The sequence below is a fragment of the Hemitrygon akajei genome, chromosome 5 (genome assembly GCF_048418815.1).
Source record: "Hemitrygon akajei chromosome 5, sHemAka1.3, whole genome shotgun sequence".
Lineage (NCBI taxonomy): Eukaryota > Metazoa > Chordata > Chondrichthyes > Myliobatiformes > Dasyatidae > Hemitrygon > Hemitrygon akajei.
Window position 1 is genome coordinate 186,923,226 of NC_133128.1, and position 576,716 is coordinate 187,499,941.

At 42.0% G+C, this 576,716-nt stretch overlaps 5 protein-coding genes and 1 long non-coding RNA gene across 18 annotated transcripts; 4 read left to right on the plus strand and 2 right to left on the minus strand.

The window, feature by feature from the left end:
* The first annotated feature begins 2,157 nt into the window (after positions 1–2,157).
* On the plus strand, positions 2,158–294,924 carry LOC140728560 (ceramide synthase 6-like). 2 transcript variants are annotated; one of them, XM_073047476.1, is made up of 11 exons: positions 2,158–2,825; positions 96,862–96,967; positions 109,949–110,079; positions 151,414–151,471; positions 217,935–217,985; positions 228,091–228,183; positions 259,953–260,081; positions 265,357–265,463; positions 281,851–282,007; positions 291,055–291,078; positions 294,076–294,924. In XM_073047476.1, the coding sequence occupies exons 1-11, from the start codon at positions 2,656–2,658 to the stop codon at positions 294,217–294,219; spliced, it is 1,170 nt and encodes a 389-aa protein (XP_072903577.1). In that variant the 5' UTR covers positions 2,158–2,655; the 3' UTR covers positions 294,220–294,924. The 2 variants fall into 2 exon arrangements, with proteins under 2 accessions (XP_072903577.1, XP_072903578.1); XM_073047477.1 differs by lacking the exon at positions 291,055–291,078.
* On the plus strand, positions 97,867–105,762 carry LOC140728561 (uncharacterized). Its single transcript, XR_012099111.1, has 3 exons — positions 97,867–98,419; positions 98,616–98,741; positions 98,880–105,762. It is a non-coding gene; the product is annotated as an uncharacterized lncRNA (long non-coding RNA).
* Positions 294,925–329,683: 34,759 nt separating the features above from the next.
* nostrin (nitric oxide synthase trafficking) lies at positions 329,684–381,415 on the plus strand. 2 transcript variants are annotated; one of them, XM_073047478.1, is made up of 16 exons: positions 329,684–329,817; positions 334,562–334,647; positions 344,732–344,815; positions 358,816–358,878; positions 362,633–362,714; positions 362,856–362,918; positions 363,445–363,543; positions 364,891–365,016; positions 371,184–371,282; positions 371,421–371,546; positions 374,720–374,828; positions 374,924–375,012; positions 376,358–376,483; positions 378,632–378,854; positions 380,551–380,643; positions 380,842–381,415. In XM_073047478.1, the coding sequence occupies exons 1-16, from the start codon at positions 329,761–329,763 to the stop codon at positions 380,973–380,975; spliced, it is 1,659 nt and encodes a 552-aa protein (XP_072903579.1). In that variant the 5' UTR covers positions 329,684–329,760; the 3' UTR covers positions 380,976–381,415. The 2 variants fall into 2 exon arrangements, with proteins under 2 accessions (XP_072903579.1, XP_072903580.1); XM_073047479.1 differs by lacking the exon at positions 344,732–344,815.
* Positions 381,416–382,297: 882 nt separating this feature from the next.
* Positions 382,298–416,599, minus strand: spc25 (SPC25 component of NDC80 kinetochore complex). Of its 3 annotated transcripts, XM_073047480.1 has the most exons (9): positions 416,184–416,599; positions 414,936–415,009; positions 414,550–414,604; positions 397,454–397,599; positions 386,829–386,894; positions 386,596–386,742; positions 386,275–386,379; positions 385,814–385,912; positions 382,298–382,651 (listed from the first exon to the last, which is right to left on the minus strand). In XM_073047480.1, the coding sequence occupies exons 4-9, from the start codon at positions 397,593–397,595 to the stop codon at positions 382,533–382,535; spliced, it is 678 nt and encodes a 225-aa protein (XP_072903581.1). In that variant the 5' UTR covers positions 397,596–397,599; positions 414,550–414,604; positions 414,936–415,009; positions 416,184–416,599; the 3' UTR covers positions 382,298–382,532. The 3 variants fall into 3 exon arrangements, with proteins under 3 accessions (XP_072903581.1, XP_072903583.1, XP_072903582.1); XM_073047482.1 differs by lacking the exons at positions 414,550–414,604; positions 414,936–415,009; positions 416,184–416,599 and adding an exon at positions 404,926–405,107; XM_073047481.1 differs by lacking the exons at positions 414,550–414,604; positions 414,936–415,009; positions 416,184–416,599 and adding an exon at positions 404,875–405,107.
* A 9,715-nt stretch (positions 416,600–426,314) lies between these two features.
* On the minus strand, positions 426,315–533,420 carry LOC140728565 (bile salt export pump-like). Of its 5 annotated transcripts, none has more exons than XM_073047485.1 (29): positions 533,289–533,420; positions 502,340–502,458; positions 501,597–501,636; positions 501,390–501,449; positions 501,233–501,281; positions 488,088–488,329; positions 484,643–484,730; positions 482,164–482,297; positions 478,772–478,943; positions 475,723–475,847; positions 474,341–474,515; positions 472,851–472,964; positions 472,654–472,764; positions 465,602–465,727; positions 462,519–462,722; positions 454,623–454,793; positions 453,623–453,824; positions 453,439–453,514; positions 451,968–452,082; positions 448,087–448,251; positions 447,889–447,993; positions 442,425–442,586; positions 440,525–440,728; positions 440,180–440,421; positions 439,060–439,216; positions 434,482–434,679; positions 434,174–434,380; positions 433,089–433,235; positions 426,315–427,797 (listed from the first exon to the last, which is right to left on the minus strand). In XM_073047485.1, the coding sequence occupies exons 2-29, from the start codon at positions 502,413–502,415 to the stop codon at positions 427,597–427,599; spliced, it is 4,068 nt and encodes a 1,355-aa protein (XP_072903586.1). In that variant the 5' UTR covers positions 502,416–502,458; positions 533,289–533,420; the 3' UTR covers positions 426,315–427,596. The 5 variants fall into 5 exon arrangements, with proteins under 5 accessions (XP_072903586.1, XP_072903589.1, XP_072903588.1 ...); XM_073047488.1 differs by having other exon boundaries at positions 501,597–501,618; positions 533,289–533,419; XM_073047487.1 differs by lacking the exon at positions 533,289–533,420 and adding an exon at positions 515,987–516,094 and having other exon boundaries at positions 501,597–501,618.
* A 1,373-nt stretch (positions 533,421–534,793) lies between these two features.
* Positions 534,794–560,403, plus strand: LOC140728567 (dehydrogenase/reductase SDR family member 9-like). Of its 5 annotated transcripts, XM_073047495.1 has the most exons (7): positions 534,795–535,089; positions 537,861–537,973; positions 540,518–540,631; positions 545,954–546,270; positions 547,046–547,304; positions 550,059–550,222; positions 553,594–560,403. In XM_073047495.1, the coding sequence occupies exons 4-7, from the start codon at positions 545,958–545,960 to the stop codon at positions 553,812–553,814; spliced, it is 957 nt and encodes a 318-aa protein (XP_072903596.1). In that variant the 5' UTR covers positions 534,795–535,089; positions 537,861–537,973; positions 540,518–540,631; positions 545,954–545,957; the 3' UTR covers positions 553,815–560,403. The 5 variants fall into 5 exon arrangements, with proteins under 5 accessions (XP_072903595.1, XP_072903597.1, XP_072903596.1 ...); XM_073047494.1 differs by lacking the exon at positions 537,861–537,973 and having other exon boundaries at positions 534,794–535,089; positions 545,935–546,270; XM_073047493.1 differs by lacking the exon at positions 537,861–537,973.
* Positions 560,404–576,716: the final 16,313 nt, after the last annotated feature.

Sequence of the window (576,716 nt, forward strand, 5' to 3'; positions counted from 1 at the left end):
AATTTGTCTGAGTGGTGTCATACAACAACCTCTCACTCAATGTCAGCAAGACCAAGGAACTGATTGTAGACTTCAGAAGAGGGAAACCAGAGACCCATGAGCCAGTCCTCATCGGGGGGATCAGAGGTAGAGAGGGTCAGTAACTTTAAATTCCTGGGTGTCACTCTCTCCAAGGAACTGTACTGGACCCATCATATAAACTATATTTGCAAAGAAATCTTGACAGCAACTCTACTTCCTTAGGAGTCTGCGGAGATTTAAAAAACATCATAAAAAATCCTGAGAAACATCTATAAATGTGTAGCAGAAAGTGTATTGAATGGCTGCACTATGGCCTGGTATGGGAATTACAATGACTTTGAGTGGAAAATACTAAAAAGGGTAATGAATTCAGCCAAGTACATTACAGGTAAAGCCCTCCCAACCATTGAGCACATCTAGAAAAGCGGCATCAATCACCAAAGATCCTCACCACCCAGGCCACACTCTTTTCTCACGGCCATCAGGTAGAAGGTACAAGAGCCTCAGGACTCGCACCACCAGCTTCAAGAACAGTCACTACCCTGAACCATCAGGCTTTTCAACAAAAGAGGATAACTACACTTATCTATTGAGATGTTCCCACAACCAATGATCTCACTTTAAGGACTCTTTATCTTGTTTTTTCATGCTCTTGCTACTTATTGCGATTACTTGCATTTGCACAGTTTGTTGTCTTCTATAATCCTGCTCTTTCATTGATCCTGTTTACAATTACTGTTCTATAGATTTGCTAAGTATTCCCACAGGAAAAATAATCTTGGGGTTATATGTGGTGACATGTATGCATTTTACAATACATTTTACTTTGATCTTTGGCTTTGAAGATCATTAACAGTGTTAAGGAAGATCCTAAAGAGACATTTGGATAGGCATATGGATGTAAGGAAGATGGAGGGATATGTGCATTGTGTCAGTAGAAGGGATTAGTGTTTGGGTGTTTTTGATTTGTTTTTTAGCCGGTTCAGCACAGCATTGTGGGCTGAATGGCCTGTTCCTGTGCTGTACTGTTCCATGTACAATCATCAATAATCAAACTTAAATAAATGTGAACATGTGAACAGACTCAGTAATTATCAACAGAACAAGGAGAGCAGGAAAGATCATTTAACGGATGCTGTGCAGGGACAGTTAGGGTATTACACCGGAGTGAGTTTTGCTGAGAAGCTGGATAGCTATGGTAATGTTTATGCAATATTGTTCAATATTGTTGCATAAATGTCATATTTTATACTTTATAAAAGTGCTTACACTTCAAAATTACATAATTACTTATAAAATGTTTCAAGATGTCCTGAGGTTGTGAAAGATGCTATTAGAGTAAAAGTTTTATTTTCTTCACAGTTAAACTTATCCATGAATAAAATAGGTTAAGTGATAAAGCATCTCATACTAAAGAAAACAGCGGTAACATCTGGTCTATAGATACATGGCATGCTATAAATCAAATATATTGTTCAAAGTTCAAAGTAAATTTATTATTGAAGTTCATATATGTCATCATCTGAGATTCATTTTCTTGTGGGCATACTGAGTAAATCCACTTGAATCATGAAAGACAGCAGCAACAGGGCGGACAAACAACCAATGTGCAAAAGGTAACGATTTGTGCACATGCAAAAGTAAAAGAAAATAGTAATAAATGAATAAGTAACAAATATCAAGAACATGAGATGAGAGCCTTTGAAAGTGAGTCCATAGGTTGTAGGAACAATTCTTTGATGGGGCGAGTGAAGTTACTCCCATTGGTCCAGGAGCCTGGTAACAACCGTTCCTGAACCTGGTGGTGCAAGTCCTGAGGCTCCTGGTGGCAGCAGCGAGAGGGGAGCATGTCTGGGTGGTGGGGGTCCCTGATGATGGATGCTGCCTTCCTGCAATAACTCTCCGAGTAGATTCGCTCAATGGTGGGCACAATTGAGCATATGAAGAATCAATGCTGAAATAATCCGGCATTAACCAACTCAATACGACCAAAATACTATATAATACTGTACCGGAAAATATTTACTTAGGAATAATAAACCAGAAACAGCAAAGCTAAAAACACTTTAGAAAAAAAAAATCAGAATCTGTAATAACATCATGTAATCCAGTTGGATTATTGTAATTACTTTCTCAAATGTTCAGCTGTTACAGATATTATTACAGATATTTCTACGATTGTTGTTACGGTAACATCTCTGGATTGGAAGAAACGATTGTGCTTTATTCAGCATATTTTCTCCTCTTAATTGCCGTCGTTTCTGCAGGTGGCGAAAGAAAAGGTCACATTGTGTGTGTTTAACACACATGCATGGTAATATCGTTCAATGATCTGTAAGGTGAAGGGCTGACTCTGGCCCTAGGTACACTTTCCCTGGCCGTGTGCGCGACAGTTGTGGTAGCCAATCACTTGGTCTCGAGTGGATGGTGGGTGACACTTCCCATTGGAGGTAGGCGACACTGTGAGTGTGTGTGCGTGAGAGAGAGAGAGGGAGGGAGGACAAAAAGAAAAGCGAGGAGGGAATCTATCGGCCGCTTGGTGAAGCGAGCTATTCAGACCGAGTGCGGGCGCTCAGTAGCTGGAACGACGAGCTGAGTGCAGTCGCCGCTCGCCACGGGCACCGACCGCTGAAGATGGCAGGGATCCTCGCTTGGTTCTGGAACGAGAGGTTCTGGCTGCCCCACAACGTAACCTGGGCAGATCTGAAAAATACGGACGAAGCCACTTTCCCGCAGGCAGAGGACTTGTACCTGGCGTTTCCTCTGGCCTTCTGCATCTTTATGGTTCGGCTGATTTTCGAAAGGTAGGCAATCCACTCTCGCATTATCTTGCTCGTGAAGCTACTGTGGTAGGCCAAGTGATGAAACTAGGAAAGTTCAATGAATATTACATGTGAAATCACCATTGTGTAGCGTTCAGGCTTTGCGGGGGTGGAGGGGGGGCGGGTAGCGTTCAGACTGAAATGTGCCTCTTCCGATAGCCGACGGTGGCAAGGGTGCAGGCAAGCTCGGCAAACTTGCCGTACGTCTCATGTGCCATTAAGTAATTCTTTGATAGATGGAGCAGGCTGCTCCCAGTCGCCTGCCGAATCTCGGAAGCGGGCAGTTTACAGCCGGCGGTTTAAGATTTACTTTCAGTGCAGGGAAGGAAAGCACGCCCTGTCATCTCCAGCGGAGATTATGCGGTGTGTGTAGTGTTTTGGTTTTAAAATTTCTTTTTTTTTTTAAAAAAAGGCGAAACCATGAAATTTACGCGTCTCATTCGGGCTCAGCGGACGCCAGGAGTGAGATCAGCTTTGTTCTGTTGATTTGGGGAAGCGCTGTTAGCTCTCCATTGAGGAAGTAGGGTTGCTGAGGCAGGTGGAAGAGTCCCGTGGCTCTCTTTCCGTTTGAAGATGGTGTGGGTTTGTAACCTGGGCTCAGTCCCGCCTGTTTTAGTCGTAATGATTTAAACAAAGAGATGCCTTCAATATTGGCAGCGCGGGGTGAAGTCCGGCTTGATAGAACAATCTGCGGCTACCAGTTCAAGCACCGCTGCAATTTTAAAGTAATCCCTCCCGTCTGGTTCAACCGCACTTCGGTGGTACAGAGTTTCTTGGTTAATGATATTATGTTCCTCATTCATGTATCGGTTGGTCAATTGTCAAACTTGTTAAAATAGCAGCACTGGAGAGAAGGGTTGTTAACAGTTCAATTGTGCCCAATTACCCAGCAAACATATCAGAATCTGAGTCAGTTTAATATCACCGGCGTATGTCGTGAAATTTGTTAACTTTGCGGCAGCAGTACAAAGGAATACATACTAATAGGGAAAAAAACGGAATTACCATAAGTATGTATGAAATAGTTAAATAAGTAGAACAAAAATACAAATCAAAAAGTAGTGAGATAGTGTCCATGGGCTCACTATCGGATGGCAGAAGGGAGAAAGCTGTTTCTGAATTACTGTGCGTGTGCCTTCAGGCTCCTGTACCTCCTTCCGGATGGTAGCAATGAGAGGAGGACATGTCCTGGGTGATGGGGGTCCTTAATGGTGGATGTCATCTTTTTTGAGGCATCACTTCTTGAAGATGTCCTGGATACCTGCGAGGCTAGTGCTCATGACGGAGCTGACTGAATTTTGCATAAAAAGAGATCTTTGTCGTTCATATTAAGACAAGTTACTTTAAATTCTAATAAGTGAATTAACAAGAGTTTGGAATTTTTAATTTAAACATCACAGCAAATTAATGCAAATGTTGCATTCCATTATGGCATGTATGTTTAAATGCCTTGTGCAGTCTGCTGTACTTACCAATGAAGCACCCCCTGCCACCACGATTTATTTAGTCTGAGTAATCAGGAAGCATCAATGTGTTTAGCAGTAATATAGTTAGCAAGGAAGCTGATTCCTTGGAGTTTTATGTATTAGCATTGATATTTACCTCAGAACAGGGGTTCCCAAACTGGGGTTCCAACCTCTGGGGGCTCCTTGTCTAAAAGATGTGCTAACATTGGAGAAGGTTCAAAGGAGCTTCATGAAAATGATTCCACGATTGAAAGGCTTGTGAAATGAGGAGTGTTAGGTAGCTCAGGGCCTATACTCACTGGAATTCGGTGGAATGAGGGGGGACCTCATTGAAACCTATTGAATGTTGAAAGGCCTCAATAAACTGGATGTGGAGAGGATGTTTCCTACAGTGGGGGAGTCTGAGACCAGAGGACACAGCCTCAAAGTAGAGGTGCATTCTCTTAGAAAGGAGATAAGGACGAATTATTTTGGCCAGAGAGTGGTGAATCTGTGGAATTCATTGCCACAGGCAGCTATGGAGGCTGTTAATGGGGAGACTTAAGGCAGAGGATGATAGATTAGTGATTAGTCAAGGCATGAAAGGACACGGAGAGGAGGCTGAGAGGGAAAATGGATCAGCCATGTTGAAATGGTGGAGTAGACTCAATGGACCAAATGCCCCAATTCTGCTCCAATACCTTGTAGTCTGATGGCATAAAGAAGGTTGGGAGCCCCTGCCATAGAAGATCTCCTCTGCTCTCTGACTGCAGAAAATGTGAAGTATTTGAGAAATGTGTTAAGGTTTTGCTGGGGATGGAGGGAAAGCAGTCAAGGATAAACGGTGAGTGACTGAAATGTAGCTCCATCAGAAATTTGCTCCACAGGAATGGCCCTTTGTCTATGCCTTTCATTGAAGACAGCTTCCCCATTTATTCGCACACCGCAGATTATTTTGTTTTTTCAAGTATGGTATCAATTGACTTTTGAAAGCTCTTATGGATTATATTTCCAGAACACATTCAGGTAATGTTTTACAGATTTTAATTGCCCTCTGTGGAAATAAATCCTGTTTTTAATTAGTTATTTTGCATTCAGGCGAACAGTTTCTCTGTACTTGCTTTATCAAAACTCCTCAAGATTATCAACACTGCCATTATGTCCTTAACTTTCTCTGCTTCCAGTCTCTTCACCTAATTAGCCCCTTTATTCCTAGTGCCATTCTTTTGACCCCTTTTGAGGGCTCTGACATTTTCCAAAACATAATGCCCTGTATTATGCATAGACTTCCTGAAGATAAATTAAAAATTATAAACAATTGGCATACATTTTTTTTGCACTCAATATACAACTTGCAAAACCAAGCATCCCATAAGCTTAACAGCCTTGTCACATACTCAGCCCTCTTCAAAGACCTGCAGATACAGGTCTATGACTGTCAGAGACATCCTAGATTTGATATGTGGTTTCAGATAGCATGGCCTCCACAGAGTCCTCATCTCAACATCATCAAGCTGTCTGTGATTACCTGGAGAGACAGAAGCAAGCGAGACAGCCAGAGTCTGCAGAGGAGCTGTGGCAAGTTCTTCAAGGTGCTGGGAACAAACTACCTGCCAATTTACTTATAAAATAAATATACAGTGTACCTAAGACAATTGTTGCAATTTTAAAGGGTGGCCACACCAAATATTGATTTGATTTAGTTTTTTACTGTTTGCTGCTGTTTATAGTAAATTTCTAAATATCTTGAAGAGGGTGGTATAAGAATATCAATGGTACAGTACTGTGCAAAAGTCCTAGGCACATATAAAAAAAAGTTCAGTAAAATGAAAATGCTTTCCAAAAACAATGAAAGTTTCTGAATATCAGAAAATTACTATAAAGAGCAATAAACAGTAAAAAATGAAATCAAACTTTAATCTTTGCAGATAGTACAAATATCAAGAACTAGTAAGCAATGGAAAGGACTATAGCAGATATCAGTGGGACTAAGAAAGGATGGTGAATTGGACAAATAGAAAACAGATCAATTTATATTTAAAAAAGATTGTCCACCCCACCACTCGAACTACCAAAAGTAAATCATGTTTGAATTTAATAATGAGGTTTGTTTCTGGTCAATTATAGAACCATAGAACATTACAGCACAGAAACAGGCCTTTTGGCCCTTCTTGGCTGTGCCGAACCATTTTTCTGCCTAGTCCCACTGACCTGCACCTGGGCCATATCCCTCCAAACCCCTCTCATCCACGTACCTGTCCAAGTTTTTCTTAAATGTCAGAAGTGAGCACTTCATCTGGCAGCTCATTCCACACTCCCACCACTCTCTGCGTGAAGAAGCCCCCCCTAATTTTCCCTTTAAACTTTTCCCCCTTCACCCTTAACCCATGACCTTTTTTTTCTCCCCTAGCCTCAGTGGAAAAAGCCTGCTTGCATTCACTCTATCTATACCCATCGTAATTTTATACACCTCTATCAAATCACCCCTCATTCTCCTACGCTCCAGGGAATAAAGTCCTAACCTGTTCAACCTTTCTCTGTAACTCAGTTTCTCACGTCCCGGCAACATCCTTGTAAACCTTCTCTGCACTCTTTCAACCTTATTAATATCCTTCCTGTAATTCGGTGACCATTATAATAATTGCCATTCAGCTTTCAGCCAGTGAAGTTTTGTTTTGCAAAATCTATAAAGCAATTCTATATTGGAAGAAGAACTTTTGTTAAGAAATAATATCCATTTCCTGTTTACTCTTGTATCATACAAGTAAAATAATTGCATGGTAATTCTTTTGGTTTAGAAAAAAAGTCTGTTAATCACATCAATTTGAGGATTTAGAATTAATTTCTAATAATGCTTTGATTTTTATACACTTTAAAGCCTTAGGATTTAAATCATCACACTCAGATACCTTCATTTTCTAATACAGTGCAAACAAAATGCTGGAGGAACTCGGCAGGTCAGGCAGCATCCGTGGAAATGAATAAATGTTTGATGTTTTGTGCCGAGACCCTTCTTCAGGACTGGAAAAGAAGGGAGAAGATGCCAGAATAAAAAGGTGGGGGGGAGGGGAAGGAGACTAGCTAGAGGGTGATAGGTGAAGTCAGGTGGGTAAGAAAGGTGAAGGGCTGGAGAAGAAGGAATCTGACAGGAGAAAAGAGTAGATCACAGGGGAAAGGGAAGGAGGAGGGGACCCAGGGGCAGTTGATAGACAGGTGAGGAGAAATAAGAGGCCAGAGTGAGGAACAGAGAAAGATGGGAGGGGTAGGGAAAACATTTATTTTACCAAAAGGATAAATTGATATTCATGCCGTCAGGTTGGAGGAATATAAGGTGTTCCTCCTCCACCCTGAGGGTGGTGTCATTTTGGCACAAGAGGAGGCCATGTACCAATATGTCATGTGAAAGGGAATCAGAATTAAAATGTTTGGCCACCAGGAAGGTCTGCTTTTGGCGGATGGAGTGGAGCTGTTCGATGAAGTGCCCCCCCCCCCCCAATTAACGATGGGTCGACCAGTGTAGAGGAGGCCGTATCAGGATCACTGGACACAATAGATGACCCCACCAGAGTCGAAGGTGAAGTGTTTGCCCACTTGGAAGGATTGTTTGTGGCCCTGAAAAGAGGGGAGGCAGGAGGTGAATGGGCAGGTGTAGCACTTGCAGGGATAGGTGCCGGGAGGGGGCTTAGTGTGGAGGGATGAATGGACAAGGGAATCACTGAGGGAGCGATCCCTGTGGAAAGTGGCTAAGGGGGAGAGGGGAAATAAAGATATGTTTAGTGGTAGAATCTAATTCATTTTCTAATGTTGATATTCAGTCATATTAGAAAGGAGTGAGTATTGCCCTATTGTCCTGTTTATTATTTATTGTAATGCCTGCAGTTTTTGTGCACTTTATGCAGTCCAGTGTAGGTCTGTAGTCTAGTGTAGCTTTCTCTGTGTTGTTTTACGTAGTTCAGTCTAGTTTTTTGTACTGTGTCATGTAACACCATGGTCCTGAAAAACGTTGTTTCATTTTTACTATGTACTGTACCAGCAGTTATGGTCAAAATGACAATAAAAGAGACTTGACTTGTATTTCTATTGGCAGTTTCATCCTGGTGTTCTGGCACCAATGATATTAATTCCATGCTAGGACAGTGCAAGGATGCTTAATTGTTTGAAGTATTTTTTTTATCCAATCACCAGCAACACTAATTCTTAAGTTAGTCAATGAAAACCTGAAATCTATGATTATTTTCCAACAGTCATATAAACTGGTGAAGGTGTGCTATTCAGAAGGGTGTTGTTTTATGAACCCTCTGAATTGGTTAATATATAACTATTTTGTAGGTGGTCCACTTGGAAGTATTTAATTACTCATTCATATACAGTACTGTACAAAAGTCATAGGCATATAGCTAGGGTGTCTAAGGCTTTTGCAAACTACTGCAGTAATTTTATGTATTGCACTGTACTGCAGCCACACAAAAAAAAAAATTCATGGCATATGTGAGTGATGATAAACCTGATTCTGATACGGGTCTCTATTGTGGACTGAGAGCGGGAAGGGGCAGGGAGAGAGGAATCATGGTTGGGAAAATGGGAAGGGAGTGGGAAGCACCAGAGGGACATTCTGTAATGATCAATAAACCGATAATTTGTAATCAAAAGACCTTGCCTGGTGTCTCAAGGCTGGGTGTGTCTGCACCCACACCGGCCCCACCTCAGCCACCAGTCCCACACCCCTCCCGCAGGGTTCCCCTCTCACCATTCCCAATACCTTTTTCTCCTGCCTGATTTACAAACTTGCTCTCTGCTCCATGTTGACGAACGCAGTACTATTTAAAAGTCTTGGGCACCAAATATGTGCCTAAGACTTTTGCACAGTACTGTAGGTGTAAAACGTAGATATCCTTGTTTGCCTGGTCTTGGTGTACAGTGGAGAAAAGGGGAAATATGTATCTACAGTATGATGAAAATTATTTACTGAAGCCTTCAATATCTGTTTGGAACTTTGTGGTATCTAGCAATTAGTGCGTTGAATCTGCATTCTTGCACTTCCACGCAAACATTGTACAAAGATCGGTTCATCACAGGAACAGGCCCTTAGCCCATACGTTCTCTGCTGAACATGAAGGCAAATTAAATTAATCCCTTCTGCCTGCTTCGGTTCAAAGTAAAATTTATTATCAAATTTTGCAAATGTTACTACATACTACCTTGAGTTTCATTTTCTTGCAGGCAGTTATCAGGAAAAGAGAAATGCAATCGAATTCACAAAAAGCTATAAATAAAGTAGTAAAGACTGACAAATGTCAATGCATTATGAACCAAGTGAATAAAAATAATACTATGACCAGGAGTTGTAAAGAGACCTTGAACATGTGCCCGTTGGTTATAGAATCAGTTCAGAGTAGTGGCGAATGGAGATATCCATGCAATTCAGGAGCCTGATGGTTCTGGGGTAATACTGTTCCTGAGCCTGCTGATGTGGGACATATGGTACATCCTGCTTCATGGTAGTAAACACAGAAACATAGAAAATCTGAAAACCCAATACAGGCCCTTCGGCCCACAATGCTGTGCCGAACATGTACTTGCTTTAGAAATTACCTTGGGTTACCCAGAGCCCTCTATTTTTCTAAGCTCCATGTAGCTATCCAGGAGTCTCTTAAAAGATCATGTTGTATCCACCTCCATCACTGTCACCGGCAGCCCATTCCACGCACTCACCACTCTCTGCGTTTTTTTTAAAAAACAAACTTACCCCTGACTTCTCCTCTGTACCTACTGCTAAGCACCTTAAAACAGTGCCCTCTCGTGTTAGTCACTTCAGCCCTGGGAAAAAGCCTTCGACTATCCACACAATCCATGCCTCTCATCATCTTCTACACCTTGGCCAGGTCACTTCTCATCCCCTGTTGTTCCAAGGAGAAAAGGCAAAGTAGTGAGGAGATGGCAAGGCCAAGATGGTGGGGGACTTTGATGATTAGTGCTTTCCTGTGGCAGTGCTCCATGTAAATGTATTCAATGGTGTGGAGGGCTCTACTTTGATGGGCTGGGCTATACCCACCACTTTCTACAGCCTTTTCCATTCTTGGGCATTGGTGTATCCATACCAGGCTGTGATGCAACTAGTTAGGAGCTCTGCACTGTGCATCTACAGAAGTTTCTCTATTTTTGGTGATATAGAGTCATTTGAGTACAGCACAGAAACAGGCCCTTTGGCCCATCTAGTCCAGGTAGAAACCATTTAAGCTACCTACTCCCATCAACCTGCACAGGGACCATAGCCCTCCATATCCCTACCATCCATGCACCTCTCCAAACATCTCTTAAACTTTGGAATTGAGCTTGTGTGTACTTGCACTGGCAGCTCATTCCACACTCTCATGACCCTCTGAGTGAAGATGTTTCCCCTTATGTTCCCCTTAAACTTTTCTCCTTTCACACTTAACCCACAACCCCTGGTAGTAGTCTCACCCAACCTCAGTGCAAAAAGCCTGCTTCCATTAATCCCATCTATACTCATAATTCTGTATATCTCTATCAAATCTCCTTTCAATCTTCTACATTCTAAGAAATAGAGTACTAACCTGGCAACATCCTTGTAAACTTTCTCTGAACTCTTTCAACCTTGTTTACCTGACCAAAACTGCACACAATATTCCAAATCAGGCTTCATCAACATCTTGTGCAACTTCAACGTACACCCTAACTCCTGTACTGAATACATTGATTTATGAAAGCCAAAGGTTTCTTTACAACGCTGTCTACCTATGATGTCACTTTCAATGAATTATGGACCTGTATTCCCGAGATCCCTTTGTTCTACCACACTCCTCAGTGCCCTACTGTTCACTGTGTAAGACCTAACCTGGCTGGTCCTACCAAAGTGCAAAGCCTTCCACTTGTTGCATTAAATTCCATCAGCCATTTTCAGGTTTTTTTTTCTCCAGCTGACGTAGATCCCTCTGCAAGCCATGATCGCTTTCTTCACTGTCCACTACACCCCCAGACTTGTAGTCGTTGGCAAATTTGCTGATCTAGTTAACCGCATTATCATCCAGATCATTGATATAAATGCTAAACCACAAAGGGCTCAGCACCCATCCCTGTAGTACACGACTTCTCCCACAAAGCCAACGTCTAATCCAATTTACTACCTCAACTTGAATTTTAGCAACTGAACCTTCTTGACCAACCTCCCATGTGGGACCTTGTCAAATACCTTGCTAAAGCCCATGTATCTTTCAGAGGACTGACTTGCCTTCATCCACTTTCTTAGTAACTTCTTCAAATAACTGCATAAGATTGGTTAGACATGACCTAACATGCACAAAGCCATGCTAACTATCCTTAATCAGTCCATGTCTATCCAAATACGTTTCTATTCGCTCCCTTAGAATACCTTCCAATAACTTTCACGCAACTGATGTTGGACTCATTGGCTTATAATTTCCTGGTTTATGTTTAGATCCTTTTTAAAACAGTGGAACAACAATGGCTATCCTCCAACCCTCTGATACCTCTCCTGTCGCTAAGAATGATTTAACTATCTCTGCTAGGGCCCTGGCAATTTCAGCACTTGTCTCCCATGGGGTCCAAGGGAACACCTTGTCAGGCCCTGAGGATTTATCCACCCTAATCTGCCTCAGAGTAGCAAACACCTCCTCCTCTGTAATCGGTACAGTGTCCATGAAGTTGATGCTGCTTTGTCTTCCTTCTATAGACTCTGTGTCTATTTCCTGAGTAAGTACAGATGTAACAACATTATTTAAGATCTATGCCATCTGTTTTGGTTTCAGACGTGAATTACCATTCTGATGTTCCAATGTTCCAATTTTGTCCCTTGGGATTCTCCTTCACCTTGTCTGCTAGAGCAACTTCACGCCTTCTTTTAGCATTCCTGATTTCTTTCATTTCTTATAATCAACCAGCACCTCATTTGTTCCTACCTGTCCATACACGCTACACACTTCCTTTTTTTTCCTCTTAACCGGGGGCTCAATATTTCTTGAAAACCAAGGTTCCCTACACTTGTTATCATTACCTTTTATTCTAACAGGCATATACAAGTTTTGTGCTCTCTAAAATTTACTTTTGAAGACCTCCCACTTACCAAGTACACCTTTGCTTGAAAACAGCCTGCCCCAATCCACACTTACCAGATCACTTCTGATACCATCAAAATTGGGCTTTCTCTGATTTAGAATTTCAACCTGCAAATCAGACCTACCTTTATGCATGTTTACTTTGAAACTAATGGCATTGTGGTCTCTAGATGCAAAGTGTTCTCCTACACAAATTTCTGACACCTGCCCTGTCATCCCAAATCTATTCAAACAACTGAGAAGGGAGAGGCACCACTTTGCCCTCTTTGTGATGATACTTGTATATTGGCCCCAGAACACATCCTCTGAATTGTTGATGCCAAGGAAGTTTCGATGAGAGTTTCAATCTCCTTTCAACATGCTGATATGTCACCACCTTTGATTTGGCCAACAACTGTGAACTTAAATATAGCCTTGGAGCTTTACAGCCAGAAGTATAAAGTGAGTAGGAGCAGGGGGCTAAGAACATAGCCCTGTGGTGCACCTGTGCTGATGGAGAGTGTTGTGGCCAATCTGTTCTAACTGTAGTGTGCCAGTGAGGAAATCTAGGATCCATCTGTGCCTATCTGTATTCCCCTTGAATGCCACTGTCATATCCTCTTCCATGAGTACTCCATTCTGCATAATCCAGGCACCTAACACTCTGTGTTTTAACAAAGAATTGGCCCTGGACATCCCTTTAAACTTTCGCCCTTTAACAAACTAAATGAAAACATGCTTTAATTTGTTCTGGCATCAAAAGCATTTGGCTTAATGCTAAATGATCAAGGTCATGAAATGATATTTCCAAAATATAGCAAATAAACCTTGATTTATTGTCAAACTAAAATAGTGACCCTGCAATTAATTTTCAAACAGTTCAGCCATCAAAGTGCAGATTTGTTTTAGTTGTCACTTCTATTACTCATTTCTATTTTGTTTTAATTCTAAGCACTCTGAAAGTTAAACTCAAGATTAAAGAAAAATTTGTCTAACTTCTGGTAACTACTCTCCTCTGTTCCCCACGCTGTCTTTGTTTTTCCTTTCCCTCTGGTCCTTTTACCCCTTTTCTTTTGCCTCCCCAATCTTCATGACCTGTGCATTACCTACAGTTTCCTTCTGCTGGCTCTGTATCTACTTCCCTTTACGCTAAGGTCTACTCTCCTCTCCTAACAGGTTGCTTCTTCAGTCCTTAGCCTCTTCCACCTATCACCTCCCAGCTTTTCACATCACTCCATTTTTCCCTCCTCTCATACTTCCTCACCTTCCCCTCTCACCTCGATCAAGCTCTCACCTCTCAGCTTTTCACATCACTCCACTTTTTCATTCTCCCATACTCACGAACCTCCCCCTCCCCACCCAGATCCACCTATCATCTCCCAACTTTTGCTCTTCATCCTCTTCCCACCCTTTATTCTGGCTTCTTCCCACTTTCTCTCCAGTCCTGATGAAGGGTCTCAGCTCAAAACATTGACTATCCATTTCTCTGTTGCGTCAGAACATTTTTGTTTTCTAATTTACGATATCATGTACTCAAGTTTTCTTGCCTCTAGTCTGAGATATTCCTTTAGTAAACTTCAAAGTGGTGCTGAATTATGTATATACACTGTGACCCATAGAGTTCTATAGCTGAGATAGTAGTAAGGAAAGGTATTCCATCCTAAGATTTCAACAAAGTATCTAGATCACTGATTTGCAATTCTCGTAGACAAAACAATAAAAGATTGAAAGATAATCTCACAAGTGCTACTAAAAATCATGAAAACACCATGTGATAAAGACAGAACTTCATTTATTCTGTCTTTGCAAAATGTTGACTCTGTTTGCTAACTGAGATTTGTATATAAAATTTGGGTTTTTTTTTGTTATTGTGGTTTTCCAGGCTATGTTTTTCTTTAATTTCTGGAAAAGACTCTCGCTTCTCTTCGAAACCAATACAGTTTATAGGTGTTATGACAAGAATCAAGTTGTAATGAGCCCTTCAGGCCTTTGTGGGGCGCCAGAGAGCATTATGCTTTGAGGTTTTTAAAGTATCTGAATTGGTTAATTGTTGTTTTACAGGAGTCCTTAGATGTTTAGCATCCCGTGTCTTTTCCCAAGCGACTCGCTCTTTGTAATGCGGTATCCTGGTGCTGTCTGCATAAGCTTAAGTTTATTTTGATATACTCATGGATGCCTGAGTATAATTTAAATGAATGCTACATTAGCACTAACGGCGGGGTCCAGGTATTGAGACTGTTGCATATCGCAAAGTCACTCAGCCAAGCCACCGTTGTTCTGTTGGAACTCCTATGAATGAATGTGGGTCACTGTCTCTACTTTTCTCTGCACTTGGGTTTTGATGTTGTCAGTGTACATTGTGACACGGGTATTGTAAATTGGAAATGGATTATGAATTGAAACACTGAAATGAATTGAAACTCTAAATTATACTACCACTTTGAATCATTTTGAAGTTTTAAGTGAAGTTTTTAGTTGTGGCTATGTTTAAAACTACAATCCAATTTGGGATAATAAACAGGGTAAAATGCATTTTTAAAAATTACCAGCAATGTTACAAACAAAAAGTCTGCAGCTGAGGTAGGTGAGGAGGCTGACTAGAGAACTAGAGCTAAAGAATAATTTGTGGATAGTTGTAGATGGCAACGAAGATGTTCATCAATTAGTTGAGGTTGAGTAGACCACAGGAACACAATTAACTATTCGATGGCCAGCATCTATGAAGTTGCAAATTATAGTGCTCATACACACACAGCAAAATACTAAATTAATGTCATTTAGCAAAATGCATTACCATTAAACCATCATCAGATACGTTAGCATTGAAGTTACACGGTACTCGCTGCCTGATACGCTGCTGGCGTTTAGGGCAGCAATGAAGGTCCTTCATCTCTGGGGATGTTCAGGGCTTCCTTCATCATGCCAGTAGATTCCTATCGGTTTTCACTACTGTCAGGCGCGCAAGTCCAGCGCAGAAACTCAAGAATACCATCAAAATCAGATGTAGAAAGATTCTTTGTTGCTGTTTCCATAACAATTTTGGTTTTCCCATCAGGGTTGTTGGCCCTGAGCTGAACTCCTAAACTTGGAGGACCAATTGACTACTCTTAGTGTGGCCTCCACCCTTTGATTTGTTTGGCTTGGGTGACCCTACTAAGAACCAAAATCAAAAGCTCTCACTCCAGCTAACATTGCTCTCTGGGTCATTGAGGCACACAAGCCTCCAAAGCCTATGATAAGATGGTGGTCCTCTTGGAGGAAAGTTACACAGAACAACCACTAACTTTCCCTACTATCTCCAAATCCCAGCACTCCCAAAAACTAAGGAAGGCCTTTGATAGGTGGCCTAGTATTTAATATTTATATCTGCATTCTACACTGCCATGCAAACTTACAGTTTGAAGATGATGAAAGATCAGGTGCAAGATACTGATGTTTAAAGAAGTGTTTAACCATATATTTTTATTTATTATTTATTTATCTTCTAGAGAGTTGGGGATGTCCCAGCTTTGGTTTGAGGAATACCTGAGTAGGGACCTGTGCACTGAAGTAAGAGGCACAGCCTTACTGCCGTGGGTAGAAAATATCTCCCTCTTCAGTAACACACACACACAAAATGCTGGAGGAATTCAGCAGGCTAGGCAGCATCCATGGGAAAGAGTAAGCAAGCTAACGTTTCGAGCCGACACCCTTCCTGAGGATGGGGAAGGAGGTTGAGCAGTCAGAATAAGAAGGTGGGAGGAGGGGAGGAAGAAGTACAAGGTGGCAGGTGATAGATGAAACTGGGGGAGGGAAAGTTGGTGAAGTGAAGAGTTGGGAAGTTGACTGGCGAAAGAGATTGAGAAGGAGGAATCTGATAGAACAGCCATGTATGAAGGATTTGTGTGATAGCCACAATCTGGACACTCTATGAAGCTACCATTTCAGCACAGAAGGAAGATAGAAAATACTGAACAGAACCATGCTCCTTAAGTGCTGCAACTTTGTCTGCATCCTTCAATTTCTAAGAAAGCTTTGTTACCTATTATGCTATAGTGTTATGAATACACTGATTCTTCTTTTGATGATATGTAGTGTTTATTAATAATGTATTTTATTTAGAGATACCACACGATAACTTCTGGCCTAATGAAACCACACACAATTGCATCTATAAGACTGTAAGATATAGGTGCAGAATTAGACCATTTGACCTATCGAGTCTGCTCCGCCACTTCATCATGGCTAATCTAATATTCCTTCTCAGCCCCGATCTCTTGCCTTCTGCCCATATCCCTTCATGCCCTGACCAACGAAGAATCTATCAACCTCTTCTTTAAAAATATCCCATGACTTGGACTCCACAGCTGCCTGTGGCAATGAATTCCACAGATTCACCACCCTCAGGCTAAAGAAATCCCTCCTCATCTTCATTCAGAGTGGACATCACTCTATTCTGAGGCTGTGTCCTCTGGTCTTAGACACTCCACCATAGGAAACATCCCCCCCACATCCACTCTATTGAGGCCTTTCACCATTCGATAGGTTTCACTGAACACCCATATGTCCAATTAACCTACCCAACTGTACGTCTTTGGAATGTGGGAAGAAACCAGAGCACGATGAGGAAACCCACCTGGTGACTGGAAAAAGTACAAATTCCTTACAGGGAGTAACGGAATTCAGCCCAGGTCACTGCGATGTAATAGTGTTATACTCACAACTAATCTACTGTGCCTGCCCCTCCCCTGTAGTCTCTTAAGAGTTCTTCCTGCATGTAAGCATTTTGATCCCAAAACAACAATGATGTTGCCCTCACTTTCTGACAGCCTAGTCGAATAATTTAGCTGTTAATTAGGTCTTTCTCCACCCTGTGAACATAGTACACTTACTGTTGTTCCTTTTCACATCTTGTGGTGCATCGGGTGGCACTTTGGTGGCATTTTGACTGTTTTTTATGGGGTCGAGTTCATCCCAGCTCAGTTAACTCAATGTTCCACCCAGCACGGACAGAAAGCGTGCGAGGGAGCCGGCCGGATTTGAACTCTGGACCACTCACCTCGAAGTCCGGTGCCGATGCCACTACACCACCTGCCAGCTATAGTTCACGTAGCTGAAGTCATATAAGCCCAGCAGTTAATTCCTATAGCGTCTACCTCTCCCCACTAGGTCAATGCATTTCTAAGATTTGGGCCAGTATACTGTTATTTTTACCAGAATTTAACAAATAGAGTAAATTCTACCACATGGGGACCTAATTAACCTTATAGCAGTAGAACATCTGCCTCCCAAAAGGATAGCAAACCAGGCAGATAAGGCCAAAGCATTCAATGACAAATGTACATGTTGAATCAGAATTAGAATTGGGTTTAATTTCACTGGCATATGTATGTGTCTTCAGGCTCCTGTACCTCCTCCCTGATGGTAGCAATGAGAAGAGGGCTTGTTCTGGGTGATGGGGGTCCTTAATGATGGGCGCTGCCTCTTTGAGGCATCGTTCCATGAAGATGACGTGGATTCTGGAGAGGCTAGTTCCCATGATGGAGAACTGACTGAGTTGACACTTTCTCCAGCCTACTTTGATACTGCGGAGTAGCATCTACCCCCCACCCATAGCAGACAGTGATGCGGCCAGTTACAACGCTTTCCACAGTACATCTGTAGAAATTTGATCTCTTTGAACTCTTTGGTATCATCCCAAATCTCTGCAATCTGCTAATGAAATATAGCCATTGTCATGCTTTCTTTGTAATTGCATCAATATTTTGGGCCTGTGATAGATCGTCAGAGATGTTTACACCCAGAAATTTAAAATTGCTCGTCCTATCCACTTCTGATCCCTTTATGACGACTGGTGTATGTTCCCTCGTCTTGCCCCTTCTGAAGTTTCTCTGCTGTGGAGCAAATAATTCAAGCTAACTTAAAAATTAAAAATACAAAGGTTTGCCAAGCAGTTACTACATGGATTTCTTAAAGACAAGTTGTATTTGATAAAGTTAAAAGATTTATTGATAGAACAATCGATATAGATATATAAAGGAAACACAGTAGCTTCATAAGGAATATTACAAGACAAAAGGTGCCGTGGCTGGCCTGGCATGTTTTAAAATAAGTATAATAGCATTTATACAATATTTGTTGACAAATGGGACATTTTTGTCCAATGTATTGTGTAATACTTCTATGGCTAATTGGGTTTTCAGATGTGAAGAGTTACAATTTTATTCCTGGTGAAAAGAAATCTCTGTCTGAAATATTCAACCCTTATTGTGAGATTGTGCCATCCGATTTTACAATTTTCAGCAAAGGATAATAACCTTGGCATTGCCCTGTGTTAAATATTTCAGTAAGATTACCTTTCATTCTTCTAAATGCCAAACAATGTAGCCCTATTCCATGAAATATCTTCATTTGCTAAGACTGCTTAGTTATTGAGTGGTGCTAAATATTTCTGTGTGAATACAATACTGTGCAAAATTCTTAGACATATATATAGGGTACCTAAGAATTTTACACAGTGCTGTAGTAATTTTATATATTGCATTGTACTGCTTACAAAAAAAAACATGTTTCATGACATGTGAGTGATGATAAACCTGAGAGACATTCTGTAATGATCGATAATCCAATTGCTTGGAATCAAATGACCTTGCCTGGTGTCTCAGGCCTGGATGTGTCTGTACTCGTGCCATTACCCAGCCCTGGAACTCCTCTGCCACCTGCCCCACACCCCTCCTGCAACACTCACCTCACCATGCCCAACATCCTTTGCCTCTGCTAGATTTATGTCATCACTGTTCACTTCATGTTGACAAATACAGTATTTTGCACAAGTGTATATATATATATGTCTCAGACTTTTGCACTGTACTGTAGGACCAGCATTGGTGACAAAATAATGCCATAATTCCAAGCCGGGACAGGTATGTGACTGGAAAAGAAATAGACAGCTGATAACGTCCCATGAGTGTGCTACCCTTGACGATCTTTGGAAGGAATTAGCAGGTGTACTCAGAAAAGCTGAGCCAAGTAACTGCAGTGCACAGTGTATCAATAGAGAAGAGATGGACTGTTTTGGGTGGTGGCTGGGATTCCGTAGGTGCAGATCAAGAACAGTGTCGCTACAAATTCTGGGTAGGCAGTCTGACATCTCGGGGTGGCACATTGGTGTAGTGGTTAGCAGAACGCACGATAGTACAGATGACCCGAGTTCAGTTCCTGCCGCTGCCGGTAAGGAGTTTTTACGTTCTCCCCATGATCCTGTGGGTTTTCTCTGGGCGATCCAGTTTCTTCCCGCAGTCCAAAGATGTACCGGTTGGTAGGCTAATTGGTCATTGTAAATTGTCCTGTGAGTAGTCCAAGGTTAAATAAAAGGTTGCTGAGCGCTCAGCTCAAAGGGTCTGAAATACCACTTCCACGCTGTTTCTCAGTTAATTAACTTAGGGTAGCACATGGTTTAGCAGAAGTTCTCCTGTAAAAACTGATGGTGTGGTTTGAAATGCTGTTTCCAAGGGACAGAATCTGACTGCAATACCCAGAGTTACCACACGTTTATGACGCCTTCCATTAACCTACATATATGATGTGAAATACTAATATAATTATCTCAATATAGACATCTCTATATTATGATGTCTATTATGACCATTTGGTGGAACATTTTTGAAGGGAATTGCTTTCATGGGCTTTGTAAGAAAAATTGGCCTTACGGAACCTAGTAGTCATAATCAGAAGGGGTATTTTTCATGGGAAAGTAACTGGCCATGATGGAAAGAGATGCTGTAGTTTGAGAATGCATATCTTCTGTCATGTGCTTTTTAAGCAACTTTTTCCCCTAAGTTTTCCTTTCCGAAAAGCAACTCAAATGACTTGTCTTCCAATTTCCTTCATCTCTGTTCAGCATTTTTTGCCTTTGGCTTGTCTGCTATAAGGAGCTTATTATGTGGGAAATCATGTATGTTTAGCCTAATAATTATTCCAAGTGTACTCATATCTATCTTTGTCCTTAGCAAGAACATATTTTCTAATTGTACTTTAGTAAATGAGAATCTAATCCAGTTCTAGTGTTAAACTGTGGATTGTTTCATGGGAATTTAAAACCCATTGTCACTCAGCTGTGCAGCTATCCCAAGGGAAATAAATGTATGTCTATCATACATTATTTGCTAGAGGGCTGGGCTCGAGTGGTTACTCAACAGTAGAAATGTACTCATAAATTCTGACTTCCTATAAAATGAGGACACTGCAGACTTTTTGTGTTTCTCACACTGAAAGCGAAGGAATAAAACACAGTGTTATTCATCACCTCAAGTTTTGCCAATGCACTTTACGGGCATTGTTGTCAGAAGAAACAAAGTTTGTACACAGCGATATGAATATCACTGTGATATGAATATCACTATTTTTGCAAGTTTGTTGATGGAACAATGTTAAATAGGACATCCCTTTATACTTAAAATTACACCACACAAATGGATACAGAATTAGCGTAAATCTCACTCTGAGAGCAATGGCTTCTGCAGTGTTGTATTCCCTAAGTGGTATAAAAAGCAATCGATGAGATATTTTTGCTCAAGTGTTTCAAGCATCTAAAATGGGACTTGAAATCAAACAATTCAGACTTAGATACCAGTTAACTATAATTGAGCCATGGGCAATAACTTAAAAGGGGAATAATGCTCTTGTCACTTACAGTTTGTCATGAAATATCATTTGAGAATGAAATAAATCTGAAATATTGAGTTGTGATGCTCTCAGAAGTATACAGCATAAAATTTCAAAAGGAGTACAAATGAGGGAGGCTGGTGACATAAATTAGATCTTTTTTTTTGGAAATGGCCTGCTATCCACATCAGAATGAGAATCAGGTTTAATATCACTGGCATATGTCATGAAATTTTTTAAATCTTTGCAGCAAAAGTACAATGCAATACTTATAATAGAGAAAAATTTGTGAATTATACTAAGTATATATACTTAATGCAGTGCCTATAAAAAGTATTCACCCCACCCCCAGAAGTTTTCATGTTTTATTGTTTTACAACAATGAATCACAGTGGATTTAATTTGGCTTTTGTTGGCACTGATCAACAGAAAAAGACTCTTTCATGTCAAAGAGAAAACAGATCTCTACAAAATGCTCTAAATTAATTACAAATGTAAAACTCAAAATAATTGATTGCATAAGTATTCACCCCCTTTAATATGACACACCAAATCATCACTGGTGCAGCCAATTGGTTTTAGAAGTGACATAATTAGTTGACTGGAGATCACCTGTGTGTGGTCAACGTGTTTCAATTAATTGTAGTAAAGATGCACCTGTGTCTGGAAGGTCCAACTGCTGGTGAGTCAGTGTCCTGGCAAAAACTGCACCATTAAGGTAAAAGAACACTCCAAACAACTCCATGAAAAGGTTATTTAAAAGCACAAGTCAGAAGATGGGTACAAGAAAATTTCCAAGTCACTGAATATCCCTTGGAGTACAGTTAAGTCAATCATCAAGAAATGGAAAGACTGTGGCACAGATGCAAATAGAAAAACAGAAATCCTACAGCACAATACAGGCCCTTCAGCCCACAAAGCTGAGCCGAACATGTATGTACTTTAGAAATAACCTAGGGTTACCCATAGCCCTCTATCTTCTAAATTCCATGTATCTATCCAGGAGTCTCTTAAAAGACCATATCGTATGTGCCTCCACCACTGATGCTGGCAGCCCATGCCATATACTCACCACTCTCTGTGGGGGGGGGGGAACTAACTAACTAACTTACCCCTACATCTCCTCTGTACCTACTTCCAAGCTCCTTTAAACTGTGCCCTCTCATGTTAGCCATTTCAGCCCTGGGAAAAAGCCTCTGACTATCCACACTATCAATGCCTCTCATCATCTTATACACCTCTAACAGGTCACCTCTCATCCTACGCCGCTCCAAGGAGAAAAGGCCAAGTTCACTCTACCTATTCTCATAAGACACGCTCCCCAATCCAGGCAGCATCCTTGTAAATCTCCTCTGTACCCTTTCTATGGTTTCCACATCCTTCCTATAGTGAGGTGACCAGAACTCAGCACAGTACTCCAAGTGGGGTCTAACCAGGGCCCTATATAGCTGCAAAATTACCTCTTGGCTCTTAAACTCAATCCCATGGTTGATGAAGGCCAATGCGCCGTATACCTTCTTAACCACAGAGTCCACCTGTGCAGCAGCTTTGAGACTTGGACCCTAAGATCCCTCTGATCCTCCACACTGCCAAAAGTCTTACCATTAATACTATATTCTGCCATCATATTTGACCTACCAGAATGAACCACCTCGTACTTATCTGGGTTGAACTCCATCTGCAAATTCCCAGCCCAATTTTGCATCCTATCTATGCCCCACTGTAACCTCTGACAGCCCTCCACACTATCCACAACACCCCTATCCTTTGTGTCATCAGCAAATTCACTAACCCATCCCTCCATTTCCTCATCCAGGTCATTTTTCAAAATCACCAAGAGAAGGGGTCCTAGAACAGATCCCTGAGGCACACCACTGGTCATCAACCTCCATGCAGACTATGACCTGTCTACAACCACTCTTTGCCTTATCTGGACAAGCTAGTTCTGGATCCGCAAAGCAAGATCCCCTTGGCTCCCATGCCTCCTTACTTTCGCAATAAGCCTTGCATGGAGTACTTTATCAAATGCCTTGCTGAAATCCACATACACTACATCTACTGCTCTACCTTCATCTATCATCTAGTCACATCCTCATAAAATTCTATTAGGCTCTTAAGGCACAACCTACCTTTGACAAAGCCATGCTGATTATTCCTAATATATTATGCCTCTCTGAATGTTCATATATCCTGCCTCTCAGGATCTTCTCCATCAACTTACCCACCATTGAAGTAAGCCTCACTGGTCTATAATTTCCTGGGCTATCTTTACTCCCTTTCTTGAATAAGGAGACAACATCCGCAACCCTCCAATCCTCTGGAATCTCTCTCGTCCCCATTGATGATGCAAAGATCATCACCAGAGGCTCAGCAATCTCCTCCCTCGCCTCCCACAGTAGCCCGGGGTACATCTCATCTGGTCCCGAAGACTTATCCAACTTGATGCTTTTCAAAAGCTCCAACACATCCTCTTTCTTAATGTCTATATGCTCAAATTTTTCAGTCTGCTCTAAGTCATCCCTACAATTGCCAAGATCCTTTTCTGTTGTGAATACTGAAGCAAAGTATTTATTACGTACTTCAGCTATCTCCTCTGGTTCCAGACACATTTTTCCACTGTCACACTTGATTGGTCCCATTCTCTCACGTCTTATCCTCTTGCTCTTCATATACTTGTAGAATCCTTTGGAGTTTTTCTTAATCCTGCTCACCAAGGCCTTCTCATGGCCCCTTCTGGCTCTCCTGATTTCATTCTAAAGCTCCTTCCTGCTAGACTTACTATCTTCTAGATCTCTAGTAAATTTGCCTAGAGCAGACCATCTTCGAAAACTGAGTGACTGTGCAGGAAGGGAACTAGTGAGGGAGGCCACCAAGAGACCTATGACAACTCTGGAAGTGTTACAAGCTTCAGTGGCTGAGATGGGAGAGACTGCAGATACAACAGCGACTGTCCAAGTGCTTCACCATTCGGAACTTTATGGGAGAGTGGCAAAGAGAAAGCCATTCTTGGGGAAAAAACACATGGAACCTTAGCTATCATTGCCAGAAGGCTTGTGGGAGATTCAATAGTCAGCTGGAAGAAGGTTCTATGGTCTGATGAAACCAAAATTGAGCTTTTTGGCCATCAGACTAAATGCTATGTTTGGCATAAATCAAACACTGCACAATATCAAAAACGCACCATCCCTACTGTGAAGCATGGTGGTGGCTGCATCATGCTGTGGGGATGCTTCACTGCAGCAGGCCCTGGAAGGCTTGTGAAGGTAAAGGGTAAAATGAATGCAGCAAAATACAGGGAGATCCTGGAGGAAAACCTGATGCAGTCTGCAGAGAACTGCAACTTGGAAGATTTGTTTTCCAGCAAGACAATGACCCCAAGCGTAAAGCCAAAGCTATGCAGGAATGGCTTAAAAACAACAATGTTAATTTCCTGGAGTGACCAAGTCAGAGTCCAGGCCTCAATCCAACTGAGAATTTGTGGCTGTACTTGAAAAGGGCTGTTCACTCATGACCCCCATGTAATCTGACAGAGAGTGAGCAGTTTTGGAAAGAAGAATGGGGAAAAATGGCAGTGTAGCGGTGTGCTACACGCAGCGCTGCCATAAACGACACGCAGTCGGTGAGTTGCAGTTGCAAAAGAGATTTATTCAAACTTCGTGGCCTTGCTTTAAAGCCTTCCTGATCCCGCCCTCCCCGGGCGGGAATGCTGTAAGGGGCACATATTCACAGTCCCGTCCTGTGCGCGGGCTTTTCCCCTTGCTGGTGAAGCAGGCTTGGCGCCCTCTTTGGGACCGGCCTCAATGCCGGCGCGCGCCGCTTTGTGAGCTGGTTCGAGTGCGCTGGGAAGTGGGTCGTCACAGCAGTGTCCAGTCGTGTAAAGCTGATGGAGACCTATCCACACAGACTCAAGGCTGTAATTGCTGCCAAATGTGCATCTACTACATTTGGACCTGAATGGGGGTGAGTAATTATGCAATCAATTATTTTGTGTTTCATAATTGTAATAAATTTAAACCAATTTGTAGAAATTTGTTTTCACTTTGACATGAAAGAGCTTTTTCTGTTCATCAGTGTCAGAAAGCCAAGTTAAATCCCCTCTAATTCAATGTTGTAAAACAATAAAACATGAAAACTTCCGGGGGGTGGGAGTGAATACATTTTATGGGCACTGCAACTGACCCTAACTTGTACCACTTTGGAAAGTGAGAGGAAACCCACACGGTCATGGGAAGAACATGCAAACTACTTGCAGAGTCAGGAATTGAACTCCATCTCTGGTGCTGTAAAGCATAACACTAAACACTATGCTACCGTGCTACCCTTTGTGACCAATACTCAACTCGTAAAGAATTAATCGGAGCATTATATTGTTTGGTCTGTTCGGCTGGTGGTGTAACGGCATCCGCTCTGGACTTGGAGTGACCTGTCCTGGGTTCAAATCTGGCAGGCTCCTGGCATGCTTTCCATCCGTGCAGGGTCGAGCGTTGAGCTAGAAACTCGGCCTCGTAAAACAGACAAACACTAAGGAAATGGCAAGGTGGCTGCCCAATGGGCCAAACAAGGCATGGGAAGGAACTTTTATATTGTTTCAGCAAATACAGTACTGTGGAAAACTCTTAGGCACATATACAATATATTGCTCGGGTGCCTAAGACTTTTGCACAGTACTGAAATAATTTTATAGATTGCACTGTACTGTTGCCTCAAAAAAAAAGCAAATTTCATAACATGTATACCTAAATCTGATTCTGATATGGGTTTCTGTTGTGGACTGAGAGTGGGAAGGGGGCAGGGAGAAGGGAATTGTGGTTATGGAAAAAGGAAAGGGAGAGAGGAGGGAGTAGGACATACCAGAGAGACATTCTGTAATGATGTTTGGAATCAAATGACCTTGCTTGGTGTCTCAAGGCTGGGTGTGTTTGTACCCACACCACCACCTGCCCCGGCACTCCTTCTCTGCCACCTGTCCCACGCCCCCTGCCATTGTGCTCCACCCTCACCGTTCCCGCCAGGTTTGCAAACTTGCCCTCCGCTTCACGTTGACAAATACAATACTGTGTAAAAGTCTTGGGCACTCTAGCTATACGTCTGTGCCTAAGACTGCTGCACAGTCAGCATGCCACTGGATTCTGGATTTCTTTTCTGCTTCCCGGGGTGGAAGTGGCATGGTGTGAATTTGTGGAAATACTGCTTGAGATTCCTGGATGATCAATCAAATAGAATTCAAGAAGCAATTATATATGAATATCAGAGACAAAGGTTTCTATTAGCATGGTTTATGATACTCTGGAGAATCCCCACAGCTTTGATAAAGCTCTCTTTAGAAAGGATCGCCAGTGGTGCCTAGTGGAGATATTCTGTGATGGAATACAGATATGTAGAGCAGTTGTACATCGTAACCCAAATTCAGACTGTGAATTCTGCTGCACTAATTCTAATACTGCACATTTTGACAGGAAATATTACATTGAATGTGTTCAGAAATGAGCTAATGTATAAAGATCACAGCAACCCTGTGCATTACAACTTGATTACGATCTTTTGTTGGAACTCTTTATTTGTTCTGCTGTGTACCTCCTCAGCCTTGTTCCACAACATGACTACTTAGTTTTCTCGATGATTTTTTGTTCTCCTCTTTCCCCGCCTCTCCTCAGCTCTAACTACTTTTCACTGAAACACATTGTCTCCCTATTGTGCATAGGGGTTTTGGCCCGGAATGTTGACTGTACTTTTTTTCCATAGATGCTGTCTGGCCTGCTGAGTTCCTCCAGCATTTTGTGTGTGTTGTTCAAATTGTCCACACAGCATATCATACCTTACACTAGGACCCAGGCACCACTGCAGCAAAAGGCTCCAGGCCCAGAACACGCCATCCAGAGATTCGTTCCAGGCCCAGATCTTGCCACCCAGCCCAAAGCCACTCTCGATTGCCAAAGGGTCTTGGCCCAAAACGTCAAATGCACTCTCTTCCATAGATGTTGCCAGGCCTGTTAAGTTCCTCCAGCATTTTGTGTGTGTTGCTCAATTTCTCCAAATTGACTCTGTGCCCAGAGTGATTCAACTTTACGCACGGGCCGTTTGTATGGGCATCGGAATTCCTCTGCCTCAACCTCTCCACTCTGCCTCCATTTGTTTCAATTCTGCAACATACCAGCATGGTTCGTCCCTCGGACTTGCTTCATCTTCACTCGCCTCTTCATTGTTTGCAGTGATAATTTATTTCAGAAAGGTGGTTGTTATTAATATTTTTAGTCAAATTTCCTGTCTTTTGAACACTGAGCTGTCGTATATGTTTGGTTGCGCCATCTTAAACTGAAAGACATTTATCAGGAGCGTTGTGTACGCAGGGCCCTTAGTATTTTCAAGGATCCCACCCATCCATCCAGCATCGTCTTCGACTTTCCACCATCAGGCAGGAGACTCCGATGTGTAAAAGCCAAACTGGTCAGGATGGAAAACAGTTCCTTCCCCAGGCTGAACATCCTACCGCATTATATTCAAAGTGTCATCGGATAATTTGTACTCTACCCTACAATATTTAATTTATGCACTTTATAAATGAATTGCAGATAGATAAACAAAGTAGATTTAATTCTTACTTCCCTAAGTTATTGTATGTTATATATGTGTGTATGTTTTTGCAAAAACAGCGCAGGTGTTTTATGTTTAAACACAAAAGCACACTAAAAATCCTTAGGTAACAATATCATCATGTCAGACCAGCTTCTGAAAGCGAAATCCCAACCAATGTGGGTTGGTGTGAATTATGTAGATTTCTCCTAATTACGTTACCTTACATATGTTATTTGTACTACTGTCTTTCTACCCTAGTCTGGAGAAACATTGGCTCATTTGATGATATACATGTACATAGCTAAATAGCGAACTTGACTTGAGACGATGATGTAAACTCTGTGAGTGATATGTTATGATATAAAGTAAATGAGTTTTCTAAAAAGAGTCTTGATTTTTAAAAATTTTTTGGATATAGAGATCACTGGCAAGAACAGTATTTACAGTTCATCCCTAAGTGACCTTCAGAAGATGTTGTTTCTAAGCCTTTGTGGTCCATCAAGAGAAGGCAATTCCACAGTGCTATTATGATCTGAACCCAGTGCCAATGAAGGACCTGTGATGTATTTCTAAGTCAGATTTGCGCATGAATTGGAGGAGTGCCTACAGGTATTATAAATCCCTGGTCACTCATCTTTGGGTGTTGGGACCAGAGGCAAGGGTGGGGCTGGTTCTGTTCTCTGATCTGTGATGTTTACTCGGCTCTGCGCTGAACGGAGGCTGAGGCCTGCTCCAGGCTTTGTGTCTGAGGGCTCTGTGAAGTTTACTTAGCTCTGTCCCGAACTGAGGCTGTGGCCTGCTCCAGGCTTTGTGTCTGAGGGCTCTGTGAAGTTTACTTAGCTCTGTCCCGAACTGAGGCTGTGGCCTGCTCCAGGCTTTGTGTCTGAGGGCTCTGTGAAGTTTACTTAGCTCTGTCCCGAACTGAGGCTGTGGCCTGCTCCAGGCTTTGTGTCTGAGGGCTCTGTGAAGTTTACTTAGCTCTGTCCCAAACTGAGGCTGTGGCCTGCTCCAGGCTTTGTGTCTGAGGGCTCTGTGAAGTTTACTTAGCTCTGTCCTGAACTGAGGCTGTGGCCTGCTCCAGGCTTTGTGTCTGAGGGCTCTGTGAAGTTTACTTAGCTCTGTCCCGAACTGAGGCTGTGGCCAGCTCTGGGATTTGTTTCTATAGATTCGCGTTTGTTCTGAATACTATTTACTTTTATTGTTTACATGATTTGTTTACTTTTCTTTCTGCACATTAGGTGTCTGATGGTTTTTTTAAAACGGGTTCTTTTTGGGTTTCTTTGTTTTGTGGCTGCCTGTAAGGAGATGAATCTCAAGATTGCATAATGTATATATACTTTGAACTTCAGAAGTGAGTTTTGATTAATTCTGTTTGTTGTCAGATTGTTGTCCTTGTCCTTGGAGATGAAGGTTACAGGTTTAGAAGGTGCTACAGTAATGGCGTCAGTAAGTAATTGTAATGCATTCTATACACACTGCAGCCACTAATCTTGGCTGGTAAAAGAAGTTAATGTTTACACTAGTTCGTGGAGTGTCAATGAAGCAGAATGCTTTTTATTGTGAAAGGTTTTGGATTTGTTGGGTGGCAGGGTGGATATGCATCTTTACCAAAGGAGGTGCAAGGCACTCCTTACCTCTGCTAGCCTGCAGGTCACCCTTGGGCAAGGTGTAGCAGCTATTAGCCCCCGATCAAGGTCACATGAAGCTATGGGAGCAAGTAGAGAGGATGGCCGTACGAGCAGCTGGTGCATGTCACAAGTCCTGGTTATGAGACCACTGACACCAGGCAGACAATCTCTGAGGAGTATGGATAATGGCTGGAGTCACCCATCTTGTAAAGACACTGCCCAGAAGAAGACAATGGCAAACCCCTTCTGTAGAAAAATTTGCCAAGAACAATCGCGATTATGAAACCATGATCGCCCACGTCATACGACATGGCACACAATGATGCTGATGATTCTGATTTGTGCCTTGATAGCGATGTTGGGGAATTCGGTGGTAATTATACATTAAATATTAAGTGCTTAGATTGTTCCTTGTTGGAATTGGTCATTTCTTGCACCCTTTGTTCTGAATGGAATTGACGTTGTGCAGTCATCTATAAACTTATGACACTTATTTCCCACTTATGTCAAAGAAGCAGCTAAATATGACTGCCTTGAACTTGTGCAATGATGTCATAGGAGTGGAAGGATTGATCTGTGAAACCACAGCTACAATAGTTTTCCCTTTGATGCCCATTGTGATCTGTTTTACCAAGGCATGCTTATTCCAAGCCAGTGACTCTCACCTCCTATCTGAAACTCAGCTCCTTGTTCTATGCTTTTGCTATTGGTGCGATGAGGTCTGAGACCAAGTGAATTCCACCTGTACGTAGGTTAAATGTTGTGTAATTGCTGCTTGATAGGGTTATCAACAAGAGCTTCTATCACTTAGCTGATGCTTGAGAGTATGCGGGTTAATGGCAATGAGCTGTATTGGATTTCTCCTTTTAGTGACTGGAACACCCCTGGACAATTTGCCAGTGGTCTGCTGGTAATGGAGCGATCCCACTAGAGGTGTGGTTCAAAAGCTCAAAGTAAGTTTATTATTGAAGTCTGTATTTATCACCAAATACTACCCTGAGATTCATTTTCTTGTGGTCATCCATAGTTGAACAAAGAATTATGATAGTTTGAAAAACTGCAAATAAAGACCGACAAGCCATCAATGTGCGAAAGAAGACAAACTATAGCTCTGGCATGCAAGCCTTCCATACTACATAACCCAGTAGTCCAGGCTGTCGTCATTCATTTAAGCTGCACGGTCACATCGTTTTGATGCGTTTACTTGAAGATTTCCTGCAGAATTGTTCATGGAGGGGAAAAATGATTAAAACAATAAAGCAGATTATTCTTCTCATGACACAATGAGAGAATTTCCATTGCTGCTGTTGCAGGCCCAAATTCAATATTTTTGGCTGACTCCAAGGTTGAGATTTTCTCAGATCCAAGTTTCTGGGAAGGAAAATATGGAACCAGCATCTTTGCCTGCTCCTCATTTTTGTCAGTCTTAATATCATCCTCTGTATTTACCTGTCTGCACTTTCCTGTGTATTACTTTCTCAGCTGTCTGTCATCCTTTGAGTACTATATTTTGTTAGTCTGGTTTATAAGTCTTAACTTTTACAGTAAGCTTCATTTTTCCCCTCATTTCCTCATTTTCTCTCTTGCTACCACCACATATTTACTCACTCTTCTCATTTCTCTTTCTGTAAAGTAAGGACATGTATGACAGGACATGATGACAATCATCAACCTTCACTTGAATGTATTCTCCATCCATAAGTGAACTAACTCGTCCAGGAATTTATTCCACATATCAGAATCAGGTTCAATATCTCCAGCGTATGTCGTGAAATTTGTTAACTTTGTGGCAGCAGTATAATGCAATACACAGTAATATGGGGAAAAATGTAATTTACTGTGTGTATGTGTATTATTCATATTCGGAAGTTGGATGTCAGAGGGGAGGAAGCTGTTCTGGAATTGTTGGTTGTGCGTATTCAGGCTTCTGTACCTCCTTCCTTATGGTAACAGTGAGAAGAGAGCATGTCCTGGGTGATGAGGGTTTTTAATGTTGGTTATCGTCTTTTTGAGACACTGCACCTTGAAGTTGTTCTGGATACTAAAGAGGCTAGTGCCCATGATTGAGCTGAATAAGTTCACAACACTCTGCAGCTTATTTCGATCCTATGCATATTCAAGATTTTCTATGAACTTTTAGAACACCAGGACTTTGAACTCCAGTAAAATAGTTTGGTTGTATTCAATAATCAACGTTAATTATTTCTATTCTAAAATATTAAGATCCTTCCATTCCAGCCAATGCCTGATGGCTGCTTTTACACTTGTGTTAATTTCTATTGATACAGTTATAGAAAAGTACAGCATGGAAACAAACCCTTCGGCCCATTGAGTCCGTGCCAAACCATGTAAACTGCCTACTCCCATCAACCTGAACTGAGACCATGGCCCTCCACACTCCTACCATCCATATACCTTCCAAACTTCTCTAAAACATTAAGATCGAGCTTGCATGCCTTGAGGTTGGGTGAGACCACACTTGAGGTTCCACTTGCACTGGCATCTCTCTCCACACTCTCAGGACCCTCTGAGTGAAGATGTTTCCCCTCATGTTCCCCTTAAACTTTTCACCTTTCACCTTTTACCTGTAACCTGTAGTTGTAGTCCCACCCAAGCTCAGTGGGGAAAAAGCCTGCAACTCCCTCAGTTGTCCATCAAGAAACGTAATGCCTTTTTCTCCAAGGTTAAGACTAGAAAGAGACAGTTTGAGATAGTTTGGATTGCTAGTTAAAATTTCTATGCTATTAATCTTTTTCCATGATCAAAACCCACATAGAGACAGATAGGTCCCATGAGGCTTGTGATGTTTCAGAATGGGTAATGGAACACATTTCAAAGCCCCTGTCACTTTCTTAAACCCATCCAGCCTCGCTGCACATGCATTCTTTTGCTTAACTTACTTACTTGAGGCGGAAGACCGATGTCATGAGGAAGAATGCATTAAGGTAACATGCAGCAAATTTGGGACTGCTAAGAAGAAATCTTTGCATCTTGCTTCACACTGTCTGGGCACTCAGGGAGAGGTGTGAATTTCTTTGAAGAAAATTGAGGGAGTGAGTTGTAGGTGATCACAATACCGTAGGCTTTCAGTTCCAACTGCTGAATCCTGCGCTTGGGGAAATGTTGCAACAATCTAAAACTAGTAAAGCTGGGAAACTGCTGTGTTGTCACTCCACAGGGGTGAATACTTTAGCTTGAGGGATAAGATAACTGGAGGAGTAAAGGCACCCTCAAGTTCAGTCAGAAGTGACCAGTGGAGGATCATCTTGGCTTCCCCATGAGATACCCACTTGCACTGGCACAGAATTCTTTTCGTGAATTTCAAAAAATCACTGGAAGCAGTGAATATGTTCCAGACAATATCCCACCTAGAATTGTTCTTCAAAAGAGCTATACTTTTTGACAGATGAGTCCAGTATGGTTTCCATACCGAATGTATTCTATTGTGTATTTAATATTACAGTAATATTTGAGTAGTATTGTAAATATATTGTTTGATTAAGCATTCTTTATTGTTTATATAATTCATTGAAAATTGTATATAAAAATACATGAATGGCATACGTCAACATGCTGCCACATCGTTTGGGCATATGCCTCACTAAAAATTATTGTTTAAGCATTCTTTGTTTACTTAATTCATTACAAGTTGTACGTAAACTTACGTGAATGGCATTCGTCTTTATGCCTCCATGTCATTTGCGTGAACCTCACTAAAAGTAAAACTAAACAAAGGCACACATCTCCTGGTTCTGTTTTCCATTCCATTAGTTTTATGTTTCGGAGTTACAAAACTAACATATCGGACTGCAGAAAACTGTCCATTCAGCTGACAGATTGCTATCCACTCATCTACTCTCACCTATCGGTGAACTGATGGGAGGTGTATCAAAAGACATTTACTTTTCATTAACATGTCTAACAATATTCGTTTTAGTTTTGCTAGGTCCACTCTTCAACACAACTTGCCATAATTGTGGTTTGGACAGGGACCAGGAATATTGAAACGCCGAGGTGAAGTGAGGGGGATTGTCCTTGTAAACGAAAGGAATGGGAAAAATAAGTTGACCACTTAGCCCCACATTTCTGATGTGGAATTCAATAATATGGCTGATGTTTTACTTGAGGGTGGCACGGAAGTGTAGTGGTTAGCACAACCCTTTACAGTTTCAGCATTCTGGGTTCAATTCCTGCTACTGCCTGTAAGGAGTTCGTATGTTCTCCTAGTGACTGCGTGGGTTTCCTCTGGGTGCTCTGGTTTCCTCCCATAAACTAAAGATGGAGCAGTTGGTAAGTTAATTGGCTATTGCAAGCTGTCCTGTGATTAGGCTAAGATTAAATCGGGGATTGCTGGTGATATGGCTCAACAACCAGAGGGCCTATTCTGCTCTGTATCTCAATAAATAAATAAAGTAGATAAAATACTTTTCCACACTCTTGAATAATTTAATGCCTAAACCTCTATTGACCTCCTAAATCTAAAAAAAAATGACTCTTCACAAGCTTCTTTGTTGGAGATTTCCAAAGCTTCACTTCCCCTATGCATGAAAGGAGTTTCTTCACCTCAGTGATGACTGATTGTCCCCTTATTTTGTAACTATGGCACCACTTTCTACACCCATCAGTCGAGGCAAATAGTAAGTCTACCCTGTTAACTCTGTATGGCTTTTCTACATTTCAATAAGATTGCATTAAATAATCTTTTGAATGAATGGTATAAAGAAAGGCTGATGAAACTGAAGGAGATGGGTATTGAGAGGAAAGCACCAAAGATTGAAGTCATGCTTCATACAAAGGCAGATAGTTCTGGTTGTGGGATGTTGATCATACCAACTTCAGGGACCTCTCAGGGCTTTCTCAGGGCTATGCCCTACCCACCTTCAGTTGCTTCGACAAAGAACTTTCTTCCAAAATAACAACTAAACAATGTTCAATTCCACTTGCAACTGCTCAGCAAATGAAGCAGGTAAGATGCATGCAGGAAGACCTGATCAATGATAAGCATGCTGTGCTATGTGGCAGGTAATATCTCTCTGCCACCGAGGAAAACGAGGGTAGCCGATGTAAGGGGGGGGGGGGTGTGGGGGGGGGTGATTGATAAGTTCATGGCCCAAGGTAGAAGGAGATGAGTTATACAGCTCTTGTTACATGCACATACAGAGCAACTCTTTGAGTGATTATGCAGAAAGTTTGAAGTTAGTAACTCATCTCCTTCTACCTTAGGCCACAAACTTATCAATCACCCCGATGAGTTATTAACTGATGAGTTCTTAACTTCAAACTTTCTGCGTAATCACTCAAAGAGTTGAACTGCATGTGCATGTAACGAGAGCTGTATAACTCATCTCTTTCTACCTTAGGCCACAAACTTATCAATTACCCCTGCTGTGGACACTTTCTGGAGGTCCAAGATCCATATGCTCCACAACCACCGGACTAAGTGTGTAAATGTAGGAGGGGACTATGTTGAAAAATAAATGTGCTAAGTTTTCTAAAATTGACTCCTACCTTAGGCGTCAAACCTATCAATCACCCCTCGTATAGAAATGCAACCTGTAGGTTTTCCTCCAAATTGCACACCATTCAAAGTGTAAGTGTATCACCCTTTCATTTTTGAATCTAAATCCTCCATTTCCCCACCCAACGTCATTAGAGGCTCTACTGCATTTAAGAAGGTAGCATCCTACTGCCTTTTCAGGTTCATTTAAGAATGACCAATAAATGCTGGCCTTCCCAGTGATTCCTGAGGAACAAATAACTAAAGGTTGAAAAGTTACCTATCAGAATTGGGTTTAATATCACTGGAAACCTATACAAGATATGGGAGTTACTCTAGCAGACCAGGCAGTGTCTATGGAGAAGAGTAAACAGTCAATGTTTCAGGCTGCGATTCTTCGTCAGGAGTGAAACATCATCTGTTAACTCTGTTCCATAGATGCTGCCTGATCTGCTGCATTCTTCCAGCATTTGTGTGTATTGCTTGGATTTCCAGCATCTGCAGATTTTCTCTTGCTTGTTAGTATCATTGGCACATATTGTGAAATTTGTTGTTATGTAGCAGCAGTACATTGCAATAGATAATAATAAAATTTGTGAACTATAGAAAGAAGTACATGTATATATTTGAAAAGTGAAATTAAATAAGTGCAAAAAGAGGGGAAAAAGTAGTGAGGTAGTGTTTAAGGGTTCAATGTCAATTCCAAAATCTGATGGTAGAGGGGAAGAAACTGTTCTTGAATAGTTCCGTGCGTGCCTTCAGGCTCCCGTTCTCATTGATGGTAGCAATGAGATGAGGGCATGTCCTGGGAATTGGGGATCCTTTATCATGCATGTCACTGTTTTGAGGCATCACCTTGAAGATGTTTTGGATGCTGGGGAGGCTAGTGCCCATGATAGAGCTGACTGAGTTTACAACTTTCTGCAGTTTATTTCAGTCCTGTGCAGTGACCCCACCGTACATCTGGAAAAATTTGCACGTGCCTTTGGTGACTTAATAAACCGCCTCAAATTCCTGATGAAATTGAATTGAATATAGCCACTGTCATGCCTTCTTTGTAACTGCATCGATATGTTGGGTCCAGGATAGATCCTCAGAGATGTTGACACCCAGGAACTTGAAATTGGTCACCCCTTCCACTTCTGATCGCTCTGTGAGGACTGTGTGTGTTCCCTCATCTTACCCTTTCTGGTCCACAATCAGTTCTGACAGACAGACAGACATACTTTATTGATCCCGAGGGAAATTGGGTTTCGTTACAGTCGCACCAACCAAGAATAGTGTAGAAATATAGCAATATAAAACCATAAATAATTAAATAATAAGAAGTAAATTATGCCAAGTGGAAATAAGTCCAGGACCAGCCTATTGGCTCAGGGTGTCTGACACTCCAAGGGAGGAGTTGTGAAGTTTGATGGCCACAGGCAGGAATGACTTCCTATGATGCTCAGTGTTACATCTTGGTGGAATGAGTCTCTGCCTGAATGTACTCCTGTGCCTAACCAGTACATTATGGAGTGGATGGGAGACATTGTCCAAGATGGCATGCAACTTGGACAGCATCTTCTTTTCAGACACCACCGTCAGAGAGTCCAGTTCCACCCCTACAACATCACTGGCCTTACGAATGAGTCTGTTGATTCTATTGGTGTCTGCTACCCTCAGCCTGCTGGCCCAGCACACAACAGCAAACATGATAGCACTGGCCACCACAGCCTCGTAGAACATCCTCAGCATCGTCCAGCAGATGTTAAAGGACCTCAGTCTCCTCAGGAAATAAAGACAGCTCTGACCCTTCTTGTAGACAGCCTCAGTGTTCTTTGACCAGTTCAGTTAATTGTCAATTCGTATCCCCAGGTATTTGTAATCCTCCACCATGTCCACACTGACCCCTTGGATGGAAACAGGGGTCACCGGTGCCTTAGCCCTCCTCAGGTCCACCACCAGCTCCTTAGTCTTTTTCACATTAAGCTGCAGATGATTCTGCTCGCACCATTTGACAAAGTTTCCCACCGTAGCCCTGTACTCAGCCTCATCTCCCTTGCTGATACATCCAACTATGGCAGAGTCATCAGAAAACTTCTGAAGATGGCAAGATTCTGTGCAGTAGTTGAAGTCCGAGGTGTAGATGGTGAAGAGAAAGGGAGACAGGACAGTCCCCTGTGGAGCCCCAGTGCTGCTGACCACTCTGTCTGACACACAGTGTTGCAAGAGCACGTACTGTGGTCTACCAGTCAGGTAATCAATAATCCATGACACCAGGGAAGCATCCACCTGCATCACTGTCAGCTTCTCACCCAGCAGAACAGGGCGGATGGTGTTGAACACACTGGAAAAGTCAAAAAACATGACCCTCACAGTGCTCGCCGGCTTGTCCAGGTGGGCGTAGACACGGTTCAGCAGGTAGACGATGGCATCCTCAACTCCTAGTCGGGGCTGGTAGGCGAACTGGAGTTCTTACTGACATTGAGTGCAAGGTTGTTGCTAAGATACAACTCAACCAGCTGATATACCTTGCTCCTATATGCCCTCTCATCACCATCTGAAATTCTGTCAACAATAGTAATGTCATCAGCGAATTTATAGATGGCATTTAAATGGATATATATTGTAAATTCATTGTGATTGTTTGCAGTAAGCTTTCACCATCTACTGCTGCCACACAATTAAAAAAAATCATGATATATGTGAGTGATGATAAACCCGATTCTGATATGGGTCTCTGTTGTGGACTGAGAGTGGGAAGGGGGCAGGGAGTGGAGAATCTTGGTTGGGAAAAGGGGAGAGGGAGAGGGAGCAGGAAGCACCAGAGAGACGTTCTGTAATGATCAATAAACCAATTGTTTGGAATCAAATTACCTTTCCTGGTGTCTCAGGGCTGTGTGTGCCTGCACCCATGTCACTCCCCACCCCTGGCACTCCTTCTCTGCCACTGGTTCCACACCCCTCCCATGGCACTCTCCCTTGCCTTTCCCAACATCCCACATGATTTACCAAGTTGCTCCCCACTCCACATTGACAAATACAGTACTGTGCAAAAGTCTTAGACACCCTAGCTTCATGCAGTATACACTATGTGCCTAATACTTTTTCATGGTTGCTTGATGAAATTTTTTTAACAGGATGGCACACGTAAAATTCTGCTGTTCAAAATATGGTATTACATTCCAAGAGGAAGGTGAAATAATTTCTCGATTCTACCACCCATTGGTAAACATCTCTTTTTCCTTGTTTTGCTTCCCCTGTCGCTTCCTTCATCGGAATTGCATTCAGGTCAAAAGGATCAAATAACTAGCACAGTACTCGGGATATTATTGGTTTGTAAAAATTGACAAAGTAGGCAAAAAGGTTTTCAAAGATCTTTAGTGACTGTAGCAATGGTGCTTGAAAACGTATTAATTCTCAAGAGTAAAGCAAGTCTGATGGTTTTTAGCTGAAGCTAGCAATCAGTACAGCTCCTTCATTTTGATCAAAGGAATATTATATGCAATTTAATCACTGAGACATTCGTACCTGTTTTAGCACTCTAAGATTGTGGCTGATCTGTGACCTAACTTCCTTTATCTGCTTTTGCAGTGTATCGCTTAATATCTTTTGTATGTAAAAAAAAAATCAAAAAAAAATCTGTCAATTGAACAATTGATTCAGCATCGTTGTAGCTTGCAGAAGAATACTCTGAACATTGTGTGTTCATCCTGGTTCTTTTTAAAACTCTTCTCATCCTAGCTTCCCTGAACGATGGACACTATTTCTGCCTATCTGAAGCTTTTTTTCCCCATTTTACCACCTTGAAAGCTTTTATCAAGGTACTTCTTAATCTTCCAAATAATCTTCAAAATTCTGGAAAATCCAATCCTGTAAAATGTAATTTTTCATAATATAAGCTACCAATTGCATTATATTTGGGAAGGTTTACTGCACTTTCTGCAACATCATTGTAGCATAGTGGTTAGCAAAATACTTTATAGTACCAGCAACCCGGGTTCGCTTCCCTCTGCTGCCTGTAAGGAGTTTGTACGTTCTTCCCGCGACTGTGTTGGTCTCCTCTGGGTGCTTCGGTTTCTTCCCACATTCCAAATACCTACTGGTTGGTAGGTTAATTGGTCATTGTAAATAGTCCTGTAATTAGGCTGGAATTAAATCGGGGATCACTGGCACAGCAGCTCGAAGGGTCGAAAGGGCCTACTCCACGCGGTAAGTCAATAAATACGGGTGTCCCCCGCTTTTCAAATACTCGCTTTACGACACCTCACTGTTACGAAAGACCTACATTAGTTACCTGTTTTCGTTAACAGAAGGTCTTTTCACTGTTACGAGAAAAGGCAGCTTGTGCCCCGAGCAGCCGAGCTCCTCCCCCGGAACTGCATTCTAGTCGGCATTACTTAAAAACATGCTGGTGAGCATCTGTGCTTCATGTCGATTTATTTAGTGCATCCGTTAGCAAGGTGAGTTCTAAGGTATCAGAAAAGCCTAAAAGAGCGTGTAAGGATGTTACACTTGGAGTAAAACTAGACATAATAAAGCGTTTCGATCATGGTGAACGAAGTAAGGATATAGTGAGTTTGGCTAAGAAGGCTGGGTTTGTGGAAGTTGGCGAAGATGATGTTGAAGAGGTTTTGGCATCCCATGACCAAGAACTGACAGATGAAGAGCTGATGAAGAGGAAAGGATAACAATTGAAACCGAACGCAGTAGCGAACGGCCCGAAAGTGAAGTTGTCCAGGAACTGAACGGGAAGCAACTGCGTGAGATTTTCGCTGTGATTGAAAGCACTGCAATGGTTGCAGGAAAGTATGACTTTAATTTTGAAAGGGTAAGTAGGCTTAGGGCATATTTGCAGAATGGTTTGAATGCTTACAAAGAACTGTATGATAGTAAAATGTGCAAGGGTAAGCAGTCAAGCATACTGTCGTTTTTCAAGCCTTCCACAGCAGACAATGAAACTCGACCTTCGACATTGAGGCAGGCAGACGTAGAAGAAGGTGACCTGCCTGCCCTGATGGAAACAGACAACGATGAGATGACACCCCAGTCTCCCACCACACCAACCTCCGACGACTCAGCCTAACACACCATCATCAGTGTGCTCACTGTCCTCCCAATTCCGGTAAGTGAAATTACACTGGGCGTACATTCTTTCTACTTTATATAGGCTGTGTATTTTTATGTGTTATTTGGTAGCTTCATAGCTTAAAGGTTACTGGAATGAGTGCTTCTGCTGAGAGCGTTTGCTACGAGTGTTTTTGCTGTGAGCGCTTGCGTGAGATTTTCACTATGGTGGACAGTGCTGCAATAATTGTATAAGAGTATTCCTACTTTATATAGGCTGTATATTTATCAGATCATTCCTGCTTTTACTATATGTTACTGTTATTTTAGGTTTTATCTGTTATTTGGTAGGTTATTTTTTTGGTCTGCAAATGCTCACAACTATTTCCCATATAAATAAATGGTAATTGCTTCTTCACTTTACGACATTCCGGCTTACGAACCGTTTCATAGGAACGTTCTACCTTCGAATAGTGGAGGAAACCTGTAAATAAATGACTTATTATCTTTGCAATATTTTTAAACCAGTGATTTCAATTCCTGGGATAAAACCAGAATTCCATTAGATATTTGTATTTACTATAAGACCATAAGACATAGGATTGGAATTGGGCCATTCAACCCATCAAGTCTGCTCCCCCATTTCATCATGGCTGATCCCAGACCCCATTCCGTTTTAAATATACCCATGGACTTGGCCTCCACTGCAGTCTGTGGCAGAGCATTCCACAGATTCTCCAATCTTTGGCTTAAAATAAAGTCTTCCTTACCTCAGTTCCAAAAGGTTGCCCATCAATTTTGAGCATGTGCCCTCTGGTTACCCCTACCAGAGGAAACATCCTCTTCACATTCACCTTATCTACACCTTTCAACATTCGGTAAGTTTCAGCTAATAAAGTAGGGATGATGCAGGATCAGGTGATGTGCTGTAGCTGCATGATGTGGGAGCTGGTGGACCCGCTTGTGGTTCCTGGTGACCACATCTGTAGCAATTGTTGGCTGCTCGAGGAACTCGGGCTCAAAGTTGATGACCTGGAATCTGAGCTTCAAACACTGTGGCACATCAGGGAGGGGGAGAGTTACCTGGATTCTCTGTTTCGGGAGGGAGTCACACCCGTTAGATTAGCAGCCTCAAATTCGGTCTGTGGTCTGAGTCAAGAGGGTGTGACTGCGAGTGAGGTGGGTAGTGGGATCCAAGGGACAGTGCTGGAGGGGCCTCAGCGCTTGAGCTTGTCCAACAGGTCTGAGATTCTTACTCCGTGTGGATGAGAGTGGGGGCTGTAGGAAGGATGGGCAACCTAACTGTGGCACTGTAGTTCAGGGAGACATTGAAGAGAGAGGAGAGAAGAGAAATATCGTGGTAATTGGGGTTAGTATAGTCTGGGGAATAGACAAAGTTCTCTGTTGCGAAGATAGTGTCCTGAAGGCTGTGTTGCCTGTTGGGTTCCCGGGTTCAGGACATCTTATCTGACCTGCAGAGGAATTTGCAATGGAAGGGGAAAGATCCAGTTGTAGTGGTCCATGTGGGTAGAACAAGGAAAGAGGTCCTGCTGAGGGAATTTGAGCAGCTAGTGACCAAATTAAAAGGCAGAACCTAAAAGTCAGTAATCTCTGAATTACTAACTGAGCCATGTGAGAATAGGCATAGGGTCAAGAAGATTAGAGAGTTAAATGTGTGGCTCAAGAATTGGTGTGGGAGAAGTGGGTTTGAATTCATGGAAAATTGGCACCAGTTATTAGGGAAGAAGGGAGCTGTACCAATGGAGCAGGATCTACCCGAACTGTGATGGGACCTGGATCCTAGTGAATCGCATAACTAGGGCTGTGGATAGGGCTTTAAACTAAACAGTAGGGGGTTGGTTCAGAATCAGAATCAGGTTTATTATCACTGGCATGTGTCCTGAAATTTGTTAACTTAGCAGCAGCAGTTCAATGCAATACATGATAATATAGAAAGAAAAAAAAGTAAAATTAAATAAGTAAATCAAATGCAGTATATGTATATTGAATAGATTAAAATAGAAGAAATAATATATATTAAAGTGAGTTAGTGTACATGGGTTCAATGTCCATTTGGGAATCGGATGGCAGAGGGGAAGAAGCTGTTCCTGAATCGCTGAGTGTGTGTCTTCAGGCTTCTGTACCTCCTACCTGATGGTCACAATGAGAAAATGACATGCCCTGTGTGCTGGGGTCCTTATTAATGGACACTGCCTTTCTGACACACTGCTCCTTGAAGATGTCCTGGTACTTTGTAGATTAGGTGGAGCCAACTAAATTTACAACCCTCTGCAGCTTCTTTCAGTCCTGTGCAGTAGCCCCCCCATACCAGACAGTGATGCAGCCAGTCGGAATGCTCTCCACGGTATATCTATAGAAGTGTTTGAGTGTTTTTGTTGACATACCAAATCTCCTCGAATCCGAATGAAATGTAGTTGCTGTCTTGCCTCCTTTATAACTACATCGATATGTTGGGACCAGGTTAAATCCTCAGAGATCTTGACACCCAGGAACTTGAAACTGCTCACTCTCTCCACTTCTGATCCCTCTGTGAGGATTGGTATGTGTTCCTTCGTCTTACCCTTCCTGAGGTTCACAATCAGCTCTTTCATCTTAATGGTGTTGAGTGCAAGGTTGTTGCTGTGACACCACTCCACTAGTTGGTTTATCTCGCTCCTGTACACCGCTCATCTCCATCTGAGATTCTACCATCAATGGTTGTATCATCAGAGATGGTATTTGAGCTGTCCCTACCCACACAGTCATGGGTATAGAGAGAGTAGGGCAGTGGGCTAAGCACACACCCCTGAGGTGCACCAGTGTTGATTGTCAGCGAGGAGGAGATATTATCACCAATCAGCATAGTTTGTCATCTTCCAGTCAGGAAGTCAAGGATCCAATTGCAGAGGGAGATACAGAGGGCCAGGTTCTGTAACTCATCAATCAGCATTTTGGGAATGATGGTGTTCAATGCTGAGCTATGGTCGATGAACTGCAACCTGACATGGGTGTTTGTATTGTCCAGGTGGTCTAAGGATTGGAGAATTCAACAGATTAGAGAAGTAAAGTAAAAAAGAAAAGTGTGGTTAAAAAATAAAGAAAAAGCAAAAGATAAAAAAGAGAAATGTATGAATGAAGAAAAGTGAAGTGCACAAGAGTAAAAGATACAAGGTCTTAAAAGCACAGTGAGTGTAAGAGCACTTATTTGAATGCCGTAATATTCTAAACAAGGTCAGTGAATTTGTGGCACAAATCAGTACAAGGGGATATTATTTACTGGTCATTACAGAAATGTGGTTGCAGGATGGAGAAGATTGGGAATTAAATATCCCAGGATGTCAGGTAATATGGAAGGATAGGCAGGAATGTAAGGAGGTGGGGTAGTGCTCGTAATTAAAGATAAGATCAGGGTGATAGCAAAAGATGATATAAGATCTAAGAAGCAGAATTTTAAATCTATCTGGGTAGTGATTAGGTATAGTAAATGAAAAAAAAAATCACTGGTGGGAGTTGTCTATCAGCCACTGTATAATAACGGTGGCACAGGCAATAAACCAAGAAATATCTGAGGCATGTAAGAATGGAACAGCAGTTATCATGGGGGACTTTAGCATGCACATAGATTGGGTGAATCAAGTTAGTCGAGGCAGTCTTGGGGAAGACTTCACAGAATGCATACATGATGGTTTTCTTGAACAGCATGTTACTGAACCTACAAAAGAACATGCTGTCTTAGATCTGGTCCTGTGCAATGGCACAGGTAAAATTAGTGACCTTGTAGTTAGGGATGCTGTTGGAAAGAGGGATCACAATATGATTGAGTTTCACATACAAACGTACATGGGTGTTACTCTGGCAGTCAGGGGTGAGCAGTGTGTCACGGGTTGGTTCTGGGCCCGTATATATAACAATATACATTAACAATCTGGAAGAGGGGTCTAAGTGTAGTGTATCTAAGTTTGCTGATGATACTAAATTAAGTGAAAACACAAATTGTGCGGAAGGTATGGAGAGTTTGCAGAGAGATATAAATAGTTTGAGTGGGAAAGGGTCTGGCAGATGGAGTACAATGATGGTAAATGCTGGGTCATCCACTTTGGAAAGGAAAAAATGGAAGACCAGGGTATTATTTAAATGGTAAAAGATTGCAGCATGCTGCTGTGCAGAGGGACTTGGGAGTACTTGTGCATGAATTGCAGGCTATCAAGAAGGCAAATGGAATGTCGTTCTTCATGCAAGAGAGATTGAATTTAAGAGCAGGGAGGTTATGCTGCGACTGTACAGGGTACCGGTGAGGCCGCACCTGGAGTACTGTGTGTAGTTCTGGTCTCCTTACTTGAGAAAGGATATTCCAGCTTTCGAGGTGGTGCAGAGGATTCCAGAGATGAAGGGGTTAGACTATGAGGAGAAATTGAGTTGCCTGGGACCGTACTCGCTGGAATTCAGAAGAATGAGAAACATATAAAATTATGAAAGGGGTAAATAGGATAGAGGCAGGAAAGTTTCCACTGGTGAATGAGACTAGAACTAGTGGACATAGCCTCAAATGTCAGGGGCGTAGATTTAGGGTGCAGATGAGGAGGAACTGTTTTTCCCAAGGAGCAGTGAATCTGTGGAATTCTCTGCCCATGAAGCAGTGCAGGCTACCTCAGTAAGTATATTTAAGACAAGGTTGGATAGCTTTTTGCATAGTAGGGGAATTGAGGGTTATGGGGAAAAGGCAGGAAGGTGGAGATGAGTCCATGGCCAGATCAGCCATGATCTTATTGAACGACAGAGCAGGCTCGGCAGGCCAGATGGCCTACTCCTGCTCCCATTTCTTATGTTCTTGTGTTCAATGAGATCCCCACACATTCTTCTAAATTCCAGTGAGTACGGGCCCAAAGCTGCCAGGCGCCTCTCGTATGTTAACCCCTTCATTCCTTGAATCGTCCTCATGAACCACCTCTGAACTCTCTCCAATGATAATACATTATTTCTGAGATATGGGGCCCAAAACTGTTGACCATACTCTTAAGTGCAGCCTGACTATTGTCTTATAAAGCTTCAGCAATATCTCTTTGTTTTTATATTCTATTCCCTTTGAAATAAATGCCAACGTTGTCTCGGCCCATAAATTAACCCTCTAGGAGTCTTGCATGAGGACTCCAAAGTCCCTTAGCACCTCTGATGTTTGAATTTTCTCCTGAAAACAGACTTTAGGTAATAGTCTGCAATATTGTTCCTTTTACCAAAATGTATTATTATACATTTCCCAACACTGCATTCCATCTGCCACTTCTTCATTCTTCCAATTTGTCTAATTCCTGCTGCAATCCCATTGCTTCCTCAGCACTACCTACGCCTGCACCTATCTTCATACCATCCACAAATTTTGCCGCAAAGACATCAGTTCCACTGTCCAAATCATTGATGAGCAATTTAAAAAGCTGCGGTCCCAATACTGACCCCTGAGGAACACCACTAGTCACTGGCAGCCAGCCAGAAAAGGCCCCGTTTATTCTTACTCACTGCCTCCTGTCTGTCAGCCATTCCTTTACCCGTGCCAGGATATTTCTTTTATCGTGTTAAACAGCCGCATGTGAGGAACCTTCCGAAAATCTAAGTAAATGACCTCTGATGCCTCTCCTTTGCCCACCCTAGTTATTACTTCCTTGAAGAATTCTAAAAGATTTCAGGCAAGATTTCCCTTCACAGAAACCATGCTGACTTTGACTTATTTTATCATTAGTCTCCAAGTATTTCAAAACCTCTTCCTTAATAATCAACTCCAACACTTTCCTAACCACTGAAGTTAGGCTAACTGGCCTGTAATTTCTTCTCTTTTGTCCTCCTCCCTTATTAGAGAGTGGAATGACATTTGCAATTTTCCAGTCCTCTGAAACCATGCGAGAATCACTGATTCTTGATAGATCATGACCAATGCATCTGTTATCTCTTCAGTAACCTCTCTCAGGACTCTAGGATGTAGTCCATCTGGTCCAGGTGACTTATCTGCCTTAGGACCTTTCAATTTGCCTAGCACTTTTTTTTCTTCCTAATAGTAATGGCACTCACTGCTGCTCCCTGACACTCACAGACCTTTGGGACACTGCTAGTATCTTCCACAGTGAAGACTGAAGGAACGTGCTTATTAAGTTCATCTGCCATTTCTTTGTCCCCCCCATTACTACCTCACCAGCATAATTTTCCAGTGGTCCAATGTCAACTCTCACTTCCCTTTTATTTTTTTATATAACTTCAATATTTTTTTGTATCCTGCTTTATATTGTCAGCTAGTTTGCCCTCATATTTCATCTTTTCCCTTTTTATAGCTTTTTAGTTGCCTTTTGTTTGATTTGAAAATCTTCCCAATCATCCAACTTCCCACTCACTTTTTTTTTTAACCTTGTATGCCTTTTCCTTGGCTTTTATGCTGTCCTTAACTTCTCTTGTTAGCCGTAGTTGCCTAGCCCTGACATTTGAGTACAACGATTTCCGTGGGAGATATCTATCCTGCTCCCTGTGAACTGATCCCAGAAGCTTCAGCCACCTCTGTTCTGTCGTCATCCCCCTCCAATCCACCTGGTGGGATTGTACTTGTCCATGACTCCTGGGCACTTGGGCCTTTTTAAACGTACTATGTTGACCTTCAGAATCAGAACTGAGTTTAATATCACTGGAACATGAAATCTGATGGCAGAGGAGTAGAAGCTTTTCCTGAATCATTGAGAGTGTGCCTTCAGGCTTCTGTATATCCTCCCTGATGGTAGCAGTCAGAAGGGGGCATGTCCTGGGTAATGGGGGTCCTTAATGATGGATGGATATTTCTTAACTGTTCATGAAGTACTCAGAGTTAACTTTTTCAGATCCTAAGTAAATGGCCACTTACCTGTTTGCGTTAAATACCATTTCTCATGTTTGTCCACTAAAAGCTTATCTGCTTCGTGCAAAAACGGTCCTGTGGTTAGAGAGTTTAGAACTGCACCAATTATTACCTTTTTAACTGTGGCTGTGAGGAAGAGGTCCCAAGCTGCAGTGTTGCCTGGTTACGGCCTCCAGGTGAGAGGTTTTGGAGCCGATGTGCTCCACCGGGGGCAGTGTGGCGTGATCAGTGGTTTGGAGTCAGCACAGCCCCCGCCCCTGCCCCACGTGTTTGCTTGGCAGAAGATGAGCTCTGTTGTCATCAAGTCTGGACGTTTCTTTAATTACTGTATGGCTGAATCTTACTGTTACCTTTATATGATTGTTATCTTGTACGTGCTATGTGTGCTTTGTGCTGTGTGACTCTGTACTGGCCCTGGAATAACACTGTCTCGTTTGGCTGTATTCATGAGTACTTATGTCTGGTTGAATGGCAATTAAAATTTGAATTGAATTGTGGGTAGGATGGAGAGAATAAGAAGTCAGTGTTGATTGTGGATGTGGAGAAAGAAGCTATCAACTTAGTGAAAGGTCAGGAATTCCTCTAAGTAATGGAAAAGGTAGGGACTTTAGATTGTGAAGCCGTGGCGGGGAAGCAGCTGGAAGTTCTGGGTAGGATAAAGGATTGGTTAATATTTTGCTAATCTGACATGAGCTGTGCTGATGTAGCTAATGGTGGACATCTCCAAGATATCATGATCAAAGCTTCCCTCTGATGCTCAAAAAGAAGCATTTTATGGAGAATGTCATCCTGAAGTTGAAATGCCAATGATGTTGAAAGACTGAGTCCAGACAGTACACAACCAGTTATATTTTGCCGTGATCCCAAATGAACAATATTAATCTGTTTTATTTACCTGTTTAAATGAGAGAGTATAGGATAATTGATTGGCAGCACTCCCAATACATTCTTAATGTTCACTCGCCTGTTTTAACGAAAATTACAGTATATTGATGTTTACTGTTTCCCTCAGTGGTGGGGCGGGGGATGCTTGAGTTTAGAAGTAGGGAAGCATTGTTACAATTATTCAAGATTTAGTGAAGCTTGGAGTACTGTGCAATTTTGGTTCCTTTATTTTAGAAAGGATATGTTAGCTTTGCATGCTGTCTAAATAAGAATCGATAGGCTAATTCCTGGGATAAGAGGGTTATCCTTTCACAAGCAGCTAAAGAAAGCAGATTTGTATTCTTTAGAGTTTGGAAGAATAATGCATGATCTTAATGAAACAACAGATTCTGAAGGGCAGGGAAAGGTTAGTGTTAAGAGGTTTCCACAAGAGGGAGAATGTCAAACACAGGGTTACAAGGAAAGCAGGTAGTCATTTAGAACGTAAGATAGGAGCAAAATTAGACTTTTTGCCCGTTGAATCTGTTCCACTGTTTGATTGTGCCTGATTTATTTTCCCTCTCAACCCCATTCTCCTGCAAAAATTTTGACTTTAACCATTCTGAAAAAGTCAAATAATCTCTTGAGGTGCTACATTAGAGATCGTGTAAAGTGGTAATTCTTCATAAATAATGAAAACACTGATTTTGCAAATTATTCTTGCTGACTTCAAACTGACTAGGCTGCATAAAATCAGCTGCAAATAAATTATTCAAAACGCCATCAAGATATTCTGAATCAAAAGATGTAAGACAAATTTATCACTGATAATTACATTGAATCAATCACAGTATACATCATTAATTTGAAGTTAACTCTTGGGCTGTTTTAATTTTTGTTCCAAACTAAAATAGAAAGTATTGAAATCTACAAACTAATGAGTCCAAAGTATGTTTTAATAGTAAAGGTACCTCTGAAGACTCCCTATTTTGATACAACAGCTCAACTGAGTACTAAGTGGGATCCAAACTAATTCCAAAGATGGCAGCAAGATCCATATTGTAGGAGCCAAGCATCTATTTTCAATCTGCATTATTGAATTGTCTTTATTTCTTACATCCTTCACATACATGAGGAGTAAAAATCTTTACGTTACATCTCCATCAAAATGTGCAATGTGTAATCATAGTAATTTATAATAAATAGAACAGTCAATGTAACTTAGAAATCAGCGTGAGTTAATCAGTCTGATGGCCTGGTGGAAGAAGCTGTCCTGAAGCCTGTTGGTCCTGGCTTTTATGCTGTGGTACAGTTTCCCAGATGGTAGCAGTTGAAATAGATTGTAGTCAGGATGACTCGGGTCCCTAATGATCCTTCAGGCCCTTTTTACACACTGGTCTTTGTAAATGTCCTGATTCATGGGAATTTCCATCTACAGATGCACTGGGCTGTCCGCACTACTCACTGCAGAATCCTGCGATTAAGGGAGGTACAGTTCCCATACCAGGCAGTGATGCAGTCAGTCAGGATGCTCTCAATTGTGCCCCTGTAGAAAGTTCTTAGGATTTGGGGGCCCATACCAAACTTCCTCAACCGTCTGAGGTGAAAGGGGCGGTATTGTGCCTTTTTCACCACACAGCTGGTGTGTACAGACCACGTGAGGTCCCCGGTGATGTGGATGCCGAGCAATTTGAAGCTGTTTACCCTCTCAACCCCAGATCCAATGATGTCAATAGGGGTAAACCTGTCTCCATTCCTCCTGTAGTCCACAACCAGCTCCTTTGTTTTTGCGACATTGAGGGAGAGGTTGTTTTCTTGACACCAATGTGTCAGAGAGATGACTTCTTCCCTGTAGGCCACCTCATTATTGTTTGAAATTAGGCTAATCAATGTAGTGTTGTCATCACATTTAATTAGCAGAGCTGTGGGTGGCGACATAGTCATGGATATACAGGGAGTAAAGGAGGGGACTTAACGCAGGAGCCCCTCAAGGCTGTGTACTGAGTCAGAGGGGTGGAGGTGAGGGAGCCCATTCTTACAACCTGCTGGTGATCTGAAAGGAAGTCCAGGATCCAGCTGCACAAGGTGGGGTCAAGGACAAGGTCTCTGAGCTTCTTGTCAAGCCTGGATGGAATTCTGGTGTTGAATGCTGAGCTGTATTCCAAGAACAGCATTCTCACACAAACATCCTTCTTCTCCAGATGTGTAAGGACAGCATGTAGAGCTGGTGGCTATTGCATCATCTGTTGATCGGTTGTGTCAGTAGGTGAATTGTGGGGGGTCTAGGTTGGGTGGTATTCTGTGTTCTCTGTAGCATGTTTATTATGGTTGTCATATGGGTTGGGTCGTGGTAAAAGCCAAGGGTTTACTTATGTATTCATGCTTTATTTTGAGAAGTTTAGAGCTGCGGACTTCTGTGATATCTTTTGTTGACTGCTTAATTACTTTTAAAGCCACTTAACTTCATTTAACTTTGCGTAACTTTGTCCACCTAGTATTACTAGTTTCAGTTTTGTTGCTTCAAGATTATTCATTTTGCTAGTTTCCTAATAAAGGATCCGATTCATTTCTTCAACTTTGAACATTAATTGTTACTGGATTCCATGGCAGACACTTCAACCAGGATAACACATAACATACACTTGTCATTGGGAAACACAAATCCAGACTAATTCCGAAACAACAGCACGATCCATTTACACTCTTTCTACAGGCATGATATTCACTCTTAACTATTCGAATTCCTAGATTATTTGTCTTCCTCCTTAAGATTCTATAACCCAGAGTTCTGTAACATCCTGCAGTATTCTGGGCAGGGGTATGAGGCAAAAGCTCAGCATGTGGATCAGGTCTTTAATACATTGTGTCTCGTATCGGTTCTTGTGAAACTTCGTTTGGAGTGTAATGGCTACCCATCCCAGGTAAAGTCGTCGGTGATAGAAAGACCATGACTGGCTAAGGAGAGAATGAGTGAGAGAACTAGGCTAGCCTAGTGCAAGCTCTTGAAGACATAGGTCTTTGTCTCTTCCTGATACAGGTCAAATTCCAAGATTTATCACTCCCATGTATGTGCTCTGTTAAGGTCAGAGGCAGAGAATGCTAGACAGCCCTGCCTGGTACTTATGACAGCAGCAACTGCCCACAGTTCTAAACTGTTTGTTTTGTATATCTCCGCAACTCAGCAAACTTTATTGGAGAATGCGACTTTATTCTTTTAGAAAAAGAGGTCAAAGTTGGAAGTCTGTTTGCCATTAGTGTCTGCAGTTTTGAATTGTAACTCATATTTCTGACTCACTTATGAAAATCTGCATCGTGTTGCAGTGGTATTGAATAGGATTTCTTGTCCAATGGATATTAATTCTTAAAAAGAAATCTACTTGAATGTACATAAGTAGGAAGACAGAGCCTGCGCAAACAAGAGAAAATCTGCAGATGCTGGAAATCCGAGCAACAATTACAAAATGCAGGTGGAACACAGCAGGCCAGGCAGCATCTATAGAAAGAAGTACAGTCGACGTTTCGGGCCGAGACCCTTCTTCGGGACTAACAGAAAAAAGAGATAGTATGAGATCTGAGAGGGGGAGATCCAAAATGATAGGAGATGACAGGAGGGGGAGGGATGAAGCTAAGAGCTGGAAAGTTGATTGGCAAAAGGGATACATGGGACGGGAGGCCTAGGGGGAGGGGAGCACCAGAGGAAGATGGAGAGCAGGCAAGGAGTGATTGTGAGAGGGACAGAGAGAGAAAAAAGAGGGGGGGGGAATAATAAATAAATAAGGGATAGGGTAAGAAGGGGCATTAATGGAAGTTAGAGAAATAAATGTCCATGCCATCAGGCTGGAGGCTACCCAGACGGAATATAAGGTGACCTTTCAGCTGAGACTCTTCATCAGAACTTAGGTAATTTAGTGCATTTCTTATTTGTTCAGATTGGTTTTGACAATGCTATTGTTTTACCAAAGTTATTTTGTTCAAAGTACCACATATAAATGTTTTCAAGACTCCAACTTTTCTCAAGTACTCTGCTTCTGAAAAGGTTTTGTAGTTGCTGTGGTTGCACTTATGACCCAAATAAATTTTTGATAAAGGGTAATTTGCAGAATATGAAAAGTAGTGAGTGTGGTGTTCTGGAGAATTGTGGGTAAATTAGTAAGTTCTTTTCTTAAAAATAAACTATTGCAGATGCAAGAAATCTGAAATCAGAGAATGCTGGCAATATCAGCAGTCAAAGAAGATCCAGAAAGAGAGAAATAGATTAATCTTTTGGGTTGAGAGCACATAACATTTTCAGATGCTGGAAATCCGGAGCAACATACTCAAAATACTGGAGGGACTCAGCAGGTTAGGCAGCATTTGAGGAAATCAATAAATAGTTGATGCTTCAGGCTGAAACTCTTCATCAAGACTGAAGGGGAAGAGAGAAGATGCTAGAATACAAGGTAGGGTTGTACTGGGCTGGATTAATCAGTCCTGACAACTTGAGTGTCCAGGAGATGTAATAATAAGTGTACAAGCACAGCGAAGTAGTACTCTAATATATGCCTATTATACTATCATAAAATAGAAAGCACAAATAAACCACGCAAAATATGACTTGGCAAGTGGGAGGACAAAGTAAAAGGTGTTGGGTGGAGCCAGGTGGGTGTGGGAGAGTGATGAAGTAAGAAGCTGGGAAGTGATAGATGTAAAAGACAAAGGGCTGGAGAAGAAGGAATCTGGCAGGAGAGGAGAGTTGACCATGGAAGAAAGAGCAAGAGAAGAGGTGTCGGGGGAGGTGATAGGCAGGTGAGGAACAGAAGAGATAAGAGGCCAGAATGGGGGAGAAAAGAAGGAAGGGGGGGAGAGAAAAAAATTTAGTGGAAGGAGAAATTGATGTTCATGCCATCAGTTCGTTGGCTACCTAAATGAAATAGGATGTTTTGCTCTTCCACCCTGAGAGTGGCCTCATCGTGGCAGAAGAGAAGCCATGGACTGACATGATGGAGCAGGAATGGGAATAGGAATTTAAAAAGTTAGCCACTGAGAAATTCCACTTTTTGCAGAGAGAACCGAGCTGCTGGACAGAGTTGTGTCCCAATATGCGTCAGGTCTCACTAATGTAGAGAAGCCACATCAGGATCACCAGATATGGTAGACAACCCCCAACAGGTTCACACCTGGAAGGGCTGTTTGGGGCTCTGAATGGAGGTGAGGAAGGAGATGAATGGGAGCACATAACATTTCTGCTGCTTGAAGGAATACGTGCTAAGAGGGAGGTTATATAGTTCCTTGAATCTGTTGGAATATCTAATGATATTAGTCCAGCAACTCTTCTCTACACCCTTCCTCAAGCTTCACTATTTTCCACTGTAAGGACCAGAACAGGGTTCAGTATTCAAGGAGGAGCCAATTAAAGCTTTTGCATAAGGACAATAACGTGCTTTTATTTTGTATTGGATAACTGGCTAAATATATTATTAGCCTATTTGTTTTTGCTGCCATTTTAGTACTGGCCCTAATTCACGTACAAGAGCAATGTTCCCAGTTTAACAGTTTTCCAAAATCCATTATGATAGAAGACAGACGGTATATTGAAATAATCTCAATGCACTCCACAACTAGGCAAACATTTAACTTCAGCATGAGTTTCAAATCAGATGATATCTGATTGAATTTAAAAGACCTCTTGAAAAGGTGGGCTGGGTGGTGGGTGGCAATGTGTCTATATTTATAGCTGACTGCTCTGAATCACTGTTCCCGCTAAGCTGTGCAGGTGTGCAACTCTGCAGTAACTGAAATGTTTCCACAGACATCGTACCGCAATGTGCGCTGGCAAAGTTGGAACCCAAGTGCGGAGAAAAGACAGATTGCAATGTAGAGACTGCAACCAGGGTTTATTCCTAAAAATTCCAATGGAACATCAGTGGCTCAGTCGGGCGACACTACAAGACATAACTTTCTCAAAACTTGGACCCCACAATTAGTGCTAATCAGGCATCCGTTTAAATAATACAAGTTGTACTGAATCCCCGAGCTTCTCAAAATAAAGTTAACAAGTTTAAATCGAAAGTAGCAGAAGACCACATCACAAAGAGAGAGTTCAAAATAAAATTCATTGCTAGAGTACATACATATCACCACATAAAACCCTGAGATTCTTTTTCTGCGGGCATACTTAGTTACTTGAGAAAAAACATTAGGAATTCTAAACTATTAGCAACTCTCATTAAACAAAAATTAACCAATTCAGGTGCTCCAAAAGCCTCGGAGCCCAATGCTCTCTGGCTCCCACACGAGCTCGGAGCTCATTCCACATAGCCTTTGTCGCTGCGCAGCTGGAATTGGACATGGCTTGAAAAGGTTTACAAAACGTGGAAGATTTTCTTTGTTGTACTGTATTTCATTACAGTCTTCAATTAATGAATAAAATAAAAACTGTACTTTTTCAATTTTCATTATATACATTCATATTATGCATTTTACAAAAAAAAACAAAGTGCCGCGTATTTTTCAGTCCGTATAACTAGATTTCCTGCTCAGAACAGTGGTTAGTTTCGCACCTGATATTTAAAAAAATTGAGAGGGAACATTATCTGTAATTGTATCTTTTATGGTGCACTAAAGTTGAATGTTTTATACTACATTTAATTTAACTGTTGTAGCCCTATTTCCCAGTACACATGATGACTCATATAATGACTCATATTCCTTGTATTAATTACTGGTGTCCAAGCGTATGTTATTTTTAATGCATTAATTGTAAGTTTGTTCTTTCATTATGTGCCGTGTCAAATGGTGTAGACAATCACGGTCTTTCCATGATCATGACTGTACTTGGCAAGTTTCTCTGCAGGAGTAGTTTGCCATTGCCTTCTCCTGGGCAGTGATATTTACGAGACGGATGACCTCAGCCGTTATCAATGTTCTTCGGAGACTGTCTTCCTGATGCCAGCGATCACATAATCAGGGCTTGTGATATGCACCAGCTGCTCATATGGCTTCATGTGATCTGATTGGGGGGTTAAGCAGGAGCTACACCTTGCCCAAGGGTGACCTGCAGGCTTACACCTCCTTTGGTGGAGACGTATCTCCACCCACCACCTTTCATTGTAAGTAGGAACCATATTTGCTGAATTGGACAGATAAAACTTTATTATGGAGTACTTACTCCAATGATCTTTTTCAGTAAAATTGGTTGAGGGAGATCTGCTGGCCAATACATTAACTTTTTTTCAAGTCAAGTATTGCTGTAGGATCTTGTATGATGTAGCCAAGGCCTTTAATCCAAAAGTGGGAACTCCACTAGTGCAATAATTCTTCAGTGCTCTACTGAAAGACTAGTCGGCTGGTGGTGTAGTGGCATCAGCACAAAACTTTGAGGCAAATTGTCAGAGTTTGAATCCAGCCAGCTCTTTGCACGCTTTCCATCCATGCTGGGTTGAGCACCAAGCTAGCAGCTCAGCCTCTTTTAAAAAAAATAAATAAATGAAATTTAAAGATAAATGGGAAAAATGCCACCCAGTGCACCACAAGATGCAATAACAAATAACAACAAAAATAATTGAAATATCTTTTATCTACGCCTGTCTCTGAATTGTGCTCTAACAACCTTCTGACTCCAGAGCAAAAATGTCGTGACTGGGACATCTGTTAACAAAACAAGATTAAGAAGGTCTCCAAAGCCAGGCTGATGACTTGCTAAATACTTTCAGCGAGTGATCTTAAATTTTTGATGTCATTCATTTACAATTTATTTATTTTAGTGCACGAAGGAAGTATTTGCATTTTGAGCAACACGCTGGAGGAACTCATGAAGTCAGGCTGCATCAGGATCTGATGTGCATCTGTTCAAATGGATTTTAACATGATCATGAGTCCTGATGAAGGTTTTCAGCCAAAACACTAACTGTATATTCCCCTCCATATATGTTGCCCAACGTGCTGAGTTCCTTCTGCATTTTGTGTGTGGTAGAGTCATTGAGTCACAGAAACGTACAACACAGAAGCTGGTCCGTCAGCGCATCTTATCCATGCGGAACCATTTAAACGACTTAGTCCCATCATCCTGCCCTAGGACCGTAGCCCTCCATATCCTGACATTCTATGCACTTATGCAAATATCTCTTAAACATCTAAATCGAGCTTGCATCCATCACTTGTGCTGGCAGCTCATTCCATACTCTCATGACACTCTGAATGAAGAAGTTTCCCCTCATGTTAAAGTGGGTAAAAAATGCTAGAACTATTTTATTTACAGATTTACAGAGTGGCTTTAGTTTGACCACATTTTACTTGGACACTCCAGGCCACCAAGAGCGTGCTGGTGTGCAGGTCACTACCGTCACTTCCGGTTCCAGGTGAACCACCCACATTGCACATTGGGAACTGCAGTTCTTTTATCATGGACACACATCATAACGCATCTTCACCCTTTAAAGAAAACAAACACCATAGTCTGTCTTCGTAAACCTGCAAGACACAATTACGCTTTTCAACAAAGATATTTACATTAGCTTGTGATGGAATCTTAAGTTTTATTCATTGTGGACTCTGCCTTTAAGAATGATGTTTGAGAGAGAGAGATACAAGGACACACAGACACACATGATGCACCATCAATAACTCACTCTGAGACGTAAGAAGCGAGATATCGGCTTTTATTGACTGGAAGAATGAACAACACTACATCCTGGAGAATGAGGCCGGGCTCAGGCCTCAATCGCCTTTATACAGGGGTCTGTGGGAGGAGCCACAGGAGCAGTCAGCAGGGGTCTGTGGGAGGAGCCACAGGAGCAGTCCAGACAGGTATATGTAGTTCACCACAACACACAGTTAGAGTCAAGATGGATTTGGTTAATGGAAGACACCAGTGAGTCAGTCGCTGGTTTAAACTTTCAGTAGCCCAAAAGGGGTGAGTTGAGATTGATCCAGAGTATTGATAAATGACTCTCACAAGTTTGCTGTAACTAGAAGAAGTTTGCAGAGAAGAGAGGAAAGGAAGGTTTGAAACAGAAGAAACCTAGTGACAAAGAGATCACTGTTTGGACTCTCTCTCTAAATAGCCTGTGAGGGTGAGTTTGTTTCCATTTGGCTACGAAAGTGTGATTATCACGTAGTTAATCCACAGGAGTGGGTTCTCTGGTGAGGGGAAAACCTTTGTGAAATACCACGTGTGTGTTTACCTTTTGTCTGGGTGTGGTAGTTCACTGAAGAAAGGCACCGCTGTGGCAAATCACTGTTGGAGTTATTTCATATGTCGTGGAACTGGATAAGTTGCTATCACGTTGTGTGTGATTGGGGTAACCTTGTGGAATCTACTGATGTGTCAATCCTTGCCTGGGTGGTGGTTCCCTTGAAGATGATCCCCTTTGTGATAAGCTACTGTTGGTGATAATCCATACGTGGATTCTGTTTGAGTATCCTGTGGCCACCACTTTGGGATGTCCCGTAGCTGAATTCGGGGGTGGTATCACTTGTGTTGAAAGGATATTCATTGAAGATCACTGTCGGTGGTACTTCGTGTGTGGAGTGGAACAACTTCGGAGATAAAACCTACTGCTTTTATTTTGTATTGCTGTAGTGGAACCTCTGCAAAATTGATGTAATTGCCTTCTCACAACATACGCCTTTGGATTACAAACATCCCGCATTAATTAACCTGTGCATCTAAATTGAACTTTTCTTACATACCATCGTAAGACTGTAACTCTTGCCACCTGAGCTTCAATAAGTTTTTGGGAACTTCATTTACACCTATATATGCATAACACCATTAACTCTTGATTTACCTGGTTTAAGTTACTATATGACGTAGTTACTAATAAAATAGAGTCTTGTAGTCATCGATGCATAACAGATTCACTTTGGCTCTGGTGTCAAGCCTGAATGGAATTACTGTCTCATTCACAGTCACTGGGACAATCCATTCTGTCTGGGCAGAACCAACAGTCTGTAGAGAATGTACAAAGGCTTCCCGTTACCTCAGCGACCGTGTGCATTTTTCTCTTGGTAGCTCCTGCTTCGCAGCACTTTGCCAAGTGATTCTTCCCACAATTATTGCAGGGCTTCCCATAAACAGGACACATCCTTGGAACATGTCAGCTTCCACAGTTGCTGCATTTACTCTTTGCTATGCGGTGCTTTGGGAAGCTCCTTGTGCTCTGGCCCTCTGTTTTCACAGCATGCACTGTGTTTCTGCTGATCACAGCTATTTAGCTTGTGCTCCTGTCTAATTTGTCTCTGACTAGTGAGTCTCTCCAATCTCTAAATTCATAGGACTTACTCAGTGCATGAAGCTCAGCTAAGCGTTGGTCAAAGTGAATACCTTGCTTCTGGTCACAGGAAAAGAACTTGTATCTTTCAAACATGAGGTTTTTACTTTGGACAAAATATTCCTCAAATGTTTTCATCAGAATATCCGATGTAAAGTCTGTCTCATCAATTTGAAAGCTGTTGACATGTTGAAAGCCTATTACATGTAGAAGGACAGATACATTAATTTTTTCCTCCAACCCGCTGGCTCTGCTTGCTGAGAAACATATATTGAATCATTGTTTGAAATGTTTCCAGTGATCATTTCAAATCCCGGTAAACTGCATAGCTGGAGGAGCTCTTAGGTTTTCCATTAAGGGGAGTTTTAGGGTGTCACTGCAATTTCAGGGGAGAGGGTTTCAGGTTCTTGGATCATTGGGATCTCTTCTAGGGGAGGTATAGCCTGTACAAAAGTGACAGGTTGCGCCTGAACTTGAGGGGGAACAATATTCTCGCGGGTTTGTTGGAGCTGTTGGGGAGGGTTTAAACTAATTTGGCAGAGGGGTGGGAACCAGAGTGAAGGGACTCGGGATAGGACAGATGGTAAAATAGTGAAGATCGCGTACAGTCAGACTGCCGGGAAGTGTAGGCAGATGATATGACAAAATTGCAGCCAGCAAGGTGAGTATCAGTGCATTAGGGATGCAGAATCAAAAAGAGTAGCAAATACAGTACTCGAAAGTGTTATATCTCAGTGCATGGAATATAAAAGAAATATGGTGGATGATCTAGTTCTATTACAGATTGCCAGGTGTGATGTTGCGGCCATCACTGAATCGTGGCTGATGGATGGTTGTAGTTGGGAGCTGAATGTCCGAGCTTACGTATTGATTCTGAGGGATAGGAAGGGAGGCTGAGGGGGTGGCGAGGCTCTGCTGGTAAAGAATGGCATCAAATTAGTAGAAAGTTCAACTGGAAGATGTTGAGTTCTTGTCTGTTCAGTTTAGAAACAGCAAGGGTAAAAGGACCCTGATGGCAATTATGTCCAGGCCTCCCAACAGTAGCTGGGATGTAGATTGCAGATTACAATGAGGAATAGAAAAGACATGTCAAAAGGTCAAGGTTATGATAGTCATCGGAGATTTCAACATGCAGATAGATTAGAGAAAATCAGGTTGGTAATGGATGTCAAGAGAGTGAGTTTATTGAATGCTTACAAGATTTTTTTTAAGAGCGGTTTGCCGTTGAGTTAAACTGGATTGGGTGTTATATAATGAATCGGAGGTGATTAGGGAGCTTAAGGTAAAAGAACCCTTAAGAGGAAGTGATCACAATATGATTAAATTCAACTTGAAATTTGATAGGGAGAAAGTAAAGTATGATGTACCAGTGTTTCACTGGAGTAAAGGAAATTGCAGTGGTATGAGAGAGGAGTTGGCCAAAGTAGGAAATGCTGGCAGCAATGGTGTGAGTTTCTGGGGAAAATGAGAAAGGTAGAGGATAGATGTATTCCAAAAACAAAGAAATACTCAAATGGCAAAAGATTACAACCATGGCTGACAAGGGAAGTTAAAGATAATGTAAAAGCTAAAGAGAAGGCATACAACAAAGCAAAAATTAGCACGGAGATAGAGGATTGGGAAGCTTTTAAGAATCTACAGAAAGCAACTAGAAGAATCATTAGGAGGGAAAAGATGAAATATGGATGCAAGTTAGCAAACAATCTCAAAGTGGATAGTAAAAGCTTTTTGAAATATCTAAAAATAAAAGGGAAATGAGAAGGATATAGGACCGTTAGAAAATAAGGCCAGAGAAATAGTAATGGGTGAAAAGGAGATGGCTGATGAACTAAGTGAGAATTTTGCATCAGTCTTCACTGTGGAAGACACCAGCAGTATGCCAGATGTTGTAGTGTGTGAAGGAAGAGAAATGAATGTTGTTACTATTACAAGGGAGAAGATGCTCAAAAATCTGAAAGACCTTCGGGTACATAAGTCACCTGGACCAGATGAACTACACCCTCGGGATCTGAAAGAGGTAGCATTAGAGATTGTGGCGGCATTAGAAATGATCTTCCAAAAATCGTTGGATTCTGGCATGGTGCCAGAGGACTGGAAAATAGCAAATGTCACACCACTCATTAAGAAAGGAGGAAGGCAGCAGAAAGGAAATTATAGACTAGTTAGCCTGATGTCAGTGATTGGGAAGATGTTAGAGTCAATTGTTAAGGATGATGTTATGGAGTACTTGGCGACTCAGGACAAGATAGTACAAAGTCAGCATGGTTTCCTTAAGGGAAAATCTTGCCTCACAAACCTGTTGGGATTCTTTGAGGAGATTACAAGTAGGATAGATAAAGGAGAGGTTCTTACAGAAACATCTGCATAATTTGACTTTTAGAAGCCCTATGACAAGGTGCCACACATGAGACTGCTTACCAAGTTAAGAGCCTATGGTATTACAGGAAGGTTACTAACATGGTTACAGCACTGGCTGATTGGTAGGAGGCAGCAAGTGAGGATAAATGGATCCTTTTCTGTTTGGCTGCCAGTGACTAGTGGTGTTTCACAGGGGTTGGTGTTGGGACTGCTTTTTATGCAATATGTCAATGATTTAGATGCTGGAATAGGTGGCTTTGTTGCCAAATTTGCAGATGATACAGAGATTGGTGAAAGGGTAGGTAGTATTGAGGAAACAGGTAGAATGCAGAAAGACTTAGACAGATTAGGAGAATGGGCAAGAAAGTGGCATATGAAATACAATGTTGGAAAATGCAAGGTCATGCACTTTGGTAGTAGACATAAACGTGCTGTCTATTTTTTTTAAACAGAGAAAAATCCAAAAATCTGAGATGCAAAGGGACTTGGGCATCCTTGTGTAGAACACCCTGAAGGTTAACTTGCAGGTAGAGTCGGTGGTGAGGAAGACAAATAAAATGTTAACATTCATTTGCATCGGGCAGAACAGAAAGGAATACAGTATTCACCAGATTGGGAGTTTTCCTATTGAGTAGGCTGCTGTCGTCTGCAGTCATGTTGCTTTCAGAAAGCCAGGAGAGTTCAGCAGTGTAGCTGCAACCTCATAGCTCCAGCGAACAGGATTTAATCCTGATCTCTGCTGACTGTATGGAATTCGCAAGTTCTAGTTGTAGCCATTTGGGTTTCCTCCCACATCCCAAAGATGTGTGGATTGATTTGTTAATTGGGCATCAAATTTGTAACGGAATCTGGAAGGAGTTGATGGGGGAAAGCAATGGGAATGTAAAAAGAGTAAGAGAGACTTCAGTGGTAATCACCACAGGCTCTGAGGGTTGAGGGGACAGGTGACTGCTGATGTTGGGAATCTAGTGAAACATGCACAAAAGGTTTTTTATTTACTTAGAGAAAGCATGGAATAGGCTCTCACTCCCAGCCCTTCAAGCCGTGCCACCTAGCAATACCCCAATTTAACCCTTGCCTAGTCACGGGACAATTTACCATGATCAAATAACCTACTAACCGGTACGCCTTTAGACTGTGCAAGGAAACGGGAGGAGTCGGAGGAAGCCCATGTAATCAGAGGGAGAAAGTACAAACTCCTCACTGGCACCGATAGGAATTGAATTCAGGTCACTGGTACTGTAAGGCATTGTGTAACCACTACACTACTGTGTCGCTCCTAGAATCTTGAATGAACTCAGCAGGTCAGGTGGGATTTAGGAAAAGAAATGAACAGTCGACAGTTCAAGCTGAGCCCGTTCAGCAGGTCCTGGCCTAAAACATCAACTGGGTCTAACTGCCCACTACGTATGCTGTCTGCCCCCCCCCCCCCCCCATTTCCTCTCCCTTCAGGCCAATGAGACGCATGCAGAGACAGTTCGTTGTACAGTGTTAAATGACGCGGGTGATCATGGTCTTTCCATGACCAGCTTGTTCTTGGCAAATGTTTCTTTAGATGCGTTTCTCCAGTGCGACCTTCTGGGCAGTGTCTTTACAAGACGAGTGACCCCAGCCATTATCAATACTCTTCAGAGATTGTCTGCCTGGCATCAGTGGTCACATAACCATGCTCATACGAGCATCCACCACCTGCTTCCATAGCTTAGGTGACTCTGATCGAGGGGGAGGGGTGGGGGGGGAGCTAAGCAGATGCTACACCCTCTCCAAGGGTGACCCGAGGCTAGTGGAGGGAAGGAGCACCTTACACCTTCTTTGGTAGAGACGTATATCCACCCAGCCACCCTAATATTGCAATTGTTAACACTAATCTCGCACTATTGCAAATCTATGTAACATGAGGTTGATCACAAATAATTCTGAGTCTGTCTGATGGATATTGTCTGTCTATTCTGGAGTGATCCTGCAGGTCTTACAACATACCAGTCTTTTTGTTATGTTTTCTTATCAGAGTCATGATAAAGGCTGCTCTACTCTGTCTACATCTATGACTGGCTAGGCACAGCTCAAGTGATATCTGTAAATATGCCGATGATACACCTATTAGTTGTTTGTGCAATTTCTGAATTGCATGTCAGACATGGCTATAAGCTGAGAACTGTATTGGCTCTTTCCTGTTTACGCTGTATAATCCAGACCATGTCATCTGCAGCAATAGTTGGGTTTATAAAGTGAGGACAGGAGGATGAATACAGGGCCCTGGTGGAGGACTTTGTCAAATGGTGCAAGCTGAATCATCTGCAGCTCAACATCAGTATGACAAAGGAGATGGTGATAAACTTTAGGAAGACCAAGCCTTCACTGCTCCCTGGATGTGGTGAGGACCTACAAGTACGTGAGGGTGCACCTGGATGACAGACTTGAGTGCAACACCAACATTGAGGCTGCCTACAAGAAGGGCCAGAGTCGCCTCTATTTCCTGAAAAGACTGAGGTCCTTTGGAATAGACGGGCCTCTCCTTCACATGTTCTACGAGTCTGATGTCGCCTTTACAATCAGTATGTGGTATGTGTTGTGCTGAGGCAATGGCATCAACACTGGTAGTGTGAACAGGCTCAATAAACTGATTAGAAAGGCTGGTTCTGTTATAGGAATCAAACTGGACACATTGGAGGCGGTGGTACAACGAAGGACCCTATGGAAAATCCTGGCAGTTCTGGACAGTGTTTTGCACCCTCTGCATGCCACCTTGGCTGAACAGAGAAACACTTTCAGTAATAAACTAAGACAACTGCGCTGCTCCAAAGAGTGCTATGTAAGGTCATTGTTACCATCAGCCATTAAGATCTATAATGAGTCACCCTACAGCTGGGGAAGTAATAAACCGCTCTCCTCCTCTTTCTGTTAGACTGTTGTTGACCACTGTTTACCACATCCTGCTATTACGGACATCCTGTGCAATGCTACCATCACTTCTTATCTGGATGATGTGAATGTGCACCCATTTCTATATAACATTATAGTAATTCATGCGCTACCATCTTATCAGCATGAACTTGGAAATCTTTGCAAGCTTTGACATAGATATTGTACATCTTATTTTTAAACTAACTTTTTCTTACTTCTCTTCTAATATGTGTATAACTGTGCACTTGTAATGCTTCTGTGATGCTAATTTCCTTTGGGATCAATAAACTATCAATCTATTATTAGTAGAAATTCAGATGGTGACAGGAGGGCATAGAGGAACGAGATATATTAGCTCGTTGAGTGGTGTCTGAGCACCAACTTTGCACTCAATGTCAGTAAGATCAAAGAACTGATTGTAAGCTTCAGAAAGGATAAGACAAGGCAACACACCAGTACTGAGAGAGATCAGAAGTGGAAAGAGTGAGCAGCTTCAAGTTCCTGGGTGTCAATATCTCTGAGGACCTGTCCTGGATGCAACATATCAATGCAGTTACAAAGAAGGCAAGGCAGTGGCTGTATTCCATTACGGGTTTGAGAGGATTTGGTATATCACCAACAATACTTGCAAATTTCTACTGATGTAGCATAGAGAGCATTCTAATTAGTTGCATCATCATCTGGTATGGTGGTATGGGGGGGGGGGGGCGGGTGGGGTGAAGCATTACACAGGGTTGAAATAAGCTGCAGAAAGTTGTAAACTCAATCCCCTCCATCATGGGCCCTAGCCTCCCCAGCATCCAGGATATCTTCAAGAAGCGATACTGCAAAAGGAGACATCCATCATTAAGGACACCCATCACCCAGGTCATGCCTTGTTCTCATTGCTTCCACCAGGGAGGAGGTACAGGAGCCTGAGGACACACACTCATCAATTCAGGGATGTCTTTTTCCCCTCTGCCATCTGATTTCTGAGTAGACAATGAACCCATGAGCACTACTTCACTACTTTTTTATTTCTATTTTTGTAATTCATGTTATTTTATTAATATGTATTGAATGGTGCTGCTGCCGCAAAGACAACAAGTTTCAAAAGATATTCCGGTGATATTAAATCTGATTCTGATTCCGACTCTGTTTTGTCAAAGTCCTTTGTCTGAGTTTTGTGCAACATGACTTGTATTGAACCTGGCTATCAGGGGTGTTAGAACCTATGCTGTGCTGTCCATCCATACGTATAGATCATTCCCATACTCACCTTGAGTAGATCATGAATGTAAAGTAGATTTTACTGTGCACAAAACATCTGTATCCGACCTGATAGTTGCAATATCAAAACAAGTCATAGTGCATCTTCATCTTTGTCTTGCTTTACAAACACTGCATTTCCTGGCTACTTGAAATAAGAAATTGAGAAAGATACAGTCATGTTCAGGAGAATAAGTATTATGTTTACAACATTGTGGAGTGAGGGGAAGTAGAATCCTAAGGGAAAAGATTAGGTATGAGCATACATCATCTGCAATCTACTATGCCTTTGGCTACAGAGAGCATTTTTTCTTTGAAAAGATTAAACTGATGCAGTCACACATGCCCCCATTGATTTTTTTTTGCCTGGTGTTTAAGTAAATAAAGCACCTTACATTTCTACTCTATATCTAACTTAACAGACACTTTTGAAGAAGTTACTTAAGCAATATTAAATGCAGGGGTTCCCATCCTGTTTTGTGCCATAGACCAATACCGTTAAGCAAAGGGACAGTGGACTCCGCGTTGGGAACTCCTGCAAGGAATGCTATTTGGAGCGGCAAAAGTTGATGCAAAATCAAGACGAAGCAATTGCCACCAGCCTGTGACTCCATGGAGTTGTTATTCTTCTGTGAAATGACCACAGCTCCAATACTTGTTTCAAAGAGTTAAATTCATATTCCAATCCTTTATTAGAACTAAGTAAACATACAATTAAGCATTATTGAGTGTTATCTCAGTGGACAGCAAAGATATGACCTCTGCAGTCCCAAGCTACAAACTGCCAAAAAAATGAATATATAATTTATTCCCTTCACTTTTAGCACATCCCCACAAAGAGACTATTTACCATATTAAATGCACAGCACAGAATACATGGCTCTACCACAATTCATTTATGAAAAATGTATTTGTGATTGAGTCTTTGTGGGAAGGGTAGAATAATAGACTATCATTCAGATAGACTTATGATAGTGGGGAAAATCAGTTTAGCTTCTGATATTGAATCATAATTACTCAATAATTGGTCATTTCACTAAGTTTTGACTGTCAGTACAACAGCAATTGCTTCAGAATGAAATAAAAACCCATCAAATAATAATTGGACCTTGCAATTGTTATTTTTATCTCCATTTTGAGCTACACATCAAAATAGAAAGACATGACAGTTTTGATTTGAGAACTGAGTGTGATATAAGACGACAGCCAGCTTGAGCATTAGGACATTTTGTGCAACTAGCAAAAACCAAATTCACTCTTCATTCGTCAAGGTTTCACATTCCTCGGTGTCAACCGTCTCTGAGGATCTATCCTGGGCCCAATATATCAATGCAGTTTCAAAGAAAGTACAACAGCAACTATATTTCATTAGGTATTTGAGATTTGGTATGTCAGCCAAGACACTTAAAAATTTCTATAGATCTGCCATGGAAAGCATTCTGGCTGTCTACATCATTGGCTGGTATGGAGAAGCCAGTGCACAAGATCAAAATAAGCTGCAGATAGTTGTGAACTCAGTCAGTTCCATCATGGGCACCTTCAAGGAGAGATGCCTCAAAAAGGTGGCATCCATCATTAAAGACACCCCATCACCCAGGACATGCCTTGTTTTCTTTCCTGTCATCAGTGAGGAGGTACAGGAGCGTGAAGACACAAACTCAATGATTCGAGAACAGCTTCTTCCCATCTGCCATCTGATTTCTGAATGGACATTGAACCCATGATACTACTTCACTACTTTTTTCTCTCTTTTTACTCTACTTATTAAATTTAACTTTATAAATCTATAAATAATATATACTTAACAGTAATTTACAGTTATTGTTAGGTATTGCAATGTACTGCTGCCACATTATACAACAAGTTTCATGATGCACACTGGTGATTCTGTTCATTTCAATTTCTTAATTAGCATGACATTGTGCTTAAGACAGGAAACATCAATAGTACCATAAGTGTACAATACAATGGAAAAGCTAGAAAAGACCCCAATGATTCACACTTGCACATGCGATTTGGTGTATCTGTTTGTATGGAATCTCTCTTCAGTGAAATTCAGCGAAATTTAATTTTAAAAACAAACTCCATTTCAGACAGATATATTATGATGGAGGAGGGAAGTATCTCTTACTGGGTTATTCAAGCAATTTAGAATACATGAAAATAGGATCAGTTGTAGGTCTCCTCTTCCCCCAAGCCTGTTCCTCTCGGTCGATCTGACTTGTGCCACAATTCCTGTTCCCCATAGACCTCAATTCTTCCATCTTTAAAATAATACTGATCACCTCTATAAATGCACCCGCTGATCTGGCCTCAAAACCTTCTGGAGCTGGTGTTGGGACCGCTTCTTTTTATGTTGTTTATTAATGATTTAGATAATGGAATAGATGGCTTTGTTGTGGATTTTGTAGACAATACGAAGATTAGTGGAGGGGCCGGTAGTGTTGAGGAAATAGGCTGCAGAAGGACTTGGATTAGGAATGGACAAGAGAGTGGCAAATGAAATATAATGTTGGAAAATGCATGGTCATGCACTTTAGTAGTAGAAATCAATGTGCAGACTATTTTCTAAATGGGGAGAAAATCCAAAAATCTGAGATACAAAGGGACTTGGAGTCCTTGTGCAGAACACCCTAAAGGTTAACTTGCAGGAAGGCAAAAACAATGTTAGCATTCATTTCAAGAGGTCTAGAATGCAAGAGCAGGGATGTGATGCTGAGGCTTAATAAGGCATTGGTGAGGCACTGGCCTCACCTCAATTATTGTAAACAGTTTTGGACTCATTTAAGAAAAGATGTGCTGGCATTGGAGAGAGTTCAGAGAAGGTTCACAAGGATTTATAAGGAACATTTGATAGCTCTGGGTCTGTACTCAGTGGAATTGAGAAGGATGAGGGGGGATCTCATTGAAACCTTTTGAATGTTGAAAGGCCTAGACAGAGTAGATGTGGAAAGGATGGTTTTGCATGGTGGGGGGAGTCTAGGACAAGAGGACACAGCCTCAGGATAGAGGGGTGCCCTTTAAAACAGAGATGCAGAGTAATTTCAGGTTAATTTGTGGAATTTGTTACCACAGTCAGCTGTGGAGGCCAGGTTGTTGGGTGTATTTAAGGCAGAGTTTGAGAGGGTCTTTATTAGACATGGCATCAAAGGTTATGGAGAGAATGTAGGGGAGTGAGGCTGAGGAGTGTCAGCCATGATGGAATGGCGGAGCAGACTCGATGGGCCAAATAGCCTAATTTTGCTCCTATATCTCATGGTCTGATTGTCTCTGGATTGGATAATTTTGGGGATTTATTGGCCTCAGTGAGAAGAAATTCATATCTATCTCAGTTGTAAATGACTGCCTCCTTATTTAATAGCATTATCTTCCTTTTTTGATCCTTTCATGTATTTTGAATAGAAAGCTGAGACTGTTATAGAGGCACAGCTTTACAATTCTTTCTCAGATCAGAAGCACCAGCTAGTGTCAATCAAATCATTTTGTAGACTTGTGATTTCTCGAAATAAATCTGAAAATAGATACCCTATCCTGACTCCAAACTAATTAAATTCACAAAGTTTGGGCCTGAAGTCCCTGAACTATGTTTTGAATAAACACAAGAGATTCTGCAGATACTGGAAATCTGATTATGCAGATGTTGGACGTTATATTCCTCCTCCTTCAAGCTAGTACTTCTTCCACCTTTCACTTCCCAGTATCTCACTTCATCCCTCCTCTCCCACCCACAAACCTTCCCCCTCTCCTGGCTTCACATATCACATGCCAGCCTACACTCCTTCCCCTCTCTCCACCTTCTCCTTTTGGCTTCTTCCCCCTTCCTTTCCAATCGATGAAGGGTGTCAACCCAAGACGACGACTTTCGTTCCTTCATTACTGAAGAGAGCAAAACAATAAATACCGTGTGAGGACTTGTCACCTTGTCGCCTGTTGTTATGTTGTGGTACTGGGAAGCCAGGTGGCCGTGAATAACTCGCAAAAGAGACAGCGAGGCGAAGAACAAATGTGCTGCTGTTTATTTTACTTGTAAGTCATCTACCCAGAATGCCCTCTCACATTACGTTCAATATTTAACACACAGGGAAGCTTGACAGCAACCGTGAGGGTCAAAATGTACATGAATACATAGCAAATCCGAACTGGCAGATCAGTGCAGATATCCATTCATTCAGACATACTGTGTCAACTGTAATATTGTGAAGAGTCGCTGTTTAATTGCTTGGTAGTGAGCTGCTACTGACGCGGACTTGACCCGTCTTCCACACTTGGTAGAAAAGACATCCAGAGAATGACTGTCTAAAGAACATTTGCATTTCAAAGAGAAACTGCGGACTGAATTAGCCTTGAACAGAAGTCGGAATTCAGTTCCGGCCGCTTCTGGTTTGAAACCTTTGTATTTTGTAAATGACTGTTCATGTTGTTACTCCAGCTGTTTTTAAAAGTAGACATCACTGCTACTCGGGAAGGTAAATGCGCAGGATATTTCTGTGCAACGCACACAAAATACTGGGGGAGCTCAGCAGGCCAGGCAGCATCTGTGAAAAAGAGTTGACTGTTCTCTTTTCAGACAGACAGACAGACATACTTTATTGATCCCGAGGGAAATTGGGTTTCGTTACGGTCGCACCAACCAAGAATAGTGTAGAAATATTCCTCAGATGGATGCTGCCTGGCCTGTTGTGTCCCTCCAGCATTTTGTGTGTGCTGCTTGGATTTCCAACATATGAAGATTTTCTCTTGATTGTGATTGGATATTTCCGTTTTGGCAAGGAATCCTGAGTCCTGGGGGTCTCGGGCAATGTTTACTCAAAGCAGTTTATGGATTGTACTCTGTAGTCCACGCAATGATGTGTTTCTGCTTTCTGGTTCCTCTGCTTTTGTTGCTATTTTATGCAATTTTTGATTGAGGCGGACTGGCTGTGTGGCCTTCAGATATCGAAGTAGGTAGAGCTAGATTGAACTGAACTGAATATGCGTGGATGGGTTCAATGATTTGTGCTGTGGTGTTTTATATTCTGTCTTAACCTTTCTTTTGCCGTTTGTGCGATTTGTTCTTTGCACGTTGGAGGTTTGCTGCTTTCAGGGTTGTATACATCATACATACTTTGATAATAAATGTACTTTGAATCTATGAATTAACAACAAAGATTAACTACTGCAAAAAAAAAAAAAATCTGCAATGGTTATGCAGATGTTGAATCCCTGGTCTTTGATTATGAAAACCTCTATGTGGGTTCCACTAGAAAGAAAGAAGGGGAAACTCGGAATCAGAGTGAAGGGTGGTTGAAGGCAGCACAGCAGCACAGTGGTTAGTGCAACGCTTTACAGTACCAGTGACCTGGGTTCTATTCCTGCCACTGCCTGGAAGGAGTTTCTTTGTTCTCACCATGACCGTGTGGGTTTCCTTTATCTGCTTCGGCTTCCTCCCACGTTTCAAAGACGTACCGGTTAGTAGGTTAATTGGTCATTGTCAATTGTCCTGTGCTTAGGCTAGGATTAACTTGGAGGATTGCAGGGTGACCCGGCTCAAAGGGCCAGAAGGGCCTACTCTCAGAAGCAGAATCAGGTTTATTATCAACGGCATGTGATGTGAAATTTGTTAACCGAGTAGCAGCAGTTCAATGCAATACATAAGATAACAGAGAGAGAAAAAAAATAAAACATCATAATAAATAAACAAGTAAATCAATTACATGTATTGAATAGATTATTTTAAAAAATGTGCAAAAACAGAATTACTGTATATTTTTTAAAAAAGTAAGGAGGTGTCCAAAGCTTCAAAGTCCATTTAGGGATTGGATGGCAGAGGGGAAGAAGCTGTTCCTGAATTGCTGAGTGTGTGCCTTCAGGCTTCGGTACCTCCTACCTGATGGTAACAGTGAGAAAAGGGCATGCCCTGGGTGCTGGAGGTCCTTAATAATGGACACTGCCTTTCTGTGCTGTATCTTAATAAACTGATACTATAAATAATGTATATCAGCAATGCTATGTGGTGGCCACAAAAGGTTTAATATTTAGTAAGAGAAACCAAAATGAAAAAGAAATGCTATTGGGTTTGCTGACAGCGTAGTTCTAAACTCAAATGAAGAGCTTAAATCCTATCTGATATAAGTAGCCACAAGTACCAATGCTCCCTTGAAGGTATGCATGTGTGCATGCACAGAAATCTTTTGCTACTAGCACACAAAGGAATTTAAACTGCACACAAAAGGTAGTCATCCTCTACCTCATTGGCATGTTAAGTATATTTCACAATCATACACAATCACATTTCCTTTTCCGATTTCTGATGTAGATGGTGTTGATAATGTGGAATTCACAATGATTTGTCTGCAGATTTTAGAAATGGCTTATTTATACTGATTTTATTGAAGAAGTATTCCGTGCTCATATGGGCAAAAAATAGCACAACACATAATTTTGCACACACTGGTCATTACAAATTAGCGGGAACATTGACGAGTATCCTCACTAGATGGCGACTATACGGTAACAACCTAATCTTCAAAGACTACTTCACTTCGCTGTTTATTCATCATGGTGAGCTTTGGTTGCAATCTGGGCAAGACGCCAATTCTTATTCCCAGTTGCTACAAAGTGGCTTTTGCTGTAATTGAAAGTATGTGGATATTGTTTGCCTTCAGTTATGGTTTTTACTGGCTGGGACTTGTAATTTTGCAGGTATCAACTTTGATTCAGTTTTAACACTCCCTGCTTCTCAGTCAGAGGCATTAGGTTCAAATCCTATTTCTTGATGTGACAGTCACTGAGATTATTGGCTCTAGTTATTGTCCTATGCAAATAATATTGACTCCCCTTTCAGCTGTACATAAACTATGTTTATGAAGGGAAACATGGCAACTGATATTATGATATATTGAAACATATCAAATGTTAGTTAACATAAGAACATAAATAGGAGCAGGGGTAGGCCAGTTTCCTGTCGAGCCAAGATGGCACTAGTGAACAACAAGACCAGCGGCGACAACCTGCACAAACCACTACTTTTACTACTACCTTCAAATTTGATTCTACTACAGTGCATGCAATGGGAAGCTGTGATTTACATTTTGATGGTGTGATTTTGGCTGACTGAGCGATATGGTGCTTTGCTGTCTCTGAGGGAGTACCAGTGAAGACAGCGGAGTGTGTGTCCTGGGGGCCTGGAGCTGGGGTGTGAGCTCATGACCAACTCCATTGCTTCCCTCCAACTGAAGCGTCAAGCAAGGTTGAAGTCGATGAGAACTAGAGCAGGTGTTCACCGTCTGCCTGGGTCTGACCGGCCTTCCTCTCCCTCTCACTAGCTGCTGTCGTTAGAAAGTGCAGGAGCCTTGGGTTCCATGCTGCAAAGATTGATTGGTGAGGCCGTGGACTTGCTTTGAGGTTCTTGGTGCATGCATTTCTGGATTGTGGTTACTCTGTTTCTGAGTGGTTTGATCAGGGTGACTGAGGAGCTTCAGTGAAGAATGGCACAGCAGCCTGCAGTGGGCTAGGGGCATGGTACTGAACTGAAATGAGAAGTGCTGGACATCTGGGCTGACATTTGATTTTCTGTGTGTTGTTCACTCACCCTTTGCAGTTTATGCAATTTGTTCTTTTTTCATACCGTGGGTGTTTGATGTTTACTTGAACAGGTTCCACGGTGTTCAAATCACAAACGAGAAAATCTGCAGATGCTGGAAATCCAAGCAACACACACAAAGTACTGGAGGAACTCAGCAGGCCAGGCAGCAACTATGGAAAAAGTAAACAGTCTGTACTTTTTCTGTAGACTGGACCTTTTTCCATGGATTCTGCCTGGCCTGCTGAGTTCCTCCAGCATTTTGTGTGTATTCCCTGGCTACCTGTGGATGGGTGGTGGGGCAGTTGAGGGGGGGGGGGGGAGATGAATCTCGGAGTTGTATACTGTGCAGATATTTTGATAATAAATGCACTTTGAATCTTTGAGTATTCAGGAAGATCATGGACACAGTCTCACCTGCATGCCTTTCCCCATAACTCTTAATTCTCCTACCATGCAAAAATATATCTAACTGTTTCTTAGATATTTTTATGAGATAGCCTCTACGGCTTTCCTGCTCCAAGACTTCCCTCCATAAAGTATTGTACAAGTCATAAGCACATATGTGTATACAACAAGGGTGCCTAAGACTTTTACACAGTACTCTAGTAATTTTATGTACTGCACTGTACTGCAGCCACACACAAAAAATCAAATTTCACGACATGTGAGTGATGATAAACCTGATTCTGATATGGATCTCTATTGTGGACTAAGAGTGGGAAGGGAGCAGGGAGAGGGGAATCATGGTTGGGGAAATAGGGAAGGGAGATGGAGGGAGCAGGAAGCACTACAGAGACACTCTGTAATGTTCAATAAACCAATGGTTTGGAATCGAATGACCTTGCCTGATATCTCAGGGCTGGGTGTGTCTGCACCCTGCCCCTGGCACCTGCTTCCCTGGCAACGTCCCACACCCCTCCATGGTATTCCAGCCCGCCATTCCCAGCATCTGTTGCTCCCGCCAGATTTCTCAGTCTCTGTTCCAAGTTGACAAATACAGCACTGTGCAAACTTAGTCATCCTAGATATATATTTGCATAGTACTGTTTGTCTAAGAGTTTCTCAAAAGTACCTAATGTGTCTGTCTCTACCACCACCCCGGCAGCCTTTTCTACACATCCACCGTTCTTGATGTAAAAAAACTATCTCTTATATCTCCCTATACTTTCCTCCAATCTCCTTCTATTAGTCATTTCCACCTTGGGAAGAATGTGCTGGCTGTCTGTTCTGTCAATGCCTCTTATCTTATAGACCTCACATCCTCCTTCTCTCCAAAGAGTAAAGCCCCAGTTTGCTCATCCTAATCCAGGCAGAATCCTGGTAAATCTCCTCCGCATCCTCACCACCTTCCACATTCCTCCTCTCTTCAGGAACCAGAACTAAACATAATACTCCAAGTGTGATCTGACCAAAGTTTTATAGAGCTATAATATTTCCTGGAGGCTCTTGAACTCAGTCCTTTGACTAATGAAGGTCAACACAGCACATGCCTTCCTAGCCTCTCCTAATCTCATAATCCACCACTTGGTATGGAGCCATTCAGTTCACACCTTTTTTAGAACACATCCAAATACTGATGAAATGAAATGAAATTGGTCTATTATTGTCATATACTGAAATGCGGTAGGAACCATGTCTTACTTGCTGCTCACACAGATCAAATTAGCAGAAGGTAAAACAATAACAGAGTGCAAACTGAAGTGTTATATTTACGGAGAAGATGCAGTGCAAGGTCATAAGATAGACTCTGAGGACAATAGTCCATTTTATTGTACTGGAAAACGATGTTAGTGGATCAAAGGAGGCACGATTGCATAGTGGTTAGCACAGCGCTTTACGGCTGACCGGGGTTCAGTTCCCGGTGATGCCTGTAAAGAGTTTGAACGTGGGTTTTGTCTGGGTTCTCCGGTGTCCTCCCACAGTCCATAGACTGAAGTTAGTTGGTCGTTGTAAATTGTCCTATGTTTAGGCTAGGATTACACTGTGGGCTTGCTGGGTGGCATGACTCAAAGGGCTGGAAGGGCCAATTCTGTGCTGTATCTCAATAAGATAAATAAAGAAACCATTCAATGGTTTTATAACTGTGAAGTAGAAGTGGTCCTTGGGCCTAGCAATTTTATATTGGGAGGAGAAAGAAGAGCGAGTGTTCAGGCTAGATGAAGTCTTTTGTTATGATGACTGCTTTACTGAGTCAGTGAGAAGTATAGACAGAGTCCATGGAGGGGAGGTTGGTTCCCATGATGTTCTGAGCTGTTCTCACCATTCCATGCATTTTCTTGTGGCAGAGAAGTTGTCCTATCATCTAGCCATGATGCATCTGCATAGGATGCTTTCTGTGGAGTATTGAAAAAATTGGTGAAAAGGGAAATGTCTGATATCTTTTGTGTCCTGTGAAAGTATAGGTGTCGGTGTGATTTCTTCGCCTCGGTGATGACATCATTGTTGATAGAACAGGACCAAAGGTCAAAGGTTCATTTTATTGTCGAAGTCTGTATGTACAATTCAACCCTGTTATTTGTCTTCTCCAAGTGAAATCCAGAAAGACTGATGAAAAAAAAGACATCAACTCCTCCCCTCCAGCATGAAAAAGATAAGAAACAAAACTCGCTGATCCCAAAATCCACCCCCAGCAGAAAAAAAACAGTAACAATAGCATCAAATCCCAACCCCTCCCCTGCAGAAAAAAACAGTGACAATAGCAATCCCCGACTGCCTCATTCTTGGAGAAAATCACTGGCAATAGCAATCCCCGACCGCCTCACTCACAGAGAAAATCACTGGCAATAGCAATCCCCGACCGCCTCACTCACAGAGAAAATCACTGGCAATAACAATCCCCAACCCCATTGCTCCCAGAGAAAATCACTGGCAATAGCAATCCCCGATCGCCTCACTCACACAGAAAATCACTGGCAATAGCAATCCCCGACCGCCTCACTCACAGAGAACATCACTGGCAATAACAATCCCCGACCGCCTCACTCACAGAGAAAATCACTGGCAATAACAATCCCCAACCCCATTGCTCGCAGAGAAAATCACTGGCAATAGCAATCCCCGACCGCCTCACTCACACAGAAAATCACTGGCAATAGCAATCCCCGACCGCCTCACTCACAGAGAAAATCACTGGCAATAACAATCCCCAACCCCATTGCTCCCAGAGAAAATCACTGGCAATAGCAATCCCCGACCGCCTCACTCACACAGAAAATCACTGGCAATAGCAATCCCCGACCGCCTCACTCACAGAGAACATCACTGGCAATAACAATCCCCGACCGCCTCACTCACAGAGAAAATCACTGGCAATAGCAATCCCCGACCGCCTCACTCACAAAGAAAATCACTGGCAATAGCAATCCCCGACCGCCTCACTCACACAGAAAATCACTGGCAATAGCAATCCCCGACCGCCTCACTCACAGAGAACATCACTGGCAATAACAATCCCCGACCGCCTCACTCACAGAGAAAATCACTGGCAATAACAATCCCCGACCGCCTCACTCACAGAGAAAATCACTGGCAATAACAATCCCCAACCCCATTGCTCGCAGAGAAAATCACTGGCAATAGCAATCCCCGACCGCCTCACTCACAGAGAAAATCACTGGCAATAGCAATCCCCGACCGCCTCACTCACAGAGAAAATCACTGGCAATAGCAATCCCCGACCGCCTCACTCACACAGAAAATCACTGGCAATAGCAATCCCCGACCGCCTCACTCACAGAGAACATCACTGGCAATAACAATCCCCGACCGCCTCACTCACAGAGAAAATCACTGGCAATAACAATCCCCGACCGCCTCACTCACAGAGAAAATCACTGGCAATAACAATCCCCAACCCCATTGCTCGCAGAGAAAATCACTGGCAATAGCAATCCCCTACCGCCTCACTCACAGAGAAAATCACTGGCAATAACAATCCCCGACCGCCTCACTCACAGAGAAAATCACTGGCAATAACAATCCCTGACCGCCTCACTCAGAGAGGAAAACAGCGCCAGTAGCATCAAAACCTCCAACTCTTACAAAATGTTACAAATCATGTACCCACCAATTTGCCTCAAGAAAGAAAATAGGCCAGGACAGGCTGTTGGCAATGTTCATTCTTCGAAAATTCAAGCTCCCGATCTCAGTAAGATTGATGTAAACAGGAGCATGCGGACATTCCCACTTAGTAACGGGCTGTTTTGTTTTACTGACATTGAGAGGAAAGTTGTTGTCATGACGCCATGTCACTAGTCACGCTGTCTCCTTCCTGTACTCTTGTCATTGTTATTTGACATACGGCCGACTGCAGTGATATCATTTGCAAACATGGAGATGGAAAGGATTCTGGCCATGAATGTATAGAGTATGGGGCTGAGGACACTGCCTTTTTGGGCGCCAGTGTTGAGAACAGCACTGGCAGAGGTGTTGTATTGCTTATCGTTACTGATTGTGGTGTTTTATTCCCTGCATAAAAAGGCATAGCAGTGCCTCCACTTTGTGAGGAGATTTGACAAGTGTGGCCCTCCACCCCCATCTTAACTAAATTTTACAAGGGCACCATTGAGAGCATCCTGTCAAGTTACATCTCCATCTGGTATGGGAGCAGTGGAGCATTGGACTGGAAGGCCTACAAAGGACTGTGAGAACGGGCAAGAAGATCATGGGAGTTTCCCTACCATCCATCGAGGACATTTATCAGGAGCGCTGCATACACAGGGCCCTTGGTATTATCAAGGATCTCTCCCGTCCATCCAGCATCCTCTTTGACTTTCTACCATCAGGCAGGAGACTCCGATGCATAAAGACAACAACAGTCAGCATAAGAGCCAGCTTCCTCCCTCAGGCCATTAGGCTTCAGAATTCCCTGCCTCATTGCATTCAACGTGTCACTGGATAATTTCTACTGTACCCAACAATATTTAATTTTTGCACTTTACTTTGTTTATCTATGCATAATTCATTTGTAGATTTAAGTCTTATTTTCCTGTTATAGTATTTTATTTGTGTTACGTGTACTACCATGCTTTACACCCTAATCTGGAGAAACGTTGTCTCGTTTGGCGGTACGTGTATATACTTAAATGACAATGAACTTGACTTGAATTGACTTGACACAGAGTCGGGGAAGCAGCTGCAAAGAGAGATGTTGGTCTAGAAGTTTGGAGAAGCTTTAGAGCATCTGGTCAGTAAAGACACGCATGTTAAAGATGAGCATGGGGCCAGAGAGATGGGATCTGTCACAGAGTTCTTTCAGCAGGAAGTGAATTGCGTTTGTCGAGGCTGTCTAGGAGCTGGAGTTAATGCGAGACTTGACCAGACTCCTGAAGCACATCGTGATGGTAGGCGTCAGAGCCACTGGGCATTCATTAAATGTTTTGAGGAGTTCTGCCTCTGCCACCACCACTTCAGACAAAGGTTACCCTCTGGATGAAAATATTTTCATCTTTCTTCTACCAAATACTTTAATACTATGATCCTGGGATTTTGACCCCTCTGCTGAGGGAAATGGATGTTTTTCATTTTCACCATGAAGATGTTTCATCATTTCACACTCCTCAGTTCAATCTCCTCTCAGTCTTATCTGTTTCAAAGGAAGCAACTGTGGTTTATCCAATCCTTTCTCGTAGCTACAAGTTTCCAGTCCTAGCAGCATCTTTATCCTTCTTCTTTGTACTCTCTTTTCAGTGCAGTCATAATGTTCCTGCCATATGGTGATCAATGATGTGCACAGTGTTTAACCTCTGATCTACCTTACATTGTCTACAGCTTTGGCACAACCTCTTCATTGGAGTGTGTATTGACTATCTGCATTACAGCCTAGTATGGAAACACTAATGCCTTTGATCAGAAATCCTGCCAAAGGTAGTAGATACAGCCCAAAACATCCCAACTCTCCCAACTATTGTGCTCATCTACATGAAATGCTGTTGTAGTTAAAGAGCATCCATCATCAGAGATCCTCACCACCAGAAGACGTTTTTCACTGCTGCCGTCAAGTAGAAGGTACAAGTGCCTCAGGACTCACACCACCATGTTCAAGAATAGTTACTACTGTTGACCCCTAGCCAACAACTTAAACATGAATTCTGCTGTTCCCTCTGTACCAATACTCACTCAGAGAACTTGTCTCATTTATAATACTGAAATAGAGAATCTCTGTAACAGGACTATCCGTCAACCATCAGACACTTGAACAAAAAGGGATAAGTACGCTCATCCATTGAGATGTTCCCACAACCATTGATCTCACTTTAAGGAATCTTTATCTCATTATCTCATGTTCTTGTTATTTATTTATATTTGCATTTGAACAGTTTGTTGTCTTATGTACTCTAGTTAATCTTTCAATGATCCTGCTATAGTTACTATTCTATAGATTTGCTGAGTATGCCTGCAGGAAACTGAGTCTCAGGGTTATATGTGGTGACATGTATGTACTTTGATAATAAAATTTACTTTGAACTTTGAACAACCTGCTCTTGTGGACTGTGTCTTGACTGATAAATGAAATCATCTTTAATTTTTATTTCAAGAAGTTTTATTGATCAGGCTCTGGCTTTTGTAGAATTGATTTTGTTATTTTGTTCCTTTTATAATAATCCATCCTCCCAATTATTTCAAACTTCCTTGCCTGTTGCACCCACATAAAAAGCATTCCCACAGAGATCCCCCGTCCATTCGCTCCTCGCCCCACTGATCTCTGTCCGGCACTTACAGTATCCCTGCGGGCCACCAAAGTGCTACACCTGCCATTCACCTCCTCCCTCATCTCCTTTCAGGGAGCCAAGCAGTCTTTCCAGGTGAGGGTACACTTCACCTGCAAATCTGCTGAGGTCGTCCATTGTGCCCAGTGCTCCCAATGTGGCCTCCTCTACTTTGGTGAAACCTGTCATAAATTGAGGGACCGCTTCAGCGAGCATCTCGGCTTCATCTGCCAAAACCAGGATTTCCAGGTGGCCCAACTCCCTACTTTTAATTCTGACCCCTATTCCCATTCCAACATGTTGGTCCATGCCCCCATCTTGTGTCAAGATGTGGCCCCTCTCAGGGTGGAGAAGCAACACCTGAAATTCCATTAATATCAGTTTCTCCTTCTGGTAATTTTTTTCTCTCCCCCTCCCCTCTTCTTCTATTCCCCAATCTGGCCTCTTGCCTTTTCTCCCCTGCCTCTCAACTCCCCGTGGGTCCCCTCCTCTTTCCCTTTCTTCTATGGTCTACTCTCCTCTCCTATCAGATACCTTCCTCTCCAGCCTTTCCTTTTCCCACACACCTGGCTTCACCTATCACCTTACAGCTCACCTCCTCCTCCCTCCCACCTATTCATTCTGATGTCTTCCCACTTCCTTTCCAGTCCTGATGAAGGGTCTCGGCCCAAAACATCAATAAGCTTTTCATTCCATAGATGCTGCCTGACCTGCTGAGTTCCTCCAGCATTTTGTGCATGTTCACTGGATTCAATTTCATTTCTATTTTTTTTTTCTCCACAGTGACCAGACTGCATCTTCCAGCAGGAATGCTTTCATTTTCATTACCAACAACACTAATCTTATTTTTGTATCATTTGCAAACTTATTTATTATGACTCGTAGATTTGGGAAGGAATCTTTAATATGTCTCAAAAGCAAGAGATCAATTATGGTTAATCCAGCCTTCCAATTACTAGTCAACTATTCCTTTTGGATCATACCACTGTGTCAATTTTGGATGCAATTTGCCACAGAATCTCTGGGCTTTTACCATTGGTGCCTTGTCAGAAGCGTTTTTAGCAATTGTCCTCATACAGTTCTGTGCAAAAGTCTTAGGCACACTTGATCTTTCACATGGTTTCAGATGGTTTGGCCTCCAAAGAGCCCTGATCTTAACATCATCGAAGCTGTCTGAGATTATCTGGAGAGACAGAAGCAAGCAAGATAGCCAAAATCTGCAGAAGAACTGTGGCAAGTTTTCCAAGGTGCTTGCATTGACCTACCAGCCGAAACTGCACGACAGGGAATTGATGCAACTTTAATGACAAAGGGTGGTCACCCCCAAGTTTGATTTGATTTAGTTTTTTTACTATTTACTACTCTGTATAGTGATTTCTTGATATATTAGAAACTTTTCAATTCCTCATTTTTTAAAGCATTTTTGCTTTACAGTATTTTTTTTTACATGTGCCTAGGTCTTTTGCACCGTAATATAGATAGTATGCTGGCTTTCTGAATATTTGGTTAATGTCACTGTCACTTATGGAACTCCTTCAGATTTTGAGTATGTCTGACTTCTCTGAAATATTCAACATCTTTCAGAAACTATTAAAGGAGTGCAAAGAATTTTTAAATTTGATAATGTAAAAGAACAAAAAACTTAAAATTGTTTAATGTAATCAAACCATTTTAAATTAATTTAAATCATTGAAGTAAATGAGAACTATTATAAAAATATAACCCTTATATTTTAGTTTACTCTATCAAAGCCACTCCTTTCCACTGGATTCTTCACCATGAGTCATGGAATTGCTGGCAAACAGCAGTTGGGGATTTCGTCTTTCACACTCTGAACCATGTGAATTCTGCACTTGACAGTTAGGTGTGGGAGAGGTAGCAGTTTCACAAAGAACTGCTGGCATTTTGCCACAAAATATGGGTTGTTTGTTTATCATTGATGATCCAGTGCAATTTAAAAATAACCTCATTAATTTGGGAATATTAACATGACTGGACCAGCCTCATTGATTTTACCTCCAGTTAGCGTATTGGCAGATTGGAAATATTATAATATTTCAGAGTTGAAAGGCTTGTGCTAATATGAGTCACCAGAAACTGTGAATAAAGAATGATGGGAATGGGAGATGTGTCCATCTAGCACACGTTCTGTTTGTCCTTCTCCTGTCCCTCAGCTGTGAACAAACACCAAGTAATAATAAACAGGAGAGAGATTCTGTGGATGCCGGAAGTCCTAAGCAGCAGACACAAAATGCTGGAGGAACTCAGCAAGCCGAGCCGTATCAATGGAAAGAATAATTGGCTCTGGCTGAGACCCTTCTTCTGGAATGGGAAGTAATAATATTGCCTCTTTGTCCTCAGATAAGGTTGGCGGGTTAGAGTTACGTCTCTCTCAAAGGAGGTGTAAAGTGTTCCTTCCCTCCACTAGCCTGCAGGTCACCCTTAGGCAAGGTCTGGCATCTGCTTAGCACCCACCCCCATTCAGGGTCACATGAAGTCACGGGAGCAGGTGGTGGATGGTTGTATGAGCAGCTGGTGCAGATCACAAGGCCTGGTTATGTGACCACTGGTGCCAGGCAGACAGTCTCTGAAGAGTACGGATAATGGCTGCAGTCACCCGTCTTGTAAAGACACTGTCCAGAAGAAGGCAATGGCAAACCACTTCTGCAGAAAAAATTGGCAAGAGTGATCAAGTCATATGACACGGCTATACGATGATGATGTCTTCAGATGAAATTTAAGCAGAATAGGTACTGGTCAGCAGAGCAGAGTTACTGGGAGAGAATGCCAAGTATCGACTGGAGGAAATGCAAACCCCTGATGCTGAAATGCTGTACTTGAACAAAAGGGTGTAAGACCACAGGTGATGAAATCTGCAGCAACACACAATCCAATGGAAATACTCAGCTGGTCGAGCTGCATCGGGGGAGGAAAGAAATTGGTGATGTTTCAGGTCTGAAGGTGGAGAAGTGAGATGGCCAGCATAGAGGGTAGAAAGAATGTGGCACAAAGCAGTCCGAAGTAATTACTAGACTGAGGAGAGGGTAAGATGTTTGGTAGAATCAGGTTTAATATCACCAGCATATGCTGTGAACATTGTTAATTTTGCAGCAGCAGTACAATGCAATACATGATAAATAAACAAAAAAAACTGAATTACAGTAAATAAAAATGTGTGTATTAAATATTTAGATTAAGATAAGTAGAGCAAAAAACAGAATTTTTTTAAAAAAGCAGTGAGGTAGGCCATAGGTAGGTCCAGGCGGGAGATGTGAATGGAGATGGAGTTGGAAGACAGTGGCAGGTGAATGATAGATGGGGGGGACACGATAAAGCACAACAGATGGATCGTGGTGGGTGGGGGAGGGAGGTGGTTGAGAGTCAGCTGCTGAAGGAGGTAAGCAGGAAGACCAGTGTTAGATTTGGATCATTAAAGGAAGTAAGAACCATTAAAGGAGAACGGAAAGGTGAACCAACAGATGCAACCAGATCGAGGTGGGAGAGGCCCACTGAGGGTGGTGGTCGTGGTGGGGAATCCTGTGTGTTCAAATTGGTAGGTGGAGGAAGGGGAATGGGGAGAAAGATGGGTGAAGGGGACTAGAAGACCGGAAGAAGAAGGAGCAAGGCAGGAAGAGGGGAGAAAAGAGAAAAAAGGGGGGTGCTTACCTAAAGTTGGAGAAGTCAATAGCAGCAGTCGTCATCATCATCATCACGTGCCACTGGATTGTGTATATGACGTTGGGGATCACGGTCCTTGACCATGATTGTCCTTGGCAAATTTTTCTACAGTAGTAGTTTTCAATTGCCTTCATCTGGACAGTGTCTTTACAAGACTAATAAACCCAGCCATTATCAATACTCTTCAGAGATTGTCTGCTGGCATCAATAGTTGCATAACCAGGACTTATGATCTGCACCAGCTGCTCATTCAATCATCCACCCTGTGCTCCCATGGCTTCACATGACCCTGATCGGGGGCTAAGCAGGTGCTACACCTTGCCCAAGGATGATCTGCAGGCTAGCAGAGGGGAGGGGTGCCTTACACCTCCTTTGGTAGAGATATATCTTCACCCCACCACACACAGGTTTGGTTTTAGATCAGCAGCCTCCCTTATCCAGTGGGGGAGCATTGATGATTTGAATTCATTTGAATATTAAAGAAATTAAGCCTGTTACAGGTTCAAAAAGAATTCATGGATATGACTTTATTTTGTGCTAATGCAAAATTTAAAAAGAATTGTCCTTGTTATGATTACCATTAGCTAGCAGCTGAAAACAGTATGTTTAAGAGCATCATGGTGAAATATCGATGTATTACCTTTGAGCAAAAATAAGTTAAACAGTCTGGGTGATATAAAGAGTCAGCATGTTGTGTTTTCAAACAGCGTCCCTCAACTTGAGGGCAGCCCAGAACAATAATCTTTCCGCTGACTCTGATAGTCTAAAATTAAATGATCTTGAACAGCTTCCTGAGGGTGCAGGTATGCAGTACAAAGCCATTCTTCTTGTGGCAATAATTGTTGACCTCGCAGGGTCTCTGGTGTTGCTGATAAAATACAGGAAAAGGATCACTGATACATTGGAGAACGTTCCTCTGAGGCTGTGATTGATGTATTCAATTTCAACAATTTCCTCTACCTCGTGGTGCTAGCAATGGGTGACATTTCTTAGTGTTTAACTTAAGAGAAAAAGAATATACAAGAGAAAAAAGAGAATTTCTGTGTTCAGATGGTGGTTGACCATTGTGCCTGACAATGATGGGAAACCTGTGTGAGAGAGTTTTTAAAGTGGAAAAGCCATTGCACTGGGGCAGTTCCCCTCTCTTGTCGTCAGAAGTCTGGGCCCAGTGGTACAAACAAGTGTCACAAACTGGGGTCTTCCTAGGTTGCAGTGGATGACCATGACATCTTCTGTGCCTTGTCATGCCCTTCGCTTCCCGTGGAGCCTTGTAGTCCTGCAGTTCTGGCCATTGGATCTCATCCGCCCAGTCCGCCAGGGCTGACTTCGCGTGCTAGGTCAGGATGTCCCTATCTCATTGGGGTGTGAGGCTGCTGGCTACCCTCAACTGAGTTAGCCAATCTATAGAAGTGCTGTACCAGGGTGTGGCTGCTGTCACATGCAAACAACTAGTTGGAGCCACAGGTGAGAGCTGAGTGTTCGATGGGGACCAAAGGTGAGTGAGCTGATGGACACAACAAGCCCCTTCACTAAGCTTTTCCATGAGCATGATTGTTCTTAGCAGCTTTTTCTACACAAGTAGTTTGCATTGCCACCTTCTTGGCAGTGCCCTTACAAGATGGGTGATTGTCTGCCTGGCGTCAATGAAACATAGAAAACCTACAGCACAATACGGGCCCTACGGCCCACAAAGCTTTGCAGAACATGTCCTTACTTTAGAAATTACCTAGGGTTACCCATATCCCTCTATTTTTCTAAGCTCCATGTACCTATCCAGGAGTCTCTTAAAAGACCCTATTGTATCCGCCTCCACCACCATTGGCGACAGCCCATTCCGTGCAATCGCCACTCTCTGTGTAAAAAAAAACAAACAAAAAAAAAACACTTCACCCTGACATCTCCTCCGTACCTACTTCCAAGCACCTTAAAACTGTGTTGTCTTGTGTTATCCATTTCAGCCTTGGGAAAAAGCCTCTGGCTATCCACACGATCAATGCCTCTCATCATCTTATACACCTCTATCAGGTCACCTCTCATCCTCCATCGCTCCAAGGAAAAGAGGCTGAGTTCACACAACCTATTCTCATAAGACACGCTCCACAGTCCAGGCAATGTCCTTGTAAATCTCCTCTGCACCCTCTCTATAGTTTCCACATCCTTCCTGTAGTGAGGCGACCAGAACTGACCACAGTATTCCAAGTGGGGTCTCACCAGGGTCCTATATAGCTGCAACATTACCTCTTGGCTCCTAAACTCAATCCCACGATTGATGAAGGCCGATGTACCGTATGCTTTCTTAACCATCAGTGGCGTCAGTGGTCACACAACCAGGACTTGTGATGTGCACCAGCTGCTCATTTGACCATCCACCACCTGCTCCCATGGCTTCACATGACCGTCATTAGGGAGCTAAGCAGGGGCTACACCTTGCACAAGGGTGACCTGCAGACTAGTGGAAGAGTACCTTACACCTCCTTTGGTAGAGTACCTTATACGTCCACCACCCAACTCTTTAGCCTCTTTTTTTTAATGATTGGGTGTTTATTAAGGTAATTAACTAAGATTACATTAGTAAACACTAGCAACTAAATGTTTGCAAATACTGAGGTCATTCCTGAAATAAAACACCTCTACGTAGTGTATATCTTGCTTCTCTGTGTTTTAATTCTTGGGTGTATAAGTTGGGAGGGAGCAGTTTCCCTTTGCCCTGAGTTGTGTCTCACTGGACTGCTATTCATTCCATTTGTCTCTGTGCCATCACAGATGTTGGTAGGGGGTTCAAGTTTTGGAAAATACTATAGATGCTACAGTTACTTGGACCGACATCAGGGTTGGAAGCCAAAGTTCTTATCGAGCTATGTAAATCCTGTCACTCTCTTTGGCATCAAAGATCTGCTCATGTATTTAAAATTCTCTTATCACCCAGTGGAATATTTTCTGTATTTATTTTGTTGGGAAGTATAGAAAGGATTTAGCATTCAAATCTTTTTTAACTGATTCCACCTGTGGAAATTCTTGTTATTTATAGCTATAATTTGTTCTTCGTTCTCCTCATGCTGTTAAAAGTATTTACAAAATCAGCATCAGCATTGAGTTAATGACCTCCCACTTTATCTCATTCCTTTTTGATTGCAAGTTTTGGTACAAGATATCTAAGATTAAAGAACTGTTTGTCAGGTCACAGCTTAGCTTAGATCTTATTGATACCTCTCTCAGAAGAAGAGGTTACTATCAAAGGATATATGCAGTAAACAACCCAGAGATTCATCTTCCCCACAGACAGCCACAAAACAAAGAATACCATAGAACCCGTCTTAAGAAAAACATCAAACCCCAAATTCCTGAATAAAACTGCCATTTTGAATGGCAAAAAACACTAATAATAAAACTGCAAAATTAAAGCTTGTAGCATCAGTCATGATATTTAAAAAGAACACGGAGTGCCGTTTCGAGTTCTGCTTGGTCTTGGACAAAGTGTGTGGATTGGACTCTAGTTCACATTATGTGTTTCTGCTTCTGGGATGCTACTTGGTTTGTTGCTGATGTGTACGATTTTCATTGGTGCAGACTAGTTGGATTGGACTGAACTGTGTTGAACCGAATATGCCTGGACTCCTTCGATGTCTTTGTGATCTGGTGTTTTGTATTCTGTGCTTTTCGCACATTTATTTTTCTTGATGTTTGCGCGATTTGTTCTTTTATTCAGGAATTGGGGGTTTGATGTTTTTCTTAAGACGGGTTCTATGGTATTCTTTGTTTTGTGGCTGGCTGTGGGGAAGATGAATCTCAGGGTTGTTTACTGCATATATCCTTTGATAGTAAATGTACTTTGAATCTTCAAATCTGTAGCGATAGGTAACAACTGATGTGTTGATGTCAGCAGTCAGAATGATGCTACTGACAAAGAAGTGTAAAGTGGTGTAAAATAAACCCTACAGAAGCTAGTAGATTTGGTCCAGCCCTTCAGTGGTAAAGCCCTACCCGCCATTGAGCACATCTACTTGAAATGTTGCCACAATAAAGAAGCATCCATTACCAATATCCTCACTACCCTAGCCAAGCTGTTCTGTTGCTGTTGCCGTCAGGTAGAAGGTACAGGAGCCTCAGGACTCGCACCACCAGGTACAAGAAAAGTTATCTTTCAACATTTAGGCTCTTGAACAAAAGACAATAACTAAGAAAGGAGGAAGGCAGCAGAAAAGAAACTATAAACAAGTTAGCTTGAACTCAGTGGTTGGGAAGATGTTGGAGTCAATTGTTAATTGGAGTTAACAATTCCAATTGATGGAGTTCTTGGTGACACAGGACAAGATAGGACTAAGTCAGCATAAGTTCCTTGAGGGAAAATCTTGCCTGACAAACCTGTTGGAATTTTGTAAGGAGAATACACATAGGATAGATAAAGGCGATGCAGTGGATGTTGTATATTTGGACTTTCAGAAGGCATTTGACAAGGTGCTACACATGAGTCTGCTTACCAAGTTAAAAGCCCATGGTATTATAGGAAAATTACTGGCATGGTTACAGCATTGGCTGATTGGTGGAAGGCAATGAGTGGGAATAAAAGGATTGTTTTCTGCTTGGCTGCCAATGACTAGTGGTGTTTGGCAGGGGTCAGTGTTAAGACTGTTTCTTTTTATGCTGTATATCAATGATTTAGATGATGGAACAGATGACTTTGTTGCCAAGTTTGCAGATAATACGAAGATTGGTGGAGGGGCAGGTAGTGTTGAGGAAACAGGCAGGCTGCAGAAGGACTTAGACAGATTAGGAGGATGGGCAAGAAAACGGTGAATGAAATATAATGTTGGAAAATGCATGGTCATGCACTTTGGTAGTACAAAAAATGTACAGACTAGCTTCTAAACGGGGAGAAAATCAAAAAATCTGAGATGCAAAGGGACTTGGGAGTCCTTGTGCAGAACAACCTAAAGATTAACTTGCAGGCAAATGGAGTGTTAGGGGCCTAGAGTACAAGAACAGGGATGTGATGCTGAGGCTTTATAAAGCACTGGTGAGGCCTCACTTTGAGTATTGTGAACAGTTCTGGGCCCCTCATCTTAGAAAACGTGCTGGCATTGGAGAGGGTCCAGAGGAGGTTCACAAGGATGATTCCAGGAATTAAAGAGTTAACATATAAGGAACGTTTGATAGTTCTGGGTCTGTACTCACTGGAATTTAGAAGAATGATGGAGGATCTCAATGAAACCTTTTGAATGTTGAAACACCCAAGAAAGGATGTTTAACATGATGGGGGATTCTAGGACAAGTGGGCACAGCCTCAGGATAGAGGGATATCCATTTAAATGTAGAGAAATTTCTTTATCCAGAGGGTGGTGAATTTGTGGAATTTATTACCCCAGGCAGCTGTAGAGGACAGGTCATTGGGTGTAATTAAGGCAGAGCTTGATAGGTTCTTGATTGGCTAAGGCATCAAAGGTTAAGGGGAGAAGGCCAGGGAGTGGGGCTGAGGAGGGGGGAAAACAGGATCAGCCATGATTGAATGGTGGAGCAGACTCAATGGGCCAAATGGCCTAGTTCTGCTCTTATGTCTTATGGTCTAACTACACTCATCTCTTGCGATGTTCCCACAATAAATGATCTCACTGTAAGGACTCCTTATCTTGTTATTTCATGCTCTTGTTATTTATTGCTGTTTATTTATATTTGTACTTGCAGAGTTTTTTGTCTTCTACAGTAATGCTGTACTTGACATTTCATCGATCCTGTTTACAGTTACTAATCCATAGATTTGCTGAGTAAAAAGCTCAGGATTGTATGTGTTGACATATTTAAAGTTTGATAATAAAGTTTACTTTGAACTTTAAACTTTGATTGTTGGACAAACCCTTCTAATTAAAAACCCCATTTCCAGAAAAGTTGGGATATTTTCCAAAATGCAATAAAAACAAAAATCTGTGATATGTTAATTCACGTGAACCCTTATTTAACTGACAAAAGTACAAAGAAAAGATTTTCAAACAACACACACAAAATGCTGGTGGAACACAGCAGGCCAGGCAGCATCTATAAGGAGAAAAGATTTTCAATAGTTTTACTGACCAACTTAATTGTATTTTGTAAATATGCACAAATTTAGAATTTGATGGTTGCAACACATTCAACAAAAGTTGGGACAGAGTTAAAATAAGATTGAAAAGTGATATTCAAGTGAATATTCACAGAATATTCAAGTAACACTGGTTTGGAAGACTCCACATTAAGCAGGCTAATTGGTAGCAGGTGAGGTATCATGACTGGGTATAAAAGTAGCGTCCATCAAAGGCTCAGTCTTTGCAAGCAAGGATGGGTTGTAGCTCACCCCTTTGTGCCAAAATTCGTGAGAGAATTGTTAGTCAGTTCAAAAGGAACATTTCCCAATGCAAGATTGCAGAGAATTTAGGTCTTTTAACATCTACAGTACATAATATTGTGAAAGAGAATTCAGAGACATCTCAGTGCGTAAAGGGCAAGGTCGGAAACCACTGTTGAATGCGCGTGATCTTCAAGCCCTCAGGCGGCACTGCCTAAGAAACCATCATGCTACTGTGACAATTATAGCCACCTGGGCTCAGGAGTACTTCGGAAAACCATTGTCACTTAACACAGTCTATCGCTACATCCAGAAATACTACTTGAAACTGTATTACGCAAGGAGGAAGCCATGCATCAACTCTATGCAGAAACGCCGGCAAGTTCTTTGGGCCCGAGCTCATCTCAGATGGACCGAAAGACTGGAACCGTGTGCTGTGGTCAGATGAGTCCACATTTCAGCAAGTTTTCGGGAAAAACGGGCATCAAGTTCTCCGTGCCAAAGATGAAAATGACCATCCTGATTGTTATCAGTGAAAGGTGCAAAAGCCATCATCTGTGATGGTATGGGGGTGCATCAGTGCCCACGGCATGGGTGAGTTGCATGTATGTGAAGGTACTGTTGACTCTATTAGGATTTTAGAGAGACATATGTTGCCATCAAGGCGATGTCTCTTCCCAGGACGTCCATGCTTATTTCAGCAGGACAATGCCAGACCACATTCTGCACGGGCTACAACAGCGTGGCTTTGTAGACACAGAGTGCGTGTGCTTGACTGGCCTGCTGCCAGTCCAGATCTATCTCCTATTGAAAATGTATGGCACATCATCAAGAGGAGAATCGGACAATGGAGACCACGGACTGTTGAGCGGCTGAAGTCTTATATCAAGCAAGAATGGACAAAATTTCCAATTGCAAATCTACTACAATTAGTATCCTCAGTTCTAAAATGATTAAAAAGTGTTATTAAAAGGAAAGGTGATGTAACACGATGGTAAACATGCCTCTGTCCCAACTTTTGTTGAGTGTGTTGCAGCCATCAAATTCTAAATTTGTGTATATTTACAAAATACAATTAAGTTGGTCAGTAAAACTATTGAAAATCTTTTCTTTGTACTTTTGTCAGTTAAATAAAAGTTCACGTGAATTAACATATCACAGATTTTTGTTTTTATTGCATTTTGGAAAATATCCCAACTTTTCTGGAAATGGGGTTTGTAGTTACACGCTGTTACTTAGCGTAGTTCAAATGGGCCAACCTAACCTGCCGGGTCCTTGGCAACTTAAGTCACCCCATTTATCAAATCTCTGTTCTCTCCAAGAAAAAAAAAGGAATTGGGGGTCTTCATGTTCTGCTGCCCTTTAATTCCATAAGGCACAGGAGCAGAATTAGGCCATTTTCCCATGCTCTCCGCTGATAACTCCAGCAAACTTTCTTCAGGTATAGTTTGCATGATAGTTCCCTCCTCACTCGGATCTACAGTCTCAAGTACCTCCAAATTTTCCAAACCAGTATTGTCTCTACATTATTCTCATTCGCCATTACGAATGAGAATTTGATTATCTGGTCTTTCGATCTTTCCAATGCCTGTCTTTCAGCACATTTAAAACCACAATTATATTTCCTATTTCCCAGTTTGGACAAAGCGCATTCAGCCTGAAATTTTCTTCCTGGTTGACCTGTTGTGCGTTTAAGTAATCTGTATTAATTTCAGATTTACAGCATTTGTAGGTTTTATTATTTTTATTTCAAGAAGTATTTTTAGTATTTTAATTATAGCTTTTCTAAAAAATAACTACAAAGCAAATAACAAAAATGCAAAAGTCTGCAGATGCTGGAAAACCAGAGCAAAACACACAAAATGCTGGAGGAGCTCAGCAGGCCAGGCAGCGTCTATGGAAAAAAGTAAACATCAATGTTTTGGGCCAAGACCTTTCTTCAGGACTTGAAGTCCTATAAAGTAAATAATTTGCTTTTCAAAATTAGTAATTGACTTCCATTCAACTTAATAAAGTAAGGAGGAGCTTTGGCTGACATTTGAAACTACTTTGTAAGCTGAGGCTTTTCTAGAAAAATGGGCAATGGAAAATCTCTGGCAAATTGTGATTAATAGAAGGCTACAGAGCACAAAATGAAAGGGTGGAACTGCAAACTTCACAATATTACGAAGTGCTAGAATAATTTTGACTCTTCCAACAACTTTTTTTTTGCCTTTTCCATTGTTCTTAAATGTTGTTATGTGGTAGCAGTACATTAAAATACATAATAACAAAAACTGTAAATTACACTATGAAGTATCCATTCTTTCATTATGTGCTGTGTTGTATACAGGTCTGCATCACTTAACATCCACGATACGTTCTGTGAAACTGGACGTTATGTGATTTGGACGTTGTGCGAACCCCATATTTTATACTTTGCCTCTTGCTGCTGCTGTCACTAGGAGTGGTTTTGCTGCGTTTGGAAGCCATGATGCACTTTACGGTAATATTTTCGGAAGAAAATTAAATAGAGAGATAACGCTACTACACTTGAGATGCGTGATACACGAGATAGGTTACGTCCGATTGGGACTATGGACGTATATGCGATCGGATGTTGTCCGAATGGACGTTAAGTGGCGAACACCTGTAACATGTGCATTCGTAGTCTTTCCATGACCGTGATTGTTCTTAGCAAATTTCTCTGCAGATGTGGTTTGTCATTGCCGCCTTCTGGGCAGTGTCTTTACACGACATGTGACCCGAACCATTTTTAGTACTCTTCAGAGATTGTCTGTCTGGTCACAAAAAAACTGGTCACATAACCAGGACTTGTGATGTGCACCAGCTGCTCATACAATCATCCACCACCTGCTCCCATGGCTTGTCATCCCCGGATCAGAGGGGAGGGGGGAGGCTCAGCAGGTGCTACACCTTGCCCAAGGGTAACCTGCAGGCTAGTAGAGGGAAGGAGGACCTTACACCTCATGGGTTCAACGTCCATTCAGCAATCGGATGACAGTGGGGAAGAAGCTGCTCCTGTACCTCCTCCCTGACAGTAACAATGAGAAGAGGGCATATCCTGGATGGTGGGGTCCTTAATAATTGATGCCGCCTTTTTGAGGCATCGCTCCTTGAAGATAACCTGGATGCCGGGGAGGCTAATGCCCACGATGGAGCGGACTGAGTTTACAACTTATTGCAGCTTATTTTGATCCTGTGCAGTCCCAGTCTCCCCCCTCCCACCCCCCAATACCAGCGGGTGTTGCAGCCAGTTAGAATACGCTCTGCAGTACATCTGTAGAAATTTGCAAGTGTCTTTGCTGTCATACCAAATCTCCTCAAGTTCCTAAAGAAATAAAGCTGCTGTCATAGGAAATCTGTTATAAAACAATCACACACATGCACAGGACACTGAAGACACTAACTTTGCAGATGACTCTGATAACCCAAGCACAATAACCAATTCTGAATATTTTCAAATAAATGCATCATTGTATTAAAATTTGATTATTTAATTCATATAGGATATACCTAAGCATTGTTTATAAAAGCCTATAGAAACGAAACAGACATTTTGGCCAAGCAATCAGTTTTCATTTATACTCCAAGCAAGGCTTACATTTTTTAACATCATTACTCTTTATGGGATATTGTCAAAACTGTCAAGGCCAGCACCCGTTATCCATTCCTATTTGCCATTGAAAGAGTTTTGGTCAGCTTCCCTCTCAAGCTTCTGTAGGTCATATGGTGAATACATTGAATTCAAGATTGTTTAATGTCATTTCTAGTACAGAAGTATAAAAGATAATAAAATAATTGTTATTCCAGATCCAATACAGCACAAAAAACACAATAAGATAAAGAAAACAATATTAAAAAACACAATAAATATCAATACTTAAGATGGCTTATGCACATAGATTGATTGTATGTCTATAAAGAGATGCTAGGCACAAGGGTGTCTACAGATATGCTAAGAGCAAAAGGATTGCAGGGGACAAAATTGAAAGATATCGGAAGATCAGAACTGACAGATCAGAATGATAATCTATGAGTGGAACCAAAAGAGATGAGTGAGATCTTAAATTAATTTTTTGTATCTGTATTTACTTGGGAGATAGACACAGAATCTATAGAACTGCCGCAAAGTAGCAGTGAGGTCATATAGGTTACAGAGGAGGAGGTGCTTGCTGACTTGAGGCAAATTAGAGTGGTTGAATCCCCAGGGCCTGACACAGGGTTCTCTCAGACCCTGTGGGAGACGAGTGCAGAAACGCAGTTCTGTGGCTAAGCACATTGAATGTTTTAGTGCATTCATCAATATGCTTAATACTGGGCAGGACTTAGAACCAACAATAATATATTTGCAAGTCAATAGAGAGTGGTGTGGTTCATGAAAATAATTTTGGGATTGAAAAGCTTGTCATTATAAAGAGCGTTTGATGGCTGTGGGCCTATACTCACTGGAATTCAGAAGAATGAGGGGTGACCTCATTGAAACCGATCGAATGTTGAAAGGCCAAGATAGAGTGGATCTGAGAGGATGCTGAGTCTAAGACCAGAGAACACAGCCTCAGAATAAGGACAAGGCAGGAACCGGGTATTGATAGTAGATGATCAGCCATGATCTCAAACTGGCGGTGCAGGCTCGAAGGGCTGAATGGTCTACTTCTGCACCTATTGTCTATTGTCTAATAAAGGCAGGAGATTGGAGCTGAGAGTGTAATGGATCAGCCATGATGCACTGGCAGAGCAGACTCGATGGCCCATCTCTGCTCCTATATATTCTGATCTAAAATCTTGTGGACATAGATTTATGTAGCATGGAAACAAGCCCTTTAGCCAAGCCAGTTCAGGCCAACCTTCAACTATCCAGTAAAACTTATCGAATACTGGTCCTTCCTCCCATTTTCTATTCTCCACAAATTCCCACCAACTTTTCAGATTTTACATTCTCCTATACAGCAGGGTCAATTCATTATGGCCAATTAACCTATCAGCTCACAGGTCTTTGTGATGTGGAGGTAAACAGAGCACCCAGAGTGTTCACGTGTTCACAGGGAGAACATACAAAATCTACAGAGATAGCACTTGAGGTCAGGGTTGAACTCTGGCCTTGGGTACTGCAAGGCAGCAACTGTACGAGCTGTGAGCCACACTATGTGATGTCAGGGTGTCCTTGTTCTCTTTAGTGTTACTCATTTTGGGCACTGGTGTTTTTAAAAAAATGTCCTGGTAGGTGGTGTCAGCCCATTTTGTGGATGTAGCGTGCTGTAACCAGGGTACAAAGGCAACAGAGCTACATGAGTGAATGTTTGGTATGTTCATATGATGGCAATCAAATGGATTGGAATCTTTAGCAGTCTATCAAGTTCAGTGAGTGATGGAACTACACTCCATCATAATACTGACATATTGGAAATGGTGCAAATACTCTGGGGAATCAGAAAGTGAATCAATTAATGAGGGGACTTGGGAGTTCTTGTGCAAGATACCCTAAAGGTTAACCTCCAGGTTCAGTCGGTTGTGAAGAAGGCAAATGCAATGTTGGCATTCATTTCTAGAGGTATAGAATATAAAAGCAGGGATATGATGTTGAGACCACACTTGGAGTATTGTGTGCAGTTTTGGGCTCCTTATTTAGGAAAGGACATACTGACATTGGAGAGGGTTCAGTGAAGATTCACAAGAATGATTCCAGGAATGAAAGGGTTACCGTATGAGGAACATCTGGCAGCTCTTAGGCTGTATTCCCTGGAGTTCAGGAGAATGAGGGGAGATCTCATAGAAATATTCTGAATGTTAAAAGGCCTGAACAGATTAGATATGGCAAAGTTATTTCCCATGGCAGGGGATTCTAGGATAAGAGGGCATGACTTCAGGATAGAAGGATGTCCATTTAGAACTGAGATGCGGCGAAATTCTTTAGAAACATAGAACATTACAGCACAGAAACAGGCCTTTTGGCCCTTCTTGGCTGTGCCGAACCATTTTTCTGCCTAGTCCCACTGACCTGCACCTGGACCATATCCCTCCAAACCCCTCTCATCCATGTACCTGTCCAAGTTTTTCTTAATTGTTAAAAGTGAGCCCGCATTTACCACTTCATCTGGCAGCTCATTCCACACTCCCACCACTCTCTGTGTGAAGAAGCCCTCCCTAATATTCCCTTTAAACTTTTCCCCCTTCACCCTTAACCCATGTCCTCTGGTCTTTTTCTCCCCTAGCCTCAGTGGAAAAAGCCTGCTTGCATTCACTCTATCTATACCCATCATAATTTTATACACCTCTATCAAATCACCCCTCATTCTCCTACACTCCAGGGAATAAAGTCCTAACCTATTCAACCTTTCTCTGTAACTCAGTTTCTCAAGTCCCAGCAACATCCTTGTAAACCTTCTCTGCACTCTTTCAACCTTATTAATATCCTTCCTGTAATTCGGTGACCAAATCTGCACACAATACTCCAAATTCAGCCTCGCCACTGTCTTATAAAACCTCACCATAACATTCCAACTCTTATAATCAATACTTTGATTTATAAAGTCTAATATAACAAAAGTTCTCTTTGTCATCTACCTGTCTTTGGTGTCTTTGTGATGCCACTTTTAGGGAATTTTGGATCTGTATTCCCAAATCCCTCTGTTCTACTGCACTCCTCAGTGCCCTACCATTTACCTTGTATGTTCTACCTTCGTTTGACCTTCCAAAGTGCAATATCTCACACTTGCCTGTATTAAACTCCATCTGCCTTTTCTCAGCCCATTTTTCCAACTGGTCCAAATCCCTCTGCAAGGTTTGAAAAGTTCCTCTCTGTCCACTACACCTCCAATCTTTGTATCATCAGCCAATTTACTTACCCAATTTACCACATTATCATCCAGATCATTGATATAGATGACAAATAACAATGGACCCAGCACTGATCCCTGTGGCACACCACTAGTCACAGGCCTCCACTCAGAGTAGCAATCCTCCACTCTCTGACTTCTCCCATTGAGCCAATGTCTAATCCAATTTATTACCTCACCATGTATACCTAGTGACTGAATCTTCCTAACTTAGTCAGAGGGTGGTAAATCTGTGGAATTTGTTGCCATGAGCGGCTGTGGAGGCCAAGTCATTGGGTGTATTTAAGGCAGAAATTCTTGATTAACCAGAGCATCAAAGGGTATGAAGTGAAGGCAGGGGAGTGGGGATGACTGGAAGAATTAGATCAGCCCATGATTGAATGGTGGAGCAGACTTGATGGGCTGAATGGCCTACTTCTGCTCCTGTATCTTATGGTCTTATGAAGCTTCCTCAAACCTAACTCTTAAAATTAGCTTTTAAATTGTGTGAAGTATCTTCCAGAAAGTTCTGGAGCAAAAAGCAAACCGTTGCAGGGTCTTGCTCAAAAGATTGCCTCCCAAGATGCTGCCTGACCCGCTAAGTTCCAGCAGTTTGCTCTTTGCTCCAGAACTTTCTGGAAGATAGTTCACGGAGGAGATTCCAGCATCGTACTCTCTTGTGTTTCTACAAAGTTGTGGTTGATATTTTCCACTGACTATTAAATTAGTTTGCTATTCATTTGTACATTCATTTTATGGATTTCTTAAGGTTGTGATGGCCAGGGGAGGTAATGTGGACAAGCTCCTATTAAATACTCCCAACAGCATCGATATCAAATAGCCTCTAACAACCAAGACCAACTCCTAACCTTCACGTGTGGCTTAACTACTAAGCCTGGCAGAACAATTTTTTCCGATAGGAGAAGGGCTAAGGTGGGTTACTCCTGATTTAAAACCAGTCACCTTGAGCCGATGGGGCTCATCAGCGATGGTTGGCAACTCATCTAGGAGAAGGAAAACTTCAATCTCAAAGCTCTGCTGCCTTGCACCTATACCCACACATGGGGAAGGTTTCAGGTGTCAACCCCAAGGGAAAATCCAGACCTGGAGTCATTAAGGCAGTCCTATGTTGAGTTCAACACGGACTGGCAACTCCTACAATGCCACTGGTGCCAAACTGTATTGGTCACTGCCATTCCATTGAATCCATCAGCTGTGCGGAGACTGGGAGCCTGCTCTCCATATTGTACTGCCCTGGCTTGGGTACTGGCTGCATATCATGTAGAAGCCGGGACACAACATCCGTGTTGACCCTGACTAACAGAAAGGCACTTATTTATACAATTCTAGATGATGATTTGTAAGAATTACAGTAAAATCACTGAGGGAAAAGAAATATTCCAGAACCTCTGTGAAGTTCAATAAAAGAAAAACAAATATTTTAATAATATTTGTTCGATTGCAGATATTATCTGAAGTAAGGCTTGAATGTAAGTTTAGGATGCAGGTTTACTCATAATTTTAATAATTTGTGTACTTTTGCAGGTTCATTGCCAAACCATGTGCTTTAAGCCTCAAAATCCAAGCGAATGGGCCTCAGAAAGCTCAGCCGAATGCAATCCTGGAAAAAGTCTTCACTGCAATCACAAAGGCAAGCATTTACCAACCAAAGATGCAGAAAGTGCAGATCTGAGATTTGGTTTTTATAAATATTGAGCTTACACATTAACGTTCTTCCTTCTCGCTGTCCTCTTTCAGAGAATGGTTTAAATGTTTAAATGTTCTCGACAGCTGTAGTCAAAGTGGATTTATATAAGACAAGAACTAGAAAAAGACTTGATAAAAATGATGCTCCACCTCCCTATGTCACCACCTAAGATAACATCTGTAACGTTTTGTATCTTATCTCTTAGAACAGTTGTAATATCAAATTATTATATTCCTTCAGAAATATACGCTGAGCTTGCAAGGAACCTGCTATGATGTTAATAGTCATCATTATGTGCCATGTCAGATGACATGAGTGATTATGGTCTATGACCATGATTGTTCTTTGCAAATATTTCTACTGAAGTGTTTTGCCATTGACATCTTCTGGGCAATGTCTTTTCAAGATGGGTGACCCCAGCCATTATCAATACTCTTCCAGAGATTGTCTGCCTGGCATTTGTGGTCACATAACCAGAACTTTGATACATACCAGCTGCTCATATGACCATCCACCACCTTCTCCCTTGGTGCCACATGACCAGGTCCAGTGAACTAAGCAGGGGCTACACCTTGCCCAAAGGTGACCTGCAGGCTAGCGGAAGGAAGAAGTGCCGTACGCCTCCTCGGTAGAGGCGCATTTCCACCCTGCCACCTGGGGAAATTAATAGTAATTAGACAAATCCCTGAACCAGTCTGTCAAAGTGATTAATTACGTTTGAAACCTGTTAGTGGAGAATGTTCAATATCTATACTTTGTCCTGGTAGACTTCACAAGTACATATTTACAAATATGGAATCCACAAGGGATTGAAATTGCTATTATCGGGGCAGGTGGTACGATAAAGGTTAGGACAGTGCTTTACAGTACATGTCGCTTGGGTTCAATTCCTACCGCTGCTATCTGTAAGGAGTTTGTATGTTCTGCCCGTGTGATCATGTGTGTTTCCTCCACGTGCTCCAGTTTCACCCCACAGTCCAAAGACATACCAGCTGGTCAATCAATTGGTTATTATACATAAATCAGGGGATCGCTGGGTGGCACAGCTTGAAGGGCTGGAGTGACCTACTCCATAAATTTTGTTTTAACATCAGTATGTGAGTACCAAACTTCATTTAGAAATTTCTAGAAGCTTGGATGTATTTGGGAGTGATATGAATAATGCACAATTGAGGAGCTCATTAGAAATCATCAGCATGAATTCTGCCTGGCGCATTGTAACTAAATCTAGCAATGAAGTAATTTTATTTTGCGAGAAACGGAGGGAAAGTCAGAAAGCGTGAACACATCCTATCAAGGCATCGTGAAATACTCTCTACAAAGTCGTGAAAAAAAAATGATGAAGCAGGTGCAGAAGATCATCGCGCAGAATCTCATTTCGAGGTCATTCAACAGGTGAGGATGGAGGGTGTCTAAAATAAATTTTATTCTTCATAAGTTTATTTGGCTCTCAAATATTCCTGCATACTTTCTGTCATCAAGACACATTTCATTCAGCTAATCCTCAGTAAAAAAAAAAGTCTGCTTCTGCTAAAATAAATGGTAAACATTTTTAAATTGTTCACTTGTATTTTTATATTTCCCCTAACAGCAAGAGGAGCACAGATGGGAAGAAGGAATAAACAGACCTAATCTTACGCCTTTTAAGATATTCATCAGCTGCAAAGATGTGCATGGCAAAAATGGTGCAAGAGCTGATACACTGAAAATTCACCTGGTTTGTACGATTATAAATACACACCTTCCTATTGCGAATATACAGTAATTCAATAGGCCAGAAAGAGCAACGATGCAGAAAATTGTGTAATATTTCTGTATTAAAAAAACTTCTAACGAAGTATTCCATTTATTTTAGGCATGCTTCGCTGCGAGAGCCGCAACCTAGATTTCTCCAGCAATAGTTCACAGCACTGTACATCATCACCACTTAAAGCAGACCCCAATACCGAGACAGGTATGGTGGAGGATTTTACTGATTTGGAGGTGGAAACACTCTATAGATCACTCCCCCTGCTGTGATCGGGGCAGGAAGCGGTGACTCAACGGCAGCTGCAGAATGGAGGTTCAGCGCCATCAAAAGCCCCTTCGCAAGGTTGGGGCAAGTAAATGAAAGATGCTTCTTAGACGTGGTGGCTCCATTTTTTTTTGTAACGGTTTTCTCTCGTGCACTGTCTCACAGATTCCTCCACTCTTCTGAAATTTATCCCAAAAGTCAGAGAACTTGTGCACTGTAGTGGCATAGCATCAGAGGCAGAAGCTGAGGAAGTTTTGTGCGTTGAGGGAAATGGGAGCATTTCTCAGGAGTGCTCTCTGTGACCATGCTGTGCTCCACACACCATGATGTAGCAGCAGGCGGTTTCAACAAGCTTGGAGGTTTCCAGACTTGATCAGGCACGCACTACGAGCAGACTTGCAAAGCAAGAGCGCTCTCATTTATCATTGGCTGTCCTTCTGCAGCAGCCTCCGATAAGAGCCATTGCTGTCGCCCGCGGAAGAAGCATTGTGAGCACAGGCAGGATCATGTCGATCATCCACATGTCAAGATAAGCCAGCAGCTGAATGATAAGCAAAGTGTCACAGGAAGCTGTCACAACTACCACTTCCTACAGTATATCAGATGAGAGTCGGGAGAGTTATCACACCAAGAAGCACTAGTTCATGTCGATTTCTACTGATGCTATATGAAATAGATGTTGCTTTTTGCATTAATTAGTTCCTTTCTGAATTAGCAGTTATTTAATTGGATCAAGACTGGGTTAAAATGTTAACCCAAATCTGTGGAATTTGTTGCCATGAGCAGCTGTGGAGGCTAAGTCATTGGGTGTATTTAAGGCAGAGATAGATAGGTTCTTTGATTAACCAAGCCTTCAAAGGGTATGGGGTGAAGGCAGGGGAGTGGCGATGACTGGAAGAATTGGATCAGCCCATGATTGAATGGTGGAGCGGACTTAATGGGCCAAACGGCCTACTTCTGTTCCTATATCTTATGGTCTGATGATCTTATTTCTGCTCCCCTATCTACAGCCATCCAAAATAATGTTCCAAATTGAAATCCTGTTAACTGTAGGATTCAAAAAACTATAGTGGTATTAGAAACTGCACCTGCTTACTCTACACTAAAAGGAGTAGCACAGTAGTGTAGTGGTTAGCGCAACACTTTACAGTACAGGCAATCCAAGTTCAATTCCCACCACTGCCTGTAAGGAGTTTGTACGTTCTTCCTGTGATCGCATGGGTTTCCTCTGGGTGCTGCAGTTTCGAAGACGTACCGGTTGGTTGGTTTATTGGTTATTGAAAATTGTCGTGTGAGTAGACTCAGATTATATCGGGGCATTGCTGGGCAGTGTGGCTTGGAGAGCCAGAAGTGCCTGTTCCACACTGTATCTCGATAAATTGAGTAAATGGATTGTAATGCAGATGTTGTTCAGTGAAAACTTTAGCTGGAAGATTTCATCCACACCAAAAGAAACTCTTTGAGGATTGTGCTCCATGATGTGGGGAAGCCAAAAGCCCAAGCTAATCCATTACCATGAAACATATTACGTTTAAGCCGAAGCCAAATGGAACAAAATTGTCGCATGCTGCTGTGCAGAGGGACCTGGGAGAGGCTGTGCATGAATCACAAAAGATTGGTTTGCAGGTTCAGCAGACTATCAAGAAGGCAAATGGAATGTTGGTCTTCATTGCTAGAGGGATTGGATTTAAGAACAGGGAGGTTATGCTGCAACTGTACAGGATACTGGTGAGGCCACACCTGGGGTACTGTGTGCAGTTCTGGTCTCCTTTCCTCAGGAAGGACATACCGGCTTTGGAGGTGGTGCAGAGGAGGTTCACCAGGTCGATTCCAGAGACGAGGGGGTTAGACTATGAGGAGAAATTGAGTCGCATGGGACTGTAATCACTGGAATTCAGAAGAATGAGAGGAGATCTTATAGAAATATATAAAATTATGAAAGGGATAGATAAGATAGAGGCAGGAATCTAGAGCTTGAGGACATAGCCTCAAGATTCGAGGTAGTAAATTTAGGATGGAGACATGAGTTGAGACTTAGGGGGCAAAAGTTTAAGGGTAACATGAGGGGGAATTTCTTTACTCAGAGAGTGGTAGCTGTGTGGAATGAGCTTCCAGTAGAAGTGGTAGAGGCAGGTTGGATATTGTCATTTAAAGCAAAATTGGATAGGTATATGGACAGGAAAGGAATGGAGGGTTATGGGCTGAGTGCGGGTCAGTGGGATTAGGTGAGAGTAAGTGTTCAGCACGGACTAGAAGGGCTGAGATGGCCTGTTTCCGTGCTGTAATTGTTATATGGTTAAATGGTTACAATGAGCTCTTAGCTTGGTAAGCAGCCTCATGTGTAGCTGATGCACCATCAATAACTCACTCTGAGACGTAAAAGCGAGGTATCGGCTTTTATTGACTGGAAGAAGGAACAAGCAGTGAGTGACCACCATACTACATCCTGGAGACTGAGAGGCCGGGCTCAGACCTCCATCACCTTTATACCGGGGTCTGTGGGAGGAGCCACAGGAGCAGTCATCAGGGGGTGTGTCCAGACAGGTATATGTAGTTCACCACAGTAGCACCTTGTCAAAGGCCTTCTGAAAGTCCAAATATACAATATCCTCTGCATCCCTTTGTCTATCCTACTTGTAATCTCCTCAAAAAATTCCAACAGGTTTGTCAGGCAGGATTTTCCCTGAAGGAAACCATGCTGACTTTTTGTGTGTTGCGTTGTGCGTCACCAAGTACTCCGTCACCTCATCCTTAACGATTGACTCCAACAACTTCCCAACTACTGAGGTCAGGGTAACTGGTCTATAGTTTCATTTCTGCTGCCTTCCTCTCTTCTTAAAGAATGGAGTGACATTTTCAATTTTCCAATCCTCCAGCACCATGCCAGAGTCCAATGATTTTTGAAAGATCATTTCTAATATCACTAAAATCTCTAACACTACCTCTTTCAGTACCCTAGTGTGCAGTTCATCTGGTCCGGGTGACTTATGTACCTTTAGGTCTTTCAGCTTTTTGAGCACCTTCTCTCTTGTAACAGTAACTGCATTCACTTCTCTTCCTTCACACACTTCCTCCACAGTGAAGACTGACGTTTAGTTTGTCAGCCATCTTCTTGTCCCCTGTTATTATTTCTCCTGCCTCACATTCCAGAGGTCCTATATCCACTCTTATTTCTCTTTTATTTTTAACGTATTTGAAAAAACTTTTGTATTATTTGCTAGCTTGCTTTCATGTTTCATCTTTTCCGTTCTAATTATTTTTTTAGTTGCCCTCTGTAGGTTTTTAAAAACTTCCCAATCTTCTATCTTCCCATTAATTTTTGCTTTGTTGTATGCTCTTTCTTTGCCTTTACAATTGCTTTGACATCCCTTGTCAGCCGCGGTTGTAATATTTTACCATTTGAGTATTTCTTTATTTTTGGAATACGCATGTCCTGCACCTTCCTCATTTTTCTCAGAAACTCACACCATTGCTGCTCTGCTGACATCCCTGCCAGCATCTCCTTCCAATTAACTTTGGCCAACTCCTCTCTCATACCACTGTAATTTCCCTCACTCCACTGAAATACTGCTACATCAGACTTTACTTTCTCCCTATCAAATGTCAAGTTGAACACAATCATATTTACCTTAAGCTCGCTTATCGCGTTCAGCTCGTTACATAACACCCAATCCAGTATAGCTGATGCCCTAGTAGGCTCAATGACAAACTGCTCTAAAAAGCCATCTCTTAGGCATTCAACAACCTCACTCTCTCGAGATCCATTACCAACCTGATTTTCCCAATCGACCTGCATGTTTAAAATTTCCCATGACTACCATGACATTGCCCTTTTCATTTGCTTCTTCTGTTTCCTGTTGTAACCTGTGGTCCACATCCCAGCCACTGTTGGGAGGCCTTGTACAACTGCCATCAACGTCATTTTACCCTTACGTTTTCTTAACTCAACCTACAAGGATTCAACATCTTCAGATCCTGTGTCACATCTTTCTACTGATTTGATGCCATTCTTTACCAGTAGAGCCACACCGCCCCCTCTGCCTATCTTCCTATCCTTCTGATGTAAATGTAACCTTGGACACTCAGCTTCCAACTACAACCATCCTTCAGCCACAATTCAGTGATGGCCACAACATCATACCTGGCAATCTGTAACATTGCAACAAGATCATCCACCTTATTTCTTATACTACACACATTTAGATACAACAGATTGAGTACTGTATTTGCTATCCTTCCTGATTCTGCATCCCTAATGATTTGATTCTCAGACTGCTGGCTGCAACTAAGTACCAACACCTGTCTGCCCTTCCTGACAGTCTGACTGCATGCTATCTTTATTTTTTTACCATCTGTCCTATCCTGAGTCCCTTCACTCCAGTTCCCACCCCCCTGCCAAATTAGTTTAAACACTCCCCAACATCTCTAACAAATGTGCCCATGAGAATATACAGTAGGCAAGGCTGTTTCTGTGATACAGCTGGCTGAGTCTCTAACCTTCTGCAACTCCTTCAGTCCTGTGCATTGGAGCCTTCAGACCAGGCTGTGATGCAACCAGTCACAATGTTCTCCATCAGTAAAACTTTACAAATTTACCAAATCTCTGCAGACACCTAATGAAGAAGAGCCACTAGCATGTATTCTTGGTGATTGTACAAAATAAGGACTCAGAGATATTGACAACAAGAACGTGAAACTGCACATCCTTTCCAACATTGACCCCCCCCCCCCCCCCCTATGAGTACTGGTGTATGATCTCCCAGCTTCCCCCTTCCCAAGGTCCACAATCAATCCCTTGGTCACCCTGATCTTGAGTGTGAGGTTTATGATGAGACACCACTCAAGCAACTGATCTACCTCACTCCCGTTCACCTCCTCATTGCCATCTGTGATTCTACCAATAACAATATTGTTATCAGTGAATTTATAGATGGTGGTTGAACTATGTCCATCCACCCAGTCATGAGTGTAGAGAGAGTGGAACAGTGGAATACCTGTCTGCCCTTCTGCTTACCGTCCTCACTGAAGCTCAACAATCACCGAAGTCAGCACTTCGACCTCAGGCCTGCCCTTCTCAATATGGCCACTCTGCTTGGCCTACCTGTAAAAAAAAAATACTCATTCTTACCTATACCCACTATTTTTAATGGTCTAAGTAACTTTTATCTAAATAAACATGTCATCCAAGAGGAGTTTGGTTTAAAAATTTGATAGTTTGTTGTCAATTTTTTATGCACGGTACCACATAGTCCATGATTTTCCAACCAGGTTCATGAATTTGAAGCATTAATGCACAAAGGAGCCCAGACTTGTACAGCACAAAGTGCATTTGGGATTGCTTCCATGAGACCATAAGACATAGGAGCAGAATTAGACCATTCAGCCCATCAAGTCTGGTCTGCCATTCCATCATGGCCGATTCATTCTCTCTCTGAATGCCATTCTCCTGCCTTCTCCATGTAACCTTTGATGTCTTCACTAATTAAGAACATATAAACCCTTGCTTTAAATATACACTGACTTGACCTCCACAGCTATCCATGGTAGTGGTCATGAATTTCAAAAATTCACCACACTCTGGCTGAAGAAGTCCTCCTCACCTCTGTTTTAGTGGGACATCCTTCAATTCTGAGGCTGTGCCCTCCGGTCCTAGATTCTTCAACTAGTGGAACCATCCTTTCCACGTCCACTCTTTCTAGACCATTCATTCACGTTTGAGTGTGTTCATATACCCTTTCCAAAGGAGGCCATCACTGCACTCATAGAGAAATTGTCTAAGCAGTGGCAACTGAAAATGGAGCTGGTGTAGAGTTGACGAAATGTTGGGAAAATGGAGTTGCATGTTTTGATCTAGCTTGATGGGGTAGTATCAGGCTGGAGAGAAGTTCAATATTATCAGCACAAGTAATTGTCACAGTTTGTCATGACGGGAAGATGAGACTGTAAACCATGGCAACCTTGCTGTCCGCCTTTCAGCCTACGTGTCGTGGGTAACCTTTGTTAACACACTTCAGCACAAAGCAGCAGTTCATTGATTTTTATTTCAACCTTGTGGTGAAGTACTGAATGTTTCAAGCAACTTGAAATAAATTCCTCACAATCTCTCTGTATTTTGGTGATCATTTCAAATGGCTGTCTTCTTTAATAACTCATCTACCAGGAGAAATTGTTCTTTACAAAGCCCTTTTTGATTTTAAAGTCTTTGATTGAAGCTGCTCCTTTGCTCCAGTTGAAGTGGATCTAACACTGATGGTTTGATTTATTAGGGAAGTGCTTGTGCTGAGCACGATCAAGCAAGCAAGAAGGCAAGGCTATTTCTGGACACCTTCTCTATTTGAACAAGTCTTTCACTTTAATTCCTCATTTTGACATCTATTCATGTCGCTAATTTGTTTTTCTGGTTTGTTCGGTTTTTTACTCACTTTGTTCTGGGTCGACCTGGTAGATCAACCCAGAAATCACAAAAATTCTGTGTTTTGGGTGGGTCTCCCTTCTATATTAGAAGGGAGACATGATTATTGTAGGAGCCTTGTGTCTATCTTCTGTCTGTTTTGCATTTTGTATTATGGGTTACGGTAATGTGTCACATTGTTTGGGATGTGGTAGAAGTAAATGAGTAGTCACGTATTCACGCTTTGTGTTAGTTGCATTAGAGACAGATTTAGTAGGAGACGTATATTTTTTGTTGACTGTTTATTACATTAATTCTGTTACTGCTAATTTTGATGGCTTGTCTTTGCTGGTTTCATAATAAAGGATTGAATGCACTTTTTATTGACTTGGAACTCAGTTATTTGGAAGCACGTCACACATTGTCCATTCCTCCACTCAGTCTGTCAGTGGTTTTGGTTTCTACAGTTATAAAGGAATATCTATCCATTGTCTGCACATTTGATACATCTGCAGGCTGTCAATTAGAAAACAAGTTAAAGGGTACAAATGGAACGTTACATTGAAGCCGAGGCAATTTTATTTCCACTGTTCTCTTTATTGCATGGGTTCCCAACCTGAACCCCCTCATTTAATGGCATTGGTCCATGGCATAAAAAAGATTGGGAACCCCTGCTCTGTTGAAATATACTGATTCTCCTAGCACTTATTTGTGTTCCAAATACTATTTTTGGACTGCAACTTGAGAAAACCTCTTGACTATTTACAAGATTTATTCAGGTTATCACACACGAAATGCTGGAGGAACTCAGCAGGTCAAAGATGATCTATGAAAAAGAATAGATAGTTGACATTTCAGGCTGAGGCCCTTCGTCAGGAATGAGAAGGAAGGGGGAAGAAGCCAGAATAAAATGCTGGGGGGAGGGTATGGAGACTAGCTGGATGGTGATTGGTGAAGCCAAGTGGGTAGGAAAGGTCATGGGCTGGAGAAGAAAAAATCTGATAGGAAAAGAGAGTGGACGATAGGAGAAAGGGATTCAAGTTGATTACTCTGATTATTTGAGATTAATTTGGAGTCGACGGTAAAATGAAATAAAATACTAATATATATTCAGCATGAAATATCCACATTTTGTGGTAAGTTTTCTATTTCTGTACCTGCAACTTAGGGCAAGAGTCAACTGAAGCTTTCTCAAAAAGGACAAATTTGGGTAAAATTATTAAGGTTATGTTATAGGAATTGAGGGGGAAATTAATCTTTCAGTGTTGTGCATAATAACCTGGCAGAATATGAACAGCTCCTCATTGTCACGTGTTGCAAACTGCTGGGCAGGTCAGCCAGAGCTGCCAGCAGTGTCTCACGATCTGGTTCATTCAGAGGCTAGGCCTTGGAGTTTCATCCGCTTCCTGCTCCTCAACAAGTTTCTCTACATCAGGGGTTCTCAACCTGGGGCCCATGGACACCTTGCTTAATGGTATTAGTCCAGGGAATAAAAAAAAGTTGGGAACCCCTGCTCTAAGTTTCCTCCCCTACACCCCATGTTAAATAAATCTATCCTGTTACTGCTGAGAGTGGGATTGAACACTCAATATCATTAAATTAAAGGCCTGTCTATGCAGAGGTTTGACAATATTAATGAATAGTATCAGAACACACTGAAGCCCAACTGGACGTCATTATGGAAATACAATCTAGTTTTGGCACATGTCTCTGCCTTCCAACTTCCACACCTACTAGTTGCAGAGCTAATCTATGGAAAATATTAGGGGTCCGATATGAAAACTTCTGACCTCTTACTGTGCCCTGGTCTCAACACTGAGCCAGGGCCTTACATTTATCATCTAAAAAATCCACTCATTAATTTGAAGGGGTCACCCTTTTTCTCTGAAATTGTGGAAGAAGGTAAGTAGTACATTTTGTTTATAATCTAATTATTCTTAATGTTTTATTCATTTATATGTTTAATGTGATTATAAACAAAAGTGTTATTTTTACTACTTAATATTTTAATTATATTTATTTTCTTTTTAGCAGTATACATGTGTACAGTTGAATGGCATAAACTGAACTTGAACTTGATTTCCAACAGGACAAATTCTGCAGATGCTGAAAATCTAAAGCAACACACACAAAATGCTGGAGGAACTCAGCAGGCCAGGCACTATCTATGGAAAAGAGTAAACTGTCACCGTTTTGGACCGAGAACCTTCTTCACGTCCTGCTGAGTTCCTCCAGAATTTTTTGTGTGTTAACTTTGAACCTTACTGTAAGTTTTATGGATTGTAAGAGGGTAAAAAAAAGCTTTTGAGCAGCACAACCTCTCAGAAGGGTCCATGGCTGGGGCCTCATTAAAAAAAAACAGACAAATTACTAAAGAAACTGCAAGGTTACTGCCCGGTGTGCCAAAGGCATGGAAACAAACAACTTTTTGGCATTATACCACGACCAAACATTTTGATTCAATCCTCAGTCATCATAATTGCTTCCTTCCCAAACAATACCATGCCTGCAGCCAGCAAAGATATAGCATAGACAATTAAAATTTTCAGTTCTGATGCACCCATCAATGTTTCAGAAAAAGAAGTGCAGCAAAGGAGCTGAATAGCATTGCGTAAAAAAAAATATTTTGTACATGACAGGAAGAGGCTAAGAGGTGCCCATTAGTAGCTCCTTTTAGCTCAAGGAAGTGAATGGGATTGAGAAAGCAGTTGCTTAGTGTGGGATGTTCAGGAAGACCACAAGGGTGTGGTGGAAATTGGTCTGGCCTTTGTTTAAAGAAGAGAGGACCTTGAGGTTAGTAAATCTACGTTTACACTGCCATATGCGGTACTTCTACATAAAACAAACTGTTTAAGGAACTCAACGTGTTGAGCAGCATCCACAGATGGAAATAATGATCAAAGTTTACACTTCAATGTAAATTTATTATCAAAATACATGTATGTCACCATATACTATAGTGGATACTATTGAGAGAGTGCAGAGGAGATTTACAAGGATGTTGCCTGGATTGGAGAGCATGCCTTATGAGAATAGGTTGAGTGAACTCGGCCTTTCCTCCTTGGAGTGATGGAGGATGAGAGGTGACCTGATAGAGGTATATAAGATGATAAATGGCATTGATCGTGTGGATAGCCAGAGGCTTTTTCCCAAGGCTGAAATGGCTAACATGAGGGGGCACGGTTTTAAGGTGCTTGGAAATAGATGCCGAGGGGATGTCAGGGGTAAGTTTTTCACACACAGGGTGGTGGGTGCGTGGAATGTACTGCTGGCGACAGTGGTGGAGGCGGATACAATAGGGTCTTTTAAGAACCTCTTAGATAGGTATAAGGAGCTTAGAAAAATAGAGGGCTATGCAGTAGAGAAATTCTAGGCAGTTTCTACATGGTCAGCACAACATTGTGGGCCGAAGGGCCTGTAATGCGCTGTAGATTTCTATCTTCTATGTTCTGTCTACAAACCTGAGATTCATTTTCTTGCAGGCATTCTCAATAAATCCATAGAATACTAAACATTGAAGAATCAGTGAAAGACTGCACCAACTTGGGCATTCAACCAGAGTGCAGCAGACAACAAACTGTGCAAGTAGATAAATAAATAAATAAACAAACAAACAAGCAAATAAATAAGCAAGCAATCAATTTCAAGAACATGAGGTGAAGAATCCTTAAAAGTGAGTCCATTGGTTGTGGGAACATTTCAATACTGGGGCAAGAGAAATTGAGTGAAATTATCCCCTGTGGTTCAAGAGCCTGATGTTTGAGGGGTAGTAACTATTCCTGAACCTGGTGATGTGAGTCCTGAGGCTCTTGTACCTTTTTCCTGATGGCAGTAGCAAAAGGAGAACATGTCCAGGGTGGTGGGGGTCCCTGATGATGGATGCTGCTTTCCTACAATGTTCTTTTATGTAGATGTGCTCATGGTAGGGAGGGCTTTACCTGTGATGGACTGGGTCATATCCATTACTTTTTATAACATTTTCCATTCAAGGGCCTTCATGTATCTATACCAAGCTGTAACGCAACCAGTCAATATACTCTCCATCACATATCTATAGAAGTTTTAGATGTCACGCCAAATCTCTGCAAATTCCAAAGTAGAGGCATTTCAACGTTTGAAGCAAGACCTGCATAATGCTTCCAACATCTGCAGTCTCTTGGGTCTCCATTTTTACATAAGTGAGGCAGCATAACCCACGGTTGAAATAATTGTCAGTTTAACATCATATGAAATCTGCAATAATTTACACAGTGATTTAACAATAATAATTTATGAAAGAAATGTATTGGTGTGTAATTTGCTATTAAGAAAGTAAATACTGGAATTCCATTAACCTCCCTCTTCCTCACTACTCTTAAACCCTCACCTCAGTTAAACAAACCATCTCATAGACTTGTGTGTACCTTCTTTGTCTCAATGTCTGTTAAATGATGAGAAGCGCTCTCATACAATGTAAATGTAGATAGATTTTTCTTTATTAAGAACAAATTCTGAATTAGCTAAATTCTTTTATTTTTAGCATCCAGATGAGAAGAGATTGGAAGGGCTTTCCAAGCAACTGGATTGGGATGTTCGCACAATTCAACGCTGGTTTCGGCAGAGAAGGAACCAGGAAAAGCCCAGCATCCTCACCAAATTCTGTGAGAGCATGTACGGATTTAACCTGTTGTGTTTTACTAATGCAGAATTGAAGACAGCTTATATTCTGACAAACAAAGGATGATTTTTGTTACTTATTCTTTTGACTTCTTTAAAATCAAGCATTGGCAGAGAAGGCTGGCAGATTTACAAGACCTATTTAGTGCTAATAACCAAAGATTAATTTTTATCTAATATTGTTTCCCAACGTGTTTTAGTAACTTGTTTTCGTAAGCAAATTTAACAAATTCATATTTGATTAGAATTGTGGGAAAAAGAGAGGTAGTCACTATTAGAAAGACATTTTGTGACCTGGGTGGATTTGATATTTGGTAGTTCCTCTGGTGAAGGGGCTGTCATGTCCATTTTGGGCAACTCACTCACCTTTCCCCACCGGACACTCACCTTTCACCTGTGACTCCAAGTAGCTGTTTGCATGCGGCAGTGGCCACACCCCAGGATACCGCTTCAATAAGCAGGCTAAACCAGCGGACGATAGCTAGCGGCCTCATACCTTGGTAAAATGCGGTTACACCTGTCCTAGCATGCAAAGTCATATGTGGACTGGGTGGATGAGATCAACAGTGAGATCCAGTGGCCAGGAAGGTGGTGCTGCAACGCTCCATGTTGAGAAAGGGCATGACGAGGCACAGGAGAAGTCATGGTCATCCACCGCAACGAAGAGAGACCCCAGTTTGTCATGCTGTTTGTACCACAGGACCCGAACTTCTGCGGTCAGAGAGAGTGGAGCTGCCCAGTGCAATGAGTTTTCCACTTCAAAAACTCTCCCGCACAGGTTTTCTGCCATCTTCGCATACAATGGACAACCACAAAATGCTTGATCACAGCAGTCCGTAAAGCAACACGACAAGCAGAATTGCTGAACGGTTATGAATCAAGAAAGATGTGTGGAAGTTCAATGAAGTCACTCTTGCATTCTTCAATCATCAGATCAGATCCTGCCTTGAACTTTGGCAGAAAGACAGTGAAGTGCTAACAAACAAAAGCAAATTACTGTGGATACTGAAAATCTGAACAAAATGCTAAAGATTGTTTAGTGGGCCACAGAGCATCTGTGCGAAGAGAAATATCTCAGATTATTGACCTTTCATCAGAACTGGTCTTTCAGCTGAGCTTCAGGCTTGGAGATGAACCACAAGACTAATCCGTAATTAGAGAATCAAAGTTCAAAGTAGAATTATTATCGTAGTATGTATGCATTATACAACCTTGTAATTTGTCTCCTTACAGACAGCCACAAAACAAAGAAACCCTAAAAGAACCCGTTTAAAAAAGACCAACAAACACCTAATGCGCAGAGAGAAAAAAAATTGCAATTAAAGTAAGCAAATAGCATTCAGAAGTCAAGTTTTATGAAAGACACGAAGCCAGGCATCACTGTAGCTGGAGCAGATCAGCACAAAGCTGAGTAAACGTCATGGGATCACAGACACGAAGCCAGAGTTCACTGCACCTGGAGCAGGCCATAGTCTCAGTTCAGTGCAAAGCTGAGTAAACGTTCTGGAGCAGAAAACAGACTAGTCCCATTACTCTACTCTGGTCCCAACACCCTGACCATTTCAATCTAACCTGGTACTTAAATCATCCAAACATTGGGCCATTCCTTGCTCTCTGATAGCTCTGGGGCCTGGACCCCGCTGCCACAATTCAGCCCATACCTGACCTCTCCAACGCTGCCCAGCATTTAAGTGGATCAGACATCTGGACTTTCCTCACTCCTGCCTCTGCTTGCCTCTGGCATACCTCGACTTTATCTCTGCCTCTGCCTCTGCTCGCCTAGTTTCACGTCTGCACACCTCTCCATTGTTAGCATTGATCATTATTAATAAAGCATTATTAATAAGATGCTTTGTAGTTTCCATTGTTTTGTATTTTGCCACCAAGAAGTAGTCATTGGTCATCACCAGTGCCATTTTAAATCAGCTAAATTGAAAGAAGGCAACCAAAGGGGTTATCTTAAAAAATTGTGACAGAAATTGCATATGTGGATGATGACTTAAGACTAAATTCCTATATTCCATTTAACTCAGGTAATTGGATTGTTCCAGATTAATGCAAATCGGTTAAATTCCTATCACTGGGGAAAGGCTTGTGTACAGTTACCTAGACAGACCAGCAAGACAGGTGTCTTGTATAATGCTGACTCAATATATCTAATCTGCTTGTACTTGATTCCCTGGCAAATCTACCATGTAAAATGTTGGCTTTGACAGAATACAGTCTTTAGCAGCCAAGTTTGAATTATGATTTCTGCGGAAGGACAAGAGTGCAGCAATATATTATAAAATCTTTGGTTCAGTATGTCAACTGTCAGGTGGGCTTACTGGAGGAGGTGACCAAAAAAGGATGTGAGGAATAGGGGGAGGGGGAGGGGGAATCTGTTTACCAGAAGGAAGAATTGATGTTCATGTCATCAGGTTGGAGGCTACCCAGATGGAGTAGAAGGTGTCGCTCTTCCACCTTGAGGGTGACCTCATCGTGACACACAGTTGACATAGTAATTAACATGAGGCATTAGAAAGACATACAGACATACTTTATTGATCCTGAGGGAAATTGGGCTTCATTACAGCCGTACCAACCAAGAATAGTGTAGAAATATAGCAATATAAAACCACAAATAATTAAATAATAATAAGTTAATCATGACAAGTAGAAATAAATCTAGGACCAGCCTATTGGCTCAGGGTGTCTGACACTCCAAAGGAGGAGTTGTAAAGTTTGATGGCCCTATGACGCTCAGTGTTGCATCTCGGTGGAATGAGTCTCTGGCTGAATGTACTCCTGTGCCTAACCAGTCCATTATGGAGTGGATGGGAGTCATTGTCCAAGATGGCATGCAACTTGGACACATCCTCTTTTCAGGCTGAAAAGAATTGAGCTGGAGTTGATAAGTCTGACTGGACTGCATTAAGTGGTGAGTTACACTGTTCAGCTTGGTACATATTTTTTTTCAAACTCTGTTTATTAATTTGTCGTTTTATAAGATGTTTTGTATGTTTTATATGTTACCATCTACATATGCCACCAGAATATATTGTGCTGCTGATTTAGGTTGATTGTTGATTCCCAGTTACCGGCGCAAGCCTATTATAAAAACTTCCTTTGATGAGGAATCGGTAATGCAATGCACTGACTTAAGCTGCATTTACAGTTGACTGGAGCAAAATTAATTGCAGTGACCCAGATTTGCAGTCCACAGTGAAGGTAGAGTGCTCACAGCAGATCTCTTAAAGATCTAGCCGTGAATCTGTATTTATTGAGGAGGCACAGCAGTGCTTCCACTTCCCAAGGAGATTCAGGCAAGTGAGGCTCCCTTCGCCTCACCATTTTAACTGAATTTTATAGGAGCAGCATTGAGAGTGTCCTGACAAATAGTATCCCCATGGGAGCAGCAGAGCGTCAGACAGGAAGTCCCTACAAAGGCCTATGAGAAAGGCCAAGAGGAACGTAAGGGTCTCCCTACCATCCATCGAGAAATTTATCAGGAGCGCTGCATTCGTAGTGTAGTCAGTATTATCAAGGATCCCACCCATCCATCTTTGACTTTCTACCATCAGGCAGGAGTCTCCGATGCATAAAGACAACAACTATAGTCAGGATGTGAAAACAGCTTCTTCCCTCAGGCCATTAGGCTTCTGAACTCCCTGCCGCATCGCATTCAAAGTGTGACTGGATAATTGTACTGTTCCCACAATATTTGATTTATGCACTTTACTTTGTTTATGCATAATTCATTTGTAGATGTAATTCTACTTTCCTAAGTTATTGTGCATTATATGTGTGTTATGTGTACTTATGTGCTTTACACCCTGGTTTGGAGAAACTTTGTCTTGTTTGCACATGTGTATAGTTAAATGACAATAAACTTCACTTGATGATAACAGGAGCCACACATGATTAATTGGCCTTTCAATTAAAGAATTCTCAAAGCCAGCAAATCAGAAAGTAAAAAGCAAAGATTACAGCTTATACTTTTGTTTCAGTGTAGAGAAAGCAAAATAAAGATTGTAACATAAATTTGAGATCAATGGATAGATTGGAATATCATAAGCATTTTACAAAAATTATGATTTTCAGAATCCTGCTATTTTACATGCATTCCAACTCCACATTGGTGAGACCCGTTGTAAATTGGGGGAGCACCTCTGCTCCATCCATCAAAAGCAGAACTTCCCACTGGCCAAACATTTCAATTCTGATTCCCATTCCCGTTTCAACATGTCGGTCCCTGGCCTCCTCCTGTGCCAAGATGAGACCACCCTCAGGATAGAGGAGCAACACCTTATATTCCATCTGTCTAACCTCCAACTTGATGGTATGAACATTGATTTCCCCTTCCGGTTAAAAAAAATACCCTCCTTCCCCTTTTCTTCTATTCCACACTCTGGCCTCTTACCTCTTCACACCTGCCTATCACCTCCCCCGGGTCCTCATCCCCTTCCCTTTCTCCTATGGTTTATTCTCCTCTCCTATCAGATTCATTCCTCTCCAACCCTTTACCTTTCCCGCTCACCTGGCTTCACCTATCACCTTCCAGCTCGCTGCTTCCTCTTCCCCCCCACCTCAGCATTTTTCTGCCACTGGTTTAATTTATTCTGTCATTAGATACAATAAGTTAAAATTAACTGCTGACTCACACATGCAGCTTTGCCCTGAATGCATTTTCATTACCATGACACATTAGTAAAATTTGAAATGAGTTTTACAAGTTAAAATTAGCTTTAGTTAATTGTGGATATACTGTATTTCTGTTAAAAAAGTATTACCAATTTTGTTTGGAATATGTTGGCCGAACATGCACTAAATTTATTTTGCTATCTAATAGATGGCTATTCAACTAAAATAACTCACAAAAGTGTCTGTTATTTTAATAATACCAAAAACGAGACAAAACATTTTGTTGTTCAAGTCTATGATTGCCTGTGTAACAAAAAGTGATAACCTACACTAATGATTTTCGTTGAGCCATACTCCATGCATAATAACTGCTAAATTATAGTAACCATTATACTGTATTTGAAAAGTATTCTGTTGATTGTAATATATGGTGGGATATCCCAAGGACATTTAAATTGTCAGGTTGCTTGTCCAACATCGAGTGTGAAGTGAGCAGGCATTTCCTCAGACCCCCTTCACTCAGTACTCTTGTATTTTTGGTGTCAAAGGAAAGTGATGTCTCTATGTGGAACAAAGCATTTTACACTTCTTGCCTTGTTTGTTTTCCAAGCCCTTCACAATCTCACCCATATTGTAGCACCTCCTCCAGTGCTAGATCTGGACAAAATGATGTTGTGACTGATAAATTTGCAAAAAACACCAACTTGTTATTGGGTGTGTAGTTACAGTCTCTACACAATTTAAATAATGGATGCTGGAGAGATTGTTAGAAAACTTAAGCTAAAATGTAAGTTGAACAGCAACTATAATGTTGAGAAGGTCAGCCATAATTCCTCGTGCAAAGAAGAATACAGTAGATTCTCATTAATTGGGCCATCGGTTAATCAAGGCAGCCGCTTCTTTGGGACAACAAGAGCAAAAAGAAATCCAGAAGATAGCTTGGATAACCGGTGTTTATTTGGGATGCCATGCCACTTAGTTGAGACAGGACACTGTTACCGAACAGTTTCAAACTAGCGAACTTGTGTGCCCCTTGGCACTACACAGTGCTTGGAGCAAACAATTTTTAAATGGCATCAGTTGCTGCAGCCTCCTCTGCATTGGTGAAAGCAGAATTAGATTGGAAGACCACTTTGTTGAGCACCCCCACTCCATCTGCAAATAGCAGTATTTCCTGAAGCCAACTATTCCAATTCCTATTCCCATTCTCGTTCTGAAATGTCAGGCCATGGCCACCTCGTATTCCATCCAGGCAGCTCCAACCTGATGGCATGAACATCAATTTCTCCAACTTTGGGTATTTTTTTCTCCCACTTCCCCTTCCCTTTTCAATTCCCCACTCTAGGCCTCTTACCTCTTCTCCTCACCTGCCTACCACCTCCCTCTGGTGCCCATCCTCCTTCCCCTTCCCCCATGCTCCACTCTCTTCTCAGATCAGATTCCACCTATCACCTCTGAGCATCCCCCCTCCCCTACCCACCTAGCTTCACCTATCAGCTTCTAGTTTGGCCTCTTACCTCTCCTCCGCCTTCTTATTCTCAACCCAAACATCAATTCATTTCCATAGATGCCCGAACTGCTGAGTTTCTCCGGCAATTTTGTATGTTCCTCTCTATTTCCAGCATCTGAAGAATCTCTAGTTTTCATATCATTTCAAAACTCATTTGGAATAGAACTTAAAGGTGAGTTTTAAAAAGATTTTGACAAACTTCTATCGATGAGTAGCGGAGAGAACCAATGCCCTCAAACTGAAAATCCTACAAAAAGTAGTGGATACGGCGCAGTCCATCATGGGTAAAGCCCTCCCCGCCATTGAGCATATCTACATGAAATGCTGTCATAGGAAAGCAGCATCCATCATCAGGGACCCCCACCACTCAGGACATGCTCTCTTCTCACTGCTGCCATCAAGAAGGTACAGAAGCCTCAGGCCTCATTCCATCCAGTTCAGAAACAGTTATTACCCCTCGACCATTAGGCTCTTGAAACAATGAGGATAACTTCATTCAACTTTACTTGCCCCATCTTTGAAACGTTCCCACAACAAATGGGCTCTTCATTTCATGTTCTCACTATTTATAGTTTATTTCTTTATTATTGTCATGTGTTTCTGTTTGTGTTTGCACAATTTGTTGTCTTTTGCACACTGGTCCAAATTGGTGCAGTCTTTCACTGATACTGTATTCTATAGATTTATTGAGTTTGTCCAAAACAAAATAAATCTCAGGGTTGTATATGGTGACATATATGTACTTTGATAATAAATTGACTTTGAACATTTTGAACTTTGATTTATTTGCATACTTCCACACAACCTTAGGTAATTAAGCCTCAGCTAATGTATAAATTACTAATTCAGGATTTAGCAGTATCTACTGGACATCACAGGAACTCTTATGGTTTGAGTGATGTTGTGTTCTTTGGTTTTTACTTCTTGGTTGATTGAACTGAGGAAACATCAAAATTCAAGTACAAGAAAAGAGTGAAGACAAAGACTGGGGAGCATTTTCCCAGGAAAAAATATTTATATGTATATATATTCACTACTAAATCTGATTGCTGGGCTCCATTCCTGACTGGGTGAAGGCATATATGCTTGCAGAAATTTCAGCCAACTCATTAGCTTCTTGATTAAATGAATCAGGAACCAACTACGTAGTGCCAAAGTCTTTGGTGCTGTGAGTCAGAAAACAGTCGTGTGCAATAGCAACAATTTAAGAATCTTCCTCAGTCAGTTCAATTTCTATTCTTACTTTGCTGGCTTCTTGCTCAGCTTACTTATATTGAAATAGTTCAGCATTTGTTCTCTTTTTGTCAAGGCATTCTGTCAAAAAATCTTAATAAAATATCCCGACCTTTATATATTTAAACGTGTATAGGTAGAGAATCTTTAACTGATAATTTTTCTGCCTTTTCTAATTTGACTAAACTAAATCTGCTTGTGATTTCATAACTTTGATGAAAATAGCATAACATGGCTGAATAAACCTTGCAAGCACAATTTTTAAATATTCTCTGTGAATGGTCATGTACGTTCTTCCTAAGCAATCTGTATCATAGTAACATACTGTATGTTGCAATAGATTAGGCAGGTTTCTGATAACTTAGAACCCTTGTTATCTAATCCTGTGGAAAATCTTACAAAAGATAGTGGATTTGGCCCAGCACATCATGGATAAAGTCCTTCCAATCAATGTGCACATCCGTATGATACACTGTCATAGAAAAGCAGCATCCATCCTCAAAGATCCTCACCGCGCAGTTCATGCACTTTTCTTGCTGCTGTCATCAGACAAAAGGTACAAATGCCTTAGGACTCACAGCACCAGATTCAAAAATAGTTACTACCCCTCAACCATCAGGCTCTTGAACTAAAGGGGATAACTGTACTCGTCCATTGAGATGTTCTCACAACCAATGATCTCACTTTAAGGACTCGTTAATTTGTTATTTCATACTCTCATTATTCATTGTTATTTAATTATATTTGCATTGGCAGAGTTTGTTGTCTTCAAAGCTGTACTTGATCTTTCATTGATCCTGTTATAGTTACTATTCTATGGATTTGCTAAGTATGCCCATGGGAAAAAGAAACTCAGGGCTGTATGTGGTGACATGTATGTACTCTGATAATAAAATTTACTTTGCTAAATAAGTTTTAGTAAAAGTAAATTTTAACTCATGGAGGAGAATGAAAGGAGTGGTGCAGGTTTTGGAGACAAAGTAAGCAAAGTTTCTGATAATGATACGTGCTTTGCTGTTTCAGCTGAACTGTTGCCGGTTACCACCATGGCTAACTCAGAACTGTGTATTGAGGCTCCAAGGCATTTAAATGTTCCACTGAGTGGGTTCCTGCTCAGTAAAGCATGACAAGGAAGAATAATATCCTCTAAGATAAATTAAACGCTTTTCTTATTCGTGAGGCAGGAGAAATAAGCATATTTCATCAGGGTATACACCAGGCAACCAGTGGAAACAGAAGAATTAGTCAAGATAAAAACATTTCCATTGAGCAGACTCTGGGGAATAGTGAGGGAAAAATGGGCTCTAAAAGACTCAGTTTAATGAACCATCAGGAAATTGTATTATTACAGTTTGAAATGTCATGGGAGTAGCCTTCATCTTTGGTGTATATAAAAGTGAGTAAAGCAAAATAACAAACTCAGCTATTAATAATTCAAGCTTGGAAAATCTGATTTCACAATTATTCTTTTATTTGTGTAACGAATCCCCAGAACTAACCCAGTTAATACTGCATATTCTAACCATTTATCAATCGGGCCATGTTAAATTATTTCTCTCAGTAGAACGATAGAAAATATCCCCAGTATAAACTAAAAGTGATGTTGTGTCTGTTAATAAATCTAGCTTTAATACCGTTTCAAGATTTTGTTAGATTAAAATTATGAAGTAGAAAGGAAAAGCTGCTTCAAGTGAAAATATTTTGAACTTTTGAAATTCCATCCATAATAATGTCATAAGTCTATAATTTATGGGGTAAAGGACAATCAAAGCTACAAGAACGTTTGTAGAAATTATGGCATGGATGATCTTTTGGCCTATTAAGTCCTTGCTGGGTAAGAAATAGGCAAGTTAATTCCATCTCCTAGCTCCTGCTTCTTCGTCTTTTAGTTTATAGCTCTTCATGTTCATCCAGGTAGAGTAGTATACAACAGTCTTAGGCACGTAGCTATAGGAGGGTGTCAAAGACTTTTGCACAGTACTGCCGTAATTTTATGCATTGCATGGTACTGCTGCACAAAAAGACAGATTTCATGACATACATGAGTGATGATAAACCTGGTTCTGATATGAGTCTCTATTGTGGACTGAGAGTGGGAAGGGGCAGGGAGAGAGGAATCATGGTTGGGAAAATGGGAAGGGAGTGGGAAGCACCAGAGAGACATTCTGTAATGATCAATAAACCGATAATTTGTAATCAAAAGACCTTGCCTGGTGTCTCAAGGCTGGGTGTGTCTGCACCCACACCAGCCCCACCTCAGCCACCGGTCCCACACCCCTCCCGCAGGGTTCCCCTCTCACCATTCCCAATACCTTTTTCTCCTGCCTGATTTACAAACTTGCTCTCTGCTCCATGTTGACGAACACAGTACTGTTTAAAAGTCTTGGGCACCAAATATGTGCCTAAGACTTTTGCACAGTACTGTAGGTGTAAAACGTAGATATCCTTGTTTGCCTGGTCTTGGTGTACAGTGGAGAAAAGGGGAAATATGTATCTACAGTATGATGAAAATTATTTACTGAAGCCTTCAATATCTGTTTGGAACTTTGTGGTATCTAGCAATTAGTGCGTTGAATCTGCATTCTTGCACTTCCATGCAAACATTGAACAAAGATCGGTTCATCACAGGAACAGGCCCTTAGCCCATACGTTCTCTGCTGAACATGACGGCAAATTAAATTAATCCCTTCTGCCTGTTTCGGTTCAAAGTAAAATTTATTATCAAATTTTGTAAATGTTACTACATACTACCTTGAGTTTCATTTTCTTGCAGGCAGTTATCAGGAAAAGAGAAATGCAATCTTAGGCACGTAGCTATAGGAGGGTGTCAAAGACTTTTGCACAGTACTGCCGTAATTTTATGCATTGCAGGGTACTGCTGCACAAAAAAGACAAATTTCATGACATACATGAGTGATGATAAACCTGGTTCTGATATGGGTCTCTATTGTGGACTGAGAGTGGGAAGGGGGCAGGGAGAGGAGCATCATGGTTAGGAAGGTGGGAAGGGAAAGGGGAGGGAGTGGGAAGCACCAGAGAGACATTTTGTAATGATTAATAAACCAATTGTTTGGAATCAAATGACCTTGCCTGGTGTACCTGGGCTGGGTGCATCTGCACCCGTGCCACTCACCACCCCTGGCATACCTTCTCTGTCACCCCTCCCGTGGCACTCCACCCCCCCCCCACCATTCCCAACATCCTTTGCTCCCACCAGATTTACAAACTCGCTCTCCACTCCAAGTTGGCAAAACTATAGTACTGTGCATACACCCAAGACTTTTGTGTAGTACTGTACTTTATGCGAGGGTTTCTGCCATCACCATCCTTTTATGCACTTAGTTCCAATAGCATTACTCAGCCGAGTCTAAAAAAGAAAATTCCTCAGTTCCTGTCTAATCCTACTTATTGAACTGTCTGTATAATATTAGTTGTGTCATCTTCTAAGGAAAATAGATTGTTCAAGTTCATGCTGTCTAGGACTCTCATAATTCTGTATGGCTCAATTAAATCTCTCATCAGCTTTTTTTTATTTAAAAGCAACTGACTTCATTCCAGATAATCTCTCCAAAGAACAATAATTCTCCAGCCCTGTCAACAATCACATAAATCCCCTCCTACTGCAATCACATCACCACACACATCACTCTTAGTCTAACAGCACTAGTTTGTTCTACACTTGATCAGTGTCCCTGCTCTTGTATTAGACCATAAACCCATTAAGATATAGGACCTGAATGAGACCATATGGCCCATCTGGTCTGCTCCACCATTTCATCATGGCTGATCCATTTCCCTCTCAGCCCCAATCTCCTGTCTTTTCCCCATATCCCTTCATGCCCTGACCAATCAAGAATCTATCAACTTCCGCCTTAAATATACCCAATGACTTGGCCTCCATAGCCGCCTGTGACAAAAAATTCCACAGATTCACCACTCTCTGGCTAAAGAAATACCTCCTCATCTCTGTTCTAAAAGGACGCCCCTCTATTCTGAGGCTGTGTCTCTGGTCTTGGACTCTCCCACCAGAGGAATCATCTTCTGGTATTCTGTCTTGGCCAATAAAGGCAAGCATATCACAAGCCTTCTTAACCACTGTAGAGATTTGAAGGGATAAAGTTATGAAAACCACTGAGGGGTTCCAAATAGCCATATTAAATTAATCCGTTGAGAGTTAGTGGGCAAATTAAGTGAGTGAAGCAAGGACAAGAGTGCTGAGCAAGAAGAAATAAGCATTGGTTATGATGGTTTAGCTAATGGAAATTTGAGCGCTGGAGGCCAGGAGCGGACAATAAACCAATGAAGGTAGACAAAGTGTAAATGAAACCATATCACTAGAGATGCTGGGGCAGCTTTACTACGGCTGTGAAGCTGCTTCTTTGCTTGTGTGTTAGGATACCCAGGTTTTGCAGAGTCTAGGTGGTGCAAACAAATGGGTGCAAAAAAAGACAGAACTAATGACAATGAGAAGTATTTCATAATGGGAGGGATGGGAGGGTCGGGTACAGGCCGAATGGAGGTGGCGCGGGCTAGGCCCCAGAGTGTATCGAGGCAACTGAACCTGATGCTTTGGATGATTTAGGCGCCAGGCCAAATTGAAAAATCTGGGTGTGGAGGCCTGAAACGAGGAACGGGCTGGTGCAGATCGCTGCTCTGCTCTGTGTTGAACTAAGTGTCTGTGGACTTTAGTTCAGAATGGTATTTGCTTGCACTTTTTGTTTGCATGATTTATTTTCTCTCTGCACATCAGGTCTTCATTTATTTATTATTTATTTATTGGGATACAGTGTAGAACGGCCCTTCTGGCCCTTTGGCCGTGCCATCCAGCAATCCCCTGATTTAATCCTAGCCTAATCACGGGACAATTAACCTACCAACCGGTGCACACACGTGGTCACGGGGAGAACGTTCAAACTCCTTACAGACAGCAGTGGGCATTGTTCCTGGGTCACTGGTACTGTAATGCGTGTGTAACCACTACTCTACCATGCCACCCCAATAGCTTGATGGTTTTTTTTTTAGCAGACAAGCCTTAAGGTTGTATAAAGTATACATACTTTGAATATGAATGTACTTTGAACTTAAGAACAGTTGCTTTGATTTTCCTCACCAAATTAAGTTTTGACTTCCCCATCACTTGATGCTGGACATCATGTCTAATAGTTGTGTGTAATCAGGAGGTATAATCATAGGATAAGTTTATTAACAAAGTATATATATGTCACCATATAAAACCCTGAGCTTCGTTTTCTCATAGCATACTCAGTAAATCCAAGAAACACTATAGAATCAATGAAAGACCACACCCAACAGGGCAGACATAGAACCAAAGTGCAAAAGATGATGAACTGCAAATAGAAAAGAAATAATAATAGTAAGAATAAATAGGCAATATATATCTGGAACATGAGATGAAGAGTCCATGAAAGTGAGTCCACTGAACAGTTCAGTGATGGGGCCAGTAAAGCCATCACCACTGGTTCAGGAGCCTGATGGTTGAGGGCTAATAACTGTTCCTGAACCTGCTGGTGTGGGTCCTGAGGCTCCTGTACCTTCTTCCTGATAGCAGCAGCGAGAAAAGAGCATGTTCTGGGTGGTGGGGGTGCTCGATGATGGATGCTGCTTTCCTGTGACAGCACACTGTAGATGTGCTCAGTGGTGGGGAAGACTTTACCCATGATAAACCAGGCCATATCCACTATTTTTGCAGTACTTTCTGTTCAGGAGTATTGGTGTTTCCATACCAGGCTGTGATGCAACCAATCATTATCCTCTCTACCAGCATCCATAGTAGTTTGTCAGAGTTTTAGATATCATGCTGAATCTACAGAAACTTCTCAGAAAGTAGGGTCACTCCCTTCATAATTGCATCTAAGTGCAATTACAAAGTGCTGTTACGAAGAGAGGTTATGGAGGGTCATCAGCTCAAATATGAACATTGGTCAGCTGTGTAATATGATAAAAAAACTCATAACACTTGAACTGATGTGTATGGAGGCTGGTATGGTTCTGCCACATAACTTGTGTCCTACTCTGAATGAAGATGGAAAGGACAAATCTATCTCACAGAAGTTAATGACCTTAGAAGGAGGTGGGAGTTTGAGATATATTTTGAATCTGGGACAAATTTCATATCTGTCATGCCTGCACAGGCAATTATCTCCCAGATTCTACCCTGATAACAGACAGGCACCTCCCAGTCTTTACCCTGATAGCAGGCAGGCATCTCCTGGTTTCCCCAGTAACAGAAGTCACCTGCCACTCATTTCCAAATCCTGTTTTAACCCAGCTCTCGTTCACTGTCCTTGTTCTAACTCAATGTAGAATTGGGCATACGATGCTAAATTATTCTTTATATCTTGTTGGAAAACATCGCTCTGGGGTGTGTAGGTTTTGACATCATTATGAAATAGTTGAACATAATCTTTTACAGTGTGAAGCATATAAGGTTGAAAGAAATAAAATGCAGGATTCACTACTATCTTTTGGAGTTGATAGTTTTCATTTAAAAACTTTATTAAGTTATGGAAGTGACTTTAATTCACAGTAGTGTCTTTCATTACTTGCGATCTATAGGGCTTTTGGGATAATTTAGTTTTCATTTGATAAAGATCTGTTTTGTTCACTTTATGCAATCCTGGGTAGGACTGCACCTAGTGTAGTTTCTTTTTTTCTGTGTTGTTTTCACATAGTTCAATGTAGTTTTTGTACTGTTTCATCTAGCACCATGGTCCTGAAAAACGTTGTCTCATTTTTACTGTGTACTGTACCAGCAGTTATGGTCAAAATGACAGTAGAAAGTGACTTGATGACTTGACTTGACCTAGTAGGGGTTTTATTTCCCAATTCTCTACACCACACTCCAGTCCAGTTGGTGGTGGTAATGCATCTTTAAGCTGGACTGCCAACCACCATTAAAAGGAGGAGGAGGAGGAGGAGTCAGTCTCGACCAGTTGCTCCCAGCCTTCAGTTACTCTGGCTTGTTGTATTAAGTATCTGTTCTCATTAATGTTGTGTCCCCTCGTGGCTTGTTATTATACAGTTTACTGCTAAATTATCTCTGTCGCTCTGCTTTTGAGTCAAGCCTCCACTATGTTTCCTAACAGGATTAGTGAACCAACAAATTGTCACAGTGGTGTATGCTTGTCAAAAGAAAGTCGTTTGTCAACAGGAGCACATGATCCTGAAGCAACAGGAAGTTATTGACCATCTGCTCACCATTCCTAACTAACTCTGTCTCCAGACAGCAGCACTGTGATGGGCAATGTCTTCCCTCAAAACCGTGGATTTGATGAATCTCCAAACTGATGCCACAACTTCCCGTCCTAGTGTGCCTCACACTTTGGGCTCCAGCTATCTCTGTATGTTACAGATGAACCAAAGTTACCCTTGTTATTTCTGTCTTGACTGGGTGAGCTCTGACCTGGGCTGCTGCTAACTGGGACAATAAAACTGCCATTTGGGATAAATATGAAAACTTTGACCATTGAGATGTGCTGGGATTTTGACCTTCTGGGAAGTGGATGGGAAACAGTGGATCGGATACTTTGCCTCCATCAAAGCTTATGGTCGGCCTTGGATTACACCGTGGAATTCTGGACCCTCATGGCGGAGTGCAGCTGGAATGTGGAAGGGCTGCTGACCCATTACCATCACACCCGCTTGGAGTGCTTGAAAGTTGAGATGTCCGCCAACCTCAAAAACTACATCACTCAGGTCCTCTGATTTGACAGACATCTTATAGCATGTCATCTGCCAGATCCCATGTAGTTAGCAAGAGCTCCCCTAACCAGCCCTCCCTCCCCAACCAAGAGCATGAACACCGGTGGAGAAACAGCTTGCACTTATTGCAAAGCCATTGATCACCCATGCATCAAGTACTCACTACGTGCAGGAAGGTGGCACCACCAAGTAGAGGTGAGGAGCCTTCTATCTGGTAAGCTACCCTCGTGACAGCACCAAGGCCAGACTCACTCTGTCCGCCCTCTTCCACACTACAACAGCTCTAAACGCCTCTAAACGGCAAACTCGAGCCATGAGTTTATGTAAGATTTTTCAACAGCGGCTTTCTCTTTGCCACTCTCTCGTAACGCTGCACCCGGGCAACAGTTGTTGTATGCACAGTCTCTCCCATCTCAGCCACTGAAGTGTTTATCTCCTCCAGATTTGTCATAGGTTTCCTGGTGGCCTCCCTCACTAGACCCATGCATGGTCGCTCAGTTTTGAGGACGGCCTGCTTTAGATGGTTTTACAGCTTCTTCCCATTTCTCAATGATTAACTTAGCTGTATTCTGAGGGATATTCAGTGACTTGGAAATTTTCTTGTATCCATCCCCTGACTTGTATTTTTCAATAACCTTTTTGCAGAGTTGCTTGTAGTGTTCTTTTGTCTTCGTGGTGTAGATTTTGCCAGGATACTGACTCATCAGCAGCTGGACCTTCTGGATGCAGGTGTATTTTTACTAAAAACGATTGAAACACCTTGACAGCGCTCAGGTCTCGAAAAACAGATCTGCATTTAACTAATTATGTTACTTTTAGAACTTACAGGCTGCACCAGTGATGATTTGGTGTGTCAATACTTATGCAATCAATAATTTTGTGTTTTACGTTTGAAATTAATTTAGATCACTTTGTTAGAGATTTGTTTTCACTTTGACATGAAAGACACTTTTTCTGCTGATCAGTGTCAAAAAAGGAAATTAAATCCACTGTGACTTATTGTTGTAAAATAAAACATGAAAACTAATTTGAAAACTAAACTAATTTGCAAGGGGGATGGGACCTGGAACAATAGAGCAGTGAAAGAAGTGCATGGAGTAAAGCCAGATCTAACATATGGAGAGGCTTTGAGGAAAGAGAAGCAGAATAAAGGGTGTAAAGGTAGAAGGGCTAACGTGTGTGTACTTCAATGCAAGAAGCATCAGGAACAAAGGTGATGAACTGAAAGCTTGGATACATAAATGGAATTATGATGTAGTGGCCATTACAGAGGCTTGGCTGGCACCAGGGCAGGAATGGATTCTCAATATTGCTGGATTTCAGTGTTTTAAAAGAGATAGAGCAGGGGGGAAAGGGGAGGAGGGTGGCATTACTGGTCAGGGATACTATTACAGCTACAGAAAGGGTGGGGAATGTAGCAGAATCCTCTTTTAAGTCAGTATGGGTGGAAGTCAGGAACAGGAAGGGAGCAGTTACTCTACTGGGGGTATTCTATAGGCCCCCTGGTAGCAGCAGAGATACCGAGGAGCAGATTGGGAGGCAGATTTTGGAAAGGTGCAAAACTAACAGGGTTGTTATCATGGGTGACTTTAACTTCCCAAATATTGATTGGCCCTGATTAGTTCCAATGGTTTAGATGCGGCAGAGTTTGTTAAGTGTGTCCAGGACAGATTCCTGTCACAGTATGTTGACAGGCCGACTAGGGGGAATGCCATACTAGATCTAGTATTAAGTAATGAACCGGGTCAGGTCACAGATCTGTCAGTGGGTGAGCATCTGGGGGACAGTGATCACAGCTCCCTGGCCTTTAGCATTATCATGGAAAAGGGTAGAATCAGAGAGGACAGGAAAATTTTAAATTGGGGAAGGGCAAATTATGAGGCTAAAGGCTAGAACTTGCAGTTGTGAATTGGGATGATGTTTTTTCAGGGAAATGTACTATGGACATGTGGTTGATGTTTAAGGATCTCTTGCAGGATGTTGGGGATAAATTTGTCCCAGTGAGGAAGATTAAGAATGGTGGGGTGAAGGAACCGTGGGTGACAAGTGAAGTGGAAAATCTAGTCAGGTGGAAGAAGGCAGCATACATGAGGTTTAGGAAGCAAGGATCAGATGGGTCTATTGAGGAATATAGGGTAGCAAGAAAAGAGCTTAAGAAGGGGCTGAGAAGAGCAAGAAGGGGGCATGAGAAGCCCTTGGTGAGTAGGGTAAGGGAAAACCCCAAGGCATTCTTCAATTATGTGAGGAACAAAAGGATGACTGGATTAAAGGTAGGACCGATTAGAGATAAAAGTGGAAAGATGTGCCTGGAAGCTGTGAAAGTGAGCTAGGTCCTCAATGAATACTTCTCTTCGGTATTCACCAATGAGCGGGAACTTGATGATGGTGAGGACAATATGAGTGAGGTTAATGTTCTGGAGCATATTGATATTAAGGGAGAGGAGGTGTTGGAGTTGTTAAAATACTTTAGGATGGATAAGTCCCCGGGGCCTGACAGAATATTCCCCAGGCTGCTCCACGAGGGGAGGGAAGAGATTGCTGAGCCTCTGGCTAGGATCTTTATGTCCTCGTTGTCCACGGGAATGGTACTGGAGGATTGGAGGGAGGCGAATGTTGTCCCCTTGTTCAAAAAAGGTAGTAGGGATAGTCCGGGTAGTTATAGACCAGTGAGCCTTACGTATGTGTTGGGAAAGCGGTTGGAAAAGATTCTTAGAGATAGGATCTATGGGCATTTAGAGAACCATGGTCTGATCAGGGACAGTCAGCATGGCTTTGTGAAGGGCAGATCGTGCCTAACAAGCCTGATAGAGTTCTTTGAGGAGGTGACCAGGCATATAGATGAGGGTAGTGCAGTGGATGTGATCTACATGGATTTTACTAAGGCATTTGACAAGGTTCCACATGGTAGGCTTATTCAGAAAGTCAGAAGGCATGGGATCCAGGGAAGTTTGGCCAGGTGGATTCAGAATTGGCTTGCCTGCAGAAGGAAGAGGGTCGTGGTGGAGGGAGTACATTCAGATTGGAGGGTTGTGACTAGTGGTGTCCCACAAGGATCTGTTCTGGGACCCCTACTTTTCGTGATTTTTACTAATGACCTGGATGTGGAGGTAGAAGGGTGGGTTGGCAAGTTTGCAGACGACACAAAGGTTGGTGGTGTTGTAGATAGTGTAGAGGATTGTCGAAGATTGCAGAGAGACATTGATAGGATGCAGAAATGGGCTGAGAAGTGGCAGATGGAGTTCAACCCGGAGAAGTGTGAGGTGGTACACTTTGGAAGGACAAACTCCAAGGCAGAGTACAAAGTAAATGGCAAGATACTTGGTAGTGTGGAGGAGCAGAGGGATCTGGGGATACATGTCCACAGATCCCTGAAAGTTGCCTCATAGGTAGATAGGGTAGTTAAGAAAGCTTATGGGGTGCTAGCTTTCATAAGTTGAGGGATAGAGTTTAAGAGAGGCGATGTAATGATGCAGCTGTATAAAACTCTAGTTAGGCCACACTTGGAGTACTGTGTCCAGTTCTGGTCACCTCACTATAGGAAGGATGTGGAAGCATTGGAAAGGGTACAGAGGAGATTTACCAGGATGCTGCCTGGTTCAGAGAGTATGGATTATGATCAGAGATTAAGGGAACGAGGGCTTTACTCTTTGGAGAGAAGGAGGATGAGAGGAGACATGATAGAGGTGTACAAGATATTAAGAGGAATAGACAGAGTGGACAGCCAGCGCCCCTTCCCCAGTGCACCACTGCCCAGTACTAGAGGACACGGCTGTAAGGTAAGGGGAGGGAAGTTCTAGAGGGATATTAGAGGAAGATTTTTTACTCAGAGAGTGGTTGGTGCATGGAATGCACTGCCTGAGTCAGTGTTGGAGGCAGATACTCAAGTGAATTTAAGAGACTATTAGACAGGTAGATGGAGGAATTTAAGGTGGGGGGTTATATGGGAGGCAGGGTTTGAGGGTCAGCACAACATTGTGGGCCGAAGGGCCAGTAATGTGCTGTACTGTTCTATGTTCTAAAACTTACGAGGGGCGTGAATACTTTTTATAGGTACTATACCTCCTAGTCTCCACCCAGCTAACAAGATTCACCTGACACTCATTTCTAAATCATCACCTGCAGCCTGTTTAAACCCAGCTCTCATCTACAATCCTTGCTCACTAATAAGAACCAGCCAGCCTTAACCAGTTCTTTGTTGCCTCATTGTCTTGTTGTATTAAGTATCTGTTCTCTTGTTTTTGTGCCTCCTTATGGCTTGTAATTTTGCAGCTTATTAGTCAAGTATCTTTTACTGCTAAATCATCTCTATTGCTCTACTCTACAATCCTAGTCTACATTTCTTGAACAATTTCTTGAACATTTTACAGGGTCAATCCTACTCTACATTTCCTGAACAATATTAAATATACCTTCAAACAGAAGGTAATTGTGTTCATGAATTAAAGTAATAAATGGTTGCTAACATGCATTGTGACTGGTTGACATATGATAGCTTCTGTTTTCAACTTCCATTTCATATCAACTTCTTAACCCAACTCAGTGAAAACTTATATTTTTGATCTAATTATGACTGTTTATTGGATTTTTTTATTATCTGGTATTTTATAATTCAAAGTGGGATTGTTAATCAGATTTTTAAAATTTTCTGGCACTTTAACGTTTAAAGTACATTTAGTATCAAAGTATGTATACTTTATACAACCTTGAGATTTGTCACTAAACAAAGAAACCCAATAGGACCCATTTTAAAAATGACAGTCCAACACCTAATGTGCAGAGAGAGGGAAAATAATCAAACAAACAATAAAAGTAATCAAATAGTATTCAGAACTGGAGTTCACAAAAGTGAGTTCATAGTCAGACATCACTGCAGCTGATTCAGAAGCCCGTTCGCTTCAGGCCGCAGCCTCAGTCCAGCGCAGAGTTGAGTAAACCTCACAAAGCAGCGAGCTGAACCGGCCCGTCCCTTGCCCCTCATCCAAACCTCGGACCGTTCCTTGCTCTCATGCCCAGGCCCTTCCACTTTGATAGGCTCTCTTGCCCAAGACCTGCTGCCACTATTCAATGTACCTTCCAGGAATCTCAAAAGCTGAAGGATTAGAGAACAGGAGAAAATTGCAGAAGTGGCCTGGAGCATGTTGAAATCTTCTTGTTGCTGCACACTTCATTTTTATTTCTGTGGTTAATTCATTCTCTAGCAACCGTAGATATTCATTATAAATCAACAGAAAGACTGTTTCACCTATCGTTTAACGTAATGATATAGGGCACACGTGGAAAAGTTCAAAGTGCATGTATTATTGAAGTATGTATAACTTACACAACCTTGAGATTCACTTCCTTACAGGCAGCCACAGAACAAGAAACTCAAAAGAACCCATTAAAAAAGACAAACTAACACCCAATGTGCAGAGAGAGAGAAAACTATGCAAATTGTGCAAAGAAAATAGCAAGCAACAGCATTGAGAAGCAAAATAAGCACAAGCTGCACATGAAAATATAAACATTTTTTGTGTGAATAGATGTTTATTTGCTGTCTTATAGATGCTATATGTGCCTTGTGCGTGTGTGACTGTTGCTAATGTGCTTTGCACCTTGGCCCCAGAGTGATGCTACTTCATTTGTCTGTATTCATGGGCATCCACGTACGGTTAAATGACAATTAAACTTGGACTTGAATTGATGGCACTCCATCTTGGTCTACATTCTGCTATGACGTTCCTGTTATAAAGATGCATGCTAAGTGCAAACTCGGCAACGACCCAGCAGATCCAGTTTTCACCAGATTAAATCGGACCATTAAGTGGATGAATTTAGAACCATCAGATGAAATTTATGTAAATCGCTATGCAACCATACATACCAGAGCAAGCAGTATAAAATATTTAACCGATTAATGATATAAAATCAATGGTCCAGATCAGTGGGAGGTATTATTGTAACATATCGCATTTTAGAAATTCAAGTTCAAGTTTAATTATCGTTCAACCATACATGAATACCCATGAATACAGACAAATGAAGCAACTTTATTTTCGGACCAAGGTACAAAGTACAGTACCAACAGTCACACAGCACAAGGCACATATTGTACCTACGTGCTGAATCTGGAGAGGGTTCAAGAAAGGTTCACGAAAATGATTCCACAATTGAGTGGCTTATCATATGAAGAGTGTTTGATGTTTCTGAGCCTGTATTCACTGGACTCCAGAAGAGTAAGGAGTGACCTCATTGAAACCTATCGAATGTTGAAAGGCATTGACAGAGTGGACATGGAGAAGTACACCAGAGGACACAGCCTTAGAATAGAGTATCCTTTTAGAATGGAGATGAGGAGGAATTTCTTTAACCAGGGAGTGGTGAATTTGTGGAGTTCTTTGCCACAGGCAACTTTGGAGGCTAAGTCTTTATGAATATTTAAGTCAGAGGTGATAGATTCTTGATTGGTCAGGGCATGATGGGATATGGGGAGAAGGCAGGAGACTGGGGCTGAGAGGAAAATTGGATCAGCCATGATGAAATGGTGAAGCAGACTCATTGGGCCAAATGGCCTAATTCTGCTCCTGTATGGTATGGTTTTATAGTTCTAAAAGATATCAGTAAAATAGTCACACACAGAAAAAGGTAGACCCAGACCCATGAATTTTGCCAGAGTCTGCAGTTGAACGCAATACAGCTTGTCTTCTGTCAGGTGAACACTGGGTGGGTGTGGTGAACCAGATATACCTGTCTGACTGCTCCTGTGGCTCCTCCCAAGACCCTGCTGACTGCCCCTGTGGCTCCTCCCACAGACCCCTGTATAAAGGCGACTGTGGCCTGCTGCTCTCCCTCATTTTCCCCAGGATGTAGTGTTGTTCTTCAGTCAATAAAAGCCGATATCTCACTTCCTAAGTCTCGGCGTGAGTTATTGATGGTGCATCAGTGGGGAGCACCAACTCCAACATGGCTGCCGTGCCACACTGCCCCCTAGTGGAGAGCACCAGCTCCCCCTCTCTCCTGGTCAGCTGTGAACAGGAGGCACTATGGCTCGAGACCAAGTCCTCGCTACAGCTGAGTTCACGCAGCTCCCCACTGTCTGCCCCTGCCTTCCACCAATAGGTTAGTGGATCTTACCATGAAACCAGAGTAGGATGTACACAGTGGTAGAAGACTGACGTACTGTACGTGATGGAACAGAGGAGCTGAGGAGTTCAACTGCATGGATCTCTGAAAGTGGCTTCACACGTAGACAAGGTGGTGAAGAAGGCATTTGGCACGCCGGTCTTCATCAGTCAGGGTATTGTGTACAGGAGTTGAAACATTATGTTACGGTTATGTACGATGTTGGTGAAGCTGTGCAGTGCATTGTGTATAGTTTTGGTCACCCTGTTATAGGGAAGATGTTATTACGCCAGAAAGAGTGTAGAAAAGATTTACCAAGATGTTGCCTGGATTCGGGGCCCTCAGTTGTGATGCGAGGTTGCATTAAGTAAGACTTCATTCTGGGAATGTAAGTAGATTTGAAGGAGGACCTGATAGAATTTAATAAGATCATGAAAAACAGAGATGGTAAAAGCACATAGTTTTTTCCCAGTGAGAGGGTACTAACAACAACAGGGTAGAGGCTTAAGATCGGACAATCAAAGTTCAAAGTAAATTTATTATCAAAGTACATATATGTCACCTTATACAACCCTGAGATTCATTTTGTTCTGGGCATATGCAATAAATCTATAGAATAATAACCAGAGCAGTATCAATGAAAGATCACCCTACTGGGGCATTCAATGAGAGTGCAGAAGATAATAAAATGTGCAAATACAAGAAGAAGAAATAACAATTATAAGTAAATAAGCAATAAATATCAAGAACATGAGATGAAGAATCCTTGAAAGATAGTCCATTGGTTGTGGGAACATTTCAGTGATGGGACAAGTGAAGTTGAGTGAAGTTATCCCCCTTGGTTCAAGAGCCTGATGGTTGGTTTGTAACTGTACCTGAACCTGGTGAATTGAGTCCGATACCTTGTTCCTGATGCCAGCAGAAGCAAGCGTGTTCTGGGTTATGGAGTTCCTTATGATGGATGTTGCAATACTGCAACAATATTTCTTTTAGATGGTGGGGAACGCTTCACCCGTGATGGACTGGGCTGTATTCGCTACATTTTTTTAAGAATTTTCTGTTAAAAGGTATTGGTGTTTCCATAGCAGGCTGTGAGGCAGCCAATCAATATACTCTCCACAACACTTCTATAAAAGTTTGTCGAAGTTTTAGAAGTCAGGCCAAATGATTGCAAACTACTAAGGGAGCAAAGGTGCTGCTGCACTCTCTTTGTAATTGCTCTTGCGTGCTGGGCCCAGGACAGGTCCTCCATCAGAAGCAGCTTCTTCACAAAAAGTGTGGTTGAGTTGGTCACATTCACCACATTTAAAAAGCGTCAAGATAAGTATATGGATAGGAAAGGTTTAGAGGGATAGGGACCAGATGTGGGCATTTAGGACTAGCTCAATAGGCAATAGATTTGGCATATTAGCGTTGGGCTGCATGACTCTAACAAATGCAGAGAGTAAGATTATGGCTGAACCTTCATCCCAACCCCAGCTCTTTGCACCATTTCATTAACAATAATTCCTTTATCCAAACACATCTGTAGTTCTTTACCTTGAGCATACATGATGATAAAGATGAAACATTGAAAGTTTATATTTGAATGAAGAAATATCTCATCTTTATGGTTTTTTGGTGGAGATACATCTCTTCCAAAGGAGGTGTAAAGCACTCCTTCCCTCCGCTAGCCTGCAGGGCACACTTGGGCAAGGTGTAGCACCTGCTTAGCCCCCCAATCAAGGTCAGATGAAATGATGGGAGCAGGTGGTGGATGGTTGTATGAGCAGTTGATACATATCATGTCCTGGTTATGCAACCACAGACGGCATGCAGATAATCTCTGAAGAGTATTGATAATGGTTGGGGTCACCCATCTTGTAAAGACACTGCCCAGAAGAAGCCAATGGCAAATCACTTCAGAATAATCTGATAAGAACAAAGGAGGTAATTTGACACGGCAGATAATTATGATGATGTTAGATGATTTTCCCTTAGATCTGAGACCTTGATCATTATTACTAGACTTCTAGTCAAGGGAAACATCTACCAAATCACAATTCTTTGGTTTTATCTGTAGTTTCTACCCTATCACCTCTCAAGCTTGTAAAGCTTAAGGAACCTCAGCACTTGATTGGAAAGCTGAAACTGCTGGGCCTGAACACCTCCCTCTGCAACTGGATCCTAGACTTCCTGACTGGGAGACCTCAGTCAGTCTGGATCGGAGGCAGCATCTCCAACACCATCACACTGAGCACAGGGGCTCCCCAGGGCTCTGTGCTCAGTCACCTGCTATTCACTCTGCTGAGCCACAACTGTGCAGCAATACACAGCTCGAATCACATCATCAAGTTCGCCGATGACACGACCGTGGTGGGTCTCATCAGCAAGAACGACCAGTCAGCATACAGAAAGGAGGTGGAGCGGCTAACAGACTGGTGCAGAGCCAACAACCTGTGTCTGAATATGAACAAAACAAAAGAGATGGTTGTTGACTTCTGGAGGGCACAAAACAACCACTCTCTGCTGAACATTGACGGCTCCTCCGTTGAGATCATTAAGAGCACCAAATTTCTTTGAGTTCACCTGGCGGAGAATCTCACCTGGTCCTTCAACACCAGCTCCATAGCCAAGAAAACCCAGCAGCGTCTCTACTTTCTGCGAAGGCTGAGAGAAGTCCATCTCCCACCCCCCACCCTCACCACATTCTACAGAGGATATATCGATCCTCTCGGATCATCTCGGATCCCAAAACCCTGCAGCGGATAGTGAGGTCAGCTGAGAAGATCATTGGGGTCTCTCTTCCCGCTATTACAGACATTTACACCACACGCTGCACCTGTAAAGCTAACGGGATCCCACGCACCCTTCATACAAACTGTACTCCCTCCTGCCATCTGGCAAAGGGCACCGAAGCATTCGGGCTCTCACAACCAGACTGTGCCACAATTTCTTCCCCCAAGCCATCAGACTCCTCAATACTCAGAGTCTAGACTAACATTGTAATTTGTCCTCTACTGTGCCTATTGTCTTGTTTATTAATTATTGAACTGCCCTGCACTGTTTTGTGCACTTTATGTAGTCCTGTGCAGGTCTGTAGTCTAGTGCAGTTTGTATGTTGTTTTACATAGTCTAGTGTAGCTTTGTGCTGTTTCACATAGTCTAGTGTAGTTCTCTGTTGTTTGATGTAGCACCAGGGTCCTGGAGGAACGTTGTTTCATTTTTACTGTGCACTGTACCAGCAGTTTATGGTCGAGATGACAATAAAAGCAACTTGAACTTGAATACGTACTGTACATACCCAGTGTGTTCAATCCCTTCTCAAAGGATAACCACTTCAGGATCAACCTTGTGAAACTTACTTTAGATCACTCTAAAACAAGGGGAAAGGATCTAAATCAAATTTATAATCTGATCTTACTAAAGAAGGACAAATTTTATTCCCAATCTGTAATTATTTTACTATGAAAGCTAGCAGAAATGTGTTTCCCTGATTTCTTGCTGTAGCCACAGGTTCTCTCTCTGTTGCATGCACATATAACTTCCTGGGGCCGCATTAAATATAAGTTTTTTATTACCTTCTGAACACATTTTACTGCAAATATATCCAATCTGGTTTAACCCGTCCTCTCAAATGACCCCTATCAATATTTTATAGTGTTTTTCTTCCTCTCAGCCTACCTTCTCAGCTAACTTTGTCCACAAACTGGGAAAATTGATCCCCTTATATCCAAGCCATTGTGTATTGACTGTGAATAACTGAGGCCTAGGCAACATCCTAACAGTACTCTCCAAGAAACAGCCAAACTGTAAATAGTAAACATGAGAAAGTCTGCAGAAACTGAAATCCAAAGCAACACACAAAAAAATGCTGGAGGAATTCAGCAGGGCAGGCAGCATCTATGGAAATGAATAAACAGTCAATATTTTGGACCAAAACCCATCTGCAGGAATGAAAAGGAAGGGGGAAGATGCCAAAATAATAAGGTGGGAAGGAGAGGAAGGAGGGTAGCTAGAAGCTGTTAGCTGAAGCCAGGTGGATGGGAAAGATAAAGGGCTGGAGAGGAAGGAATCAGATAGGAGAGGAGAGTGGACCACAGGAGAAAAGGAAGGAAGTGGAGTCCCCACAGGAGGTGAAAGGCAGGTGAGGAGGTAATAGGTCAGTGCGGGGAATAGAAGAAGGTTTACCCAATGGAGAAATCTGTAAATATCCTATGTATTTCTACTCTCTTGACTATCAACAAGTTCTCATTTCATGTTAATTTATAATCCAATTTATAAGAGCTTAAGTTTTGTGTAATAGCTTCAATTGATGCCCTGAATGAATTTTTTTTGCAATCCCAGATATGACTACTTAACTAGTTTGGCTACATGCAGCTCTATAAAAGTAGATTTGTCAAACATGACTGACCTTTCATTAAACCACCATCATTCATCTTTCTGTTTCCTTCAGCAAAGTAATGGATTTTAGCATTTTCCTTAGTACTGTTAGACTAACATCCACAGTTCCCTACTTTTGCATCCCTTTTGGAATGAAAAGAGTATTTCTCTTATCTTACCAGTAAATTCAAGTTGTAACATCCACTCAGGTAGAGCTAAGAATTAAAAAGAGAAAGTGAATGAGAGAATATGTAACCCACAGGTCTGGGATTTTTTTTTAAGCAGAATCAGAAATGGTTTAATATCACCAACAAATGTCGTGAAATTTGTTGTTACGTGGCAGCAGTATATTGCAATAAATAATAATTAAAACTGTGAATTACAGTAAGAAATGAATATGTGTATATATGTGAATTTATAATTTAAAAAATTAAATAAGTAGTACAAAATAGTAGTGAGGTAGTGTTCATGGATTCAATGTCCATTCATAAATCTGATGGCAGAGAAGAAGAAGCTGTTCCTGAATCTTTCAGTGTGTGCCTTCAAGCTTCTGTATCTCCTTCCTGATGGTAGCAATGAGAAGAGGGCATGTCCTGGGTGATGGGGGTGCTTAATGATGGATGCTGCCTTTTGAGGCATCGCTCCTTGAAGATGTTCTGGATGCTGGGAAGACTAGTACCCATGATGGAGCTGACTGAGTTCACAACTTTCTGCAGCTTATTTCGATCCTGTGCACTGGCCTCCCCATACCAGACAATGATGTAGACTGTCAGAATACTCTCCATGGTATATCTGTAAAAGTTTACAAATGTCTTGGTGACATGCCAAATCTCCTCAAACTCCTAATGAAATATAGCTGTTGTTGTGCTTTTTGTAACTGCATCAATATGTTGGGCAGAGGATACGTCCTCAGAGTGGATTTCGGAAATAAGATCTTATTACTCCAGAAAGCTAGTGTATTCCATGTGTTGGCGTGTGGCCAAGTGGTTAAGGCTTTGGGCTAGCAATCTGAAGGTCATTAGTTTGAGCCTCAGCCAAAGCCTGTGTGTCCACATACTGCTCCTGCACCTTTATAGCCCAGTGGCGGTGGTTGGTGCAGTATGAACAAGACAGGAACTAATCCTCAACATTCTGTAAATTTGCTGTGTCTCTGTGTGGAGCAAAATACCAATGGTTAATATATTAATTTGTTTGTTAGGTGCCATGTCCTATGACATGGGTGATCATGGTCTTCCCACCGTGATTGTTCTTGGCAGATTTTTTTTTACAGAAGTGGCTTACCATTGCCTTCTTCTAGGCAGTGTCTTTGCAAAATAGGTGACCCAGCCATTATCAATATTCTTCAGAGATTATCTGCCTGGCACCTGAGGTCGCATAACCAGGGCTGTAAAAGGACAAGATGGGATAGAGTTTGTCAAACATCTTCATGAAAGTTTCCTTCATCAGTACATAATGTCCTAATAAGTCCTAATGAGAGACCATGCAATACTGGATCTGCTATTAAGGAATGAGACAGGGCAGGTGACACAATTTTGTGTAATGGAATATTTTGAATCCAGTGACCACAATATCATCAGTTTCAAAGTAATTATGCAAAAAGATAGGTCTGATCTTTGGTTTGAGATTCTAAATTGGAAAAATGTCAATTTTGATGGTATCAGAAATGATCTGGCAAGTGTGGATTAGGACAGGCTGATTTCTGGCAAAGGTGTACTTCTTAAGTGAGAGGCCTTCAAAAACAAAATTTTGAGAGTACAAAACTTGTATGTGCCTGTCAGGATAAAAGGCAAAGACAACAATTGCAGAGAATCTTGGTTGTCAAGAGAAATTTGTGACAAGCAACCTCGGCAAGTACGATTAGCACCGAGGTGCTGACATATCCCCAAGACTGGAATCACGGCATGGTACAAGACTGAATTGAAGAAACAATCTAAACTAGATGCTGGATGAGAATCCAAAACTGAACACCAAACCTCAGTTCAGGTATTCTTTTAATATTAAATCCTGGCACCAAAACATGGCCGTCAATTAGCAGGTAGCCTGAAACTTTAAAGAGGTCACGCCAGCTTACACAGTGTTAGAGCATCTAAAACCCAGAAGCTGATGTGGTTGAGTGCGTACCTACGGCCGACTCCTGGTGGCCCTGGCTGCTCGGAGAGACGTTGATGGTAGTCGTGGATGAGAGCCGAATCCAAGATGGCCCTTTCAGGATCCCAGCACAGCTCCTCAGGTTTGAATCCTTCCTAGTCCATGAGAAACCACTGAATACCTTCACCCAAACAGTTTGTGAATCCAAAATTCTTCTCACGGTGAAGACCTGCTCTCTAATAACAAAGTTGGGTTGTGGCGGACTGATGATGGTTGGGTTAAAGGGCTGGTGTTCAAAGGTTTTAATTTGGAAATGTGAAGAAGGGGATTAATCTCAAGGTCTTGGCGAGCTGCTAGGTGTTAGCCACTGGGTTTATTTTCCTGAGAATCTTGAAAGTCCTAATTAACTTAGGTGCCTTTTTTCCTGGACTCTATCAGGAGAGACGAATCCTAAGTCAACAGCCAGACCTGTTGCCCAGTCTGCAAGACTGGTCCCTGTCTTCTCTTGTGGTTATCCTTTATTTCAGCCTTCTGGGTAGAAGCTAACAGAATCTCCCTTGCCCTAATCCATTTCTCCATGCAGCTTTGGACGAGATTTTTGGCTGCAAGAACCCCAACATCAGCCTCCTACCCAGGGAAGAGTGGCAGAGAATACCCAAGTTGGCATTTGAGATGGGACAGCTCATGGGCCGAATGCTGTAAAGTGTTCTGGGCGACCTCCGCCCACGTGAAATGGTCGCAGCACTCATCCTGCCTTTCAGAGGCCAGGCATATTAGAGTTCGTTCCAAATCTTGGTTTTCCTGCTCTGACTGGCTGTTTGACTGCGGCTGAAACCCAGAGTTAAGACTCACTGCTGCCCCAATAAGCTTACAGAATGCTTTCCAAAAAGATGACGTGAATTGCAGACCGTGATCCAACACAATGTCCCTCGGAAAACAGTGGATCCTGAAGATCTGGTGCAGGCCAATCTCAGGTGTCTCTGCTGTGGGTGGTAGTCTGTCCAAGGTGATGAATTTGCAAGCCTTTGAAAAGTAATCCACAATTACGATGATAACGGTCTTCCCCTTGAAAGGAGTAAGACCAGTGACAAAGTCCATAGAGATGGGAGCCCATGGTCTTTCAGGAATAGGCAGAGACTGAAAAGCTCCTTGTTCCAGGCACACACCTCGCATGCCTGCATGTATTAACCCCCCACCCCACACCATTCCAGTACTCCAGTACCTACTCATAAAGAACTCGAGGCAATCCCATGGTGAGATGTTGATCTTCTTGCATGTCCCACTGAAGAACCTAAGACTGAACAGGACTAGGAATGAACAGTCAACCCGGAGGCCCTTTGCGCCTGGGCCTTGCAAACAATGATGAAGGGAAGTTACGGGTTAGGTACAACCAAAATGGAAGATGTTGCGAACCATTCTTTGAACTCTGAAAGCAGCCTCTGCTTCGGTAGTCCATACAAAATGGCCTGTGGATCTCTGAGTTAGTGCTGTCAGCAGAGCCATCACAGAGCTAAGGTTTCTGATTAACTTTCAGTAAAAGTTGGCAAATCTCAGGAATCATTGGACTTGTTTCACATTGAATGATTGTGGCCAGACTCTGACTGCCTTACTTGGGTCCATCTTGTGCTGGTCATTCAAGATGATAAAACCCATAAATGTGGATGAAGGCAAGGCAGTGGATATTGTCTACATGAACTTCAGCAAGGCATTTGACAAGGTCCTACCTGAGAGATTGGTCAAGAAGGTGCAGTCACTCGCCATTCAGGATGAGGTAGTAAATTCAATTACACATTCGCTTTGTAGGAAAAGCTGGAGAGTGGTAGTAGATGGTTACCTCTCTGACTGCAGGACTGTGATGAGTGGTGTGCCACAGGGATCGGTGCAGGTTCCTTTGTTGTGTGTTATCTATATCAACGATCTGGATAATAATGTGGTTAACTGGATCAGCAAATTTGCAATTGACACCAAGATTGGGGGTGTAGCGGTCAGTGAAGAAGGCTGTCATGGCTTGCTGAGGAAATCTGCATCAGCTGGAACAATGGACTAAAAAGTAGCAGATGGAATTTAATGCAAACAAGTGCAAGGCATTGCATTTGGGTAGGACCAATCAGGGTAGGTCTTATACAGTGAATGGTAGGGCACTGAGGAGTGTGGTAGAACAAAGGGAGCTGGGAATACAGGTCCATATTCATTGAAAGTGGTGTCACAGGGAGATAGGGTCAGAAAGAAAGCTTTGGCACATTGACCTTTATACATCAAAGTATTGAGTACAGGAGATAGGACGTTGTGTTGAAGTTGTATAAGATGTTAGTGAGGCGTAATTTGGAGTTTTGTGTGCAATTTTGATCACCTACCTATAGGAAAGATGTAAACAGGGTTGGCTGGCACCAGGGCAGGAATGAATTCTCAATATTCCGGGATTTCAGTGCTTTAAAAGGGATAGAGAGGGGGGAAAAGGGGAGGAGGGGTGGCATTACTGGTCAGGGATACTATTACAGCTGCAGAAAGGGTGGGTAATGTAGCAGGATCCTCTTTTGAGTCAGTATGGGTGGAAGTCAGGAACAGGAAGGGAGCAGTTACTCTACTGGGGGTATTCTATAGGCCCCCTGGTAGCAGCAGAGATACCGAGGAGCAGATTGGGAGGCAGATTTTGGAAAGATGCAAAAATAACAGGGTTGTTATCACTGGTGACTTTAACTTCCCTAATATTGATTGGCCCTGATTAGTTCCAATGGTTTAGATGCGGCAGAGTTTGTTAAGTGTGTCCAGGATGAATTCCTGTCACAGTATGTTGACAGGCTGACTAGGGGGAATGCCATACTAGATCTAGTATTAGGTAACGAACCGGGTCAGGTCACAGATCTGTCAGTGGGTGAGCATCTGGGGGACAGTGATCACTGCTCCCTGATGACCTTTAGCATTATCATGGAAAAGGATAGAATCAGAGAGGACAGGAAAATTTTAAATTGGGGAAGGGCCAATTATGAGGCTATAAGGCTAGAACTTGCAGCTGTGAATTGGGATGATGTCCTGGCACTTATCCTTGTAAACGGAACAAGTGCTACACCTGCCCTTACACTTCCTCCCTCACCACCATTCAGGGCCCCAGACAGTCCTTCCAGGTGAGGCGACACTTCACCTGTGAGTCGGCTGGTGTGGTATACTGCGTCCGGTGCTCCCGGTGTGGCCTTTCATATATTGGTGAGACCCGATGCAGACTGGGAGACCGTTTCACTGAACACTTACGCTCGGTCTGCCAGAAAAAGCAGGATCTCCCAGTGGCCACACATTTTAATTCCACGTCCCATTCCCATTCTGATATGTCTATCCATGGCCTCCTCTATTGTCAAAATGAATCCAAACTCAGGTTGGAGGAACAACACCTTATATACCGGCTGGGTAGCCTCCAACCTGATGGCATGAACATTGACTTCTCTAACTTCCGTTAATGCCCCTCCTCCCCTTCTTACCCCATCCCTGACATATTTAGTTGTTTGCCTGTTCTCCATCTCCCTCTGGTGCTCCCTCCCCTTTCTTTCTCCTGAGGCCTCCCGTCCCATGATCCTTTCCCTTCTCCAGCTCTGTATCACTTTCGCCAATCACCTTTCCAGCTCTTAGCTTCATCCCACTCCCTCCGGTCTTCTCCTATCATTTCGCATTTCCCCCTCCCCCCACTACTTTCAAATCTCTTACTATCTTTCCTTTCGGTTAGCCCTGACGAAGGGTCTCGGCCCAAAACGTCGACAGCGCTTCTCCCTATAGATGCTGCCTGGCCTGCTGTGTTCCACCAGCATTTTGTGGGTGTTGTTTGAATTTCCAGCATCTGCAGATTTCCTCGTATAATGTAAATTGATCTATCCTTTGGAAATGTTTGAGAGATTTGGATGTTGTGCTTTTACTTTACTCTTTCCCTTCTCTTGCCCTGATGTCATGAATGCCCCATTAGCTTTGCTTGCTTGCCCATCTCCAGCCTCTGAAAACAGGCACTTCATGCTGTGTTGCCCCAGAAGGAATTATCAGGTGAGTAGATGGATTGGTTCAGGGACTTGCTGAAATTCTCTAAGAAAAATACAACAATGCTACTGTCTCTTTGGAATCCTTGGGCTATGACTATGCAAAGCAGACCAGGAGCATTTGACATGACACTTAGAATCTCAATTCCATGTGTAGCTCTGCATAAACTGTGGAAAGGGTGTTCCATCAGTTAGCAACCTGCCGGCCTACCCATCAGTCAGCCCTTCCTACAGTGGCCTCAACAGACATGTCAGACCCCAGAGCGCTGTCAAAGGTGACAATAGCGTTTATTTGTTCCCCTTCTCTGTCTGTCCCTCACGAGCAGATTTGTTACATTACATCGGTATCAGGTCGATTATTTCTCTTCCTGCTATTGAAAATATTCTTTCCCGAATTATCTTCGCTTCATCAATCACACATAAATTTTGTTGAAGTTGTGCCATCTTCAAAGCAAATGAACTAAAGCCAGCTGTTGCTTTCGATTGACAGCTGATAAAACCAGGAGTCGTATCTCGGCTGTGAAAACAAAATTAGTGTTTAGTCCTCCTCAGGAAGGCCTCGGGTTGCAGGTGTTCTTAGCTACAAAATACCGCACTTCTGATGCTAATTTATAGACCACCTCTTTCAAAGAACCAGGTTTCCCTCCCTCGATTATTGATGTTGCCCTCACCCATATCTCCTCCATTTCCTGGACATCCACCCTCATCCCATCTTCCCACTGCCTTATCAGTGATAGAGTTCCTCTTGTCCTTACCTACCACCCTATCAGTCTCTACATCCAATACATTACCCTCCACAACTTCTGCCACCCCCAGAGGGATCCCACCACTAAACATATCTTTACCTCTCCATTCCTCTCTGCTTTCAGCAGGGATCACTCCCTCCACAATTCCCTTTCCCATTTGTCCCTCCCCATAAATATCCCTCCCAGCCCTTATCATTGAAAGTGGACTAAGTGCTACACCTGCCCATTCACCTCCTCCCTCGCCTCATTTCAGCACCATAAACAGTACTTCCAGATGAAGTAACACTTCACCTGCAAAACTGCTGGGGTCATCTATTGTATCTGCTGCTCCCTATCGGCCTCCTCCACATTGGTGAGACCGGTCGCAAATTGAGGGGTACACTTCGTCAAGCACCTCCGCTTCATCAACCAGGAGCAGAACTTCCCGGTGTCCAAACATTTTAATTCTGATTTGCATTCCTGTTCTGACATGTCGATCCATGGCCTCCTATTGTGCCAAAATGAGGCCACCTTCAGGGAGCAGGAGAAACACCTGATATTCTGTCCGGGTAGCCTCCAACCTGATTGCATGAATATTGATTTCTCTCTCCCGTAAAACATCCCCCCACCACCCTTTCCTCTATTTCAAACTTTTACTACTTCTCACCTGTCCATCACTTCCCCTGGGTCTCCTCCTTCTTCCCTTTCTCCTGTTGTCCAAGCTCCTCTCCTATCAGATTCCTTCTTCTCCAGCACGTGCCCTTTTGTACCCACCTGGATTCACCTCTCACCTTCCAGCTAGCCTCCTTCCCCTTCCCCCACCTTTTTATTCTGGCATTTCCCCCTTCCTTTCCAGTCCTGATGAAGGATCTCAATTCAAAACATCGAATGTTTGTTTATTTCCATAGACGCTGCCTGACCTGCTGAGTTCTTCCAGTAGTTTGTATGTGCTGCTTTGAATTTCCAGCATCTGTAAACAGTACTGCCGAAGGGTCTCAGTCCAAAACATCGTTTGTACTCTTTTCCTTAGATGCTGCCTGGCCTACTGAGCTCCTGAAGCATTTTGTGTGTGTTGCTTTGATTTTGATTGTGTTGCAGTATCTGCAGATTTTCTCATGTTTCTGATTGGATTATCTGTAAACTTTCTCTGTTTATAAATCTAATCATGCCTCTCCACTCACTTACTCTGCTTTTTTTTTTGTAGAACTAAATCTCTTGGTTGCTAAGGAACAGTTACGCTGTCATAAATTGTACTTCAAACATCTGAGTATTTTAAATTTGTTCCCCTCTGTCTTAGTCTTTCCTTGCATCTTCCCTCTCAGTAACAGACACAGAAAGCTGCAGGAACTCAGCAGGCCAGGCAGCATCCATGGAAAAGAGTAAACAGTCGACGTTTCGGGCCGAAATCCTTCATCAGGACTGGTTGAAAGGTCTCGGCCCAAAGCATGGACTGTTTACTTGTTCCATAGATGTTGCCTGGCCTGCTGAGTTCCTCCAGCATTTTGTGTGTGTTACTTTGATTTCCAGCATCTGCAGATTTTCTCTTGTTTGATCTTCCCTCTCAGCTATTTTCGTTTTCCCTTGCATGTACACTTCCAGTCCTGGATAGAGAGTAACGGAAGACTCATGATCAAGGTCAGTGACATCTTCATCAGATCTTGTCCACTACACTCACAGACTGCTCTTCCTTTAAAGTCTTATCGATCACCTCGGAATAAACTCCACCAATCATAACTTGCACCTAATATTCATATGGTTTACAACACCCTTACAACGTATCACTCCTAGATTGTTCATCTCAGAACCCAATACCTATCTACATTCCCTGATAGTCACCCAAATCCATTCTATGTTCTCACTAGAGTACGTTCCTTTCACTGGTCAAGTGAGTGGTGGGGTAGAGAAACGTCTCTATAAAGGAGGTGTAAGGTGCTCCTTCCTTCTGTTAGCCTGCAGATCACCCTTGGGCAAGATATAGCACCTGCTTAGCTGCCCCCACCCCCCCAATCAGGGTCACGTGAAGCCATAGGAGCAGGTGATGGATGGTCATATGAGCAGCTGCTGCACATCATAGGTCCTGGTTATGTGACCACTCATGCCAGGCAGACAGTCTCTGAGGAGTGTTGATAATGCCTGGGGTCACCCGTCTTTTCAAGGCACTGCCCAGAAGAAGGCAATTGCAAACCGCTTCTGTAGAAAAGTTTGCCGAGAAAGATCATGATCACCCATGTCAAACAACACAGCACATAACAAACGAACAGTATAGTCACCACGACAGGCATTTCACAACATCGTGTATGTTAGGTCAACAGTCTGAAACTGCTGGCATTAGGCCCAAATTATATTAATTACAAAAGTTAATAAGTTCAGGCTGATTGTGAGAAATGACTTTGGCTCAGATGATCAAGATGTAGAATTAGTTTGAATGAAAACAAGGACTAACAAGGGAAAGAATTCATGCATAACATAAACTATAGGACCACTAACAATAGTTGTACTGTAAAAGAGCAGCACATTTTAAAAAAGCAGAGCTACTAGGGACCATCTCTATTGTTCATAACCTAGAGACTCACAATACTCATGGTCTTCCCCAGATCTTTCATACAGTACTGTGCAAAACTCTTAGTTATCCTAGCTTTATAAATAGATAGATAGATAGATAGATAGATACTTTATTCATCCCCATGGGGAAATTCAACTTTTTTTCCAATGTCCCATACACTTGTTGTAGCAAAACTAATAACATACAATACTTAACTCAGTAAAAAATATGATATGCATCTAAATCACTATCTCAAAAAGCATTAATAATAGCTTTTAAAAAGTTCTTAAGTCCTGGCGGTTGAATTGTAAAGCCTAATGGCATTGGGGAGTATTGACCTCTTCATCCTGTCTGAGGAGCATTGCATCGATAGTAACCTGTCGCTGAAACTGCTTCTCTCTCTCTGGATGGTGCTATGTAGAGGATGTTCAAAGTTTTCCATAATTGACCGTAGCCTACTCAGCGCCCTTCGCTCAGCTACCGATGTTAAACTCTCCAGCACTTTGCCCACGACAGAGCCCGCCTTCCTTACCAGCTTATTAAGACGTGAGGCGTCCCTCTTCTTAATGCTTCCTCCCCAACACGCCACCACAAAGAAGAGGGCGCTCTCCACAACTGACCTATAGAACATCTTCAGCATCTCACTACAGACATTGAATGACGCCAACCTTCTAAGGAAGGTTATATATGAGCCTAAGACTTTTGCATTGTGCTGTAGTAATTTTATATATTCCACTGGAGTGCAGCCATAGTAAAAACAAATTTCATGCTCAATGTGAGTGATGATCAACCTGATTCTGATATGGGTCTCTATGGTGGACTGAGAGTGGGAAGGGGGCAGGGAGAGGGGTATTATGTTTGGGAAGGTGGGAAGGGAGAGGGGAGGGAGCAGCAATCACCAGAGAGAGAAGGAGTAAGGGAGAGGCACGGTAACCTAGTGGTTAGCACAACACTTTATAGTACCAGTGAAGCAGGTTCAATTCCTGCCGCTGCCTGTAAGGAGTTTATATGTTCTCCACGTGAATGCGTCTGTTTCCTCTGGGTGCTCCGGTTTCCTCCTACAGTCCAAAGCTGTACCAGTTGGTAGGTTAATTGGTCACTGTAAATTGTCCCGTGATTAGGCTAGGGTTAAATTGGGGGATGCTGGGTGGCGTGGCTCAAAGGACCAGAAGGGCCTGTCTGTTCTGTATCCCAATAATAAATAATCAATAAACCAATTGTTTGGAATCAAATGACCTTGCCTGGTGTCTCAGGGTTGGGTGTGTTTGCACCCACCACCCCTGGCACTCCTTCTTTGCCACCTGTCCCACACCCCTGCCATTGTGCTCCACCTTTACCAGTCCCAACATCCTTTGCTCCCACCAGATTTATGAACTTGCTGTCTGCTCCACGTTGACACATACGGTACTGTGCAAAAATCTTAGGCACTCTAGTTATATATATGGTGCCTAAGACTTTTGCAGAGTACTGAGGGAAATCCAGGGTCAAAGGTTGCAGTGAGTTGGTGAGGACATTTAAAAGAAGACCTTCACTGTCCTGGTGTTGTAAAATGATTGAAATAGAGTACCTGTTTTCGGAATTCTGTTAGGTATGTACTCACTAGAGATAGTGGAGGGTGATCAGTGTCTCTACACAGAATATTGAACAGAAAGAGGACTCTGATGTTATGCCTTCAGATTCTGCCTTGTCCGAAAGCTAGAACTTGACATGTAAAATATTATCTTCATTTTCCAGAGTCTTGCCGTTAGGACCATTATTTTTGAGAAGTTTTTGTAAGACCATTCCTTTCTGTGCTTTGTTAATAGAGTTAATGATGACTTAGATCTCTGTCTCAGAATGTACATACACTGTATGCAACTGTTATCTATGTACTGTACTCAATGATTGTGGTGAACTACATATACCTGTCTGGACACGCCCCCTGCTGACTGCTCCTGTGGCTCCTCCCACAGACCCCTGTATAAAGGTGATGGAGGTCTGAGCCCGGCCTCTCAGTCTCCAGGATGTAGTATGGTGGTCACTCACTGCTCGTTCCTTCTTCCAGTCAATAAAAGCCGATACCTCGCTTTTACGTCTCAGAGTGAGTTATTGATGGTGCATCAATGATCTTACTTCTGGTCTGGAAAAGACAAAGGTTGAACAGTGTCCTTGTTGGAGTGGTTAAATAGATTAGAAGAGGGTTGGTACAAGGTGGCAGGATGGAGATGCGTCTCTACCAAAGGAGGTGTAAGACACTCCTTCCCTCCATTAGCCCACGGGTGACCCTTGGGCAAGGTGTAGCACCTGCAGAGCTACACCACACCCCCCGAACCCCCCGATCAGGGTCACATTAAGCCATGGGAGCAGGTTGTATGACAGCTGGTGCACATCACAAGTCCTGGTTACGCGACCACAGACACCAGGCAGACAATCTCTGAAGAGTATCGATAATGGCTGGGGTCACCCGTCTTGCAAAGATGCTGCCCAGAAGAAGGCAGTGGCAAACCACATCTGTTAAAGAATTTGTCATAGAACATGATCACCCATGTCATAATGACATGGCACACAATGATGATGGGACGGTGACATGGTCTTAGCTTGTCCTCTGACTGCAGTCAGCTTGAGCTTGTGCAGGGGCCATTGATTAGATTCATGACTTGCCGGTTTTGAGAAATTGAAGATTAATTTCAATAGCAAGCATATTATTGATAATAATAAATGACTACTTTCTAGCTTAACGGGTAAATGTAGCTCTTCAGTGTACTTTTGTTCCACATTTAGATCCCAAAGTACCTCACAATTGCCAGGCTCATTGCTTGCAAGCATATTTAGTTCTGTGCTCTTAATAAGAGTGTGATTTGACTGCAAATCAGGCTATAAATGAGAAACAAACATTGGCCACTGCTGGGATATAATGACACTTGTTTTAATTGTCTCATTGAAACTGACTGATATTTGCCTGCAAGCCGTTTTAGATAGAAATGATTACTGTATACATATGAATGAGGAACCATATTGAGTTGTCCACAGGGGACCAACAGGTTGGCATCAATTTCAATCTACTTTCCTGTGCTTTTTATATAAAAATAAAATCCTTAAGTTAAAGGTTGTTTTTGAAATGTTGCTACCTCTGGCATAAAAACTTCTCTGGTCGGCTTCTTGCATGCTTTCCACCTGTGCTGGGTTCATTTCTGAGCATTGAGAAACGCCCAATGCACCACAAATTGTGGAAAGGAACAACAACAGCAACCAGTTGCAAGTTATGTTTACTGCCCATTACACCACTGGCATATGGAACAGCAATGAAGTTCCTCCATCTCTGACTGTGTGCAAGAGCTAGGTACATTGTGTTCATAGCTTCCTCTCAGTTTTCTCTACTGTCAGCCATGGAAACCCCTGGCGGAGACTCGGGAATACCATCACATCCAGATGTAGGATTCTTCATTGATGTTTCTGTAACAATCTTGTTTTAACAGTTAGAATTGTTAGCCCTGAACTGAACCCCAAAACCTGGATGACCCATGGAAAACTCTTAGTCAGGCCTTTACCCTTTGACCTGTTTGACACAGGCGACCCTACCGAGAGCCAAAGCCTAAAGCCCTGATTCCCCCCAACTTAGGGCTTTGGGTCATTAAAGCACACAAGCCTCCAAATCACAACAAGGTTGTAGTCTTCTTGGAGAACATGCAAATTATAATGCTCCATAGCAGCCTTTTTATGCCATGGACTCCTACCACTAACCAAGGGGTCCATGGACCCCAGGTTGGGAACCCCTGCTCTATAGATACCTGCTTTTGCATTATTATCAGAAACGTGCTCCATCTTCTCTATTGATCTTAGCTAGAAACATGCTTCTAAATCCAAAACATGCTTTTCTCTCTGTAATAGCCACACTTGCTAGACAAGCTTGCAGTGCTGGAAGCTAGAGAATCTAAGTAATAATTTAAGACAATCAAAATTGAATCAGCTAGATGAGAAATTGAATTGGGATTCATTTAAACTCTTTGTAAACATAAGTATTTCTGGCTTACACTGTATTTTATTGGATATTAGATTTAAGACATTTGAAAATTAATATTGCTGTAGCAATATGACACTATTTTAAAACAATACATTTATGACAGATTTGCTTAAGAATAAATTTGTGCTGATGGAAAATGACGATAAGATTGGTGGACAAGTTATCTTTAATTAAGTTGTTAATATAACTTTTATTTTAATGTTATCCATTTCTATGTTCATTAGAAAGAAAAGTATAAGTATTACAGCTTCATCAATGAATCGAAACGCGAGGACAGGGAGGTTCTATGAGTGTGACTGTGAGCAGAACTTTGACCAATGTATAAATACCAGTACATAAGTTCCAAGCACTGCTGCTGTACAGTGCTCAGAATCACAAAACGCCTAATAAAATTGTGTTTGGTGTTTTTAACATACACTTACACAAAATTTACTTCACTGAAGAGACATGCATAAATATCTAGACTGACACTGTGCAATACTGCAGGATGCTATGTGGACACTATCAGGAGCTATTTTCAGATGAACTGCTAAAACAACATGCCACGTGCTTTCTGAAGTAGATGTTTGAGATACAATAGTGCTAATTTAAAGAAGGGAAGGAGAATCGTCTGCAATATCCTGGCTAAATACTTATCCCTCAGCCAACATTGCTTTAAAAACCAGAATTGAAAATCAAAACGACTGCAGATGGTGAAATCTGAAATAAAAAGAGAAATTACTGGAAACGCTCAACAGGACAGACAGTATCAATAGAAAGAGAAACTGTTAATATTTCTGGGCAAAGATGTAGCATTTGAATTTGCAAGGAAAAAGCAATTATCTGCCTGTTAACACATCGCTGTTGGCGGGAGATTACCATTTTTAAATTAAATGCTGCCTTACTGTATTGCAAGAATGGTTACAATTAAGTAATACTTCATTGCAGTAAAATGTTTTGGGAAGCACGGAATGGAACATGAAAGATGTTATATAAAAGCCAAACTTCTTCCTCTGTGTATGGATTTCTTTCCATCAATTTAGTTCTTCAGCAAATCTTGGCCATCATAGCTATTTTAAGTTACTAGTAGTTTTATGATGTAACTGCAATTGATTTTGTAAGTTGTTGAAAGGGGTGGCACAGTCACCAGTGGTTAGCACAATGCTTTACAGTACAGACGACCTGGGTTCAGTTCCCACCATTACCTGTAAGAGGTAACACATTCCCCCCGAGACCGTGTGGGATTACTCCCTCAGTCCAAGGACGTATCGGTTGGTGGGTTAACTGGTCATTGTAAATTTTCCTGTGATTAGGCTAGAAGTGGCTCGAAGGGCTGGAAAGGCCCTGCTCCAGGCTGAATCTCAATAAATAAATAAATATGTAGCAAAATACCTGCTCTCACAATTGTTTTATGTTCTCTTCTTTTACAGGTGGAAATTTACATTTTATCTATATATATTTTCCTATGGTGTAAGATTCCTGAAGAAGGTAAGGCTTCAGCATGTTCAAACAGTTTGGGATAATTTTTATTCTATTCACCGATTCTAATAACAAAGTTGATGCAAACAGAATAAAGAAAACAACACTTTATGGTCATCTCGCTGCAGTGTTCGGAAGGGAAGTAATCGGTGCTTAAAATAGGTAAATAAAATTTAGAAACCAGCAAATCATGGATCAGAGAACAATATGATCAAGAAGGACTCATTTCCTACTGACTAAAATTATTGGCATACTCATGGTTATTAGATATTCCATTAGACATCAAAAAGATTTGGTTTTCACAACAGTAACTTAAGGTTATGAAGATCATTTCATATTTGAACTGTTTGTCAGATTGGGAAATATAACTTACCTGTTTTGACTAGATGAGGGGCTCTTAGCCTTTTTTTATGCCATGGATCCCTCCCTACCATCAACCAAGGGGTCCGAGGTCTGCAGGTGGGGAGCCCCTGGAATAGATGGTAAGATTGTATAAGGGCACAAATGTATCCTGTAAGTAAATATTGGTATCACCAATTGAATAGTTACGAAGTGAATATTTTTGTATAATGATAGCAATACGACAATATGGTTGGGAATCTTGAAGATAGGCAGAGAAGGTGTCAAGAAAACAGTCTTAAATTGGTCATCATTGCTGACTTGACAGCATTCATTTTTTTTTAGAGATTCTTATAGAATTCTTTTAGTAGTACAGTACAATACATTAAATACATTAAAAACTGAATTACAATTATATATATGTATATAGTGGATTCTGGTAAACTGGGACACATCATGGAAATAGTTAAAAATATAAAAAAGACAAACAGAGTTTAACTGAGTAATAAATTATGTATTTAAACAAAGTATTAAACAAATTAGAACACCACCAACGATACTGGTGTTTGCCCGTCATATCCAATAATGACAGGAAACCTGTGCAGGATAGTTTTTTAAAGTGTAAAAGCCATTCCACTGGGGCAGTTCCACTTCTTCGACCTTGGATGTCTGGGCCCAGGGGTATTGGTAGACATCACATCTGGGATTGACCATGCCTTCTGTTCCTCACCATGCCCTTCGGTCTCCATGAAACATTGTAGAACTGCCTTGCTAGCTGAGTACCGACCTCACTGTAAATCTCATCCACCCAGACAGGCCAGAAGTAGGTGGGTGGTAGTAAGAGACAAAGAAAAGGAAGCAGGTGGAGCCAAGTGGAGGGAGGGAGACATGAATACAGAGGATGATGAACAATAATACAAAAAGCACCAGTATTAAAATCATTCTGCCATTCTACATTCTAATCCTTGCTCTGATGTTGACTAGAAACTCACTCTGCAGAACTGGTTACTGTTCTTACGAGTATTTCCAACACCTTGTGACTTCATTTCACTGGCCAGAATCTGTCAGCAACTGGTTACTGTTCTTACGAGTATTTCCAACACCTTGTGACTTCATTTCACTGGCCAGAATCTGTCAGCAACTGGTTACTGTTCTTACGAGTATTTCCAACACATTGTGACTTCATTTCACTGGCCAGAATCTGTCAGCATTCAGCATTTATGGAATCTGGCTCTTTGGTGCTACGTGCATTGAAATCCCTAACTGGACAGTACTTCTGTTGGATGGTGTATCACTTAAAACAAAGTAAAAGGTCAACTTTATTTGCCATTTCTGCAATATACATGTATACTGCCAAACAAAAGATTAAAAGATTCAAATTACACTTATTATCAATGTATGTATGCAGTATACAACCCAGAGATTCAGCTTCCCACAGACAGCCAGGAAACAAAGAAACGTCACGGAATCCATTCAAAGAAAGACATCAAACCCCCCAACAAACAAAAAAATACAAATCTCACAAACGTCAAAAAATGAGGGAATAACACAGAATATAAAATAACAAGTAACATTCCTCTCCATCAAGGTGCACAACACTATACACCTAACCCACAAACAACACATTAAACAGTATTACCACAAGTAAATTAATAAATTATAAGCTGCATTTACAATACAAGTTTAAAAAGTAAACAATATAATGCTAGTGATGCTTCATATGTGGTGAGACCCGGGTGGCAGCAGGGAGTTCAGCAGTCTCACGACCAGGAAGGAAGAAGCTGTTTCCCATCCTAACAGTCCTTGTTCTAATGCTACGTGCCTCCTGGCTGGTGGTAGGGGATCAGAGAGATTGTTGCCTGGATAAAAGGAATCATTGACAATGCTAAGGGCCCTGCGTATGCAGCTCTCCTGGTAAATATCTTGAATGGGTGGAACAGAGACTCCAATGACCCTCAGATCATCAGTTTGCAATTCTCGTACAAGATGGTGATGCAGCTGGTCGGGACCTTCTCAGTGGTGCTCCTGTAAAAATTGGTTAGTTTGGTGGGGAGAAATGGAGCTTTGCTTGCCTCGATCTTGCAGCAAGTGGAGACGTTATTGTGCTTTCTTGACTAAAGAGGTGATGTTGAGGGATCAGAGGCATTGGTTATGTGCACCCCCAGAAACTTGTTACTCCTAACTCTCTCCACCGAGAATCCATTTATGTGCAGTAGGAGTCCACCGTCATCTGTTTGGTGTTGGCCACAGAGAGACTCAAGTTGTGGTACTGACACCATTCTACCAGCAGCTCTACCTCCTCACTGTGTGCTGTCTCATTATGCCACTGTCGTGTTATTGGCAAATTTAATGATTCCAGTTGAACTGGATCTAGCAGTTCAGTCATGTGTCAGCACCATGACCTGGAGGGTGCCAGTGCTCAGCGTAATAGAGCTAGAGATGTTGCTGTCAACACAGACTGACTATGGTCTTTCTGTCAGAAAGTCTAAGATCCTGTTACAGAAGCAGGTGTTGAGACCCAAGAGGAACAGTTTACCCACCGGCTCCTGAGGGATGATCATATTTAAACGCTATTTTGAAGTTGATAAGCAACATCCTGGTGGTTGAGGCATTATTTTCCAGGTGGTTGTGGGAAGATAGGGAGCTGTTGGGGTGTCAATGCAAGACACATAAAATGCTGGAGGAACTCAGCTGGCCAGGCAGCATTTATGGAAAAAAGTACATCTGTCGTTTTAGGCCGAAACTTTCCAGCATCTACAAATTTTCTCTTGTTTGTGTTAATGCAAGAAACATTTTTGAAACAGCTCTCATTTAGGGTGGCAGGGTAGAATTACGTCTCTACCAAAGGATATGTAAGCCACTCCTTCCATCCACTAGCCTGCAAGTCACCGTTGGACAAGCCTGCTTAACTCCCTCCCCCATGAAACAGGGTGACATGAAGCCTTGAGAGCAGGTGGTAGGATGGTCGTATGAAGAGTATTGATAATGGCTGGGGTCACCCATCTTGTAAAGACACTGCCCAGAAGAAGGCACTGGCAAAGCACTTCTGTAGGAAAAAAATTGCCAAGAACAATCATGGTCTTGGATAGAGAAAAGAACAAGCACAACTGCTTTGGAACTTCTCAGATTAAAGACAAATGGAAGACCATGATTGTGCACATTATCTGACACAACACATAATGATGATGATTGTCATTTTCTAGTAGAATTTGGCTTAATAATTCAGGAGAATAACTGATATTGTATCAGGCAGTAGGCATCCAATAACATTTCATTTTGCTTAGATGCAACTGAGCTGAGAAAAGCAGATTAATCAGGCACTATCCGAGGAGGCAAATATAACGTCGGGATTAGCTACCCCATGAGATATATAATGGAAGTTACAAATTTTGAAAGAAAGATTTCTAGTGTCCACATCCCTAAATTACTTTATCGCTGCTTAAGTATAGGGGCTCCCTGGGTTATAAACGACCTGAATTATGGAAATCTGGCTTTACACAATTCTCCCAAATATTTAAAAGCATTTTTAAAAATAGGAATAATCATAGTGCTTTGAGATACTTGTTAATGACTGGATACCATATAGTTCCAGTAGTTTACATATGTATTGTGATTGGCTGAATATTCAATGTAATAAAACAGGGTGTGTATAGAAAATGGATGTTTCTGACATCAGGAGAAATTGGTTTATTAACAGACTCCAGGAACAGAACTCTTAGGTTTATTTCTAGGAACTCTTATGACTGTCCCTAAGGGACAGAGGAATGAGCGAGTAGCTGACCAAAGTTGATTGGAAGGGGACACCAGCAAGGATGATGGGAAAGTGACAATGACTGGTGTTTCTGGAAACAATTCAGAAGGCGCTAGATTGATACATCACAAAGAAGAAGAAGTATTCTAAAGGCAGGATGATGCACCTGTGGCTGACAAGGAAATGCAAAGCCAACATAAAAGCAAAACTGAGGGCATATATAGAGCAAAAATTAGTGGGAAGTTAGAGCATTGAGAAACTTTTAAAAACAAACAGAAGGCAACTAAAAAAGTCAAAAGGGAGGGAAAGCTGAACTATGAAGGAAAGCTAGCCAATAATATCAAAGAGGAGACCAGAAGTTTTACCAAATAGATAAAGAGTAAAAGAGACACAAGTGTAGAGATTGGACCGCTGGAAAATGATGGTGGAACAGTTGTAATGGTGGGACAAGGAAATGACAGACAAAATGAATAAGTATTTTGCATCGATTTTCACTGTGGAAGACACTGGCAGAATGCCTGAAGTTTCAGATTGTCAGAGGGCAGAAGTGAGTGCAGTTGCTGTCATTGGGGAAGAAGTGCTTTGGAAACTGAAAGGTCTGAAAATAGACAAATCACCTGGACCAGATAGACTACACCCCAGGGTTCTGAAAGAGATAGTTTAAAAGATTGTGGAAGCATTAATAATGATCTTTTAAGTATCATTTGTTTCCAGAGGACTGGAAAATTGCAAATGTCCCTCAACTTTTCAAGAAGGGAGGAGGCAGAAGAAAGGAAGTTAGAAGCCAGTAAGCCTGACCTCAGTCATTAAGAAGGTTTTGGAGTCAATTGTTAAGGATATATTTTCAGGGTACTTGGAGGCACATGATAAAATAGGCCAAATTCAGCATAGTTTCCTTAAGGGAAAATATTGCCTGGCAAATTTGTTGGAATTTGCTGAGGAATTAACAAACAGGATAGACAAAGAAGACTCTGTGGAAATCCTGTACTTGGATTTTCAGAAGGCCTTTGACAAAGTGACACACATGAGGCTACTTATCAAGATAAGAACCCATGGTGTCACTGGAAAGATACTAAGAAGGATAGAGGATTGGCTGATTGGCAGGAAGCAAAGAGTAGCAGTAAAGGGAGACTTTTCTGATTGACTGACGGTGACCAGTGGTGTTCTGCAGGGGTAAGTGTTAGGACCAGTGACTTGGATGATAGAATTGCTGGCTTTGTGACAAGTTTGCAAACGATACAAAAACAGATGGGGAGCAGGTAGTTTTGAAGAAGCTGGGATGCAGCAGAAGAATTTCCACAGATTAGGAGAATGGGCAAAGAAGTAGTGGATGGAATATATTGCTGTGATGTGTATGGCCATGCTCTGGGGTAGAGGAAAAAAGCATAGATTATTTTCTAAATGGGGTGAAAATTCAAAAATCAGAAGCTCAAAGAAACTTGAGTGTCCTCATGTAGGATTCATTAAAGGTTTATTTGCTGGTTGGATCAGTGGTGAGGAAGGCAAATATGATGTTAGCATTCATTTCAAGAGGAGTAGCATATAAAAGCAAGGATGTAATGATGAGACTTTATAAAGCATCGGTGAAGTCTCACTTGGAGTATTGTGAGCAGTTTTGGGCTCTTTATTTAAGAAAGGACATGCTGACATTGGAGATGGTTCACAGAAGGTTCACGAGAATGATCCCAGGAATGTAAGACTTATCGTATGAGAAGCGGTACATGGCACCATGCCTGTACTCACTGCAATTCAGAAGAATGAGGGGATCTTATTGAAATCTATTCAATGTTGAAAGGCCTAGATAAAGTGGCGGTGAAGAGAATGTTTCCTAGGGGTGAGGAGTCTGGAATCAAATGGCACAGATTGGAGATGAGGACGATTTTCTTTAGCCAGAGCTGAAGAATCTGTGGAATTCGCTACCACAGGTGGCTGTGAAGGCTAGGACACTGGATGTGTTTAAGACGGAGGTTGATAGATTCTTGGTTAGTCAGGGCATGAAAGGTTATGCGGAGAAGGCAGGAAAATGGTATTCAAAGGGAAATAGATCAGCCATGATGAAATGACGGAGCAGACTTGATGGGCCCAATGGCCTGATTCAGCTGCTATGTCTTACAGTTTTATGGCCTGTATTATTAACCAAGGTCACTGGTGTAATATGCAAATATAGCAACTGATGTGAACACGGCAATCTCCCATAAGTTGCATTAGAGTAGCTAGTTGATCTGTTATTGCATTGTGGAGTGAGGGATAAATATTGGCATGGATACTGTGGATGGATCATCCCTGAATTTCTGTGAAGTCGAGTATGGGCAGGGCCTCTATTTAGTATTTAATCTGAAAGAAAGATGGCACATTAGAGAGGCAACTTTGTCTCTCATTGCTCTGCAGGAGGATCAGATGAGAAGTATCAGAAAATCTTTGCTATTTGTTGAGAAAAATTTGCAAATAGATTTCATAGCATGCACACAGATTGTGATAGAGAAAATGACAATGTCTTTCTGCTTCTAATTACCGACATTTACTGTTTTATTCATAAAACTGGTTATTTGCATATCATTTGCCAATGGTAATTTGGTTTATACAATTTTATGAAACACCCAGATAGATAAGACCATAAGATATAGGAGCAGAATTAGGCCATTGAGTCTTCTCCACCATATCATCATGGCTGATCCATTTCCCTCTCAAACCCAATCTTCTGCCTTCTCGCCATATCCCTTCACGTTCGATTAATCAAGAATCTATTAACCTCTGCCTTAAATATACTCAATGACGATCTGCACCGCCTGCCTGTGCCAACAAATTCCACAAATTCACCACCTTCTGGCTACAGATATTCCTCCTCATCTCCATTCTAAATGGACTTTCCTCTATTCTGGGGCTGTGTCCTCAGGCCTTAGAATCCCCACCATAGGAAACATCCTCTCCACATCCACTCTGTCGAGGTCTTTCAGCATTCAATATTTTCAATGAGGGGGAATAATAGGAATTCCTGGATTCTTTAAAATTAGGGTTCCTGTTGAATGGCTAGGAGACAAACAAATTCAATAGGACTACTTTGATGAATAGAGTTGTATTATAGGAAAATTCCCATCCCATTAAAGAGCAACTTATTCCTTCTAATGGTCTGAGCTGGCAATAATATCTCCATCCTGAATTCTCCACATCAGCATCTCAGTTGTCCTTGGTTGAAGAGGACCAAATCCACTTCCTCCAATGACTTACGATAATCGTCTCTAAAGATGATTTAAACAACTTGTTTCTGTCAGCCTTTCTGACCATACAAACACTGCTTACTCTGTTGCTGGTTTTCTCTGCCTCGCCCAAGGTTTAGAATCTGAGATTTGAGATGAGCCTCTCCTTTCAAAGTACCCACTTTCTGGTTTGGACACAGAGAAAACAGACTCCTCTGTCATGCAGTCTGTCTGGATGCCATTTCTACAGCGATTAGAAGGGATGATCCCTGAAGCAAGCACTGGAAGTGCATAATACTCCACACCACCTTCAGTTAGTATTGCCAATGGTGGTTTATACTGCAGTATTTGTATCCTTGCACTCTTATCATCTGTAACAGCTGCAGACAAATTAAATGCTTGCCTTTTCTTTCCGGTTGCACCAGCCATTGAGACCTGCTCACCCATTTAACTCCATGTGAGGCTTTAAGTTACCCATTGCCTTAATTCCCTCGCCTCTTACCAATTGTACCGTAGTTAGGTCCCTGGTGAGAGGATTCACACACATGACACGCAGGAATTAATGAATTTAAGTGATTACAAGAGGACCTGCTATGCCCGGTATAATAACCCTTAGGCCAGCATGCTGGAAACAAAAGAATTAAGAGCCTAATTAATTGCATCTGCTTTCTGTTTAATTTAGTACCTGCAGTGGTGCTGCATTGCTTCAGAGATGCTAAGCACATCTATAACATTAATAATTTATTGTGAGCTGATCAGTCATTGTTTTCTGAATTCCTGTGCAATCTGAAGTAGTAAGTTTGATAGATGGACTGCAATAGTTTAATCATCATTCCAGTCATGTGTTGAAGTTCATCTTTGTCACTGATAATTCCTGAAGACCGTTTTATGATTTAGCATCATTTGATCTTTCTGTCAAAAAGATATTGAATAGTTTCTGTTCTCTTCTTATGCAGGCCATGAGTTCATTCAATGACAATTGTGGGATTATTTGGTATATCAAATGATATGATGGTGTTGTAATTACTATTTGACTCATGCTGTCAAAATGTGATAAAACTACAAACGATTACAAAGCGCTGAATAGGAAGGTCGGTCTGACACACTCAGGGGATTTTTGTTTTGTCCTCAGAAGAAGGTCCTTGGTGTAGATTCTGTAACTCCTAACCTTAAAATTAACAGCAAGAAAAAGACAGAAGCCAAGGTGAACGTGTCTTAGCTCATTTTTACATATAACCCATAATAAATTATTTAAACAAATAAATAATGTTTACTCAGGCAATATATTTACAATATTACTGAAATATTAAATACACCTCCCTGCTTAGACATAAACTCCAATTTATCATCTGTGCAAAAGCATCCTGTCAAGATGGCACCTGCATACAATGTTCCTTCGGTTAACATCAACTGGATAGATCATGAAACCATACATTTCGTTTGTTTTATGTATGTTACCTTTGTTTTTCATCTTGGACGTGGTCTGGAAATGTTGGAGCCTGTGATTTGCTGTTCAGAGATTGTTAGGGCGTTCCAGCGCTCTGCAGTCTTCGAGAGGATTCCGGGTATGTATGAACCTCATAGTGGGCAGGCTGTGGGACAGGGTGTAAGCCGATGTCCGACTTCATGTCACCAATTAAAGCTTCTGTTGTTCACCAATTAAAGCGACAAGGGAGATTGAAACCTCGAGGCGAATGCGGAGGGTGACCACTGGCTGCCTGCCTTTTGATCACTCTGCTACGGAGCGGGAAGAGCCTGCTGCTCTGCCCGGAGAGTGCTTCCCAGGTTTTCTGCGTTTTGGATGTGGACTTGGACTATAAACCTTTTTTTTTGCAGTCTTACCGTTTTTTGTATTCTGTGTTTTTCATTTGATCTTTCTCGGTGTAGGGAGGGGTATTTGGTGGTTGATGTACCTGTTCCAATTTGTTCATTTTATTTGCGTGGGAGGAAGGATTTGAGAGTTGATGTGCTTATTCTGTTTTAGTTTGTTTTTTGTGTGGGAGGAGGGATTTGGGGGTTGATGATCGTGCTGCCTTTCTTTTCTTTCTTGACTTCATGGCCACCCAGAGAAGAATTTCAGAGTTTAAATTAACCTTTGAACCTTTGAACAGTCTTGGGTCTAAGACTTTTCACAATACTGTATTTGACAATGTGGTGCAGAGAGTGAGTTTGTAAATCTGGAGGAAAGGACATTGGGAATGGTGAGGGTGGAGTGACATGGGACTGGCATGGGACAGGTGGCAGAGAAGGAATGCCAGGAGTGGGGGGGGGGGGTCTATTTTATATATATATATATTTTGTACAGACTTTTGTACAGTAATGTATATACAGTGTGTGTATATATATATAATATATAGTGTGTGTGTGTGTGTGTATATATGTAGACACACACACACACACACAGAGGAATAATGTGGATCATAATGTGTGAGTACAGTGTCTGATGTCACCATTTCCTTAACTGTTTGGAAAGCCACCTCACACTGTCTTAACCATTGCGATTTCTTCCCAATCTGTAGTAATGTGTTGAAGGAGTGGAGCACGGTAGCCTGGTATGGCAGGATCCTGGTATAATAATTGCCAAGCCCTAAAAAGGACGGCAACTCTGACATGAACTTTGGCCTGAGCATCCACCAGCACCACTTGAATTTTCTCAGCATACTCGTGTAATCCTTGTGCATCAATCATGTGATACTTGGTTTGAAGAATTCACACTTGTTACATCATGTCTAAGCCCATAATCTTCTAACCTTTTTCATGCTGTCTTTAGAGTTTGGAGATGTTTCTTGTCATCCTCACTGGTAACAATGATGTCATCCAGGTAACACTGAGAACTTGACCTGTCTTATAGCACCTGGTCCATAGCTTTCTGCTGGAATGCAGGTCAGAATCAGTTTTATTATCACCGGCATGTGATGTTAAAATTTATTAACTTAGCAGCAACAGTTCAATGCAATACACAATCTAGAAAAAAAACCCAAAATAAACTAATATTAAATAAATAAATAAATTATAGTACACATATATTGAATAGGTTAAAAATCATGCATAAAGCAGAAATAATATATATTTTAAAAAGTGAGGTAGTGTCTAAGGGTTCAATGTCCATTTAGGAATCGGATGGCAAAAGGGAAGAAGCTGTTCCTGAATCGCTGAGTTTGTGCCTTCAGGATTCTGTACCTCTTACCTGATGGTAACAGTGAGAAATGGGCATGCCCTGGGTGCTGGAGGTTCTTAATAATGGATGCTGCCTTTCTGACACACCACTCCTTGAAGATGTCCTGGGTACTTTGTAGGCTAGTACCCAAGATGGAACCGATTAAATTTACAACCTTCTGCAGCTTCTTTTGGTCCTGTGCAGTAGCCCTCCATACCAGACAGTGATGCAGCCTGTCAGAATTCTCTCCACGGTACAACTATAGAGGTTTTTGAGTGTATTTGTTGATATACCAAATCTCTTCAAACTCCTAATGAAGTAAACTATAACTGCTGTCTTGAATTCTTTATAACTGCATCGAAATGCTGGGACCAGGTTAGATCCTCAGAGATCTTGACACCCAGGAACTTCTGATCCTTCTAAGAGGATTGGTATGTGTTCCTTCATCTTACCTTTCCAGGAGTCCACAATCAGCTCTTTCATCTTTCTGATGTTGAGTGCCAGGTTGTTGTTGTGACAGCACTCCACTAGTTGGCATATCTCACTCGTATATGCCCTCCCATCACCACCTGAGATACTACCAACAATGGTTGTATTGTATTGTTGTATTATGGATGGTATTTGATCAATGCCTAGCCACACAGTCTTGGATATATAGAGAGTAGAGCAGTGTGAAAGCTAAGCACACATCCCTGAGGTGCACCAGTGTTGATCGTCAGTGAGGAGGAGATGTTATCACCAATTGACACAAATTGTGGTCTTCCAGTTAGTAAGGTGAGGATCCAATTGCAGAGGGAGGTACAGAGGCCCAGGCTCTGCAACTTCTCAGTCGGGATTGTGGGAATGATGGTATTAAATGCTGAGCTATTGTCGAAGAACATCGTCCTGACATGGGTGTTTGCGTTGTCCAGGTGGTCTAAAGCTGTGTGGAGAGCCATTGAGATAGATTGCATCTGCCGTTAACCTATTGTGGTGACAGGCAAATTGCAATGGGTCCAGGTCCTTGCAGAGGCTGGAGTTCAGTCTAGTCATGACCAACCTCTCAAAGCATTTCATCACTGTAGATGTGAGTGCCACTGGGTGATAGTCATTAAGGCTGCTCAGGTGCAGATGCTATTCCAAAAATAAACCTATTATATCAATAAAGGTCTTTGTGAGCATTTATGGTGTGAAGCACTCTGGACTCTTCTATCTCCATCAGTAGTTGGGCCACAGCTGAGTATACCTTGTTGAAACGTTTTCTCCCAGAAAGGATTGCAAAGATATCCTCTATCCTGGGCAGAGTGTATCGATCTGCTTTCAGTACCAGGTTAATGGTGACTTTAAAATCACCTGAAATCCTGACAGACCCATCCTTCTCGGCTTACTGGAACACTGGCATTGCCCATGGGCTCCTTTCCTCCTTCAACCTTCATGTGATCTGTCTCACTGGCTACTTTATCACAGATGGTATAAGAACTGAATGGGCTTTTCAAAACTACGGTGTGGCATTTGCACTTAACAGAATTTTACCCTTGATATGTTTGAGTTTTGCAATGCCATCCTTGAAAACTGCTGTAGCATCATACAGTACCTTTCTTAATTATCTTTCAGACTCTATTGCAGGGGTTGTCGCATGCAAATGGTGGATGGATCTCCAATCAGATTGTAGTTGTCTCAGTCAGTGATGACCCACAATGCTGGTCCTCCTGTTTTTACGACATACAAGCCCAATGTGGCTTAATAGATGTTGTATTTCACTTTTACAAATGCCATCTCCACAGGATGACATTTTCCCCCGTATATTTTCTTCGTTAGACATCTAAAGGCTTCAGTTTATTATCTTTGAAATGCCATTCAAACTCATTTTCTAGAATGATTGGAACAGCTGAACCAATGTCCAATTGTATTTTGATTAATTTAAACATTCATTTCTGGTGTATGCCATTTTGCTTGCCTATTGTTAGTTTTTGCATTGTAAATCTTAAGACTACCCAATCTGAGTCACTCTCATCATAATCAGATGTTTCATCAACCCCATGCCGATTAATGCTATTTTTGAAACTGCAACTTAACTTTTTATCTTTTTCTCTTCCCTTTGCAGTCCATTTATGTCTGACTGCCTGACCTGCTCTTTATATGTGTCCTACTTTGTTGCATTTCTGCAAGTTTCACCTTTAAACCTGCATTGGTCTGGTCTATGTGAGCCCCTGCCACAATGGTAACACAACTTGTTTGACTAGGTAAATTTCTGTTTAGACGTTGAAACTGTGTTCATGCTCTCTTTTATTCCTGACTGCAACTCAGTTGTGCCTCTCTTCAACTGCACTTTCAAATGTGAGTTGTGCTTCCCTTAGGAGATGTTTGTAAATGTTTTCTTGTAAGATACCACAAACTAAATGATTTCTCAGTGCACCATTAGACCCATTACTGAAAGGACAGTGCTCAAATGGTCTCTACAATTTAGCCATGTACACTGAAGTGGACTTAACTTCCTTTTGATCCTGCTTATGAAACCCAAAGTGTTCTGCCCTCAATAATGGTTTTGGTTCTAAATGTTCCTGCATTACTTTTATGACATCAGCAAAGCTCATTTTGGCTGGTTTGGTTGGAGCAGTCAAACATCTAACCAAACTGTATGCCTTTAAATCTAATACACTCAGCAAAATTGGCACTTGCTTCTCATTGGCTATTCCATTTGCTTCAAAGTACTTCCCAATTTGTTCTGTATACATATTCTAGTTCAAGTGAACGTGACTATCTTTCCAGCCAGTTTTGTTCTTTTTTAAATTTGTGATTATCATCTGGTGGTCACTGTTTATGAACCCATGATTTGTATATGTTCTGTTTTTGTTTCCGTTGTCATCATGGTCTCTTTTTCTGAAGAGACATGTGCTGTGCTGTTTTTTTTTTAAACTTGAATGTCTCGCCACGCTTCAACAGGTAGGTAGTTGCTTTGTGATCATTTAAAACTTAAATGTCACCACTGCTATGTTTTGTAACTCCAAGACATAAAACTAATTGCAAGGAAAAGACAGGAGCCAAGGAGAACGTGTCTTAGTTCATTTTTACTTTAAGCGTGGTAGTGTGATGACATATGCAATTCACATATTTTTACATATAACCCATAATGTATTGTTTAAATAAATAAGAAGTGTTCACTCAAACAATATATTTACATATTAATCAAATATTACCAAAATATGTTATGCAGAACACTAGGATTATGAAATACTTACAAAATTTTGGCATCTTTAATATTGTTTTCCTCCGCATACTTCTTTCAGGGAAAATAGACGCAGGAATTGGCCAGTTAGCCCTTTAAGCCTGTTCTCATCATTGTATATTGTAATTGATTGATCCTTTATTTTAGCCTTATTCTTGCTCTCTCCGCATTCATCTTTATGCCAATTGAGTCCTGCTCATTTCTTAAAATTCTGTTAAATAGCTTTTCAGCCCAAAAACTGAGACATATTATCATATAGTTATGCACATGTCAAACAAGATTTACCATGAGCACTTCCAACAGCTGTGAAATTTTAATTTGCATATAATTTGTAGTGTTGTTCTCTTGTGGTTTATGAAATGTGTCCTTTCAGTATGTTAAAAGCTTTTTAAATGCAATGCATTGTAACTAGAATGATAATTTGGAAGTACTTTGACTGGAAATGCTGCAATGGTAAGGCATATTCATTATTGTAAATTTGTTTTTCCAACCTATGTAATTTTCTTAGAACAAAAAGTCCCACCTCTGAATCTCACTAGGCAGAGATTTAAAAGATACCTTTTAAAGAATTTTTTAAGGGAGAACATCCATTTCAAGATAACTCCACATAATTAAGGTATATCTGAAGTAATCCACTTTGCTTTCCATGATCATTTGTTCGTTATGTGCCGTGTCATGTGACACGGGCATTCACGGTCTTTAACCATGAGTGTTCATGGAAATTTTTTCTACAGAAGTGGTTTGCCATTGCCTTCTTCTGGATAGTGTCTTTATAAGATGGATGCCTCCTACCATTATCAATACTCCTTAGAGATTGTCTAGCTGGCACCAGTGGTCACATTACCAGGAATTGTGATATGAATTAGCGGCTCATGCAACCATCCACCACCTGCTGCCTTGGCTTCACATGACCCCAAGTGGGGAGCTAAGCCGGTGCTACACCTTGCCTAAGGGTGACCTGCAGGCTAGTGGAGGGAAGGAGCGCCTTACTCTTCCTTTAGAAGAGACATATTTCCACCCCAGCACCCAGCTTTCTTCATGGGCCTCAATACTTAACTGGGAGTTGCATACCAGATTTGTTCTGATGTGACATCTAATACAGTCGATCTTTGGATTCTTTCCTCTCTGCGGCTTGTGGCACATCAGGTGGCAACCTTGCCATTTCTTTAGCATTTGTCTATTTTACAAGGCCGAGTTGCTAGCTTGATGCTCAACCTAGCACGGATGGAAAGTGGGCAAGGAGCCGGCCGGATTCGAACCTGGGTCCAGTTGCCTCAAAGTCCGGTGTGGATGCCACTACACCACCAGCCAGCCTGTCAGTGGATGCTATTAACTTCGGTGAAAGTAGCAGAAGGAAACCTAAACTGTCATGTACATGACTGGTATACCAGAGGCCTGGACTAACAATCTCTAGGCCCTAGTTCAAAGTACACCATGGTAGCTGGACAGTTTAAATTCAATTGATAATCTAAAAATTAATAAAATTCTCATAATGGTGTTGATGATATCTGACCATTGTAAAAGCTCATTTTCCTTTCAGGAGAAAACAAAGTGCAATCTTATTCTGTCTGGACAACATGTGATTGCAGACCCACTGTATGCGTTGACTTTTAAAACCCCTTTACGTTGCCTCGAAAACCATTTAGGTATACTTTTATGTTGCAATCAAACATAGAAAAAAGTCAACCAAAGAGCCACCTTCATTGACCTGGGCACTGAATTCAGACATGGCAAAGTCTTTCCCCAGTCCAATGAACCAGCTAAGTCCTCCTCTCAAATATCCAGGATCTGGAGTCTAAATTAGGAGTATTGTTCCACAGATTAGCAACAATATGCTACTCTGGAGGAATTTCTTTCACCAGAGGGTGATGAATCTTTGGAATTTAATGCCACATGCAGCTGTGGAGGCCGGGTAACTGGGTACAGTCAAGGTGGGGGTCGATAGATTCTTGATTAATTTGGGCGTGAAATGTTATGGGGAGAAGGCAGGAGAATACAGTTGAGAGGAGAATGGATTGGCCATGATGAAATAGCGGCGCAGACTTAATGGGCTGAATGGCCTAATTCTGCTCCTATGTCTTATGGTCTAATATAATATAGATATACAGGTGTCCCCCGCTTTACGAAAGTTTGCTTTACTCCACTTCACTTTTACAAAAGACCTACATTAGCACCTGTTTTCGCTAACCAAAAGAAATCCAAAGAGGATTTTTGCTTTTACAAAAAAAGGGCGCCCGCTTTGAACTTGTGTTTACCCTGAGAAAGACTACCATGACCGTGAAGCCTTGCGCGGGCAGGTGTGTGCACATGTGTGTACGTGCGGATTTCTTTCTCCAAATCGGTTTTGGCTAAATCTTCCCGATTCTGGTAAGTGAAACTGCACTGTACATACATCATCTCTACTTTATATAGGCTGTGTATTTATATCATTCTTGTTTTTACTATATGTTAGTGTTATTTTAGGTTTTCTGTGCTATTTGATGATTTGGTAGGTTATTTTTTGGGTCTGGGAATGCTCAAGAATTTTTCCCATATAAATTAGTGGTAATTGCTTCTTCACTTTATGCCATTTCGGCTTACGAAAGGTTTCATAGGAACGCCCTACTTTCGGATAGCAAGGGAAACCTGTACTCACAGAACATGATTCACAGAGAATGTGCTCAACCCCTCTATTACCATCTCTGGGTACATCCTGTTCCAGCAACAGGATCGTTTGCTGCAGAAGAGGGATTACCAGTGAGTCGCTTCAACATCAGCTCCAGACCTCAGGAAATCTCATGGCATCAGCTTAAATGAGGGGAATAAAGCCACCTTATGCTTATTTTAACATGCAGGTCATTTGGGCAAATCAGGTTGGTAATGGATCTCAAGAGAGTGAGTTTGTTCAATATGTAAGAGATAGCTTTTTAGAGCAGTTTGTCATTGAGCCTACCAGGGGATCAGCTATACTGGATTGGGTGTTATGTAATGAACAGGAGGCGATTAGGAAGCTTATAGTAAAAGAACCCTTAGGAGGCAGTGATCACAGCATAAAATTTGATAGGGAGAAAGTAAATAGTGACGTAGCAGTATTTCAGTGGAGTAAGGGAAATTACAGTGGTATGAGAGAGGAGTGGGCCAAAGTTAATTGGAAGAAGCTGCTGGCAGGGATGTCAGCAAAGCAGCAATGGCGTGTGTTTCTGAGAAAAATGAGGAAAATGCAGGACATGTATTCCGAAAATGAAGAAATACTCAAATGGGAAAATAGTACAATCGTGGCTGACGAAGGAAGTCTAACTTAATGTGAAAACAAAAGAGAGGGCATGCAGCAAAGCAAAAATTAGTGGGAAGATAAGAGGATTGGGAAGTTTTTGAAAACCTACAGAGAGCAACTAAAAAAAAATCATTAGAAGGAAAAAGATGGAATATGAAAGCAAGCTAGCAAATAATATCAAAGTGGAGAGTAAAAGTTGAAAAAAAACTTTCAAGTATGTTAAAAATAAAAGAGAAATGAGAGTGGATATAGGACCACTAGAAAATGAGGCAGGAGAAATAATAATGGGGGGGGGGATGGGCAAGGAGATGGCTGATGAACTAAATGAGTATCTTGCATCAGTCTTCACTGTGGAAGACACTAGCAGTGTGCCTGATGCTCTAGTGTGTGAAGGAAGAGAAGTGGGTGTAGTTACTGTTACAAGGGAGAAGGTGCTCAAAATGTTGAATGACATAAAGGTACATAAGTCACCCAGTCCAGATGAACTGCACCCCAGGGTTCTGAAAGAGGTGGCGTTATAGATTGAGGTGGCAATAGAAATGATCTTTGAAAAATCATTGGACTCTGACATGGTGCCAAGAGGTCTGGAAAATTTCAAATATCACTCCACTCTTTAAGAAAGGAGGGAGGCAGCAGAAAGGAAATTATAGACCAGTTAGCCTGACGATCAGTGTTAGGAAATATGTTAGAGTCAATTGTTAAGGATGAGGTGATGGAGTACTTGGTGAGACAGAACAAGTTAGTACGAAGTCAGCATAGTTTCCTTCAGGGAAAATCCTGCCTGACAAACCTGTTAGAACTCTTTGAGGAGACTACAAGTAGGATAGTTAAAGGGGATGCAGTGGATATTGTATATTTGGATTTTCAGAAGGCCTTTGACAAGGTGCCACACATGAAGCTGCTTACCGAGTTAAGAGCCCATGGTATTACAGGAAGGTTACTAACATGGTTAGAGCATTTGCTGATTGGTAGGAGGCAGCGAGTGGGAATAAAAGGACACTTTTCTGGTTGGCTGCCAGTGACTAGTGGTGTTCAGCAGGGGTCGGTGTTGGGACCACTTCTTTTTCTATCGTATATAAATGATTTAGATGATGGAATAGGTGGCTTTGTTGCCAAGTTTGTAGATGATATGAAGATTGGTGGAGGGGCAGATAATGCTGAGGAAACAGGTAGGATGCAGAAGGACTTAGACAGATTAGGAGAATGGACAAGAAAGGGGCAACTGAAATGTAATATAGGAAGATGCATGGTCATGCACTTTGGTAGTAGAAATAAATGTGCAGACTATTTTCTAAAAGGGAGAAAATCCAAAAATCTGAGATGCAAAGCGACTTGGGAATCCTTGTACAAACCACCCTGAAGTTTAACTTGCAGTTTGAGTCAGTGGTGAGGAAGAAACAAATTTGTGGACTATTTCCTAAAAAGGCAGAATATCTGAAAATCTGAAATGCCATGGGTCTTGGGAGTCCTTGTAGAGAACACCCTGAAGGTTAACTGTCAGATTAAGTTGGTGATGAGGAAGGCAAATGCCATGTTAGCATTCATTTCAAGAGGTCTAGAATACAAGAGCAGGGAGGTGATGCTGAGGCTTTATAAAGCACTGGTGAGGCCTCACCTTGAGTATTGTGAACAGTTCTGGGCCCCTCATCTTAGAAAAGGTGTGCTGGCATTGGAGAGGATCCAGAGGAGGTTCACAAGTATGATTCCAGGAATGAAAGGGTTATCATACAAAGAGCATTTGATGGCTCTAGGTCTGTACTCACTGGAATTCAGAAGCATGAGGTGGGATCTCATTGAAACCTTTCTAATGTTGAAAGGCCTAGACAAGGATGTTTCCTATGGTGGGAGAGTCTAGGACAAGAGGGCATAGCCTCAGGATAGAAGGGCACCCTTTCAAAACAGAGATGCAGATAAATTTCTTTAGCCATTGGGTGGTGAATTTGTGGAACTTGTTGCCACACGCATCTGTGGAGGCCAGGTTGTTGTGTGTATTTAAGGCAGAGAATGATAGGTTCTTGATTGGACATAGCATCAAAGGTTACAGGGAGAAGACTGGGAACTGGGGTTGAGGAGAAGAGTAAAAAAGGGTCAGCCATGATTGAATGGCGGAGCAGACTCAATGAGCCAGATGGCCTAATTCTGCTCCTATGTCTTATGGGCTAATGGTGTTATGGTCTATTACTTAACTGAACACACTCAGGGAGCCAGTCTATGTCTACAATGCTCCTTCAGCGCTGGTCATGACTTCAGCCTGAACCAGGCCATGGATTCAAAAGAAAGAGGCCAAGCCTCCTGCATATGCCATTCTTATACTCCTGAGGTGTTTAGAACTGGAAACTGGTGCCGTGGCACGCAAACCAACCATTGGGAAAGAGCAGCGGTAGAAGAGGATTTCAAACGGCAAATAAGCTAACCCCCAGCACTACACCTGCCAAAAAGAGCCCTAAGTAGCAGGAGCCTCAGTGCTGTGAACATTGACCTGATGTGGAGTATTTAATCTTTCGGTGAACTTGGAAGGTTTTGTGATGACATTGGTGGCATTTTTCTGGAGCCCTATGTGCCGGATGTAGATTTCAGAAACATACAGGTTGTCAGGGAGCACCGCTGCCCAAACGACTGAGTTTTGTATCACTTCATTGGCAAATTTCATCATCAATATCTGCTTTCATTGACTTTAATAATGGGTGAAAGCAAATCCTTTATTTGTCAGTGAGGGTCAGCTCATGAGACAGTGGGGTAATACAGCCGGTTATGGATTTTCTGATCAAGACAGCACAAATATGATAACCCAAATTTCCTTCTCCTCTTCTGCAAATCTTTCAGGTTCTAAAGTCATAGAAACACAGAAATCCTACAGCACAATACAGGCCCTTCAGCCCACAACGCTGTGCTAAACATGTCCCTACCTTAGAAATTACTAGGCTTACCCATAGCCCTCTAGTTTTCTAAGCTCCATGTACCTATCCAAAAGTCTCTCAAAAGACCCTATCGTATCCGCGTCCACCACCGTTGCCAGCAGCCAATTTCACGCACTCACCACTCTCTGAGTAAAAAAACTTACCCCTGACATCTCCTTTGTACCTACTTCCCAGCACCTTAAACCTGTGTCCTCTTATAACCATTTCAGCCCCGGGAAAAAGACTCTGACTATCCAAATGATCAATGCCTCTCATCATCTTATACACCACTATCAGGTCACCTCCCATCCTCTGTCGCTCCAAGGAGAAAAGGCCGAGTTAGTGAAAACATTTCTTCTTCTTCTGGAATTAATGACTGAGTTCTCTCATGGAGCTATATTCAAATTAAATACCAAAGGAAGTCAAGTTCTTTGAAACCTGGATGACACTTAGTATAAGGAATTAGCTCCATATTTAATTTAATGAACAACTGAGTTTCAATGGCTGTGAATGGGTGTTTCATGAGAGGCCTATAATAAATTAGCTTTATTTCTAAATGCTCCCCTTTCAAGTCAAATCAAGTCATTTTTTATTGCTATTTCAACCATAACTGCTGGTACAGTACACAGTAAAACGAGACAATGTTTTTCAGGACCATGGTGCTACATGAAACAATATAAAAACTACACTGAGCTATGTAAAACAATACAAAATCTACACTAGATTACAGACCTACCCAGGACTGCATAAAGTGCACAAAACAGTGCAGGCATTACAATAAATAATAAACAGGACAACAGGCACAGTAGAAGGTAGTAAGTTGGTGTCAGTCCAGTCTCTGGGGATTGAGGAGTCTGATGGCTTGGGGGAAGAAACTGTTACATAGTCTGGTCGTGAGAGCCCGAATGCTTCGGTGCCTTTTCCCAGATGGCAGGAGGGAGAAGAGTTTGTATGACAGGTGCGCGGGGTCCTTCATAATGCCATTTGCTTTGCGGATACAGCATGTGGCGTAAATACTCTTTCTAATAAGCCACTTCTTAAGGTATCATTTTATCTATCAGAGGAGATTTTCAACCTCAGAAAATGTGCTTATAAACATTGTGTCAATCTCAAAAACAGCATTTTAACCATTCAATAAATATAGCTCTCAAATACTCAGCAGTCTAACATTTACCTTCAAAGCATATGACTGAGTGAAACACCGGGTGACAACTGGTCAAATTACACATCAGCAAGCCCTACTTGCCTTATCTATGACAGCTGAATAGCATCATAGTAGTTTTCAAATGTGAAAATTCCATCTCTGTCCATTTATTGTAATATATCCTAATGTGACTCTACATCTAAACTTAATTGTATAACTTTCTTGTTAATCACCATGGGTACCACTATTGGATGCTCTATCACACTAGAGGTGGCAGGGTGGAGATCCATCTCTACCAAAGACGGTGTAAGGTTCTCCTACCCTCCGTTAGCCTGCAAGTCACTCTTGAGCAAGGTGTAGACCCTGCTTAGCCCCCCCCCCCCCCCATTTAGAGTCACATGAAGTCATGAGAGCAGCTGGTGGATATCACGAGTCCTGGTTATGCAACCACTGACACCAGACAAACAATCTCTGAAGAGTGTTGATAATGGCTGGGGTCACCCACCTTGTAAAGACACTGCCCAGAAGAAGGCAATGGCGAAGCACTTCTGTAGAAAACTTTGCCCAAGAACAATCATGGTCATCGACTATGTTCGCCACGTCACCCGACAAGGCACATGATTATGATTATGATAACACTTTAATTAGTTGTGTCAAAGCTTTTATGAAAGTCCTGCTTGAGTTTTGACATGTGACAGATGTCAGCAAATAATCATTATCAGCACATCAATGTGAAAAATGGACCAGTAAAATTGCTCTCTCATAAACTGACATTCATAAAGTGCCTTTTTCTATAAGGCGGAATGCAGTGTGTGTCATCCTGATGCGTGTAGCAATTGTTAATGTATGAAACTAAAGTTAAAGTGCACAGTTTTATGTGATGTGTGGCAGGAGCTGTCTGTGACAACTAGAATGGTTCTTTCCTCTATGGCCAACCAGATAATTATATGCAGCATGAAAGAATTCATTCACTGGTCTATTTATATTCACATTTGGAAAAGCAAGCTATGTAGCTCAATGCCAAGAAATGTCCCTTAATGTTTCTTTAACTTGTAATTTACTAAAATTGTGCAAAGAAATAATAGTTATAGTGATTACTCTCAGTTACTCTCCTAACCAACAGTGATGCTGTTATCTTGGTTCCTAACCAACAGTGATGCTGTTATCTTGGTTCCTTCCTAATACCTCTGAGAAGCGGTAATCTGCAGGCAAAGCACATTTATCGAGATGTTATCTAGTCTTTGAGCAACCATAGACCCTTTCATGAGAACCTTTCTTCCAGCATCAAACTTTCTCAAACACATCACATGCATTGTCTGCAATCTTTACAGATTAACTGTGAAGAGTTGTACAAGTTGTACAGCTCCAGTCCGGGGGTAAAAATGTACCATGCAGTTTCTGTTCAGTAAAGAAAGATCTATGGGTTTCCAATTACAACTTGAGCACGAAATCCAGGTTGACACTCCAGCCATACTTTGGAAGGACAGTCTGTCAGATGAGACATAAAACCAGCATCTTACAAGATGCCAGGTGGGCATAAAAAAATCCATTGGCATTAATGCTGAAAAGACCCTAGGAGTTATCACTGGTCCTCTGAAAACCTCATATTTCAGCTCACTTGATGATATTGCATTGTTTTGCACAAATCATATACTATTTATGCTACAAAAGAAATACAACCCCATAATTGGAGCTGGTGCTGGTTGATGGGAGTAGGCAGTTTAAATATTTGGCATGGACTAGATGGGGCAAAGGGCCTGTTTCTGTGCTGTACTTTTCTATAACTCTAATTGCTTCATTGATGGTAAACAAGAAGATGTTGCCTTGAAACAGTGAAAGTATGGTGAAGCCTCATATCATGGATATAAGACGCAGATAAGACATAACACCAGAATTAGTCCAACACGAGGAAATCTGCAGATGCTGGAAATTCAAGCAGCACACACAAAATGCTGGTGGAACACAGCAGGCCAGGCAGCATCTATAGGCAGAAGCGCTGTCGATGTTTCTATAGATTTCCCTATAGATGCTGCCTGGCCTGCTGTGTTCCACCAGCATTTTGTGTGCCCTACCAGAATTAGTCCATTCAGCCCATTTGAGCTGTTCTGCTGTTCAGTCATAGATGATTTATTTTCCCTCCTAGGGTGCTTCATCAATAAAGGGCTCGGCGTGCAGCATGCTAGCAGTACTGTACTGAACTCAACTAGACTGAATACTACTGGACTCTCGGTGTGATGTTTGATATTCTGCGTGTTCTTTGGGCTCGCTTTTTACCGTTTGTGCAATCTTTTCATTTTTCATGCATTGGTTTTGCCTGCGGGGGGGGGGGGGGCGGGGGGGGGGGGGGATGGAGATGAATTTCAGTGTTGTGTTCTGTATACATACTTTGATAATACATGGACTTTGAATCCCCCAGCAAATTGTTTGCTGCTTACATGAGAATGTCCCAGTCCACCCACTCTCTTCAAACAGGAAAAAACAGAATGAGAAGCAGATCGCAAAATGAGTTCAAAATAGGGGAAGTGCACAGCCACAATCATAATCACCCACTCTGGACCATGGTGCTCCAGCATGCCTTCCTTTCCACATCCTTGTGAAAACTGTTAACCTGACACCAAGTTCCATGTGTCCAAAAGTAACCAATGTCAGTGGCTTGTGTATCCTCGTGCTGCTGCCCTTGAAGATTCATGTCTATACATGGAGAGCTGAGGGAGCGACCTGCAGAGAATGCCAGACTCCAAATGCATCAAGTTGTCCGAGAGGTCCTTCAACATTACACCAGATACCAGGGAGCTGTGGCAGGCACAACGAGGAAACCTTCAAGCTGGGTTCAGTATAGACATCAGGACCTGTAGAGATGGAGGAGGGTTGGGATCATAAAAAAAGCTCAAGCACCTTCTGCATGTAGATTGGTGGATAGACAGGAGACATGACAAAATGAACTTACAGTGCCAAACTCAAGGCCTCTCAGAGTAGGCCTGCACTCTCAGAGTGCTCTGCTCAGTGCTCACAGATAACACCATGCGTGGTTTTAGATCTTGTATGGTTTGGAAGGTGAGACTGATGGTTAGATATAGGAACAAAAATGATTTGGCTGCAAGGCATCATAAAAAGAGCCTTATTATTAGAGAAACTAGCTTCAAGTATTCTGCTTCTGAAATTATTCTTTGTATTTTACTTCAGCTTGTTATCTTATTTTGCAAAATAACTGCATTTGTTCAAGTCAAGATCTATTTGATACTTCTGTCAACACAGTAAAAGAAGTTATTTTCTAAGTGCACAACAGTTGTTGCCTAGCAACAGAATGTCAAACTGGCGCAGGTGATTTGGTAAAAATAACAACGAATGAATTGCAACCAAAATGTAAGTCTATTTATCCTGGAAAATGTAATTTATAAAAGAAATTTTTTTTAAAATTTCATTTTTAAGTTGTCTCTGCTATTTTGGTGCTGACATTATTTTGCTAAGCTCACAGAGGACTAAGCCCACTAACATAACTCTCTGAAATTTGCTTTTATCTAAAAATAAAATATTTCTATTCAGCAATCTATAAGGCTTTATAAAGCACTGGAGAGGCCTCATTTGGAGTACAATACTATGAGCTGTTTTGAGCCCCGTATCTAAGAAAAGATATGCTGATATTTGAACGGGTTCAAAAGGAGGTTCACAAACATGAATCTGAGATTGAAAGGCTTGTCATATGAGAAATGTTTGATGGCCCTGGGCCTGTATTCACTGGAATTCAGAAGCTGAAGGGTGACCTCATTGGAACCTTTTTTCTAGTTTAAACTAGATTTGCAGGGGGGTGGGAAGCGAAGTGAGGAGGCAGAAGATGAGGCAGTCGGTGCACAAGTAGTGACAGCTTGTAGTGAGTTTGTGAGGAAGGACAGGCAGATGATAGAGCACTCAGCCAAATGGTTTGAGATATGTCTACTTTAATGCAAGGAGTATCATTAACAAGGCAGGTGAACTTAGAGTGTGGAACAATACGTGGAACTACAATGTTGTGGCCATTACAGAGACTTGAATGACTCAGGGACAGGAATGGCTGCTGAGTGTGCTGGGCTTCAGATGTTTCAAAAAGGACAGGGAGGGAAGCAGAAGAGGTAGGGGAGTGGCATTGCTAATCAGGGTAGTATCACGGCTGCAGAAAAGGAGGAAGTCATGGAGGGATTGTCTACTGAGCCATTATGGGTGGGAGTCAGGGGCAGGAAGGGGGCAATAACTGCACTGGGTGTTTTTCATAGACCCCCCCCAATAGTAACAGAGACATCAAGGAGCTGATATGGAGGCAGATTCTGGAACGGCGCAATAATAATATGGTTGTTGTGATGAGTGATTTTAACTTCCCTGATATTGCCTGACATCTCCTAAGAGATGGGGTAGAGTTTGTTAGGTGTGTTCAGGAAGGTTTCCTGATGCAATATGTAGATAAGTCAACTGGAGGAGAGGCTGTACTTGATCTGGTATAGGGAAATAAGCCTGGTCAGGTGTCAGATCTCCTGGTGGGGGAGCATTTTGGAGGTCGTAATCACAAATCTATCTCCTTTACTATAGTGCTGTAGAGGGATAGGAGCAGAAAATTTGGGAAAACATTCATTTGGGGTAAGGGAAAGTATGAGTCTATTAAGCAGGAACTTGGGAACATAAATTGGGAGCAGATGTTCTCAGGGAAATGCACAGCAGAAGTGTGGCAAACGTTCAGTAAAAGGTTTATGAAACTAGGTACTGTTACAGCTCTAGAACGTTAGAAGGGTGCTAGGACTGAGCTCAAGAAGGAAGTTAGGAGAGCTAGAAGGGGCCCTGAGAAGGCCTTGGTGAGCAGGATTAAGGAAAACCCCAAGGCATTCTTCAAGTATGTGAAGAGTAAGAGGATGAGCCATGAGAATAGGACCAATCAGGAGGGATAGTGGAAATGTGTGCATAGAGTCGGAGGAGGAGGTAGCGGAAGTACTTAATAAAAACTTTGCTTCGGTATTCACCAGGGAAAGGGACCTTGGCAATTGTGGGGATGTCTTACAGTGGACTGAAACACTTGAGAATATAGACATTAAGAAAGAGAATATGCTGGAGCTTTTGAAAGCTATTAAGTTGGATAAGTCGCCGGGACCAGACAAGATATATCCCAGGCTAATTTGGGAAGCGAGCGAGGAGATTGCTGAGCTGACACTAGAAGTACTGGAGGATTGGAGGGTTGAAAATGTTGTTCCCTTGTTCAAGAACGGGTGTAGAGAGTCTTACATCAGTGGTGGGAAAGTTGTTGGAAAAGATCCTGAGAAGCAGGATTACTGAGCATTTGGAGAGATATAATTCTGATTAGGGATAGTCAGCATGGCTTTGTCAAGGGCAGGTCGTGCCTTATGAGCCTGGTTGAATTCTTTGAGGATGTAACAAAACACATTGATGAAGGTAGAGCAGTGGATGTAGAGTATATGGATTTCAGCAAAGCATTTAATAAGGTTTCTCATGCAAGGCTCATTCAGAAAGAAAGGGGGCCTGGGATCCAAGGAGCCATTGCTTTGTGGATCCAGATCTGGCTTGTCCACAGAAGGCAAAGGGTGGTTGTAGATGGTTCGTATTCTGTATGGAGGATGGTGACCAGTGGTGTGCCACAGGGATCTGTTCTGGGATCCCTCCTCTTTGTGATTTTTATAATGACCTGGATGAGGAAATAGATGATACCAGGTTCGTCCCGAGTACGGAGTGAGAGATACTGTAGCAGGTCGATAGTTCACAGACTTTTTTGCGAACAGTGTTAAAGGGAAAACAAAACAAAAAACACTAGGCCAAACAGGGCCGTTAACTAAAGCTCTCAAATGGACAATGAGGCCTACACTGTGGCTGAAAAGAACATCTAAACGTTAAACGAATACTGCTAGTCTTCAGAGTCAGTTGACTCGACAATCCAGTTTCTCAGGGAAGGGCAAATGCAAGCAGGCAGCGAAGCGTTGCTGTGCTGTGTCCAAGTCTACATCGGCAAGTATGGAGTTAAATACTATCACGATTAAGTAGTAAATAGTTGACACATGCACATTCACAAGCACAATTGCTGTATCTACTGTGCTGCCGAATCAGTGGTTGTGACAGGGCCCCCCCCCCCTCTCTAGGCGCAGCCCCTGTGGCACCACAGACCTGCGTCCGCTGGAATCCCGAATCAGCGACTTGTCCAAGATGCCCTCCGCCAGGATCCAAGTACGTTCTTCTGGGCCATACCCTTCCCAGTCCACAAGGTACTGGGCCTTACCACATACCTGGCGAGATGCCAGGAGGCGCCACACAGTATGTGTGGGGAGACTTTCAAGGGAATGAACCATCTACTAGATGGGGAAGAGGGGGAGGTACGGTGACTGGGGCCAGGGAAAAGGTAGTAATTGGCTTGAGCTGGGGAACATGGAATACTGGGTGGATCTTCAGTGATGCTGGTAGACGCAATCTATAGGACACCTTGTTGACAGCCTTTTCCACTGCAAACAGTCCCACGTAGCGCGGTGCCAATTTCCGGTTCCCGACTTTCAGGGGAAGATCCTTTGATGCCAACCAGACCTCCTCTCCTGGCTTGAAGGGCCTTACCTGTCGATGGAGCCGATCAGCCTGCCGGGAATGCTGTTTCCGGGTGCACAGCAGAGAAGCCCTGGCTCGTCTCCAGATGCGCTCGTAGCGCTGGATCAGCTGTTCAGCAGCAGGAACTCCTACATTGATCTCCTGATCAGGGAAGAGCGGGGTCTGGAATCCCTTCTGGCATTCAAAGGGAGACATACTGGTGGAGGACAACTGGAGGTTATTGCGGATGATCTCTGCCCAAACCAATTGGGAGCTCCAGGATGTGGGGTTGGAAGAGGCAAGGCTATGCAGCATTATCTCCAACTCCTGATTCACTCTCCCTGTTTGGCCATTAGACTGGGGGTGGAAGCCAGACGAGAAGCTAGCCATGGCTCCTACAAAACAGCAGAAAGCCTTCCAAAAGTGGGAAGTGAGCTGAGGTCCACAATCAGACACTATGTGTTGAGGAAAGCCATGGAGCCTGAACACTCGTTGAACCATGAGTGTGGCAGTCTCACGAGTCGATGGGACCTTGGGGAGGGCAATGAAGTGGGCAGTCTTGGAAAATCAATCCACAGCGACCACAACAGTGGTGTTTCCATCAGACGGTGGGGGGGGTGCGCGGACCAGTGATGAAATTTACTGGGACCAGGGATGGTGGGGCACAGGCAGTGCACGTAACAGACCCGCAGGATGCTGGTGTGATGTCTTGTTCCGAGCGCAGGTGGGACAGGCAGATACAAAGTCGTGGACATCCCGGGACATAGATGGCCACCAAAATTGTCTCTTTATAAACTCCTGAGTCCTTTGAATTTCCGGATGTCCAGCCAGATGGGAGGAGTGACCCCATTCCAACACTGGAATGCACCGCAGCAGGGACAAACAGTCTGTTGGGAGGTCCCCCATTTGGGCCTGGATCTGATTGTTGGGTGGCCCTCACCTCTGCCTCTAGTCCCCAGATCACCGGAGCAGTGATACACGAGCGAGGAAGAATGGGCTCTGGATCGGCATTGTCCTCAGATCCGTCGAACTGCCGGGAAAGAGCGCTGGCCTTTGTATTCTTGCTGCTGGGATGATAAGTGAGGATGAAATTGAACCGTGTGAAGAAGAGAGCCCACCGGGCCTGACGAGAGTTGAGTCTCTTAGCATCCTGACTATAGGAGAGATTCTTGTGATCTGTCCAGACCAAGAATGGATGTTCTGCCCCCTCCAGCCAGTGTCGCCATTCCTTCAGGATCTCCATGACAACCAGAAGCTCCCGGTTCCCAACGTCATAATTCCTCTCGGCCGGAGTCAAGCGATTAGAGAAAGGCACAAGGGTGCAGCCGGCAATCCGCAGACAAGTGCTGAGAGAGGACAGAAACGCCGACATTGGAGGCATCCACCTCGACAGTGAATGGCTGAGACGGGTCTGCGTGTTGCACCAGAGGGGCAGTGGTGAAATGTTGCTTTAGCTCAGAAGTTGCCTGGTCGGCATCGTCCATCCAATGGGATCCTGCCGAGGTCTTCTTGGTGAGTGCATTAATTGGAGCCGCAATAGAGCCGAAATTCCAAATGAAGCGGCGATAGAAGTTCGCAAACCCTATGGAGTATCGTACCTGTTTGACGGTAGACGGTTCGGGCCACTCTGCAACTGCCTGAAGTTTACTAGGGTCCATTTGAAGACTGGATGGGATAAGCACATAGCCCAAAAACGACAACTGGTCTTTATGGAAATCACATTTCTCAGGCTTGGCCTACAAGTTATTTTCAAGAAGGCATCTTAAGTATTCTCTGGACATGCTGGATGTGCACCTGATGAGAGCAAGAATAGTTGAGGATGTCATCTGAATACACAAACACAAACTGGTTCAACATGTCCCTGAGCACATCGTTAACTAAGGCCTGGAATACAGTTGGCCAGACCAAAAGGCATCACCAGGTGTTCATAGTGGCCACTAGAGGTGCCGAAAGCTGTTTTCCACTCATCCCCTTCTCTTATGTGAATCAGATTGTAAGCATCGTGCTGATCAATTTTGGAAAATATTGTTGCTCCCTGGAGATGTTCAAAGGGGGGAGGGTAGCGGTTCTTCACAGTGATGTTGTTCAGGGGCCGATAATCGATGCAGGGACGGAGCTTGCCATCTTTCTTGCTCACAAAAAAGAAGCCTGCTCCTGCTGGCGAGGTTAACAGACAGATAAACCCCATGCTCAATGCCTCCTTAATGTATTCCTCCATGGCCACCGTTTCAGGACGAGAGGGAAAAGAGCCAGCCCGGGGAGGACTAGTGCCAGGTAGGAGATCTATGGCACAGTCGTATAGCTGGTATGGGGCAGGGTGGTGGCCTTTCTTTTACAGAAAACCTCAAGCAAATCAGAATATTCAGCTGGAATCCCAGACAGGTCCACATCCTTAGCTGACACAGGAGAGGATTCATGGAACTGAACTTGAGCTGGACCCAGACAGGTAGACAGGTCCCCACTCTTGGAGTACTTTCAGAGACCAAGCGATCTGTGCGTTATGTCAGGATAACCTGAGGAAACCAAGTACCAATGGCAGTTCAGGTGAATTAACCAGATAGAAAGATATTTCTTCATGGTAGTTGCCTTCAAGCACCAGTTGGAGGGGTTGGGTGAAAAGGTGGATCTAGCCAGTTCCTAAAGATCAACTGTCCAGTGCCTTGACATTATCTTTTCTCTTAATTCCTGAGTTGGAACTCCCCATCTGTGAGCAAGAGAGATGTCCATAAGATTCCCGGCTGAACTGGAGTCAATAAACGCCTTAAGTTCATGAATCTGAGACCTCCACGACGAGGAAGCTGCAAGCATTACAGAATTAGGGGAAGCTGACTGAAGAGAGAACCGACCCATCAGGATTCCCCTCCCTGCTGACGGGTATTCTCTTTTACTGGATGCTTGGAACCTGCCGCCCAGAAGTGCCCTGGATTCCCACAATAGAGGCAGGAACCTGTCCTCTGGAGCTGCTCTCGTTCCTCCTGAGATAGGCGCATGCGTCCCACTTGCATAGGCTGCTCCGTGGGTTGGGTGGTGGGGGGGGGGGAGAGGGTGAGGAAAGACGGTGATCAGTTGAGGGAGGGGGCGAGGGTGAGGAAAGACGGTGATCAGGTGGCACGTAGGAAGTTTGAAACATTCTTTCCCTGCGCCACTCAGTTACCCAGTCGTCAACTCGAATAGCCAGATTAATCAGATCATCCAGACTATCCTGCTCATCCTGGACAGCCATCTCATGCCGGACCCCTGCATTCAGTCCACGCTGGAAGGCAGTGATGAGAGATCCCTCATTCCATCCCATCTCTACTGCAAGGGTACAGAATTTAACTGCATAGGCTCTCACTGTTCCTCTGCCTTGGCACAGGTCCAGGAGTCAGTGGGCAGCCTCCTGACCCCGTACTAGAAGATCAAAAGCCCTCCTGGAGGGTTGTCAGAGGTTACAGCGGGACATCGATAGGATGCAGAACTGGGCTGAGAAGTGGCAGATGGAGATCAACCCAGATAAGTGTGAATGGTTTCATTTTGGTTGGTCAACCTTGAAGACAGAATATAATATTATTGGCAAGACTTCTGGCAGTGTGCAGGTTCAGCAAGATCTTGGGGTCTGTATCCATAGGTTGACAGTGTTGTTTTCATCAACCATGGGATTGAATTCAAGAGTGGTGAGGTAATGTTAAAACTATATAAGACCTTAGTTAGACTCCACTTGGAGTACTGTGTTGATTTCTGGTCACATCAGTACAGGAAGGATATGGGTACGATAGAGAGAGTGCAGAGGAGATTTACAAGGATGTTGCCTGGATTGGAGAGCATGTCCCATGAGAATAGTTTGAGTGAACTCGGCCTTTTCTCCTTCGCGCGACGGAGGATGAGAGGTGATTTGATAGAGGTGTATAAGATGATGAGAGGCATTGATCATGTAAGGGCTGAAATGGCTAACAAGTGGGGGCATATTTTTAAGGTGCTTGGAATTAGGTACAAGGGGGATGTCAGAGGTAAGTTTTTCTCACAGAGAGTGGTGGGTGTGTGGAATGCACTGCCAGTGACGATGGTAGAGGTGGATAGAATCGGGTCTTTTAAGAGACTTTAGATAGATACATGGAGCTTAGAAAAATAGAGGGCTAAGCAGTAAGACAATTCTAAGCAGTTTCTAGTGTGGGTTTCATGGTCGGCACAACATTGTGGGCCAAAGTTCCTGTAATGTGCTGTAGATTTCTATGTTCTAAACCTATCAAATGCTGAAAGGCCTTAATAGAGTAGATGTGGAAAGGATGTTTCCTATGATGGGAGAGTCTAAGACCAGAGGACACAGCCTCAAAATAGAGGGGCATTCTTTTAGAATGGAGATTAGGAGGAATTCCTTTGTCAGATAGTGGTTATTCTGTGGAATTCATTGCCACAGGCAGCTGTGGAGAGCAAGTCATTGGGCATATTTAAGGCAGAAGTTGATAGATTTTTGATTAGTCAGGGCATGAAGGGATACAGGGAGAAGGCAGGAGATTGAGGCTGAGAGGGAAAATGGATCAGCCATGATGAAATAATGGAACAGACTCAATGGGCCAAATGGCCTAATTTTGCTCCTATAGCTTATGGCTTTATAATCAATAGTAAACATTCAGAAATGTGCAACTCAAAAATTATACATTCTGAATCATGAAGAATACTGTATGTACTTAAAGATAACATTATGCACAGTTTCTCTGATTCAAATTTCCCTGACGGATGAAAGAAGGTAGTATAGATAAGAAGGAAAATTCCCTGATGTGTTCAGCTATTATACCCAGTTTCAATATCAAGCAGTCCAGTCCAGTTCCCCTGTGGGTATTGACCCTGCAATCCATCAGGATGCACAGACACATTAACATCTCATTGCTCGTATTTACTTAATTTGATTCACGCGGTGTGCAATTATTTGTAAATCTCTGGGACTTTCGGTGTGCATGATAGGTGCTACCATATAACCATATAACCATATAACAATCACAGCACGGAAACAGGCCATTCCGGCCCTCCTAGTCCGTGCCGAACTCTTAATCTCACCTAGTCCCACCTACCCGCACTCAGCCCATAACCCTCCACTCCTTTCCTATCCATATACCTATCCAATTTTACCTTAAATGACACAACTGATCTGGCCTCTACTACTTCTACAGGAAGCTCATTCCACACAGCTATCACTCTCTGAGTAAAGAAATACCCCCTCGTGTTTCCCTTAAACTTTTGCCCCCTAACTCTCAAATCATGTCCTCTCGTTTGAATCTCCCCTACTCTCAATGGAAACAGCCTATTCACGTCAACTCTATCTATCCCTCTCAACATTTTAAATACCTCGATCAAATCCCCCCTCAACCTTCTACGCTCCAATGAATAGAGACCTAACTTGTTCAACCTTTCTCTGTAACTTAAGTGCTGAAACCCTGGTAACATCCTAGTAAATCGTCTCTGCACTCTCTCTAATTTATTGATATCTTTCCTATAATTCGGTGACCAGAACTGTACACAATATTCCAAATTTGGCCTTACCAATGCCTTGTACAATTTTAACATTACATCCCAACTTCTGTACTCAATGCTCTGATTTATAAAGGCCAGCGTTCCAAAAGCCTTCTTCACCACCCTATCTACATGAGACTCCACCTTCAGGGAACTATGCACTGTTATTCCTAGATCTCTCTGATCCACTGCATTCCTCAATGCCCTACCATTTACCCTGTATGTTCTATTTGGATTATTCCTGCCAAAATGTAGAACCTCACACTTCTCAGCATTAAACTCCATCTGCCAACGTTCAGCCCATTCTTCTAACCGGCATAAATCTCCCTGCAAGCTTTGAAAACCCACCTCATTATCCACAACACCTCCTACCTTAGTATCATCAGCATACTTACTAATCCAATTTACCACCCCATCATCCAGATCATTTATGTATATTACAAACAACATTGGGCCCAAAACAGATCCCTGAGGCACCCCGCTAGTCACCGGCCTCCATCCCGATAAACAATTATCCACCACTACTCTCTGGCATCTCCCATCTAGCCACTGTTGAATCCATTTTATTACTCCAGCACTAATACCTAACGACTGAACCTTCTTAACTAACCTTCCATGTGGAACTTTGTCAAAGGCCTTGCTGAAGTCCATATAGACTACATCCACTGCCTTACCCTCGTCAACATTCCTCGTAACTACTTCAAAAAATTCAATAAGGTTTGTCAAACATGACCTTCCACGCACAAATCCATGCTGGCTACTCCTAATCAGATCCTGTCTATCCAGATAATTATAAATACTATCTCTAAGAATACTTTCCATTAATTTACCCACCACTGATGTCAAACTGACAGGTCTATAATTGCCAGGCTTACTTCTAGAACCCTTTTTAAACAATGGAACCACATGAGCAATACGCCAATCCTCCGGCACAATCCCCGTTTCTAATGACATCTGAAAGATCTCCGTCAGAGCTCCTGCTATCTCTACACAAACTTCCCTCAAGGTCCTGGGGAATATCCGGTCAGGACCCGGAGATTTATCCACTTTTAAATTTCTTAAAAGCGCCAGTACTTCCACCTCTTTAATTGTCATAGGTTCCATAACTTCCTTACTTGTTTCCCACACCTTACACCATTCGATATCCTTCTCCTTAGTGAATACCGAAGAGAAGAAATCGTTCAAAATCTCTCCCATCTCCCTCGGCTCCACACATAGCTGACCACCCTGATTCTCTAAGGGACCAATTTTATCCCTCACTATCCTCTTGCTTTTAATATAACTGTAGAAGCCTTTCGGATTTACTTCCACCTTATTTGCCAAACCAAACTCGTAACTTCTTTTAGCTTTTCTAATCTCTTTCTTAAGTTTCCTTTTACATTCTTTATATTCCTCGAGCAATTCCTTTACTCCATGCTGCCTATATCTATTGTAGACATCCCTCTTTTTTCGAACCAAGTTTCTAATATCCCTTGAAAACCATGGCGCTTTCAAACCTTTAATCTTTCCTTTCAACCGAACAGGAACATAAAGATTCTGTACCCTCATAATTTCACCCTTAAATGACCTCCATTTCTCTATTACATCCTTCCCATAAAACAACTTGACCCATTCCACTCTCTCTAAATCCCTGCGCATCTCCTCAAAGTTAGCCTTTCTCCAATCAAAAATCTCAACTCTAGGTCCAGTCCTGTCCTTCTCCATAATTATATTGAAGCTAATGCTATTGTGATCACTGGACCCGAAGTGCTCCCCAACACATACATCTGTCAGCTGACCTATCGCATTCCCTAACAGGAGATCCAACACTGCCCCATCTCTAGTCGGTACTTCTATGTATTGTTGCAAAAAGCTATCCTGCACACATTTCACAAACTCTAAACCATCCAGCCCTTTTACAGAATGAGCTTCCCAATCTATGTGTGGAAAATTAAAATCTCCCACAATCACCACCTTGTGTTTACTACAAATATCTGCTATCTCCTTACACATTTGCTCTTCCAACTCACGCTCCCCATTAGGTGGCCTATAATACACTCCTATCAGTGTTGCTACGTAGCTGCAATTTTTTTAAAAACTATTTTCTGAGGAAATAATGGTTAGGATTTTTCAAGGAGTCCTTAGTCATAGGTAGGAGCATTTAATATAACACAAATCTGACATTTGATAATCAAATCGCACACAAGCTTCAGAATACCAATGTTAAAATGTTATTGTTAGAAGCAATCTTCCTCGACATTCATTGACCTTGTGATAATGCATCTTTTGGAGGTGTTGCTCAATGACTGATTTCTGATGAATTGCCAGTTTTCATGGTGTGAAAATGAAGAGCACTTGTAAACTGTTCTTCGTATTATACTTATTACAGTTACTTGCAAGCAATATTGTAAGGGAGAATCTTTCAGGCAAATATTTTTCAAACGTTCACTTCCTTTTCTTTCTTTCTGTGATCTGTTTCAATGGTCACCAGGCAATAACCTCATCAACTCACAAACTTGCACAGTGATACGACCATGAGCCCATAAGACATAAGAGCAGAATTAGGCCATTTGGCCCATCAAGTCTGCTCCACTATTTTATCACAGCTGTTCCATTCCCCTCTCAGTCCCAATCTACCGCCTGCACCCCATATTCTTGACTAATCAAGAACCTATCAACCTCTGCTTTAAACATATCCAATGACTGGGCCTCCACATCCACCTGTGGCAATGAATTCCACGGATTCACCACTCTCTGATGTAGAAATTCCCCACATCTCCATTCCAAATGGATGTCCCTCTATTCTGAGGCTCTGGTCTTAGATTCCTCTGCCATAGGAAACATCCAGTCTATCAAGGCCCTTCACCATTTGATAGGTTTCAATGAGAACCCCCCTTCTTTGGTCTGAGTTCCAGTGAGTAAAGACCCAGAGCCATCAAACGCTCCTCGTATAACACGCCTTTCAACCCCAGAATCATTTTTATAAACCTCCTTTGAACTCTCTTCAATGTCAACACATCCTTTCTTTGATAAGTGACCCAAAACTGCTCACAATACACTAAGTGAGGCCTCACCAGTGCCTTATAAAGCTTCAGCAGCACACCCTTGCTTTGTATTCTAGTCAATATAATTATGTGTCATTTTTCATAAGCTGAATAATTACAGTGGTTGTCAAAGATGAAACAATTCCTCACTTCACATTGTAAGACATGCATTCTAGCAGGACAGATGCAGTAAGATTTCAGAAACAGGAAATCGTCCTTAACTCAGGAATGATATTGCATGTTGTTGGATAGTTCAACTAACAAGGGTCAAAGTTCAGAGATGGAGGGCAGGGGAGTGAGGTGTGAAGCTTATGATTATTAGTAATAAACCTATAAACCAAATGAAGCACCAGTCATGTCTGAGACAAAATGCTTAAATCCAATCAACCCCTTTAATGCTGCAAAAAGGGGCAGAGAATATTTAGCTTACAAAACACAGTTCCATTTTCTTGTGAGGGATTTTATAGAAAATGCTTCTATTCCAGAAAAAAATTTGAAATGAGAGAGCAGATTAGCAACTCGGGTTGGCAGTTTGTCTTTAGGATTATTCGCAGAGCCTGGAGGTCACAAATATTCTGTCACCCGGTGAGGTGACGTCATCAGTGTGCAATTGAGTGTTGTCTCTGTTGAGTGCTTGCACTTATTTTGGTCTGACTTATTCTGATTGGTTGGCTGTCATGCTGGCCAATAGTCTTTGCTGCGTCCCAGCCAACTGGGTAGTCTCCCAGCAGAGGCTAGCGGCCAGCGTGACAGCCAACCAACCAGAACCTAGAGTCAGGCCAATATTAACTCTCAATTGTGCACTAATGATGTCACCCCGACTGGTGACGAAACATTTCTGACCACCTCCAGGCTCGGGGAACAATCCTACAAATAAGGAAAGAATTACATTAACTCTCTAGTGTTGGTTTGGTAAGTATATCGTGTTATTTCAAAATGAACCACAGAAATCTAGAACTGCAGATATAATGCATGGCCCCTGCTGAGTTTATTTACTGGGATATAGTGCAGAATAGGCCCTTTTGGCCCTTTGAGCTATGCCACCCAGCAACCCCCGATTTAACCCAAGCTGACCGCAGGATCGTTTACAATGACCAATTAACCTACCAACCAGTATGTCTTTGGACTGTGGGAGGAAGCTGGAGCTCCCAGAAGAAACCCACACGGTCACGGTGAGAATGTACAAATTCCTTGGGGATTGAACGAGAGTCGCTGGTATTGTACAGCATTGTGCTGACCACTGCGTTACCGTGTCGTATCTAAACTAGTGAAATTGTGCATGTGTGTGTGTGTGCATGTTAGTCAAGGACAGTCATGTACTCATAGAATTACACAGTAAGGAAATAGGCTGTTCAGCTGATTGAATCCACGCTGACCACTTACACCCATTTACACCGATCCTACACTACTCCCACTTCGCTGTTATCACAAGGAGTGAATAGGCTTATCCTGGATCTTGGTAACACACACAAAATGCTGGAGGAACTCAGCAGGTCTGGCTGTCTCTATGGAAATTAATAAACATTTGACGTTTTGGGCCAAGACCCTTCTTCGGGAGTGGAAAGGAAGGGGGAAGAAGACAGAATAAGAAAGTAGGAAGAGGCGAAGGGTTAGAAACTAGAAGTTGATAGGTGAAACCAGGTTCGTGAGGGAGGGTGTATACTGTATTTCCATCCAGCATCTGCAGAATTTCTGGTGTCCTGGATTTTGGTCTTTGTTTTCTAAATCTCACAAATAATTCACATTCATAGCATTCCTCTGTGGTTTACTTTATATACAGTTATTTAAAAAAAATCAAATCAACATATGCATGAAACAAAAATGAAACCACCTTTTATATTCTTGAAGAGCTCTTATCTAGGCACAAACTTCTCAATTCTGAGACATTGAATTTGACTTCAGTGATGCTTCTTACGAATATATAACTCATACAAAGCCATGGAAGAAACAGTTGAATGGGCAAGCAACATTAATGAAGTGGGCTGGAAGACCCGTGAATTGGCAAACTTTGATAAACTTCTATAGATGTGTAGTGGAGAATTTATTGACGGGTGGCAACACAGCTTGGTATGGAAACAGCAATGCCCTTGAACGGACAACCCTACAGAAAGTAGTGGAGGTGGCCCAGTCTATCACAAGCAATGCTCTCCAAACCATTGAGAACATTTACATGAAACATTGTCACAGGAAAGAAAAATTCATCATCAGGCCCCACAGTCAGGACCTGCTCTCTTCTCATTGCTGCCATCAGGAAGAAGGTACAGGAGTCTCACACCATCAATTCAGGAACAGTTATTACCCCTCAACCATCAGGCTGTTGTACCACTGGAGAGATATTCACTCAACCTCACTTCCCCCATCATTGAAACGTTCTCACATTTCAAGCACTCTTCGTTTCAGGTTCTTGATATTTATTGCTTGTTTATTCATATTATTGTTTCTTCATTTTTTACATTTGCACTGTTTGTTGTCTTCTGCATTCTGCTTGATCACCCTAGTTGGATGGTCTATCATTGATTATGTTATAGTTGCAATTCTACAGATTTATTGAATATGCCCACAAGAAAATGAACCTCAGAGCTTTATATGGTGACAGGTATGTACTTTAATAATAAAACCTACTTTGAACTTTGTATTGTTTGACAAGATGGCGCAGGAAATTTTGGGATTATGAACTGGAGAGAATGGTAAGGGGAATAGGCAATGTTAATATCAGAGTTTTGGCTCAAGATGATCATAAAAGAAGAGATTTGTGGTTTTTCATGGGATTAGAAGGAATGGATATGAATTTTCAAATCAACTTGCTGAAGCAGATTTAATGCTGGTGACACAGTTGCCAGGAGGACAGTGATCACATCAGCTGTTGGGATCCCAATCCAAAAGCACTTAACACTTGATGGTGTGAAAGTGACAAACACTTTAGATGGTGCAGTAGGGTAACAAATAACAACACAAACAATCCAGCTGAATTTTATAAAACAAAGAGGCATCTGCAGCTTTCATTTGATGATCTTTATTCGTCTGGTGATAGTGTGAAGCCTGCAAGCCACAATCTTAACTATTGAATCCACAGCAGGTCCCAAATCAGTGCAGACTGCTGTCAAACTGGGCTGCTTTATCACCCCAATCCTTTTCATAATTTTTAATCCTATCCCACACCAGAAGTGGAACTAGAGGGCAAATAGGAAGTCCAATCAACCTGTGCTGCCACTACTTCAGAACCAAGAATACCCAACTACACTCTTTCCGCTTCCATATTCACTTAATTAGTTATCGAAAAATCTGAGTCAGAATCAGGTTTAATACCATCGGCATCTGTCGTGAAATTTGTTGTTATGTGGCAGCGGTACGTTGCGATACATAATAATAAAAACTGTGAATTACAGTAAGGGGTATATATTAAAAAGTTAAATAGGTAAGGAAGTAATGAGTTCAATGTCCATTCCGAAATCTGATGGCAGAGGGGAAGAAGCTGTTCCTGAATCATTGTGTTTGTGTCTTCAGGCTCCTGCTCCTCCTCCCTGATGGTAGCAATGAGAAGATGGCATGTCCTGGGTGATGGAGGTCCATAATGATGGCTGCTCCCTTTTTGAGGGGAGGCTAGTGACTAAGTTTACAACTCTCTGCAGCTTGTTTAGATCCTGTGCAGTGCACCCCCTCCCACCCACACCAGAACGTGATGCAGCCAATCAGAATGGTCTCCACTGTACATCCGTAGAAATCTGCGATTGTCTTTGGTGACATACCGACTCTCCTCAAATGCCTCATGAAATATAGCTGCTTTGATATAGGGGCCTAGGATAGATCCTCAGAGATGTTGACACACAGGAACTTAAAGTTGCTTGCCCTTTCCACTCCTGATCCCTCTATGAGTGCTGGTGTGTGTTCCCTCATCTTACCCTTTCTGAAGTCCCCAATCAGTTCTTTGGTTTTACTGACATTGAGTGCAAGGTTGTTGCTGTGACTCCACTCAACTAGGTGACATATCTCGCTCCTCTATGGCTTCTCATCACCATCTGTAATTCCGCCAACAATAGTTGTATCATCTGCAAGTTTGTAGATGGCATTTGAGCTGTGCCTAGCCCCATAGTTATGGTTGTAGGGAGAGTAGAGCAGTGGGCTAAGCACACATCCTTGAGGTGCACCAGTGTTGATTATCAGTGAGGTGGAGATGTTATTTCTGATCTGCCCTGACTGTGGTCCTCTGGTGAGGAAGTCTAGAGGCCCAGGTTTTGGAGCTTGCTAATTAGAACTGAGGGCATGAACACTGAGGTGTAGTCAATAAACAGCAGCCTCATGTAGGCATTGCTATTGTCCAGATAATCCAAGGCCACCTGAACAGCTAATGAGTTTGCATGCGCTGTAGACCTATTGTGGTGATAGGCAAACTGTAGTGGGTCCAGGTCCTTGCTGAGGCAAGAGTTGATTCCACAGAAAACACAGAAATGGAGCAGAAGCAAGTCTTTATTGGTCATAAGGGACTATCTAATACAAAGAAAGATCAAAGTTTGAAGTAAATTTATTATTAATTGCATATGTGTCACCATATACAACTCTGAGATTCAATTTCTTGCGGGCATTCTCAATAAATCCGATAACCACAATGAAATCAATGAAAGACTGCACCAATGACCTTGCCTGGCAAACACAGTGGGCAAAAAACAACTGGGAAAGTGCAAAAAGACAAAATAATAATTAATAAATAAATAAATAAATAAACAAATAAACAAACAAACAAACAAACAAACAAACAATATCATGACTATGAGTCCTTGAAAGTGAGTCCATTGGTTATGATCCAATCACAATCAAGAGAGAATTTGCAGATGCTGGAAATCCGAGCAACACACACAGAATTCTGGAGGGACTCAGCAGGGCAGGAGGCAGGGATGGAAAAGTGTACAGTCAATGTTTCGGGTCCAGACCCTTCATCAGGACTGGGAACAAAGAGAAGGAGTCAGAGTCAGGAAGTGGGGTGGGGGAAGAGGAAGAAGAACTACAAGATGATAGGTGAAACTGGGAGGGAGAGGGGGGTCAAGTAAATTGCTCAATAGTAGATTGGTGAAAGAGATACAGGGCTGGAGAAGTGTGTATCTGATATGAGAGGACAGAAGGCCATGGAAGAAAGAAATCAGTGCTCCTGGTGTGGCCTCCTGTATATCAGTAAGACCCTACACAGATTGGGAGATCACTTTGCCGAGCACCTACGCTCTGTCTGCCAGAAAAAGTGAGATCTCCCACTGGCCACCCATTTTAAATTCACTTCCCATTCTCATTCAGACATGTCAGTCTATGGCCTCCTCTACTGCCGCGATGAGGCCACACTCAGGTTGGAGGAGCAACACCTTGTATTCCGTCTGGGTAGCCTCTAACCTGATGGCGTGAACTTTGACTTCTCAAACTTCTGGTAATGCCCCCAGCCTCTTCTTCACCATTCCTCATTCTCATTTCCCTCTCTCACATATCTCCTTGCCTGTCCATCACCTCCGTTTGGTGCTCCTCCCCCTTTTCTTCCTTACATGGTCTTCTGTCCTTTCCTATCAGACTCCCCCTTCTCAAGCCCTTTATCTCTTTCATCAGTCAATTACCCAGATCTTTACTTCATCCCTCTCCCCTTCCCGGTTTCACCAATCACCCTGAGGTTCTTCCTCCTCTCCCCCCAGATTTCTTACTCTTTTTATCCAGTCCTGCTGAAGTGTCTTGGCCCGTAGATGCCACCTGACCTGCTGAATTCCTCCAGCATTTTGTGTGTGTTGCCATTGATTGTGGGAACAGTTCAGTGATAGGGCAAGTGAAGGTGAGTTAAGTTATCTCCACTGATTCAGGAGCCTGATTGCTGAGGGGTGATAACGGTTCCTGAACCTGCTGGTGTGATTCCTGAGGACCCTGCATCTTCTTCTGTTTTGATCATTGTACTTCAGTAGCTATAAACCTGTCTAGAAAACAGTGCAGCATACCCAAGTCCTAGTACATTCTCTCTACTCTATTTCACCTCCCACAGTCATGCATTAAAACCTAGACATACAAAAAAGCTGGATGAACTCAGCAGGTCGGGCAGCATCCGTTGAAAGAAGCAGTCAACGTTTCGGGTCGAAACCCTTCGTCAGGACTAAAGAAGGCTTAAAACCTTACATTAAAACCTGTTCTTTTAGCCTAGTTTTTGATCATCTGTGAAACATCTCCTTCTGTACCTGTTTGGTAATTATCCTTTGGGATGTTTTACGATGTTAACAGCATTATAATCAAGCTAATTGTTGTTTATGGCCTGATTTCTTCATTTTGAAATTTAACCTTTGCCCCGCCTTTCCTACGTGTTGAAATTGCATCTTCCCCACCCCACCCCACATCTTTCTTGGTCCAATGTTCTTATAGAAAAAACCTTGTAAAGCTGATTAAAAGCTAAGGAGAACATTGTTTAAACAGAGACGTTAACAGCAGAATGAAAGCACTGGACCTGCTATAAAGAATTGAGACAAAAATAACGTAGGCCCTTAAAGTTCAAAGTAGATTTATAATCAAATATAGTGAGGCATTAGGGCTTCATGCCCGTGTGAGAATTGACAGGTAAAAATGTATTGAACTTCCTGATGGCAGCAGCAAGAAGACTGCATGGTGGGGGTCCACAATGATGGATGCGGCTTTCCTGTGACGATACTCCATGTCGATGTGCTCAATGTTGTGGAGAGCTTTGCTTCTGATGAACTGAGCCCTATCCACTATTTTTTGTAGGATTTTCTGTTCAAGGGCGTTGATGTTTCCATACCTGACTGTGATGCAGCCAATCAATATACTCTCCACCACACATCTATAGAAGTTTTGGATGTCATGCCAAATCTACACAAATTTCTAAGGAAGTAGAGGTGCTGCCATGCTTTCTTCATAATTTCACTTATGTACCAGGCCCAAGACAGGTCCACTGAAATGATAGCACTGAGGAATTTACAGTTGCTGACCCTCTCCGTCTCTGATCCCCAATGAGGACCGGCTCATGGACCTCCTCCTGAAGTCAACAATCAAAGATTCAAAGTACATTTATTATCAAAGTGTGTATACATTATACAATGTTGAGATTTGTCTCCTAACAGTGAGACACCCAAAAAAGAACATATATAAAGGAGACTGGCAAAGAATGAAAACCAACATCATGCCCATAAAAAGTAAAAGAATAAGGCAACCCATAAAAAAACCATTGAACACCAAATGCGCAATGAGAAAAGACTCCGTGCAAACAGTAACCGCGAGCAAGTAGCGTTTCTGAACTGAAGACTGTAAAAGAGTTCCATAGTTCAGTGCAGAGCCAAGTAGGCGTCGTCTAGCAATGATCTGAACTGGTCTACACCTTGCCTTGGGCTCCGACTCCCTGGCCTTTTCAATCTGGCCCGGCTCTTAACTCTCCATCCAAACATCGGGTTCTGCCACCTTGAGCAGTGATCTGAGCCGGCTTGTACCTCTTGGTCCTCGACTCCCTGGCCTTTTTAATCTGGCCCGGTGCTTAAATCTCCATCCAAACATCGGGTTCTGCCGCTTGGATACGCTGGACTTTGCCGCCTCGATTCAGCCTGTAAATCTCCGTCCGAACATCACGCTGAGTAGCATCGACAGAGTTTGGGGCTTGGGCCCTGCAGCTTCGATTCAGCCTGTACTCGACCTTTCACACTCTTCCACACTCTCGGCAACAGGCCCACAAACTCGCCTGGCCTTCTGGAATGCCACATCAAATTGCCGCCAAGTCAAAGGGAAGTTACAGACCATTACTTGTGACGCTCGTTCGCCTGAAGAAGTGTGATTAATGAAGTATTTAGTTGCTTTGCTTATTTAATTTGGCCTCCAGCCAGAAGTCGCTGAGGGTCACCAGCTACTTGGCTTGCTGACAATGAGTGAGAGGTCGTTGTTGTGACACCACTGAACCAGATTTTCAATCTCACTCCTATATGCTGATTCATCACCACTTTTGATTCAGCCAAAAACTGTAGTGCCATCAGAAAACTTGAATATATGAATTGGAACTGTGCTTAGCCACACAGTCGTAAGTGTAAAGTGAGTAGAGCAGGAGACTAAGCACACAGCCCTGTGGTACACCTGTGCTGATGGAGATCGTGGAGATGTTGGTGCCAATCTGAACTGACTGGGGTCTGCAAGCGAGAAGAAGAAGAATATTGTGAGAATATTGCACATGGATTCTGCACTTGATGCGTTGGATCTTTCAGAGTTATGTGTAACCATGGTCAAATGAACAGGAATGAAATACGGGCTTTTTTGCAGCTCCAGTGCAGTGCAATACATAAAATTACTACAGCACTGTGCAAACGTCTTAGGAACCCTGGCTATTTATATATGTGCCTAAGACTTCTGCACAGTACTGTACATCAAAGTAGAATGGTAGAGGATCTGTGAGCATTTTGTGTATATTGTAATATTAATAGCTAATATGCTAGTTTTATGAATTAATTCTAGAAGGAAGTTTGTTCCTTATTGCTATATATCTGTGGCATGTCCTGTATCTGTGGCATGTCCTGTATCTGTGGCATGTTCTGTATCTGTGGCATGTCCTGTCTCATTAGATTTAACTCCAAGCGCTTATAAAGACCTGAGGCAAAATGTGAATGTAATCACTGAGCATCTGGCTTTAGACCGGTCTCTGATGAGTAGCTTCTAGCGATAGTGTTTAATGTATCAATTTAGCTTCAAATTGGTGAGTACAGGTCACTGTTCTTTTGCTAGAGAGCATTCTGTTCTCTCTTAAAAGGATCTTGCTTAAAACAACCTTGGGGTTGGCTTATATGTATATTGAGGGATGTATTGACTGTATCGTATGGGTTCCTGCATGTGTTGCCAAATCGAACAGCATTAAGATCTACAACTCCATTTCTCAGGTGTAGCTACCTAGGGTCAGAGGCTTGCGGGCAGATAATTCTGCAAGCCTGCACTATCAAGCTGCACTCAGAAGATGGAAAATTAGGAGGGGTATATAGGTCAAGTCAGGTTTATTGTCATTTAACAGTGTACGTGTATACTATCAAATGAGACAAGGTTTCTCCAGACCGGAGTGTAAAGCACAGCAGTATACATAATACACAATAACTTTGGAAAGTAAAGATAAAATCCACAGATGAATTACACACAAATAAGAAAAGTAAAGTGCATAAATTAAATATTGTTAAGGTACAGATCAGATTAACCAGTGACACTTCGAATGGGATGTGGATGATCACATGATTAAGTTTAAAGTTCAAAGAACATTTATTATCAAATATAGTGAGGCATCAGAACGAGAGTTCCCAACTTGGGATTCACAGACCTCTCAGTTAATGGTAGGGGTCAATGGCATAGAAAAGGTTGGGAACCCCTGCAATAAGGCTTCACATCAGTGCGAGAATTGGCGGGTAAAAATGCATCGAGGTTTCTGCACATCCCTCAATGTCATCTCACTTGCAGCAGGCTAGACATGCAGTACTCTGGAGCCAATGGGTAATGCAACACAATTAATGAAGCTGTATTCCCCGAGTGCCTGTTCAGATTCAGTTGTATTAAACTGCTGATCCAGACTCTACCCTGAGAAATTGGGTGAAGTTAGATAAACCGTTCAGCTCGGAATTGGTGACTGCTTTGTTCTTCGATCAGACTGCTGTTCTCCATGGGATAAAGGGAAAGCATTTAACGTTTTTACCATTGCTTCTGTCAGTGAATTACATTGTTACTCTTTGTATTCTGCAGCCTCAGTGAGCACTAACCAGTGATATGAGTGACAGTGTACAGTCAGTGTTCAATCATATGTGCACTGCCCGTAAAGTTTTAATGCACCTCGTGTCAGGTACAAATTTGCATCCACACAGTGGCCATATTTCATTAGGAGATTGAGGGGATTGGTTATGACATCAAAGATGCTCACAATATTTTACAGATGTACCGTAGAAAGCATTCAAACTGGCTGCATCACCACCTGGTACGGGGTGGGGGGGAGTGGGAACGCTACTGCACAGGATCGAAATAAGCTGCAGGGACTTGTAAACGTATTCAGCTCCATCATGGGCACTAGCCTCTGTTGTCTCCAGAACATCGTCAAGGAGCAATGCCTCAGAAACCCTATTCTGATTAAGCTAGAGGCTGAGGAGGGACTTAATAGATGCTTTTAAAGTTAAGGAAGGCACAGTCAGAATCACTTCTCCAGTGTGGAAACATCAATCACCAGTAAACATGCTTTTAAGGTTAGAGGGGGTAAAATTAAAGATAACATGAGGAGAAAGATTTTTAAGAGTGGTAAGTGTTGGAATCAGTTATTGGGGTAATGGTGGAACCAGGCAGTCTGGTGGAGTTAGGCACATGAATATATAGAGATGAAGGGATACTGATGATACAAAGGAGTACAATTCAAGATTAGCATACTATCATGGGCCAAATAGTCTGTCCAGAGTTGAGCTGTGTTGTGCTCTTCTGTCTAAAACCTATTTCAACTGCTTAAATAGCAGATTTTAATAACTAAGTTACTAATAATTGGAGGGCTTAATGTAAAAGTGAAATTATAGTATATATTTCACTTACAAATTCTACTCCACCGATCATCTTCCAGTAAGATGGTGGTGTGTTTGATCACAGAGGCTTCTACGGGGTCAACCAGAGGTGTTATTGCCCCTTTTAAACAGACTTTTTATGATTGCAAGACGCTGCTGGACATTAAGGACTTAAAGTACTGCAGTCAGTGAGTTGCTCATTGGTGGAGAAACCGAAGGGGCTGAACCTGCATCAGAGAGGCGATGGAGGCATCGATGCCTGAAGGGGGTGTGCAGTCTTATAGCCAGTGATCATGTTAGTCGCATTTCTTGTTGATGTGGAATGCTGCAAGCCCAAGTCACTGATTTACTGGCAGATGGCAGGGAGCTGCGTGGCCTCCGTTATTATTGAGGACCAGGTCTGAAGCCGCAGCAACGCCAGTTTACAGCGGCCCAGGGGGAGAGGCGTGGAATCTGTGTGCCGGCATCCGCCTGGGTAGAGCGGTGCAGTGTCCAAACTGGGGCCGCTGCTGCCCCCTAGTGTTCGCTCAGCAGAAGACAAACTATAGTGTGCTCAATCTCAGATTTCTGCATCATTTCTGGACTCGATCTTGGACTATATTTTTTCATGTGACTGTATTTTATTGATATCTCATATGTACCTGGTGCTGTGCATGACTGTTGTTATTGTGTTTTGCACTTGACTCTGGAGTAATACTGTTTCATTTGACTGTATTTGTGGATATTTGTGTACAGTTGAATGACAATTGAACTTGAACTAACTTGTTTCTTAGAGACAGTGATTAATTAAGTTTGTACAGGTTCATCAAGCTTCAATCATTTATGGCAAAATACCTTTGCTCTGGTGCATCCAAACAGTGGGAGTCCGTACCTCCCACCCAGATCAAGGGTAAATGCTATACACCCAAGAAGTTAAAAATAAATAACACCCAGACCCAGGTCCCCAAACGGTCTTCTGTCTATCATGAAAGTGCTAATCCCACACAAGCGTTCTCTCTCCTGTAGGACACTGATGTTTCTGATTCAAGGTTCTTCAGAAGTAAAGAATTAGGCATAAAGCTTGTTACTTATGATTCCTTAATATCAGAATCAGGTTTAATATCACTGGCATATGTCATATTTGTTGTTACGTAGTAGCAGTATATTGCAATGCATAATAATAAAAAACTGTGAATTAGAGTAAGAGGCATATGTGTGTGTGTATATATATATATATATATATATATATATATATATAGATAGATATTAAAAAGTTAAGTTAAATAAGTAGTTCAAAAGTAGTTGTGAGGTAGTGTCCATGGGTTCGATGTCCATTCAGAAATCTGATGGCAGAGGGGAAGAAGCGGCTCCTGAATCATTGACTGAGTTCCTTCAGGCTCCTGTACCACCTCCCTGATGGTAGCAATGAGAAGAGGGTATGCCTTGGGCGATGGGGTCCTTACTGATGGATGCCCCCTTTTCAGGGCATTGCTGCTGGATGTAGGGGAGCCTAGTGCCCATGATGGAGCTGGCAGTTTAGCGCTATGAGAACAAAGGCGATTAGGAATGGAGGGTAATGAAAGCAGAGCCTAGTAGTGAGAGAAGGTGAAGGCAGAAAAGAGGCTGAGGCAATGTGGGTGTAGTCTTATATCAATTTGTTAATAGCAATAAATGGCATTCAAATTTTGTTGATAAAAGTTAACCAATCCGATAGCCTCTATTCAAATAATGTGGTGCCCACAACTGCAACAGCATTGTTACGAAGGCAGTTGAAACCACTGGAAGACACACTGAACAGTTACACATACATCATGGACAGCACAGTAGCATAGTGGTTAGCCCAGCTCTACAGTACAGGTGATTAGGCTACGATTAGATCGGGGATTGCTGGGCAGCGCGGCTTGAGGGCCGGAATATATAATAAATAAATAAAGTAATTTTGTGCCATGTCGTATGATGTGGGTGATCATGGTCTATCCATGTCCATGACTCTCCTTGGCAATTTTTTCTGCAGAAGTGGTTTGCCATTGCCGCCTTCTGGGCCGTGTCTTCACAAGACGGGTGATCCCAGCCATTATCAATACTCTTCAGAGATTGTCTGCCTGATGTCAGTGTTGCATAACCAGGACTTGTGATATGCACCAGCTGCTCATACGACCATCCACCTCCTGCTTCCATGGCTTCACGTGACCCTGATCGGGAGCTAAACAAGTGCTACACCTCGCACAAGGGTGACCTGTTTAGCAGAATCAAGCCTTAAAATTTGCCATACTTCTGTAGGCACAGTGTTGTCTGTGTCTAAACTGCACAGCAAAGTAGAGATTCTTGTACAGTGAGGAGATTATATTCAGGTTCTGACTTCCGGAACTGAGAGAGAAAGGCCTAGTTCTTTGCAAGAAGCCAGTACCACTATATTTAATTAGTGAATACAATTTGCCTTTTATCATTAGCAAAGCCATTATGCATTATAGACCTAGAATCATAACATTGTAATGGTCTATGAGGAAGTATGAGCTGTTGGGATGCATCCCAGGTTGCTGAGGGAATTGGTGGAGGTTATAGTAGACGCGTTGGTAATCATTTATCAAAACTCTCTAGACTTTGGGCAGGTCCCGGCAGATTGGAAGACAGCAAATGTCACGCTACTTTTTGAAAAGGGGTGTAGGCAAAAGATAGACAACTATAAGGCCAGTTAGCTTAACATCTGTAGTCAGGAAAATGCTTGAAGTTGTCATTAAGGAAGAAATAGCGAAACATTTAGAAAGGAGTGGTTCCATTAGACAGACGCAGCATGGATTCAGAAAGGGCAGGTCCTGTTTGACAACTTACTGCAGTTCTTTGAGGACATAATGAGTGCAGTGGATAGAGGGAAACAGGTGGAACTCATATACTTGGATTTCCAGAAGGTGTTCGATAAGGTGCCGCACAAGAAACTTGTAAATAAGATACAGATGCATGGAGTCGGAGGAAGTGTATTGGCATGGATAGTGGATTGGTTAACCAATAGAAGGCAGAGAGTTGGTATAAATGGGTGTTTCTCCGGTTGGAAGTCAGTGGTGAGTGGGGTGCCGCAGGGGTTGGTGGTGGGCCTGCAGTTCTTTACCATTTACATTGATGATTTGGAAGAGGGGACTGAGTGTAGCGTAGCAAAATTTGCTGATGACACTAAACTGAGTGGAAAAGCAAATTGTACAGAGAATGTAGAAAGTCTGCAGAAGGATATAGATAGGTTAAGTGAGTGGGCCAAGGCCTGGCAGATGGAATACAATATTGGTAAATGTGAGATCATCCACATTGGAAGGAATAATAGAAGAGCAGATTATTATTTAAATGGTGAAAGATTGCAGCATGCTGTTGTGTAGAGGGACTTGGAAGTGCTTGTGCATGAATTGCAAAAAGTTGGCTGACAGGTACAACAAGTTATTAAGAATGCAAACGGAATGTTGGCCTTCATTGCTAGAGGGATTGAGTTCAAGAGCAGGGAGGTAATGCTGCAACTATACAGGGTACTGGTGATGCCGCACCTGGAGTATTGTGTGCAGATCTGGTCTCCATACTTGAGGAAGGATATACTGGCTTTGGAGGCAGTGCAGAGGAGGTTCACCAGGTTGATTCCAGAGATGAAGGGGTTAACCTATGAGGACAGGTTAAGTCGCCTGGGACTAAACTCTCTGGAGTTCAGAAGAATGAGAGGGGATCTTATAGAAACATACAAAATTTTGAAAGGGGTAGATAAGATAGAAGTAGGAAAGTTGTTTCCATTGGTAAGTGAGACTAGAACTGGAGGACATTGTCTCAAGATTCAGGGGAGAAGACTTAGAATGGAGATGAGGAGAAACTTTTTCCCAGAGAGTGGTGAATCTGTGGAATTCTCTGCCCAGGGAAGCAGATGAGGCTTCTTCACTAAATATAGTTAAGATATAGTTAGATTTTTACATAGTAGGAGATTAAGGGTTATGGGGAAAAGGCAGGTAGATGGAGCTGAATATATGGACAGATCAGCCATGATCTTATTAAATGGCGGGGCAGGTTCGATGGGCCGGATGGCCTACTCCTGCTCATTTTTCTTATGTTCTAATGAGTGGAATATTACTAGGTCTGTCTTAGAGAGGTGAGATGGTCCATGAACCAAGGCAGTAGAGGAGAGGTGAATCAGAGCAGGTTTCATTCATCACATCAACTCATAAATCCTGTTCTATCAGTGGTGTATACTCCCTTGCCAGACTCAGGACTCACCTCATCCACATTTCTCTGAACCTGTTTAAAAAAAGAAAAGGGAAATGTGTAGAGTTCATTTGAAATGCTATCATTCTATGGGTTTCTTTGTTTTGTAGCAGTCTGTGAAGAGGATGAATTTCAGGTTGTGCGCTGGATACATACTCTGATATTAAATGTACTTTGAAATGTAATGCAAAGAAAGTTAGAATTTACTGCTTCTTACCTTAGCTGGAGAAAATATTTTTACTGATAAGAACTATTCGAAGAAAAGGAATTCCTGTTGTTATAACCTGATGTTATTTCACTGGTTATGCTAAACATTGTAAATTCAATTAGGTCTCAACTGCAATTCAGTTTGAAGGCCTTTAATAAGATTTCAACCAATTCATCCACCAGTGGATCTTTAATAGCGCATTAAAATTAGACTGCATTAGAGATGCCATGATGCAGTTGGTGATGCTGTGGTTTCTATGGGGACAACATGTTTTAGTTCAAGTGGAGCGGATGGGAATCAAAGCACTTGTTTATTGACTTTGTAAAGTTGACGTTGCAATGATTAAAGTCTGGTGCTAGATCAATGTTTTTGTAGGCCTTAATCATAATGATAAAAATTAGCTTGAGATAACTTCAGTGCCAAAGCATCATGCTGAAATGTTTTCTGTTGTCTTTAGATCTTAATCTATTATATAATGCATAAATATTACAGCATCATCTCCAAATTTCCATTTGCAGTAATTTGCCCACCAGCCTTTTGCAACATTAATGAACTAATTACTGAGACTTCATTGGTAAAAAGATGTTCCTATTATCCAAGGTTCATTTCATCTAAGTAACATCATAGCCACCATTAAAATCAAGGAGACAAGACTTAGATTAGCAGATAGGATTGAGCTGAGATTTTTCAACTAGAAAATTAAATTAGTTATTTTTGTTTAAATCTTTGACAGTTAAAAAGAATACAGATATTAAAATGTTTAAATAATTCTGAAGATGTGTAGCTCGGGTGGTTGATGGTTGGGTTGAGTTGTTCTCCAGTCTTGAGAATTTACTTACAAATGTTTCATCACCATGTGAGGAGACTGACGATGTCTCCTCACGTATGATGAAACGTTTGCAAGTAAATTGCAAAGATCAAAGAACTCAACCCAACCATATATCAATTATGAAGTATGCATATTCAGCCTTTAGAAATAGAAAGAGTAACAACCGGTGTTCAGTACTGTTCCACCTATTTAAGTCCTTTATCACGACTTGACTCATGGAGTTCTTTGAGCAACTGGACTGAGGAATTCTTCATGTCTTTATCTCAGCATGTAACATTCTGTAATTGAATGCTGTCATAGCCTGATCTAGAGATATTGAACTTCCTTTATTGACTTAACACAATTAATTAATTGCCATAGGAAATCTTTTCCAGGTTGAAAAATTAGGAAGGAAAACTTTCTGTACAATTTTTGGCATCAGGATATTTCTGCTGAGCATCCCATGCCTTGTTTGTGGGCTTTTGTAATGGTACAGCTTTGTCCAGAAACTTCCATGAACTGATTCTTATTCATTCTCTTCTCTTCTCTGAACAGCTTTTGTTGAGGCAAGCAAATGGTCTCTTTGTTTTGGGATGGCCAAGTCATTGTCCAAGAGATACAGTATATTTAATGAGAGATACTAATAATGAACTTATCCTGGATTCAGAACATTTTCTCTTACCATGGTCAAATTCTCAGGCCACTATTCCTTTTCTGGGAGAAGCAGCAGTCCTGATGGAGGTTCTCAGCTGGAAATGTGGACTGTTTACTGTTTTCCAGGATGCTGCCTGGCCTGCTGAATTCCTCCAGCATTTGGTGTGGGTTCCTTTTTATATCTGTTTCTCAACCTCCATTTTTAAAAAAAATCTGTAATTACCAGCTTCTTTGCTGGCGTATTGGAGGTATGCAAAATTATGAGTATAGAGATAGGATAAATGCATACAGGCTTTTTCCACTGAGGTTATGTGGGACTACAACCAGAGATCATGGTTAAGGGTGAAAGGTTTAAGGGAAACATAAGGGGAAACTTCTTCTCTCAGAGGGTCGTGAATGTGGAATGAGGTGCCAGTGCAAGTGGTGCACGTGAGCTCAGTTTCAACATTTAAGAGAAGTTTGGATAGCTACATGGATAGTAGGTCTATGGAATGGAGGTCTATGGTCCCGGAGCAGGTCGATGGGAGAAGGCAGTTTAAGTGATTCAGTACAGACCACACTGGATGGGCCAAAGGGCCTGCTTTGGAGCTGTACTTTTCTAGGACTATATGAAAAATCAAAAAAAAAACAAATATTGGAAACTTGAAAGAAGAACAAAAAACGTTTGAAAAACACAGAGGTCAGGTAGTATCTGTGGATACAAAAACATTTTATGTTTCAGTTCTGAAATCTTGCATCTGAGATCAGGAAGAAGTGTCTTTCACCTGAAATAAAAACAGTTTCTCTTTTCAAAGATGTTGTCTGATCTGCAGAGTGACTCTTTTTATTCCCCATTTAACACACCTTAATGTTTGCTTACTAATCTTTTCTAGAATTGGAACATCTCAATTCTTGCTGAATGCAATTTCCTTCTATTTTAGGCAATGTGTAGAAACATCAGCCCATTGTACAGTACCTCTTAAATTGCATTCATTGATAGGATGTTAATACTACTGAACAGTGATGATCATCTGGGCAAATATAGTAATTCATAGCTAAGCCAGTAGATGTGGTCTGGTATGGCACAGAAACATTCTGCCTTAAGGGTCGATGTTGAAATATTAGTTTCACTCTTCAGATTCTGGTTACAAAAAAGAATCAGAAATCCCCACATCCAGAATGTAATGTACGACCTATTTCTTTTAGAGTAATGACACACCTCCTTAGAACTATACATTATCTGCACCTGTGTTGCGCATTGTTCTCGCTCTCTGTCACTGCAATGTGAATACACCAGTTAAAGCCATCTCCCACATGCATGCTTTTATTTAATTAATATGTAGTTGTGCACAGACACAACAATTTGGCGACGAGTATGAACATAAACGTCAGAAAATATCACAAACCGACCCACAGTTACGAGACAAGAGTTAAACAGCATGAGAAAGCCATCACAGATGCTAATAAAGGAATGTGTAACAGAAAAAGACAGCCTGAATTTAAGGTGAAAATAATGTGGCGATGGCTTCAGCCGGGATAGTTAGACCACAAGACCATACATAGGAGCAGACCATTCAGAACTAGATCATTCAGCCCATTGAGTCTTCCCTGCTGTTCCATCATGGCTGATCCCGGACCCCACTCAACTCCATACACCTGCCTTAATATTGATGAATTTGATTTTTTTTATTAAACAAAATATACTTTATTCAAAAATAAAATTATATACAACAACCATTCAATGACTTTCAATTCTATACAGTTATTACCATTACTGTTTTAACATTTTCAAAATTCAAAATTTGCCACACACGTGGCACTCTGTTCTTTCATATTTACATTCAGGGGGTATACCCCAACCCCCCTACCCCTCAACTCCTGCGGGAGAAGAACCCTAGACTGTGGTCCTTCCCCACCGGGCCCTTGCAGTGGCTGCACCAAGTTTGAGCGCGTCTCTCAGCACGTACTCCTGCAGCCGAGAATGTGCCAGTCGGCAGCATTCCCCCACGGACATCCGTGTGCTGGTAGACCATCAAGTTTCGGGCCAACCAAAGAGCGTCTTTGACCGAGTTGATGATCTGCCAGCAGCACTGGATGTTGGTCTCCGTGTGCGTCCCTGGGAACAGCCCGTAGATCAGAGAGTCCTCTGTTACTCAGCTGCTGGGGATGAACCTCAACACTGCCCCTTCCATCCTCCTCCACACCTTCTCCGCGAACCCACAGTCTGCAGAGAGGTGGGTCACTGACTCCTCCTCACTGCAGTCCTCCCGTGGGCAGCGGGGTGTGGAGACGACGTTCCGGGCATACAGGAGGGATCGGATTGGGAGGGCCCCTCTCACTGCCAGCCAGTCGAGGTTTTGGTGCCTGTTGGTGAGGCATTTTGCCAGATGAACTGGACGGTCTGCCCAGGGAACCACCCCACTGTGTCCATCTCGTCCTTCTCCTGCAGTGCCTGCAGGACCTTATGTGCTGACCACTGCCTGATGGCCCTGTGGTCAAAGGCGTTGACCTGAAAGAACTTCTCTACGAAGGACAGGCATAGCGGCAACGACCAGCTGACAGGGGTGTTGCGCAGGAAAGGGGCCAGACTCATCCTTCGTAGCCAGGGCGACAGGTAGAACCTGGGCACATGGTGGTACTTGGTGCCCACGTTCCTGGGATCCACACAACCTGATGCAGCCACATACGAAGCTGGCCATCAGGGTGAGGGCGACATTGGGGACGTTTTTGCCCCCGTTGTCCAGGGACTTGTGCATGGTGGTCCATCTGACCCGCTCCATCTTGGATCCCCAGACGAATCTGAAGACGGCTCGGGTGATTTCCGAGCTGAAGGAGCGGGGACTGGCCACACCTGCGCCAAGTACAGCAGCCCTGAGAGCACCTCACACCTGATGACCAGGTTCTTGCCCGCTATCGATAGGGAGTGCCCTCCCCACAGCCCCAGTTTCTGTTTGACCTTGGCAGTCCGCTCCTGCCAGTTCTTGTTGCACGCCTCGGCCCCTCCGAACCAGATCCCCAACACCTTCACGTGATCAGCCCTGATGGTGAAGGGGACGCTGGATCAGTCAGGCCAGTTGCCAAAGAGCATAGCTTCGCTCTTCGTGCGGTTGACCCTGGCCCCCGACGCCTGCTCAAACTGTTCGCAGATGCTGATCAGCCTGCAAACTGACCTCGGATCAGAGCAGAAGATGGTGGGAGTTGCATATCGGGTGGGGGGGGGGGGGGCGGTTGCTGAGCTGTATTATAACATGAACAATGTGGAGGAGCAAAAGAAAGCTCCTGCACTTTCTAGCTTAGATGGGTGCAAGGACGTACCGTCTCTTTCACAACTTAGTACCCCTGCAAAGCCAGCAAACGACATTCAATGAAATTGTTACAATTTTACATAATCACTTTAGTCCTAAACCACTGGTAATAGCTGAAAGATTTAGATTTTACAAAAGGAACCAATCAAAAGGTGAAAGCATTTCTGAATACATTGCTGAACTATGCAAACCTTTCCAGTACTGTGACTTTAGAGATTGCCTTCCTGATGCATTAAGGGACAGGCTTGTATGTTGGATACATAGTCAAAGCACTCCAAAAGAGACCTAACCTTACAACGGCATTGACCATTGCAATATCGTTAGAGACTGCAGCAAAGGATGCAGCAGAACTACAGAAAAGGAGGTTAGAATGTGAAATGCACAAAATGTCCCTGAATGCTGCAAAAAGCCGAAGATGTCATCGATGTGGCAAATGCTCCCATGATGCAAATTACTGTTGTTTCAGAGAACAATTCTGCAGAAAGTGTCACAGACAAAGCCACAGAGAGAGAGTACGCAAGGCGGATAAAAAGCACAACCAGATGAAAAGTCCCAAATACAGAACTAAGCAAATCAGACAACAGTCTGACAAAGGTGAACTGTCATGTATAGAACTGCATGGTATTACTGAAGCAGATCGCAATGTAATATAGATCACAATAGATGTGTGTGGTGTGAAGCTGAAAATGGAGCTGGATACAGGGTCAACTTTGTCTTTTATTCAAGGGGTTGACTACAACAGTCAGTTTTCTAAGATACCATCAGAGAAGACCTCAGTGATGCCACTCCCCAGGTCCAGAGGCAATGAGTACATTATCATTGACAAGACAGCTGCCAAACATGATGCCACTCCATAGGTTCAGAGGTGCTGTCCTGAAAGGAACCGAGCACCACCCAAAAGACTGAACCCTTCCTAACTTGTGGCTGAAAGAAGGACATAGGTGAGAGTTTAACATCAAAGAATATAGTTTATATAGACAGGACAGGCAGGAAGGCAAAGGCAGAGGTTTGGCACTGTTGGTAAGAGATGGAATTACATCTTTTGAAAGCGGTGACATAGGGTCAAAAGATGTCGGAACTTTGTGGGTGGAGTTAAGAAACCGTAAGGGTAAAAATAAACATTATGGGAATCATATAGATCTCCAAATAGTAGCCAAGATATGGAGTTGAGATTGTAAACGGAGCTGGAAAAAGCATGTAATAAGGGTAATGACACAATTGTAATGAGTATCTTCAATATGCAAATCAGGTTGGTGTCAGATTGCAAGAGAGGGAAGTGAATACCTACATGATGGCATTTTAAGAACAGCTTGTGCTTGAGCCTGCTTGGGGAAAGGCTGTCTTAGATTGGGTGTTGTGTAAAATCCCAGATCTCATAAAGGAGCTTAATGTAAAGGAACCCTTAGGAGACAGTGATCATAATATGACTGAATTCATATGACACATATATCAATAAAGGGAATTACAGAGACATGAGAGAGGAGCTTGCCTAGGTGGAATGGAGGACGATGCTGGCAGGGATGACAGCAGAGCAGAGATGGCTGAAGTTTCTGGGAATGGTTCTCAGGATAGACATGTCCCACAGAAGTAGTTCTCAAATGGCAAGGGTAGCTGACAAGAGATGTTAATGGCTGCATAAAAACCAAGGAACGGGCATATAAGGTGGCAAAAGTGGGTGGGAAGTTGGATGATTGGGAAGCTTTTAAATTCCAACAAAAGGGAACAAAACAAACTATAAGAAGGGAAATATAAAGCAGGATACTATAAGTTTTTTTTAGTTACATAAAGAGTAAAAGAGAGGTGAGAGGTGATACTGGACTACTGGAAAATGATGCTGGTGAGGTAGTAATGAGGGACAAAGAAACGGAAGATGAACTTAATGGGTACTTTGCATCTGTCTTCACTGTGGAAGACACTAGCAGTGTGCCAGAGATCCATGAGTGTCAGGGAGCAGGGGTGAGTGTCGTTGCTATTACAAAGGAAAACTGAAAGGTAAACTGCTAGGTAAACTGAAAGGTCTTAAGATGGATAAGCCACTGGGGCCAGATGGACTACATCCCAGAGTCCAGAGAGAGGTTGCTGAAGAGATAATGGATGCATTGGTCATGATCTTTCATGAATCACTTGATTCTGGCATGGTCCCAGAGGACTGGAAGATTGCAAATGTCACTCCACTTTTTAAGAAGTGAGGAAGGCAAAAGAAAGGAAATTTTTGGCCAGTTAGCCTAACCTCTGTGTTTGGGAAAGTGTTGGAGTCTACTATTAAGGATGAGGTTTCAGCATACTTGGAGACAAATGATGAAATAAATCAAAGTTAGCACGGTTTCTGTAAAGGGCAATCTTGCCTGGCAAATCAGTAAGAGTAAAGTAAAGACTGATGTAGCAGTATTTCAGTGGAGTAAAGGAAATTATAGTGGTATGAGAGAGGAGTTGGCCAAAGTAAATTGGAAGGAGCTGCTGGCAGGAATGTCAGCAGAGCAGCAATGATGTGCGTTCCAGGGAAAAATGAGGAAGATGAAGGACGTGTATTCCAAAAATGAAGAAGTACTCTAATGGTAAAATAGTACAATCATGGCTGATAAGGGAAGTCAAAGCTATTGTAAGAGCAAAAGAAAGGGCATACAACAGAGCAAAAATTAGTGGGAAGATAGAGAATTGGGAAGTTTTTAAAAACCTACAGAGAGCAACTGAAAAAAAATGATTAGAAGGAAAAAGATGAAATATGTGTCTTCACTGTGGAAGTATGCCTGATGTTGTAGTGGTGAAGGAAGAGAAGTGGGTGTAGTTACTGTTACAAGAGAGAAGGTGCTGAAAAAGCTGAAAGACCTAAAGGTACATAAGTCACCCGGACCAGAGGAACTGCATCCTAGGTTTCTGAAAGAGATATCATTAGAAATGATCTTACAAAAATCGTTGGATTCTGGCGTATTGCCAGAGGACCAGAAAGTTGCAAATGTCACTCCACTCTTTAAGAAAGGAGAAAGGCAGCAAGAAAGAAATCAGACCAGTTAGCTTGACCTCAGGAGTCGAGAAGATGTTAGAGTCAATTGTTAAGGATGAGGTGATGGAGTACTTGGTGACATAGGACAAGATAGTACAAAGTCAGCATGGTTTCTTTCAGGGAAAATCCTGCCTGATGAACCTGTTGGAATTCTTTGAGGAAATTACAAGTAAGATACAGTAGATAAAGGGGATGCAGTGAATGTCATATATTTGGACTTTCAGAAGGCCTTTGACAAGGTGTCACACATGAGGCTGCTTACCAAATTAAGAGCCCATAGTATTACAGGAAAATTACTAACATGGTTAGATCATTGGCTGATTGATAGGAAGCAGCGAGTGGGAATAAAAGGATCCTTTTCTGGTTAGCTGCCAGTGACTAGTGGTGTTCCACAGGGACTGGTGTTGCGACCACTTCTTTTTATGTTGTATATAAGTGATTTAGATGATGAAATAGATGGCTTTGTTGCTAAGTTTGGAGATGATACAAAGATTGGTGGAGGGGCAGGTAGTGTTGAGGGAAAAGGTAGGATGCATAAGGACAGATTAGAAGAATGGTAAAGAAGGTGGCAAATGAAACACAACATTGGAAAATGCATGGTCATGCACTTTGGTAGTAGATATAAATGTGTGGATTATTTTCTAAATGGGGAGAAAATCAAAAATCTGATACAAAGGAACTTGGGAGTCCTTGTGCAGAAACACCCTGAAGGTTAATTGGCAGATTGAGTCAGTGGTGAGGAAGGCAAATCCCATGTTAGCATTCATTTGAAGATGTCTAGAATACAAGAGCAAGAATGCAATGCTGAGGCTCTGATGAGGCCTCACCTTGAATATTGTGAACAATTTTGGGCTCCTCATCTTAGAAAAGATGTGCTGACATTGGCAAGGGTCCAGAAGAGGTTCACAAGGATGATTCCAAGAAGGAAAAGGTTATCATACTTCCTCGTATTGTACTCGCTGGAATTCAGAAGGATGAAGGCGCATCTCATTGAAACCTTTCGAATGTTGAAAGGCCTAGACAGAGTAGATGTGGAAAGGAAGTTTCCCATGATGGGAGAGTCTAGGACAAGAGGGCACAGCCTCAGGATAGAGAGGCGCCCTTTCAAAACAGAGATACAGAGAAATTTCTTTAGCCAAAGGGTGGTGAATTTGTGGAATTTGTTGCCACGTCCAGCTGTGGAGACCGGGTCATTGAGTGTATTTATAACAGAGATTGATAGGTTCTTAATTGGACATGGCATCAAAGGGTTGGGAACTGGGGTTGATGAGAAAAAAAAATGATCAGCAATGATTGAATGGCGGAGCAGACTCGATGGGCCAGATGGCCTAATTCTGCTCCTACGTCTTTTGGTCTTATGGTCTAAGGGGGGCTTTTTCTGGTTGGCTGCCAGTTACTAATGGTGTTCCTCAGGAGTCAGTTTGTCAATGATTTGGATAATGAAATTGATGGCTTTGTGGCAAAATTTGCGGGTGATACGAAGATAGGTGGATGGGTAGATAAGCTGCGGAAGCAATGCGATTTGCAGCAGGACAGACAAATTGGAAGAATGGACAAAAATGTGGCAGATGGAATACAGTGTTGGAAAATATGTGACAGTGCATTTTGTTAAAAGGAACACTAGTGCAGACTGTTATCTAAATGGGGAGAAGATTCAAATATCAGAGGTGTAGGTGACTTAGGAGTCCTTGTGCAAGACTCCCAGAAGGTAAATTTACAGTTTGAATCTGTGGTAAAAAAGGCAAATGCAATGTTGGCATTTATTTCAAGGAGAATAGAAAATAAAAGCAATGAGGTAATGCTGAGGCTTTATAAGACACTAGTCAGGCCACACTTGGAGTATTGTCAACAATTTCTGGCACAGTATCTCAGAAAGGATGTGTTGTCATTGGAGAGAGTCCAGAGGAGGTTTACAAGGATGATTCCAGGAATGAAGGGATTAACTTATGAATCAGAATCAGATTTATTATCACCAGCATGTGTCGTGAAATTTGTTAACTTAGCAGCAGTTCAATGTGATACATAATATAGAAGAAAATAATAATAAGTAAGTATACGTAAAACAGCATACGTAAATTGAATAGATTAAAAATTGTGCAAAGACAGAAATAATATATATTAAAAAAGTGAGATATGTATTCCCAATCTCTCTGTATTACTATTGTTATTATGCCTATGTATTTGAAAATTAATAAAAAGATTTAAAAAGAAAAAAGTCAGGTAGTGTTCAAGGTTCAATGTCCATTTAGGATTTGGATAGCAGAGGGGAAGAAACTGTTCCTGAATCGCTGAGTATATGCCTTCAGGCTTCTGTACAGTGAATAAAGGTTATGCCCCGGGTGCTGGACGTCCTTAATAATGGATGATGCCTTTCTGAGGTACCACTCCTTGAAGATGTCCTGGGTACTTTGTAGGCTAGTACCCAATATGGAGCAGACTAAATTTACAACCCTCTGCAACTTCTTTTGGTCCTGTGCAGTAGTCCCCCCATACCAGAAGGTGATGCAGCTTGTCAAAATGCTCTCGATGGTACATCTATAGAAGTTTTTGAGTGTATTTGTTTATATACCAAATATGAGGAGTGTTTAGCAGCTTTGAACCTGTACTCACCTGAATTTAGAAGAATGTGGGTGGATCTCATTGAAACCTACCAGATGTTGAAAGGACTACATAGGGTGGATGTGGAGAGGAGGTATCCATATCTAGAGATCGCAGCCTCAAAACTGAGGGGTGACCTTTTAGAACAGAGGTAAGGAGGAACTTTTTTAGCCAGAGTGTAATGAATCTGTGGAATGATCTGCCACAGACTACGGTGGAATCCAAGTCTGTGGGTATATTTAAAGTGGAAGTTGATAGCTTCCTTACCAGTCAGGGTGTCAAAGGATATTGTGGGAAGGTTAGTGAATGGGGTTGACCATGATGAAATGATGGAGCAGACTCAGCGAGCCCAATGGCCTAATTCTGCTCCTATGTCTTATGGTCTTTAGAATGGTGAAGTAAACTATGGACTATTATTGTGAATATATGTTTGTTTGAAATATGGGTTTATTAAAGGGAAATTGGATGTTTTGTACATATACAGTTTATGTTGCATTAATTTAAAAGGGGAAGAAGTGTACAGTATGGACCTATTTCTTTTAGAGCAATGATTCCTTTCCCCCCCCCCCCCCCGCCCCAGCACTACATATTGATCTGTTGTCTGCACATGCACTGGTGTCTACACGCACGTTGTTCTGTCTCACTCTCGCTGTAATGTAAATACACTAGTTAAAGCCAACTCCCGCGAGCATACTTCTATTTAATTGATGTGTAGTTGTGCACAGGCAGAACTGAGACTAAAGAAGGATCATTGGCATTATGTGATTGCAATTAAAACTCAAAAATCCAATGATTTTGGTGGAAAAAAATGGACAGACTGTGTAAATAAATAGGATAATGTTCAGTTGACTGCAGATAGATCTGGTGCAGGAATCTTTGTAAGTGGCAGTACGAGTTGGAAAAAAAAGTGTTAGAAAAGTATATCAGAACCTTTGTTCATAGAGAAAGAATGCAAAAGCAAGGAAGTTATACCAAAGCATTATTAAATATTTGTTCGTCGTAAGTTGGAGTATTTTTTTCATTTAGACCAGAGTTTCCTAACCTGGGGTCCATGGACTCTTTGCTTAATGGTATTGGTCCATGGCATAATAAAGGTTATGAACCCCTGAATTAGAGATACGGTGAGGAGTAGGCCGTTCTGGCCCTTCCAGTAGCACTGCACAGCAACCCCCCTCCCCCAATTTAACCCCAGCCTTATCACAGGTCAATTTACAATGACTAATTAACCCACTGACCGTTACATCTTTGGACTGCCAGGGGAAACCCACACATCGCAGGAAGGACATATAGAATCTTTACAGAAGATGTCAGGGTTAAACTCCAAACTCAGACACCCTGAGTGAGGTGCTAGCTGCTACACTACGGTGGTCTCCAGTTGTGGGCACCATACCTTAGAAAGGGTCCTGGATCAATCACAGACCTGATTTGTTAAAATCAAATTAAGGAGTTTGAAGAAAGATTTTTGCTTAAAGATTAAAGCAAAAATAAAGATTTGAAAGAACTGTTCAAAATCGTAATTAGTTTTGACAGTATCACGATTAACTATGTTATTCTGTAATTGCATCATAAATATAGAAATGGAAGTTAGACTTTTTCTTAAATTAATTTTGTGCTTCTAAATTCTTTTAGTAAAAATGGATTATCTCTCTTCCTACCACCAAAACATTCTGCTCCCCTGCCAATGAGCCCTTTCCCTGCACGTATATCAATTTTTTTCCTTCAACTTGTAGGGACCCCGTAATTTCATTAGGCAGAATTCACCCAGACTGTTAAGGGTTAAGTTTGCTATGCATGTTACATTGTACGTTATTATATTTTGGGGGCAGGGTTTTCTTATATACGATGTTGCTATTTGGGGTTTAATAAAATGTACATTAGGAGTAATTACACTCATGTCAATTTTTGCCGACATTCCTACAATCTTTCTGTGCTTCCAGATGATACCAGCCACCTTTGATCCTATCACCATCCCCATTCCAACGTCATACTTCATGCTGATTCCTCATGGTACAAAACTGTGGTGATATCACATGTCACATGTCAGAACGTGATTAGACAGAGTTCGGAGCATGCGTAGAAATAACAGAATGATCTAGAAGCTTGTATGGTTAAAACGTAGTTGCTGTTTGCTGTTAAATAAAAGTTCTAGTTATGTTCTTCCAGAATATATGTCTTTATGAGTAACCCACGGCACGTATAAAGAACACAACACCTACAGCACTTCTTCCTCATTCAATCTTCAAATATTCAACTAAATTAAATTTGATGTGCTGTAAATGGTTGATTCATCTCTGCACATTACCTATTATTATTTAATTATTTATGGTTTTATATGCATAATTTACCTATTATTATTTAATTATTTATGGTTTTATATTGCTATATTTCTACACTATTCTTGGTTGGTGCGACTGTAACAAAACCCAATTTCCCTCGGGATCAATAAAGTAAGTCTGTCTGTCTGTCATCACATTCAAAGCATTGCCTGTGAATTTGTTCTGTAACCTACAAAAAAGAACAGCAGAGGAGGACAAAGGGCTTAATTAGGAAAAGGAAAAAAGATTATGAGAGAAAGCTGGCAGGGAACATAAAAACTGACTGTAAAAGCTTATATAGATATGTGGAAAGAAAAAAATTGGTCAAGACAAATGTAGGTCCCTTACAGTCAGAAACAGGTGAATTGATCATAGGGAACAAGGACATGGCAGACCAATTGAATAACTACTTTGGTTCTGTCTTCACTAAGGAGGACATAAATAATCTTCCGGAAATAGTAAGGGACCGAGGGTCTAGTGAGATGGAGGAACTGGGGGAAATACATGTTAGTAGGGAAGTGGTGTTAGGTAAATTGAAGGGATTAAAGGCAGATAAATCCCCAGAGCCAGATGGTCTGCATCCCAGAGTGCTTAAGGAAGTAGCCCAAGAAATAGTGGATGCATTAGTGATAATTTTTCAAAACTCCTTAGATTCTGGATTAGTTCCTGAGGATTGGAGGGTGGCTAATGTAACCCCACTTTTTAAAAAAGGAGGGAGAGAAAAACCGGGGAGTTATAGACCAGTTAGTCTGACATTGGTGGTGGGGAAAATGCTAGAGTCGGATATCAAAGATGTGATAACAGCACATTTGGAAAGAGGTGAAATCATCGGACAAAGTCAGCACGGATTTGTGAAAGGAAAATCATGTCTGACGAATCTTATAGAATTTTTTGAAGATGTAACTAGTAGAGTGGATAGGGGAGAGCCAGTGGATGTGGTATATTTAGATTTTCAAAAGGCTTTTGACAAGGTCCCACACAGGAGATTAGTGTGCAAACTTAAAGCACACGGTATTGGGGGTATGGTATTGATGTGGATAGAGGATTGGTTGGCAGACAGAAAGCAAAGAGTGGGTGTAAAAGGGACCTTTTCAGAATGGCAGGCAGTGACTAGTGGGGTACCACAAGGCTCAGTGCTGGGACCCCAGTTGTTTACAATATATATTAATGATTTAGACGAGGGAATTAAATGCAGCATCTCCAAGTTTGCGGATGACATGAAGCTGGGCGGCGGTGTTAGCTGTGAGGAGGATGCTAAGAGGATGCAGGGTGACTTGGATAGGTTAGGTGAGTGGGCAAATTCATGGCAGATGCAATTTAATGTGGATAAATGTGAGGTTATCCACTTTGGTTGCAAGAACAGGAAAACAGATTATTATCTGAATGGTGGCCGATTAGGAAAAGGGGAGGTGCAACGAGACCTGGGTGTCATTGTACACCAGTCATTGAAGGTGGGCATGCAGGTACAGCAAGCAGTGAAAAAGGCAAATGGTATGTTGGCATTCATAGCAAAAGGATTTGAGTACAGGAGCAGGGAGGTTCTACTGCAGTTGTACAAGGCCTTGGTGAGACCACACCTGGAGTATTGTGTGCAGTTTTGGTTCCCTAATCTGAGGAAAGACATTCTTGCCATAGAGGGAGTACAAAGAAGGTTCACCAGATTGATTTCTGGGATGGCAGGACTTTCATATGAAGAAAGACTGGATCGACTAGGCTTATACTCGCTGGAATTTAGAAGATTGAAGGGGGATCTTATTGAAACGTATAAAATTCTAAAGGGATTGGACAGGCTAGATGCAGGAAGATTATTTCCGATGTTGGGGAAGTCCAGAACGAGGGGTCACAGTTTAAGGATAAAGGGGAAGCCTTTTAGGACCGAGATGAGGAAAAACTTCTTCACACAGAGAGTGGTGAATCTGTGGAATTCTCTGCCACAGGAAACAGTTGAGGCCGGTTCATTGGCTATATTTAAGAGGGAGTTAGATATGGCCCTTGTGGCTAAAGGGATCAGGGGGTATGGAGAGAAAGCAGGTACAGGGTTCTGAGTTGGATGATCAGCCATGATCATGCTGAATGGCGGTGCAGGCTCGAAGGGCCAAATGGCCTACTCCTGCACCTATTTTCTATGTTTCTATTTAATTTATGCACTTTATTTATGCATAATTCAATTGTAGATTTAATTCTTAGTTTCCCAAGTTATTGTGTGCTTTACACCCTAGTCTGGAGAATCATGGTCTTGTTTGTACGTATATAGTTAAATGACAATAAACTTGACTTGACTTGAAAAACTAAGGTGGTGACCTGCAACTAACGGACTCCTGGATTGGCTTCAGTGATGACTGGCTTCATAGCTGTCAATACACTTCTGTGAACTTCAGTTCTGAATGTTATTTGCTTATTTTTATTGTTTACACATTTTGTTTTTCCTCTGGATGTTTGCCAGTCTTTTTTTAAATGGGTTCTGTTGTGTTTCTTTGTTTTGTGGGCTGCCTGTAAGGAGATTAATCTCAAGGTTGTATATAGCATACATAATATATGTACTTTGAATTTTGCAAGCAGTTTCTCTTATCAATGGAGCTTGTGTTTGTCCACTCACAGAATCAGCTTAAGTTATCGTTTAGTTTAATTATCAACAGGAAGCAGACACCTGACAGAGTTGTAAAGGAGAAATCAAAATAACTTTCTCAATCAGAATACAATGGAGCCAGAAATAAGAAAAAGGTCTGGAGCTAAAAGAGGCAATGAAAGACAATAAGGGGAATGGGAACTATCCTACATCCCCAGCAACTTATGGCAGAAATATCTTTGGAGATTGTCAAGCAAAAGTAACATACAGGCATATTGTCATTCAGAGTTTGACAAAGCTCTGGTATTGTTTCTAAAAATGTGTTCTGTTTCTTACATAGGTTCCTTGGCTCTGGGAAACAAGACAGTGTTGGTACAGCTATCCCTACCAGGTAGTATCTGCCTTAAACATTTTTATGTCAGATTTGCAGCAACTGTAACAATTAATTATTATATTGTGTGAGATAGTGAATCAATTGGCACACAACATCTTTCTCTGTATTGTCGTGGTTTGCCTGATTTAAGGGTTTTCCACAGCTTTTCTACATTATGTAGGAACGATAATGGTGGTTGTCTCTCATGTCCAACTATGGCAGGAGACCTGAGCAGGAGAGTTTTTAGAGTGGAGAAGCTGTTGCACTCTCAACCTCATGGGTCTGGATCCAGTGTCACAAGGTAGGGTCCTCCTTGGTTGTCTTCTGTGCCTTGCCCTGCCCTTCGTTCTTCACAGAACATTGCAGAACAGCCTTCCTGGCCATTGGATCTCACTGTAGATCTCATCATCCAGTCTGCCAGAGCTGACTTCACATGCTAGGACAGGCATGTTCCTATCTCTCTGGTCTACGAAGCCCACTGGGTCCCCTCACCTAGTTTAGACAACATGTCGAAGCGGTGTACCAGGGTGCGGCCGTTGTCGCATGCAAACAGCTACTTGGAACCACAGGTGAGAGCCGAGTGTCCAGTGGGGCCACAGGTGAGTGAGCTGTCCCAGAATGCCACATCACCAGAGGAGCTACCTCTCCCCGGACACACTGTGTATAAAAGAAATTACACAGGTCTTGTTTAAATGTACCAGTAGTGACTGGAAACTCATCCCTATTGTCGGTACTAAAAGTGCCATGTACAGTAGTCACAGTGATTTACTCTGCTGCCAAAAACAAGTATCCAAAAGGCTGAGGTCCAACAAAATGCTAAAGGTGACAGATAGACAGTGAGTGGATCCCTTGATGCTTTCCAAAAGCTCCAGCACATCCTCTTTCTTAATATCTACATGCTCAAGCTTTTCAATACGCTGTACGTCATCACTACAATCACCAAGATCCTTTTCTGTAGTGAATACTGAAGCAAGTTATTCATTAAGTACCTTTGCTATCTCCTCCGGTTCCATACACACTTTTCCACTGTCACACTTGACTGGTCCTATTCTCTCACGTTTTATCCTCTTGCTCTTCACATACTTGTATGGGCTTCTTTAATCCTGCTCACCAAGGCCTTCTCATGGCCCCTTCTGGCTCTCCTAATTTCATTCTTAAGCTCATTCCCGCTAGCCTTATAATCTTCTAGATCTCCATCATTCTCTAGTTTTTAAGAACCTTTCAGAAGCTTTTCTTTTCTTCTTGACTAGATTTTCAACAGCCTTTGTACACCACGGTTCCTGTACCCTATCATCCTTTCCCTGTCTCATTGGAACATACTGATGCAGAACTCCACTCAACTATCCCCTGAACATTTGCCACATTTCTGCCGTACATTTCCCTGAGAACATCTGTTTACAATTTATGCTTCCAAGTTTCTGCCTGATAGCTTCATATTTCCCCTTACTTCAATTAAACACTTTCCTAACCTGTCTGCTCCTATCCCTCTCCAATGCTATGGTAAAGGAAATAGAATTGTGATCACTTTCTCCAAAATGCTCTCCCACTGAGAGACCTGATACCTGACCAGGTTCATTTCCCAGTACCAGATCAAGTACAGCCTCTCCTCTTGTAGGCTTATCTACATATTGTGTCAGGAAACCTTCCTGAACACCCTAACAAACTCCACCCCATCTAAACTCCTTGCTCTAGGGAGATGCCAATCAATATTTGGGATATTCTCCCACCACAACAACCCTGTTATTATTACACCTTTCCAGAATCTGTCTCCCTATCTGCTCCTCGATGTCCCTGTTACTATTGGCTGGTCTATAAAAAACACCCAATAGAGTTATTGACTAACTTCTGCCCACAGAGAAGTTTCTAACTTCTGCCCACAGAGACTCCATAGACAACCCCTCCATGACTTCCTCCTCTTCTGCAGCCTTGACTCTATTTCTGATCAGTAGTGCCACGCCCCCACCTCTTTTGCCTCCCTCCCTGTCCTTTCTGAAACATCTAAAGCCTGGCACTCTAAGTAACTATTCTTGCCCCTGAGCTATCCAAGTCTCTGTAATGGGCACAACATCATAGCTCCAAGTACTGATCCACGCTCTAAGCTCATCCACTTCGTTTGTGATGTTTCTTGCATTAAAGTAGAGACATCTCAAGATATCAGTCTGAGCACATCCCTCCTCTCTCACCTGCCTATCCTCCCTCTTGCACTAACTGCCCCTTCCTCCATCTCTTCAGTTCGGTTCCCAACCCCCCCAGCAGTTCTAGTTTAAACTCTCACCATTAGCCTTAGCAAACCTCCTCTCCAGGATATTGGTCCCCCTGGGATTCAAGTGAAACCTGTCCTTTTTGTACAGGTCACACCTGCCTAAAAAGAGGTCCCAAAGATCCAGAAATCTGAATCCCTGCCCCCTGCTCCAATCCATCAGCCACGCATTTATCCTCCACCTCACTCTATTCCTATACTCACTGTCATGTGGCACTGGCAGTAATCCCAAGATTACTACCTTTGAGGTCCTGCTTCTCAACTTCCTTTCTAACTCCCTGCAGTCTGTTTTCAGGACCTCTTCCCTTTTCCTACCTATGTCGTTGGTACCAATATGTATCATGATCTCACATACATATATACATACACAGTGCCTATCAAATATATTCACCCACCCCCCCTTGGAATTTTTCATCTTTTATTGTTTTACAACATTGAATCACAGTGGATTTAATTTGATTTTTTTGACACTGATCAACAGAAAAGACTTGTGTCGAAGTGAAAACAAATTTCTACAAACTGATCTAAATTTATTACAATTGTTAGAATTGATCAAAATAATTGATTGTATAATTACTCACCTCCCCTCAAGTCAGTATTTAATAGATGCACCTTTGGCAGCAATTACAGCCTTGAGTCAGTGTGGATAGGTCTCTATCAGCTTTGCACATCTGGACACTGCAATTTTTCCCCATTCTTCTTTACAAAACTGCTCACTCACTATATTGCATGGGATGGGATTGCATGGGAATTATGAGTCAACAGCCCTTTACAAGTTCAGCCACAAATTCACAACTGGATTGATGTCTGAACTCTGACTTGGCCACTACAGGACATTAACTCTGTTGTTTTTAAGCCATTCCTGTGTAGCTTTGGCTTTATGTTTGGGGTCATTGGCTTGCTGGAAAATAAATCTTCTCCCAAGTCACAGTTCTCTTGCAGACTGCTTCAGGTTTTCCTCCAGAATTTCCCTGTATTTTGCTGCATTCATTTTACCCTCCACCTTCACCAGCCTTCCAGGGCCTGCTGCAGTGAAGCATCCCCACAGCGTGATGCACCCACCACCATGCTTCATGGTAGGAATGATGGTTTTTGATGATGTTTGGTGTTTGGCTTACACCAATCATAGCATTTAGTTTGATGGACAAAAAGCTCAATTTTGCTTTCATCAGACCATAGAATATTCTTCCATCTGACTTCAGAATCTCCTACATGCCTTCTGGCAAACTCTAGCCAAGATTTCATGTGATTTTTTCAACATGGCTTTCTCTTTGCCACTCTCCCGCAAAGCTACAATTGGTGAAGCACCCGGGCAACAATTGTATGCAGTCTCTCCCATCTTAGTCACTGAAGCTTGTAACTCCTCCAGAGTTGTCATAGGTCTCTTGGTCACCTCCTCACTAGTCCTCTTCATGCAAAGTCACTCGGTTTTTGAGGATGGCCTGCATTAGGCAGATTTACAGCTGTGCCATATTCTTTCCATTTCTTGATGATTGACTTAACTGTACTCCAATGGATATTGAGAGACTAGGAAATTTTCTTGTATCCATCTGCTGACTTGTGCTTTTCAATAACCTTTTCATGGAGCTGCTGGAGTGTTCTTTTATCTTTGTGATGTAGTTTTTGCCAGGATACTGACTCACCAGCAGTTGGACCTTCCAGATACAGGTGTATTTTTACTACAGTCAGTTGAAACACCTTGACTGTACACAGGTGATCTCTGTTTAAATAACTATGTGACTTCGAAAACCTGCTGGCTGCATCAGTGATGATTTGGTGTGTCATATCAAGGGGGTGAATACTTATGCAATCAGTAATTTTCTATTTTATATTTTTAATGAATTTAGATCACTTTGTAAAGATCTGTTTTCACTTTGACACGAAAGAGTCTTTTCCTGTTGTTCACTGTCAAAAAGAGGCAAATGAAATCCACTGTGATTCAATGAAAAATTCCAAGGGGGGTGAATACTTTTATTGGCACTGTATATATATATACATGCCTAAGACTTTTGCACTTTTGCACAGTACTGTATTTCAGAGGCAGGGTACAATGCAGTGACTTTGACTAAAGACAACTTTGTTGGCAAGAAAGTTTTATGGGATTGAAAACGCTGTTACTGTAAATGTGCTTGTTGCTGTTGTAATTAGATGACCAAATCTCATTTCATTAGTGCTAATAGGTAATAAAAGAGTCACGTTTCAGCATCAAGGAGGACATGTTGAGATTGAATTGCTGAAAAATATGTTGGATAACTGCTTGGAGGTGAACTGGTATATTGCCTCAGTTTCACTGAGAGATTAACAAAGAGGAAATTATTGCTGCATTCGTGATATAGAGCTGTGTTTAACAAGAATGCCTAATCATGTATGCCCTCCAAAATTATGAAATTGGCAAAAGCCCAGTTTAAAATTGTGTTAGGGTGGCTTATACTCAGAATGACAGTTCACAGTGAGGACAAAATCAATGTGTCACCAGAAAGTCATCACCCCTTGAAGGACACACTTTCAAAAATACACACTATGGCTGTGATGGAAGAGACACTGCAGGAGAAAGGGAAGAAGAAAGTTCCATAATCCTATGACTGGGATAGTGAGGTCTTAGAACTGACTTATATGCCAGGAGGGATATCTTGCACGCTGAAGGAATGGCTACAGACCCATAACAATCACATTCAAATGGCTGGGTAGGTAGTGGCTGAAATGAGAAACCCTGCAAAAGTTGCAAACTCCATCAGGTCCATCACAGGCAGCATCCAGCTTCCAGGAAGCCTTCAAAAGATGATGCTTCAAAAGGCAGCTTCCACTATTAAGGAGCCCCATTACCTACAACATGTCCTCTTTTCATTGCTACCTCAGGGAGGAGGTACAGGAGCCTGAAGGCACACACTCAACAATTCAGGAACAGTTTCTTCCCCTCTGCCATCAGATTTCTGAGCACTACCTCACTACTTTTTTCTTTTTTTTTTGCCCTTGTTTTGTATTTCTTATTTAATTTATTTATATATAAATGACATATATATAAATAGCCCCTCCATCAATCTTCATATCATCTGCAAACTTGGCAACAGAGCCACTAATTCAATCATCTAAATCATTCATCTAAATCATTAATATACAGCATTAGAAGAAGGGGTCCCAATGCCAACCCTTGAGGAACACCACTAGTCACTGGCAGCCAATCAGACAAGGATCTTTTTATTCCCATTTGCTGCCTCCCTCCAGTCAGCCAATACTCTAATCATGTTAGTGACTTTCCTGCAACACAATGGGCTCTTAACTTGATAAGCAGCCTCATGTGTGGCATCTTGTCAAAAGCCTTCTGAAAGTCCAAATATACAATATCCACTGCATCCTCTTTATGGATCTTACTTGTAATCTCCTCAAAGAATTCCAACAGGTTTGTCAGGCAAGATTTTCCATTAAGGAACCCACACTGACTTTAACCTATCTTTTCCTGTGTCACCAAGTACTCCATAAACTGATGCTTAACGATTGACTCCAACATCTTCCCAACCACAGAGGTCAGGCTAACTGGTCTATAATTTCCTTTCTGTTGCCTTTCTCCTTTTCTAAAGAGTGGAGGCACATTTGCAATTTTCCAGTCCTCTGGTACCATGACAGAGTCCAATGAATTTTGAAAGACAATTGCTAATACCTCCACAATCTCTACCGCTACACCTTCCAGAACCCTCAGGTGCAGTTCAACTGACTCTGAGGTCTTTCAGTCTTTTGAGCACCTTCTCCCTTGTAATAGTAACTGCATTCACTTCTCTTCCTTCACACACTACAACATCTGGCACACTGCTAGTGTCTTCCACAGCGAAGACTGATGCAAAATACTAATTTAATTCATCTATCATCTCCTTGTCCCCTGTTATTATTTCTCCGGCCTCATTTTCTAGTGGTCCTATATCCACTCTCATCTCTCTTTTATATTTTACATACTTGAAAAAAGCTTTTACTATCCACTTTAATATTGTTTGCTAGCTTGCTTTCATATTTCATCTTTTCCCTTCTAATGATTCTTCAGTTGCTCTCTGTAGGTTTTTAAAAGCTTCCCAATCCTCTACCTTCCTGCTAATTTTTGCTTTGTTGAATGTCCTCTTTTTTGATTTTACATTAGCTTTGACTTCCCTTGTTGGCCACGGTTGTATTATTTTGCCATTTGAGTATTTCTTTGTTTTTGGAATATATCTGTCCTGCCTCTTCCTCATTTTTCCCAGAAACTCACACCATTGCTGCTCTGCTGTCCTCCCTGCCAGCAGCTCCTTCTAATTTATGTTTGCCAACTCCTCTCTGATATCACTGTAATTTCCCTTACTCCACTGAAATACTGCTACATCAGACTTCACTGTCTCCCTATCAAATTTCAAGTTGAACTCAATCATATTGTGATCACTGGTTCCTAAGGGTTCTTTTACCTTAAGCTCCCTAATCGCCTCCGGTTCATTACATAACACCCAATCCAGTATAGCTGATGCCCTAGTAGGCTCAATGACAAACTGCTCTAAAAAGCCGTCTCATAGGCATTCAACAAACTCACCCTCTTGAGATCCATTACCAACCTGATTTTCCCCAATTGATCTGCATGTTGAAATCTCCCATGACTATCATAACATTGCCCTTTTGACATGCCCTTTTCTATTTGCTATGTAATCTGTGGTCTACATCCCAACTACCATAGGGAGGCCTATATATAATTGTCGTCTGGGTCCTTTTACCCTTGCAGTTTCTTAACTCAAACCACAAGGATTCCACATTTTCTGATTCTATGTCATATCTTTCCCCTGATTCGATGCCATTCTTTACCAGCAGAGCCACACCATCCCCTCAGCCTACCTTCCGATCCCTCAGAATCAATACGTAACCTTGGACTTTCAGCTCCCAACTACATTCATCCTTCAGCCACGATTCAGTGATGGCCACTTCATACCTGACAATCTGTAATAGTGCAACAAGACCACCCACCTTATTTGTTATACACTGTGCATTGAGACATAACACTTTGAGTACAGTATTTGCCATCCTTTTTGATTCTGCATCCCTAATGCACTGATACTCACCCTGTTGGCCACAATTTTGTCCTATCGTCTGCCTGCCTTCCTGGCAGTTTGACTGCACGCAATCTTTGCTTTTTTTTACCATCCGTTCTTTCCCAAGTCCCTTCACTCTGGTTCCTACTCCCCTACCAAATTAGTTTAAACCCTCCCAACAGCTCTAACAAACCTGCCCGTGAGAATATTGGTCCCATTGAGTTCAGGTGCTTTTGTACAGGTCATACATCCCCCGGAGTAGGTCCCAATGATCCAAGAAGTTGAAGCCCTGCCCTCTGCACCAGCTTCTCAGCCACACATTAATCTGACAAATCATCCTGTTTCTACCCTCACTGGCACATGGCACAGGTAGCCATCCAGAAATTACTATCCTGCTTCTCAGTTTTCTACCTAGCTCTCTAAATTCTCTCCTTGGGACCTCATTGCTTTTTCTTCTTATGTCATTGCTATCAATATGTACCAAGACATCTGCCTGCTCTCTCTCCCTCTCTAAAATGTTGTGGACGTGATCCAAGACATCCCTGACGCTGGCAACATACCATCCAGGTGTCCCGTTCATGCCCACAGAATCTCCTTTCTGTTCCCCTGACTACTGAGTCCCCAATCACTACCATTCCCCTTTTCTCCCTCTTCCCCTTCTGCACCACAGACCTATGTTCAGTGCCTGTAACCCAATCTCTGTGGCATTCCCCTGGGAGGTCATTCCCCACAACAGTTTCCAAAACGGTAATCTTGTTATAGAGGGGAATGGCCACAGGGGTGCTCTGCACTCACTGCCTATTCACATTTCCATTTCTCCTGACAGTCACCCAGCAAATCTGCAACTTCGAAGTGACTACTTCCCTGTAACTCTGATCGATCATCTCCTCACTCTCCCATACAAGACAAAGGTCATCCAGCTGCTGCTGCAGATCCCTAACTTGGTCTTCAAGGAGCTGCAGCCGGATGCACTTCACGCAGATCTAGTTCCCTGGGAGACTCTGGGTTTCCCAGGATTCCAACATCCGGCATGAAGAACACACAACAGCCACTTACTACACTAGGTACAGTAAGAGAGAGAAAAAAGAGAAGCTTAATAGTAACTTACCTAGAGCCAGCACCTCTTGTCAGCCAAAGCCTCCTTTGTGAGCCAAAGCCTGAGACTTCTACTCTCACCACTAGCCTACTCCCAACAAGTGCCACCCCTCTTGTCCCTTCTGTACTTTTATTTAATTCACTGTGCTCTGCTCCCACCACTGATGGGCCTCTGGAATACCCAAAAGCCCACAAAGCTCTCCTTTTAAACTAGTGTTGCCGACCTGCGAGAAACCTCATCGCTGTGCTGTGCTCCTGCCGTTGATTGGGCCTCCATCTACAAGTTTACTGATGGTCTCAACTGACAACGAGTTGGAGTACAGGAAGGAGAGCCTAGTGACATGTTGTCATGACAACAACCTTTCTCTCAATGTCAGCTAAGCAAAAGGGCTGGTCAGTGACTTCAGGAAAGGTGTGGTGCTTATGCTCCTGTTTACATCAACAGTATTGAGGTTGAGAGGGGTGAAAGTTTTAAGTTCCTAGGAGTAAACATCACCAGTAGCCCATCCAACCACGTTAACGCTGTAGACAAAAAAGCTCACCTGTGCCGCTATTTCTTCAGGAGCTAAAGAAATTTGGCGCGTCCCCATCAACTGTTATAAATGTTTATTAATGCACCATAGAGAGCATTGTATCTGGATGCATAATGGCCTGGTGTGGCAGCTGCTCTGCCTGTGAGCACAAGAAACTGCAGAGACGACTCCGCACCCCACGGAAACCAGCCTTCCCTCCACGGATTCTGACTATACTTCCCACCGCCTCAGTAAGGCAGCCAGCACAATCAGAGATCCCATCCACCCCAGTCATTCTCTCTTTTCTCCCTCCCTTGGGCAGAAGATGCAAAAGTATGAAAGCACATACCACCCAGGTTCAAGAATAGCTTTTATCCAGCTGTATAAGACTATTGAAAATGTCCCTATTATGAGAAGATGGACTCTTGTCCTCATAATCTACCTCGTTGTTACGTTGTGCCTCAGAGTCTACCTGCACTGGTCTTTCTCTGTATTGTAACACTTTATTCTGTAGTTAGGTATTGTTTTAACTTGTACTACCTCAATGTGCCATTGTAATGAATTGATCTGGACAGATAGTATGCAAGACGAGTTTTCCACTGTACCTTGTTACTTGTAACAATAATAAACCAATTTACTTCAAAAAATCAAATTATCAATTTTAAAATATATATAAAGGATTAAGCAATAAAATTAATAAATCACACAAAGCAAAAACACTTTTAAACAATTAAGAACGTTAGTGCAATCGCAAGTAATTTAAAAATATTAATTTACCTTGTTCTTACTTTTTGTGCTCTTGGCTGTCAATGCAAGTTTCTTTTCTAGTGAGTGGTCATCACAACTGAAGAATCCAATATCTGTGCTCCAGCAGTCTGAAGTTAGGTCTCTGGCTGCAAAGTTTGCAGCATTCTCAGTTGTTCTTGATTAAGCCAGGGTGTGAAAGGTTATGGGGAGAAGGCAGGAGAATGGGGTTGAAACAGATAATGGATCAGTCATGGTGAAATGGGGGAGCAGACTCGATGGGCCAAATGGCCTAACTCTTCTCCTATGTCTTTTGGTCTGATGCATGGGAACCCAGAGCTTGCTTGTGTTTGCAGTGGGGAAATGTTGGCTGTTAACTATACAAACATGCAGATATACCAGTTTGTACCATTATTTACAGTAAATGACCGCATCACTACCAAGAGACAATGTATTTAATGCTTTCCCTTTTTCAACAGCCTCTCCCGTCTGATCTTCACTACTATTACATCATGGAGTTGGCATTCTACTGGTCTTTAATGTTCTTTCAGTTTACTGATATCAAAAGGAAGGTAAGGATGTTGCACATGGCAAAGGTTTGTTTTAAATCCTCATTATACATCAATCCATGTATCATTATTTATATGCAAATGCATGTAACATTACTTAAAGTGCCATCAAGTTATAGAAAAGCACGAGAAAGAACCAGACCCTTTGGCCCATCTAATCCATACCACGTCATTTAAGCTGCCAACTTCCATTGACCTGCACCACGACCACAGCCCTCCACACCCCTACCATCCATGTACCTGTTCAAACTTCTCCCACACATTGAAATTGAGCTTGTGTGCTCCATTTGCTCTGGCACGTTGTTCCGCACCCTCACGACCATGATCTCTCGTTGCATTCCCACCCAACCTCAGTGGAAAAGCCTGCTTGCATTTACCCTATCTATACCCCTCATATTTTGTACAGCTCTATCAAATCTCCTCTCAGTCTTCTACGTTCCAAGGTATAAAGTCCAAACCTATTCAATCTTTCCTTGTAACTCAGATCCTCCAGACCAGACAATATCCTTGTATATTTAGTCGGAAGTTAAGAAAATCCCAATGAATACATCTTGTAAGAAGCCATACTTACATTCATCCACAGTCTTATTGCATTTTTTGATTATCTTTCCGTGCTTTTACCCCATTGTGACTAACCCTTTCTCACTTGGGGGACATTTAACTATCAAGCTGATGAAGTAGAAATGTTTAATGGTTGTTACAAGATTAACTTTGCTTATTGCACATAATGAAGGCTTTTTAAGGGTGATCTGGACCAAATATTGCTTTTGGTGGGATACATATGAAAATGGAATTAGAATTATAGAGTCAGTGGAAACCTACAGCACAGAAATAGGCTCTTCGGCCCATCCAGTCCATACAAACCATTTAACTTGCCTAGTCCTATCGATCTGCACCCAGACCATAGCGTTCCATATCCCTACCATCCATGTACCTATCCAAATTCATTGCTCAATGTCATTTTTAACAAGGGCTCTCAATAGAATCCAATGGTTCAACCTTCTTTAGACTGACAACACAAACAACACATGGAGAATCAACCCAATCTTGCAGATGATGGCAGCTATACTGCAATCTGTTCTCAGCTTGGTCTAAACATCAACACAGCTTGCAATGCAAAAGCATCTTTTGGATTCCAGTAGAATTAGCTATTGGGTATGAAGTTGTAATAAAGGTTATGCAGAAATGACGAATGAAATTATCCTTGGTAAACTCTGAATATTATTTGTCAATGAGGCAGGACTATGCTTTATCTGACTGGACTATCATGTCCAGCAAATCATTTAGGAATCAAGTGTGATATCAAATGGTCAAACAAGATATGAATGTTTTAGATTGTCAAGCAAGATTTTGAAGTGTTTATGTCACATCCAACTTATTAAATAAATAAAGATTCTGCACAATATAATTATTTGAAAACTTTGGAAGTAATGATTATTTAAGATAAATTTAAAGATAGGAAGAACAGAAAATACTCAGTACCATGAAAGAAAAAAACAGGGTTAACATTTGAGGTTAATGGTGTTTCACCAACTGCTACAGATTGTTATCCTCTATTGTGTAGAAAATGTGGTGAGCATTGATCTTCAAGAAATTACTAATTACTAGGAAAGACTGAAACCTGACAGAAGGAACAAAATTGAAATTTGCTGGTTACACAGTGTACTTGTAAATGTAATTAGCCTGTTGAAAAACTCTGCAGTAAGAAAATGTTCCACAATGACAGATTGACAGATTGTTATCACTACTAATCTCACGCATATAAAGTTTTAATATATTCAGCTGCAATGCATCTCACATTTGCCATATATTGATAAAGACTGCTTGATTAAGGAACAATTATCAATGCTATTTATAATATGAATAAATATAAAACTAGCAACATTAGAATCTCTTTCCCCTGCTTGAACATACTAAGCACGCTACCATCTTACTGGGTACCATCTTAGTAGAATGCTGGTGCCCTTGATTGCAGCAGCTTCTACAGGGCCAACCAACAGTGATGTTGTCCTTTTTAAATGTATTTTTCATGATCATAAAGCTCTGCTGGTCTTATGACCAAGAAGTTACAGTACTGCAGGTCTACCCCATCAGCGAGTTGTTTGTTGGCGGAGAGACTGAAGGAGCTGGACCTGGTGCAGATCATGCTGCTGCCTCCATCAGAGAGTCGTTGGAGGGGTTGGTGCACGAAGGCAGTGTGCAGTCCAACAGCTAGTGATCAGCTGAGTCTCTTTTCTTGACATTGAAAGACTCTGTTGGACATTGTTACTGTGGAATGCTGCAAGTCTGATTCACTGATTTATTGGTAAACAGCAGGGGCGGACGGTAGGGGAGCTGCATAGACTCGGTCGTAGAGAGGGCTAGGCCTCAAGCCAGGGTGTCGCCTGTTTACAGCAGTCCAGAAGAGAGGCATCAAAGTCAGTGATGTCCGTTGGAGGCGGTGTGGTGCGGTAACCAAGCTGGAGTCGGTGCTGCCCCCCAGAGTTTGCTTGGCAGAAGAAAAGCTGTGCTGAGTTAGGACTGCAGACTGAGGCAATATTCCTGTACTCAGGGACTTGGACTGTATTTTGCTGTTATCTTTTATGTGCCTTGTGCTTTGTATGACTGTCGGTACTGGATATTGCACCTTGGCCCTGGAGTAATGCTGTTCTGTTTGGCTGTATTCATGGGCACTCGTGTGGCTGAATCATAATTAAACTTAAACCTGAACTTGAACTTGATACCAGTTTTTTTATACTTTGTTAACTTTATCAAATTTTCTATAAATTCACAGTCATAAGGACAGTGTTGTTCTTCTTCGATGCATCGTATAGACATCAGAACTTGTCAAAGAATTCTGCATCTTTTTAAAAAAAATTTCATTTAAGCTATTTATTGACTCAGAGATCATCATCATCATTAGGTGCCATGTCGTATGATGTGGGCGATCATAGTCTCCGTGACTGTGATTATTCTCGACAAAGTTTACTAAAGAAGTGGTTTGCTATTGTCTTCTTCTGGCAGGGTCTTTACAAGATGGGTGACCTCAACCATTATCAATACTTCTCAGAGATTGTCTGTCTGCTGTCAGTGGTCACATAACCAGGACTTGTGATATGCACCAACTGCTCATTCAACCATCCACCACGTGCTCCCATGGCTTCACGTGACCCTGATCAGGGAGGGGAGGGGCTCAGCTGGTGCTTTACATTGCTCAAGGGTGACCTATAGGCTAGGGGGGGGAAGGAGTGCCTTATACTTCCTTTGGTAGATACGTATCTCCATCTTGTCACCCAAGACTCAGAGATATATAGTTTGAAAAGTAGCTTACCGAAGATACAGCAATTATATTGCTAATACAGATAGAGCCGGATTAGAGCCAATATCATTGCTGAATAGTTTCCTGCTGCAAGTATGATTCAAAAATCCATATGATAATCAACAGATAACATACATTATGTAAAGTGAGTGGGCACTTTCATGCCATTAGATGCTGAAATAATGTATAATTCTTACTGTGCATGGCAGAGGAATTGAAAAACCAGTAGCTCAATATATAAATTCTAATATCCTGTGCTTTAGCATATAATCTTCTGTTTCATTAAAGTGCTCGTTAGCAATCCAGTCTTCCTAATCTGACTTTCTTTATGCATCCTGCAAATTTCTCTGGGTGACAGGGTGGAGATACGTCTCTACCAAAGGAGGTTTGAAGTGCTCCTTCCCTCCGCTAGCCAGCAGATCACCCTTGGGCAGGGTATAGCCCCTGCTGAGCCCTCCCGATCAGGGTCCTGAGAAGCCATAGGAGTAGGTGGTGGATTGTTGTATGAGCAGCTGATGCAAATCACACATTCTGGTTATGGCGACCAGTTTTTTTTGTGGCTAGACAGACTATTTCTGAAGAGTTTGAAAATGGCTAGGGTCACCCATCTTGTAAAGACACTGCCCAGAAAAAGGCAATGGCAAACCACTTCTGTAGTAAAAATCTGCCAAAAACAATCATGGTCATGGAGAGACCATGATCACCCACGTCATACAACATGGCACAAAGTGAATGAACAAACAAAAAAAGTTCAAATTTCAAACAAGTTTTATTATCAGAGTACATGTACATCAGCACATACAACCTTGAGAGTAATTTTCCTGTGGGCATCCTCAGTAAATCTATAGAATAGTAACAGGATCATTGAAAGATCAAGTAGGTCAACCAGAAGACAACAATCTGTGCAAATGAAAATAAAAATAAATAGTAAGAAATAGTAAGAGCATGAAATAACAATATAAAGAGTCTTTAAGATCAGATCATTGGTTGTGGGAACATCTCAATAGATGAGTGTAGTTATCCACTTTTGCTCAAGCGCCTGATGGTTGAGGGGTAGTAATGGTTCTTGAAACTGATGGTGCGAGTCCTAAGGCACCTGTACCTTCTGCCTGATGGCAGCAGCGAGAAAAGAGCATGGTCTGGGTGGTGAGGATCTTTGATGATGGATTCTGCTTTCCTATAACAGCGTTTCAGGTTGATGTACTCAAGGATTGAGAGGGCTTTACCAGTGATGTACTGGGCTGAACCCATTACATTCTATAGAGCATAGAACATAGAAATCTACAGCAAATTACAGGCCCTTCGGCCCACAATGTGCTGACCATGTAACCTACCCTAGAAACTGCCTAGAATTACCCTAGTGAATAACCCTCTATTTTTCTAAGCTCCATGTACCTATCTAAGAATCTCTTAAAAGACCCTATTGTATCCATTTCCACCACAGTCACTGGCAGTGCATTCCATGCTCCCACCACTATCTGTGTGAAAAACTTACCCCTGACATCCCCTTGGTACCTACTTCCAAGCACCTTAAAACTATGCCCACTCATGTTAGCCATTTCAGCCCTGAGAAAAAGCCACTGGCTATCCACACGATCAATGTCCCTCATCATCTTATACACCTCCATTAGGTCACTGCTCTCTCAGGATATTAGTTCCCCTCCAGTTCAAGAGCAACCCTCCACATGTGCAGATCACCCCTTCCCCAGAAGAGGTTCCAATGATCCAAGAACCTCTCCCTGAACCATCTCCTCACCCACTCATTCATCTTCGTTATCTTCCTGTTCTAATCTTCTCCAGCTCACTGCACCGGGAGTAATCCAGAGATTACCACCTTGGAGGTCCTGTTCTTCAGCCTCCTTCCTAACTCCCTAAACTTACTACATATTACCTCTACCCCTCTGCTGCCTACGTCATTGGTACCAATATGTACCATGACCTCTGGCTGCTCACCCTCGCCTTCAAGAATATTCTGCAGCCGTTCAGAGAAGTCCTGGGCCCTAGCACCCAGGAGGCATTACAATATCGTGGTGTCTCTTTTACTACCACAGAGTCTCCTGCCTGTCCCCCTAACTATCGAGTCCCCTATGACGAGTGCTCCACCTGACTCCACCCTACCCTTCTGAGGCTCAGAGCCAACCACAGTGCTATTGGTCTGGCTGCTGCTGCCTTGCCTGGATAGGTCACCCCCCTCAGCGGCATCTAAAGGGGTACGCCTGCTGCTGAGGGGAATGGCCACAGGGGGACCCTGCACTGACTTCCTTCTCCCTTTACCTCTCTCAGAGTTCACCCATCTGCGCCCTGAATTCTGCACTCTAAGTCTAACCACCTGTTCAAAAGTCTTACTTATCAATTGCTCTCCCTCCCGGATGATCCTCAGTTCATCCAACTCCAGTTCCAGCTCCTTAATGCTGTCTTTGAGAGCTGGAGTTGGCTGCACTTGCTGTAGGTGTCGTCATCAGGGAGACTATCAGGTTCCATGAATTCCCACATCCTACAAGAGGGGCATTCCACTGCCATATCTGCCATCCTGCCTGCACTGTACAATGGGCAACTAAGACCAAATCAGCAATAACAAAGGGAGAAACCTACCTTTTTCACCTGTTTCTTTGGCCTCTTCTCGTCAAGGCCTCTTGAGTCAAAGCCTCCACTCTTGAGTCAAAGTTCCCACTCTGACGCAGCTCCCACTCCAACAATGGCTGCTCTGGTAGACCCTATGTTTTAAAAAAATAAGAAAAACCACCACACAAGGGGAGAGAACGTTGGTGGTGCTCCGCCTGCCTTCTGCTGTCACCGATGCCTATAATGCTTCTCGGGCCTGCGCTCTGGCTACTGTTTTGTAGGGTTTTCCATTCAAAGGCATTGGTATTCCCATGGTGAAGCAGACTTGATGGGCTGAATGGCCTTATTCCGCTCCTATGTCTTATGGTCTTATAGTTTGCTCTTTTACTTTTCTGCTGTCTTTGACTTTCCTTGTCAGCCATGGTTACATCATGCTCCCTTGAATACTTAATTTTCTTTAGGTTGTATCTATCCTGCACCTTCCAGGTTGCCCCCAGAAACTCCAGCCATTGCCGTTCTGCCGTCATCTTCTCCCTCTCAAACCGCAGGGTGAATTCTATCATAATATGATCACTGACTCCTAAAGGTTCCTTTACCTTAATCTCCCTAATCAAATCTGTGTCATTGTACTACACCCAATCGAGAAGGGCTGATCTCTAGTGGGCTCAACTACAAGCTATTCTAAACACACACACGTATTCTACAAATTCCATCTCTTGGAATCCAGCATCAACCTGATTTTCCCATTCTACCTGCATATAGAAATCCCCAAGACTATTGCAAACTTGGATCAAATCTGCAGCCATATTGCATGTAGTTATAAATATTAGAGAAAAGTACCATTCATAGCAAGGACTATGGTACTCATTTAGTGTAGACAACCTTTCTACCTGGATCATTAATGCTTCCATGTTCATTTGTCATTAAAACAGACTGAATTCTAATATTAAACAGGAAACCAAATAGAATTCAGTGCAATGTCTATTTCAATTCTTTCTTCCTCACTGTGTATTAGTTCATGGTTCTATAAAACAAACAATGTTGCTATTTAATATTACTGGTGCAATGTACAGTAATTATTTCAGATCTTCCTTCCTCACTGTATGGTTCTATAAACCAGGCAATGTCTGTTCACGTTTGACATAGCAATAATTATTTCAACTTCAAAAACAAAAATGAATCAAATTTTAGTGCTTGAATCTAATTCTCTTAAAGTTATGTTTAAGCCTGTATGAATAAATCCCCGAGAGAATTATCACACTAATCTATTCCTTCTTTCATCTTTCTGCTAATAAGGTCAAACCACACGCTTGTTTTGCAGCTGCTAACTTCAAACACTAGAATAGAAATCATAAAATCAATATCCTACTCTACATTAATCAGTGATACACTATATAGAAGACAATTTTTTGTCCTCAACTACAGAGCCGAATTTTTTTTATGACTTTCTTGAGGATACTTTTTCCACAAAATAGCCAATCCACATAGCACACAATGCTGGAGGATCTCAGCAGGTCAGGCAGTATCTATGGAAATGAATAAACAGTCAATGTTTCAGGCAAAGACCCTTCTTCAGGACATTTCCATAGATGCTGCCTGACCTGCTGAGATCCTCCAGCATTGTGTGTGTGTTGCTTTGTATTTCCAGCACATGCAGAATTTCTCGTGTTTACAATCCATATACCGGTAGATCAGTGAGGTCTTGAGGATTAACCTTGACTGAATTTTTACTTTGGCCAGTACAAGTGCACCATTGCCTTATTGACCCTAGGTTAGTGAGTGGAAGATCAACTTGAGTTTTTGCACTCTGATGTTGCATACTGATAGTCATCGGCTCTGTTGACTGGATTTTGTCCTCACATGTGAGAAAAAGCCACTTGGGCATCATGCCAGATAGGCTAGTGGTCTTAAACGTAGCAGAGTCAACAGTTTCAGTCTAGTGGAATATTCACAGGAGGAGTTAAAGTGAAAGGCAAGATGCTTAATATAGTTTATAATTTTTACAATGGCTTGGCGTTTTTATTAACCTGTTCTTCCTGCATTTAATGCGAGGGAGGGGAATTTGGGGGTCAATGTCAATCTTGTGTTTAGTGCGGGGAAGGGGGGTTGGGTTCAATGTGCTTGTTGCGTTTCATTAATTTTTTTGTGCAGGGGGGTGAGTTTGCTGTTTCTCTTTGAACGACAGCCATGGGTTTTCTTTGTTTTGTAGCTATCTGGAGAAGAATCTCAGAGTTGAATGCTTCATACATATTTGATAATAAATGAACCTTTGAACCCGAAAGGAATGGAAATTTATGTATTGTGTAGATTCTACGATTATTTCTACAAATGTAAGTTGCATAAGGACATCAGGTAAACAGTGTATAAGGACAATGTTAATGAGAAGTGAAAACAGAACAACAATAGACACTTCGGTAAAATTTTAACTATAATGTAGAAGACTGCTAGCAAGGTTAAAATCAAGTTCAATGTTTCTTTCCATCACTGAAAACACAACAGTATGTAGCACATTCTTTGCAGGTTATTTACATGATTTTCGTGACTGGCTCAAAATTCCAAGGAATGTTAACTCCTAACAGTGAAACCCAGCTATTTATAAAATATAATAATATTTATACAAATAATATTCAGTCTTCCTAAGGATGACAACACATTCAGACACAGTGGCTTCTACAGGGCCAGCCAAAGGTGTTACTGCCCTTATAAATGTATTTTTTATGATCAGAAGACCTTGCTGGATGTTAAGAACCTAACAGACTGCAGGTCTATGCCACCAGCAAATTGCTCATAGGTGGAAAAACTAAAAGAGCTGGACTTTGTGGGGACTGTACGGCTGTTTGCTTCAGAGAGGCAACGGTGCTTGAAGGTGGTGTGAGTGATTGTCTAACTTGCTTTTCTTGTGATTGCAAGACCCTGTTGGACATTGGTGATGTGGAGTGCTGCAAGCCTCTGGTTTATTTGTGAGGCAGGGAGCAAGGCATCTGAGTGGCCTTGGTTGTAGGGAGGACTAGGCCATAAACTGTGGGCTCGCATGTTTGCAGCCATCCAGGAGAGTCAGTGCCACGTGTGCTGCTCTCCAGTTTTCACGCAGCAGAGGACACGTATTGTGTTTGATTGCTGACTGCCACAGCACTCACAGACTCAGGGGCTTAAAATATATTTTTTTGCGCATGGCTGTATTTTACTGCTATCTTATATGTGCTATATGTGCCTTGTGCTCTGCGTGACTGTTGCTACTGAGACTCGACCTTGTCCCCAGAGTAACACTGTTTTATTTGGCTGTGTTCATGGGAATTCATTTTCAGTTGAATGACAGCTAAACTTGACCTTGAACTTGAAATGAAAGTTATATGGCAATTTCAATAAATAATAATTAAAATAATTGTATACAATGAAGATTACAATAGGGGACAGTAATTATTACTCTTAAAATGATTGGTTTTTAAATTGGACGGCGTGCAGAAGAACTTGTTAAAGATTCAGACTAGTTTATTCCATAATCTCAGTGTGGGTCCACATTGGGTCATGTGTACTTGATGCGTTGCTGTCCACCACACACTTCCAGTTAGCTAATAGCTAGGTGAAATCTCACTGCATCTCTGGACCTGGAGATGTCTGGTAAGGCAAACTGAAGCCTCATTTACAAGAAAATCTTAAACAGCATTGTACTGAGACCTTTTGCCTGAAATACCCCTGGCAGTCTTTGAGAGAAACTGAAGCTTGGGAAGGAGCTTTGTTGCCTATCAAACCGCATAGACAGAGGCTCTCAGTAAGTTTCTAGTAAGTTTTTTTTCTCTTTTTTTATTTATTAGAACATATCTAGAGTGGTGAGAATGGGTCCACTGCTTGTGGTATGTTCTTGTGTGAAGCATGGAAACTCTGGGAGAATGAGGAAGTGATAGATAGGAGCTACAGGGAGGTAGTTACCCCGGAGTTGCAGGAGGCAGGTACCTGGGTGACTGTCACGAGAGGGAAAGGGAATAGGAAGCCAGTACAGATTACCACTGTGGCCATTCCCTCAATAATAAATATACCCCTTTTGGAGGAGTTGACCTACCAGAAGGAAGCTGCAGTGACCAGGTCTCTGTCATAGAATCGGGCTCTGCAGCTCTGAAATGATTCAATACTTTCTAGACTTGAGCAGCTCTCATTAATTCACCATTCTTATGAATGGCTGTATGGCAGTGATTTGACACAGCCAACACAATTCAATTGATTCTTCCTTAATAAGATTTACTGCTCCATCTTTTGGGTGACATTGAGATTTGGTGTGTCATCAAAGACACTCACAGATTTCTGTAGCTGTACTGTTAGAGCATTCTAACCGGCTGCATCACCGACTGGTATGGTGGGGGAGGGGCCCTGCACAGGATCAAAATAAACCGCAGGAAGTTGTAAACACAGCCAGCTCCATCACGGGCAATAGCTTCCCCTGCACCAAGGACATCTTCAAGAAGTGATGCCTCAAAAAGGTGGTACCCATCATTGAGGACCCCCATCACGCAGGTCATGCCAGCAGAGCGGACACACAGGAGCCTGAAGTCATGCAGACAGCTGCTTCCCCTCTGCCATCCAATTCTTGAATGGACATTGAACCTCACTACTTTTTTTCCTCTTTTTGCACTACTGATTTAATTTAGCATTTTTAATGTTAAACATAATTTAACATTTTAACAAATATATATGTATATGTACTTACTGTAATTTCCAGTTTTTGTTATTGTGTAGTTCTGCCACATGATAACAAGTGTCAGGACATCTGCCAGTGATATTAAACCTGAAACTGATTCTAATTACAATCTCTGCACTCTGTACTTTCTGAGTCAAATTGTATGGAGGGCAATCTGTGGCAAACAGGAAGAAATCTGAAATGCATTTCTGACTTAGCTGTAGTTCATCTTAGACTTCAAACAACAGTACACACATGATCAATTATGTCATAATGTGTCATCACACCTCGATACACTGCATATGCACAACACTGCTTCACACTATAAACAAAGAGAGTGAAACTAGTTTAACAACATTTAGAAAATTTACACCTTATAGGAGCTGAATTAGGATATTTGGCCCATCAAGTCTGCTATGCCATTTCATCATGGCTGATCCATTTCTCTCACAGCCCCCAGGCCCTTGTATCCATTAATGCCCTGACTAATCAAGAATCAATCAACCTCTGCCTTAAATATACCCAATGACCTGGCCTCCACAGCCACCTGTGGCAATGAATTCCACAGAGTCACCACTCTCTGGCTAAAGAAATTCCTCCTCATCTCCATTCTAAATGGACATCCCTCTATTCTGAGGCATAGACTCTGCCACCATTGGAAACATCCTCTCCACATCCACTCCCTGTAACAAATTTTCTTATTAGGTAGGCCCTTAGGATGGATTCAGCAGGCCAGGCAGCATCTAGGTAAAGAGTACAGTCGACATTTCAGGCCAAAACCCTTTGGTAAGACTGTGTGTTGTTGCTCGGATTTCCAGCATCTGCAGATTTTCTCTTGCTTCCCTTAGGATGGATGCTGGTTTATTGGTTTCTGAGGTGGGTGGTGGGACTAAGGAACCTGATTCTCCTTTAGATGAAGCAGGAGGTGTCTGATTGAATGGGCAGGAGGCTAGGATGGGTGGTGTTGCATTCCTTATGTTGCTTCTGGGCATCTGAGTGTTCCACCTCTGTGGAATTGTGGTCTCAGACCATCCCCTCCTTACTTTCAGTGCTCACTGACACGTTTTTGATATCGTTCATGTCGCCTGTATCCTCCTCCTCCTCATGCACTACTGAGCAAAGTCTAATGTCTAAGACTTCTGCACGGTATTGTAGTAATATTATGTATTACACTGTACAGCTGCTGCTGTGAAAAAAAACAGATTTCATGACATATGCGAGTGATGATAAACCTGATTCTGATATGGGTCTCTATTGTGGACTGAGAGTGGGAAGGGGGCAGGGAGAGGGGGAATCATCGTTGGGGAAAGGGGAAAGGAGAGGGGAGGGAGCGGAAAGCACCAGGGAGATATGATCAATAAATCATTGTTTAGAATCAAACGACTTTGCCTGCTGTCTCAGGACTGGATGTGCTTGCTCCCACCCTAAGCATTCCTTCTCTGCCACCTGTCCCACAGCCCTCCCATGGCACGCCACTCTTGCCAATCCCAAAATCCTTTTCTCCCGCCAGATTTACAAACTCATACTCTGCTCCACATTGACAAGCATAGTACTGTGCAAAAGTCTTGGGCATGCTAGAATATTCCTGCCAGCCTACTGCAGTCAATGGCACTGATTTTAAATAACTCTGTTTAAGTTGATTTAGATAACTAAAACAAATAAAAATTATATAAAATGTAATTAATAGAACCATAGAACATTACAGCACAGAAACAGGCCTTTTGGCCCTTCTTAGCTGTGCCAAACCACTTTTCTGCCGAGTCCCACTGACCTGCACCTGGCCCTTATCCCTCCATACACCTCTCATCGAGCTTGCATTTACCACTTCATCTGGCAGCTCATTCCACACTCCCACCACTCTCTGTGTGAAGAAGCCCCCCCAATGTTCCCTTTAAACGTTTCCCCCTTCACCCTTAACCCATGTCCTCTGGTCTTTTTCTCCCCTAGCCTCAGTGGAAAAAGCCTGCTTGCATTCACTCTATCTATACCCATCATAATTTTATACGCCTCTATCAAATCTCCCCTCATTCTTCTACGCTCCAGGGAATAAAGTCCTAAGACTTGAACATTCATCATTATTCCTTCCTTGCCAGCAGATAAATCCCCTGAATTCGCTGCCAAGTACCAAAATAATAAAACTATTAAATTTATGTAAAATACACTAAACTATTGTAAATTGATGACATGAACAGATTTAAGGAAAAAGAAGAAACACAAAAGATTAACCTGAACATTTTTATCGGACGTTGAGTTTGAATGGAGTTGTCTCTATCCATCATAATAGGTGAGATGTTGAGGGGCTGAACACGGGCCCCTCATCTCTTGATGATGCAGATATACTGGCAGATTCACTGGTGTTACAGAGTGAAAGCTCAGGAGTGCTGGTATCTGAACCCTAACTCATCTCTACTGATCCACCATCAATAACTCTCCGAGACGTGAGGCGAGATATAGGCTTTTATTGACTGGAAGAAAGAACAAGCAGCAATTGACCACCACGCTGCATCCTGGAGACTGAGGGCAGGGCTCAGGCCTCAATCGCCTTTATACAGGGGTCTGTGGGAGGAGCCACAGGAGCAGTCAGCAGGGGGCGTGTCCAGACAGGTATATGTAGTTCACCACATCTACCCTCGGTCTGCAGTCCACAAACACACAGTCTGAAGGTGACTACTCTCCCTCGCAGAGGTCGGATGGGTGTAAGTCCCTTACTGCTCACTTAGGAACTCAATCTTGTCTTTCATTGTAGCCAGTGGTAAACCTGCTGTTTCAACCTTTCTTCCCTGACTTCACCCCCTTCGATATCATATTGATAGATAGATAGATAGATACTTTATTCATCCCCATGGGGAAATTCAACTTTTTTTCCAATGTCTCATACACTTGTTGTAGCAAAACTAATAACATACAATACTTAACTCAGTAAAAAATATGATATGCATCTAAATCACTATCTCAAAAAGCATTAATAATAGCTTTTAAAAAGTTCTTAAGTCCTGGCGGTTGAATTGTAAAGCCTAATGGCATTGGGGAGTATTGACCTCTTCATCCTGTCTGAGGAGCATTGCATCGATAGTAACCTGTCGCTGAAACTGCTTCTCTGTCTCTGGATGGTGCTATGTAGAGGATGTTCAGAGTTTTCCATAATTGACCGTAGCCTACTCAGTGCCCTTCGCTCAGCTACCGATGTTAAACTCTCCAGTACTTTGCCCACGACAGAGCCCGCCTTCCTTACCAGCTTATTAAGACGTGAGGCGTCCCTCTTCTTAATGCTTCCTCCCCAACACGCCACCACAAAGAAGAGGGCGCTCTCCACAACTGACCTATAGAACATCTTCAGCATCTCACTACAGACATTGAATGACGCCAACCTTCTTAGGAAGTACAGTCGACTCTGTGCCTTCCTGCACAAGGCATCTGTGTTGGCAGTCCAGTCTAGCTTCTCGTCTAACTGTACTCCCAGATACTTGTAGGTCTTAACCTGCTCCACACATTCTCCATTAATGATCACTGGCTCCATATGAGGCCTAGATCTCCTAAAGTCCACCACCATCTCCTTGGTCATATCTAATTTAGCTTTGCCTTACACATTCAGATAGCATGTCTTTTGTCTTTTAATCAGTTACTTGATGTAAACTGGCATTCTTGTGATGAATGCATTTCATTCCAAGGGTGGCCGCATTTTCCATTAATGTATTTCCCACATTTTCCACCTTTTTCGTTCACACTCAGAGGATGTGGGCTTGGTATTAGATTTCCTACAATTGCTACACCATTGGGAATTCTTCAGGAAATTTACCAGCCATCTCCATCAATGTGCAATTCCACATGCAGTCTATGGCACGCACACACACACACACACACACACACACACACACAGACACACACACACACACACACACACACACACACACACACACAGACACACACACACACACACACACACACACACACACACACACACAGACACACACACACACACACACACACACACACACACTCACACACACACACACACACACACACAGACACACAGACACACACACACACACTCACACACACACACACACACACACAGACACACACACACACACACAGACACACAGACACACACACACACACACACACACACACACACTCACACACACACACACACACACACACAGACACACAGACACACACACACACACTCACACACACACACACACACACACACACAGACACACACACACACACACACACACACACACACACACACACACTCACACACACACACACACACACACACTCACACTCACACACACACTCACACTCACACACACACACACACACACACACACACACACACACACACACACACACACACACACACACACACACACACACACACACACGTGCCTAAGACTTTTGCACAGAACTGTATAAGCAGAGAATAAGTTTGTAAATTTGGTGGGAGCAAAGGATGTTGGGAATGATGTGGTGGGAGGTTTGTGGGACTGATGGCAGAGAATGAGTGCCAGGGGTGTGTGCAGACATACCCAGCACTGAGACACCAAGCAAGGGCATTTGATTCTAAGCAATTGGTTTATTAATAATTACAGAATGTCTCTCTAGTACTTCCAACTCCCTCCCCTTTCTCTTCCACTTTCCCCAACCATGATTTCCCTCTCCCTGCCCCCTTCCCACTCTCAGTCCACAACAGAGACCCATATCAGAATCAGGTTTGTCACCACTCACTTATGTCATGAAATTGGTTCTTTTTTTGTGGCAGCAGTACAGTGCAATACATAAAATTACTACAGTCATAGGAACCCTAGCCAAATATACTGCATGTGCCTAAGACTTTCTCACAGTTTTATGTGTGGTGAAACATTAAGCCTTGCATATTTGATTGTTCAAACTAGACTTGATTGTTTGTAAACTGCACACAGGCTCATCCCAAATTACTTGGTTCAGGAAGGTATCGAAGTTACAATGTTGAGGGAACTTTTTCATCACATCTGATTGCAAGTGGTCATAATTAATCACAAATGGTTGGAGTTGATTTTTAGTTTCTGACTCCAAGTTATAGCTTTATGTGATCACCAAATGTGCAGAAGCATTTTGTAATATTAGTTATTATCAACATATCAGTCCTGTAGAAGGGTCTCGGCCCAAAATGTTGACTATCTATTCATTTCCATAGTTGCTGCCTGACCTGCTGAGTTCCTCCAGCATTTTGTGTATGTTGCGTCAATATATTGATTTTACAAGCTCTTTTTCACCTCAGCATGGTACCAGGACATCAATCAGACTAGCCCAAATCCCCTCATCTATTGGTGTTAATAAAATTACTCTCTTCTACTCTCTTATTGCTGGGCTGTGTTTTAAACAGGCAAATGTTCACCCTCTACCTCAGCTTAAACAACATTATTTGTCCTGAAGATGTCTCACCATACTATGCATTATTATTAAAATATTAGGCCATTTGGCCCATCAGGTCTGCTCCACAATTTCATCCTCGCTGATCTAATTTTCTGCTCAGCCCCAATATTCTGTCTTCTCCCCATATCCCTTCATGGCTCAACCAATCAAGAATCTATCAACTTCTGACTAAGTATACATAAAGTCTTGGCCTCCACAGCTGATTATGGCAAAGCATTCCACTGATTCGCCATCCTCTGGCTGAAGAAATTTCTCCTCAACTCTGTTTTAAGGGGACTCCCCTCTATTCTCAGACTATGACCTCTCACCAGAGGAAGCATCCTCTCCACATCCACTCTATCAAGAAGCTTCACCATTCGATAGGTTTCAATTAGGTCACCCTCATTTTCTCAATTCTAGTGAATACCAGGCCAGACCTATCAGATGCTCTTTATATGACAAGCCATGCAATCCTGGAATCATTTTTGTAAACCTCCTTTGAACTCCAGTTTCAGCACGTCCTTTCTAAGATAAGTGACCCAAAACTGCTCACAATACTCCAAGTTGGGCCTCACCAGTGCTTTATAAAGACTCAACATTACATCCTTGCTTTTATATTCTAGTCCTCTTGAAATGAATGCTAACATTGCATTTGCCTTCCTCACCACAAACTCAACCTGCAAATTAAACTTTAGGGAATCCCGCACAAGGACTCCCAAGACTCTTTCCACCGCAGTATTTTGTATTTTCTCTCCATTAAGAAAATATACAACCATTTTGTTTCTTCTACCAAAATGCATGGCCATGAACTTCCCAACACTGTATTCCATCTGTCATTTCTTTGCCCATTCTCCTAATCTGTCTAAATCCCTCTGCAGCCCCTCTACTTCCAAATCTACCTGACCCTCCACCTAACTTCATACAGTCTGCAAACTTTGAAATAAAGCCATCAACTCCATCATCCAAATTATTAACATAAAAAGTAAAAAGAATTAGTCCCAAGAATTAGACCCCCATGGAACACCACTAGTCACCAGTAGCCAACCAGAAAAGCCTCCCTTTATTCCCACTCTTTGCCTCCAGCCAATCAAACACTTTTATCCAAGCTAGAATCTTTCCTGCAATACCATGGGCTCATAGCTTGTTAAGCAGCCTCATGTGTGGTGTCTTGTCAAAGGCCTTCTGAAAATCCAAATACACATTATCAGCAGATTTTCTTTTGTCTATCCTGCTTGTTACTTCTTCAAAGAATTCCAAGAAATTTGTCAGACAAGATTTTCCTTTGAATAAACCATGCTGACTATGACCTATTTTATCATGTGTCTCCAAGTACCCTGAGATGTCACCCTTAATAATCGACTCAAACATCTTCCCAACCACTGAGGTCAGGCTATCGGGCCTACAGTTTCCTTTCTTCTGCCTCTCCCTTCTTGAAGAGTGAAGTGACATTTGCAATTTTTCAGTCTTCCTGAAACATTCCAGAATCTAGTGATCCTCGAAAAATCATTAATAAAGCTTCCATGATCTCTTCAACCAACATTTTTAGAACCTTGGAGGGTACACCATCTGGCCCAGGTGACTTATCGGCCTTCAGACCTTTCAGTTTCCCAAAAACCTTCTCTCTCGAAATGGTAACTGCACATACTTCATGACCCTGACATCTGGAACTTACACCATACTGCTAGTGTCGTCCACAGTGAAGACTGATGCAATATACTTATTCAGTTCCTGCACCATTTCCTTGTCCTCCATTACTATCTCTCCAGCATTTTTTTCCCAGCGGTCCGATATCCACTCTCACCTCTCTTTTACACTTTATGTATTATTGGCTAGCTTACTTTTGTGTTACATCCTTACCTTCTTAATGACTACTTTAGAGGCCTTTGGTTTGTTTTTAAAAGCTTCCCAATCCTCTAACTTTCCACTAATTTTTGCTCAATTGTATGCCCTCTCTTTGGCTTTTTTTCTGGCTTTGATTTCCCTTGTTGGCCATGATTGAGTCATCTTTCCTTTAGAATCCTTCTTCCTCTTTGGTATGTATATATCCTGTGCCTTACAAATTGCTTCCAGAAATTGCTGTTCTGCCATCATCCTTGCCAGTGTTCTTTTCCAATGAATGCTGGCCAACTCCTCTCTCATGCCTCTATAATTCCCTTTACTCCAGTTAAATACCGATACATCTGACTTTCTTTTTGTGTATACACACATTTGTATTTTTGTTGTTTTTTGCACACTGGTTGAACACCCCAGTTGGTGTAGTCTTTCACTGATTCTGCTATGGATATTATTCAATAGTTTTATTGAGTATCCTCGCAAGAAAATGTACCAGGTTTGTATATGGTGACATATATGTACTTTGATGCTAAGTTTACTTGAACTATGAACTTTTTAATTTTTGTCATATTTGATGGTTATGCCAGACTTGCTGACATTTCACCTTTGAATCTATTGGCATCATCTACTTGTGCATGGTTCTCACGATCCGGCCTCCTCTACATTGGTGAGATTCAATGTAAATTGGGAACTGATTCATTAAGCACAGTTATTTTATTCACCACAAAATGTGGGTTTTCCTAGCGGCCACTATTGTAATGCTACTTTCCATTCCCATTCCAACATCATGGTCCATGACCTCCTATATTGAAATGATGAAGCAACACCTCATATTTCGCCTGGGTAGTGTCCACCCTGATCGCATGAATATTGTTTTCTCTAACTTCCATTAATTTCTCCCCCGTTCTTTATCCCTTTTCCATTCCCCATTCTGGTTCTCCTCTCACCCCTTCTCTTGTCCCCTACCATCACATCGCTCTGATTCCCCTTTTTGTTCCCTTTCTTCAATGGTTCATTACCCTGTCCTATCACAATCCTTCTTCTTCACCTTTTACCTCTTCTACCTATCACCTCCCAGCTTCTCACTTCATCCCTCCTTCCCACTCACCTGGTTTCACTCATCACTTGCCACCTTGTACTGATTCCCCTCACCTACCTTCTTATTCTGCCTTCTTCTCCCTTCCTTTGCAGTCCTGATGAAGGGTCTTGGCCCAAGCATTGACTTTTTATTCCTCCCCATAGATGCTATTGAACCTGCTGAGTTCCTTAGGCATTTTGCATGTTTGTATTTGTGTTTTTTTTTCATCATTTCAACTCTTCCATACTTAAATTATTCATTCTAGCAGGGGTTCCCAACCTGGGGTCCATGGACCCCTTGCTTAATGGTATTGGTCCATGGCATAAGAAAGTTTGGGAACCCCTGCCCTAGAAGCACATCACTGCACTCTGGTTAAATATATGATATTGCACATTCTGTTTCTTCTTATTAGTTTCTGCATCTTAATATTCTAAATGCAGCTGTCCTTGCTGATTAATGTAATATTGTTGATGCAGTACAAGGAAGATTTTTTCAATTGCCTTTTAAATATTAATGTACTTGGGAATTATAGTGTTTCTGCACTGAATGCAAACGCTGGAGTTGCTTACATAATGATGATTCTTAAAACTGGCGTAACATTAAGGCCTATCTTCTAGATAAGCTCAGTAATTTATCTATATTATCATTAACTTTGCAGTTTGTATTATCTAAGACAAATTCAAGAGAGCTATTCAAATGATGAGCTCTGAGAGAAAAAAATAATGAGTCATTCATGAGAAATTATAACTTTGGAAGGGATGCTAATTTAAGAGAGAAGTTCATTTCAAATTATACACTTGATACAAAGAGTTTTAACTCCACATCATTTTAAGACTACACAATGAGCATTCAACATGCACTGATCTTAGTCCTGTTACGTACCCCGTAACTGGGTCACTTACCAGCAAAGATAGAGAGGTCCGTTGAAGTCTGATGGTACTATTTTTAAAAGTATTTATTGATAAAGGGGCACAAAAATATGATTAATGCAAACATACAGATAATATACATCGTCAGTACTAAATCTAAAAGCGCGGATATAATAATGATCAATAAGAAATAGCTCTATCGTTGTCTAGGGGATAATGTATTGTCGGATGGAAATATAAAAGTCACTGTCATTCAAGCTGCAGCTCTTTGGGTTTAAGAGAGACGGTTTTAAACTTGTCCAGGTCTTTTATGATGCCAATCCTTTGAGTCGGGGGAGTTGGTTTCCCCGTTGTTAGTTAAAAGCCGTTTTCCGTGGTACCAGCCACCAGTTCCAGGCAATGGAACAGAACGCACATGGCCTCCTTCAAATGGCTTCCCGCTATTACAGGATCGCTAGTGTTTCTTCTGGTGCGTCTGAGGGGCTGTTCCTACAGCCCCTCTTTTATCCTGACTCGCAGGGTCGTAGATGTCAATCAGGTTGGGGGTGATGCAATCTCTCTCTCTCAACCAGCCCCCTTTGCCCGAGGGCATGCACGTAGCATAGTCCCCAATCCACAAACATTGTCTTCAGGAGACAATGGCCATGTCTCGTAGTTTTACATCGCCGGGGAACGAGGCATTTTGCACGTCTCTCTCTCATTTCCTGGGTCCCCTGACCCAACCCAATAGTGATCTTGTGATTCTCACAAAGGAGGGGGCTGCGGGCATAACAGTCCTCAGTTACTAAGTGTAGTGATTATTTGAATCAGAATCAAAATCAGTTTTATTATCACCAACAAATATCATGAAATTCATTGTTTTGTCACAGCAATACGTATCGCAGCAGTGATATATTGTTCACTGTCTGGTATGGGAGGGGGTCTACTGCGCAGGATCAAAGTAAGCTGCAGGGAGTTGGAAACTTAGTCAGCCCCATCACGGGTACTAGCCTCCATAGTATCCAGGACATCTTCAAGGAGCAATACCTCAGAAAGGCGGCATCCATCATTAAGGACCCCCATCACCCAAGATACGCCCTCTTCTTGTTGCTGCCATCAGGAAGGAGGTACAGAAGCCTGAAGGCACACAATCAACAATTCTGGGTCAGCTTCTTCCCCTCCGCAATTTGAATTTTGCATGAACATTGAATCAACGACCACTACCTCACTACTTTATTTCTGTTTTTGCTCTGCTTATTTAATTTGCCAATGATATTAAACCTGATTCTGACACAACAGTGCAATACATAAAAGTTACTATAATATAATATAATATACAAGTATACACAGTATATATATTTTATACATTTACAATAAAACATATTAACAAATCATTCATTCATTCACTGTGTGCCGTGTTGTATGACGCAGACAATCATGGTCTTCACCTTGATTGTTCTTAGCAAATTTTTCTGCAGAAGTCATTTGCCATTGCCTTCTTCTGGGCAGCGTCTTTCCAAGATGGGTGACCCCAGGCATTATCAATTCTCTTCAGAGGTTATCTGCCTGGCATCAGTGGTCGCATAACGGGGATTTGTGATATGCACCAACTGCTGCCTTGCATCACATGACATAGATCCGGGTTGGGGGTGGGGGGGGGGTGGTAAGCAGGTGCTATTCCTTGCCCAAGGATGACCTGCAGGCTAACGGAGGGAAGGACGGCCGTACACCTCCTTTAATACGTGTACTCTTTGCCATGGAGATGACAGCCACTCCCATGGGTGTGACACTGCCTGTAGGAGTGCACTTTGAACATTTTGGCATCCCAAACAGCTTTTGGCCAAGTCTTCAAACTGTTTATATATTCCCGGCCACCACACACATAACTCCAGGCAAGATGCTTCATCTTAACTGTGTACCCAAGTGTCCTTCATGCAGATTGTCTAACACTCTGGTGGGCAGTTTAGAGGGAACCACAACGCATAGTCCACACAACAGTGTTCTTTGACATACCAACAGTTGCTCTCATCTCCCTGAGAACTCTGGACACATAGGGTTGCCATGAGCTGGCCAGACCTTGCATTGTGATCTCACAGACTTTTGACAATGCTAGACCATTCCTTGTTTCCCTTTGTATTTTGGAATTTGGTACCAATCACTGGTTCACCAATGTAGTGAGGAACATTTCTGCTGGGTCACTGTATGAAGACTTTTCTTCTTCAATTGCCAGTAGTGGAAGAATTGACAAGCCATCAGCGTTGCTGTGTTGCTTGGTACCCTTGCACTCTATATCATAAAAGTGGGCAGTCATCTACTGGAATTCACTTCCTGGGAGTGAAAATAGACACAAGGAGCTGGTGATCTGTCTCTAGCGTAAACTTTTGTCCGTAAAGGTAGTGGTGGAACTTCTTTATTCCCCATACTAGACTAAGGGTCTTTCAGTCGATTTGTGTGTAGTTGCATTCTGCGCTCGTCAGTGATCTTGAAGCAAACACAATCAGATGTTCAGATCCATCTTTCATAGTGTGTGACAAAATGGCTCCAGTGCCATAATGGGATGCATCACATGTCGGTCTGATGGGCAGGGGTGGGTCATAATGGGTGAACAGTTCATCAGATGTTATTAGTCTCTTTTGTTTCCTTGAAAGATGTCTCACATCTTTCTTGTCAAGCGGGGTGCTGTGCACAATCCTAATCTGATGAAAAACGGATGTGAGAGCACGGGGGAACATCTGGAAATCTCCAGGAAGGCCTTCTTCATTGCTGCTGCTGTTGTCAGGTCCGGGTCTCTGCTGGGAAGAACAGGCCCCCAGTCCTTGTGGTCGCGTTGCCGGTGGCCGGTGGCAGAGGCATTGTAGTGCGCTCGGCAGGGGATGGTGCTCAGAGAGGCTGTGCTGGAGGAGATGGTCGGAGGCTCGGAGGTTCGATGGACTCGGAGTCCACTGTGGTCGGGGGTGCTTCCACTGTGTGCTGTGTCTGCGAGGCTGAGTCCGGCACCATAGAAGTCCATAGTGGGGGTATTCCCTTCTGCTGCCTGCGTGGGATGACGAGTCTATCGGGACCCTGAGGACTTGTGGAAACCGTGTGGTGGTTTCTTTCGAACTTACAGTCTTTTAACATCTTTGGACTATTTTTACTGTGCCCATGGTCTGTTTTTTTTAATCAATTATGGTATTGTTTGCACTGTTGTAAATACGTGGTTTTGTATAGGTCTTGTAGCTTTAGTTTTTGGTTTGTTGAGTGGTAGAGATGGTCTCTTGACTTGGTGTGTCTGGGTAGTCTTGTTTTGTCTGGTGGGTTTGGAGCTCCTTTCCGGGGAACGCGCTAAGATGGTAGCGCGATATTAATACGCAGCAGCCTCTCTGGATTCTGGATTTGGGGATTGCCAAACGTAATGTGGGTTTTCTGGTGTAGTCTGTTTTGTCGTGTGCTTTTGTGATATCATTCTGGAGGAACGTTGTTTCATTTTTTAACTGCATTGCAGTTGTGGTTTCTAAATGACAATAAACCAAAATTCAATTCAATTTCTGACCATTCCCACTTTGCACCTGTCTGTAACAGTGTGTTCATTGGATGCAGCACTGTAGCAACATTTGGGAGAAACCAGTGGTAGTAGTTTACAAGGCCCAAGTATGACCTGAGTTGTGACACATTTTCCAGGTTAGGTGCCTGTAGCACTGCTTCAGTCTTCTCTTGTGACTTATGGAAGTCTTGCTTGTCAATGACATGTCCACAATATGAGATTTCATTCTTGAAAAACTCACATTTCTCTCTCTTTGCACGCAGACTATACTCACTCAGTCTGGGAAACACTTCACCAACGTTCTGGATGTGCTCCTTATCATTTTTGCCTGTCACAATGATGTCATCACGGTAACATTGTTTTCCTGGGATATCTTGGAGCACTTTCCATTGTTCTTTGCCAAATTGCTGGAACTGATGTGATGCCAAACATGAGTCGATTACACTGGAACAGTCCCTTGTGAGTGCTGATTGTGAGAAACTTCCTGCTTTACTCCTCAATCTCCATTTGAGAAAGACTTGTGACAAGCCAATCTTTGAAAACCCCTCCCCGCCTGTCAAAGCTGCAAGTATCTGCACACATATTTGCTCATGTTTCATAATGATTTCAGGCAGATTGTTATGATTGGTATGTACGTATGGAGGCTGTGTTCAATGAAGGCTTAAGATCTTCTTAGTGGTTTATTTTATCCTCTGTGATGGAAGCTTTCTTTTTTACAGACGTGTAGCAAAATGATAAACATGCCTACAACTGGCAGCCCTATGAGCAAATGTGCAGAAAGAAAATCTTCACCCTCTGAATCTTCCCCGAAAGAATGGGTGATACACTGCTGCTAACAATGTCTTTCCAAAATTTGTACTGTTTCTCAGAAAGGGATTGAGTTTTTAGCTTAACAGATTTATTTTGGATGTGATTCAGCAGCTGACGAAACAAATTGCATCTTTCAGTTATTTATTGGACAAGATGCCACAACACATCCAAAATAGATTCACAGAATTGCATTCTAACTGGTCAGATGCTTCACATTCAATGTGCAATATACACAGTTCAATAGCAGTATTTTTGTAAATAGGTTACTTAGAAGCTGAAGCACATTTAGGAAGGCCATTTCACAAAGCATTTCTCCTAGTTCTACCATCCATACACAGAATGCAATGTCTAGCATGGTTTCCTTACATTAGATTAAATTGGAATTGGGGAATCAAGAGCATAACTCATAAATTAAAATCTTGAGATTGCCGAAATCCTTTAAGATTCTGGCAGTTAGAACAGGATAGAGTCAACTAATGTCCTGAAGATCCCACAGAACTGACAAAATTTAAGACTATTGATTGGTAGTTATAAGCTGCTTGCACATTCTACTGTCAGATAACTTACCCATTCCCCTCTGAACATGGCCCCTTTCGCCCCAGCCATTCCCTTCTTGACTTAAAACTGTAAGACCATAAGATATAGGAGCAGAAGTAAGCCATTCGGCCCATCGAGTCTGCTTCACCATTTAATCATGGGCTGATCCAATTCTTCCAGTCATCCCCACTCCCCTGCCTTCTCCCCGTACCCCTTGATGCCCTGGCTGATCAAGAACCTATCTCTGCCTTAAATACACCCAATGACTTGGCCTCCACAGCTGCTCATGGCAACAAATTCCACAGATTTACCACCCTCTGACGAAAGTAATTTCTCTGCATCTCAGTTCTAAATGGACGTCCTTCAATTCTGAAGTCATGCTCTCTTGACCTAGTCTCCCCTACCATGGGAAATAACTTTGCCGTATCTAATCTGTTCAGCCCTTTTAACATTCAGAATGCTTTTATGAGATCCCCCCTCATTCCCCTGAACTCTAGGGAATACAGCCCGAGAGCTGCCAGATATTCCTCATACTGTAACCCTTTCATTCCTGGAATCACTCTTGTGAATCTCCTCTGAACCTTCTCCAATGTCAGTATATCCTTTCTAAAGTAAGGAAATCAAAACTGCACACAATACTCCAAGTGTAGTCTCAAAAGTGCCTTATAGAGCCTCAACATCACATCCCTGCTCTTATATTCTATACCTCTAGAAATGAATGCTGAGATTGCATTCGCCTTCTTCACCACTGACTCAACCTGGAGGTTAACCTTTAGGGTATCCTGCACAAGGACTCCCAAGTCCCTTTGTATCTCTGCATTTTGAATTCTCTCCCCATCTAAATAATAGTCTGCCCCTTTATTTCTTCCACCAAAGTGCATGACCATACACTTTCCCACATTGCATTTCATTTGCCACTTCTTTACTCATTCCCCTAAGCTATCTAAGTCTCTCTGCAGGCTCTGTTTCCTCAATACTACCTGCTCCTCCACCTATCTTTGTATCAGCAGCAAATTTAGCTACAAATCCATTAATCCCATAGTCCACATCTTTGACAAAAAGAAATGGTCCCAACACCAACCCCTGTGGAACTCCACTGGTAACTAGCAGCCAGCTAGAATAGGATTCCTTTATTCCCACTCTCTGTTTTCTGCTGATCAGCCAATGCCCCACTCATGCTAGTAACTGCCCTGTAATTCCATAGGGTCTTATCTTGCTAAACAGCCTCATGTGCGACACCTTGTCAAAGGCCTTCTGAAAATCCAAGTACACCACATCTACTGCATCTCCTTTGTCTACCTTGTTTGTAATTTCCTCAAAAAATTGCAGTAGGTTAGTCAGGTAGGAATTTCCTTTCAGGAAACAATGCTGACTTTGGCCTATCTTGTCATGTGCCTCCAGGTACTCCGTAATCTCATCTGTAACAATCGATTCCAACAACTTCCCAACCACTGATGTCAGGCTAACAGGTCTACAGTTTCCTTTCGTCTGCTTCCCACCCTTCTTAAATAGCGGAGTAACATTTGCAATTTTCCCGTCTTGAAAAATTATTGTTAATGCCTCCACAATCTCTCCAGCTACTTCCTTCAGAACCCAAGCGTGCATTCAGTCAGCTCCACTCACTTTATATTTATGACTGTGAGGCAACGTACAGCTCCAGCACCACTTTTAAGTTTGCTGATGATACCACTGTTGTTGGCTGAACCAAAGGTGGTAATGAATTGGCATATAGGACGGAGACTGAAAATCTGTTTGCATGGTGCCACAACAACCTTCAACTGAACATCAACAAAATCAACAGCTGATTATTGACCACAGGAGGATGAAATTGAGCCAGTCCTCATTGGGAGTGGGAGGTGGAGAGGGTCAGTAACTTTAAATTCCTGGGTGAATTTAAAGAACCAGCACTTTTGAACCATTTAAAAGAAGGCACAGCAGTGCCTCTACTTTCTTAGAAGTTTGTGCAAATTCAGCATGTCATCTAAAACTTTTGCTAACTTTTATAGATGGACTTTGGAGAGTATCCTGACGAGTTGCATCATAGCCTGGTATGGAAACACCAGTGCCAAAAAATAGAAAGGCATAAACGAAGTGGTGGCTACAGCCCAGTCCATCACAGGAAAATCCCTACCCAGCATTGATCACATCTACAAAGAGCAGCACACATCATCAAGGAACCCCATCATCCAGGCCATGCTCTCTTCTCACTGCTGCCATCGAGAAGGAGATTCAGAAGCCCTAGGTCCCACATACCAAGTTCAGGAACAGTTATTACCCTTGTAATTTTTCATTGATTCTGTTGTACTTATTGGTTCTATGGTGAATGCCTGCAAGAAAATGAATCTCAGGGTTCTATATAGTGACATATACATACTCTGATAATAAGATTACTTTGAATTTTGAACAACTACATGGTTCTTGTCTCTTTGAAATGCATACTAGTGTATAAACTGGAAGACTGCTAATTAGACTGTGAAGCTCTCGGAGCAAAACATGCAAGACCTTCATCCCTTTGATGAGAACACAGACTTACATTATCTCCTGTGAAATGGTACTTGCAACATTTCAAAATCAGAATCAGGTTTAATGCTACAATACATAATAATATAACAAAACAATAAATTATTATAAGTAGTGCAAGGAGGGAAAAAAGTGAGGTAGTGGTCATAGGTTCATTATCTGTTCAGATTTCTGATGGTGGAAGAGAAGGAGCTGTTTCTAAATCATCGAGTGTGTGCCTTCGGGCTCCTGTGCCTCCTCCTTGGTGGTTGCAATGAGAGGAGAGCAGGTCCTGGGTGACGGGGAGGCTAATGACCATGATGGAGCTGGCTGAGCTTACAACTTTCTGCAGCTTTTTTTCTGAATCTGTACAGTGGCCCCGCCCCTCCATACCAGACAGTAATGCAACCTGTTATAATGCTCTCAGTAGTACATCTGTAGAAACTTGTAAGATTATTTGAGACATACCAAGTGTCCTCAAACTCCTAATGAAATATAGCCACAGTCATGCCTTCTTGGTAATTAGATCATTATAAGCCCATAAGACCATAAGACATAGGAGCATCGAGTCTGCTCTGCTATTCAATCATGGCTGATCCTTCACCCCCCGCCCTACTCCCTGCCCTTCACCCCATAACCTTTGACGGTGTGGCCAATCAAGAACCCATCAATCTCTATCGTAATCTGCCTCCACGGCCACCTGCAGCAACAAATCTGTCAAATTCACCATTCTCTAGCTAAAAAATAATTCTCTACATCTCTGCTTTAAATAGACACCGATCTACCCTGAAGCTGTGCTCTCTTGCCATTAACTCCTCCACCATGGGAAACATCCTCTCCACATCTACTCTGCCTAGGCCTTTCAACATTCAAAAGGTTTCAATGAGATCACCCCCCCCCCCCATCCTTCTAAATTCCAGTGAGTACAGACCCAGAGATATCAAATGTTCCTTGTATGATAACCCTTTAGTTCCTGGAATCATTTTTTCTAAGATGAGGGACACAAAACTGTTCACAGTACTCAAGGTGAGAACTCACCAGTGCCTTATAAAGCCTCAGCATCACATCCTTGCTCTTGTATTCTAGATTTCTTGAAATGAATGCTAACATGGTATTTGCCTTCCTGACTCTACCTGCAAGTTACCTTCAGGGTGTTCTGCACAAGGACTCCCAAGTCTCTTTGCATTTCAGATTTTTGGATTTTCTCCCCATTTTAAAAATAGTCTGCACATTTATTTCTACTACCAAATTGCATGACCATGCTTTTTCCAACATTGTATTCCATTTGCCACTCTTTTGCCCATTCTCCTAATCTGTCTAAGTCCTTCTGCGGCCTACCTGTTTCTGCAACACTAACTGTCCCTCCACCAATCTTTGTACCAAATGCAAACTTGGCAACAAAGTCATCTATTCGATTGTCTAAATCATTGATTACAGCATAAAAAGAAGTGGTCCCAACACTGACCTCTGGAGAGCACCACTTGTCACTGGCAGCCAACCAGAAAAGGATCCTTTTATTCCCACATGCTGCCTCCTACCAATCAGTCAATGTTCTAACATGTCAGTAACTTTTCTGTAATAGCATGGGCTCTTAACTTGGTAAGCAGCCTCATGTGTGGCACCTTGTCAAAGGTCTTCTGAAGTCCAAATGTACAACATCCACTGCATCCCCTTTATCTATCCTACTTGTAATCTCCTCAAAGAATTCCAACAGGTTCATCAGTCAAGATTTTCCCTTAAGGAAACCATGCTGACTTCGTCCTATCTTGTCCTGTGTCACCAAGTACTCCATAACCTCATCCTTAACAATTGACTCTAACATCTTCCCAACCACTGAGGTCAGGCTAACTGGTCTGTAATTTCCTTTCTGCTGCCTTCCTCCTTTCTTAAAGAGTGGAGTGACATTTACAATTTTCTAGTCCTTTGGCACCATGTCAGAGTCCAATGACTTTTGAAAGATCATTACTAATGTCAACACAATCTCTACCGCTACCTTTTTCAGAACCCTAGAGTACAATTCATCAGTTCTGGATGACTTATGTACCCTCATGTCTTTCTGCTTTTTGAGTATCTTCTCCCTTGTAATAGTAACTGCACTCACTTCTCTTCCCTCACACACTACAACATCAGGCACACTGCTAGTGTCTTCCACAGTGAAGACTGATGCAAAATACTCATTTAGTTCATCAGCCATCTCCTTGTCCCCCATTATTATTTTTCCAGCCTCATTTTCCAGAGGTCCTATATCTATTCTCATCTCTCTTTTATTTTTTACATACTTGAAAAAGTTTTTACTATCCACTTTGATATTGTTTGCTAGCTTGCTTTCATATCTCATCTTTTCCCTTTTAATGATTCTTTCAGTTGCTCTCTGTACGTTTTAAAAGCTTCCCAATCCTCTATCTTCCTGCTAATTTTTTCTTTGTTGTATGCCCTCTCTTTTGCTTCTATATTAGCTTTGACTTCCCTTGTCTGTCATGGTTGTACTATTTTGCCATTTGAGTACTTCTGGGGTTTGGAATACATCTATCCAACCTCCTCGTTTTTCCAAAACAGTATTCTTATTATTGAGGGGAATGGCTACAGGGGTGCTCTGGCTACAGTCCTAACTGCAGGGCCTTCAGGAGAAATTTTCAATTCTCCTGACAGTCACCCAGCTACTCGCCTCCTGCAAATTCAGGATGACTACTTCCCTGTAACTCTGATCGATTATCTCCTCACTCTCCTGTTAAAGCTGAAGGTCTTCCAGCTGCTGCTCCGGATCCCTAACGCGGTCTTCAGGAAACTTCAGCTAGATGCACTTCATGCTGACGTAGTTCCCTGGGAGACTCTGGGTCTCCCAGGACTCCAACATCCAGCATGAAGAACATGCAACGGCCATTTACTACACTAGGTACAGTAAGAGAACAAAAAAGTGAACCCTAAGAGAAATTTACCCAGAGTCAACACCTCTTCTGATCCGAAGCCTCCTTTGAGCCAAAGCCTGACACACCTACTCACACCGCTGGCCTACTCTAGACAATGGCTGCCCCTTCTGAGCATCACCTTCCAGCAAGAAACCTCGACACCGTGGCCTGCTCCTGCTGCTGACTGGCCATCAGAATGAGCCCAAACATCCGCTAAGTTCTCCTTTTAAACAAGGTCGCTGACTTGTGAGAAACCTCGTCGCTGCGGCCTGTTCCTGCCTTTGATTGGGCCGCTGGAATCCATATGTTGAACCCATCATATACTGAAGATAGGTCCTCTAAGACGTTGACACCCAAAAACATAAAACTGCTCACCCTTCCCACTGCTGATCCCTCGATGAGGACATTTCATGTCCAACAGAAGGTGCTTAATCCTTTTGGTTCTTACATAATACTTTTTTGATGTTATGTCCTTCCCAACTTCAGAATAATACCTATGGATGAAACAATAGAGGACAACTTTCTTTGTGTCATCTACGTTGAGAATCTAAGTGTCTGTTCAGTGGTGTGAAACAAGCTAACTGCTAAATTCTGACAATCCTCATGGAAATTATTTCTGTTTTCTTTTGGTCTTTTTCTTCCATAATTGTGTCACTTGTTGTCCTTTATGAAATGCAACCATGTTCTGCAAAGTGACAAGGAACCAACACCATTTGAACAAAATAACAAATTAAGCAAGCTTTTTAGCCAAGAACTGGGATAGCAGTATTGCAGGACCGATTTTTGCATTTAAAGTCCAAATGTGTAACGTAAAAATTGAAACCAAAGAATTCAGACATAAAACAAAAAAAGACTTCAATAACTTGGAAGCACAGTGGCAGGACCAATGAAACTTCATAGCTCCAACGACTCAGCTTTAATCCTGATCTCGGGTATAGTCTGCGTGGGATTTGCACGTTCCCCCAATGACCACAATGGTTTCCTCTGGAAGGTCCAGTTTCCTCTCACATCCCAAAGGTGTGGATTAGTAGGCTAATCGGTCCTGATACTTACGTGAGTGGTAGAATCTCAGAGTAGTTGATAGGAACTAGTGTAACTGCTTGTCTAATATTCTGTGTGGACTCAGTGGTTTGAGAATCTGTTTCTGTGCTGTAAAACTCTGTTAGCGCATATTCTGGAGTGAGGGTATACAGCAAATATTAATTTCACAGCAACCAGTCTTCAGATTTGAATGTGGATTGCAGATTGAATTTAAAATACAGCTCAGAACAATTAGACCTCAGATGCCCCTGCAGATGTATGGATGCAGCCTGGAGTCAGTGGCGATTAACATTTACTTTGGGTGTCTTGAGTGAGCAGCGAAGGGGGTGTTTAAAAATTATATGTAATTCAAAGGAAGCACTGTAGATACATTGTAACTATAGATTTGTCCTGCTGTTACCTTTGTAAAATATAGTGTAATATTGGGTCGAGCAGGCTTCTCCTTCCAAGATTGTTTCAGTATGATGCCTGGTGCTTATTTCTGCTGAATAAAATAGTTCTGTATCCTTGAGCTTCAGTGTCTCTCCGGTGACTTTGTTCACAGTTACAACAGACTCTATGACTAATTCTTTCCTCTTGCAACAAGTTGATATGTGAGATGTTTGTAAACCGTCTGGAGATGGGTTCAAATTGTTCTTTTCGGCAAATAGTCACCCAAAGATATACAGTATCCAAAGACCATCGAATGGAGTTTTCATTCCAAGCTTGCTCTGCATTGGACAGTTGTTATTGTATAAAGTTGTTACCCAGCTTTTCTTCTTCTTGTAGGATTTTGCCATTATGTTTTTGCATCACGTTGCAACAATAGCGCTTATAACTTTTTCATACGTTAACAACATGGTGCGAGTGGGAACATTGGTCCTGTGCCTTCACGATGCAGCTGACTTTCTGTTAGAGGTAAGGGAAGTGCTCATTACTTTTAATAATCGTTATTAACATTATAACTGGGCATTATCATGCCTGCAATGCCACTTTATAAAAAAAATCCATACTGATAATATTTTGTGAAATGGAAAAGAAAAGTCACAAAACATGCAGTAGTTATACTTCCAGTAGTTAGTTTTGCTTCATTCACAAAATTCTGGAGGAACTCAGCAGGTCTTTTGGAAAAGAGTAAACAGTTGACGTTTTGGGCTGAGACCCTTCTTCAGGACTGAGAGAGAAGGAATCAGAGGCCTGAATTAGAAGGTGGGAGGAGGGGAAAGAGGCTAGCTGGAAGGTGATAAGTGAAGCCAAGTGAGTGGGCAAGTCAAGGGCCAAAGAAGAACAAATCTGATAGGAGAGGCAAGTGGACAATAGAAGAAAGGGAAGTGGAGGGGACCCAGGGGGAAGTAATACGCAGGTGAGAAGAAATAAAAGGTCAGAGTGGGGAATAGAGATGAGGGGCGATTAATTTTTGTTCACCACGAGGAATTGATATTTATGCCGTCAGGTTGGAGGGTAACCAGACGGAATATAAGGTGTTGCTCCTCCACCTTGACGGTGGGTGGCCATGGATAGACACATCCGAAATGGAATGGAAATCGGAATTGCTTATTTTTTTTCTGTTTATGTAAGCCCTTTTTCATTATTACTGACTGCTTTCCAAACCCCCTATGCTATAAGTGAGCTTCCTCTCATTTGTTAGGGTTACTCAGTGAGCTTGTTTGGCATTTGCCTGAAACTGTTATCCAATATAAGAAATTGCCTAGATTAATGAATGAACTTTCTCAGGCTTACATCCAAGTATAGATATCAATTTTGACTGATTTTGCGATGACAAACTCTGCCATCTTTATCAGAGATGATACCTGGACATGTCTAGTTGGGTGGTATTTATACCCCGGTGTCTGTTCCCCCGATTAGCCAGTCCTTATCCAATCAAATTTACACTATTCCACTTTGTTTACGATCAAATTCCAGTTCTTACTTAAAGAGAGACCTTTGTCTTTGTTAAAATTATTTTCGTCAAGTCTTATTTCAATGGCTTCCTTCATCAGGTGGTCCCAAAAGCTATTGGCGTGGCACAGTAGTTTTGTGCTGTCAAAGTCAATCCTACGGCCATTGCAAATGCACTGTTCTTCAATCTCATTGAAACCTATGGAATGTTGATAGGCCTAGATAGAATGTATGTGAAGAGAATGGTTCATCGGATGGAAGAGTCTAGGATCAGAGGGCACTGCCTCTAAATTGAGAGATGTTCATTTAGAACAGAGATGTAGAGGAAGTTCTTTAGCCAGAGGTTGGTAAATTTAGGAAATTCATTGATACAGAGACCAAGCCACTGGGTGCATTTAAGGCGGAGGATGATGGGTTCTTGATTAGTCAGGCCATGAAAGGTCATGGGGAGAAGGCAGGAGAATGGGATAAAGAGGGAAATTGATCAGCCATGATGAAATGGTGGAGCTGACTTGACGAGCGGAATGGACTAATTCCGCTCCAGTGTTTTATCGTCTTACTTAACTTGATATTCTTCATGCATAATGCTAAAGAATGCATGGCACCCGTATTCTGATTATGACCATGTATTGATATAGACACAAGTGCACATTAAGCTTGAAAATGAGGAACAGTTGTATGTATAGGGGTCCTCCAACTATCACCCAAGTGAGAGCAACTGCTTCAGTTCAAGCCAGAGATTAGTCATGCAGCCTTCCAAATCTGTATTGTTAATTTCTGAGTAATGAATCTTGTATTTCCAATTCACATTGGTTCAAAACCAACATTAAATATATGAAGAAATAATGAAACTTCAAGAAAATTCAGATGTTCTCTAGTGATTTATGAATATATTTTAGAGTCTAGTTTTGGTAAATGTAATGAGTTTGATCTGATGTACTGATTTTTTTAATGAAGAAAAGTACTCTGAATCGGGATTCATTAAAATTGCTGAAAAGAGTCATGTTGGCAAAAGAGGTTAACACATTTTTTATCACAGCAAACAAAATTTTGTGGATAAGGCACAGTCAATGTTTTGGGTGATGAAGTGTCCTGATGAATTGTCTTGACCCAAAATGTCAACTACCCTTCACCCTCCAATGATACTGCCTGGTCCATTGAGTTCCTCCCGCATTTTAAGTGTTGCTCTAAATTTCCAGTGTCTGCAGTCTCTTTAGTGTTCCCAACATTTTTAAGTCTCTCCAACATTTTAAAATACATCCCAAAGTTATTCTTGGGTGTTACCTGAATGAATAAAAAAAGAACAGTTTTATAATATAAAGTGTCAACCAATATACAGTGGATTCCCATAATTGGGCTATTGGTTAGTTGGGACAGCCACTAATTTAGGACAACTCTTGAAGAACAAAAACTAATCAAGCAAATAGCTGGAATTCCCTTAGTTTATTTGGAACACTATGCCACTTAAGTGGGACAGGAGTCTGTTACCGATCTAGCATCAGTCACGTGCACTTGTGTGGTTGTTAGATATTACACCATGTTTAAATAGCATCAGCTGCATCATTTCTGTTCTGAAAGCAGTGATTTTTCTCACTGGTAGTTGACAAGAAACAAGCAGTAAGACAATATAGAATTGTCTTGCTCACTGTGGTTTCAAGTATTCAGGCTTGGAGATGGCAGAAACTGCTGGAAGTGAAAATGAAACTGTTTCATGACTTCAACAAGTTAGGCCGGCAGGTGGCGCAGTGGCATCAGCGCCAGACTCCAGAGCGAAGGCTCCCGAGTTCGAATCCAAGTCGGGCAACCCCCGAACACGCTTTCCATCTGTGCCGGGTTGAGCGTCGAGCTAGCCATTCGGCCTCGTAAAAAATACAAGAGTTGAGTCAGGAACGTTCATATCGTGACCCGCTTAATCCGAAAGGAGACAAATCCTGACACCACGCGCCAGACAAGAATGGCTGACTGTCTGGTGCGACACGCTAAAAAAAAACAAGTTAGGGACTACGAAGAATTTGAAGGTATTGACAGTCATCTTGAATGTTACAATGAAAATGAAGATTTGAAAGATGCAATATTGAAAGCATTGTATGAAGGCAGTCCAATACATGTGCTAGGTGTCTGTGTTGATTTCAGTCATTTACAGACAATCAAAAGAATACAACAGCAGACACTGCATAAATTCCTCCCGTCAATTACCATTACAAACTAATACACAGTTTTAAGTACTGTAGTAGCATTGATATTGTTGTAATTTGTTCTTCAATTCATTTAAATGCATAATTTGTTACTCAATTAAACACAGTTTGCCTTTTTTATACATTTTTAATTATTTCCATGAAATTTCGGCTAATTTAGGGCAGCTGCTTAGTTGGGCCAAAATGAACTGGTGCTGAAGTGACCCAATTAACCAGAACCTTCTGTATTCCACTGCCTACTCCACTATCAAAGTATTATCAAACTATCGTCACCAGCACTGATAGTATCATCAGTTATAATGGTGACTGAAATTAAAAGTGCAAAGTTTAGTGGAGGGCCTGCTTTGGGAAGAATAGAGCAGATTGACAGAGTCTGACTCTAGTTCATACTTATGCCTCATCCAACCAAATACTGTGTATAACTATTTCATGATATGAACATTACTCACCAGGTAAGAATAAGTCATAAAGTCACAGAGGCATAGAAAAGTCCAGCACAGAAACAGGCCTTTCAGCCCATTTAGTCCATACCAAACGATTTAAATTGCCTAGACTGACCAACCTGCACATGAACCCTAGTCTCCATACCCCTACCATCCATGTACGTATTCAAACTTCTCTTAAACTTTGATATCGAGCTTGCTTGCTCTGCCTGTGCTGGCAGCTCATTCTACACTCTCACCACCCTCTCAGTGAAAATGTTTCCCCTCACATTCCCCTTAAACTTTTCACCTTTTACCCTTAACACATGACCTCCAGTTGTGGTCTCACCCAACCTCAGTGCAAAAAGCTTGCTTGCATTTACCCTGTCTATACCCCACATAATTTTATATATCTCTGTCAAATCTCCTCTCAATCTTCTACATTCCAAGGAATAAAGTCCTAACCTATTCAATCTTTCTTTATAACTCAGGTCGTCCAGACCCAGCAACATCCTTGTAAATTTTCTCTGTACTCTTTCAGCCTTATGTTAATCAATCCTGTAACATTTAAAGAATTTCAGGTATCAAGATTAAGTTAAACTATTTTCTTTTCTTTATTCTCAAACAAGAATATAGTTGACTAAAGAAAAAGGAAGGCTCAGCTCAGCTTTTTTTCAGAGTTGGAATTCACAATTCCTGCAGCTTTCAGTAAAAAAAAATTAATAATACAAATGCTTCAGACCATTGTAAAACAGGTATACAAAATTGATAGACAGGACATGATTAATGGAGATTATTTTAATAGCTTATCTAGCAAGTCACAAACATGAGAAATTTTGGGCCAAGAATCTTTTTCAGGACTGAGAAAGGAGGAAGATAACAGAATAAAAAGGTGGGAGGAGGAGAGGAAGGAGGATAGCTAGAAGGTGATAGGAGAAGTGAAGTGGGTCGGAAAGGTCAAGGGCTGGAGAAGAAAGAATCTGATAGGAGAGGAGAGTGGACCATAGGAGGAAGGGAAACATGATGGACAGGAGAGGTAATAAGACGTAAGAAGACGTGAAAGGTCAGAGTAGGGAATAGAGGGTGAGGGGAGAGAACTTTGTTCACCAGAAGGTGAGATCAATATTCATGCCATCAGATTGGAGGGTACCCTGACAGATTATAAGGTGTTGCTCCTTCACCCTGAGGGTGGTCTCATCATAGCAAATAACCAGTTTAAGATAGACATATTTTGAGCTAATTCCCTCAGGTAAACTTCTACATTTTTCAAAGATCGGTGTAAATTATTTATTCTATGCAGCAAATAGAATTAGTCATTGATTAAGCAGTCTGTCATTTGTTGAATGTGCAATTTATTTGCACATTTATGTACAAGAAAGCTTCATAATTTATCTGCGTATTTCATCTACATTATTTCCATTTTCTGAAGCTATCTTCTTGCCGTGTTAGTAAATGTGTGTTTGTGAGCTGGATCCACAGATAGTAATTGAGTGAGAAATATACCCATCTCGAGGCATTAGATATGTTTAATGATCCTGGTACTGTCATACTAGGCACAGGCTAATAAACTCTTGTGTCACTTTTCATCTACTTGTTCTTAAGGAGAGAGCAAATTTAAGACAATGATATTAGTCAGATATTGAACATTCAAAGCCAGTCTTTTTTTTTAATTTGCAGGCAGCTAAGATGGCAAACTATGCCAAATGTCAAAGACTGTGTGACCTGCTGTTTGTAATGTTTAGCTTGGTCTTCATAAGTACGAGGCTTGGTCTTTTCCCAATATGGTGAGTAACAATAAACCTAATACCACAATATATTTAACAACAACGTTGTTGTTTGACTATTATAAACATGCCAAAATACAAAAACATCTTGGAAACTGCTCAAGTAATTAGACAACATCATTTCACAGATTCCTTGAAATAAGACTGGATCTCACGCTGCACTTCTTGCACTACTGAGTTGAGCCAAAGTTCTTCACAGCAAATGAAATCATTTTCAGATGTGGCCACTATTGCAAAGGATACAATAGGAATCAGCTGATGGTACATTTCTGCTAACAGCAATCCTGTTAATATTAGGCTAATAATTCTAGTATTTTATTATTTGTTGATTTATTTGTGGTAATATTACTTGATTTGTTGCGTGTACTGTGTTGTACACTTTGTTCCAGGGGACCATTGATTTGTATGGTGGTCATACTGACCTCACTGAGGTGATGTAATGTCAACTAAACAGTCAACCAAACTCCATTCAAAAATGACGGAACCAGTAGGATATAGCCTCCTAGCTCCTTGTTTTTATTGCATTCTCAGTGGTATGACATAGTAAAGAGGGAAGCTGAAAAACAACAAAATACAGTGCAAACACTGCATTGTTAACATTCACACAAAGGTAAGTCAGAACTTAGTTACATTTCCTGCAGGTAAATATTATGGCATTCCAACAAGTAAATACTACAGGGAAATGGCATGTGAGAACAATTAGCATCTAGGCCTAATACATTCAAAAATAACATTCAATTTCAGCATAATCTTATTGATCCCTTTAGATTAACTTCTAAACAATGTAACATCAACTTACAGGCAATGCTTCTTCTGGAAAACAAGACGGCTTTAGTCAGAAAATTCTTTAGCTCCAAACATAATCCTCTGGTTTTCTACCCTTCCCCCCCCCCCCCCATTGTGGTTTCCTATTTACTATGTCCTGACTACACAGGACATAGTATTTGTACGCAGGACATAGTAAATGACCTGAAGCAACTCAATTTCATAATAAAAGCCAAATGTGCTTAATCACATAGAAAAAAAACTAACATAAAACACTTGCTGAAGGGCAGCACAATGGTATGCAAATATAAGGTTGATTGACAATAGACCTGAACTTGATCTTGAACTCTTTAAAGATGACTGTTTGATTATTGGAACAATAGGAAACCATTTAGATCCTCAAGTCTTAATGAGTTCCTGGCTGATGTGCCACCTCATTGCACCTTTGCCCACACATGGGGGGCAGAAGGACCTGTTTCTGTAATCTCCATTGTTCGACAAACATTTACCCTTGTCATCAAAATTAAGGACAGCATGGTGTTATAGTAGTTAGTACAATGCTTTACAGAACCAGTAACCTGGGTTAAATTCCCACCGCTGTCTGTAAGCAGTTTGTATATTCTCCCCCCGTGACAGTTTGGGTTTCCTCCTCGTACTCCGGTTTCTTCCCACGTTCCAAAGCCGTACTGTTTGGTAGGTTAATTGGTCATTGTAAATTGTTCCGTGATTAAGCTAGGGTTAAATCAGGGGATTGCTGGGTGGCATAGCTCCTAGGGCCTGAAGGACCTATACCGTGCTGAATTTCAATAAATAAGTTAATTAATTAAACTTAGCAATTTCAAATTACAGTTGACTTCATGTCACTCGACGCTTCTGGAGGAGTGATAAGTATTCTTGGTATGCAGAAATGTTTCCTAACCTGATTCTTATAAAGCGCTACTCTATGCTTGGATGGTGCTCCTTCATCTCAGACTACCCAGCTTCAGAAATAATTCATTTTTATCTTCCAGTCAGCACTCCTTAAAAGATGCAACTGTTTTATAATGTCATCTTTTGGTTAAATTTCCAAGAGAAAATACAGAAATCAAATATCATTCAGTAACTTAATGCTGCATGAAATTCACAGCTAAAGTATTCTTTTCACCAAAGTTCCTTCTGACTGAGAAAATATTTTTGGCCATGGGGGAATTAAGATATGGAAGAAAACGTCAACCTCGAATGGATCGAGGACAGTGGAAGTAGACAAACCAATTGTCTTTGCTCTTGCCATGAGTTTGAAGGAATGGAAGCTGCCATTTTGTGAAGCTGCTGTTCATCCTCCATTTTGTGAACTGGAGTTGCTTGGCTTGATTGGTGTTTTAAGATAGACACAATGATGCTCCAGGTAATCTGCTGGACTAGAGATCATTTCCAAATACGAAGTTAGCTGTGAGGAGTTCTTTGGTTAGATATACATGTAGGTTTGTAAATGGTGTGGTCTGTGTCTGGCCAGAGTGATTGGAGCTGGTTACTGGTTTGGTAACTGATTTAAAATGAAGTACCATAAATTATCGGTTGTCACTTTCAGAAGAGGGCAATAAATGGTTGCTGGTTTGGACCAGAGCCAGTAAGAAGGGATTATAGGTCAGTCATAAAACGATAAGATATAGGAACAGAAGTAGGCCGTTTGGCCCATCAAGTCTGCTTCGCCATTCAATCATGGGCTGATCCAATTTTTGCAGTCATCTCCACTCCCTTGCCTTCACCCCATACCCTTTGATACCCTGGCTAATCAAGAACTATCTATCTCTGCCTTAAATACAGCCAATGACTTGGCCTCCACAACCGCTCATGGCAACAAATTCCAGACTTACCACCCTCTGACTAAAGTAATTTCTCCACATCTCAGTTCTAAAAGCCCATCCTTGAATCCTGAAGTCGTGCCCTCTAGTCTGGAATCCCCTACCATGGAAAATAACTTTGCTATATCTAATCTGTTCAGGCCTTTTAACATTCAGAAAAATTCTATGAGATCCCCCCTCATTCTCTTGAACCTCAGGGAATACAGCCCAAGAGCTGCCAGATGTTCCTCATACAGTAACCCTTTCATTCCTGGAATCATTCTTGTGAATCTTCTCTGAACCCTCTCCAATGTCAATATATGCTTTCTAAAATAAGGAGCCCAAAACTGCAGACAATATTCCAAGTCTGGTCTCATGAGTGCCTCAGAGAGCCTCAACATCACATCCCTGCTCTTATATTCTATACCTCAAGAAAGGAATGCCAACATTGCATTCACCTTCTTCACAACTGACTCAACCTGGAGGTTAAACTTTAGGGTATCTTGCACAAAGATTCCCTTTGTATCTCTGCATATTGAATTCTCTCCCCATTTAAATAATAGTCTGCCTGTTTATTTCTTCCACCAAAGTGCATGACCATACACTTTCCAACATTATATTTGCCCTGTATCCAATAACACAGAAATGTAACATTTGAACTGTTAAGGAATGAATATAAAAACAGAGGCTTTGAAAGTAGGGTAGTGATAACTTCAAAGATTCACCATCACAAGGAAGAACCCCCCCACCGCCAGGGGCTGGGAGAAGAAGAGTAGATCGTCTGGCCAGTGGGAGATCCCCTATTTCAGTGTTATAAATTGCAAAAGTGATCTGAGTGAGAACTGGTACAAAAGGGACAGTAGAATTTGAGTTTTAAGTTGTTAGCCTGGGGTCAACATAGTTACGTCGTTGTTTGAGCAGAGACAATAAAGTACAAGTTTCAATTAGTTAAGAGTTGCGTAGTGAGTTTCCTAACCAAGTTCCTTTGATGCATGGTCAACAGTACAGACTCCTCTTCCTTTTGAGGATCTCAAAGCTAGCCAAAGAAAAAGGGAAAGACATTCGTCAAACCTCAAAATATACTGCATACTAAGTTTTCACAGAATTTGTTGATGGATCCTGAAATAGGAGCATGACCCTTTTATAAACATATGAAATGAGCCAACATAGATTTTAAGCAACATGAACCAATAATATAGAGGCCTTACCACTGGTACAGACTTCACCCAGAACTTTCATTTTATATTCAACAGAATGGACAAAGCACAAACCAATTTCACTACCCATATGTCTAGATTAAAACAAACCAATTGAGAAGTCAAATTTAGGCAGAGATTGCTAATGATTAACAACTCTAATTCTTGTCTGTCATTAACTATCTTGCTTATAAGAGAAAGATAGAAAAAAATCTGTATGTGGCAGACATCTGTAACTTTGCACTCTTGCAATTTTTGAGAAATTTGTAGTTAACAAAAATAGCTTTCTATAAAATGGATTGTTGTGGATAATCGTTGGACAAACACCATAAAGAACAACTACTAGCTGTCAAAGAGCTTAAAGCAACAATTTACCATTTGGCTCTGCTGACATTTTGACATTTTCTAGAAGTGTTCAATTCACTTTCTGTCATCTAACTTTATTGCCAGCAATTTATTATAATCTGCATGTAACATTCTGCAGCGATTTCAGAAAAAAAAATGTATGAAGGTACAACTTCTTCTTTATACTTTGAGTACAGTTTCAACCCATTAGTTTTAATCTTAGTATGGTGAATACTTAGTAGAAAGTGGTGTCAAAGGTAGATAGGGTCATAAAGAAATCTTTTGACACATCATGTTTAAGTTTTGAGTAAGGGGATGAGATGTTATGTTGAAGTTGTATAAGACATTGGTGAGGCCTAATTTGGAGTATTGTGTGCAGTTTTGGTCACCTACTTATAGGAAAGATATAACTAAGGTTGAAATTTACTAGTATGTTGCTGAGTTTGGGGGATCAGAGTTATAAAGAAAGATAGAATAGGTTAGGACAGTATACCTTGGAAAGTAGAAAATTGGGAGGAGATTTGATAGAGGTATACAAAATTATGAGGGGTATAGATAGGGTAAATGCAAGCAGGCTTTTTCCACTGAGGATGAGTGGGACTATAACCAGAGGGTCATGGGTTAATAGTGAAAGGTGAAAAGTTTAAGGGGAAGGTGAGAGGAAACTTCTTCGCTCAGAAGATTGTGAGAGCGTGGAATGAGCTGTCAGCACAAGTGATGTAAGCTCGATTTCAACATTTAATAGAAGTTTGGATCGGTACATGGATGGCAGGTGTATGCAGGGCTATGGTCCTAGTGCAGGTTGATGGGAGTAGGCAGCTTAAACAGTTCAACACAGACTAGATGGGCTGAAGGGCCTGTTTCTGTGCTGTACTTTTCTCTGACTCTATAACTCCAATTGCATTTATACTAAGGATGAATCTTAGGGCCAATAGTCTATATTTCTATTAAAATCCAGCAACTTAAAACATGATAGCCACATTTTAAAATGGTATTTGAAGAATATGCTATTGCTTGTTTGTTTGTTATGTGCCATGTAGGTGATTCTGGTCTTTCCATGACCATGATCATTCTTGGCAATTTTTCCTGCAGAAGTGCTTTGCCATTACAAATGTCTTTACAAGACGGGTGACCTCAGCCATTTTCAATACTCTTCAGAGATTGTCTGCCTGGCGTCAGTGGTCACATAACCAGGACTTGTGATATGCACCAGCTGCTCATACGACCATCCACCAACTGCTCCCATGGCTTCACCTGACCCTTATCAGGTTGGGATAGGGGCTAAGGAGGTGCTACACCTTGTTCAAGGGTGACCTGCAGGCTAGTGGAGGGAAGGAGCACTTTACTCTTCCTTTGGTAGTGACCCCACCACCCATGTTATTGCTATTGAATGAATTGTGAAAAATGGCTTCATTTATCAGTATATATCATTATAATTATGTCTACAAAAATATTGGTACTTACTTATTTATTGAGGTACAGCGTGGAATAGGTCCTACTGGCCTTTCAAGCTGCACCGCCCAGCAATCCCCTGATTTAACCCTAGCCTTATCACAGGACAATTTACAATGACCAATTGACCTACCAACCAGTCGGTACATCTCTGGAATATGGAAGGAAACCAGAGCACTTGGAGGAAACCCACGCAGTCACGTGGTGAGCGTACAAACTCCTTAGGGGTAGCGACGGGAATTGAACCCAGCTTGCCCGTACTGTAGTGGCATTGCGCAAGCCACTACACTACTGTGCCATCCCAGTTAAGTGTTTTTCTGTGGTCGGTTTTCAAGGTGCTAATATTGCAAAATGAGAGGTGCGAGTCAATCCTCTGACAGTTGAGCAAGAAACCCCAACCGGTTTATTTCCCACCTATCATTAACATTTACCAATACCCGCGCTGACCGTGTAGAAGGAAAGGACGTCAGATCTGACAAACACTCCTTCCAGGAGAAAAGTCCTGCCAGACTGAAGGGCGGGTTGTTCAGTAACTGCAGTGAGTTCATTGTAAATCATGTCAGCATTTCTGAGTGGTAGCGTCAACATTTGCATTTCTACTGCAGGCACAACAGGCGGAAATGACCTCAGGGCTAGTAGATAGCAGCAGTTTATCAGGCATCAGAGACTGGATGGAAAAGTCCCGATATAAAGTTGTTGTGAGAAAGAGGAAATGGGGAGGAGGGGGAGGGCTGTTGAGAGGAATCGAATGGGGTGAGTTAGGGTTGATGAATTTATCAATAGTTCAGTGCATAAGTTTGTCTGATAAGCTACCTATCCAGCTGTTTCAGAATCAGGTTTGATATCGCCAGCATACGTCATGAAATCTTTGTTTTGGGGCAGCAGTACAATACAATACATTAAGATAGAGAAAAAAAACTGTGAATTACATTTAGTACAGTTAATTACATTTAAATAGTTACATTCAATAAGTGGTATAAAAAGAAGGAATAAGAAAATAGAGAGGTAGTGTTTATGGGTTCAATGTCCATTCAGAAATCTGATGGTATGAAAAAAAATGTTACCCAGCCCCCCTCCCCTTAACCCCTCCCCCCTAACATCCCTATTAAAAAAGTAAGAAAAGAAAAAAAAAGAAAAAAAAAATCTGATGGTAGAGGGGAAGAAGCTGTTCCTGAATCATTGAATGTGTGTCTTCAGTACCTTCCTCACTGATGGTAGCAATGAGAAGAGGGCATGTCCTGGGTGATGGGGGTCCTTAATGATGGACACTGCCTTTTTGAGGCATTGCTCTTTAAAGATGTCCTGGATAATACAGAGTCTAGTACCCATGATGGAGCTGACTAAGTTTACAACTCTCTGAAGCTTACTTTGATCCTATGCGGTGCCCACCCCATCCAGATTAGAATGCTTTCCATAGTACATCTCATGCTGTGAGCAAGTAGACCTACAGGATGGATGGCAATTCCTATCTTCCACTTCTGTAACTTTTCAAAAATCAATCCAATATCATTTATGGCTTTATTTTACTTTTCACAAGTAATGCTGCCACAGAAATATACAAACGTCAATTAGGGGCACCACAGTAGTGTAGTGATTAGCACAACACCATTATTGTTTCCGGGCATCGGAGTTTGGAGGCCATTCCGATGCCATCTTTAAGATGTTTGTACGTTCTTCCCTTGAGTACTTGTACTTCTTCCGGGTGCTCCGGTTTCCTCTTGCAGTCCAAAGATGTACCAGTTAGTAGATTAATTGCTCATTGTAAATTGTCCTGTGGTTAGACAAGGGTTAAATAGGTGGGGGCGACTCGTTGGGCTGGAAGGGCCCATTCCGCACGGTATATCTAAATAAAAAATAAATAAATTTAAATAGGTAACAACAAGTGGAATATATTCTTAGCATTGTTATTACCTCAGGTAAATTATATATTTTATTGGTAATGTGGAATGTGGACGTTGGTAACGTGCAAATCCAATTCACTGATTTATTGGCCACCGGCGGGTGTGGATGGCCTCGATCATAGTGAGGACCAGGCCTCAGACCATGAGGCCGACTGTTTGCAGCCAACCAGGAGGGAGGCATTGGAGTCAGTGCGCTCCACTGGAGCCAGTAGCAGTGTGGTGCGGCATCCAAGCTGGAGTCGATGCTGTCCTGCAGTGTTCACTCAACAGAAGAGAAGATGTATTGTGTTTGACTACAGACTGCTGCCACGTCCATGGACTTTCATCATACTATTCTTCCTGAGTGTCTGTATTTTACTGCTGTCTTACATGCGCCTTGTGCTATGTATGACTGTTGGGACTGTGGTTTGCATCTTGGCCCTGGGTGTTCATGTATGGTTGGATGACAATTAAACTTGAAGATGAACTTAAATCAACATGCAATCTACTGCAGGAACTCAATGAACCAACAGATAGTCCATTGACAGTTCCTGCCCCCTTGAGTGAGGGGAAGGAATTGTTTATGTTTCAAGATAAAGCCCTGCATCAGGACAGTATATTTTAATAATTCCTTTTCACCGAAACTGATAATGGAGAAGTAGTTATAATTAAATTCATTTTTAAAGTAAATTCAAATTAATAATTTTGAATCATGTTGTGATAGAGTTAAACAAATACAGCAGTTGTTTTTACTTCCTTGAATTGACTTTTCTTTCCAGGCACTGAAGTAATACCCTCATTCCTTCCAGTTGTAGTCACATCCAGACTTCCCAAAATCCACTGAAGAATTATCAATTACATCATGTATGTACATCTGTTCCCACTGAGTGTCCAAAACATACTTTGCAAAGTACTTTTTGGCATTCGTTTCCATGGTGAAGCAACTATCTGAAATTACGACTTGTCAATTATCAGCTGCAGAGTCAATAACATTCACACAGATTGGACTAAATAGATTATGATATCAGTTAATTGCTATAAATACCTGTTACATATTTCCTTCAAATGTTCCATCTGACAATGATTGACAACTAATTACTTCTGATTTGCTTCAGCATGAATGCAGAAATGTCACCAGTTTCTCTGTATGTTAATATAAGGTCTTATCTGCTCTCTCAATGGAGATGAATAGCACCATTATCTCAGGTGTCCTGTCAGTATTTCAATAAAAATCAATTATGTGCTTATTACTGCATAGAAGTTTTAGGGAGTAAGCCCTGTCCCACATCACAACAGTGAGGAGATTTCAAAAATACTTAATTGTCTCCAAAATACATTGGGAGGTCCTGAGGCCACGAAAGTTGCTGTATGAAAATCAACTCTGTGCAGGAACTCATAACAGAACAAGTTGGCAGGAAGTATATTAAATATTACGTAGCTTATTGCCAGTAAAGAGCATGCATCTCCAGTCATTGGCATACCAATGATATGACACAGCCACGTTGGAGGGAGTATTATGCAAAGAGAAAATGGAAGTATTAGCTGGTTCAGTAGCTGTAGGGAAGGATTTCTGCTCCTGCTTCACTTAGTTCAATAAAGATAAATTATAATACCTAATGGGCCACTCATCTCTGTTTCCTTGATATTCCTTAGATCGGGGGTTCCCAAACTTTTTTATGCCATGGACCCCTACTATTGAACCCCTGCCTTTTGTCTCGAGTCACAGGAGGTGGGTTAGATTTTTAATGAATAATTCTCCTTGGTGTTTGTTGTTGTTCCTTTCCATGCCTTGTGGTGCATCAGGTGGCAACCTTGCCGTTCCTTTAGAAGTTTATTCTGTTTTTTATGAAGCCGAGTTGCTAGCTCAACGCTCAGATGGAAACCGAACAATGATCCGCCAGATTCAAATCCAGGACCACTCGCCTCAAAGTCCAGTGTGGATACCACCACACTACCAGCTGACTCCTTGGCGTTCAGTGAGGAGAAACTTACGGTTGTTTAAGAGATAAGTGAAACAAGAGAAGATGTTCATGCTGGGACTTTGTGGGAGGCTAGGGAAGAAATTACAGAGCCTTTGCTTCAGCGTTAGCAGCAGTTGAACTCTGAAAGGTGACTAAATGGTACTCCATTGGTGAAAAAAGGTACCAAGGATAAGCCAAGGAAGTACAAGCCAGACAGACTGACATCAGTGCTGGGGAAATTACTTGAGGAAATTTTGAGGGACAGGATTTGCCAGTGTTAGGACATGTGGATTCTGATTGGTAGGAGTCAGCATGGTTTCTGTGTGGAATGTCGTGTTTGATGAACCTTTTAGAAGTTTATTGAAAAGGTAAACAAAAAACATTGATAAACATAAGGAAGTTGATGTTATTTATTTGTACTTAACAAAAACCTTTGCCAAAGTCCTACATGGCAGGCTGGTCTAGAAGGTTAAGTCCGTAAAAGTCAGAAAGATCTAGTTAAGTGGATTGAAAATTGGCTCAGAGCTAGGAAGCAGAGAATGGTGGTTGGAGTTTGTTTCTCATAGTAAAGGCCCATGAGTAGTGGTGTGCCACAGGACCCTTGTTATTTGTATTTATATAAACAGTCTTTGAGTACAGTCTTTTCCCCAAGGTAGGAGCATCCAAAACTACGGGGCATAGATTTGGGGTCAGACGGAAAGATTTAAAAAGGACCTAAGGGGCAACATTTTTCACATAGAAGGTCGTGAGTATATAGACTGATCTGCCAGTGGAGGTGGTTGGGGCAGGTACAAAAGTATCATTTAAGAGGCACTAGGGTAGATACATGGAAGGGCAGTACTTAAAAGGATATAGGCAGATGGTAGTGTAGGGGTCAGCACAAAACTTCACAGTTCTAGCAACCCGAGTTCAATTCCCACCACTGCCTGTAATGAGTTTGTACGTTCTTCCTGTGACCACGTGGGTTTCCTCTGGGTGCTGCAGTTTCCCCCTTGGTCATTGTAAATTCCCTCATGATTAGGCTAAGATTAAATTGGGAGATTATGGGGCAGCACGGCTCCAAGGGCCAGAAGAGCCCACTCCGTGCTGAATCTCAATAAAAATTTATGAAAAAGCAACTGAGACTAGGCAGGTGGACCCTATGATCAGCACTTACTGGACCGAAGTCCTGTAACCACGTTGCATTACTCCATGGTTTTAAAGATGTAGCGGCTCTGTGAATTCAATGCTGAAGTCTATGATAACGGCTTATATTTCCATGGTAAATTTAACTCAAGAAAATGTTCCAAGATAATGCCTACAGCAGATGAAAATGAAAACAAAGGAGAAGAAACTTAATGAAAAGGACTGAGTTAAAGTAGAATCTTAAAAATAAAGCGGTGGCATTAGGCATGTGGTCGAGTAGGTAAGGGATTCCAAACATGAAGCCTCAGTATATTCAGGTGTAACAAGAATGAAAAGCAACGGGCATTGGACAGGAAGCCTGAATAAAATTCATGAAGTTATATTGGTAAATTTGTAAATTCATTTATTAGTGTCACATGTACTAAAGTACAGTCAAAAACATGTCTTGCGTACCATTCAGACAGATCAATTAATTACAACAGTGCACTGAGGTAGTCCTGTGTAAAACAGTAACAGTGCAGAATGAAGAGCTACAGCTACAGAGAAAGTGCACTGCAGGTAGACAGTGTGATGCAAGGCCAAAACGAGGTGGACTGTGAGGTCCATCTCACTCTGGAACCACTAACAGCAAGGTAGAAGTTGTCCTTGAGCCTGGTGTTACATGGTGATCTTCAGAAGGATTTGAAAGATAGTAACATAGAAAGATAAGCAACAGGAGCAAGATTTGATCTTCTGGACATCATCTGATTTTACCGCAACACCATTATCCCATGTTCTTTCAGTTGGATATCTATCAATCTGGGTTTTGAATGAACACAATCAATGAATCCCTATGGCACAAGTAGATAACTTGAAAGCTTCATCAACCTCAGAATGAAGGTCTTTCTCCTCATCTCTGCTCTAATTGTTACTCTGAAAGAGCAAACCTTACGCTGGACTCCTCAGCCATCATGCATGTATCAATCTTGCATATCCTTTAATAACTTAGTGTTTCTATGGGATCTCCTCTCAAACTCCAAAGAATGAAGTCCCAGTTTGCTCCATTTCTCCTCATGCTGCTAGTCTGCTGTTACTGGAACCAGTTGAGTGATTCTTTGCTGCACTGTTTCCATGGCAACTACATTCTTACCTGTGTGCAATATTCCAGGTGTGGGCTCACCAAAGACTGAAGCAATTTCAATAAAACTTCCTATCCTTGTATTCAAATCCTCTCATAATTTGGCATTGCATTTGCCTTGCTGCACCTGTTCATTGATTTTTGGTGACTTGTGCACCTCGGTCCCCTTAAATTTGAACTGCACCCAAAGTCGCACCATTCAAAAAAATTGAATGTTATACTGTATGTTATGAACACCAAGGTAGTTTGAGGAGATTTGATATGTCACCAAAGAGACTTTCAAATTTCTACAGATATACCATGGAGAGCGTTCTAACTGGCTGCATCATCGTCTGGTATGTGAGGGGTGGTGCTACTGGACTGGCTCGAAAGAAGTTGCAGAAAGTCAGCTTCATCATGAGCACTAACCTTCCGAGCATCCAGAACATCTTCTTCAAGGAGTGATGCCTTAAAAAGGAGGTGTCTATTATTAAGGACCCTTATCACTCAGGACATACCTTCTTCTCATTTCTACAATCAGGGAGGAGGTATGGCAGCCTAAAGACACACACTCAACAATTTAGGAACAGCTTCTTCCACTCTGCCATCCGATTTCTGAATGGACAACAAACCGATGAAAACTACTTCACTACTTTCTTGCACTATTTATTTAATTTAACTATTTTACATATACAGTATATAAAATATCATTCACAAATATATTTACTGTAATTCACAGATTTCATTATTAAGTATTGCAATATCCTACTGTCTCAAAAACAATGAATTTAATGATATATGCTGGCAGTATTGAACTTTATTCTGATTCTGATTTTGATTTACATTTTATTACATTGTGTTTCAATAGATTGTTTATATCTTCTTGAAGCCTCTATACATCCCTTACACAACACCTCACGCAGTTTAGTATCACTAATGAATTTGGTCTTTAACTTAATTTAGTCTGAATCAATTTGGTCCAGGCAGTTTCCTACAATATCTGAAACAATCTGTTTATTCCCACTCTTCGTTATCCATCTGATAATCAATTCTCCGTCCATGTCAGCATATTCAAAGTTCGAAAATCAAAGTAAATATATTTTCAAAGTACATATACAACCCTTGAGATTTATTGTCTTGCAGGCATACTCGATAAGTCTATAGAATGAAAACCACAATAGAATGAATGAAAGACTGCCCAACTTGGGCACTGACCCAGAGTGCAGAAGCCAACAAACTGAGCAAATACAAAAAGAAAGAAACAATATTAATAAATAAGCAATAAATATCGAGAACATGAGATGATTCCGTACGTTCTGAACATGCTGCTGAAGCTCTGTACAAGGTTTTAAGGAATTACTTTGGCAAATCCACATCTTCTGGCTCTCTACCTATTTCCAAATCACATCCTCAAAAACATTAAGTAGATTAGTTGAAGCTGATTTTCTGTTCATAAATCATTATTGATTCTGCTCAATACTATTATTCTCTCAAAGTTTTTTTAATTGCACCCAACTTTATAGATACCCCATTTTATCTCCCACTGATTTTCAGCCAACGGGTCAGTAGCTCTCTATTTCCATAACTGGTTGGTTCACATTTGCTACCCTGCAATCCTCAGGAACAATTCCAGAATCTGTACAGCCTTGAATGTTGATAATCAGAAAATTCACTCCCTCTACCGCATCTTCTTTCAGAACTCCAGAATACTCCAAACTGAAAGCCACCTTCTTCCTATGGGATGTTGTGCAGCTGGATAATGCTACGCTCCGGCTTGCCAATGGCTTTTGAGTGTTATGGGCTATCAAAGTCACTTGTTGCATGTAAATACGGGAAAAAAGTAAATGTAATTAAGCTGTACTGGATGCATTGTAAATATCTGCTTTGCACAGACTGGAGTAGCCTCACAATCTCATTGTCTTGAGTAATGACAATAAAGTTCTATTCTATTCCATGAATCATTTGGATCCTTGGAATTTATCGGATTTCAGGATCACTCTTTGTCTTTGTTCTAGCAGCAATACACCATAAGCATAATAAACATCATAAACATGCAACACGAAATACAAAGCAGATAGAGAAAGATACATGGCTTCTATATTTGTTTTATACCATAAGATATTGTAGCAGAACTAAGCCATATGGTCCATCAAGTCTGATTGGCCATTTCATCGTGGCTGATCCATTTCCCTCTCAGCCCCAATCTGCTGCCTTGTCCCCATATCCCTTCATGCCCTGACTAATCAAGAATCTATCAACCTCTGCCTTAAAAATACATATTTAGCCTCCACAGCTTTCTGTGGCAACAAATTTCACAAATTCACTACTCTGTGACTAAAGAAATTCCTCCTCATCTCCATTCTAAAAGGTTGCCCCTCTATTCTGAGGCTCTGTCCTCTGGTCTTAGACTTTCCTATTATAGGAAACATCCTCTTTCACTCTATCAAAGCCTTTCAACGTTCAATAGGTTTCAATTAGGTCACCACCTCATTCTCCTGAATTCCAGTGAATACAGGCTCAGAGATATCAAATGGTCTCCATGTGACAAGCCAGTTGATCTTGTTCCACCTGACAGGTGCAAATGGATGCATTTTGGGAGGACTAATAAAGATAGGACATATATAATGAGCGGCAGGACCTTGAGGAGAAATGAAAAATAGAGGAACCCAAGTGTGCGTCCAAAATATAATCTTACTGAAGCTGGGGTGATGGGGTGTAGATACGTCTCTACCAAAGGAGGTATAAAGTGCTCGGCAGGGTGTAGCACCCGTTGATGAGGGTCACGTGAGGCCATGGGAACAGTTGGTGGATGGTTGTATGAGCAGCTGGTGCATATCAGAAGTCCTGGTTATGCCACCACTGATGCCAGGCAATTTCCGAAGGGTATTGTGAATGGCTGGGGTCACCTGTTTTGTAAATCACTACGCAGAAGAAGGCAACAGCAAACCACTTCTGTAAAAAAAAAAGTTTGCCAAGAACAATTATGGTCATGAAAGGACGATGATCGCCCACATCTTACAACATGACACATAATGAACGAAGGGGGCAGAGGTAGCTACAACAGCGTTTAAGTATCTAGACATGCACTTGAATCACCAGCTCATTAAAAGCCACAGACCAAGTACTGACGAACGGATTAATATAGATAGACATTTCATAGTCAACATGGACATGGTGAGGGTGAAGTGTGGATCTATCACTTTGGCTTTATATGAAATATACAGTTGAAAGCCCAGACTGAGGTTAAGACAGATGGTAATGTTACAAGCAGTGGCATAAAGCAGTTGCTGAAAACAAAAAGAATCTGTAAAGAGGGTAAACACACGAGTTGCAGGAAGTATGGCATTATTCTCCTGAGTGTTTACTAGAGTACAGCTTGATTAATCTGACCACAGTTTGTGACAACACAGAAAACTGGAGGCCAGCCAAGGAGAGACAGTGAAGAATGTTATCATTACACATTTGGAACCTGGCTCCATGTCTTTGAATTCTGTATTCAAAAGACAGTATCTGAATAAAGCAGAGGTGCAGAATAGATCCTATGAAGCTGAGAAAATAGGGCTGTGGCAGATTCAGGTCAATCATAGAAGTTGTGATACATGTGATCCTATTTGGTAATGTTTCAGAACAACTGATCTGGTCATTGACAAATGTGTGTAGTTACCATTGGTTATGTTTCAGAAATAAAAGGACGTATGCATCAGATATAATTACGTTTAAAAATCTCAAATAAATTAACTGTAGTTTGTCTTGCTGCATTCATTTGCATTTTGAACTAATTCTAAATAGATTGTTTCCTCTGAAGCCACAATTGAGAAACATTGGGATAATGAATTTCATTGCAAAGTTGTTAAATGCATTCTGTAACTTACTTTTACTGACTGTAAGGCTTGGGGATCTCAGTAAGTGAAGAAAATGGATTGGCAAAGTAAAACATAGAAATAATTTATATTTTGTAAACAAAGGCCATTCCATAAGGAATATAAAATATAGGAGCAGAATTCAGCCATTTGGTCCATCAAGTCTGCCCCATCAATTCATCATGGCTGATCCATTTTCCCTCTCAGTCCCAGTCTCCTGCCTTCTTCCCATATCCCTTTATGCCCTGACTAATCAAGAACCTATCAACCTCTACTTTGAATATACAGAAAATCTTGGCTTCCACAGCCACCTGTGGCAGTGAATTCCAGTGATTCATCACTCTCCGTCTCAAGAAATTCCTCCTCATATGGTCTCTGATCTTAAACTCTCTCACCATAGGAAACATCCTCCCCACATCCCCTCTATCAAGGCCTTTCACTATTTGATAGGTTTCAATTAGGTCACCCCTCATTCTTCTGAATTCCGGTGAGTACAGCCCCAGAGCCATCAAACGCTCCTCATATGACAAGCCTTTCAATCCCAGAATCATTTTCATAAACCTCCTTCAAACTCCCTCCAGTGTCAACGCATCCTTTCTAAGATAAGCGGCCCAAAATTGCTCACAGTACTCCCAGTGATGCCTCACCAGTGCTTTATACTTGCATGTATTGATTCTTTCAGATACAGGAGATAAAACAAGTTATTATTAAAAGAGATATGTTTTATTTGTGTATTTCTTGTGGGTACTGTGAAGCATATCAATAGAAAATTCTTTAAAGCTTTGATACATTTGATATTTTTCTAAAATTAATATTTGATTAGTTTTAACCTGCATTCCAGGTTATAAAAATTGCAATCTCTGATGATAATGTGTATTTTGTTTCAGGGTATTAAATACCACCTTGTTTGAAAGTTGGGAGATTGTTGGTCCGTATCCATCATGGTGGGTCTTCAACTTGCTTCTTCTCTTGCTTCAGCTTCTGCATAGCTTCTGGTCATATCTCATCATCAGGATCACTTGTAGAGCTATTGCCAAAGGAAAGGTATGTCCTCCTTAATGTTGGGGAAATGACAATGTATTTCTCCAGTACATATTCTGATATAGTTTCACAAATTTATTAACATATTGTACAGTTCTGTACAAAGTCTTGGGCACTTACGTATAGCTAGGCTGCTGAAGACTTTTGCACAATACTGTATATTGGTTAAAATAGGAAGGTGGTTGGGAAACAAAAATAAGAGTGTGAATAAACTCTTCTCAGACTTCCATCCAAATACAGGTATTTATTTTCAGCAACATTTCAATGACAAACTCTGCCATCTTCATCACTGATGATGCCTGGTCATGTCCATTCTGGTGGTATTTATACCCCGTCGTCTATTCCCCCTGATTGGCCAGTCCTCATCCAATCAGGTTTCCACTGTCGCACCTTGTTTACAATTGAATTCCAGTTCTTACATCGAGTGAGACCTTTGTCTTTGTTAAAATTAATTTCCTTTATTTCAATAGCTTCCTTCATCAGGTGGACCCTAAAGCCATTGGCGCAGCACCGTAGTTTTGTGCTGTCGAAGTCAGTCCTATGGCCATTGCGAATGCAATGTTCAGCTACCACCAATTTCTCTGAGTAAGCCAAATATATATACCTCCTGTGCTCCTTGACATGGGGTTCCAACGTGCTTCCCAGCGCATATCGGCCGGATGGGACACAGTGACATAATATAGAGCACTGTGCAAAATTATGTATATATATATATAGTTGCTCATTTCCTCATCTTGTAGTGCATCAGGCAGCAATCTTGCTGTTTCTTTAGCTTTTTTATCTGTTTTTTATGAGGCCAAGTTGCTAGCTCAATGCTTAACCCCGCATGGATAGAAAGTGTGTAAGGAGCTGGCTAGATTCGAACCTGGAACCAGAACCACTCTTCTTGAAGACCAGTGTGGATGCCACTACACCACCTTACTGTATCATAATCATCATCACACCTTATGACATGGGTGATCATAGACTCATGACCGTGATTGTTCTTGGCAAATTTGTCTACAGAAGTGGTTTGCCATTGTCTTCTTCTGGTCAGTGTCTTTACAGGACAGGTGATCCCAGCCCTATTCAATACACTTCAAAGATTGTCTGCTTGGCACCAATGGTTGCATAACCAGGACTTGTGATATGCACTGGCAGCTCATATGATCATTAACCACCTGCTCCCATGGTTTCATGTGACCCTGATCAGGGGGGCCAAGCAGGTGCTACACCTTGCCCAAGGGTAACCTGCAGGCTAGCGGAGGGAAACAGATATTGGTAGAAACACATCTCCACCCCACCACCCAACAGTACTGTATTTTGCAACAAAAATATAAACTACTTGACCTCTCTACAATTAAACATTTTAAGCATCTGATACAGCTGGGGTATTGTCACTGTTATATAGATTCAAAGTAACATTGTAAAACAGGATCACAGGATGTTACATAAGACCATAATATATTGGAGCAGAATTAGGCCATTCAGCCCATTGAGTCTGCTGCACCATTTCATCATGACCGATCCATTTTCCTTCTCAGCCCCAATCTCTCTGCCTTTTCCCCGTATCCCTTCATGCCCGGACTAATCAAGAATCAATCAAGCTCTGCCTTAAATATACCCAGTGACTTGGCCTCCACAGCCACCTGTGGCAATGAATTCCACAGCTTCACCACTCACTGGCTAAATCAATCCTCTCCACATCCACTCTATAGAGGCCTTTCAACGTTCGATAGCTTTCAGTCCTATGGAAAAAGTAGTGATAGGTAAAGTACATCCGTGTCCCTTTTGTTTACACTCACTTGTACTTTCAACAGTGAGATACGGCAGTAAACTAGGTTGGGCTTGATTGTTTTTTTTGGGGGGTTGCTGGGGTGGCAAAGTTCGAAGAGCTGGAAGGGCTCACTCTACGCTCTATCACCAAATAAATAAACATCCCCTCTGAAATCTGTTTTGACTATTCATTATTAAACATTGGTTTCAAGATATTTTTCTATTCTCTTTAGCAGCAATTGACTTATCTTCTCTGCATTAAGTTGACTATCACTCCGTGACAGTTCCCCATCCTATATATAGATATTGTATTATTTATCTGTCAGCCTTTAGTATTATACCTTCTTCTGATGAATTATTAAACATGAGGCAATGCATTTGCTCTCTCATCATTAGATTATTTTAAAATGCATGGATGCAATCTATCCAGAGAAATTCTCCGAGGGTTTGATTAGCTTATTTAATATATGTCCCCTTTCTATGTTAATTTCTTCTGTCTCATTAGTAATCATATCATTCAACATTTTGTCTAATCCTTCCAGCTCCGTGGTAATTGCCAAAACAAGATTTTATTGATTGATTGAGATACAGTGCTGAGTAGACCCCCCTGGCTCTTTGACCACATCACCCAGCAATCCCCAATTTAACCCTAGCCTAACCAGAGGACAAATTTACAATGACCAATTAACCTACTAACTAGTACATATTTGTACCATGAGAGGAAACTGGAGCACCCGGAAGAAACCCATGCAGTCATAGGAAGAATGTAAAAATTCCTTACAAACAGTGGCAAGAATTAAACCCGGGTCGCCTGTACTGTAAACCATTGTGCTAAACACTAAGATACCGTGCTGCCCATTTTTAAGAGTTACGTAGTTTATATTATAAGGAAGGTCACTTAACCCTTGTATATGTTGAGTCTTCAGGCATCCAGAGTAGTTGGAGTACTCCAGTTAGGGCAGGAGTTCCCAAGCTTTTTTACGCCATGGACCCCTACCAGTAACCGAAAAGTTCGTGAGCCCAGGATGGGAACCCCTGAGTTAAGAGTGACAACTGATGTTGCAGCGTTCACAGAGCTTGGTAATTAGTTTGCAGGCATTTCATCTCCAGTCAAGGTGACATCCTCAGTGTGCAGATCTTGGTGTTTCTCTCTGGGAGTGCTTGCGTTTATGGAGGCCCCGCTTCGTTTGCCTCCGTCCAGATTGGCTGCCCCTTCAGTTGAGCATTAAATTCTATTGGCTTACGTTTCTTTGGCTCTTAGGGGTTCATAGATACTGTCTATTTCAATACGTTTGTTTACTAGAAGAGAACCACACTTCTAACAATTCTCTTGCCTGCTTTGTGTTTTCCTGTCACCACTGGTTTGTGAGGAAAGTCACGCAGACCTTATTCAACTCGCCATCTTGCCCTACATCAAGAATATCTCTGAAATGACAGCTTGACTGCTCACAATCACACAAAAACCAACGGCAACTTTAACAAAGCTTGTCTCAAGAACCAAGGTATCAGTAAAGACCACTGACCAAAGCAGTGTGGTGTACAGGGTCACCTGTGGAGACCGCAACAAGAACTAAATTGGCCAGTCAGGATGCCAACTCTCAACTCATTTACGGGAACACAGACTGGCGGTACGGAGACATGATCCACTGTTGCCGATCTCAGTACATGAAGACCGGGAAGAACACCACTTTAACTGGGACACCACATAGGTTCTGACGCAGGCAAACCTGAAGTAGGCACAGGAATTTTTAGAAGGATGGTTCTCCTCTGATAACTCTGTAAATAAACATGTCGGAATAGATGCCATCTATGAACCCCTTTAGCCAGAGAGTGGTGAATCTGTGGAATTCTTGGCCACAGGCAGCTGTGGAAGCCATGTCTTTATATATATTAAAGGAAGAGGTTGATAGATTTTTGATTGGTCAGGGCATGAACGGATATTCAGGGCTGAAGTTTCCAAGATGGCGGCTCGACGCAGCTTGCAATGGCCACTCCAGAGCTGATTATCTGTTATTTGTGAAGTGGGGTGCCATTGTGCAATCATAATCGGATGAAAAACGGACGTGGGAGCATGGAGGAACATCTGAAAATCTCCAGGAAGATCTTCTTCATTGCTGCTGCTGCTGTGAGGTCCGGGTCTCTGCTGGGAAGAACAGGCCCCCAGTCCTCTGGGTCACGTTGCCGATGGCCGTTGGCAGGACCGTCTTAATACGCTCGGCAGGGAATGGTGCTCGGAGAAGCTGTGCCGGAGGGGATGGTTGTCGGCTCGGAGGTTTGACGGACTCAGAGTCCGCTGCGCTCAGGTCGCTTTCACTGTGTGCTGAGTCTGCGAGGCTGAGTCGAGCGGCGATTTCATTGTGTGCTGCGTCTGCGAGGCTGAGTCGGGCGGCGCCGTGGAAGTCCATAGCGGGGGTATTCCCTTCTGCCGCCGGCGTGGGATGACGAGTCAATCAGGGACCCTGAGGACTTGTGGAAACTGTGTGGTGGTTTCTTTTGGACTTATAGTCTTTTAACATCTTTGGACTATTTTTACTGTGCCCATGGTCTGTTTTTTTTATCAATTATGCTATTGTTTGCACTGTTGTAACTATATGTTGTAACTATGTGGTTTTGTGCAGGTCTTGTAGCTTTAGTTTTTGATCTTGTTTGTCTGGTGGGATTGGAGCTCCTTTCCGGGGAACGCGCTAAGATGGTAGTGCAATATTAATACGCAGTAGCCTCTCCGGACTCTGGATTGGGGATTACTAAACGTTATGTGGATTTTCTGGTGTAGTCTGTTTTGTCATGTGTTTTTGTGATATAATTCTGGAGGAACATTGTCTCATTTTTTAACTGCATCGCATTTGTGGTTTTTAAATGACAATAAAATGAAACTGAATCTGAATATGAGGAGATAGCAGGATATTGGGACTGAGAGGAAAATTGGATCAGCCATGATGTAATGGTGATGCAGACTCGATGGGCCAAATGACCTAATTCTGCTCCTTTATCTTATAGTTTTATGGTATTATTCAAAAATGATGCCACCTTTATAATTTGTTCTTTCCAGTTATTTGAAAATCAAATTATGATTGTGTAGCAGAACAAATTCTGATTCATACCACATTGCCACGTAGGTATGGGAGCCCTGACAAACAAGAACATTTCAAATGAATTTCACATCTGAAGCCACTTGCCTTGCCTAGTGTCGCTGCCACCAAACCCTGACTGAAGCATCCACATAGTCCCTGGTTGTGGTCTTCCACCAATTGCTCCCCTATCCAGCAGTTGGCCGATCTGCAGTTAGCCAGCTGCCAAGCTGGAAAACGTACAACACAGAACAGACCGGTGCAGCATTGGACAGGCTATTCAGCCCACATGATTTGCTAATATTGATGCCAATTTATGCTAAATGTCCTCCTCCTGTGTATCATCCATATTCCTCCATTCCTTTCATAGTCATGTGTCTATCGAAAAGTCCCTTAAACTCCACCAAGCTGTCTGCTTCCACTGCTATACCTGGTTACCAATATTTCTATATCACTACTGTCACTTGTTGAAGAAGATAGCACCAGCAAACAACACGATCAAAGGCGACGTCCTTCAGACAGTTCACGGAATCTTCTTTTACTTCTTCTTCTTTCAAATATGATTCTGCTACTAAGCTGCGTGCAATTGGAACCTGTGATTTACAGTTTGATGATGTGTTTGAGCATCTCATGCTTTGCTTTCTCTGAGGGAGTTCGGTGAGGTTTGGAGCGGAGTGTGCAACCTGGAGGCCTGGAGACAGGGTGCGAACGTACGATTGACTCTATTTCTCACAGATGCCACCGACTAAAGCGCGTTCAAGATTGAAATCATCAGGGACGAGAGCGAGCCACAAGCAGGTGTTCAGCACCATCTACCTGAGTGTGACCTCTCTCTCTCACTCTATACTGCTGGAGTCTTGGGTCCTGGGCAAGGTTAAACCCATGCAGTCTGTGGATTGAACTCTGCAGCTCATGTCACGATGTGTTTCTGGTTTCTGGTTGCCCCTCTTCTTTATTTTGTGCGACTTTGATCAGTACAGACTGGCTCTGCGGCCTGCAGTCAATGAACGACACAGTGCTAAACTGAACTGAACTGAACGTACCTAGACTGCTTCAATGACTCTGTGGTTTGGTGTTTTATATTCTTTGTTTTTTTTCTTCCTCTTTTGCCGTTCACACGATTTGTTCTTTTTTTGCGCGTTGGGTCTTTTTTTTAATGGGTTCCATGCTGTTTCTTGTTTCATGGCTGTTTCTGGTAAGACGAATCTCAGGGTTGTGTGCTATATACAAACTTTGATATAAATGTACTTTGAATCATTCAATCTTTTAATCTATTCCAGGCACTTACCACTCCCTAAATAAAATATTTGTTACTCATGTTACCATAGAACCATAGAACATTACAGCACAGAAACAGGCCTTATGGCACTTCGTGGCTGTGCCAAACCCTTTTTCTGTCTAGTCCCACTGACCTGCACCTAGACCATATCCCTCCATCAAGGATAGCGTTTATCTTTGAAGGGAAAGAAATGCTATAAAAAGAACTAAACTAAAAATGTTCTTGCTCATTTTTCTAAATATTAGGCTCTCCCAATATTGTAATTTTTTAGTGCTTGGCACTGTTCCCTCGAAGTGGGTACATGTCTGTGGAGTAACTGAAATGCTCCCATACACATAACCTTTGCTGCTGTACAGTTAGAACTGGACGCAGCTAGAAAACTTTCACGAAACGTGAAAAATTTACTTTGTTGTACTGTTTTTCATTACACCCTTCAGTTAATAAATAAAATCAAAAGTATGTGAATTTTACGTTTCATGCTAACCATTCATTATGTGCCATGCCGCATGAAACAGGCGATCGTGGTCTTCCTATGATTCGATGATTTGTTCAATGTATTTGGTGTGTTTTACAAAGGCGTGCACTGGCATGCATATCATGAATACAATATTTGATAATTACAGTGTAATTTCATCATTTCTTTCATAATGATCATATTTTTGGTTCATGTTTTATTTAACCAAAGTTTCACAATCCAGATTTGAGATCTGATCAGGTTCATTCATTCGTTCGTTATGTGCCCTGTTGTATGACGTGGGCAATCATGGTTTTTCCATAACCGTGATTGTTCTTGGCAAATTTTTCTACAGAAGTGTTCTGCCATTGCCTTCTTCTGGGCAGTGTCTTTACATGACGGGTGACCCCAGGCATTAGCAATACTCTTCAGAGATTGTCTGCCTGATCAGGGAGGTTGAGGTGCTACACCTTACCCAAGGGTGATGTGCAGGTTAGCAGAGGGATGGAATGCTTTACACCTCCTTTGATAGAGACGTAACTCCACCCCGCCATCATAGTATGCATATTACAAAACAAAAATTATAGTTTTTCACACAGAGAGTGGTGGGTGCGTGGAATGCACTGCCAGCAGCGGTGGTGGAATCAGCTACAATAGGGTCTTTTAAGAGCCTCCTAGATAGGTAGATGGAGCTTAGAAAAATAAAGGGCTATGCGCTAGGAAAATGCTAGGCAGTCTCTAGAGTAGATTACATGGTTGGCACAACTTTGTGGGCCGAAGGGCCTGTAATGTGCTGTAAATGTATATGTTCTATGTTCTATGCAAGTGCTAGGGAAACACACACAAAATGCTAAAGGAAGTCAGCAGGTCAGGCAACATCTATGGAAAAGAGTGAACAGTCGATGTTTTGTTCCAAGACCCTTCGTCGGGACTGTGGATGTTGCTTTGGATTTCCAGCATCTGCAGACTTTCTCATGTTTATGATTTGCCGTTTTCAGGCCGTGGAAAAATTTCCTGCTCAGACCGATGGTTTGTCCATGCAGCTGTTAAAAAAATTAGAGGGAACACTGATGTTTCCTATCGCTTATGTTTAAATATGATCGGTGTCCCACAGCACAGCTGCAACAAACGCTTAATGAGAAAACCCAGCTGTTCGTTGCACTTCATGGCAATGCTAGAGAGATCAAATGTCAGAAGGAGATCAAGGCAGGGAATAAATAAACAAAATAGTGATTTACCCAAACTATAATTGTAGTTTAAGTGACACTAATTGTAACGTGTACTGTAGCTCCTTCAAATTTCCAAAACTGTTGGCATTGCTAAACAAAATTATGTTGTAGTTAACAACTTATATTCGGTTTTGTTCCTCATATGCAGGCTAAAATTAGAGGGAAATTGATATCCAAAGAATCCTTTTCTGACTAACTACAGCTTAACAACAAAGAGAAGAAAAAACTTGCATTTTTATAGAGTCTTTAACATGACAAGCTGGTCCAAAGCACACTACGGTAATGTAAGCAGAAAAACACAACAAAATCTGCAGATGCTGGAAATCCAAAGCAACACACACAACATGCTGGAGGAATTCAGCAGGCCAGGCACTATCTATGGAAAAGAGTAAACAGTTGACAATTCCAGCCAAAACTCTTAGGTCTCAGCCCAAAACGTCAACTGTTTACTCTTTTCCGTAAATGTTGCCTGGCATGTTGAGTTCCTCAAGCATTTTATGTGTCTTGCTTACAAACCAAAGTTTGGGCTTGGTTCTTCAAAGAGGAGAGGAAAGGGTAGTTTAACGAATCGTTCATTTGTCATGTGCCGTCTGACATGGGTGATCGTGGTCTCTCCATGACCATGATTGATCCTGGCAAATTTTTCTACAGAGGTGGTTTGCCATTGCCTTCTTCTGGGCCGTGTCTTCACAAGATGGGTGTCCCCAGCCATTATCAATACTCTTCAGAGATTGTCTGCCTGGCATCAGTGGACACATCACCAGCACTTGTGATATGCACCAGCTGCTCATACGACCATCCACCACCTGCTCCCATGGCTTCAGGTGACCCTGATCGGGAGGGGGGACTAAGAAGGTGCTACACCTTGCCAAAGGGTGACCTGCAGGCTAGTGGAGGGAAGGAGCACCTTACACCTTTGGTAGAAACGTATCTCCACCCTGCTACCCTATTTAAAGAGTATGTAGCCTAAATGCCAGAAGGTAAAACTGCTAATGAATAATATAAAAAGGAATGGGATGCAGATAAGACAAAAGTGGGTATAAAATTTTACATACTGACGTGTTTAGACACGATTAACTGAATAGCAATAAAATCTCTGGAAGTTGTATACTGATCCTGTTCCTGTCCAAAGAGTGCCAGAACTGTAGTCAGAATTGCTATTGTGGTTCATTAACAATAAATATATTTAAACAGCAGGATGTCCACTTAGTATACTTTTTTCTCATTCTGCCTATTTGATCTCTTTTTTTGTGCACACCTCAAAGGCTGGAAAGTGGAATCCTTTGCATGTAAGTTTTAACTCTTGCACCTAGTAAAATAATGCTTTCATTCTTTGTTCCTAATCTTGTGTGATTTAACTTAATAACCCCATGAGAGCCATATTTCATTTCAAATATAGTTTGCTCTCAGTTTTAAGGATCATGTTTGATGAAGGGTTGTTATCACTATGAAGGCTTTAAGTTACCCTGCACTGACAATTATATGACAATTCAAAGCTTTGCTTCTGCAGTGTGGATTTTAATTGCTTGTTTAATTGCTAACAGTGCCACTGCTCAAAAGATCTTGGGAGCCTCAGGACATATTCAGCAAACCTGGTGGAAATTGCTAGGATACCACAGTGTGGTACACTGTGAAAAGATCTGGCTCTTTGCAGTTCATTAGCAATGAATGGTGCAGATCTCAAAATACTAAAAACGGTAGCTTTTGAAATACAGAATGTTAGGAGTTTTGATTAAGGCTGCCTCAAAAATAGTGTCATATCACATAATCATTAATGCTGCATGGGCAACAGACACAGTGCTGGAGAACTCGGCAGATCAGGCAGCATCAGAAGAGGGGGAAAAGCAGTCAATTTTTTTTTGGACTGGGATCCTGTAGGATCTGTGAGTATATCCTTAATTCTTTTCATTTAATAATCTCCTTCACGATAGAGCTTGGAACAGAGTTTTGGGAATCTAGTGCTGAGCATGAGTGTGGCATGGCTGGCTTTATGTGGCTGACTTATTGTAAGTAGGGCCTCAGTATCTGAGATACTGATTGGCCTAGAGAGGATACTGACACCCCAGCTCTGGCGCTATTTTCCAGTGCCTTGAAGTGCGTGCTGCAGGCAGTCCGGATCTCAGAAGTATAAGGGGGGGGGGGGGGGGGGGGAATTACCGCTACATGATAGATATGAGTTTTGTGAATGAAGTCTGAGGTCACTATCTTTCAGCTACTGTTATCTTAAAAATAATTTTTAAAAATTGTTTATATTGGCTGGTACTGTTCTCAGTTTTTTTTTGAGTTGCAGTGTGGTGAAGATCATCTCTACTGTATCCTAGACAGAGAGACGCCACACTACGGTTCAGGGAGTCACTCCTCAGCCACTGGAAAGGGGCAAATGAAATGACACAGGCAAAAAAATCAATTCCCTTACAGCAGTAAAACTCCTTCCTGGTAACCTGTCAGGCTTCTCTTGTTTCTTGGAGTATTGTAAAGTATCTAAGAAAGATGTGCTGACATTGGAAAAGGTTCAGAAGCAGGCCACGAAAATGATTCAGGGATTGAAAGGCTTGTCATGTGAGGTGTTTTTGATGGGTTCTGGGCCCCTACTCACTGGAATTCAGAAAAATGAGAGGGGATCTCATTGAAACCTATCTAATTTTGAAGGGCCTCAATAGAGCAGATGTAGGGAGCATGTTTCCTATAGCAAGGGAATCCAAGACCAGAGGACACAGCCTCGGAATAGAGGAACGTCCATTCAGAACAGAGGTGAGGAGGAATTTCTTTAACCAGAGAGTGGTGAATCTGTGGAACTCATTGCTGCAGGTGGCTGTGGAGGCCAAATCACTGGGTATATTGAAAGCAGAGATTAATAGATTCTTGATTAGTCAGGGCATGAAAGGATACGGGAAGAAGGCAGGAGACTGGGAATGAGAGGGAGATGGATCAGTCATGATGAAATGGTGGAGCAGACTCAATGAGCCAAATGGCTAATTCTGCTCCTATATCTTACGGTGTTATGGTCTTGATTATGGCACCTCTGAAATCCCCTGGTAAATCCTTTGCTTTCCAAGCATGGACAATTGACCTATGGATCTGTAATTGAAGCTCTTCACTGATGAGCTTTAGAATTTTAGCCCAGATAAAACTCTGCTCCTCAGGACTTGTTATAGTTTAGTTGGAACATGCCTTGTTGACTTCTCGCTGTTCGGAAGGGGTGGCAGGACTGCACTGAGAAGGACGCTGCGGGATAGAGTCAAAGGTGATCATGACAGAGAGTTTGTTGAGGAAGACTTTGAAATAATTTGTCTGAAAGACATTATTTGCCTCTGAAGTGACCAGAGAATTGATGAGTTTCATTATTTTCACCCAACCTCCTTATGGAAAATTAATATATCAATTTTTATGCCCACCTCAGTTTTACTAACTATTAGCTAAGAATTTAAGAATGAAATAGCATTGAGGGAAGACTTTCATCACTGGATTCTGTGCTGTTCATTCTAGGTCAGTCCATCTCTTTGTCACTTTTACAGAAGATTGAGGGGGGATTTTATTGAAACGTATAAAATTCTAAAGGGATTGGACAGGCTAGATGCAGGAAGATTGTTTCCGATGTTGGGGAAGTCCAGAATGAGGGGTCACAGTTTAAGGATAAAGGGGAAGCCTTTTAGGACCGAGATGAGGAAAAACTTCTTCACACAGAGAGTGGTGAATCTGTGCAATTCTCTGCCACAGGAAACAGTTGAGGCCGGTTCATTGGCTATATTTAAGAGGGAGTTAGATATGGCCCTTGTGGCTAAAGGGATCGGGGGTATGGAGAGAAAGCAGGTACAGAGTTCTGAGTTGGATGATCAGCCATGATCATACTGAATGGCGGTGCAGGCTCGAAGGGCCGAATGGCCTACTCCTGCACCTATTTTCTATGTCTTCTTGCAATCAATTGACCCACCTTCTACCTCTTTCATTGGCTTTCAATGATCAGAACAAAAATAGACCAGAATAGCATTCTTAATAAATGAGATACTTACTGACAATGTTAACATTCCTCTCAAAGCAGTAGTTAAAAACAAGAGGTTAACCTCTATATTATGTAAAGATTTGTGCTCCATCTTACGCCAACAGGTTTTTGACCCAGTCAATTCATTTCAATTCACGTATTAATTTGCATTTTACTTTTAAGGTTTTCATTTCACTAATTTTCACTTTTAAGGTTTTCATTTCACTAATTTTCACTTTTAAGGTTTTCATTTCACTAATTTACATGACAAAAATTGTCTTTGTTTTAATATCCCGCAATTCCCCAGGTATCGAAAGATGACCGAAGTGACATTGAATCCAGCTCTGATGAGGAAGAATTGACACTGTCAGCTGCAAAAAGTGGACACAACAGCACCACAAACGGGACAAACGGATACCTAAGTGGTGGTGTCTATTCGGAGGAACATTAGCTGTTCGGTTAGGAAGTACTAAAGAGTGTTGCACATCCATTAATTCAAAGTATTGCACAGACGAGCTGTCAATTCACTCCTGGAAATATTTCACAAAATGCATTTTATCATGTATCTCCATATCAGAAATATCACAACATTCTGACAGTGCACTGCCATTTTCTGTATGAGAACGAGTGACAATAACCGCCATCGACATGTGGGCATGCTGTGTACCTAAGTGTAATCCAACTCAATGGGAACGGTATTTTCATATGTATTGTCTTTCTATATTACATTATTTATTTTTATATGTTTGAAATTTGTGGAAAAGGGAAGATTTCAGCGTTTTACTCTACCACATGTTGTTTGGGAAGAGTAAAATCCACTTTAGATAAATTATGTTGTGCACCGCTCAATCTGCTGTAGTTTGTGACATGTCACATGCAGTAGGCCACTTCTAGTTCTTGGATACGGTGGTTTAGGCATCAGCAGTAATGTTTTGTGCTCTTTTGTGTTCCTAATTGTTTTATTTCAATGGTTTCTTTGGAATGAAGTCTGCACAGAGGCCATTTGGTCCCTATTGAAAGAGAAACAAACAAATGCTTGAGTTAAAGAGATTAACTGAACAGCAAGATTGCTTTCAGTATATTTCTGTGAACAATCCAACCACTTCTGAATTTATGAGACTGATTCCTGATAAATAAAATCCTTCTTTCTGTGCCACATCAACAGAAGGTGTCACTTTTTTCATCGCAGCCATCTGTAGTGACACAAGTTTTAATATTGTCCCAATGAAGACATGAAAGAGTGGACTATGCTTCCATCCCTAGATTCCTGGGCATTGCCACCAGATCTGTAAAATGTAAAGCCAATAGATGGGAAAGAAGGAAAAGAGAAGATGGGAGATCATAAATTATTTAATTTGACTTTGACTTAGTAGCCACATTAATCGGTACACCAAAATGTCTGCTTGATATTGCAAAGATCTAATCAGCTAATCATGTTGTAGCAACTTGATGCATCGAAGCATGTAGACATAGTCAAGAGGTACAGATCAAACATCAGTATGGGGAAGGAATGTGATCTAAGTCACTTTGACCATGGAACGATTGTTGGTGCCAGATGGAGTGGTTTCAGTATCTCAGAAACTGCTGATCTCCTGAGGCTTTGGAGTCTCTGGAGTTGGAAATAATTCAGAAGATGTGTACCTCAGGTGGTTGATGGTTGTGCTGAGTTGTTCTCTGACCTTGGCAATTTTCTTGCAAACATTTCATCACCATGCGAGGAGAAATCGTCAGTATACTGTTGATTGTGTGTGTCCTCCAATTGCTTGGCCTTTATAGACTTTTAATCAGTCTCTAGGTTTTACAGAGAATGGTGTGAAAAACACAACAAAATATCCAGAAAGTGTCAGTTCTGTGGGGGAAACACCCTTTTAATGAGAGAGGTCAGAAATGAATGGCCAGACTGGTTCAAGTCAACAAGAAGGCAACAGTAACTCAAATAACCACATGTTATAACAGTGGTGTGTGGAAGAGCATCTCTGGAAGCACAACATGTCAAACCTTGAAGTGGGTGGGCTACGGCAGCAGAAGACCACAAACAAACACTCAGTGGTCACTTTATTAGGTACAGGAGGTACCTAATGTTTAGGTGGTTAATATGGTTCCATGAAGGAAGAAGTCATATTTAACAAATCTAAGTGTTCCTGTGGATGTTACCAATAGGGTATAAAATTAAAAACTAATGCAGTATGTGAATATTCAAAATGCAATTGAGAAGGCAACACTCGAAAGAGTGTTAGATAAAGGCCAGGTGGTTGCGGCAAGGAAAATACCAACTATAATAAGGGTGGCACAGTAGCGTAGTGGTTAGCACAACGCTTTACAATACCAGTGTCCAGGGTTCAATTCCCGTCGTGGCCTGTAAGGAGTTTGTACATTCTCCCCATGACTGGGAGGGTTTCCTCTGGGTTATCTGGTTTCCTCCCACAGTTCAAAAATATACCGTTTGATAGATGAATTGATCATTGTAAATTGGGTTTGCTAGGCGGCATGGCTTGAAGGGCCAGAAAGGCCTATTCCGCACGATATTTCAATAACAAAATAAGCTTACCTTAGTTTGTTTGGATAGAGAGTAGCTAGATGTAAAAAGAAACCAATAAGCTCTAAGGAAGATGCAAGAGTCTGGGAAATGGACAAGGCATAGGATCTGCACTGTTTTATTGAATGGCAGAGCAGGCTTGATGAGCAACTCACTGGAGGAGCTCAGCAGGCAAGGCAGCGTCTATAGAAATGAGTAAACAGTTGACGTTTCAGGCTGAGACCCTTCATCAGGACTCTTGTTTTTTGTTGCTGAGCAACCGATATTACTTATGTTCACATATGCTAAAATATTCTTATGTTCTGGCACTTTAGGGTAGAATAGGCCAATATAATCCACAATGTGCAAGGCCAAAGGAAACCTTATAATTAATAAACATGAGGAAATCTGCAGGTGCTGGAAATCCAAAGCAACGCAAACACAAAATGCTTGTGGAGCACAGCAGGTCAGGAAGCATCTATGGAAATGAACACTCAACGTTTTGGGCTAAGATCCTTCTTCAGGACTGAAAAGGAAGGGGAAAGATGCCAGAATTAAAAAGTAGGGGAGGGGAAGGAGGCTATCTGGAAGGTGATAGGTGAAGCCAGGTGGGCGGGAAAAGTCAATGGCAAGAGAAGAAGGAACATGATAGGAGAGGAGAGTGGACCATAGGAGAAGGGGGAGGAGGAGGGGACCCAGAAGGAAGTAATAGGTAGGTGAGAAGAGGTAAAAGTTGGACTAGGGAATGGGGTGGGGGGAGTAGAAACCTGTTTTCCAGAAGAAGAAATCGATATTCATGCTATCAGGTTGGAGGCTTGGAGGTTACCCAGACAAAATATAAGGTATTGCTCATCCACCCCGAGGGTGGCTCATCTCGGCACAAGAGGAGGCCATGGATCGACACATTGGAACAGGAATGGGAATCGGAATTAAAATGTTTGGCCTCTGGGAAGTCCCGCTTGTAGAGGATGGTGCGGAGGTGCTCAATGAACCAATCCCCTCAATTTACGACAGGTCTCGCCAATGTAGAGGAGGCCACATTGGGAGCACCGGACACAATAGACAACTCCAACGGATTCACAGGTGAAGGATTGCTTCACCTGGAAGGACTGTTTGGGGGGGAAGGTAAAGTTATGTTTAGTGGTAGGATCCCTTTGGAGATGGCGAATGTTGCAGTGGGTAACATGTTGGTGTGAAGACTGAAGGGACGGTAAGGACAAGAAAGACTCTATCACTACTAATGTGGCGGGAAGAGGGCTGAGCGTGAATGTCCAGGAAATGGAGGAGATGCAGGTGAGGGCTGCATCAATGATGGAGGAAGGGAAATCACCATTCTTTGAAGGAGGAGGATCTCTCTGATGTCCTGGAACGGAAAGCTGCATCTTGGGAACAGATGCGGCAGAGGCAAAGAAACTGAGAAAAGTGAATAGCATTTTTACAGGAGGTCGGGTGGGAAGAAGTCTGGTTGAGATAACCGGATAATTGCAGGTGTTCCAAGCCTGTTTAAGAAAATCAGTAAATCTTATTTTTTAGCTAAATTCCTCCAGTGGAAACCATCACCACTAATCAAATTCTAGTACAATTAAAAATAAAAGTATCGGATTTAGAACACAAAATATAGAACAGTACAGGCCCTTTGGCCCATGATGCTGTGCAACTTTTTAGCCTATTTACCGGTAGATTAATCTAAAACTTCACTCTCACACAGACCTCCATTTTACTTTCACCCACACACCTCTGAGTCAGTTCAATGTCCCTAATGAATCTACCTCTCCTGTCAGTGTGTTCCACGTCTCATTCCTGAACAATGCTCTTGGCCAAAACATTGACTGTTTATTCATTTCCATTGATGCTACTTGACCTGCTGAGTTCCTGCAGAATTTTGTGTGTGTTGCTGTGGATTTCCAGCATCTGCAGACTTTCTCATGTTTATGATTTACCTCTGACCTACTTTCAGGGACGGGAACCAGAACCCTGGAACAGATAGTGGAGGGGCTGTGGAGAAAGATGCTGTTAAGTCTACATACAAAGTCAAGGTTGAGCACGGTTGTACTAATGTTCTGAGCTGCCTTTATTTCAATGCAAAGAATATTGTAGGAATGCCAGATGAGCTTAGGGCATAGATCAGCACCTGGAATTATGACATTGTAGTCATTACTGTTTGCAAGACTGGTGGCTCAGTGTTCCAGGGTTCTGCTGTTTTAGATGTGACAGAGCAGGAGGAATTAAAGGGGGGAGGGTGGCATTACTAGTCAAGGAAAATGTCAAGGCAGTGATCAGTCAGGACAGACTGGAGAGCTTGTCTAGTGAAACTTCATGTGTAGAACCGAGGAATAAGAAAGGTATGAACAAGTTAATAGGATTATATCATAGATATATCACAGATTATATCTGTGGGATTTAGAGGAGCAAATTTGTAGAGTGACTGAAGACTGTTGCAAGAAATAGGTAATAATAGGTGACTGGGATTTCACATAATGACTGGGATTCCCATATTGTAAAAGGACTGGATGAGCAAGAGTCTGCCAAATGTGTTCAAGAAATGTGGCCCAAAGGGCCTGTATTGTGCTGTAGGTTTTCTATGTTTCCAAGTGTGTTTAACCAGTACATAGTCACTCCAAGAGAGAGTGCAATACTAGATCTCCTATTTGGGAAAGAGACAGGGCAGGTGACAGAAGTTTGTGCCCAAGGACACTTTGCATCTCATGATCATAATGCTATTAGTTTGAAGGTAATTATGGAAAAGGAAAGGTCTAGTCCTTGGGTTGAAATTCTAAATTGGAGAAAGGCCAATTTTGATGGTATCAGCAGGGATCTGGCAAGTGTGGATTGGGACAGGCTGTTTTCTAGCAACGGTGTACTTGGTAAGTGAGAAAGTGAAATTTCGAGAGCACAGAGTTTGTATGTTCCTGTCAAAGTAAAAGGCAAGGATAACAGGTATAGGGAAACTTGGTTTTTTTGAGAGATATTGAGGCCCTGGTGAAGAAAGAGAAGGTGGTGCATAGCAGGTTTAGACAGTGCAAATACAGTACAGTCCATGACATTCCTCATATACTTCTCTCTAATCACCTTATAACTATACCCTCTAGGAAAAAGGCACTAGCTGCCCACCCTGTCAACACCTCTTATCATTTTATGCAACTCTATCAATTCACCTCTCATCTCCCTTCACTCTAAAGAAAAAAGCCCCAACTCGCTCAACCTCAGTCCTCATAAAGAAGGAAAAGATTAAATACAAAGGTAAGACAGACAATACAACAAGTTCCCACAGATATATAAAGTGTAAAAGAGAGGTGAGAGTGGATATTGGCCTGCTGGAAGATGATGCTTGAGAGGTCGTAATGCAGGACAAGGAAATGGTGGAGGAGCTGAATAAGTATTTTGTATCAGTCTTCACTGTGGAACTATGCATCAAGTCCAACAGTGTCAGGGGGCATAAGTACATCAAGTTGCCATTACTAGGGAGAAGGTGCTCGGAAAACTGAAAGATCTAAAGGTAGATAAGTCACCTGGATCAGAAAGGATCTTGAAAGAGGTGTCTGAAGAGATTGTGGAGAGATTACTCACAATCATTCAAAAATCACTTGATTCTGGAATGGTTCCAGAGGACTAGAAAATTGCAAATGTCTCTCCACTCCTCAAGAAGGGAGAGGGGCAGAAGAAAATAAACTATAGGCCAGTTAGTCTAACCTCTGGTTGGGAAGATGCTGGAGTCAATTGTTAAGGATGTGGTTTTGGCATACTTGAAGGCACATGATAAAATAGGTTGTAATCAGTATGGTTTCCTTAAGAGAAAACTCTGACAGACAAATCTGTTGGAATTCTTAGAAGAAATAACATGCAGGATAGACAAAGGGGAATTGGTGGATGTTGTGCATTTGAAGTTTCAGAAGGCCTTTGACAAGGTGCCACACATGAGGCTGTTTAACAAGTTAAGACCCCACGGTATTACAGGATAGATGATAGCATAGATACAGCAGTGGCTAATTGGCAGAAAACAAAGAGTAGGAATGAAGGGAGCCTTTCCTGGTTGGCTGACGATGACTAGTGGTGTTCCACACGGGTGTGCGTTGGGACCGATTATTTTTATGCTACATGTCAATGATTTTCGATAACAGAATTCATGGCTTAGTGGCCAGGTTTGGGGACAAAATGAAGATAGCTGGGGCAGCTGGTAATATTGGGAAGTAGAAAGGCTACAGAAGGACTTAGACAGATTAGGAGAATGGACAATGAAATGGCAGATGAAATACAGTGTCAGGAAGTGTATGGTCATGCATTTTGGTAAAAGAAGGCATAGACTATTTTCTAAATGGAGAGATAATTCAAAAATCTAAGGTGCAAATGGACTTGGGAGTCCATGTGCAAGATTTCCTAAAGGATAATTTGCAGATTGACTCTGTGGTGAGGAAGGCAAGTGTAATGAATGTTAGCATTCATTTCAAGAGGACTAGAATATAAAAGCAAGGATGTAATGTTGAGGCTTTATAAGGCACTGGTGAGGCCTCACTTGCAGTATTGTGAGCAGTTTGGTGCTCCTTATCTAAGAAAGGATGTATTGACATTGGAGAGGGTTCAAAGGAGGTTCACAAAAATGATTCCAGGATTGAAAGGCTTATCATATGAAGAGTGTTTAATGGCTCTGACCTGTACTCACTGGAAATCAGAAGAATGGGAGGGGGAGGGGGGAATTCCTTTGAAACCTATCGAATGCTAAAAGGCCTTGATAGAATTGGATGTGGAGAAGATGTTTCCTATGGTGCAGAAGTCTAAGACCTGGGGACAAAGCCTCAGAATAGAAGGACGTCCATTTATAATGGAGAGGAGGAATTTCTTTAGCCAGGGAGTGATGAATCTGTGGAATTCGTTACCGCAGGGAGGTGTTGGAGGGCAAGTCTTTATGTATATTTAAGGCAGAGGTTGATAGATTCTTGATTGGTCCAAGCTTGAAGGGATACACAGGGAAGACAGGATCAGTTAGGTCTTGCCGATGGTTATATAGTTGTACAGCAGAGGAACAGGCCCTTCAGCCCAGCACGATGTGTTTCTATACTCAACTCACCCGCCCAGAACTGCACGCAATGCTCCAAGTGCAGCCAAACTCGTGTTTTCTAAAACTGTAAAATGATGTTGGTTCCTTAAGGTTGTTAAAACTGGAATGGGTAAAGAGCAAAGGGGGGGTTACTGTCACTCCGGGCAGATGGGCCTTGTCAGCTGTGGTTGGTAGCTCATCTAGAAACAAAACTCAAACCTCTGCTGCCTTGTGGCTGCACCTACTCAAGGCAAAGACTTCAGAAGTAAACCCCAAGGGAAAAATCCAGACCTGAAGTCCCTAAGGCAGCCCTACATGGAGATCAATGCGGATTGGCAACTCCTGCGATGCCAACAGTGCCAAACTGTATTGATCTCTGCCATTCCTTTGGGTTCATCTGCTGCGAGGAGAGGGGGAGCCTGCTGTACGGACAACAGTTTGGAACAAGGAGGTTACCCGAAGGTGGATATTTGATGTCCAGTGAAGAAGACTACAACATGCCCAGAAGGAAGATGAGGCATCACATCTCTCTGTAACAATACAGGAGGTAACAGACAGGGAGGTCAGAGTGCGAGTGGGATGGGAGATGGAAATAGAAAGCAACAGGAAACTTGGGGTCAAACAAAAGAAAATCTGCAGATGCTGGGAATCCCAGCAACACACACAAAATGCTGGAGGAACTCAGCAGGCCAGGCAGCATCTGTGGAAAAAAGTGCAGTCGACGGTTTGGGCTGAGACCTCATTGGCAGCACTGGAGAAAAGAAGATGAGGAGTAGATTTAGAAGGTGCGGGGAGGGGAGAGGGAAAGAGAAGGTAATCGGTGAAACTGGGAGGGAGAGGGATGAAGTAAAGAGCTGGGAAGCTGATTGGTGAAAGAGATACAGGGTTGGAGAAGAGAGTATCGGATAGGAGAGGACAGAAGGCCATGGAAGGAAGAAAACGGGAGGAGCACCAGAGGGAGGCGATGGGCAGGCAAGGAGATAAGTTGAGAGAAGGAAAAGGGGATGGGGAAGGTTGAGGGCATGGGGCGGGGTAGGGAAAGAGCATCACCAGAAGTTCGAGAGATTGATGTTCATGCCATCAAGTTGGAGGCTACCGCAGATGGAATATAAGGTGCTGTTGCTCTAACCAGAGTGTGGCCTCATCTCGGCAGTAGAGGAGGCCTTGGACTGATATATCGGAATGGCAATAGGAAGTGGAATTAAAATGGTGGCCACTGGGAGATCCTGCTTCTTCTAGCAGATGCAGCATAGGTGCTCAGCGAAGCAGTCTCCCAATCTACTTGAGGGAGCTCAGGGCTTCAAGGCCAGCTTAACAAAGTCTCTGATGAACCACCACTGATATGGGGAACCAAAGGGGCCACACTTCTGCGAACACTTACTGTGCCATCCTGCGGCGAGACTTTGGCAAGATCAATCACCTCGCTGTACTTCTACTCCCTGCATACCAGCAGAGACCAAACACCGCAGCACCAGCGGAGAGAACCACACAGGTATGGTAATGGGAACTGAGAGGGAAAATGGATACAGAACAGATTCAATGGGCCAAATGTCCTAATTCTACTCCTACACCTTATGGTCTTATGGTTTTATTACACCTGCTCCCTACCAAAAGGAGATAAAATGGCCAGTCACCTTAATCTGAAATGAATGAGGTGCAATATAATTGCAAAGCAACAAACATGTACATGGTTAAAAATTAAGTTATCATAAAACTGAATACCACAGTGGTATTACTAAAACCACAGCTGAACATACCTGAGATCCTGTATGCATTTACTGAAGTTTAACATTCAAACAAGAACAATAACAGTTATCTCATAGATAGGTTGCAAATCAGGTATCTGTACCAGACCATGAATTTCTCCAACTTATCTCTAAAACATTCATGGTTCACTTTGTTATTAATAAATGTAGCTGATGTTGACCAAGTTTTGAGGTCAAGTTTTCATCAAAGAAAACAGTGTGAAACTAAACTACACCCTTACTTTAATTGCTGAGTGAAACTGAGAACAAGAGTTCAGCAGAGTCCAAATAAAGATAATTCCAAAAGGAGGAGGTGCTTGCTGAATTGAGGCCATTTAGAGTGGACTGATCTCCGAGGCCTGATGAGATTTGCCCTCAGACCCTGCATGAGGCTAGTGCAGAAACTTCAAGGGCCCTAGTAGAGATTTAGAATGGCCTTAGTCACGGGTGAGGATCTTGAGGATCAGAGGACAGGTAATGTTGTTCCATTGTTTAGGAAAGGCTCTAAGGATAAGCCGGGGAATTATAGGCCAGTGAGCCTGACATCAGTAGTGGGTAACTTATCAGAAGGTATTTTAAGGGACCAGATATGGATAGACAGGGACTGATTAGGGACAGTCAACATGGTTTTGAACGTGGTAGGTTGTGTCTAGGCAATTTACTAGAGCTTTTTTGAGGAAGGTACCAGGAAAATGGTTGAAGGAAAGACAGTTCACCCATGATCTCTAGTTCTAGTCTCACCAAATGTTGTGGAAAAAGCTTGAATTTACCTTATCTATACCCCTCAATTTTGTATACCTCTATCAAATCTCCCCTCATTCTCCTACACTATAGGGAATAAAGTCCTAACCTATTCAACATTTCCATATAACTCACGTCCTGAAGTCCTGGCAACATTCTTGTTAATTTTCTCTGCATTCTTTCGATCTTATTGATATCTTTCCCATAGGTAGGTGACTGGAACTGCACACAGTACTTCAGAGTGGAGTCAAGAAAACAACCTCAAGCTCAATGTCGCAAAAACAAAGGAGCTGGTTGTGGACTACAGGAGGAATGAAGACAGGATTGACATCAATGGATCTGGGGTTGAGTGGGTGAATAGCTTTAAGTTCCTCAACATAAAGATCACTGAGGATCTTATGTGGTCTGTACATGTTGGCTGTGTGGTGAAAAAAGCACAACAGCACCTCTTTCACTTCAGATGGTTGAAGAAGTTTGGTGTGGGCCCCCAAATCCTAAGAGCTTTCTACGGGGGCACAATTGCAAGTATCCTGACTGGCTGCATCACTGCCTTGTACTTCCGTCAATCACAGGACTCTGCAGAGAGTGGTGTGGAGAGCCCAGCGCACTTGTAGATGTGAACTATACACAATTCAGGACACTTTCAAAGACAGATGTGTAAAAAGGGCCCGGATCATTGGGGACCCGAGTCACCCCAACCACAAGCTGTTCCAGCTGCTGCCATCCGGGAAATGGTACCACAGGATGAAAGCCAGGACCAACAGGCTCCGGGACAGCTTCTTCCAGCAGGCCATCAGACTGATTAACTCATGCTGACACAACTGTATTTCTATGTTATATTGACTATCCTGTTGTGCATAACATTTATTATAAATTACTATAAATTGCACATTGCACATTTAGATGGAGAGGTAACATAAAGATTTTTACTCCTCATGTATGTGAAGGATGTAAGTAATAAAGTCAATTCAATTCAAAATTAGGCCTTACCAGAGTTTAATACAACATTGTAAACCCCCCCCCATCTCCTGTACTCCTGGCTTTATGAAGGCCAACGTGCCAAAAGCTTTCTTTCCGACCCTATCTACCTGTGATGCCACTTACAAGAAATTTGTACAGGGCACTGGTGAGACCACACCTAGAGTATTGTGTACAGTTTTGGTCTCCAGGGTTAAGGAAGGACATCCTGGCTGTAGAGGAAGTGCAGCGTAGATTCACAAGGTTAATTCCTGGGATGTCCGGACTGTCTTGCGCAGAGAGGTTACAGAGACTGGGCTTGTATGCGCTGGAATTAAGGAGATTGAGAGGGGATCTGATTGCAACATATAAGATTATTAAGGGATTGGACAAGATAGAGGCAGGAAATATGTTCCAGATGCTGGGACAGTCCAGTACCAGAGGGCATGGTTTGAGAATAAGGGGTAGGTCATTTAGGACAGAGTTAAGGAAAAACTTCTTCTTCCAGAGAGTTGTGGGGGTGTGGAATGCACTGCCTCAGAAGGCAGTGGAGGCCAATTCTCTGGATGCTTTCAAGAAGGAGCTAGATAGGTATCTTATGGATAGGGGAATCAAGGGATATGGGAACAAGGCAGGAACCGGGTATTGATAGTAGATGATCAGCCGTGATCTCAGAATGGCATTGCAGGCTCGAAGGGCCAAATGGTCTACTTCTGCACCTATTATCTATTGTCTATTGAATTATGGACCTGTATTCCCAAATACCTTTGTTCTACTACACACCTCAGAACCCTGCTGCTCACCATGTAAACTAGCACTGGTTGCTGCCCCCAAAGTGCAACACTTGTCTGCATTAAATTCCAGCTGCCATTTTTCAACTACAAGAGTAAATAATGCTTTCAAGTTTTTCAGGTTAGTCCAGTGGAACTCTAATGCTGCTTAAAGAAGCAACAAATCAAAATCAAATCAAGTTTAATTATCGCTCAAATATACATGTACACTGCCAAATGAAACAGCATTCCTCTGAGGCCAAGATGCTAAACATACACAGCATATTCAAAGTAGCAAGCAAAGAAAAACATTCACACAAAAAAAACATATATAGTCCAAGACTCTGAGCGACAAGTCCCACGAATTGATAGGACACTTCCCAGCAATCTGGCCTGTCATTCTAGTAACCAATCACTGGAGGGCAGCAGCGATGGGAGAAGCCAGTCTCCGACCAAGCACGGTCGCCACACAAACCCCCCTTCAGCATTCCTCACCTGGACCGCTGCAGCAGGCAAGCCTGCGTCTTGAGGCCTAGTCCTCAGTACAGCCGAGGCTACACAGCTCCCACGCCGCCTGTCTCACCACCAAACAAGGGAGACGGGCCTGCGGCATCTTACGTTATCAGTGTCCAACAGGGTCTTGTGATCTCAAGAGAAACATCCAAGGCAGCAGCAATATTGCCATTTCATTTTATATATAAAGATGAGATGATTGATTTTTATAAAAGATAACAGCCAAAATATTTGAAACCACTGAATTTTCCTGCATAGCATATAAAAATCTATCACCTATTTAATAAATTAATTTATGACCATTCCATATCCTCCTACGTTGCAATGTCCCAACAGAATGCACGTGCAGATGAAAACCGACTCTAACGTAGAGATGGCGACGAGAGTTTATTTGCAAAAATTCCAAAAGAGGTTCAGCCGAGCGACATCACGTGAAGTAACATCTGAAAAATTAGGACCCTGCAGTTAATACTAATTGGGTATCTGCTTAAATAATACAAGTAACACAGAATTCCTGAGCTTATCAAAATAAACTTAACAAGCTTCAACAGAAGGTACCAAGAGACTGCAAGAGCAACTCTCTCTAGAAAAACACAAGAATCTCAGAACCATTAATGACTGTTGTTAAACAACAATTACCTGATTCAGGTGCTCTTAAAAACCTCAGAGCCCAACACTCTCTAGCGCCCCACAGAGGCCAGAAGAACTCATTACAGCACTTGCATTGAAAGCAACTACAACACAAGCCTATGGTGCAACAGGTCAATACCTTAACATTTGTACTTGTTCTTTATTCTGTAAGATGCCTCTCTCACCAAAACTGTTAAATTGTGATATGTACAAATGAATTAATAGCAGGAGTAGACCATTCAGCCCATCAAACATGCTGTACCATTTAATAAATTGTTGGCTGATGTTACTGTGATCTCAACTTTGCATTCCGCTGGTCCACAAACCTTTTATTCTCCTTGCTAACTAAGAATTTACCTCACCCTACCTTAAAACCACCATTCCTCGAAGGAGACAGTTCCAAAGACTCACAGTCCACAAAGAAGTAAATGGTACCTCATCTCTGTCTTCAATGACCTGTGCAATATATTTAAACAATGATGTTTACTTTCTGCTTCTCCCTCAAATGGAAACATCCTCTACACATCTGTCCTTTCAAGACCATTCATGATCCTTTATGTTCCAATAAAGTGCTCTCTCACAATAATATGATCCTAACAGCCATATCGAGAAATAATGCCACATTGATTATACCTGATTATTTTAATGAGGCCAGATTTTCTCACCGCTACAGAAACTTTTTAACTGATCAAGTAAAATACATCATTAGATTATAGACACCAGAGGTACTACAAATGCTGGAAATCTAGAGCAATACACACAATGTACAGGGGGAGCTCAGCGGGTCAGGCAGCATCTACCAATGGGAGTAAACAGTCGATACTTTGGTCAAGACCCTTCATCAGGACCACAAGCCTGATGAAGTCCTAATGAAGTGTCTTGGCCCGAAACATTGACTATTTATTCCCATCCATAGATGCTGCCTGACCTGCTGAGCCCCTCCCCCAGCACATTGTGTATAGCAAATGTTTCACTTGCTCTGTTTGCTGAGCTTTCTCTTTACTCATCTCTGCATTCAGCAACAGAATGTACACCACTTCCCTATATCTGTAGCCCCTGTGCTAATTGTTCGCTTTGCAAGCAGTCATAGAGTCATGTAAAGTACAGCTCTGCAGCCCATCAAGTCCATGCCGAAACCATTTAAACTGCCAACTCCCATGGGCCTGCAGCAGGACCATAGCTCTCCATACCCCTACCATCTGTGTACCTATCCAAACTTTATCCAAATTTCCACTTAAACTTTTCACCTTTTAACTCATGAGCTCTGGATGTAAACCCACCCAATCTCACTGGAAAAAATCTGCTTGCAGATACCCTGTCTATACCCCTCATAACTTTGTATACCTCTATCAAATCTCCTCTCAATCTTCTGCTGTATGTTCCAAGGAATGAAGTCCTAACCTGTTCAATCTTTCCACTTATAGTAACTCGGGTGTTTCAGCTGTGAATGCTTCACTTCCTTCAAAAAGTAAGTCTGTCCCTGCTGCAGCAACGGGCTTTTGGTGTGACCTCTTGTTCCTGGCTCAATGCCACAGCAGAGGTCAAAGAGACAGCATCCACAATGCTAATGACTTAAGGGTCACGGAGTGGGCCAGGGGTGGGTATCATGCAGTGGGGGCATCACATTGAAAGGACGTAACCCCTGATGTGTATTAAAATTCTGACCAAAACAGCTTCATGCAAACAGACTAACTTTGTGTGCAGTCATGTCGTTCATACCAGTTAGAGTTCACCAGCATTAATATTGCCGACATTTTACTTTTCGTTCACTTAATTTGAAAAAATGTGTATACTTCTATTCAGTACCATTTCATTCCCACTGGATTTCTTTACTCTACTGAATAATTCTCAATCTGCTGTTTGGTAGTTCTGCATGAAGAAAGGTTGGTTTTTGTTTCGATTATTGTGGTTGTGCACAAGGATTTGGAGTTGATGTGAGTTGGGTAAATATGGCAATTTACTTTATGCAAATAACTTGGAAGTTCAATTCAATGGAGAAAAAAAGCAAAATATTTTTGGAATGAAAACAAAGTGATTGCTGAATGCTTTAAAAAATGTGATCTAGATTCTCAACAGGAAATACAAATTGTTCTAAACATAAACATTTAAACTCAGCAGATTTCAGGAAATGGCCCTTGGCTGTTAATTACAAACTTCCATTGAATTCAGTGGATGGATCCAGCCTCAGGAATGCAAAATGAGGAGTAAGCTGAGTGTAACATCATTGAAGATTTCCATGAATTTATTGTGTGAAATATCCTTGGAGAATACTGAAATGTACAGCATCCCAAATTTTAAAAATAGCATATCCACATCTCAGTGTTTCCTTTTGAATATCCAGCATATACAATCTAAATAACACCATAACGGGCAATGAAGTTAATCCCATTTAGTAAGGAAAAATTTAAAAAATAAATAAAAACTCTCAACTGTCACTTACGTACTGCCCCTCACATGGCTGGCATTTAGGGCAGCAAGGTATGTCCTCCTTCTCTGGTGGTATTTACTGCTTCCTTCATCATGTCAGTAGCTTCCTCTTGGTTTTCTATACTGTCAGTCATGCAAGTACCCGGGTGGAGACTCAGGAATACCATCGCACTCAGATCTAGAAGGATTCTTCATTGCTGTTTCCATGACAATTTTGTTTGACCAGTCAGGGTTGTTAGCCCTGAGCTGAGCCCCCAAACCTGTGAATCACTCTTAGTCTGTCCTTTACCCTTTGACCTGTTTGGAATGGGTGACCCTACCAAGAGCCAAAGCATAAAGCCCTGACTCTAGCCAACGTAAGCCTCCAAACCCCAGACAAGGTTGTGGTCATCTAGAAGGATCAACTGTCAACATTAGTTTAAATCTGTTTTTTGTTTTATCAAACCAAAGCGGTGTTTTAGAGAGCTGTGAGCAGATGGATATGCACAAACATGGGTCTCACCATTGCTACTAGCTGCATTCAGATTCAATGGCTCTATCCAAACATTTATTTATGTAATCCACACCAAAGATCTGTGAATTTATAAACATGCCCTTCCTTATTTCTGGAAGAATATCTCTCCAGTACCTTAAAATTTACCACGATTAGGACTGGAGCTGGATCCCCAAAAGGAGTTTGACAGGACCCAACTACAGTACCATGCAAAAATCTTAGACACATATATCTAGCTAGGTTGCCCAAGACTTTAGCATAGTACTGTAGTTATTTAATGCATTGCACTGTACTGCTGCCAAAAAAGCAAATTTCATGACATCTGTGAGTGATGATAAGCCTGATTCTGATAAGGGAGGATTGACAGTTGGAAAGAGTCAGGGAGAGGGGAATGAGTGGGAAGCACCAGAGAGACATTCTGTAATGATCAATACACTAATGGTTTGGAATCAAATTTCCTTGTCTGGTGTCTCAACGCTGGATGTTTCTGCACCTGCACCACCTCCTACCCCTGGCACTCCTTCTCTGTCATTTGTCTCACACCACTCCCTCAGCACTCCACCCTCGCCATTCCCAACATCCTTTGCTCCTGCCAGATTTACAAACTCACTCTCTGCTCCACGTTGACAAATATAGTACTGTGCAAAAGTATTAGGCACCCTAGCTGCAGTTTATTCATGTGCCTAAGACTTTTGCATAGTACTGTAAGTGTAAAAATCACAGAAAATGCCAGAAACCCTCAACAGATCAGGCAACATCTGTGCAGACAGAAGGGATTGGTGTTTCTGGTCAACTATGCTTCATCAAAACTGAAAAAGGGATAAATTCAAGTATGCTGAAGGCTATAGAACAATGATGAGGTGAAAATGGTCGTGGAGACAACAGTTGCCTAGGTAACAAAAATTTGTCAGTGCTGTCAAGTTAATAAACTCTGCGACCTTCATCAGGAGCGATGCCTAAACATGTCTAGTTTGGTGGTATATATGCCCCAGTAATCTATCCATCCTGATTGGTTAGTCCTCAACCAATCAGTTTTCTGCTGTCCCACCTTGTTTACAATTGAATTCCAGTTCTTACTTAGAGCGAGACATTGGTATTTGTTAAAATTGTTATTCTCTAGTCTTAGTTCAATGGCTTCCTTGACTAGGTGGCTCCAAAAGCCATTGGCGTGGCACAGAAGTTTTGTGCTGTCCAAGTCAATCTTACAATGATTGCATGTGCAATGTTCTGCTACGGCCAAATACATGAGGTACCATATGAGTTAATATCGGAATATTAACATGGTAAAAGCAACACACAATGGACACAGCTGAGCAAATTCACAGGTCAAAAACCAGTCAAGTCAAGTCAACTTTTATTGTCATTTCAACCATAACTGCTGGTACAGTGCATAGTAAAAATGAGACGACGTTTTTCAGGACCATGGTTTACATGACACAGTACAAAAACTAGACTTAAGTAAGTAATAAAAAAAACACAGAGGAAGCTACACTAGACTACAGACCTACACTGGACTGCATAAAGTGCACAAAAACAGTACCGACATTACAATAAATAATAAACAGGACAGTAGGGCAAGGTGTCAGTCCAGGCTTCAGGTATTGAGGAGTCTGATAGCTTGGGGGAAGAAACTGTTACATAATCTGGTTGTGAAACCCGAATGCTTCGGAGCCTTTTCCCAGACAGCAGGAGGGAGAAGAGTTTGTATGAGGGGTGCATGGGGTCCTTCATAATGTTGTTTCCTTTGCGGATGCAGTGTGTAGTGTAAATGTCCGTGATGGCAGGTGGAGAGACCCCGATGATCTTCTCAGCTGACCTCACTATCCGCTGCAGGGTCTCGCGATCCAAGATGGTACAATTTCCGAACCAGGCAGTGATGCAGCTGCTCAGGATGCTCTCAATTCAACCCCTGTAGAATGTGATGAGGATGGGGGGTGGGAGATGGACTTTCCTCAGCCTTCGCAAAAAGTAGAGACGCTGCTGGGCTTTCTTTGCTATGGAGCTGGTGTTGAGGGACAAGGTGAAATTCTCCGTCAGGTGAACACCAAGAAATTTGGTGCTCTTTACGATCTCTACCGAGGAGCCGTCGATGTTCAGCGGGGAGTGGTCGTTCCATGCCCTCCTGAAGTCAACAACCATCTCTTTTGTTTTGTTCACATTAAGAGACAGGTTGTTGGCTCTGCACCAGTCCGTTAGCCGCTGCACCTCCTCTCTATAAGCTGACTCATCGTTCTTGCTGATGAGACCCATCACAGTGGTGTCATCGGCGAACTTGATGATATGGTTCGAGCTGTGTGTTGCAGCACAGTCGTGGGTCAGCAGAGTGAACAGCAGTGGACTGAGCACACAGCCCTGGGGAGCCCCTGTGCTCAGTGTGATGGTGTTGGAGATGCTGCTCTTGATCCGGACTGACTGAGTTCTCCCAGTCAGGAAGTTTAGCATCCAGTTGCAGAGGGAGGTGTTCAGGCCCAGTAGGCTCAGCTTTCCAATCAGTTTCTGAGGGATGATTGTGTTGAGTGCTGAACTGAGGTCTATGAACAGCATCCGAACGTATGTGTCTTTTTTTGTCCAGGTGGATTAGGGCCAGGTGGAGGGTGGTGGCAATGGCGTCATCTGTTAAGCGGTTGGGACGGTACGCAAACTGCAGGGGGTCCAGTGAGGGGGGCAGTAAGGTCCTGATATGCCTCATGATGAGCCTCTCGAAACACTTCATGATGATGGATGTGAGTGCAACAGGGCGATAGTCATTGAGGCAGGACACTGAAGACTTCTTCAGCACAGGGACGATGGTGGTGGCCTTGAAGCACGTTGGAATGGTGGCACTGCTCAGGGAGATGTTGAAGATGTCAGTGAGAACATCTGCTAGCTGGTCTGCACATCCTCTGAGCACTCTACCAGGAATGTTGTCTGGTCCAGCAGCCTTCCGTGGGTTGACCCTGCACAGGGTTCTTCCCACATCGGCCACAGTGAGACACAGCACCTGGTCATTTGTAGGAGGGGTGGACTTCCTTGCCGCCACGTCATTTTCTGCCTCAAACCGGGCGTAGAAGTTATTCAGCGCATCTGCGAGGGAGGCATCACCTGCACAGTCAGGTGATGTTGTCTTGTAATTGGTGATGTCCTGGATGCCCTTCCACATGCGCCGCGTGTCGTCGCTGTCCTGGAAGTAACTGTGGATTCGCTGGGCGTGTGCACGCTTTGCCCCTCTGATGGCCTGGGACAGTTTGGCCCTTGTTGTTGTTAGAGCTGCCTTGTCACCTGCTCTGAAGGCGGAGTCGCGGGACCTCAGCAGCGCACGCACCTCCGCGGTCATCCATGGCTTCTGGTTAGCGCGTGTAGTGATGGTCTTGGACAGAGTAACATCATCAATGCACTTGCTGATGTAGCTGGTCACTGATGCCGTGTACTCCTCTAAGTTGGTAGAGTCGCCATCGGTTGCAGCCTCCCTGAACATGTGCCAGTCAGTGTTCTCAAAGCCGTCTTAAAGAGCAGAGATGGCTCCTGCTGGCCAGGTTTTCACCTGCTTCTGAACTGGTCTGAAGCGCCTGACGAGCGGCCTGTATGCTGGGATCAGCATAACAGAGATGTGGTCTGAGTATCCGAGGTGGGGACGGGGCTCTGCCAGTACGCGTCGGGAATGTTTGTGTAAACCAGGTCCAACACATTCTCCCTCCTCGTTGCAAAGTCCACATACTGATGGACATTGGAGAGCAGAATGGACGAGAGAGCCGGCCCGCTAGGGTTTGCTTTTAGCCTGGCACAGACTCCTGCCCGTTTGCCTCACTTCCGCTTCCTCGCACATCGCTTTCGACGTCTCCATCTCCGGCTCCCAGCATCAGGCAAGTCCGAGGAATGTAGGCCCGTTCCCCTCAGCAAGCCGACGTCACATAATTCAGCCAGCAGATCTTTGTGGAGGTTTGTTTTTGGGCGATCTCTGTATTGTAGTGGTATCTGGCGATGGTAGACAGCCGCTCTGTTATCCATGTGCCCTAATCGAAAATTGTGTATCAAACTTAAAATAGAAAATTAAAGTAACACCAGGTCTGAAAGTCTCCAGCTAGAACACTCATTTACTCCTTCTACGAAACGCACTGCACCTCGACCACTCTGCCAACATCTCATGAAGTTGTGATCTCTACCACCAAGGTGTGAACAGTGCAGTAGTGCTACAGTTATTGCAAAGGTCTCATCCTCCAGAGACCCCCGTCCAATCCTCACTTTCACTGACGATCATGCAGAGTTTTCTCGCTCTCCCTATGATTTCCCAGACGCCCCAGTTCCCTCCAATATCACAAAGTTGCGCTCATTGGTTAATTGATTTCTGCAAATTAGCCCTTAGTGAAACTTAATGTCAAACGAAAATTGAAAAGAAGTTGATGTGGTGTGCCAGTCTTGATTGTCAGCTGGTCACAACATCCGTCCAGTTACAAAGAAGGCACGACAGCGGCTGTATTTCATTTGGAGTTTGAGGAGATTTGGTATGACATCAAAGACACTTACAAATTTCTACAGATGTACTGTGGAGAGCATTCTGACAGGCTGCATCACTAGTACGGAGGTGGGTGTGCAGGATCAAAAGAAACTACAGAAAGTAATAAAATTAGTCAGCTCTATCTTGGGCACTAGCCTCCATAGTATCCAAGACATCTTCAAGAAGAGGTGCTTCAGAAAGATGGCATCCATCATTAGGGACCCCCATCACCCAGGACATGTCCACTTCTCAGGAAGGAGGTACAGAAGCTTGAAGACACACACTCAGTGATTCAGGAACAGCTTCAGAATGGACATTGAACCCATGAACTCTACCTCACTATTCTTTTAAACTTATTTCTGCTTCTTCACTGTTTCTATCTAACATGAATTGCATTGCATCACAAAGTTAACAAATTTCATGACATATGCCAGTGATATTAACCCTGATTCTGATTCTAAAATATAGGAGAGAATAAGCTGCAACGGTAAATGGAAAAATGGAAACCGAGAAGGGGAACAATGTTCAAAGTTCAAAATAAATATTATCAAAGTACATATATGTCACCACATACAACTCTGAGATTCACTTTCCTGTGGGCATACTCAGCAAATCTATAAAATAGTAACTATAATAGGGTCAATGAAAGATCAACCAAAGAGCAGAAGACAACAAACTGTGCAAATACAAAAATTTCCCACTATGGTATTATTATTTATCAATATAAAGCAAAGTGAATATAATTTGTGCGTCCTCAAAGTCGCACACCATCCTAACTTGAAAAGATGTTGGTAGTCATTCCCTATCACTGAAACTCTTCATCCCTCACTTCACCAGAATAAAGTTTATGAAAGCAATTGTCAGATTAGGTTTTAGTTTAGTACCGAAGGGGGTGTAAGGTGTTCCTTCCCTTCGCTGGCATGCAGGTCACTTTTTGGCAAGGTGTAGCACCTGCATAGCCGTGCCTCCCCCCCCACAAGCAATCAGGGTCACATGAAGCCACGGGAGCTGGTGGTGGATGCTCGTATGAGCAGCTGGTGCATATCACAGGTCCTGGTTATGCGACCATTGATGCCTGGGAGACAATCTCTGAAGAGTTTTTATAACGTCTGGAGTCACCCGTCTTGTAAAGACTCTGCAAGAAGAAGACAATGGCAAACCACTTCTACAGAAAAATTTGCCAAGATCATGATCATGGAAATACCACGATCGCCCATGTCATACAACATGACACATAACGAACAAATGAACAAACCTGATCAGGCATCTAATCTGAATTGTGAAAGTTTAGTTAATTAAAATGTGAGCCAAAGACATGATCGTTTATAAAGGAAATGAAGAAATTACAATGTATTTATTAAATTTTGTATTCATGATATCCACATCAGTGCAAGCCTTTGTAAAAAAAATATACCAAATACATTGAACAAATCAACTCTTCATTGTCAACTATCAAAATAGCAACTTCTTCAAAGTTCAAACTTCTTACCAACATGCCAGCACTATGTATTTAAAACAATTTGCATGGAACAGCTTAACCTTCTCCTTTGTGGTGCTTCCTCACAATCAAGAATGTTTTGCTTGGTGTACCTTGTTGAAATTTGAAATGGGTGCTCATCTCAAATGAATTGTCTGTGTGTCAAATGCTTAATGTGCTAAGCGTAGAAACTTCCTCCAGCACTCACATATTGATCCCGGTACCATGTCACTTGCGCAAGATTTAGCAAAATCTGAATTCCACAGTTTCTGGGGATAGGCTCAGGTGAGCTAATAGTCTTTGTGAAAGATAGTTGAAATGTCCCATTGAAACACTTGAAGTTCAGTGCCTTTTTTGTCCATTAGGCTACCAATGAAAACAGCTTTTGCTATGCTTCTAAATGAAGCACTGACCTTTGAATGCTTCCTGAAAAAAAGGCTTCATAAATCTTAAGAACTGCCAACATTCCACACACTTGCATCCTGCACAGTGTTTGTGTCCCAGCTCTGTCGTCAATCCGAATGAACTAGGTGAAAGTGCATATGGGCAAATGTTCAAGCTGTATAGAACATCAAAAAGCACAGCACAGTACAGGCCCTTGGGCTCACAATGTTATGCTGACCTTATACCCTACTCTAAGATCAGCCTACCCCTTCCCTTCCACATAGCCCCCATTTCTCTATCTTCCATGTGTCTACTTCCTCCAAAAGGACCACAACCTCGACGTGGCTTGGAGGTTTGCATGCCTCAATCACGATGAGCTCTATCACAATATTTTTCTTGACAGTGGAGAGCTGTGCACAAAGTTACAGTTTGTTGTACTTGAGGCATTCAGGCAGTTGTGGAATATTTTTCTTTTGTTTCTATTACTCTCCACCCAACAGTTCAATGGTCCATGTTTGATTTTCCTAGGCAGAGTACAAGGGCTTAGCAGTGTAGAGGAACAGAGCGACCCTGGGGACCACGTCCACAGATCCCTCAAGGTTGCCACACAAGTTGACAGGCTGGTTAACAAGCCATATGGTGTGCTGGGCTTCATTAGTCGGAGGAATGAGTTCAAGAGCCACGAGGTAATGTTGCAGCTCTATAAAAGTGTGGTTAGACCCATTAGGAGCATTGTTGGCTGGAGTCAGGGGCTTGGATTTTGGCTCTTGGTAGGGTGACCCATGCCAAAGGGTCGAGGACAGCCTAAGAGTGGTCTACCAGTCCTCCAGGTTCGGGGGTTCAGCTCAGGGCCAACGACCCTGACCGGTAAAACTAAATTCTTATGGAAACAGCAATGAAGATTCCTTCTACACCTGAGTGTGAGGGTATTCCTGAATCTCCACCCAGGACTTGTATGACTGACAGTACTGAAAACCAATAGGAAGCTACTGACATGATGTAAGAAGCCACGAGCACCGCCAAAGAAGGGGGACCTTCATTGCTGCCCTAGATGCCAGTGGAGTAACAGGCAGTAAGTATGTCCCTATTGTATATCCCTGCACCATTGCCCCAGGCAGTGCATTTCACACCTACCTCTCACTGTGCAAAGACCTTATCTCTGACATCCCCCTATACATTCCTTGAATCACCTTAAAATTGGGCCCCCTTGTATTAGTCATTTCTGTCCTGAGATAAACCACTCGATCTATGTTTCTTACAATCTTGGACACCTCTATCAAGTCAACTCCCATCCTCTTTCTCTACAAAGAGAAACCCTAATTCACCCAGTCTATCCTCATGAGACATGCTTTCTCATCCAGGCAGTATCCTGGTAAATCTCCTCTGCACCCTCTCTAAATTTCCACGTCCTTCCAACAATGAGGCGACCAGAACAATGCTCCTAATGGGTCTAACCACACTTTTATAGAGCTGCAACATTACCTCGTGGCTCTTGAACTCATTCCTCCAACTAATGAAGCCCAGCACACCATATGGCTTGTTAACCAGCCTTGAGGGATCTGTGGACGTGGTCCCCAGGGTCGCTCTGTTCTACACTGCTAAGCCCTTGTACTCTGCCTAGGAAAATCAAACATGGACCATTGAGCTGTTGGATCGAGAGTAATAGAAACAAAAGAAAAATATTCCACAACTGCCTGAATGCCTCAAGTACAACAAACTGTAAACTTTGTGCACAGCTCTCTACTCTCTAGAAAAATATTGTCAAAATCTAAACCAATGGGAAAACCCGAGTCTTCAGTTAAAGAGCAGAATAACGGTATGCAGAATGTACCGGTAAATTAAACACCCTGGCACAACCCGCCTTTGCTGATCAAGTTGCCTGTCTAAACTAATCTCTTCATAAATCAAAGTATGGAGTAGAGGAGATGGAGTGTTATGTTGAAGTTGTACAAGACCTAATTGGTGAGACCTAATTTGGAGTAAAGTGTGCAGTCTTACTTATTCATTGAGATACAGCACTGAATAGGCCCTTCCCACACTTCAAGCCACACTGTCCAGCAATCCCTCAGCTTAATCCGAGCCTAATCATGGAACAATTTACAATGACCAATTAACCTAGCAACCGGTACGTCTTTGGACTGTGGTAGGAAACCAGAGCACCTGGAGGAAACCCACATGGACACAGCAAGAATGTACAAACTCCTTACAGGCAGTGGTGGGAATTGAACCTTAGCTGACTGCACTGTAAAGCATTCTGATAACCACTACACTACCCTGCCACCCAACAGGAAACCTACCTACAGGATAGATGTAAATAAGGTTGAAAGACTACGGAGAAAATTCACAAGGATGTTGCCGGGTCTGGAGGATCTGATTTACTATACATGGAAAGATTGAATAGGTTAGGACTTTATTCCTTGGGATGCAGCAGACTGAGAGGAGATTCGATAGAGGAATACAAAGTTATGAGAGGTATACATAGAGAAAATGCGAGCAGGCTTTTTCCACTGAGGTTAGGTGGGACTACAACCAGAGGTCATGAGTTAAGTGTGAAAGGTGAACAGTTTAAGGGGAACATGAGGGGGAGCTTCTTCACTCAGAGGGTTGTGAGAGTGTGGAATGAGCTGTCAGTGCAAATGGTGCATGCAAGCTCGATTTCAATGTTTAAGTGAAGTTTGGATAGGTATATGGACGGTAGGGGTATGGAGGGCTATGGACCCAGGTCGATGGGAGTAGGCAGCTTAGCATGAACTAGATGGGCTGATGCGTACTGTACCTTTCTATGACTCTCTCACTCCATTCAACCCTGTGATACTGGGCCGAATGTCTTCTAAATGTTGAACTTGTACCTGCCTCTACCCCCTCCCTGTCTGCCTGTTCCGGAACCTCTCACACTCTTTATAAAAAATTACTGTCAATCCACTCTAGCTCTTTCTTCTCACCTTAAACCTGTGTCTTAGTGAATTAGACTCTTCTACACTGGGAAAAAGGCCAGTTCAGCTCTCTGCTCCACCCTGCGCTGACTAAGGGTCTGGGGACGGACTCTTTTTGAGTCATTTTAGAATGCCATTTGCTTGTGTTCACTGTTTGTATTATTTGGTTTTTTTCTGTACATTGATGCTTAACAGTCTTCTTTATTTTTAATGGATTCTTTTGGGTTTCTTCATTTTGTTGCTGCCTGTTAGGAGGAAAATCTCAAAGTGGCACAGTAGCGTAGTGATTAGCACAACGCTTTACAGTAGAGGGGAACAAGGTTCTATTCCCTCTGCCGTCACAACCACAGATTCGGCAGCACAGTGGACACAGCAATTGCGCTTGTGAATTTGCACGCGTCAGTGAATTATTATTTAATTGTGATAGTACTTAACTCCATACTTGTCGAGACTTGGACAGAGCACAGCAACACTTCGCTACCTGTTTGTATTCCCTGAGAAATTGGACTTTTGAGTCAGCTGACTCTGCAGACTAGCAGTATTCGTTTAATGTTTAGATGTTCTTTTCAACCACAGTGTAAGGCTTCGTTTTCCATTTGAGAGTTTTAGTTAACAGCCCTGTTTGGCCTAGCGTTTACTGTTTTATTTTCCGTTTAACACTGTTCGCATTAAGTTCTGTGAACTATCGACCTGCTTGAGTGTCTCTCACTCTGCACTTGGGCCATATCCAAACCTGCTAACAGCTGCTGCCTGTAAGGAGTTTGTCTGTTCCCCCATGACCATGTGGTTTCCTCCGGGTGCTCTGGTTTCCTCCCAGAATCCCAAAGATGTACCGGTTGGTTGGTTAATTAGTCCTTGTAAATTGTCCTGTGATTAGGTTAGGGTTAAATTGGGGGATTGCTGGCTAGCATGACTCGAAGGGCCTGTTCAGTCTGTCCTGCATCTCAATAACTAAATGATTAATTAACAAATAAGTACCTGCTTAGAAAATAAATGTACTTTGGACTTTGAACTTTAAACTTTGGTTGTGATTGTCTATTTTTTCTGTGCCCCTTAAAATCTTATTAACTTCTTTCGCACCAGGAACAAAATTCTGACTTGTGAGTTACCGAAGTCTGCACAGGAATATAGATGAATAGAGTCACAGAAAAGTACAGCACAGAAACAGTCCCTTCCCATCGACCTACCTATTCACATCGACCTGCACCGGGACCATAACCCTCCACACCCTACCATTCATGTATCTATCCAAACTTTGCTTAAAAGTTGAAATCCAGCTCGCATGTACCATTTGTGCTGGCAGCTCATTCCACACTCTCACTACCTTCTGAGCTAAGAAGTTTCCCTTCATGTTCCCCTTAAACTTTTCACCTTTCACCCTTAACCCATGACCTTTGGTTGTAGAAATTGCCAAGTGAAGTATTATATGGGAACATTTAGATTTTCTCTTTGGGAAGAATAGTTGGAAAATCAAAATATTATTCAGACATTGATGTGCAAAGGGTGCTTGCTGTGGTGGTTTATGTGGTTCAGGAAATCAACAGGCAGTTACAGGAAACAATTAAGAAGGCAAATGTTGGCTCTCATTGAAAGGAGCTTGGAGAACAAACTTAACAATGTTTTCCGAGATTGCACAATATTTTGGTGAGTCTTTATCTGGGCAGAGCTTGAAGCTCATTGCATTCAGCTTGGAATTAATGCAACCAAACATCTGGGCATTGCAGTGGAATTTCAAATTTCAGTTCTGCAAATTTACTGTGGTGCAAAGGAATCCTACACTCTCACAATTAAGTTTGGCAAAGGCTTCTGTTCCAGAAATCGGTCTACCAACAGATTGCTTGTAACGCTGAGATGCTTTCCTGGGAGAATGGAACTGGCTATGTGGAACGTGATGATTAGAAGAATCCGAATAAAATTCAGAATTAGGCCTATTGCATCTGACATACCACATGTCATGAATTTTTTTGTTTTGAAACAGCAAGAGCGCAAGCTAGTGTTTACAGTTTCACAGACCGTTCAGAAATCACATGGAGGGAAGAAGTTGTTTCTTAAAATGTTGAGTGTGTGCCTTCAGGCTCCTGTACCTCCTCAATGACGGTAGTAATGAGAAGAGGGGATGTTCTGGACGATGGACGCTATCTTGTTGAGGCATCAGTCTTTGAAGATGTCCTCGATGATGAGAAGGCTAGAGCTTATGATGGGGCTGGCGGAGTTTACAACTCTGCAGCTTACTCCAATCCAATGGATTTTCTCTTCCACACCAGATGGTAATGATGTAACCAGATGGATTATAATTCCAGCAGTACCCCAGCCTCCCAGCCCCAACTGCTCCTACACTTGCCAAGATGGTATAGTTCAAAGCTGGTATTTATGGGACCAGAGCTACTCTATGTTGCCTTCCAAGGGAAGGTAGCAGCATCTTACCAACTATGTAACAGTCAGCGAGGAGGCACTAAATTGGAGCAAGTGACATTATATAGAAAATAATCAATAAGAAAAAGGACAAGGTTGATTGGTTGGTGTTTCAAAGCAATGTGGCATCTTTTGACTTTTAAATTTGTTTTGGATAGGTTATTTTAATTTTTATTTCACAACATCCTACGCACATGGTGATGGTCAGTGAAAAAAAGGGAGAAAGAAAATTATGGGAATTTTGGCAACTGGGATTTTGGGATTATGGACGTTGATATCACAATTAGACAAGCTGTTGACGAAGTGTCCAGACAGAAAGGAGCCGCCTCTGTTGATCCCTTCCTCTTCTTCCTTGTCATCGCCTTCATCGTCCTCCTCCTCTTCTTCCAATTCTACTCACTGCCTGGCTGATGGCAAATGCTGTACATACATACCATGAGATTGTGTAACATACAGCTAACCACTGTAAATCTTGATACTGTCCTTGTGTACTCACGGAGGACGGGACCCAGGTGCGGAAGACTGCAGGCTCTCTCTGGCACAGAGGTCGCTGGCGCCAACTCAACCCAGGGGCTGCCATCTGTAGGTTCACAACTCAACCCAGGAGCTGCCGTCTGTAGGTTCACAACTCAACCCAGGAGCTGCTGTCTGTAGGTTCACAACTCAACCCAGGAGCTGCCGTCTGTAGGTTCACAACTCAACCCAGGAGCTGCCGTCTGTAGGTTCACAACTCAACCTAGGAGCAGAGGAGTGGCAGCCTCCCCAGGAGGAAACGGAAACAAGAGGTGAGACATATGAATACCAACAGAGCCTTGGGATAGCGACTGAGCAACATCTCGAGACAATTCATTCTCTCCAACACAATGACTCCACTAAGGTACTCTTTAAATAATCATAGACTATGGGAAGCACATGCTAGCGACTATTAACATGACAAGGTTAAACTGAAAGCCCAAGGGTTTAACAGCTCTAGTTAAGATAACGATTAGTAAATATAAGTGCTCAAGAAACCTAGTAGCTCAACGTTCTATGGCAAACAGCAGATGCCCAAATGGAGAATCATTATTTCTTCTCTTTCAAATTTCATACTTCAGATTGATTACATGCATTGAATACATGAATACTTACATTGTTTGTAGGTTAGACACCTGAATCAAAAGGATGTGTTATCATCGGAGAGAGTCCAGAGAAGGACGACAAAGAGATTCCAGGAAGGAAGGAGTTAATGTATGAGGAGCGTTTGGCAGCTTTGGGCCTATACTCGCTGGAATTTAAAGGAATGAGTAGGGATCTCATTGAAACCTACCGAACGGTGAAAGGACTAGATATGGTGGATGTGGAGAGGATGTTTCTTATGGTTTGGGTATCCAGAACTAGAGGGCACAGCCTCAGAACTGAGGGGTGACCTTTTAGAATTGAGGCAAGGAGGATTTTTTTTAGCCAGAGAATAGTGAATCTGTGGAATGCTCTGCCACAGATTGTGGTGGAAGCCAAGTCCATGGGTATATTTAAGGCGGAAGTTGATCATTGTGTGGGATCCAGGATCAGCCATGATGTAATGATGGAGCAGACACAATGAGCTGAATGTTCTAATTCTGTTCCTATGTCTTATGAGAGATTATTCAATGGCCTTGGCCGCTGCATATCCAACCACTGGATACTGTGGTAGCTTAAATGAATATAACACATCACTGCTACAGGATGAAGACTTCACAGCTACTGCCAGAAACCAGGCATTTAGATATAAAAATTTCTTTATATTCTGTAATGGCATTTACAAAATGCTGGAAGGATTCAGCAGATCAGGCAACATCTATAGAGCTGTCTGACCTGCTCAGTTCCTCATTTTTTGTGTGCTGCTCCATATCCCAGCATCTCTAGTCTCTTATGTCTTCATTAACGTGCACGTTTGTTACCTATGGTCATGTACCAGCTGAGAGCTGAGGAGATGAAATCCTATTAGATCAGCAGTGCCCAACCTGGGGTCCATAGTTAATGGTAAGGTTCCATGGCGTAAAAATGGTTGGGAAGCCCCGCTTTAGATTCAGTTCTGGCACTTTCAAAATGCTGGGAGAACTCAGCAGGTCAATCAGCCCCTATGGAGGGAAATGAACAGTCGATGTTTCAAGCTGAGATCGTTGAGTCATGATATATCGAGTACCTCACCCAAAGCATCCACTGTTTAACTCCCTCCAGAGATGCTGCTTAACCTGTTGAGTTCCTTCAGCATTTTGTGAGTGATGCTCAAGATGTGTAGCATCTGCAGAATCATTTGTGGAAAAATGTACAGTCGAAATTTTGGGCCGAAACCCTTCGGCGGTCCTGTCCAAAAAGCCGACTGTACTTTTTCCCATAGATGTTGCCTGGAGTTCCTCCAGCATTTTGTGTGTGTTGCGCAAATATCTATGATTCCAGCCGGAAGGGAACCTAATGCAGGTCACCTTGACAACTCTGAATCTACGGTTCAGGGAGCAGGAGTTGAGGATGTCCTGACTGATGCATAGAGCCTAACATACTGTCCCTTTCTGAGCTTGAGGTAGAAGCATTACACTCAGAATTCTCAGCCAGTTATGGCATTCTTCAGATATTCCATAAGATCGTAAGATATGGGAGCAGAAGTAGGCCATTCAAACCATTGAGTGTGCTCTGCTTTTCCTTCCATTCCTTCATCTTCCTTTGTCTTCCAGCAACTTACCCTTTGCTAAGTGCTCTTTATCCCAGTTATGATGTATTCCAGAGGAATGTGGACGAATGCTGCCATCTTTGGAGGTATTTCAATGTGCACACCCTTGATCTTAATTCAAATTCCTTCTGCAGTCCTCAATAACTTAAAAGACTTTGAGAAAGCATTAAATAGTTGAATCATTATAACAACAAACCACAGAAATGAATGAATGACTCGCTGGGTGTTAACATCTATGATGACCTATCCTGTGCCATCACAAAGAAGGCCTCTACTTTTTAAAGAGTTTAAGGAGATTAAAATTTCACCATATACTCTAATAAGTTTCTACAGGTGCACTGTTGAAAGTATTCTGACTGGTTGAATCACAGCCTGGTAGGATAGTTTCAAAGTTCAAAGATTCAAAGTACATTTATTATCAAAGTACATATGCATATGCAACCCAGCGATTCATCATCTCCACAAGCAGCCACGAAACAAAGAAAACCGTGGAGTGGGTTTAAATAAAACTTCAAACGCCGTCCCATGCTCAAAAGAAGTCATTCAAATGGCAACAAGAACATCAACCTGCACCCTCCCAAATGTAAACATGCAAATTATGCGAACAGCAACAAGAATTATTGCCCTGCCAACATGAAAAACAGCAAATTGCGCAAATGGCAAGGAGCATTCTTGTACGTTGAATGGCATTCATTGCACAAAAATACAAGCCACTCTGAGAGTAATGGACACAGACCAATGCATCAGGATGCATGCCAGGACAGGCAAGTGGAGAATGTTCCATCACACTTCCGACTGGTGCCTCGTAGGTGTCAGGTGCTGAGTCTGGTTATCCAGACTCGGATCTACTCTCGTTGTTATTTGATTTGTGTGACTTGTCCACTTAAGTTTTTGGGCAACCACAGGATATAGGCAGTGGGGGCTTTATTGATGGCAGTGCCTTTGAGTACAAGACAGATGCTTAGACCTGTACATCTTGGGAATGGTTATTGCCTGGCACTTTTCTAACACAAATACTTTTGCCACTAATCAACCCATGCCTGAATGTTATCTGCATGTCTGGTCTGCTTCATCCACTGAAGCGTTGTGAATGGGATTGAACCCCATGCAATCATCAAAAAACATCCAAACATTTGACCTTAAAGACTCAGAGCAACACAGCATGAATACAAACCCTTTGGCCCATCCAGTCCATGCAAACCAAATTGTCCTCCCTGCTAGTGTCAATTTCCTGTTGATAGGCAGGAAACAGAGAGTGGGGATAATGGAGGCCTTTTCTATTTGGCTGCCAGTTTTTCATGGTGGTGTTCCTCAGGGGTCAGTTTTGGGACTATTACTTTTCACATTGCTTGTCAATGATTCGGATAATGGAATTGATGGCTTTGTGGCAAAGTTTGCGGATGATGCGAAGATAGGTGAAGGGGTAGGTAGTGTTGAGTAAGCAATGCGATTGTAGCAGGACTTAGACAAATTGGAAGAACAGGCAAGAAAGTGGCAGAAGGAATGCAATGTTGGGAAATGTACAATGATGCATTTTGGTAAAAGGAACAATAGTGCAAACTATTATCAAAATGGGAAAAGGTTCAGAAAACAGAGGTGCAGAGTGAATTTAGGAGTCCTTGTGCAAAACTCCCAAAAGGTTGAGTCTGTAGTAAAGAAGGCAAATGCAATGTTGGCATTTATTTCAAGGGGAATTGAATATAAAAGCAAGGAGATAATGCTGAGGCTTTATAAGACACTGGCCAAGCTGCACTTGGAGTATTGTCAACTGTTTTGGGCCCTATATCTCAGAAAGACTGTGTTGTCATTGGAGAGAGTCCAGAGGAGGTACACGAGGATGGTTCCAGGAATGAAGGGGTTAACATAAGGCGCATTGCAACAAATTTCACGATACATGCCGGTGATTCTGAAGCTGATAATCAAATCTGCCCCCACTGCACACTCCTGGGGTGCCTGAGGCACACTCACATTAATCTCCAGGGCAAAATAACATCCAGCGGGATCTGCATGATAAATTGTGAGTTTATATCGGAAGTTGGCACCCAAAGTTCCCCAGAACTGAGTTTCTAGAATGGAAGCATTATTGTTGGTGTGTCAGGAAACAAAACATTCCTTTTTATCACATCTTAATAATGTAACATTTAGACATAGGTTTAAAATATGGACAGAATTACCCAGAATATAAAGTGAAATTGGGCTGGCGGAATGGAGATACATCTCTACAAAAGTAGGTGTAAGGCGCTCCTTAGCTCTGCTAGCTTGCAGATCACCCTTGGACAAGTTATAGCATCTGCTTAACCCTTCCTCCTCCTGATCAGGGCCATGGGAAGCCACAGGGAACAGGTGGTGGATGGTTGTATGAGCAGCTGGTGCACATCACAAGTCCTGGTTATGCGACCACTGATGCCAGGCAGACAGTCTCTGACGTGTATTGATAATGGCTGGGGTCACCTGTCTTGTAAAGAAGAAGGCAATGGCAAACCCCTTCCATAGAAAACTTGCCAAGAACAATGATAATCATGGAAAGACCAGGATCACCAATGTCATATGACAAATGAAAGTGGAGCATGAGGGCTTACACACTGGAAATTATCAGCAAGAAACTTTCAGATTGTCACCTTTAGATCAAGTATTGAGTTACTTTGCATTACTTATCCTGTGTTCCTCTGATCTGATTGCTGATTAAAAGCAGTAAGTTTCAGCTCTACAGTAGTGCTAAAGTAGTGAGGTAGTGATTATGAGTTCAATGCTCATTCAGAAATCTGACGGCAGAGGAAAAGAAGCTGTTCCTGAATCATTGAGTGGGTGCCTCAGGCTTCTGTACCTCCTCCCTGATGGTAACAATGAGAAGAGAATATACTTGTATTTATATCTGTCTCTTGACCTCACCATCTACCTCATTAGGACCTTGCACCTTATTAACTACCTGCGTACTACCTTAATTGACCAGTGTATTTGCCTTGTTATACTTCCACTGAGCTTTCTGAACAACATGCAATACAAGCCTTCCATTGTATCTCAGTACATGTGACAATAACAATAACCATCATCCAGTTGCATGTGAAGAAACATATCAGCTCCTGCCTGAGAAATAACTTGGATCTACTCCAATTTGCCTACTTGACCAACATGTCCACAGCAGATGCCATCTCATTGGCTTTCCATTTAAACCAAAGATGCATACATCAGGATTCACTTTAGATAGATAGATAGATACTTTATTCATCCCCATGGGGAAACTCAACATTTTTTCCAATGTCCCATACACTTATTGTAGCAAAACTAATTACATACAATACTTAACTCAGTAAAAATATGATATGCATCTAAATCACTATCTCAAAAAGCATTAATAATAGCTTTTAAAAAGTTCTTAAGTAGTTTACTTAAATACATTGAGTCCTAACCCCGGCACTTTAACATATCTTACTCCTGGTGGTTGAATTGTAAAGCCGAATGGCATTGGGGAGTATTGACCTCTTCATCCTGTCTGAGGAGCATTGCATCGATAGTAACCTGTCGCTGAAACTGCTTCTCTGTCTCTGGATGGTGCTATGTAGAGGATGTTCAGAGTTATCCATAATTGACCGTAGCCTACTCAGCGCCCTTCGCTCTGCTACCGATGTTATACTCTCCAGTACTTTGCCCACGACAGAGCCCGCCTTCCTTACCAGCTTATTAAGACGTGAGGCGTCCCTCTTCTTAATGCTGCCTCCCCAACACGCCACCACAAAGAAGAGGGCGCTCTCCACAACTGACCTATAGAACATCTTCAGCATCTCACTACAGACATTGAATGACACCAACCTTCTAAGGAAGTACAGTTGACTCTGTGCCTTCCTGCACAAGGCATCTGTGTTGGCAGTCCAGTCTAGCTTCTCGTCTAACTGTACTCCCAGATACTTGTAGGTCTTAACCTGCTCCACACATTCTCCATTAATGATCACTGGCTCCATATGAGGCCTAGATCTCCTAAAGTCCACCACCATCTCCTTGGTCTTGGTGATATTGAGACGCAGGTAGTTTGAGTTGCACCATATCACAAAGTCCTGTATCAGTTTCCTATACTCCTCCTCCTGTCCATTCCTGACACACCCCACTATGGCCGTGTCGTCAGCGAACTTCTGCACATGGCAGGACTCCGAGTTATATTGGAAGTCTGATGTGTACAGGGTGAACAGGACCGGAGAGAGCACGGTCCCCTGCGGCGCTCCTGTGCTGCTGACCACCGTGTCAAGACCTACAGTCTCCCAACCGCACATACTGAGGTCTATCTGTCAAGTAGTCCACTATCCAATCCACCATGTGAGAGTCTACTCCCATCTCCGTTAGTTTGTGCCTTAAGATCTTGGGCTGGATGGTGTTAAAGGCACTAGAGAAGTCCGGGAATGTAATCCTCACAGCACCACTGACCCCATCCAGGTGAGAGAGGGATTTGTGCAGCAAATACGTGATAGCATCCTCCACTCCCACCTTCTCCTTATACGCAAACTGAAGAGGATCCTGGGCGTGCCTGGTTTGTGGCCTCAGATTCTGTATTATCAGCCGCTCCATGGTCTTCATCACGTGCGACATCAAGGCAACAGGTCTGAAGTCATTCAACTCCTTTGGTTGTGGTTTCTTCGGTACCGGGACAATACAGGATGTTTTCCACTGTCTGGGTACTCTTCTCTGCTCCAGGCTCATGTTGAAGATGCGCTGTAGTGGTTCTCCCAGCTCAGTCGCACAGGCCCTCAGTAATCGTGGGGATACTCCATCCGGTCCAGTCGCCTTGCTGGTACAGATCTGGTATTGATTATAGTTTGGCATTTAATACCATCATCCCCTTGAAATTAATCATTAAGCTCCAAGACTTTTGCTTCAATACCTCCTTGTGCAACTGGAACCTTGGTTTCCTCACTAGCAGACCCCAGTCAGTCGGGATTGGCAACATCTCCTCCGCAATCTCTATCAGCACAGGTGTACCACAGGGCTGTGGGCTTAGCCCTCTGCTCTACTCACTTTACACCTTTGATTGTGTGGCTGAGCACAGCTCCAACACCATTTACAAGTTTGCTAATGACACCACTGTTGTGGGCCAGCTGGAGGTGAATCAGCTTATAGCAGGGAGATTGAAAATTCTTTCACTGATCCTGTTACAGTTACTACTCTATAGATTTGCTGAGTATGCCCGCAGGAAAATGAATCTCAGGGTTGTATATGGTGACATATATGTACTTTGATGACAAAATTTACTTTGAACTTTGGAGTACAATTCCAGATCCATTACTTAATGTAATAATGGGTTGGACGCCCTTTTATAAACATTTGCAATCTGGCAGGCTGTAAAAACAAGTGAAACTTTTATCACCTATTTTACATTAAACCCCTCCAAGGTTATTTCATACTAACGTTTCAAATGACTGGCTTAGGTCCCGATCCACGCCACGCAACGTTTTAATTTGTATCCTTAGACCTATATGAGACGTAAAGCGGTAAATTACTGCCCTAACGCTTTCATTGGATGGCTGCCGAATACAATGGAAAAGCTTCAATCCACACGTATTTTTTATATCACGGAAACGTTGGAGTTGGGAATGATATAGTTTTATTTTACTGAACCACTTTCTAATATGTAGAGGCGCCGAATTGTGACCCAATTTTGCACAACTCGGCAGCCAATCACAAGGCACAGGAGCCACTCTCTGTATTCTCCTGGTGGTTGCAGTGTTGGGGCATTAGGACCCACGGGCTACTATTTACTCGCCGTGACTTTACCAGATGACTGCTCAAAGTGCAAGTGTAAACTCGCCAGCACTATTTTTCCCTAATGCGTGTGAATCCAGAGAAAAAAGTCAAAATGAAAGACCCAGTGGGTGGATGCACAGTAAGAAAATGTTTTCTTTTTGTCCAGTCTTCTTGCTAATATATTGGAAGTTGAATAATTTAAATGTTTCGTTATTCTTACGTAAAAAGGTGTGGGGGGGAAAAAACCTTGCTTTCACTTTAGGTTCGCAAATACAATATTAAAACTGTTGAAGTTTTTGCCGAGGTCTTATGACCGTGTGGTGGTTTGTGTAAAACAATTTATACGAATATGTCAGTGCTTTGCGTAAACTGTTTTTAACGTTGTGTGCAGGTATAAAATAATTGAAAATCCAGCATCTGCAGATTTTCTCTTGTTTGTGATAAAATATTAAGTGAGCTTGTCCAGTCCACTTGATTAAATGTTGTATCCAGTAGAAGATTAACTTGAGAGCCGACTGAAGCTAAATTAATAAATTTATTTGGAAGACTTTAGATATCAAACCAGGAAGTGAGAAACCAGCAAATTGTATACCAGTTAGTTTAATATATTTTCTAAGAGGGTTATTGGAATTTAATCTCGGTGAGTCTGTCTTCGACCTTGTATAAACTGAACGAAGGAAGTCCGTATTGATTTATAAAGAGTAGGTCATGTTGATTCATCGAGCCAGCATTTTAAGCAGATTGTAAATATGTTGAGGGTGTGGCTTTGGATGTTCCGTGCATGGAATTCGAGAAGACTTTTATTTAAGATTATTGGAGATTGCTAACAAAAATTCAAAGTAATGGCAAAAACTGCAGCCAGTGACCTGGTCATTTGTAAAGAAGGGGATCAAAGTGGGGTCATGGTAGCTTATATTTAAGCAAGAGTAGGTTAAGGAAGGGGGCAACATTATGGCAGATGAAGTACAACGTGGGAAGTATGAATAAAATCATTTCTGAAAACAAAGATTTACAAACATTAGTAAGGTCATAGAGAATTACAGCACAGAAGCAGGCTCTAGTTCAAGCTGAAACCATTTAAACTGCCTATTCCCATTGTCCTGCACAGAGACAGTACCCCTACCATCCATGTACCTATCCAAACTTCTCTTAAACTTTGAAATCAACCTCACATGCACCACTTATGCTGGCTGCCCATTCCACACTCTCACAACCCTCTGCCTGAAGAAGTTTCCCCTCATGTTCCCTTTAAACTTTTCACCTTTCACCCTTAACCCATGATGCCTGGTTGTAGCCCCACCCATCCTCAGTGGGAAAAAGCCTGCTTGTATTTACCCTATCTATACCCCTCATAATTTTGTATACCTCTATCAAATTTCCTGTCGATCTTCTACATTCTAAGGAATGGAGCCCTAACTATTCAATCTTTCCTTATAAATTCAGGTCCTCCAGACCTGGCAACATCCTTTTAAATTTTCTCTCTACTCTTTCAACCTTATTTACATCCTTCCTATAGGTTTCCTGTAGATTCAACAGTGGCTGGATGGGAGATGCCAGAGAGTAGTGGTGGATAACCATTTGTCAGGTTGGAGGCTGGTGACTAGTGGGATGACTCAGGGATCTGTACTGGGTCCATTGTTGTTTGTCATATACATTAATGATCTGGATGATGGGGTGGTAAATTGGATTAGTAAGTATGCAGATGATACTAAGGTAGTGGCATTGTGGATAATAAAGTAGGTTTTCAAAGCGTGCAGAGAGATTTAGGCCAGTTAGAAGAGTGGGCTGAATGATGGCAGATGGAGTTTAATGCTATTAAGTGTGATGTGCTACATTTTGGTAGGACTAATCAAAATAGGACATACATGGTAAATGGTAGGGCATTGAGGAATGCAGTAGAACAGAGTGATCTAGGAATAATGGTGCATAGTTCCCTGAAGGTGGAATCTCATGTGGATAGGGTGGTGAAGAAAGCTTTTGGTATGTTGGCCTTTATAAATCAGAGCATTGAGTATAGGAGTTGGGATGTAATGTTAAAATTGTACAAGGCATTGGTGAGGCCAAATTTGGAGTATTGTGTACAGTTCTGATCACTGAATTATAGGAAAGATGTCAACAAAATAGAGAGAGTACAGAGAAGATTTACTAGAATGTTACCTGGGTTTCAGCACCTAAGTTACAGAGAAAGGTTAAACAAGTTAGGTCTTTATTCTTTGGAGCGTAGAAGGTTGAGGGGGGACTTGATAGAGGTATTTAAAATTATGAGGGGGATAGATAGAGTTGACATGGATAGGCTTTTTCCATTGAGAGTAGGGGTCATTCAAACAAGAGGACATGAGTTGAGAGTTAGGGGGCAAAAGTTTAGGGGAAACAGGAGGGAGAATTTCTTTACTCAGAGAGTGGTAGCTGTGTGGAACAAGCTTCCAGTAGAAGTGGTAGAGGCAGGTTCGATATTGTCATTTAAAGTAAAATTGGGTAAGTATATGGACAGGAGAGGAATGGAGGGTTATGGACTGAGTGCAGGTCGGTGGGACTAGGTGAGAGTAAGCGTTCGGCATGGACTAGAAGGGCTGAGATGGCCTGTTTCCGTGCTATAATTGTTATATGGTTATATAGGTAGCAGAGCAAAACTGCACACAATACTCCAAATTAGATCTCACCAATGTCTTGTATGTAATGTTTCATCTCCTGTACTCATTACATTGATTTATGAAGACCACTGTGCCAAAGGCTTTCTTTATGACCTGGTCTACCTGTGACACCTCTTTCAATGAATTAATGGATCTGTCTTCCCAGATCCCTTTGCTCTACCACACTCCTCAGTGCCCTCCTGTTGACTGTCTAAGTCCTACCCTGCTTGGTCCTACCAAAGTGCCACACCTTGCACTTATCTGCATTAAATTCTTTCTGCCATTTTTCAGCTCATTTTTTCCATTGAGGATAATCAGAAACTGGCGCAGCAACAAGTTACCAGATGTAGTCTCAAAAAAAATTCATCAGAAACAGCCACCCAAATCCCGTTTCTTAAATTCTTAGAACCTCCTACACAAGACTTCTTTAAAAATTATGGATTGAAGGCTTAAACAAATTGCTGGAGGAACTCAGCAGGTCAGGCAGCATCTAAGGAAAAGAGTAAAGATGTCGGCCGAGGATCCTGATGAACACTCTTGGCCAGAAACATCAACATTTTATTCCTCTCCAACGATGCTGCCTGATCTTCAGAGTTATTTCCAGCATTTTGTGTCTGTTGGTTAAACTATGAAAGCTGGTTCTATCAACTAGAAATATGATTTATTGAAGTGCTTCAAATTGTAGGATAAGTCATCAGTTATCATGGTAGTTTTTTGCACTGATGGGACGGTATTTAAAGAAAACAAAATATCTTGGGTAAAGGAAACTTAATAGTAAAGAAAGGTAACATTTTGAAATGAGAACCAAGCCATTCAGAAATGAAACTGGGTTGCACTTCAAGCAACAGATAATGGAAAAAATTTACTCCCTCCCATAAAGGGTTTTTGTGATGGATTGGTTGAAAACATCAAGAATGACTACTTGCATTTTATTTACCAGACTCTGTACATTGCCAGTAAGGCTGTAAGTCCTAGGAGCAACATTAGACCATTTGGCCCATCAAGTCTTCTGTCTTCTCCCCTTAACCTATGACTCTCTGATTGATCAAGAACCTATCAATCCCCACCTCAGGTATAACAGTAACTTGGCCTGCACAGCCACCTGTGGAAAAGAATTCCACAGATTTAAATTGGATACAATAGGTTATTTTAAGAGACTCCTGGGTAGGTACATGGAGCTTAGAAAAATAGGAGGCTATGGGTAACCTGAGGTAATTTCTAAAGTAAGTACATGTTCACAACAGCATTGTGGGCCAAAGGGCCTGTATTGTGCTGTAGGTTTTCTATTTTTCTAGATTCACCATCCTATGCTCAGGGGTTCCCAGCCTGGTGTCCATTAACCCCTCAGTTAATGGTGAGTCTCCATGGCATAAAAAAATTTGGGAACCCCTGCTCTGATTAACTGAAGATTTTTTCTCATCTCTGTTCTAAAAGGACTTCTCTCAGTTCTGAGACTGTGCCTTCCTGTCCTAGACTCCCCCACTATAGGAAACATCCTCCCCACATACTGTCTAACCAGACTTCAATATGTTTCAATGAGATCCCCCCCCCTCATTCTTCTAAACTCCAGTGTGTACAGGCTGAGAGCCATCAAATGCTCCTCAAACATTAACCATTTTATTCCAGGGGTCATCCTCCTGAACCTCCTCTGGACTCTCTCCAATGCTGGCAACAGATTTCATATTAGTAATGTATGGCGAGGGATTTGCACAAAAGGCGATTAAATGGAGCTGAAGGACAGATTCTTTAATTCAAAAGAGAATTGAGGAGTTCATCATAAACACAGATTCTGCAGATGCTGGAAATCCAAAGCAACACACACAAAATGCTGGAGGAACTCAGCAGGTCAGGCAGCATCTATGGAAATGAATAAATAGTTCTACCCACCTGGCTTCACCCATCACCTTCTAGCTGTCCTCTTACCCCCCCCCCCCCCCCCACCATTTTTATTCTGGCATCTTCCCCTTCCTTTCCGGACCTCAGCCTGGAATGTCAACTGTTTCTTCATTCTCATGGATGCTGACTTATTTATATGTTACTGAGGAGTTGAATCTTCTGTCCTATGTCCCAATCACTATGCAGTAAAAAGATACAATGTTTAAAAAAAAGTGATGTAAATTCAGCATATGATGGGCCTGTTTCTACACTGTACGATTCTAATTCAAATTGCTTTTGTATGCTGCTCATTTTTTTTCAAATGCTAAATAAATATATTAAATGTGTGTCCATTAACTGTTTTGTGATTATTTTCAGTATAATAGAATATATCAGCATATCAAAACGTTTGCCAAACGTGGTGACAATTACTGCAAAGACCTGGTTTATGTCCTTCAGCAGAGGTACAATATGTATAGCCTTTATATTTAACTGCATAAAATCTGTAATGTTACTTTAGAAGAATAATCTATTGTTATGTTTCCAATTTAATTATTGAAAGGAAGCTTTATTCTGCACATCAGTGATCCGCTTTACAGCTAGACAACAGATATCCTTGTAATGTCGATTTAGTTTTTCTTTAATGAGAAATATAATTGCATCAAAGGCAGTAAGATGCAGAACAGAAAATGTAGAATGTAGACCAGTACAGGACATTAAGTTCATGATATGTGCCAACCCTTTAATGCACTCTCAGATTAATCTAGCCCTTCCCTTCATTTTCTTTCATCCCTCTAACAGTCTGTTAAAGGCCAGTGGTGTATCTCCACCATCAAACCTGGTAGTGCTTTTGATGCACTTACCCCTCTGTCTTTTAAAAAAAACTGCCTCTAACATCCCCCCCACCTTTTTACTTTCTTCCCAACACTTCATTGCTATTAATACACCCTCTTATATGAACCATGTCAACCCAGGGAAAAACGACTGTGGGTACCCACTGAATCTATGTCCATACACCTTCTTAACCACGCTGTCAATTTGCATTGCAGCTTTGGGATATCTATGGACATGGACCCCAAGATTCCTCTGTTCCTCTTCTAAATTCAAAGTAAATTTTATTACCAAAGTACATGTATGTCACCATCTACAAGCCCGAGATTCATTTCCCTGCGGGCATACTCAGCAAATCTGTAGAAAATTTAACTCTTAACAGGATCAATGGAAGATCACTCGGAGTGGAGAAGACAACAAAATGTGCAAATGTAAATAAATAACGAGAACATGAGATAGTGTCTTTAAAGACAGATTATTGGTTGTGGGAACACTTCAATGATGGGGCAAGTGGCTGGAGTTAACCACTTGTATCCAAGAGCCTGATGATTGAGGGGCAGCAACTGTTCTTGAACCTGGTGGTGCAAGTCCTGAGGCTCTTGTACCCTCTTCCTGATGGCAGCTGTGAGAAGAGAGCATGACCTGGGTGGTGGGGATCTCTGATGACTGATGCCACTTTCCTGTGACGGTGTTTCATGTAGATGCGCTCAATGGTTGGGAGGGCTCTGCCCATGATGTACTGGGCTGAATCCTATATGTTTTGTAGGATTTTCCATTCAAAGGACTGTGATTGTTTCCATTCCAGTCGATATACTCTCCACCATACATCTATCAAAGTTTATCTCTTGAAACACCAGTAGGATTCATCAGGTATTCCAGTGGATGTTACAAAGAGTACTATGATATTCTTCAATACATGACAGCATAATAATTATGAAGAAGCAAATAGTGATTTAACAGATAGTTAATTAAAACAAGTATTTGTTCTTGCAGAATTGTTTAATGCAATAATATTTTCAGTGCAATATTTAATATTTGTGCTAAATAAAACCGAATAACAATTTCAAAAGTAGAACATGAAGAATGAAAAAGTTTATCTCAGAAAAAGTGGTGAATTTTAAGCCCACAACATCTTCATAGTATGGGTTTAATAATAGAAAGCTATGATATTCTATCTGACCGTTAATACAGCTGCGATTCAGTTTGTCCTGAAATTGAAGGAACTTTTCTGTTAGTGCATGTGAATGGCATATTTTCCTGTGGCTGAAATGCTTTGCCTAGTTAAAAAACTCCTCAATTGGTGACAGGAAGACTTGCCTTTCTCTGGCAACACAAGTCAGGATGTTTGTAAGTATTTTTAAAGTGAAGTTGCTGCAATAGGTGGGGAACTATGCTTCCCTGAAATGTCCTTCCGGTTTTCCTCCACCTGAAATGTTTGTTTTAGTTTAGTTGCAATTCATTTGAAACTTTTGCTATCAATGTTATGTTTTCCAATACTGCGAAGTTAATATCATAAATGATTCTCTTCAGTGTAATTTATGTGGTGAACTGATTGTCAGTTCTCACTGTTCCCAGTTTTATCACTTGTGAAGCAGAGCTTTGACATCAGAGTATCCATGCTATGTCTATTAATGTCAGTAACCTATGATCCACTAGTAATGAATTGGAATAGGAAATCTGTCTCCAAGTCCTTCCGTCTGCTCAGGGAAGTGATAAATTTCCGATGCTGCGAGGGCCATCGTTTCTGACGATTGTACAATGAGTTAACCCACAGTGTGCCATGAGCTTTCGTCTTTGGGGTTTTGCATGAGTGAGCTTGGGACATGGAAGGTGGCACAGCAGTGGAGTGGGTAGCACAGCACTTCACAGTACCTGCGAGCCAGATTCAGTTCCCGCTGTTGCCTGTGAGCATGTGAGTTTCCTCCGGGTGCTCTGGTTTCCTCCCACAGTCCAAAAACGTACCGCTTGGTAGGATAATTGTTCATTGTAAATTGTCCCGTGATGAGGCTCGGATTAAATCAGGGGATTGCTGGGTGATGCAACTCGAAGGGCAGGAAGGGCCTACTCTGCACCGTATGTCAAAATTGTGAACTGAAACACCACAAAATGACCTGAAATTAGATTGTTTGTTTATTTATTTAGATACAGTATGGAATAGGTACTTCCTATACAACCCTCCGATTTACAATGACTATTTAACCAAACAACCAGTACATCTTTGGACTGTGTTGCGGTCATGTGGGAGAGTGTACAAACTCCTTACAGGCAGTGGCGGGATTTGAACCCAGGTCACTGGTACTGTAAACCGTTGTGCTAACCACTATGCTACTGCACTGCTCTCTGGTTACTTTTTAAAGTTTCATGGTAAATGAAGCTTTGGTGTTGTATTATGAAACCTAGGTTATGCACAACTGATTTTATTTAATGTCTTAATGGACATTGAAGGAGGAAATGGAGGATGATTATCGGATGATTCTGGAGTGAATATTCAAAGATTGATAAACCCCAGAAGATAACATTGATAACTAAAATTGAAACATGCAGACGGATTCCAATGGAACTCTTCTGATAAAGGGGAACTACTCTGATCTTAGCTAAAGGTTCTCAGTCAACAAATTGGTGAGACCTAACTTGGAGTATTGTGTGAAGTCTTTGTCACCTACCTACAGGAAAGATGTAAATCAGGTCGAAAGAGTACAGAGAAAATTTACAAGGATTTTGCTGCGTCTGGAGGACCTGAGTTATAAGGAAATACTGAATAGGTTAGGACTGTATTCTTTGGAACAGAGAAGATTGAGAGCAGATTTGATAGAGGTATACAAAATTATGAGGAGTATAGATAGGGTAAGTGCAAGCAGGCTTTTTTCATTGAGGTTGGTCGGGATAACAACAGGTTAAGGGTGAAATGTGTAAGAGGAACATGAGGGGAAACTTCATTCAGAGGGTCATGAGAGTGTGGAATGAGCTGCCAGCATAAGTGGTGCATGCAAGCTCGATTTCAACGTAAAAGAAAAGTTTGGATTGATACATTGATGGTAGAAGTAGGGAGGGCTGTGGTCCTGGTACAGGTTGAGACTAGATGGGTCAAATGGCCTATTTGTTTCTCTGATGTACTTTTCTATGACTCTAATATTGCCTCATTCTATTGCCAGCATCATTAATGAATGAGACTGCATATTTGATCTTGCTGAGGAGAAAATTCTTCAATCTGGCACCAATTTGACTTAGAATTTTGTTCTGTTTGTCCACACGTAGTCGGTGTGGGCAAGTAGAATATGGACCAAATGGGACAACCTTGGATGGGCATCTTAGTTGTCATGGACCAGTTGGGCCGAAAGGTTTGTTTCTGTGCCAGGACTCCAGTACAAGCTAGTATTAAAATAATAGTTATCAACATTGAAGCAGAAATTTGAGAATTCTCATTCCAATGCTGGGCAGAGAGCTTTTTCTCTGGATCAGTCAAGATCAAAATCTGCGAAGCTATCTGCCAAGTATGGCCATGACTATTTTCCTGTCAGAGCAACAAGAGACCAGCATATCAGAATCGGGTTTAATATCACTAACATATGTTGTGAAATTTCTTATGCATCAGCAGTACATTGCAATACATAATAACATCTGTAAAATTACAGTAGGGAATTTTTGTATGAAGTTTGATTAAATTAGTACAAAAAAAGAAAAATGTAGTGAGGTCATATTCATGGTTCAATGTCAAAGGATACTTGGGAGAATTGATTAGGAATATTTCTCTCTAGTAATGGCAATTTAGAATGTAGAGGGAAACTTCCTAAAGTGTACAGGATGCCCAGACCTGAGTAACTCTGAGCCACATTGTCAAAGTTAATTCATTCCACAGGGTTGTAATATTTGCATAATCTTCAGCAGACTCTTGTTAAGATCTGCTAGCTTTGGGTAGCATTCAATTGCCGGATTGGAAGATTGTGCACTATTATTAATTTTAAAAGCAATTCAAGGAAGAGAAGACTTACAACTTTTTGGAACTTAAATACATATCCCCACAGTTTGCCTGTAAAATGGAGAATGAGTTTCAGTAATGTAACTGGAATGGTGTGAAGATCTTCACCAGCTATGAGGACTAGTCCTCTTCGAGGGAGCAGAGGTGAGCAATCTCATCTCTGACTGTCTATCCTGAGCCCAACATATCGATGTATTTACAAAGAAGGCATGACAGTGGCTATATTTTTTTTATTTGAGGAGATTTGGTATGTCACCAAAGACACTCGCAAATTTTTACAGCTGTACTGTGGGGAGCATTCTAACTGGCTGTACCACTGTCTGGTATGGAGGGGCTACTGCACAGGACCGAAAAAAGCTGCAGAAAGTTGTGAAATCTGTCAGCTCCATCATGGGCACCAGCCTCCGTAGCATCCAGGGCATCTTTAAGGGGAGATGCTTCAAAAAGGTGCCGTCCATCAGCAAGGACTCCCCACTCACCCAGGACTTGCCCTTTTCTCATTGTTACTGTTGGGAAGGCGGTGCAGGAGCCTGAAGGCACACACTCAAGGATTCAGGAACAGTTTTTTCTGCCATCGGTTTTCTGAATGGACATTGAACCCATGAACACTACCTCACTACTTTTTTGGGACCAGGTATTTATGTACAGTTTATTATTATTCTGTATTTCATTGTACATAACACATAACAACAAACGACGTATGCTGGTGATACTAAACCTGATTCTGATTCAGCTAGGTTACTGAACTGTTCATGTTGTACTGCTACAACAATCAATCTACTAGTAAGAACTTGTAAGAAGGTTCTTCTCCCACACAAATAACAGCCTGTATGAGTTTGCCTAATCACCTCCTTCCAACTTGCACTCCTTAAAGGCTCTGAACATCAGGAGGATCCCTGTCATGAATCATCCTTCGGTTATAAGTCTTTCAGTTACTTAGTGAACTGACAAGTTCTCATGAACAAAAAGTCTGTCTTAAAGTCAATTGCATTCCTGTGTTTTCTGTTCAGGGACCCACCCTTTGCCCAGGAGATACTCTTTAGAGTCAGCTACTGCTCTTAGTTGGGAGTTGACAATCTGCAATAGCATTTTGTTGGTGACCCTGACCTTGTTAAATTCAAGCTTATTATCATAGACATACTGCATATACACAGAGTCTAACCATGCAGGCTACGCTTGTTTCTTGTTGCTGCCATCGGGAAGGAGGTACAGGGACCTAAACCTCGACAATTAACCTTTTCAAAATTAGCCTTTTGCAGCAGATGCACAGTACGTTGTAAGACAAGGACAAACACAAGTTAACATAATCTTTAAAATTAACATAAATTCTCACTGCTGTCATCAGGAAGGTGGTACAGGAGTCTCAGGATTCGCACCACCAGTTTCAGGAACAGTTATTACCGCTCAACCATCAGGCTCTTGAGCCAGAGGGGATAACTTCACTCAACTTCATTTGCCCGTCATTGAAATGTTCCTATGGACTCACCTTCAAGAATTCTTCATCTCAAGTTCTCCATATTTATTATTATTATTTATTTCTTTTTGTACTTCCACAGTTTGTGGACTTCAGTACACTGCTTGAATGTTCAAGTTGAGCGGTCTTCCATTGATTCGATTGTGGTTATTATTCTGTTATAGATTTATTGAATATCCCCGCAAGAAAATGAATCTCAGGATTGTATATGGTGTCATTATATGTACTTTAATAATAAAATTTACTTTACTTTGAACATAAGTTTCACATGTGCAAAATAAACATAACAGTACTAGTGCAAAATTGAGAGGGAGAGATGAAAAATATAGTTCGAGGTAATGTTGAAGATTTTCAGATTGGTTGAAAAACTTGACGGCAGTGTGGAAGGAGTCACTGCTGAACTTTGAGGTGTGGGTCTTTACGCTCCTGCATCACCGAACTGACGGCAGCATCAGGAGGAGGGCGTGGCCCGACGGCAGGGGTGCACGATGACGATCAGCTCTTGTAGTTGTCCTTGAGTGTGGGGAGATGGAACTGACTGAGCTCACCAGTTTCAGTAGCAAGGCAGCACCACTACTTCCTTAGATTCAGCATGACATCTAAAACTTCTATAGATGTGTGGTGGAGAGTGTATTGACTGGCTGCGTCACAGCCTGGTATGGAAACACCAATGCCCTTGAACGGAAAATCTACAAAAAGTAGTGGATAAGGCCCAGTTCATCACTGGTAATACCCTCCCCACCATACAGTATATCTAAACAGAGTGTTATTGCAGGAAAGCAACGTCCGTCATCAGGGACCACTACCAGGTATATGAATAGTATCACGATTCTTGCTGCTGCTATCAGGAATGAAGATACAGTGTTCAGCATGGACTAGAAGGGCAGAGATGGCCTGTTTCCGTGCTGTAATTGTTATTTAGGAGCCTCAGGAACCACACCACCAGGTTCAGGATCAGGAACAATTACTGCTCTTCAATCATCAGGCTCTTGAACCAGAGTAGATAACTTCACTTACCCCATTACTGAAATGGTTCCCACAACCTATGGACTCACTACCAAGGGCTCTTTATCTCATGTTCTTGATATTTATTGGGTTTTTTTCCTTGTCTATTTGCACATCAGTTGTTTGTCCATCCTGTTGGGAGCAGTCTTCCATTGATTCTATTGTGTATATTGGATTTACTGAGTATGCCCACAGAAGGTGAATCTCAGGGTTGTATATGGTGACATACGTACTTTAATAATCCATTTTCTTTGAACTTTGGTTGGAACTATGTGATGGGCACAGTACAGGCCCACTGAGATGTTACCAGGCTAAGTGAAAGGCAACATAACAGCTTTTAAACACCACCTATGAACTATGGAATTCTTGATAATTAATTCAGTAAAGGGAAGGATGGTGAGTATAACATAGTGCTTGTGTATCTGTATAAACTTATTGAGAATTTGTTCCCTTTCGAGAATGTGGCACATTTCTTGAATCGGTAACAAGATGACTTTTAGAATGGCCTTCGTGTTTTTGTTGGATAATTGTCTCTTTCTAGATTCTCCTCCCTCTCCTAAGTTAACTCCTCCACTTGCTGTGCTGGACTCTGTACAGTGTGTAATTACGCAAAGAGAAATTAATGATAGCTTTTCTCGATACGTGCAGAGTACAAATATCGGGCTTGTAATGTAATTAAGATACGGATGGATGATCCTGTCAGATGTGACAGTTTTAATAATCTCAACAACTAACTGGAGGCACAAGATTTCTGTGGCTGCTGACTCCACCCACCCTCGCAGTCACCTATTCCCCAAATTCCCATCAGGAAGATTTTTTTTAAAAGTCCGTCACCATCAGGATTACAGGCTTCTTTCCTGTAGCTAACCAGCTTCTCAACAAAACTCAGTCAGGTGTAATATTCTAACTGGTTTGCTGTAAAATGGTCTTTCCTGTTCTTCTTGTTCTGTTGATAAATATTGAGTCCAATCATATGTTAAAAGTAAATTTTATTATCAAAGTATACAAATGTCATCAAATACATTTTCCTGTGGGCATACTCAATAGATCTATAGAATAGAAACTATAACAGAATCAATGAAAGAGCAACCAGAACGCAGATAGCAACAAACTGGAAATGCAAATATAAATAAATAGCAATAAATAACAAGAACATGAAATAGTGAGATAGTCCTTAAAGTGAGATCATTGGTTGTAGGGACAAGTGAGTGTAGCTATCCCCTTTTGTTCAAGAACCTGATGGTTGAGGGGTGGTAACTTTTCTGGGACCTTGTATTGCAAGTCCTGAGGCTTTCTACCTGCTGGCAGCAGTGAGAAAAGAGCCTGGCCTGGGTGATGGGGTTCTCTGCTGATGGATGCTGCTTTCCTACAGCTGTGTTTCATGGTTGGGAGGGCTTTTCCCGTGATATACTGGGCCAAATCACTACCTTTTACAAGATTTTCCGTTCAAAGGCATATGTGCTCATTTCTGTGTTCGATTATTGAAGTTTGCACATGTGACCATTCTGCTAATTGTTGATTGCTCATGGCTGTTAGTACTATTGACTCAAGAAGAAGGGTGGGAGGCAGCAGAAAGGAAACCAGAGACCTGTTAGCCTGATATCAGTGGCTGGAAAGTTATTGGAATCGATTGTTAGGGATGAGATTATGGAATACCTGGAGGCACATGATATGATAGGCCAAAGCCAGCATGGTTTCCTGAAAGGGAAATCCTGCCTGACTAACCTACTGCAGTTTTTGGAGGAATTTACAAGCAGGGTAGACAAAGGAGATGCAGTAGACGTGGTGTACTTGGATTTTCAGAGGCCTTTGACAAGGTGCCACACATGAGGCTCCTTAGCAAGATAAGAGCCAATGGAATTACAGGGAGGTTACGAGCATGGGTGGAGCATTGCTAGTCGGCAGAAAACAGAGAGTGGGAATAAACGGATCCTATTCTGGCTGGTTGCTGGTTACCAGTGGAGTTCCACAGGGGTCGATGTTGGGACCACTGTTTTTTTACAATGTACGTCAGTGATTTGGTCTATGGTATTAATGGCTTTGTGGCTAAATTTGCCGATGATACAAAGATAGGTGGAGGAGCAGGTAGTGTTGAGGAAACAGAGCCTGCAGAGAGACTTAGTTTAAGGGAAAGGGCAAAGAAGTGGCAAATAAAAAAGTGTTATAAAATGTATGGTAATGCATTTTGGTGGAAGAAATAAGTGGGCAGACCATTATTTAGATGGGGAGAGAATTCAAATTGCAGAGATGCAAAGGGACTTGGGAGTCCATGTGCAAGATACCCTAAAGGTTAACCTCCAGGTTGAGTCGGTTGTGAAGAAGGCGAATGCAATGTTGGCATTCATTTCTAGATGTATAGAATATAAGAGCAGGGATGTGATGTTGAGGCTCTATAAGGCACTCGTGGGACCACACTTGGAGTATTGTGTGTAGTTTCAGGCTCCTTATTTTAGAAAGCATATACTGACATTGGAGAGGGTTCAGAGAAGATTCACAGGAATGATTCCTTAGGGTTACCTTATGAGGAACATCTGGCAGCTCTTGGGCTGTATTCCCTGGAGTTCAGGAGAACGAGGGGGGATCTCATAGAAACATTCCGAATGTTAAAAGGCCTGAACAGATTAGATATGGCGAAGTTATTTCCCATGGTAGGGGATTCCGGTACAAGAGGGCATGACTTCAAAATTGAAGGACGTCCATTTAGAACTGAGATGCGGAGAAATTACTTTAGACAGAGGGTGGTAAATCTGTGGAATTTGTTGCCATGGTGGCTGTGGAGGCCAAGTCATTGGGTGTATTTAAGACAGAGATAGGTTCTTGATTAGCCAGGGCATCAAAGGGTATGGGGAGAAAGCAGGGGAGTGGGAATGACTGGAAGAATTGGATCAGCCCATGATTGAATGGTGGAGCAGACTTGATGGGCCGAATGGCCTACTTCTGCTCCTATATCTTATGGTCTTATGGTGAATTGTTGGTTGCTATTGTGTTGTCTGTCATGGTGTTTCCTGTGTTTTATGTTCAACGTCAAACCACAATCAATTCTGGTATATTCCACATACTGGCAATAAAGTAATTCTGATTCATCCTATAAGGTATTGTTTCGAAGCAAAATCAAACAATTGCGCAGCATTAAAAACTGAATAGTGTGTATCAAAACCATGTGTTGGTCTTAAAAATAAAAGGCAGGATTAGCTTGCAGTGACATTTATTAACCATTTTGACCTGCCCTAAATCACATTATAGCTTCTTGTGTCTGTTTCAGGATTGAACTGGAAAAGATGTATGCCAAGGGTCTCAACAGGCTAGCTAACAAAGTTACAAAAGCATCCAAAGACATAATTAAAAAGTAAGAAATTTATTTGAAACTTAAAGCTTAATTTTTACAAAAATATCAACTAGAAGCTGTTTTCTCTGTTTGCTTCTTGCATCTGCCCCTCCCCTCTTTCACTAAAATGCTTGACTTTTACCTTAACTTTCAGTTTTTAGCCCCCCCCCCCACCCCTTGATTTCTTTAATAGCCAAAAATCTATCCATCTTCTTAGATAAGCTAAGTAATTGTGTCTCTATAGCTCTCCTGGATAGAGAATTCCAAAGATTCGGTATTCACTATGTGAAGAAATTTCTCCCAATCTCAACCAGAATTCCCTCTAAATTTATTACAATCAAAATAACAGCTTATCACCACCATCAGGGAGGAGGCACAGCTCAATGATTCAGAAACAGCCTCTTCCTCTCTGCCATCAGATTTCTGAATGGACATTGAACCCATGAACATTACTTCACTACTTTTTTATTGTCTATTTTTGCACTACTTGTTTAACTTAACTATTTAATATTTATTTACTGTAATTTATGTTTTTTCCTATTATTATGTGTTGTCCTGCTGCAGCAAAGACAACAAATTTCATGACATATCCCGGTGAAAATAAATCTGATTCTGATTTGAATGAAATTATTGCTTAATTCTAGTTTGTGTACTGAAAGATTGTCCCATGCCTGGTATTGAAATTGTAACTAAGAAATCTGTTTTTTTTTTTGGCTAAAGTTTCTTTCTGTAAAGTGTCAGGTTTGAGTTGGAAATCACAAGAACTCCAGATGCTGGTAACTGCAATTCAAAACAGAAAATGCTGGCAACTGTCAGCTGGCACTGTGTGGAATGAGAGAGTTATTGTTTCAGGTCAAAGATCCTTCATCAAAATTGGGAAAACAAGTTGGATTGGGTGTACAGAAAAGCTGGGATTGTGTTGAGAGATGGTTAGGATAATGGGAATACCTATGATTTTCTGAGGCCGTGATCGGCCAGAAACAAAGGGTATCAGATTGATTGATGGCTTGTCGTGCCACTTTTCCTATACTGCATCGACAACTGCATTGGTGCTGCTTCCTGCACCCATTTCAAGCTCGTCGACTTCATCAACTTTGCCTCCAACTTCCACCCTGCCCTCAAATTTACCTGGTCCATTTCCAACACATCCCTCTCCTTTCTTGATCTCTCTGTCCCTGGAGACAGCTTATCTACTACGTCTATTATAAACTCACAGACTGTCACAGCTACCTGGACTATATACCACTTCCTACACTGTTACTTGTAAAAATGCCATCCCCTTCTCTCAATTCCTCCGGCTCTGGCATATCTGCTCTCAGGTTGAGGCTTTTCATTCCAGAATGAAGGAGATGTCCTCCTTTTACCCTTCTTCCACCATCGATGCTGCCCTCAACCGCAGCTCTTCCATTTCATGCACATCTGCCCTGGCACCATTCTCCCACCACCCCAACAGGGATGGGGTTCCTCTTGTTCAAAGGTACAATTTAATGTCAGAGAAATGTATACAGTATACATCCTAAAAACAGAGGAACCACCCACAGAAACAGAACGACAGTTAAATGTTAGAACCCCAGCTCCCCCCTCCCACGCATAAGTGGCAGCGAGCAACAACCCCCCCTCCTCCCACCGTCAAAACAAAAGCAATGGCACCATCGAGCACTCAAGCGTGAGCAAAGACACAGACTTGCAGCGACCCCAAAGACTTCGTATTTCCCCCGGTATTTGACAGACTGCAGGTTGTCTCTCTCCCTAATAAGGGAGGAAGAGGTGTCTCCATTTTCCCAGCGAATGGGGAGACATAACAAACAACTCGCTGGTTTACGATGTTAAAAGCTTGTTACGTTGCTTCTTTTTTTTTTTTGAGCTCTGTGCCTGAAGATCGCAAAGATCCCGGGTCTCCAGGCACACAGCTGTAGATATTTCGACTCCCCTGATGACACACGGGTCTCCTGTCGTGACACTGACTCTCGATCCGCCCGTCTGCAGAGCCGGACTCTTAGGCCGAGCCTTTGGCACGTCGAACAACGGCCAGTTATGGACCCCCGAGAGCGGGTCCCAATCCCGCAAACAACCGTAGTCGGTGTGTAACTCCAGGTCAGGGTCTTCAAAAGAACCCTGAAAGGGAAAAACAGAGATATTAAAGATCGAAATAGAGCTGTTTCTGAAAATGCAAGCAAAGGAGTCACCATTGACGCTCCTAACCTCCACCTTCTTTTCATCAGCTACCACAAAATGAGTCTCTGCATCCAGCACATAATTCCATAATTCTCCAAAACATCCACCACCTCCAACAGAATCCCACTACCAAACACATCCCCCCCCCCCACTTTCTGCTTTCCACAGGGATCACTCCCTATGCGACTCCCTTGTCCATTCGTGCCTCCCCACTGATCTCCCTCCTGGCATTTATCCTTGCAAACACAACAAGAGCTGCACCTGTCCCTACACCACCTCCCTCAATACCATTCAGGGCCCCAAACAGTCCTTCCAGCTGAGGTGACACATCGCCTGTGAGTCTGTTGGGGTCATCTACTTTATCTGGTGCTCCCGGTGTGGCCTCCTGTGTATCGGTGAGACCCGACGCAGATTGGGAGACCACTTCGCCGAGCACCTATGCTCTATCCATCGGAAAAAGCAGGATCTCCCAGTAGCCGCTCATTTTAATCCCACTTCCCATTCTAACGTCAGTCCATGGCCGCCTCTACTGTCGCAATGAGGCCACAAGCTGGAGGAGCAACGCTTTATATTCTGTCTGGGTTGCCTCTACCCTGATGGTGTGAGCATCGATTTCTCGATCTTCCGATAATGCCCCCACCCTTCATCACCATTCCCCATCCCCTTCACCCCTCTTACCTTATCTCCTTGCCTGCCCATCAACTCCCTCTGGTGCTCCTCACCCTTTCTTCCATGACCTTCTGTCCTCTCCTATTAGATTCTTCCTTCTCCTGTGCTGAATCTCTCTCACTAATTAACTTCCCAGCTCTTTACTTCACCCCTCCTTCTCCCAGTCCCCCCCACTTTCACCACCTTCTTCTTGTGTTTCTCCCTCTCCTCCACCTTCTAACTCTGACTCGTCACCTTTTTTTTTGAATCTCCAGTCCTGCTGAAGTTCGACCTGACACGTCGTCTGCACTCTTTTTCCATGGATGCTGCCTGGCCTGCTGAGTTCCTCCAGCAGTTTGTGTGTGTTGCTTTGAATCTTCAGCATCTGCTGATTTTCTCTTGTTTGAGAATGATGGAGGTGTGCAAAACAAAAAGTTGTGAAATACTGGGCTGTCTGACTCTCTCAGCAGGTCAGTTTGAGCTAATGGGGAGAGAAAAGCTGGCCAATATCATAGAGGATTACAAATGACGGTATCCTCAGTTCTGCTTTAGATGTAGGAAGTGACTTGGCTGATGTTATAGAATTCAGTATTGAGTCAGAAGTCTACAACCAGGCCAGATGTAAGAAAGTTTGCCTTGGAGCTGGTTGTAACAGTACAGGAGGCCACAGACCCGTGGTCTGAGTGGGAGTGCGATGGAAAACTGTAAACTCCAGCCCCTTGATATGAACGTTGAATTCTCCAACTTCCGGTAATTCCCTCCCTCTCCCTTCCCCCATCCCACTTTCACTCTGTCTCCTCTTCTAGTTGCCTATCACCTCTCTCATGATTCTGCCCTCTTCTACTACCCATAGTGCTTTCCCCTTAGATTCCTTCTTCACCCCTCCTGCCTATCCCCTCCCTGCTTCCCCTCCCCCACCCCTTGATCCTTCCTCTTATTGGTTTTCCACCCTCCCCTCACCTTTATGGGGCCTCTGTCCCCTCCTCCTTCAGTCCTGACGAAGGGTCTCGGCCCGAAACATTGACTGCTCGTTTCAACGGATGCTGCCCGACCTGCTGAGTTCATCCAGCTTGTTTGCTCGTGTTGATATTTCTGTTGCCTGCCACTTGAGATCACCCCTGTGGAACAAGTGCAGATACTCTGCAAAACATTCACTCATTCCATACTTTAATTGTACAGTACTGTGCAAAAGTCATAGAAAAGTACAGCACAGACCAGGCCCTTTGGCCCATCTAGTCCATACCAAACCATTTAAACTGTCTGCTTTCATGGATCTGCACCGGGACCATAGCCCTCCATCTCCCTACCATCCACGTTTCTATTCAAACTTCGATTCAGTATTGAAATCGAGCTTGCATTCACCACTTGTGCTGGCAGCTAGATCCACATTCCCACGACCCTCTGAGTGAGAAGTTGCCTCTTGGGTTCTGCTTAAACTTTCACCTTTCACCCTTAACCCTTGACCTCCAGTTGTAGTCCCACCCAACCCCAGTGGAAAAGGAAGAAAGAGAAAGTCTGCAGATGTTGGAAATCCAAAGCAACACACACAACATGCTGGAGGAACTCAGCAGGCCGGGCAGCATCAATGGAAAAGAGTAAACACTCGAGGTTTTTGTCTGAGATCCTTCATCAGGACTCAATCCCGGAATTGTTTTTGTGAACCTGCTTTGAACCCTCTTTGATGTCAGCACGTCCTTTCTTAGATAACGGACCCAAAACTACTCACAATACTTGCTCACCAGTGCTTTAGTTAAACATTGACATTATAATCTGTCAGATTGTCTTTCCCAATTGTTTATGAGGTTAAATCAGATACTGTTTCTGGGTAGACTGAGGATAAATGGTCAAGGTTCTTGATGAAATGGAGGTGCTATCAAAATGCTAACTGCATTGGAAATTGTCCACTTAGAACATAGAAGAGTACAGCACAGGAACAGGCCATTCAGCCCACAATGCTGTGCTGAACCGGCTAAAAAGCAAATCAAACACCCAAACACTAATCCCTCCTACCCACTTCCTTACATCCATGTGCCTATCTAAACATCTCTCTAAAGACCTCTGTTGTATTTGCCTCTACCACCATATCAGGCAGCGCATTCTCGGCATCCACCAATCTAGATAAGTTTTAAAAAAACTTGCCCCTCACGTCCACTCTGAACCCATCTCCTCTCCCCCTCAGCGCATCCTCTCTGGTACTAGACATTTCAACTCTAGACAGATACCCTCTGTCCACTTTATCTATGCCTTCTGTTACGTACCCCGTAACTGGGTGTCTTACCAGCAAAGGTAGAAGTATCCGTTGGAGTCTGGTACTATTATCAAAACAGTGTTTATTAGTAAAATATACAAATCAATATCAACAATGCAAATATACAGATAATACACGTTAGCAATACTAAACCTAAAAGTGTGGGTATAATAATAATCAATAATAAACAAGCTCTATCGTTGTCTAGGGGATAATGAATGGTCATATGTGGATATAAAGTTCAGTTCAGTTCATACAGGCTGAGGTAGTTGTTGGTCGATGTGTTGTAATTGTTGGGGAGAGAGAGAGAGAGCGAGGGCGAGCAAACAGTGACAGCCAGTCAAACCTTCCTTTACGTTCTTGATCCGTCGATGTGTTGTTGTGGCCATTCAGGTATGACCCCTCTCGCCTTTAGCTAGACCATTCTTCTATGGTGGACTCGTTACCCAGGCAAGGGTGGACACACACACACAAGCCCCCACCGGCCTCGCTATAAACACTGTGAGTCAAAATTGACCGATCCTTCATTCGGTCTCCGATGCCCCACACCTTCTCTGTGGGTTCCAACACTTAAGCAGTGCTCACTAGTGTGTCTGAGGGGTGTCTCCCCAGACCTCACTTTTATCCCTAATCACGGGGTCTCAGGTGTCAATCAGTTTTGAATGGCTTAGCCCATCAAACCAGCCCACTCCGGCTGTCCACTGAGGAATTTTAATGAACAGAATGGTACCAAGTAAACAGCCCTCTCCGGAGCCGTGAGTCTTACAGGAGTCATAATATGGTCTCTCTCCCCCGGTGTTATCTCGCCCTTGTCTGAAGCAAATGTTCCAGTCCCAGTATGTTTTTGTTCCATCTCTTTCTCTCATTAACAGCCTGGCAACAGTAACGGTTTGTAATTCTCCCAGAGGAGGGGGACATGGGCAACCCTGCACCCTTCTGCCCATCAGAGCTCTTCATCCTTTGTAACACCCCCATCCTTCTAGGAATTTTCACCAAAGGGGAAAATTAACTAGTACAGAGTTTTACAGGATTACAGAGTTTAGCTAAAATACAGAAGTGTTCTGAACTATAAAGCAATACAGATATACCTTCACTTAGCATCTAGATAAACAGTCAGCCATTACATTGTCACTTTCTTTAATATGTTGTGTCTGAATATCAAACTCTTGTAGCATCAGACTCCAATTTAATAACCTCCTATTTTTATTTTTCATGTTAGCCAGGAATACCGAAGGGTTGTGATCTGTATAAACAATCAAGGGTCTTTGTGCTGAACAAATGTACACTTCAAAATGTTGTATTGCCAAAACAAGTGCCAACAATTCTTTTTCTACGGTAGAGTAATTCCTGTGGTACACATTGAACTTTCGAGAGAAATACACTACCGGGTGTTCCACCCCATCCCCTGCTTTCTGCAATAGGACTGCCCCTGCAGCCTCATCACTTGCATCAGTTGCCAGGGAGAAAGGTTCTAACAAGTCAGGTGCCTTTAACACAGGGTGATGGCACAATATGGTTTTTAACTGGTCAAAAGCATCCTGACAAGAATTGTTCCACTCAAATTTTTCTTCCTTCTGTAGGAGTTTTGTAAGCGGGAGGGCGATATCAGCAAAGTTCTTACAAAGTTTTCGATAGTACCCCACCATGCCCAAACATCTTCTCAAGGCTCTCTTATTTGTTGGTACAGGAACCTCAGAAATAGCTTGTACTTTAGCCTGCACAGGAGCCAACTGCCCCTGCCCTACCACATACCCGAAGTAGGTGATTGTGGCATGGCCAAATTCATTCTTTGCAAGGTTCACTGTAAGTTGGGCTGCAGACATTCTTTTAAACAGGTTTTCTACAGCCTCAATGTGCTCATCCCAGGTGTCACTCCAAACTACCACCTCGTCAATATAAGCCTTGGTGTTGGTTAACCCTTTTATCACCATGTCAATCATCCTCTGGAATGTACCTGGTGCATTTTTCATTCCGAACGGCATAACATTGTACTCGTACAACCCGGATGGGGTGACAAAGGCTGAAATTTCTCGAGCTCTGTCCGTTAAAGGAACGCACCAGTATCCCTTTAACAAATCAATCTTAGTGATGTACCTCGCTTTCCCCATTTTATCAATGCAATCGTCCACCCTAGGGATAGGGTAAGCATCTGTCTGCGTGACAGCATTCACCTTTCTGTAATCGGTACAGAATCTTATGGTACTGTCTGGTTTCGGTACTACCACGCAGGGAGAGGCCCACGCAGAAAAGGATTCACGAATTATACCAGCAGCTAGCATATGCTCAATTTCTTTTTCTACTAGCTTGCTCTTTTCCAAATTCATCCGATAAGGGGATTGTTTAATAGGCTGGGTCGAGGTAACAATGACATCATGCTCTGTTCCTTTACACCTCCTTGGAACATCTGGACATAAATCTGTATGCCGTTTAATGAGCTGTGTTAACTGCTCTCTTTGCTCAGGCTCTAAGTGATTGACTTTATCAGCAAGGTTGGCTAGAATAACTGGGTTCTCTACCTAGTGGGTATTATACTTATCTTTTCAAAACGCTCTGGTTCCTCCTCAACACTCCTCTCTACCTCATCAGTTTCCGTGACTGCACCGACCTCCGCGGGGGTCGTTTCATGATAACCTTTCAGCAGGTTTACATGAACCAACTGGTTCGGCTTGCGTCTATCCGGGGTTTCAATCACATAATTCAGCGAGTCTATTTTCTTAACTACTTTGTATGGTCCTTGAAACCTTGCCTGTAGGGGGTTGGTAACTACAGGGAATAGGACCAAGACCTTATCGCCCACGTGAAATTCTTGCTCTCGCGTACGTTTGTCATACCATTGTTTCATTCTCGTCTGGGAGTCTTTTAAATTTTCCTTTGCCAAAGCGCATACCTTATGGAGTCTTTCCTGGAATTTTAAAACATAGTCAATCACACTGACTTGAACGTTCGGACTAGACCACTTCTCTTTAAGTAGGGTTAAAGGTCCTCTGGGCCTGTGACCAAAAACGAGCTCAAACGGACTGAACCCCAGAGATTCCTGAACCATATCCCTCACTGCAAATAATGGAAGTGGTAATGCATCATCCCAGTCTCGAACGTTTTCCTGACAATAAGTTTTAATCACAGTCTTTAGTGTAGCGTGGAATCTTTCCAATGCTCTTTGAGATTCCGGATGGTATGCAGAAGCTAAAATTTGTTTGACTCCCATCTGGGTCATCATCTGCTGAAACGCTCTGGATGTGAATGTACTCCCCTGATCCGATTGTATTTCCTTAGGTAGCCCCACTGTGGTAAAGAATTTAATGAGTGCCTTCACCACCGCAGGGGTCCTAATATTCCCCAGAGGCACAGCCTCTGGAAATCGTGTAGCGGCACACATCATGGTCATGACGTACTGTCGCCCACTCGCAGTTTTAGGTAAAGGACCCACAAAATCCACAATGACTCGGGAGAAAGGCTCCTCACAAGCGGGTATCGGTCTGAGAGGTGCCTTAGGGATAACCTGGTTTGGCTTTCCTACCACCTGACACGTATGACACCTTTTACAATAATCAGCTATATCCTTCCTCATGTTTGGCCAATAGAAATCTTTCATAAGCCTATCCACTGTCTTCCTTACTCCCAAATGTCCACCTAGCGGTCCCTTGTGAGCTAAGTTCAAAATTTCACCCCAATACACCTTCGGTACTACCACCTGATGTACCACCGCCCAGTCCTCATCGACTGGCACCGTGGTTGGCCTCCACTTCCTCATCAACACTCCATCCTTCAGGTAGTAGCCTGGTTCTTTATCCAGTTCTGCCTCAGAAAGAACTGACTCTCTCAATGCCACAAGCTCCTCGTCATGTCCTTGCTCCTTTATAAATTATTTTCTTGCTAAGGGTAGGTCTACCTCTCCTTTATTCTCTTTCACCTCCCTATTCTCCGCTTTACCATCCCCTAACCCTTCCTGGTACAGGGTCGGTAAAAACATCTCAGCCAAATCAACACTGGACTCATTTAAACTGTCCTCTTTCTCAGCCGCCTTTCTCGACATGCTGCGAGTGATCGCGCATGCGGGATAGATCTTAGAATCCAAGGGCGGGTCCTCAGCACTCACAGGCTTGCTCGTTAATTTCACTGCTGCCCCCACGTCACCACCTGCTAAATCGTTACCAAGAAGGACGTCCACGCCGTCTCTCGGTAATTCTGACCGCACCCCTACTTCGACTGGTCCAGATACCAGGTCACATTTTAAAATGATCCCATGCAAAGGCACAGCTTCTGTCCCTTTTCCTATACCTCTTAAAACTACCTCTCCAGTCTCAGGACCAAAATCTACCACCTTACTTAGGATCAATGACTGATCAGCCCCAGTATCTCTCCAAATTCTCACTGGAACTGGGGTCTCTCCTTCTTTCAGACACCGTCCCTTCTGAAATAAATTTCTCACGCCCCTCTCATACTCTATCTACCTTTGCCTTCCTCGTTGATTTGCTGATTGACTCAATACACCCTGCAGGGACTGCTGTTTTCCCTTTTCCTGTCTCCTTCTTTGGAGCAAAGCACTTAGATGCAATATGCCCAACCTTTCCACAATTATAACAGGTCAAGCCAAGAACCTTCCTGCCAGCCTGCTTGTCCTCCTCCTTACCTTTACCACTAGCTCCCGGCTTATTCTCGACCTTAGCCAGTGGACTTTCTTTACCGTCCCTACTGCCTTTCTGATAACTCTTATTCGAGGAAAACCTTGACTTGTGGGTTAGGGCATATTCATCTGCGAACCTGGCAAATTCCGTTATAGACTTATTCGTCTTCTTGTTCAGTTACATCCTGATATTATCCGAAACACAACCTTTAATTCCTCAATCAGAATTAACTCTCTGAAACGATGGAAATCCTCCTCCACCTTTTCTGCAGCACACCAGTGATCCAAGAGCACACCCTTTTCATAGGCAAATTCTGCATACGTCTGATTCCACAGTTTCTTTAAATCTCTGAACTTTTGTCTATACACTTCAGGTACCAACTCATAGGCCCGAAGGATAGCCTCTTTTACTTCCTCATAATCATCAGACTCGTCCATGGACAATGCCGCATATGCCCGTTGAGCCTTCCCTTTTAATGCACTTTGTAACAACGCCACCCACTGATCTCTGGGCCACTTCTGATTCACTGCCACCTTTTCAAAATGCAAGAAGTAACTATCAACATCCGTCTCCTCGAACGGAGGTACTAACCTAAACTCCCTACTAACATTAAACTTCTCCTCTCGGTCTGCCCCGGTACCCACATGTTGCCATTTCTCCCTCTCGAACTGCCATTGTTTTTCAGCTTCCTCCATCCTCCTTTCAGCTTTCCTTTCTTCCTCCTCTGCTTCCAGCTGTTTTAACCTAAGTTCATGCTCCCTCTGTTTCTCTTTCTCAACCAACTTTAATTTTTCTATCTCTAACTGAACCTCCCCCTCGGCTGGTTTCCTCTCAGGGAACAGGTCCAATTCATCTGGTGTGTACACACCCTTGGATACATAATGCTTAGCTATTTCTCTCTGTATATCCACCTTTCTCATCGACGATTTCACCTCTGGGAGATCTAATCGTTTCACAATATTCATTAATTCAGCCTTCCTGGCAACCTCTAATGCCCCCGCAGTCGGGTCTTTTAAAAATTTGACAATGTCCATCTCTGCTGGTTTCCCGTCTGGTTACCCACGCAACCAGATCAAATAATGGACTTATAGCCCGATTCACTGGCCCCCCAAATTGGTATCAAATCCCGGACAAGCTCCCAATTTATTATGTACCCCGTAACTGGGTGTCTTATCAGCAAAGATAGAAGTATCCGTTGGAGTCTGGTACTATTATCAAAACAGTGTTTATTAGTAAAATATACAAATCAATATCAACAATGCAAATATACAGATAATACACGTTAGCAATACTAAACCTAAAAGTGTGGGTATAATAATAATCAATAATAAACAAGCTCTATCGATGCCTAGGGGATAATGAATGGTCATATGTGGATATAAAGTTCAGTTCAGTTCATACAGGCTGAGCTAGTTGTTGGTCGATGTGTTGTAATTGTTGGAGAGAGAGAGAGAGAGAGCAAACAGTGACAGCCAGTCAAACCTTCCTTTACGTTCTTGATCCGTCGATGTGTTGTTGTGGCCATTCAGGTATGACCCCTTTCGCCTTTAGCTAGAATATTCTTCTATGGTGGACTCGTTACCCAGGCAAGGGTGGACACACACACACAAGCCCCCACCGGCCTCGCTATAAACACTGTGAGTTAAAATTGACCGATCCTTCGTTCGGTCTCCGATGCCCCACACCTTCTCGTGGGTTCCAACACTGAAGCAGTGCTCACTAGTGTGTCTCCTGGTGCGTCTGAGGGGTGTCTCCCCAGACCTCACTTTTATCCCTACTCACGGGGTCTCAGGTGTCAATCAGTTTTGAATGTCTTACTCCATCAAACCAGCCCACTCTGGCTGTCCACTGAGGAATTTTAATGAACAGAATGGTACCAAGCAAACAGCCCTCTCCGGAGCCGTGAGTCTTACAGGAGTCATAATATGGTCTCTCTCCCCCGGTGTTATCTCGCCCTTGTCTGAAGCAAATGTTCCAGTCCCAGTATGTTTTCGTTCCATCTTTTTCTCTCTCATTAGGTATGTGAAGAAAAAGAAGATAGTTAAGAACAATGTTGGACCCTTGAAGAATGAATTGGGTGAAATTGTTATGGGAAACAGAGAAATGGCAGAAGAATTTAATGAGTACTTTAGATCTGTTTTCACTAAGGAAGACACAAGCAATCTCCCAGATGTATGGATGGGCCAAGGACATAGGGTAACAGAGGAAATAAAACAGATTGACATTCGGAAGGAAACGGTGATGAGAAGACTGATGGGACTGAAGGCTGACAAATCCCCAGGTCCAGATGGTCTGCACCCTAGGGTACTAAAGGAGGTGGCCCTGGAAATTGCAGATGCATTGGTAATCATTTTCCAATGTTCCTTAGATTCAGGATCAGTTCCTGAGGATTGGAGAATGGCTAATGTTATCCCACTTTTTAAGAAAGGAGAGAGGGAGAAAACAGAGAACTATCGACCTGTCAGCCTGACATCGGTGGTGGGAAAGATGCTAGAGTCCATTATTAAGGATGAAATAGTGGCATATCTAGATAGCAGTGATAGGATTGGGCCGAGCCAGCATGGATTTACCAAGGGTAAATCATGCTTGACTAATCTGTTGGGAGTTTTTCGAGGATGTAACCAGGAAGTTAGACAGGGGAGATCCAGTGGATGTAGTGTACCTCGATTTTCAGAAGGCATTTGATAAGGTCCCACATAGAAGATTGGTGGGTAAAATCAAAGCTCAGGGCATTGGGGGGAAGGCATTGACATGGATAGAAAACTGGTTGGCAGATAGAAAGCAAAGGGTAGCGGTGAATGGGTGTTTCTCGGAATGGCAGGTGGTGACTAGTGGGGTGCCACAGGGCTCAGTATTGGGACCACAGCTGTTTACCATTTACGTTAACGATTTGGATGAAGGCATAGAAAATAACATCAGCAAATTTGCTGATGATACTAAGCTGGGTGGCAGTGTGACATGTGATGAGGATGTTGGGAGAATTCAGGGTGACTTGGATGGGCTGGGTGAGTGGGCAGATACTTGGCAGATGGTGTTTAATGTGAATAAGTGAGGTTATCCACTTTGGGAGTAAGAACAGGAAGGCAGATTATTATCTGAATGGTATAGAGTTGGGTAAGGGAGTAATACAAAGAGATCTCGGAGTCCTTGTTCATTAGTCACTGAAGGTGAATGAGCAAGTGCAGCAGGCAGTGAAGAAGGCTAATGGAATGTTGGCCTTTATTACAAAGGGAATTGAGTACAAGAGCAAGGAAATCCTCTTGCATTTGTACAGGGCCCTGGTGAGACCACACCTGGAGTATTGTGTACAGTTTTGGTCTCCAGGGTTAAGGAAGGACATCCTGGCTGTAGAGGAAGTGCAGCGTAGATTCATGAGGTTAATTCCTGGGATGTCTGGACTGTCTTACGCAGAGAGGTTAGAGAGACTGGGCTTGTACACGCTGGAATTAAGGAGATTGAGAGGGGATCTGATTGAAACATATAAGATTATTAAGGGATTGGACAAGCTAGAGGCAGGAAATATGTTCCAGATGCTGGGAGAGTCCAGTACCAGAGGGCATGGTTTGAGAATAAGGGGTAGGTCATTTAGGACAGAGTTAAGGAAAAACTTCTTTTCCCAGAGAGTTGTGGGGGTCTGGAATGCACTGCCTCGGAAGGTAGTGGAGGCCAATTCTCTGGATGCTTTCAAGAAGGAGCTAGATAGGTATCTTATGGATAGGGGAATCAAGGGATATGGGGACAAGGCAGGAACCGGGTATTGATAGGAATTGATCAGCCATGATCTCAAAATGGCGGTGCAGGCTCGAAGGGCCGAATGGTCTACTTCTGCACCTATTGTCTATTAGCAGCCTGGCAACAGTAACAGTTTGTAATTCTCCCAGGGGAGGGGGACATGGGCAACCCTGCACCCTTCTGCTCATCAGAGCTGTTCATCCTTCGTAACACTTCCATAATCTTCATATACCAAATAATGGCCAGATGTCAATTGAGATTCAAGGAATTGTGTCTCGGCTGGGAATTAATGACGTTTGAAGGGAAAGGGATATAACATTGTAGAGAAAAGTTGGCAATATTACTATCTCCATAGAAACTAATACCCTTCAGGCAAAACAGTCCAGTAATTTTCAGTTCTTGAAATTTCTGTAGAAATTCAGTGAACTGGCAGAATTTCAGTGAAATGTACTTGTTAATACAAAAGTCTCAGCCCTCATCTTTTACTAGAAATTCCAATTGTACTGGAATATCCAAAGAGTTTGTTCATTAAGTACAATCACATTATGATTATTATGGAAACTGTTCTTGATCCTTTAACTTTCCTTTTGCAGCTCCATTTTTAAAGGATGGAATTGTATTGCTCAAGAAATGGCATACACTGCAGATCTGCACACGTGAGTTTAACGTGGGTCTCTGGTGGTCTGGGGGGATAGTCTGCTTCGTCTGGGGCGGGTGGTGTCATCGTACTCTTCGTTTTTCTTACTTTTTCTAGTTCTGATGAAAACTCATCGACCTAAAATTATAAACACAAGCGATAACTACAGATGCTGGAAATCCAAAGGCACACGCACAAAATGCTGGAGGAACTCAGCAGGTCAGGCAGCATCTATGAATAAACAGTTGGAGTTCCAAGCCGAGACCCTTCTTCGGGACTGGAAAGAAAGGGGGGAAATGCCAGAATAAAAAGATGGGGGAGGGGAAGGAGGATAACTAAAAGATAATAGGCAAAGCCAGGTGGGAAAGAAAGGTAAAGGGTTGGAGAGGAAGGAATCTGATAGGAGAGGAGAATAGACCATATGAAAAAGGGAAGGTGGAGGGGGACCTAGGGGGAAGTGATAGGCAGGTGAGAAGAGATGAGCAGGCAGAGTGGAGAATATAAGGGGGGGGTGGAATTTTTTAACTGGAAGGAGAAATCGATATTTATGCCATCAGGTTTGGAGGCTATCCAGACAAAAATAAGGTGTTGCTCGTCCACCCCGAGGGTGGCCTCATCTTGACACAGGACAGGCCATGGACCAACGTGTCCATAATGGGATCAGAATTGAAATGTTTTGCCACCGGAAAGTTCTGTTTTTGGTGAATGATGTGGAGACGCTCGATAAAATGGCCCCGGAATTTACGACTTAGAGGAGGCTGCATCGAGAACACCAGACACAGTAGACAACCCTAGCAGAGTCACAGATGAAGTGTTGCCTCACCTGTTTGGGGCCCTGAATGACCTGACATATTAGCTTTGTTTCTTTCTTTACAGCTTGTTGATTATTATGACTAACTTCTGCTTTAACTTTGTATTTCCACCAGAAAATTACTTTGTTTCTCATTTGTATCAATATGTTTTAACCATTGCTTTGAAGTTTTCATTACGTAATAGATCATCATCACAATGTCATTTTGTGCCGTGTCGTGTGACGTGGGCAATCATAGATTTGGCCGTGATTGTTCTTAGCAAACTTTCCTTCATCTGGACGGTGTCTTTACAAGACTGGTGACCTCAGCCATTATCAATTCTCTTCAGGAATCGTCTGCCTGGTGTCAGTGGTCTCATAACCAGGACCTGTGATATGCACCAGCTTTTTGTACAACCACCCACCACCGGCTCCCATGGCTTCATGTGACCCTGATCGGGCAGGGGGGAAGGGCTAAGTAGGTGCTACACCTTGCCCAAGGGTGACTTGCAGGCGAGTGGAGGGAAGGAGCTCCTTACACCTCCTTTGGTAGAGATGTATTTCTCTTCTCCCCCCCCCCCCCCCCCACTGACTTGAGTAATCTGCTGAAAATCAGACCAGTGTTTAGAGACTACAGGAGTTGAAATTAGTCCTTGGTGCATTGTGGGACATACTATGCTTCCAAAATGTCATCATTGATATCAAAGGAATTGGCCTTCAAAAGTGGGACATGCCATTACTCTGTCACCCATTTAGTAATAAAGGTAATCAACGATGAATGTTTCTCCCCTTGCAGTGCAGTATCAGTGAAATTTCAAGCAGTTTGGAAATGCTTTTGAGAAACATTGATCTGGTGCAGTGTTTCCTTTCTCCACAAGGTGGCAGATTTGGGCTAAAATCAGGATCTTTGTCAATTTATACCATCCTCATTTTCTACTTTTCATTTAGACAGTCTTAAGAATTTCTTGTAATTTTGAAAGCTTTGTTATCTCAAACACTTATCCCTTCAGTTGTATTGATGGATTTTTTTTGGTTGAGAAATATCTACTGAAGTTTCTTTGAGTATAACAGTATACAGATACCGTTTTTATTGTTGTGCTTCCAGTGCAGCTGAAGTGGTTTATTTTCAGCAACTTATGCATCGTGGAGTGGCAAGCAAATCCAGCCCAACACTAGCCTCCAGTCCCCAGTCAAACATCGGATTGTTCCTTGTTCTAAGACCTGTCGCATCGATATGCTCTGGGCCTGGACTTGCCATCGAGTTCCAGCCTGCACCCAACTTTTCCAAATCCACCTGGCACTTGGATCAATCAGACCTCGCTCTCGGTGTAGATGGATGGACTCTGAAATTCCTCCGCTGTGACTTTTTTCCACTTCGCACACCCTGACTCCTTCTCAACCATGTCTTGACCTCTCTCCAACCATTTCTGCTCAAATGTGATCCATCAAGATCCATCCAATATCTGTCTCATAATTTTCTACTGTGAGTGTATCGTTGATATTGCTGTCTGTTTTGCTTGAAACCCTTCACTGCAAGCTTTATAACTGTTCATTGCTGTTTCATTTCTAAATATAGAGTCAAGCCACAGTCCCATTCGAGGTAGGCAGAATCAAGTCAATTCATGAACAATGAGAATAGAGAACTTGGAAGATTTGAGAATAACTGAATGAATAATGAAAAGGCTACAGTTTCAAACATGGCAGTCTATTTGAGATTTCATTCTACTCTTGATGTAAAAGGTTGTATCTTGCATTTCCTCATGCGTTGACGTCCATCTTGTCGCACATCAGCTTTAATTACAAAGCAAATTTCACACGAACCTGTTCAATCACTTTGTCAAAAACTTTGAGAACTCATCGAAAAGCTTTCAGAAATCCAAGTGCACTAGGTCCACTGGATTCCCTGAAAACTATTCTAGAACTCAAACAGATTAGTGAAACCTGGCTTTCCCTTCATAAATACATGCAGATTCTACACTATACTAATAATCTTTTCAAGATACACCACAAAACGCTGGAGGAACTCAGCAGGTCAAGCAGCATCTATAGAACTGAATAAACAGTTGACGTTTCAGGTTGAGAACCTTCTTTAGGACCCTTCTTCTTTTCAAGATGTTCTGCCTTTATAACCATCATAGTAGGTTCCTGGGTGGCGGTTTGGAGATACGCCTCCACCAAAGGAGCTTTAAGGTGCCTCTTCCCTCCTCTAGCCTGCGGGTCACCCTTAGGAAGGGTGTAGCACCTGCTTAGCTCCATGGGAGCAGTTGTGGATGGTGTGTGAACGGCTGGTGCATGCATATCACAAGTCCTGGTTATGCAACCACTGATGCCAGGCAATCTCTGAAGGGTATTGATAATGGCTGTGGTCGCCTGACTTGTAAAGACACTTGCCCAGAAGAAGGCAATGGCAAACCAGCTCTGTAGAAAAATTTGCCAAGAACAATCATTGAAAGACCATGATTGCCCACATTATATGGTACCGCACATAATTAGAATGATGAGTAGGTTCCAGCATTTGCCCTCCCATTGGCCTTAGACGAATAGGTTGGTAGTTCCATGATTTTTCTCTCTCTCTTTCTTAAATAGTGTGGTCACATTTGCTGCCTTCCAGTCCAGAGGGACATTCAAGATCCTGCAGAAACTTGGACATTTTAACCAGAGCAACTCTATCTCCAAATCTTTCAAAAGATGCTTCCTACTTTCATTCCTACATTACCTTTCCAATTATAAAATTATACATTTTTAATATTAAAAAATGCTTTTTTCCCCATTACCTAAACATCTCTACTTGTGGTTCAGCTTTGGCCTTTCTGGAAGCACTCTTAAAATGCTTGTTGAGAAAAATATGTTCCAGCTGCTGCGTTTCATATATTAAAAAGTAAGCAAAGTAAAACTAGTCATGTGACGTTGGTCATTGAAGTCAAGATGATTTTATCTGACAAATCAAATCGCGTTTAATTGCTTTTCTTATTATTTAATCTAGGACATTAGCCAGTGCCATCCAGGAGGAAGCAGTCAGACCCATTTCCAAAATGTTGGATGAGCATTCTAAAAGAAGGAAGTCAGTATGTATTTCCTTTTCCTACAGACTGAACGTATGTCTCTTTATCTTTTTTTTTTGGTGTTGAGTTATTTATTTCTAATTTGAAGTTTGCATTAATTTCTCAATGTTTTGTCCACTTTTGAACTTCAAACTTTCATATCAGATGGATAATGCAGTTGAAAAGTCCTCAAAGCTTGTTACAGGCAACTGGAATCAACAGATTCAGGTACAATTTATCATTTTAACATTTGTCTCAAAGATGCCCATCTTGCATGAAACATGGCACAAAATCATTTGGAAATCAAAATGGAAATTAATTCTACTAGCATGGTTGTTTTTTAACATACAATTATTTATTTATTTGAGATACAGCATAGTATAAGCCCTTTGAGCTGTGCCACCCAGCAGTCCCCTGATTTGACATGAGCCTAATCACAGGACAATTTACAATAACCAATTAACCTACCAGTTGGTAGGTCTTTTGATTGTGGGAGGAGAACAGCTTACAGGCAGTGGCGTGAATTGAACCTGGGTACCTGGCACTGTAAAGCTTTGTGCCAGCCACTATGCTACTGTGCCACCCCTGTATTGTTAAGCATAATTTGTAAACTGTGTATTCTGAGATTAATGATTCTAAAAAAAAATACACATTTTCTTGCTTTATCAAATGTTGTCATCAGAGACAGACAGCCTTGTGCATTCACCACTTTATAATTCCAAGTATAATTAGTTGGAATGTTACCACATTACAGTGCAAGAAGAAAGTGATGGGGCTTACCAAAGACCGTGAAGCCATATTTCGTGCTGTGGAAAACAACAAGCAAATAGTATCTGAAAAAGAGAAAAATAAGGTTTTTGATTCTTATATTTAAAGTAATTAAATTCAGCACCATCTTGCTGTTTTCTTTTTAATGACATCCAATATAATTAAAATAATTTTATTATAATGATTTACTTAACTTTATTGTTTGGTTATAGGTCTTTAGCATTGTAAGTTTCTGTGGCTAGAAATGGGATTGTTTGGCTCCTGATTATTGTAATTTATATATAGAAGTGGTATGCATTAAAATATAGAACAGTGTTTCACTGCATCTGTATAAGGAATTCAAGAACTGATATTATACCTTTAGGTGTTGGTCCCGTAAAACCTGATTGTCCATTCAATATCTTCACTGGGAGAAAAACATCGACCTTTCCCACATTCATTCCTGATTTGTGCAGTATGTTAGAAATTGAATTTATAGGGAATTGACTATGTTATGCAGAGCCCAGTCAGAATTGGGTTTAATATATAAAATATAATACGTTAAATTAAATAAGTAGTGCAAAAAAGTAGGGAAGAAGTGTTCTTCAGTTCAGTCTCTATCAGAAATCTCATGGCAGAGGGGAAGGAGCTGTTCCTGAATCATTGAGTGTTTGCCTTCAGGCTCCTGTGCCACTTCCTTGATGGTAGCAATGAGACGAAAACATGTCCTGGGTGATGGGGGTTGGGGGGTCCTTAATGATGGATGCCACCTTTTTGAGGCATCACTTCTTGAAAATGTCCTGATTGTTGGGGAGGCTAGTGGCCAATATGGAGCTGACTGAGTTTACAACTTTCTGCAGCTTATTTCAATCCTGTGCATTGTCCCCACACCTCCACCTATACCAGACGATGATGCAGCCAGTTTGAATGTTCTCCATGGTACATCTGTAGAAATTTGAAAGTATTTGGTGACATACTAAATCTCCTCAAACTACTAATGAAATATGGCTTCTGCCATGCCTTCTTTTGTAACTGTGTCGATATGTTGGGCCCAGGACAGATCCTCAGAGGAAATTGCTCAGTCTTTCCACTTCTGATCCCTCCATGGGGACTGGTTTGTGTTCCCTTGACTTGCCCTTTCTGAAGTCCACAGTCATTTATTAGATCTTAATGATGTTGAGTGCATGGTGGTTGTTGCAACACCACTCAACTAGCTGATGTATCTCGCTTCTGTCCGCCCACAGTGTCTGTGTAGGGATGTATGATGAGAGTCAATCAAATTGTGAGTTAAATGTATTATATTTTCTTAAATAACTATTCATTGAACTTTAAAATGTAAATACGATATTTACAGTTTATGTGAATTGATGCAAGGTAAAGATATTTTTGTTACATGTTGGAGTGATTCTATTTATGCTATCAAATGTTTGCTGCTAATGGTTCAATTCTGCAGCTGCAAAAGAAGCTGAAAAAATCAACGGAGATGCTGTCAAAAGTAGACCAACAATATTATGATCTGAACAGAGCAGGTGAAGACATCAGGTTGAAATGGGAATCTGTGTTTGAACAGTCTTACCAGGCAAGTAATAAGTGTCTTCAAAAAAACTGTTGAAAAGATTGCATGATCAATACAAAAACATTAATCAGGAACTTAAAGAAATTTTGGAAGTAAACAAACTCCTACAAAGTATTAATGGTTACCTATTCATTTCCTAACAATTTCAATGGAAACTGTATTTTCATTTAGTTCTACTCACCAATGTAATTATTAATCACGAGGGACTCTAATTAGCACCTAGGCCAGGCAAACTCTATAAGTATTAGTAATACTGTAAGACCATAAGATATAGGAGCAGAATTTCCACCATTTCATCATGGCTGATCCATTTTCCCACTCAGCCCCTATTTCCTGCCTTCTCCCCGTATCCCTTCATGCCCTGACTAACCAAGAATCTACCAACCACTGCCTTAAACGTATCCAGTTATTTGGCCTCCTCAGCCATCTGGGCAAACAAATTCCTGAGATTCACCACTCTCTGGCTAAAGAAATTCCTCCTCATCTCTGTTCTATAAGGGCCACCCCTCTATTCTGGGTTCTCTGGTTTTAGACTCTCCCACCATAGGAAACATCCTCTCCACATCCAGTCTATCGAGGCCTTTCAACATTTGATAGGTTTCAATGAGGTCACCCCTCATTCTTCTGAATTCCAGTGAGTACAGGCCCAGAGTCATCAAGTGCTTCTCATAAGATAAGCCTTTCAATCCTGGAAAAAGAATTTTGGGATATATATTGTATACATTTCTCTGACATTAAATGTACCTATTGAAACTTATTGAATCGTTTTCATGAACCTCCTTTAAAACCTTTCCAATATCAGCACATCCTTTCTTAGGTAATGGGTCCAAAACTGCTCACAACACTGAAAGTGAGGCCTCACCAGAGCTTTATAAAGCCTCAGCATCACATCCTTGTTATGATGGACAAATTCACAGAATGTAGTAGAGATGGTTTTCAAGATCATTATATAATAAACTTTACATCAAGATTGTGGGTGATCTAATTCAATTCAAAGCTAAGACCTTAAAGTAAACCACAAAGGTACGAGGCATGAATTGGTTTGGTAGATTGGGAAACTACAATAAAACCGATAAAGGTAAGTAAATAATGTTAAACATTTAAAGAATGAATACATAGTCTATGACTGACAGATATATCTACAAAAGTCTTGGGCACATATCCTGTATATAATTAGGATGCCGAAGACTTTTACGCAGTACTGTCAACATGGAGTAAAGACGTTCTATAATCAGTGAGCGGGAAGAGCGGCCAAGTATAACATATCCACATTTACTATGAGGATGGCGGGGAAGATGCAGAAAGGCTTCTTGTGGTTATTGATGAAACGTGGTAGATGGAACATTACGGGAGGAGAGAGTGTGAGGATATCCACTTTGTCAGGAAAACAAATGGAAAAGCAAAAGATTTATTTTTGGTAAGAGAGATTGAAATAAATCTTAAGGTACCTGGATAGACCTGGCCAAATGTAAACCATTGGCCATACAAATGCACAAACCACAGGTGCACTGAACAAGTTGGAATGTATGTAGTGTGTTGCCCTTTATGCAAGAGGAATTGAATGCAAAAGGAAAAGAATCTTAACTAAATTTTGCTAGAAATTGCATCTGTAATATTAGGTACACCTGATATAGTTAAGGAAAGAAAATTGACAGAGCTTTGAGGGGCACCATAAAGATTCATTGGATTTATACAAGCAAACTGGGTTAATATGTTCTATCATTCAAAATGAGGCTGATCTCATTTGAAATGAGCAATATTGTTACACAGCTTGACGCTGGACAAGCAAAGATTATGTGATTAGCTGAGATGTGTTGCCAATCTCAAAACAGGAAGTTGGCCATTCAGGACTGAGTTTCCTCATCTAGAGCAGGTTTCCCAACCTGGGTCCCTTGCTAAATGGTATTCGTCCATGGCATAAAGAAAAAAAGATTGGGAACCCTTGGTCTAGGATGTAACCAATCTTTAAATTTCTGCACCGAAGGAATTGTAGAGGCTCAGTTGCTGAGTATATTCACTACAGAGATGGATAGGCTTTTGGATATTGAAGGAATTGAGGAATATGGTTTAAGTGTAGGAAAGTGCTGCTGAGGCCTTACTAAATGACGGAGTTGGTACAAGGTACAGCAGTGGAGAGGTTAGCACAACACAGTACGGGCAACCCAGATTCAATCACTGCTGCTGCCTGTAAGGAGTCTGTATCTTCTTCCCCACGACTAAGGTGGGTTTCCACCCACAGTCCAAAGACACGCTGTTTAGTAGGTTAAATGGTCATTGTAACTTGTTCCGTGATTAGGTGAGCATTAAATTGGGGATTTGCTGGCCAGTGTGGCTCCAAGGGATGGAAGGGCCTATTCCGTGCTGTGTATCTATCAATCAATCAATAAAGAAATGAAATGAGCTTTTGGCCTTAAGGCCATCCAAGTTTACACTCTGCAGTCAGAAAGTGAAGCAGTGAACATGTCCACACATTTCTCTTTTTTGGATTATTGAATATGGAAGATTTTCCAGAAGCAATATTTCCTGTCAGATACTAAAGGCTTGTAGATGGGTCACCATAGTTGTTTCCCAAGCTGTTTATAAGACATAAATGGATTAAGGTTATCCCCCCCCCCCCCCCCCCCCCGATGTCTTTCTTTGTCACAAAATGAAATTGATTAACTCCAAAGGGATTATTTGATTTAATTAGACCATACACATGGGAGCTGCTGTTGTGGATTCTTCCTCAATTTTTTTTTTACTTCAAGGCGTAAACCTCTGCTGGTAATGCCTCTGAATTTCAAACAAAAACGTAATAGACTCTGCCTTGTTAGGTGGAATTTCTGCCCTACAGGCTTGTTGAAGCCTGAATAAGCTCTAGGCTTTGCATTATACAAGACTTTCAGTATACAATTGGTGATTGATAAGTTCATGCCCCAAGGTAGAAGGAGTCAATTTTAGAAAACCTAGCACATTTATTTTTCAACATAGTCCCCTCCTACATTGACACACTTAGTCTAGTGGTCACGGAGCATATGGATCTTGGACTTCCAGAAAGTGTCCACAGATGGGTTATACAGCTCCCGTTACATGCACATGCAGTTCAACTCTTTGAGTGATTATGCAGAAAGTTTGATTAATAACTCATCTCCTTCTACCTTAGGCCACGAACTTATCAATCACCCCTGATGCGTTATTCAAACTTTCTGTATAATCACTCAGAGTTGAACTGCATGTGCGTGTAAAGAGAGCTGTATAACTCATTTCATCTCATCTCCACAAACTTATCAACCACCCCTCGTATGAGGAATTGCAAATGTACCTGTTGTTAACATTGAATGTTCCTGTTTCTGACATGGTGGGTGTTAGAAACCACCTTTTAAATACTTTTTGTAAGATGAAATAATGTAAAACTAAAGTTGTAGTTTAATCATTTGGACTCCTTAACAAACTTGTGTACTTTTCAGTAAGTGGTAGTTTGTCCCCACTCACTGGCAGAAAGCGGCATAGCAGTTAAAGGATCACCTTTCTCATTTTTCATTGGCTAAGTACATTACCTGCGTGATGTAACTGGGCAATTATTGGTTTATTTTATCTAAGGAATTTCTCTTACCTTGATTATGAAAGTGATGGATTTTTCATAGGCGCAATCTTTCATTTTTATCTTCAGCTTGTGACCGCTTTTCATTCATCTTCGCTTTGTTTCCCAGCTCTTTATTTAGTTTGCTTAGTTTTTGTATGTTTGTTTGTACTTTTAAAATAAACAATGGTTAAGAATTTAAGACTGCTTACCATTCTTGACTCCTGCATCCGAAAATAAACAGAGATCCTACATAGGAGAAGATCATTGATAAAACCAGAACTCGGTAGTACCCAGAGAGGAACTGTCAAATTTGTTTGGGTCAGTGAAGGCTGAGTGAGCAGAGTTATTTTTCTTTCTGTTAGGCAGTGGAGCGTTTATTATGCTTAGCTTTACCAAGGGCTGTTAAAAGCTACACTCAATGAAATGCTGCCTTGTTCTCAACAGTAATCTCTCCCATCTTCTCTCTAAAATCCAATTCTGTTGCACAAATTTGAAGCAGGACTTTGAGACCTGGGACAGAGTGGTCCTAGTGGAACCCAGTCTGAGAAACAATGTGCAGATTATTGAGGGGAAAGTATTACTTTTTAACACTGATTGTGATCCATTCCAGGTGCTACACATTACCCAAAAGTGACCTGCAGACTAGCAGAGGAAAGGAGCGCTTTACACCTTTACTAGAGACATTTCTCCACCCCACCTTCCCATGTTATTGCTTTGCACCTTTTTAATGAATTATCAAACATAATTATGAATTATGTTTCCTATGTTGAGGGATTCTAAGACCAGAAGACACAGCCTCAGAATAGCGGAACGTCCATTCAGAACGGAGAAGAGGAGGAATTTCTTTAGCCAGAGAGTGGTGAATCTGTGGAATTCATTGCTGCAAGTAACTGTGGAGGCCAAGTCATGAGGTATATTTAAGCCAGAGGTTGATAGGTTCTTGATTAGTCAGGGCTTGAAGCGATACTGGGAGAAAGCAGGAGACTGGTGCTGAGAGGAAAATGGATCAGCCATGATGAAATGGCAGAGCAGACTCAATGGGCTAATTGCCTAATTTTGCTCCTATATCAAATGGTCTTATGGTGTTAACGGTTGCAAACACTTCAGCCACGACCTTTGTACGTGTGCTTGATTCCACCATCATTGAGGATGATAGTTCTTAGAGAAAATTGTGCACATTGGCTCACTACTTGTATAAGTATTTCAGAGCTGGTATTGTAATGATGTTGTGTAGACTCTACTGCTCTGTAAGAAATGTACAGTATACTCCCATAATCAAAAGTGATCTTGATAAAATACTGTTTATTGAGCAGTAATAATTGACAGGGACAGTCAAGAAACCTGCCCTAGTCTCTTTGGAATCATGCCATGGGATCTTTCTCGTTCACCCAAGTGGACGAATAAATCCTTTGTTTAACATCTCGGGAAAGATGACATATTTGAAATAAGGCCGTAAGACTTAGGCCATTCTGCCCATTGAGTCTACTCTGCCATTCTATCATTGCTTATTTATTATCCCTCTCAATCTTACTCTCCTGCTTTCTCCCCGTAACCTTTGACGATCTGAGTAACCAAGAAACTATCAACCTCTGTTTTAAATGCACCCAATGACCTGGCCTCCACAGCCACCTGTGGCAACAAATTCCACAGATTCACCACCTTCTGGCAAAATAAGTTCCTCTTAATTTTGATTCTGAAGGATGTACTTCTATTCTTAGGCTGTGCCCTCTGGTTCTAGACTTTCCCACTACGGGAAACATCCTTGCCACATCCACTCTATGTAGGCCTTTCAGTATTCGATAGGTTGCCCTCATTCTTCTAAACTCCAGTGAGTACAGGCCCAGAATCATCAAACATTCCACTTATCTTAACCCTTTCATTTCTGGGATCATTCTTGTGAACCCCCTCTGGACCCTCTCCAATGCCAGCACATCCTTTCTTAGATAAGGGGCCCAAAACTGCTCACAATACTCCCAAGTACAGTCTGACCAATGTCTTATAAAGCCTCAGCATTACACTGTTGCTTTTATATTCTAGACCTCTCATAATGAATGCACTCAATGTCAGCCTACTCTTCCAGTCTGTGGGGCTTTAATCCACAACCTTGTCATTCAGAGGCAAGAGTACTATCAATTCAAAGTACATTTATTATCAATGCATGTATGCAGTATACTACCCTGAGATTCTTCTACCCCACAGGCATGAAGCAAACTATGGAACCGATTCAAAGAAAAACATCAACCTTTCCATCCCCTATATGCAAAATAAAAACACATCATGCAAACAGCAACAAAAAAAGAGTGAAAAACACAATATCAAAAGAGTCCAGACATACTCAGTTCAGTTCAGTGTTTGTTATCGGCAGGCCGTTCCAATTCAAATTGAAGTCACAGGCAAACAAAGAAAGGACAGCAGATACCTTTTCCCCCAAAAAATTACTGAACTCAAAGTGTTTGCATTATAATTGGTTGTTTCATTGTCACTGGCTTTTCTTCAGATTTATTTAATCAAGTGAATTTAGATTTTTCCATGCTGGTGTAGAGGATTTTAACATGCCACACATGATAGCTCACAGATCTAAGAATTGTTATTTTCTTCTTCCTAACAGGTAATCCATGATTTGGAAAAAGAGAAAATAAAACTCCTGTCTAATATCTTAAATAAATACAGCCAGCATATCAATTGCTTTGGAAGAACACTAATAGAAGTAAGGGTAGTATAATAAACTATTAAAGTTAATTACTGGAGTTAGAGGGAAAACTGCAGTTGGGCAATATTGTAAGCAATTTTGAAATCTTGATGTATTTCTGTGAAGATAAATCATATTTTGTTTGTTGTCATACAGCGTCAAATGCAAATTCATCAAGTTGTACAAAACGTCAGTGTTGATGAGGATATTCAGTCATTGTTGGATAATGCATCCATTTTATCAGATGAGAACAAAATAGGATTTCTGCTGACAGATTATTATGTAAGTATTACTGTGTTATTCAGTATTAGCATATATTTCACCATTTTGCACTACCTGCATTATGAATGTAAAAAATTAAAAATTAATGAAATAATTGAAGGAAAGTATCCTGTTATCCTGGACACTAAATAAACCAAAGCTGTTTGGTGGATACGAGTCCCAAGTTATGGAACTCCTCACATCAACCACTTGTTGGTCCCAGGATGAACCTCATTACACCATTTGGTATCCCCGGAAGTTATTATTTGGCTGTGGAGGCCAGATTATTGAGTATATTTAAAGCAGATGTTGATAGGTTCTTAATTAATAAGTGTCAAAGAAGATGGGGAGAAGGCACTCAGTGCTATCATCCGCTCAAAAGTAACCAGTAAGCTTCAATACCTCCTGTGCGACTGGATCCTCTACTTCCTCACTTGCAGACTCCCCAAGTCAGTTCAGATCGACATCTCCACTATCTCTGCCAGCACAGGTGCATCATGAGCCTGTGTGCTTAGCTCTCTGCTCTGCTCACTCTACACTTCTGACTGTGAGACTAAGCACAGCTCCAATGTCAGATTTGAGTTTGCTGACGACACCACTGTCATTGGCTGAATCAAAGGTGGCGAATCAGCATATAGAAATGAGTTTCGAAATCTGGCCGAGTGGTGCCATAACCATAACCTTTCACTCAATGTCAGCAAACCTTCACTGGGGGGGGAGGAGACAGAGGATTTGTCCTGGGTCGTGCATGTAAGTGCCTTACAATAAAAGCACGGCAGCACCTCTACTTTTGAAGAAGTTTGTGAAGAGTCAGCGTGTCATCTTAAAAATCTGACAAACTTCTATAGAAGTGGAGAGTATATTGACTGGCTACATTATAGCTTGGTATGGAAACCATGCCAATGAATGGAAGAGTAGTTTATACTGCCCGGTTCATCACAGGTGAAACCCTCCCCAGAATTGAGCATATTCACATGGAGTGCTATTGCAGAACACCCCCCTCTTCTCTCTTCTCACTGCTGCCATCAGGAAGCAGTTACAGGAGCCTCAGGACCCACACCACCAGGTTCGGTAAGTTATTACCCTTCAACCATCAACAACCTACAGGCTCATTTTTGAGGACTCTAATTCATGTTCTTGATATTTATTGCTTATTTGTTTATGGTTATCTTTTTATTTTGCATTTATACAGGTTGTTGTCCTTTGCACATTGGTTGATGTCCGTCCTTTAAGGGGTGATCTTTCATTGATTCTATTGTGTTTCTTGTATTTACTGTGTATACGCGGACAAAAATGAATCTCAGTGAGGCATATGGTGACAAATATGTACTTTGACAATAAATTTACTTTGAATTTTGAAGGCATGAGAATGGGGTGAGGGGTATAATAAATCAGCCATAATGGAATGACTGAGCAGATTTGATGGGCTGAATGGCCTAATTCTGCCCCTAAGTTTTATGGTCTTGGGATCTATAGTTGGCCATTCTGGGATAGTATAAGAGATGAGTCTCAGTCTCAACATGGCATTTGGGGAATTTAAATTCAAGTAAGTATGCTGAATTTAAAACTAATATTGGTAATCATAATCTCATAACTATCCAATTATTATTTTTAAAATAGCTATTGGGTTCATTAAGATTCCCCTTCTTGCCCAGTCTCCTGTATACAACTAGTATATGACTCCTGAACACTGCAATGGGGTTTACTCTTCATTTTCTCAGTTCAAAAGTAATTTAGGATGGACTAATTTAGGCTGGCCCTGCTGTTCATGTTCTGAAAAGTAGAATACTTTTCTGGAGAAAAGGAAATTATTACTTCAAAGTTCAAAAGTAAATTTATTATCAAAGTACATTTATCACCATATACAACCCTGAGATTTGTTTTCTTGCAGGCATACTAAATAAATCCAATAACCATAAAAGAATCAATTAAAGACCATGCCAACAGGAACAACCAGGATGCAAAAAACAATCTGCAAATACAAAAAGAAAAAATGAAATAATTAATAAATAAGCAATAAATATCGAGAACATGAGATGAAGAGTCCTTGGAAGTGAGTCCATAGGTTGTGGGAACAGTTCAGTGAAGTTATCCCCTCTGGTTCAGTAGACTGCAGGTTGAGGGGTAATAACTGTTCGTAAACCTGGTAGTGTGAGTCCTGAGGCTTCTGCACCACTTTCCTGATGGCAAAAGCAAAAAGAGAGCTTGGCCAGGGTGGTGGGGGTCCCTGATGGTGCTGCTTTCCTGCAACAACACTCTTTGTAGATATGCTCAATGGTTGAGAGGGCTTTACCCAAGATGGACTGGGCCGTATCCACTACTTTTTGTAGGGATTTCTATTCAAGGCCATTGGTGTTTCCCTACCAGGCTGTGTCTGCATTCTATGTTATTTTGATTTCAAAAACTACAATCAGAAAGTCAATCACAGTATAATTGGTGGTTTAAGGAAATACAGCCTGATAATACAAAATGGATTACAAGTCTGGTTGTCTTTCCTACGTTACAAAAATGACTATAGTTACTTGAAGAGAGTTTGATGGGATGATGGAGAGGATGGATGTAAATATAACATTTTCTCAAAATGCAGTGCCTCTGCTTCCTTAGGTGTCTACAGATTCATGACATCTGAAACTTTGACAAACTTGTATAGAATTGTAGTGGTGAGTATATTGACAGCCTAATATAAAATCGCCAATGCCTTTGAACAAAAGGTAGTGATTTGGCCCAGTATATCACGAGTAAAGACTTCCCAATCATTGAGCACATGTACATGAAACTCTGTCGCAGGAAAGCAACATCCATCAGAGATCCTCACCACCGAAGTCACGCTCTCTTCTCACTACTGCCATCAGGTAGAAAGTACAGGAGCCTCAGGTTCAAGAACAATTACTTACCCCTCAACCATCAGGCTCTTGAATAAATGGGGATAACTACACTTACTTGCCCCATCATTGAAATGTTCTCACAACCAATAATCCAACTTCAGGTACTCTTTATCCCATGTTCTCATTATTTATTTACATTTGCATTTGCAGAGTTTATTGTCTTCTCCACTCTGGATAATCTTTCTTTGATCCTGTTATAGTTACTAATTACATTTGCAGAGTATGATCACAGGAAAATTAATCTCAGGGTTATATCCGGTGACATATATGTACTACGATAATAAAATCTACTTTGATCCTTAAAAATAGGAGGAAGATGGTAGGAACAGTATGGATGAGGGGAGGAGGAAGACTGGACTATCGCTGAAAATCCAAAGGCTTCAAGAGGACATAGACAAACTAAAGAAAGGCCAACAAGGTTGCAATGACCCTGATTTTCCTCTAAAATTGCACAATTTGTATTAGAATAAACAAGTTCTGAAACAAAGGATATTTATTCTGGACACTTTACAGGTTTAGAGAAGATGGTTAGAACAAGTTTCAGAAATCCATCATTTTCAGATTCAAAACCTGATGAAGCAACTGCGTCAATGAGAGATGAGGTATTCTACCGATATTTGATAGAAAATGGTATGATAAATGAAAGAGCTATAAGAAAACAGATTAAAGAGTTACAATAATTAATATCACCACAGATTAATTAGATAAATGGTACTTGTTTGTAAACAAATCCATTGTAGTTATAAATATGAATGTTGTTTTTCTTGTTGAATTTAGATCAGTTTTATTTTTTGGTTACATTTACCTGATATGCAATATGTAGATTCTGAATCTGCCTCTACAGCCACTGGAGGACCCACCGATAGACAACCCCTTAGGAAAACTTTTTACTCAACTCGAGTGATCCTTAAGAATTGTGAAATAAATTATCTATTCATACTCTGTAAGACTGATCATTAACCAGAATTAAATGAAAATAACAAATCCAGTATATAGATCTGCTATCTAAAACTAAACCTAGACTCCAAATGGAAACAGTGTGAGAGTTTCTCCAGAATAGCTTATTCTGCTTTGTTCCAGTGTCGCTGAGCTCTTAACTTGTACTTTCACGTCCAGCGGCATTGTGGGTGTGAAAAGAAACTGCCTTGTACTGCTATTTGTCACTGTGGGAATGATGCTAAGTTTATAGTCATAGTAATAGAAAGGTACAGCATAGAAACAAGCCCTTGAGCCCATCTAGTCCATGACAGAACCTTTAAACCTGCTCCCATCGATCTGCATCGGGTCCATACCCCTACCATCCACACTTCGCTTAAATGTTGAAATCAAGCTAGCATGCACCACTTGCACTGGAAGCTTATTCCACACTCTCTCGACCCTGTGAGTGAAGGTTTCCCCACATGTTCCCTTTAAACTTTCACCCTTAACCCATGACCTCTGGTTGAAGTCCCCCCCCCTCCCAACCTCAGTGGGAAAGCCTGCTTGCATTTACTCTATCTCTACCCCTCAATTTTGTACACCTCTATCATATCTCACCTCAGTCTTCTACGTTCCAAGAAATGAAGTCCTAACCTATTCAATCCTCCCTTATTACTCAGGTCCTCCAGACCTGGCAACATTCTTGTAAGTTTTCCCTGTACTCATGCAACATTATTTACATCTTTCCTGTAGGTAGGTGACCAAAACTGCACATAATACTCCAAATTAGACCCAATCATTTTTTTTTATACAACTTCATAATATCCCATCTCCATGTGCTATTAATTTGCATGGCACATAAATGTGCTATTATTGCACATTTATCTGTTCAAGAATGTAATTAAATTTAAATATAATCGATATCATAAGTGAGTTTCTTACAAGATTAGTGATCTAAACATAAAATATTGTGCCCACATTATATATTTATATTTTTTGATTGGACTGTATTTTAATTTCTACCTGTAGTCGACGCTGAAACTAACACTGTTGGAAGTAAATCTCTACAAACTTACATCATCTGTGGCAGAACTAGAAGGAAATTCCAAGCCTTTTCATCCACTGAGTGATAACATCACTAACTGGAAAGATAAGGTTAGTTCTTGTTCAAATTAACAGCACAACTGTCACAATACAAGTAGCAGCTGTTGGTGCGGGTGGGGGGGGGGGGGGGTGGTGGATACGGTGTGGTGGAAGGAACAAAGTTTCAGGTCAAGACCCTGCGCCAGGACTTGGGTGGAGAGGAACGATGGCCAATAAAGCGAGAAGGCAGCGAAGAGTGAGACAGAAGGGGTGGGGAAAAGGTGGAGTCTGGAGATAGATGAAGGTGGGTAATAGGTGAAAGCAGACAAGGGAAAATAAAAAAAGGCAGGTTGCACATGGAGCTAAGTGGGGAGGGTAAAGACAGTGACAGAGGCTGCAGGGTGACAAGCAGGGACCCAAAGGTTACAAGTGCGGGGGGGGGGGTGCGAGGGTGTGGGTGGAGGTTGTGGAAACATGGAAAGAAAGGGTTACATAATATTGAACACCTCTATGTTCGTAATAGTGGGTTGTAGACTACATTGGGCAGATGGGAGTTGGGCCTCCCAGTGGCAGTGAAAAAGGAAAGGTCACTATGGGAGTTGAAATGGCATGCACCAGAGAACTCGGGATGGTCGTCAGAGTGCAAGTACTCTGCAAACTGGTTACTTGATAATGTCGAGGTAGAGTGTGCTTTAAGAATGCAGTAGATGAGATTGGGAGATGCATGTGAATCTTTGCCTCACCTGGAAGGGCTGGTTAGAACCTTGGATGGTGAAGAGGAACAAGCACTACACCTCCTGTGGTTGCAGGCAAACATGCATGGGATCAGGAGGATTGGGAGAGCATCGTCTCTGCAAGTGCTAAGTTGTTGGGAAGGGAAGTAGTTTAGTCATGCTAAGACCAGTAGAAAGGATCTTGGTGTTGGGTCAATAAAGGCCTTTGTTAGGCACTCAAAACCATGCCTGGATTCTTAGATATATTTCAATTGAGTATAGTGGTATTGGGGTGCAGATATGTCTCTACTAAAGGAGGTTTAAGGTGCTCCTTCCCTCCACTAGCCTGCAGATCACTCTTGGGCAAGGTGCAGCAGTTGCTTAGTTCCCTGATCAGGGTCACGTGAAGCCATGGGAACAGGTGATGGACGGGCATTTGAACAGCTGATGCATATCACAAGTTCTCACACCACTGACACCAAACAATCTCAGTAGAGGATTGATAATAGCTAGGGTATCCATCTTAAGACACTCTCCAGAAGTAAACAATGGCAAAGTACTTCTGCAGAAAAATTTGCCAAGTACAATCCCAATTGCTTACATCATACGACATGGCACACAATGATGACATCTTCTCAATGTATGCTATAAGACCAATCAGTCTGTAGCAGTGGTGGAGGCAGATACAATAGGGTCTTTTAAGAGACTCCTGGATAGGTACATGGAACTTAGAAAAATAGAAGGCTATGGGTAACTCTAGGTAATTTCTAAAGTAAGTACATGTTCAGCACAGCATTGTGGGCTGAAGGGCCAGTATTGTGCTCTAGGTTTTCTATTTTTCTATAACAACAATGATCGTAGACCACAGTAATGGGTGCAATTACAAGACAAACAGTATTAGTTGAGAATGGTATTTTAAACATATTAAAGTTCAATTCAAAGATATAATTTCCATAGAGTACAGTGAATGTTTACCATCCTGATTTCCAGGATGTGGGATTATCCCAAGTGTAGATTTATGTGAGGTGATCTGGTAGAAACTCCCCTGCAGGATTTGGTAGATTAGGTGTCAGGATGATGTTTAGTCTGGCTGTAGCTTCCAGAACCAGGGTGGTGAATCTTTAGAAATCTGCATCTGGGAGTTTGTTTGAGAGATTTTTGGATATTAAAGGAAACAAGGGACATGTACAGGAAAGTGGTATTGAGATAATGAATGAACCATGACCTTACTGAATTTTTAAGAGGCTTTTAGATAGGTACATGGAGCTTAGTAAAATAGAGGGCTATAGGTAAGCCTAGTAATTTCTAAGGTAGGAACATGTTCGGCACAACTTTGTGGGCCGATGGGCCTGTATTGTGCTGTAGGTTTTCTATGTTTCTATGAATGGTGGAGTGTTCAATTGCCTATTCCTATTATTATTAGATTGGATTAAAAAGAAAATCTACCAATCTATTGAGTTACAAATAGTGGCATTGCCTTGTGTTAATGATTAAATTATTTTGGCAGGAATATTATCACAATTTGGTGCAGATATCACGTCCTGTGAAAATGAAAACTGTACATCAGAGGAGCCTGACAGATACTATATTTTTGGATAACAGTAACGATCACCATGGACCTGACCCCCAGCAAATATCTGAACCTATATATGCAAATCAGACAATTAATTCACATCATACAAAAATAAGGATCAAACAATCGGAAACAACTGCAGGATCTGCTGACTACGGTAATTTGGATGAAGAAGTTCATTTTGGGGGGAAATTGTCTTTTTAATCCATGGAGGTGTGTTATTTGGTTTCTAATGTGACAAGAATGCAAGGAAAACTAACCAAATTATTAAATTTGATTCTTAACAATTCACTTTGCTTTTGATATAGGTTATGTATTTACATTTTCAATTTTTAAGGCATACAAATAGCTATTGCTTTCAGTGACATTTGAAACTTATGAAGTATTAGCAATGAAATAATATGGTCTAATATTTTTACCCTTAGATTTTCCGATCTTAGTTTGTTCTTCTAGGGCAAGGGTTCCCAACTGTTTTTAATGCCATAGACTAATAACATTAAACAAGAGATCTATAACCCCAGGATGGGAACCCCTGTTCGAGGGTAAAGGGAGAAGATTGGAAAATATAAACCTACTAATTAAATTCTCCTCTTGTAGGGATTTTAGCAACATAGATAACTGCTTTAGGAACTAATTACCAGACAATTAGAACATTTAGATACACAGTCTGTTATGAGTAAAAAAAGGAGTCACAAACTTGTGACAGCCATCTGAAAATAGCTGGCAATTATTTTCAAGAAAATGGCATGTTTAAAAAAAAAACACTTTAAAAATATATTTATAAGTATATATAAATAAAGCTTAGGAAAAAGTGACATCATAAAATTGAATCATCTGTGCAGAAACAGTGTTACAAAATTTTATGGGTTGCCATGCAGAGAAAAATAGAGGCAATTGGAACATTCATTTACTAGCTTCAATGTACAAATATCAAATGTACAGGTCAGTAAAAAATACTGTAACTTTTCCATTTGCACCTAGTCGTTGGCTTAGAATCATAGTCAGTCATAGAAAGTTACAGCTCTGCTGCCCATCTAGTCCATGCCCAACAATTTCAACTGCTTACTCCCATTGACCTGCACCCCATAGCCCTCGATACCCCTACTATCCATGTACCTATCCAAACTTCTCTTAAACATTGAAATTGAGCTAGCGTGTATCACTTGTGCAGGCAGCCTGTTTCACACACTCACTACCCTCTGAGTTTCTCATGTTCCCTTCAACTTTTCACCTTTCACCATTAACCGATGACCTCTGGTTGTTGTCCTACCCAACTTCAGTGGAAAAAGCTTGTTTGTATTTACCCTATCTATACTGCATATAATTTTGTATACCTTTTTCAGATCTCCTTTTAATCTATGTTCCAAGAAATAAAGTCCTAACCTGTTCAGTCTCTCCTTATAATTCAGGTCCTCCAGACTCAGCAACATCCTTAAGTTTTCTCAGTACTCTTTCAAATTTATTTCCATCTTTCCTGTAGTTAGGTGACCAAAACTGTACATAATACTCCAAATTAGGCCTCACCAATGTTATATACAACTTCAACATAACATTCCATTCTTCTTCTGGTTAAGGGGAAAAATAAGATGGGTTCACAAACAAGAAAAACTGCAGATGCTGGAAATCCAACCAACACAAGCCTAATTGCTGGAGGAATTCAGCACACGAGTCAGTATCTATGGAAAAAGAGTATAGTCGGCGTTTCAGGCTGAGACCCTTCAGCAGGACTGAAGCTGAGATGGGTTGCTGGGCAGTGCAGCTCGAAGGGCTGTATCTCAATAAATAAAATAGACATTGCTAGGTTTGCTGGACAAGATCAAAAAGCTCTAAAGCTCTGTTTTGTGTTCTTAAAGCTACAGTTGATAATCCTGGTCAAGAGATTGGAACTTGCAAGGCTCTGTATGATTATGAAGCTGCTAGAGATGATGAACTTAACATGCAACAAGGTGAGTAAATAGCTAGGGTTGAAGTGGGTTTTTGTAATCTTGTTGCATGATGATAATTACTGACATTAGATGTACTGTAGGATTGAGAAATCGGAACTGAACAGTGGCATTGTATATGGTGTAAATAGACAGCAATAATCATGACTGACAGATCAGATGCCTTGAGTGCGTATTATGACTATGTACTTTTTCCTCTAGGCGATATACTTATTATTTACAAGAAAGATGTGACCGGATGGTGGATGGGTAGTTTGCGAGGAAGAAAGGGCATTTTTCCAGCTACTTACGTGGAGGAATTGCCGCAAAAGGAAAAAGGCACATCAGAAGCATAAAGGAGTAGGGACTTATGTCATCGCCTATCTTTGGCTGAAAACAGGATGGTATGACAAAATGCACTGGACCTTGAAGAATTGGAAATACCATAATGTGGATTTCTAACACATTTAAAGTTGACACTAATTTCCTGTTTTGGACACATCTTTTATATTGTCATACTATATCAACAGATTTTAAAAGGTTAGAATTTATCAAGAAAACTATCCTTTTGTGACCCTTGGATATTGTACAAATCGGAGGCGAGTGTGATTCAGAGGGCATTTAGGAGACAAGGTGAGTAACACCTGAATCAGGTTGAAAGATCTTAACCGGGAATCATGAATCGAGTGTCAAATCAATTACAAGAAAAATATTAAATGTAAAAGATCGGATTTAAGAAAGAAGGTTGTAAAAAGTTTAAAAAAACTTCAATTATTAAAGAACAATTATCTTTGAATTTTCTATTTTTCAGTGTTCACCACATTACTTTAACAGAAGGATAATTAGATTGAAATGTATCACAACTCTCCCTGTGATGAACTGAGTCTGTTCCTACCATGGAAGTGTTATAACCTCACGCTCTTTGATACACAAGTCACAAGGCTAGATACTGAAATGGTAGTTACAAGCAACTCAAGGGCTCCCCAGTCCCTTGGACAGCAGATTCTAGAATATCAGATAAACAACTCACCTGTACTTGCTAATTCATCTACCATCAAGTTCCACCCTAAATCTAAGGCAGTTATGGGCAATACAGATTGATAAATTATAAACAGTACAGTACAAATCTTTAACTGACTTTGACATAATAATTCAGATATTTTTTCTCCTCCCAGTAGAAGCAAATGTTATTTAATCAAATTTTATTCTATGTGCTTTTCAAAACAGAATCACATTTAAGAAAAGTAACAGCCCATTAATACTAATACCTTGAATAGTTTTTCTGTTCTGTTGCATGAATGAGCAGTTGGGCACCATTCAATATTGTCAAAATAAAACCAATGTTTTATCCAAGTACAAATATTACAAGTTTAAACAGCCCAGGTGCAGATAATATAAGGCAAAATTAATTCTAGCTTAATCACAGATGAAAATGTTAAACACTTACATTAATTCCCATCCTTGCCATAGACTGGTCACAAAATGACATGAGCACTTACATCATACAGGATCATCCTGAAATACATCTCCTATGTCACTTCAGCACAATATAAAAAGTCTTGAAGTGCTTGGTATTCATTTTGTGCTTGGGTGGAGCATATTAGAATGTTTTATATCAATGCAAGAATTAGCTGTCCATTACTGTCTTTAGCATTGCAGTAAAAAATTAACACTCGTCTACAAAAAGGACAAAAAATGTTTATTATCCACAACTGCAATATTGAAGCTATTCCTGCCAGAAATAGATGAAATATTATTGACTTCTATAATACATGCAACAACCTCCAACAGAGATAGTTATTAACAAGAGTAAAATTTTAACATATTACACAATAAAATGAAAAGTTTGTAGCTGACACAAATAAAGAAAAACTACATTTAAGTTGAACACGAAACAGGAATACATCTTGAAGTTAAACTAGTTCAGTAAAAGCTTTCCTAACATTTGCAAGAAATGCAGAGAAATTGTTGGTTTCCTTGAGTTTTTCCTGTAGCAGAGGCATACATTCCAGTGGTGGATCACATGATGTGACTGGAAAAAAAGAAATCCAGCAGAATGTGAGCTATAATGTGTATAGTTACTTTTGGAACAAATAACAGGTTGTACAGTTCATGTATGAGCTTATTGTGTATGAACAGCAAGATACTGGACCAGAACAGACAAAAGATGCAAGTTCAAAATCCCAGCAAGGCACGATGTAAAAGTGAATTTTTAACCTACTTAATGCTATTTCAAACAAAATACCTGCCTAACTAGGAAAATGCTAATAACTACCTAGATTTGTCAATTGAAATTGTAATCTACATCTACACTACACTCCAAATTTGAATGACTCACAGGAAATAGGGATGGGCTATGAAATATATGTACAGAAATCTGACACTTCAAATTAATTTATTTTTACAAACTACCAATGATCAACAATTTATACAGTATTATTTACCCTTCTGGGCTAATAAATATGCTTCACTTTTGGTTCTCAAAAACATGACTAGGAATTAATTTCTTAGTTTCTCTAATAAACAAACTAGAAAATTGTTAACAAATTTCAAAACTTGCCCTTTGAATTTATCAAAAACTCTGACTTACCCCTGGACACCAATTTTATTTTTCCTTATAATAACTATGTATCTGCATGAAACCAATAGCAAAAAGTAAAGACAATTCAAAATAAGATTAAGATCCATACTACATACACTTGAACAATTGACACCCGTGCTAAACTAATATTTATTGACTATAACTCTACCTTCAATAATTCCAATCAAACTTATCGCCAAACTCTGAGACCTGGGAGTTAACACCTCCGTGTGCAACTGAATCCTCAACTTCCTGACCAACGAACTGCAACAGTAAGGGGTTCCCAACCTTTTATATGCCATGGATCCCTACCGTTAACCAAGGGGTCTACTGGATCTACTGGATCTCCTATTGGGGAATGGGACAGGGCAGATAATAGTGTGTGTAGGGGAATACTTTAGATCTAATAATCATAATTCCATTAGTTTCAAGATAATAATGGAGAAGGACGGGACTAGTCCTCGGGTTGAGATTATAAATTGGAGAAAGGCCAATTTTGAGGGCATGAGAAAAGTCTTAGGTGCAGGTGTGGACTGGGATAGGTTGTTTTTGGGCAAAGGGATGCTTTGTAAGTGGGAGGCCTTCAAAAGTGAAATATTCACAGTACAGAGTTTGTATGTTCCTGTTATGTGCAGTAGAACTGTACTCAGCCCCCCTACATTGTACAATACAATGTGCTTCCTGTACATTCATGACTGCATGGCCAGTTTCTGCTCTAACTCCATCTACAAAATTGCAGATGGTATCACCAGAGTGGGCCACATCTCAAACAATGACGAGTCAAGTACAGGAAGGTGATCGAAAACTTAGTAAAGTGGTGTCAAGATAACAACCTTTCCCTTAGTATCAGCAAAACAAAAGAGGTGGTCATTGACTTCAGGAAGGAGAGCAATCCACATACTTCTGTCTATATTACAGTGCTAGATCTAGAAGGCTGACAGCTTCAAGTTCCTGGAGTGAACTTTACCAACAGCCTGTTCTGGTCTAACCAAGTGTTTGCCACAGCTACTACAGCCAACCAATGCCTCTGCTGCCTTAGAAGGCTAACAAAATTTGGCATGTTCCTGTCAACCTTACCAATTTTTAATCACAACCCCATAGAAAACATCCTATCTGGATGTATCACAGCTTAGTATGGCAGCTGTCCTGCTAGTGACCACAAGAAATAGCAGGGTTATGGACACAGCTCAGCACATCATGGAAACCAGCTTTCACTTCTCAATGCCTCAGTAAAGCAGCCAGCATAATCAAAGATCCACCCATCCCAGAAATACTGTCTTCTCCACTCTTCCATCCGGCAGAAGATACAAAAACCTGAAAGCATATTCCACCAGGCTCAAGGATAGCTTCTACTCCACTGTTATAAGATTATTGAACAGTTCCCTAATATGACTCGACCTCATAATCTACCTCATTATGATCTTGCATCTTACTGTCTACCTGCAGTGATTTACTCTGCAGCTGTTACACTTTATTTTGCATTCTGTTATTGTTTTACTTTGTGCTGCCTCAATGCACTATATAATGAATTGGTCAGTATGAACAGTATGTAATGTTAAGTTTTTCACTGTCATCAGTACATGTGCCAATAATAAACCAATTCCCAATAATCAGTTTGATGTGGCTGATTGAATTTAGAAGCACATGTGCAGTGTAGCCAGACTATCAAATTATCACCACACTGCTAAAAAAGAATTGATTGAATTTAGAAGCACATGTGCAGTGTAGCCAGACTATCAAATTATCACCACACTGCTAAAAAAGAAACGACAAGGCAGTTTCGATTGACAAACAGGTAAACAGAACAAACTTCCATCAAAAGCTGATAACTTTAAAAGGCACGAAAAACATGCAAAAATAAACAATTCTGATGACCGTGTACAATCACAAACTAAATGTATTTAATATTTATGGGATACAATCCTTCCCTCTGTTCAGGCAAGAGGACAGGGATAATGTTAACCAAAACTCTACAATCTAGCAATGAATATTGGATATGTGAAAATTGTCTCATCATAAGATATAGCAGCAGAATTAGGCCATTTGGACTATCAAGTCTGCTTTGCCATTTCATCATGGCTGCTCCATTTCCCTCTCAGCCCCAATCTCCTGCCTTCTCCCCATATCCCTTTATGCCCTGATTAACCAAGAATCTATCAGCCTCTGCCTTGAATAAACTTCATGCCCTGACTAATCACAAGACTGTCAACCTCTGCCGTAAATATACCCAATGTCATGGCCTCCACTGCCACTTGTGGCAACAAATTCCACAGATTCACCACTCTCTGGCTAAATAAATTCCTCCTCAGCTCTGTTCTAAATGGACGTCCCTGTATGTCAGAGCTGTGTCTCCTGGTCATAGACTCCCCTACCATAGGAAACATCCTCTCTACATCCACTCTATTGAGGCCTTTCAACATTTGATAGGTTTCAATGAGGTCCTCCCTCCTTATGAATTCTAGTGTGTACAGGCCCAGAGTCTTGGATAACAGGAAATATTTATACGTAACTATGTCATAGTAGCTTAAATATGGGGAAAAGTCATAATGGTGTAGGTTATGCAACTCACTCTTTGCTTTTAAGATTAAATACCATTTTTCAAAATAGCCATACCTTCATAATTCCCCTCTTCATTAAATTTCAGTAAGAATGTAAACAGCTGCTCAGGATGTTTGCTGTTGATGCATTTGAAGATAAATTGCAGCTGTTCCCCTGTTGAAGAACCAAAAAAAAGGATGTTCAAAAAAAAAACATACAAACTGAGATAATTCTTCAAAAATCTGGTTCAAACATTCAAGTTAATGTTACTACACTACAAAGATATATCTTATGTTTATTTTCTTTATTGATGTACAAGTACGCTTTAACTTGGTCCAAATACCAAAAGAAATGCAATATATTGAACTAAACATGTAAGTTATAAAACAAAGATATAACAATGCTATAAGTACTTTTATAATCTATTATTTTCTTCAATAAAAAAACATTAAGTTAAATATTAAAGATTAATGATTTTCAAATTTGCAGCTGAAAACATATAGCATTTTCTACATAAAGACATTCCATTTTCCTACCATGGACCTTTCGAATTTCCAGACCCATTCGCTTCTTAAACATTTCTGCTGATGTATTCAATTTCTTAAGTTTGGCTTTATTTTCTTGTTTTTGTGCAGAAATTACTATTTGTGTAAGGAAAAAAATAATTATTTTCATGGCCAACAATATAAGAACAGTTTCAGGAACGATCAGCATGAACATTGATTATTAATAACAATAGTTGTTTCTGAAATTTGGATTAATTAAATTAATTAATTGAGTAATTGATTATATTACTCAAATCAATTTTATCAAAGCACAGGTCAATTTTATATCCTTTCCTCAAAATACACACATACATTCCTGCTTTTTAGCAAGTGCTTCTTTCAGCTGCCTGATTTTTTCTAACACTTCTTGCTTTTGTTGTTCATTATTTTCAAATTTTTGGTCTGCAATCTGTAGATCTTCTCGCATTTTCTTTATTAATGCATTCTGCTCAGCAATCACTGCAAGAGAAAGGCAGTTCCTATTAGAGGAGAGTTATTTCGTGAGATGTATAGAATTGGTATTTAGCAGTTCATTAAGCTCATACCCTTTTTGCTTATTTCAATTTTATCACACATCTGGTCCTCCTCTTCACGTATTTCAATGCATCTGTCTGTAAAACAAATTAATAACTAAGATTTTGAGGGGAAAGAAAATATATAGAAATTATCCATCAGAAAATGATTTTTACTAAACTAGCCATGACAAACATTCATAATTATTTAAATGGTGCAAATGGAGTTCAATCTGAGTTTTCGGTGGAGAACTCCATTTATAGGTCTAGGAAAATATATTGCAACAGGTAAAACAAGTCAAACAACAGCATTGCCAGTACAAGAGAAATTCAAACCAACAGACTATATACATGTACTCTGATAACTGTACTTCTCTCACTAAGGTCCAGGCAAACTGAGAACATCCACTTCCCACAAAAAGCAATACATTAAAATATTCTGAATTCCTTTGAAATGAAAAAGCTTGGGTTACTGCTTGTTTGTAGGGTTGTTTGCAGAGCCTGGAAGTTAGATCGCAAACATTTCATCAGCAGTTGAGGTGACATAATCAGTGTGTAATTGAGTGCTGTTTCTGCCAAGTGTTCGTGTTTGTATTAGTCCGACTTTCTGTTCAGATTGGTTGGCTGTCGCACTGGCCGCTTGTCTCCGTTGGGTCCCGGCCAACAGGATACCTAAGTGACCTCCGCTGGCTCGGTCATTGTGAGCATTGGTCTCTTGGCCCCAATACTGCAGAAGCCTAGATTTGTAAATTGCATCCAGTTCAACATGCTGGTTAATAAAAGTCTTCTGTTGGGAATCAGGCTTCTAAGAATTATTTTAATTTCTTGTTTTGCGCTTCTGCCAGGATTTTTGTAATTTCCCATACAAACTTATATCCTTCTTGGTCTTCATGTACTGAGATGAGTGACAGAGGATCGTGTCTTACGACTAGCTTATGTCCATGTAGTCTCATGGATAGTTTTCTCCCCATCTGTCCTTCATAATGCTTGGGGCAGTCTTCACATTGGATTTGGTCTATTGCATTTCTTCTCTCCATGTGGGCTGTTGGATTTTTGGGTCTTAAGACGAGCATTCTGATGGCTGTGCTGGGTTTGTGTGTTACCATTATTCCATGTGGTTGGAGCCATCATTTTGGAAATATTGTTGATGCATGGTAGGGTTAGCCTCTTCCCTGTCTATTCAGTAGGAGTTAAAATGTTGATTCTCTAGACAAGACACCTTCCAATGGAGTTTTTTTGGACGGCCATTGTGCGTGAATACTTTGAAAAAGTAGTTTTCTTCTTGAGGTCTGCGCGACTGCAGTGTGTTTCCACTCGGTTGAATAGCCTTTGGATGCAACTTTCTTTGTGGCAGGAGACAAGTTCATCTAGGAAACTACAAAAATCCTGGCAGAAGTGCAAAACAAAAAGTTATGAGAATGCTTTAACGCTTGGTTCTCAAGGGAAGATATTAACAAGCATATTGAATAGGATGCAACTTACGAACCTATGCATCTGCAGGATGAGCTGCAGGCACCTGAGGAACCAATACTCACAACGACCAACAACCAGGATATGGGCCAGCAGAGATCACACAGCCATCCAGATGGCCAGGACCCAGCGGAGACTAGCGGCCAGTGCAACAGCCAACCAATCAGAATGCTTCAGTCCGATATAAATGAGAACACTCGGGGGAAAAACAAAATTCAATTGCACACTGATGATGTCACCTCGACTGGGGACAAAATGTTTGTGACACAACATCTAGGCTCAGCAAATAACCCTACAAACATTCCTTAATACTTCCCCACTTGCATCATACCTCATCTGGGCATAGTCTCTGGTCTCGTCAAGCACGCCACAACTTCGATATGCTGTTCAGATTACATTCAAGGGAATACAGACAGGTTACATGAATGGATAAAACATATAAAATTCTTACAGGACTTGCATGCAGGATTGATGTAGTATCTAGAAGCAAGGTTCTAGATGGCAGGTTAATGGTTCAGAAGAGGAATGAAATGAAACTTCATCCATGGAGGCATAGACTACCAAGTTCTTCAAGATATATTAATTGATTTTTCAAACAGTATGGGGTTAGCAGGAAAGCAAAGCTGAGATCTTGAATGACAGAGCAGGTGTAAGGGGAAAATGACAAACATCCTCTTCTATTATGTTCAACCTCCACGAAGTTGTTCATTATAAAAGGCTTTGAAGGCATAACTTTGATGGCAGATATGTACAACTGCAGGTTGACAACCTCTTATCCAAAATGCTTGGAACTGAAAGTGTTTCAGATTTTGAAATACATGAGATAGCTTGGGATCGCTAATATTTCTGACTGAAGTTATGTGCTACCGGAGTATTCTTACACTTGTTCATCAGACGTATGTACTGATGCAGCCATTCAGTAGGTTAGATTTTCATCAGCAATGACCTTAGCAAGCTTTTCAATGGATTTCTCTGCTGTTTCATCATCAGCAGACTCGTTATCATCACAAATATTTAAAACTTTAATGCTGTGCATTTTCTTAAATTTCTGCAATTATATTCAATTTTCAGTTCGCCATGATAGATCTTTGCTTGTTTCGTGATCAGCATACCGTTAAGCAGCGTATGTTCACTCCATTGCTAATAAATCCACTCTTTCAATACACGACTGAGATCTTCACTTCTCGCTTTATGCAGTGTTTTTCTAGTTTTGAACTGAATTGACTTAATTTCTTAAATCCTTCATATACATGAGGAGTAAAAATCTTTACATCACATCTCCGCCTAAATATGCAATGTATAATTTATGGTAATTTATAATCAATAGTATGTACAACAATGTAACATAGAAATACAGTTGTGTCAGCATGAATTAATCAGTCTGATGGCCTGGTGGAAGAAGCTGCCTCAGAGCCTGTTGGTCCTGGCTTTTATACTGCGGTACCATTTCCCAAGTGGTAACAGCTGGTGGAACAGCTTGTGGTTGGGGTGACTTGGGTCCTCAATGATCCTTCAGGCCCTTTTTTTACACACCTGTCATTGTAAATGTCCTGAATAGTAGGAAGTTCACATCTACAGATGCGCTAGGCTGTCTGCTCCACTCTCTGCAGAGTCCTGGTACAGTTCCCATACCAGGCAGTGATGCAGCCAGTCAGGACGCTCTCAATTGTGCCCCTGTAGAAAGTCTTTAGGATTTGGGTGCCCATACCAAACCCCTTCAACCATCTGAGGTGAAAGAGGCGCAGTTGTACCTTTTTCATCACACAGCCCGTATGTACAGATCACATGAGATCCTCAATGATGTTTATGCTGAGGAAATTCAAGCTGTTCACCCTCTCAACCCAGATCCATTCATGTCAATAGGGGCTAGCCTGTCTCCATTCCTCCTGTAGTCCACAACCAGCTCCTTTGTTTTTGTGACATTGAGGGAGAGTTCTTGACACCACTATGTTAGGGTGATGACTTCTTCTTTGTAGGCTGCCTCATTAATATTTGAGATTAGGCCAATCAGTGTAGATTCGTCAGCAAATGTAATTAGCAGATTGCAGCTGTAGGTGGTGACACAGTCATGGGTATACAGAGAGTAAATGAGGGGGCTTAGAACACAGCTCTGAGGGGCACATGTGTTGAGGGTCAGAGGTGAGGGAGCCCACTCTTACCACCTGCCGGTGATCTGACATAAAGTCCAGCATCCAGCTGAGACAGGGTAAAGGCTGAGGTCTCTGAGCTTCTTGTTGAGCCTGGAGGAATTATGGTGTTGAATGCTGAACTGTAGTCTGGAACAGCATTCACATGTAAGCATCCTTCTTCTCCAGATGTGCAAGGACGGTATGTAGAGCAGTGGCTATTGCGCCATCTGTCGATCGGTTGTGTTAGTAGGCGAATTGTAGGGGATCCAGTGTGGGAGGTAGCATGCTGCAGATGTAGTCCTTGACCAGCCTCTCAAAGCATTTGCTATTATTGAGATGAGTGCGACAGGACGCCAGTCGTTCAGACACATTACCTTGGTCTTTTTAGGTACATTTTTCATTTTAAGTTCTATTCATTACATATGTGAGGTCACTTCTCAGAACCGTCTGGTTCTGCAGGGACTTGCACATCACCCAGGAACCTTCCCAGAGCACCTTGTGGAATTTCCCATTTGTGATATCATGTCAGTGCAGTGCTAAAAAAAAATTCCAGATTTTGGAGCTTTATGGATTTCAGAATTTTTGATAAGGGGTACTCAACCTGTATTAGAAAAATAATTAGGGAATGGGAAGAATTTTCACAGCATTTACCAATCAGACCTTCTCTAGGGTGCTAATTCCTGACCTTGGGATTTAAATATGGAATCTTCTGACTCAGCTATAAATATACCACCAACAGAGCAATAGCCAATGCTCAATTTTCCAAAAAAATACTCAATGAGATAATTAATCTAATTATTACAATCATACCATGAAGTCCAAAGTGTTTGTAACTAACGCATTTAGAAACATAGAAAACCTACAGCACAATACAGGCCCTTCGGCCCATGATGCTGTTGAACATGCTCATACTTTAGAAATTACCTAGGGTTACCCATAGCCTTCTATTTTTCTAAGCTCCATGTACATATCTAGGAGTCTCTTAAAAAACCCTGTCGTATCTGCCTCCACCACAGTCACCGGCAGCCAATTCCACGTACTCACCACCCTCTGCATAAAAAACTTACTCCTGAAATCTCCTCTAAACCTATTTCCAAGTACCTTAAAACTGTGCCCTCTCCTGTTAGCCATTTCAGCCCTGGGAAAAAGCCTCTGACTATCCACACGATCAATGCCTCTTATCATTTTGTACACCTCTATAGGGTCACCTCTCATCCTCTGTCGCTCCAAGGAAAAAAGGCCAAGTTCACTCAACCTTTTCTAACAGGGCATGCTCCTCAATCCAGGCAACATCCTTGTAAATCTCCTCTGCACCCTTTCTATGGTTTCCACATCCTTCCCGTAGTGAGGTGATCAGAACAGAGCACAGTACTCCAAGAAGGGTCTGACCAGGGTCCTACAAAGCTGTAACATTACTTCTCGGCTCTTAAACTCAATAATATGGTTGATGAAGGCCAATGCACTGTATGCCTTCCTAACCACAGAGTCAACCTGCACAGCTGCTTTAAGGACTCGGACCCCAAGATCCCTCTGATCCTCCACACTGCCAAGAGTCTTACCATTAATACTATATTCTGCCATCATATTTGACCTACCAAAATGAACCACCTCACACTTATCTGGGTTGAACTCCATCTGCAACTTCTCAGCCCAGTTTTGCATCCTATCAATATCCCGCTGTAACCTCTGACAGCCCTCCACACTATCCTCAACACACCCAACCTTTGTGTCATCAGCAAGTTTACAAACCGATCCGACTTCCTCATGCAGTTCCTTTATAAAAATCACAAAGAGAAGCGGTCCCAGAACAGACCCCTGAGGCACTCCACTGGTCACCAACCTCCATGCAGAATATGACCCATCTACAACCACTCTTTGCCTTCTGTGGGCAAGCCAATTCTGGATCGACAAAGCAATGTCCCCTTGGATCCCATGCCTCCTTACTTTCTCAATAAGCCTTGCATGGGGTACCTTATCAAGTGCCTTGCTGAAATCCATACACACTACATCTACTGCTCTATCTTCATCAATGTGTTTAGTCACATCCCAAAAAATTCAATCAGGCTCATAAGGCATAACCTGCCTTTGATAAAGCCATGCTGACTATTGCTAATCATATTATGCTTCTCCAAATGTTCATAAATCCTGCCTCTCAGGATCTTCTCCATCAACTTACCAACCACTGAAGTAAGACTGACTGTTCTATAATTTCCTGGGCTATCTCTACTCCCTTTCTTGAATAAGGGAACAACATTCACAACCCTCCAATCCTCCAGAACCTCTCCCATTCTCATTGATGATGCAAAGATCATTGCCAGAGGATCAGCAATCTCCTCCCTCGCCTCCCACAGTAGCCTGGGGTATATCTTGTCCGGTCCCAGTGACTTATCCAGCTTGATGCTTTCCAAAAGCTCTAGCACATCCTTTCCTAATGTCTATATGCTCAAGCTTTTCAGTCCACTGTAATGAATACTTTGCTTCAGGATTCCCTCAGTACCTCCGCTATCTCCTCTGGTTCCATACACACTTTTCCACTGTCACACTTGACTGGTCCTATTCTCTCATGTCTTATCCTCTTGCTCTTCATATACTTGTAGAATTCCTTGGGGTTTTCCTTAATTCTGCTTGCCTAGGGCTTCTCATGGCCCCTTCTCCTAACTTCATTCTTAAGCGCCTTCTTGCTAGCCTTATAATCTTCTAGATCTCTATCATTACCTAGTTTTCTGAACCTTCCGTAAGCTTTTTTTTTCTTGTCTAGATTTTTAACAGCCTTTGTACTTCATAGTTGCTGTACCCTACCATTCTTTCCGTCTCACTGGAACGTACCTATGCAGAACGTTTACGCAAATATCCCCTGAACGTTTGCTACGTTTCTGCCGTACATTTCCCTGAGAACATCTGTTCCCAATTTATGCTTCCAAGACCCTGCCTGATAGCTTCATATTTCCCCTTACTCAAATTAAACCCTTTCCTAACTTGTCTGTTACTATCCCTCTCCAATGCTATGGTAAAGGAGATAGAATTATGATCACCATATCCAAAATGCTCTCCCACTGCGAGACCTGACACCTGACCAGGTTCATTTCTCAATACCAAATTAAGTATAGCCTCTCCTCTTGTAGGTTTATCTACATATTGTGTCAGGAAACTTTCCTGAACACACCTAACAAACTCCACCCCATCTAAATGCCTTGCTCTAGGAAGTTGCCAATCATTATTTGGGAAATTAAAATCTCCCACCACAACGACCCTGTTATTATTACACCTTTCCAGGATCTGTCTCCCTATCTGCTCCTCGATGTCCCTGTTACTATTAGGTGGTCTATAAAAACCACCCAGTAGAGTTATTGACCCTTTCCTGTTCCTAACTTCCACCCACAGAAACTCAGTAGACAACCCCTCCATGACTTCCTCCTTTTCTGCAACCGTGACAATATCTCTTATCAGCAGTGCCATGTCCTCACCTCATTTGCCTCCCTCCCTTTCCTTTTGGAAATATCTAAAGCCTGGCACTCTAAGTATCCATTCCTGCCCTTGAGCCATCCAAGACTCTATAATGGCCACAACATCATAGCTCCAAGTACTGATCCACACTCTGAGCTCATCTGCTTTATTCATAACACTCCTCACGTTAAAATAGACACATCTCAAACCATCGGAATGAGTGCGTCCCTTCTGTATCACCTGCCTATCCTCCCTTTCACACTGTCTCCAAGCTTTCTCTATTTGTGAGCCAACCTCCCTTTCCTCCATCTCTTCAGTTTGGTTCCCACCTCCCCCCCCCCCCCCCCCAGCATTTCTCATTTAAACTCTCCCCAAAAGCCTTAGCAAACCTCCCTGCCAGGATATTGGCTCCCCTCGGGTTCAAGTGCAACCCATCCTTTTTGTATAAGTCACACCTGTCCCAAAAGAGGTCCCAATGATCCAGAAATCTGAATCCCTGTTCCTTGCTCCAATTCCTCAGCTGCTCATTTATCCTCCACCTCATTCTATTTCTATACTCACTGTCACGTGGCACAGGCAGTGATCCCGAGATTTCGACCTTTGTGGTCCTGCTTCTCAACTTTCTTCCTAAGTCCCTGTAGTCTGCTTTCAGGACCTCCTTCCTTTTCCTACCTATGTTGTTGATACCAATATGTACCACAACCTCTGGCTGTTCTCCTTCCCACTTCAAAATATCATGGACGAACATAATATAAGTACTTTAACTTGTAATTCACTGAACATAGCAAAAGCAATAGTCATTCAAATTGAAGTATCGGAGCAGCTGATTTTAAAATAAATGAACATACGTCAGAATTTGATCTTTCTAATTTAGGTAAGGCAATAAGGTTTTGCAGTTGCCAGCTGTTAGCATTTTAATTAATATCAGCCTTTACTTTCTCAGTTCATACTGTCAGCACAGCAGCAGTAAAGTCGGTCGACTTTAAAGCTGCCTGGGGATCAAGCTCGGAGTAGAATTTAATAATTACTTAATTCAAAGATTCCAGTAATCAGAAATGAACTGAGAGGATGACACAAAGTGCCTAAAAGGAATACAGGCAAGTTGAGTAAATTGGGAAGTAATAGCAGGTGGAGTTTGAAACGGAATAATACAAGGCTTTTCACTTTGATACAAAGTGCAGGATGACACAGTACTATTACAATATTAAAATATGATAAGACATTGGTTTGCAGATAGACCTTTGTACATTGGCTCATGAAAAGTAGAAAATGAACAGACAGGTATAAGAGGAAGTCATCATTGAGTGGATGTCAATTTCCACCATGGACAATTATCCATTAGTTAATGATATCTTTGATCAATTATGATTTCAAACTAAATTACTCTTATTTAAAAATGAACAAACAGGGAATGGAGGGGTGTAGGTCATGTGTGAGCAAATGGGATTAGTTCAACTGAGTATCACAGTTAACACAGACACTGCAGGGATATTCCCATGCTGAATTATTCAGTATTCTATGTTTCAGGAAAACTGCAACTGATACTACTCCTGCCCTTATAAACAGAAACTGTTTTCACAGAATATAAACACCAGCACTGAATCTGGTTATGATAACTTCTAAATCTTGATAAATCCATTGTAAAGGAAGTCTTTAATTCCATTCCTATTACAAAACCTATTTTCTGCATCTGCTGTTGAAATTACTAGTCTACACTGGACTTGAGAAAATCTACAGAAGCTGGAAATCCAGAGCAACACACACAAACTGCTGGAGGAAATCAGCAGGCCTGCCCCAAACAAGGTCCCAATGATCCAGAAATCCAAATCACTGCCATCTGCTCCAATCCCTCAGCCACACATTTATCCTCCACCTCACTGTCACATGGCACAGGCAGTAATCCTGAGATTACTACTTTTGGGGTCCTGCTTCTGACCTTCTTTCCTAACTCCCTGTAGTCTGTTTTCAGGACCTCCTCCCTTTTCCTACCCATGTTGTTGGTATCAATATGTACCACGACCTCTGGCTGTTCACCTTCCCAGTTCAGGATATCATGGACACAATCAGGAACATCCCAGACCCTGGCACCTGGGAAGCAAACTACCATCCATGTTTATTTCCTGCGTCTGCAGAATTGCCTGTCTGACACCCTAACTAGAGAGTCCCCTATCACTGCTGCCATCCTCTTCCTTTCCCTATCTTTTTGAGCCACAGGGCCAGACTTTGTGCCAGAGGCTTCCCCCAGGTAGGTCCCCCCCACCCACAGTACTCAACAGGAGAATTTATTGTGAAGGGGGACAGCCACAGGGGTACTTTCTAGTATCTGACTCTTGCCCTTCCCTCTCCTGACTGTTACCCACTTATCTGTCTCCTGAGGCCCCGGTGTGACTACTTGCCTATAGCTCCTCTCTGTCACCTCCTCACTTTTCCTGACCAGATGAAGGTCATCGAGCTGCATCTCCAGATCCCTAACCCAGTCCCTGAGGAGCTGCAGCTCAACGCACCTGGTGCAGATGTGGCCGTCCGGGAGGCTGGGAGTTTCCCAGACATCCCACATCTGACACTCAGTACAGAACACTAGCCTCACAGACATACTTCCCATTCCTCACAAGTAGCTTACCTCGTCTCGACCCGTTAACACCAAAGCCCCGTTGAAGCAACGCCCCCCTACTCTGTCGCCCGCTCCTGACACCCGCTCTATGAAAATGTCTCCTTTTAAATCTTTCCCTCTGGCCTAACTCAATTTGAAATTAAAATAAACCCAATGTACATCAAACTGTGTGCCTTACTTGTTGTATTCAGTTATTTTACAAGATTTTCAGTTTCAGAGGTTAATTTTCATACACAGTAGAACACAGAGCAGTACAGCACAGGAACAGATCATTGAGGCCACAATGTGCCAAGCCAGCTGAAAAGTAAATCAAAAACCCCTATAAACTACTCCCTCCTACCCTTAGGCCCATATCCTTTCATCTCCCTCACATTCACATGCCTATCGAAAAGTCTCTAATGTACTTGCCTCCACCACCATACCAGGCAGCGCATTCCCAACATGCACCACTCTGAGTAAAAATCTCACCCTTCACATCCCTTTGAACCTACCCCCTCTCACTTTCAAGAGGAGCATAACCTTGTCGTAGTTTGGAGGCTTGTGTGCTTTAACAACCCGGAGAGCCATCTTACCTTGGCTGGAGTCAGGGCTTTAAGCTTTGGCTTTTGGTAGGGTCACCCATGCCAAACAGGTCAGACCTGCCCACCTGTCTGTGGTCCACCTGTCCTCCAGGTTCAGGGGTTCCACTCAGGGCTAAAAACCCTGACTGGTAAAACAACATTGTTACAGAAACAACAATGAAGAATCCTTCTACATCTGAGCACAACAGTGTTCCTGAGTCTCCACCCAGAACTTGTGTGACTGGCGGTAGTGAAAGCCGAGAGGAAACTACAGACATGATGAAGGAAATCATGAACACCACCAGAGATGGAGGACCTTCATTGGTGCCCTAATTGTTAATGATATAGCAGTCAGTGAACAATCTTCAATAAGTGCCCTCTGTTATTGTACATATAGATGAAAGCTATAGATAAAATTAGATATACAGTATAGATAGATCGTACCTCTTGTAATCTTTATGGATTCTACATAATTGTGCTTAAATCCTGCTGGATTACAGCTCTCCCACAAACTAAAAAACTTCGTCCTGGTTTCATTTAGCTTCTCATTCAGCTGACCTTGTACATCTTCTATACAGTTATCCATCGATCTACAAAATTTAAAATATGTCACACTTACTAAACAGCAGGTATTAAGTACTTTAAGATGCACAAGCCACATCACTGGATCACTTTCACCATATTACAATAACTGGTATCATTAATAACATAAACTTTAAAGATGTTAAAGCAGTAATTTTGAATGTTAAAGCAGTTTTCAAGTGTAGGATTAAATACGTCACAATAAACAGTTAATTATTATTTTTTTACCTTTAGTTAACAGAGATGGTTTCAATCTAAAATAGTAGAGAGATGAGCAATCACGCTTGTGTCAAATAGCACTGTTGTTTAACAGATATGCTGTATGGAATAAATGGAGCTAACAGGGTAGGTACAGTAAACTTCTGAATATCCAGCACACTTGGAACCTTAGTAATCCCAGACTAGCAGATCTTTTGGAACTAATAGCCGTTACATCTGATCCTCTCTTTAAAATATCACACAACAGTATAATAAAAATTCCAAGGAAGGGACTTCCGGTAAGATGGCGATTGTTTAGCTGCTCCGAACTTTTGTTCCGTTACTGTTGCTATCTTTGCACTAAATGTCTCCATTTTTTAAACCTTAGTTAGGAATTTTTTCGGTATCTCTTACTTGCCTGTGAATATATCTAACCTACAATGTCTAGTAAGAGTTCTAAATCCGGGAGAAAAGAAGCTATGACCCCCTCGGACGAGACTTTGGTTGCGCTCGGAAAGCTCCGAGACGAAATTTTAAAGGAACTTAAAACCGCTTTCAAACAGTTAGAAGACAAACTGGATCGGATCAACGATAAAGTGGACAAATATGCTGAACACTTATCTCGCATCGATTCGACTTCTGAAGATTTAGAAAGTCATATTCGATACTTAGAGACTCTCTGTTCCAGCTTAGAGGAAAAATCTAACAAACTTCTTTCCAAAATGGTGGATCTCAAAAATCGCAGCAGACGCTGTAACCTCAGAATTCTTGGATTGCCAGAGGCAACCGAACAGGGATCAACCGTGAAGTTTTTCGCCGAGTTTCTCTGTGAGATATTCGGGAAAGATTTGCTTCCGAAGCCGCCCGAGCTCGAACGGGCACACAGAGTTTACGTTCCCCCCGGAATTCTGGGCTCCCGTCCGCGACCAGTAGTCTTGTGTTTCCATCAATACCAGGTAAAACACAGTCTGATTGTAGAGGCGCGTCGCAGGGGGTCTTTTCCTTTCCAGGATACAACCATTCGCTTTGTGGAAGATTTTGCACCCCAGACCTTGGAAAGATGCGCGCTGAGTTTAAAGGCGCAATGAAAGTGCTTTTTGATCGTGGTTTCAAACCTTCTCTTCGCAATCCTGCTGATCTACGAATCAAGCTTAATACTGGAAAATACAAGTGGTTCAAATCAGTGAAGGAAGCTGAAGCATTTGTGGCAAGTCTTCCGGCTATCCAGTCATCTTCGGAATCTGATCGGACCTCCTAAAATGGTGGATAAGTACTCATCGTAGTAAAATTACTTTCTCTGGACTCGGAATTCACTTGAATCACTCAGACATTATTCACTGAAACTCTAAAGGCTGTTGACAATCTCTCCCGGGATTTGGTGTGTGTGTAATCTATTTTTATCCTTGTATAACTTTACCTACAGAGTTCTACAACTAACTCTAACTTGTTTTGGAGGTTCGAAGTCTTTAGTGAAGGCCTTCCTGTTTGTTGGTTCACAGTTTAATTGCTGATTTATTTTTCCTTTTTTTAAAATATTTATTTATTTTATCTTTTTTTTCTTTTCTTCACCCCTTTTTTCTAATCTCTGAATTTTTTTCTCCCCTCTCTGTAAATGGTTGATAAATACTCGTCTTGAATTTATAATTTTCCCCTTCCTCTTCTTTTTTCTTTTTCTCTCTTACCTTTTTTTCCCCTTTCTCTTACTTTATTCTTCTATAATTTTTTGCGGGTAGGTTAGTTTTGGTTTTCTTCCGATTTTCTCTGTATTAAGTTTTATATTTCTGCAGAAGGTGTTCTAATCTGTAGTTATGTTTTCTAGTGCATAAACTAGTTACTATTTGCTATAGTATTTATGCGGAACTGTTGTTAATGACACAGATCTGGAAGTTGTATTTGGGTTAATTTTTTTGGTAGAGCTAGCTACTTGTTTTGGTAGCCGTCTAGTTTTGGGTTGTGCGGGTGGGGTGGATTTTCCAGTTCCAACATCACTCACTGTATTTATTGTTTCTCTTTATTGCTCAGGACATGTTTATATTTTGACTTTACGAATCTATGTTTACATCTCTGCTCCCAGACTGCTAGTGTACTGCTTGACGTTTTATATGCCTGCTGCCTTTTATGCATTAGTAATTGATAATGGCTAGTGCACTTAAATTCGTGAGCTGGAATGTAAAGGGATTGAACCACCCTGTTAAAAGGAGGAAGGTATTCTCACATATCAAACAACTCAAAGCTGACATTGCTTTCCTTCAAGAAACTCATATTCGTTGTTTTGATAACTCCCGGCTTCTGTCAAAGTGGGCGGGTCAGCATTTTCATTCATCCTTTGCCGCTAAAGCTAGGGGAGTCTCCATTCTTATTAACTCAAATATTCCTTTTGAACTCCATAATAAAATATCTGATACAAATGGCCATTTTATTATTGTTTCTGGTAAACTATATAACACTAAAGTTGCACTAGCAAACCTGTATGCCCCCAACTTTGATGATGTTAACTTTTTTGAACGTTTTTTTTCCTCACTATCAGACTTAAACTCATACTCTCTTATACTGGGTGGTGACTTCAACTGTTGGTTGGATCCTAAACTGGACCGATCGTCCTCTGTTACCAGATCACCTACTAAATCTGCCTTAGCTATTCAATCGTTTCTCTCTAATTTTGGTATCTCTGATATATGGCGTTTCCTCCATCCTACGGAGAGAGATTATTCTTTTTTCTCACATGTTCACCATACCTTCACTAGAATTGACTATTTCTTACTCGATAACCAACTTATCCCATTTGCCCACTCTTGTGACTATCAGAGTATACTGATTTCTGACCATGCCCCAATTACCCTCTCTCTGAATTTTCCTGGTCTCCCTCAGAGGAATAAACACTGGCGGTTTGATTCAACCTTATTATCGGATGATGATTTCGTAAAATTTATTAAGGATCAGATAACCTTTTATTTTAACACTAATACATCACCTGAAGTGCCATCCCAGATTGTCTGGGATGCCATGAAAGCATATCTGAGGGGTCAAATAATCTCTTACACAGCAAATCTCAACAGAAGATCCCGTGCAGATCGAGCAGACCTCATTAACCAGATTAAAGATCTGGATCAAATATATGCCCAAACTAAGAACCCTGAATTATACAAGAAGCACGTTGAACTCCAAACTAAATTTAACCTTCTGTCCACTCAACCTGTCGAACGCCAACTTCTCGAAAGCAAGAGTCGCTTTTACATTCATGGGGATAAGTCTGGTAAATTCCTAGCCAATCAGCTGAGGCGTTCCAAAGCCAAACAACATATTACAAAGATCCGGAAGGAGAACGGAGACTTTACATCGGATCATTTAGAAATTAATGACGCATTTAAAAAATTTTATTCTCGGCTTTATTCCTCTGAATCTCTGAATGACAATATCTCTGTGGATCAATTTTTACAGAATCTGAATATCCCCTCACTTTCATCTGATTTCAAAGCCAAACTCAATGCGCCTATATCACCAGAAGAAATATCTTTTGCAATTTCTGCACTGTCCTCAGGGAAATCTCCTGGACCTGATGGGTTCCCTGTAGAATTTTATAAATCATTCTCTTCACTTCTTTCTCCTCAGTTACTTTCAGTATTATCTGACTCGTTTAATTACGGCAAATTGCCACCCTCTTTCAATGAGGCATCTATTATTCTTCTTTTAAAAAAGGGCAAAGACCCAACAGAGTGTTCCTCGTACAGGCCGATCTCTCTGCTCAATGTTGATGTAAAGATCTTAGCTAAAGTGTTGGCTCATAGATTAGAAACCGTTATTCCCTCCATTATCTCTGATGACCAAACAGGCTTTATTAAAAACTGTCTCCCTTTTTTTAAACATTCGGCGTCTATTTAATATTTTATACTCAGCTCCTACTGGGACTCCTGAATGTGTTATCTCCCTTGATGCGGAGAAAGCATTTGATCATATAGAGTGGAACTACCTTTTTGCAGTCTTAGAAAAATTTGACCTCGGCCAAAGTTTCATCTCTTGGATCCAATTGCTGTACCTGTGTCCTACTGCTTCTGTTCTAACTAATTTTCAGAAATCCCAAGTATTTAATCTCAAACGTGGCACCCGTCAGGGATGCCCCTTAAGTCCCTTTCTCTTTGATTTGGCTATAGAACCTCTGGCGATAGCATTTCGAAATTGTCCTGAATTGACCGGGATTTGGAGACGGGGTGTTGAGCATAAAGTTTCTCTCTATGCTGATGACTTATTACTCTTTCTCTCAAATCCGTCTACATCCTTACCTCTAATGTTTTCACTTCTTGACCAGTTTAGCCAGATCTCTGGCTATAAACTCAATTTACATAAGAGTGAACTTTTCCCAATTAATAAAGAAGCACAAGAACTAATATTTTGTGATCTCCCTTTTAAAGTAGTCCATAATCAATTTACTTATCTTGGAATTACAGTCACAAGGAAGTTTAAAGATCTCTTTCGTGAAAACTTTGTCAATCTTTCATATGCTATAAAACAGAGTCTGGTACAATGGTCACCTCTATCTATGTCTTTGGTAGGTCGTATTAATGTTGTTAAAATGTATGTTCTCCCCAAATTTTTATACTTATTTCAATCTATCCCAATTTTTATTCCTAAATCTTTTTTTGATTCCTTAGACTCTATTATTTTGTCATATCTGTGGCAGAATAAGCGCTCTAGAATTAATAAAATCCACCTCCAAAAATCTAAAAAAAAAGAGGGTGGCATGGCTTTACCTAACTTTTGCTTATATTACTGGGCAGCTAATATACGTTGTGCTGCCTTCTGGTCTTTCTTCCACGGTCAACCCGAGTGCCCTAACTGGGTGGCAATGGAGTTGAGCTCCACTAAAGAATTATCTATATCTGCACTTCTTGGCTCTGCACTCCCTAGCAGTCTGCCCAGATCAATAGCTAATCCTCTTGTTAGACACACTTTGCGTATATGGGCTCAGTTCAGGAAATGCTATGGTTTCTAGGGGTTTTCCGTTTCTAGCCCTGTCGCACATAATCACCTTTTTTTACCTACTACGTATGATTCAGCATTCCATGTTTGGTACAGGAAGGGCATTAGACATTTTGAAGATCTCTTCATTGATAATCGCTTCGCTTCTTTTCAGCAGCTCTCTGTTAAGTTCAACCTGCCTAACGCTCACTTTTTCAGATATCTCCAAATCCGACACTTTACTGCTCCTTTAATTCCTAACTTTCCTGAAATGCCTGCGAAAAATGCTATGGACCTATTTCTTTCCATTAATCCACTAGGTAAAGGTTTAATTTCAATTATCCGAGATAAACTAGCAGCCTTACAACGGGCCCCTGTGGATAAAATTAAAATGGCCTGGGAGCAGGATTTAAATATCTCCTTATCCGAGGAGAGCTGGGACTCAGTTCTCAAATCGGTTAACTCAACCTCCCTTTGTGCTTGCCATTGTCTCTTACAGTTTAAGATTGTTCATAGAGCCCATATGTCTAAATCTAAACTATCTCGATTCTACCCTGGCATTAGTCCACGCTGTGATAAATGCAAGAGGGGCGTGGCCTCTCTCATCCATATGTACTGGTTCTGTCCTAGCTTGGAGAAATTCTGGAAAGATGTCTTCACTACATTATCGTGTATTCTGAATCAGCACCTAGAACCAAACCCCTTAATTGCTCTGTCCGGTTTTTGGGGCGAGACAGATTTATGTCTGGGTCCGACCAAATGCCGAATACTATCCTTTGCCTCTCTCCTGGCGAGACGCTTGATCCTCCTTAGATGGAGAGATGTTGCCCCGCCCACTCATGCGCAATGGCATAACGACATTATGGCCTGCTTGGACCTCGAAAAAATTCATTATTCAGTTCTTAATTCTGATCTAAAGTTCCGTAAGGTCTGGGGACCTTTTATCGAGTACTTTCATAACCTTCCTCTTGACTAGGGTTTTTTTTTTCTTTTTTTTCTTCTTTTCGGTCCCTTGCTTTCAGCTCCCTTTTTTTTCTGGTAGTAGGCATTATTATCCTCTGTTGCTAAGTGTATTCACAGTCTGGGAGTTTGACTGTCCTGACTTATACTTTCTATATTGTGTTGTGGTCGGTCTGGAGTTGTTTTTTTTCTTGTGTTGTGGGGCTTGGGGAGGACACTAAGCTTACTTGTCTTTAACTTTGGTGCTTTTTTGTTAAATTCTCTTCCTTTGTAGCATATTGTTATTGTATGCTTAATTCTACACTGTATTAATGCTCCTCATTGGGAATTGGGGTTTTTAATTTGTAAAATGTTTTGAAAAACTAATAATAAATAAATAAATAAATAAATAGATTCCAAGGAACCTATTGTATCTTAAAAGGGGAATGGGTTTGGGTAGAGAATCAGGTTACCAGATGCCAGAACATCAGCATTTCCAAACAACCCTCATTATTGGAGTGTTAGCAACACACACAAAATGCTGGAGGAACTCAGCAGGCCAGGCAGCATCTATGGAAAACAGTACAGTTGACCTTCAGTCAGCTGCAAGAATCTCTGTCCGAAATGTCGACTGTACTGTGATGTCCCTAGATACTGCCTGGCCTACTGTGTTCCTCCAGCATTTTGTGTGTGTTGCTTGGATTCCAACATCTGTTGACTTCCTCCTGTTTGTTATTGGAGTGTTACTGCACTTGCAACTAAAATCAGCACCTCATACAGATCAATTGCTGTTGACATGAAAATATAACTACAGTTATATAACTGAACACATTTAGTAAAACACTGTCCCTCCTTTCCCACACCTTAACCTCGCCTGCCTACCCCTCTCTACCCTGCACCCAAGTGCACTCCTCTCACCCCCATAATCACACCCAAGATCACCCCTCTCACCCACACCCAAAATCACCCCTCACCCCCTCTACCCCACACCCAGAGCACCTCTCTCACCCCCTCTACCCCACACCCAGAGCACCCCTCTCCTCTACCCGTAACCTACGGACCCACCCCCCACTCCTGCCCTCTCCACCGTGCACCTTATGGACACACTCCCGCCCTCTCCATCACGCACCCTACGGCCCCCTCTAGCCCGTGCCCCGGCACCCCCTCTCCCGCCTACTCTAGATCCCACTTACCCAGTACTTTACCCTCGCCCTCTTTCGCGCCGCTTTTCAAATTTCTCCTACCGCCCGCCGGGGAGGCTCCACCTCTCGGGGGAAGAACCGCCTTTTCGTCAAAGTAGTGTGGAGGGTTTCGTCCGCCTGGGTAACCGGCCCGTGTTTCGAACCCGTTCACATCGAATGCATCGGGAATTCGCCGCCGCTCTCGGGAATTTGAGCAGTTTTGCGCCGATCAGACTGACGTGATTTCCGGCGGCATGAGCCGGAAGGAGGGCGGAGGCATCGTGTACCCGGAGCGGCCGCGCAAAATAAATACACTTTATTACCAAAGTACCGTACTTAAACGTCGGCATATACAGCGCTGAGGTTCACTTTCCTGTGGGCATACTTAACAAGTCTATATAATAGTATCATATAACAGGATCCTGAGGCACTTGAACCTTCTACCTGACGGCAGCAGCGAGAAGAGCATGGACTGGGTGGCTATGTTCATTTAAGGACTCTGTTATATTGGTATTTCATGCTCATTATTTATTGCTATTTATTTATATCTGAATTTGCACGGTTTGTTTACAGTTTACAACTCCTGATGTTTACAGTTATTCTATAGTTTTGCTAAGTATGCCCTCAGAAAAAGAAACTCAGGGTTGTATGTGGTGACATTTAGTACTCTGATAATAAATTTTACTTTGAAGTTTGCTGCTTTCATACGACAACGTGAGACTGTACTATGTAGGTGGGAGAAGGTTGTGGGACTTGGGGCTACAGCTGGCCACACTGGATAAAACGGTGGGAGCGGCGTGAGAAGTTCCGTTGAATTGTCATTCAACCATACATAAATACAACGTTACTCTGGGGCCAAGGTGCAAAACACAGCACATATAAGATAGCAGTAAAATACAGTCACACAGAAAATATACGTTAAATTATGGAGTGCTGCGAGTGCGTACAGAACATCCAGAGAATGGAACAATCAATCTGTAGGTCTAGCTAAGCGGGAGGGAAGGAACTATCGATGTTGGGTTGCCTAACGTTTGTGAGGGGGATGGAATTGTCGATGTTTCGGATCGAAATCCTGCACGTATCAGAAACATCGGCAATTCGTTCCACTAATACTGGTCGAATACCCGCTGAACTTCTCCAGCAAATTGGACATACAAGAAACTCAGACGCTGTAAATCTTGAGAAATCTTCGGAGGCTTTCGAGACATTCTCGTAAAAATGTTCCACACTCCTTGATAAGTGGATAGTGAGTAATTGCTACTCACAGAAAATAAGTTGACTACTCACCCTCTGCATGCCACCTTGGCTGAACAGAGCGGAGCACTTTTAGTAAATAGACTAAGACAACTGTACTGCTTCAAAGAGCGTTATATGAGGTCAATCTTACTCTTGGCCGTTAGGGTCCATAATGAGTCAACCGGTAGCCGGGAAAGTGATGACCTCCTCCTGTGAGGCTGTTTGTGGTAACTTAATTTTTATTCTACTTCCTTTCTAATATTTATATCTGGTCACTTGTAATGCTACCGTGACGCTGTAATTTCCTTTGGAATCAATAAAGTATCTGTCTATCTACTACTACTTTAATAGTATAACAACACACACAAAGTGCTGGTGGAACACAGCAGGCCAGGCAGCATCTATAGGGAGAAGCGCTGACGACGTTTCGGGCCGAGACCCTTCATCAGGACTAACTGAAAGGTGATATAGTAAGAGATTTGAAAGTAGTGGGGGGAGGAGGAAATGTGAAATGATAGGAGAAGACGGGAGGGGGTGGGATGAAGCTAAGAGCTTGAAAGGTGATTGGCGAAAGTGATACAGAGCTGGAGAAGGGAAAGGATCATGGGGACGGGAGGCCTCGGGAGAAAGAAAGGAGGGGGCGGGGGAGCACCAGAGGGAGATGGAGAACAGGCAAACAACTAAATATGTCAGGGATGGGGTAAGAAGGGGAGGAGGGGCATTAACGGAAGTTAGAGAAGTCAATGTTCATGCCATCAGGTTGCGGGCTATCCAGCCTGTCTATAAGGTGTTCCTCCAACCTGAGTTTAGATTCATTTTGACAATAGAGGAGGCCATGGTTAGAGAGACTGGGCTTGTACACGCTGGAATTAAGGAGATTGAGAGGGGATCTGATTGAAACATATAAGATTATTAAGGGATTGGACAAGATAGAGGCAGGAAATATGTTCCAGATGCTGGGAGAGTCCAGTACCAGAGGGCATGGTTTGAGAATAAGGGGTAGGTCATTTAGGACGGAGTTAAGGAAAAACTTCTTCTCCCAGAGAGTTGGGGGGTCTGGAATGCACTGCCTCAGAAGGTAGTGGAGGCCAATTCTCTGGATGCTTTCAAGGAGCTAGATAGGTACCTTATGGATAGGGGAATCAAGGGATATGGGGACAAGGCAGGAACTGGGTATTGATAGGAATTGATCAGCCATAATCTCAAAATGGTGGTGCAGGCTCGAAGGGCCGAATGGTCTACTTCTGCACCTATTGTCTATTGGCATATCAGAATGGGAACGGGATGTGGAATTAAAATGTGTGGCCACTGGGAGAGCCTGCTTTTTCTGGCGGACCGAGCGTAGGTGTTCAGCGAAACGGTCTCCCAGTCTGCGTCGGGACTCACCAATATATAAAAGGTCACACCGGGAGCACCGGATGCAGTATACCACACCAGCCGACTCACAGGTGAAGTGTCGCCTCACCTGAAAGGACTGTCTGGGGCCCTGAATGGTGGTGAGGGAGGAAGTGTAAGGGCAGGTGTAGTCCACTTTGGTTCTCTGGTATACGTTAAGCCTGTCAGGACTGCAGATAATAGTAGCTTGCACATAAGTCTCTTCCACATAAGTTTACAGGCACATATCCTGGTCTCCTATGCTAACGTCCATTGGGTCTGATTTCGGGGCATTAATAGGCCTGGGAAGGACAGAAAGCAATTCATAACATAGACCGCTTCCAATACTAATTGTAGGTCCAATAAGACATAGGAGCAAAATTAAGCCATTCAGGCCATCGAGTCTGCTCCGCTATCCCATCATGGCTGATTCCGGATCCACTCAACCCCATATATCTGCCTTCCTGCCATATCCTTTGAAGCCCTGACAGATCAGGAAACAATCAACTTCTGCCTTAAATATATCCACGGACCTGGCCTCCACTGCAGTCTGTGGCAGAACATTCCACAGATTCACTACTCTGACTTTAAAAAAAATCCTCCTTACCTCTGTTCTAAAGGGTCGCCCCTCAACTTTGAGGCTGTGCCCTTTAGTTCTGGATACCCCCAACATTGGAAACATCGTCTCCACATCCACCCTATCTAGTTCTTTCAACATTCGGAAGGTTTCAATGAGATCCTCACTTATTCTTCTAAATTCCAGTGAGTACAGGCCCAAAATTGCCAAATGCTCCTCATAAGTTAACTCCTGCATTCCCAGCATCATCCTTGTGAACCTCTTCTCGGCTCTCTCCAACGACAACACATTCTGAGACCCAAAATTGTTGACAATACTCCCAAGTGCGGCCTGATTAGCATCTAATAAAGGCTCAGCATTATCACCCTGTTTTTATATTCTATTCCCCTTAAAATAAATGCCAACATTGCATTTGTCTTCTTTACCAAAGACTCAACCTGTAAATTAACATCCTGGGAGTCTTGCACAAGGAATAGAATTTAATTGAATTAAATTTACTTTATTATTTATATCCTTCATATATATGAGTAAAAATCTTTACGTTGCATCTCCATCTAAATGTGCAATTTATAGTAATTTATATTAAATATTATGTACAAGATAGTCAATATAACATTAAAAAACCAGTTGTGTCAACATGAATTAAGCAGTCTGATGGCCTGGTGGAAGGAGCTGTCCTGGAGCCTGTTGGTCCTTGCTTTTACGATGTGGTACCGTTTCCTGGATGTTTGTGGTTGGGGAGACTCGGGTCCCCAATCATCCTTCAGGCCCTTTTTACACACCTGTCTTTGTAAATGTCCTGAATTGTGTATAGTTCACATCTACAGATGCGTTGAGCTGTCTGCACCACTCTCTGCAGAGTCCTGCAATTGAGGGAGGTACAGTTCCCATACCACGCAGTGATGCAGCCAATCAGGATGCTCTCAATTGTGCCCCTATAGAAGGTTCTTGGGATTTGGGGGCCCATACCAAACTTCCTCAACCGTCTGAGGTGAAAGAGGTGCTGCCGTGTCTTTTTCACACACAGCTGGTGTGTACAGACCACGTACATACCAAGTTTATGCCAAGATACTTAAAGCTGTTCACCACTCAACCCCAGATCCACTGAGATCAGTAGGGGCTAGCCTGTCTCCATTCCTCCTGTAGTCCACAACCAGCTCCTTTATCTTTGCCACATTGTTTTCTTGACACTGCCTCTTCTCTGTAGGCTGCCCCATTATTATTTGAGATTACATAGGCCGATCAATGTAGTATTGTCAGCAAATTTAAATTAGCACATTGAAGCTGTGGGTGGTGACAGTCATGGGCATACAGCAAGTAAATGAGGGGGCTTAGGACACAGCCCTGAGGGGCACCTCCATTGAGGGTCAGAGGTGAGGGAGCCCCCTCTTACCACCAGCATCCAGCTACACCGTGGCAGGGTGATGGCCAAGGTCTTTGAGTTTCTTGTCAAGCAGAGGAAATTATGGTGTCCCAAGTCCCCCTGTACCTCTGACGTTTGAACCTTCTCCCCACTTAGATAATAGTCCACAATATTGTTCCTTTTACTGAAATGCATTATCATACATTTCCCCTCACTGTATTCCATCTGCCATTTTTTGTCCATTCTTCCCATTTCTCGAGTGCTATTGCAATCACAATGCTTCCTCAGCACTACCTACCTCTCCACCTATCTTTGTATCATCCACAAACTTTGCCACAAAGCCAACAATTCCATTATCCAAATCAATGACAATGTGAAAAGTAATGGTGGCAACGTTGACTCTGAGGTACACTAGCCACTGGCAGCCAACCAGAAAAGGCCCCTTTTATTCCCACTCACTGCCTCCTGCCTGTCAGCCATTCCTCCATCCATGCCAGTATCTTTCCTGTAACACCATAGGATTTTATCTTAAGCAGCCTCATGTATGGTATCTCATCAAATGTCTTCTGAAAATCCAAGTAAATGACATCCACTGCCTCTCCTTTGTCCACCCTGCTTACTACTTCCTTGAAGTACAGATCTGTCATGCAAGATTTCTTTACAGAAACCATACTGACTGACTTATTTTAACATTTGTCTCAAAGTACCTCCAAACCTCATCCTTAACGATAGACTCCAACACTTTTCCAACCACTGAGGTTAGGCTAACTGGCCTATAATTTCCTTTCTTTTCCCTTCCTCCTTTCTTAAAGAGTGGAGTGACATTATGCAATCTTCCAGGACCACAAAGAATCAAGTGTTTCTTTAAAGATCATGACCAGTGCATCATCTTTTCAACAACCTCCCTCAGGACTCTGGGATGTAGTCCACGTCATCTATCCACTTCAAGACCTTTCAGTTTGCCTCGCACATTTTCCTTTTTAATAGCAGCAGCACACAGTCCTGCTCCAAAACCCATGGACCTCTAGCCCACTACTAGTGTCTTCCACAGTAAAGACTGATGCAATGTACCCATTAAGTTCTTCTGCCATTTCTTTGCCCCCCATTACTACCTCACCAGTATCATTTTCCAGTGGTCCATTAACAACTCTCACCTCTTTTACTCTTTATGTAACTAAAAACTTTTGGTATCCCACTTTATATTATCAGCTAGTTTGCCCTCATATTTCATCTTTTCCCTTATAACTTTTTAGTTGACTTTTGCTGGATTATAAAAGCTTCCTATTCATTTTTGCTACTTTATATGCCCTTTCCTTGGATTTTATGATGTCCTTACATACTATTGTCAGCCACGGCTGCCTACTCCTGCCACTTGAGAACTACTACTTCTGTGGGACTTATCCTGTGACTTGTGAACTATTCCCAGAAACTTCAGCCATCTCTGCTCTGCCTTCATCCCCACCAGTACTGTCCTCCAATCCACCAGCGCAATATTTAGACTGCTCTTTTGGCAGTCCTGATTGATTTTCTGTACCATCTTCAATACATAATCTTCTACACTCACTTCAACCTCATTGTACACTATAATCTTAGACCAATTAGCCTTTTTTTTTTTAAAAGGGAAGGCAGCAAGTAATGCACCATAGTTTTATAAAAATCTTCATTTGGCATGGTGGCAGGTCTTCAAGTTCCTGAAAGCCCTGAAATTTATCCTAAAGAAAAATTTGGATTTGTTGGCTTAACCACACCCTCATTAAGGTTTCCAAATCCATAATACAAGGTTTATGACACAAAACAATAGCTTTAAGTTTCTGTAAGGTTTTACCCAAACCTGTCTCCAGGTTGGGCAGTTCTTTTACCATGGCCGTTAATTCTCCTGCTGTCCAAGGTTGATACGCTTGGCTCGATCTGTAATTCTTCCACCAATCCCTTCCCATAATTATTAAACATATACCATGTTGGCATCCCCTTATATTACCCATTTCTAGTCTCTCTTCATCACCCCACTATTATTTGCACTCCTGGCAGACTTAAATGCGTGTATAACCAGAGAGCCATTGTGAACACAATATTTCAGTAATAGTCAAACTATTTTCTATAACTGGCAACTACTCACTATCCATTCATCAAGGAGTTTGGAATACTTTTACAAGAGTGCCTTGAAAGCCTCTGAAAATTTCTCTAGATTCTGGTTAGACCTACAACTCCGTAAGTGGCAGTTATCTTCACTGTACAGCCGGGGCTGGAAATGACCATTTTGTACATCAGAAATTGGATTCCTATTTTAGAAAGGAATTTGTTCTATAAATTTCTGAATCATATCAAAGTTAAAAGTAGATTTATTATCAAAGTACATACTTGCACCATAAAACAATGCTAAGATTCATTTTCTTGTGGGTATACTCAATAAATGTATAGAATATTAACCATAACTGAAATCAATGAAAGGGCACACCAACTTGGGTGTTCAACCAGTGTGCAAAGGACAACAAACCCTGCAAATACTAAAATAAATAATAATAATAAATAAGCAATATATGTCGAGAACACGAGATGAAGAGTCTTTGAAAGTGAGTCCATTGGTTGTGGGAATATTTCAATGATGTCACCATGGACACTCACTGTTTGCACATGTTTAAGATGGACAAAATATAAAAGTTTGCAGGACAGGAAACAAATTCAATAGGGTGCATCTGTCAGCTAAAAATTAAAGCTTTGTTAATCCCTCTTCCTAGCTCAGTCCATTGCTCTTCATGTGTTCATCCGCATATATTAATTTTAGAACCCAGTCAGTCATCTTTCTGCTAAATCTGTTAAGGATGTCTTTTTTTTAAATACTACCACACATCTCAGGGCAGTTGAGGATATCAGCAAGTTAATGTGGTGAAGATGTCCAACATTTTCTTTAATTTCTCAAAAATATAAAACTGTAACAGGACCAAAGCCTAAAGAACACCACACTTTAACAGATTATTTCCCAAGTTTCTGGCACAAGAGCACAGCTCTAAAGCAATGAAAGAGACATACAAAATAAACAGTTTCATAGATTGTGTTTCAGCAAGGTATTCTTTATTTTGGAATAATGATCTATATACAGAATTGATTGTTTCACTTTACTACATTAATTAGCCATTAATATACAAGACATTAAAACGATTCATGCTGCACACATTAACATCAAATCAGACATTTTTGCACTAGTCTATTAGATTCACTGTAAGAACTAGAGGTCATGGGTTCAAAGTTAATTAAAGTATGTATATTTTATACAACCTAGAGATTTGTCCTCTTACAGCCAGCCACAAAACAGACACAATAGAACCTATTAAAAAAGCCAAACAACCAAGACCATCAAAGGGACTATGAAAGGGGAAATATTTAAGTGTAACCTATGGGGAAGCTTCATCATTCAGAGGGTGGAGCAAATGTGGAACAAGCTACCAGTGGAAGTGCAGAACTCCAACATTATAACATTTAAGAGAAGTATGGATAGGTACATGGATTTAAGGTTGGCAAAGACTAGACAGACTAAGAGGCCTTGTTTCTGTGATGTCGTGCTCTATGACTGTTTCCTCAGTTTCCAAAATGTGCATCTAACTTTTCAGATGTGATATTTTACTGATTATTCCAGATATGTTTCATTTTCTAACTTTTTTGCATGGTTATTTATGGTATCAGTAGAAACTAGTTAAAAGATTCCACCATTGTTCGTCTTCAACATGCATTGCAATGATCTAAAACTTTAAAATATTTAACTTTAAAAAATAAAAAGAATTTGGTATGTTGCAACATTCCCTCTATTTATTTATTTGCACAGCTGCACTAACATTGCTCTGAGCAAGTGTTTACACGGCCTGAAACTGGCAAGCACTAGCTTTTATTTTGTAGGTACCAATGGATTGATTAACAATGAGCAACTGACTGCCATTTTGTGTTTATTGTTACAATCTGTAACAGCATTATAACTTGAAACACAATGTAAATACATTGTAACTCTAAAAAGTTTCAAATAAACGTTGTGGTACATTTATTATTTAGAAAATGTATGGATTAAACACAATTACAGTGTATTTCAGTTATATTAGTACACTTTCAAAATATATTAACACTATACAAAAGAAAAAAAGTGAAAGGGTTAAGCTTATAGACTTTAACAATAAATTCCCCAACTTGATTTAGCAGAGTGTCAATGTTTAAGAACTAAGTTACTGAGTCCATACAAAATTAATTCATCAATAGTTGCCACACGGCATATGGTGTTTTGGATTTTATTAGTCAGGATGTTGTGTTCAAGAGCCATGAGGTAATGCTGCAGCTCTATGACCCTAGTTGGGGCACATTTGGAGCATCATGTTCAGTTCTGGTCAGCTCATTATAGAAAGGATGTCAAAAACTTTTGAAAGGTGCAAAAATTTACTCAGGTGCTTCCTGGATTAGAGAGCATATCTTATGAGGATATGTTGAGCCAGCTACAGTTACTCACTTTGGAATGAAGGAGGAAGGGAGGTGACTTGATAAAGGTATACAATATGAAGAAATATAGATAAAGTGTACTGCCAGAGACTTTTTTCAGGGCAGAAATTACTAATACGAGAGGGCAAAATTTTAAGTATGGTTGGCAGAGATAGACATTTTTTTTTTACATACAGGATGTGGTAGGTGCATGGAATGCACTGCCTAGGGTGGTGATAGAGGCAGACATTAGGGACATTTAAGTAACTCTTAGATAAGCACATGGTTGATAGAAAAATGGGCAGCTATGAGGGAGGGAAGGTTTAGATTGATTTTGAAGTAGGTTAAAAGTGCAGGACAATATCATGGACAGAAGAGCCTGGACTGTGCTGTAATGTTCTATGTTCTAATTCATACAATATCAAGTAAATTATTTTAAATTCATATAATGTCTAACTCAGAACAAAATGCTGTCATTACTGAACATTGAAAATAGAACATATCATGCTGGATCAAAGTCAACAGCAGACTATTTTATATTAATCATTTTCTTGTAAAATAGCTTTAAAATACAAGAAAGCAGTTTTAAACTAATTCATTATCAAAATATGAAAAATACTGCATACCTTCAAGGTAACAAACTCATAGGCTTGTAGTCTGAAAAATAATGTGAAAATATACCTACACAAAAGGACTTCCACAGGGCAGATATCACCGAAGAATACTGACTGGCCAAACATCTGTAAGATTCAGAATATTCATGAAGTTCATTCTTCAGCATATACAAAGATGTGTGAATATACACTAGAATGAACTATTTACAAAAATATAGTCCATTGAAAAAGTATTTATTCACTTAATATACCTCCATTTCTTACAAGCTTGCAAGCAGAACAATACAAGCTTGCCTTTGTGGGAGGGTCACAGTAAAGCCCAGTCTTAAAAGTCCCCAAAATTTCTTTACATTTAGATAATCCACAGCAACTTCAGAACAATAATTAATATCTACTATTGTCTGATTTAATTTTCATGTGAGATCAGATATGCTATGGTAAAAAGAATACCTCATACCATGGACTAGTTGTAGTAAATGAAATCCCTTTCACAAAGCCGAGACACCAATTTTCAAGCATAACTTTCAAGAGCTGGAAAACAGATAAAAGTATGAACAGTTCCAGTCCTCAAGCATGGAAAAATGGCTGTAAAGTTAGAATCATGTCATTTCAAAACTGAATTTGTTGGAATTAATGTATACCGGTCAGTAAAGCGAGTTAAACATGACCAGTCGTAGGTATCTTCCATTTTTTTCTTCCCTCCATTGTTTGTAGGATGCAGTCTTGTGTAATATTTCACAAGTCCACCTTGTACTGGAGGGTTTCCCAATACAGTAACTGGAAAGATTCATGGTTACAAAATGATGTACTGTTATGAAAAACTAAATTCTTTTTTTCATGCACAAATAATTTTCTCCTACACAAATGGAAATAAACATTCTCTAAAATTCAGAAATTGCAGACCTTTATATTCAAGCAAACTACCTACCTATCCAATCTCATAGAATGAGATCTGCAGAAAGATAAAGTTGTCTCTAGGGAACATCAACAGAAAAAATGCTTGCATTTCAGATGCTACATCCATCAGAAGTAGAACAATTCTCAAACCTCAGTACTGATCAAGGATCTTTGACTTGAAATGTTAACTCATTCTCTTCCATAGATGCTGCCCAACCCAAGTTTCTTTCTCCCCAGCATTTCCTTTATATATCCATTTTAGTGCCTAAAGACACTTTACCCTTTTCCATGTAAATTTTGTATCTGGCAGTTTTTAGATATTAAAAACATCTAGGAACGTAAAGGTAGCGATGATTTTAAGTGAGCAATGATCAACTTGAATAGCTTATACACAACAGACCACAGATACTGGAATCTGGAACAACACCATCTGCTGGAGCAAACACCAGGAAATCTGCAGATGCTAGAAATTCAAACACACACAAAATGCTGGTGGAACACAGCAGGCCAGGCAGCATCTATAAGGAGAAGCACTGTTGACGTTTTGGGCCGAGACCCTTCGTCAGTTTATCTGCTGGATAAACTCACTGAATTCTTCCAGCAGATTGTGTTGAACAGCAAGGCGGGCTTTAGGAGCCCCAATGCCTATTTCTACTTCTGTTTTTAATATCCTCTTTCCCTTCCATACATTGGAATTTAATCCAAATATACCACCAAAAAGTAGCAAAAATAAAAACTGCTTAACAATGTCATGCACAACATAAAAATTAACTTTCTTTTCTGTTGGTTAATTTTGACTCCCACTTACCCAGATGTGAGAATGTACTGCAATTCAAGAGACAGCAGCACTTCCCAAGCTGACAATGAGTCAGTTAGAGCACAAATCTACCTCCCCTGGTTGCCACACGATAAAGGCCAGTTCCAAAGCAGCCACTCATTTCCAGGATGGCCTAAGAATCAGGCACAGGGCTACTGCCACAGCAGTGGTCTCCCCAAACTCAAACTCTGTATGTAACCTACCCAAAGAAATGGCTTCACCCAGAGGCACCCCAACAACGAGCACACCACACAGGCAGCACAACCCCCACCCTCCTCCTCCACTGATGAGACCAGCTCCACCATTCTAACCATGAGGAGTCCTGTCACGCTGCTGAACGCAATGCAAACACCCATCTGACTACGCCACTGTCCCATACCTGCCAACCTCACTATCCTGCTTCTCCCCGCTACCCCCTCACCCCCTCGCCGTCTCCCCTCACTGTCTCCCCGCTACCCACTCGCCGTCTCCCCACTACCCCCTCACTCCCCTCGCCGTCTCCCCGCTACCCCCCTCGCCGTCTCCCCGCTACCCACTCGCCGTCTCCCCTCACTGTCTCCCCGCTACCCCCTCACCCCCCTCGCCGTCTCCCCGCTACCCCCTCACCCCCTCGCCGTCTCCCCTCACTGTCTCCCCGCTACCCCCCTCACCCCCTCGCCGTCTCCCCGCTACCCCCCTCACCCCCTCGCCGTCTCCCCTCACTGTCTCCCCGCTACCCACTCGCCGTCTCCCCACTACCCCCTCACTCCCCTCGCCGTCTCCCCGCTACCCCCTCGCCGTCTCCCCGCTACCCCCTCACCGTCTCCCCTCACCCCCCTCGCCGTCTCCGCGCTACCCCCTCACTCCCCTCGCCGTCTCCCCTCACCCCTCTCCCCGCTACCCCCTCACTCCCCTCGCCGTCTCCGCGCTACCCCCTCGCCGTCTCCCCGCTATCCCCTCGCCGTCTCCGCGCTACCCCCTCACTCCCCTCGCCGTCTCCCCGCTACCCCCTCACTCCCCTCGCCGTCTCCCCTCACCGTCTCCCCGCTACCCCCTCACCCCCCTCGCCGTCTCCCCGCTACCCCCTCACCGTCTCCCCGCTAACCCCTCACCCCCCTCATTCCCCTCGCCGTCTCACACCGACATTTCGCGCCGCCTGACACGCGGAACCTCGGAACAAAATGGTCACCGGGCGCATCCATCTGAGCGAAGGGGGAATTCGGTTGGATTTGGTTTTGCCCCACTAAAGAACCCCCTCACAAATTACCTTTGCAGGTATAATGCAAATATTTGATTTTACATTATTTAAAATATTAATAATTACTATTTATGACAATTTGGAAGAAAAACGTTTCAAGGAACGAGTACCATAAATTATGCCGCCCTATGTCAATAGTGGTATGGCTCAGCAGCTCCGTGTCACTTTGACTTGAGATTAACATGGAGATAACTTTTAGTTGCTAAATGTAAAATTGTGATAAATGTCATGAGGTGTCTTGCTGGTTTGGAATGGGGTGCTGACCTTGCATCACCGAAATATATTTATGTATCATTAATAAGGTCAAGATTAGATTATGGAAGTATTGTATACGGGTCAGCAGCAAAATCTGTGTTAGCAGAACTGGATATCGTGCAAGCTCGGGCTCTAAGGGTGTGTTTGGCAGTGGTTAGAACTTCCCCAGTGTGTGCACTCCAAGTTGAAGCAAATGAAATGGGCTCTAAGGGTGTGTTTGGCAGTGGTTAGAACTTCCCCAGTGTGTGCACTCCAAGTTGAAGCAAATGAAATGGGCTCTAAGGGTGTGTTTGGCAGTGGTTAGAACTTCCCCAGTGTGTGCACTCCAAGTTGAAGCAAATGAAATGGGCTCTAAGGGTGTGTTTGGCAGTGGTTAGAACTTCCCCAGTGTGTGCACTCCAAGTTGAAGCAAATGAAATGGGCTCTAAGGGTGTGTTTGGCAGTGGTTAGAACTTCCCCAGTGTGTGCACTCCAAGTTGAAGCAAATGAAATGGGCTCTAAGGGTGTGTTTGGCAGTGGTTAGAACTTCCCCAGTGTGTGCACTCCAAGTTGAAGCAAATGAAATGGGCTCTAAGGGTGTGTTTGGCGGTGGTTAGAACTTCCCCAGTGTGTGCACTCCAAGTTGAAGCAAATGAAATGGTCTCTAAGGGTGTGTTTGGCGGTGGTTAGAACTTCCCCAGTGTGTGCACTCCAAGTTGAAGCAAATGAAATGGGCTCTAAGGGTGTGTTTGGCGGTGGTTAGAACTTCCCCAGTGTGTGCACTCCAAGTTGAAGCAAATGAAATGGGCTCTAAGGGTGTGTTTGGCGGTGGTTAGAACTTCCCCAGTGTGTGCACTCCAAGTTGAAGCAAATGAAATAGTCTCTAAGGGTGTGTTTGGCGGTGGTTAGAACTTCCCCAGTGTGTGCACTCCAAGTTGAAGCAAATTAAATGGTCTCTAAGGGTGTGTTTGGCAGTGGTTAGAACTTCCCCAGTGTGTGCACTCCAAGTTGAAGCAAATGAAATGGGCTCTAAGGGTGTGTTTGGCAGTGGTTAGAACTTCCCCAGTGTGTGCACTCCAAGTTGAAACAAATGAAATGCCATTGGGGCTGCGACGTTAACAGCTGGAGGCCAATTACTGGATTAATTTAAGGGGGCATGGTGATAGCCATCCTACAAAAAGGGTGTTGGAGACATGCTGGGAGAAGGAAAGGACACAAAAAGAAAATTTTGGCTGGACAGGAGAGCAAACAGCAAAAGATATGGGTGTATATGATAAAGAGTTTTGTCCAAGTGTGGTTTGGCCTGTCAGACCTTTCTGGGTATTAGAAAATCCCTCTGTAGATTTAGAATTGCTTAAGATCAAATGCGGTAATAAAACGGTTGATATACTCAGTGAATATCATAGGTATAGCGAATGTAAATATAAAGACGTAGAGATTTTTAGTAATGGATCAAAGGATCCAGAAACGGGTGCAACAGGGTCTGCAATTGTTATTGGCAGGGTCTGCCAAGTTATCAAGTGGAAACTAGCAAGAGAACTTCGGATTGCTGGAGTTTTTATGCAGTTGAAATGTTTGCCATATTGTTAGCACTAGAATGGAGTGAGCAGGTTGATTGTAATAATATTGTGGTATGTAGCGATTCTGTATCGGCCGGTGCAAGCATTAACAGCTAGAGGACACCAGGATCTGCTTTATGAAATCCTGTTTGCAAATTCAAGACTGGCTAGACAAGGCAAAAATATCGCATTCATGTGGGTTCCAGCACATTTAGGTATTATGGGAAATGAGACAGCAGATAAGCTGGCAAAAGCAGCAGTCAAAAAAGGATCTGTAGAGGTCAATACTAAACTATCGAAATCAGAGGGGAAGAGCATAGTGTGGAGAAGGATAAATCAACAGCATTGGGATAGAGCAATAAAAGGAAGACATTTACATTCAATTCAGAATAGAGTAAATATGGGAAGGAGCAAGTAATTATAAGTAGACTGAGAATTGGGCACAGCAACCTTAATGGCATGCTGGCCATCATAAATAAACATCCGACAGGTTTTTGTGATCTATGTCAGGAGACTGAAACAGTAGAGCATATCCTTATTTCAGGCAGGAAATTCGCACAGGAAAGACAACAAATGCTACAACAATTACGCAACATAGGACTGGTGGAGGACAGTGTTAAAGGTTTATTGGAATGTGGGGAGAGTGATCATGGGAGGAAACGGTTGTTTAGTTTTTTAAGGGTGACGGGACTGGAAAGACGACTTTAGGCAGTCAAGTGAATGGACAATGAGGGACAGTAAATCCTGAAGATGGCAGTAATGCAACAGTGTGGATGCCAACTGCCGTAAAAACTCAAGGAAGAAGAAGCAGCTCCATGCTGCAGATGTCGCAAAGATGAGATTGATACAGGCGGGGGAACGGAGACGTGCGGTCCGAGGGGAGGGGAGGGAAGGGCCGGGTGGACGGGTTGGGGTGTCGGTGTATGGGAGCAGCAGGGCGACTGGTTATCGCCATGCATATACCTAGCTCACTATTCGCAACATTAATGCTGTTGTAGCCGCTGCCGGATTGCAAAGCCACCCAAGGCCGGGGTGGGGGGTGGGGGGGGGGTGGCGTGTGCTGGGAGCAGTTCTGGGCTGGAGGCCCAAGAGATTCTGCATATTATGCGGATCTGGATCAGTACTCAGACCCAGCATCTTTCTCCATAGATCCTGCCTGACTGCTGAATTTTGCAGCATTTTATGTGCGTTTATCAGGGCTGGAGACTAGTCAGCTGCTCACCGGGGAACCATGCCAAGTTGCATTCCTGTTCCACGTATTCTAGCAGTCCCACCCTTCTATATTACTGAAAACTAGCTTGTTTTCTCTCATTCCCAGTTCTGACCGAGGACCTCGGTCCTGGAGCTTTAACTCTTATTTCCTTTTCCTGACCTATTGAGTGCAGTTTTTAAAATATATATTTTCATCTGACACAAACCCCATCCAGAAGAACTCACATCCTACTCTGTTTATTAAAGTCCACAGGATATCTAGTGTCTGGCATTTGTGCTCCTTGATGGTGTAAGAGCATCAGTGATTCAGGACACATTATACAAATATTTGTTCTTTAACTTATGAAATATAGGAATAAAAATGTTTTCATTGCAGATTCAATTGTTGCATAGCAGTATACTTTAAGACTGTAATATATAGGTGCAGAATTAGGCCGTTCAGCCCATCGAGTCTGATTCGCTGTTCCACCATGGCTGATCCTGGATCCCACTCAACTCCATACACCTGCCTTCTCGCCATATCCTATGATGCCCTGACTGATCAGGAAACGGTCCGCCTTAAATATACCTACGGACTCCACCACAATCTGTGGCAGAGCATTCCACAGATTTACTACTCTCTGGCTAAAATATACTTTTTAAATGTCTATATTGTGCAGCTTTTCCCATGGAACCCATTACTGGCCAAAGTGTTACACCTGTTTGTCCACCTGTTCCCTCACCTGCATTCGGGGCCCCGTACACTCCTTCCAGGTGAGGCAACACTTCACCTGCGAATCTGTTTGAATCGTCTATGGTGTCCTGTGCTCCCAATATGGCCTCTTCTACATTGGTGAGACGCATTTGTAAATTGGGGGATCACTTCATCAAGCAACATCACTCCATCTGCCAAAAGTGGAACTTTCCGGTGGTCAAACATTTTAATTCTGAGTCCCATTCCTGTTCCGATTCTGACATGTCAGTGCATGGCCTCCTCTTGTGCCATGACGAGGCCACCCTCAGGGTGGAGGAGCAACACCTTATAATCCATTCTGGTAGCCTCCAACCTGATGATGAATATTGATTTCTCCTTCCAGTAAAAAAAATCCCTGCCCTGCCCCTCTACTTCTTTTCCCCACTCTGACTCCTTACCCCTTTACCCCTTCTCACCTGCCTATCACTTACCCCGGTCTTCTCTTCCTTCCCTATCTCCTATGGTCCACTCTCTTCTCCAACCAGATTCCTTCCTCTCCAGCCCTTTACTTTTCCCACCCACTTGGCTTCACCTATCAAATAGCTTTCCTCCTTCCCCTCTCACCACCTTTTTATTCTGGCATCTTCCCCTTTCCTTTCCAGTCCTGAAGAAAGGTCTCAGCCCAAAATGTCAGCTGTTTATTCATTTCCATAGACACTGCCTGACCTGCTGAGTTCCTCCAGTATTTTGTGTGTGTTGCTTTGGATTTCCAGCATCTATAGACTTCCTCATGTTTATAACTTGTCTCGATCATATCTTAATTCATCAATTGAAATCAAACTCTTCTTAAAGTGGTTCAAGTTTGAATTTATTGTTGTCATTTGACATACATGCACAGGATATAAACATGAACATTTTGCAGCAGCAACGTTTGTGTCTTGACTATCAATACACAAAAATTTAATGAATGACTAGGAAGCTGAAACTTCAGAGATCTGAAATAAAAGCAGAGAGCATTAGAAATACTCAGCAGTACCATCAGCATCTGAACAGAAAGAATCAGAGGCTAATGATTTTTCATTGATGTAGCGGGTAGAAATCAAACAGGTTTTAAGTTGGAGATGGTTTTGCCATGGACTAGATAGGTCAAAGGGCCTGTTTCTGTGCGGTATTTCTCCACGACCGGAGAGAAAGGATGGGGTGGAGAAAACAAAAGAAGTGACTGTGATGCGGGGGGGGGGGGGGGGTGCGATCAGGAATCAGAATCAGGTTTAATACCACCAGCATGCATCATAAAATTTGTTATGTGGCGGCAGTACATTGCAATACATAATAAAATTGTGAATTACAATAAGATATAATATGTAAGTTAAACTAAGTAGTGAGGTAGTGTAGTTCAAAGGAAGTATTGTAACTATAGAGTTGTCCTGCTGATCTTTAGCGTATAAAATGTCATGTAATATCAGGTTGAACAGGCCTCTTCCTCAAGAGTGTCTCATTGTGTTGAATAAAACACTTCTATATCCACTAGCTTCATTGTCTTTCCAGTGATTTTGTTTACATTACAAGACATAAAGTTGAAATTAGGGTATTATTGCATAATTTATGTGGACATGGTTTTAAAATTAACATTATGCACAAATCTAAACTGGTGATAGTGAGATAAAATTATGCTTAAACTCACTTAAAAAATTGGAATATTTCTCATTTAAGTTCTTACATTGTTTTCTCAAATTGTGATTGGCCCCATGAGTTGTTTGAGTAATGAAAGATTATAATAATGCACAAAAATGTTGGAGGAACTCAGCAGGTCAGGCATCATCTGGGCAAAACTTTGAATGTTTATTCATTTCCATAGATGCTGCCTGACCTGCTGAGCTCCTCCAGCATTTTGTGTGTAATGCTTTGGATTTCCCGCATCTGCAGAATTTCTGGTCTTTATGATGATAGTAATATGTTTTTATTACACTGCAGGGTGGAAATACATCTCTACCAAAGGAGGTGTTAGGCACTCCTTCCCTCAGCTAACCTGCAGATCACCCTTGGGCAAGGTGTAGCACCTGCTTAGCGACCCCAATCACATGAAGCCATGGGAATAGGTGGTGGATGGTCATATGAGCAGCTGGTGTATATCAAAAGTCCTGGTTATGTGACCACTGATGCCAAGCAGACAATCTCTGAAGAGTATTGATAATGGCTGGGGTCACCAGTCTTGTAAAGACACTGCAAAGAAAGCAGCAATGGCAAACCACTTCTGGTGAAAAATATGCCAAGAACAACCATGATCATGGAAAGACCATGATTGCCTAATTCATATGACGTGGCACATAATGAACGAATGATCACAGTACATTTGCAACTTTGATCAATCTAGCAGAAATTTAAAAAAACTTCCTGAGACATCTGATAAACCTTCCAGTGGAATTTCTGAAGGACTATTTGCATATTATGTGCACATTTGATCTTTTTTTAAAATTTCCTTTTGTTTAAAAAGATGACAGTTACAATGACATGGGCAAATTAAGTTTGGAATGTCCATATTGATTACTACTGCAATTTTTGTTGACACCTTTTAGCATAATTCCTCTAATTAATGAAAGGGATTGCTTTGTTCATCCACTTTGTTCATCCACTGAGGCCCTTCAATGACTGGGGTCGATCATGGATGTTGCAACCCAGCTGTCTACATAGTTGTGGTGTATCTCTGAATATATTGTTTTCTGTGGAGCTGACTCTGAAATGTTGCAACATCGCATCCAGTGGAACAAGTGTGAAAAAAATAATGCTAAGGGAATATGGAGATCTTGTATGTTAGTACAATACAGCAAGATGTACATTATAACATTTATTACGCCTTCCAGAATTGTGTCAAGAAAGCTTAGTATCCTAGCTGAATCTTAAATATGACTCATCCACATAAAACTTCACCAGTGTTAGCCATAGATGGACGTTGCTAACTACCCTTTAAGGTTGCAAGCCCCGGCACTCCAGGTTTGCATACAACGTGGAGTTATGCAGAATAAAATATGCTATTGCTTCTGAATTCTTGAATTTTTTCTTAACTTTGGATCATGTTAGTGTGTCTCCAGAGTTGGTGGTTGCCCAAGATACAGGGGACTGGAAATACAGTACCAGCATGTGCCAAATTGGCATGCATTCTATTAGCCCAAGCTTGTAGATGTGGTCCTCCCACCAGGCATGTAAGCTGCCAATACAGATCAAGTTTAATTGCCTTCAACCATACATGAGTGCCCATGAATACAGCCTGTTACATACCCTGTGGGTATCTTGTGACTGTCTTATGACCATGATGTAATTGAGTATCTTGTGAGCATGATGTAATGGTCTTGTAATGGTGGGGTGATATAATTTTCCCACCAGTGTGAGGTCATGTGATGACATGTTCTCAACAGGTATATAATGGGAAACCCCTGTTGTTACGCAGTTGAGTCATTGTTTAATTCGTCAGTTACTCCGTTATGCTGGGTATTTGTCTCATGACGCAGTTTTGTTTTAAAGTGGAGTTTTACTTTCTATTGTAAGGTACAGAATCGTCGTGCCGGCAATTTCGCCAGTCGCTGCTAGTTTTGTTTGGTGTATCTTTGATTTAATTTTTAAGTCTAAGTATTGGAGAGTGCAGACCTTACTAAAGTATGGGAACCCAAAAGATCGAATAAAGTTGGTGTCGTTCGGCGGTTTAATACAGGATCGACCTTATTGAATCTTTGTTCAGGAAATAGTGACCTGGATCTGTGATAACCCCTGCCTGTAAGAGCAGAAAGGGTTGTGCAGTGTTCATTTGCCAAGGAAAAGGTCATTCCTTTAAGCTGTTTTGATTTCCTTTGTCGTGAATCCTTCGGACAAGGCATATTTCGGCTGGGATCAGCAGTAACGTCATGTCACCTAGGAATTTGTTACTTCAGGAAAGTCTCTCCTAATTGACTGTTAAATCACTTGGACTTTTGTATTTATCACTGTGTTCACAATTACCACTTTAAGAACTGTTCCAGAGTTGCCGTATAGCAGTTAACTTCTGGTTAAGTTAGTAGTTTCTTTACTTTTCATTTTTATTGAGCAGAGTTTAATAAATGTTTATGTTTGTTTATAAAACCTGACTCAATTCTATATTCATTGTTGCCGGACTCGTAACATAACAAGCCAAACGAATCATCGTTACTCCAGGGCCAAGATGCAAAACAAAGCACGAGGCACACATACCACATATAAGTCAGCAATAAAAAAGAGTCACAGGATATATAATCCAAGTCCCTGAGTCTGTGGTCTGGTACATCTGGTCTTCTACTGAACAAGCACCAGAGGGCTCCGACTCCAACATGTACACCACGCCACACCGAGTCCGATGCCTCCTCCTCGGGCGGCTGCAAACGTGACAATGCAGCTTGAGGCCTAGTCCTCATCACAGCTGAGGCCACACAGCTCCCCCACTGTCCAGCAACAAATCACTGAATCAGATTTGCAGCATTCCACAGTAACAATGACCAACAGGGTCTTGCGATCATAAGAAATGCAACTAAGACTATTGCTGTTAGACTGCAGCACACCTCCTTCGCTCACCGACTCCAACTCTCGGACGCTGGCAGCCGCACAATCCACACAAAGGCCAGACCCTTCAGTTTCTCTGCCAATGAGCAACTCACTGACAGGGTAGACCTGCAGCACTCTAAGTTTTTTCGATTGTAAAAACTACATTAAAAAATTAGACAAATACACCTTTGGTTGGTCCTGTAGAAGCTGCTCCACCCAAACACATCACCTTACTGGAATTCAGTGTACGTGGCATTAGCTAGGGTGATCCCAGTACATCTTCTGTGATTGCAACCTGTGTAGTTTCAGGTTCATAGTTTTCAGTAATTCTTCAGTTCCAAAGCATTAGCATTAACAATCACAAAAATGTGAAGGAACTCGGCAGGCCAATTATCCTAATAAATGGTACGTTTCTGGATTGTGGGAGGAAACTGGGACACCCAGAGATAACCCAAGGTCTCACGAGAAGGATGTACAAACTCCTTATAAACAGTGCCAAAATTGAACTCTGAACTGTGAAACGCCCAAGCTGTAATAGCATGATGCTAATCCTATGCATTGGTGAGATTTGTCACATACCCCGTGACCGGGTTTAAGAACCAGCAGAAATGGAAAACACTTTGGACTCTGGTATTGCTATAAACTGTGTTTATTGTGTTTATTTGTAACTGAGTAATACAGTAATATAAATGCAAATATATTGAACAGGTTAGCAATGATATAATATCAGTGTGTGTGGAAATAGGAACAAAACTAGGCTGTTTCAAACCTAGGGGTAAATGGATAGAGTCTTACGATGATTCAGTTTGTGAGTTCAGAGAATTCAGTTTGTGGTATGTAGTTGAGTAGTGTTGGAGAGAGAGAGAGAGAGAGAGAGAGAGAGGTGAGCTGGTGCCGCCGATCTTCCTGTTGTCTTCCGAAGTCCTGTTGTGGTCACCGACTATAACCATGATACGTACGACCGTTCTTCAGTGGTGGAATTATCACTCAGGCAAGGATGGACACACAAATAATCCCCCACCGGTCGCACCTTTTCACACTGTGAGTCACTGATCGATTTCCCCAAATCGATCCTCCAAAACCCCACCTTCTTGTGGGTACAACAAAGCTCGCTCAGTGTCTGAACCTGTGTGTCTCGTGGTGTGTCCCTGTGTAACAGCAGACCTGCTTTTTATCTCCACCTGTTGGACACCAGCTGTCCATCAACCTGCTCCGCCCTCCGCTTTCTGCCGGAACTTTTGCAAGCAGGCAAGTGACCTCGGGGAAAGGTAAACAAGCTGGTGGGGAAAGGTAAACAAGCTGGTAGAGAAACCATAACATCAATTTTTTCGAGCAGTTTCTGTCTCTCTCTTTCTCATTGTGCTGGACGCCTCCCTCTCTCTCTCTTAATAGCAGCACAGTTCATAGGGTCTATTCTGGACCCCGTTACAAACTAGGGTTACCTGTGACAGATTGTTCATATCTTTTGTTAAAATTGGATAGTTAGGCATGAAATCAAGTAAGTATAATATTATTAACACTACATCCAGACAACCGTACACTGATTTTATTTTAGATTCCAATCAAGCACTTTAACTCCGATCAAAACGTCATTATTTCAGGTATATCTGTATTTATTTTCAATATAATTGAAACTTTCTGAACAACATTATCAACTGTCTTGCATTTAATGCAAGTCAGATACCTTTGACAATCATTGACATTATAGAGAAATAATAATGTATTTTACTAGGAAGCAGAGCTAAATATTGTTCTATCAGTTTTTAAAATCTAACACATTTTGTGAATAAATTTTACTTGGACAAGCAGACATAAAAATCTATGTACAGTATATATTTTTATATGTTGCTATATTTAAACCAATGGGCCGTATAGCGAAGAAAACTGGGATAACTATCAATGTTTGAAAGGGCTCATTGTTTAACAAATATGACTTGAAGCTATTTAACTGATAGGAGCTCCAGTTGTGACAAGTTTATAATAAGCCCCTTTAGCAGCCATTAGTTCATCATGAGTTCCCTGTTCAATAAGTATTCCTCGAGACATGACTGCAATGATATCTGAGTTCTGAATGGTTGACAGACGATGTGCAATCACAATACAAGTCCTTCCTTTTCTTGCTTCATCTAAAGCAGCCTGGACAATCTAAAAGAGAATATATTAAAATTTCAGTGAACGACCCTGGAATTTATTTAGCAACACCTTAGAAATGCTGATAATTGCTGGTTGTGGCAACTGGTGATACTCTGTCAAAAAGCACAGGTTCCTGGGACAATATTCAATTTTAAATCCTAAGAAAGTAGTGCTCATGGTCCGTGTGTTATGAACAGCAATTAACTAGAAATAATGAAATAGAAAATGGTGCTGTTGGGTCTTTGGTTGCCTGCAGGGTGTTCAGGCAAATGTTGATCTTTTAATGTCAATGGTAGTAAATGTCCTTAAGAATCATAGCCAAAAGAGCATTGAGTTGTATAGACCTCAATTTATGAATGAAGAAAATAACTTATTTACTAATTGTCCATTATGCTGCTGGCATTTGGGGCAACGATGAAGGTCCTCCATTTCTGTCTGTGTAAAAGGATTCTTTATTGCTGTTTCTGTAGCAATTGTTTTTTGACCAGTCAGGGTTGTTAGCCCTGAGCTGAACCCCTGAATCCGGAGGACTGTGGACTTCTCTTAATCTGGCCTCTATCCTTTGACCTGTTTGGCATAGATGACTCTACCAGGATCCAAAACACAAGGCCTTGACTCCAGCCAATGTAGCTCTCCAGGACGTTTAGACACGCAAGCCTCCAAACCATAATAAGTTTGTGGTCCTCTTGGAGTGGAGTTAAGGAAGTATATATAAAAAGAAACCAAATAAGGGAGAGAAAGGGGAAAAGGATGCGTTAAAAATAAATTCTAACAGTCAACTTATATGGGTAAACTATTGGAGAAGATTCTTAGGGATAGGGGCCCCGTCTCCTGGTGATTTTTATAAAAGTAGTGGATGAGGAAATGGAAGGGTGAGTTTGCAGAATGAATAAGTTGGCGGTGTTGCAGGCAGTGTAGAAGGATGCCGTGGGTTACAGCAGGATGAAGATGGGATGTAGAGTTGCAAAGAGCAGTGATGGATAGGGTTCAATCCAGAAAAAGTATGAAGTTGCAATCACAAACAAGAGGAAATCTGCAGGTACTGGAAATCCAAGCAAAACAAACAAAATGCTGGAGGAACTCAGCAGGCCAGGTATGCGAAGGGCGCTGAGTAGGCTACGGTCAATTATGGAAAACCCTGAACATCCTCTACATAGCACCATCCAGAGACAGAGAAGCAGTTTCAGTGACAGGTTACTGTCGATGCAATGCTCCTCAGATAGGATGAAGAGGTCAATACTCCCCAATGCCATTAGGCTTTACAATTCAACTGCCAGGACTTAAGAACTTTTTTTTAAAGCTATTATTAATGCTTTTTGAATTAGTGATTTAGATGCATATCATATTATTATTGAGTTAAGTATTGTATGTAATGAGTTTTTGCTACAACAAGTGTATGGGACATTGGAAAAAATGTTGAATTTCCCCATGGGGATGAATAAAGTATCTATCTATCTATCTATCTATCTATCTTAGAAAAGAGTATAGTTGATGTTTTGGGCTGAGACCCTCCATCAGGACTTGTGAAGTTATACACTTTGGGAAATTGAACTTGAAGGTGGTAAATGGCAGGATTTTAGCAGTGTGGAAGAACAGTCCAAGCCCATGGATTCCTCAAAGTTGCTGTGTAAGTTGATAAGGTGGTTAATAAGGCATATGGTGCATTGGCGTTCACTAGATTGGGATTGAGTTTAAGAGCATGAGGTTATGTTGCAGCTTTGCAAAACTAGTGAGACTACATGTGGAGTATTGTGTTCAGTTCTGGTCATCTCATTATAGGGAGGATATGAAAGCTTTAAAGAAAGTACAGAGGAGATTTACCAGGTTACTGCTTGGATCAGCACACATGTTTTATGAGGAAAAGTTAAGCAAGCTAGTGATTTTCTGTTCAGAGTGTTAGAGGATGAGAGGCAAATTGATAAATTCATATAAGATTATGAGAGGGGACAGCCATCATCTTTTTCCCAGGGTAGCAATGCCCAATGAAGTAAGCAGAGGAAAGTTGAGGGGAGATTGAGGTCATTTCTTTTTCACAAAGAGTGGCGGGTGTCTGGAACACACTGCCAGGGTTGGTGGAAGAGGATGATAAAATAGAAACATCTGGAAGAACAAAGGATGTTGGGAATGGTGAAAGTGGAACACCGTGGGAGGGGTGTGGGAGAGATGGAAGTGAAGGAGTTCTGGGACGGGGGTGGCACAGATATAGACACACCCAGCTCTGAGAAACCAGGTAAAGTGATTTGCTTCCAAACAATTGCTTTATTGATCATTACAGAATGTCCTTCTGGTGCCACCTGCTCCCTTCCCTCTCCCTTCCTCTTTTCCCAACCATGATTCCCCGCTCCGTTCACAACAGAGACCCATATCAGAATTAGGTTTCTCATCACTTACATATGTCATGACATTTGTGGTTTTTTTGCAGCAGAAGTGCAGCATAATGCATAAAATTACCCACAGTACTGTGCAAAAATCGTAGGCACCCTAGCTATATATACATACAGTGCCTATAAAAAGTGTTCAGCACCCCCCCCCCCCCCCCGGAAGTTTTCATGCCTTTTTGTTTTACATCATTGAATCACAGTGGACTTAATTTCACTTTTTTGACACTAGCCAACAGAAAAAGATTATTTTGTGTCAAAGTGAAAACAGATGTCTACAAAGTGATCTAAGTTAGTTACAAATATAAAACACAAAATAGTTGATTACATAAGTATTCACCTCCCTTTAATATGACACACCAAATCATCACTGGTGCTGCCAACTGGTTTAGAAGTCACATAATTAGTTACATGGAGATCTGGTTTTGGAGACCTGTGTGCAGGAAAGGTGCTTCAATAGACTGTAGTAAAAATACACCTGTAAATGGAAGGTCCAGCTGCTGATGAGTCAGTATACTGGCAAAAGCTACACCATGAAGGCAAAAGAATACTCCAAGCAATTTCACAAAAAGGTTACTGAAAAGCAAAAGTCAGGAGATGGATACAAGAAAATTTCCAAGTCACTGAATATCCCTTGGAGTACAGTTAAGTCAATCATCAAGAAATGGAAGGAATATGGCACAACTGTAAATCTTCCTAGAGAAGGCCGTCCTCAAAAACTGAGTGACCGCGCAAGAAGGGAAATAGTGAGGGAGGTCACCAAGAGACCTATGATAACTATAAAGAAGTTACAAGCTTCACTGGCTGAGATGGGAGAGACTGCACATACAACTGTTGCCTGGGTGCTTCACCAATTGCAACTTTTTGGGAGAGTGGCAAAGAGAAATCACTGTTGAAAAAACTCACATGAAATCTCAGCTAGAGTTTGCCAGAAGGCATGTGGGAGACTCTGAAGTCAGCTGGAAGGAGGTTCTATTACCTGATGAAACCAGAACTGAGCTTTTTGGCCATCAGACTAAATGCTATATTTGGCATAAGCCACACACTGCACGTCATCAAAAACACACCATCCCTATTGTGGTGGCTGCATCATGCTGTGGGGATGCTTCATTGCAGCAGGCTCTGGAAGGACTGTGAAGGTAGAGGTTAAAATGAATGCAGCAAAATACAGGGAAATCCTAGAGGAAACCCTGATGCAGTCTGCAAGAGAACTGTGACTTGGGAGAAGATTTGTTTTCCAGTAAGACAATGACACCAAGCATAAAGCCAAAACTACACAGGAATGGCTTAAAAAAAATGAAGTTAATGTCCTGGAGTGGCCAGCTCAGAGTCCAAACATCAATCCAATTGTAAATTTGTGGCTGGACTTGAAAAAGACTATTTACTCACAATCCCCATACAATCTGATAGAGCTTGAGCAGTTTTGTAAAGGAGAAAATTGCTGTGCCCAGATGTGCAAAGCTGTTAGACACCTATCCACACAGACTCAAGGCTGTAACTGCTGCTAAAGGTTCATCTACTAAATACTGACTTGAAGGGGGTGAATACTTATGCAATCAATTATTTTGTGTTTTATATTTGTAATTAATTTAGAACAGTTTGTAGAGATCTGTTTTCACTTTGACACAGGAGTCTTTTTCTGTCAATCAGTATTAAAAAATGCAAAATTAAATCCACACGCACAAAGTGCTGGTGGAACGCAGCAGGCCAGGCAGCATCTATAGGAAGAAGTACAGTCCACATTTCGGGCCGAAACTTCGACTGTACTTCTTCCTATAGATGCTGCCTGGCCTGCTGTGTTCCATCAGCATTCTGAGTGTGTTGCTTGAATTTCCAGCATCTACAGATATCCTTGTGTTTCCAAATTAAATCCACTGTGATTCAATGTTGTAAATAATTAAGCATGAAAATTTTCAGGGGGGGTGAATACTTTTTATAGGCACTGCATAAATGCTGACTGGTGGCGTAGTGGCATCAGCACTGGACTTCGGGGTGAGAAGTCCTGAGTTCAAATCCAGCCGGCTCCCTCGCACGCTCTCCATCCGTGCCTGGGTTGAGTGTCGAGCTAGCAACTCAACCTCGTAAAAAAAAGCCTGGAGAGGGATGGGCTCCCCTAGGTCTCAGATGCCCAAGACACGTGTACAATGAGCAATCACCAAAAAGATCAGTGCAAAAAGCTTGTCGTGACGGTGCCCCGACGACTCCACCAGGAGTTAAGGGCACACACACACACGCACACTTACTTGTCTGAGACTTTTGCACAGTACAGTAGCACAAAATAGTGGACTGTAGGGCCTGTACTGTGCTGAATTTTTTGATGATCTGTGTTTTGGATATTTGTTGTGATTTGTATATATAAAATATATATTTTTTAATTTTTAGGAAATTTTAATTTTAATGGCAAAAGAAGAGACCAAAATAACTGTGGAATGTCAGTTGAATAGCAATTGCTTGGTCAAATGGTAATTATTTATTAAGTTAGACTAGCAGTTATTGCCCTGCTACGTTCTTGCTCCAAATCACAGTGGAAACCTATAAACTTACAGTAGGTATGTCTATAATTCCATTTCCTTTATTTGATGACCAAGCTTAATTACAATATGGATTATAGGGGAAAAATTACCCAGTAAGTAGAAAATGAAATTACTGAAAACAAAGGATAGTTAAGACAGGGTTTCCTAACCTTTTTTATGCTATGGACCCCTACCTTTAGCCGAGGGTAGGGCCAGGTTAGAAACCTCTGAGTTAGGAGATAACTGAGAGTATGGAGAAGATGGCAACATATTTGAGACAACATAATTTTGGTGAAAGCTTTTAATGAAAAAATAATTAGCTAATTTGTCTTTTATAAACTATTGCTTTATCATATATTCCTGCTATTTTCAATATGTTAACTAAACAAAATAAAATTTTCATTGTTGGTACCTTTTCACTCTCTGTATCTAGTGCAGATGTTGCTTCATCGAGGAGAAGAATTTTTGGATCCCGGACAATAGCACGAGCTATAGCAATACGCTGTTTCTGTCCGCGGGATAATTGAGAACCTTGGGCACCCACTGATGTATCATATTTCTGAATGGAAGGAAAACAAATATATATACCCAGCAGTCTCTTTAAACAAGGGAACGCCTTGAACGTTCTAGTATTTATATCTGATATGAATTTTTAAGAAGTATTTCCACACACATGGCCCCCATAATGCAAGTTATTTTTTTCAAAGAAAGGTAGTAATTAGGTCAATTCCACCCATCCACCATTGCTCAATGGCTTTTTATACATAGGCCTAATTCAGTTCCATCTGAACACCCACAGACGCACGTTTAAAACTCTTTCCAGATGGCTCCCCTTTGCTATTTCAGGAAGACATCAGTCAACAACATGCTCTCTATTGTAAGTCAGATATGGCTGAGGTAATAGTCTCTCCTTAGATAACAGCACTCTTGCCTTTGAAAGAGATGATGCACAAAACCAGGGGTTCCCAAGCATTTTTTTTTGCCTTGGACTCTTACCATGATCTGAGGGGTCCATGGATCTGGGGCTGGGAATGCCTGCTCTACACCACTATTGGAACTTATTACTAGGAATGCTGCAGGGTCAGATACACCGATGGGATTATAAGCAAGGCCCCACCTGTCCATAGGAAGGTTTGAATCAACAGTTTTCTCATTGAGGTCACTTTCAATGGCTTTGTGGGTTGGTGTTTTATTATCTGTATTTTACATTCTTTTTTGCTGTTTGTGCATTTTTTTTGAAGGGGGAGAAGGGTTGATGTTTTTATTTGAACAGAGTCCATGGTTTTCTTTATTTCATGGTTGTCTATGGGGAAGATGAATTTCAGGGTTGACTGCTGCATATATACTTTAATAATAAGTGCACTTTGAATCAATAGGAAAACAAACAGCTACGACACAATTCCACTGGTTTCACATTACACAATTTCCCAAGACCATGCCCACATCTTGTAAAAAAAAAAATTCCCAATTCCAGTTCGAGAATGTAACAAACCGTACCTCTGGTAATGACATCACAAAGTCATGGAGCTGAGCCTTCTTCGCAGCTGCAATTACTTCATCCATCCTAACTTCACGGTTGTTGTCACCATATTTAATATTGTCCGCGATACTGCAGTTAAAAAGTACAGGTTCCTGGGACACTATTCCAATCTTGGATCTTAAGAAGTTAATGTTTATGGTCCCTGTGTTACGACCATCAATCAGCTGGAATTAATGAAAGAGAATAAAAGAAAATTGGTGTAAGGAACATTGTTGGAGTAATTACAAGCAGATATTACATTTCCAAACAGGATATATTCTCTCACCAGTTGTCCTTCGTTAGGATCGTAAAATCGTTCAAGCAATTGCACACTTGTACTTTTTCCACATCCACTACTGCCAACAAAAGCAAGTGTCTGGCCAGGTTTCACTGAAACTGAAAGTCCATTTAGTACTTGGAAGTCTGGCCGAGATGGATATGTAAATTTGCAGTTAGTGAATTTAACTTCTCCTTTAAAATTGTCCTGTTAAAACAAAGCATCGATTTAGATGTCACTAAAAATAAACCGGCTGAAAAGACATAATGGTATTATATTCATTCACCCCCTTCGCACATTCACTCCATCACCTCTCTGAAACTGGCAGCGACATGATCTGCACCCAGTCCAGTCTCCTTCCCGTATTTAAATCAAGTTTCCACAGTGAAATCGGAAACCTGTCTTAATGATTGGCTGTTTGACCTTCCAAAGGTTCAGAAAAGGAATCAGGAGCTATTGGCTCCAGAAAAGGATGCATTTTATAGGATTTCCTATGAGTCAGGAGAAGGGTGGCAGCTATCTTCAGAACATTAAACCAAGTCTTTTGTCTCTCTTTTCTCATTATTGGTCTCTCTCCAGCCACTGCCACAATCTTTGACCTCACCCATGAATGGTGAAGTGCCCAATGCCAACTACGATCATTCCACGACTATAGCCATTCCTATCCTTCAGTTCTGAGATAGTGATTGCTGAGGCATTCCTGCCAGGGCTTTAGCTGTAACCACCACCTTTTCGTTTCCCCTACTGGCATCTGCTAACCAGGCAGATGGGAAACAGAAAACAAACTTACTATGATTTTGTAATGTTAAGTTCAATTCAGAAGGACCTCAGCTGTCACCTGTGTCTCTTGTAGCAACTTTTCAGGCACCTCTTTGGACACCTAGAGCTAATTTTAAGTTCTTATACCAAGCACAACTGCATTCTTTTGTTTATTTATTAAGATAGAGCACAGAGTAGGCCCTTCCATCCCTTCAAGCTATACTGTCCAGCTACCCCCGATTTACCCTAGCCTAATCATGGGACAATTTACAGTGACTAATTAACCTACCAACCAGTACATCTTTGGACTGTGGGAGGAAACTAGAGCACCCGGAGGAAACCGATGCGGTCGTGGGGCGACCGTATAAACTCGTTATAGGCTGTGGTGGGAATTGAACCCAGGTCGCCTGTACTGTAAAGCATTGTGCTAACCACTATGCTACCATGCCACCATAACATTATTATTCTGCATAAATAATACCATTAATAATTCTGCAAATAAGCTATTTGCATTTGAATCAGGTTCGTTAATGGAAAGTTTAAAAATACTCAATAGTTTGATTAATAAAGTAGGAACATTTGAAACGATGAGAAGTTTAAAAAGAACAGAACATCTGACCAAAGTATATAACATAGATACAACTGTATATGCACAGTAAAGTCCAGAGTAATGGGGGACACAAAGGCTGAATGTTTGCAGGATTCATCACAGAAAATGTTGAAATTGACCTGCTAATGTTTCACTGAAAAGGATATTTATTTTATTTAAAGCAGCCATTTCTTGCTATAGGGAATTATCAATTATATGCAAGGTTGACTGAAACATTTCGCCTGACCTGTAGATAAACAGGGAAATTGTTTTGTAACTTCAAAACATTAAACTAATTCAAAGGAAAGCACTGGAGCCCAAAATGTGAGTCTAACTTTGTGTTTACTGTAAGTGAGGTGCACACATATTTCACGGCAGTGTGATGACGGATGCAATTCACATATTTTTACATTTAACCAATAATGAATTATTTAAACAAACAAGAATGCTTAATCAAACAATATCTTTACATTACTCATTTATTACTTATATGTTAAATACACAACAGAAATAACTATTAAAATTGCCTAACATGAAAACAAAATACTGCAGATGATTGAAATATACAAAAGTGTGACTTGCTAGCAAAGCTGAGCAAGTCAAAGACCATAATTTGTGAGAGAGAAATCTCTCAGGCTGATGATTAATCTGAAAATCAGAAAAAGTGCTACTGCTGGTAACCATATGTAAAGACAGAAAGTGCTGGAAATATGCAGGGGATCAGGCTATCTCTGCAGGTTGGGGAATTCAGGATTAAACGGTTTATTAAAAAACCTAGCTAGGTTTCCCAGGCAATTAGAAAGGCTAATGGCACCTTAGTCTTCATTGAAAAGAGATTTGAGTACAGGAATAAAAGTTAAGTCAAAATCAAAGTAAATTTATTATCAAACTATGTATATGTCACCACATCAAGTTCAAGTTTAATTATCATTCAACCATACACGAGTACCCATGAACACAGCCAAATGAAACAGCGTTGTTCCATGGTCAAGGGGCAAAACACAGTACCAAAAGTCACACACAGCACAAGACACATATAGCTCATATAAGGCAGCAGTAAAATACAGTCACGGAATAAAATAGTTCAAGTCTGAGTCCACAAATATTGCAGCAGAGTGCTTTTCACGTTGTTTGTTAATGATTGGATAATGGAATTGATGGCTTTGTGCCAAAGTTTGACAGGTGGAGGGGTAGGTAGTGCTGAGGAAGCAATGTGATTGCAGAAGGACTTAGAGAAACTGGAAGAATGGGCAAAAAAGTGGCAACTGAATACAGTGTTGGGATATGTATGGTAATATATTTTAGTAAAAAGAACAATAATGTGGACTATTATCTAAATGGGGAAAACGTTCAAACATCAGAGGTGCAGAGGGAATTAGTGCAAAATTCCCAGAAGGTTGAGTCTGTGATAAAGATGGCAAATGCAATATTGGCGTTTATTTCAAGGGGAATTGAATATAAAACAAGGAGCTAATGCTCAGCCTTTATAAGACACTAGTTAGGCCACACTTGGAGTATTGTCAACAGCTTTGGGTCCCATATCTCAGAAAGAATGTGTTGTCATTGGAGAGAATCCAGAGCAGGTTCACGAGGATGATTCTGGGAATGAAGGAGTTAACATATGAGGAGCATTTGGCAGCTTTGGGCCTGTATTCACTGAAATTTAGAAGAATGCATGGGGATTTCATTGTTGAAATGAAATGTTGAAAGGACTATATAAGGTGGGTGTGGAGAGGATGGAACCAGAGGGAACAGCCTTAAAATTGAGGGGCAACCTTTTAGAACAGAGATAAGGAGGATTTTTTTTAAGCCAGGGTGTAGTGAATCTGTAGAATGCTCCGCCACAAACTGCAGTGGGGACCAAGTCTATGGGTATAGTTAAGGCGGAAGTTGATCGTTTCCTAATCGGGGAGGACATCAAAGGATATGGCGAGAAGGCAGGTATATGGGGTTGAGTGGGATCCAGAATCAGCCATGGTGGAATGCAGTATAGTCTAAATGGGAATACAGTAAATGAATATTTAGTTACATGTTGTACTTAATTGTTTTGTAGGCTTGAAGTGTGTTGTATGCTTGATGCATGTAGTTTGGTGCTCTGTAGTTGCCAAGAAAATGATCAACAACGTCCATGAATGGCTTCTTTGAGATTTGCTCTGGTCCCACTAGAAGTTCTCTGAATTGCCTGTCATTGATGATCTGTTTGACTTGCGGACCAGCAAAAACGTCTTTCTTAATCTTGGCATCAGTTATTTTGGGGAACTTCTGTCTCAGATATCAATATTCTTCACAGAAATTTATAGCCTTTCTAAAACCTGTCCTGCCATGCAGCATCTGCTTTGCCTTAGTATGCACATACTATATCTGGTCAAGATAGAAAACTTTCCAGCTTACATTGTTAGCAGCATTTTAATTGACTTGAATTATGAATTGAAGTAATAAATATAGGTGATTTCATAATCAATATTGCATGATACGGAAATATCATGGAGACTTTCATGCTCAGCAGACCAAAATACACCCAGAAATATTCAGGAAGCAAAATCTTTGCTCTACAGTGTATTTTTAAGTGTGAGGTTGACAGTTCTCCGTTAACCAGTGGTTTTAAGGGATATGTGGACTAAGATCGAAGATCAGCCATGTTCTTACTGAATGGCAGAATAGGCTCAAGGAGATAAAAGGCCCAATCTACTTCCTATACCCCTTATTCTGTTTTAGATTCCAGTTTTTGCTATCTTTTTTGTCTTCTTATTATTGCCCTTAACAGAGTGAGTGAGTGAGGTCTCCGTTGGTCAGAGTTGACTATGGATATTGCATCCCAGCTGTTTAGATATGCAAGCCTGGGCAACACGATATGGAGAGCAAGCTGTTGCCCATGTAGCAAGCTCCCCCTCTCCATGCACCTGATGAACTCACAGGAATGGCAGAGGCTGATGTAGTCTGGCACCAGTAGCATTGCATGAGTTGCCAGTTGATGTTGAACTCTAAGTAGGACTCCAGCTCCAGATTTTTCCTTCAGGGTTTACTCCTGAAGTGTTCCCCATGAGTGGGTATGGCCACAAGGCAGCAGAGGTTTGACATCAGAGTTTTCCTTCTCCTAGATGAGCTGCCAACCACAGCTGTCGAGCTCCATCTGCCAGAACTATTATCATTCAAACAGTTAAGTGTAACAGTAATAATATATGCAGCACTCTTTTTTTACTACGGCCTAGCCTACGACCAACAAAAAGTTGTTACGATACCCATTTTTCTCCTTCATTGCTGTAGATACTGATTTCAGGAACACGATCGATCAGCTGGAAAAAGCGTGCTGCTGCTATTTTTGCTTTTGCATAGTCTGGAGTGTACGAAGAAGCTCTTCCCAGTGCTGTCCCACTCGTTACTATGGCAGAAATCACTCTGCAGTAAAATAATATTGCTAATTTTAAAATGATGAAACCTCGTATGTTACACATGACTCAAAGAATCACAGAGCAATACAATACTGTGCAAAAGTCTTGGGCACATACATATAGCCAGGTTAAAATTACATGGAACGCTGGAGGAACTCAGCATATCAGGCACTCTAGAGAAAAAAGAGTGACGTTCTGGGTCAAGACCCACCTTCAGGACAGAGAGGGAAGGGGGGCAGATGCCTAAATTAAACAACGGGGGGAAGGAGAAGTTGGACTAGCTAAAAGGTGATTGGTGAAGTCAATGGGTGAAAATGTCAACGGCTGGAGAAGGAAGAATCAGATAGGAGAGGAGAGTGGACAGTAGGAGAAAGGGAAGGAGGAGGGGACCCAGAGTGAGGTGAGAAGAAGTGAAAGGTCATAACGTCATATAGTCAGGGCACCTAAGACAAGCTAAATATAGCTAGGGTGCCTAAGACTTTTGCATAGAACTGTATTTGACAACATGGAGCAGAGAACGAGTTTGTAAATCTGGTGGAAGCAAAGGATGTTGGTAATAGTGAGGGGGGACCGATGCAGGGGTGGGGCACAGGTTCAAACACACCCAGTCGTGAGACACCAGTTAAGTTCATTTGATTCCAAACATTTGGTTATTGATCATTACAGCATGTTTCTCTGGAGCTTCCCGCTCACCTCCCCTCTTTCTTCCTCTTTTCCCAATCATGATTCCCTTCTCCCTACCCCTTTCCCACTCTCAGTCCACAACAGAGCCCCATATCAGAATCAGGTTTATCATCACGCACATATGTCATGAAATTTGTATTTCTTTTTGTGGCAGCAGTACAGTGCAATACATAAAATTACAACAGTACTGTGCAAAAATCTTAGGCTTCCTAGTTATATACATGTGTGCCCAAGATTTTTACACACCGCCCTACAATTTTTAAATTATATAATGGGGGAACCTTACCTGAATACAATGCTGAAGTGAAGACTTTCTGCAACAACCAAATGACCACCAAATCTGTATGATGCAGCATTGGCCAAGAAGATTACAGACTGAGCAAAACCGAAGCACAAACCATAAACATTGGCTTTCTTAATTGCAGCTTGGTAAGGGGCTTCAAGCTGTGCCTCATACAATTGCACAAACATTTGCTCTTTTGCCAGACCAGCTACAGTTCGGATATTACTCAGTGCTTCACTGGATATCTAAAGAGCAAGAGGATGTTGGCATGAGAGTTTGTTCATGGGGGGGGGGGGGGGGGGAACTATCATCTAATGTTTAAATAAGATCAACTTAAGTTTACTGTACCTGGCCAGCAACTTCAAGGGCTGCTTTGTCCTGGTTTGCAAATCCTGTTAACATCCTGGCTTGCAGAGCACCAGAGAGTGCCAGGAAAGGCAGAAAGCAAAGTATAACTAGCGTTAGCTTCCAGCTAAAGTAGAAAGCAATGATCAACGACACCCCTATGTTGGTGAGAGAATTCACTATCATTCCAATCTGAGTTCCAGTTGCCTGAGGGAGGAAACAATAGAAACGTAGTTATTGGAGTTACCAGTTTTCATTTATATAATCGTTTTGTGATTATTGTATTGTGCTGTAGGTTTTCTATATATTTAAATACATCATTCTGAGAAGGGGCCCATAGGCTTCACCGGACTGCCAAAGGGGTCCATGGCATGAAAAAGGTGAAGAACCCCTGTTCTAAAGGGAGGAAAGAGCTTGCCCTCTTCCTGCTGAACTTTGTTTACCAGTTTCACCCACCTATGCCTGTATTTAGTATCTTTTTATGCATTTGGTCTCCTTTCCTACTTCTTTTCCCCAATGTTTTTTTTTAAACTTACCACTCTAATCTCCTGTCCCAGTGGAGCCTGCCCAATCTCATTCCCTTCTTGCCATTTTCTGTTGGGGTTTTGCAGGGTCTTGTAAAAATCTGTGCAGACTACATCACAGGCATTACTTATCCCATCTCCTCAAAAAATTCAGACACGAGTTAAACGTGACCTTCCCAAACCACTTTCTGGGTCAGATTAAGCCACGTCTTCCTGAATTTAAATTATACAGTCTTCTGGATTTTTTTCTTATAATTTAGTTATGTATATGTTTAATTGTTTCCTTATAGTTGTTATAGCTGGGGTGAGAATGGGGACAAGCTCCCACTACATATTAAATGCCCCCAATGACATGTGCCTCAAATAGCTTCTGATAACCAGGTCCAAGTCCTGGCCTTCATGTGTGGCTTAACTACTAAGCCCAGTGGAACATTTTTTATTGAAGGGAGGAGCAAAGGTGGCTTTTGGTGCCTTAAAACCAGTCGCTTCGGGCGGATGGGAATCGTCAGCCATAGTTGTCAGTTTATCTTGGAGAAGGAAGACTCTGATCTGAAATCTTCGCTGCCTTGCAGCTTTATCCACTGATGGGGAAGGCTTCAAGAGTAAACCCAAAGGGAAAAATCTGGAGTTGGAGTCTCTAAAGCAGTCTTATGTTGAGTTCAACGCTGACTGGTAACACCTTCAACATGGCTGGTGCCAAACTGCATCAGTCTCTGCCATTCCTTTGGGTGCTTCAGATGTGTGGAGGATGCAGGAGCTTGCTCTCTATATTGCACTGGCCAGGCTCGTGTATCCAGACAGCTCGGATGTAACATCCATGGTCGACCCTGACTGATGAGGGCCTCGTGTTTGATTATTTTCACCCTGTACAATCAATAATACCTTGGTAACACTATGCTCACAGGCAGAAATGTTGGAGCATGATGGTCAGGGCCTCTGCTATTTCTTTCCTTGTGTCCCTCATCGGTCTGGACAAATTGCATCAGAGGCTTGTGATTCAATACTCAAAATGTTTTAAATCACTCTAGGGTCTACAGACTCCTTGCTTAATGGTAATGGTGCACAGTGTAAAAAAAAGGTTGGGAACCCCTGTTCTAAACGCTTAATGTTCCTTTATTGACCCAAGCCTATGCAACTCCAACTTTAACTCCAATGCAACTCTGCCTTTGTCCACAAGATTAAATTAATGACAGCCATCTGTCCTCCAGTTGCTACTAATTTATTCTTGTGGACCTGATGTCAGAGAAGCTTGGGTTCATTCCCACCCAACTTCCAGAGAGTTGTGATCCTTTTATTGATTACAATTATCTTTATTTAAATCTTCAAGACTTTACTTAAATAATTTTTACTTCTTATTGACATGAATTACCATGGCTTACCCCTTGAACCTGTGATGCATCTGTGGCGAGCCTTGTTGTTAATGTCCCAGGGCTATTCTTCCGATCATCAAACCAGCCAATTTCTTGTCCTAACATGGCCTGGAAACCCAATTTCCTCAATCTCCGTGTCAGCAGTTCACCAGATTTCGCAAAGAAGTAACCCTTGTTAAAGAATGTATTATTATTAGGTTTTTATTTATTTATTAGGTTATTATTAGGTTTTCAGGTAACACTAAAATAGATAATATTGTATCCTGTTAATGATGGTGCTGGCAGTACATACCATCACTTTGTGTGTAGCAAACAAAAACCACTAACTATTCTATTAATTATACTTTTTCTGGACTACAGTCACTGCAATCGCAGCCTATAATTTTCCTTTTGGGCATGTGATTTTGAACCTTCTGTACATCTTGTCGTTCTTGCAGCATCCTGAAGTATTTGGTGAACCGAGGATGCAGGTACAGCCGCGGCAGCCATTGCTGGAGTGGATTTAGGGCCAGATTGAGCTGGTGGGGCCTGGGCCGGAGAGCAATAAGTGAACTGATGTTTAGCCAATTTAAGAGCTGAGCCAGATTAAAAATATGAAGGTGTTGACGCTGAGGGTGAAAAATGAATTGAAATGAAAGTAGTGAAATGAGTAGCTCACTACTCCATGAGGCTCTACTCACCTCAGTACTGAACTGGCTCCATGGCTGTGACCTGCAGCCATTGGCACTCACCTCAGCACTAAACTGGTTCTGTGGTTGTGGCCTGCAGCCATTGGGCTCCTGGCTGTGGACTCACTTTCAGGGTCTCTGTAGTTCATGTTCTGAGTGTTATTTGTGTACCTTTTTATGGTTTGCACAATTTGTTCTTTTATTTTGCACATTGGGTGTTTAACGGTCTTGTTGTGTGTTTTAATGGTGTTACGCCTGTGCCCCCCTCCCTCCTTTTTGAGAATCGCTATTAAGTCAGGGCAGGAGACCCAGGAAATGAGAGAGAGAGATGTTTGGAACGTCCTGGCCCCAGCGATACAAAGCCACGGAACAGGTCATTGTCTCTTGGAGAGGGAATTGTGTATTGAGTACTGTACTTCATGGAAGCCCTCAGGCAACGTGGGCTGGTTGGGGGATGGCATCATTCCACCCTGATTGACATCTGAGACCCTGTGAGTCAGGATAAAAGAGGGTCTGGGGAACAGCCCCTTCAGACGCACCAGAAGAAATGCTAGAACTCCTGTAACAGCGTAATAGCGAAAGCCGGTGGAAAAGCCCACGTGCGTCCTTTCCCATTTGCCTCGGAATTGGTAGGTCTTGCCACGGAAGAACGGCTTTAGCTAACACAAAGGAGCACTCAGCCCCCACCGACTCTCGAAGGATTGACATCATAAAAGGAATGGGCAAGTTTAAACACTCTCTCTTGACTCCAACCAAAGGCTGCAGCCTGCAGCTTGAATGAACTAAAGTGACTTTTATATTTCCATCGGACAATACATTATCCCCTAGACAACGATAGAGCTATTTCTTATTGATTATTATTATACCCGCGTTTTTAGATTTAGTATTGACGACGTATATTATCTGTATGTTTGCATTGATATTATTTTTGTGTATATTATCAATAAATGCCATATTGTCCTACCCTGGCTTGCATATCTAGACAGCGAGGATGCAACGTTTGTGGTCAACCCTGACCACTGGTGGCCCCATCATCATTAGGTAGGGTAAATGGACACTGTCTTCTTTTCACCTCAAAAGCTAGAGAGCATAGGTTTAAGGTGCGAGGGGGGAAAAGATTGAAAAGCGACCTGAGAGGCAACTTCCTCATGTGGAGACAGGTGGTTATATGGATTAAGCTGCCAAATGTAGAGCGTCTCGTGGCTCGGGGTCTCTATTCACTGGAATTCAGACCAATGAGAGGGGATCTCATCGAACCCTGTCGGTGAAAGGCCCCGATAGAGTGGATGTGGAGAGGATGTTTTCTATGGTGGGAGAGTCTGGGGGCATCCATTTAGATCAGAGGTGAGGAGGAGTTTCTTTAGCCAAAGAGGTGAATCTGTGGAATTTGTTGACACAGACAGCTGTGGAGGCCAAGTCAATGGGTATATTTAAGGCAGAGGTTGATAGATTCTTGATTAGTCAGGATATGAAGGGATACAGGATGAAGGCAGGAAATTGGGGCTGAGAGGGTAAATGGGTCAGCCATGATGAAATGACAGAGCAGACTCAATGGGCCAAATGGCCTAATTCTGCTTCTATATCTTATGGTCTTATTGACTTGTAAAGTGTTTGAGGTAGGTACAATAATAATATTCAAAAGACATTTGGACAGGTATGTGGATAAGAAGGTACAGAGGGAAACACACTTCCTTCAAGAGGACCACGACCTTGTCGTAGGGTTTGGAGGCCTGCGTGCCTCAGTGACTCGGAGAGCCATGTTGGCTGGGGTCTGGGTCTTGGGCCTTGTTTCTTGGTAGAGTAACTGATGCCAAGCAGATCAAAAGGTAGAGGCCAGACTAAGAGTGGTCCACTGGCCCTCCAAGTTTGGGGATTCAGCTCAGGGCTAACAACACAGGCTGGTCAAAAAATTGTTTCAGAAACAGCAATGAAGAATCTTTCTTAACCTGTGTGCGACAATATGGACAGACAAAGATGGAGGATCTTCATTGCTGCCTAAATGCCAACGGTGTAACGGGCAGTAAGTAGAGGGAAAGCTGGGTAAGTTGAAGGGCATCCTGAGCCACTTGTGCTGTATTCAGACTAAACACGCATACAAACAGAGGATCGAGGAGCACTTTAACTCCTCGGACCCCCAATGCATGTGGCATGACATACAGGTTATTACAGACTCCAAACCACCTAGTACTGTGCCCCCTTCCAGCTCTGCTTCTCTCCCCGATGAGCTCAATTACTTCTACGCTCGCTTTGACCGAGACAACAAGGAGGTGACCCTCAAAGCGGATCTCCCACCTGGTGAACTGCCTCTCTCACTTTCCACCTCCGATGTTTGCGCCACCCTGAGCAGGGTGAATGTACGGAAGGCAGCTGGTCGGGATGGAATACCTGGCCGTGTGCTCAGTGTCTGTGCAGGGCAGTTGGCCAGGGTTTTCACCCTGAGCAGGGTGAATGTACGGAAGGCAGCTGGTCCGGATGGAATACCTGGCTGTGTGCTCAGTGTCTGAGTAGGGCAGTTGGCCGGGGTTTTCACCCTGAGCAGGGTGAATGTACGGAAGGCAGCTGGTCGGGATGGAATATCTGGCTGTGTGCTCAGTGTCTGTGCAGGGCAGTTGGCCGGGGTTTTCACCCTGAGCAGGGTGAATGTACGGAAGGCAGCTGGTCCGGATGGAATACCTGGCCGTGTGCTCAGAGTCTGTGTAGGGCAGTTGGCCGGGGTTTTCACCCTGAGCAGGGTGAATGTACGGAAGGCAGCTGGTCGGGATGGAATACCTGGCCGTGTGCTCAGAGTCTGTGTAGGGCAGTTGGCCGGGGTTTTCACCCTGAGCAGGGTGAATGTACGGAAGGCAGCTGGTCGGGATGAAATACCTGGCCGTGTGCTCAGAGTCGGTGCAGGGCAGTTGGCCTGGGTCTTCACAGACAGTTTCAATCTGTCCCTGACTCAGGAGTTGTCCCCACAAGCTTCAAGATCGCCACCATCGTGCCAGTGCCGAAGCATTCCACTGCCATGGGCCTGAATGACTTCCGCCCAGTTGCATTCACCCCCATCATTGCAAAGTGCTTTGAGAGACTGGTTCTATCATCTGAAATCCTGTCTGCCCACTACCCTGGACCCCCATCAATTTGCCTCTCGCACCAACAGGTCAACAGAGGATGCCATCTCCACAGCACTTCACTCTGCCCTGACCCACCTGGACAGCCCCAACTCTTACGTCAGAATGCTGTTCATTGACTTAGTTCAGCATTCAATACTGTGATCCCCTCCAAGCTGATCGCCAAACTTTGCCAGCTTAGTATCAGCTCATCCCTCTGCAACTGGACCTTGGACTTTCTGACTAACAGATCCCTATCTGTTAAGTTAGACAACCTCTCCTCTTCCATTCTCACCCTGAATACCAGCGTGCCTCAAGGCTGTGTGCTGAGCCCTCTTCTGTACTCCCTTTACACCTATGACTGCGTTCCTGTACACGGTTCTATCTCCATAATCAAGTTCGCGGACGTCACCACGGTGGTTGGCCTGATCAGAGGGGATGACGAGACGGCCTACAGGGATGAGGTCCAGCACCTGGCCACGTGATGTGCTGACAACAACCTGGCCCTTAATACCCAGAAGACCAAGGAGATCATTGTGGACTTCAGGCATGCTAGGAGCCACACTCGTGTCCCCATCTACATCAACAGAGCTGTCACACTCGTGTCCCCATCTACATTAACGGAGCTGTCACACTCATGTCCCCAGCTACATCAATGGAGCTGTAGTGGAGCGTGTATCAAGCTTCAAATTCCTTGGTGTCCACATTTCTGATGATGTCACCTGGTCCCTGAACTTCTCCATCCTGATCAAAAAGGTGCAACAGTGCCTTTATTTCCTGAGGAGCTTCAAGAAAGCTCACCTCTGTCCCAGGATACTGATGGACTTTTACCACTGTACCATTGAGAGCTACTCACCAAACTGCATCTCAGTGTGGTATGGCAATTGTCCCGTATCGGACCGCAAAGCATTCCAGCGTGTGGTGAAAACTGCCTAGTGGATTATCGGCACCCAATTGCCTACCATTGAGAACATCTATCATAAACGTTGCCTGGGCAGGGTGAAAAGCATTATCAAGGATGCATCTCACCCTAACCTTGGACTTTTTACTCTCTTCCCATCCAGTAGGTGCTACAGGAGCCTCCGCTCCCACACCAGCAGGCACAGGAAGAGTTTCTTCCTTGAGGCTGTGACCCTGCTGAACCTCACATCACAGCGCTAGCAGTATTGCACCCATATTGGACTGTCTCAGTACTTTTATATTTGTGTGCTGTAGCACTTAATTTTTATTCACAGTTATTTTGTAAATAACACTATTCTTTTGCACTTCTGGCTAGATGCTAACTGCATTTCATTGGCTTTGTATCTGTACTCGGCACGATGACAATAAAGTTGAACCTAATCTAATCTAATAAAGAAATTAAGTACAATTACATTGTATAATAAAATTGAATATATTACTCTTGTCTCGTTTGGCAGTATACGTGTCTATAGTTAAATGGCCATTGACTTGATATTATATCACGCTGGATTACAATCTCTCAGGAAAGTTGACAATGTTTTCTTAAAGGTCAGAGGAATGGTTCTGTGGACAGTGAGAATCTTATGCATCTGTAGACATTGAAGATAAGACATTTTCTTAACTTGGAGCAGAGAGAACATTTTCACACACCTAACCCATGCTACATTCGATCTTCTAGGCCACAGAGTACAAAGCATTAATGAGAACAGAAAGAAACAGCGAGGACAAGCTGGAATCAGTTGTGACAAAATATACCTGAAGGAACTGAGTAATGAATGATACAAGTCCAACGATAACAAAAAACATGCATATTGAATTGATTTGATTTCTTTTCTCTTCTTCGTTTTGCAGCGAAAATGTCTGGGGGTCATAAAGGGAATAATAGTTAGCTGAGATTTGGATTATCCAACTGAACTAATGATAAAGTGGAGGGGAGAAAAAAAAGCTCCTTACCCCAAGAATTTGGCTGAACAATAGAGCATAAACTGGATTAACTCCACCGTTAACCGCAGCACCAAGTGAACCGAACAACATATAAGGCCATTCACGAACATTATATTTTAGAATTCTAGTTATTGGTGCTGGCTCAATGTTTTCTACTTCCTCTTCCTCTGTGACCTTAAGGTAAAATAAATACATTTAGACAATAATTAAATTAGTTTAGATTAAATTTGAAGGCAATGTATTAGGTGGCAGATACTGCAAAAAAATACAATGATATTTTATGAGATCATTGAGTAAAGGGAGTTCTTTGCTGGCAATAAAAATACAAATCAACTGAATATGGCTGTAAATTGAATCAAACCTCATCCAAATACAATGCTTCTTTGATTTGTATTCAAATTGTGAATGAAGCGCAATTGGAACAAACTAATAAAACTTCATGGCTGCGGAACGTGACTCAGTAACCCTCGGTATGTGATGATCTGCATTTTTATTTTTTACTTAAGGATTCATAAAGCATAAAATAAGATCCTGGAAACTAGAACAACAGGAAAAAAGATATTGATATATTAGAATGCCAAGGTTGTCATAATGAAAGTGCAGTTAAAAATCGTGGGGAGGCACAGTAGTGTAGTGGTTAGCACAATGATTTACAGTACCAGCGACCTGGATTCAATTCCCAGTGCTGTCTGTAAAAACTTATATGTTCGCCCTGTGACTGCATGGGTTTCTTCCCACAGTCCAAAGATACACCAGTTGGTAGCTCTATTCTGCTACAATATCACAATAAATAAATAAACCCAAAACTGTCAGAAACATATCCTTGGTCCCTTTATTTATCAACACTTCTCCTCCATCAGTACCCCCCCCCCACCTGTAACTTATAAGTGACTTATTTTCTCACTTTAGATATGTGTTAAAGTCTTCAACCTGAAATATTAACAAGTCAAGTCAACTTTTATTGTCATTTCGACCATAACTGCTGGTACAGTACACAGTAAAAATGAGACAACGTTTTTCAGGACCATGGTGCTACATGACACAGTACAAAAAAATAGACTGAACTACGTAAAAAAAAACAACACAGAGAAAGCTACACTAGACTACAGACCTACACTGGACTGCATAAAGTGCACAAAAACAGTGCAGGAATTACAATAAATAATAAACAGGACAGTAGGGCAAGGTGTCAGTCCAGGCTTCGTGTATTGAGGAGTCTGATAGCTTGGGGGAAGAAACTGTTACATAGTCTGGTCGTGAGAGCCCGAATGCTTCGGAGCCTTTTCCCAGATGGCAGGAGGGAGAAGAGATTGTATGAGGGGTGCATGGGGTCCTTCATAATGCTGTTTCCTTTGCGGATGCATAACTTTCTCTTCTCGCAGATACTGCCCGTCATGCTGAGGTTTTCCAGTATTTTCTGTTTTTATATGAGATCCTAGTTATCTACCTTGTGGTAAAATGTAAAGTCAAATTCTTATAACGGTCTGTTATAAGGGGCAGAAAGGTTGAAAAGACTCCTTGATGCTACAAGCTGTATTGAAGTCCAGGACTGTCACCGTCATGTCTTCTCTGGAATTTAGCAGATTAGCTCATGTCCATAAGTCTATAAGATATAGGAGCAGAAATAGGCCATTTGGCCCATTGAGTACTCTGCCATTTCATCATGGCTGATCCAATTTTCCTCTCAGTCCCAATCTCCTGCCTTCTCCCCTTATCCCTTCATGCACCAACTAATCAAGAATGCATCAACCTCTGCTTTAGATATACCCAATGGCTTGACCTCCGCAGCTGCCTGTGGCAAGAAATTCCACAGATTCACCACTTTCTGGCTAAAGAAACTCCTCCTCATCTCTGTTTTAAATGGATGTCCTCAATTCTGAGGCTGTGTCCTCTGGTCTTTAGACGTCCACCATGAGAAACATCTTCTGCACATGCAATCTATCGAGCCCTTTCAACATTCGACACGTTTCAATGAGATCCTCTCCTCCCTGCCCCCACCCCAGTCTTCTGAATTCCAGTGAGTCGAGGCCCAGAACTATCAAACATTCCTCATATGATAAACCTTTCAATCCCAGAATCATTTTTGTGAATCTCCTTTGTACCCTCTCCAATGTCAGCCCTAAACCCTCATAAGCAGCCCTAAACTGCTCACAATACTCCAAGTGAGGCTTCACCAGTATCTTATAAAATCTCACCATTACAAACTTGCTTTTATATTCTAATCTTCTCGAAATGAATGGCTTGGGTATGGCACCCACTCTTGTCTCTGTTGTCATCTACCTCTCTCTATTGTTTGGTGAGACTGATTGAAAGAGCTGTGGGACAAAGAATGCAGGATGTTTCCATTGGGTTAGAACCGCAAATAAAGGCCAGGGAAAGGGATGTTGAAGTAGACCAGAAGTGTGCCAAGTATGGTGACATAAAAAAGAAGCCAAAACCAGAAACGTAGTACAGTCAGTAGAAGGATTCTGAGTGGAACTGAAAAGTGCTTATTCTTGCAAGCAGAGTCCAATTTTCCACTAATGCAGGGGTTCCCAATGTGAACATCTCAGTTAATGGTAGGGGTCCATGGATGTGAGCCTCTGCTCTAATGTAAAGTGCTTCCTTTCAGCCAGCTTGTATTCTGGTTGCTCTATTATTGTCCCACTTCCAGGCACTGAAGAAATACAACCCAAATTCGTGTAGTGCCATTACTAGGTTTTAACACTGCAAAGTCAGATTTTAAAATGTTAACAATGCTAAAATGCCTAGTTTTGATTCATTGACCTGAAGGAGCACACTCAATGATTCAGGGACAGCTTCTTCCCCTCTGCCATCAAATTTCTGAATGGACACTGAACCCATGAACACCACCTCACTACTTTTTAATTTCTATTTTTTTGCACTACTTATTTAACTAATTAATACTTAATATCTACATTAACTGTAATTTATATTTTTGTTCTTCTCGATTGTTATGTATTGTGGAAAGTTGGAGATGGTTTGGGTGTTCCAGAGCTCTGCCGTCTCCGAGGGGATTCCAGGAGGCAGAGGCAGCGTGCGCAAACCTCGTAGCGGGCAGGCTACAGGATGAGGTGCAAGTCGACGTTCGGCTCCATTTCGCCAATGAAAGCTTCCACTGTTTGCCGATTAAAGCAGCAAGGAAGATTGAACCATCGAAGTGAGTGTTGGGGGCTTGCCTTTCGATTGGTTGCTCTGTACCGGAGAGGGGAGATCCTGCTTCTGCACCAGGAATGCACTTCCTGGAATGGTGGTAGAGGCAAATATACTAGAGACATTTGGATAGGCACATAGATGCAAGGAAATTGGAAGGATATGGACGTGGTGTAGGTAGGAAGGATTAGTGTTTGAGGGGGTTTGCTTTGCTGGTTCAGCACAACATTGTGGGCCAGATAGCCTATTTCCAGTACTCTACTGTTCTACGTTGTATGTAGATTTCTAGTTCTGGAGAAAAAGCTGACTTCCTACACAACATATTTTAGAATTTAATTATAAATGCAATTGCTCCAAAGGGAGTGCATCATTTGTCCTGCAACCTGAACAAAATATTACCTTGTGTTTTTCATTAAATCATATTGAGTTTCCATAATACCGAAATAGGTAACATTAACTCTTTTTAAAAGACTACATTTTAGTTATGAAATATTTAGAAGCGTAGTAATGAACAGCCATTTTTTCTCAGAATAATCTACGGAGGATAATAAAGAATGCATATGGAAAGAATTACATTAAATTGCTTGATTTTGAGGAAAGTACATGAGCTGATTTACATTATATATTCATTTTATATCATAAATTTCCAAATTCCTGTGTAAACAGTAATAAATCCAAAGGAAGGCATTCAATAATAATAATAAGGAAGGCATTTATTTCAAATAAATAGAACTTACAATCTTGTCTTCATCCTCAAGATATCCGGATTGACGTCGGATAACTGAAGCAACATCTCCAGGCACAGACAGATCAGAAAGTGGGTAAGATCTGGAACGCTGACGAATCGATGCTCTGCAAGTGCACATGTATGGGTGGTTCGAAATATACTTACACTTTTCAATATGCATTGTAAACTTACAGATATTTCAGGACGATTCATTGAAAATGATAAAGTAACACAAATTTTGATTCTTTTTTTTACTTTCTCTTGTCCTTTATCATAATTGAAGCTTAGTTAAAGTTGAAGAATTTAACTAAATCAAACTGTCTGAAAACAAAAAATAAAGAATTTAAAGCTGATACAAATAAGCACCAGGATAGCCTAGCGGTTAGTGCGACACCATGAAAGCTCAGGGCATTCTGGCGCATGAAGTTCAATTCTAACATCTTCTGTAACGAGTCTGTATGTTCTCCCCGTGGAATGCATGGGTTTTCTCTGGGAGCTTCGGCTTCCTCCCACAGTTCAAAGATGTACCTGTTAAGCGGTTAATTGGTCATTGTGAACTGTCAGGTGACTCGGCTAGCATCAAATCTGAATTTGCCAGACGGCGCAGCTCGAAGGGCCAGAAGGGCATATTCTATGCTGCATCCCAATAATTAAATAAACCAAACAAGTCCCGGGATAATATTATTCTTCGTGCATCTGCATCTACGCTATGGGAATTATAGTAACTTGTATATTATTGTGAAGCTTGGTTGTTTCAGTTACTGAAAATAATACTCATAGGCGATATCAATTCCTGGAATATTGCTTTCTAAACCAGACGTTCACTTAATCTAGAGTAGATAACAGCCCCAGACAGAAGAAATGCAAATGGATTTCTCTCTTACCAGAAGAATTACCTTGTGTCCTTTAATACACAAGAAAAGGCAGCATGGAGGTTGGTTTCTTAAAGAAGCAGAAAGTCTTTCAAGATTAGAAAAAAGCAAAAAAAAATTATTATTAGGCTTCAGTAGAAGCTGGGGTGTCCAATGAGTAAATCTTTGAGGACTAAGACTGGAATTAAGGGCTCAAAACATCATTATTTACCACATGATGGTGGTGTTTTCCCAAGCAAGTGTGTTCTGTTTGCTCTCCACCATTAGAATGCAACACATGGCACAAGAGAAGTCACTGCTGGTTCCGCAGGGAGTGGAAGATGGAAATCTTTGTCATTGAAATGGACAACTGACCCTTTGCTTTCACAATAGCTAACATTATAGTTCTAATGGAAAAGGCTGAATAAGAAAATAGGAGCTGGACTTGGTTGTCAGAGACTATTTGAGGTGCAAGCCTTTGGGAGCATTTAATAGGTGGTGGGAGCTTGTCCCCACTACCTCCCCTGGCTATGACAACCATAAGGAACCAGCAGCCTTTAACACTGGACTTATTTGAATACAAGGACAATCCTGAACCAAGTTTTCTGTAGTATAATATCTGCTTCCTACCGTAAGCTTGTACGAGTACTCCCATGCCTGATGAATTGCTGCTTTTCATTTGGTCTTCCTTCAGCTGTAGAACCTGCTGCCATTAAGAAATTCAGCATGTCGACCAAACAACGTTTCAAAAATCATCCAGTGACATTTTGTTTTGAATAAAATAATTCAAGTAAAATAATTTTAAGTTGCTTACTTTGTCTTCTCTTTTCATTGAGAGCTTGGTCTCCCTGAGTTTGTAAAGTTACTAATGTGAAATAAATTCCTTTCCTCTCAAGCAGTTCTGCATGCTTTCCCCTTTCTACAGCTCTTCCATGTTCGAAGCCAATGATCACATCAACATTTCTTATTGTGGATAGTCGATGAGCAATGGAGATAGTTGTTCGACCCATCCGAACCTTCACACAAAAATAATGCTTTGCTTTTCAAATATTCTGCTCATAGATTTTGTCAATATGCAGTTATTTACCAAATTAAACCACCACAGTAACGCCACAGTAATTACAGCTTAGTTAAAGTTGAAGAATTTAACAAAGTAAAACTGTTTGACAACTTTAAAAATTGATACAAACGAGCTCCCAGTATAGTGTAGTGGTTCGTGCAACAGATTAGAGCTCAGGCCATTGGAATTCAGGGTTCAATTCCAACGTCATCTGTAAAGCCTCTGTACATCCTCCCCGTGGAATGTGTGGGTTTTCTCTGGGTATTCTGGTTTCCTCCCACAGTCCAAAGACCTACCAGGTAGGTTAATTGGTCATTGTAAATCGTCCTGTGATTAGGTTAGGTTAAATCGAGGTTGTCGGGGGTTGCTTGGCAGTGTGGCTCAAAGGACCACAAGGGCCTATTCTACACTGTATCTCAACAAAAAAATAACTGATACTGAGCTTCAGTTTAATAATTTAGACATACACCAGCAACAACATCAGAGATTACAGTAGAGACATGTGACAAGGCTCTTCCCAAAGGATATCAAACAAAGGAAAGTAATATGCATTGAGGCAGATGAGTTTAGGAAGATAAATCTTGGGCAGAGAGCCAAAAAGAACAAGGAAAAAAAGTGGGTCTGAATGCACCAAAGACCAGAATCACAAGAGCTGAGAGTCCAGGGAGATTGTAAAGATGAACAAAGTATCAATGATTGCCATTTCTTAGTGCTATAGGTCATTTGATAAATGTAATTTTCTAATTAAACAAACCTTATCAAGTGCCATTTGAACGACTGCCTCACTCTCATTGTCCAATGCAGATGTTGCCATATCCAGCAGCAGAATTTTGGGATTTCTCACAAGAGCTCGAGCAATGGCAATACGTTGTTTTTGACCTCCGCTCATTTGCCCTCCGCCTTCTCCGACAAGGGTGTTAAATTTCTGAGAAAAATTATGAACAAGCAAACGTGAGTTATTCATATCACCAAGGACAACTGTGAAGCATAATGTCTTTGAAATTCTACTGTATGGTCCAGCATCTAGAGAAACTAAATATTGAAATTTCTAAGAATAAAATGCTTAGAAAAGGAATTTTGGGAAGCACTGTTCCCTCTAAGTTGTGTGGGTGTGCGGCCACGCGGTAACTGAAATGCTGCTGCACACACAGCCTTTGTTGGTATACAGCTGGAACTTTCTTTTATATAATGCTGATATAACTTTGAAATGATGCTAATATAATTCTGAAATTATTGTATTATGTGCTAATGAATATAATCCATAAATTTTTGAAATAATCAATGTACCACAATCTTTACTTTGCAACATTTTAGAGCTTCAGTGTATTTGCATTGTCCTGTAACACACACAAAATACTGGAGGAACTCAGCAGGCCAGACAGCATCTATGGAAAACAGTACAGTCGATGTTTCAGGCCGAGACCCTTCAGCAGGACTGGAGAAAAAAGCTGAAGAGTAGATTTAAAAGGTGGGGGGAGGGGGGAGAGAGAAAAACACCAGGAGATGGGTGACACTTAGAGGGGGAGGGATGAAGTAAAGAGATGCGAAGTTGATCGGTGAAAGAGACAGAAGGCCATGGAAGAAAGAAAAAGGGGGAAGGAGCATCAGAGGGAGGCAGTGGCTGGGCAAGAAGATGTGAGCAAGGGAAAAGGGGATGGGAAATGGAGAAGGGAGAGAATTAGGGGGGCATTACCAGACTTAAGTTGGAGGAACAACACCTTATACTCCGTTTGGGCGGCCTCCGATCTGATGGCATGAACATCGATTTCTCAAACTTCAGTTAATGACCCCAAACCTCCCACCCCCCCAACCCCCCCCCCCCCCACACACACACACACACACTTTTCCATTTCCCATCCCCTTTTCCCTCTCTCACATTGTCTCCTTGCCCAACCATCGCCTCCCTCTGGTGCTTCTGGGGGCAGTGGGGGGGGGGGGGAATCTCACTGAACCTTATCAGATGTTGAAAGGCCTTGATAGAATGGATGTGGAGTGGATGTTTTATATGGTGACCAGAGGGCAGAGCCTCAGAATAGTGACGTCCATTTTGAACAGAAATGAGGAGGAATTTCTTTAGCTAGAGAGTGGTGAATCCATTATCATACGTGGCTGCGGGGGCCAAGACATTGGGTTTAATTATGGTCGCGGTTGATAGATTTGTGACTAGGGCATTTGTGTCAGAGCATGAAGGGATACGGGAGGAGCCAGGTGAATGGGGGTGAGAAGGAAATGAATCAGTGATAATGAAATGGCAGAGCAAGGTCAATGGGCCACACGACCTAATTCTGCTCCTATATCTTATGGTCTTTTTAGATAATAGTGTACAATTGGATATGGATATGGCTAGCATGTGGAGGAGGACATTAATATGTGGGCACAACAAACAACTAAATATATATTAGTATTTATCATGACAGTTTAGAGCAAGGAGTAAGTCATTGGATTGAATATGAATTTTTGGAAGGCAGTTGATTAAAATGCCAGGTAAAGGTTTTTGCAGAAGTTTAGAGGATATGATGCTGAGGGAGACACAAGGAACTACCAATGCTGGACCCTGGAGTAACAAGCAATCTATTGGAGGAACTCAGTGGGTTCAGTAGCATCTGGGTAAAGAAAAAGCCTACACTTCAGGTTGACAACAATCTAATCAAGCGTAGAAATGGCAGAAGTCTCAGGATTTGGTACCAAGGTGAAGAGAATTTTACTTACTCCGAGGGTTGTGTACTTTTGACTTCTCCACCACAAGGATCTGTGGATGCTTAATGTCAGTGTATTAGTGAGATTAATAATTTTGAGAAAAAGATGATCTCGGTATTTTTGGGGATCTGGAAGGAACGTGGACTTGATATAAAGCAGGGGTTCCCAACCTGAGGTCCACAGACACCTTGCTTAATGTTATTGGTCCATGGCATAGAAGAGGATCAGCCATAAAATTATTGAATATTGAAGGCTTGGTGGGGATATGTAGCCTATGTATTGTTTGACCTCTTCAAAGGAAACCAATGGGACTGCTATATGCAGCAAGTTAGTGCTTGATCAGTTCTAACTCCTTCACCTAAGCTCTAACTATCTGAAGTTAGAATGATTGACCAAAAGTCTTCATCTTAAGTTTAGGAGTACTCCCAGTTTCACCTATCACCTGCCACATTGTACTTCTTCCTCCTCTCCCCCTACCTCTCTTATTCTGACTTCTCCTCTGCCTTTCCGGTCCTGATGAAGGGTCTCAGCCTGAAACATCAACTGTTCACTCTTCTCCATTCACACTGCCTGACCTACTGAGTTGCTCCAGCATTTTGTACGCCTTGATTTCCAGCATCTGCAGATTTTCTCATATTTGGGAGTACAATATTAGTAGCCTCACTTCCTTTTATAAAGATCATAAACTTATGAGTCTGGGAAAAAGGTAAAATAAGGTAGTCAAATGGAAGGACTGCTCTTTTGGACTGCCTTTCAGCAACACTGAGCCACAACACTTATCTAGTATTAGATCTGAAATAGAAAGCTTTAATACTAAGTTGCAAAAGTGGAAAACAGTTCCATTCTCCTTCATGTTGTGTGCAGGTTTGCTAGAGCTGTTGGGGAGCGTTAATCTGGCAGGGGGAAAAGAACTGGAGTGATAGGGCTGAGGATGGGGCTGCTGGTATACAAGCAGTGTGTAGTGAGACCGAGAGGAAGGACAGGCAGGTGATTGGGGAAAATTGCAGTCAGCAAGATGAGTGAAAGTGCAACAGGAGGCAAAAATCAGAAAGGGTGATGAATACACGACTGAAGGTGTTATATTTAAATGCATGCAGTATATGAAATAGCATGGATCATCTTGTAGCGCAGTTGGAGATTGACGGGTATGATGTGTGGGCGTCACCGAGTAGTGGCTGAAAGAAGATCACACCTGAGAGCTTAATTCACATTATATTGAAAGAACAAGCAGGTAGGCAGAGGGAGTGGGGTGGCTCTACTGGTAAAAAATGAAATCAAATTCTTAGAAAGAGGTGACATTGGATCGGAAGACATAGAATTCTTGTGGGTAGAGTTAAGAAACCAGAAAGGTAAAAATACCCTCTTGGGAGTTACATACAGACACCAAAAAGTAGCCAGATATTGGCTACAAATGACAAAAGGAGATAGAAAAGGCACGAAAGAGGAGCAATGTTGCGATAACCATAGCAGATTTCAATGAAGAAAGACCGGGAAAATCGGTTGGTGCTGGATCCCAAGAGAGGGAATTTGTAGAATGCCTGTGAGATGGCTTTTTAGAGCAGCTTGTGGTTGAGCCCAGTAGGGGAAAGGCAATTCTGGACTGGGTGTTATTTAATGACCCAGATTTGATTAGGAAGCTTAAGGTAAATGAACCAAAGGAGACAGTGATCATAACATGATGGAATTCATCCTGCAGTATGAAAAGGAGAAGCCAAATCAGATGTAATAGTATTGTAGTGGAGTAAAGGCAATTACAGAGGCAAGAAAGAGGAGCTGGTCAAAGTTGATTGGAAGGGAACATTAGCAGGGATGACAGTAGAACAGCAGTAGTCGGTGTTTCTGTGGGAAATTCGGAAGGTGCGTGAAAGATACATCCCAAAGATGAAGAAGCATTCTAAAGGGAGGATGAGGCAACTGTGGCTGACAAGGGAAGTCAAAGACAACATAAAAGCAAAAGAGAGGGCATGTAATACAGCTAAAATGAATGGGAAGTTAGAGGATTGGGAAGCTTTTAAAAATCAACAGAAGGCAAATAGAAAATGCCATAAAGAGAGAAATGAAGGTAAAAGTCAAAGATTTAAACATTCAAAGTACACTTACGAGTATTATCAAAGTATGTATGCAGTATACAACCCTGAGATTTGTCTTCCAGCAGACAACCATGAAACATAGAAACTCCATCGAACTGGTTGAAAGAAAACATCAAACACCCAACAGCAAAAAAAAAACAAAAAACGAATTGTGCAAATGGCGAAAAACAAGCGAATAACACACGGAATATTAAACATGAAACCGCAGATTCCTTGAAACAATCTAGAAATGTGCAGATTAGATAGCCAACAATATAAAAGAGGATGCAAAAAGTAGTTTCAGATATATAAGTAAAAGAGAGACAAGAGTGGATATGAAACCACTGGAAAATGACACTGGAGAGGTAATAATGGGGACAAAGAAGTGGTGGAGGAACTTAACAAATATCTTACATTAGTCTTCACTGTGGAAGCCACAAGCAGAATTGCAGAAAAGCAATAGCGGCTGGGGCAGATATAAATGTCGTTGCTATTACTAAGGAGAGGGATTTTGGGAAGCTGAAAAGTTTGAAGGTTGATAAGTCAACTGGACCAGATGGACTACACCCTAGGGTTCTGAAAGAGGTAGCAGAAGAGATTGCACAGGCATTAGTAATAATCTTTCAAGAATCACTAGAACCTGGAATGGTTCCTGAGCATTGAAAAATTGCAAATGTCACTTCACTCTTTAAGAAGGGCGGAAGGCCGAAGATTGCTAACAATACGAAGATAGGTGGAGCTCCAGGCGGTGTTGAGGAAGCACTTTAACATTATTACAAAACTAGATTTTCTTCACATTCTGCATGTGTTATATTACTGCATACACATAACACTGGCTTGCAAGATTTTTGCAGAGATCCAATGTGTCCTGTTATGGAGGAAATCAATATAACTGCACTAAATGTAGACACAGTGACAACCTTCTACAAATCTGATCAGAACCAGAATCACTTTTTTGCCAGTATGTAAAACATAGCACGATTGATTGTGGTTCGGTACCAAGCATAAAACACAGGACAATACCAGAGTAGACTACACAATAGCAACCAACAATTTCCAAGACAACAGTGCAAACAGCCACGAGCAATCAACAATTAGCAGAATGGTCACATGAACAAACATCAATAATCAAACTTAAATAAAGGTGAACATAATAAACAGATAACTAATCAACAGAACAAGAGGAGCAGGAAAGACTATTTATTGATATTGTGCAGGGACAGTTAGGGTATTATAGTTAGACCGTAAAACATAGGAGCAGAATTAGGCCATTCACCCCTTCGAGTCTGCTCCGCCATTCCATCATGGCTGATCTTGGATCCCACTCAACTCCATATACCTGCCTTCTCACCATATCCTTTGATGCCCTGACTGAACAAGAAATAAATCAATTTCTGTCTTAAATACACCCGTGGACATGACCTCCACCTCAGTCTATGGCAGAACATTCCACAGATTCACTGCTCTCTGGCTAAAAAATTCCTCTGTACTTTTAAAAGGCTGCCCCTCAATTTTGAGGCCGTGCCTTCTAGTTCTGGAGAAGCCACCATAGGAAACATCCTCTCCACATCCACCCTATCTAGTCCTTTTAAAATTCGGTAGGTTTCAATGAGATCCCCATGCATTCTTCTAAATTCCAGTGAGTACAGGCCGAAAGCTGCCAAATGCTCCTCATATGTTAACCCCTTCATTCTTGGAATCATCCTCTTGAACCTCCTCTGGACCCTCCCCAATGACAACACTTCCCTTCTGAGATATGGGGCCCAAAGCTGTTGACATTCTCCAAGTGCAGCCTGATTAAAATTTCAGCATTATCTCCTTGTCTTTATATTCTATTCCCCTTAAAATAAATGCCAACATTGCATTTGCTTTCTTTACCTCAGACTCAACATGTAAATTAACCTTCTGAGAGTCTTGCACGAGGACGCCTAAGTCCCTCTGCACCTCTGATGTTTGAACCTTCTCCCCATTTAGGTAACAGCCTGCACTATTGTTCCTTTTACCAAAATGCATTATCATATCCTTCCAAACACTGTACAGCATTGGCCACATTTTTGCCCATTCTTCCAATTTCTCTAAGTCCTGCTGCAATCACAATGCTTCCTCACCACTACCTACCCCTCCACCTATCTTCGTATCATCCGCAGACTTTGTCAGAAATCCACCAATTCCATTATCCGAATCTCTGACAAACAATGGGAAAAATATCGGTCCCAATACTGACCACTGAGGAACACCACTAGTCACTGGCAGCCAACCAGAATGGCCAATTTTATTCCCATTCACTGCCTCCATTCCTCTATCCATGCCAGTATCTTTCGTCTAATGTCATAGGGTTTTATCTTCTTAAGCAGCCTCATGTGGCACCTTATCAATTGCCTTCTGAAAATCCAAGTAAATGACATCCACTCTTTTGTCCACCCTGCAGGTTACTTCCTTAAAGAATTCTAGCAGATTTGTCAGGCAAGTTTTCCCTTTACAGAAACCACACTGACTTTGACTTATTTTATCATTTGTCTTCATGTACCTTGAAACCTCATCCTTGGTAATAGACCAACACTTTCCCAACCACTAAGGTTAGGCTAACTGGCCTAAAATTTCCTTACTTTTGCCTTCCTCCCTTCTTAAAGAGTAGAGTGACGTTTGCAATCTTCCAGTCCTCTGGAACCATGCCAGAATCAAGTGATTCTTGAAAGATCATGACCAATGCATCCGTTCTCTCTTCAGCAAACTCTTTTATGATGCTGGGATATAGTCCATCTGGTCCAGGTGACTCATCCACCTTGAGTTTACCTAGCACTTTTTCCTTTTTAATTGCAATGCATTCACTCCTGCTCCCTGACACTCACAGACCTCTGGCACACTGCTAGTGTCTTCCACAGTGAAGACTGATGCAAAGTATCCATTTAGTTCATCTGCCATTTCTGTGTCCCCATTACTACCTCACCAGCATTATTTTCCAGTGGCCCAATATTAAATCTCACCTCCCTTTTATTCTTTATGTAACTGAAATAATTTTTAGTATCCTACTTTATATTATTGGCTAGTTTGCCCTTATATTTAATCTCTTCCCTTCTTATAGCTTTTTTACTTGACTTTTGTTGTATTTTAAAAGCTTCCCAATCATTCAACTTCCACTCACTTTTGCTACATTATGTGCCCTTTCCTTGGCTTTTATGCAATCCTTAACTTCCTTTCATTTGAGAACTTCTTCCTCTGTGGGACTTACCTATCCTGTGCCTTGTGAACTATTCCCAGAAATGTCAGCCATCTCTGCTGTGCTGTTATCCCCACCAATATCATCCTCCAATCCACCTGGGCAAGCTCCTCTCTCAGGCCTCTGTAATTTCTTATATTCCATTGCGATACAGATACATGTGACTTATGCTTCTACCTCTCAAATTGCAGTATGTATTCTATCATATTACGATCACTGTCTCCTAAGAGTTCCTTTACGTCAAGCTCCTTAATAAAATCTAGGTCATTACACAACACCCAATCTAAAATAGCCTTTCATGGTACATGTAAGATTCTTACAGAAGTTAATTAAGGCAGGTTTAATTGCTTTGTCTGGGAGCCTGTTCCATAGAGGCATTTTGCTATGAGGATTACACCTACTTCTGTTACACAACGAAATGGTAAGTGGTACAAACAAGCTGGATGAACTCAGCAGATCGGGCAGCATCCGTGGAAACGAGCAGTCAACGTTTCGGGCCGTGACCCTTCGTCAGGACTGAAGAAGGAGGGGGCAGGGGCCCTATAAAGAAGGTGGGGGGGGAGGGTGGAAGGTGCCAGGTGAGAAACCAGTCAGAGGAAAGATCAAGGGGAAGCAGGGAGGGGATAAGCAGGAGAGGTAAGTGGTGAGTGAAAATGGTAAGTGGTACCTCTGGCAGATCCATAATGAAATTATAAGCATTGGCTTCCTTGGCTGCCCTGATAATCTCATCCTTTGTCACACTGTCACAACCATATCGAATATTCTCCTCAATGGTGGTGGCAAACAAGACAGGCTCCTGTTCAACAATCCCAATCAAAGAACGCAGCCACGGAATATTTAAAGAGCGGATGTCATGACCGTCCAGAGTGATCTGCAAAAAAAAAATAACATATACAACAAACAATTAACCAGAATAGAAAAACAGAACGCTGGAAGAACTCAGCAGATAGAGGCTAAGTGTGTAAACCTCTAAAGGCACAGCATACCTGTAGGACTCTTCCAGTAATCTGATTTTGTACTAGATTTCAGCATTTGAAATAATTTTGTCATGAATAAAATAGAAAGTTTTTATATTAAAATATGACCTTATTGCAAGAGATATTATTTCAAATGCAATATATAAAATATTATACATTATTTTTAGAGAAGTCTATGTATTGAATGTGAGATGGTTTAAACTGAATCACAAACACAGTTTTAAATATCAATTTATTATGATAAGTGCATAATTAATTTATGCTCTTATCAAAATAAAATAGGCATCTTTCTCTCCTCAGATAATTTAACTATTGCTTCTTCCCAAAGAAGTAATACATTGCTACAAGTCAACTTACAACTATGGTGCAACTAAATGGATTTCATAGCAATTAGCTTATTTTTTAAAGTGTAGAGAATTCCTTTACTTTAAAGTTATTGTGATGAATATACTAAGGGTATTGAGCAATTTCTGTGCAGAAAATTCTCCACAGCATTGAGATAAATGGCAGCGAAGTATTGATATTCTGTTGTTGTTACTGAGAAGAATATTATCCAAACATTTCCATCTTTTTACTTTGTGAAAGGTGGGAAAAGGTCTTTTGCATTTAACTGAGTAAGTAGCAAGGTCTCAATGTCTACAAAGTAGTACTCCCTTAGTATTGTCATCTTTGTTAAAGCTTTTATGACAAAGTTGTTGAGTTTGCTATTGAGGGATAGTGCAGAGCACACCAGGAAGTCAGCATGCAGGATACTCAACTAAACTTTATTGACAACCCTCTTTGTACAGTATGTGAACTCCTCCCATGTAGGAGTGGCTAACTCAGTGGCATAGGAATAGCACTATTAACTACACCTACAAAGCCGTGTTCAGTTCTGTAGAAGATTACTTATTAGGGAGGACTGTTATGAAGATTGCTGGCTATTTATATTTGTTAATTTATAGTAAATATATGATGGTTGCAAATGTGAAACTCAAATTAAATTGCTAGAAAATCTTAATCTGTCATCCAGGTGAGGCTGCTCAATATATAAAAATATGATATTGACATAGGATTCAATAATTGGCTTAGATCTCCCTGTCCACTGTTTTGTTTTTGGTCTTGATGCGAAAGAAATCTCTTCATCTTTTGTTTATGAGGACAAATTTAAAAACTTGGATGTTCTGTGATACAAGCTCAGACAAGATTTGCTCTCAGTTAGTTGTAGTTGGATTTTTTTTTACTATAAATACAAACAGAAGTGTTAGGAATAGACTCACCAGTAGGTGAAATTGGTTTATTAATATGTTTCATATGGGAATTCAACCACAGTGTTAAATCCCAGCCAAAATTCAATGACATAATAATAACCTGAGGTAAAAAATAATTTCTAAATTTACTGAATATGCAGGCATGCATACAGGTGACCATCTCTAGCAGAAAAATTGATAATGCTGTTCAGTTTAAGTGAAACAATATGTATCTAACCAAAATATAAAGTTTATCATTTAAACCAGAACTAGAGAATCATTGGCATTTAGACCACAGACCATAAGATAATTAGGCCATTCAGCCCACTGAGTCTGCTCTGCCATTCAGTCATGGCTGATAATTTCAACCCCGTTGTTCTGCTTTCTCCTTTTGTCCCTTTGATTAGTCAACAACCCATCAACCTCTACTGAACTTTATCCAATGACATCCAATGCAATGTTAACATTGCATTTGCCTTCTTCGCTACCGAATCACCTGCAAGTTCAACCATCCTGAACTAGGACTTCCAAGGTCCTTTTGCACCTCTAATTTCTGCATTTCCTTACCATTTAGAAACTAGTCTACACATTTATTCTTCCTGTGCATAACCCCACACATCTCTACATTATATTCCATCTGCCACTCCTTTGTCCACTCTGCAACCTGTCCAAGTCCTTCTGCAGACTCCCTGCATCCATGATACTAATAGTTCCCCCACCTATCTTCAAACTTGGCCACAATGCCATAGATTTTCCATACAGATTATTAATATACGAATTGAAGGTTCCGGTCCCAACATTGACCCCTGCAGAACTCCACTGGTCACCAGCATTCACCTGGAAAATGGCCCTTTTATGTTCACCCTCTGAATTCTGCCAATCAGTCAATCTTCTATCTATACTTGTAGCTTGCCTCTTATCTTATCAGATTCATGTATGGCAACTCATTGAAGGCCTTCAAAAAATCCAAGTAAATTAACGTCCCCCAATTCTCCTTTGTCAAACCTGTTGATACCACCTCAAACAATTCTAACGGATTTGTCAGACCAACTCTCCCATCAGTGAAACTGTTAATTTTGTCCTATTTTATTGTATACTTTGAACATGGACTCTAAAATCTGATCAACCACCAAGGTCGTTAACCCATCTAAAATCTCCTGTCGTTTGCCTCCCTCCCTTCTTAAACAGCACTGTCATATTTGCAATTCTCCAGTCCTCTGGGCCCCTCTCTGACATCAGTTATTCTTGAAAGTTCACAATGAAAGCTCAATTTCAATGATTAGGAGAAGTTTGGATGGGTACGTGAATGGTAGAGGTATGGATGTCGTTGGGAGAAGGCAGTTTAAATGGTTCAGCATGGACTAGATGGGCTTGTTTCTAAGCTGTACTTCTCCTTGATTCTATTAATATATCTACATTCTCTTTAGCTACCTCTTTCAAAACACTGGGGTGTAGCCAGACTGGCCCTGGTAATTTATCCAACTTTAGGCCTTATCTCTGTTTATCAAATTGTTTACATTTTTGGAAGCAATTTTAATACATACCATTCCTTGTTTGGGATCATAGAATCTCTGAATTAGCTCCACTGCTGTGCTTTTACCAGATCCACTTGGTCCAACAAATGCTGTTGTTTCACCTGCTTTAATAACCATACTAAGTCGATTGAGAATCTGGGAAATGTGAATGTGAGACAACAAAGTTAAGCTCCATGCAAGGCAACTTAAAATATATTTGAGTAAATCAAGGCAGTTATTGAAACAAACCAAACATTGTGAGCCTCAGTCGAATCTTTCTTTTATTATGCATTTTTAAAAACTAAGTAATGGGTGATGGGATGGAGATACATCTCTATCAAAGGAGGTGTAAGGTGCTCCTTCCCTATGCTAGCCTGCAGGTTACCCTTGGGCAATGTGTAGCACCTGCTTAGCCACCCTCCCACCCCCAATCAGGATCACATGGAGTCATAGGAGTAGGTGGTGGATAGCCATATGTTGATTATGTGACCACTGATGCCAGGCAGACAGTCTCTGAAGAGTGTTGATAATGGCTGGGGTCACCCACCTTGTAAAGACACCACCCAGAAGAAGGCAATAGCAAAACACTTCTGTAGAAAAGTTAGCCAAGAACAATCATGGTATGGAGACCATGATCGCACATGCCATAAACATAGCACGTAATGATGATGATGATTTTTGTAAAGTATAGAGATAAAAATGAAGCCATTGCCATAGGAATATGCCAAGTAGAAGAAATCTCATAAGTGACCTGATGGACTTCTGATTTTAAGAAGCATAACACTTGCTGGAATACTTTTCCATACATTACATCAAATGCCTGACCTGGGTGAAGTTAAAAGGGAAGGAAAAGGTAGAATGACTTTTAAAAGTACTTTCTTTGAAAGATCTTTGGGGAAAATCATTCCATTTACCAGCAAAGGATTTTATACTTGGTTGGTTAATCTGCCAAGAATTGCTCGTATTTCTATATTTGCATATTGTTAGGGTTCAAACCATGGTTGCCATGGTAGTGTAGGAGTTCACACCCTGGCTACCCCATTGCCTATTCTCTCCAAGTTCTCTTTTAATAGCTGTATCAGTATTCAAAGTTCCAAGATCAAAGTAAATTTATTATCAAAGTACAAATATATCATCCTAAACAACCCTGAGATTCAATTTCTTGCAGGCATACAAATCTATAATATAGTAACTATAACTGAATCAATGAAAAGCCACCCAAATAGAGTGCAGAAGACAGCAAACTGTGCAAATGCAAAAGAAGAAACAATAATAAATAAATAAATAAATAAGCAATAAATATTGAGAATGTAACATGAAGAGTCTTGAAAGTGAGTCCATTGATTGTGGGAACATTTCAATGATGGGCCATTAAAACTAGTAACAATGAAGCATAGAAACACAGAAGACCTACAGCACAATACACAATACCTACCTTAGAAATTACTAGACTTACCCATAGCCCTCTATTTTTCTAAGCTCAATGCACCTATCCAAAAGTCTCTCAAAAGATCCTATCGTATCCGCCTCCACCACCTTTGCTGGCAGCCCATTCCATGCAATCACCACTCTCTGTGTAAAAAACTTACCCCTGATATCTCCTCTGTACCTACTCCCTAGCACCTTAAACCTGTGTCCTCTTGTGGCAGCCATTTCAGCCCTGGGAAAAAGCCTCTGACTATCCACACAATCAATGCCTCTCATCATCTTATACACCTCTATCAGGTCACCTCTCATCCTCTGTCACTCCAAGGAAAAAGGGCTGAGTTCAATCAACCTGTTCTCATAAGGAATGCTCCCCAATCCAGGCAATATCCTTGTAAATCTCCTCTGCACCTTTTCTATGGTTTCCACATCCTTCCTATAGTGAGGTGATCAGAACTAAGCACATTACTCCAAGTGGGGTCTGACTTGGGTCCTATATAGCTGCAATATTACCTCTCAGCTCCTAAATTCAATTCCACGATTGATGAAGGCCAATACACCATATGCCTTCTTAACCATAGTCAACCTGTGCAGCTGCTTTGAGCGTCCTATGGACTCAGACCACAAGATCCCTCTGATCCTCCACACTGCCAAGAGTCTTACCATTAATACTATATTCTGCCAACATATTTGATCTGCCAAAATGAATCATTTCACATTTATCTGGGTTGAACTCCATCTGCCACTTCTCAGCCCAGTTTTTCATCCTATCAATGTCCCGCTGTAACCTCTGACAGCCCTCCACACTATCCATAACACCCCCAACCTTTGTGTCATTAGCAAATTTACTAACCCATTCCACCACTTCCTCATCCAGGTCATTTATAAAAATCACGAAGAGTAAAGGTCCCAGAACAGATCCATGAGGCACTCCACTGGTCACTGACCTCCATGCAAAATATGACCTGTCTACAACCACTTTGTCTTCTGTGGGCAAGCCAGTTCTGGATCCACAAATCAATGCCTTTCTGAAATCCATATACACTACATCTACAGCACTTCCTTCATCAATGTGGTTTGTCACATCCTCAAAAATTCAATCAGGTTCGTAAGGCACAACCTGCCCTTGACAAAGCCATACTGACTATTCCTAATCAAATGATACCACTCCAAATGTTCAAAAATCCTGCCTCTTAGGATCTTCTCCATCAATGTACCAACCACTGAAATAAGACTCACTGGTCTATAATCTCTACTCCCTTTTTTCAATAAAGGAACAACATCTGCAAACCTCCAATCCTTTGGAACCTCTCCCGTCCCCATTGATGATGCAAAGATCATCGCCAGAGGCTCAGCAATCTCCTCCCTCACCTCCCACAGTAGCCTGGGTTACATCTCATCTGGTCCCGATGACTTAGCCAACTTGCTGCTTTCCAAAAGGTCCAGCACATTCTCTTACTTAATATCTACATGCTGAAGTTTTTCAGTCCGCTGCAAGTCATCATTACAATCACCAAGATCCTTTCTCATAGTGAATACTAAAGTAAAGTAATCATTAAGTACCTCTGCTATTTCCTCCAGTTCCATACACACTTTCGCACTGTCACACTTGATAGGTCCTATTCTTTCACGTCTTATCCTCTTGCTCTTCACATACTTGTAGAATGCCTTGGGGTTTTCCTTAATCCTGCCCGCCAAGGCCTTCTCATGGCCCCTTCTGGCTCTCCTAATTCCCTTCTTAAGCTCCTTCCTACTAGCCTTATAATCTTCTACATCTCTAACATTACCTAGCTCTCTGAACTTTTTGTAAGCTTTTCTTCTCTTCTTGACTAGATTTACTACAGCCTTTGTACACCACGGTTCCTGTACCCTGACATAACTTCCTTGTCTCATTGAAACGTACCTATGCAGAACTCCACACAAATATGCCCTGAATATTTGTCACATTTCTTCCGTACCTTTCCCTGAGAACATCTGTTCCCAATTTAAGCTTCCAAGTTCCTGCTTGATAGCCTCATAATTCCCCTTACTCCAATTAAACGCTTTTCTAACTTGCCTGTTCCTATCTCTCTCCAGTGCTATTGTAAAGGAGATAGAATTATATGATCACTATCTCCAAAATGCTCTCCCACTGAGAGATCTGATACCTGACGAGTTTCATTTCCCAATACCAAATCAAGTACAGTCTCTCCTCTTGTAGGCTTATCTACATATTGTGTCAAGAAACCTTCCTGAACACAGCTAACAAACTCCACCCCATCTAAACTTCTCGCTCTAGGGAGATGCCAATTGATATTTGGGAAATTAAATCTCCCATCATGACAACTCTGTTATTATTGCACTTTTCCAGGATCTGTTTCCCTATCTGCCCCTCAATATCCCTTTTACTATTGGGCGGCCTATAAAAACCCAGTAGAGTTAATGACTCCTTCCTGTTCCTAACCTCCACCCACAGAGACTCCGTAGACAATCCCTCCATGGCATCCACCTTTTCTGCAGCCATGACACTATCTCTGATCAACAGTGCCAAGCCCCCACCTCTTTTGCCTCCCTCCCTGTCCTTTCTGAAACATCTAAAACCCAGCACTTGAAGTAACCATTCTTGTCCCTGAGCATTCCAAGTCTCTGTAATGGCCACCACATCATAGCTCCAAGTACTGATCCACATTCTAAGCTCATCTGTTTTGTTCACAATTCTCCTTAAGTTAAAATAGACACATCTCAAACTGTCAGTATGAGATCATCCCTTCTCTATCACCTGCCTATCCTCTCTCACACAGTCGCCAAGCTTTCTCTATTTGTGAGCCCACAGCCTCTTCCCCAGTCTCTTCAGTTTGGTTCCCACCCCCCAACAATTCTAGTTTAAACTCTCCCCAGCAGCCTTAGTAAACCTCCCCGCCAGGATATTGGTCTCCCTGGTGGAAGTAAGAAGGGAGAATAGATTGGCGTTTATGACATTGGAGTTCAGAGTTCAATTCCAGTGCCATCTGTAAGGAGTTTGTACGTTCTCCCCGTGGACTGTGTGGATTTCTTCTGGGTGCTCCAGTTTCTTCCCACAGTCCAAAGAAGTACCAGTTGATAGGTTGACTGGTCATTGTAAATTGTCCCATGATTAGGCTCGGGTTAAATCAGGGGTTGCTGGGCTGGAAGAACCTATTCTGTGCTGTATCTCAATAAATCAATGATGAAACTAAGACAGAGAAATAGAGTTCCAATACCACCTATCACGGAGTATAAGCACAGGCTCGTAGGATAACAGTGTCTTTGGCCAAATCAAAGGTGCTGACGAATCAGCATATAGGAGGGTGACTGAAAATCTGGCTGAATGGTGCCACAACACCCACCTGTCACTCAATGTCAGCAAGACCAAGGAGATGACTATTGACCAGGAGGGGCAAACCAGAGGTCCTCATTGGAGCATTAGATGCAGAGAGGGTCAGCAACTTTAAATTCCTCGGTGTTATCATTTCAGGCGATCTCTCCTGGGTCCAGCACGTAAGTGCAATTTTGAAGAAGACTCAGCGGCACTTCTGCTTTCTTAGAGGTTTGTGAAGATTTGGCATGTCACTTAAAACTTTGATAAACTTCTATAGCAATGTGGTGGAGAGTATATTGACTGGCTGCATCACAGTCTGGTATGGAAATATCAATGCCCTTGAATGGGAAATCCTACAAACATAGATCACAGGTAACGCCTTCCGCACCATTAAGCACATCCGGCAGGAAAACAACGCCCATCATTAGCAGCCCCCACCACCCAGGACATGCTTGCTTCTCGCTGCTGCCATCAGGAAGAAGGTGCAGGAGCCTCAGGACTCTCACCATCACACCAGGGTGAGGAGTAGTTATTTCACCTCAACCATCAGACTCTTGGATCAGAAGGGTAAACTTCAGCAGCCTCATTACTAACCTGTTCCCACAACTGATGGGCTCTCTTTCAAGGACTCCTCATCTCATGTTCTCGATAGTTGTTATTATTATTATTATTTTTGTACTTGCACAGTTTGTTGTCTTTTGCACGTTGGTTGTTTATCTGTCCTGTTGGGTTGGGTCTCTCATTCTCTCATTGATTCTGTTGTGTTTCTTATATTTACTGTGAATGCCCTCAAGAAGATGAATATTAAGTTATATGGTGACATATATGTACTTTGATAATTAATTTACTTTGAACCTGAGTACCAATTCCTTTGTACTAAAATAGCAGTGAACGGATTTTTTTCTGAAAATCAATGCAAAGGATGCAGCCCTGTGATAGATGCAGTCTTCATTAGACCACCTGGGGACAGCAGAGGTTTCTGGAGGTATTTTGAAAGGATCCATTGTTTTAAAAAATGAAGGAGGCTGTGTCCACTCTTATGGTGACAATGGCAATGGAGAGTGTATGAAGGTCATTTAAAGTTCAAAGTTATTGGCTTATTCTACTCATCTTCACAGGCCACTCCTCTGCATGTAACCAACAATGATCCCCAAGAGAAAAGAACACACACAAGGTACTGGAGGAACTCAGCAGGTCAGGCAGCATCTACGGAAATGGACAAACAGTCAACATTTTGGGCTGAGACCTTTCTTCAGGACTGAGAAGGAAGGGGAAAGATGCCAGAATAAAAAGATGGGGGGAGTGGAAAGAGGCTAGCTGGAAGTTGATAGGTGAAGCCAGGTGGATAGGAAAGATAAAGGGCTGAAGAGGCAGCTATCTGATAGGAGAGCAGAGTGGACCGTAGGAGAAAGGGAAGGAGGAGGGGACCCAGGGGGAAGTGATAGGCAGCTGAGAAGAAGTAAGAGGCCTGAGTGGAGTAACGGAAGTCTTCTCCCCGGGGTAAGGGGGTTCAAAACCAGAGGGCATACTTTTCAATGGAATGGAGAAAGATTTAAAAGGGACTAGAGGGGTAACCTTTTGTACAGAGAGGTTGGTGAGCATATGGAACAAGCTGCTAGAGGAAGTGGTCATGATGGGTACAAGAAAGACATTTGGACAGTTACATGGATAGGAAATGCTTTGAGGACTATGGACCGTAGGCCAGCAAATGGGACAAGCTCAGTTCGGCAACTTGGTCCAAATGGAGATTGGTCAAAGTGCCTGTTTCTGTGCTGTCTAACTCTAAGATTCAAGAGTCAAGACTATGAGGGGTGCAAGTTCTCCTGAAGTTGATAACCATCTCACTTGTCTTGTTTCAGGATCAGAAGTGAGGTAGCGTTCATGGGTTCAATGTCCATTCAGAAATCGGACGGCAGAGGGGAAGAGGCTGTTCCTGAATCAGTGAGAGCAAGGAAGAGGTTACTGCCCAGCACCAGGCCTTGCACTCTTTCACTTCCAATCAGTAGGTTGTTGGTGATGAGCCCCACCACTGTCTTGTCATTGGCGAACTTGACAATGCAATTGCTCAGACGTTTGGCTGTGAGGTCAAGTGTGAACAGAGTGAAGAGCAATGGGCTCAGCACACAGGCCAGGAGTGGGGGGGGGGGGGGATGCTGGGGAGAAGGGCACTGGTGTTGAGGATGAAGGGAACTAAAAGCTGTAATATTACAAACAACTTCTTGTATCATCTCATTGCTTCTTTAAATCTGGTACTATCAGCATAATGCTGAAACCTCTAGCAAATCTTTTTGACATTCTATTTAAATAAATAAATAACATTTTTAGATGAGGGTTTGTGTACCTTTACTTCTGGCCTGGAAGGATAATTGAAAGTCACATTGTGGAATTCAATATCACCTTTCACTTTACACAGTTTGTATCCATCTTCTGACATGCAGTCAATCTCGGGTTCCTAAAGTGAAGAGGCATAACATTCATTACACTTGCCTGTTGAGTCCTGTGCGTTGGATTGTGCCTTCACTGTTTTCTTTAACTCACCCGGTCTATCGTTTCAAATATTTTCACAGCGGCACCACGGCCAGATGCAAAAGCTTCCAAACAAGGTGAAGCTTGGCCAAGATTCATAGCAGCCACCAGAACCCCCAGGAACACCTAAGGTAAAGAAAAACTATTCTGAGTTCATTTTAAATCCAGTTGTGACATACAATCATTTAAAATATAGAGAACTCAATCTCAACAATGACCTCAAAAATCTTTTGTCTTCTAAACACCATACTAACAAATTCAATGAGAGGGGAATTAGTGCAGTGTCACAATCTGGCCCCAAAAACAGGCTCGGTTGTTAAGTGTATTTTTTTATTTATCAATACAGCATGGAGTAGGTTGTTCCAGCATCAGGACATGCCCTACCACCCACGACATGCTCTCTTCTCGCTGCTGCCATCAGGAAGAAGGTACCAGACCCTCTGGACTCACACCACCAGGTTCAGGAACAGTTTCTACACCTCAAACATCAGGCTCTTGAACCAAAGGTGATATCTTCGCTTAACTTCACTTGCCACATCAACCTATGGACTCACTTTCAGAGATTCTTCATCTCATGTCCTCGATATTCATTTACTATCATTACTGCTTCTTCTTTTTGTATTTGCATAGTTTGTTGTCTTCTGTACTCTGGTTGAACACCCACGTTGGGTGGTCTTTCATTGATTCTGGCGTGGCTATGATTCTATAGGTTTATTTATTTCTTTATTGAGAAACAGCACCAAGTAGGTCTTTCTGGCCCTTCAAACCATACTGCCCAGCAATCCCCCAATTCAATCCTAGCCTAATCCCAGGATGATTTACCTACCAACCGGTACGTCTTTGGACCGTGGAAGGAAAACGGAACCCCCCATTAGGAAACCTGCGTGGTTTCTCAAGAGAGAACGTACTTACAGACAGCTGCAGGAATGGAGCTCCGGTTGCCTGTACTATAAAGCGTTGTGCTAACCACCATCTAACTGTGCCAGCTCCACCGTATGCCCACAAGTAGGCGAGCCTCAGGACTGTTTCTGGTGACATATATGTACTTTGATAATAAAAGTCACTTTGAGTTTTATCTCCAGGAGACTGAATGTGACAGATTGCAGCCTGAATTCAAAGTGACACACAAATGAGTTCATGATTTTGAAATCAGGATCACCTATGGAGTCAATTAAATAGTGTAATATCATGGTCCACCTCAAAATTAATAAGAAAGTAACTAATTTTAAAGTGATTAAAGTATTATAAAAGTAGACACTTGTATAAAACTAAAATCAGGGTGATTTATGCACAATGCCTCTTTATTGGTCTTGTACAAGTTTCATTAACTAATTTTTGGACTTGAAATGTAATATATATTATACTAATTAACTGCACTCCTAGTCATTTGATTCAGGCAGAAGTATAGTCTATGTTACATTTCAAGTCCAAAAATGTTTCTTTCAGTTTACTATCATTTAATTAAATATACATTTTTGATCAAAAGTTTGCTATAATCATACCTGTAAAAGACCACCAGGAGTATATTCATTTTGTTCTATAACCAACTGAGATCCATACCAGAACGCTAGAGCATAGCAGCAAAAGATTATCATCCATACGTAGCCTGTGAAAAATCCCATGATGATCCCTTTCCTAATGCCCCAGCGTTGAGCAAACACCAAGTTTTTGTCGTATCTGTATATAAATTTAGTAATAACAGGTATTACACAAAGTATAACTAACTAGTATAACTAGTATAACTGCCTTTCTCAGTACATTATATTGCTATGTTGTTAAATATATGAGTCATTGTGTCATCAGTCATGTGGGTGAGTGGTGATGATCTTTAATTAGCACATTTTTGAGGGACTCAGAATGACTGAATCATAATTTTATTGACACCTATTTTATTTTATGGAATTTATTTCTATTTCCTAACATACTGTTGGCTCTCTGTTTATTTTCTGATCCTTAATGTTCTTCTGGGAGTCATGAATGATGAGCAGTCTAAATTTTTAACGATTGTTTATTTCAAAGTACAAGCGAACATACAAATATCAAGCAAACTAAATAAAGAGCTGGGAAATGAAGCCGAGGTGTGGCTGAACAGCAAATGAGGTGAAGGTAAAAGAAAAGATGGCCTTTGAAAAATGTCACCTTTATATTTCAGATAAGGGAAATTCCTTAGGTTAAATAAACTAATCAATAATTATATAATTACATCACATGGGTAATGTATTCATACTTAGTCAATGAAAAATGAGAAAGGGGCTAAACCAACACACACAAAACACTGGAGAAATTCACCAGGTCAGGCAGCATCAATGAAAAGAATGAGCAGTTGAGGTCTTGGGCCAAGACCCTTCTCGAGACCGTTCATTAGTCCTAAAGAGGGTCTCGACCCAAAACATTGACAATTTACTGTCTTTCAGAGATTCTGCCTGGCCTGCTGAGTTCCTCCAGCATTTTGTGTGTATTGCTTTGGATTTCCAGCATCTGTAGGCTCTTGTGAAGGTGATAACCATCTGCTATACCTCTTTCTGCCAGTAAATGGGGATTAACCACCATATATTTGTGAAAAATACATGATTTTGTTAAAACGTTCAAATGATTAAACTACAACTTTAGTAAAAAGTACAAATCTTATAAAAACTATTATTAAAAAAACAGTGGTTTCCAACAATGCGGTACAGAAACTCTGAAACAGGTGGTAGACCAAAAGACCTTTTGTCAGTCATTAATTTTTTTTATGTCTTGGTATCTGAATCTCTATCTTAGGGTCTGTAGCCAATTAAAACACATTTCCAAATGTTAGCTCTCACATGACTCATCACCTTGTATCTTTGTTAAAAATTAATAGCTAAATTAATAGGCAACAGATAGCCTTATCATCACAACTGACCTTTCCACCTCTTTTCTCTCGCCACTGAATGCAGCCACTGTTCTTATGGATGAAAGCACTTCATCTGCTACAGAACCAGCTTTAGCATAAGCTTTTAATCCAAGACCAGTCAGTTTTGAGATAGACTGTAATTAAAATGAGGTTAGGCATTATTCTTGTACTCTAATTATTTTCCCTGTAGTCTACAATAGCTAATGAACTTTAGAGATACTGTAGATGCTGCATCTAAATAATTTTGAAGTGCTTTATAATGCTGTATCCATTTTTCATGAAATTGTTAAACTTTTTTTTACTGCATAATTAAATACATTCACCATCAAGTTTCATCCAGTTGCATTCACCATGCAAAGTTTTCTATCTGCTTTGTATTCTATGTTGCGTGTTTATTATGTTCATTATAGTAACTAGTCATGTGGGTGGGAGGCATGGTAAAAGTGAAGGGATTAAGTCACGTATTCATGTTCTGTTCTGGACAGTTTGGTTCTGGGGACTGCCGAGTGTCATATGAATATCCTTTGTTGGCTGTTCTATCATACTTAGTTTTGTTGCTTCAAGTTTTTTTGCCAGTTGCTAAACAAAGGATTGAATACATTTCATTGACTTCGTGGAACATTATGACTGGATTGATTGGAGGGTGTGTCATACAGGGATAACATCCCATGTGGTTACCAGCAGCAACACTGGTTTGTTTGTGTTTGCCACTATACAGAGTACTTTTAATTTTACCAGAACAACACTGATGAAAAAAAATCAACTGTTGTTTCAGTGAAAGCAATTATGTAAATCTGGCATTCTTAGCAATGGCACAGAATGTCAAGAAAATTAGCAAAGTTGCACAGGAAACTTGAGGAAAAACATTAATTTTTTTCAGTAATTTTCAACAAATTTCATTTATGACAACATTTGCAATTATTAGATATGCGTGGAAGGAGCTAGGAAGATGTGGACCTGTCAATTTAATGTCAGAATGAAACTGGGGAAGAGATAGGGGTTTCCAAGGACCAAACCAGTAAGTGTTGATGGCCAGGTGAAAGAAGCGATTAAATTAAACATAAGCATTCATATTCAATGTCAGGCTATGTTTCATTTTATTTATTGAAATTCAGCATGGAGAAGGCCTTTCCTGCCCTTCGAGCCATGTCGCCCAGCAATCCCCGATTTAACCCTATCCCAATCACATGACAATTTACAATGACTGATAACCTACCAACTGGTACGTCTTTGGACTGTAAGAGGAAGCTGGAGTCTGGGAGGAAACCCACCTGGTCACAGGGAAAACATACAACTTCCATACAGACAACATCAGGAATTAATCCCAGGTCGCTAGTACTGTAAAGCGTTGTGCTAACCAGTACTCTACCATACCGTATCTGATTTGAATACAAGCTTGGTATTTTTATTTCAAGAACATTGGTCTTCATTTTGAGGATGCTAAAACATAAAGGGAAGGAAATTATGCTTTTGCAAGACCTTTGTCAGATCTTCCAGTTAGGGCACAGCTAGGGGCTGTAACACAGTTTCACCAGAAGAAAATAACTAAAAGGTTTAAATTGGGAGGAGGGATTTATCTGAATTTCTTTGAATTTGGAAGGTTGTAATTGAGCAGCTAAAGTGATAAGCAAGCAGTGTGGTGGTGGTGATGGAGGGTCAGCTAAGCTCATGATCAAGGTTCAAGAATGGTGGGCAAGGAATTGTTGCATAAGTTATGATGAGGTATATTTATGCAAGTTAAAGAGAACCCACCGGATCTAGGTCCCCAGTGCTAGTTTCAATGGTCTGGGATTTGCTTTAGGTCTGGCACCTCTAACCGATCCTAAAACATACCTCCTTTGTGTTGTGAAATACCGTTCTACCAAAATGGCATTCATGTAAGTGCAAATGACCATCTTACAGGGTTGGGTGCCACCAGAAGGTTTACATACCTAGATGTATTAGCCCATCAAATTCTCAGAAGGCTGGGAAAAAAGAATAGTGGACATTTTCACCTTGGAGTAAGTCCCTGATTTCTCTTTGGTTATATACAGTGGATTCCGATTAATTAGGACACATTGGGACCAATATATTTTCGCCCAGTTAAACAACTGCTCCAATTAGCTGAAGTTTCATAGAAATAGTTAAAAAGGTGTAAGAAAGACAAACTACTCTTTAAATCAGTAACAAATTACGTACTTAAATTTAAAAAAACTGAACAAATTAGAACATCGTGAATACTACTATAAAGCTGTGTATTAGTTCCTAATAGTTACCGACAGAGGAATTAATCCAATGTACTCAGTCATGCTCTGATTGACTAAATGAACAAAATCAAGACAGACACCAAGATAAGGGACTGTCTTCACACAATCCTTTCGACGATTGAATCCTCCAGATCTTTATTTTCAAGATGATTGTTGATACCTTCAAATTTTTTGTGTTTCCTAACTTGTTGAAGCAGAGAAATGGTTTCATTTTCACTCCTGTTTGTTTCTAGTATCTTCAAGCCTGAATGCTTGAAATCGCAGTGAGCAAAACAGTCTTTCTCACCAACCATCTGTGGCAAAAATCGCTGCTTTTTGAACACAAACACACACAACTGATGCTATATAAAAACCGTTTGCCCTAAGCTCGGTGGAGTGCCTAATGGCCACACAAGTGCACATGACTGGCACTTATCGGAAGCTGTTTGGCAACAGTCTCCTGCCCCAATTAAGCCACAAACTGGCAAAAATAAACAAACTGGCTATTTTCTCAGATAGTTTCTGTTCTTTAAGAGTTGTCCCAAATAAGGAGCTGCCCTGCTTAACAGATGGCCTAATTAACTGGAATCCACTATATTTTATTCAAATTGTAATGCGCCACATAGTAAAGCATTGTGGGCAAGTTAAATTTTCTCAGTTAAGGTTCCTCTTATTCACATGAACTGCATCACATTTCTTTTCAATTTGCTGGGTCATTCTCAGTGAGGCTTGTCCACTCAGGCTAAAAACTGGTGAGCTGGGTACTGATGTGTGGTTGTAATCTGACTTCACAGGTATGGCGTTAATCCTTGTACACTCAGTTGTTTCCTCACCAACGCCATGAGAGCAGCTCCAACTCCAATCAGGGGACTGACAGCAATGATAACCAGTGTAAGCTTCCAGCCACTGACAAACCCCAGGAGAAATCCACTAACAAACGTCGCAAAACGTTGAATGAAAATCCCAACTTGATCAGCGATAGCATCATTAATTTTATTAATGTCACTGTAAAAGAGGAAGAATATGTGTGTCAAAAATTCACACAATGCTATAATCGGAGAACAATGAACATAAAATGCTGCCACAATGGTATTTTATTCAAGACTAATATCACAGTGAACACAGAGTTTAATTAATGCTCAAAAACTATCGATACTTCACATAATTTAATGATAGAACTCTGAGAATTCAACTGAAATCATATCGTAGGGATGAAATGATATACAATGTATTTAAGTTCTTTCAAATGTGTATTATAATCAGTCTTAAAACATTAGAGATAGTTGTGTGTTATGGACCATGAGGCGATAAGAGATAGGAGCAGAATTAGACCATTTGGCCCAACGAGCTGACTCAACCATTTCATCATGGCTGATCCATTTTCCCTCGCAGCCCCAGTCTCCCCGTATCTCTTCATTCTCTGATTAATCAAGAATCTATGAACCTCTGCCTTAAATATGCCTAATGACCTGGCCTCCACAGCCACCTGTGGCAATGAATTCCACAGATTCACCAACTACTTTATTGTAAAGACATAAGGAAAATGGGGTGTAACAAAACCCCCAGAATAGTTGCAAAATTTGATTGCATTACAACCGTCATTTAAGTATTACTTACATCTGCCAAAAAGTTCCAAAATAGTAGTTGATACACACACGCACATTTGTGGTATATGTCACACTGTCTGGCATCACATAATCTGATTCTGAAATCAATAAACTGGAGATCACTCTCTAGCTAATACCCTCTCCTCATCTTGCACAGATTGATGACAACTAGGAACCCTTAATGACCATAAGATCCTATGATATAGGAGCAGAATTAGCAATACACACAAAACTGCTGTGGGCTCGAAGACGCGAGATCCTGGTGACCAGGCACAGGGCTCGAAAAAAGCGACGTAATGGACTTTTAACATCGTAAACCAGCGAGTTGTTGTTATGTCTCCCCGCTCGCTGGGAAAATGGAGAGCTGGGTGAGTCACGGAGAGGGAGAGCCTGTGGTATGTCGAATGCCGAATGAAACGTTAAGTCTTTGGGGTAACTGCAAGTGCCTTGCTTACACTTGAGTGCTGGGTGCCGGTGCTGATTTTTTTTGGCAGTGGGGGGAGAGGGGGATGGTTGCTCGCTGCCACTTACGCACGGCGGGGGGAGTTGGGGGGGGGGAATTTGGGGTTCTCACGTTTAACTGTTGTTCATTCTTCGGGGCACTTCTCTGTTTTTGTGGATGTTTGCGAAGAAAAAGCATTTCAGGATGTATATTGTATACAGTTCTCTGACATTAAATTGGACCTTTGAACCTTTGAAAATGCTGGAGGAATTCAGCAGGCCAGGCAGCATCTATGAAAAAGAGTACAGTCAACGTTTCAGGCCTAAACCCTTCAGCAAGGTTTCGACCCAAAATGTCGACTATACTCTTTTCCATAGATGCTGCCCGGCCTGCTGAGTTCCTCTAATATTTCATGTGTGTTGCTTGGATTTCGAGCATCTCAGGTTTTCTCTACCTTCAATATACATAAAGACTTGGCCTCCCCAGCTACGTGTGGCAAAGAATTCCACAGATTCACTACTGTCTGGCTAAAGAACATCCTCCTCATCTTCATTCTAAAAAGATTTTTTGAAGCTGTGTCCTCTGGTCTTAGACTCTCCCACCATAGGAAAGATCCTCTCCACATCCACTTTAACAAGGCCTTTCACCATTTGATAGGTTTCAGTTAGGTCACTCCTCATTCTTCTGAATTCTGGTGAATACAGGCCCAGAGCCTGTAATGAGAGCATTCTGTCTGGATGCATAACGGCTTGGTACAGCAACTGCTCCGCACGTGACTGCAGAAGACTACAGACAGTTGTGGGCACAGCTCAGAGTATCATAAGAACCAGCCTTCTCTCCATGGACTCTGCCTAAGCGAAGCAACCAGCAAAATCAAAGACCTCACGCACCCCAGGTATTTTCTCTTCTCCCTTCTTCCATCGGTCAGAAGATTCAGAAGCCTGGAATTACATACCACCGGGCTCGAGATACAGCTCCTTGAATGGACTTCTTGTATGATAAGGTGGACTCTCACCTTCACAATCTACCTCCTTCTGATCTTGTACATTATCATTTAACTGCATTGCACTCTGTTAGACTTTATTCTGCATTGTTATTGCTTCACCTTATTCTAGCTCAAAGCACTGTGTAATATAAACAGTATGTAAGGCAAACTTGAGAAAGTCTGCAGATGCTGGAAATACAAAGCAACACACAAAATGCTAGAGGGTCTCAGTAGATCAGGCAGCATCCGTGCAAATGAATAAACAACTGATGCTTCGGGCTGAGACCCTTCTGCAGGACTGGAAAGGAAGAGGAGTGTCAGAGTCAGTTACTCTGACTTCTCCCCTTCCTTTCCAGTCCCGATGAAGAGTCTCAGCCTGAAACATCGACTGTTTACACTTTTCCATAGATGCTGCGTGGCCTGCTGAGTTCCTCCAGCATTTTGTGTGTGTTGCTTTAAGACAAATTTTTTTTTCCACAGTATCTTGGTACATGTGATAATTATAAACTAAACCAATACCAATACCATTACTTAAGAGGATCATCTCCTACTTGCAATTTAGTTGCGGGGAAGTACTATGGTTCTACAATCTGATGTTTCTTAGAATTCCTAAATTTGGTAACTTCCAGAGGGAATGGATGCCAGTGCTGTAGGGTATCATCTTGGCTTCTAGGCTTCTGCAAAGATCAGTTCTTTCCACACAAATGGAAAGCTTTCCATTCCCTTTGTGGTAGGGCAAAACCAGGGAGAAGGGCCAGAGAAGTTGTTAGAAAGAAGGAAAAGGGAATGACGGAGGATAAACAGAAGAGGATTGATTTAGTTATTTATTGAAATACAGTGTGGACAGGCCCTTCCGGCCCTTTGAGCCACACCACAGCAGTCCCCAATTTAACCCTCGCCTAATCACAGGACAACATACAACGTCAAATCAACCTACCAAACGGTACGCCTTTGGACTGTGGGAGGAAACAAGAGCACCCAGAGGAAAGCCACTCAAAAACATACAAACTCCTCACAGGCGACAGCAGGAATTGAACCCAGGTCACCTGCACTGTGAAGTGTTGTGCTAAACACTACGCTAGCCTGCTGCCCTCCCTGGAATCATTCTGGAGCAAGACTCCTAACTGAACCTAGGCTAGGAATTGCTCTTATACCCAGAAAGATACAATTTCACGGAGATAACATGCTTACTCTGACATCCTTGTGCTCAATTCTCCAATCGAATTACAGTCAAACCAACCCATCTCCATCCTCATTATCTGTCGAAAGTAAGCTTTTCTGATCTTTTGAGTCTGACGTGCAGCTGCTGTGACCCAGAAACATATCTAGCAAAAGTAGAAGAAACAAAATTATACAAGCACTTTCATAATTATCAGTGTTCTCTTCCAGCTTTCCAGCATGTCAGCAAAGGGAATTTATGGATATAGTGGATACGTTGGCACACTGTTACCCAGCACTCGATTTTTGTTTCAATTTTTCCCAGAATAATTATAACAAGGCCTTCTCACTTTGCTTCAGGTGTCAGTGTTTCTATGTGTATTGAATGCAAACACATAAACCTAGTTCCTAAAGTTGCATTTGTGAAGGTAATTAATGGTAATGGGAGAAGAGATGGAAATTTACTAGATGCCCAATTCAACCTAATCATGATTTATGAGTACAAGATGTAGACATTATGTCTAAAAAAAACTAACAAAGATAAGCTATCTAACAGATCTTCAACAATTCTTTTGTTATATTTAGGTCTCATTAATTAGAAGATTGTTGTTCACAAGGTAAATTGTGCCTGAATTACTATTAGTGTTTGTAACACCAGTGTAGTGTTTGTCTCATCTCATGTGAGATGGTCGCCACACTCTTTATGAGAAAATCAAATTACATAACCCTACCCTAAGTGCTGGTACTACACTAGAAGTTATAAGTATTTGGAAGGAAGTAGTGAAAAGAAAACACACACTTCTGGAGGCAAGTTTTGTTTATAAATTATAGCAATATGTACAAAATATTTACATGAATAAGCACAATTCAAAATTGCAACATGCTGTTTTAGGTTCCAAATCCTAGATATCAAATGAAAACCAAACTCCTTTTTAGCTAGAATCAGTGAGATTCATCAGAGTAACCTTTATTATTCGAATTTCTCTAATTAGATTCAGTGTTATTCCATATTTAAAGGCCAAGAGACTGACATTTTCCCTTCTGTTTATCCCTAGTCAGTTAGGAAACTAATTAACTGAATTATTGTGGTTAACCTCAGTTTGAGTTTCAAGTCAGTATGTCTACAAATTCAAATTCAATGCCAGAAAAATAATAATTATATACATATACACACACAGCTTAACTCCTTGCATAACAAATTCTCCAACTTTTAAACAAAGTAAATCTCATTCTGTCACTTATCAAAGTCTTTGCAAAAATAATCAGTTCTTCCAGAAAATCAAATTCACATCCTTCGAATAATAAATTTATACATCCAACCATATTAAATCCTCCACATCTTAAAACATTTAGTTCCCATGCTGGTTCTGCAGTCTTGGGAGGCTCGCTGTCTTGTTTCTTGGGTCATTGGATGAAACGGTGGGTCATTCACAATACTTACACAAAAAAAAACCTGACCAAATTCTTTGCTATGATTTAACAGAACTAATTCCCGGTGACATGGTAAAGAAATTGGACCCTACTCTCTGCCGATACCTTCTCACTATAGCTGATGCTCGTTATAGCCTTAGCTTCAATAAATCTTTTATTGATATCGTCTCTCCTCCAGGGGTTTCACCCTGAGGATTTCCAGTAAGTAGGGAGAGATACTGTCTACTGATTCCACATTTAATACTTATGTTTAGTTAGTTTTTATAGTTAGCTGCATTCTGTTGCTTGTCCACGCCTGCGTCAGCCACATTTCATTCTTGCATAGCTTCCCCCACCCACCCCTGAGTTCCCTTTTGGAAAAAAAAATCCAGTAAACCTTCTTTTCAGTGGTAGATCTTTCTAACATCACATCTTTTGATTTAATTAACCTAGGTCACATGTTCCTGATTAAACAGAAGACATTTTACATATTGTTGATAACTGATCAGGGTGGTGGGTTGGAGGAACATCTCTAGCAGAGGAGGTGTAAGGTGTTGCTTCCCTCTGCTAGCCTGTAGGTCACCCTTGAGCAAGATGGAGCATCTGCTTAGCTCCCCCCAACCCCCCAATCAGAATCACGTGAAACCATGGGAGTAGGTGGTGAGCAGCTGGTGCACATCACAAGTCCTGGTTACACGACCACTAACACCAGGCAGACAATCTCTGAAGAGAATTAAATAATGGCTGGAATCACCCATCTTGTAAAGACACTGCCCAGAAGAAAACAATGGCAAACCACTGCTGTAGAAAGTTATGACAAGAAAAGACCATGATCGCTAAGTCATATGATGCAACACATAACGAATGAACAATAACTGGCTATTATTCCACAGCAGGAAGTATTTTCAGTTTAAATGTAGTGTGAAAACAAGTCTCAATTTTCAATAAATGAATACGAGTTGAAAATCACAAACAAACAACAGGGCTGCAGATGTTGGAAATCCAAGCAAAACACACAAAATGCTGGAGGAACTCAGCAGGCCAGGCAGCATTTTGTGTGTGTTGCTATGAGTTGAAAATGTAACTTGACCTTACAACTTACTTGAAAGTAACCCAATAATAACACAGAGAATCCAATTCCAATGTAATAATAAGCAAACATGGTCATTTCTTTTTCAATGTCTAAGACCCTGAAAATATAAGAACAAAAATTTATAGAATTCATATTTTGTTAATTGATAAGACATCCATCACAATGTTGGCATTGTTAATTTTCCAATGCTTTATTAAATTATGATCTATTAAAGGTCATATTTCTCTAATATACAGTACTGTGCAAAAGTCTGAGGCAAATATATAGCTGGGGTGCCTAAGATTTTTGCACAGTGCTTAGTAATTTTATGCATTGCATTGTACTGCTGCAAAGCAAAAACTAATTTCATAAAACTAATTTTGGATATTATAGAGAGAGTGCAGAGGAGATTTACAAGGATGTTGCTTGGATTGGAGGGCATACCTTATGAAAATAGGTTGAGTGAACTCGGCCTTTTCTCCTTGGAGCGATGGAGGATGAGAGGTGACCTGATAGAGGTGTATAATTGATCGTGTGGATAGTCAGAGGCTTTTTCCCAGGGCTGAAATGGCTATCATGAGGGGGCATAGTCTTAAGATGCTTGGAAATAGGTACTGAGGGGATGTCAGGGGTAAGTTTTTCACACTCAGAGTGGTGGGTGTGTGGAATGCACTGCTAGTGGCAGTGGTGGAAACAGATACAATAGGGTCTTTTAAGAGCCCCTTAGATAGGTACATTGCAAATTGTCCTGTGATCAGGTTAGGATTAAATTTGAGGATTGTTGTGTGGCATGGCTCAAAGTGTCGGAAGGGCCTACCATACATAACATAGCAAGGTCTAAGGAAGGCGCACCATGGTAACATTATAAAACAAAATCAACTGATGCTGAACCATATAAGGAAATATTAGGGCAACAGTCAATAGATTTCCTCCAAGAGGACCACAACTTTTTCATGGTTTGGAGACTTGAGTCTTTCAATGACCTGGAGAGCAATGTTGGCTAAAATCAGAAATTTATGCTTTGGCTCTTGATAGGGGTCACCCATGCTAATCAGGTCAAAGGGTAAAGGTCAGACTAAGAGTGATCCACCTCTCCACCAGGTTCAGGGTTTCAGCTCAGGGCTAACAACTCTGACAGGTAAAACAAACTTGTTATGGTAACAGCAATAAAGAATCCTTTTACATCTGTGTGTGACAGTATTCCTGAGTTTCCTCCTGGGAAATGCATGACTGACAGTAGTGAAAACCAAAAGGAAGCTACTGACATGATGAAGGAAGCCCTGAACACTGCCAGAGATGGAGGAACTTCATTGCTGCCCTAAATGCCAGCAGCATAATGGACAGAAGAGAGGAGAGTTGATAGATTTTTATAAAAGTAGGATTAAAGGAGCGTGCTAAAGGAGAGGGAAAAAGATAGAGAATTAGGGGTTAAGGGAGATCATTCCAGATTTCAGTGGCAGGGGAGGCGAAGGCGTTTCTTCCATTGGTGGCATAGCGGCACACCTGGTAAAACTGCTGTCTCACCGTGCCAGAGACCCAGGCTCAGTCCGGACTGTGGGTGCTTTAGTCTAGCTACTCTAGGCTCTTCCCTCACCACAAAGGCGTGCAGGCTGATTGGCTGCTGTGAGCTGTCCCTTCTGCATAGTGGGTGGCGAAATGTGGGGGAGTTGATGAAATTTGTTCATTATAATACCAAAAAACATAGGAGCAGAAGAGGCCATTTGGCACATCAAGTCTGCTTTGCCAATCAATCATGGCCGATCCTTTTTCCCTCTTCTCAACCCAGCAGGCCCTGTAGATGAGAAGGGTAGGGAACTGAAGAGGATGGCAGCAGTAATATGGGTGGGACCCACTTTTGGTTGAGTGAATTCGGCCTTTTCTCCTTGGAACGATGGAGGTGACCTGATAGAGGTGTATAAGATGATGAGAGGTATTGATCATGTGGTTAGTCAGAAGCTTTTTCCCAGGGTTGAAATGGTTAACACATGAGGGCACAGTTTTAAGATGCTTGGAAGTAGGTACAGAGGAGATGTCAGGAGTAAGTTTTTTTTTTTTTTTTTTTTATAAACGCAGAGTGGTGAGTGCGTGGAATGGGCTGCCGGCGACGGTGGTAGATGCAGAAATGACAGGGTCTTTTAAGAGACTCCTGGATGGGTACATGGAGCTTAGAAAAATAGAGGGGTATGGGTAACCCTAGGTAATTTCTAGAGTAAGCACATGTTCGGCACCACATTGTGGGCCAAAGGGCTTGTATTGTGCTGTAGTTTTTCTATGTTTCTATGACCCAAGCCATACTGGCCCTAGATGCATGGAGTTTGAGAAAGGTGATTTTCTCACTGCTGAGTCCAGTGGTTGTTAGTGAGGGGATCACGAGCCATGTTTCTACAGATGCCCAGTAAAAAGGGTATTCATTGGTGTAAATAATGAAAAATGCCCATATTTACAAAAAAGCTACCTATCAGAACACGCAGTACTCGCTCTGCACTTTGTCAAGTGTGAACACTTGATTTCTCTCTCTCTCACTGAAAGCGATAAGCCCTGTTTATTAGGCACCAGGACATACCATCTTTAATTACCCACAAAATTAACTTAAGATGACGCATGAATTAAAATATGATGCACCACATAATGTAGTTACAATCATATTACAAAATAAACAGGGAGTGTCTACCTTAAATACAGTATACAAACAATATATACTCATTTACACATCCCCGTTACTAAAGAAGTGGATATTTCGCTGTGTATGGCAGGAACGCAGCATAAAGCCAGCATGAGCGGATCAGCTTCGCTTAGGACACTTATAAGAATATTTTGAGATACAGAGCGGAATCGGCCCTTCTGGCCATTTGAGCCATACCGCCCAGCAATGCTCCGATTTAATCCAAGCCTAATCACGGGACAATCTACAATGACCAATTAACCTGCCAACCTGTACGTCTTTGGACTGTGGGAGAAATCCCACGCGAGAACATACAAACTCCTTACAGGCAGTGGCGCGAAGACATTGAAGTGGGTGCACTTAGCACAAGGACAGCAGAGTGACAGGGCTGAACATGTGGGCACACGTTTAAATGCATATGTGTACGCAGTGCATTAATGAGCACACTCTGTCACAGCCTTCTTCAATGTCAGCCTGGGTACCTTCTAAGATCAGGGATCCCTAACCCTTTTTTTTAATGCCAAACACCCCTACAGTTAACTAAGGGTCTGTGAACCCCAGATTGGGAAGCCCTGATCTAGATTGATGTGAGATGGTAAAGAGGGATACAAATATGACATTTAAAAGGGCAGGACAAAGACATGGAAAGGAAAGGGTTCAATGGATATGAGTCAAACAGCGGCAAAAGGGACTAAAGCAATGATGACGTGGATGAGTGTCTTTGCTGCCATGCTCTCTGGTTCTTCCACTCAGCTGCTCTTTGAGAAGTCTACAAACCGGATAAACATGAAATATAATCCAACAACCACTTACCCACAGGGCACTTGCTCGTTATTTTGATTTTGGTATTCTGAGCCATTGGCCCAACTGATGGTATTATTTATGCAGACTTTGTTTGGGTCATTTAATTCTTGTAACTCTATGTCATATGCGATGAACGTGTCTGTCAGCAAACCAAAGACCAGTAACACAGCAGGTTGGGCTGTACCGTGGACTAGAGCACAGAGGCCTCCAAACACCATCAGAGCAATTTCATAGCAGGAAGCAAACCGAAACTACCAGAAAAAGAAACAGGGAATATTACATGTAAGAAAAATAATCACTTTTTATATTCCATTGGCAGAAAATCCATGCAGTTGCTAAACAAGACAATAGACAGTAGGTGCAGGAGTAGGCCATTCGGCCCTTCTAGCCAGCACCGCCATTCACTGTGATCATGGCTGATCATACACAATCAGTACCCCGTTCCTGCCCTCTCCCCATATCCCTTGACCCCGCTATCTATAAGAGCTCTATCTAACTCTCTCTTGAAAGCATCCAGAGACTTGGCCTCCACTGCCTTCTGGAGCAGAGCATTCCACATATCCACCACTCTCTGGGTGAAAAAGTTTTTCCACATCTCTGTTCTAAATGGCCTACCCCTTATTCTTAAACTGTGGCCTCTAGTTCTGGACTCACCCATCAGCGGGAACATGCTTCCTGCCTCCAGTGTGTCCAATCCCTTAATAATCTTATATGTACCTCTGTGTTCTAACTGTGACAATGTTCTAACTGTGAGGTTGCTGCGACACAATGAACTGGTAAGTGTTGGGTATTTAATATTTCAGTGGTATTTGAGTAATATTGTAAATACATTGTTTGTGTTAGCAATCTTGTTCTTAATCATCATGCAACCTGCTGATGAACTCGACTACAATATTAGCAGAGCCATGAAGGTAGTGGATTTGGCCCAGTGTATCATCGGTAAAGCCTCCCCTACCACTGAGGACATCTACATGAGATGCTATTATAGGACAGCGGCATCCTCACCACCCAGGCCATGCGCTTTCCTCCCTGCTGCCATCAGGCAGAAGGTGCAAGAGCCTCAGGAGGAAGAATAGTTGCTACCCCTTAACCATCAGGCTCCTGAACAAAAGAGGACAACTACACTCACTTGCCCATCCATTGAGATGTTCCCACAACCAAAGATCTCACTTTAAGAGATCTTTATCTCATGTTCTTATCATTTATTACTATTTATTTATATTTGCATTTGCAGTTTGTTGTCTTCTGCACTCTGGTTGATCTTTCATTGATCCTGTTACAGTACAATACTATAGATTTGCAATCTGCTCACAGGAAATTGAATCTCAGGGTTCGATATGGTGACATATATTGTACTTTGATAATAAAATTTACTTTGAACTTTGAAGCAATTCCCTACAGAGCAAATGCTCAGAGATAAATTGACCAATGCTGAAAACTCCTGCTTTTGAATGGTTTAGCTTTAATAGACAATAGGTGCAGAAGTAGACCATTCGGCCCTTCGAGCCTGCACCGCCATTTTGAGATCATGGCTGATCAATTCCTATCAATACCCGGTTCCTGCCTTGTCCCCATATCCCTTGATTCCCCTATCCATAAGATACCTATCTAGCTCCTTCTTGAAAGCATCCAGAGAATTGGCCTCCACTACCTTCCGAGGCAGTGCATTCCAGACCCCCACAACTCTCTGGGAAAAGAAGTTTTTCCTTAACTCTGTCCTAAATGACCTACCCCTTATTCTCAAACCATGCCCTCTGGTACTGGACTCTCCCAGCATCTGGAACATATTTCCTGCCTCTATCTTGTCCAATCCCTTAATAATCTTATATGTTTCAATCAGATCCCCTCTCAATCTCCTTAATTCCAGCGCATACAAGCCCAGTCTCTCTAACCTCTCTGCGTAAGACAGTCCAGACATCCCAGGAATTAACCTCGTGAATCTACGCTGCACTTCCTCTACAGCCAGGATGTCCTTCCTTAACCCTGGAGACCAAAACTGTACACAATACTCCAGGTGTGGTCTCACCAGGGCCCTGTACAAATGCAAGAGGATTTCCTTGCTCTTGTACTCAATTCCCTTTGTAATAAAGGCCAACATTCCATTAGCCTTCTTCACTGCCTGCTGCACTTGCTCATTCACCTTCAGTGACTGATGAACAAGGACTCCGAGATCTCTTTGTATTACTCCCTTACCCAACTCTATACCATTCAGATAATAATCTGCCTTCCTGTTCTTACTCCCAAAGTGGATAACCTCACACTTATTCACATTAAACGCCATCTGCCAAGTATCTGCCCACTCACCCTGCCTATCCAAGTCACCCTGAATTCTCCTAACATCCTTATCACGTCATACTGCCACCCAGCTTAGTATCATGTTATTTTCTATGCCTTCATCCAAATCGTTAACGTAAATGGTAAACAGCTGTGGTCCCAATACCGAGCCCTGTGGCACCCCACTAGTCACCACCTGCCATTCCGAGAAACACCCATTCACCGCTACCCTTTGCTTTCTATCTGCCAACCAGTTTTCTATCCATGTCAATGCCTTCCCCCCAATGCCCTGAGCTTTGATTTTACCCACCAATCTTCTATGTGGGACCTTATCAAATGCCTTCTGAAAATTAAAGAGTAGAATGAATTTTTACTGTTGAACAGCCATGTTGCTCTGTTGTGATTTCATAACAAAAATCTAGCTTTTCAGTTATACATCACAACCAAATCAATGATAGAAGTAGTGGATACAGCCAGTCCATCACGGGTAAAGCCCTCACCACCACTGAGCACATCTACACGGAGCGTTGTCACAGGAAAGCAGCATCCATCATCAGAGATCCCTACCATCCAAGTCACGCTCTCCTCTCGATGATGCCACCAGGAAGAAGGCACCGGAGTCTCAGGACTCACACCACCAGGTTCAGGAGCATATATTACCGCTCAACCATCAGGCTCTTGAACCAAAGGGGATAATTTCACTTGCTCCATCACTGAACTGTTCCCACAAACAATGTACTCACTTTCAAGGACTCTTCATCACATGTCCTCAATATTTATTTTTCTTAATTTGCATAATTTGCTATTTTTGCATTGGATTGGTTGTCTACTCTGTTGGGCATGGTCTTTCATTGATTCTATTATGATTTTTGGACTTACTGAGTATGCCAGAAGAAAACAAATCTGAGGGTTGTATATGGTAACACAGAGTATTTATTTTGATAATACATTTATTTGAACTTATGGACTTTGAAACTGAATGCTAAATATTTCCAACATTTGCCAATTATATTTCAGGTTTCCAGCAACTGCTTCCTTTCAGTGTTAGGATTCCGTATGCTGGATGATTGCACCTGCGCTTGCACATGCATGAAGGCCAAGCTCCAAATTTTTCCTCAAATGCAGAAATGCATATATCCATAGGTCATTCTCATATCAGATTGAGTGAAATTCTAGTGCCGCAGAAAACAACAAACTGTGCAAACAGAAAGGTAAGAAAGAATATTAATAAATAAATAATCAATAAATATCTGGAACATGTGACAAAGAGACCTTGCCAGTGAGTCTCGAGGTATTTTAACGCAAGGGATTCGTAGTAACTTGTACATCTTGTGGAGATTCATGCCAAATTTGGGGATAATGTGCAGGTTTGTGACATCTATTGCAATGCTGTTTTCTCTTCAGCAGCACTAAAGCCTCCCTGAAATTGACATCTATGATGTGCTGTGTTCAAAGTAAGTAAATGTCGTTATATATCAGAATCAGAATCAGGTTTATTATCACCGGTATGTGACGTGAAATTTGTTAACTTAGCAGCGGCAGCTCAATGCCATACATAATCTAGCAGAGAGGGGAAAAAATAAAACATAATAATAAATAAACAAGTAAATCAATTACATATATTGAATAGATTATTTAAAAATGTGCAAAAACAGAAATACTGTATATTAAAAGAAGTGAGATAGTGACCAAAGCTTCAATGTCCATTTAGGAATCAGATGGCAGAGGGGAAGAAGCTGTTCCTGAATCGCTGAGTGTGTGCCTTCAGGCTTCTGTACCTCCTACCTGATGGTAACAGTGAGAAAAGGGCATGCCCTTGGTGCTGGAGGTCCTTAATAATGGACGCTGCCTTTCTGAGATGCCACTCCCTAAAGATGTCCTGGGTACTTTGTAGGTTAGTGCCCAAGATGGAGCTGAATAGATTTACAACCGTCCACAGCTTCTTTCGGTCCTGTGCAGTAGCCCCTCCATACCAGACAGTGATGCAGCCTGTCAGAATATTCTCCACAGTACAACTATAGAAGGTTTTTTTTAAAAAAAATTTAAAATTAGTTTTTCAAAACATTTTACAAAATTAAAAACCCCAAATCCCAGTGGGGAGCATTAATACAGTGCAAGATTAAGCATACAATAACAATATGCTACAAACGAAGAGAATTTAACAAAAAAGCACCTAAATTAAAGACAAGTGAGCTTAGTGTCCTCCCCAATCCCCACAACACAAGAAAAAAACACAATTCCAGACCAACCACCACACAATATAGAGAGTATAAGTCAGGACAGTCAAACTCGCAGACTGTGAATACATTTAGTAACAGAGGATAATAATGCCTACTACCAGAAAAAAAAGAAAAAGGGAGCTGAAAGCAAGGGACCGAAAAGAAGAAAAGAAAAAAAAACCCTAGTCAAGAGGAAGGTTATGAAAGTACTTGATAAAAGGTCCCCAGACCTTATGGAACTTTAGATCCGAATTAAGAACTGAATAATGAATTTTTTCGAGGTCCAAGCAGGCCATAATGTCGTTAAGCCATTGCGCATGAGTGGGCGGGGCAACATCTCTCCATCTGAGGAGGATCAAGCGTCTCGCCAGGAGAGAGGCAAAGGATAGTATTCGGCATTTGGTCGGACCCAGACATAAATCTGTCTTGCCCCAAAAACCGAACAGAGCAATTAAGGGGTTAGGTTCTAGGTGCTATAGAAGGTTTTGAGCGTACAACTCTGAGATTCATTTTCCTGTAGGCATACTCAGAATCAGAATCAGGTTTATTATCACCAGCATGTGACATGAAATTTGTTATCTTAGCAGCAGCAGTTCAATGCCATACATAATATATAGAGCAAATATATACAACAAATCTATAGAATAGTAACTAAAACATGATCAATGAAGGATAAACCAGAGTGCAGAAGACAACAAACTGTGCAAATGCAAATATAAACAAATAGCAATAAATACCGAGAACATGAGATAACGAGATAAAGGGTCCTTAAGGTGAGATCATTGGTTGTGGGCTGTTCTCAATGGAAGGGTAAGAGAGTGTAGTTACCCTCTGTTGTATCTAGAGCTGATGGTTGTTCTTGAACCTAGCAATACGAGTCCAGAGCCTCTTGTACCTTCTACCTGATGGCAGCAGTGAGAAAAGATCATGGACTGGGTGGTGAGGATCTCTGATGGTGGATGCTGCTTTCCTACAACAGTGTTTCATGTAGACATGTTTGGGAGGGCTTTCCCTGTGAAGTACTGAGCCAAACCCATTACTCTTTGTAGGATTTTCCATTCAAAGGCATTGGTTTTTCCATACCAGGCTGTGTTGTAGCCAGTCAATATACTCCCCACCACACATCTACAGAAATTTATAAAGGAGTAGTAACTTTTCCTGAACCTGACAGTTTAGAGAATCACGAACATTGTGCACAGCATGGCACAGGTATACAGATAAATGACTACTGACTCACTACTGAATCATGCTCTGTTTCACAGCAGGAGTTGGGGAAAACTGCCTCAACATGACTCAATGAGACAAGGGCAATCTGTCAGCTGGAAACTCCTTTGCCAGAAATCACATCATTCTTCTGCAACCATGACAAAGAAGTTCGTCCAGTGTTTCTTCATCACCAAAATCCACCCAACCCGGTAAACCAGGAACAATACTTCCCTGAGCTTCCTTTAGGTTATGTATGGTATGCAGGGACCCCAGAAGAAGCACAATAATAAAAATGAAACACTAGGAGATTTGTGACCAGTAGCACTACTTCATGTTGAGCAAAAATAATACGCTGTTGTTCAAAGAGATATTTTTTAAGAGGTCAATTTTTCTTGATAAATTGACATAGAAAGACCAAACAGTGAAAATCAGCCACAAAAAAAATGCAGATGCTGGAAATCTGAAATAATAATAGAAAATTCTAGAATGGTTCAGCATTTATGGAAAGAGAAAAAGAATTAATGTTTCCAGTCAAAGACTCTTTCCAGAGATGCTGCCTGGCCAACTGAATATTTCCAGCATCTTGTTTTTAATTTAACTCTTTCAACTGTCCCTTTCTAAACAGACCTCATTGAAGAGCCAAAATAGTCAGAGGGGTGGGTATTTAGTAAACATGCTCTCTCTTTTGTAGATGATTAGTTTGACTACTTATCACTTCCTCTTCTTAATGCTTACATCTTGGATAAACTAAGGATAACTCTATTGTTAATCACCAGGTTAGTGAATCACAATAGAAGAATGAAATTAAATAGTGAAACCTCAGGGAAGCCATTTGCTGATGACACAACTTCTGCTGGCAGAATTTTACATGGTGATGGGAAGGCGTACAGGAGTGAGGTAGATCAGCAACAACCTTGCACTCAGCATCACTAAGACCAAAAAATTGAGGATTTCAGGAAAGGTAAGATGAGAGAACACACACCAGTCCTCATTGAGTGGAAAAGGTGAACAAGTTCAAGTTCTCAGGTTTCAACATCCCTGAGGATCAAAGCTGGACCCGAAATATCAATACATTTACAATGAAGGCACAACAGCAGCTATATTTCATTAGGAGTTTGCGGAAGTTTGGTACGTCACCAAAGACACTTGCAAATTTCTATAGATGTACCACGGAGAATGGAACTGTCTGCATCACTGTCTGGTATGGGGGGGGGGGGTGGAGGGCAGGGGTGGCACTTCACAGGATTGAGATAACTTGCAGAGTTGTAAACTTAGTCAGTACCATCAGGGCACTAGCCTCTGTAGTATCCAGGTCATCTTCAAGAAGCGATGCCTCAAAAAGATGGCACCTATCATCCAGGACATGCCCTCTTCTCTTTGCCACCAGTAAGGAGGTACAGGAGCCTGAAGGCACACGCTCAACAATTCTGGAACAGTTTCTTCCCCTCTGCCATCTGATTTCTGAATGGACACTGAACCCATAACCACTACCTTACTACTTCATTTTCTCATTTTGCACTACTTATTTAACTTAACACACCAAATCATCACTGGTGCAGCCAGATGGTTTTAAATGTCACATAATTACCATAGAACCATAGAATACTACAGCACAGTACAGGCCCTTCAGCCCTCCATGTTGTGCCGTCCCACATAATCCTTTAAAAAAGTCCTAAACCCACAATACCCCATAACACTCCATTTTTCTTTCATCCATGTGCCTGTCCAAGAGGCTCTTAAATACCCCTAATGTTTTAGCCTCCACCACCATCCCTGGCAAGTCATTCCAGGCACTCACAACCTTCTGTGTAAAAAAACTTACCTCTGATGTCTCCCCTAAACTTACCTCCCTTAATTTTGTACATATGCTCTCTGGTGTTGGCTATTGGTGCCCTGGGAATCAGGTACTGACTATCCACTCTATCTATGCCTCTCATAATCTTGTAGACCTCTATCAAGTCCCCTCTCATTCTTCTACGCTCCAAAGAGAAAAGTCCCAGCTCTGTTAACCTTGCTTCATGTGACTTGTTCTCCAAACCAGGCAACATCCTGGTAAATCTCCTCTGCACCCTCTCCATAGCTTCCACATCCTTCCTATAATGAGGTGACCAGAATTGAACACAATACTCTAAGTGCGGTCTCACCAGAGATTTGTAGAGTTGCATCATGACCTCTCTACTCTTGAACTCAATCCCCCTGTTAATGAAGCCTAGCATCCCATAGGCCTTCTTAACTACCCTATCAACCTGTGCAGCGACCTTGAGGGATGTATGGATTTGAACCCCAAGGTCCCTTTGTTCATCCACACTCTTAAGTAACTGACCATTAATCCTGTACTCAGTCTTCTGTTTTGTCCTTCCAAATTGCATCACCTCACACTTATCCGGATTGAACTCCATCTGCCATTTTTCTGCCCAACTCTGCAGCCTGTCTATATCCTCTTGTAACCTTCGGCAACCTACAGCTCCATCCACAACTCCTCCAATCTTCGTGTCATCCGCAAACTTACTCACCCATCCTTCCACCTCTACATCCAGGTCATTTATAAATCCAGGGTCCCAGGACAGATCCCTGCGGCACTCCACTAGTCACCAACCTCCAGGTAGAATACTTTCCTTCCACAACTACCCTCTGCTTTCTTCCTTTAAGCCAATTTTTTATCCAAACAGCCAAGGTTCCACTTATCCCATGCCTCACAACTTTCTGGATGAGTCTCTCATGAGGGACCTTGTCAAATGCTTTGCTAAAGTCCTGTAGACCACATCCACTGCCCTACCCTCATCAATTTCTTTTGTTACCTCTTCAAAAAACTCAATCAGGCTTATGAAGCACAATCTTCCCTTCACAAAGCTACGTTGACTATCTATGAGTAGACTGTACTTCTCCAAATGCTCGTAGATCCTATCCTTAAGAATCCTTTCCAGTAGTTTGCATACCACCAACGTAAGATTCACCAGTCTATAGTTCCCAGGTTTCTCCCTATTACCTTTTTTAAACAAGGGAACTACATTTGCCATTCTTCAGTGCTCCAGCACTTCCCCTGTAGCCAAAGAGGATTCAAAGATCATAGCTAATGCTCCTGCGATCTCTTCTCTCAATTCCCACAACCTGGGATGTATCATATCCAGCCCTGCAGATTTATCAATCTTAATGTTTCTAAGAAGATCCAGCACTTCTTCTTTAATCTCCACATTGTCCAGCACACAAGCCCGCTCTACTTCAACCTCATCCTGATCAAGATCCTTTTCACTTGTGAATACTGAAGCAAAGTATTCATTTAGGACCTCCCCAACCTCCTCCGCTTCTAGGCACATGTTGCCCTGTTTATCCTTTAGCGTTAAGTTAAATGGAGATCTGTTTTTGGAGACCTGTGTGCAGTCAAGGAGTTTCACTTGACTGTGGTAAAAATACACCTGTAAATGGAAGGTCCAACTGCTGGTGAGGCAGTATTCTTGTTAAAAACTACACCAAGAAGACAAAGGAACACTCCAAACAACTCCACAAAAAAGGTTATTGAAAAGTACAAGTCAGGAGATGGATGCAAGAAGATTTCCAAGTCACTGAATATCCCTTGGAGTACAGTTAAGTCAATCATCAAGAAATGGAAGGAATATGGCACAGCTGTAAATCTGCCTAGAGCAAGCCGTCCTCAAAAACTGAGTGACTGTGCAAGGAGGGGACTAGTGAGGGAGGCCACTAAGAGACCAATGAGAACTCTGGAGGGGCTACAAGCTTCAGAGGCTGAGATGGGAGAAACTGCACACAGCACAACTGTTGCCCAGGTGTTTCATTAGTTGCAACTTTCTGGAAGAGTGGCAAAGGAAAAGCCACTGTTGAAAAAAACTCACATGAAATCTCAGTTAGAGTTTGCCAGAAGGCATGTGGGAGCCTCTGAAGTCAGGTGGAAAAAGGTTCTATGGTCTAATGAAGCCAAAATTGAGCTTTATGGCCATCAGACTAAATGCTATGTGTGGTGTAAGCCAACACCGCACATCATCAAAGACACCATCCCTACCGTGAAGCATGGTGGTGGCTGCGTCATTTTGTAGGAATGCTTCACTGCAGCAGGTCTTGGAAGGCTTGTGAAGGCAAAGGATAAAATTAATGCAACAAAATACAGAGAAATCCTGGAGGGAAACCTGATGCAGTCTGCAAGAGAACTGCGACTTGGGAGAAGATTTGTTTTCCAGCAAGTCAATGACGCCAAGCATAAAGCTAAAATTACACAGGAATGGCTTAAAAACAACGAAGTTAATGTCCGGGAATGGCTAAATCAGAGTCCAGACCTCAATCCAATTGAGAATTTGTGGCTGGACTTCAAAAGGGCTGTTCATTCATGATCCCCATGCAATCTGACAGAGTTTGAGTAGTTTTGTAAAGAAAAATGAAGAAATATTGTAGGGTCCTGGTGTGCAAAGCTGATAGAGACCTATCCACAGAGATTCAAGGCTGTAATTGCTGTTAAAGGCGCATCTACTAAATACTGACTCGAAGGGGGTGAGTAATTATGCAATCAATTATTTTGTGTTTTTACATTTATAATTAATTTAGATCTTTGTAAAGATCTGTTTTCACTTTGACATGTTAAGAGTCTTTTTCTGATGATCAATGTCAAATAAGCCAAACTAAACCCACTGTGATTCAATGTTGTAAAACAATAAAACATGAGCACGTCTCGGGGGGGGGGGGGGGGGAGGTGAATATGTTTTATAGGCACTATGTATGCTTCTTACTGCAACTTACTGTACTTATGTATTGCTGCCACAAAGTAACACATTTCACGACATATGTCGATGATATTAAATCTGTTTCTGATTCAGATTCTGCAAAATGTATTCTTAGCAGCACAGTTAAAAGGTGATATTGCTAATTCCTTGAATAAAACCCCAAGTTATATTTGAGGAAGAAATAATCATAATGGGCCAGCATGCTAGGGTAGTGGTCAGTCCAATTGCTTTGCATTACCAATCGGGATTGAGCAGGATTCAATTCTCGCTGCTGTACGTAAGTTCTCCCTGAGACCACCGGGATTTCTTCCTGGTGCTCTGGTTTCCTCCCACATTCTAAAGATGTAAGAGTTAGGGTTAGTGAGTTGTTGGCCTGAAATTTTGGTGATAATCTATGCATGTAGCTGAAAGAGATGGGGGAGATTGTACTTGGAATTTTATGTCCATATTTACTCGGGATTTGGACACAGAGTCTATAGAAGTGTGGCAAAGGACCAATAAGGTCATGGACCCTAAACAGATCACAGAGGAGGAGATGTTCGCTGTCTGAGGCAAATTAAGGTGGATAAATCTCTAAGGTCTGACAAGGTGTTTCCTCAGAGCCTGTGTGAGGCTGCAGGGTTCCTAGTAGAGATACTTAAAAAATCATTAGCCACGAATAAGGTGTTGGAGGATTGGAGAACAGCTAATTTTGTTCCTTGTTTAAGAAAGGCTCCAAGAATAAGTCAGGAAATTATAGGGCGATGAGCCTGACATTAGTAGTGGGTAAGTCATTGGAAGGTATTCTAAGAGACTAGAAATATAAGTATTTGGATAGACAGGGGGTGATTTGGGATAGTCAACATGGCTTTGTGCATGGCAGGTCATATCTGAACAATCTTGTAGAGAATTTCGAGGAAGTTGCCAGGAAAGGTAATGAAGGAAAGGCAGTGAATGTTGTCTACAAGGACCTTAGCAAGGTCTTTGACAAGGTCTTGCAAGGGAGATTGGTCAAGAAAATTCAGGCACTTGGCATTCAATATGAGGTTATAAATTTGATGAATCATTGCCTTTATGGGAGAAGCCAGAGAGTGGTAGTAGATGGTTGCCTCTCTGACTGGAGGCCTGTGGTGTACCACAGGGATTGATGCTGGGTTCATTGTTATTTGTCATCTACGGTATATCAATGATCTGGATGATAATGTGGTAAACTGGATCAGTAAATTTTCTGATGACACCAAGACTGGAGGTGAAATGGACAGCAAGGAAGACTATCAAAGCTTACAAACAGACTTGGATCTGCTAGAAAAATGGGCTGAAAATGGCAAATGGAATTTATTACAGACATCTGTGAGGTGTTGCATTTTGGGAGGATCAACCAAGGAACATTTTACACAGTGAGTGGTCAGGCACTGAGAAGAGCAGTAGAGCAGAGGGATCTGGGAATACAGATCCATAATTCCTTGAAAGTGGTGCCACAGGAAGAAAGCTTTTGGCACATTGGCCTTCATAAATTTGAGTACAGGAGTAGGGATATTATGTTAAAGTTGAACAAGATGTTAGTGAGGCCTAATTTGAAGTACTGTGTGCAGTTTTGATCACCTACCTCCAGGAAAGATGTCAATAAGATTGAAAGATTACAGAGAAAATTTACTAAGGATGTTGCTAGGACTTGAGGATTTAAGTTATAGGGAAAAGTTGAATTAGTTGGGACTTCATTCCCTAGATCGAAGGAAAATGAGGGGAGATTTGACAGAGGTATACAAAATTATGATAAGTATAGATAGAGTAAATGCACTGAGGTTGGATGATACTAGAAATAGAGGTCATGGGTTGGGGTGAAAGGTGAGAAGCTGAAAGGGAACTCCTTCACTCAGAGAGTGGTTAGAATGTGTAATGAGCTGCCAGTGCAAGTTGTGTAGGTGGAATCAATTTCAATGCTTAAGAGAAATTTGGATAGCTACGTGGATGGGAGAGGAATGGAGGGCTAAGGCCCAGGAGTTGGTTGATGGGACTAGGCAGAATAATAGTTCAGCATGTACTGGATGGGCTGAAGGTCCTGCTTCTGTACTGTAAAGTGCTATGACTATGAGTGTAATGGAATGCAATTACACATTTTTCCTTCAAAAAGTATAATGAACATATCTAGTGAACATCTCAAAGTTCCAAGTAAATTTTATTATTAAAGTACATATATGTGACCACATACAATCCTGAGATTCATTTTCTTGCGGGCATACTCAGTAAATCCAAGAATCAATGAAAGACCATAGCCGACAGGACAGACAAACAATTGATATACAAAAGGCAACAAACTGTGTAAATACAAAAGAAAAAAGGAAATAATAATCATAAATGAATAAACAATAAGTATCAAGAAAATGCGATGAAGAGTCCTTGAAAGTGAGTCCATAGGTCGTGGAGCAGTTTAGTGATGGAACAAATGAAGTTATCCCGTTTGGTTCGGGTGGGGGGGTGTTCTGTGTCTGTGTGTGTCTGTGTGTCTGTTTCTGATCCTGTCTTTATGTCTGTGTTGGTTTATTTCTAATATTCTTAAGAACTAGTTAATAACTCTTAACACATTATTGTACCCTGGCATCACAGAGAATTTATCTGAGAGTTAAGAAGAGTATATTTCTAACTCTACTTGTTTGGTTCTAATATAAAGGAAGTAGCAGACCTCCATTTTGAAGCTAACACAAAAATTTAAAATACAGAAATACTGTCAATAAGAAGAATTCAGAATTACCAGCTCAAAAAATCCGATTTTAATGCTGTTTTCCTTTTTCGATGCTGACCTTTAAATACAATAAAATTAAAAGTCAATAAAACCCAAGGGTAGCCCAACATGAACAAACTGCAATTAGTGTACAACTAGCATCAAAATGTTAATACTTTGGGCTTACGTCTTTTCATTGTTATTGTCAGTTTTTGAAGAAGAATTTCCATTTACTGTATAGACATTTCTGTAAAACAGGAACCAGACAAGGAGTGAAAGAGAGGAAATAATTTCAATGTCAATAATATTCATCACTTTATTGCCATGCCATGAAGTACAAAATTTTATAAAGGTATATCATTTTACAAGCACCTAGGTATATCAGCATACTCACTTTTCACTTGAATCATGAATGTCTGTAATAGAAAAAGCATCTGTCAAATGATATAATAAAAACAGCAATGATACACTCTGGTGGAGATATGTTCATACCAGAGGAGCTATAAGGTCTTCCTTCCCTCTGCTAGCCTGCAGGTCACCCTTGGGCAAGGTGATGTACCTGTTTAGCGCCTTCCCCCACCCGATCAGGGTCATGTCAAGCCATGGGAGCAGGTAGTGGATGAGCAGCTGGCGCACAGCAGACAAGAGTATTGATAATGGCTGTGGTCACCCATCTTGTAAAGACACTGCCCAGCAGAAGGCAATAGCAAACCCCTTCTGTAGAAAAATTTGTCAAGAACAATCATGGTCAAGTCCATAATCACCCACGTCATAAGTCAATGCATAATGATGAATTATATACTTACCTTTAATTGGAGAATATGCCCAAGGCTCTTTTCAGAGTTTATTGAAAACACATGGAAACCAAGGCAACAGTGTGTAATTTCCATATTGCTATGTACAGTAAGTAAACAAGAGAGGAAAACAAGGCAGAGATTTGTTTGATCTGATGCCCATTCAACCCAAGATTGATCAACTTTATTAAGAAGTGATCCAGATAGTTTATTTCTAACAACATAGATAGCAATTAATATGCCAGATAATGGGCACCTGTGGTAATTCAAAAGGGAAGAATGTAACTTTACAAACAACTTTTTCAGCACCCCAAAGTTTTCCTAGGCAATGGAGCTTTTTTACCTAGATATTCTGTCTCAAATGCCTTATTGTCTTCACCAAGCGTTCGAAAACGACGAAGGATAACAGAATTTGACATTTTCAAAGTAGCTTGCTTTCATGGAGCTATTCAAATCTGTTAACTGAAGAAAATTAAGAAAAATTTAAAGTTAAAATATGATATTAAAGAACATAGAACAATTTAAGAATAGGCCCTTCTGCCCACAAAATCTATGCCAAACACAATGTCAAATAAAAGCAAGTCATTAATTAAACCAAACCATTCCCTGCATATTCATATGTCTATCTGACAGTCTCTTAAACACTAATATCTATTTATTGAAATACAAGGCCCTTCTGGCCCTTTGAGCTGTGTCATCCAGTAGCCCTTGATTTAATCCTAGTCTAATCATAGGACAATTTACAATGTCCAACTGACCTACCAACCAGTGCACCTTTGGACGGTGGAAGGAAACCGGAACACCTAGAGGAAACTATGTGGTCATCAGGAGAACATACAAACTCCTTACAAGCAGTGGATGGAATTGAACCTGGGCCGCTGATACTGTGCTAACCACAACATTACCGTGCCACCCACTACCCCTGGCAACCCATTCCAGGCACTGATCACTCTCCGTGTAGAAACTTTACCCTACATTTCTCCTTTAAACTTTACCACTCTCACCTTAAAGCCATGCCCTCTACTATTTCCCATTCCTACCATGGGAAAAATAATCTGATTTGTGCCTGTCATAATTTTATAAATCTCTATCGAGTCTCCCCTCAGATTCCAACATTCCAGAAAAAAAAATCCAAATTTGTCCACACCTTTCCTTGTAGCTAATATGCACTAATGTAGGCAACACACTTGGTAAACCTCTTCTGCAAAGCCTCCAGTTCCTTTCTGTAAAGAGACAACCACAACTGCACCCAACACACCAAGCACAACCTAACCAGAGTTTTAAACAGTTGAAAAGAAAGTTAATAATTAGTGAGTTCAATGGATGTTCTGAGGACTATTGTTCTCTGTGTAAAAATGTAAGGGAGATTTCCATATTTCTGTAATTTTAAACCTGCTAGCCTAATAATAGGTTGGTGGGGTGGGGCTATGTCTTTACCAAGGGAGATGAAAAGTGCTCCTTCCCTCTGCTGGCCTGCAGGTCACCCTTGGGGAAGGTGTATCACCTGCTTAGCCCCCTGATCAGGGTCAGGTGAAGCCATGGGAGCAGGTGGTCAGAATCAGAATCAGAATCAGGTTTATTATCACCGGCATGTGATGTGAAATTTGTTAACTTATTAGCAGCTGTTCAATGCAATACATTATCTAGCAGAGAGAGAAAAAAATAAATAAAATGAAACATAATAATAAATAAATGAGTAAATCAATTAGGTATATTGGATAGATTTTTAAAAATATGCAAAAAACAGAAATACTGTATATTAAAAAAAAGTGAGTTAGTGTCCAAAGCTTCAATGTCCATTTAGGAATCGGATGGCAGAGGGGAAGAAGCTGTTCCTGAATTGCTGAGTGTGTGCCTTCAGGCTTCTGTATCTCCTACCTGATGGTAACAGTGAGAAAAGGGCATGCCCTGGGTGTTGGAGGTCATTAATAATGGACGCTGCCTTTTTGAGATACCGCTCCCTAAAGATGTCCTGGGTACCCTTGTAGGCTAGTGCCCAAGATGGGGCTGAATAGATTTACAACCTTCCGCAGCTTTTTTGGTCCTGTGCAGTAGCCCCCCCCCCCCCCCATACCAGACAGTGATGCAACCTGTCACAATGCCTCCATAGTACAACTATAGAAGTCTTTGAGTGTATTTGTTGACATGTCAAATCTCTTCAAACTCCTAATAAAGTATAGCCACTGTTTTGCCTTCTTTATAACTTCTTTATGACTACATCGATATGTTGGGACCAGGTTAGATTGATGGTTGTATGAGCAGCTGGTGCATATCACAAGTCCTGGTTATGTGACCACTGACGCCAGGCAGACAATCTCTGAAGAGTATTTATAATGGCTGGAGTCACCCGTCTTGTAAAGACACTGTCCAGAAGAAGGCAATGGCAAACCACTTATGTAGAAAAAATTGCTAAGAACAACCTGGTCATAGAAAGACCATGATCACCCATATCATCTGACATGGCACAAAACAAATGAATGAGCCTAATAACAGGAATGTACAATGTATCACAAACGCAAGAAAATGTGAAGATGCTGGAAGTCTAAAGTAACACACTCAAAATGCTGGAGGAACTCAGCAGGCCAGACAGCATCTATGGAAAAGAGTAAAAAGTTGACAGTTTGTGGCAAGATCCTTCATCAGGACACAGTGTGTGTTGATGTACATTATATGAATGTAATTTTATTGTTAAATGAAGAAATCATGACCAGTCATGCCAAGTTATTCCAGTTGACTCTGCATCTAAATTTTCAAGGTTGTCTCTTTAATTTTTCAACTATGATGAAAGGTTTTTGAGCTGAAACACTAACTCTTGCTCCATAGATGCTGCCTGGCTTTTGGAGTATTCTCAATTATTATCTTTCTTCATCCTTATTTATTTTCAGATAGACAGAGACTGCAACTTGGCCAAGAAGTAGTCCAAGAATGAGAAGTAAATAAAGATAAAGGTGTACTGTCACTTGATTTAACAACCCCACAGCCATGTAGGTACAGGTGCATAATTTAGAACTCAGCCCTGAGGTGGGAACTGGTATGAGGCACAAGAGGCATGCAGCCAGAACAGAGGGAAAGGTTGCTGCAGGTTCCTCCCTGCTTGATGGTCGGATTGGTTTGTGTTCTGTTGTCCAATGTGTTACGAATGTGCCACAACTCTGAGGGGCCGAAGGGTACAAAGTAGCCCCCTCCTTTTTGAGAATCGCAAGATTGCTATTAATTCGGGTCTGGGACCCAGGAAATGAGAGAGAGGGACATCCAAAATACACACGGCTTGGAATGTGTCCTGGCCTCAGCAAGGCAGAACCACTGATAACGGCTATTGTCTCTTGGAGACGGAATTGTGTATTGAGTGCTGTACTATTCATTGAAGCCCTCAGGGGATGACCAGAGTGGGCTGGTTGAGGGATTGCATCATCCCAACCTGATTGACATCTGAGACCCCGTGAGTAAGGATAAAAGAGGGTCTGGGGAACAACCCCTTTAGACGTACCAGGAGAAACGCTAGAAATCCCGTGACAGCGTTTAATAGCGACAGCCGGTGGTGGTGGTGGGGGGGGGGGGGGGGGGGGGGGAGCTTGCGTGCGTCCTTTCCCGTTGCCTGGGATTGGGGCCTCGCCACGGAAGAACGGCTTTAGCTAAAGGACCGGCTACACCAACGGAACTCTCGAAGGATCAAAATCATAAAAAGGAAAAGCTGGCAAGTTTCTAAAAATCTCTCTTGACTCCAACCAAAGGCTGCAGCCTGAATGACCTGAGTGACTTTTATATTTCCATCGGACAATACATTATCCCCTAGACAACGATAGAGCTTATTTCTTATTGATTATTATTATACCCGCACTTTTAGATTTAGTATTGACGACGTATATTATCTGTATGTTTGCATTGATATTATTTTTGTGTATTTTTACTAATAAATACTGTTAAAAATAGTACCATCAGACTTCAACGGACCTCTCTATCTTTGCTGGTAAGTGACCCAGTTACGGGGTTCGTAACAAATGAGAAATTTGATTGGTCACTCAATAGGGGAAGGTAGTTGGGTATAGACTGCTAAATCCTCAGCTCTCAGTAACACAAAGGAGTCAGGCCATGACAGGAATTACAAACAAAAGATATTTATTAAACTAAAGGTAAAGGGAAAAAGGGTGATGTGTGTTGTGGTAGTGCTGGCTGCAGAATGGGAGAGAGGGCGTGGCCTTGTTTTTAAGCAGCCCCAGCAGGTGCCAGCAATGAAAAGGTAATTGCAGGTGTCCCAGAGAATTGCAGCTCAGGTTAAAAAGGAAACACAGGCTAGAACTATATTGCCATAATGCCCCCACCCTTAAAAAAGTTGCACTGGGGCAACCTAAAGCCACCCCAATAATGCAATCAATATGTTCAATAGAGGATATAGGGTGTAAGCAGACCTCAAAAGGGCATCTGCTAGCACTCTGTCCCTCCAACAGATATGGCAAAGCTTTAGGTCATGCCCCTGCAGGAATAAAATCCACTGCATTAAATGTTGGTTAGAATTCTTCATGCTGTGGAGAAAGACCAGAGGGTTATAGTCTGTATATACTGTTACATACCCTGTGGGTATCTTGTGACTGTCTTATGACCATGATGTAATTGAGTATCTGATGAGCATGATGTAATGGTGGGGTGATGTAATTTCCTGCCAGTGTGAGGTCATATGATGTAATTTTCCAGCCAGTGAGAGGTCATGTGATGGCCTATTTCAACAGGTATGAAAGGGGAAAGCCTTGCTGTGATGTAGGTCAGTTCGTTGTTTAATTCGTCAGTACTCCGTTATGCTGCGTATTCGTCTCATGACGCAGTTTTGTTTTAAAGTGGAGTTTTACTTCCTGCCTTAAGTCTCAAAGGTTATTGCTGGCAGTCTCACACAACGCTGCCAGTTTTAGTCCAGTTGGGGAGTGAAGAATTTATCGAAGTACGGAAAACCTGAAGGATCGAGTAAAGTTGGTGTCGTCAGCAGTAATACAAAATTGACCTTATTGAATCCTCGTTCAGAAGGTAGTAACCTGCATCTGAGATAGCCCTTGCATTGTGAAAGCAGAAAGGGTTGGATGCAGCATTTCTTCAGGGAGAAGGTCAGTCCATTTAAGCCGTTTTTATTTCCTTCGTCGTAAATCTTTTGGGCAAGGCATATTTCGGCTGGGATCAGCAGTAACATCATGTCGTTGAAGAATTCGTTCCTTCAGGAAAGTCTCTCCTAATTGACTATGTAAATCATTTGGACTTTTGCACTTATCACTTTTAAGAACTGTGTTCGCATTTATCACTTTAAGAACTGTTCGAGTTGCCGTATAGCAGTTAACTTCCGGTTCAGTTAGTCGTTTGTTTACTTTTCATTTTTATTGAGCAGTGTTTAATAAATGTTTTATTTGTTTATAAAAATAACAGTCTCAATTCTATATTCATTGTTGCTGTAACATAATACAATAAGTGGAAAATGGGAAGAAACATTGACATCAACATGATTCAGGACAAGAATAAGGGCAAAAGCCTCCTTCTCCTTCATATTGATTGCAGTAGTGCTTCTGATAGATCTCAGATTTCTTAGAGAAATAGCATACAGGATGATCCACACCCAGACAATCATCGTGGAGAAGAACAGCCCCGACACCAACATCACTAGTATCAACAGCTTGTTTAAAGGGCCTACTGAAATTAGGAGATGCTAGGATAGGAGCACTACTTAGCAATGCCTTCAAATTCTCAAAGGTATGCTGACATGTATCCGTCCAAACATAAGGAGCCTTGGGACTAAGCAGATTAGTTAAGGGTGCAGCAACGGTGGAAATATTTTTGCAAAATCTTCTGTCGTAACCTGCCATCCTGAAGAACCATTTCAGACCTCTCTGGGATGCTGGCACAGCAAAGTTCACAAAGGCCTCCACTTCCCAATAGAGCAGACTCAATCATGCTTACAACTTTACCCAGGTAGGTAACTGTAGCTTGGAGAGGATTGGGGTCAAATTTGCTGCTGCTAATTGCTTGAACACTGCCTGTAGCTGGGCTTTATGTAGATAGTAGGCAGAGCTGTAAATTACCAAATCAAGGTAAGCCTCACAGCCTGCATCTCCCTCCAGCACCTTATTGATCAGATGCTGAAAAGTTGCTGGGGCATTCCTCGTTCCAAAAGCCATGACCTTGTACTGGAAAAAGCATCAGGCCTCACAAAAGCAGACATCTCAGAGGCTTGCTGAGTTAATGGCACTTGCCAATAGCCCTTTAAGAGATCCAACTTTGTGACAAGGGATGCAGTCAACCTGGTCAATACAATTATCTAGACGAGGAAGAGGATAGGAGTCAGGCTTAATTATAGAGTTTATATTGTAAGCATCTGTGCAAAAACATACTGGACTGTCTGATTTGTCAACCAAAAGACAAGGGGAACTCCAGGGGCTTGAGTTGGTGGTTGACAGGGTTTAACCCTGTATGGATGTTGGTTGATAGGGGCAGCATCACCTACATCAATATCATGCTGAAATACATTAGTACTGATGGAATACCAGAGAAGGCGGCCAAATAGATTACCTGAATGATGTCAGCACACTCAGCAGGGTTTAGGTAAGACAGGCAAGTGTCCAAATCAGCCAGGAATTTGGAATTTGGCAACGTATCCTGAAGAATCTCTTTAGAAACGGCACCAACATTTCCCTCATCACCTGCAGATGGAGACTTCAGCACCGCCACAGGCTTAACCTGTGCGGACACAGTGGGGTTTCTGGTCATTGTAAGGTTTCAAAAGGTTAACGTGGCATAGACGCATCTTACGCTTACGATCTGGAGTTTTTACCAGGTAGTCACTCTGTGATCGATCACATACGACCCATTGTACTGAGCATCAAGGCAGAGCCAGGCAGTGTCAGCAGGACAGATACTTGGTCCCCTGGAAGAAACACTCTGTGTAGCCTCCCTATCATACCAAGTTTTCATCCTTTTCTGAGCTGACTTCAAGCTTTCCCTAGCCAGCTCGCATGTCCTACTAAGCCTAAAGCAAAAGTTAGACACATAATCTAACAGGTTAGCAGGAGAAGGTTTGTCAGCCAGCCACTTTACCTTTCAATAGTTTCAAAGGCCTTCTCACTTTATGGCCAAACACAAGCTCAGCTGGACTGAAACTGAGGGATTCCTGAGTTACCTCCTTCACTGCAAAGAGAAGGAGGTTAATGTCATTATCCCAGTCCCCTCAAACTCTTTGCAGTAGGCTTGTAGCATTTACTTGAGGGTTTGATGAAATCTTTCAGGTGCCCCCTCAGATTCTGGATGGTAAGCAGATGAGTTACAATGCTCGATGGACAGCTGCTTTAGAACTTGGGAGAAGAGGTGAAATGTAAAATTCGACCCTTTGTCATACCGGACAACCTTCCGTAAGCCAAATACTGTGAAAAATGTACAGCTTTGGAAATGACGGAAGTTGGAATTTTACGCAACGAGACAGCTTCAGGAAATCGAGTAGATGCACATATGATGGTCAGAAAATACTGATTACCAGACTTCGCACAGGGAAGAGGACCAACGTGATCAACCAAGATTCGCTCGTAAGGCTTCCCGTTGGCAGGAATAGAGTACAGATGAGCAACAGGGATCTTTTGATTAGGCTTACCAACAACCTGACACACCTGGCATGACCTACAGTACTGAGCTACATCAGGCCTCACACCAGGCCAGAGAAAATGCCCAAGCACACAGTCAGGAGTCTCCTAGTGTCTAAACGACAAGCAAGGAGATGACCATGAGCCAAACACAACATGTCAGGCCAGTAAACATCAGGAACAACAATTTGATAAACACTACTCCAGTCATCCTGAATGGACATTTTTGGAGTCCACTTCCTCACTAACATTCAATTGCTAATAAAATAGCCACACGAGGCCTCTACAATCGCTTCCTCTGAGACCACCTCTTCACACAGAGGAGACAGAGAAGGGTCTCTTTTCCGTTCAAGCACTAGCTGTTCACGAGATGGTAACACTTGGCCGAACCCTGTTAGATCTACATCACCTTTGACCATAAGGGTGTGACAAGGGCAATTGTCAGGGAGATTGTCAGAGCTCTTGCCTTTGCTCCTGAGACATTGCACGAGTAGAAACACAAACAGGAAAGGTGGCTGGGAAAGTCATTTCAAGCTCATCTGGACCCTCCTGCACCATAGGATTAGAGGTGACTTCCAGAGAAAGCATCTGGCACTCTACCACCTGCCAAACCATTCCCTTGAATGAAAGGCACACCTTCAGTTGAGATTTGGGAACAGAGAGTAACAACTTCACCAGAAACCAAATCTGATTGAAGACAAACATTATGCAAAGGTATGGACAAAAAACCTACATCAAACTCTTTTACAAGTGTCTCCGAACCCAATGCAGACCCATCGGAGAATGGTAAAATACCCTGGAGAATCACAGACTGAAAAGCTCCCGTGTCCCTCCAGATCTTCAGGTCTTAATGGCTTGCTTTGACTCAGGATCGGAAGGTAAGAGAAAGGAAGAAGAGCCTGCCGTCTCATGTTTCTTGCTTGAAACATCACTATCTGGAAATAGAGAGGCATTTGCTGCAAGTTTCACAAGAGCTACAGGCTTCACAGATTTCTGTTTCAAATTAAGCATCAAGTATTCAGCAATTAGATGACCTTTCTTCTTGCAGTAGAAACACACTTGGTGAGCTCAGATACAAAATTCTTAGCCAAGGGCGAGGCAGGGGGTACTGGTTTTAAATGCCATGCCTGATGGGATAGGGCTTAACCCTTGTATTCAGCTTGCTGTTTCTGCTGCCTAAACTGATTTTGATAAAACTGGGTTAAGACATACTCAGCAGCCAATATGGCAACTTACTCAAGAGTTGATGCCTTTTTCTCATTTAAGTAAACAGATACAACATCAGGTAGACAGCTCTTAAATTCCTCAAGCATGATGAGTTGACTAAGTTGTTCCTTCATTTCTATATGTTGAGCTAAACACCACCAGTCAAAAGAGATTCTTTTTCTCTCTGGAAAACTCACGGTATGTTTGCTGGTCTAGCTTACTATAGCAGTTAAAGCACTGGCAATAAGCCGTAGGAACCAACTCATAAAATTTCAAGATAAAAGCTTTGACCTCATCATAAGCTGAACTTTTTCAATGCTTAGAGCAGAGTAGGCTTCCTCAGCAAGAGCAGAGCCCAGACATGTTTATGCCAACTTGAAGTGGTAGCCACCCATTCAAAATGAGAGAAGTATTTCTCAACATCCCTCTCTGCAAATGGTGGAACTAACTAAATATGGCTAACTACAGAAGGATCAGACTTATGAGCTTTCTTAAACTCTAATTCATTAAGAAACACTCATGTTTTAAATGCAGTTGAAGTTCCCTTAACAATCGTTCCTTATGCCTTGTCCTCTAACTACTTCCCTTGCAGCACCATCTCCTTTAACCTCAACTCAATGGCAGCCTGTGATAAAGGAGTAGGCTTGAGCACCAGGGGACTGAACTAACCTCTAGAACCCCAGTGTTTATCAACACTTCCCCGGTGACCATTTTTATGCTCCCTTTTAACCAATTTTCAGTGCTGGTAAACTCAGTTTTATAATGAGAAGCCAGCGGCAAAAGTTGATCTTTTGTGAACAGCTCAGGAAGCTCCTCAGAATGTTCTATAATGAACTCTTCAAGAGATGCCATACTTAAAAAGATTTCCTACCCCACACTAAAGGACTGACAAAGTTCAAAGTTCAGCACAAACATACGAATGGGGCGTTTAATACAAAGCAACGGTAACCAAGTACAAAGTGAGTATGGTCATCAAGTGCTAATCTAAACGATACACAATAAGTGAAAATCCAGACAAACACAAATGAGAACCCGCCACCCCCTGATACCTGCCTAGCCTTTGCTCTATCTTATAAGGTGTACTGAGCAAGTTTAAAAGCAAAACTCCAGGAAGCATAGACCACCAGGCTAAAGGGTCACGTAGTACTGAAATGCTTACCCCCCACCTGAGAACAAGTCTTTACCCAAGGCAACCTCAAAAACAATAAAGGAGTGAACCACAGGAAGAACTGATTACTCAATCCAGCTGGAAAACTCCCCTAACTAACCAGGGTGCTCGTGCACTAGATAACTTAGCACACAAACAACCATACTCACCCAGCAGCAGTTGTACCAGAAGGGCGATAAATGGCAAAGCAACAGCACACCATAAAACAGAATAACAAACAATCAAAAGGCCTGTACGCCACAAAAAATCTTAGGGCAAACACAACTCACGCCCATCCTTTCAAAAGAACATAAATTGGACGAGCCCCCATTGTGTTACAACCTCGGCTCTCCGGAAGTGACACAAAGGAGTCAGGCCACAACAGGAATCACAAACAAAAGATATTGATTAAGTTAAAGCTAAGGTAAAGAGTAAAGGGAAAAAGGGTGAAGCGTGGTGTGATAGTGCTGGCGACAGAATGGGAGAGTACGAGTGGGAGTAGGAATGATCTTGTCTTTAAGCAGTCCCCAGCAGGTGCCGGCATTGGAAGAGTAATTGCAGGTGCCCCAGGGAACTGGAACACAGGTTAAAGAGGAAACACGGACCAGGAAATGTACAGGACATAACATAGACAATTAAATATTTAATGCATTTGCAGGTGTTCCAAAAAGCATAGGTACAACATCAAAACACATGTAGTACTGGACTTTTGCACACTACTGTATTAATTATAGGTACTGTACTGCTGCTGCAAAATGGATTTTGTGGCAGATGTGAGCTATGATAAATCTGATTCTGATATGGGTCTCTATTGTGGACTGAGTGGCAAGGGGGCAGGGAGAGAGGAATCGTGCAAATACAAAAAGAAAGAAAAAAATAATAATAATAAATAAGCAGTAAATATGGAGAACATAAGATGAGGAGTCCTTGAAAATGTCCGTTGGTTGTGGGAACAGTTCAGTGATGAGGTGAGTGAACTTAAATAAAGTCATCTCCTCTGGTTCAATGGCCTGATGGTTGAGGGATAATAACTGTTACTGAACACAAAACACCCTGCAGATGCTGTGGTCAAAGCGACATGTACAACATGCTGGAGGAACTCAGCAGGTCGGGCAGCATTTGTGGAAATGAACAGTCAACATTTCGGGCCGAGACCCTTCGTCAGGACTGAAGAGGGAGGGGGCAGGGGCCCTATAAAGAAGATGGGGGGAGGGTGGAAGGTGCCAGGTGAGAAACCAATCAGAGGAAAGATCAAGGGGTGGGGGAGGGGAAGCAAGGAGGGAATAGGCAGGAGGGGTGAAGAAGGAATCTAAGGGGAAAGCACTACAGGTAGTAGAAGAAGGCAGAATCATGAGAGAGGTGATAGGCAGCTGGAGAAGGAGGCAGAGTGAAACTGGAATGGGGGAAGGGAGGCGGAGGGAATTACCGGAAGTTGGAGAATTCAATGTACATGGCAAGGGTCTGGAGACTACCCAGCCAGTATATGAAATGTTGCTCCTCCAACCTGAGTTTGGCCTCATCATGTCAGTAGAGGAGGCCATGTATGGACATATCTGAATGGGAATGTGAAGCAGAGTTGAAGTGGGTAGCAATCAGGAGATCCTGTCTGTTGTGGCGGACGGAACTGAGGTGCTCGATGCAGCGGTCCCCCAATCTGCGTCGGGTCTCGCCGATGTAGAGGAGGTTGCACCGGGAGTACCGGATGCAATAGATTACCCCAACAGACTCACAAGTGAAGTGTTGCCTCACCTGGAAGGACTGTTTGGGGCCCTGAATGGTGGTAAGAGAGGAGGTGTAGGGACAGGTGTAGCACTTACGTTTGCAGGGATAAGTGCCAGGTGGGAGATCCATGGAGAGGGACGTGTGGACCAGGCAGCCGCAGAGGGAATGATCCCTGCGGAAAACAGAGAGGGATAGAGAGGGAAACATGTGCTTAGTGGTGAGGTTCTGTTGAAGATGGCGGAAGTTGTGGAGGATAATGTGCTGGGTCTGGAGGCTGGTGGGGTGGTAGGTGAGGACAAGGGGAACTCTGTTCCTGTTGTGGTGACGGGAAATGGAGGAGATGTGGGTGAGGGCATCATTGATGACGGCAGAAGGGAAACCACGATCCTTAAAGAAAGAGGACATTTGAGATGTCCTGGAACGGAAAGCCTCATCCTGGGAGCAGATGCGGTGGAGACGGAGGAACTGGGAAAGGGGAATAACATTTTTGCATGTGGCAGAGTGGGAAGAGGTATAGTCGAGGTAGTTATGAGAGTCATTGGGTTTATAGAAGATGTCAGTAGACAGTCTGTCTCCAGAGATGGAGACTGAGAGATCGAGAAAGGGGAGAGAAGTGTCCGAGATGGACCAAGTGAATTTGAGGGCTGAGTGGAAGTTAGAGGCAAAGTCGATGAAATTGACGAACTCAGCGTGGGTGCAGGAAGCAGCACCAATGTAGTCATCAATGTAGTGAAGGAAAAGTTGGGGAGCAGTACCAGTATAGATTTGGAGCATAGACTGTTCCACACAACCAACGAAGTGGCAGGCATAGCTGGGGCCCATGCGGGTGCCCATAGCTACACTCTTGGTCTGAAGAAAGTGGGAAGAGCCAAAAGAGAAGTTATTAAGTGTGAGTACCTGCTCTGCCAACAGGAGGAAGGTGGTGGGGAACTGGTGAGGTCTATTGTCCAGAAAGTAGTGGAGGGCTTTGAGGCCTTCTTGGTGGGGAATGGAAGTGTATAAGGATAGGACAACCATAGTGAAAATGAAGTGGTCAGGACTGGGGAACTTGAAGTTATTGGAGGTGGAGGGCATGGGATGCATCCCGGATGTAGGTGTGGAGGGACTGAACTATCAGTGACAAAATGGAGTCCAGGTAGGCAGATACAAGTTCGGTGGGGCAGGAGCAGGCCGAAACAATGGGTCTACCGGGACAGTCAGGCTTGTGGATCTTGAGGTGAAGGTAAAACCGAGCAGTGCAGGGTGTAGGTATTATGAGTTTTTTGGCTGAGGATGGAAGGTCTCCGGAGTTGATAAGGGCAGTGATGGTATGGGAGACAATGGTTTGATGTTTTTTGGTGGAGTCCTGTTCCAGGGGTAAGTAAGAGGAGGTGTCAGAGAGCTGCCGTTTGGCCTCAGTGAGGTAGAGGTCCGCCCACCAGACTACTACATACTTATAACTGTTCCTGAACCTGGTGGTGTAAGTCCTGAATCTCCTGTACCTTCTTCCTGATGGCAGCAGTGAGAAAAGAGCATGACCTGGGTGTAGGGGATCCCTGATAATGGGTGTCATTTTCCTGTGACAACGCTCGGTGTAGATGTGCTCAATGTAGATGTACAATGTACATGTGAGAAATAAAGCTAGTTTTCTTCTTCAAATTACACTGCCAGTCCAATAAGAATAACTGGACATTGTATAAGCTTTCATATCAACACCATCTCCTTGAATTCCTGAAACACTACTCTCTATAGAATGTAGAAACTTTGTAAATACAAAATGTTACTTAATTTGATCCAGAAATGCATAGAAGTCATCCAACATCTAAACTTGCCAGTAAATCAATGGAGTGTCATTCCTGTGACCAAGTGCTTGATTCTCTGAGTTAACTTGGAAGTGTTGCTGTTAATCAACTCATCCTCAAATGCAATTGATCCTCCAACATATAATTGTACAAAACACACTAAATTTGGACCCAAATTGGCACCTATAGTCCACAAACAATTGGTGCTAGCCCAGCCACTTTTTGACTTTCTACATATCAAATAATTTATGAAATTGGTGCAAAGTACTCCATATGATAAGATATAACAGCAGAATTAGGCAATCTGACCTATCGAATCTGCTCCGCCATTTCATCATGGCTGATCCATTTTCCCTCTCAGCCCCAATCTCCTCCCTTCTCCTTGAATCCCTTCATGTCCTGACCAATCAAGATCAATTGAAACACTTGACAAAAGAGTGGAGTAAATCGTAGCTACTGCTAAAATTATACTGAACTTCAAAATACTACCTCCCATCAACACTAAGGTCTAATGTGCAAACTTGCTTACTTACAACTTATTCAATGTAGAAATCAGTCGACAGATCCTTCCGCGTGGCTACTCTCATCTGTACTGAAGCTCTTACAGGTCCACTTCACCTCTTTGGAAAATAGTAACCAATAGTGTCAAGGTTTAAGTAATCAGCTTCCATTAGCCTCCATTAAAGGTCCATGACCTGAGGTTTATTGCATCTGCTGGTATTTCGCAAGTCCTGCTCGAGGCAAATAATTAAAAACACATGTCAAATCTATTATTAGTTTTTTTTAAATCCCATAAGTTTCCTCAGATTGATCTGGGCATGTTCATTCCTGATATTTTAGTAATTACAAACAAATAGAAATACTTGTTCAATTTTTTTTCCATTTTGTCAATATGAGTTAGATTTCAGCGTACAACTACTGATTTTAAATAAAAGTGACATTTCGTTCAATTATTTTCAATGTAGGGAATTGTGTGAAAGAAAGAAGAAACAATTTAAAATTAAAATGTTTCAATATGGTTTTTCTTTAAAATTCAGGGTTCAGTTTAGTAATAACCCAACCGAAAAGTGGGAATGTTAATTATTAATGACGGCAGTGAGGGAAATAGCTAAATGTTCAGGGTTTTCTGATTTAGCAATCTGCTAGGCAGTGATTACTTTTTGTGGCAAATGGGTTCAAAAAACTTCATTGGCAACTTCTTAAAAATATGAAATCCCACGCAAATCACAGCAGAAACATGAGCTCCCTAATAGGTGATACATTTTTGAAAGTCAAACTGGTGTAGGGCTTATTCTATGAATGGTAGGGCTCTAGGGAGTCTAAGGAAACAAAGGGACTTAGAAGTACAATTCACGTGCAGACCTCACTAAACACAGTATCACAGATAGACAAGGTGATGAAAAAGGCATTTAACATTTGTCAGTCCGGACATAGGGCATTAAGTCATTGGTGAGGCTGCACTTGGAATACTGTGTACAGTTTTGGTCACCTTGCTGTATGAAAGGTGTGGTTAAACTGGGAAGAATATATTAAAGATTTACAAGGATGTTTGTCAGGACTAGAAGTCCTGAATTACAGAGAGAGCTTGGCCTGGCTGGGTCTGTATTCCTTGGAACATAGGAGAATAAGGAGTGAGCTTATAGAACTGTTAAAAATTATGAGAGGCATAATTAACACAGCTTTTGTTAAAACATTTATTTCTTGAGATACAGTGCAAAATGCACCCTTTCAGCGGCGCCGCCCAGCAACCCCCGATTTAATCCCAGCCTCATCATGAAACTGTTTGCAATGACCAATTAACCTACCAACCAGTATGTCTTTGGACTGTGGGAGGAAACCAGAGCACCCAGAGGAATCTCACATGGTCAAAGTTCAAAGGTTCATTTATTATCAAAATATACAACTCTGAAATTCTTCTTCTCCAGATAGCCACGACACCAAGAGAGAAAAGAACAGCATCATGATCATCAATCACCCCTCCCCGCACAAAAAGAACAAACAAAAATGGAAAAGGCACATCAATCTCCAAATACCACTTTCCCACACACCAAAAATGTGGAAGATCTAGTGAAGTGGTCAAGGTGGGTAAAATTGCAACATTTAAGAGGGACTTGGTTAGATAGATGGAGAGGAGGGACTTGCAGGATTATGGGCCAAATGCAGACAAACAGGACTAGTGTGGTGAACTAGATATACCTGTCTGACTGCTCCTGTGGCTCCTCCCACAGACCCTGCTGACTGCTCCTGTGGCTCCTCCCACAGACCCCTGTATAAAGGCGACTGTGGTCTGCTGCTCTCCCTCATTTTCCCAGGATGTAGTGTTGTTCTTCAGTCAATAAAAGCCGATATCTCACTTCCTAAGTCTCAGCGTGAGTTATTGATGGTGCATCAACTAGCAGGGAGGAAGCTGTGGTTAGCATGGTGCAGCTGGGCCGGTGTCCATGCTCTATGAGTATTCACTCTATCGGACGTGCTGTCCTACAGTTTCAGCAGCCTGGCTTATCCCCTGACACTGGATGTTTCTGCATGGAGTTTATATGTTCTCCCGATGACTATATGCACTGCTGCATATAAAGAGATGTTAGTAGATTAATTAATGTATTGACTTACAGTGTGGAATAGGCCCTTTCAGCCCTTTGAACCACACAGCTCAACAACCCCTGATTTAACCCTAGCCTAATCACAGAACAAGGACTAATTAACCTTCCAACCCATAGGTCTTTGAATTGTGGGAGGTAACCGGAGTGCCCAGAGGAAACGCACACAGACATGGGGGACAACGTACAAACTCCGGTTGAACTTTGGTTGCTGGTACTGTAAAGCATTGTGCTAACCACTACGCTACCATGCCGTCCCAACTGACTATTAAACTCTTGTTCTGGGTGGAGATTGGGGCGGGGTAAAGAAGAGAATCTGTAGAACTGATATTCTTGTGAAATGAGGAATTAAGGAGCGTCTGAGTTATAGGGAGTGGTTGGTCATGCTGAATCTTTATCTGCAGGAGGAGCATAGCAGAATGTGGAGTGACCTCACAGAAGTTTACAGTTGATAGGAACTCTCGTGGATTCTGTTGTGACTGTGATCAAAGTCACCAGGAGACACTGAAGCCGGTAGATTTTAAGACTTTATTCTGCACAACAAGCAGGCATCATACTGGAGACAACTCTTGAAAAAGAAGGCTCATAAACTCAAACTACATCACATTTTTATGCGTACCATTAAGATCAATGGCAACCCAGTTGTGGTGAACTAGATATACCTGTCTGACTGCTCCTGTGGCTCCTCCCACAGACCCTGCTGACTGCTCCTGTGGCTCCTCCCACAGACCCCTGTATAAAGGCGACTGTGGGCTGCTGCTCTCCCTCATTTTCCCCAGGATGTAGTGCTGTTTATTCTTCCAGTCAATAAAAGCCGATATCTCACTTCCTAAGTCTCAGCGTGAGTTATTGATGGTGCATCAATTTTATTGACTGGAAGTTACAACATGGAAACCGTTTTACGCCCAGAACGCTTAGATTTGGACCCCCAAGACCCTGAAGCAGCTCTTGCCTTTGAACACTGGCTTGTATGCTTCCAATCATACTTGGAGGAGGTTCGTGCCACCGACTCAGCTGTTCGGCTCAGACTTCTCCTCTCGAGGGTCGCCCCAAAAGTTTATTCATTCATCAGGGACCTCTCCACCTACGAGGGGGCGCTTGCCACCCTCAAAAGACAGTACCTGCGGCCGGTAAACGCAGTTTATGCCCAGCACCGCTTGGCAACACGAAAACAGCAGCGATGATGGACATCCTGGTGGAGGGGCACAGGACTAGCTGCCTGTTTGACACAGGCAGCACTGAGAGTTTTATTGACCCGGCCACAGTGAAACGCTGTGGACTCGTGACACGGCCGGCACGTCAGAAGATCACCTTGGCTTCTGGGTTGCATTCCACAGACATCCGGGTGGGTTGTGTAGCAACATTGGTGGTGCAGGGCATAGAATATCGGAACTGCGTTCCTGGTCATGCCTCGACTGTGCGCGCCTGTGCTATTGGGGCTGGACTTCCAGAGCCACCTCGAAAGTGTGACTATGGCATATGACGGGCCCCTCCCACCACTCACTGTCAGGAATCCTCAGTTTGGTGGGACTTCGCCATATACTCCGTTACCACACGCACATACACACCGAACCACACATCCCGCCCAGCACCATGCCGATAGCTGTGCTACTGACACTACTTGCAGCCTCTCCACCCTCAAGATCCCTCCCCCACCGCTGTTCGCCAACCTGACCCCCGACTGTAAACCTGTGGCAACTAAAAGCAGGAGGTACAGCGCGGGGGACAGGGCCTTTATTCATTCAGAGGTGCAGCGGCTGCTCGGGGAGGGGATCATTGAGCCGAGCACAAGCCCATGGTGGTCCCAGGTGGTCGTTGTTCGGACTGGGCAGAAAAATAGGATGGTCGTGGACTATAGCCAGACCATCAATAGGTTCACGCAGCTTGACGCGTACCCCCTACCCCGCATCGCGGATATGGTCAACCAGATAGCTCAGTACAAGGTGTACTCAACAATAGATCTGAAATCCGCTTATCACCAGCTCCCCATCCACCCAGAGGACCACCTCTACACCGCCTTAGATGCGGGCGGCAGGCTCTATCACTTTCTGCGCGTCCCCGTCAGTGTCACAAATGGTGTCTCGGTCTTCCAGAGGGAAATGGACCGGATGGTGGACCAGTGCCAAGCGAAGGCCACATTTCCCTATCTAGATAACATCACCATCTGTGGTCGCGACTGGTCGGATCACGACGCCAACCTCCAACGATTTTTCCAGGTGGCCGCGGCTTTGAACCTCACTTATAACAAGGACAAGTGTGTGTTCAGAACCACACGACTCGCTATCCTTGGGTATGTCGTGGAGAACGGGGTCATTGGCCCTGACCCCGACCGTATGCGCCCCCTGTTAGAACTCCCTCTTCCCACCACTCTCAAAGCCCTCAGACGGTGCCTGGGTTTTTTTTTCCTATTACGCCCAATGGGTCCCCCATTACGCAGACAAGGCCCGCCCCCTGGTCAAGTCTACCACTTTTCCCCTCTGCCGAGGCCCACGTGGCCTTCAGCTGCATTAAAGGGGACATTGCCAAAGCAACGATGTATGCGGTGGACGAGACCATTCCCTTCCAAGTAGAGAGTGACGCCTCCGACTTCGCGCTGGCTGCTACCCTCAATCAGGCAGGCAGGCCAGTGGCGTTTTTTTCTCGTACCCTTCAAGGCTCTGAAATTTGGCACTCCGCGGTGGAGAAAGAAGCCCAGGCCATAGTGGAAGCTATTAGGCACTGGAGGCACTATCTCGCCGGCAAAAGGTTCACCTTGCTGACCGACCAGCGCTCAGTTGCGTTCATGTTCAGCAACCAACAGCGGGGCAAAATCAAAAATGATAAAATTTTGCGATGGAGAATAGAACTCTCCACCTACAATTATGATATCCTGTACCGGCCTGGCAGGCTCAATGAACCCTCTGATGCCCTATCCCGGGGAACGTGTGCTAGTGCCCAGCCCGACCAGCTGTATGCCCTTCATGCCCAACTTTGCCATCCGGGGGTCACCCGATTTTACCATTTCATTAAAGCCCGGAACCTGCCGTACTCCCTGGAGGACATCAGGACGATGACCAGGGACTGCCAGATCTGCGCTGAGTGCAAACCGCACTTCTACCGTCCTGACACTGCGCAGCTTGTCAAGGCCATCCGCCCTTTTGAGCGACTGAGTGTTGACTTTAAGAGCCCCCTTCCCTCCACCGACCGCAATGTCTATTTTCTCAGTATTATTGACGAGTACTCGCGATTCCCCTTTGCCGTTCCCTGCCCCGACACTACTACCATGTCGGTCATAAAAGCCCTGCGCCAGCTCTTCACTCTGTTCGGATATCCCTGCTATGTCCACAGTGATAGAGGGTCCTCCTTTATGAGTGACGAGCTGCGCCGGTTCCTGCTAGCTAGGGGCATTGCTACTAGTCGCACCACGAGTTATAATCCCCGGGGGAATGGCCAGGTGGAGAGGGAGAATGCCACAGTGTGGAAGGCCACACTTTTAGCCCTTAAGTCAAAAGGGTTGCCGGTCTCCCAATGGCAGGAGGTCCTCCCTGAGGCACTCCACTCTATCCGCTCCCTGTTGTGTACGTCCACTAATGCCACCCCTCACGAGCGCCTATTCTCTTTTCCCAGGAAGTCTGTCAGTGGGACCACCCTCCCAGCTTGGCTGACGTCCCCGGGGCCAGTGCTGCTACGTAAACATGCGAGGAGTAATAAGTACTCCCCGCTGGTCGAGAGGGTTCACCTCCTGCATGCTAATCCCCAGTATGCCTACGTGGTCTTGCCTGATGGGTGGGAGGACACGGTCTCTGTCCGCGACCTGGCGCCCGCCGGAGCAGCAGACCACTACCCCGTACACTCCACGGTAACTATGAACCCTGTACCCGAGGTGACACCGCACGCACCGTGCCACACCCAGACTCCTCACGACGCTCATGTACCGGGCATCTCGTACGCGTCTATTCCAGGGACCTCACTCACACGCGAGGGATCCCTGACACCTCCAGTTGGGACAGAACCAACCCACTCTCCGCCTCCGGTGCAAACACCACCTCCGGCACCTGTGCCATCACCAGCTCCGGCACCTGTGCAATTGCAGCCGGAGCTACGTAGATCGCAGCGAACGATTCGACCACCTGATAGACTTAACCTGTAAATATACTTGGGGATTTTTTTTTAAACAAAGGGGGGGGTGAATGTGGTGATGTGGTGAACTAGATATACCTGTCTGACTGCTCCTGTGGCTCCTCCCACAGACCCTGCTGACTCCTCCCACAGACCCCTGCTGACTGCTCCTGTGGCTCCTCCCACAGACCCCTGCTGACTGCTCCTGCTGACTCCTCCCACAGACCCCCTGCTGACTGCTCCTGTGGCTCCTCCCACAGACCCCCGCTGACTGCTCCTGTGGCTCCTCCCACAGACCCCCCCCTGCTGACTGCTCCTGTGGCTCCTCCCACAGACCCCTGCTGACTGCTCCTGTGGCTCCTCCCACAGACCCCCGCTGACTGCTCCTGTGGCTCCTCCCACAGACCCCTGCTGACTGCTCCTGTGGCTCCTCCCACAGACCCCCGCTGACTGCTCCTGTGGCTCCTCCCACAGACCCCTGCTGACTGCTCCTGTGGCTCCTCCCACAGACCCCCGCTGACTGCTCCTGTGGCTCCTCCCACAGACCCCTGCTGACTGCTCCTGTGGCTCCTCCCACTGACCCCCTGCTGACTGCTCCTGTGACTCCTCCCACAGACCCCTGCTGACTGATCCTGTGGCTCCTCCCACAGACCCCTGCTGACTCCTCCCACTGACCCCCTGCTGACTGCTCCTGTGACTCCTCCCACAGACCCCTGCTGACTGATCCTGTGGCTCCTCCCACAGACCCCCCCCCCGCTGACTGCTCCTGTGGCTCCTCCCACAGACCCTGCTGACTCCTCCCACAGACCCCTGTATAAAGGCGACTGTGGGCTGCTGCTCTCCCTCATTTTCCCCAGGATGTAGTGCTGTTTATTCTTCCAGTCAATAAAAGCCGATATCTCACTTCCTAAGTCTCAGCGTGAGTTATTGATGGTGCATCACCAGTACAGTTTCAATAGCTACAATGACATAATTTACATCAATACTTTTGGTTGACGATGCTTCCTTTGAGTTACATATAATTTCCAAACGGCCATATCTTCACACCAACAGTCCAGACACCCTAGAATGAGTGCTGATCACAACTGCATCTAAGCTGCATTCATGCATATGCAGAATACCCAGGTCGATGAGATGTTTCCTGATTTGCCATCAGCCTCAGTCTCCAGCTCCGTGAACACCACTGTTCTGAGCTGCATTTTAAACTCAATCTACAATCTACATTTAGGTCTGAAGTCAGGTTGCCATTGAAGTTAATATTTGCTACATTCCATAATTCCAGAATAAACCATAAAATATTCAGTAGGCTGAATGGTCTCCTATGTTGTAAGTATAATACAAATGCAAACTTTATAAATATTCTCTGACCATACCCCTTAAAACTCGTTTCATTTCGGATTTTTCCCAGTGTGGAAGAAACATTATCAAAACTGGAATGTTTTTTTTTGTCCTATCTGCTCAATGCTTTCAGAATTTTCCATTTTGTTTGTTGATTTTTGAATTTTTTTGTCAGTTTTAAGTACTGATCATTTTATAAATGGTGAGAAGACTTAAGGAAGCGAGTGGACTGCTCCTGCCTCCCATTTGCATTCGTGCTTTTTATTACTCTTTACTGTCTCTGTACAGTACTGAGCAAAAGTCTTGGGCACATAAATCAGTAGTTCAAAGGTTCATATTATTGTCAAAGTATGCATGTAGAATACAACTCTGATATTCGTCTTCTCCAGATAGCCATGAAATACAGAAAAAAACATGTTTGTCGAAAGAAAAGGCATCAACCCCCCCCCCATATGAAAAAGGAACAAAAAAGAAACAAAACACGCAAATCCCAAATCCCCAAGCCACTTCCTCACACAAAACTAACTGATCACCCACACGGAAAACAGCAAACCCCCAACCCCTTCTTTTGCACAAAAACTAACAGCTAGGGTGTCTAAGGCTTTTGCACAGTGCTATATTTCTCAACTTGGAACAGAGAGTGAGTTTGTAAATATGGTGGGAGCAAAGGATATTGGGAGTGGTGACAGTGGAGCGCTGAGGGAGGGGTGTGGGACAGGTGGCAGAAAAGGAGTGCCATGCGTGGAGGGTGGCACGGTTGCAGACACACCCAGCCCTGAGATACCAGGCAAGGTCATTTGATTCCAAAAATTGGTTTATTGATCATTACAGAATGTCTCTCTGTTGCTTTCCACTTCCTCCCCTCTCCCTTCCCCTTTTCCCAACCGTGACTCCCCTCTCCCTGTCCCCTTCCAACTCAGCCCAGAGTAGAGATCCACATCAGAATTAAGTTTATAATCACTCTTGTACGTCATGAAATTTGTTTTCTTTTGCAGCAGCAGTACAGTACAATAAAATTACTCCAGTACTGTGCAAATGGTTTTAGGCTCTCCAACTATATTCATTCATTTGTTCATTATGCAAAATATCATATGGCATGGGTGATCATGGCCATTCCATGACCGTTACTGTTCTTGGCAAATTTTTCTACAGAAGTGGTTTGCCATTGCCTTCTTCTGGGCCGTGTCTTTACAAGATGGGTGTCCCCAACCATTACTCGTCAGAGATTGTGGTCATATAACCAGGACTTGTGATATGCACCAGCTGCTCATACGACTGTCTATCTCCTGCTCTCATGACTCACGTGACCCTGATCAGGGGGCTACACCTTGCCCAAGGGTGACCCACAGCCTAGTGGAGGAAAGGAATGCCTTACACTTTCATTGCATTCTGCCACCTACCTATGTGTCTAAAACTTCTGCACAGTACTCCACTTTTTGTTTTTCCTTTTCTCTCTCAATAACAGAATCAGGGGATATGGAACTATGCTGGAAAGTGAGGCTGAGGTAAACAGTAATGAACAGTCTTGTTGAATGGGGAGCCGATATGATGGGCTGAATAGCCTTCACCTGCTTATATTTCTTAAGCTACCTTCTCATTCCTGAATTTTGACCTTTTTGTGAAATCCCTGAAACACTTAATAGGTTTGCTTTTCATTTCATTGTAAATTATATTTTAATTGAATATTCCTGAGGGTGGTTTTAAACATTCCCATAATTGTTCTTGTTTGTCAAAACTCATCCACATTTATTTTTGATAGTTCATTCGCACTCCTCAGGATTAAACAAAACAACCAGCCCTTCAATTCATTGATGCTTTGTTGCTGCAGAGGCACAACCTTCACAAGGAAAGCAAAATACCTGATGAAAAAAAGGTAGCAGAGTCATTGACAGCAAATCTTTCATTTATTGATTTAGAGATACAGTGCAGAATAGGCCCTTTTGGCCCTTCGAGTCACACCGACAAGCAACCCTTGACTTTTCCCTAGTTCAATCAGATATGAAGATACTAAAAGCTTTTTTAAGTATATAAAGGGTAAAAGAGAGTCGAGGGTAGATATAGGACCAATAGAAAATGACGCTGGAGACATTGTAATGAGATATGCAGAGATGGTAGAGGAACTGAATACATATTTTGCATCAGTCTTCACAGTGGAAGACATCTGCAGTGTACCGGACATTCAAGAGTGTCAGGGAAGTGAAGTATGTGCAGTGAAAATTATGAGTGAGAATGTCAGAAGGCCTTTGACAAAGTGCTGCATATGAGGCTGCGTAGCAAGATAACAGCCCATGGAATTACAGGGAAGTTACTAGCATGGGTGAAGCATTGGCTGCTTGGCAGAAAACAGAGGGTGGGAATAAAGGGATCCTATTCTAGCTGGCTACTGGTTACCAGTGGAGTTCCACAGGGGTCGGTGCTGGGGCCACGCTTTTTACGATGTATGCCAATGATTTGGACTACGGTATTAATGGATTTGTGGCTAAATTTGCTGCTGATATAAAGATAGGTGGGGGAGTGGGTAAAGTTGATGAAACAGAGAGCCTGCAGAGAGACTTAGATAGTTTAGGGGAATGGGCAAAGAAGTGGCAAATAAAATACGATGTTGGAAAGTGTATGGTGATGCACTTTGGTGGAAGAAATAAACAGGCAGACCATTATTTAGATGGGGAAAGAATTCAAAATGCAGAGATACAAAGAGACTTGGGAGTCCTTGTGCAGGATACCCTAAAGGTTAACCTCCAGGTTGAGTTGGTTGTGAAGAAGGTGAATGCAATGTTGGCATTTATTTATAGAGGTATAGAATATAAGAGCAGGGATGTGATGTTGAGGCTCTATAAAGTACTTGTGAGACCACACTTGGAATATTAGGGCTCCTTGTTTTAGAAAGGATATCCAGACATTGGAGAGGGTTCAGAGAAGATTCACAAGAATGATTCCAGGAGTGAAAAGGTTACCATATGAGGTACATCTGGCAGCTCTTGGGCTGTATTCCCTGGAGTTCAGGAGAATAAGGGGGTTCTCATAGAAACATCCTGAATGTTAAAAGGCCTGAACAGATTAGATATGGCAAAGTTATTTTCCATGGTAGGGGATTCTAGGACAAGAGGGCACAACTTCAAGATTGAAGGATGTCCATTTAGAACTGAGATGTGGAGAAATTACTTTAGTCAGAGGGTGGTAAGTCTGGAATTTGTTGCCATGAGCGGCTGAGGAGGCCAAGTCATTGGGTGTATTTAAGGCAGAGATAGGTTCTTGATTAGCCAGGGCATCAAAGGGTATGGGGAGAAGGCAGGGGAGTTGGGATGACTGGAAGAATTGGATCAGCCCATGATTGAATGGTGGAGCAGACTCAATGGGCTGAATGGCCTACTTCTGCTCTTATATCTTATCGTGTTATGATCTAATCCTAACCTAATCATAGGACAATTTACAATGACTAATTAACCTATCCCCCATGCGTCTTTGGACTGTGGGAGGAAACCAGAGGACCTAGAGAAAACCCAAGCATTCCATGGGGAGGACGTACAGACTCGTTACAAAAGATGTCTGAGTCGATCTCCGAACTCTGACACCCTGAGCTGTAACAGCATTATGCTGAACGCCGCACTATTGCGACTACTGTGGTGAATGATTTGTTATAACTTAACTTCTGAGAGGAACAATTCCACATTGATGTCCTCTGCTGGGATCCATATTTGATAGCTATGAAACTAAATTGAGTAGATGAATTTGAGGCAGAAGTTGGTGAACGGTGGTCACCTACCTCCAGGAAGGATATCAATGAACTTGAAAGAATGCAGAAAAAATTTACAAGGATGTTGCTGGGACTTGAGGAGCAGAGTTATAGGGAAAGTTAGGACGTTATTTACTTGAATGTAGAATGAGGGGAGCTCTTTTAGAGGTATATAAAATTATGAGCAGTATAGATAGGGTAAATAAGTGCAGGCTTTTTCCTCTGTTGTGGGGTGAGAATAGTATGAGAGGTCATAGGTTTAGGGCAGGGGTTCCCAACCTTTTTTATGCCATGGGCCATTACTATTAAGCAAGGGGTGCATGAACCCCTGGTTTAAAGTGAGAAGTGAAATATTTAAGGGGAATATGAGGGGAAACATCTTCACTCAAAGGGTGGTGCAAGTACAGCCTAAGCTCCCAGTGGAAGCAGTGGATGCGAGGTTAATTGTAAATTTTCAGAGCTGTTTGGATAAGTACACAGTGGAGAGGGGATGAAGGTCTATGGTCCACATGGGGGTAGATAGGACTAGGCAGAAAAACAAGTTAGCATGGACTAGATAGACTGAAGGGCCTGTTTCTGTACAGTAGTGCCCCATGACTCTATTAACAGATTATACATCAGAAACACGAGAACGCCTGCAGATGCTGGAAAACGAAAGCAACATGCACAAAATGCTGGAGGAACTCAGCAGGTCAGGCAGCATCTACAGGGCTGAGACCTCTCTTCAGGACTGAGAAGGAATGGGGAAGATGCCAGAATAAAAAGATGGGGGAGGGCAAGGACGATTGCTAGAAGGTGATAGGTGAAGACAGGTGGGTAGGAAAGATAAAGGGCTGGAGAAGAAGGAATGCGATTGTAGAGGAGACTGGATCACAGGAGAAAGAAAAAGTGGAGGAGACCCAGAGGGAGGTGAGAAGAGGTAAGAGGCCAGAGTGGAAACAGAAGAAGAGGGGAGGGAATTCTTTTTTAAACAAGGAAATCGATATTCATGCCATCAGGTTGGAGGCCACCCAGATGGAATACAAGGTGTTACTCCTCTACCCTGAGGGTGTGTTCATCTTGGCACAAGAGGAGGCCATGGACCGACATGTTGGAACTGGAATGGGAATGGGAATTAAAATGTTTGGCCACTAGGATGTTCCACTTTTGGTGGATGGGCCAGAGATTGCACATCATCTTCTATAGTACTTTTATTCTCAAACTAAGTCTCTTGCTCGGACAATGTCTCACTGAATCTGTAATATCACCCAGCAGTCTCTCTTTGAATTTCAGATAATGGTTTTAAGCTGTGAGTACAAATATCAATGATTAATCATTGGTTGGAACTAATTCCCTATTGTTCTCTGTTCAATGAATTGAGTTGTTTAGACTGAGGTCATCAGAGATGAATAATATTTGTTATCTGCTAATTCTTGTGTAATATTTTATTTGCATTGTGTCAAAATTTATCATTTTTCCTTAGGTTCCATGTAGTATCCAATGTCTGTGACTATCTCAGCTCTTATCTACCTTTCCAGTTATTTTAGCCATGTACAAGCTATATTTCTGTAAACAATAAGGTCAAAATCATTGCCTTCATGCCTGATCTCAACAAATTTCATCTGCGTCTTTCAAATATTTTGGAGTTACACATGGTTATGTTAAGTCATACGTTTACATATATTTTTTTGAATTTATTATATTTCTTGAGATACAACATGGAATAGACCTTTGAATCGCACTGCCCAGCAACCCCTGATTTAACCGTAGCCCAATCACAGTACAATTTACAATGACCAATTAACCTACTAGCCGGTACATATTGGGAATGTGGGAGGAAACCAGAGCACCCGGAGGAAACCCATGCATTCCACAAGGAGGATGCACATGTATGGCATTGGATTTGAATTCCGAACTCCAACACTCCAAGCTGTAATAGCATTGTACTACTAACTACACTACAGTGGCACCCAGTGATGCAAAATCATACCTTTACCAGTGACCTGGACGAGGAACTGTAAAGTGCGGATTAAGCTGAACAGAACACCGGAGAAAGCCAAAGTCATCGTGGTAAGAGAACTATCTGACTTGGACAAATACAGCTGAATTGGAAGTATAGAGGTGGAGGATCTCAATTTTAAAACATTTGATTACAGAGAGCATAGATTCTATAATATTGAAAATGACATTGATCCCGACAATCATTCTTAACACAGCATGTATCAACAGTGCAATTACTACACTGAAGAGCAGTTCAAAAGAAATGTGAATATGGATGGAACTATATCAATAATACATTTTAATAGTAGAAGCCTCTGTATGAATCTCTTAAAAATCCAGGATTGTTTGAATTTATATCATAAGGACTTTACTGTTTCTGAGACTTGGCTAAATGAAGAGCAAATTGCCATGGTTGAGATCGAAGGATATGATTTATTTTTCATTAATAGGCTTAATAAAAGTGGGGGTTGCACTATATATCAAATCATCTTACAAAAGTGAAGTCATTGAAAATATGTCTTTTGCTTTAGACAATATTATGGAATGTGTGACTGCAGAAATTAAAGTTGAGAGATCAAAAAATATAATTATAAGCTGTATATATAGAATGCCAGAATCCAACATAGATATATTTAAAGATAAGTTGGCTGAGTTATATGATAACATTAACAATAAGAAGGTGGTTTTTGTCTGTGGGGATTTTAATATTGACTTGTTAAACCCTCATGGACATACACAAATAACAAATTTTATCAATACAATGTTTTACAAGAGTATATATTCCTCAATCACACAACTAAGCAGGATAACTGTATTGAAACATGATTAATAATGAAGTTAAAACCAGTAGGTTAATTCAACACATAAGAGAAGGTACCATTAAATTTCTTAAGGAGGAGTTAATTAAACAAGATTGGATACAGTCTATATAGATGATGTAGGTGAAGCCTATGAAGCATTTGTTTCTGTAATAGCAAATTTGTATGATAAACATTGCCCATTAGTTAAAGAAGTTGACAAAGAGCAGTATATTGATAAGCCTTCATTAACAAAGGGAATACAAAATGCTTGTTAAAAGAAAAGTATATTATATAAGAAATTCTTAAAACATAGAACAAAGGAAGCCGAAATTAAATACAAGATATATAAAAATAAGTTAACGTATTATAAGGTCTAGTAAAAGGAGTTATTACAATAAATTATTGGAGAATAATAGAAATAATATTAAAAATACTAGGAGAGTTTTAAATGAAATTATTAAAAAGGATAAAAGGAAAACAATTTACCCATATTACTTTAATTTAAATAATGATATGGTAATAAAGGATACTAATTTGGTTGCAGATAGGTTTAATGATTTCTTTGTTAAAGTGGGAACTAAATTAGCTAAATCAATTACTGAACCCAGCAATAAAGATGGAGTTAATAGTAATATTATCAATATAAACACTTACACTATGTTTATTAGAGCACCTGACGAAAAAGAAATAATTGATATAGTACAGTATATAAATCAAAGAGAAAGAAATCAACAGATTGGAATAGATATGATATATATTTAATTAAAAACATCATTGACTGTGTTGTGAAACCACTGACTCATATTTGTAATCAGTCTTTGATTGCTGAAACATTTCCCAATAAAATGAAAATAGCCAAGGTCATTCCAATATAAAAGCTGGAGATAAGCATGTATTTTCAAATTATAGACCAGTTTCTTTGCTCTCACAGTTTTCCAAAATATTGGGAAAAATACTTGTTAAGAAGGTTAAATGATTTTATAACAAAACATACTATACTCTGTGAACAGCAATATGGTTTCAGAAAAAAAACAGAACCACTACAATGGTACAATAGATTTTGCAGAAGAAATATCAAATGCTATAGAAAGAAATGAAGACACAGTGGGAATATTTCTTGATCTAAAAAATGCATTTGACACCATTGACCATAACCTATTATTAACAAAATTAGAAAGCTATGGTATTAGAGGGATGGCACATGACTGGTTAAGTAGTTATTTGGAAGACAGGTATCAGTATGTACAAATAAAAAACTTGATTTCAAAACTTTTGAGGGTAACTTGTGGGGTTCCACAAGGTTCAGTGCTTGGTCCATTGCAGTTCATTTTATATATAAACGATATATGTAAGGTCTCTCAGACATTAAAATGTATATTATTTGCTGATGATACAGCTATATTTTGTACTGGGGAACATCTGAAACAATTTTTGGATACAGTGGAGAAAGAACAAAAAATTATAAAGAAATGGTTTGATACTAACAAATTATCACTGAATCTAAGTAAAACTAAATTCATAATATTTGGAAACCATGTACCAAACTCATATAGTAAACTTAGAATAAATGATGTTGAAATTGATAAAGTATCTGAAGCAAACTTTTTAGGAGTGGTAATAGTTAATTAAGCTGGAAACCACAAATAAATTATGTCAAAGCAAAAACATCAAAATCTATTGCAATACTGTACAAAGCGCAAGATTTCTTAAATCAGGAATCTTTGTATACATTATACTGTTCACTTATAGTCCCATACATGACTTGCTGTGTAGAGGTATGGGGAAATACATACAAAACAAATACAAATTCAATTTTTCTACTCCAAAAGAAAGTTATACGATCTGTAAATAAGACAAGTTATTATGAGCCAACCAATCCACTACTTATTCAACTAAATATTTTAAAATTCAGAGATTTTGTAGATTTAAAAATAATACAAATTATGTATAAAGTAAAAAATGGACAGCTACCACAAAGTATCCAAAGGTTGTTTAAAATGAGCGGAAGTCAACATGATTTGAGAGCAACATGTATATTTCAAAAACAAAGGATAAGAACAAATGTAAAAAATCATTGTATTTCAGTCAGAGGGGTGAATCTATGGAACAGTTGTAGTTATAATTTAAAAACATAACAAGTTTTAAAATTACTTAATGAACATGATTTAAATACATGATTTAAAATGAATGGGAGTAATGTAAATAAATGATATTTGGAATTGGATTCTGTGTTAAAAGATTATGTAATTTTTTGTTTTTGATGTGATGATTGACGGCAAATATGTTGTTGTATAAGTAAGAGGGGTGGGTGTAATAAACTGTAGCTTCAGCCTACACCCTTTCGGTCTGTTTAAAAGAATATCTATGTTTTTTGTTGTAATTTTGTCCTATGAAATTGTTGTTGTAAATGATGCTTTATGGTATGTTTGTACTGATCGAAATAAATTAATTTCATTCATTCATATGTCAGAAAGTATTTATACCATTAGTTAAGTCATAAACCCCAATCTACTCTCTCTTTTTCCTTCATTATTACAAGTTTTGTTAGAATATTGATTCAACTATTAAAAAGAATACCTGATGAGACTAGGCAATAGGGTAGCCAGGGCTTAGCTAGTAGAAAATATACACATTATTAGTCCCTTTGCTGAAGATATACAGTAGATCAGGCTATAACATCTGTCTTCTTAAGGGACCTGGTTAGGAAACTATTTTTGTATGGTTTAATGTATAGCAAGTGTCCATGTCAGAAACCTCAAAGCAAGTGGCCATGGTAGAACTGACAGTGTCTTGAGTAGACTGCTTTGAGGAGGCAAATCAGCGTAAGAAAGCCAAATACCAGGAGCTGGTAGAGCAGTGCCAGAGACAGGGGTGTGAACCTATAGAGCTGGGGTATAGAGGTTTTGCTGGCTGCCTGCTGTGCAGAACCTACTCTCTCTTTGGTATTACAGGGGTTGCAAAGAAAAGAGCCATCAGCACCTTCAGAAGCTGCTGAACAAACCTCCAGATGGCTATGAATCAAGAGGTGTGACCCATGGACCCAGTGCTGCTGGGACACAAGCCAGGGCCTGATCAACCCTGGCTGGGTCACCTAGGTGAGGGTGTCTGATGTTGAAAGACCCAAAACACCTAATGACCCCAGGTTACATCATTAATGATATGTCCCAGCACATCCTAGGATGTATCTCAGCACCACAGCTGCTTTATAAGAATTTTAATTACCATCCAGGATAAAGCAGTCCATTTGATTGTTCTACCACCTTAAGTAAAATACATTACAATTGCCTACCTAGCATCTTTCAATCTTGCAACGTCTTCCATAAGGAAGGGCAGATTGTACACCTTCCTAACTGGCAGATGTATCAATACTTTTATTGCAAACATGAGAAAGTCTGCAGATGCTGGACATCCAAAGCAACTCACACAAAACGCTGGAGGAACTCAGCAGGTCAGGAAGCATCTACGGAAAAGAATAAACATTCATCATTTCGGGCCGAGACCCTTCTTCAGGACTGAGAAGGAAGGGGGAAGTAGCCAGAATAAAAAGGTGAGGGGAGAGGTGAGAGGGTGGCTGGAAAGTGATCAGTGAAGCCAGGTGGGTAGGAAAGGTCAAGGGCTGGAGAAGAAGGAATCTGATAGGAGAAGAGAGTGGACAATAGTAGAAAGGGAAGGAGTGGATCCAGGAGGATGTAATAGGTAGGTGAGAAGGGGTAAAAGGTCAGAATGGGTAAGAGAGGAAAGGTGGGGAATTTGTTTACTGGACGGAGTAATCAATATTCATGCCATCAGGTTTGAGGCTACCCAGATGGAATATAAGACTTTGCTCCTCTGCCCTGAGGGTGGCCTTATCTTGGCACAAGAGAAGCCATGGATTGACAAATTGGAATAGGAATGGGAATTGGAATTAAAATGATTGGCTACTGAGAAGTCCCATTTTTGGAGGATGGAATGATAAGTCCTCGACAAAGCGGTCCCCCAATTTACAACAGGTCTCACCTGTTGGAGGCCGCATCAGGATCAGTGGACACAATAGACAAGCCCATCTGATTCACAGGTGAAATGTTGCCTCACCTGTTTAGGGCTCTGAATGGAGGGGAGGAAGGAGATGAATGGGCAGGTGTAACACTTAGGCTGCTTGCTGGGATTCTTTTATTTACTCTTTTATTGGGATACAGCTGGCCCTTCCAGCATTTCCAGCCGTGCCGCCCAGCATTCCCCAAATTAACCCTAGCCTAATCACAGGACAATTTACAGTAACTTAAGTAACCTATCCATGGGAGGAAACCAGAGCACCCAGAGGAAACCCAGACTGTCACGGGGAGAACATACAAAGAACTTACAGGCAGTGGCAGGAACTGATTCTGGGTTGTTAGCACCATAAAGTGTTGTGCTAACCAATAATTCTGCCCACTGAACACCTTTTATTTTGCTACAAATAAATGTTAGCTTTAATAATTAAACATGGATGAAGAAAAAAGTTCTCAGACATTTCAGAGTTTGAAATGCCATCATTAGTTGTGCAAACATTGGAGTGACTTCACCTGCCTTCAGCAGTATCTCTCTTCTTTCTCTCTCTCCCCCCTCCCCTTCCTCCCTCTCTCCCCCTCCCCTCCCTCCCCATCCCTTCTCCCTCTCTCCCCTCCCTCCCGCTCTCCCCCACCCTCCCCCTCCCCTCCCCTCCCCTCCCCTCCCGCCTCTCGCTCTCCCCCACCCTCCCTCCCGTTATTGTAGTGTCATTTACAGAAAAAGAGGCGTATGTCACAACTACTGCTTGGAACAAACGATGACTTTTCCAGCTGATCATCGTCAGTAACGAGCTCTTACACGAACAGGGCAATATATCCAAATACTTTTCTTCCCAGCATGCGGTGGTGGTTTGTGCAATCATACACATTTCTTACGAAGCAAACGCCGGCACGCCCACGTATCTCTCCACCCATACGAGTTACTGGCGGGAGGGTCCGTGTTTTTTTATGATTTATATATAGATACTAAACATCAGATAGATCTTACCTTCTGCGATCTGCATTTCCGGGAGCTAAAACGCGAAACTGTCCGGAACAAGTCCGAGAATTGGGCACGTTCTCCAGGTAAGAAGCGTCTCTCCTCTGGTTTTTATCACTCTTCCCGATTGTAGACTCTGAAATAGTCATTACCCTTTCGCCGTGCGGATGCGGATTTGAGTTATATTTGATGTATGCTTTCTTCATTTGTCATTTTAATATTGTAGACACGAAGTAGTACAGCACAGAAACAGGCCGTTCGACCCGTCGCGTCCACTCCAACCTTCTGACCCCTCGTCTTTCTCGTGTTTCTGAATAGGCCAAAGAGCCAATTTGTGCTCCTATATCACTGGTTTTAAGAACTCAACCTGTATAGACATACCGAGCAACACACACATACACACAAGATAGAGGCAGGAAATATGTTCCAGATGCTGGGAGAGTCCAGTACCAGAGGGCATGGTATGAGAATAAGGGGTAGGTCATTTAGGACAGAGTTAAGGAAAAACTTATTCTCCCAGAGAGTTGTGGGGGTCTGGAATGCACTGCCTCGGAAGGCAGTGGAGGCCAATTCTCTGGATGCTTTCAAGAAGGAGCTAGATAGGTATCTTATGGATAGGGGAATCAAGGGATATGGGGACAAGGCAGGAACCGGGTATTGATAGTAGATGATCAGCCATGATCTCAGAATGGCAGTGCAGGCTCAAAGGGCCGAATGGTCTACTTCTGCACCTATTGTCTAAAATGCTGGAGGAACTCAGCAATTTAAGCAGCGTCTATGGAAACGAATAAACCGTTGACCCAAAACAGGTGGACCTGATCTCGGTCTTTACTCTTTTCCAGAGATGCTGCCTGTCCTGCTGGGTTCCTCCAGCATTTTGTGTGTGTGTGTTGTTGTGGATTTCCAGCATCTACAGAATCTCTTATTTACAGAGACACAGAGATGGAACAGTTGAAAATACCGATGATTATTTAAACACCATCAGAAGCATAATAAGTTTGCTTTACAGTTTTTTATGTCACCTTCCTTGTGACTACAAGAAACTACAGAGAGTTACGGATACAGTTCAGTACATAATGGAAACCACTCTCCCCTCCAGGCAGTGGCCAGCAATCCACCAATTTAATCCCTGCCTAATCACGGGACAATTTACAATGGCCAGTTAAACTACCAACATTTGCATGTTTGGACTGTGGGAGGAAACTTGCACGTTCACGGGCAGAATGTACAAACTCCTTACAGGGCAGTGGCAGGAATTGAACCCGGATCGCTGGTACCATAAAGTGTTGCACTAACCACTATGCTGCCGTGCCGCCCATCACTCCCCTTTCTTTGGGTATAGATGGTATAGAAACATAGAAAACCTACAACACAATACACGCCCTTCAGCTCACAAAGTTGTGCCGAACATGTCCTTACCCTAGAAATTACCTCGGGTTACCCATAGCCCTCTATTTTTTTGAGCCCCATATACCTGTCCAGGAGTCTCTTAAAAGACCCTATTGTATCCGCCTCCACCACCGTCGCTGGCAGCCCATTCCACACACTCACCACTCTCTGCATAAAAAACTTACCCCTGACATCTCCTCTGTACCTACTTCCAAGCACCTTAAAACTGTGCCCTGTCGTGCTAGCTATTTCAGCCCTGGGAAAAAGCCTCTGACTAACCCACATGATCAATGCCTCTCATCATCTTAGACACCTCTATCAGGTCACCTCTCATCCTACGTGGCTCCAAGGAAAAAGGGCTGTGTTCACTCAACCTATTCTCATAAGGAATGCTCCCCAATCCAGGCAACATCCTTGTAAATCTCCTCTGCACCCTTTCTATGGTTTCCACGTCCTTTCTGTAGTGAGGCGACCAGAACTGAGCACAATACTCCAAGTGGGGTCTGACCAGGGTCTCATATAGCTGCAACATTACCTCTTGGCTCCAAAACTCAATCCCACGATTGATGAAGGCCAATACACCATATGCTTTCTTAACCACAGAGTCAACCTGCACAGCAGTTTTGAGTGGCCTATGGACTCGGGCCACAACATCCCTCTGGTCCTCCACACTGCCAAGAGTCTTACCATTAATACTATATTCTGCCATCATATTTCACCTATCAAAATGAACCACCTCACACTTATTTGGGTTGAACTCCATCTGCCACTTCTCAGTTTTGCATCCTATCAATGTCCCGCTGTAACCTCTGACAGCCTTCCACACTATCCACAACACCTCCAACCTTTGTGTCAATGAATTTACTACTCCATTCCTCTGCTTCTTCATCCAGGTCATTTATAAAAATCACAAAGGGTAGGGAAACCAGAACAGATCCCTGAGGCACACCACTGATGGCCGACCATGCAGAATATGACCCGTCTACAATCACTCTCTGCCTTCTGTGGACAAGTCAGTTGTGGATCCACAAAGCAATGTCCCCTTGGATCCCATGCTCCTTACTTTCTCAATAAGCCTTGCATGGGCTATCTTGTCAAATGCCTTGCTGAAATCCATATACATTACCTCTACTCTACCATCATCAATGTGTTTGCTCATATCCTCAAAAGATTCAATCAGGTTCATAAGGCATGACCTGCCTTTCACAAAGCCTTGCTGACTATTCCTAATCATATTATAACTTTCCAAATGTTCATAAATCCTGCCTCTCAGGATCTTCTCCAAAAACTTACCAACCACTGAAGTAAGACTCACTGGTCTATAATTTCCTGAGCTATCTCTACTCCCTTTCTTGAATAATGGAACAACATCCGCAACACTCCAATCCTCCGGAACCTCTTCCATCCCCATTGATGATGCAAAGATCATCGCCAGAGGCTCAGCAATCTCTTCTCTTGCCTCCCACAGGAGCCTGGGGTACATCTCGTCTGGTCCCAGTGACTTATCCAACTTGATGCTTTCCAAAAGCTTCTGCACAACCTCTTTCTTAGTATCTACATGCTCAAGCTTTTCAGTCCACTGTAAGTCATCCCTACAATCACCAAGTTCCTTTTCCATAGTGAATACTGAAGTAAAGTACTCATTAAGTACCTCTGCGATCTCCTCCAGTTCCATACACGTTTTTCCACTGTCACACTTGATTGGTCCTATTCTCTTACATCTTATCCTCTTGTTCTTCACATACTTGTAGAATGCCTTGGGGTTTTCCTTAATCCTGTCCGCCAAGGCCTTCTCATGGCCCCTTCTGGCTCTCCTAATTTCTTCCTTGAGCTCCTTCCTGCTAGCCTTATAATCTTCTAGCTCTCTATCATTACCTAGCTTTTTGAACCTTTCATAAGCTCTTCTTTTCTTCTTGACTAGATTTACAACAACTTTTGTACACCATGGTTCCTATACCCTCCCATTCTTTCCCTGTCTCACTGGAACGTACCTATGCAGAACTCCACGCAAATATCCCCTGAACATTTGCCACAATTCTTCCATACATTTTCCTGAGAACATCTGTTTCCAATTTATGCTTCCAAGTTCATGCCCGATAGCCTTATATTTCCCCTTACTCCAATTAAATGCTTTCCCAACTTGTCTGTTCCTATCCCTCTCCAATGCTATGATAAAGGAGATAGAGTTGTGATCACTATCTCCAAAGTGTTGTCCCACTGAGAGATCTGACACCTGACCAGGTCTATTTCCCAATGCCAGATCAAGTACAGCCTCTCCTCTTGTAGGCTTATCTACATATTGTGTCAGGAAACCTTCTTGAACACACCTAACAAACTCCACACCATCTAAACCCCTTGCTCTAGGGACATGCCCATCAATATTTGGGAAATTAAAATGTCCCACCACAACAACCCTGTTATTATTACACCTTTCCTCAATCTGTCTCCCTATATGCTCCTCGATGTCCCTGTTACTATTGGGTGGTCCATAAAAAGCACCCAGTAGAGTTATTGACCCATTCCTGTTCCTAACTTCCACCCACAGAGACTCTGTAGACAGTCCATCCATGTCTTCCTCCTTTTCTACGGCCGTGACACTACCTCTGATCAACAGTGGCACTTATCAGGTGATTAAATGGCCCACTACCATGACAAGATTGATTTTTAACCTCAAAATCCAACTTGTTATGGCTTTACACCTCATTGTCTACCTGAACTGCATTTGCCTTATATCTGTAAACTTCATTCTGCATCCTTTTGGTATTTTTACACTGTTCTGACTCAATGTGTTGTTGTAATCTCTGTGGAGAGTGAGCAAGACAAGTTTTTTCACTGTATGGGTGACAATAATAAACCAATTTACCAGAGCTAGTCCCTTACTAGGATCAGATGTGTGTGTGTGTGTGTGTGTGTGTGTGTGTGTGTGTGTGTGTGTGTGTGTGTGTGTGTGTGTGTGTGTGTGTGTGTGTGTGTGTGTGTGTGTGTGTGTGTGTGTGTGTGTGTGTGTGTGTGTGTGTACACATACATACACATATATTAAATGTCCATCCAGAAATCAAATGGCAGTGGGGAAGAAGCTGTTCCTGAATTGTTGAGTGTGTGTCTTCAGACTTCTGTACCTCCTTCCTGATGGTTGCAGGGAGAAGAGGGCATTTTCTGGGTGATGTGGGTCCTTTCTAAATCTTTCCTATCCTTGAACTTCTCTCATTTTCTTTTAAACTTTAATTTGTTCCGACTTCGACTATATCCACTGACAATTTGTTCCACATGCCTACCACCACCTTGTGTGTGAAAACCTGCTCCTCCTGTCCTCTTTTACATTTTTTCCTTCTTACCTAAGTAAATGTCCTATAGTTTTCAGCCTCCCTACCCTGGAAAAAAGACTGGGTATTCAACTGAAGATTATAACATCACTCTTGCCCTCTATGCTGCAGAGAAAAAAACCCTAGCTTTTAATTCCCCTTCAACTGAACCCTTTCCAGTTGAGTGACATCCTCACTGAAGTTAGTGACCAAAATTTCACACAAAACTCCAAATATAATCTCATAATGTTATGACTGTAAAATATGGTGTCCAAACTCTTGTAGTCAGTGCCCTGACCAATAAAGGTGAGCATGTCAAATACCTTCTTCACCTGTGATCCACTTTCAGGGAACTATAAACTTGTACACCTAGCTTGCTCTGTTCTACTACACTCTCCAGAGCCCAGACATTACATAAGAACATAAGAAATAGGAGCAAGAGTAGGCCATCTGGCCCGTCAAGACTGCTCTGGCATTCAATAAGATCATGGCTGATAGGGCCATGGACTCATCTCCACCATACCCTCCTTTTCCCCATAACCCTTAATTCCCCTGCTATGCAAAAATCTATCCAACCTTGTCTTAAATACAAAGTATATTTTACTGATGTAGCCTCCACTGCTTCATTGGGCGGAGAATTCCACAGATTCACCACTCTCTGGGAAAAGCAGATCCTCCAAAATCTACTTCCCTGAATCTTGAGGCTATTCTCCCTAGTTCTAGTCTCACCTACTAGTAGAAACAACTTTCCTGCCTCTATCTTATCTATCCCTTATGTAATTTTATGTTTCCATAAGATGTCCTCTCATTCTTCTTATTCCAGAGAGTACAGTCCCAGGCGACTCAATCTCTCCTCATAGTTTAACCTCCTCATCTCTGGAATCAACCCGGCAAACCTTCTCTGCAACGCCTCCAAAGCCAGTATATCCTACTTCAGGTAAGGAGACCAGAACTGTATGCAGTAATCGAGGTGTGGCCTCACCAGTACCTGTACAGTTGCAGCATAACCTCCCTGATCTTAAATCCAATCCCTCTAGCAATGAAGACCAACATTCCATTTGCCTTCTTGATAGCCTGCTACACTTGCAAACCGACCTTTTGTGATTCATGCACACGCGCTCCCAAGTCCCTCTGCACAGCAGCATGCTGCAATTTTTTACTGTTTAAATAATAATCTGCTCTTTGACTTTTCTTTCCAAAGTGGGTGACCTCGCATTTACCAACATTGTTCTCCATCTGCCAGACCCTTGCCCACTCACTAACCTATCTATATCTCTCCGCAGGCACTCTGCATCTTCTGCATAATTTGCTTTAACACTCAATTTAGTATCACCAGCAAACTTAGATACACTACACTCAGTCCCCTCGTCCAGATCGTTAATATATATCGTGAACAGTTGCAGGCCCAGCACCGACTCCTGCAGCACACCGCACACCACAGACTGCCAACCAGAGAAACACCAATGAATCCCAACTCTCTACTTTCTACTAGTTAACCAATCTAATACATCACTCTCAACTCTATGCATCCTTATCTTACGGCTAGGTCTTTTATGTGGTACCTTATCGAATGGTTTCTGGAAATCCAGGTAAATAACATACATCTGTTCCCCTCCATCCACTGCGCTCATTATATCATAAGACCATAAGATATAGGAGTAGAAAGAGGCCATTAGGCTCATCGAGTCAGCTCTGCCATTCAATCATGGGCTGATCCAATTCTTCCAGTCCTCCCCACTCCCCTGCTTTCACCCCATACCCTTTAATGCCCTGGCTGATCAAGAACCTATCTATCTCTGCCTTAAATACACCCAATAACTTGGCCTCCACAGCCGCTCTTGGCAACAAATTCCACAGATTTGCCACCCTCTGACTAAAGTAATTTCTCCGCATCTCAGTTCTAAATGGACTTCCTTCAATCCTGAAGTCGTGCCCTCTTGTCCTAGAATCCCTTACCATGGGAAATAACTTTGCCATACGTAATCTGTTCAGGCCTTTTAACATTCAGAATGTTTCTATGAGATCCCCCTTCATTCTCCTGAACTCCAGGGAATACAGCCCAAGAGCTGCCAGATATTCCTCATATGGTAACCCTTTTATTCCTTGAATCATTCTCGCAAATCTTCTCTGAACCCTCTCCAATGTCAGTATATCCTTTCTAAAATAAGGAGTCCAAAACTGCACACAATACTCCCAAGTGTGGTCTCACGAATGCCTTATAGAGCCTCAACATCACATCCCTGCTCTTATATTCTATACATCTAGAAATGAATGCCAACATTGCATTCGCCTTCTTCACAACTAACTCAACCTGGAGGTTAACCTTTAGGGTATTTTGCACAAGGACTCCCAAGTCTCTTTGCATCTCTATATTTTGAATCCTCTCCCCATCTAAATAATAGTCTGCCCCTTTATTTCTTCCACCAAAGTGCATGGCCATACAGTTTCCAACATTGTATTTTATTTGCCACTTTTGTGCCCATTCCCCAAAACTATCGAAGTTTCTCTGCTGGCTCTGTTTCCTCAACACTACCTGCTCCTCCACCTGTCTTTGTATCAGCAGCAAATTTAGCCACAAATCCATTAATACAGTGGTCCCAACATCAACCCCTGTGGGACTCCACTGGTAACCAGTAGCCAGCAAGAATAGGATCCCTTTATTCCCACTCTCTGTTTTCTGCCAACCAGCCAGTGCTCCACCCATGCTAGTAACTTCCCTGTAACTCCATGGGCTCTTATCTTGCTAAGCAGCCTCATGTGCAGCACCTTGTCAAAGACCTTCTGAAAATCCAAGTACACCACATCTACTGCATCTCCTTTATCTGCTTGTAATTCCCTCAAAGAATTGCAGTAGGTTTGTCAGGCAGGATTTTCCTTTCAGGAAACCATGCTTACTTTGGCCTATCTTGGGATAAGGTACTCCATAATCTCATCCCTAACAATCGATTCCAACAACTTCCCAACCCCTGATATCAGGCTAACAGGTCTATAGTTTCCTTTCTGCTGCCTCCCACCCTTCTTAAATAGCAGAGTAACATTTGCAATTTTCCAGTCATCTGGTACAATGCCAGAATCTAACAATTCTTGAAAGATCATCATTAATCCCTCCACAATCTCTCCAACTACTTCCTTCAGAACCCAAGGGTGCATTCCATCAGGTCCAGGAGGTTTATCCACCCTCAGACCATTAAGCTTCCTGAGCACCTTCGCATTCGTTTTTTCCACTGCACAAACTTCACTTCCCTGACACTCTTGAATGTCCAGTATACTGCAGATGTCTTCCACTGTGAAGACTGATGCAAATTACGCATTCAGTTCCTCTGCCATCTCTGCATCTCTCATTACAATATCTCCAGCGTCATTTTGTATTGGTCCTATATCTACCCTCAACTCTCTTTTACCCTTTATATACTTAAAAAAGCTTTTAGTATCTTCTTTAATATTAGTCGCCAGCTTCCTCTCATTATTCATCTTTTCCTTCCGAATTTCCTTCTTAGTTCCTTCTGCAAGTTTTTAAAAGCTCCCCGATCCTCCATTTTCCCACTAGCTCTGGTTTCCTTGTATGCCCTCTCTTTTGCTTTTAATTTGGCTTTGGCTTTGACTTCACTTGTCATCCACGGTAGTGTCCTTCTTCCCTTTGAAAATTTCTTATTTGGAATATATCTGTTTTGCCCTTCCCTTATTTTTTGCAGAAACTCCAGCCATTGCTGTTCTGCTATCCTTCCTGCAAATGTCCCTTTCCAGTCAACTTTGGCCAGTTCCCCACTCATGTCATTGTAATTTCCTTTATTCCACTGAAATACCGACACATTGGATTTTTTTTTTCCCTCTCAAATTTCAGTGTGAACTTGATCATATTGTGATCACTGTTCTCTAAGGGTTCCTTAACATTAAGCTCTCTTATCACCTCTGGATCATTGCACAATACCCAATCCAGCACAGCCAATCCCCTAGTGGGCTCGACAACAAGCTGTTGTAAAAACCCATCCTTTAGACATTCTACAAATTCTCTCTCTTGAGGTCCAGAACTGACCTGGTTTTCCCAATCCACTTGCATGTTAAAATCCCCAATGATTATCATGACGTTGCCTTTCTGACACACCTGTTTGTCTCCTGCTGTAATTTGTAATCCACATCCCGGCTGCTGTTTGGAGGCCTATATACAACTGCCATTAGGGTCCTTTTACCCATACCATTTCGTAACTCAACCCATAGAGTCTCTACACTTTCCAATCCTATGTCATCTCTTTCCAGTGATTTAGTAGTATTTCTTGTACACAGAGCCACACCACCCCCTCTGCCTACTAACCTATCTTTTTGATACACCATATATCCTTGGACGTTCAGCTCCCAGTGGCAGCCATCCTTTAGCCAAGTTTCAGAGATGGCCACAAAGTCATATTTGCCAATCTGTAGCTGAATTTCAAGATCATCCATTTTATTCCTTGTGCTGCGTGAATTCAAATGCAACAATCTCAGTCCAGTATATGTTGCTGATATCCTTAAAGAACTCCAGTAAGTTTGTCAAACAGGACCTGCCTTTGCTGAATCCATGCTGTGTCTGCCTGATGGATCCATTTCTTTCCAGATGTCTTACTATTTCTTTAAGGATAGCTTCAAGCATTTTCCTAACTACAGATGTTAAACTAACTAGCCTTTAGTTACCTGTCTTTTGCCTACATCGTTTTTTGAACAGTAGCAAGACATTCTCTGTCTTCTAATCCACTGGGACCTGCCCAGAGTCCAAAGATTTTTTGTAAATCATCACCAAAGCCTTTACTATAACTTCTGCCATTTCTTTCAGTACCCTGGGATGCATTCCATCAGGACCAGGGGACTTATCTATCTTCAGGCCCACAAGTTTGCTCGGCACTATCTCTTCAGTGATAGCTATTGTTTTGAGGTCGTCACCTCCCATCGCATCCATAACATCTCTTTTTGGCAAGTTGGATGTGTCCTCCACCATGAAGACTGACACAAAATAGTCATTCAAAGCTTCGGCCATTTCCTCAGTACCCAGTATCAATTCCCCCCTCTTGTCTTCCAAAGGACCTACATTCACTTTAGCCACACTTTTCCGCTTTATATACTTATAAAAACTTTTACTATCTGTTTCTATATTTTGTGCTAGTTTATTTTCATAATCCATCTTCCCTTTCTTTATTGCTCGCTTAGTGGTACTTTGTTGTTTTTTAAAGTTTTCCAAATCTTCCAGTTTCCCTCTACTCTTGCCGACTTTGTATGCATGAGCTTTTAGTTTGATGCCTTTTCTTATTTCCTTAGTTATCCAAGGCTGCCTCTCCCCACCCTTACGGTCTTTGTTTTTAACTGGAATATACTTCTGTTGAGCACCGTGAAAAATCTCTTTGAAAGTCTTCCACTGTTCCTCAACTGTCCTACCATGTAGCCCGTGTTCCCAGTCTACTTTATTCAAATCCATCCTCATCCCATTTAGTCTATATTGTTTAGGCATAATACAGTAGGTTTTTTTAATGGAGAGAAATTCACAAATCTGTGGCACAAAATGACTTCGGTGCCCTCGTGCAGGATTTCCTGAAGGTTGAGTCAGTGGTGAGGAAGGCAAATGTGATGTTAAACGTGATGCCCCTCTTTCCCTCTTACCCCATCCCTGACATATTTAGTTGTTTGTTTTTTTCTCTCTCTCTGCCCATCACTCTGCCTGCTCTCCATCTCCCTCTGGTGCTCCCCTCCCCCTTTCTTTCTCTCTAGACCTCCTGTCCCATGATCTTTTCCCTTCTCCAGCTCTGTATCACTTTTGTAGCTCTTAGCTTCATCCCACCCCCTCCGGTCTTCTCCTATCATTTCGCATTTCCCCCTCCCCCTCCTACTTTCAAATCTCTTAGTATCTTTCCTTTCAGTTAGTCTTGACGAAGGGTCTCGGCCCGAAACGTCGACAGCGCTTCTCTCTATAGATGCTGCCTGGCCTGCTGTGTTCCACCAGCATTTTGTGTGTGTTGTTTGAATTTCTAGCATCTGCAGATTTCCTCGTGTTTGTGAAGTTATTTTGAGAGGTCTGGTATATAAAAGCAAGAATGTAATATTGAGCGTTTATAAGGCACTGGTGAGGCCTCACTTGGAGTAACATACTGTAAAAACATCATAAAAATGAAAACCCAATTAGCCAATGACTTCAATATCTTACAGAATATTATTATTCACAGAATTTTTTTTTCTCCTCGGTTATAAAGCTAATTTTTTGAGACAATTGTATATTTTCAGTTTCTCATCAAATCCACAGGGACATGTTTGCCTACATTCTGGCCTCATTACTAATATGGTTTCTGTGCTGGTGGATACGAGACAGATGCAAACTTGAGAATCTCTCAGACAAGTATGTGTTCATCACCGGGTGTGATACTGGTTTTGGAAATCTGGCCGCCAAGTCCTTTGATAAAATTGGATTCTGGGTACTTGCTGGGTGTCTAACGGAGGAAGGGGCACAAAGCTTAAGCAAAGAAGCCTCAAGTAGATTGAAGACAATCGTGCTGGATATTACAAAGTCAGAGAGCATTGAAAATGCAGTGAACCAAATCAAGCAAGAGGTGGGACACAGAGGTAAGTCAAATTTAGAAAGTTAATTACTAATACATTTCAGAAGCATGAAAAAATCTGCAGGTGCTGGAAATCCAAGCAACATTCACAAGATACTGGAGGAACTCAGCAGGCCAGGCAGCATCTTGGAAAAGAGTACAGAGCCGATGTTTTGGGCCAAAACCCTCATCAGGACCTTATACTCTGTCTGGGCAGCTGCCAACTTGATGGCATGAATATCAGTTTCTCCTTCCAGTTAAAAAAAAATTCTGTCTACCTCCCGAGGGATCTCGGCCTGGAATATCAACTCTCCACTTCCCTCCAGTTCCTCCAGCTAGTTGTTCATAGATTTGTCAGGTTCCTACACTTACAGTGACTCATTTTCACCTGATCATTATTATGCTTAATCATATAATAATAATAAAATAACAAAATATCAAAATACTTTTGTTAACAATAGCAAATAATAATAATGCCAGTGTCTCCAGTTTTACCAGCTTGAGCTGAGAAATACATAAAAATACTCTAATAATAATAATGATGAGCAGGGTATATATTGTCCCAATAGTAATATCTACAACTGGTATTTTTTATCTTAATATATATCTATGGTTTATTTATAATTGTTGACATTTGTTATCTTCATATAAACAGTACTGTGCATATACTGTATATAGCTAGGGTGCTTAATACTTTTTTACAGTACTGTATATGTTTTATGTATAATTGCCGAAATTTTTTTTGTCTTTATATGCTGTATATATGTTTAATGTATAATTCCCCTTGTTTGTTTCTACAGGTCTTTGGGGCTTGGTAAATAATGCTGGGATAGTTGGGACACTTTGTCCCACTGATTGGTTAAGAACTGAACACTTCCGAAGACCTATTGAAGTTAACTTACTGGGATCTATAGAAGTGACGTTAAAATTGCTCCCACTGATTAAAAAAGCCAGAGGAAGAATTGTGAATATAAGCAGTGTTCTCGGCCGATTAGCTTTGAGCGGTGGTGGATACTATGTGTCAAAGTTTGGCATAGAAGGTTTCAATGACAGCTTAAGGTGAGGACATGAAAAGATTGATATTTATCTCTGGCTGGTTGTATGAAAAGGTGATATAGTATCAGCCTCCCATTTTTCTCTGGAGTTTGGGTAGAAAACACAGCAGGTAGGTCAAACTCTAGTTCCTTTTCAGCCCTGGTAAACAAAAATGGATCTCTAACTCTGTTTACACCTTCTACAGTACTGTGCAAAAGTCTTAAGTGTATATATATTGTGGCGAGCATTTGGTCCATAATGACAGATGAGGAAGCTCTTTCACTCAACAATGGTCTATTGTGATAGACACAAAACAGACAGGGCACCATGACCCGGAGAGTGAACCCAACCAGTCTCACACCCATGAGGGAGGTGACCATCACACACAAGCAAACAACTGTACAACTCAAGCTAAAATGTAACAATAAATGAACTGGAACTTCCCACCATAATCCCATAAAAGCATTTTAACACAAGAACAATAAACAGTACTGGTCATTAGAAATGCAGGCAGGCAGGCTGTCGACCGCACCCTCACCTAGAACGTCACAGTATATATAATTAAGAATCCTGAGTGGGAAGGGGCAGGGAGAGGGGAATCATGGTTGGGAAAAAGGGGAAGGGAGAGGGGAGGGAGCAGGAAGCACCAGAGAGACATTCCGTAATGATCAATGAACCAATTGTTTGGAATCAACTTAGCTTGCCTGGTGTCTCGGGGTTGAGTGTGCCTGCACCCGTGCCACACCCACTCCTGACACTCCTTCTCTGCCACTTATCCCACACCCCTCCCACCGTGCTCCACCCACACCATTCCCAACATTCCTCGCTCCCGCCAAATTTACAAATCCGCTCTCTGCTCCATGTTGACAAATACAGTACTGTGCAAAAGTCTAAGTATAGATATATATATATATATATATATCTCTTCTGCAAAAGTCTTACAATATATGTAGCTAAGACTTTTGCAGAATACTGCATCTTCAAAGCAGAATACCTTTTGACTCAGTTGAACATTAAGCATTTTTAATTCAATGAATCATATCACAGTGTTTAACTTCAGTTTGATTACAGACCAGTTTTTATTTCATGTTTGATTTTGTGCATTTGTTACCGGTGTTGCTATCTTCATTAAGTAATTTCAAAGACATAACTCTGTGATTTCAGTTATCATTGTGGTCACTGAGGGAATGTTAGACTGTTGGAGATCTCGTGTTTTGGAGTGGACTTTACACAAAAATACCTGACAACACATTTATTGTTTTGATTGTCCATTTTTAACCTTCGTATTCTAAATTTGAGTCTCAGATCACGAGGTTTATATATGCAATCAATGCCAATTCCACTCTCCTTTTAAACTTTCTAACAACACTACACTAATTGGCCTAATCTCAAATAATAATGAGGCAGCCTATAGAGAAGAAGTCATCACTCTGACACAGTTGTGTCAAGGAAACAACTTCTCCCTCAGTGTCACAAAACAAAGGAGCTGGTTGTGGACTACAGGAGGAATGGAGACAGGCTAACCCCTATTGACATCAGCGGATCTGGGGTTGAGAGGGTGAACAGCTTTAAGTTGATCACCATGCACATCACCGAGGATCTCACGTGGTTTGTACTTACAGGCTGTGTGGTGAAAAAGGCACAACAGCACCTCTTTCACCTCAGACGGTTGAGGAAGTTTGGTATGGGCCCCCAAATCCTAATAACTTTCTACAGGGGCACAATTGAAAGCATCCTGACTGGCTGCATCACTGCCTGGTTTGGGAACTATAATTCCCCCAACTGCAGGACTCTGCAGAGAGTAGTGTGGACAGCCCAGTGCATCTGTAGATGTGAACTTCCCACTATTCAGGACTTTTAAAAGAGAGGTGGGTAAAAAGGGCCCGAAGGATCAGTGAGAACCTGAGTCACCCCAACCACAAACTATTCCAGCTGCTACCATCTGGGAAATGGTACCACAGGATAAAAGCCGGGACCAACAGGCTCCGGGATAGCTTCTTCCACCAGGCCATCAGACTGATGAACTCACACTGACACAACTGTATTTCTATGTATATTGACTGTCCTGTTGTACATACTATTTACTATAAATTACACATTGCACATTTAGACAGAGAAGTAACATAAAGATTTTTACTCCTCATGTATGTGAAGGATGTAAGTAATAAAGTCAATTCAATTTAATAATGACCACTGTGGTTTATTTCTATCAGCATTGTAACACAATCATGCGGAACCATTTTTTTATTACGCAGATAATCTGCTCCAAATTGTGTCCTCAATTAGGCTCTTCTGACCCTTCGTGCCCCTCAGCAATCTCCTAATTTAATCCTGATCACGGGACAATTTGCAATAACCAATTAGCCTACCAGCTGGTACATTTTTGGACTGTAGGAGGAAACTGGAGCACCCGGAGGAAACCGATGCAGTCACGGGGAGAGCATACAAACTCCTCCCAGGCAGTGGTGGATATTGAACCCGGGGCACCTGTACTGTAAAACATTGTGCTAACCACTACACTATTGTACCGCCTCATTACCTTATAATCAACAGTAAAATTCAGTTTCTAGATGCCACCGTTTTTCTGTTCCGTGCCATCTGGCAGAGTAGTAAGGGCGCATTTGGTACGGGCACATTGCAGCCTCACCTTTGCAAAAGTTCAAAAACAGGAAGAGTACCTTAACAAATTTTATTAATGGCATTGAATAATATTTTCCACTTTAGTACAGCTATACAACCAAACCATTTCTCATCTATGCTAAATGTGCTTTTGCTTAGGCGTGATATGAAGAGATTTGGAATAAAAGTTGCTTGTATTGAACCTGGGACCTTTGAAACCAGAATGACCAACTGTGAAGTACATCGTCATGAAAAGAAATGCCTCTGGGATGAACTCCCACCTGATGTGAGAAAAGAGTATGGAGAAGACTATTTAATACAATGTAAGATATATACACCTACTCAGCTTAATAGAAAATGAATCCATAGCCCTGGGAATTACATTAGGCACAAGTATTTTATTATTGACTTTGTGTTGGTAGGCCATTAAAATAATTACTGAATATTAATACTTAAAATTATGAATAAGAAGTGCACCATAATTTTGTTGAGTAATTTTAGAAACCTGAAGTTCATTTAAAAAAAGTTAATTCTTATTTTGTCTGAAAGGCCTGCTGTTATATTTTAACGAAGTACATTTTGAATTAATTGAAGCTTAAAATGAAAATCTTCACAGACTCCTAATCTTTCAGGATGCAGTTAATCTTAAACTTGGGAGCAGAAAATGTAAGAGACTGAGGGGAGATTTGATAGAGGTGTACAAAATTATGAGGGGCATAGGTAGGGTAAATGCAAGCAGTCATTTTCCACTGAGGTTAGGTAGGACTACAACAAGAGGTCATGGGTTAAAGGTGAAAGGTGACATGTTTAAGGAGAACATGAAGGGAATCTTGTTCACTCAGAGAGTTGTCAGAGTGTGGAATGAGCTGCCAGCGCAAGAGTTGGATGCGAGCTCGATTACAACATTTAAGAGAAGTTTGGATAGGTACATGGATTAGGGGTATGGAGGGCTATGGTCCCGGTGCAGGTCAATGGGAGTAGGTGGTTTAAATGGTTTTACACGGACTAGTTGGGCTAAAGGTCCTGATTCTGTGCTGTACTTTTGTATGACTATGATTCTGAGTCAGTTTTAGTCATTTCATTTCTTAGATGACTAGTTTTGAAGAGCAACTGTATGAGTACAATATTGCATAATGGTCACATGTTTAAGTACTGTAGTTCATTAAACCATGTAGCAAATCATCAGGCGTACCTTAGCACCTCTGATGATTAATTGCTATCTGAAACAGACTCGACCTCTGCAAGTGCAAAATGAGGCAGATCCGCTTTGGACTCTGGAACCTGCTTTTGCAAGTGTAGCGATAATGAAACCATTAGCTTTCAGCCTCATTCCTCCATGGAATTAATAACAATTTTGAAGTTTGCGTGTATGCAGTTTTGAACAGGGATATTGATGACTCTATTCCAGAGGGTCACTAGATCACTTGTCTCATGCAGTTAGTTGCATGCTAAATTGGTAGGACGTGATTAGACTGAAAACTGTGCAGAAAGGATTTACCAGAATGTTGTCTGAATGGAATAGTTTAGTTAGAAGGAGAAATTGGATTTCCCGGGTTTGGTTTCCTTGGAGCAGAGGAGTCTTAATGGGAGACTAGTGAGAGGTACAGTACTGGGCAAAGGCTTAGGCAGAAATAGATAGCTAAGGTGCCCAAGGCTTTTGCACAGTACTATTTTTGTCCACATGGAGTAGGGGGCAAGTTTGTAAATCTGGTGGGAGCAAAGGCTTTTGGGAATGGAGAGGGCAGAGTGCCACAGGAGGGGTGTGAGACAGGTAACAGAAGGAGTGCCAGGGGTGGGAGGGTGGCGTAGGTTCAGACACCCCACCTCTGAGACTGCAGGCAGGGTCATTTGATTCCAAACAATTGGTTCATTGATCATTACGGAATGTCTCTCTGGTGCTTCCTGTTCCTTCCCCTCTCCTTTTCCCAACCAAGATTCCCCTCTCCCTGTCTCAGTCTGCAATAGAGACCCATATCAGAATCAGGTTTATCATCATTCACATATGTGTCATGAAATTTGAATCTTATTGTGTGGCAGCAGCAGTATGGTGCAAGACTTAGAGCTACTACTGGATTGTGCAAAAATCTTAGGTGGCCTAGCTATAGATATGGGTAGACAGCAGGAAAAGTTTCCTGTAAGAAAGATATCTAAAACTAGAAGGCACAGTTTTAATGTGAAAAGTAAGAAGATTGGAAGGGATCTGAGAAAAGAAATTTTCATCAGAGTGTGGTTGCAATCTGGAGCTCACTGCTGAGAAAGTTTTGGAGGCAAACAGTATTTTCTCACAACAGTTTTAGCTTCATGGAGTCAGAGTTACAGAACATCGAAACATCCACAGAATCGGAGTTATACAACATGGAAGCAGGTCCTTTGGCCCAATCATCCATGTCTACCATGATCTCTAACTGAGTTAGTCGCGTTTGCCTAATTTGGCCCTTGTCTCTCAAGGCTTTCTACATCCATGTATTTATCTAGATGTTTTGAACATTGTAATTGCATCTGCCCTCTGTTGGTTCTTCTGGGAACTCATTCCATATACCCACTGTTTGTTAAACATGATGTGGGCGATCATGGTCTTTCCAAGACTATCATTGTTCTTGGAAGTGGTTTTGCCATTGCCTTCTTCTGGGTAGTGTCTTTATAAGACAGGTAACCGCAGCCATTATCAATACTCTTCAGAGATTGCCTATTGTCAGTGGTTGCATACCTAGGACTTGTGATGTGCACCAGCTGCTCGTACAACCATCCAACACCTGCTCCTATGGCTTCCCTTAACACTGATCAGGGAGGCTAAGCAGGTGCTACACCTTACTCAAGGGTGACCTGCAGGCTAGCAGAGGGAAGGAGTGCCTTACACCTCCTTTGTTAGAGATGTATCACCACCCCAGCACCTCAGGGTTTAGTGAAAATGGATGGTGTTTGGTCAATGCAGACTCAGTGGCTGGAAGGCTTTGGTTCCATGTTGTATCTCTCCATGACTATGACTGAAATTTCAGTAAGGAAATCCATTTAATTAAAGTTTAAATCATTATCAAAGTATATACACCATATGTCACCAGATACAACCCTTATTTCCCCATGAGCATACTCAATAAATCTGTAGAATAACAACCATAACAGAATCAATGAAAGACCACCCAATTTGAGCATTCAACCAGAGGGCAGAAGACAAGTTGTGCAAATACAAAAAGGAAGAAATAATAATAAAATATAAATAAGCAATAAATATAGAGAACATGAGATCAAGAATCCTTAAAAGTTAGGACATTGACTGTGGGAACATTTCAATGACAGGGCAAGTGAAGTTTGTTTCAGGAGCCTAATAGTTGAGGGGTAATAAAACCTGAACCTTGTGGTGTGAGTCCTGAGACTCTTGCACCACATTCCTAGTGGCAGTAGTGAGAAGAGAGCATAGGCTGGGTGGTGGGGTCCCTCACAATGGATGCCGCTTTCCTGCAATAGTGCTCCATGTAGATATGCTCAATGGCGGGGAGGGATGGAGCGAGGAAATTAACAATCCTGCTGTGGTGTAACAGCAATGTTAGCCATCCTTTTCTCATTAGAGATGATAGACATGCATATTATAAAGCACTTGGCATTATTGTGTGAGATTTTAAACATATACCATCCAAATTAGTTTATTTGTGATTCATTAAAGTCTACCCCACTAACACTGTGCTTTGGATATTCACAGCTGGTGTCAGACAAGAGAAACTAGTGAAATTATTGTCAAGTACAGATCTTTCCGTGGTGGTGTGGTGTATGGAACATGCTCTAACAGCCAAGTACCCAAGGACTCGGTACAGTGCTGGCATTGATGCAAAACTACTATGGATCCCCGTATCATACTTGCCAACATTTATTGCAGATAACCTGCTGACTATGGATACAATAATAAACTCAAGTTCTGCGTAAAGGATTCACACTCTATCTTCAGTGTGAACATTGTTTATTAGAAACATTGACATTTGGAGGCTCTGGACCAAATTGTAGACAATTTGTCACATATTTGTACATGGAGCTTGAAAAAATAGAGGGCTATGGGTAAACCTAGGTAATTTCTAAGGTAAGGACGTCGGCACAGCTTTGTGGGCTAAAGGGCCTATATTGTGCTGTAGGTTTTCTATGTTTTTATTTGTCCTGCTGCAAGAATGCAAGTGTTTATATTATCAATATTGTATAACCATATAACATATAACATATAACATATAACCATATAACAATCACAGCACGGAAACAGGCCATTCCGGCCCTCCTAGTCCGTGCCGAACTCTTAATCTCACCTAGTCCCAGCTACCCGCACTCAGCCCATAACCCTCCGCTCCTTTCCTGTCCATATACCTATCCAATTTTACCTTAAATGACACAACTGAACTGGTCTCTACTACTTCTACAGGAAGCTCATTCCACACAGCTATCACTCTCTGAGTAAAGAAATACCCCCTCGTGTTTCCCTTAAACTTTTGCCCCCTAACTCTCAAATCATGTCCTCTCGTTTGAATCTCCCCTACTCTCAATGGAAACAGCCTATTCGCGTCAACTCTATCTATCCCTCTCAACATTTTAAATACCTCGATCAAATCCCCCCTCAACCTTCTATGCTCCAATGAATAGAGACCTAACTTGTTCAACCTTTCTCTGTAACTTAAGTGCTGAAACCCAGGTAACATCCTAGTAAATCGTCTCTGCACTCTCTCTAATTTATTGATATCTTTCCTATAATTCGGTGACCAGAACTGTACACAATATTCCAAATTTGGCCTTACCAATGCCTTGTACAATTTTAACATTACATCCCAACTTCTGTACTCAATGCTCTGATTTATAAAGGCCAGCATTCCAAAAGCCTTCTTCACCACCCTATCTACATGAGACTCCACCTTCAGGGAACTATGCACTGTTATTCCTAGATCTCTCTGTTCGACTGCATTCCTCAATGCCCTACCATTTACCCTGTATGTTCTATTTGGATTATTTTTGCCAAAATGTAGAACCTCACACTTCTCAGCATTAAACTCCATCTGCCAACATTCAGCCCATTCTTCTAACCGGCATAAATCTCCCTGCAAGCTTTGAAAACCCACCTCATTATCCACAACACCTCCTACCTTAGTATCATCAGCATACTTACTAATCCAATTTACCACCCCATCATCCAGATCATTTATGTATATTACAAACAACATTGGGCCCAAAACAGATCCCTGAGGCTCCCCGCTAGTCACCAGCCTCCATCCCGATAAACAATTATCCACCACTACTCTCTGGCATCTCCCATCTAGCCACTGTTGAATCCATTTTAATACTCCAGCATTAATACCTAACGACTGAACCTTCTTAACTAACCTTCCATGTGGAACTTTGTCAAAGGCCTTGCTGAAGTCCATATAGACTACATCCACTGCCTTATCCTCGTCAACATTCCTCGTAACTACTTCAAAAAATATAGTTAGGTTTTGTTCATGTGTTTTTGAGAAATACGAGCTGAGTTAATACGTTAGTACAGGGTGGCTTACATTTGGGTAGTTAATGAAGAAAGGAATATCTGCATTTATTTAGCATTTTTTTATTTCACCCCACAGACAACACTGCTAATGGTACAGTCGGCCCTCCTTATCCGCGGGTTCCGCATGCGCGGATTCAACCAACCGCGGATCGGGAAAACCCGGAAGTTCTCTCTCCAGCACTCGTTGCTGTTTGAGCATGTACAGACTATTTTTTCTTGTCATTTTTCCCTAAACAATGCAGTATAACAACTATTTACACAGCATTTACATTGTATTAGGTATTATAAGTAATCTAGAGATGATTTAAAGTAAATGGGAGGATGTGCATAGGTTACTGCGGATCGGGAATCGAAGAGAAAACGGAAGTTCTTTAAGTCAGAACTGGTACATCCGGTATTTAGCGTCAGTTAGTCAAACGTTTGTCTTAGTATATAGTATATATTTTACCTTTCTATGAATATAAAAAACTTAAGAAACGTATGTATTTCAATTATTAAACCACTGCATTGCTTAGTAATAATTGTAGCTTTCTTCGGGGGGGGCCTTCACATGCTCCATTATTCTCACTTTATCCTTTAAAATTGTTCCGATCGTTGACTGAATGTAGCCTAACACTTTTCCAATGACTGATGAGATTTCACCTCTTTCCGATCACTTTATTATTTCCACTTTATTTTCAATCGTGATCGTTTTCCGGAACAGAAACAATGCAGGCGGTGGGCCCCGAGCATCGCCGGGTCCTAAAGTCCACGGCACTGAGCCAGGTTAAATAAGGTCCGGAGCTCCGCCAGGTCCTAAAGTCCACTGCACTGAGACAGGTTAAATAAGGTCCGGAGCTCCGCCGGGTCCTAAATTCCACCAACTTGAGCATCTGCGGTTTTTTTGATACCCACGGTGGGGGGTACTGGAACCAACCCCTCCCGCGGAGAAGGAGGGCTGACTGTACTTTGGTGCATATTACTGTACATTTTTATGCTCAAGCTGCTGGAGTAGGACTTGAACCTACAAACTTCAGACTCAGAGAGCTGGTCCACAGATCTAAAGTGGATATTGTTGAAAAAGGCATGCAGCAGAAAATTTCAATCAAACAAAGAAATTTCCTAATTTCCAAAGACAGTTAAAGCGAAATAGAATAGCCTGAATTACTACTTCCTTGGTGTTAAGATTTATTATTGTCTTTACATCAAGAACTAAGTCAACATTTGAACTGATGTTGTTTATTCAACCATAAGACACTGGAGCAAAATTAGGCCATTCATCCCACTCAGTCTGCTCTGGCATTCCATCATGGTTGTTCATTATCCCTCTCAACCCCATTCTCCTGCCTTCTCCCCATAAAGACTGATGCCCTTACAAATCAAGAACCTATCAACCTCTACTTTAAATATAGCCAATGATTAGCTTCCACAGCCATCTGTGGCAACGAATTCCACAGATCCACCATCCTTGGCTAAAGAAATTTCTCCTCACCTCTGTTCAAAATGGACATGCTTCTATTCTGAGGCTGTGCCCTCTGGTCCAGAACACCCCCTGCCACCTTACAATAGGAAAGGTATTCTCCGTGTCCACTCTCTCAATATTCACTAGGATATTCCTCATTCCTCTAAACTCCAGTGAGTACAGGCCCAGACCGATCAAATGCTCTTGGTACATTAACCCGTTCATTGCCTGGAACACATTACTATGAGCCTCTTCTGGATCCTCTCCAAAGACAGCATATCATTTCTTTGATAAGCGGCCCAAAGTACTCTCAATGCCCCAAATGCAGTCTGAATAATGACTTCTAAAGCCTCAGCATTGCAGTATTGCATTAATATTCTAGTCTTCTTGAAGTGACTGCTAACATTGCATTTGCCTTCCACACCACCAACTCACCTGCAAGGTAACCTTCAGGGAAACCTGCAAAGCATTCCCAATTCCTTTTCTAATTTTCAATTTTTCTTCTCATTTAGAAAATAGACTATGCTTTTATTCCTTCTTCCAAAGTGCAAAGCCATATACTTCCTGACACAGTATTCCATCTGACATTTCTTTGCCCATTCAGCTAATCTAAGTCCTTCTGCAGACTCCCCTGCTTCCTCAACACTATCTGCTCTTCCACCTGTTTTCATATCATCTGCAAACCTGGCCACAAATCTTATCAATTCCATCATCCAAATCATTCACATATAACATGAAAAGAAGCAGTCCCAACACCAACCCCTGTGGAACACCACTAGTCACTGGCAACTAACCAGTAAAGGCCCCCTTATATTCCCACGCTTTCCCTTCTGTAAGTCAGCCAATCTACAATCCATGCTAGTATCTTTCCTGTAATACCACGCATTCTTATTTTACTTAATGGACTTGTATGTGAACATCTTGTCAAAGGCCTTCTGAAAATCAATTGAACAACATCCACTGACACTCCTTTGTCAACACTGCATGTTATTTCCTCAAAGGATTCAAACAGAGCTGTCAAATAAATTTTCCCCTTAAGCAAGCCCTGCTGACTTCAGCCTATTTTATCATGTACCCCAGATCCTCTGCAATCTCTTCTGCTACCTCTTTCAGAACCCTGGGATGTAACTTCAGGTCTTTCAGCTTCCCAAGCAGCTTCTCCTTCATAATAGCAACTACACTCACAATTGCCCTGTGACTTCCTTTAATTTCTGGCATACTGCTCTTGTCTTCCACAGTGAAGATTAAAGCAAAATACTTAGAATCAATCAGCCAATTCTTTGTATCCTATTACTCCCTCTCTAGCATCATATTCCAGTGGTCTGATATCTCCTCTCATCTCTCTTTTACTCTTTACATATCTGAAAAACTTATTTGTATCCTCTTTAATATTACAGCCGGCCCTCCTTATCCATGGGTTCTGCATGCGCGGATCAGGAAAACCTAGAAGTTCTTTCCCCAGCACGTTGTTTGAGCATATACAGACTTTTTTTTCTTGTCATTATTCCCTAAACAGTACAGAATAATATTTACATAGCATTTACATTATATTAGGTACTATAAGTAAGTACAGACAGTCTTTAAGTCAGATTTGTATGTAAGTTGGAACAGGTACATCGGGTATTATTTAGCGTTAGTCAAACGTTTGTCTTAGTATATAGTATATATTTTACCTTTCTATGAATATAAGACACTTAAGAAACATATGTATTTTAATAATTAAACCACTGTGTTGCTTAGTATAATTGTAGCTTTCATCGGGGCAGGGCCTTTCACATGCTACATTATTCTCACTTTCTCCTTTAAAATTGTTCCGATCGTTGACTGACTGTAGCCTAACGATTTTCCAGTGACCGACGACGTTTCACCTCTTTCTAATCGCTTTATTATTTTCATTTCATTTTCAATCGTGATCATTTTCCATCAATGGAACAGAAACACTGCAGATTCAGTAGCAGCCGCGGGCAGTAGGTCCGAAACTCCCCCGGGTCCTAAAGTCCACCCGCACTGAGACAGGTTAAATAAGGGACTTGAGCATCCATGTTTTTTGGTATCCGTGGGGGGTCCCGGAACCTATCCCCCATGGATAAGGAGGGCCAACTGTATTTTCTAGCTTGCCTTCATAATTCATCTTTTCTCGTTGCTTTTTAAAGTTGCCTTGTGTTGCTTTTTTAAATCTTCCCAATCCTCTAGCTTCTCAGTAGTTTTTGCCATATTTTATCCATCTCACATGCTCAAATGTGATCTTTGACTTCCCTTGTCAGCCACAGTTGCCTTTTCCTCTCTTTAGCAGACTTTTTCACATTTGAGACGTATCTATCCTGCACCTCCAAATTGCCTCCAGCAACATCATCCATGCCATTCTGCTGTCATCCTGCTAGTGTCCCTTCCAAACAACTTCGGTCAGCTTATCTGTCATGTCTCCATATTTGACTTTACTACTGCACTGCCATACTGCCTTTGGTTTCTCCTCCTCAAACTGCGGGGTGAAATGAATACTATCATATTATGGTCACTTCCTCCCAAGGGTTCCTTTACCTTAAACTCCCTAATCAAATCTGGTTAATTACACAAATCCTAATCCTAAATTGCCTTTTTTCCGAGTGGGCTCAACCATAAGCTGCTCTAAAAAGCAATATCGTTGCAATTGGCATTCTCTAAATGCCTCCTCCTGGGTTCCAGCACCAACCTGATTCTCCAAATCTTCCTGTAAATTGAAATCCCCCCTGACTATTCTAACATAATAGGAATCCAATTTCTACTTGTAGCGATACTCCTGACCTTTAATATATATCCCTGTGTGTTACTCTATGTAGACATATTTCTGTCATTGATAAATTCTCTTTTCCTGTTATACGGTATCATCATCATCATGTGCAATGTCATATGACGTGGCAATGATGGTCTTTGACCATGATTGTTCTTGACAATTTTGCTACAGAAGTGGTTCACCATTGCATTCCTCTGGACAGTGCCTTGACAAGATGGGTGACCTCAGCCAATATCAATACTCTTCAGAGATTGTCTGCCTGGCATCAGTAGTCACATAACCAGGACTTGTGATATGTGCTAGCTGTTCAAATGACCACCACCTGCTCCAAGGCTTCACATGACCCTGATCATGGTGGGGGAGGTGAGGGGTCTATAATCAGATGCTAAACCTTGCCTAAGGGTGATCTATGATCTGCAGGCTAGCAGAGGGAAGAAGCAACTTACACCTCCTTTGGTGGAGACATATCTCCATCCTGTCACCCACACTTTATAGCTTACTTTGTTAAATAGTTTCTGAAGTGACGTATGTCGGATGCACTGCTTTTCTTAAGATAGCTCATGATGTGCACATGATTAGAAAATGGACCATTCTACTCATATATATGGTCGTCTAGATTCCAATTCTGATTAGACTAACTCGATTATTGTGCTTGTAAGAAAACAGTGAAAATAGCAACTTTTTTTGGATTCTTTTTAACGTAGATGTCGCTTAACAAATGTAACTATCAGCAATTTGAAATTTTACTCTATTGAAATTACCAATAAAATATTTCTTGATTATTTAATGATATTTTGTACTCTTTATTTTTTCCAGTCAATTGCATGGATTTTTATTTTGTATAGTGATTCAGCATTTACATTGGATGAGCCATGAAGCTAAAAACTGAGTCATTACTGGCAAAGACAAATACTTACTCAATACCAATGAATATGCTAGGTTGGACAATGTGATTTAATATCTGGTATTAAGCATTTAAAAGATATCTAGGGGATATTTTTGCCAGCAGCATCCATATCATGAAAAAGGAATATAAAAGGAATGGCATACTGATATCCAATTGAGATGATTCTGTCTGCATTTTGAAGTTTGCGGTCTTACTTCATTTTATACATTCCTGCATGGAGTGACTCCTCTATTCACTGGACCAACTTCAGTGAAGAATCTCTAAATTTCCATTTAAAGTCAGATCAATGCCTTTTCTATTTCATATTCTAACAAATGTGAATGCAGGTTCATCGTCTGTGGAGAAGCAAGGGGGTAGGTGTGGTATGAGGGATGGAATCCTGTCCAACTGAGTTTCTGGTTCGGGGGTTTTATTTAATTTAGGTCTTGTGTTCAAAGGGAGTGGAAAGTTTTCCAACCAACATTGAAAATGTCAAATATCATGCACCCTTAAAAAATCTTTTATTTATTTTCATTTAGTTTGACTTCTATAAGGTACATTTCCGATATTAATTTTAAATTCCATTTTACATACAAGAGGCGAGATGTCAACAGGTTTAAATATTGTTCCAAATACAAAATCTCCTTAATAGTTTAAAAAGTGATCTATTTCTTCTCTATTTTGTATTCCAGTTACCCATCCATTGATCTGGTTATACTCCCAATTAATTTCTCTGCATGTCTGAAATACATTTAATAGTGACATATTTTGTTTGTGTCTGCGGAGATGAAAAACTCCTTTTCAAAGCAATTTTAACTTCCTTATCCTAAGGTGAGACTGGAAGAAATGGATCAGCCCATGACTGAATGGCCTACTCCTGCTCCTATATCTTATGGTCTTATGAGAGGGAGACAGACTTAGTGGTTTATAATTCAGAAGCGATCACAAAAATTTAAGGCTGGCATTCCTAAACTGGGGTCCAGAGATCTCCTCAGTTAATGGTAAGGCTCCATGGTTTAAAAAAATTTGGGAATCCCTGACTTAAGGAAATGTGCTTCAAGAGGATTTAAGGGGAAACTAAAAGGGTTTACCTAGAAATTGGTGAAAGCTCTTTCATTGTAAAATGCTGCTAGGAATGTACAGACAATGGTGGGACCTGTGACAAGCCAGGGCAAGACCGAGAATCAACGTAACAGGGATGAACATAAAGAGGGCAATGTGACAACTATGAGCAATTGCACAAGGTCTACTCAGTGATGTTCCTGGTTACGAAAACACACGAGGACAAATTCAGGGAATCGCAAGTGAAAGCATTAGTAAATTGTACTGAAACAGAATAAACCAGAAATAAAACTTGTGACAAGGTAACAAAAATATGAAATAAAAATATAAAGTACTGGAAACATTCAATAGGACAGGCAGCTTCTGTGCAAAGTGAACTGAAGACAATAGACAATAGGTGCAGGAGTAGGCCATTTGGCCCTTCTAGCCAGCACTGCCGTTCACTGTGATCATGGCTGATCATACACAATCAGTACCCCAATGAAGGTAACATTTCATCCTTAGAGGGTGCAGAAGGCCAGGTATATCAGATAGATAGATAGGCTGTGCTATCTTTACTCTGCTTGTGTGTAAGTGAAGATGGGTAGCATGGTAATGTTACGTACCCCGTAACTGGGTGTCTTACCAGCAAAAATAGAAGTATCCGTTGGAGTCTGGTACTATATTCAAAACAGTGTTTATTAGTAAAATATACAAATCAATATCAACAATGCAAATATACAGATAATACATGTTAGCAATACTAAACCTAAAAGTGTGGGTATAATAATAATAATAATAAACAAGCTCTATCATTGTCTAGGGGATAAGGAATTATCATGGGAAAGTATAAAGTTCAGTTCAGTTCATGTAGGCTGAGGTAGTTGTTGGTTCTTGTGGTCGATGTGTTGTTATAACCGTTGGAGGGAGAGAGAGAGAGGGCGAGCAAACAGTGACAGCTACAGTCATTCAAACCTTCCTTTATTTTCTTGATCCGTCGATATGTTGTTGTGGCCATTCAGGTATGACCCCTCTGGCCTTTAGCTAGACCGTTCTTCTATGGTGGACTCGTCACCCAGGCAAGGGTGGACACACACACAAGCCCCCACCGGCCTCGCTATAAACACTGTGAGTTAAAATTGACCGATCTTTCATTCGATCTCCGATGCCCCACACTTTTCTCGTGGGTTCCAACACTTAAACAGTGCTCACTAGTGTGTCTCCTGGTGCATCTCTTGGTGTATCTGAGGGGTGTCTCCCCAGACCTCACTTTTATCCCTACTCACGGGGTCTCAGGTGTCAATCAGTTTTGAATGGCTTAGTCCATCAAACCAGCCCACTCCGGCTGTCCACTGAGGAATTTTAATGAACAGAATGGTACCAAGTAAACAGCCCTCTCCGGAGCCGTGAGTCTTACAGGAGTCATAATATGGTCTCTCTCCCCCAGTGTTATCTCGCCCTTGTCTGAAGCAAATGTTCCAGTCCCAGTATGTTTTGTTCCATCTATTTCTCTCTCATTAACAGCCTGGCAACAGTAACGGTTTGTAATTCTCCCAGGGGAGGGGGACATGGGCAACTCTGTACCCTTCTGCCCATCAGAGCTCTTCATCCTTCGTAACAGTAAGCATACAGTACTGTGCAAAACTCTTAAGACACATATATATCAGGTGCCTGAGGCTTTTGCTCGGTACTGTGGTTATTTTACATACTGCACTGCAATGCTACAGCAAAGAAAAACAACTTTCCTGACACAATTGAGAGATGACAAACCTGACTCTGATATCGATCTATATTGTGGACCGAGAGTGCGAAGGGGCAGGGAGAGGAGAGTGGAGAGACACAGAGAGACATGCTGTAATGATCAATAAGCCAATTGTTTGGATTCAAATGACCTTGCCTGGTGTCTCTGGGCTGGATGTGTTTGCACCTGTGCTATCCCCAGCTCCTGGAATTCCTTCTCTTCCACCTGTCCCACACACACCTCCCGTTCCACTCCACTCTCACCATTCCCAACTTCTTTTGCTCCCACCGATTTACAAACTTGCGCTCGGCTCCATGTTGACAAATACAGTACTATGCAAACATATTAGACACCCTAGCTATATAAACAGTGCATATAAGAAGAATTCACTCCCTCTTGGAAGTTTACATTTTTTATTGTTTTACAACATTGAATCACAGGGGATTTAAATTTGGCTTTTTTGACACTTCAACAAAAAAGACTCTTTCATGTCAAAGTGAAAACAAATTGGTTTAAATTTATTACAATTATTAAACATAAAATAATTGATTGTGTAATTACTCATCCCCTTCAAGTCAATATTTAGTCGACCCAATTCCAGCCTTGAGTCTGTGTAAATAGGTCTCTACCTGCTTTACACATCTGGACACTGCAATTTTTTCCCCATTCTTTACAAAACAGCTCAAGCTCTGTCAGATTGCATGGGAATCATGAGTGAACAGCCCTTTCCAAGCCCAGGCTCAGATTCTCAATTGGATTGAGATCTGGACTCTGACTTGGCCACTCCAGGACATTAACTTTGTTGATTTTAAGCCATTCCTGTGTAGCTTTGTTTTTAGCCTGGTGTCATTTGACTTGCTGGAAATCAAATCTTCTCCCAAGTCGCAGTTCTCTTGCATCAGGTTTTCCTCCAGAATTTCCCTGTATTTTACCCTCGACCTTCACAAGCCTTCCAGGGCCTGCTGCAGTGAAGCATCCCCACAAAATGATGCAGCCACCACCATGCTTCACAGTAGGGATGCTGTGTTTTTGAAGATATGCTTATGCCAAACATACCACTTAGTGTGATGGCCTAAAAGCTCGATTTTGGTTTCATCAAATAATAGACCCTTCTTGCAGCAGACTTCAGTTGTTGTATGTGCAGCCTTTCCTATCTCCGCCACTGAAGCTTGAAACTCCTCCAGAGTTGCCGCAGATCACTTGCTGGCCCCTTCATGCCCAGTCACTCAGATTTTGAGGATGGCCTCCAAAAGGTAGATTTACCATGTTTTTTTATCATTTGATGATTATCTTAACTGTATTCCAAGGGATATTCAGTGACTTGGAAATTTTCTTGCATCTATTTCCTGATTTGTACTGTTCAATAACCTTTTTGCAGAGTTGTTTGGAGTGTTCTTTTGCCTTCATGGTGTAATTTTTGCCAGGATACTGACTCATCAGCAGTCGGACCCTCCAGATACAGGAGTATTTTTACTACAGTTAATTGAAACACTTTGACTGTACATGAATTATCTCCATTTAACAATCTACATGGTTTCTAAAACCAGTTGGCTGCATCAGTGATGATTTGATGTGTCATATTTGAGGGGCTGAATACTTAAGCAATCTATTTTTTGTTTATATTTGTAATTAATTCAGATCACTTTGTAAAGATCTGTTTTCACTTTGACACAAAAGGGTCTTTTGCAGTGTCAAAAAAGCCAAACTAAATCCACTGTGGTTCAATGTTGTAAAACAAGCAAATGTGGCGACCCACTTCCCAGCGCACTCGAACCGGCTCACAAAGCGGCGCGCGCCGGCATTGAGGCTGGTCCCAAAGAGGGCGCCAAGTCTGCTTCACCAGCAAGGGGAAAAGCCTGCGCGCGGGACGGGACTGTGAATATGCGCCCCCTACAGCATTCCCGCCCGGGGAGGGTGGAATCAGGAAGGATTTAAAGTGAGGCCACGGTTTGAATAAACCTCTTTTGCAACTGCAGCTCACCGACTCCGTGTCGTTATTTCAGCGCTGCGTGTAGCACACTGCTACAATTGGTGACCCCGATGGCCCAAACGATATTTGGACCGGAGATGAACGACGCCGCATCTGTTCATGCAGTTTCGTTAAAACTGCCAAGCTTCTGGACGCTGCGACCTCACCTATGGTTCCAGCAAGCAGAAGCCCAATTCCACATTCGGCAGATAACCTCGGATGCCACACGTTACTACTACGTGGTGAGCTCCCTCGACCAGGAGACAGCCGCCCAGGTTGAGGAGTTCATACAGTCGCCCCCAGCGGAGGGCAAATACACAGAATTCAAAGCCTTGCTCATAAGGACTTTCGGACTCTCACGGCGCGAGCGAGCTGCCCGCTTACTGCACCTGGATGGTTTGGGAGACAGACCGCCATCGGCTTTGATGAACGAGATGCTGTCCCTGGCTGGAGGTCACAAGCCCTGCCTCATGTTTGAGCAGGCATTCCTGGAGCAGCTGCCCGAGGACATACGCCTGCTGCTGTCCGACGCGGATTTCAGCGACCCCCGGAAGGTGGCAGCCCGGGCGGACGTGCTGTGGAAAGCCAAGAAGGAGAGTGGGGTGTCTGTCGCACAGATCACCAGGCCACGCTCCCAGCAGCAAACCAGACCAGGTCCGGCCGCAGAGCCCGCTAACCCCAGAGGCAGGGGTGAGGAGACCAACGAACAATGGTGCTTCTACCACCAGCGGTGGGGCACAGAAGCCCGCCGCTGTAGCCCGCCCTGCAAGTTCCCGGGAAACGCCAGGGCCAGCCGCCGCTGATGGCTATGGCGGCTGGCCATCGCGATAGCCTCCTGTATGTCTGGGACAAGCAGTCGGGACGCCGCTTTTTGGTCGACACCGGAGCCAAGATCAGTGTCTTACCTGCGACGAGTTACGACACCCGCAACAGGGCACCGGGTCCCACCCTGAGGGCCACGAATGGCAACACAGTAAGGACCTACGGCACCCGTACGGTGCAGCTACAGTTCGGCTCCAGCCGGTTCACGTGGGACTTCACACTGGCCGCCGTAGCCCAACCGCTCCTGGGAGCAGATTTTTTGTGAGCTCACAGCCTACTGGTCGACCTGCCAAGGAAGAGACTGGTCCACGCTGAGACCTTTCAAATGTTCTCCCTGGGTGAAGCCCAGTTGCCGGCCCCACACCTAGACTCCATCACGCCGTCTGACAACGACTTCACCAGAGTCCTGACGGATTTCCCATCGGTTCTGGCACCGCAGTTCACGGCAGCCATGCCCAGACTCGGCGTACAACACCACATCCCAACACAAAGACCACCTCTCCATGCCCGTGCTCGAAGGCTTGCCCCAGACAAGCTCCGACTGGCGAAGGAGGAGTTCAAGAGGATGGAGGAATTGGGGATCATACGGCGGTCCGACAGCCCATGGGCCTCCCCACTGCACATGGTACCCAAAGCAACAAGGGGCTGGAGACCATGCGGCGACTACCGCAGACTGAACGAGGCTACAACACCAGACTGCTATCCTGTGCTGCACATTCAGGACTTTGCAGTAAACCTGCATGGTACACGGATCTTCTCCAAGGTAGACCTCGTCTAGGGATACCATCAAATCCCGATGCATCCGGACGACATCCCCAAAACGGCTCTCATCACCCCTTTCGGCCTTTTCGAGTTCCTCCGCATGCCGTTCGGCCTAAAGAATGCCGCACAGACGTTTCAGTGGTTAATGGACGCGGTGGGATGTGACCTGGACTTCGCATTCATCTATTTGGACGACATCCTCATAGCCAGCAGCAGTCGTCAGGAGCATCTGTCCCACCTCCATCAACTCTACGTCTGACTGAGTGAATACGGCCTGACAATTAACCCAGCCAAGTGCCAGTTCAGGCTCGACACCATTGACTTCCTGGGCCACAGGATCACTACAGATGGGGCAACCCCTCTGCCCACCAAGGTAGACGCGATCCGCCATTTCCCCCGACCCAACACAATCAAAGGCCTTCAGGAATTCGTGGGTATGGTGAATTTCTACCACCGCGTCCTCCCTTCAGCTGCCCGAATCATGAGCCCCCTGTTCGCCCTGATGTCGGGTAAGGGCAAAGACATTACCTGGGACGAGGAGTCCACCGCCGCTTTCGTTAAAACCAAAGAAGCCTTGGCAAACGCCGTGATGCTAGTGCACCCCAGAACACTAGCACCCTCACAGTGGACGCATCTAACACGGCAGTCGGTGGGGTGCTGGAACAACTCATTGAGGGTCACTGGCAACCCCTGGCGTTTTTCAGCAAACACCTACGACCACCCGAGCTCAAGTACAGTGCTTTTGACCGGGAACTGTTGGCGCTATACCTGGCAATCCGACATTTCAGGTACTTCTTAGAAGGTAGGCCCTTCACCGCATTCACGGACCACAAGCCTCTTACCTTTGCGTTCACGAAAGCATCCGACCCCTGGTCGTCCCGCCAACAGCGACATCTGTCCTACATCTCCGAATACACAACGGATGTCCGGCATGTCTCGGGAAAGGACAACGTCGTGGCGGATGCCCTCTCCCGCCCTAACATCCAAGCCCTGTCCCGGGGGTAGACTATGAAGCACTGGCGGAGGCACAGCAGGCAGACGAGGAGATCCCTAGTTACAGGACTGCAGTCTCCGGTTTGCAGCTCCAGGACCTCCCCGTAGGCCCAGGTGAGAGGACCCTACTCTGTGATGTCACCACCGGCTAACCCCGCCCCGTCGTCCCGGCAGCCTGGTGGCGGCGCGTTTTCGACTCCATTTACAACTTAGCGCACCCCTCCATCAGGACAACCGTCCAGATGGTGGCCAACAGGTTTGTTTGGCACGGACTCCGCAAGCAGGTCAGTGAATGGGCCAGAACGTGCATGCACTGCCAGACGGCCAAGGTGCAGCAACACACCAAAGCTCTGCCGCAGCAGTTCCACCCCACCCACCGGCGTTTTGACCACATTCATGTGGATATCGTGGACCCCCTGCCAGTGTCGCGAGGAGCGCGGCACCTCCTGACTCTGAAGGTGGTCTTAAGAGGGAAAATTATAGCGATATCTTCATGTAAGGAAAATATAAGGAATTACTAAATAGGCTGAAGGAACTAGAGAAAAAACACAAATTGAATTTGGCACAGGATACATTAGGGAAATTAAAAGAATTAGGAATGAAATAAATAGTTTGGCTATGCAAGAAATCAGGAAAAATTTAATGTTTCTGAAACAGAGACATTATGAAAGTGGATCAAAATCTATGAAAATACTGGCGTGGAAACTGAAAAAAAAGATAGCAGAAAATACAATTCATAGAATTAGGGACACAAGAACGAAAATGATAAAAAATAAGCTGTGAAATTCAAGAAGCTTTTGAAATGTTTTACAAAACTCTATATTCCAAAGTTCCAGGGGGAAGCATAACCCAAATTGACACCTTTTTGAATTCTTTAGAGTTACCCACTTTAAGCGAAGAACAAAATAGAACGATGACTGCTGACATAACTGAAGTTGAATTAAAAGCTGCAATTAGAAGGCTTAAATTAAGCAAGTCACCAGGATCAGATGGGTATACGGCAGAGTGGTACAAAGAATTTAAAAATGAGTTAGTTCCTGTTTTACTCCCCACACTGAACTGGGCTCTAAAAAAGGCACAAATGCCACCCAGTTGGAAGGAAGCAATAATCTCAGCTACACCGAAAGAAGGCAAGGATAAAATGGAATGCAGGTCATTTAGACCAATATCCGTTCTTAATGTAGATTATAGGTTATTTACCTCCATCATGGCCAAATGATTAGAGGAGTTTCTACCCATACTGATATGTAATGATCAGACAGGTTTTATATGACAACGCCAGACACAAGACAATATACGAAGGACACTTCACATTATGGATCATATACAAAAAAATAAAATCGAAGCAATAGTGATAAGTGTAGACACTGAAAAAGCATTTGATTCGGTTAATTGGAATTTTCTTTACATATGGTTTCCAAGACAATTATTAAAACTATACAGACACTATATGACAATCCTACTGCTAAGATTAAAATCAATGGATATTTATCAAATTGTCTTACCCTAGAAAGGGGCACGAGACAGGGTTGTGCTTGGTCACCGCTACTCTTCGCGTTATATCTGGAACTATTAGCTCAATACATCAGACAAAATGAAGATATCAGGGGAATTACTATTAAAGGGACAGAGCATCAATTGGCTTGTTATGCAGATGACATTTTGATCTATCTAGGGCAACCAACATACTCTTTACCTAAATTGATGCAATCTTTTGAACAATATGGTCAATTATCAGGATACAAGATCAACATAGATAAAACCCAATTACTTTCATATTACTATAGCCCACCAAGAGAAATTGAAAGTAGATAACCCTGGGCATGACACACAGATTCTTTCAAATATTTGGGCATCATTATGCCAAAAGATTTGGCAAAATTATCAGAATGTAATTATCAGACTTTATATAAAAAATTAAGGAAGATGTGGCAAGATGGAGCCTGATTCCTTTTTTCAGTCTCAGTTCAAGGATTGAGTCTATTAATATGAATATACTGCCCAGACTGTTATATCTCTTTCAGACCCTGCCAACAGAGATTAATCAAAATCAATTCAATGAATGGAACAAGATGCTATCAAGGTATATTTGGCAGGGTAAAAGGCCTAGAGTTCGACTCAAAACTTTGCAATTAGCAAAGGAAAAGGGGGGGGATGGGGCTTGCCTTCTCTTAGAGATTAATATTTTGCAGCACAGTTGAGTGCTGTGATATGTTGGTGCAACCCATCATATGATGTTCAATGGAAAAACATTGAGGAGCAGGTACTTCCCATCCCCATACAAGCAATTTTGGCTGATAACAACCTGCAAAGGTACATAAATACTATTGATAACCCATGGGTGAAATTGACTCTTAAAATATGGAAAACTACTATAAAAGAATATAATCTAGAGGGAGATATTGCACTTCTTAAATGGTGTACATATGACTCTGATTTTACACCAAATAAATTGGATGCTAGATTTAAGGACTGGACAGCTAAAGGAATAACAGTTCTTTGCAACATAATGAAAGAAGGAACACTGTTCAGTTTTGAAATTCTTAAAGAGAAACACTTACTAGAAAAACAGGATTTTTATCGGTATTTACAGATGCGACAATATGTTAATAAGATGCTTAAAAGTGTAATTAAGACTACCATGTACATGCTTGATAGAGCTCTTTAGAAAAGCATATAATTCAGATAATGGTAGTAGAATCATTTCAAGCATGTATAATGGGTTGTCAAATCTTAAAACACATTCAACTTCATATATTAAAACAAAATGGGAGAAGGAAGGAGGGATAATTATATCTTAGGAAGAATGGACAACAATATGGAGGTATCAATGGAAGTGTACCAGTTCACAGAAATGGAGGGAGTTTGGATGGAACAACTTGATAAGATATTTTATTACACCCTCTCAGAAATCCCAATATGATAGTAACCTCCCTATTTGCTGGAGAAATTGTGGAAATCAAAATGCAAATCATTATCATATTTTTTGGGACTGCCCTGTTATCAAAAACTATTGGAGGGGGATACACAATGCCCTACAAGACATCTTTAAATGTGAAATACCCTTAGAGAGTAAGACCATATATTTTGGATATGTACCTCAAGAATGGTTGAAAAGAGATAAATATTTAATGAATATACTGTTGGTGGCTGGTAAAAAGACTCTTACTAGGAAATGGTTATCATAGGAGACCCCAGCTTTAAATACATGGATGGAAATTACAATGGACATTTACAAAGTAGAGAAGATAACAGCATCTATTAATCATAAGCTGGAGCAATTTGATTCATACTGGGAAAAATAGTTTAACTACATAATGCCTCATAGGCCTGATTTTATTCTCACAAATCTATGAATATGTTGTAAAAAAAAAAGATCACTCCCTACTTGTACACAGTTCTTTCTTTTTGCTTGTTTTTTTCTTTCCACCCTTTTCTATAAGTGTACACCCCAGATAAATACTTTGTGGAGATTTTGTGATATATATGATTATATGATATATATGTACAATGTCTGAAATACATCTTATGGAAATGTTTGTTTGATGAACTTCAATAAAAAAATTATTAAAAAATAAATTACCTAGGGTTACCTATAGCCCTCTATCTTTTTAAGTCCCATGTACCTATCCAGGGGCCTCTTAAAAGACCCTATTGTATCTGCCTCCACCAGCTTTGCCAGCTGCCCATTCCATGCACTCACCACTCTCTACATAAAATATTTACTCCTGACATCTCCTCTGTACCTACTTCCAAGCACCTTAAAACTGTGCCCTCTCTTGTTAGCCATTTCAGCCCTTGGGAAAAAGCCTCTGACTACCCACATGATCGATGCCTCTCATCATGTTGTACACCTCCATCAGGTCACCTCTCATCCTCTGCCACTCCAATGAGAAAAAGCCGAGTTCACTCAACCTATTCTCATAAGGCATGCTCTCCAATCCAGGCAACAACCTTGTAAATCTTCTCTGCACCCTTTCTATAGTTTCCACATCCTTCCTGTAGTGAGGTGACCAGAACTGAGCACAGTACTCCAAGTGGGGTCAGACCAGGGTCCTACATAGCTATAACGTTACCTCTCGGCTCTTAAACTCAATCCCACGGTTGATGAAGGCCAATGTGCCCTAGGCCTTCTTAACCACAGAGTCAACCTGCACAGCAGCTTTGAGTGTCCTGTGGACTCAGACCCCAAGATCCCTCTGATCCTCCACACTGCCAAGGGTCTTAACATTAATGCTATATTCTGCCATCATATTTGACCAAAATGAACCACCTCACACTTATCTAAGTTAAACTTCATCTTCTCAGCTCAGTTTTACATCCTATCAATGTCCCTCTGTAACTTCTGACAGCCCTCCACACTATCCACAACACCCCCAAACTTTGTGTCAACAGCAAACTGACTAACCCATCCCTCCACTTCCTCATCCAGGTCACTTATAAAAATCACAAATAGAAGAGGTCCCAGAATTAGATCCCTGAGGCACACCACTGGTCACCAACCTCCATGCAGAATATGACCCGTCTACAAACACGTTTTGCCTTTTGTGGGCAAGCCAATTCTGGATCCACAAAGCAATGTTCCCCTGGATCCCATGCCTCCTTACTTTCTCAATAAGCCTTGTATGGGGTACCTTATCAAATGCCTTCACCTACTGCTCAACTTTCATCAATATGTTTAGTCACATCCTCAAGAAACTGTATCAGGTTCGTAAGGTACGACCTGCCTTTGACAAAGCCAGGCTGACTATTCCTAATCATATTATGCCTTTCCAAATGTTCATAAATCCTGCCTCTCAAGATCTTTTCCATCAACTTACCAACCACTGAAGTAAGACCCACTGGTCTATAATTTCCTGGGCTATCTCTACTCCCTTTCTTGAATAAAGGGACAACATCCGCAACCCTCCAATCCTCTGGAACCTCTCCCATCCCCATTGATGATGCAAAGCTCATTCCGAGAAGCTCAGCAATCTCCTCCCTCGCCTCCCATTGTAGCCTGGGGTACATCTCATCCAGTCCCAGTGACTTATCCAACTTGATGCTTTCCAAAAGATCCATCACATCCTTTTCTTAATGTCTATATGTTCAAGCTTTTCAATCTGCTGCAAGCCATCTCTACAATCGCCAAGATCCTTTTCCGTAGGGAATACTGAAGCAAAGTATTTGTTAAGTACCTCCACTATCTCCTCCAGTTCCATACACACACTTCTACTGTCATACTTGATTGTCACACTTGATTGGTCCTATTCTCATGTCTTTTCACATACTTGTAGAATGCCTTGGGGTTTTAATTAATCTTGTCCACCAAGGCCTTTTTGTGGCCCATTCTGGCTCTCCCAATTTCATTCTTAAGCTCCTTCCTGCTAGCCTTATATCCTTCTAGATCTCCATCATTACCTAGTTTTTTGAATCTTTCAAAAGTTTTTCTTTTCTTCTTAACTAGATTTTCAACAGCCTTTGTATGCCATGTTTCCTGTACCCTACCATCCTTTCCCTGTCTATTGGAAAGTACCAATGCAGAACACCACACAAATATCCCCTGAACATTTGCCACATTTCTTCCATACATTTCCCTGAGAACATCTGTTTCTAATTTATGCTTCCAAGTTCCTGCCTGATAGGTTCATATTTCCCCTTAATCCAATTAAGCACTTTCCTAACTTATCTGTTCCTATCCCTCTCCGATGCTATGAGAAAGGAGATAGAATTGTGATCATGATCTCCAAAATGCTCTCCCACTGAGAGATCTGACACTTGACCAGGTTTATTTCCCAATACCAGATCAAGTACATCAAATACCAGATCTTGTAGGCTTATCTACATATTGTGTCAGGAAATCTTCCTGAACACACCTAACAAACTCCACCCCATCTAAACCCCTTGCTCTTGGGAGATGCCAATCAATATTTGGGAAATTAAAATCTCCCACCATGATAACCCTGTTAATATTACATCTTTCCAAAATCTGATTTGGAGGCCCATACCAAACTTCCTCAACTGTCTGAGGTGAAAGATGTGCTGTTGTGCCTTTTCCACCACACAGCTGGTGTGTACAGACCACGTGAGGTCCTCGGTGATGTGGATGCCGAGCAATTTGAAGCTGTTTGCCCTCTCAACCCCAGATCCATTGATGTCAATAGGGATTAGCCCATCTCCATTCCTCCTGTAATACACAACCAACCCCTTTGTCTTTGCAACATTGAGGGAGATACATTCCTCTTTGGAGCCAAGTGCAGTTGTCGTAGTCTGTTGCTAAAAGTGCTCCACTGTTCAGCCAAGGTGGCATGCAGAGGGTGAGAAGCATTGTCCAGAATTGCCAGGATTTTCCATAGGGTCCTTTGTTCTACCACAGCCTCCAGTGTGTCCAGTTTGACTCTTATAACAGAGCCAAACTTTCTAATCAGTTTATTCAGCCTGTTGGTATCACCTGTATTGACACCATTGCCCCAGCACACCACCGCATGGAAGATTGCACTGGAGACAACAGACTGGTAGAACATGTGAAGGTGAGGCCTGCATAATCCAAAGGACCTCAGTCTCTTTAGGAAGTAGAGGTGATTCCAGCTCTTCTTGTACACTTCTCTGTGTTGGTGTTCAACTCAAGTCTCATCCAGGTGTACTACCAGATACTTGGAGGTCCTCACCACATCCACGTCCTCACCATCAATAAAAACAGGGAGCAGTGCAGGTTTGGTCTTCCTACAGTCCATTACTATCTCCTTTGTCTTACTGATGTTGAACTGTAGATAATTCAGCTTGCTCCCTTTGACAAATTAATTTATCAACTTGGACCCTTAATATATCAACTTTGTTCTGAATGTCCTGGGTGTTGGCCTGTAGTTAGCTGGGGAGGAAGTATCTGAACCCATGCTGTTTCAATCATACCTGCAGCCTACTCCCCTTACCATATTTCCAAGGTAAATGGCTGTGCCTGGTCAGTCCAGAGTCCTGGAGTGGATCCACCTGGACTGGCAGATAAGTGAGAGCTTAAGGACATACACAAAAGTCCTGGGGTGGATTAATCTGGACTGGAAGGTAATAATCAGAATCAGAATCAGGCTTAACTATCACTGACATATGTTGTGAGATGTATTGTTTTGTGGCAGTACATTGCAAGATATAAAAATGACTATAGATGACAATAAAAATATAAGAAGTCAATAATGCAACATAGAGGGGCATCATCTGGATGTTCAATTTGGAACTGAAATTGAGTTATAGGGTCATAGAAAACCACAGCACAGAAACAGGCCCTTTAGCCCATCTAGTCCATGCTGAACCATTCAAACTGCCTACTCCCATTGGCCTGCACCCAGACCAGAGCCCTCCATAGCCCTCCCATCCATGTACAGTACCTATCCAAACTTCTCTTAAATGTTGAAATCAAAATCGCATTCACCACTTGTGCAGGCATCTATTTCTACACTCTCACCTCCCTCTGAGTGAAGAACTTTCCCTCGTGTTCCCTTTAAACATTTCACCTTTCACACTTAGGCTCTGACCTCCAGTTGTAGTCTCATCTAACCTCAGCGGAAAAGACCTGCTTACGTTTATCATATCGACACCCCTCATAATTTTGTATACATCTATCAAATCTCCATCTTCTACATTCTAAGACTAAAACTCTAACTCAGGTCCTCCAGTCTGACAACATCCTTGTAAATTTTCTCTGTACACTTTCAATCTCTTCACTCAGATCAAATTTCTACCACAGAAGGTTATGGAGGCCACGTCATTGAATATATACAATAAGTAGGTAGATAGATTACTGAATGCCAAAGGGTTAGGGGAATGGGGAGAAGATGCATCAGCCATGATCGCATTGAATTCTGGTACAGAAACAAAGGGTCAAATGGCTTCTCCCTCTTTCTGCTTTCAGCGATTTTATGTACAGTATTTTGATCAATGCTTGATTGTTTGTTCCTGTATTTTGAACAATAGACTGTTTTCTGGGATCAATTTATCAGAGAAGCCAAAGCTGAGGGTCTGAAAAAGGCCAATGCAAAATGGAAATAAAGAACAGATGACTGTAGCAGTTTATGCACCAGGAAAGGCAGGGTATGTCAGGTGGGGCCGGATGGACCCAAACACAGGACGCAGGCACTGAAGTACCAGGGGGAAGTCAGGATGGGGATGCCATGGCACTTAAGGGTAGCTGGGGTTCAGGTAAATAGAGTTCAGGCAGGTGGCGCGGAGCGGCTCCCGAAGTTCGAGTTCAGGTAGACAGGCCCCCGGGGTTCAGGGTTCAGGCAGGCAGGTAGACAGGTCCCCGGGGTTCAGGGTTCAGGCAGGCAGGTAGATAGGTCCCCGGGTTCAGGGTTCAGGCAGGCAGGTAGACAGGTCCCCGGGGTTCAGGGTTCAGGCAGGCAGGTAGATAGGTCCCCGGGGTTCAGGGCTCAGGCAGGCAGGTAGATAGGTCCCCGGGGTTCAGGGTTCAGGCAGGCAGGTAGATAGGTCCCCAGGGTTCAGGGTTCAGGCAGGCAGGTAGATAGGTCCCCGGGGTTCAGGGTTCAGGCAGGCAGGTAGTTAGGTCCCCGGGGTTCAGGGTTCAGGCAGGCAGGTAGACAGGTCCCCGGGGTTCAGGGTTCAGGCAGGCAGGTAGATAGGTCCCCGGGGTTCAGGGTTCAGGCAGGCAGGTAGATAGGTCCCCGGGGTTCAGGGTTCAGGCAGGCAGGTAGATAGGTCCCCGGATTCAGGCAGGCAGGCAGAGCGGAGTGGGTTCCCGAAGTTCCAGTCAGGTATGCAGGCTCCCGGGGTTCAGGCAGGTAGGCAGACAGACAGGTCTAGGTGGCGATAGGCTAGTGGAGAGCCTTCCTTGGGTGGGCTGCATATGTCCCGGGTAGGGCCGCCTCCCAGGCGGAAACATCAGAGGCCTGGGCACGA

Excerpts from the sequence above, each read along its gene's own strand:
- LOC140728565 (XM_073047485.1), bottom strand. The coding sequence starts at position 502,415 with ATGTCAAATTCTGTTATCCTTCGTCGTTTTCGAACGCTTGGTGAAGAC. Across the intron at positions 475,848-478,771 it reads GAGCTGCTCTCATGGCGTTG|TCTATCTCAAAACTGACTGG; the intron begins GTGAGGAAACAA and ends TTTTAATTACAG. Across the intron at positions 433,236-434,173 it reads TTGTGATGTCATTACCAGAG|AAATATGATACATCAGTGGG; the intron begins GTACGGTTTGTT and ends CCTTCCATTCAG.
- LOC140728560 (XM_073047476.1), top strand. The coding sequence starts at position 2,656 with ATGGCAGGGATCCTCGCTTGGTTCTGGAACGAGAGGTTCTGGCTGCCC. Across the intron at positions 110,080-151,413 it reads ACCAAATTCTGTGAGAGCAT|GTGGAAATTTACATTTTATC; the intron begins GTACGGATTTAA and ends CTTCTTTTACAG. Across the intron at positions 265,464-281,850 it reads CTTGGTCTTTTCCCAATATG|GGTATTAAATACCACCTTGT; the intron begins GTGAGTAACAAT and ends ATTTTGTTTCAG.
- nostrin (XM_073047478.1), top strand. The coding sequence starts at position 329,761 with ATGCGTGTGAATCCAGAGAAAAAAGTCAAAATGAAAGACCCAGTGGGT. Across the intron at positions 362,919-363,444 it reads ACTGGAATCAACAGATTCAG|TGCAAGAAGAAAGTGATGGG; the intron begins GTACAATTTATC and ends ACCACATTACAG. Across the intron at positions 371,283-371,420 it reads TTGGAAGAACACTAATAGAA|CGTCAAATGCAAATTCATCA; the intron begins GTAAGGGTAGTA and ends GTTGTCATACAG.
- spc25 (XM_073047480.1), bottom strand. The coding sequence starts at position 397,595 with ATGGATAACTGTATAGAAGATGTACAAGGTCAGCTGAATGAGAAGCTA. Across the intron at positions 386,743-386,828 it reads AATTGAAATAAGCAAAAAGG|TGATTGCTGAGCAGAATGCA; the intron begins GTATGAGCTTAA and ends TTTCTCTTGCAG. Across the intron at positions 385,913-386,274 it reads GGAAATTCGAAAGGTCCATG|GGGAACAGCTGCAATTTATC; the intron begins GTAGGAAAATGG and ends GTTCTTCAACAG.
- LOC140728567 (XM_073047494.1), top strand. The coding sequence starts at position 545,958 with ATGTTTGCCTACATTCTGGCCTCATTACTAATATGGTTTCTGTGCTGG. Across the intron at positions 546,271-547,045 it reads GCAAGAGGTGGGACACAGAG|GTCTTTGGGGCTTGGTAAAT; the intron begins GTAAGTCAAATT and ends TTGTTTCTACAG. Across the intron at positions 550,223-553,593 it reads AGAAGACTATTTAATACAAT|CTGGTGTCAGACAAGAGAAA; the intron begins GTAAGATATATA and ends GGATATTCACAG.